At 45.0% G+C, this 487,587-nt stretch overlaps 2 protein-coding genes across 2 annotated transcripts; both read right to left on the bottom strand.

Annotated features, from left to right (window-relative positions):
• Positions 1-59,542: 59,542 nt before the first annotated feature.
• Positions 59,543-79,600, bottom strand: MED11 (mediator complex subunit 11). The gene is made up of 4 exons (XM_085638063.1): positions 79,427-79,600; positions 73,644-73,776; positions 66,753-66,883; positions 59,543-60,419 (listed from the first exon to the last, which is right to left on the bottom strand). The coding sequence occupies exons 2-4, from the start codon at positions 73,726-73,728 to the stop codon at positions 60,279-60,281; spliced, it is 357 nt and encodes a 118-aa protein (XP_085494189.1). The 5' UTR covers positions 73,729-73,776; positions 79,427-79,600; the 3' UTR covers positions 59,543-60,278.
• A 49,417-nt stretch (positions 79,601-129,017) lies between these two features.
• On the bottom strand, positions 129,018-476,565 carry ARRB2 (arrestin beta 2). Its single transcript, XM_085638335.1, has 15 exons — positions 476,109-476,565; positions 323,392-323,422; positions 321,897-321,957; positions 307,085-307,129; positions 304,586-304,782; positions 242,496-242,555; positions 242,067-242,134; positions 217,922-218,057; positions 196,142-196,226; positions 176,972-177,044; positions 153,092-153,229; positions 152,139-152,222; positions 151,773-151,849; positions 133,658-133,712; positions 129,018-133,243 (listed from the first exon to the last, which is right to left on the bottom strand). Exons 1-15 carry the CDS (start codon positions 476,129-476,131, stop codon positions 133,150-133,152), a joined length of 1,227 nt encoding a protein of 408 aa, XP_085494461.1. The 5' UTR covers positions 476,132-476,565; the 3' UTR covers positions 129,018-133,149.
• Between the last annotated feature and the right edge of the window lie 11,022 nt (positions 476,566-487,587).

The following is a 487,587-nucleotide window of genomic DNA, read 5'->3' on the forward strand; positions in this document are numbered from 1 at the left end:
GTGTGGTGGTGGATGTTGTGGTGGTGGACATGGTGGTGGATGTGGTGGTGGTGGATGTGGTGGTGGTGGATGTGGTGGTGGACATGGTGGTGGTGGACATGGTAGAGGACATGGTGCTGGTGGTGGATGTGGTGGTGGTAGACGTGGTGTTGGTGGACATGGTGGTGGTGGATGTGGTGGTGGACGTGGTGGTGGTGGTGGATGTGGTGGACGTGGTGGTGGTGGATGTTGTGGTGGTCATGGATGTGGATGTGGTGGTGGTGGTGGTGAATATGGTGGTGGACGTGGTGGTGGTGGTGGACATGGTGGTGGTGGACATGGTGGTGGTGAACATGGTGGTGGTGGACATGGTGATGGTGGTGGTGGTGGACGTGGTGGTGGATGTGGCGGTGGTGGTGGATGTGGCGGTGGTGGTGGATGTGGCGGTGGTGGTGGATGTGGCGGTGGTGGTGGACATGGTGGTGGTGGATGTGGAGGTGGATGTGGTGTTGGTGGATGTGGTGGTGGACGTGGTGGTGGTGGACATGGTGGTGGTGGACATGGTGGTGGTGGACATGATGGTGGACATGGTGGTGGATTTGGTGGTGGTGGACATGGTGGTGGACATGGTGGTGGTAGACATGGTGGTGGTGGTAGTGGATGTGGTGGTTGTGATGGACGTGGTGCTGTGGTGGTGGATGTGTTAGACATGGTGGATGTGGTGGTGGATGTGGTGGACATGGTGGTGGAGGATGTGGTGGTGGAGGCTGGGTGGTGGTGGAGGATGTGTTGGTGGTGCATGTGGTGGTGGATGTGGTGGTGGTGGTGGATGTGGTGGTGGTGGTGGACGTGGAGGTGTTGGACATGGTGGCGCTGGATGTGGTGGTGGACATGGTGGTGGACGTGGTGGATGTGGTGGTGGACTTGTTGGATGTGGTGGTGGACGTGGTGGTGGTGGTGGATGTGGTGGTGGTGGAAGTGGTGTTGGTGGACATGGTGGTGGTGGATGTGGTGGTGGACGTGGTGGATGTGGTGGACATGGTGGTGGACATGGTGGTGGTGGTGGACATGGTGGTGGTGGTCGTGGTGGACATGGTAGTGGTCGACGTGGGGATGGTGGTGGATGTGGTGGATGTGGTGGTGGTGGTGGGTGTGGTGGTGGATGTGGTGGTGGTGGACATGATGGTTGTGGATGTGCTCGTGGTGGTGGTGGACATGATGGTGGTGGACGTGGTGGTGGTGGATGTGGTGGTGGACGTGGTGGTGGTAGACATGGACATGGTGGTGGTGGACATGGTGGTGGTGGTAGATGTGGTGGTGGTGGTGGAGGACATGGTGGTGGACATGGTGGTGGTGGACATGGTGGACGTGGTGCTGGTGGTGGTGGATGTGGTGGACATGCTGGATGTGGTGGTGGATGTGGTGGTGGTGGACGTGGTGGTGGAGGACGTGGTGGTGGTGGAGGATGTGGTTGTGGTGGAGGATGCGGTGGTGGTGGACATGGTGGTGGTGGACATGGTGGTGGTGGTAGTGGATGTGGTGGACGTGGTGCTGATGGTGGTGGATGTGGTGGACATGGTGGATGTGGTGGTGGATGTGGTGGTGGAGGACGCGGTGGTGGTGGAGGATGTGGTGGTGGTGGAGGATGTGGTGGTGGTGGAGGATGTGGTGGTGGTGCATATAGTGGTGGTGGTGGACGTGGAGGTGGTGGACATGGTGGTGGTGGATGTGGTGGTGGACGTGGTGGTGGACATGGTGGTGGTAGATGTGGTGGTGGACTTGGTGGATGTTGTGGTGGACGTGGTGGTGGTGGATGTGGTGGTGGTGGATGTGGTGGTGGGGGACATGGTAGTGGTGGACGTGGTCGTGGTGGTGGATGTGGTGGTGGTGGATTTAGGGGTGGTGGTGGACATGGTGGTGGTGGTGGACGTGGTGGTGGTGGTGGATGTGGTGGTGGTGGTGGATGTGGTTGTGGTGGTGGACATGGTGTTGGTGGACGTGGTGGTGGTAGACATGGTGGTGGTGGATGTGCTAGTGGTGGTGGTGGTGGACGTGGTGGTGGTGGACATGGTGGTGGTGGATGTGGTGGTGGACGTGGTGGTGGTGGACATGGTGGTGGTGGACATGGTGGTGGTGGATGTTGTGGATGTGGTAGGGGATTTGGTGGTGGTGGAGGACACGGTGGTGGTGGAGGACGTCGTGGTGGTGGATGTGGTGGACATTGTGGTGGTGGACGTGGTGGTGGTGGAGGACGTGATGGTGGTGGTGGTGGACATGGTGGTGGACATGGTGGTGGTGGACTTGGTGGTGGATGTGGTTTTGGTGGTGGATGTGGTTTTGGATGTGGTGGTAGACCGTGTGGTGGTGGATGTTGTGGTGGTGGACATGGTGGTGGTGGTGGATGTGGTGGTGGTGGATGTGGTGGTGGTGGATGTGGTGGTGGACATGGTGGTGGTGGACGTGGTGGTGGTGGACGTGGTGGTGGTGGACGTGGTGGTGGTGGACATGGTAGAGGACATGGTGCTGGTGGTGGATGTGGTGGTGGTAGACGTGGTGTTGGTGGACATGGTGGTGGTGGACGTGGTGGTGGTGGTGGTGGTGGTGGACGTGGTGGTGGTGGATGTTGTGGTGGTCATGGATGTGGATGTGGTGGTGGTGGTGGTGGGGAATGTGGTGGTGGACGTGGTGGTGGTGGTGGACATGGTGGTGGTGGACATGGTGGTGGTGAACATGGTGGTGGTGGACATGGTGATGGTGGTGGTGGTGGACGTGGTGGTGGATGTGGTGGTGGTGGTGGATGTGGCGGTGGTGGTGGACATGGTGGTGGTGGATGTGGAGGTGGATGTGGTGTTGGTGGATGTGGTGGTGGATGTAGTGGTGGTGGACGTGGTGGTGGTGGACATGGTGGTGGTGGACATGATGGTGGACATGGTGGTGGTGGATTTGGTGGTGGTGGTGGTGGTGGATGTGGTGGTGGACATGGTGGTGGTGGACATGGTGGTGGTGGACATGGTGGTGATGGTGGTAGTGGATGTGGTGGTTGTGGTGGACGTGGTGCTGTGGTGGTGGATGTGTTAGACATGGTGGACGTGGTGGTGGATGTGGTGGTGGTGGACATGGTGGTGGAGGATGTGGTGGTGGAGGCTGGGTGGTGGTGGAGGATGTGTTGGTGGTGCATGTGGTGGTGGATGTGGTGGTGGTGGTGGACGTGGAGGTGGTGGACGTGGAGGTGGTGGATGTGGTGGTGGATGTGGTGGTGGACGTGGTGGATGTGGTGGTGGACTTGGATGTGGTGATGGACGTGGTGGTGGTGGATGTGGTGGTGGTGGAAGTGGTGTTGGTGGACGTGGTGGTGGTGGATGTGGTGGTGGACGTGGTGGATGTGGTGGACATGGTGGTGGACATGGTGGTGGTGGTGGACATGGTGGTGGTGGTCGTGGTGGACATGGTAGTGGTGGACGTGGGGATGGTGGTGGATGTGGTGGTGGATGTGGGTGTGGTGGTGGATGTGGTGGTGGTGGACATGATGGTTGTGGATGTGCTCGTGGTGGTGGTGGACATGGTGGTGGTAGACGTGGTGGTGGTGGATGTGGTGGTGGACATGGACATGGTGGTGGTGGACATGGTGGTGGTGGTAGATGTGGTGGTGGTGGTGGAGGACATGGTGGTGGACATGGTGGTGGTGGACATGGTGGATGTGGTGCTGGTGGTGGTGGATGTGGTGGACATGGTGGATGTGGTGGTGGATGTGGTGGTGGTGGACGTGGTGGTGGAGGACGTGGTGGTGGTGGAGGATGTGGTTGTGGTGGAGGATGTGGTGATGGTGGACATGGTGGTGGTGGACATGGTGGTGGTGGACATGGTGGTGGTGGTAGTGGATGTGGTGGGCGTGGTGCTGATGGTGGTGGATGTGGTGGACATGGTGGATGTGGTGGTGGATGTGGTGGTGGATGTGGTGGTGGAGGACGCGGTGGTGGTGGAGGATGTGGTGGTGGTGGAGGATTTGGTGGTGGTGGAGGATGTGTTGGTAGTGCATGTAGTGGTGGTGGTGGACGTGAAGGTGGTGGACATGGTGGTGGTGGATGTGGTGGTGGACGTGGTGGTGGACATGGTGGTGGTGGATGTGGTGGTGGACTTGGTGGATGTTGTGGTGGACGTGGTGGTGGATGCGGTGGTGGTGGATGTGGTGGTGGTAGATGTGGTGGTGGTGGACATGGTGGTGTACGTGGTGGACATGGTGGTGGATGTGGTGGTGGGGGACATGGTAGTGGTGGACATGGTGGTGGTGGATGTGGTGGTGGACGTAGGGGTGGTGGTGGACATGGTGGTGGTGGTGGACGTGGTGGTGGTGGTGGTGGTGGATGTGGTTGTGGTGGTGGACAGGGTGTTGGTGGATGTGGTGGTGGTGGACATGGTGGTGGTGGATGTGCTCGTGGTGGTGGTGGTGGACGTGGTGGTGGTGGACATGGTGGTGGTGGTGGACGTGGTGGTGGTGGACATGGTGGTGGTGGACATGGTGGTGGTGGATGTGGTGGTGGGCGTGGTGGTGGACATGGTGGTGGTGGACATGGTGGTGGTGGACATGGTGGTGGTGGTAGTGGATGTGGTGGTTGTGGTGGACGTGGTGCTGGTGGTGGTGGATGTGGTGGACATGGTGGATGTGGTGGTGGTGGATGTGGTGGTGGTGGATGTGGTGGTGGTGGATGTGGTGGTGGTTATGGATGTGGTGGTGGTAGAGGATGTGTTGGTGGTGCATGTGGTGGTGGTGGTGGACGTGGAGGTGGTGGACATGGTGGTGGTGGATGTGGTGGTGGATGTGGTGGTGGACATGGTGGTGGTGGATGTGGTGGTGGACTTGGTGGATGTTGTGGTGGATGTGGTTGTGGTGGATGTGGTGGTGGTGGATGTGGTGGTGGTGGATGTGGTAGTGGTGGACGTGGTGGTGTACGTGGTGGACATGGTGGTGGATATGGTGGTGGATGTGGTGGTGGGGGACAAGGTGGTGGTGGACGTGGTGCTGGTGGTGGTGGATGTGGTGGTGGTGGATGTAGGGGTGGTGGTGGATGTGGTGGTGGTGGTGGACATGGTTGCGGTGGTGGACGTGGTGTTGGTGGATGTGGTGGTGGTGGATGTGGTGGTGGATGTGGTGGATGTGGTGGACATGGTGGTGGTGGTGGACATGGTGGTGGTGGTGGACGTGGTGGTGGTGGTGGACGTGGTGGTGGTGGTGGATGTGGGGGTGGTGGTGGATGTGGTGGTGGTGGTGGACCTGGTGGTGGTGGAGGATGTGGTGGTGGATGTGGTGGTGGTGGACATGGTGGTGGTGGATGTTGTGGATGTGGTAGGGGATTTGGTGGTGGTGGAGGACATGGTGGTAGTGGAGGACGTCGTGGTGGTGGATGTGGTGGACATTGTGGTGGTGGACGTGGTGGTGGTGGATGTGGTGTTGGTGGATGTGGTGGACATTGTGGTGGTGGACGTGGTGGTGGTGGATGTGGTGGTAGAGGATGTGGTGGTGGTGGACGTGGTGGACATGGTGGTAGATGTGGTGGACGTGGTGGTGGGGGACATGGTGGTGGTGGTGGACATGGTGGTGGTGGTGTTGGACGTGGTGGTGGTGGACATGGGTGTGGTGGTGGACATGGTGGTGGGGGTGGACATGGTGGACATGGTGGTGGTGGTGGTGGACATGGTGGTGGTGGTGGAGGATGTGGTTGTGGTGGTGGACGTGGTGGTGGTGGACATGGTGGTGGTGGATGCGCTCATGGTGGTGGTGGTGGACATGGTGGTGGTGGTAGTGGTGGATGTGGTGGTGGGCGTGGTGGTGTTGGTGGACGTGGTGGTGGATGTGGTGGTGGTGGAAGTTGTGGTGGTGGTGGACGTGGTTGTGGTAGTGGTGGTGGACATGGTGGTGGTGAAAGTTGTGGTGGTGGTGGACGTGGTAGTGGTGATAAAAAAAAGAAAGCAAGATAGAGCACGAGGTAAGAATTGATGAGAAAACTGTCACACTAAAAGCAAAACACAAAGTAAATGATAGCCATGCACAAGTGAACAACTAAGGATGCTATTTTAAAGCACACGCATGCTTGTCACAGTAAAAGCAAAACACACTGCTGGCACTGCAATCCTTTGTTTTCTGGCCCGGAAGTGGTGCGTGCGTGCGCGCGCAGTCGGCTCTTTTTGGAAGCACATTCTCATGCTTGTGGGCGCGCCCCTGCTCACACCCGCAAGGTGGATGCCGCCACAAGCACGATTATGTGCTTCCAAAAAAGAGCAGAGCGACGGCTAAAGGTCCTCCAATGCAGCGCATGCATGCTGCTTAGGCTAGACCTAAAAATGGCAACTGACTTGAACCACGTTGCGACAGGCCCATCGCTTTATTGACTCATTGGTTACTGTGCTGGGGAGAGTTATCTTTAATAGAATTATGTTCTAGGCCAATAAGCTGAATATTTCCATACCTTGTCAGCATGGATTCAAAGAGTGTCTTGGTACAATGAAGCACTACTTGAATCTTCATTTTATTATATGCAAATAGACTTTAGCCGAGCACTGCCCATTGTACCTCGCCATCATGGATTTCTTGTGTGGTTAGTTGTATTAATCGTTCAAAATTATGGCTGGTACTTATGGAGATGGGTTTAGAAGAGACCTTGGTGAATTTTCTTTCTATTCTCCATAGTATCAAATACAAGAACAGACCTCTACCTCACTCCGCGGTATGGCTGACGGAGTCCATCGTCGTTTCGGGGAGGGCTTTGGACAGGACCTACGTATAATAACGTGTCCCAAGACATTAATTGTCAAGCGCACCTGACTAAAGGTTATACATGGGAATATAGGGTCTCTCTCCCTGATTCCTTATTCTCCGTTTTTTATATGGTCCTGATGAAGCGCTCTGGGATCCACTAGGGACCACTTCACAGCGCGTAAAATGTTGACCCTTTTCTAAACACTCTAGATACACACTACACGGGTTCAGAGAAGCGGGACTCTATTTGGTTTTTTTTCCCCTCTCTAAGTGGCACTACGGTGCATCTCCATCCACGTGAATTTTTTACTCTGAACCAGGGGACCTCTGATTAAACTAATTAGGCCCTCTTGGCTCATTTTAACTTGCACTCACTATCACTCCCCAACCCACATACCCTCAAACACAAATGCGGCAACTCCTGTAAAGATCTCTGCCAGAGAGCCCCTGAACAGGGCCCGTGAGGGACTGCAGCGCCACCCCCACGAGGAGAAATTTTGCCCAATGATGATGCTATACACTCGCAAGGGTGTGTGAGGGCACCACGTACCATACATAGGAGCACTTTCTCTCCTCTCTGCATACTCACTTATCCTATGGAGACAATCCTTATAATTTACAGCTTATCTGCTTGCTGTACTTCCCTTTTTTTTAAGGAACTGATACCATCCATTGTGATCATATTCTCCATAGTAGCCTGTCTGCCCGCATTAGATTAGGTTCATGTGCAGAGTGCTCTGACTCATTTGCTCTTAAGGGAGTAATACGACAAGGTTGCATCCTGACCTCTCATTTATTTATTCCCTATATTAATAAATCAGATCTATCATTAAGTGACTGTGCCAAGGATGTGCCGCTGGTCACCTCTACCCTTATCCCAGATCGGCTATACCCAGATGACACTTTGCTATTGGCGCATATCCTCAAGGCTTTAAAAACGTAGCCAAAGCTTTTTCAAAATTCATGACTGAGATTGATTTAGACAGTTGGTAGCAAATTTATGAAAAAATGGTGCAGTATTGCACACAGTGGGCTGCCTAAAGCCCATTCAGGCACCCTTCTGTGTTGCATGCAGATTTGTTTTTGTGCAGGAAGAGACAACTTCCTCCACAAAAACAATCCTGAGAGGCATAGAAAGAGAAAGTAATGAGGAGATATACTTTTTTACACATTTCCAAGCTTAGAAGGTCTTGTAAATCTAGGAATGCATCAAAAACCATGGGAGTGCGTGGGAACACTCATGCAAAGCCCATAGAACGCCTTACAAGGGCAGAGTGATGCAACGCAGCGATTTGTGCTGTGTTATTTACTCCAGATTTTTGTAGCCATTCATAGCCACGGAAACGTGGATTTGTGTGGCTTCAAAAATCTGGCTTTGAGGTTTTCGTCATGCATGTACCATGTTGCATGGTGCAAAAGTGACGCAACCTTCTCATAAATATGCCCCTAATTATTCAAAGCTCTCATCATGGCTTCTGGTCCCAAAAGTCTGAATATGCATACGCTCTCTATTAATGATAACAAGGTGATGAAGATGCCCTATTTCTTCTGTTTGGAGGAATTTTGGATTCCACTACTTCTTTGAATTCCAACTTGGCTATAAGATGTAAAAAAAGAATTACATCTGTGGGAGCACTTTTTAATTTAGCTCCTGCTTTAGGAGGCGAACACATTGTGGTGTTTTGGGATATAGGTATAAAAAAAGAGTGTGTCCAATCGCAACCTATCGGACTGGAATATGGGACTATGCCAATGTTTTGCCCCTCCAGCATGAGAAGAACCGTTTTCATTGTCTTCTCTTTTCACCCCCCCAGTAACATTTATTTTGCTTGCCATGAAGAACTTGTACTTCCTTTTATTGAGGACCAATTACATTTGCACCATTGTTCATTTGGTTGTCCATTTGGACCAATCCTCATCCTTCTTTTAATAGGCTTGTCATTAGGGACTGCCTAAATTGAGATAAGGGTCTGAATATTCTATGCTTGTCCTACATTAAACAGTCCTTGGGGGATTTGGGAAGGTCGGCTCTCTTAGAAAATCCATGTTCAATCTGTACACCAGACAAAATGTGGTTAAAGTATAGCTTTAATGATAATAGACGACTTGATAGGAAAGGTAAAAAAACTAAGCAAACCCATGATACATCCATATGTTGCCCTGCAGACCACCTTTGGCATAGAACTTTAATGTACACAACCAGCCATTGGGAGAGGACATTCTTATTTCGTTTTAGAACTGGCTCTCTGTGTTTTTTGCTTTGTTTTCCCTTGGGATATAAGGAAAGAGATAACATGGAGAATTCTGTTTGTGATAATCCTTCCAGACTTTGCTGCACTTTATTTTGTTTTGTAAGCATTACCAAAAATACACTGAGAATCATCTTAATTTCTCTGCTTAGCCGTGAGAACTTCACAAAAGACCCGCATTACATTTCTTGCTGTAGTTACAGGATGAAGATGTCTCTTTTATTGTTAGATCATATCTTAAATTTATTGTAAGTTGTTATTTTAGAGATTTTCTGCTAAGTTTTACTTTCATGATTATCTCGATATAATCAAATAAAGTTTTTATTCATTGATTGACAGTGTGAGGTATAGAGCTACCTATTTTAACTGCTTGGATTTGGTCTAACGAATAGTAAGTGAACCAGTTTTGCATTACTAGATGAGTGTATCAAAATCAGCTAGTAGGTCTAAGAGCACAATTAAACAAGAGATTACCTCAGTCAAAGAAGCCGAGTATACGGTCAAAAACTTGGGAAGGCCAGTCTCAATGCTGCAGGTCTTCCTGAACAAAGACTGAAAATTGTCTAGGAGATTGTTTGATTGGATGTAATGAGAATGTTGGGAAGAGTCACAAGTTTCAGGCACCTTCGCTAAGAAAGGTAGTCCTGAAACAAGATGAAAGGGAATTATCAGCTGTGAGGTTCTTCTAAAGGGATGTGGCTTGTCCAGTTTTCAGATAGTCAGGGAACACACCTTGCACAAGCAACAAATACATCATAGTAGGGTAGCAAATGTGTGGCCAGTTGCTTACAAATAAATCCAGGGACTGTGCATGTAAAATGGTTCTAGTTTTTCACTTTGGTTATTCTTTTGAGTAAGCCAAACTCCAAGATATCAGTATAATGAGACCTCATCACCTGAGCTTAAAGGTTTAACTTGCAATCAGCCAGAGGATCAGAGGTTTGAAGAAGTGAGAGCTCGACGGATTTTAGCTTCTCTGTGAATATTTCCCATCGTTTTCACATCTGAGTTTGGGAGCATGGACCATACCAATAGAAGATGGGCTAATAAACTGTTCACCTTCTTTAAACAGATATTGTGGGCGTTTCTTGGAGGTATCCAATATGATGTGTGAGACTTCACAACATAAATATGTTTTTTTGTACTGCTTATGGCTGCTATATACTTTTTACTTTATACAAATTGAAGAAAGATTGTCTCCAAGTATTCTCAAGTGTTCTATAGGATTTCTTTTCCTCTTAGACTCCTTTTTAGTACCTACTAGCAGAGGATTACGATCTATTTTTCTGGTTTTTCAGAGGAGCAGTCGTCAATCCGGTCATTCATGCAATGACTGTGATTTCCTCTAGTGACATTGTCTTGTTGCATTCCGACAGAGGGGAAGATGTACCTGACCCCTTCTTGCAAATGCCTCAATGTTGATAGTCTTGGTGTCCCCAAAACATACTACTCTTTTTGATGACAAGGGTTTTGCAGTGGGAAAAGTATAATGTGTACTGTTCTGGAGATGGCCGGTCCAATCAACTAGGATGGTTAGTGGTCAGTAGAGACCCTTAACAATGATCAGGTAAAGTATGGAGCCTACAGAATGTGTGGAGCATGAGTACTGCACCATGCAAAACAAAAGAAAGATGTGCGGTCGCCATGCTTAAGGATGAAGTTTGGCTTGCCACACTGATCAGTGCACAGGCGTGCAGGAGTGCTGCGACGTGCAAAAATAAAGGTGCACGGTCACGAATAGATAAAGCAACTAGTTTAAAAGTTTTACCAAGCATGAAGCGCGGCAGCCAGCCATGAAGCAGGGAGGGAGGGAGTGGCTTTAAAAGATAAAGTATGGTGTCCATTTTCAGGCACCGTACTGAGTCAGGAAAACAGGGCGGGTTGGGTAGTGGGAGAGTGTGTCATGCCTGCAAAAACAACTAGGAGAAAGTCATTTAAGAAAATAGTGCTCACAAACTGTAAATAAAACATACTGAGTAACAACATATGTAACAGGGGCAGTCCTCATGGAGGTTACAAAAAGGAAAAAATGAAGTACTAAGGAGGAAGTACTAAACAAATTAACCAATGAAAAGCAAACCATTTCCAAAAGACAGTCAAAGGAGCCAATAAAATACATGGGCGGAAATGGCCGGAGATTAAAGCTCATATTCTTAATACAGTGGGGCATATTTACAAAAAAATGTTGAAGCACCGTTCGGAGCTGCGCCAAAATCAGCAGCAAAATTCAGTTTGTGCTGTGTTCACGAGCGTATGGCACACCCCTGCGTTTCTCCTAGAGCTGATGTAAAAAAAAAAGCTGCCGCCATGTTGCAAGGGTGCCTGCGCTGCAGCTGCGATTGTTTATGTGCAGGAAGGGACAACTTCCTGCACATAAAGAATCATTCATGGAAATTTGCTCCTTCTTTGTGTGCTGCAGAAGTCAGCACACATGAAAAGAGCAAACAACAAGGAGAAATTAATGATTTCACCTCCTAACGCCATTCTAAGGCCTGGTAATATATGGCATTGGAATGGCGCTGTTTTTGGCGCTGCCTTGCAAATCTGGGGCAGTGTCAAAAAGCAATGGGCCTTGAAGTGGAATGCTCACAGCAACAACCATTGCATGCCCTTTACTGTTGAGGACTGCGGCAGAAAGAGGCACATTTACAAGGTGGCGTTAAGCCATGTTAAGTGGCTTAGCACCATTTTGTTAATATAGGAAATGGTGCTACACCACCGGAGCGTCAAAAGAAGTGATGGTCCATTGGCGATTGGGGCTTGTAAATTTGCCCCAGCATGTCTCAAAGAGACAGCGCAAGAGCTGCCTAGGGAAGACCTAAAAAGGGTTGAAACTCACTCAGGTGTGGGCTATGGGTATGGTGAATGGGCATGTCAGCTCCTACCAAGATCTATTTCCAGTTAATGAAACTTGACGGTCCCCTCTGCAAAGTACATGGAGGGGGCCCCCCACTCTCTGGACCCAGTCAGGAGCTCTCGGGCCAGGGGCCTGCCACCCATACAGTGCCGGAGGGAGTACCCTGGAGCACTGGGTGGCATGGGGTTAATCTTATGCCACTGTCTGTTATGCCTGTTGGGAAGGGCCTCGGAAAATAGTACTCTGTCCAGCAGCAGCGCCTGCTTTCGGAGCCCTGTGGTCTCCAGTCTGAGGGCCGTACTTTCAGATTCAGCCCTTGAAAGAACTGAGCTGCGCCATCCTACTGCCGATGGAGGTGCACTGGCTTTCCAAGGGTGAGTAATACAGAGCGTTTCCAGATGTAGAGCTAAGTCCAGAAGGCGGGTTAAGTCTTCACGTTTTGATGACCCCAGCACGCAAACCTCACAGCTGTGTAGGTTGTGCAGACCAGAGAAATGGCACAGTTGCACCATTATTGTCGCCCAGAAATGTACAAGTGCAAGGGATTCCCAGAACATTTATTGCAGATCTGCGCTTGTACACCGGCATCTCGAGCAGAAGGTGCCTGCTCCCGAGAAGAATAAATTAATATTTGCTGGGATTAGGTATGCTCTATGTAGGATGTAAAGAACCTTATGATCTTGAATTTATCATTCTTGGACACAGTAGTGAGGAGATCTACAGAGCACAGGTCTTAAAACAAGCACTGGCATAGCCAATAGGTCTCACGTTTGGGACCTAATAAGTGTTTAACCATGCAGCACATTATCCTGGGTGGTTCAATTCAATTCTAGTTTAATTCCTCAATATGTGTACAGTTATATCCAGCCTAAATTGGAATGTGTGGAAGCTCACGGCATTGAGAGCAATGTCCGGTAGCTTGCAGTGGTGTAGGGGCAGCCAAGGGAAGTTTGCAGAAGTGAGATATGTGTGGAAGGTCGTGGCATTCGGAGCAGTGTTGGGAAGCTTGAAGCAGTGTAGGGGGAGCCGAGGGAAGCTTGCAGAAGTGGGGAACGTGTGGAAGCTTGTGGCATTGGGAGCAGTGTCAGGTAGCTTGAAGTGGTGTAGGGACAGCTGAGGGAAGCTTGTAGCCTCAAAACTGAGCTCCTTTAACCAGTGCTATAAATGTTAATAAGATGTACTATTCTATTCACGTATGCTTTGATGTGCAAATATATATGGTCTTCCCAATGTTTTCTTAAGTAAAGCACTAATGCCCGAGGGGCTAATTTCTGTGCTACAAAAAAAGATAGATAAACTGTTATAGCATTTAATAAATATAGAAAATAAACCTTATCTCATAAGGCAAGGCAAGAAAGCGGACATGCAGTAGCTGGACTTGAGATGTCCGAAATGGTCAATGTGGGAAGGCACGAAAGAGGGCATAGCTAATATATATAATAATAATAAAAACACCACTCACCTCTGTCGTCCTTAAACCGCTTTCCCGTTCTGCCTGAGCTACACTGCCACTTCCCCAGCTGGAAGCAAGTGAAGTATAAAACCAAGGGCCTCATTTGCAAGACAATAGTTAAAAGAACAGAGCTTAACTCTGAAAAGTCTCAGGCCAGTAGTTAAAACTATCTCCCATGTGGATGACTGGAACCCAAGAGAAGCAGCCTGATGTAAATTGCTGCCACTTCCTTATATTCTAAAACACTGCATCTAAAAAAGGTACAGTCCTCGTTTCTGGAGTTGGGCATTCAGGAAAATAGACATAGTAGCCTCGGCGAGATTAACAAACTGGGTCGGAGAGACATGGATCCCGTGCTCTCCATGCCACTGGAGTCAAGCTATCCTGGCTGATGAGGGGTGAAACCCCGAAACCGGTCCTAGGATGCTTGTTTCCAGTCCAGGGAGGACCTGGCCTGGCAGTTCGGGCTGGACTGTTCCCATTGTGCCCAGGGTCAAGACTGATTTGCATATGGCTGGGTTCAAACTGAAATGGCATGGGATGCAAAAAAACGATGGATTTAGGCCCAGATCGCTGTATTGGGGTGAATGTATGACATTGTTCTGCATTCTGTCCATCAATTGTTCTTTTTGCATCTATGATCAGTTGGGCAGAGATATTCCTCCCTACCTCCCTTGTCCTGAGCCTCTGTTGATCCCAAGGCTTTTCCTGAAATACAAATCACAATTCTCTCTATGGTAAATAGTTCAACTTGCCTCTCCAGAGTAATTTCTAAGACCACTTCTCCTACAAAGGGCTGAGTGCATGTCCCTGCTGGTGGACCAAATTGATTTGATCAGGAAGGATTGTCAGTATCCTACATCCATCCTACAATTTCTCTTTGTAATTAGCAGAGTTATTATGGTCTGGTTTAGAGCTCCGTAGTAATTCAAAACCCCCTGGAGGAAGTGCTAAATCCAGAGGGGAATCTGCTTGTGGAATTCCATTACCATGCTGTCCCTTGGCACACTTTGGCATGAACATTTGAAACCCTCACTTGAGGGCCTGCAGCCTTTACAAAACCTTTAGAATTCAAAGTCCCCAGAGCGATCCCCTTTCAGAGGCAGGTGTTGCCGAGCCCCTTGACAAGGTAATACTCGTGATTTCTCTGTTGAAGAGGTCATGACTGCAACTAACATCTTAATGAGTGCAACTGGATACATGCACACATACTGAGCTGCAAATGGACCCTCTCGAAAAAGCAGGAGAGAACAGGCCTAGCAAGCCCTCCCCCTGGAGAATGGGTGATGGAATTGCAAATAAAAGAATTTAGGTGGGGATTTTTGCAGGTGAAGAATTTAATACTTGTTGCTTCCCAACTGAGCTTAATCTGTATTATTCTATTGGTTCTCTATGGGGTTTAGACATCACAAACAAGCCTTCAGACCTTGTGCACACTCTTCAAGAGACCAGAACTAGGCCTATCAGGGCCACGTGTAAGTGCATGTGGCTGAGGTTTACCTCTAGGTGTTGATCAAGAATATTCATCCTCTTTAGGACTTGGCTTGACAGTGCATGCACTGTCTCTCCGAGACATGTTGTTTACAATCAGTCCGCATATAGACTTACCATTTGTTCCCTTTAATGTCGCTCTCACATCCTTTGTTCCCGTTTATCCATAGCGTGCAGGAGTCATGCCTCTTCCTGTGTTTGGCCATCCCCTAGCGCATAGACCAAGTACTTTTGTCCACCCACTGATTCCGTTTTTGGAGCTACTATTGTATCTGTATTTAAGCACTCGATATGAAGGCTCGTGTTTTCACTCTCTCCGTCTCCTCCCACCCTCCTGTTGGTCATCACTATATTCACTGCCCTCCCCCAAAGCATGGATCTCATTACTATGAATGTCAATGATTTGTAAAACTATGTTAAAAAGAAGAAGATCTTGCAATATCTAATAATAAAAAAGGTAGATACACCTTTGAGGCATTGCAGGAGACATCGTCTGACCAAGGACAAACTGAAGCAAGATTGGTTAGATAGGGAGATTAGTGGGTGGCAAACAAGCACTAGTGCTATGGATCCAGTGATGGGATGCAGTTGTTCTCAAAAATGTTGAGTGGTGATACTTGTATGCGAAACTCTTCTACACATGATACTCAATATGTGTACTGACCCTTGAGGTAAGCACATCTTTGTGAAACTCAAGGGCTCTGTATATGCTCCCAATTCTAACACAGCCAGGTTTTTGCAGAGATGTCCAGACTTCTTATTGAACTCAACAAGCCTATGACCATAATTATGGAGTATTGGAACTTGGCCATTGACCCAATTCTGGATACGACTGAGGCATTGTACATATGAAACATGGCTGCCAAGGCCCTATTACAAGATATCGTGACTGATCACTATTTGCAATTAGAGTGTTACCAGTCTGTCAGATAAAAGTACACTTTCCTATCAATGGTCCATGGTACATCCTCTCGGATAGGCTAATTCTCACTCCAGAGCCATTTGCCAGTCAGTCCAATTGGACATTGTTCTGGGACATGTGACACCATCTCCATAATAGTGGAGGATGCAGGCGTCTAAAATATAGACTCCCTGAGGAGAGTCCACTTCTTAATGCTCATGTTCGCACTCACAGGCCATAGAATGAACAGTCAATCTCCACAACCCAGACAGACCGGGTAACGGGCAAGGCAACCCCATGTTGCTTTCTACTGCATGATTTGGCCCTGGTCAAGAGGAAATCCTTTGCAGAACTCAAACTGCAACATACTATATTGTATCTGTCATTTGACTATGACCCACCCATTTCCTCAGACGCCCCTTGGAGGTACAGACATTTGCCCTTAACACTCCCAATACCATGATAAGACAAACAGAGATACTATGGGTCCTACTCACAATCTGTATTTTGTAGTATATTTATTAGTACTACAGTAGTGCTGTTCACATACTACAAAATGGAAATCTCTAACTTACATGCAGATGTCTAGGACTTCCCCATCTCCTATCTTTTCTGTGCGGAGATTTCCACCCTGACTGCTGAGATGTCCATATACGTATGCCTACCGTTAGGTAGTAAATGTGGGAAGGATGTTAGGAGGGAGTGGCTGGAAAATTGCAAATACTTCTAAATATGAAGGATTAAGGGACTAGTGGGGTGGGGCTTGGTGGGACTACAGAGGGGTTTAGGGAGGGACATGCACCCACCCACAAAAGAGTAAGCACATTCCTTTTCAAAAACTGTACTTCTAAATTTACTACAGTCAAAGAGGACCCAAACAATTGTAAATATACTAAAGCTCAGACCTGGAGTAAACCCAGCACCACACATGGCCAGCCAATGGTACTGGAACACCCTCCCATAGAAAATATTCGAGATAAGGACCTAAAATAACAGTCAGGAGGAAATAATGTTAAAATTAATTAATTATTTTGACTTTAAAAATCTCTCAATGTAATGATTAAAAAATTATATATAAATAAAAAATGATTTGTGTATTTGTATAAAATATTGTAATAAAATTTTTTATTTCAAAAATATTTTTTATTTATTCATTTAAATTAATTCTATACATACCTTTTGGTAATTTATAATATACCTTTTGATAATTTGTCATGAATAAAAAATATACACATTACTTAAGGTGGGATTTTTTTTAAAAAACTGTTTTCCTTATGTTTTTTCAATCGGAAGACCTCAGCTTCAGGGGTAGAGATCCCCACCACCATTTGAAACATTACTAATAGTAACTTTAGACTCGTCCGTTTGGTCCCACCTCCTAAACTCAGGAGGTAGAGACATGTACATCTACGCTTTTTAGTAAATTTACAATTGTAAATGGCGAATAACCTAAAGTTGTACATTTACTGCAAAGGGTACATGTACATAGGTAGATTTGCTCATGTGTAAATGTACCTTTGTGAACAGGCCCCTATGAGTGTGTGAAGAGGTGGGTAAGATTTTAGCAGACCAGTTGCAGGAGAGAGAAGTTCAACTAGCCACCCCAGTGATCAGAAATCTGAATGGTCGATTACTAATCCAGCTAAAAGTCACCTCTCAGGTTTTTGCTTCATTTATCAGGTCTTATTTGATTCCACTCAAAGAGGAACATCTCCTGCAGAAGACTGATTCCTTGGCTCTCTCCATGTGCTCTCGATGAACATAGTGCCCTCTTGGGTAGTGTGATTACCCTGGTTGAAATTAACAAGGCCCTCTCCGTATTGTTGACTGCAGGTTCCTGTGTGAGGATGGATCCCCCGGTGAATTCTTAAAAATACACTAGATTGAAATGTCCTTTTGAACCACTAGGGCCTCTGTCACTAGTCACCACTTGTGATGGATTCAGAAAGGCTTTCAGTATATGGGAATCCTTTTGAATAGTCTATGATTGATAATGTTACCAATGAGTACCATTGAGTTGGGTAACAATGAACATCTGTTATTCAGCGCCAAGAGACCTCTGGGTGAACGTGCGCTTTACAAATACACATGTTATGTTATGTTATGTTATTTAATGTTCTTCTTTTTATGGACAGGACTGGTACAGGCTTTGAGGATGTCCCATTTGGGCTCTTAATTTCTATCCCCTCATCTTTCCCAGGTAGTCTAGGTAGTCTACCTGGATCTGCCAAGCCCTGAATCACCCCCAAGGTGGCCACAGAGGGGAATGCTGGGTTACGAGTGCAATCGGACTGCCCTGTATAAATGTAAATCTCTGCCATTATCCAATGAAAATGCAATTATAGCAACCAGGGTTCTGACCTGGAAATTGGCACAAAGACTCTTCAAGGCAGATTAGTAGTTCCACTCTGTGTCCCCACTGTGGCACAACACTGGCCAGGTTGTTAGATTCTTCCCTGTTCTGGGATACAGGGAACTCCATCAGCATAATGCATGTGGGGCACCTTCTTGAAGTTGATTCCCTTAAATTCTTTTTAAATCTTATATTCTAATATAGTCCGATTGTCTGCATCGCGGTCACAAGTTTAGTTGTTTGCATGGGGTGATATGGGTTGGACCTGCGGCTGCCTTGCCTCATATGCACTGTGGTGCTCTAGATGTGCTAGCAGGATATAGCTGAGGCAGTGCATGTGCAGCAGATGTTGTGTTTGAGTGTACTCTTCTCTGCTGTGGACTTGATGCTTTTGCCAGTCTAAGATACGGTACCTGGATGACATGATAGCGAATGGCACTTGGAAATGATTCACTGACCTGCAGCGGGAATTGACCCGACGCAGCAGTGGTGGTAACACCAAATAATACATGATCTTCAGAGACAGCTTGCTGGTGGTTCAATATCCATCCCCTGCTCTCTTGTGAGGAATTGTTTGGAATAATTGGGTATGAAGTTGTAGGGTTAAGCCATATGGGCTACTGATCAATTGTATGTACTCAGTTCCAGTGAAATCTGGCTCTAGAGCCTTCTGGCAGGACACCTTACACCACATATACAAGATTGATGGCTGGTCAGCTTTGATTGCCTCCCACGATGGCCCCTAAGGGGGTCCAGAATGAAATTCTCTTATTTTAAAGTTTTTCACAACTGTCACAGTATTACACAATACTGGGTGACTCTCTGGTCACATGCTCTTCTCCATATGGTATAACTCTGATCCTGTTGGACCTCCTTGCTATTCCATAAGACATGACTAATAGTTTTGTTTCTTCGTAAAACAGGTGCTGCTGAGTGGTGACCTTTCATGACCTGATTGGCAATCAATGGTTGTCTACATTTGCTAGGGCTGCCACCTGTAAACGTATTGATTGAAGATGAATCACCAGATGGCGGTCTTTGACATGATTTGGGAGTCCTTCCTGAGACCCTCACCTGAAACACAGTGGTCTGTCAAGGTACTCTTAACTACTGCCTACACACACATCTTCATGTAATCTTCTCTACCCTCCCCAAGACACCTCAGTTCTGTGAAATGCCCCTCACAACATATTCCTTCTCATGTAGGAGAGCGTTGTAAACCCCTCTGTTGCGTCCAACCTCTAACCTCAATTTGGACACGTTCTGACCACAGGGTAGTCCCTTACTGCTGTGCCAGGTATAAGAAGAGTGTGTTGTTTAGCTCTGCCAGATGTGTGTGGTTTTGTGCTGTCATGTCATGTTAATTTGTATAGTACACAACTCACCTGGGAGGATATTCTGGCCTTAGCCCCCTTTACATTTGGAATGTATTGGGAAACCCTGTAGAAATTCATGATTACATTCCTTCATGGTATATGCAATTGGTCTGAATTGGACTGCATTAAATTTGGTTTGCTTGACCCTGCGGTGATAATGGCTACCTCTTATTTCTATTAGCTTGATGCTCTGGCTCGCTTCCTGGACACTGTTGACTGGACATGTCTGCCCCTACATCAAGGTGAAGGTTCCATGGCTAATGCAGTCAACGGCGAAGCACAGCTACTGCCTACTTCCCTTTGTCAACCTTGACTGGATCACAGATGATCAGACCAGGAGGGACTCAACAAGGTGGCCAAGTCTCTCGAACAGGAGAAAACTGCTAAATAAAAATAGACGCCAAATGGTTTTATCCAAAGATTAGACCTGGCAATTATTATTGTGTATTTATATATTTCTTTGATCTTACATTGCGTGAACTTGTTTCTAATTTTACTGATACTCCATGACAAAGCTAATGGGGGTGTTATGTTCCCAGAGTTCTTGATTAAGGACATTTTCTACCACATCGAGAGTTGCCCTCTGGGGTATGTTGGTGTATAGGGCCTGTACATATAGGGTCACTAAGAGTGTAATCTCGTCTGTAGGGGGTAGCTCAATCAGGAGTCTTAACAGATCTGAGGAGTCTTGTATGTATGATGCAGTCTTTTTAACAGGTGGTTGGAGGAAATAGCCACAAAATTGAGACAAGGGTTCCAGAACAGAGTCAATGCCTGATACAATTGGCCCACCAGGAACGGGTGAAATACCCTTGTGGATTTTTGGTAGGGTATAAAAGTAGGGGGTACATGGGTTCTTTTTAACCAAAAAAGAGGCTTCTATCCAGCCTTGACTCTCAGCCGAGAAGACTAAGGCTGTGATGGTAGAAAGCAATCGTTGGGTCGGATTAGTAGAGACAGGAGTGTAGTAGGCTCTATCGCACAGTTGTCGTCTACATTCCAAGTCATAGTCTGCTGTGTCCATTATTACTGTAGCCCCACCTTTATCGGCTTGTTTTATCGTGATTGATGTATCATTGGACAAGTTCTTAATCGCCTCGGTTTCAACTTTAGACATATTATACTTGTGTCAAACATTCAGACACAATTCTGGAGTGCATGGTGATTAAACTGTCCCTTTTGATCTCCTTTGTGGCTGTATATTTTATGATACTCAGGCCCTGACTACAAGTTGGGTGGTTTATTGCGCCCCGTGCATACACTTCTATTTACGTATGGGCCGGAATTACGAGTTCAGTTTTATTTAACGCATCCGATAATGATCTGATCCATTAAATAACTCAACATTCATTACATTTTTGCAGGACAACCTGCCAAAATTTAACGGGGGAAATGTGTACAGTATTTACCATACCATGTGGATTTTAGTGTGTTAAACACCAAAATCCACATGTTATTCCCCAATAACTCTTAATAAGTGTCATTTATTGCAACCGATAAATAATGAACCCCAGGGTTTCGTTATTTAACAGGTGCGAAACATAGCACCTTTACTTCTAATCAGGCCCGAAGAGTGCTCTTCCAAAGTAAAGCTGATGCGATGTAAAGAAATATATTATGTATGTGGAAAGCACGTGATTAAGTATCAATGGTTCGGATTAATTTAATTGGTCACATCGAAAAATCGTTATGATGGTAATTGCTTTTAACTATTTTATGAGCTATTACCTGCTATAAAAGTTGGCTCGATAATGGAAACCACATCTTAAGCAAGCATTGGCAAAGCTCATAGACCTAGGTTTGGAAAACGTTAGCCAACCTTTTGCATTGCCAATGGGTGTTCCAGATGGTGAAAAGCATTAGCAGAAAGAAAAACAATGAAGTGGCCAACCCCCTGGCCAGATAAAGTACATGTGCACATGCATCAACATACATTCGCAGCTATAATTATGGACACTGCAGCAGCCCTCTTTTATCTTTTATTCATCATTCCAAGATCACAGGTGCAAATCTTGAAGCATTAAATTACAAAATAAAAAGTGTGTGCAAAAGAGCTTCATTGAGAAAGGAGTGGGCTGTTAATTGTTGTGCTGAGGTCCTCCTTAAATTGAAAAACTGAACAGGGCAGATAAGGGTGAACAAGCACTGGAGGAGAGGGGTGGGTTGGTTGGGAGCAACTGAATACTGCAGAACCTGGAGCATCAGTGAACAATAAGCAGGAAGTAGTGGGGGAGCAATGGAGGAGCTGGGGATGGAGCAACATGGTGAGTGTAGGGTGGGGATGTGAGGTGGGAAACAGTGCACAGGGAGAAAAATATATGCTCTCCCATGGAGTGCTCAAAGAAAAGAAAAAAGTAATTCCCTGAATGTTTGTAGTGGAAGGATACAAGACATACAATCAGAAGGATGGCAAAGACACTTTGCTCCAGGGGATAGATAAATACAACTCAAGCACTGGCAAACCAACAGGCCTCCCCAATTGGCTTCTAATGAATACCTATTGACTTTGCCAATACTTTTTGCCAATGCTGTTCATGGGTAAGTAGCATATGAGAGAGAGAGCAAGAAATCACATGCACTCACATTGAACAGTAAATATTAATCTAAAAAGTAGTTCCCTGAATGCAGGCAATGTAAAGACAAATCATCCAATCAGAACACAGTAAGGACAAAATGTTCCAGAGATGGGTGAAAAACTAAATATGGAGGAAAACCATTAAGCAAGAAACAGGGAATTGAGCAAGACTATGAGCGCATCCATTCAATAGAAAGGAGATGACCCAAAGTCCACTAGATGTACAGATTTTATTTGTGGCACTAGATCTTGAAAATAGACAGCAAAGAAGCCTGTAGGCAAGACCTAAATGAAGCTCTGCGATTGGAGTGAAAATGTTCAGTGTTTAGCAGGGAAGGTACATTTTTCTGTGTAGCAACAAGATTATCTCTAAATTAAATTTAAAAACAAGAGTAAGTGGCTGGGAGGAAAGTTTATTTGTTCTACTGAAATGTTATTGGGTATAGGGGCCTTACAGCAATTTTCAGTGCATGGAGGAGTAGGGTGCTAACTGCTAGATGACAATTATCCAAATCCCATGGAAGGCAGTGCTTCACTGACATTAGCAATGGGATGCTGGTACCCTTGCTCGTCATTCTATGCCAGTACAACTTCAAACCTCTGAGAAGCTGTCTGGATTTAGGTAGGAGCATCAACCAAAAATGCTCCGTTTGTAGCCAGGAACATGACTTTCTACCTAAGCATCCTTCATTTTGGTGCAGGGAGCCATGAATGGCTCAGTGATGTTTGCCAGATTGACCCCTGCAAGGAAGCTCTCACCTCAGCATTGATCTGTGAAATGGAGGAGGTTTTCAGGTTCTCTCTGTTCTATTTGTTGTGCCATGTTGATATATATTAGAATTTTGCAATACATATGTATTTGGCACTTCTGCTGTGTTGTTTTCCTAACTGAATAAATTCACATGACTAATTAATTTTGGTTTTTATGATGAATCTAGTTATAACCAATGAATTAATAAAATTGCACTACAAACGATTTTGTTTAAAGGTTTAGAAGTGTGTTTATCAATGAAATTCAGTTATGCCACATTTCTGCATCTATTAAAATAGATGCTGTTTCTGGTGTTTTGTTCATCTTGCTCCTGCCCACTACCCCTCCGAATCAATGTCCCCCTGCATGTCTTCTCACACCGTGTTTTTGCAGAGCAGAGGACACTGTGAACTAATTGGTTATTTTCCTTAGAGAGCATGTATTGTGAATGAAACATTTTCATTGTGTTCCTAATGTAACTTTCTGAAGTACACCTCCAGTGTAAGTTCTGATGTAGGCTCGCTAGCAAACACGAGTGTATAAGTCTTTGTTTGAAAATGTTTCATATTGTGCAGTAGATCTCTGTGTTGTTGCTGTGGAAGCTATTGGTAGATTTCTTCTGCCTTAGAAGAATTGTTAGTGCTATAATAATTTAAATGAAAATCAGGGTTCTGATTTGTCGAATATGTGTTATCACTAATAATGAAACGCTGACGTGGCAGTTTTAGTGTATTGCCTATGCATAAATCCTGTATAAAAAAGGTTTTGGGAGGGAGCCATGGGGCTTTTTGTTTTCCTGACACGACTCTGTTCAATTATTGATAGATTTCCTATTCTGCCACAGAACCTGACTTTATGACTTTTTGCTGCATATTGGGACTTGGGATAGTTAATGATTTTGACTATGTATTTTCTATCTGAGCCTTAATGGCATTGTATTCTTATTTTATGAATTGCCTATTTAGAGATGTTGTAATAACCTTTAACTTTCCCTCAAACTCAGTCTATTGAGTTGACCCAGTCATTCATTAAATTATTCTGCTATTTGTCGAGTTGGATGTTAAAAGCGGTGTGACTCTTATCGCTAGATCAAGGGTGCAGGAGCCAAGCTGCTGAAGTTAAATTTTGAGGTGATCTAATTATTGGGGTGCAGGTAAATATTGGGGTTCAGCTCCCACAGTTGCATTTGGTCAACACATAAAAAGCTGCAAAAACATTTGCACGCCTGATGAGAGTATAACAATTTACTAAGTTGTTTGGGTTATTTTTCAGTGAAATTATTTGTTTTTACGTGTAACAAGGCAACAGAACATAGAAAACAATTGATTTTATACAATGGTTAGACCTGATAATAATTACAGTGCGTTTATAGATTTCATAGATCCCAGTTCGTGTCAACATGTGGTTCTTATTTTACTGGTGTTGCTTTTAATGTTGAAAATATTTCCGAGGTGACAACAAGCAGTAAGATTTACCAAATAATCTAGCAAGCCTGAGCATGTTATGGTATTTGTACAGCGCACCACTCACCCTGAAAGGTATGCTGGCATTGAAGCAGGAGCTGTGTGTGCCAAGCCAGGTCAGGGCCTGGTAAAGTATTCTTGCATTTAAAAATAATGAGTTATATTGTATATCTGAGCATGCACCTCAGATTACAACTAGTAATAATGAACCTCTCTCTGGACATTCTTCCTATAAAACTGCCTGTTTTCTTTCCAACACTTGCACTGCAATAATGGGCCTGATTCCTAACAGCGTTGGCACGCTAGTGTCTTGCTGGCATTAACATAACAATTCAATTCTTTGTATATTGTATGCATTCTTGTGCCCCGCCCTTGTGTTGTTCATGAAATGACATTGGGTATTTTGGCCATTTTTGTAACAGTATCTCTATTGCTGTATGAGAAAGAGGAGGGCAACCTATCTTCATCAAACCATACACTCATTCATCCATTGATCTATTAATGCACTCATGTACTCAACTGTTTATCCCACCACTCACACATGCAATACATACACTCATACCGTGCCTCATCCATCCATCCAGCCATTGACTCATTCTCACATTCAGCCCTACAAGGTAAATGTCAATAATGCAAAATCAATTTCACATACAAAATCACTGCACCTGTTTGTGAAGACAATCTTTGGTTAAATAGAGGGACCACCCCAGCTGAAAGTATGTGTTCGGGACAATTTTAACCCCCTAGATTTAGCAGATTGCAGAGGACCAAAGATCGAGGAGATGCCTTAAAAGATATGTTGCTATGGCATGGTTACTCAACTACAATAAAGAATATGTTTTGTATATAAAATAAGGTACCCATAAACAGTAAATGCTACACAAGGACCTCAAAATCAACACTTCAGAAAATGAGTACATGTCAATGTACTAAAATATAAAATGCACAAGATTGGAGTGCTCTTAATTTTTAGGTCTCTGCTAGACAGCCCATGCGAAGAGACATGTTGTTTATACTTTGTGGGCTGCAGCTCACCCATAGGCTTCCAATTTGCTGGCTATATTGTTTCTCTCCTATTCTTTCACTCCATTTGCCCATGGCATGCATGTGTCATGCCTCATCCTGTGTTTAGCGTTACAACAAACAATTGATGGACGGAATGCTGACAATGCAGACATTCTCCCCCAGTCAAGAGATCTGGGTTAAATCCATCGTTCTTTTGCCCACTACACCACCCCAGTTTAGACATGGCCATATGCAAATCAGTCTTGACCCTGTGCCTCATGGGAACAGTCCAGCCCGAACTGCCAAGCCATGTCTTCCCTGGACCGGAATCAAGCATCCTAGGACCGGTTTCTGGCTATCAGCCGTCATCAGCCAGGATAGCTTGACTCCAGTGGCGTAGTGAGCACGGGTCCCACGTCTGGGAATACCCATCCCACTTAGGGCGAAAAGCGTTACAACAAACAATTGATGGACGGAATGCTGACAATGCAGACATTCTCCCCCAGTCAAGAGATCTGGGTTAAATCCATCGTTCTTTTGCCCACTACACCACCCCAGTTTAGACATGGCCATATGCAAATCAGTCTTGACCCTGTGCCTCATGGGAACAGTCCAGCCCGAACTGCCAAGCCATGTCTTCCCTGGACCGGAATCAAGCATCCTAGGACCGGTTTCTGGCTATCAGCCGTCATCAGCCAGGATAGCTTGACTCCAGTGGCGTAGTGAGCACGGGTCCCACGTCTGGGAATACCCATCCCGCTTAGGGCGAAAAGCGTTACAACAAACAATTGATGGACGGAATGCTGACAATGCAGACATTCTCCCCCAGTCAAGAGATCTGGGTTAAATCCATCGTTCTTTTGCCCACTACACCACCCCAGTTTAGACATGGCCATATGCAAATCAGTCTTGACCCTGTGCCTCATGGGAACAGTCCAGCCCGAACTGCCAAGCCATGTCTTCCCTGGACCGGAATCAAGCATCCTAGGACCGGTTTCTGGCTATCAGCCGTCATCAGCCAGGATAGGTTGACTCCAGTGGCGTAGTGAGCACGGGTCCCACGTCTGGGAATACCCATCCCACTTAGGGCGAAAAGCGTTACAACAAACAATTGATGGACGGAATGCTGACAATGCAGACATTCTCCCCCAGTCAAGAGATCTGGGTTAAATCCATCGTTCTTTTCGTCCATTAAGGAACCCACTGTCAGCACCTTTTTTGGCGAAATCTCCTGTTTTTGCCTCTTCTCACATTTGATGCCGCACCAGCAATGGCTTGCCTCTGCTTGCTCCAGAAGATTTCGATCTGTTTCTGCACATCACTGGTATCGTATTTCTGGGAAGATTTGAGCCAACCAAGCTATTTCCTTGGTATTTCCTCGCCAGCGCAACCCTCCTCGCACTCATTCTCACTCAAGATAGACTTACACCAGACCACATGTGTCAGTTACTGGATGAGCTGTGCGTGTGCATGAGCATTTGCTCGCTCCTGTACGGGTGCGAGGACATTGTTGTTCAACTGCGTATGCACTGTATCTCCAAAGGACACACCTTCAAATGGCCCCTCACGTGACACAAGCACACACTGACGTGGCGGCCATCTTACTTTGAGCACTTTTCTATGTTGGGCAACTAGAGGCATAATTTTCACATGCTCAGTGGTACTGTTTTACCTGTTTTTTTCTGGGCACTTTTTTTTATTTTACAGAGATTTAAATAGCGCAAACTTGACCCTAATCGGATATAAGAGAGCTTTACATAGCACCAATTGCATTACATGAGGACACATTCATTTTTTTTTTTCTTTTCGTTAGGCACGGGGAGATTAAGTGATTTGCCCATAATCACAGGATGTTCAGCGTCATTGCCGAGACTTGAACCCAGTTCCCCAGATTCGAGGTCAACCACCCTAGCCGTTAGGCCAACTCCTCTCTCCAGGATATACAGGTATACACATAATAGTTTCATGTCGCACTGAAAGTGAAGTATTTCTCCACCTCAACTTCCCCCAATTGGGTTTGTACTTTTTCCAGGGACCTGGTTTTGGCATTTTGGGCACATTTCTCCACGCATTTTATATCACCATGAGCAATCTTACACCACTGGTGCAAGTGCAACCCTTCTTACAGCTTCCAGATGAACCACAATTAACCTGGAAGAAATGGTTTCGATAATTTGAGAACTTCTTAATTACTATGGAGGCAGATAAATTCTCTCCCAGAAGGAAAGCGGTGCTTCTTTTTAGCAATTTGGGCAAAGTGGTAAAAAATGGTGTTTGATAGCTTGCCACAAATGTTGCCTCCTCAGCATTTTGATGACTGAAATGAGTACACTGAGGCCGTTAGGAGGCTGGAGCAGACGTTCACGGAACAACCCACTGTGCTTCTGGGACGCTTTCATTTCATCAAAAGAAAGCAGTCTCAGGAGGAAACAGTTGAAGATTACATATCCTCACTAAGAAATCTCGCTACAGATTCTATTTTGGAAACACTCTGGACACTTATATAAGCGATCAGTTTGTGTATAGTTGCAACTCCAAGAAGATTCAGGAGTGACTCCTTAGTGGTCGTGATCCCACCCTTACAGATGTGTTAGATCAGGCCATATGTACTCACCGTACCCCCACCCCCGTATGTACGCACCATACCCCCACCCCGTATTTATGCACCGTAACCCCAGCGCGTACGTGCTGGGGGTACGGTGCGTACATACGGGGGTGGGGGTACGGTGCGTACATACGGGGGTGGGGGTACGGTGCGTACATACGGGGGTGGTCGGGGTACGAAGTGTACATACGGGGGTGGGGGTACGGTGCGTACATATGGGGGGGTGGTGGGGGTACAGTGCATACATATGGGTGGTGGGGGTACGGTGCGTACATACGGGGGTGTGGGTACGGTGCGTACATACGGGGGTGGGGGACGGTGCGTACATACAGGGGTGGTGGGGGTATGGTGCATACATATGGGGGTGGGGGTATGGTGCGTACATACGGGGGGTGGGGGGGCCTGTACGATTCGTACCCCTGGGGAATCAGCCTTTACGGCTGTTTTTGGCTCCCGTAAAAAAAAGAGCCGTACTGAGTGCCGTAGGGACGGATCGTACTTGCTGGGCCGTAAAACGCTGCTTACATACGTACGGACGGCGCGTACAGGCTGTTCCGGATCTGATTTGTAGTTTTTTTTACCCGTACGGTCTTTTGTACGATTCGTACGGAAATAGGCTTTCTGTACGAATCGTACTTCCTAGGTTGTACGGACAGTTTACCGGGTACAAGTCGTACGGAGAAAACGCTCCGTACGACGATTTGTAGGGCCTTTTTACCGGATCGGAATCGGCACCCTAATGTGATTCAGGAGTCTGAGTCAGTGAATACTTTGTCGGTTCAGTGACTAAATATCGAGGGACATAATATAGAATGGCCAAAATATCGACGCCAAAATATAGAAGGACAGAATATCGACTCCCTATCTACAAAGAGGTAAGTACTAAAATATCGATTCCAAAATATAGAATGTTAAAATATAGTTAGCTAAAATATCGAATTTTTTAAATGTATTAAAAATAATATAAAAGTAATTGAATATTAAAAACAATTAAATAAAACATACATAATATAATATAAAAAAGCTTAAAATGTATACATAATAAAAGTAATGTAAAAAAAGTAGAGATTTTGTTGGATAGTGAGAGCGTAAAAATTACTATTCCCACTCCAGTGAGTGCAACAGTAGGGAAAGCGTTGGATAGCGTAGGGGTAAAAATTACTATTCCCACTCCAGTGAGTGCAACAGTAGGGAAAACGTTGGATAGCGTAGGGGTAAAAATTACTATTCCCACTCCAAAGAGTGCAACAGTAGGGAAAACATTGGATAGCGGGAGAGTAAAAATTACTATTCCCCACTCCAGAGAGTGCAACAGTAGGGAAATCGTTGGATAGCGGGAAGGGAAAAATTACTATTCCCACTCCAGTGACTCCAACAGTAGAGAAAGCATTGGATAGCGTAGGGGTAAAAATTACTATTCCCACTCCAGAGAGTGCAACAGTACAGAAAGCATTGGATAGCAGGAAGAGAAAAATTACTATTCCCACTCCAGTGAGTGCAACAGTAGGGAAAACTTTGGATAGCGTAGGGGTAAAAATTACTATTCCCACTCCAAAGAGTGCAACAGGAGGGAAAGCGTTGGATAGCAGGAGGATAAAATTTACTATTCCCACTCCGGAGAGTGCAACAGTAGGGAAAGCGTTGGATAGCGGGAAGGGAAAAATTACTATTCCCACTCCAGTGAGTGCAACAGTAGGGAAAGCGTTGGATAGCGTAGGGGTAACATTTATTATTCCCACTCCAGTGAATGCAACAGTAGGGAAAACGCTGGATAGTGTAGGGGTGAAAATTACTATTCCCACTCCAAAGAGTGTAACAGTAGGGAAAGCGTTGGATAGCAGGAGGGTAAAAATTACTATTCCCACTCCAGTGAGTGCAACAGTAGGGAAAGAGTTGGATAGCGGGAGGGTAAAAAATACTATTCCCACTCCTGAGGGTGCAAAAGTAGGGAAAGTAAAGATTTAATTTTAAAATAAGATTACATTAATTATCAATACCAATAAAAAGTTAATTAAAAATAATTACCAATTAATAAAAATTAATTACCATTGAAAAAACTTAATTACCAATTAATACAAATTAATTACCAATTAATAATTAATTATCAATTATTTATCAATACATATAAATAAAAATTAATATTTACTTTATTACAATTAATTTACTTCTCACCCAATTCCCCTATAAACCCACAACCCACTCCCAATAATAAAAAATACAATTAACATTATCAATTAATCAATTATTAAAAATTATTTAATTAATAAAAATTAATTACCAATTCACACAAATTCATTACCAATGAATACAAATTAATTACCAATTAATAATTAATTATCAATACACAAATAAAAAATTTAATATTTACTTTATTGCAATTGATTTACTTCCCACCCAATTCCCCTATAAACCCACAACCCACTCCAAATAATAACAAATACAATTAACATTATTATCAATTAATCAATTAATAAAAATTATTTAGCAATTAATAAAAATTAATTAGCAATTCATACAAATTAATTACCCATTAATACAAATTAATTACCAATTAATAATTATCAATTAATTACCAATACACAAATAAAAAAAATAATATTTACTTTATTACAATTAAATTACTTCCAACCCAATTCCCCTATAAATCCACAACCCGCTCCTAATAAAAAATACAATTAACATAATTATCAATTAATCAATTAATATAAATTAATTACCAATTAATAAAAATTAATTACCAATTAATAATTAATTATCAATCAATTAATTATCAAAATATATCAATATAATTAATATTTAATTAACCATAATTAAATTACTTCCCACCCTATTCCCCTATAAACCCACAACCCGCTACAGAATTAAATTACGCAAAAATTAAATTACATAACATTCATTAGTTCAAAAAAATGAAACATACATTACAAAAATAATACATAATTTTAACACATATACTACCATACATAACACTAAAAAAAAATCGATATTATAGATATCTATATTTTTTAAATCGATATTATGGTAATCTGTATTTTAAAATTCGTTATTATGGAATTCTATATTTTTAAATTCTATATTATGGAAATCGATATTTCATACCCCATTTTCGATATTCTGACCTATCTATATTTTGATAATTCGATATTCTGTCCTATCTATATTTTAGAATCGATATTCTGTCCTGTCTATATTTTGGATTCTATATTTTGGCCGTTCACCTACTTTGTCTTGTAAGGTGAAAAACACAAAGTTCGCTCAAAAGAGAGGAGCAGCTTATTGTTTCAGGTGTGGCTCTAAATCACACGTGAGTAGTTACCCTGCTTGCCCAGCTCAGGGTGAAAGGTGTAATATGTGTCACAAGGTTTGGACCTTTCAGGACGTTTGTAGAGGCAAAGGCAATGTTCAAATTCATACTATAGATGTTGATACACCACTAGCTTGTACTCATGATCTCTCTAAGTTAGTACTTACTTTGGATGTTCTAGGCAAGAATCCTAAACCAATTAAAGGTCAGTTATGTGAGGAACACTTTGGGGGCATCAAGTAGCAAATGATGGCTGGTTCACCATCGTGTCAGATACCTTGTTCACTCAATGTTGGGCAAACACGAAGAGATTAAGTCCTCCAGATGTGGCTCTCAAAGCGTACGGGGGCCGAGATATTAGCATGCTGGGATTCTTTTTGAAAATCTAAAGTGTCTTGGAAGAGAGATCATGACAAAAGTGTGTGTTGCTCTAAGAAGTAAACTTATTGTTGGGTGGCAGGACTTAGCCAAACTAGGCCTGATGTTGGTTGCAGGATCAGACAATCGTGTAGTGGTCAATCCTACATGTGCAGCTACTGTTATAGACACCACAGATAGCATTACTAAGGTCACTATGCAATATCAAGAGGTTTTTCAAGCAATAGATTGGTACCATTTGCAAGTTCAAGCATGGGATAAAATTAAAGAAGCACGCAGTACCTATTGCTCATAAGCACAAACCTGTACCATTGTCAGTGAGATCTGAACTTAGTATTATTGGATAAGTTAGTCAAGGAAGGAGTGATCACTCCCACAGACTCGTCTGACTGGGTAAGCCCCATTGCGATTGTCCGTAATAAGACAGGCAACATACGCTTGTGTGCTGACTTACGCACCCTGATCAGGAATATTCTGGTGGATTGCCATCCACTTCCAAAAATTCATTACTTACTAGCCAACTTAGGAAATGACAGGTTTTTCTCCCTGTTGAAATTACAATGGGCATATCATCAGGTCCCACTCGCTGCAGACTCCCAAGATTTGACCAAATTTGTTATCCCTTTTGGGGCTTTTAAAGTTTTCGAGACTCCCTTTTAGTCTGGCAAATGCAGAGAATTTGTTCCAAAAGTTGATGGACTCCATACTGTCAGACGTAAGTGGTACACAGGCTTACCAAGATGATGTCTTGATCGTTGCAGAGTCCATTCAGGAACACAATGTGAGATTGTCTAAAGTCCTAGACATGTTTAAAGAGGTTGGCAAACCCTCAATACTGGCAAGTAACGCTTCTTAGTGCAGGATCAAGACTATTTATGACATCACATTTCTCTGGCCGGTATCAAATCCAAATTTTCTTTGGTGCAGGTGATAAGTGAGGTGCCTCCACCCAAAGACAAAGATACATTTAAGTCATTCCATGGGATGAGTGAGTATTACTCAAGGTTTATACAAGGATATGCACTTGTGGTTCAACCCTTGCATAAACTGTTGCAAAAGGTTGCGAGGTTCGTTTGGGAAGATACAACTGCTCAAGCGTTTGAAACCTTCAAGAATTTGATTGTAAAGGCTCCAGTCCTATCTTCTTACAAGTCTGGTTGCAAATGTATACTCATGGTAAACAAAGCAAACACAAGGATATGATGGACAGAGAGCAGAAACTTTTCAGACACTCACCCCCAGTCACAGTTCTGGGTTGAATCCATCATCGTTCTTTAGCTCACTTCGCCACCTCAGTTCAGACCCAGCTATACGCAAATCAGTCTTGACCCTGTGCCTCATGGGAACAGTCCAGCCCAAACTGCCAAGCCAGGTCTTTCTTGAACCGGAAACAAGTATCCTGGGACCGGTTTTGGGGTAACACCCCTCATCAGCCAGGCTAGTTTGAATCCCGTGGCAAAGTGAGCAAGGGGCCCACTTCTGGGCATACCCTGCCAACTTAGGGCAAACAAAGCAAACACTAGGAGATGATGGACGGAGAGCTTAAACCTTTCCGACACTCACCTCAGTCACAGATCTGGGTTGAATGCATCATCGTTCTTTAGCTCACTTCGTCACCTCAGTCCTGACCCAGCTATATGCAAATCAGTCTTAACCCTGTGCCTCATGGGAACAGTCCTTTATAAAAACAGTGGCCCTTGGTGAGGAACTAATGTAAATAAAAAATCAATGTAGACTAGAATCAGTGCTATATTACTACTGTCCAGCCGGACAGTCAAATTCAATGTATAGTAAAATCGGAGAGCTATCAAGAACCAATAAAGTGGGACACAGTCCTGCGTCCTACACATTTACAAAAAATATACAGTAAACAAAACATTCAGGCAGGGCAAGAAAAGCTTGTTTGCAATGCGGACAGTAGAACAAGCAAAATGAAAACGACAACCGTTACACTGAAATATCAATTAAGGTTGTGTGCAGGGTGTTCCAACAAGTCAACGACGTTCCGATCCTTTACAGCAATATTAGGATCATCATCTGGACAATTTTATACAAGCCTGAAGAGCATGGCGCCAACAGGTTTTGCGGCAAGGTCTCGAGAATTCAGGGGAGGGAGGAGGCACGGATAAGGAGCCTTAATAAAACGCAATTGGCCAATGCATTGCAGGTGTTTACGTGTGGATGTCCTTGCTGCCGGGTGACAGCATGAAGTAAAGAGCTGGTCAGAAGGTGCAGGCTGCTATGGGCAGGTGAGACGTCCGCGAAGGGAGGTCTGCTGGAAACAAGATGTAGAGGGGAAAGGCGGTCCAAGGTGGTGTGGCTAGTTAGTAGTCCGCGGATGGTGAAAGGTCTCAATGAAGTGATAGGGGGATGGACCGTCTGCGGTGGCGTGGCCGGTCAGACTTATGAGGTGGTAATCGATTCAAGAGCTCAAAGGCTGCCATACTGGACCTAAAGCCCAGTCCAGCCCAAACTACCAAACCAGGTCTTCCCTGAACCGGAAACAAACATCCTGGAACCAGTTTCAGGGTAACACCCCTCATCAGCTAGGCTAGCTTGAATCTAGTGGCAAAGTGAGCAAGAGACCCACATCTGGACATACTCTGCCAACTTAGGGCAAACAAAGCAAACACAAAGAGATGATGGACAGAGAGCTGAAACTTTTCAAACACTCACCCTAAGTCACAGATCTGGGTTGAATACATCATCGTTCTTTAGCTCACTTCGCCACCTCATTTCATACCCAGCTATATGCTAATCAGTCTTGACCCTGTACCTCATGGGAATAGTCCAGCCCGAACTGCCAAGCCAGGTCTTCCCTGTACCGGAAAGCATCCTGGGACCTGTTTCGGGGTAACACCCCTCATCAGGCAGGGTTGCTTGAATCCAGTGGCAAAGTGAGCAAGGAACCCACTTCTGGGCATGCCCTGCCAACTTAGGGCAAACAAAGCAAACACATGGAGATGATTGATGGAGAACTGAAACTTTTCAGACAATCACCCCCAGTCACAGATCAGGGTTGAATCCATCATCGTTCTTTAGCTCACTTCGCCACCTCAGTTCAGAATCAGCTATATGCAAATCAGTCTTGACCCTGTGCCACATGGGAACAGTCCGGCCTGAACTGCCAAGCCAGGTCTTCCCTGAACCGCAAACAAGCATCCTGGGACTGGTTTCAGAGTAACACCCCATATCAGCCAGGCTAGCTTGAAACCAGTGGCAAAGTAAGCAAGTGACCCACGTCTGGGCATACCCTGCATACTTAGGGCGAACAAAGCCAACACAAGTAGATGATGGACGTAGAGCTGAAACTTTTCATGCAGTCAGCTTGGCTTGGGGGCTGTTTTATCCCAAATGGTTCAAGGTAATGAGTGTACGATTGCTTTCCCTTCCTGATCATTGCTTCTGGCGGAGACATGTCATAGCACAATCAAGATGGAGGCGTTAGCTTGCACAAGGGAAATTGAAAAATGTTAACCCTTTATCTGGAGCCCGCATTGTGAACTTTACTCAGACCATAAACCATTACTTCACATTCTTAATGGTAACGGCTCTGGCAAGGCATCTGCCAGACTAGTAAGGTTGTTGTCATGTTTACTGGAGTATAATTTTAGCATCACTCATATTCCTGGAGGCAAAAACATGAGAGCTGACTATCTCTCCAGGTTGCCATTAAATATTACTGATACAAGTGATGACAAATATGATCTGGAGTGTGTTTTGGCCACTTTGATGATGCTTTACAATCCTCCTCTGATGTGATTTCTTTGAGTGATTGAATGGTTGCATTGGGCAAAGATGAGGTCTTTTTGTTAGTGATAGTTTTTGTTTCTAAAGGTTGGCTCAGGTAAAGGTCTCTTGCTTCACCGCTTAAACCTTTTGCTGATGTTGAAGAGGCTCTATCCCTGGGCAATGGGGTTCTAATGAGGAATGATGTTTGTATTCCACCGTCCTCCTTATGAGAAAAACTAATCGAAAGCAACTCATCAATGTCACTTATGTGTGGGTGGCACTAGCAAGAATTTAAAACAGTTCTTTTGGTGGCCATCCTTAGACTCCCAGGTATCTCATTTGGTTTCCAAATGTGACACGTTTGTTATCTGACAAGCACTGGACAACATGTCAAACGCCACTCCACACAGTCCCGCTGCCAGATGATGTTTGGTCCGAAGTAGCTTTGGACTTCGCTGGTCCTTTTGAAATACTTCCCACTGATCAGAAATTTCTTGTAGTCCTTATTGACTATTTTTTTAATGGGCATATTTCTACTTTGTTTCCACCACATCCACTACCACTGTCATTAAATGTCTGCAAACTGTTTTTGCTATAGAGGGCCTGCCAAGGAAAATATTCATAGACAATGGTACCCACTTTACCTAATCCTCAGGAGGGATTTTATTAATCGTTCCCACATCAAGTATTTGAAGGTAGCACTCTAATCTTTCACAAATGGTCTTGTTGAGACAATGAACAGGTTCCTCAAGGAGGGTATTCAGACTGCAGTTTCTAAAAAATTACCGGTTAATGATTTCCTAAGAAAAAGGTTTTGGGCCTTCTCTATCACTCCCCACAGCACTAGTGGTGTGGCACCATTTTGCATTTTGAGGAAAAAGACACCCACGTGTAAAGTCTGTCCTGATTGGATGAAAGACTTCATACCCAAAGAAAAAGGTTGGTTACGTGATCTTACTCATGTTGTTAAAGAAAGAGTGTCTGCGACGCAGAAGCTTCATAAAGACTATTATGATAACGCACATACTACCATACATAACACTAAAAAAAAAAAATCGATATTGTAGATATCTATATTTTTAAATTCGAAATTATGGTAATCTGTATTTTAAAATTCAATATTATGGAATTCTATATTATGGAAATCGATATTTCATACCCCAATTTCGATATTCTGACCTATCTATATTTTGATAATTCGATATTCTGTCCTATCTATATTTTAGAATCGATATTCTGTCCTGTCTATATTTTGGATTCTATATTTTGGTTGTTCACCTACTTTGTCTTGTAAGGAGAAAAACACAAAGTTCGCTCAAAAGAGAGGAGCAGCTTATTGTTTCAGGTGTGGCTCTAAATCACACGTGAGTAGTTACCCTGCTTGCCCAGCTCAGGGTGAAAGGTGTAATATGTGTCACAAGGTTTGGACCTTTCAGGACATTTGTAGAGGCAAAGGCAATGTTCAAATTCATACTATAGATGTTGATACACCACTAGCTTGTACTCATGATCTCTCTAAGTTAGTACTTACTTTGGATGTTCTAGGCAAGAATCCTAAACCAATTACAGGTCAGTTATGTGAGGAACACTTTGGGGGCATCAAGTAGCAAATGATGGCTGGTTCACCATCGTGTCAGATACCTTGTTCACTCAATGTTGGGCAAACACGAAGACATTAAGTCCTCCAGATGTGGATCTCAAAGCGTACGGGGGCCGAGATATTAGCATGCTCGGATTCTTTTTGACAATCTAAAGTGTCTTGGAAGAGAGATCGTGACAAGTGTGTGTTGCTCTAAGAAGTAAACTTATTGTTGGGTGGCAGGACTTAGCCAAACTAGGCATGATGTTGATTGCAGGATCAGACAATCGTGTAGTGGTCAATCCTACATGTGCAGCTACTGTTATAGACACCACAGATAGCATTACTAAGGTCACTATGCAATATCAAGAGTTTTTTCAAGCAATAGATTGGTACCATTTGCAAGTTCAAGCATGGGATAAAATTAAAGAAGCACGCAGTACCTATTGCTCACAAGCACAAACCTGTACCATTGTCAGTGAGATCTGAACTTAGTGTTATTGGATAAATCAGTCAAGGAAGGAGTGATCACTCCCACAGACTCGTCTGACTGGGTAAGCCCCATTGCGATTGTCCGTAAGAAGACAGGCAACATACGCTTGTGTGCTGACTTACGCACCCTGATCAGGAATATTCTGGTGGATTGTCATCCACTTCCAAAAATTCATTACTTACTAGCCAACTTAGGAAATGACAGGTTTTTCTCCCTGTTGAAATTACAATGGGCATATCATCAGGTCCCACTCGCTGCAGACTCCCAAGATTTGACCAAATTTGTTATCCCTTTTGGGGCTTTTAAAGTTTTAGAGACTCCTTTTTAGTCTGGCAAATGCAGAGAATTTGTTCCAAAAGTTGATGGACTCCATACTGTCAGGCGTAAGTGGTGCACAGGCTTACCAAGATGATGTCTTGATCGTTGCAGAATCCATTCAGGAACACAATGTGAGATTGTCTAAAGTCCTAGACATGTTTAAAGAGGTTGGCAAACCCTCAATACTGGCAAGTAATGCTTCTTAGTGCAGGATCTAGACTATTTATGACATCACATTTCTCTGGCCGGTATCAAACCCACATTTTCTTTGGTACAGGTGATAAGTGAGGTGCCTTCACCCAAAGACAAAGATACATTTAAGTCATTCCATGGGATGAGTGAGTATTACTCAAGGTTTATACAAGGATATGCACTTGTGGTTCAAACCTTGCATAAGCTGTTGCAAAAGGTTGCGAGGTTCGTTTGGGAAGATACAGCTGCTCAAGCGTTTGAAACCTTCAAGAATTTGATTGTAAAGGCTCCAGTCCTATCTTCTTACAAGTCTGGTTGCAAATGTATACTCATGGTAAACAAAGCAAACACAAGAATATGATGGACGGAGAGCAGAAACTTTTCAGACACTCACCCCCAGTCACAGATCTGGGTTGAATCCATCATCGTTCTTTAGCTCACTTCGCCACCTCAGTTCAGACCCAGCTATATGCAAATCAGTCTTGACCCTGTGCCTCATGGGAACAGTCCAGCCCAAACTGCCAAGCCAGGTCTTTCATGAACCGGAAACAAGTATACTGGGACCGGTTTTGGGGTAACACCCCTCATCAGCCAGGCTAGTTTGAATCCAGTGGCAAAGTGAGCAAGGGGCCCACTTCTGGGCATACCCTGCCAACTTAGGGCAAACAAAGCAAACACTAGGAGATGATGGACGGAGAGCTTAAACCTTTCCGACACTCACCTCAGTCACAGATCTGGGTTGAATCCATCATCGTTCTTTAGCTCACTTCGTCACCTCAGTCCTGACCCAGCTATATGCAAATCAGTCTTAACCCTGTGCTTCATGGGAACAGTCCTTTATAAAAACAGTGGCCCTTGGTGAGGAACTAATGTAAATAAACAATCAATGTAGACTAGAATCAGTGCTATATTACTACTGTCCAGCCGGACAGTCAAATTCAATGTATAGTAAAATTGGAGAGCTATCAAGAACCAATAAAGTGGGACACAGTCCTGCGTCCTACACATTTACAAAACATATACAGTAAACAAAACATTCAGGCAGGGCAAGAAAAGCTTGTTTGCAATGCGGACAGTAGAACAAGCAAAATGAAAACGACAACCGTTACACCGAAATATCAATTAAGGTTGTGTGCACGGTGTTCCAACAAGTCAACGACGTTCCGATCCTTTACAGCAATATAAGAATCATCATCTGGACAATTTTATACAAGCCTGAAGAGCATGGCACCAACAGGTTTTGCGGCAAGATGGTCTCGAGAATTCAGGGGAGGGAGGAGGCACGGATAAGGAGCCTTAATAAAACGCAATTGGCCAATGCATTGCGGGTGTTTACGTGCGGATGTCCTTGCTGCCGGGTGGTAGCACGAAGTAAAGAGCTGGTCTGAAGGCGCAGGCTGCTATGGGCAGGTGAGACGTCCGCGAAGGGAGGTCTGCTGGAAACGGGATGTAGAGGGGAAAGGCGGTCCACGGTGGTGTGGCTAGTTAGTAGTTCGCGGAAGGTGAAAGATCTCAATGAAGTGATAGGGGGATGGACCGTCTGCGGTGGCGTGGCCGGTCAGACTTATGAGGTGGTGATCGATTCTAGAGCTCGAAGGCTGCCATACTGGACCTACAGCCCAGTCCAGCCCGAACTACCAAACCAGGTCTTCCCTGAACCGGAAACAAACATCCTGGATCCAGTTTCAGGGTAACACCCCTCATCAGCCAGGCTAGCTTGAATCCAGTGGCAAAGTGAGCAAGAGACCCACATCTGGACATACTCTTCCAACTTAGGGCAAACAAAGCAAACACAAAGAGATGATGGACAGAGAGCTGAAACTTTTCAAACACTCACCCTAAGTCCCAGATCTGGGTTGAATACATCATCGTTCTTTAGCTCACTTCGCCACCTCATTTCAGACCCAGCTATATGCTAATCAGTCTTGACTCTGTACCTCATGGGAATAGTCCAGCCCGAACTGCCAAGCCAGGTCTTCCCGGAACCGGAAAGCATCCTGGGACCTGTTTCGGGGTAACACCCCTCATCAGGCAGGGTTGCTTGAATCCAGTGGCAAAGTGAGCAAGGAACCCACTTCTGGGCATGCCCTGCCAACTTAGGGCAAACAAAGCAAACACATGGAGATGATTGATGGAGAACTGAAACTTTTCAGACAATCACCCCCAGTCACAGATCAGGGTTGAATCCATCATCGTTCTTTAGCTCACTTCGCCACCTCAGTTCAGACTCAGCTATATGCAAATCAGTCTTGACCCTGTGCAACATGGGAACGGTCCGGCCTGAACTGCCAAGCCAGGTCTTCCCTGAACCGCAAACAAGCATCCTGGGACTGGTTTCGGGGTAACACCCCATATCAGCTAGGCTAGCTTGAAACCAGTGGCAAAGTAAGCAAGTGACCCACGTCTGGGCATACCCTGCATACTTAGGGCGAACAAAGCCAACACAAGTAGATGATGGACGGAGAGCTGAAACTTTTCAGGCAGTCAGCTTGGCTTGGGGGCAGTTTTATCCCAAATGGTTCAAGGTAATGAGTGTACGATTGCTTTCCCTTCCCGATCATTGCTTCTGGCGGAGAGATGTTATAGCACAATCAAGATGGAGGCGTTAGCTTGCACAAGGGAAATTGAAAAATGTTAACCCTTTATCTGGAGCCCGCATTGTGAACTTTACTCAGACCATAAACCATTACTTCACATGCTTAATGGTAACGGCTCTGGCAAGGCATCTGCCAGACTAGTAAGGTTGTTGTCATGTTTACTGGAGTATAATTTTAGCATCACTCATATTCCTGGAGGCAAAAACATGAGAGCTGACTATCTCTCCAGGTTGCCATTAAATATTACTGATACAAGTGATGACAAATATGATCTGGAGTGTGTTTTGGCCACTTTGATGATGCTTTACAATCCTCCTCTGATGTGATTTCTTTCAGTGATTGAATGGTTGCATTGGGCAAAGATGAGGTCTTTTTGTTAGTGATAGTTTTTGTTTCTAAAGGTTGGCTCAGGTAAAGGTCTCTTGCTTCACCACTTAAACCTTTTGCTGATGTTGAAGAGGCTCTATCCCTGGGCAATGGGGTTCTAATGAGGAATGATGTTTGTATTCCACCGTCCTCCTTATGAGAAAAACTAATCGAAAGCAACTCATCAATGTCACTTATGTGTGGGTGGCACTAGCAAGAATTTAAAACAGTTCTTTTGGTGGCCATCCTTAGACTCCCAGGTATCTCATTTGGTTTCCAAATGTGACACGTTTGTTATCTGACAAGCACTGGACAACATGTCAAACGCCACTCCACACAGTCCCGCTGCCAGATGATGTTTGGTCCGAAGTAGCTTTGGACATCGCTGGTCCTTTTGAAATACTTCCCACTGATCAGAAATTTCTTGTAGTCCTTATTGACTATTTTTTTAATGGGTATATTTCTACTTTGTTTCCACCACATCCACTACCAATGTCATTAAATGTCTGCAAACTGTTTTTGCTATAGAGGGCCTGCCAAGGAAAATATTCATAGACAATGGTACCCACTTTACCTATTCCTCAAGAGGGATTTTATGAATCGTTACCACATCAAGTATTTGAAGGTAGCACTCTAATCTTTCACAAATGGTCTTGTTGAGACAATGAACAGGTTCCTCAAGGAGGGTATTCAGACTGCAGTTTCTAACAAATTACCTGTTAATGATTTCCTAAGAAAAAGGTTTTGGGCCTCCTCTATCACTCCCCACAGCACTAGTGGTGTGGCACCATTTTGCATTTTGAGGAAAAAGACACCCACGTGTAAAGTCTATCCTGATTGGATGAAAGACTTCATACCCAGAGAAAAAGGTTGGTTACATGATCTTACTAATGTTGTTAAAGAAAGAGTGTCTGCGACGCAAAAGCTTCATAAAGACTATTTTGATAACGCACATGGAGTTAAAGCTACTGACTTTCAAGTTGGTGACTGGGTAATGATTAAAAGTCCCATTACGGTTCTGAAAGGAGACACAAAATGTTCTGGTCCAGTAAGGCTAACCAGAGTAGTTAAAGGTTCTCTCCTTGTTTAAGGGAGAGGTTGGTGGAGCAAAAGAGCTTTGGTTCAACTCACTCCTGAACAGGGTACCAAAATAAGCAAACTTAAGGGCAGCCCTGACAGCGCTGTGGATACTAATGCGTGTTGGTTTGGTGTTTGGGGCGCGTCATGATGATTTCGAGGCTGTTCCGATCAGTGTGGGACTACTGAGCCTAATTTGTCTGAACCAATTTTTTCTGAGGATGCACTGGATTCGGACTCTCGCAGCACCAGCAATTCTATTGAGAGGAAGTCACATATTCGCTTTTGTCTGCAAGATTCCAAGAATTTTACATGGACCGATGTAACCACTTTATTGCTTTGTTTCAAATCTGTATCACATAGTTGAAATTATTTCATTTAATATCTTTTCTCTTTGTTTCTATAAAGGGGGAGATGACTTAGTGTGGTATTTGCTAGTCCTTTCTCTACCTTTGTCATGGGTTAATGACACCCTATAACATGTTTGTGTTTGTTTTGGGCCCATTTTTCTGAGTTTTCTCTCCATGGTTTCCAACTCCAGCTTCGCCAGTTGGAGTTGAGAACTCCTGCAGGAAGGATCTGCAGGACGAGGGCTTCTTTGCTGTAATAAAGACCCCTTACTTCGCTTCAGATACGCTGCTCCATTCTGATATCCAGAATCTTTTCCACAGTCGCGATGCTGTTTCATGTGGATGCACTCTCGTGGCCCCTTTGTCTTGAATGCATCTTGTGACTTCTCAGCAAATAATTCTTAAATGCTTTGACTTTTGAAAGGAATTCCAGTCCCACGTGCACGTTGCACACCTCTCGTATTTTGACTCCAATTTTCACCATATGTGGCCTGACGGCAATATTTACAGCATTGATAAATTATATTTAACGTGGGCTCGAGTTTCCACGTGGATCGGTTCCGTGGAGAACTGCTGTTGCGCAAGAGTTATGATTGTTCCCCTCAACTTACCATGCCCATGATTGTATGGGTTCTGGTTGATCCTTTCTCATGAAATGGCGTCATACTTTATTGCACATTGACATCGAAGTCTGGTCTGATGCCTGTTATTGTTACTACCGACGGTGCCTTGTACTTCTCTCTCCTCACATTGGTCTCCATCCCTCGCCTCTCCCTCTTGCGCATGCCTGTGTGCTTCTCCACATTTCTTCCCCGTACTCTGTGTTGCTACCACCCACCCTTCGTGTTGCTTCACCTCAATCGCACCCTGTTTTGGCCTCACCCCACCTTCTGCCGTACCTAAATAAAAAAAAATTAAAAAAGGTTTTATGGGAATTTTACTTACCTATCCATTTGGCTCAGTAACAACAAAGACAAAAAAAGCGTAATTTTGTAGGCGACATGACTCAGATGGCCCTGGCAAAGGCTTTTGTTTCCTTTTAACCTCATCGGGATACAGTGCAGCGTGGCTAAAAACCATTGGCAAAGCTAATAGGTCACAAAGGTGAGACCTATATGCATTGCCAAGGCTTGTTACCTCCTGTGATGGACACGTCTGGCAAAGCTAATTGGGGAGAACTGGTAGCATCGTCCCAAGAACAGGGCACAAGTCGGGGGTACACAGCGTCCACCCACTATTTTCACCGGGTGGACGCCGTCCCCCGCCAAGAAGTTGGGCCCCACAGAAACATGCTGAACTTGTCTCTGTGTAATTTTCAGACACCAGGACACACTCAGCAGCACCTGTAGGTGGTCTGCTATCAATTGCCAGCAGCAAAGTGCTGGCAGGGAGGGAGCTCTTTTTTCACCTCCAGCTGGGCCGAAGTTAAGGGGCCATCGGGCCTCCTTTTCTTTGAATATCCTGACTGTAGCCGGCCTGGAACCTAACACTTAAATGTAAATGCCACAGAGGGGAAACAAAGGCACACAGCTTGTTATCTCTTCACAGGTGCTTTGGAGAGGCATGCTTTTGCCTTTGTTCAGGTCCTCCTGTATATAAGAGATATGCATTTCTTGTAAGAATGTCAGATGTGTTGGTCTGCCCCAGTATTTACACAAATAATTTCAATAGCACTATTTTATTTCTTTTATAGCGCTTTGCAACCCAATGCACGGTGTCAGAGCTCTTTAAGTAACATATACATTGACAATAAATCATGTACATGTATAAATCAATGTACAAGATAAGTTACATGAGACAGGGTTACAAAGTGTAGGAATCACATATCCTTCATAGCTCACGGTGCTACATTAGAAGGATTACAATTTATGAACTGCAAGTAACAAAAGGACCTCTGTGTTAAAAGCAATAACCCACTTACCTAGCTACATAAAATAAATATCTGTCATCTGTATGTTACATGATGTGCTTTGCAGGAGACACATTAACATTTTACTACTTTGATTCACATACGGCACTTCCCAAAACGCAGATCTCTCCAACAAATGTGTTAAACTCCAGAGTTATCTCACCATTATTACTATTCCCTGAGATTTCCTGGGCACCTTTACAGCAGATGCCTTAACCCCACAAAATATTTAAAAATGCAGACTCTGCAACCAATTAAACAGAACAGATCTACTGCTATGCATCTCCGTGCTGACAATTTCCTTGTGGCAGTATTTAAAAAAATTAATGTATTAGTTGAGGCCCAGATTTTGTGACGGGGTTGTGCCACTTTTTTGGCACAACCCCGACACCAAATCTCATTTGTTAAATCTTATAATGCGCTCAAATGTACTCATGATATACCTGATAAACATATGCGTGAGGTCTTAATATCTGATGTCACTTCCTGTGATGTCACGTGCAATGTCACACGTCGTGACATCATGCGCTGTGATGGCACACCTCATGAGTTCACTTGCATACTGCCTAACCTGGTTAGTCCCCCACTTCTTTTTTTAGGTCTCGCCTGACCCAGCGCATGCGCTGGTCTGGCGAGACTTATTGAGAGGGCTCCAAAAAGTGCTACCAGGCCAGCCTAGAGCTACAGTGCATGTGCGCGGGCGCGCGCGCCACGATTACTTTCACTTTCGCGGCCGCACGGCCGCTTTGATGTTTGTTCGCGATTGCGATCACTTTCACTTTCGCGGGCCCCACGGCCGCTTGGCATAGTCAATAGGTCTCGCTTTTGGGACCTTATAAGTATTTAGTTATGCAACTGTTGCATGGCTAAACACTTATAAGGTCCCAAAGGCAAGACCTATTGGCTATGCCAATGCTTGTTTAGTACTTGTGCCTTGCCCAAGAATAGGAGATGCTAAATGCTAAACTTTGCTCTGGCTAGCGAATTGATTCATGAGGGGTTGAAACTTGGGTGTCTGTATCAGGTATTTTTTAGAAGATGATCGAATAGCTGCGAAGTTAATTCAATGCTTGAATTTAGGCGCTGACTGAGAGTAACTCTAATAAGTGAAATGTTGAATATGAGATCTGTAACATAAGAAAGCCACAAGATGGCGCTCAATGATTAAAAGGAGAGATTGAAAAATGCATATATATTCGTGAAGCTCAATGAGAAATTACATTAAAGATTTGAGCAATAAAGAAAACATGCTGATTATGAAACAACTTGTTGACAATATTGCAAACCATTTTGACCACTATCCATAAGTCCATCACAGAACTGACCCCGTGAAAAAAGTCAGCTTTGGCAATGTATCTCAGGTCATCAAGAAAACAAAGCTGCGACTAAAAATGTGATTGAGAATATGGAGTAGTGAGGAGGAACAAGACTCGGTTTTAAAAATAATTCAGATTGAAGTTCAGAGACGAAGAAACATGTACTTGAGTCAAACATTCGTAAACATTTCTAGAAAATCGGAGTGTGGTGTATAAACTGTCCCTCTTGATCTTTTTCCGGTGCTTACCCGAGGTGAAACGGATGTGATGTAAAACAAACACGCCCTTATGTAAGTGGACATCAAATAATTAAGTTCCAAAAGATTACTTTGACTGGTCGCAAAATAAATCGTTATGACGATGAATTGCTTTTAACTGTTTTAATACGTTATTAATTACTATAAATGGTGGCTCCATTATGGAAACCACATCTTAAGCACGCAAGCATTGGCAAAGCCCATATATCTCTCCTTGGAAAGGTGTCAGTCGACCTTTTGCATTTTGAGTGGTTGTTATGGATGCTGAAAAGCATCAGAAAAAAAGGGGAGGGGGGAATGAATTGGGCAGCCCCAAAGCCAGATAAAGTGTCTGCACGCATGTTTGCATGCGGATGTATAAGCATTAGTACTGCGACAGCCTTAATTGTTTCTTTTAAAAAAAAACTCTTAAAAGTGGCTTTTTTTTAACCCGCATATTACTTACCAATGGTTGACTTCGTTGTCACTCTTATTTTCTTCCTTTTCATTGGTGTTAAAGCCTATTGGATTCACTTCATTTCTGTGTGTTGTAATTCTTTCCTGGAGCATGGACCAAGTACAGATTGATTTTTCCATTAGTGGTCTGCCGCACTTCTTGCGCTAGCTCAGATTGTGGTACTTGTAATATTTTTATTTTTTTTGCTTTTGCCTGCAAGACAACTTGAACCCGTCAGCTGAAGGTCACTCCTCCCAGGATTTAACTCAAAATGTGCAGGTATGGCATGGTCTGCACTTTCAACTTTTGTGCTATCGTCTTTGCACTTTGTCTTGGATCGATAACACGTGCTGTTGTGGTTTAATTCCAAGAGAGCCAAAAGGACACAGCAAGAAAGCCTTCTAATGATCTTAGACCTTTTATTGGCTTTTTATATTAATTATCGTTTTTTATAAGCTTAACGGCTTATGTTGATACTACTTTTATTCTTTTTTAACAGCATTGAAATGTTATTATTGTGATGTCCTATATGTTTAAGATTTTAATCAATTGAAATAAGCATACTTACTTACTTACCTCTGAGAATTTCCAAGAGCTGAACACAAACAACTAACAATAACACAACTGTGCCATGTGACCAATGTCCGAAAATTAATTTTGGCTGCCTTTCGCTTTTAATGACAATGAAAATGTAAACATACTCCCTTTGTTTAAGATTGCTTCAATACAATATGTGTTCCTGTGAATTAACGTCTGCAGCTCTTTGATATTCACTTAATTGTTGGTTACTTCTTTTATGCTTTAGAGGATATTGTATTCATCATCAAACATGCAGGGTTTTCAAAAGGTTTATGTTTCACCTTTACCCAACCCTAACCCCTAAAATCACCCTTACCAACCTTTCCCTTTATACACTCCTGAACCCTAAATATATCTAATTCTCCCTTTACCTTTACCCACTCTGAAACCTTCCAGCGGCGGCCGCCATAAAGAAAGGGTGGTGCGGCGGGTGGAGTCACGCGGGAGGCGTCGTGGCAGGGGGGGTACCTTCAACTGCCAGCCGTCTCCAGCGTCACGCCGCCTTTCCTCCTCTTCCTGGGTGAGGTCCCAGCTGGCCCTGGGACGGACACCCATGCTGCACGGGGATTGGTCTGAGCAGGAAGGAAAGATGCCCTGCTCTGACCAGGGAGTCTGTGGGGGTTTCTCCAGCCTGGCTGCTCAATGTAGCCGGGCTGGAGAAAACCAGAGTGCGCCTGTGTGTTTTGTCGGCCTGAGACAGCTGGTCAAACACACATGAGCACTTAGGGAGTGGAGTGCAATTAGCTCTCCTCCTCCCTCGCCTCGGTTCACCCCTCCCTACAGCGCTGGCTAAGAGCTGGCAAATGTGAAATAAAATTATGCAAGACCATCGTTTTATTTTACATTTGCTGGCTCTGAGCCAGGCAGTCGGGCGACACTCCTCTGACATAGTAGAGGAGCTGTTACTGAAACCCTCCAGTCTCCCTTACCTCTCTTTGCTTCTATCCTTCCCTCAACCCTCGTCACCCTCACCTCCCTTTATTTCTACCCACCCCTGAACTCCGAAGTCACCCTCAGCTTCCTTTACCTCTATCAACCCCTGAAAAATTAAGTAACCCTAAAATCATTTAGCCCTAATATCAAGTAACCCTAACTAGTCACCTTCACCTCCCTTGACCTCTACCCACCCCATAACACCCAATTCATCCTCCCCTCACCTTTACCTACCCCTGAGCCCTCAAGTCACCCTCACCTTCCTTTACCTCCACTTACCTGGAACACTCAAATCACCCTTACCTCTACTCAGACCTGAACACTCAAGCCACACTCATCTCCCTTTACCTCTGCCCAATCACTGAACCCTCAAGCCACCCTCACCTCCGTTTATCTAAACCCACCCCTGAACCCTCAAGCCACCCTCACCTACTTTTAACACCCCCTACACCTCAAGTCATTCTCACTTCCATTTACAGCTACTAACCTGAGCTCTCAAGTCACCCTCACCTCCCTTTAACTCTACTCACCCCTTAACCCTAAAATGACCCTCCCCTACATTTACCTCAACCGACCCCTTAGCCCTAGTCACCCACATATCCATTTATCTCTACACGCCACTTACCCCTAGAGATCCTCACCTACTTTTACCTCTATCCACCCCGAACCCTCAAGTCACCCGTACCTCCCTTTATTTCTTATCGCCCCAAACCCTGAAATCACCCTCAACTCCCTGTAACTCTATCTACACCAAGACCTTCAAGTAAACCTCACCTCCCTTTATCTCTACACAACCGGATGAGTCGTCATTCTCACCTTCCTTATACAAATAAATACCAGGGTGGTAAATTACTGCATGATTAGGGTGTAAATACTTACTGGTGTGGTACAGTCATTCACGGCAATGGCTGTGAGGTAAATGCTGTTTTCCCTGAGGCAGGACACATCTCTGCTCCTTCCTTTGACACGCTTCTGCCTTCATTCTGGTGCCCCTAAATGCTTTGGAGGCACAGTTGGTGGTTGTATGCCCTTCAGTAAGTTTGGTGGGTACCTAACCCTCCGACAGATTGCCCTCTTCTCCCTCCGCCCAGGCCCCTGCCCATTCCTTACTATTGGTTGACTTTGTCGCTCTCATTTCCTTGCTTCTCTTTGGTCAGTGAGTTCCGGCTTCACTTCCTTTTCGTATGTTTGTCCCTGCCTGAAGCATAGTCCAAGTACGGATTTCCTAGCAAGGCTCTTCCACCGCTTGCCACTTTCAGGGGTACTTTGTTCCCTCTTGTACTTGCACTACATTCTATCCTCCACCCTTGCTTGCCCTGCCCCCCCAAACTCTTCTCTTGGGTTGTTGCTTGTCCAGTCAGCCCCCCCCTTCATTGTGGCTTTCCCCTTCCACCTCCTCCCTCTTCACTGCTTGCCCCCTCTTGTCGTGCCCGACAAATAAGCATCCAAAAGTCATGCCACAGGGTTTTAAGATGCTACAGAAATGCAAACAGAGCTGTGCTCCGTGCTATGCATGGGCTTTTTGTCGTGGTCGTCATGAGGGCCAACATGGCAAACTTCAGCTCAGATGGGAGCGAGAAGCATTGGACAAGCTGGTGGGGGCAACATAGTGTGCGACGGTGGGGGATGCGAGGTAGGAACCAGCACACAGGGAGAACAAATATGCTCTACCATGGAATGCTCAAAGAAAAGGGAAAAAACAGTAGTTCCGCGAATGGAAGCAGTGAAAAGATACATATCACACAACAAAAGAATGGTAAAGCAGTTCATTTACAGGGGATGGATAAACACAAAATAAGCACTGGCAAAACCAATTAGCCTCGCCTTTTGGCTCAAATGCAGAATCTATTGACTTTGCCATTACTTTTTCCTGATGCCGTTCATGAGGGTTCAAGCTGGAATGGCATAGGGAGCAAAAAAAACGATGGATTTAAGCCCAGCTCTCTGAACTGGGGTGAATGTATGACATTGTTCTGCATTCTGTCCATCAATTGCTTTTTTTGCATTTGTCACCGCGAGTGGAACGGGTATGCCCAGACGTTCGTCCTGTGCTCTCCATGCCGCTAGAGACAAGCTATCCTGGCTGATGAGGTGTGAAACCGCGAAACGGTCCTAGGATGCTAGGATGCTTGTTTCCAGTCTGGGGAGGACCTGGCCTGGCAGTTCAGGTTGGACTGTTCCCATTGGGTGCAGGGTCAAGACTGATTAGCATATGGCTGGGTTCAAACTGGAATGGCATGGGGAGCAAAGAAACGATGGATTTAGGCCCAGATCTCTGAACTGGGGTGAATGTATGTCATTGTTCTGAATTTTTTTTAATTGTTTTTTTTGTTGCATTTGTCACCCCGAGTGGGACGGGTATGCCCAGACATGGGTCCCGTGCTCTCCATGCCACTGGAGGCAAGCTATCCTGGCTGAAGAGGGGTGAAGCCCCAAAACTGGTCCTAGAATGCTTGTTTCCAGTCCAGGGAGGACCTGGCCTGGCAGTTTGGGCTGGGGACTGTTCCCAATGGGCACAGGGTCAAGACTCATTTGCATATGGCTAAGTTCAAACTGGAATGTCATGGGGAGCAAAAAAACTATGGATTTAGGCCCAGGTATTGGTGTGAATGTATGACATTGTTCTGCATTCTGTCCATCAATTGTTTTTTTTTTTTGCATTGTTCATGAGGAATCGGCATGAGAGAGCAAGAAAACACATGCACTAGCGGTGAATGAAAAGGAAAAAAGTAGTTCCCTAAACGCAAGCAAGTCATGACAAGTCATGCTCCAAAGTTGGGGGAGCGAAGAATAGTGAGAAAAACCATAAAATGAGAAGCAGAGAAATGAGCTAAACAATAGCAACCATTCAATCAAAAGCAAGGGGATGACTCAAAGCCCTCAAGATGTATACATTCTTATTTATTAGTGACAATAGGCTATAACAAGGGTTGCATGCAAGACCTAAAAAACTGATGGTGTGAAAATGTTCGGCATTCGTCAAGGACAATTTGTTTTGCTGTGAGCAAGTGAGTGGAGGTTTTTTGTTCTAATGAAATGTTATCGGGTGTCACCTTAGATTTACAGGACTCTAAATGCATGGAGGGGTGGGATGCTAACCATTAGATGATGATCATAAGCCTCCTTACGTTGTAGGCACAGCTTGACTGCCATAGGCAAGGGGATGATGGCACCATTGCTCGTCCTCCAGTGGCAGTCCTGCTTTCACCCTCTGAGATGCTTCTTGGATTAAAGTTGACCGTAGGAGCGTTAACCAAGAGTGCACTACCAAAGAGATGCCAAAACTGAGATTTTGCACCTGTAGAGTCCAAGCTGTGCAAAAAAAATTAATATTTGAAAACTGGTGATGATCCTGGACTCGAACTAGAGGCATTTCTCATTGGGCCTTGAAAGTGGATTACATTTTGAAAGCCGTAAGGCAATGGTTGGCTGATACATGTCCACAAAATTCCTGCCAGCCTCAGGGTGCTTGACCTTTGGGGAGACTATAATCTGCAAATGACAGACATTGGGCCACTGACCTTTTCAATATCTACCTGCTCCAACTTTCTTACTTACGTTGCTACTTGTCCGTGCACATTTGTGACCAAAGTTTCAGAGCAAGAGGTTGAACAGTGTAGCTGCACCTTCTAAAGTCAAAAAGGGCCAACAATAGACAACATGGATTCAACTTCCTCTGAAATCTACCCGAATGCAAATGAATCGAGCAGTAGACCCGTGATGGAGCTGGTGAACTGGATCCCGACGTACGTTTCAGTCACAAATAATTTTGCCTGCACCTCCCTCTCATGAAGATTAAAGTACATTCAGAATGGGGCCTTCAAAGAGGTCAAGCCGCTCTGTTGGCATTAATTAATATTGACATTGGGTTCAAGTTGTGTGTATTGGGTGGCTGTCAAATTGATAGATGTCCTTATGTCTATAAGCACCATGATTTGAAGCATCCGACCTTGGACTGAAGGAGGCTTCTATGTATCACAGCTATTTATCCACCAGTGGGAAAATTTAGTACCAGCTCATTGTTCACGCCTGCAATTCCAAAAAGCTGATATTGGGGGAGGATTCATGGGTTTCTAACACTTGCACATACTTATGCTTAGAATCCTTGTGAATTTTAGGCACTTCTATAAAGTGGTTCAGGTTAGCACCCTGAAAGCATAAACAGGCCATGGCTGGTGTTTTCCTTCAAGTGGCGATCACCACCATAGAAGAGTTATCGCTCCCCTTAAACGTCCGTCTACAGACTTTTCATTGTCTGGATCTTCTACTAGGCGTTTGATGAGATTAGGTGTTAGCACCTGAATTCTGGCCACTGGATTCACTCACCTGTTTAGTGGACATACCACTGAGGGCACCGTCCATACAGGTAGCTGTTAGCCAGTTGACAGGCCCTGCCCACGGCCAGAAAGAGCCTAGGCTGATTTGATATGTGTCTGTAAGGCTTGGCCAATCCATATCCTTGTATGACTTAACGCCAGGATTCAATAAGACCTGCGACTTTGTTACCCCTTGTTTGCTCAAATAAAGTGGGGTTGTCCTTTCCGTCCTTTTTCTTCTGTATGTGCACTTTGAAGGCAGCTGGTGCTTAAATTACAGAGTCCTTTGACCTCTCAAGATCTCACATGTTTTTTCCGCGACAGGTTAGGAAGGGAGCTTTGCAGACTGACCACTGTTGGTACCAGGTATGTAAAAGATCTGCCTTATTTGTACTAGGACTTTTGTTAGAAAATAACAAGCGAGCAGCATTAAATCCAACAGTCCACAAGGAAATGTGAGATCTTCCAAGTGAATGGACCTACATGTTTCATATCACTTAGTTCTCTCTGTGCCCTTTCTGAAGTGGGAAACCATTCAGTTTAACTTTGGGGACACCTGTAGAATGTCAGGAGGTGCACCGCCCCTCCCACCCCCAAGTCTTCATATTTCACAAATATTCACCCTGGATGGGTGGGGCTCCTTGGGCTGCAGGGGCCCGTGTTACACCTCTGGCATGTAGGAGTTGCACTGGAGCACAGCAGAATGAGGTGCTGAATTTTCAGTACAATCTTAAATGCTTTCACAAATGTAAGGGCTGCGGTACCACCTGCAGGCGTTAATACAACCAAGTAGTGCCGGTCAAGCCTACAGTCTCCACATCAAATGCAGGTCGATGCAACCAGGCGCAGCAGTCAATTCTCAGTGCAGGTGCCACCACAGGTCTTTATTTCAAAGGAAAAAGTTAGACTTCTTTCAACAGGAATTTCAATGGGAATTCACACTCCAGGTGTGGAGGCCTACCTTGTGACCACTGCCGTCTGGCATCTCAGGCTGTCCTCAGTGTGCAGACATGGGGGGCCATTTCGAGATGGTATCAGCTACTGGTGTTGATGCAAACGATGCAGGGACGAAGAACGCCTCAAGCAACTTGCAACAATGGAAGCAATTTACCCGAGACGCTTCTTAAGACCCTTCCTCTATGGCCATGTGAGGGGCTCTCTCAAAAGACAAATGTACACCAAGGCATAGAGCAACAATCTCTGAATTTGCAGCTCATCTTGGCCAGATGGGCAGTAGCAGACCTTCAAAGAATGCACACGGCAGCTGGGCCTCTCAGTCCTATATGGGCCGTGCGAGCCAGTTCTTGTCATTCTTAGTCACCAACTTCATTCTCCTTAGCTCACAGCAAGAACATGTTTTCTCATGATAGAACCAAGTCACGCTCTCAGGTGACGTGTAGCAAATGTCATGCTTTGTCCCTGGCTCAGTCTTTCCCTAGTGTACGAGAACCCACCTTTTAAGGAATTAGCTCAGTGCTGTAGTCATAAGGTCCACTCAAACATTTGGAGGCCTCAACCAAATGAAAATGTATCTCTCCCCACGTGCTGCTCAGTTAATGGAGTTAAAGCATCCCGTAACACTAGGAATGTATTTTGCGGTCTTGGAATGCCAGGCAGTGGGGGCATTCCATAACAGTAAATGTGGATTGTCTGCAGCCTAAGTGGTAGATGGTGTGGCAGCAGCCCCTTTACCTCAACTAAACACAGGGCCCAGGAGATGAGCACATGGAACACCTCAGTTTGAGGTGTGAGCAGTACGCCGTATCATCATCCATCAAGGTCTCACCTTCTCGCTGGCCACAGGCCGCCCAGCTAAAACTCACCTAGGCCAAAACAAGTGTCTTCTCATGCTTCATCATTGATGTTATGAATCTAACATTAAGCTACAATGGGCTGTGCAGGCAGAAGGGGAGCATAAGATGCCATCTGAGACATGCCTGGGAGAGGGAAGAAGAGAACCACTACCAACAAGTCGACAACTGTTCTCAACAGCAGCCCAAATCATAAAGATACAAACATGGAGGCCACAAAAAGGACGACCCTTTCCCTTGAAGTGCAAATAAGCATGCACACCCAGTTCCATTTTAAACAAGTAAGGGCAAAAGACTTCCTAAACACCATGGCTCGAAGCAAGGAGGCTGGTTCTCCTGAACTATTAGATGTCGTCACCAGTCCCTCTCCTTTCGGGTGATTTAGGACCCGGTCAGGCATAGGTCATGCTGCATAGTTTTGCAATGGTAAGTCCGTCAAGACTCTGTCAGAAAGAGGACATGTTAACTGCTCTCAGTTACAAGGCAATGAACATCAGGTCAAGTATTTCGAGCAAGGACACGTCTGTGTCCCTAGGAACTTGGAAGGAATAAACTAAGAGCAGTGGTTCTTTTGGGGTTATATTATGAATTGCTTTTCATTAGGGGACCACATGAATTAAGACTCAAATACACGAAATAAATCTATCTGATACATAACACACACACACAATGCTAATCCGATCATATATTAAATAAAAAATCATTTAGAAAGATCATCAAAGGTGCGACAAATACAAGAAGAGGTGGCAGTGCAGTGCTCAAGCGACAATCGTGCTAAAGTGGTGCTGCAATAAAGGCACCAGGTAACAGCCCAAGGCTGCGATATCTTCATATGCGAGAAGTAGGAGTTTGCCCTCTCAACTGACTCTTCACTGCTTAGTTTGCAGGCGATTTGTTTTTTACAGTGGTTTCAATACTGGTAGGGCACTTTAGGTGTCATCATCAGGATGAAAACCTCCCCTCCCCCGACTGCATTTCACATTTGGTTTTTGTGCCGTTTTATGTAGCGCCAACAGCACTGAAAGGAATTGGAGCGCTTTACATAAGCACTAATTACTTTTTTTTTTGCGCAGTTTTATACAGCGCCAAACACCACCTGGAGGTACTAGAGCGCTTTACATTGGCTCCAGTTACTTTACACAAGAACTCTTTCATTTTTCTAGGCTCAGGAAGATTAAGTGATTTGCCCAGACTCAACCCCGATTTCACAGCTCCATAGCCAGCAGCTCTGGCCTTTACGCCACATGCTCTCCCAAGATGACGCCACATCCTCTCCCAAGATGACGCCACATCCTCTCCCTAGCCTTGGCCTCAGCTCCACGTTTTGTGATTACAGGCAAATCACTTAATCTTACTCGTGGGTGCCCGCATTTGCGGCTGGTCACCCCCCAATGAAACTTCGTTGCACAGATCCCCTCCTCCACCAACTGTTTTTCGCATTATTTGTGTCGTTTTATGTAGCGCCAACACCACCTGACGGTATTGGAACGCTTCACATCAGCACCAGTTACTTTTGTGTGTGCAGTTTTATATAGCGCCAACACTACCCAAAGGTATTGGAGCACTTTGCATTAGCACCAGTTACTTTATTTGTGCATATGGTGTAACCACGCCCCCATACACACCTAGTACCCTCATGCCCGGAAAATAAACTGAGACTACATGTGTGCCAAGTAGTAGCAGCAATGGGGGAAACTAAAAGCTGAAACAAAGGGAAAAGCAGTGACGGGGGAGGGGGTGTGATCTGTGGACGGGGCTTAGGGCAGGTGGGAGGAGACAGAGCTGGTAAAAAGCACAAGAACTGAGTAGAGTGCTGAAAAAGAAAAAAGTAGATCCTAAAATGGTTGTAATAACAGGAGCAGTGGATGTTTAAAAGTACTTGGTCCATGCTTTGAGGGGAGAGCTGAGCACAAGAAGAGGCATGACCATGCTTTTCAGGGACAAATGCTGACAAAGAATATGAGACAGACGATGGAGCGAGTGAATGTGAAGCCAGTGGGCGGGCTGATGCCCACAGATTAAACACAACATGCAACAAGCCAAGACCTAAAAATTGTGGTAGCCAGTAAAATAGATTCAGTACATCCGAAATCGTGGGCCCTCTCGTTTTTGACTGCTGAATAATTTCTCGGTCAGGAAGGGGCTGGCAGCAAAGATGCTACAGTAGAGATTGTCATTGGCCTGTATTTTGTGTTTAATCAGGGTGTGCAAACTTTGCAGCCCATCATAAGCATGGAAGCAGGGCAAACGGTGTCAAACGCACATTGAAAGACAGAGGATTGGCTCATGCCCAGATCAGACCGCAGAAGACATCGCCAGTCACCTTGGTATGGAAGAGAATCCACACTAGCATTTGAATGCGTCAGGTGGTAGCACAGAGACAAATGGGAACAACCATATGGGGATGGCTGCATTTGACCCAGTTATATCACTATCCATTGCTGAACTTATTTGAGAATAAGGCAATTGACTTCACTAGAAGGGTTAAGTTAGAGAAAGCCGACAGGTTGATGCCAAAATTCATTAAAACACCATTTCCAGTGGACAAACATAAAATGTGTTTCAAATGGAATAACTAAAATAGAATGCAGAACAAGAGATGGGTCATTATTTATAATGAAATAACAAATGATACAGGACAAATTAAACAGCATATACCGTCCATCAATGCCATTCTGGTTATGGGTCAAAAGGTAAGGTCATCAGATTAATTTAGCCATCCGTTGTGCTCTCCACTAGCCTTAGTTAAGACTAAGGGAATTACCCATGATTCTCGTGAGGATGGCATAGTGATGTGCCATTGGATCTCCACTGCTTTGTGGTGCATAAAGATGAATGAGTCACCACTGGTGCATTGGCCACTTGTAATCTGATTCTGCTCATGTGTTGGAAAATGTATCCTCTAGCTCCGAGTGGTCTGGTCAGCATCTATCTTCGAAAGAAAGAGGGCAGCATTCAGCATATTACAAACTACTGAAAGTGCAGTTTGGGTGTTTTATTTGGCAAATCATAACTTATTTTAGATTCTCCCAAATCACACCAAAGAATGTCAGCCTACAGGGAAACTATATATCTTTCTTAAGAACATAAGAGTACAGTTTAGAGAGCCTCAGATAAACCTTCGTAATGCGCCATGAGAAAGAGGTGTCCCTTGAGGACCTTTCTCTGTTCTGGTTTGGCATCTTCCTTCTTAGCATCCAGAGTTCCTGGAAGGATCTGTGGAGTGTGAAAGTTTCGTCAGACAAATGAAAACATGACAGCAATATCATCTAAGTGTGTAATTGTGTAACCGTGCTACTGGGAGTGAGAGTACCGTGGTCTAAGCCAGCAACACCTGTTGCACTGCAGCCTTGAAAAGACCACTCAAAGGCTGACAAGCCATAACTTTACACACGATTCCCCATCGGTGGAGCCTTCAACCAATTGAATCTCTGAGGCGCCATACAAAGAGGTGAAGTGGGAAACCAAGGAGTCCACAAGCTATTGGGTTATCTGGAAGCTTGGAGACCAGAGGCGCTGGAACCAGGAGCCAAACGGAGTCCAGCTTCTAAAGAGCAGTAGTGGAATGAATTTCAGGAAAAGGAATGTCAGAGGGAACCACGGCCTCAGTCACTGTGCGTGAGGCACTCCCCAGCACCCTAAATGGGACAGCCCTTGGTAACGACCACCTCTTGGCAATCAATAGCTAGGTTCTGAATCAGACTCTACCGGCTCAAAGATCGCATGGATCACTCCTGTCAACCACAAACTGCTGGAAATGGCTCCTTTTGCAGGGTTACCCCAAACTTTTTGCCTTCCTCCTCCACATTTTCTGACCTTTTTGTTGACCTTACGACTGAGCTCTTTACCACTGCTAACCAGTTTTGCAAAAACTAACACACTGTGTTTCAACTACCGGAGACTCTGCCTGTGGGCTCTTCCTGTTTGGGACCACCTTTCGCCAGAAACAAGAAGACAAGGACCCCTAATCTGGTTGCTAGGACGATGCTGGGAGAAGTCAGTGCCGATCGCACACCGCCGAGTCCAGGAGTGAGTGCGCAGCTGTGTCCTGACTTCAGCACCCCCGCTAAAGCCAACTCAACGAAGTGGGCCACGCCAGTGCAGCCAAAAGACGCCATCGTGTCCTAGCATCATCGTGTGCTCGACGGCCGACATTTTCCATGTACGGCCCCAACACTGCCTCACTGCCGAGCAGCAGCGTGTCACCGCCTACGGCTCCAATCATTTCTACAGGTAATGTGAGCACAGGGACTGGGCTGTTCCTTTCGGCTGACCATGCGACGTCACAGACAGCTGCGTGCAAGTTATTGAGCTGCAGTTCAGCTCCTCCTCTGAGTCCCGGTTGAGACCTTGGTAGCGGACTCATGTCAGCATGAAGCAAACTACTATAATGGCTCTAATAGGGCCCCGTTAGTGTGAGCAATGATTTTGCCTGTGAACTTGTAAATGCTGGTACCTTTGGACTCTCTTAATCAATTTTAATTGTTTTAGGGTCGTATTGTGCAGGATAACGCGGGTTATTATCCTAGTATGTTCAAAGTTTATATGTGATTGATGTCATTCTGACAACTTGAACATTGCATATTTGGCAAAGTATACATTATGTTTACGTCATTTTGGTTCAAATGGATTAATAATATGAAGTTATTTTTATACACCTTGTGTGGTGTCTTGGTGTAATATGTGTATGTGTGTTTTGTACAAATGCTTTACACATTGCCTCTTTTCATAAGCCTGCCTGCTCTGCGCCAAGCTACCAAGAGGGCGAGCACAGATTATCCAAGGTGTGTACCTAGCTTACTCTGACTAGAGTGGTGGATTCTAACTAGCTTAGGTCCATACCCTAGTCAACCAGAAACCTAATTTCTAGCAAAAACTTTGATGGTGGACCCTCTCCAACCGGAGGAGATGCCAGTTCAGAGGCGAGCTTTTATTAATATATTTTAAAGAGGTCTTCTGCTAAAAACCTGAATTAAAACATACATTCATAGTATGAACCATGCAGTGGTCTACTACAACCTTTAATGGAACAGGTGGCAAACACTTGTGCCAATGCTGGCCTGTTGAAGTGATCATTCCAACCAAAGAGCTCCACAGCTCAGTTGGAGGAACAAACAGTACCTAAAAAGTTAACTGGAGAGGGATATTTACTTCTGATAGGTCTAACGTTTCTTAACTCTACCCTAAAGCTCAGGAGCACTACATTATCTTAGGTCTATTGGGCACCTAAGCGTTATCGCCTTGATAGTTTTAGTCTGTGAAGGTACGTCAGTGTGAGCATTGGACACCTTAGGTCCTTTGGGTATCTTCTGCGAGCCCACTGTTCAGTATACAGCACATAGTAGGGTTTCCCAAGAGGGTGCCTTTACTCCATACATGATGTGTTGGGTGCACCAGAGTTCTCTCTGATGGGATGTACAGTAGACCCCACTTTAGGTGTCTGACATTATTTGCTTCCACCCCCCTCTATTGCTGTCTCTCCAGTACATTGACCTGCGCGCCAAGCACTCTGAAGGGAGATTTCCCAAGTATTGGTCAAAAATTAGGTGAGGTCGCTTATCTCCGCACTCCATGATGCACAAAACTCTATCACCGCACTTCATGATGCACAAAACCTATCACCGCACTCCATGATGCACAAAACCTATCACCGCACTCCATGATGCACAAAACCCATCACACAGACCACTCAGCAAAGGGGATGCTCTATAGTTATCAATGCCCAATGATCTGGCTACATTATGACCAAAAAGAGGATTTCACAAAAATAGTCATTGAGAACAGCAGATGTCACCAGATTCACACGCTGTTTATTTGATCCTGGATAACAGATCTTTATCAAAGGCCTTCTAATTTCAAGAAACCTGCAGAGTGACTTTACTGTTCCAGAGGGAATCTCTGCATTAGTATTTCTCCAGTGTAAACAGTGCAGAAATAAAATGGTGAGAATCTGCAGACCATACCCCATGCTTTGCTACGCAAACACTTTTCTATAGTCAACTAAAAAGAGAATAAACTAGTGGAAAAAGATTAATGACATTATAAGAGGTCATGAAAGGTCTCAGAATGAATAACACGCAAAGTCCAAAAGGCCCTGCAAGGGTTGCTCCTTCCCTCTGTTCCTGTAGGCTGCAGGGCTTAGATATGTCCGCAGGTTAATACTGCCTGAAATGATCCTTTATGGTGAGCTCAAGCTGCGGTTCGCTTTCCATCGCAGATATTGCATTGCTGTAACAGTTTGGGTGTGCGGATATATGTATGCGATGTGCACATGGTGTGTGTGTTCACTTAAGTCTGCAGTGATGCACCATCTGTGCTAATAGTTCCATAATAATGCTCCCTCTGTTGCGCCTAGCAGGACACTGGCTTATGCCAGCTCCCACTGCTCCACAGCGGCATCTTCAAGGCGCTGCTTCATTTTCTGTTGCAACAAGAAAGTGCTTCTAGCCAACAGCTGCTTTAGGATGATACAGATCCCAGAGTTCCTGCAGTTGGGTCAGGGCATCTGAAACTAGGTTCTCTTCGGTTACGGCTGCTCCAGGATCTGCTCGCAGGTCCTGGACAGTTCTCCGAGCTTCACCCGTGCATAATCCACACGATTCAGGGCCATCTGGCAGTCTTTTCTGGCAGAGTAGCTAGAGCCCTCGTGAGGCTGTCCTGTGGCTACCTGCATGGTAAGAAAATAAGGACAGATAAGAGGAAGGTGTTGGGGAAAACCAGACCAGCTAACAATGCAAGAGAACATAACACACAGAGACTTGGAAAAAAATACCTACTTACCTTTATCAATATTTTGAAGTTTCATGTTATAAACGCCTGTGCTATGCTTATAGACGTCATTTAGTGGTTTATCAGAAAAGTGAAACATGACAACAGGGGCCGTATTACACATTATCATGGTGTGCACCTTTCAAAAGCTGCGCCAACACTGATAATGCACCCCATTATGGTGTGGGTGCTGTCTCCAGGTCAGTCACGACCTCGTGCTGCCCTGGGGGCAGCGCATTCATGTGAGAACACAGAGCAGCTGCTCTGTGTTTTCACAGTGCAGTTGCCGCCTGCACTTTCAAAGGGGATTAGAGATCCCCTTGCAGGCGGGTGCAGTCACAGCCCCTTTAACCCCTGGAGAGGGCTGCTCTCAGAGTGCGAGAATAGAGTCGATGCCCATGCGCACTATCACCGAAAGGAGGAGTCACCTACCTAGTGACTGGAAAGACTTCTTCTAAGAAAAACAAAGTGCAAACATCCAGACCGAACACTAGATGGCGATCTATGCACAGCATATGATCTACAGCTCACATGCCTCGAACATATAGATAGCTCCATCCTAATAGATGTAACAACCTATCATATTAAAATTGACTACAGACCTTTTCCTAAAAGGAATCTTGAAATATTAAAGACATGGTTGAATGATAAAAAGAGAGCCTCCATATATACGATGTATAGAACTATAGACTTTGGGTGATATGCACCAAGCATCGAACACAAATTATGAATGTTAGTGTATTTTGTGCAGTTGATTTTGTGGAGGCACATGTCTACACTGAACAACAAGCATTGGCATAGCCAATAGGTCTCGCCTTTGGGACCTTATAAGTGTTTAGCCATGCAACACTTGATATTGTTGCACCAAGGATATTGTGCTGGATAACTAATCACTTATAAGGCCCCAAAGGCGAGACCTATTGGCTATGCCAATGCTTGTTTTTAGCTAGTTTTAGTTCTTCATATGTAGTGCAGCATGGCGCTCCCTGCACCTAAGGCAAGCATTACACATACTGAGGGCGGTGAATGTGTAAGAACAGTAGTGCTGAGTGGGCCGGTTGGGGAGAGTCTCTGGACTAGCACTGTGTAAATTGTTAAGTCACATCCCCTAAAGTAACAAGCAGTCTGACATTTAAGATTTCTTAGTGGTGATCGCATCCTTAACTACGTTATTGAAAAAGTGATAACGTTTTAGAGGCTGAGTGGATAAACTGAAAAACTGGTCACTTGGATTGAAAATGGGAGTCAGATATTCTAAATAATGTACAAGCTTTGCAATACTCTCCAACTGTATCCATTCCTCATTTTTTCGAAGTACATTTTTCATTTCATTTTATTTTACTAGTCCAGTCCATTCAAATCTTCCTAATTTAAATATAATGCATTTGTATAAGTTGGCCGCATAATGTAAACATGCATTCTTGGTGCTTATGTTGTATTGTTCACCGGCTGCAACAGTCACACTCTTGTGTTGCCTTTAGACAAATGATTAGGCCCTTTTGACATTCCTACACGTGCCTCACAAGTTATGCACCGATGTCTACAGCAGCAGGCGCATTTACCCAGTAAGCTTTCTAGATTTTTGGCTTTGGATTTTCTCTAAAACAGATTATAAATGGAAGCATGTACTGGATATGAATTAGAGAAAGACGGGCAAACGTTGAGAAAGCAGGGATGCGCCACAGTGAGATGAAGGGGAAGGGTGTCTGCTAGTGTATTAAAGAGGCCTAAAGTTAATTCAGGACAATACAACCTTTGTGCGTCTCGCGGACATTTAATAGCACCTGCCCGGCTTCTGAGAAGCGCTTTGGGCGCCGGCACACACTTTCTTTTACAAAGTAGACTCTTACAGTTGCATCAGGATGCACTACTGGGCCAATATTCTCCTGATGGGAAGAGTTCCCAGTTCGCCACAGTGACTTTTAAATGTCCACGTGCCGTGCTAATAGTCAGGATTTCACAGTACCGACCGTGGCTTGTTAGCCACTGAACTAAACGCAGACCCACCGTCAGAAAACAAATTAAACGACAAGAAAGAGGGTCGGTGCTAGAAAGGTTGCTTCTCATCTCTGCAGAGCCCAGAGTTGGCATCACAGCTCCGTGTCGCCAATTAAGATACCACAGGTATGAAAGTGCTTTTAATTAGGGAATGGAAGGCTTTCCGCTGGGGAGATAAGCAGATGTGGCACTGTGCTGCGCGGCCTGCCCGCAGAGGCCTGTCATAGCACTTGGCCGAGGTACAGTAAAGCCTGCTGCCGCCTTACTGCGACTCCTTCAGCTAATGCATCCAAAGGGATGCGCGCGCCACCCAAATTCTGTCGCAGAGGATATTGATCGCTAATGGCCCTGGGCCCTGGCAGTGCCATCGCCAGCAGTTTTTTTTGTAATTGTGAGGAAGTGTCGAGGAATGTTGTACTTGGAGCTGGGGTGCATTCTCCAACAAGCAAAAGTGACGTGAAACTTCTCGATCATGAACAAAGGGGGGCGGGAAGAAGGGGAAAAGAAAAAGTAATTGTGAGGAAGTGTCGACGAATGTTGTACTAGGAGCTGAGGTGCATTCTCCAACAAGCAAAAGTGACGTGAAACTTATCGCGATCATGAACAAAGGGGGGCGGGAAGAAGGGGGAAAAGGAAAATGAAACCGACGAGCGGGAGAAGGGTAGGTAGGGGAGAGGATTCACGCGCTGGAAGGCTGTAAGGCTTAATGAGCCTTGCAGCGCATGTGCGCGAGTGGTGTGCGCGCAGCAGTAATCACGCCATATGGCGCCTCTGCTCAAGCGCATGCCCGCGCACATGCACTGCAAGCTGTGGCCGGGGGTAGCATTTTTTGAAGCCCTTACTTAAAGTCTCGCCAGACCAGCGCAAGCGCTGGGTCAGGTGAGACCTAAAAACAATATTCAACAAAACTGCCAAGTCTGTTCTATTGGGTATTTTTCCCCTAGGTTTTGCTTACTCGGGTAGTTACAGACTACTCCGCTCTCGCCTGTTTGCTTTCAGTGTGTGGACAACCCACTACTTCATGACATCTTTCACAGCGAGTCGTCATTTTTTGGTAACCCCTTCCTTCTTTCCAGTCTCTTATCTAAAGGAGGTGGCCGCAGGATGCCTGGTATGCATCCAGGGTGCTGCTGCTAGATTGGGCTCTAGTAGGTTTTGCTAGGCCGCAACTTGCTTGCTTTAATTATCCCTTCGATTCTCATTGTTCTCCACTAGGCGGGTGTCTCAGACATTTACCTTGGAGATCTTTGCATCTTCTTCATCTTTTCAGTAGTTTGACGGTACTCCTTTGTTGTTATGCTGTTGTCTCTTTCCACACTTGTCTTTGGTCAATGTTTCACGCTGCCTTTCTTATCTCGGACTCATTGGCATCATTTTGTAAGCTGCCTGCTCCCCCAGGTCGGAACTTGGTTGTAGACGTTAGCGTTGCTTCTTTTGCCTTTAGTGCCAAATATCTTCTTCTGTGTTGTTAGACCACTGATTCCTGTAATAAATTTCATGCTCAGGAGCTTTCACACTGTACTTTTTCTGACTCTGGAGTGGAGCATTCAGATGACATGTCAGCCACCATCAGACTCCAGGCCACAACCTGTCATCTTTTAAGCAACAACAATCGTATTTCTCACGCAGAGTCCATTCCTTTCTATCCAGAGATTTGTCACCACTTCATACAGCGATTTGACGGGCCAAAGAGGCTGCTTCCACTAATTCAATAGAACCTGCTCCAGCAAGCAGACTCTTTGATTCTTGCTTGAATTGTTAATATTCATATGGGATTGGGCTGTGGTAAGCCCAAACCATCTCAGTGTACTTTAATCCATTTATATTTCATGCAGTCTTACTTTTGTCGCGGTTACTCAGTTTTCAGAAAGGCCTTGTTCCTTCTTAAGGGACTGTAGCTCGCGGAGTCCCTTACTGGAGCCATTGCCTCCTTGTCAGCTTATGCATCTGATGAGCTAACAACAGTCATGTCAGACATCTGCCTGCATGGCGGAGTTTCCCACAAGCTAACAGTGGCCACTTTCCATGCAACTCCTGCTCAAGAATGGTGAAAGCACCAGAAGCATATTTGCATAAAAGCCTGTAAAAAAAAACCTGTTAAAAGTGAAGTTCCGTCTGGTCTGTTCAGATGAAAGTCCTGAACATGGTGGCTCCACCATGAACAAATAAGTTCAGTTTGTAGTGTTTTGCACTGGAAATTACCAATATGTCTGTGTGGTATATGTGAGGTGCACATGCTGGTGCAAATACAGTCTATGGGAATTCTGCATCTTGCACATCACACTTAATTACGCTCCCTAGAGTAGTTAAAGTAGAACTGGGCAGCCGGAGGCATGCAGCTCTTCTATAGATAGGGCACAGTGGCTATGACGGATGGCAAGTAAAGTAAGCAAGAAACACGGATGAGATGCATAGAGGGAGCCAGCGAGATGGCAGACCTGTGACAATACTACGAACAGACCAGCTAAGATTCTTGCAAGAATCAACAAGAGCAGAAATGGATAGAGCCTGGTGCATGCTTAATAACTATCTAGACAGCCCAGCGCTCTAGGGGATACCCCGGTTATAGAAAAAAAAACATGAGTTACTCAACTCTACATTTTCCTAATCAAACAGGCAACGACGAGGGAATGGGATCAAGTAGGGATCATAAAAGGGCTGGTGATATTTCCCTCCCCATTTACTCTGGTAAGGGCTACCCAGATGTTGTCCAAAGAATTGATAGGAAAAGCGATAGCTCCTGGGAGAAAAGCAGAGATGAATGGAACAAAAGGAAGTAGTAAATTCCATTACTCAAGTAAAGGTAGACTTTGAGCTTGAAGAAAAGGAATACTTTAGGTTTTAGGTACCAGCATTACAACAGCTAATTGTGCACCCTCACATTAAATATCGAGCAACTAGACATCCGACTCTTCGCAATACTAGAGGGTGACATGTCAAAACATTTCATCTTCTGACCAGGCCAGAGATGGGAGACCAGCAGAGCATTCAAGGGGCCTCACTGTAGGAAATAGGGATTCAACTAGATGAGGAGCAGTGAAAGGCTGTCATGATATAAGCAATCAATTGTGCTGCTCATGCAAGTGGTAAGGAAACAACCCTATACCCATGCGGTTATGAACAAGATAGACCTAAGGAGATGAGATAACTGCTGGAGGGAGTGTGGCATGGGAAGCACACACTCTATAGTCCTGAAGTAAGACTCAACATTACTGAGGAGAGGCCAAACGGTGATCGAGGACATCATGGGGTCTGCTATACGCCCACCCAGAGGTCACCCTTCTGGCCACACCAGCAGGGTTGATCTTCCTACTACATGTGAGGAATGGCACATTAATATCATGCTCTTACTCACAAAACACATGCTTTTTAGATACAGGGGTCCTGGAGTAAAACCACTGGTAGACATAGGACTTCAGATCAAATCTGCCATTGGACTTCGTAACTCGTTTCTTTAACGTAGGAGGTTGGTGTTTTTATTTGATATTATACATTGGACATTGTTATGATGTACTGATGTTAAATTATTAGTGTATTAATTATGGCTTTGGATGCCCGATAACGATTTTTTTATTTCATCTTTAACTTTGAGCTGTTATAACTATGAATTTTAATATCTGCCTTGTACATAGCAATAAAATGTTACTGTATATTTGTAATTAATTTTCACAGAGTTCAGATACAGTGGAGTATACTAGCAATGTAAAAACTATAGCAAGTGACATAAAGAAAGGAGGAAACACAGCTGTAACAATGGCAACCAGTAATCACCTACATGTTAAGGGAGTTTGGAGAGTTAAGTGTCCCCGCAGTATAAGGGAGCTGAACACCCTAGAGGATAATGCGAACCCACACTAAGCTATTATAACTGATGAGCATATGGGGAGACAGATGGAAATAATTAACTTCTGGAAAGGATACACAGACATCGCAAGCATACATAAGGAATCTGCGAGAGTAGAGGGGTAGCTTTTACGCCTGAGACACTGGAATTGAGAGGGCAAAGGAAAGGAGGGGGGAGTTCAACAGGGGGGTTACATCTTTAGGATGCATAGTCCACTAGTTTTTTAGCAACGTATAGAGGATGGGAAGGGGTTAAGGAGCAGCTGGGGTTTAAATGAGTTTATATAAGGTACTTTTTCCCTTTAAGATAGTAACGACCACCTTCAATGTTGCATGCAACTCAATAAAAATGATTAAAACAAAGACAACAAAGTCCGTCCTTGTCACTCACCTGTGTTAGATAGCGGATCTGGCCCGACAATTCTGATTCCACCTTCTGGACTGAGGAAGTAAACTGAGAGGCATGGCGGTCCATGAGGCGCTCATTGGGCTTCTCTTTGGACAGCTCCAGAGTCACATTGCCTATAAAACAGAGACTGCAAATCTGAATCATTTTTAAAATTGTTCTAAAGCTTTTAGTTGTACCCCACCCAAGACACCAATCCAGAGCAATTTGCACTCATGACTGCCTTGTGCAACCTTCAGCATCAACAGGTTCAGTCTTCGGGCTTCTTCCACAATCACAACACCCTCCCACTGGCGAATGTTTACTAAGCAATATCCATTCGGATTGCACCAACTCAGATTGCAAATTAGGAACACAGATACAACAGATGCTAACAGTAGTACACAACTTCTGGCCTAGAAAGCCTTCAATTAACTGAAGGACAGTCTAACACATAGTTGAATGCTACCCATGCTTCTCTGAATGCAGTGGTGCGAATTAGCCGTCTGTACAGAAAATGTTTTCCTTTTGTTAAGTCTAAATTGCAAAGTACAGAGATACTGTGTCGCGCGATACAAGTGCACTAAGGTGGAAAAGATAGCCTAGTGAAACATACCAGTAACCTTTTCGACGTAGGCAAGCGTTTATCCCACTTTAGAACTTGGGGTCTGCTTCAGCACTTTATTCCTCAGTCTTTGACATACACTCTTTCTCGGAGTGCTTTTCCCATTCTATGTGGTTTTTAGATTGATTAGGGTATCAGCCAAGGAGCCTAGTATTGTACTGTGAATGGGGTGAGGGGTTTTCCATCTGAACGCTGGGCCATACCTCTACATTTAGTAAGGAAGCACTGAGCAGGATGGGGGATTCTGTCTCAGGGTAAAGGAAATAAGCAGAGATGTATGTATAGTCACTGTACTTAGCAGCAAAACAGAGGTTTTATGCCTTGACGATGATGGAAACCAAAGTGGTAGTGCTGCCTAAATCTAATAGGGACCCCTTAAAAAGACATTGTGCATTTGTCCAGGTTAAATGTAGTTAGCAAGACAAAAGGTAAGATAGTTGCCACAGAAGATGGCATTCAATTGGCAGCTGCAACATTGCTCATGGAAAAGGCCTTTTTCGCGATCAGTTGGGTTTATGCATTTGCGGCACATGAGTAAATAGGATTTGGAAAAACTACCATGGCCTGCATGAGAACACAGGACACTGTCCCCACATCACTGGGCGAGTTATCTCGGAATGTTGGGTGTTATCTAGAGGAATGAGAGACATATGTATGCATCCATTCCCCCATGTCGGATCAGACAGTAACAGCCAAGAAGAAGATCAAGGAAACAGCAACACAGCTCTCTCCTCACGAGAAACAGCTCACACGAAGATGCTCACCTCACCAGCCTGCCTTAGCTAAACAGAAGATTCGAACACTAATAGTCATACCCTAAATGTTAAATAAAGTCCATCCCTAACTTGTATCAATGTCCAGGCAATTCACAGTTTTCATTGGTTCAGGAGCATAGGGTGTTCAGTCACACCACTTCCGTTGCATCTAACTCTGAAGAGGTCTTTGTTTAGAGCCATGCGGTAATCATCGTCCTAAAGCAGAGGAAATCACAATATTCTTATTCCTAGGCCTGCGAACATTTTCGAAACAATTGCAACATCTTACTAGGGCAGTTATCCACTAAACTAAACATTTGCTCAGACAGTAGGAAGTTCAGTTGATATCTCACCACGTAGCAGTCGTCAAATGAACAACTCAATCATAACGAAGGACAAAATAACAATTCTTTGCAGCCTACGTTTAAAAAACAAATTAATCCTAACAGTGGTTTGAGGCCTTTTCTGTAAAGCGTGCAGTTTTTCTCTTGGAGAAATTAACAAACTGAGTTATTTGTTCACTTAAAAAGCTCAATTTTATTATTAATTTTAGTCTTCTATTATTCTAATATAAAACACAAACATTTTCAACAAGTATTCTATGTAATTAATATCAATCGTGTAAAATTATTTTGTTAACGTGTTTCATTCATGATGCACATGAAAACTCAAACTTCTTAGCAATATTGCTCTGCTGTCTTTCGTGCAGAAATCGTTTGTGGCCTACAGAAACCATTTGTCATTTTCTACTGCACGTTTCTAATTTCTCTTTCCAAATACCCCATGTTAATATTTTCTAGGTTAATTTCACAACTCTTGTAAATAATTTTCACACAGTAGGAGGTTTAATCAGAGCGGGTTTAATTTGCGAAAATCCTGCTCCATCAGTAGTAATCCAGTAACTGCAATACTCTCCTTTTTAGGTCGAGCCTAGGGCAGCGCGCATGCGTAAGGGGCTTCAAAAAGCTCACCACACGCTTGTGCGTGTGCTCAGCTTTCGTTACAGGCTATTGGGCTTTGCGTGCGTCTTTCTAAGAAAGACAGCACACAATTGGGCAAAGGCGGGCGCATGTCCCGCCTTTGCTCCACCCACGGCCTATTGCGTGCGGTTACCTGCACAGGCACCATCTGGTTTGAATTATCGTGCCCAGACGCGGGCTCGATAATTGAAACCAGATGTCTCGCTGTGGCGCGAGCGCACCACTCGCGGACTTGTTGAATACTTGTCAAGAAAAGTTAGTGCGAGACTTTGCGCTGGTTGAAGGGACTCTTCATAGTATCCCCTGCATTTTGAAATGCTTCACGAGACATCACATGATGGACACACCCGGCGCTCTGAATGTAGCCGCAAGTGTCCGAAAGGACTAGCCAAGACAATCTTTCATTACCTCTGAAAACGCCACATGCCCCAGCCCCATCGAGGAAGCGTTCAAGTATAGTAGCCGAATTGTTCTGGCGAGCCTTTCACAAGTCTGTCACGCTTCAGCCAAAACCTCTTATTTCTCATTGTCCCAGAAGGACAGCTATTACATTTATTCAAAGCGTTTCCAAGTTCGTGGACGAGACGCACCGTCGCCTCTAAACAGTAGCGCAGTACACGCTCACGGACCACAAACGAATAATACGATATCTGCACCGAGCTGCGATTATTCAAAGAAACCTTGCCCTGTGTATATCCCCTTATTTCATGTTCTCACTTGACATCCAGTGGACACGGCGGTACACTACCGGCGTAAAATACAGGGACGTCGCGCTAATCCTCGTGCCATTAAGTTACTTCAAAACTCAGTACACCCGAGTATTCAAAGGAACGAGTCACTGCTCATAAACATTTTACCCGCTTTTACCACTGTCAGGCATGATATAAGCATTTTCTGCCATATGAGAACGCACTTTTCAGAGTCGGTCATTTACCATTTTCCGCATCAAAAGTATTCTGTGGATTTTTTTTATAACGATTTTGTTTAACTCCTATTTCCCTTTACTAATCCACCAGTAATCCTTTTGGGTTCCGGGGTAGTGTGCTACTGTCCGGAAACCGCTTCGACGCCTCGTCGGTGGTAGTAACCACTATATAAATACAATTGCAATTACATTGATGCAAACCCTGACCTAAAACTGAAGGGTAGACCAGTCATTTTTTTGTATTCACGACATTGCTGCAAATGCCGACCAAGCTCCATAGGAACTATATATTAGAGTGCATCACAAGGCCTGAGTTACAAATATGTGCGCAACTCTGACTTGAACACGCACTACATGAAGTCTGCGGGCAACATTGTGATTCTAAAGTCGGCATCTGCTGCTTTTTTTTTTTTATTAAAAAAATGTGTGTTGTGATGTATTACGGTTATAGTAAAGTTTTCAAAGGTGCATGTGGCAGATAATCTGTTTTTGATTTCCTTTGTCCTTATGTGCATTCCTCTGTTATACTGGTATAATTCTCGTAATGCTCAATACAAATAATTTCAATTCATAAAAGACTCGGAGTTACAAATTATGTCAGCGCTTTTCTGCAGACATTTAAACATGGAAGAAAAACGTTCCACAGTGAAACACCATCAATACAGTCTAGTGCCTGTCCCTCTGTCCTACATAATCCACACATTCTGTATCAGGCCAACCTACATAAGACCTTGTCTGACATTATTCCTCTTTTACTTTGTGAACTGTCCAGCTGTTAATGTCCTCTGGAATTGAAAGCAGAACCTTGATTGACAAACGTAAAACAGCTCACAGGACTTGAAACTCCAAAAACCCTATAACACCTGGGTCGATTTCATTTCAAACTGAAAGAGAAAAAAGACAACACGGAGGTTGGGAGGAATATTGATCGCCCCTGTGTCCTTAATAGAATTGAAACCTTCGGGCATGCTAGTGGGAGAGATTTTGCATCCGATGGCAGGACTGGAAGCTCAGTTGTGACAAGTTTAAAGCTAGATAGTCACATTCTGAGATAAATGAGCCACATGCTTGTAATAAAAAGGTCTAAAAGTCGACGCATAAGACTAGTCTGCTACTTTCATAATGGCCTCCAATCTAAAAGAAATAAAAAAATGTCTTGGACTCATTAGCTCTTCTGGCTGAATAAGAACCAAAGACAGATACAGCAATTCTGGACTAAGTCATTAACCATATAACCCATCTTACTAGAGATGGGGAAGAAATAAAAAGCTGTGAGCAGAAGAAGACACAAAAGCCATAGCATGTGTTTCAGAAAATCAGACATTTAACAGTACAATTTTCAACATCATGAATAAAAGTAGGATAAAGGATTGCAATAGAAACGTATTTAGTAGGTCTAGCAATATATAAAGATATCACTAGTGGAGGGAATACTCATTTTTCGAAGTGTAGCACTTTCACATCTGAAACCATTGAAAAGGAAATTAAACACAAAAACATAGTCCACTTGGTAGATACTTGCTTTTAATGATGAATATTCCTTAGCCCGCCACTACAATTCCAAAACTATCTTAACATCATGCAAAACTGAATACTTCAAAACCTCAATCTGAATGGAATGTACGGGACCTTTTTGACTAGAAAATATTAACCCACCAGCTCACACTTTAATTAAAGATGACCACCCAAACCAGCAGATCTTTATCCCCTACAGCAAAGTGGGCCCTAACCTAAAACAAGCATTTGCAATGCAATAGGTCTCGCAGTTACACGAGTTTAAGCTATTGGCATTGTAAATGACAATGCCTTTCATTTATGTTTTTAAAACGAAACCAAAAATAAATGGCATTGTTATTTGCAATGTCAATAGCTCAAACGTGCGCAAATGCGAAACCTATTGCATTGCAAATGCTTGTTTTTGTTAGCTATTAACCTTTTTGCAGTGTAACAAGAGGATTTTATGTTCTGCTGTTCCCATAACATAGTAAGATTCATAATGGTCTTGATTCTGATATATGGACAGCTGCTAGAAACTGTTCTCTCTGTAGTTAAGGTGTTATCACAGATAACTTTCAAAAGAGGCTTTCAAAGATGACCAACTTTAAGCATATTTGAGGTACAAAGTAGCCAAACTAGAACATTACTATCTCAGAGACTGAAAAATGTATATTTGTGCGCAAATTTAAGGTTCAGCCCGTACGACGAGACAGGAATAAAAGTGATGGAAACTATTGCTTACAAAGAAACATTTAAGATAATAGATTCTTAAAAATGAAATCCCACATTTCTGGTTCAAATTTTTAAATGAATGTGCAACGCAGTGAGCAGAATTCAAACACTGAAAAAATAAATCCAAACACAATTGACAACTGGATTGACAATACACTGTAGCTCAACAGTTTGATAAGGTCATAGCCATGTGGGCCATTTGGGAAATCAATAAAAGTGAAGAGGAAATCGGGAAAAAAAACATGCCTCAAAATCGAGGTTAAAAATCTCTTGCCTTCTTTTTACGGTTATTGATTATAATTTTAATATGATCATTTCAAAGTGCACAAATTCCTATTTTTGTTTGTTATTGGTGCTCTATATTCATATATTTTGTTCCTATATTGCTTAGAATAATTATTCTTGTGTAATATTGTTAAATTGTATGTTTTGTCCAGTCTTAGCATTGTTCCAAGAGTGCAGTTTTGTATATTTTATGACGCATGTTTTATTATGGAAAATGTATTAAAAGTATTTGAAATACAAAAAGATATGTTGGCAATTAAAAGCCCAAATAGGTCACAAACAAGAGGAAAAACTTAATTTATTCCTTGAAGTATATGATTCATCTAAGTAATGGCAACTGGCTGTAATGAATGCACAGCCTGAAATTAACTGGAAAGTACTATACAAGCTACGACAAAATAGGAAACATAGTAGACTGGGATTTTAAAACAGAAAGTACACTATAGAGAGTAGCAAACCAGTAATAACAGTGTAAGGTTTTCTTCTAGACAACGCCACTGACAGAATGAATAGCACGTAATCCATCTTAATATACAGCGCTACACATGCTAAACCACAATTTTGAAAGAAGGGATTGTGGCCAAGATATTGACTGGGTTGGACCTAAACCTACCAAGCTCCAGTTAAGGAGGGTTTCAAGAGCTGCGGAGATATAATCTGACGTACTAAGGTAAGACGGATCAGTGTGTTAAACATACTTAAAAGAAAGAAAAAAAATCTGAAGACACCTTACCGTATTCTAACATGATATTTGTTACATGAGTTACACGCAAAATATTTTCAAGGTTTGGTTCGTTCAACGGCTCTTAGAGCCAGTCACGAGCTAGGATCTGGTTTTGCTCTCCTTATTAATTGTTTGCACGCTCACCCACCTCCAATACTGGCAATATCTCTGTTTGCAAAACTCAAGAGATTATTCGCCCATTCGCAACTTTTTCTGATTAAAAATTTAAGACCAGACAACTTATTATTTTCTCATGAGGCGCCAAACCAGTGCCCCTTCCTAACCCCCACTTTCCAATAAAATCTCCCAGATGAACCCCAGCAAAATCCCACAGACTTGCCCGTCCGGCTTTTGATCAACTAATTATGACATACCTGCACTCTGCAGTATGGATGCGATCTCCTTCTCAATCTCCTCCAGCACTCGTAGCCTTTCGTTTGCCAGGTTATAAGTGGCCATGACACTCGCGCCACAGACAGGCAAGTACTAGCCAACAGTATTGTAATACTAACAAGAAAAAAATGAAATTAGGTTGGCAGGGAGGAAAAGTCAGTAATCCAGAAGTGATATCAATCTAACACACTAGTAATTGTGACAACAGAAGCACTTGCAGTTAATGTGGCAACACTCCCATAAATATGTTGGCATGGTCTATGCTGGTTCCACACTTCAGTTGCTAATTTAGTCCAGGATCTGTTTAGCATTTTGATATGTGTAGTCCTAGTTATACTATTATAAATTAAGGGCAACAAGTACCAGTATGCAAAGAAAACACTTGCAGTTGATGATCTGCCCACACACGGACTCAGTGAACAGAGCTCTGTAACTAAAGTGGAAGAGAAACAAGGCCCTCCAAGGGGAACTTCTCCAACTGCCTGATTCCAGCAACGGTCTAGTGCTGGACGACGAAACAGGAAAACCCATTGCAAAATTTGAACTCTGTTCCAATGGACAAAGACTAAAAAACTATTTGTCAAACAACAAGACTAACGTAATCCATTAAAGGCATATTTCTAAAAATACTCTAGTATAAAATGCTCTCCGTTCTATGGATCAGGAGATTGTAAAAAATTAGAAACTGTAAAGAACTAATGCACAGTCAATTTCCTACTCTTGCAACTCAACTTCTTCTATATCACTCTCTCCAATTCATTCCCCCTTTAATCAAACTCATGACCAATTAATGTGACCCTAGAAATCCTTAAATACAGGGATGGCGAAAGATTTCTGCTCAAAGCTTCTATTCACTGCAGGCTAGAGCATGTCCTATAGTACAGAGATCTCCCTCAGTATGTCACTGTACCACAGAGGTCCAGTCTCTGTGTTTCAAATGCAGTGCTAGTAGAGAATGAGCAATGTTTACTCAAGTCTGTCAGAGTCAGAAGTAGCTCTTCAACAGGGTACATGGTGACTCTGGGGGGGGGAAAGATTGCAGGTTTAGGGTAGGATTAGCTAAAATACAGGACCTACATGGCATCCAGAGTTGTATGGGCGTATGCCTGCCCCCGTTTGTTTTCCTACTCAACAAACTAACACAGAAGAAATTCTCGCTTGATCATATTGAGCTAAAATGCAGGCTCCCCCAGTACTCGGTGAAGTACGGATTCCACCAGCACAAACCAGCTTTCTTCAGGATGACACAGGAGGAAATCACAGGTGAATAAGGTAGTCTAACCCCCCACCCATACCCAACAGAGAAATGATTGGTCTGAAGGATGCTCATAACAGACAATAAAACCTCCTTTCCAAACTTACCCGGAGGCAGCACTCCTAGCACCCAGAGAGTTGTTTGTCTTTTACTTCAACATTTGAGAGACATCAGCTTCACATATCAGTGAAAGCAGCCAAGTAGCCGGAAGAGAGCATAAGAGGCCGTATTAACTACAATGTTATGGCCACTCTGACCATAAAGCAGTTTTGACAGCAGTGCAAGGAGTACCTAACCACAATCCCTGGCAAGGTTTACTTAAGTATGGTGGTTGCTTGGAAGCGTGTGTGACACCGGAACACCTTGCATCAGGAATGCCCGTAAGATTCCTAAACTGGACAGGTTATGTTCAACATTTAATTTAATGTGGGGTTTATTGGTTATTCTAATGTACTTTTGTTTTCACTGTATGAAAAAACAAAATGTAGCCAAATCATGAGACTCATAATAAAATGATGAGAGCGCAAATCTGTAGGTGGACAGACAATCTCGATGCTGAGGAAGAAGTGCAAGAAATGAGTGTAGGTACCCACATGAGGAGAAAAGGAGTGGAATATGACTTATGAATGGAGGGCATAAACATAGAGGGTGCAGTAGTGGGCAGAGGCCGCATCTGCATGCCAACATGTACCCCAGATGCCAAAATCACTCGAACTGAAATAAATGGTTTGAAAAATATTTTTGATCGTACAGTTAGAAGCTCCACTGAAGTTATTTAAGGCCACTCTGTTCACATTATGTAAGGGAGCATCCTATAGCTGGTGTTTAATTATCTCCCAAAATCTGGGTTAGCTACACTGCGTATTGGTGTCATGAGTCCTAAACATCACTACATACCCCTCTCACTTCTCTCTGCCCCATGTGTATTTAAAGCAGGTCCACAGAGTTTTTGAAAACTAGAGACTTCGAGGAATCCAGGGGGATGTGTGATTAGAGCATTAGAACCTGGGCGGGTCCCTTGGTTCCAGCAAAAACCTGAGCCCAAATGACAGTTTCTCTGGACCACAAAAATGTGCCACTTGAATATCTATTGTAACTATACTGTGCGTGCTGTTTAGGAAGCGGCAGATCTGGTGTCCAGTTCATGAATAGTACTGAATGAGCTAGAAGTCATGTTGTGGCATTAGTCAGCATCCCGACATCGGTCGCCACTCACATAATGACAGGCTCCTGGAGAGATTCCATAGGAAGCCTGGGAGGTAGAGGAAGATGCAATAGATTTAATTCCAGCCCTAGAAGGTTCAGGAGTCCACTGAGTTCAGGTTATTTGAGCTTCTCAGTGGGTTGACTGCTAAGGCCCCCTAAAAGAGATTAGAGGCAGTTACTTGAGAATCAGGCAATACATTGCCAAGCACACCAGACACATTCCAGTGCCTCGAGAATTAAGTGTTGACTGGTTTGGACGCTTCTCTTGATTGTATTGCCCTGTTCAATCCACACTGGATAGAAGGGCAGCAGAACATCCCAACTGTGGACGAGCAAGAAAGAGGGGAGACCAGTACTTTAAATGGGCCGGTACTCACCGGTACTGAGTACCGGCACTTCTGATTTTTCTGGCCCTCAGTACTGGCACTTCTCATTAGCTAGGGAGAGTACCGGTTCTCCTAATAGATGGCACTGCAGGCTCCGGTTGTTTATCTCCTCTAGCACAGGGTAGATGCCGCTCTGCTTCCCAGGACTTTGTAAGCGCGCCAAGCCTCTTGCAGAGTCCCTGCTGGAGATTCCAGCAGGGTCCATGTGAATGGCCTGAGACTGCAGGGGTCTAAGAGGGCTTGCCGTGCGTCACGCTGTGATTAACAGTGCAGGGTCTAGACAGACCCTTCACTGTCGGTCAGGTGTTTATCTTTCCGAGGTCGATAATTGGCTTAAGTGACTATAACCCACATTAATCACCACCTAAAGCGCGCAGACTTTATCAGTTCATTTCTAAGCACTATATGCTCAGCATACACAGAGGGGCGCATGTCTTACCGTCTGATCTATTAGCAACAAAACTCAGGCTGCAGAGCCAGTACTTTGCATTACTTTAACTGGAACTCAACATGCAACGAAAGCAGTTTCTTTTAAGATCCTGGCAATTGTTTAAAATGTATTTAAACAACTGTCTGGCGATACATCGGGTGTGAGGGCAGCTGAACGCAGTAATCGTTAAAAGGGCATCAACCAGGGAGGGAGGTGAAAGTGTGGGAGATCATCAGAAGATTGTTCGGAGCACATGATTTAAAGAAATATAAGGCGTGACAGGGAGGGGTGAGAGATGCAATGGTGTGATGTCATTTTTTAAACAAACAGAACACCCGGCACATAAGTCTCAGCCTGCTCCCCAATGCCTTTAGAGCCACTTTGCAGCAGGTTTGTGGAATCAAAGTGCGCAGGCTTTAATAACGAATTTAATAAGAAAAGCATGCCAGCTGCAGCCAAGGAACATTTCTGTAAAGTCATAAATCTGGTGCATTTCTTAACTTTAATTTTCCAGACGGCAAATTTAGGGGATGAGTACAACATGGAGGGGAGAAAGGGAGACAAGTACGGAAAAACTAGGGAGAAAATGTAAGACTTGTGGAGAGTAAGCAAAATGTGAGAGGAAGAGGAGCAGAACTAGTGAGAGAATTTTAGAGGCTGGGTAAAGATTAGAGGCAAGTGGAGAGGACATGTGAATGTAAAGGCACGGAGCCAGCAAGAGACAGGAAGAGCCTGGTCGTAGGGAAACGGGCAGTGGCATTGTTTTAAATGGGCCGGGACTCACAGATACTGAGTCTCGGCACTTATTATTTGTATCCCTGTTAGTACCGGCACTTCTAAATACTGCTGAGGAGAGTACCAATACTCATGATAATTTCCTCACTGGCTGCTAGTACTGGTGAGCACTTGGCTGTCATGGTTGGAACCTATCTGACAGCCAAGGCGCTTCTATAGTCTTGAGCAGAGCAGCTGTTGAACTATTCAGCGTGGGATCATTTGCATGATGATGTCCCTGTGTTCACCATTACACTGTGTGTGACAGTGGAGGCCCCATTTAGGCCTTGTGCTGTTAATCACATTCACACTATTGTGTGAATTTGTACAAACACAGGTATGGAGGTAGCACATGGACAGCAGCAATTTAGAGAAAATCATGCGAGGTACTGAGTTTAAAATTGTTTTATTCCCACCCTAAACTTTTTGCGAGTGTTTGCTTATGTCTGTGCGCTTGTGGACTACTGTGTGTGCCTTTTTTTCTGTGAGAGAAAAAGGAGAGAATCAGGACACTCAGTAGATTTTAGAGGGAATGTGTAGAATGCTTGTGTACGTCTGCTTGCTTGTTTGTGTGTGCGCGCACGTTTAAGTGTATATAGTATTGTGCCAAACACCAACAAATAACAGTAAGGCATTAAGAAGCAGCAAATATTACAAAACGAGGAACTGTTCACATATCATCCTATTTTGGTTTAATTTTTTGTAATGGGTTAACCTGTTTCGTTTACATAAACACATTTCTCATGTGTTTTTCATAGTTGCTGCAACTGATATAGAAGTCATTATGTATCATCATATGTCGCCATAAGCCCCGCCCACTCGCCGCGCCTCTAGCTCATATTAATGAGTATCTGCACTTATTTTTTCACATTTAAAGCACTGGGGGAGACTATGAGTTGGGAACAGCATACGTAGTGTGCCATCCGGTAAATGACATGCTGTGCCACATGCAGATACACCACCCGGTTTGGCATAATTAACAAGGGGGCAAAGTGCATGGAGCAGGTCCCGTGTATCTGTAAGCCTTGCCCCACACAGTCATTGCCAGTGCTTTAATGGAAAGAAGTAAGTTTAGGTGCTATTTCTAGGACCCATTTACCCCCGAGAAGAGCCGGTACTCTCCCATTAAATGTACTGCACTAGTGCCGAGAGGGCAGGTACTCGCTTTCAAATTTAAGAAACACAGGTACTCAGTATCTGTGCATTTAAAGCATACATGCAATAGACCCGATTGAAATGTTGCCTTGTATGTTAAAAAGCATCGCTACAGCCGGCGGCGCCCTTTACACTGGAGATGGGGAGCAGGACCCGAGCCATTGAGCAGGGGGCACGCTCCACAAGAATGGTGCGCCGTGTTCTACCTCCATAAACCGGAGGTAGGAGTAGAGCAAAACAACAGCCGCAGCGCACGCCCGGAGCAGCGCAAGCCGTGAAGGCAGACAGGACCAGGAAGCCTTTTCGTCCATCGCGCCCCTTTTGTTGCACTAAACTGTGAGCACACGAGGTATACTGTACTAGTCTATATGCATGATGTGGAATGTGGTGCTTTCACGTGCATGCCCCAGGGCGAGCGGAGGAGGCGGCTGCACGCTCATGCCGCAGGTAAACACGCATGGGGCGACCCTCGGAGGAAGATCGGGCCACACAGTCTGTTGTGGGCTGTAGGTGAATCCAATCCAAATACCCGCCCGTCACGAGAGCGAGTCTACTCACCAACATCGATCCCGTGTCACCAGAGTCTTCCGGTTTGCTCAAGCTTGGCAGAAGGTTCACTGCGGGATGACTATAGAAAGGCAGTCTGACGGTCCCCGGCGCCGGGCTGAAGCTCCGCACTGAATTCCAGTTGTGCATTGATCATACATTACACGTTTGTCTCCTCTGTGCTGTAGGAACTTTGGAGCCAATGAACAACTAGCAGGTTTTACGCTACCAATCCTAGATCATGGTACAGCCTCCGTGGTCTCATAGCCAATGAACATCTGATGAGCGCTCCACTGCCAATCTCACTACTCTAGAATGTTTCCTCCTATCCTATTGGTTACTTATTTATAAGCTGTAAACTATAACAAACAAGCGTTGAAAATGAAATAGGTCTCATTCTCGTGAAAGTTAAAGCAATATTGTTTGTAATTTAGTGGGTTTGTAGTTGTGCTTTTATTACTGTTTTTGCAAACTTTCCTGTATAATATGCATATGTATAAATATATATATGTATGCATGCATTTTTATTTATATACACATATTTGTGTATGTATATATTTATATGTATATATAGAAATCTATATGTATACATTAGCATATTTATATAAATGTGATAAATAAATGTATACATACCATGTATAAATCCATACATATGCCTATGTGCATATATGTTAAAACATAAATCTATACATATAGATACATATATATATTTGTGTATATGCACATATATGTGTTTATGTTTATATGCATATATTGTATATATATTTATATATATAACTATGGCTATATATATATATTTATTACCTACTGGCGGTCACCAGTAGGTAGTTATAGTTAGGACCTATTATCCATAGGAAATCCGCAACATTCTATTTGGAATAACTTTGGCGCTGGCTGACGAATCTTCGCAAACTTTTCAAAACTGGTGGGGCTCTCCGGTCCGCTCCTATCCTGAAAGTCTCGGGGTGATTCATCATGCGGGGGCCAAGTAAAGAGGGGGTCCCAAAACGTGTTTTCCCCATGCAATTTTCCATAGGAACCTTTAATCGCAGCTGCAGCCCGAACTGCTTAACGGAATTACACGAAATTTGGCAAAGAGGTATCCCTTGGTTCACACTCGTGCCTTTTGGTTAATTGGTGTAAATCCGTTCAGTAGTTGCTGAGAAAATCAAAAGTAAAATCATAGATATATCTATGGCCTCGGAGGATCCGCGCACCCTATGCGTGCCCAGCGCGCACCATCCCGATCACGAGCTGCATGCTAATTGGCTGTCAACTGGCTGTAAACACTCCAAACCAGGAAGTGTTGGCAGCCATTTTGTGCCTCGGTAGAAGCGAGGCTCAAGAAATCAGTGGATCAAGTGTGCAAAACGTATAAAGGGCGCAGGGTAGAAATACCCTGACCCTCTAGACCTGCTTACGGGGTCCCACAAGGATGGCAAAATGCGCGATGGGTGCGCGGCCCCTGCCGTAAAAAAAAAAAAAGAAAAATGAAGCGCGGACTCCCGCGCTTCTTTAATAATTAGCCCCCGGGGGGGCCAAATCCCGGGGGCAAAAATATAAAATTTAATGGGGGGCCTAGAGGGGCCCCCCCAGCCCCGGGGACCGCCACCCCGTGGCTACAAAATAAATGGGTGGGGGGGGCACAAAGGCCCCCCCCAGCCCGGGGACTGCTACCCCCCAGGGCTTTAAAAACAAATGGGTGGGGGAGGGCTCAAAGGCCCCCCCAAGCCCCGGGGACCACCACCCCCGGGGCTTTTTATATTGTGGGAGGGCGGCTGCTTTGGCCCCCTCCTGGAGCAGTTGATGGCACTGGGGACCGCCACCCCCCAGGGCCGGCTCCTGCAGTGTCTTGGGGTGCCCACCCCCAGGACACTGCTGTTTGCTATGACAGGGCGTGAGCCGAGGCTCCCGCCCTGTCATAGCAAACTTGGTTTGGATTTTGAAAGAGAGAGTAGGAAACCTGCTCTCTCTTTCAAAATGCAAACCATATTGCTTTTCCACACGGGGAGCTGCATGTTAGCAGCTCCCCGTGTGGAAAAGCAATGCCGGCTCCCGAAGGATGTGGGGAGCTGGCTGGGACCGTGGGGGCATTGGGGCTCCCCCCACGGTCCCCAACGTTGTATATAGGCCCTGGGCGATGGGGTCCCGGGGGAGAATAGAAATTAGTGACAGGTGCAAATTTTTTTTTTTACGGGCAAATTAGGAGTCGCGCACCCAGCGCGGCGCTCAGTGCGGCTCCCTGGTGTACACGCGCTGGGTGCGCGACTCCTAACGCGGCAAAAACGCGTATATGACATCACGCGCAAGCGCACGAGCTTCGCGGAAAGTAAGACGTATGTGCCGCGTATGCGCCTGGAATCGCATACCGGTCGCATAGCAATTGCGCAGAAAAATACGCACCCATCGCACACCCTACACGGATCCTTCACAACAATCTTAAAGTGGCGGCTAGGTTCCGTGCAGTGATCGAGAATGGTAGGCATTGGGTGCGCGACTTCCTAAAAAATAAAAAAATATTGTAAATATAATTAAAAAAATATGAAATAAAATATTAGAGTTTTAATATTTTTAAAAACGTAATATTTATTTTACATTAAAAATATGTAATGTAATTAAAAAAATAAAAATATGTAAAAAAAAGTTTAAAAAATGTATTAAAACAGTATCAAAAAACTAAATATAACAATTAATATATTTAAAAATAATGGTTTAAAAAAACCTTTTAAATTCAGCGAAAAAACCATAGGTTACAGATATGTTATAGATAGGAATTAGCATTTAAAAAACCTTAGAAATTCACTGAAAAAACCATAGGTTTCAGGGGCATTATAGTTAGGAATTAGCATTTAAAAAACCTTTGAAATTCACTGAAAAAAAACATAGGTTTCGGGTATGTTATAGTTAGGAATTAGCATTTAAAAAACCTTAGAAATTCACTGAAAAAAACATAGGTTTTAGGAGTGTTATAGTTAGCTGGACATTTCACTCGTACAAAACCATTGAAATTCCTCTGTTATAGTTAGTTCTGCTAACTATAACTCGCGCGCCCGCAATCCACTGCTGATGATGTCACATATTACATCATTCATGACATGGTCAGTGACATCACTGATGACATCACTGATGACATCTCAAATGACATCACTGATGACATCACTGATGACATCATCCACGTGACAATCAGATACACCTCATCATACACTAGTATAACCTTTCATCACTCACTTTAAAATACAGAGTACCATATTTGAATCCATTGACCCCACCAATACAAGTTTCTAAAAACCCACTCAGTGATTCCTAGATCTACACACACATCTAATCACTTACCTATAGATTCACTCATACATGATGTCAATGATCAATAGAACACTATCAAATATACTTATACACCTATATCGACATCACACACCAGCACACATCCTATTCACTTATGCAGTCATCCTACTCACTTATGCAAACAATGGATCATACTTACATTTAGTCAGCTATACACTTATACAAATACCACTTCATTTATTCATATAGATAGTAACTCATACTTAGTGTGTTATAAAATCACTATTACAAGTATACAGTTATCCATACAGTCACTCATACAATCTCTGAGTCTTATGTATGCTTATTTACATACAACTGTCACATACACTGCCTTTTATTTTTCTAGTTTGTTGGACATGTACCATTGAGACATATATTTGCTCATCGCCACACCCATAAAGATATTCACTCACCCAAACAACTGTTATACCATGCAGTCTTAACCTCATATACCTACTGAATCAACTATTCACACATCTTTGGGAAGTCACCACCCCCCACCGAACCACACACACATTCACTCTCCCATACAAATACTCAGTTAACTAATCAATAACTAATATAGACTTTCACGTAGGTAGTAACCAACTGGTGCAGCAGTTTACACAACAACTGACAAAGTGATACAGATATTCACACAGTTTAGTCACTATCCAATATATTTAGTGAGACACTATAAATTAGTCAAGTAAACAGTCAATCACACTGCTACTAAATACTCCATCCAGATATTTATATGTCCACTCATTCTTCAATGCAAATTGCTATATATAGAATACATATTTAAATAATGGGTCTGTAGGTCGGTGGTTCCTGAAGTGCGCGGTAAAGTAACTTGGAAAAAGTAAGGCACGATGCTTGGGGACAGAGCTGCCTCAGTGCTCCGGGGCTTGTTAAGTCCCTAACGTACAAAGTTGGTTATATTACAAACTGAAAACTAAATTAATCTCTTTCTTTAGAGAATAGTGCACCACTAAAATAACACTGTATTAAAAGAGTTTTCAATATATATTGCTGTTTTTAGCTGCTTTGCATGGATTAAAACCTTTGTACATTATGCTTCTGCCACTGCATGCTCCAATTTCATCTTGAAATGAGGGTATGAAAGGACTGGTCTTTTCAATATATCAATATTGTGAACTTTTCTGTTATACCCTCGCCTATATGGCCCACAGGCCTCCCAATATGAATATCTGAAGGATTCCCTGTCCACTTGCTTTTAAATTGCACCCTCAGAAGCGATGCACTTTCTTCCTAGTAAAGGCTGCCCCGCCGCAGACACTTTTGAAGAGGTTTTAAACATTATCCAGATCTACCAGTAATATTCAATGGATTTCTAGGTGTAGTAGCGGGACATGCCATATTTACTGGTCACCTACACCCAATCCTTGCGCTCCTTGAGGGAGGAGATACCAACATATTGGGTGCCACAGGGGAGAGGTAGCAATGGTTAGGTGATTCGGTGCCTGGTTAGCTATGTATTTGTTCAGTAAGTGTGAGACCAAAATTTGATCAGAAGTTGGAGGAATGATCTTATGCAGGCATCAAGCAGTCCTAGGATTGAAGGTTTGCTGCTGGGTTCTGCAATGGATGGCGGGCATGTGGGGAATGTGTGTCTAAGACTGGCACAGAAATAGAGTCGTTAGTTCTATGGTATAATAGATTTACATTTGCTCCATCCATCTCACTGAGATACCACATAGCAGACCTTGCATCAAAAACCTAGTGCCTTCTGGGATTGGTAGTCCTAATCCACTTCAATTAATCAAACTGCACCGAAGTTCGCCGTTACAGTTGTTTCAAGATGGAAACCCCAAGGGCGGTCCAGGTGGCATGGAGTTAGCTGGTATCCATCTGTATATATTAGGTGATCGCTTGAGGGCATGTGCTTAGAGTGTCCTGCTAAGTAAGTTTTTCTTCCAGTCACACACCGCGGGTGCTCGCCTTGGATTGTGGCAGGGCCTAGGTTAGTTAAGCATTGAATCCCATGGTTAAAGAGCTTGCTGCAGCCCTCAACCTGTCATGGTAACAACGCCTGTGGCCAATTATTTTCCCCTAGATGTGGGAGCGACTAGAAGCGGGTCCCGCCTCCCCCGGTGCTGTGTGCAAACGGGAGCCTCCGGGCTGGCAGGGATGGCGTTTAAAAGGCAGCGAGTGTTTACCAGGGAGGCAGAGTTCATTCAGGCAGTCCCTCCCCTAAAGACCGTTAAGAAAGGGTCAGTGAGAGAAGGCCGGAGGTAAACACCAGAGTACTAATGTGAAAGGAAAACCAGAGAAGAAAGTAGCCGACATTAAAAGAAAGACTTTCAGATCCCATACATAGTATTATTATGCAAATATTCGGTTTATGGTAGCTGCAGAACTCAGAGCCCCTGATTACGTAGATGGAAGAGCTGAGAGACAGGCAGATGAAGTAATCAACATCCCACAACAGAATAACACACACCAATTACACAAAAATACAATAAAGGTCAACAGCCATGCTACACCGCGGAGTTAGCCCGGTGAAGAGCAAGCGTACCGTACATCCTCAACAGGACACCATACTTCAACTAGCACCTGCACACATGCATGAAATGCTGCAGGAATTCCTCGGGAACTGAAGACGGCAAGGAGCCTGTGTTCCCCCACAGCTTCCTTCGCCGCTTTATCTGGGAGCGCTGGCCACCGGCAAAGCTAAGGGGAGGGGTTGGGGGGGGTCTGTAGGTCAGTGGTTCCTGAAGCGCTTGGTAAAGAAACTTGGAAAAAGTAAGGCACGATGCTTGGGGACAAAGCTGCTTCAGTGCTCCGGTGCTTGTTAGCGCAAAAAAGTGATGAAAAACGTGCACACCGCCTAATGAAGGACTGTGTGTACTGCCGCCGGTAAGAGATCCAATCCCGCAGGGCATGGATAAAAGGAGACAGGGTGGCAACAAGCAGCGAGTGGCATGCCTACAGTGCAATCATTGCACTGGCTTTGGCATAATTCGTGACGCACAACGACGCGCACAAATGAAAATGTAAGGCTGAGCTGGGACGAGGCTTTTGGAATCGTATCGATTCCAAAAAGCTTCGTATGACGAAGCAGCGCATGAGCCGTCTACGTCAGGCCGAGACCTAAAAAATTAGGTCTTGCCTAGGCGGCGCTTGCGCTGTTTCTTCGAGACACGCTGTATTCAGGTATGGACTTGAAGCCCCGCCTACTCTCCGCCTATCTTTTTAATTGGCTGCTGTTACTGTCCTTTGTGAACCTTGGCTTTAGATTTGTTAATAGGCTTATTAGTCCCTCCTTAGTACCTCACTCTTTTTTGCAGATTTAGATAGTGCTAACCCCACCGGAAGGTATTGGTGCGCTTTACCACCAGTTATCTTACACAAGGACGCATTCATTTTTGGTAGGCACAGGAACCTCCCAAAAGGACTAGATGTGTTGTTACTCAGTATGTTTAATATTAGTGGCACTATTTTGTGAGTTAATGTGTTTTACAAATATGCATTAGCAGATATGTCACGCTGTTTCTTTTCCGTCACCCGTTTATGTTTTTTTAAACTGCACTGCAATAGTGCAGAGAACATTTTGTTGTTGTTTGTGTTCAAATTGCATGAAGACATTGCATTGTAATGGTGCAGAGGAGAAATTTTTGTTGTTCAAATTGTATGAAGATATTGCAGAGGTAAATGTTTATTTTAATGTCTTAGCTTAATTTAAATGCAACTTTTTTGTTTTAAGTGTGTGTTGAATTCTTTGCCGCATAAGGTTTTTTTTTGTTCTTTAGCATTAGATACAATATTTCTTTGTTTTTATGTTAAACGATGCAGGCATTGCTAAAGTAAATGTATTACAAGGATATGTTTTTAAAGGCCCTGCCCTACCCTTGTACATTTTTTAGATTTAGACTTGCTTTGTGCTCTTACTCACACCTCTGTCACCCAAACCACTCCAGGGAGCCGTAGCAGGTGCAGCTCTGCTCTGTGAAGGCAGGGCTGCACAGAGGGAAATTGCCACAGAGAGCTCCCGATGGATTTATAGTACTTATGCCACTTCCATGGGTGAGATTTTCACACTTGAAACATTATTTAGCACTTTATATGTCCTTTTTTTTTTTACTTTTTACAATTTACCACTTTTTAATATTATGGAGAAGGCTGCACTCTACGCTAAAAGGGAGCTCTGTTGTACTCTTACACTGCATTGTATGAAATTATAACTTTAATTTTTGTTTCCCTTTTGTGTGCGCAGATACCACTTTCTTAATCGATTTATTTAAAAAAAACATTTTTTTTGCACATTTTTTAATATCATGAAGGATGCATTTTATGCTAATAGGGCACTTTATTATTGGCACAAAAGCTCCGGAGGAAGTCACAGGGGATCACGCCTACAGGTCCTGTTTTAACAATATACCACTTTTGTCTTCTTCTTAATCTTACAGGGAAGATACACCTTACGCGAATAGGGAACTCTGTTGGGCTCCCTTCCTCCCAGGGGTGTACTTAGATATGCTGTATATTTGGGTTCAACTCCTAAAGTGCACTATAGTAGAATTGTAATTTTAATTTTTGATTCACGTTTGTGAGCGCAGCTACCACTTCCCCAACCACATTGTTTTCTCATCTCCTTATTATATTATTTAATACAATTATTTTTGATGTTTTACTAAATGGTGCATGCATTGCTTTTATTTTACTTGAGATGCAGGGAGTGCTCCAAAACCAACATGATATTCTGCTTCCATTGCTGTAACTCCATGCAGCGTCCCTAACCCTGTGTCCCTGCTCTGTGAAAGCAGCTGAAACAGAACTTCACGCTGCAGAGCACTCAGGGCCAATGGGAATGACACAGAGGGCTCCAGAGAGAGTCACGGGGGCGTATGCCACTTCCAGCGGATGAGATTTTTGTGCTTAAAATATTACATTAAAAAAAATAATCTTTTTTGCCTATTTCCTAATATTACAGAGAAGGGTATACGCTATACTAATACAAAGCTTGGGTGGGATCCCTTCCTCCCAGGGGTGCCCCAGTCATGCTCTATATTTGCCTAAACTCCTACACTGCACTATAATTCAATTGTAATTTTAAATTTTGTTTCACTTTAATGTGCGAAGCTACCACGTCCCCGACCACATGTATTTATCATCTCCCCATTATAATACAATATTATTTGATACAATGTTATATTAAATGGTGCACATGTTCCTTTTATTTTTATGAACATGCGGGGAGTGTTCCAATACCAAAATGCAATTTTGCTTCCATAGCAGTAACTCTATGCAGCGCTGCTAACCTTTCCTTCCTGCTCTTTCAAAACAGCTGAAACCGAACTTAAAGCCGTACAGCACAGAAAGCTCAGAGAAATTGCTACAAAGAGCTCCGGAGTAAATCTCTGGGGCTTATAAAGATTTTTTGCCCATCTTTGAATAGCACAAAGAAGGCAGCACTTTACGCTAACACGGAGCTTTATTGGCACACAGAGCTCTGGAGGAAGTCACAAGGGTTCATGCCAGTGCCAGCGCACTTTACATGTCCTCGTTTTACAAAATACCACTTGCTGACCACTTCCTAATCTTTTGGAGAAGGCTACACTCTATGCTAATAGGGGAGGGGGGGCTCTGTTGGGCTCCCGTCCTCCTAGGGATGCACGCAGCTATGCTGTATATTTTGGTTAAACTCATAGTCTATCTACACTATACTTAAATTGTAATTTAATTTTTTTTTTCACTTTCGTGTGCGCAAATCCCATTCCCCAGACCACATTTTTTCCTGAATCCCCATTATAATAAAATATTATTTTATACAATATTTTTTAGATATTATACTAAATGGTGCACACATTGCTTTTATTTTAATTAAGATGCAGGGAGTCCTCCAACACCAAAATGCTATTTTACTTTCATAGCAGTAACTCCATACAGCGCCGCAAACCCTTCCTTCCTGCTCTGTGAAGGCAGCTGAAATTCAACTTAAAGCTGAGGAGTGTTAAGGGAAATTGCCACAAAGAGCTCCGTAGGGAGTCACAGGGGCTAATGCCCTCCCAGCAGGTGAGCATTTCGCGCTTAAAAATGTATATTTTTTAAAATTATAATGTTTGGCCTTTTTCTTAAAACTACGGACAAGAATGCACTGTACGTTACTAAGGGGCTCTGTTATTGGCACATAGAGCTCTGGAGGGAGTCACAGGGGCTCATGCCATATCCAGCGTACTTTACACGTCCTCGTTTTACAAAATACCTCTTTTTACCCAATTCTTAATCTTACAGAGAAGGCTACACTTTGTGATAATAGGGAGCCCTATTTGGCTTCCTTCCTGCTAGGGGTGCATGCAGACATGTTCTATATTTTGCTTAAACACCTACACTGCACTATAACAAAATTGTAATTTCATGTTTTTTTTTTTTTACATTTGTGTGCGTGACTACCACTTCCTCAACCACATTTATTTCTCATCTCCCCATTATAATGCAATATTATTTACTACAACATTTCTTTAATGTTATATTAAATGGTGCATGCATTCCTTTTATTTTAATAAACATGCGGGAGTGCTCCAAAACCAAAATGCAATTTTGCTTCGATAGCAGTAACTCTATGCAGCGCCGCTAACCTTTCCTTCCTGCTCTTTCAAAACAGCTGAAACCGAACTTAAAGCCGCACAGCACAGAGGGCTCGGAGAAACTGCCACAGACAGCTCCGGAGGGAGTCTGTGGGGCTTAAAATCATTTTTTGCAATTTTTTGAATATTACAAAGAAGGCTGCACTTTACGCTAATAGGGAGCTTTATCAAGTCAAGTCAAAACCACTTTATTCGATTAATTAAAATCATAAAAGTAAGCTATACAAGTACAAAGTATTAAAAATCTTAATAATAGCAAATATACAGATAAAAACTATTCCAGTAACATTAAAAAATTTATAGTCGACCATGGCCAATTTAAGCAGTTAATGTAAATTCATTTGTCAGTTACTAGGGGGGGTCAGTGTCTTAAACAGTTTTTAGTCTGACCCTCCTCTCTCTAACAGACGCTGCTAAAAAGCTGGCAACACAGAACATGGTTAATGGACACTCTAAGAGAGCTAAAAACATTAAGGCTGGCTTACACTGAACAAAATTCATATTTTTCATCAATGGAATGATAAACTTTTTCCTAGCATGTTTAAAGAATGAACAAAAGAATACAAAATGCGTGGTGTCTTGAAGGGAAAAGTCATCACACTTGCAAGGTGCAACATTTTCCAGTCTACTCCAGCCCTCCACATCCCAGAGGACCATATGTATTTGGTTAAACCGCAGTTTGGTCAATAACCATCTGTGGAAGGGTTTGGAGACTGTTGACAGGTATAGAGACATCCCTGGAGACGAAATTAACAAAGCGTGCCCCCTAACCGAGGATTTACATAGCTCAACTCCCTCCCGCTCGGCCTCCCTTAATTTAATAAAGTTAGATTTTACCCACTCTAAGTCAGCCTTACATAGGGATTCTGGGTTGGAAAAAATATCTGGTCTTCCCAAGTATGCAGCTAACGTCTCTATGTTAGCCAACCACTGAATTTTATTCCTGTTGTCTAATCTCATACAGTCCAACAAGATTTTGTGGTTAAGGGTGAGATTCGGGTTTAACCATGTTTTGATCCAAAGCAGTAAAGGTGCTAATTTAATTATATCTGCTATGTATCCAATCCCAAGTTCCATATGGACTGAATAGGAAGCGGTTGAGTGTGGAAGGCCAAGAAGAGAGCGCAAACATTTATTTTCCTCCGTCTTGATCACATCATGTTTGATATAGCCCCAAATAGATGCCCCATACCTTACAATAGAGATGGTTTTTGCTTTGTAAATGGTTAATATTGCCTCGACCGGCTTTCCACCCAGTCTTTTAGCAAAACCAAGAACTGCCGCAGAAGAATTTCTCGCGGAGTTAACCTTTAGTGAGAGCTGAGGGGACCACGAGCTTTTGTCGTCGAAGACTACTCCCAAATAGGTGAATGCCTTCACTCTCGAAATTTCTTCTCCCTCACAAAAAAAGGGCTTGACATTATTCTTTGGTGGGCCCAGCGACATCACATGGGATTTGCTGTTGTTGACTACCAGGTCCAGACTTTTCATGAAGTCTCCAAACGAGTCCAACAATCTTTGCAGGGCCAGAGGGGTCCTGGCCAGGAGAACGGCGTCATCCGCGTACAGGAGGACCTGGGTCGGGGTACCTCCCATGCGCGGAATGTCCGGCGTTGCTGCCAGCAAATTTTGTTCCAGGGCATTTATATATAATGTGAACAACATGGGGGCTAATATGCATCCCTGTCGTACCCCTCTGCTAGACTTAAAACTGGACGTGCATTTCCCCTCGGTCGTCATCCTAATACAAGCGTTCAGGTCTTTGTGGAGCTCGGCGAGGAAGTGCACGAGGGATCCATCAAGTCCCATTTCCAGGAGCATTGTCCACAACTTAGACCTATTGACAAGGTCAAAAGCTGTGTACAGATCCATAAAACCCAGATAAATGGAGCCCCTGGTCGCCTTGGTGTATATGGCTGTTATTAGGAGAAGATTCAAACATTGGTCCTCCGTACTCCGCCCAGCTCGAAAACCGTATTGGGCGTCTGACAGGATATTATTGTCAGAGGCCCACCGGGTTATCCTAGCTAGGATGACCTTCCCCAAGATTTTTATAGAGGAATCCAGCAGGGATATGGGCCTATAACATCTGGGGTCTGCCCTTTGACCCTTCTTAAAAATGGGTATTATGACCGACCGGGACCACGATTTAGGGAAACCGATGCAAGCTGAGTGGTTAAATACATTAGCCAGTATATTGGCCCAAAACAAAGGGTTGGCTTTATACATATCAGTAGGGACTCCATCTGGTCCAGGGGCCTTTCTTCCTGCAGAGTCTTCAATCGCTTTTGTGACCTCTCCTATGTGAAACCTAATTGGCGCAGGGATGGATTCAGGGGCTAGTCCCATGAAGGTTTCAAATTCAAGGTGACTACCATATATAATTTCAAAATGGCTCAGCCAATCCGCCTCTGCGATATTAGTTTCCAGCACACTATTTTTAACGTTAGTAAAAAGAGGTGTATTAATTATTGACCAGAATTTTGCACTATCTTTTAGGGTAGCTTTATCCATAAGTTCGACCCAGGCATTATGTTTAATTTCTTCTTTCCTGTCTTGTAACGTTTTTTTGTAATGTCTTCTGAGCTGTGACACCAGGCTTTTATTCCTCGGACATGCCTGAAGAGCTTTTTTGAGATCATTGTGGGATTTAGTACATTTATGATTAAACCAGCCCATAACTGAACTGTCAGTGGCTGGTCTACTTTTACAAGTTAGCTCTTTTGCCACTATAAGACAGATAGCTTCATACGAGGATATTACTTGTTTCCCCGTGGAGTGGCCATCTCCACAAATATCCAGATCCGAAGCCACAGCTAAGGTAATAGTATTAAAAAACTCCTCTGGAATTACCTTGCTCCAGTTTAACCTCCTCCCCTGATCCTTTGCCTTCAAATCAGCCACCGTCAGGTGAGGGGAGCAAGAATTTAAAAAAGAGAAACCATCAATCAGTTCAATTGTCACTGGATTATGGTCACTAAAAATTGACTGTATAGCATTATATGAAACAACATATTTTAAAAGACTAAGAGAAAGAAATATGTAGTCGATTATTGTATCACTATCCCTGCCTTTAAAAGTGGGAACCCGTGTCCTTTGATCGGGGAACCCTGGTTCGTACAACGCGTTTTCAGATAAGAGTTTTTCCAGTGCTTCCCCCTTGCTTGAGTGCTCAAAGTGTTGCGGGGATATAAAATCAGGCTCATCATTATCCGTTATCAGACAGTTGTGACTACATAGATGCACGTTAAAATCGCCTAACAAAATATAATGGCAAAAAGTGGTTTGCTTTAAAGTAGAAGTGTTTAAAAAATTCAATAACCAAGCCAGATGAACATTCGGCGAGTCCCCTTGCTGGGAATTATAACAATTCACTAGTAATAACTTCGTATTATCGGTGAATTTGAATTCCAGGATAAGAAAATTATTGGAAAGACAAATTATCCTGCTAACTGTCCCTCTTAGTTTCACCGATACCAAGACCACTAAGCCCCCTATAGCCCTTCCAGACACAGGTTTTAATGCTGGGACAAAAAAAGATGTGTAACCGTTCAACCAGAAGTCACAATCAATTTCCCAAGTCTCTTGGAGTGCCATAATGTCGTAGTCTTTCAAGAAACTTAACCAAGAGGAATTATCTCTCTTTGAACGTAAACCCGCCACGTTCCAGGTTAACAACTTAATAGTTGTCCCCTTGGAGTTTCCACGTGACATTTCACTGCAATTATTGCCAACAGGGATCGTAAGTACTTGGTCTAATTCCTGAGGAACCAAGAAGGGGCAAGACTCATCCCCTATACCCTCAGCAGCCTCTTGTCAATCACACATGTCCAAGGAAGAAAAAACCTCAAAACGATTTCGCGTGGGGATGTTAGACCCATACTTAAAGTAATTTTCTCCTCCAGGACCCTGGATGACAGACGGAGTCAAGGCAGTCGGTGGTATGTAATTGCTCGTTTTTAAACTATGCAGGGGATGTCTAGGTGGATGATTATAAAAAAAACCCTAGGGGATGCACCTGAATGCTGTTTTCGTCTTGTACCAAAGAAGCGGCCCTCAGTAAGACGGTAGCCACATGTTGTGGATGTCTAAAATTAACTATTACACATTCACCTATGCAAGATTTGTTTGTGGACCCGATCCAACTCACTCGTCTGGTAGTTATGATGTCGTTAGCAAAATTTAGTGGAAATTCACACTTCCTCTGCAGCCAAGAAACGGTTTTACGTTTAAGGGAGTCATGTGAATCTAAGTTACTATCCTGGGACGGGACATTGGTTAAGATCACAACATAAGGGGAACATGCCGGAGGTAAATTTATGACTCTACTTTTCGTTTCTTCCTGTCTTGTGGAAGCCGCAACCAACCCCCTAGATACTGGTATAGCAGTTCTATGTGCGGAGGTGGATGCCGGTAAAGTAGGTATGACTGGGAGTGTAGTGATGGGGGGCTGAGATGTCTGCTGTTGATTTCCTACTGTAAGCTCATGCCCAGCTTCACCCGTCACCTTTTTATTATTACTATCTAATAATTTTAGATGTTTAGTTAGCATCCCTCCTAGCCTATTGACCTCATCGGCCACCAAATCAAGTTTCCGGACTAGGGGTTGCACCAGCTGTTCTAATTTGGATTCTAATATAACCTCTAGGGAACTAAGTAGTTGGGCAAATTGATCAGGGCGTAGAGGACTGTTTGTACCATTACTATCAACTCGAGAATTTGAGGGCTCATCTGTATTAACCTGTTCTAGTTCGGTGATGTCAACCCTTTTAGTGGATTTCGCCCCCCCACTTGCTTTTCTGCTTCCTACAGTTCCTAACTGGTCTACCAACATGGGTGACTTCATCAGTAGTTTCACTCAATATATATGAATCTAGGGGTATAGAATCCAAGTGGACCTGGGCTGTAACCGTAGAAGCGGCTGTAGGGACCAGCTCGCAAATACCATGTACCAACGGGGTCTCTACTGTTGTCAAGGGAACTTGGATATTTCTTGGGGGACTAACCATTCCCAAAGAGGCCCTTCTTTCGTTGATTATTTTATTTACCTTTTTCACCAGGTAATTATCAAGAGGACCTATCCCTGGCGTCGATGTATCCCTTGGCCCTATAGGCATTGTGTACACGAACAAATATAGTAATTGTCCAGCGCGGCGAAATGAGCAAGGGCAGAGTAACACTACAGGAGTTCTTAACCAAATCAACACTTTACCGAAGAGTCTTCTCGATCCAGGACGTCACGCAACGATCAATGGGTATGGCTCAGCCCAGCCCGGTAACTGATAAGTTAAAAAAGTTTTCCCTTCGGATGAATCATGCACTGACCATTTCCCAATCATACATACATATCCAACTGCAGACCATATAGTATACACAGATCGTTGATAATTGAGGCACTTATCGACCAACCAAACTCTAATTAAAAATCAATTTTCTTTAATCGGAGATAGATCCACATATAATACTCATATGAGTTCATTCACATTTAAAATCATCAAAAATAAACAGGCCTTAGCTCAGTAAAGCATATATTGCAAAAAAGAATTTTTCACAATTATAAATAAAATACAAAAACAATGTAATACAATATAAAACAATATAAAATGAGGAAGAATACAAAAAGAGACAATATACTATGTCATTTACAGCGTTAATTTGGACATTTGTATAGACAGCAACAAGCATAGGTATAGATCCCTTGTCTTAAACTGTTTGCTGACTTCACCAAATTTAATCGCATATGTGGGCGTCGACGCGTTTCGATGGTGTAGTTTCAATAAAGACCACCTTCTTCAGGACAATATTTTTAGTCTTCCTCAATGGTTAAAATGACCATATCAAATATAGGCCTTATAAATTCATTCCTTATATAGGTATCAGAGTCAGTTTCACAATAGGCCACTTCTTATACAGGCCGATGTTCTGTGTTTTATTTCCAGAATGCGAACCGTAATACCGTTCGTTTTGTTTGGGTCACGTGCTCAGCACCTTTGACGGATATTTTGTTTCACGCGTGGATCTTTTTTGTTATTAGATCACTTGCTCTTGGTTTTTTATCCAGCGAGATCAGCTCGTCTACAATCTTCACCGCGTCTATCGTCCGCGTTCTATTAGCGTTCTATTAGCCGCGTCATCCGTCCGCGTCCTGAGCCAGGACGCGTACGGATGACGCGGCTAATAGAACGCGGACGATAGACGCGGTGAAGATTGTAGACGAGCTGATCTCGCTGGATAAAAAACCAAGAGCAAGTGATCTAATAACAAAAAAGATCCACGCGTGAAACAAAATATCCGTCAAAGGTGCTGAGCACGTGACCCAAACAAAACGAACGGTATTACGGTTCGCATTCTGGAAATAAAACACAGAACATCGGCCTGTATAAGAAGTGGCCTATTGTGAAACTGACTCTGATACCTATATAAGGAATGAATTTATAAGGCCTATATTTGATATGGTCATTTTAACCATTGAGGAAGACTAAAAATATTGTCCTGAAGAAGGTGGTCTTTATTGAAACTACACCATCGAAACGCGTCGACGCCCACATATGCGATTAAATTTGGTGAAGTCAGCAAACAGTTTAAGACAAGGGATCTATACCTATGCTTGTTGCTGTCTATACAAATGTCCAAATTAACGCTGTAAATGACATAGTATATTGTCTCTTTTTGTATTCTTCCTCATTTTATATTGTTTTATATTGTATTACATTGTTTTTGTATTTTATTTATAATTGTGAAAAATTCTTTTTTGCAATATATGCTTTACTGAGCTAAGGCTTGTTTATTTTTGATGATTTTAAATGTGAATGAACTCATATGAGTATTATATGTGGATATATCTCCGATTAAAGAAAATTGATTTTTAATTAGAGTTTGGTTGGTCGATAAGTGCCTCAATTATCAACGATCTGTGTATACTATATGGTCTGCAGTTGGATATGTATGTATGATTGGGAAATGGTCAGTGCATGATTCATCCGAAGGGAAAACTTTTTTAACTTATCAGTTACTGGGTTCTCCATCCCTTTGGTGTGAGAGCCCCCTCTCCTTTGTTTAAAGGTTTTCAGCCCAGCCCGGGCCAGTCCCGGACTGTCACAGACTGTCCCGCCCTTGTCCCGGGCTTCTCCCGGCGCCGACCAGCGCGCGGACGTCCGGCGGCTTCTGGGTCCGCCGCTAGGAAATGTAGTTCCGGGCTCGCCAAGACCGGCGCGGTGAAGGGAGGCAGGCTGTCAGGGACCACACCACACCGCACACCAGCGACACAGCCCCACCACAGGTCAGCAAAAGTTCTCCCACTCTGACAGGGGCGCTGTTGAAATTTAAGCGCCTCCAGGCGCGAAAGGACGTCCGGCGGCTTCCGGGTCCGCCGCTAGGGCTGTAGGGAAATGTAGTTCCGGGCTCGCCAAGACCGGCGCGGCGAAGGGAGGCAGGCTGTCAGGGACCACACCGCACACCAGCGACACAGCCCCACCACAGGTCAGCAAAAGTTCTCCCACTCTGACAGGGGCGCTGTTGAAATTTAAGCGCCTCCAGGCGCGAAAGGACGTCCGGCGGCTTCCGGGTCCGCCGCTAGTGCTGTAGGGAAATGTAGTTCCGGGCTCGCCAAGACCGGCGCGGCGAAGGGAGGCAGGCTGTCAGGGACCACACCACACCGCACACCAGCGACACAGCCCCACCACAGGTCAGCAAAAGTTCTCCCACTCTGACAGGGGCGCTGTTGAAATTTAAGCGCCTCCAGGCGCGAAAGGACGTCCGGCGGCTTCCGGGTCCGCCGCTAGGGCTGTATGGAAATTTAGTTCCGGGCTCGCCAAGACCGGCGCGGCGAAGGGAGGCAGGCTGTCAGGGACCACACCACACCGCACACCAGCGACACAGCCCCACCACAGGTCAGCAAAAGTTCTCCCACTCTGACAGGGGCGCTGTTGAAATTTAAGCGCCTCCAGGCGCGAAAGGACGTCCGGCGGCTTCCGGGTCCGCCGCTAGGGCTGTAGGGAAATGTAGTTCCGGGCTCGCCAAGACCGGCGCGGCGAAGGGAGGCAGGCTGTCAGGGACCACACCACACCGCACACCAGCGACACAGCCCCACCACAGGTCAGCAAAAGTTCTTTATCAATAGCACACAGAGGTCCGGATGGAGTCACAGTAGGTCGCGCCACATCCAACGCACTTTACATGTCCTCTTTTTACAAAATAACACTTTTGGCCCACTTCTTAAGCTTACGCAGAAGGCTACACTCTATGCTAATACGAAGCTCGGTTGGGCTCCCTTCCTCCCAGGGGTGCACGCAGCCATGCTCTATATTTGGCTTAAACTCCTACACTGCATTAATATGCAATTGTATTTTTAAATTTTGTTTCACCGTATCAGGCCCAGAGGCAAGAATAAAGCTTTCCCTTCTTTACAAATTCAGCAGCAAAGTTTAAATACTTGTATCACCGTCAGTGGGGGAGAGGATGTGGTGTGACGGCCAGAGCTGCTGACTTAGGAGCACAGGGCTTGGCACACACTGCCTCGGGGCACTGCGTGAGAGCATTTGAGCACATCTCCTGTAGGAGAGATAAGCGCCTTAGGCAGTGCTGCAGAGGAGCTACATATGCGTGACAACACATTTTAAGCAGTGATGCAGGGACACCCACTAAAATGCCTTATATTAACGCCTGATGTGTGGTACTTGGCAGGGCTGTTCCATTTCACTTTCCTCTTAATGCAGCTGATAAACAGCTAGATCCTTTGAAATATAAACTGACTAGGAGATATTTTGATTAACACATGAATAACCGTGTACTAATCACACGGTACAGCAACATGAGAATTAATATGTGAGATAACGGTTACTGCATCATAAAAGCATGCAGATAAAGTGTAAGATAGATAAAATCATATACATTAAATAATATAGGTTAATAGTTTGAACCAGTTTCAGTTGATAGCACAATGTGTATTAAAAGGTTGATGTGATGTACTTAGGAGTTATGAGATTGCTAACTATTCTTTTGAAAGAATGATGGGTGTGAACAATGAATGAAATCGAACATGATTTAGATAAATTTGTGTGTTGTTGAAAGGTTTCATTCTGAATATTATCATTGCATCGTGAAAATGTGCATCAAAAAGTTACAAGAGAAAGTCGTGCTGCATAGTCATATTTAGTGCAATCATTCTGAAACCTTCAGATTAAGATCTTTATGTATGTACTAATGTAAATCACATGAAACAATATTAATATTTTATGATTTGAAATTATTTCACACGTTAGTACTTTGAAAATGTAGTAATGTGCCATACTTGCGTGTGATCTCTGCAATCCAACAAATAATAGTAATCTGAGTGCCTATAAAGTGAAAGGATTCTAGAATATTAATTTTCTTTTCTGGAATGTATTCCTCTATTGTTTTATAGTCAACACATTTTAATTTGACTTTCTTGTAGGCCTGTTTTATTCCTTAATCTGTGCTGTTTTACGCCCGTGAAAAAGTTTCATAAACTTACAATGCGAGGTGAGATTTTGTTTTATTAGACGAGTTTCTACTCGCTTACAAGAAATATCGATAAAAATGTCGATTCTTTGAGTACATTTGCTATGGGAAACTGTCCTCTGGAACTCGTTCCTGTGCCAACTGCTAAAGGGTAATTGTTCGAAAGTACACTTGTACTGGCTGATCTGACAAAGTATACGTTTTGCACCACCCTTTTCCTATATGTGTCTTCTTTATGTCTCACGACAATCATCTTACATTAACTGACCAATGGACTGAGTGGTCTGACACGGTGAGGTGATCCAGGTGGTGTCACCACCGGAACTAGAGGATTATAATAATATACATTGATATAAAGGGAAGAGGGAGAGAACGATTTTGACTTTGAGCAGACACAGCAGATGATTCTTACGGATTCGGCAGAACTTGCTGACCATACACTGCCTTTGGGAACTTTGCGTACTCTACGTGCTTTCCTTTCAGACTGACGCATATGCTGTGTGCACCATTTGTGGAGTCTTTCTCGATGCTGCTATAGCTCATATCCAGGCTGAACTTTCTAGAGCTTTTTGTCACCTTATGGCAACCCTAAACAATTATATTGACTAGCACTGCTTAGACTGTAAATGTACATTAATGATGTAGGACTTAATTCCTTTGATAAATTTTGCTTTCAACTAAATCAGACTCTGAGTTTGTCATGACACGTGTCCCCAACGGGTAAGTCAGGACAATCGGTATCTTGTCTTAGGGAGGTGTGACTACCTCCGAGACAGGGTTTAGTGTATTGCGGCAGGGTGGGGGCACTTGCCAGAGCCACTAAGTCTCCTTGAGGGGCACATTTTGTGCCCTCCTTGCATACTCCAGTTCAAACCAGCACCCGCTCTGGCCCGAAACTGGACAAAGGAAATGGGAGTATCCTCCCCACTGTCCGACCCCTCCATTGGGTGGGAACCCTGAATCGTCCCAACTCTTTCCTTAGGGTACTTAACGGCTTACGTGGGGGTGGGTCCCTAGATTTGTTGCGTGACAAGATTAATTTCAAGACTCCACATCTTCGACCGTCGAGACACTCGTGACTTCCCCGTACTTCACCCTGGGCATCGAGACTGCAACTGGCAAGACTCTTGCTGCTCCTGGTCTCATCGCCCTGGTCGCCTGCTGCAGTGTCCATGCCTATGCTCCATACAGGAACCTTCCAAAGCCTGTGGACATCCAAGACACCTGAAGGAATCTTCCTTGAAGTGAAGGATTCACTTCCCTGCATCTGCAGGCACCGCAACGAAGCTGACCGGTCTGCTGATCTTGGGCTCCCCCAGACTCTGAAAGGCTCAGCAACACAGGTGGTGGTTCTTTACATCCCTCGAGGCCTGCCCTATCCTCTTACCAAGTTTGAGGCCAGTATCCCTCAGCAGAGCTGCATGAACCAAACCCCTGTGCACCGCGTAGACTTGCCGTTGCAAAGGTTTGTTGGCTTCCTTCTTCCAAGATCTTCGGGTTCCAAGTAGCCCCAACCTCAAGCCTCTCCTGTGACCAAGATCTTTGTCCTCACTGCATCACTTGCATCGTGGGCCTGCATCTTTGGTGAGCTGCTCGAGGTCCTCTTATGACTCCAGTGCCTCCGGCCTGAGGGTCCTCTTGAGGATCTTCCTTGATTTCAGCAGGCTCCCCTGATTGCTCGGATCTGCTCTGACCCCCTGCTTGTGGCGATTCACCTGGACCTTGCTGGTGCCGACACTGCACCTTTTTTTGCTTTTGGTGGTGCTCCCGACAGACACCTACCCCTCAACTCTCGACATCCGACGTGGTACAGCTCGTGAATGGCTCCTGGTCTTCCACAGGAAAGCCTGGTCTGCACAGCTGCAGCTCCAAGGTGACCGTCAGCTCTCCTGCAACACCTGACATTGGTGGGCATTCGTCCTCCGTAACTCCTGGTCACTCCTGAGTGGCATAGACTTGGTCCCCTTTGCTCACAGGTACTTCTCCTCCTGAATCTACCTTTGGGTTCCACCAGACACTTTCACCTTCTCCAGCAGTGGCATCTTCCTGAAGTCCACCAATGGGTACAACGGCGGTTTCTGATGCCACTTCACACCTATGCACCTTGCTTCCCTGGTGTAGGTATCCTGGTTCCTAGGGTATCCACCAGTGGGGTGGCTCTCCAACCTTCTGTCTTCCACGGCGTTTCCTCAGGGTCTACTGTGAAGGTTCCTTCTTTAAAATTGCAACCGCGACTTACCCATTGACTTGAATTGAGACCACGGTCGTGTTCCCACTCTGCATACAGCCTCCGTGGGGTTCCTGGTTACTTACCTCAGGTGGTTCCATGGGTCCGCAGCACCTCTACGTCTTCTGGGTATAGTCTTTACCAGAGTGGTGGTTCATATACAACTATATTAGTATATGGGAGCAAGACCTCGGACCTCCTGGTCAGGGAAACTGCTCTCCCCTCGTGCAGCACCGTCGTTGCATCTCTGCCCCTAGCAGCTCTCTGGTTCAGGTAGGTGTTTGAGGCCCTCCTCCACCCACAGGTTCCTGCCTGCGCCTCATCCCTGGTGGTCCAGTGGGAGAGCTGTGCTCTTCTTCTGGTCCACTCAGCCAACCTTTCTGTTTAATTTTTCTGTTCGTCTGTTTTTTGTCTTTTCTTACCTGTTCTTTATTTGTCAGTGTCTTTTGTCAGTCTGCTGTCTTTTTTGTCTATTTGTGCCTTTTTGATCTGTCTCTGCCGCTTCTCGGTTTCTGCTGCTGCTTTCACTGTTTGTCTGTTTCTTTATTTTTCCCTTTTTTCGACCTACTACTCCATTCTCCCGCCGCTGCTGCCCCCGCAGCCCCTCTGGGTGTTCCCGCTCCCGCCTCACAGCTGCTCTCCCTCCCCCAACCCCTACTTAATGGCGGCCTCTGTGCGGACGTGCCAAAGACAAGCCCGTCTGTGCCAGTCCATGACCCGAAAGCGACCAGCTCCAGAGACCCTGGTCCTCCGACCCCCCCACTGCTACAACTAAGCAACTCTCCACGCACTCAATCACGGAAGAAACAACAACTGCCAGCTGGCCAACACCACCAAAGGCCAGTACTCCTGCAGACACTGCAGCCGCACCTTCACCCACCTCTGAACCCCTACAGCTACCGTCAACCCACCGAACACCAGTGAGCCCAAACCCCTGAGCTGCAACCTCCTCACCGTATGCTGCCTACAGACACGCAGTAGAAATCTAGGACATCCTCAACACCCTCTCGCCTGACGTCGCCTGACATCACCTTCCTCAGAGAGACCTGGACTAACACCAGCTCCACAACCACCATCCCCAATGGGTACAAGATATTGAGGAAAGACCTCCCCTACCACACTGGGGGTGAACTCGCCATCATACACAAAAACTCCCTCCGACTCACAAACACCAGCTCGAACGACTCCTCGCCCCCCATGGAACACCTTCACTTCCAGATCAACCCCAGAATGCCTACATCGAACCCTCGCCTACAGATCTCCCAGACCTAGCACCCCATACACCATCGCAGATCTCATTGCACCCCATGCCCTCGCCTCCACGAACTACACACTGCTCGGAGACCTGAATTTTCACCTCGACAACCTCAGCAACCCCAACTCCACCGCCCTCCTGGACAACCTCGCCAACATCGGACTGAAGGAGCTCATCACCACCCCCACCCACAAGGCAGGACACACCCTTGACCCCATCTTCGCAGGGGGAATCAACATTCCCTTTAGCCACACCATGCAACTGCTCTGGACGGACCACCACTGCATCTACTTCTCCTTTTTGAAACCTACCGCACATGCCCACACCACACCCTATGCAGAAACTTAAGCAAGATCATCGAAGAGCACCTCAACTCCTCCCTCAGCAGCACTCCTCTACCCACCACGACTGACGCCAACTCTGCAGCCAACAAACTCCACAGATAGATCACCGACTGCGCTAACAAGCTCGCCCCCCTCCAGAAACCCGACAGACAACACACCACGAAAGTCATCTGGTTCACAATGGCCCCCGAGAATCCAAGCGCATGTGCCAATGACTGGAGAAAGCATGGAAGAACAGCAAAACTGCAGAAGCATGCACCGCCTACAAAACTGCCATTACAGAACACCACCAAATTATCAGGTTCAAGAAGAGGAACTTCATCCAAAGACAGAATCCTCTCCAACACCCACAACTCTAGAGAACTCGTCAGAATCATACAAGAATTCACCAAACCCTCCAGCGAAACCGGACGTCCCTCCCTCCCAGGGCCTCTGCAACAAACTCGGCTCCTTCTTCCATCACAAGATCAGGACTATACGACAACTTCAATGTACAGAACTCAGGTACCAACACAACACCAGCCCCCAACAACGCCACTCAGCCGACCATCACCACCTGGAACTTTGTCACCACAGAAGTCACCGCATTGACCATGAGGAGCATACACTCAGGAGCTCCCACTGACCCCTGCCCACTGCACATATTCCACAGAGCCGCCTCCGCCATAGCACCTGAACTACAACGTACAATCAACTGCACCCTCGAAACAGGCTTGTTCCCAGATGATTGGAAACGCGCAGAAGTCAAACCCCTCCCCTTCGCCGCCCTCCGCAGACCCGACGGTCCTCAAGAACTACAGACCCAACTCCCTCCTCCCCTTCGCCGCCAAAGTCGCAGAGCAGATAGTCAACAACCAACTCACGAACTTCATAGAATCCGACGCGATTCTCAACACTTCTCAATCCGGATTCTGCAGCAATCACAGCAACGAGACCGCCCTCCTAGCCGCCACGGACGACATCCGCACTCAACTCGACCAAGGAAACACAGCAGCCCTCATTCTACGAGACCTCTCAGCAGCCTTCGACACCATCTCCCCCGCACTCTAGCCACCAGACTCCACGACACCAGCATACAAGGAACTGCCCTAGACTGGATCCGCTCAGTGCTTAATTTGAGCCGGAGCTTTCCGGTGCTGAGCACCGACACTGAATTGGTTTCCGGTGCTCAGCACCGGCACCTAATTGTCAACACCACACTTGGGGCAGTCTACCACAAGGTGGCGTTGCTCATGTAATTTAGAGATGAGCAGTATACAGTTGTTTAGGAAAACAATTAAACATTAAAGAAATACTAATACCTGCCTCCCCAGCCATTCCTTTAGCTTTGGAGACCTGGAATAATCTGAACTGTCGCATTTACATGCGATAGAGATGGTTAGTAGTTGTTTGGCAGTGATGACAAGGGCGATGCATGGTGCAAGCTGCAGTAGCCTCCTGGTCAGAGCCCCGGCACTTAATATTTTACAAATTAAGCACTGGATCCGCTCCTTCCTTGCCGGCCGAACTCAAAGAATCAGACTCCCGCCCTTCCTCTCCGAACCCAGAGAGATCAGTTGCGGAGTACCCCAAGGATCCTAACTCAGCCCCTCCCTCTTCAACATTTACATGGCCTCTCTCGCAACCATCGTCAAAAAACACACTCAGCATAGTATCCTATGCCTATGCAGATGACACCCAGCTCATCCTCACCAAGGAACCCGGCATCACCAGACACAATTTCAAGGAAGGGATGGAGGACATCGCATCCTGGATGAGCAGCAGCTGTCTGAAGCTCAACTCGGAGAAAACTGAAATCCTCATCCTCGGATTCACCCCCTCTGCATGGGATGACACCTGGTTGACCCCGCCCTCAGCAACCCCCCCCCACACCCACAGATCCCGCCCGCAAACTCAGCATTTTACTAGACTCCTCCCTCACCATCAACCGACAGATCAACGACGTATCTTCCATGTGCTTCAACACCCTCCGCATACTCTGCAAAACCTTCAAATGGATTCCTCCTGAATTCAGAAAGACCGTCACCCATGCATTGATAACCATCAGACTAGACTAAGGGAACGCCCTCTATGCCGGAATCAATAAATCTCTGCTCCACAAACTCCAGACCATCCAGAATGCCGCAGCCAGACTCATCCTCAGCATCTCACGACAAGACCACATCACCCAGCACCTACGAGACCTCCACTGGCTCCCTGTCGAAAAGAGAGTGACTTTCAAGCTGCTCACTCACACCTGCAAATCCCTCCACAACACCGGACCCCAATACCTCAACAAAATAATCTCCTTCTATGCCTGCAAGAGAAACCTCTGCTCCACTGACCTTGCCCTGGCCGAAATCCCTCACATTTGCAGAGCAAGAACGGGAGGAAGAGCCTTCTCCTACATCACGGCCAAGACCTGGAACAAACTCCACCTCCGCATCAGACAAACCCCCACACTGCAAGCATTCAGGAGCCGCAAGGCCTGGCTCTTCGGATGAATCGTAGCTGCCTGTTATCTCCCCCTTCCCCCAGCGCCTTGAGACCCTGAGGTTGAGTAGTGAGCTTTACAAATCCCTGATTGATTGGTTTGGTCTCCCCCTGGCGACCACTGTGTATTTCGTTCTACTTACCTGTTTTGTGTACAAAGTATTATGTGCATTGTGTATATCTGCAGGTAGGAGATATTTGTGTGTGTTAGTGAGTGTCTCATAATAAATAAAATATTTTTATAACTACACTGTGTGGTTCTTTTTCACTTAATCTATACCTATAAGATTACGTTCTGGTAAAACAAGCTGCTTTACACGCCTTCTGTAATAGGCCTGAAGGCTGCTCTCCACAGCTACCACTTAGAGAGCTTTCTAAGGTTGTCTAAGACCACTAAAATCACCATAAGGGTTGTTTGGAATGGTGCAGGGTGCCCGCTTACATAAGTGTGCACCATATACCAAGCCAGCTTCTCACAGGGTGTACCAACCGCAAGGAAGGGACCCATTGGTCCCAACCTGTACCTTCCTGAAACACCCCTAAATCTAGTATTTAGAGGAAACCCCAAACCTTGCTTCCTCAAACAAGAAGGTGGACCGAAGAGCCATGCTGAAGGAAGAAGAGGAGGATACCAACTGTCTTGTCCCCAGCCCTACTGGCCTGTTCTTAACTCACCTGCTCCAGCGGTATCCCAACATGTCCTGCAGCCAGCAGCCCCCCAGAACCCAGAGGACCTGCCCTGCCTTCCCAAGCAAGACTTTGTCTCTCATGAGTACCGAATTTGCTCACCAACAGACTCTGGCTCCAGCCAAATCCGCGAGTCTTTACCACTCTGCACCAGACACCCACAGCCCGAGTTTGAGTGGCACAACACCCTGAGGAGGTCTCCCCAGCGATTCTGACCTAGGATCTGGTGATCCCTGACCTACCTCAAGTCTCCCGACACCACCTGCAGCCCCTTTCTGGAGGATCCCTGAGCCTGTAGTGTTTGTTGAAACCGGAGAATCCCCATTGAAAACAACTGGGCACCCGATGCCAAAACAGCACCCAGCACCCGCTGTGGGTGCACTTTGTGTGCTAACTTGAACCCCCCCCCCCCTTTGCCCTAAGCTTAATGGCAGGAGCTTTGCTCCCTCAACCTAGTGGCCTGCTCGTGAGCAGCCGCCAACCGGAGGCCTCCTTCCCCTATTGGATAACATTGGGCCTCAGCACTCCTCACCTGGCCACCCTAGTGCCACTGAGAATGCTCTTGGATTGCATCCTTGGCCCTGGGGGAACCCTGTTTCTAACCCCAGAAACCCAACTCCCAAAACTAAGTACTTACCTGTAAACCGAGAACTACTTTTCCTCCCATAGGATTGCATTGACTGCTTTTCTGTAAAAAACGTTCTACGGGTGGAGTTGAAAATTCAATGAAAAATCATACAAGTGTGTTCAGATAACAAATTGCATTACTAACCGTTATCCAGGAAATGTCCCAGTGTGATATATAGGTACACCACACTGAATAAGAAAAGTAATTTAACAAACTACTCACAAAGTAATTACAAAGTAACTGTACAGTAACTCCAACTGTTTATGAACATTTGACATACCTGTAACCAAACCAATTGCACTCAACTGCATTTCAACTGTATTCAACTGCATTATTCTTGCAAAGTACTATTACCCTTACCTGTGCCAGGCCTTGCTTGGTTCTAGAAATAAAATGCAACAAAATAATATTTTTATACAAAAAAAATTGGTTAGAGTTCAGTCTTTGAGTGTGTGACATCATTTTTTGCCTGAGTTAGCACTATGCATGCTTAACACTAGCCTCTGATAAAGCCTTACTGCTTGCCCACACTACCACAAATAGAAAGTAAGGAATTATCTAATTTTACCTCTGTAAGCCTTGGGGGAGTCACTGGACTCTGTGCACACTATACCTTACTTTGGTATATTATATACAGAGCCAGCTTCCTACGACATTCTACGCAACTTCCTCTATGCCACTCCACTCCATGCCACTCCACTCCATGCCACTCCACTCTATGCCATTCCACTCTATGCCATTCCACTCTATGCCATTCCACTCCACTCCATGCCACTCCACTCCACTCCATGCCATTCCACTCCACTCTATGGCAATCTACTACACTCTTCACCACTCCCACTCCATGGTACTTTACTTCACTCCAGCCGATGCCACTCTGTTTTACAACACTCTATTCCACTCCACAACACTAAATGACAATCAACTCTACGGCACTCTACTCCCTCAGAAAAGTACTTTTCCAAGCACAAATGCAGGCTTTGAGTAGTTTACAGACAAAAGCTGGTTTATTGCATCCTATTTAAAGCTGACATGAATGACAGAGGGAGATTTGTTTTTAACCAACTGGAAAACGAAAATGGAAAAAAAACCTGCCCAATCTGCGACGGTGAGGACGAAAAGCACCATCCAAGAAGAGCTGGAGAAGTAAAGCACCAAGTCCTGTCTGATAAGCTGGGGAAACAGGAACTGAGAGGGAAACTTTTTTGACACAGGTTTAAAAGTAGAGACACTATGAGAGCTCCAGAAAAGGAATATGCTACTTACCAGTATGCATCTGTTCTTGGCATGTAGAGCTGCAGATCTACACACTTTTGCATAGATCGCCATCTGGTGTTGGGCCCGGATGTTTGCAGTTTGTTTTTCCTCTTGGAAAGTCTTTGGAAGTCACAAGGTCGGTGACTCCTCCTTTGGTTCGTATTGCGCATGGGCTTCGGCTCCATACTCAGATTGTTTTTCGTCAGCAGGGAAAGATGGAGCGTAGTAATAACAGTAAAGAAACCCATGTGTGTTGTATCTAAATAAGATAGACTGGAACGGATACAGGTAGCCAGGGAGGCGGGTGGGCGTGTGTAGATCTGCAGCTCTACATGCCAAGAACAGATGCGTACTGGTAAGTAGCATATTCCGTTCGAGGCATATGAGCTGCAGATTACACACTTTTGTATAGACTATATAGCAGTACCCAACCCTAGCGGCGACCACCGGCATCCGTTGCAGTGGTTTGGAACAGTGTTTTTAGTACAGCCTGGCCCACACTAGCTTGTTGCTTGGTTTGCACATCTACACAGTAATGATTTGTGAAAGTGTGCGGTGTTGACCATATCGCTGCTTTGCAGATGTCATCCAATGGTATGTTCCCTAGAAAAGCCATAGAAGCCCCTATCTTCCTTGTAGAGTGGGCTTTAGGGGGAACAGATAGCGTTCGTTTTGCTTTGTGGTAGCAAATCTGTATGCATTTTACAATCCACCTAGCTATCCCTGATTTAGAAATAGGGTTGCCTTTATGTGGTGGAGAGAAAGAGAAAAATAGCTGTTTGGTTTTTCTAAAAGGTTGTGTTCTTTGGATATTGTAAAGTAAGGCCCTTTTAACATCCAGTGTGTGTAGAGCCCTTTCCGCAACAGTTTGAGGTTGTGAGAAAAAAAACGGTAATTCTACCGATTGGTTCAGATGGAAGGGAGAAATGACTTGGGTAGGAATTTTGGGTTGGTGCGGAGTACAACCTTGTTCTGATGCATTTGGAGAAAAGGTTCTTGTATAGTGAGTGCTTGTATTTCACTAACCCTTCTAAGGGAAGTGATGGCCACTAGAAAAGCTGTTTTCCATGTGAGAAATTGCAGCTCACATTTATGCAATGGTTCGAAAGGGGGTCCCATTAGCCTTGTGAGAACTATATTTAAGTTCCAGACAGGTGAGGGTGGTAATCTGGGTGGAATTACTCTTTTGAGGCCTTCCATAAAGGCTTTGATGGCAGGCACCCTGAAAAGTGATGGGTGCTGTCTGTTCTGTAAGTAAGCAGCAATTGCTGCAAGGTGTAACCGAATGGATGTATATGCTAGGTTACATCTTTGTACATGGAGCAAGTAACATATGATGTGCTGTATGGATACATTTAGAGGGTCGATTGTGTTGTTATGGCAGTAAACAACAAATCTTTTCCACTTTGCAGCGTAGCATGCCCTAGTAGTAGGGCGTCTAGCTTCTCTGATAATATTCATGCAATCAGGGGGAAGGTTAAGGTATCCGAATTCTAGGACCTCAGGAGCCAGATCGCAAGGTTGAGCTGAGCTGGGTCCGGGTGCCTGATCTCTCCATGGTTCTGGGTTAGGAGGCATGGTGAGAGGTGTAACTTTTGGTGTGGCACTACCGAGAGTTCCGGCAGTGTGGTGTACCACGGTTGTCTGGCCCATGTTGGAGCTACCAGGATGAGCGTGAGGGAATGCTGTTGTAGCTTTCGCACCACTAATGGAATTAGTGGGAGAGGTGGAAAAGCGTACGCAAATTTGTCTGACCAGTTCATCCATATCGCATTGCCTTTGGACAATGGGTGTGGATATCTGGCGGCGAAGTTTGGGCATTTTTTGTTTTTGTGGGTGGCGAAGAGGTCTATCTGAGGATGCCCCCACTTCTGAAAGAACGGGTGAAGAACCTGTGGGTGAAGTTCCCATTTGTGGATCTGTTACGTTTGTCTGCTGAGCAGATCTGCCATGGTGTTTTGGACTCCTGGGACGTGTTGGGCCAGGAGAAAGATTTTTTGCGGAATTGCCCATCTCCATATGCTCTGTGCTAGTTGAGAGAGCTGTGGAGAGTGTGTGCCCCCCTGTTTTTGAATGTAGTACATGGCAGTCATGTTGCCTGTGCGAATGAGGACTGCCTTGCCTGAAATCTGCATCTGGAAGGATTTTAGGGCTAGAAAGATTGCCAGTAACTCTAAATGGTTGATGTGGAGTAACTTCTGTTGCGGCGTCCATGTGCCCTGCACTGTGAGTTGTAACAGATGAGCTCCCCAGCTGGAGAGCGATGCGTCTGTTGTTAGGATTATTTGTGGAACCGGGTCCAGGAACGGTCGACCTTTGGAAAGGTTTGTGGTGTTCCACCACAGCAGAGAGCGATGGGTGCGACCGTCCACCAACACCAGATCTGTCAGTTGCCCCTGGGCCTGGTTCCACTGGCACGCTAAGCACTCTTGGAGTGGACGCATCTGGAGTCTTGCATGAGGCACCATGAAAATGCAAGAGGCCATCATCCCCATCAGTTGCATAAACACTCTTGCTGGGAGAGTGTTGAAGTATGAATTTTTGACACAGAGCCTGTATGTTTGCAATCCTGGCAGGATTGGGATAGGCTATGGCTTTTGAGGTGTCTATGGTGGCACCGAGGTATTGTTTTGTGTGTGATGGTATCAGGTGGGACACCGTGAAACCTAGCTGGTGAAGTAGTTGGATTGTAGCGGCGGTGTGGGGCACACATTGGTTGTAGGACGTGGCTTTTATTAGCCAGTCGTCCAAATATGGGAAGACGTGAATGTGCTGTCTTCTGAGGTGTGCCGCCACTACTGCTAGGCACTTGGGGAATACCCTTGGTGCTGTTGTGACCCCGAACGGGAGCACCATGAACTGGTAGTGTTGCCCGTCCACTACAAATCTGAGGTACTTTCTGTGAGCATGGTGTACTGGAATGTGAAAGTATGCGTCTTTCAAGTCCAGTGTGGTGAGAAAGTCGTTCTGGAAGAGGAGTGGAAGAACCTGTTGAAGGGTTACCATGTGAAAATGGTCTGAATGTATGTAAGTGTTTAGAGGCCCGAGATCTAGAATAGGTCGTAGAGTCTCGTTTCTTTTTGGAATCAGAAAGTACAGGGAGTAGACCCCTAAATTTTGCTGATTGATGGGGACTTGCTCTATGGCTTGTTTTTGCAGAAGGGAGATTACTTCCTGTTTTAATAATGTGGCATGTTCTTGTGACATTGGGCGTTGCCTGGGTGGAATGTTTGGGGGGGTAGATGTTAATTCTAGGCAGTACCCTGAATGAATAATTTGGGTCACCCATCTGTCTGAGGTGATGGTCTCCCAGACGTAAAGGAAATTTTGTAGTCTGCCCCCGACCGGAGTGGGATGGTCTGGAGGGAGCGGGGGAAGTCATTGGGTAGGCGGTGTGGCAGAGCGAGCGGTATTTGTTTTGCCTCTGCCTTTATTATTATTGCCTCTGTAGCCGCCTCTTTGATAACCCCTTGTGAAGGTGGACTGAGGAGGGGATTTGTAGGACGTGGATGCGCTATCTGAGGAGTAGCCTCTACCCGTGCCCCGAAAGGAAGAGTGGCGAAAGGAGCGCCTAGGAGTGTGTGACTGTATGGCTCCCATGGATTTCACCGTATCAGTGTCTATCTTCATCTTCTCGAGGGCCTCATCAACCTTTGGACCAAATAAATGTTGTTGATCAAATGGGTGGTTTAATATGGAGGCTTGTACCTCAGGTTTAAAACCTGAAACTCTCAGCCAGGCGTGGCGACGGAGGAGGACACTGGTGTCTATGGCCCTGGAGGCTGTGTCTGCCGCATCTAGGGCACAGCGAATAGAGGTATTAGTTATGGTTTTTCCCTCTTGAATCAATTAATTAGCCCTATTTTTGTATTTTTCAGGGAGATGGTGCATGATGGTTTCTAGCTCATCATAATGCGCTCTGTCGTATCTGGCCAATAGCGCTTGAGTGTTGGCGATACGCCATATATTGGCAGCTTGTGACGCAGTGCGCTTCCCCGACGCGTCTAGGAGCTTGGACTCTTTGTCAGGTGGTGGTGCTTCGCCTGACGCCTGAGAATTTGATCTCTTCCTAGCTGTAGATACCACTAAGGAATCCAGTGGTGCAGGGCCTTTAATGTAGGCAGGATCTGTGGGGGCGGCTTTATATTTTTTCTCTATACATGGGTTTAGGACCCTAGCCCTGACTGGGTCTTTAAAAACCTCTGGTGCATGTTTGATTACCCCTTTTAGCATAGGTAGTATAGCAGTAGACCTATGTGCAGTATCGAAGGTGTCTAGGAGGAACTCTTCCTCTACTGGGTCAGTATGTAGCTCTACCCCGTGATAATGTGCCGCCCTCTGTAGTAGGTGGTGAAAACCTAACAAGTCTTCTGGTGGGGATGGCCTGGATGGATAAAGGTCATCCTGTGGGACATCTGGGATATCTGGATTGTTATAATCATCCCATGGGTCTGGGGATCCAGTAGGGGTGGGGTCTTGTGGCACATCTGCTGGATCGTAGTAAGGGTCCCCTTGATCATCATGGTCTGGGGTCGTAGAGCGATGAGGCAGGGGTGGAGAAGGTGGTGGTGGAGAGGGTGGAGGAGGTGGGGAAGGCACTCTGAAAGGGGAGGTAGCACAGTCCTTCCTCTTTGGAGGTGGAGGTGGAGCTGGTTTGTCCAAATGTCTCTTTTTTGAAGACAGTGTCAAATGTCCAGTTTTTGGATCCTTGGTAAGTGTCTTTTGCAGAGGATCCGGTGTTAATAGTTCTTGCGACACTGGTTGTTTGGTCGGCGCCGAGGTTTTCGGGGCCGACGGCTTTTTGGGCTTGTCTGTGCCGTGCTTTTTTGGAACCTCCGATTTTTTTGTTCGGTGCCGAGAGAGGCTTCGGCACGGGAGTGTTGGCGCCGAGAGCCTTATGATGTTTGGTCGGCACCGAGAGGCCGGGTTTCGACACTGAGGGCTTTGGTGCTGAGCTCGGTGTGGAGGTGGAGGCCGATTTTTTTCTTCGGTGCCGAAGGGTGTTTTTCGGCACCGCTGGTAGGCTGGCTCGAGCCCGAGCTGCCGGAAGGCTTATTAGGCTTCTTTACCGGGCCCGAAGGTGGGGTTTTAGAGGCAGTGTCCTTGGTCTTGCCTAGGCTCGAAGGCGAAGGCGTGACCGAAGCCTTTTTGGGTGTAGGCGCGGGTGTGGGAGGGGGTATAGTACTCACGACCCTCTGCGCCGGGGTGATGTCCTCCACATCTGAGTCGTCGTCTTCGGAAGCACTGACTAGGTCGTCGTCATCTTCTTCGGTGTGCTGCTGTCCCGGAGCTTCGACGTCGTCCCCGAAGAGGTCGACTGGAGCGGAGGTCGAGGAGTGCGCCATGTTGCGTCTGGCCCTTCGATCTCGAATAGTCTTTTTCGATCTAAAAGACTTGCAGGCGGGACAGTCTCGAGCCTCGTGTTCAGGGGAGAGGCAGAGGTTGCACACCTCATGAAGATCGGTGTGGGGGAATTTGGACCCACATCGAGGGCACTTCTTGAAGGGAGTTCTTTCCATCAGCCGAGACCGGAGGCCCGAAGGCCGCCGTCGACGGCTGGAATCGAAGAAGTGTCGAAGAGAAGGTGATTAAGATGATTTGTTATCTGGAGAATCTCGATGAACGAGGATTTTGCGTCGATCGTTGAACTGGAAAAGTTCGGAACCGGACCGCGAAGTATTACATCCGAGCCTGATGGCGGAAAAAAACAATCTGAGGATGGAGCCGAAGCCCATGCGCAATAAGAACCAAAGGAGGAGTCACCGACCTCGTGACTTCCAAAGACTTTCCAAGAGGAAAAACAAACTGCAAACATCCGGGCCCAACACCAGATGGCAATCTATGCAAAAGTGTGTAATCTGCAGCTCATATGCCTCGAACATATTATTTGAACTTAAATGCTATATATATATATATAAGCCATAGCTGCAATGTCCCAGGAACCAAGGTCATATAAGTGTCCCCAGTGGTTCATAATTTATCAGTCACATAGCAGCTTTAAATATAACAGGACATGTGTATTGGTAAATTGCAAGTTCACTGTGAAGAGTATCTTGGCGGTGAAATAACATATGTTTATTTTTACACAACTTGGTGGTTGGATAGGTTGACTTGGAAATTCTACCATTGTTGTCCCAACAAAAGAGAAGTTCTGAAAATACACGCATTCATGTCTTCAATCCATGCTTTTCAGTTTGGTGTAAACATATTAATTCAACAAAGCAGCATAGTCTAATTTAGTAGACAAGCCTGGACACAGGGGAGCTAATTACAAGTAGATGGAGACCAGTAGCTCACAAGCTACTGGGAACAATCTTGAAATAGAGCTTTTGGGGGGCTTACGTACACAAAGGAAGACAGAGTAAAGGCGCCAGGCAGAATATGCACCATTCAAAGCAGAGTGCCAAAGGAACAAACAGTTTTCTAGTTACCTGCTAATTCTGCAATGTCTACAAAACTACATTTTGCAGTTTTACCATCGCCTTTAGACCCTAGCGAGTGAGTAGTCACGCTTAACAAATACTGATTGATTGATCACAATATATGGCAATCCAATCCGGCAAAGTCAAGGTTTTCACAACTAGACTTTTGTTTGTGTTTTTATGGTTATGGAAACACCTGGCTATAGTGCCTTATGTACTGTAAGAGGCAGTGTTGGAGAAGTGGCTAGCGATGCCAAGATGGCGGACGCACTCTAGATAGGCTCTGCTCACCTTCCCCCACAAGCCAAATCTCACCATCCGCTCCCCCAGACACATCCAGTCTGCCTCCTGAAGTGGTTCCCTGCTGTCGGCTCCCACTCTCTGGCAGATTGTCCCCCTGCAGCCCGGGCTATGGCAGAGGACGCGTCGAGGCCTAAGCCAGTGTGGAGGCTGACGGAGGGGGCAGCTGCAATTACCTTCATCACTAATACGGCAGCATGCTCTCAGACACACTTGGCTGCTCCCGCTCAGGTGTGACTGGTGCGCTGGGTGTTTACTTTGGCAGCTGCAGAGGCCTGGTGCTGTCGACAGTGCAAACCACTTGGGCGCATTGGGCTGCGCTGCGGGGCTGAGGCTGCCCCTCTGGTAAGACTGCTCCCTGCTCCAGAGGTCACCACTGGTGGACCTGCCTTGGATAGCAGCGATTGCCCCACACAGATGAACCATAGTCCTGCAGGGCTGTTGCTTTCCCATCCCCCTCCTGACTGTGTGAGGTGAGCTCGGAGGCCATATGGGGCCAAGGCCGATCTGCAGGGCGTGGGGTGTACAGATGCAGTATGTTGGGGTCCCAGCTCCCAGAGTTGGGGCGGCTGCCCCAGTCTCTGCAGCCAGCATATGTGTGGTCCGCTGTGGTGCCCAATCGGCAGGTGCTGTGACAGCAGGTTAGGGAATTGGGGTCAGGTTGAACCTAGACCCCCACTGCTGGCACCTGTGCTGCGTTGTTGACGGGGCAGTGACTAGGTGGGGCACAAAGTTTGGATTGGACCCACACTGCACCTGGGCTCATGAGTGATCGTGGGCCAGATCAGGCCTGATATCCACTGCTGCCCACACTTCAAATGGGGCCTTGTACAGCCGTCCTATGACTCAAGCCCACACCTGCTAACTGGGCCTTGTGTAGATGCCTCGCTGCAGGCCCACGCTTTTATAGAGTAGATTTGGCTGCACTAAGCCAGGGATCCTCTACAGCTCCAATCTGGGTTTGGCGGCTGGTCGGAGATCTGATCTGTTCTTAACTGTCTCCTGGAGGGGAGGAGAGGGGCTTCATCGTGCCACAGTGGGCTTGGTCTTGCTCCACTGCCTCATTGTGTTGCAATATTATCTTCCCATTGGTCTACACCTATGCAATTTCCTGGAACACCATGCTCACTTACACTCTTTTCTCTGCCTGTGCTGGCATTGTGAGCAGCATCCCCTGACCCCTACTACCTATTCACACTATTAGTGTTGGTCAGGTCGCCTCTGAATAGTGGAGGTCTACAAGGCGATCCTGAAGCGTTAAACCTGGCTCCGTGGTCTGTGATAAAGCTGGCCTGGTGGTGCACTATTCATTCCCCTGAGTTGAGCGCAATTGGACTACTGACCTCTGCCGACCGGACTTCCTACCCTTCTCTGCTCCTGTACTTGTTACCGCCCCACGACCAGTGTGTTGATGTCTCTGCTGCACAGCGTTCTGCTACTCTCACCCGCCCTCGCGCCCCCCCCCCTTACATCTACTGGCCAAGGCAGGGATGCACCACACTCCTAACTGCAGGAGACCCTCATGTCAGGCTAACCTTTTAGGTACACTCATTTGTAATGGGACACTTGCACTCAGCCACCCAGAGAACTCTTTCACGCTCATCATCGGCCTCTGCCATGCCTGTCAAAAGCATTCTCCTCCTGGAGCCCCAGGACCACTATGCATCATTGGAGGACAAGCTCTACAGTGTCCTGGCGGCAATAGAACACTCTAGAACATCACAGGAGGCTAAAATTGACAATGTAGCTACAGATTTCATGCTGTTGCATGCGGACCATCGAAACCTCACTGACATGGTCACCTGGGTGGAACAGATACTCACGGAACTGTAGCAGAAATATTAGCATTTGGACTCCTCATTGCAGACAATACTGGAGTGTGTTGATGTCCTGGAGTGGAGGGCTGAGGCTGCAGAGGGGAGATCCAGAAGGAATAATATCTGCATCGTTCACCTCCCGTAGGAGGCAGAGGGACAGGATGCAGTGCAATACATGGATTAGTGGCTGCGAGACCTACTTCCGCAAAACAAACTTTCGCAATACTTCTCTATCGAAAGACAGCACTGCACCCCACACAGAGATCTCCTCCTAGTTCGGGTCCCCATCCAATTGGGGCTCAAGTTACTGCACTTTCGCGATAGACTCCATACTGCATGAAACCAGAAAACTGGCTGAGATCCAAGTGGATGATGTACCAGTCATGTTTTTTCCCCAACTATACCATCACGGCTCAACTGTAGCACAGCTTCTTCCTGGCAGTGAAGCAGCATCTCAGCAAATTGGACTTAGGGTATGTGCTCCTCTTCCCCGGGCGCCTTCGGGTGGTTGCAGATGGATCTACACACTTCAATTCTCCAGACAATGCTTGGTGCTGGTTGGAGACCCATGCCCCACTAGTTACCCAGGGGACACAGGACACAGCTCGAGCAGGGCGTGGACGGGCAACAGGCGTCATTGCTCTGGTTTACGGCAGTCCCTGACTTCTGGGGCCGCCCCTGATCTGGAGCAGATCATTGCAGAACGCTGCTGGGCGCTTCCGCATGCTATGACTCAAAATTCGAGCCTTGACAAGGACTCGAACCACTCTTTAAGCGAGGAAAGTTCTGTTGTCACTTGGCCCTCCAGAGTGTACTTCGGGGGTCCCCCAGACATTACTCTGCAGATATCTGCTGACACCATTTGATCCACTCTCTACCCACTTGACCTAACCACACTTTAAATGTTGTAATGATCAGATTGTGCATGCCTAACCTTGCTTTTTCACCCTACAGGCATTTCTCGGACTGGATCGCGGTGTTTCTTTGAGTTGACTCGTTCTGCTGCATCAAATCTATGGCTGGGTTTGGTTCTGATGACGTTTAAGGTTACTGCTTACACTACTGTATTGGCAATCCCTTTGTTTGTAATCTGGGGATTGACAGCCTCTTAAGGGTTTACTCTTTGCTTCCCCCCCTCATTCAGGGATATTGTTTGTTCCCTAAATGTTACAAGCTGACTGGTTTGGGTGGGCACTTGGTTGGTGTACTGCTCTTATGGTATCCATAGTTCTCCATGTTCTTATTATGATTTCTCGTTTTGGTTGCAGTGAGATGCTTGGCTTGCCTGCTCCCGCTACCAACAAAACAATGCACTCTCGTACATGGGTAATGTTACTGATATTATTGTTGTCCCGTCACTACCTTGACCGTCCATGACAACATGACGCCCATTAAAATACTAATGTGGAATGTTCACCTGTATTCACAACCCTGCACGCCGCTATGCCATCTACTCTTACCTTAGATGCCACTCTGTCCAAATCACCCAGCTCCAAGAGTCCCATTGAACTCATCTAGAAGCAGTCAAATTATAGCGGCGCTTGCATGGGCAATTTTACACCACTGACATCTCTTCCTATGCTCGTGGCACACTACTCTGGGTCAAGCCGGGTGTCCCATTTGTGTCAAATGAGGTGGTCGCAGACCATGAGGGCAGATATGTCCTGGTCAAGGGTAGACAGGAAGGCCACTATATCTTACTGGGCAGTACATATGCGCCCAATACCGATCAGGGAGCATTCTTATATTCACTCTCCGGGGCTATATCACACTGGAATTGAGTCCTGTGGCTACTTGGGGGTGACTTCAATGGCGTACTTGAAACTCACTTAGACCAGTCGTCACTAAAGAGAGTCACAGTTCCTGAGATGGAAGTTAGAAGAGGGAAGAAGAGTCGTTCCTATGGAGAGGTCAGTGAGAACTTTTACTTGATGCCCTCACACACCCGAAGGATGTAATGCTTCATTATGGGGCGGTGCTCCTTGTCAGGCCAGTGCTGCAATGCCCTATGGGTCCACCGAAGGGTCACTTTATCAGAGATACTTTTAGAAATCTAGCAGTAAAGTGTGTGAGAGCAAAGGTATGTGGTGTAGATTTTAAAAGGTGACTAGACCCATCATTAAGCACCTCACTGCCCCATACAGCTGTCACCTCGAATGCCCAAGCACTATATAACTGGATTCAAAACTGGGGCCTCACTGCCATTTGGCAAGAGCTAAACATGACTGATGATGATGACTCCCACAGTATACTCTCTCTATTCCGCTCCTCATTCCTTGCATGTAAGGATAGCTAGGCTACTGGGCACACTAGGACTCAGCCCATGCGTTACTTCCATTGCTTATCGGGCCGCACCCACTCAGACCATAACCCCCAATACTTGCAGATTGTGTGGGAGTCAGGTACCCTTTCGAACCCCCGTGGCTCCTCCAACCAGCAGTACTGGAAGACCCACCTTTCCGTTCCTCTTTTGCCACAGTCTTTGAGGGATTCTTTGATCTCAACAACCATTCCACAGACGCACGTGTTTAAGGTGACACTGCATGGACACTGTATGGGACTGCACTAGAATATACGCAGACATGTAGACACGGACGTATCGCGCATTGAGCGCAATCTCTTCCTCCTGGAGGGTGCTGCTGTTGTTGACTCGACCGATACTTCCCAGCTGGCGGAGGTGCATGGCGACCATGCAGCGCTCTTGGAATGCTTAAGATGTCACAATTTATGCCGCCCACTCAGCCAAAATGCATGCTACGGCTGATAGAGCTGGCTCACTCCTAGCATGGCTGATACGACAATTGCAGCCCAGTTGCCCTATTGTGGCATTGTGCTCCACTGTTGGTGGACTGTTATACACCCACCGCGAATTCCATGCAGAACTGACAAGCCATTATACATCCCTTCATCAGTCAATGACCGTGGCTGCTTCGGAAGACATTCTCTCATTTCTGACTGCTGTGCCCCTCCCCATAATTACCCCCCAAGAACAGATGGTAGAATTAGAGGACCCCATTACGCCTTTAGAAATTCGAGAGGAGATACAAGTGTTGGAGGAAGGCAGGACCTCAGGTCCTGACAGTTTGCCTGCTGAAATGTATAAAAGCCTATACCATGCAGCTGGTGCCCCGATTACAATCACCATATGAGGAGGCTCTAGAAACCTCCAGCATACCAGTCTCTCTTCGGGAAGCATTCCACATTTCCTTGCCAAAGCTAGGTAAATACCCTGAGGCCCTGGACTTGTGCAGGTTGTTAGCATTCCTAAACACAGACTTATACAATATTGGCAAAAATCCTGGCAGACCGTCTAGGGGCGCTGGTTCAGAGGTTGGTACACCCAGACCAGAATAGGTTTAATCCAGGCCACGCACCCTCACTTAACTTGCGGCTTTTTTTCCGTATTATGCGCTATGCCCCACTTCCATGCCCTTCAGCAGGCTGCTTGGTTCTCGATTTGGAAAGGGCCTTTAATCCTTTCGAATGGCCCTTCTCGGTCGCAGTACTACCCCAGTATAGCTTTGGAGACAGATTCCTGAAGTAAGTCCGCTTACTGTATATGCAGCCATCGGCCAGAGTCGAAACAGGCTCCCTAATCTCAATATGCAGCTCTCTCTGGCCTGAGAGTCAGTTGGGCTAAATCCTGGCTCTTCTCATTATTCCTGACCACTCCTAACCCGGACATCAACTTGTTTGCAATCCCCCTTACTTGGCAGCCGCATACATTCAGATACTTGGGAGTCCAAGTCTATCATTCACCTACAGATTTGCTTGACAGGAACCAGACGTGCTGTTACTTCGCTGCACACTCAGATGACCTTCTGGAAGACATTATCTCTGTCGGTGGCAGGCAGAGTAGCTCTACTTAAGATGGTCGTGCTCCCTCGTCTCCTGTAATATTTCATTAACCTACCCCTGTATATCCGCGGTTCCTTTTTCTTCTCCTTTGAAGGTGTGATCAGGAGTTTCACGTGGAACACCTCCGGAAACCGGCTGGCGCTCATCAAGCTTAATCAGCCAACGGACAGCAGAGGAGCGGGAGGGGATGGGGGTTAGCAGTGCTTAACTTTGAGCAATACTATTTGGCGTCCCAGCTCCAATGGGTGCCGCGATGGTTTGCCAATTCACATTTAATTGACACCGCCACACTACAACCGGCCTGGAGCCTAAATAATATCTGCCAACTATTTCATCCCTGTGCCCATCCATTGCCGCCCAAACCTGCACTTCTGCTGGTTGTAGATCGCTGGTTTAGACGCAGCCTCTACCTCACAAAGCAGTCGGTCCCTTATGTGCCAGTTTAGGCGCTACTGGGAACATCGCATGGACTACACATTACCACCACATCGGAAATGCCAGCCTGGACTGCTGCGGGTATTCAATCAGTGGGAGATCTCTATAGAGACGGTACGATCCTGCCTTATGAGTCACTGGTGGAAGAAGTTGGACTTCCCTCTGGACATCTCCTCCTACACAAATTCCTTGGTAGGGGCACTGGGGCGCAGATGGGGTGACATGACTAACGAGCCTCCGACACACCTCACTACACAGTACCTTCACATTGTTGGTAAAGGCAGACACTTAGTTCGTTAGCTGGCTGGGTTGCTGCACTCCCACTCGGCGCCAGCGCTTGTGTCTCGTCTTGGATGGTGGGAAACAGATCTCACCACCCCGCACGGATAAGAAATGGTCCTCTTTGTTTTGAGAGTCCCACCTACATACCATGCAATACTCAATTTAGATTGATTCCGTTATACATTTTACACAGGGCTTACCTCACCCCAGCCTACATAAACTGGTACTTTCATTGCACTGAAGCTGCCTGCCACTGCTGCGCATTGGTAAATGCCAAAATAGTACATACGCTCTGGGCATAAGCTCTGGGCAGTGCGAAAAGCAGAAACTTAAAATGGTATTATAAATACCATTTTATGTTTCTGCTTCTCACAGTGTGAGAAAGCAGAAGGGTTTGGTTCGGGGCAGGCCGGTGGGCGGGCCTGCTCAAGTGCAGGGGTGGAGTGGCTAGCCCAATGCTGTGGGCCCTGTCTGTTTGGTCGGCCCGCTGGGGCCAACCAAACCAGTCATGCGCACTCTCCATTTTCTCCATGTAGGCTGCCTGCAGCCTACATGGAAAACATTGCTTCCCCATAGACGCCTTGTGTGGTCGGGGTCCCAGGAAATCCAACTCTGCCATTGCAGCGTTGTGATTGGCTTAGGGGAGGGAAGCTGTCTGCTTCCTGTTGCAGAGGACGATGCGGGACCGAAGACGCGGGACAGGGCCGGCGAAGGCAAGTTTTTTATTTTAAATTAAACATCCCCCCCCCCTCCCCGTGCGACCCCCCCTTCTCCCCACCTGCGAGTCATGCCGGCCACGACTGGCCTTGTTTCTCATCGATTGATTTTGACAGACACCATGGGAGATGCACTGTACTCGCGCAATCGGCGGCTCTTGCCACAGTCCGATCTGATGACCTTGCTCTTGCCATAACATTTAATCTTGCTGTAAGTTGATATTGTACGATGTAAAATGCCATTGATATTTTTTATGCCCCTAAGTGTGCGAAAGAAAATGAATCGAAATGCAATAAACAGATTTAAACAAAAAAGAAGCAGTGTTGGATTAGATATTCTCTAGTGAATGGTGACTAGAAGTGCAATTAAATGTTGCATACACACTCAAGAACATACCCAGACAGAACAAAAGGTGTTTTGAGATGCGTAAGATGCTATCTGTGTTTTCAGGAAAGGCAGGTTTGCCATGGAGAGCACAAGGAGCTGGTGGGGAATATTACTCACTTACAACTGCTGGTAACGGATCATTCTCACTTAGAAGTTGCATAAAACATCAGTTTCTAATGGACGGTTACAGGCTCTGTTCTCTCAATCGGTTCAAGTTAAAACCATGCCAATCTTGATTTCCCTTAAATTCCAACCATGAGTCTCAGTCAAATGATTCAACACAACACTAATAGCGGTTTGTTCATTTTTTATTGAGCCATTTGCTATTACTTGTAGCAAAATCATTTTGTAATGTACCCGTTAAGCTGCTTTCACCACACTTTAACTAATTTACAATCACAAAACAGACTTACAAAATTGTACACCTCTGGAACACAGATACCAAAGGAGTTGCTCTCATTGAGACTTCCTATCTACAGCTAATCACAGGGTAGAATGAATGACAGACAGTGAAGGAAATTTGGGGGAGAGGAAAGAGCAGACATGACGGTAGCTGGTACTTTGTGCTGGCAGTTTATGACTTCCCCCCTCTGGCCTGCAGCTCATCTTTCATCAATCAAATCAAAAGTTAAAACGCATGTATAATTGTTACATTTTCCAAGAAACCAGTTTCCATTGTGTATGCTGGAAAATGTGGCATCAGTAGCTCATCGCACATGGTAATAGCTTTCGGCTCTAACCCGGAACAGGCTGCTCTCCAACAACAGTCAAAGCTGCTAGAGCCTGGAGTCTGTGGATACCATTCGGTATACTAGACTCTTACCACATCTGTGCACAAAAGGCCTTAGCTCACCATCCTTTTGAAGCTTGTTGCATAACTAACATAAAAGTTCAAAATGTACAATCAAGAGATTGCGCAGCCTTGCTGACATCTAGACCATACAATTTTACAGAAATAAATTCTGGAAAAAAATCTGCAAATTGAACTTACAAATGATATATAAAAGAACAGCAAACATAAAACATGTCATGTGTTATGTAAGGATGGACCAAATTACAGGCACAAAAACTCCAAGGAACAATCAAGCAACTTATTAGGTCAAGCATAAGTTGAGGCATCTTCTTGTTTACCAGAGACCCGGGGAAAGTGGGTAAAGTAGGACACAGCCTTCCCATAGGATCCTACTCAGTACTTTAAATTAAGATTCTCTTCGAAAAGTATTTTCTCTAAACAAATCAACATCCGGGGTGAGAGTCTTCCTGAAGTGGCATGGGAGATGGTGCCAGCAGCCAGCCTTGAAGTTAAGAGTTTGAGCAGAGAGTCTTTCCACAGACCTAGGGAGGCAGCCGAGGAGGGAGATTTGAGAAGGTCTTAAGTTAACTAAGGATTTTCTACTGCCTCAACAACAGCCTGTTTATCTAGAGCCATCACTGGGGGGATAAAGGTGTTTATGGAGTTAGGTTGAGACTAGTCACAGCATAATTTACAAAAACAGCTAGTCAAAGCGGTAAGGACTTTGCTAAAACAGGCACAAAAACAGACAGGAGCACTCTAAAGAAAGGTGGAAGCTCCTTCAGAAAATAAAAAGAAACTGAAAATTATTGTAGAAAAGGCAGCTCACATGTTATCCAAGTTCACATAAATAATGCCCAGACTTGGGAATTCCAGTGTGTGACACTCAGTGCCAAACGTGAGAGACATTGGCAATTCAAGGATAAGGGACACTGCAAGTCGTGAAGGAGAACTAACTCGAGGGGTTGGCATTTGGTAGTTAAATTGGAGTCAAACCCTTTAAAATGACAGTATACATGCTGTGGCACTTGGACGCTGTAAACTCCGGTGACTGCTACACAACACACACACAGAACCAAGTCCAAAGGCACAATAAACAATATGCCAGCAGGATTGGAATATGATCTGTACAGCTGAAGACTGAAAATTGCAGGTGCACACTACTCTGAGTAAATATTTTCCTAACACGCTGACCCAGGAAGAAAGTTAATTGCATTCAACCCATTTATGCAATTCTATCAGAACCACAAAAAAATCAGCAATCTGGGGACGTAAAAGTATTTATCAAGGACATAGTCAGAGGACCAATTAAAAACCAGCTGAGCTAATGTTGGAAAATCAGAAAATCCGCTCAATACCAGATCTGTACAGCAGCAGTCAGTAATTGTGGGATACACCCAAATATCAGACCAGAGGTCTGTAATCCAGGGGTAAAGTACTCTGACCAAGCAATGATTTCTTTTTGAGTATAAAAGGAATCCTAATTCCCAACAGGAGTGCTTTTAAGAATATAAAACCAACAATGCAATTATCATTATAAACCACAGGTATTTTTTAGGTGATCGATACCTGGACATTCGTGTAAAAGGAAAGCTGCATTTTCAGATTAGAGATCCTCGTAAGATTGGGCAGCAATAGTAGAAGAGTGTCTTCTTGAGCCAGGTCACTGCGGATACCACTGACCCTAACGTATTACAAAGGCAGGATGACGTTTGAGCAGAGTTCTCTGTACCACTTACTATTCTTTTCTCTTCTAAATATTTACCAGGCTCCAGAGTGTGAAACAGCTCAGCATACAGTCTAACTCCTATGGTGCAAACTGCCTCCTATCACACTTGGAGCAGAGGTCAATTATTTAGGGGCAGGGCAGAATGACAGACCTGTGCAGAAGGCTAGTATTTCAGCATAGGTATTCTAGAGAAAAAGCCACAAATTCATGGAGATAGATATACACCAGTACTGTGTAGTATAGATCAGACATTTAGAGATAGGAGTTAATACCAGATACGTCAACCACAAATCAACCTGTGGAGCACAATGGTCTGCGCAGCAGAGACTGAAGGGTATAGCACAAAATTTGACAGTACAGAAAACACTATTCACTTAGGAACAGTGTGCAATTTAAAAACCTTTAAGCAGCTGTTAATTCATGTGTTGACACATCGCCTCAACTGAGGTGGAGAACTATAGATGAGGCAAAGCCATAACGTAATGCATTTAGTGCACTGACGGTCTCATTTGAGTACCTGCTATAAGCATAAGAACCCAAGTACTATACCTTGAAAAAAAATGAGTAGGACATTTCTATTTATGAGTTACTATAACTCAATAAACCTTAAGGGGTTGCTTATAAAACCTTGCACGTGGGGGAGGTGCCATCATTTGCGCCAGGTAACGACTGACCTCCACTGAGCGAAGACAAAAAGGGCAGAGGAAGGATGCAAACTTATGAAAAGGAATGTATTGTTCTTCCCAAAAATACATGTCTAAAATTTCTCTACGCTGTTAAGAAGGAGTATTGTTGAGGGATATCAAATAAAGGACCGCTTAAGATGACTTTTGTAAGTATTAAGAAGCTCATTCTTATTGTATTTCCGCTGTAGGTATTCCTGCATTGACTTCGTATTAAATGAAGAAAAAAAATGGAAGCAATAACCCAGTCCAAACAAGAGAACTATTTGCCTGAAAATCTTCTCCTACCTGGAGCCGGATAAAAGTTCAAACACAACAAAGGACAAAAATGCTCACCTGGGACAATTGCATGCCGGTTGTTATACAGAAATGTCCCCCAATATGGGAATATGATGTAGAGATGTGAAATATCCAATTTCACAGAATATCTGCTTCCACCGCCAAAGCAAATTCTAGCATGGCCATCTTTGAGACAAATAAATCTCTCCAAAAACATGCCCATCAGCAACACTTCATCCAAATAATAGAAATGATTAGCAAACTATCGACTATCATGGATGAAAATTTTCATCTCCACAATGGTACTACTTGAAAAAAAGCCATTATCTAAAGCACAGCCGTCAAATTTACTGTTTGCAAAATAACTGCAGCTGATTTAAAACCAAGATAAAGCTTCTTACTTTTAAACGCTGAAGGAGTTTCAGAAGTTGTGAGACTACTACGTACGGTCTTTGAATGCACCAACTATCAAGAGTTAAATGGAGGCTTGTTTTCTTTAAAAAACGTTAAACAATAATAACCATTCCCTCCCTGAAAGAGGCAAATTCGCTTGAGGTCATGAGATAAAGTTCCTAGACAGTCACCCCAACCCCAAAACCTTTTTCCATCAAATATATATTTTCCTTCATCAAATATATGATTTGGCTGATGTTAGAAAAAATGACAGAGCCCAAAGTTGAAGGTATAAGACATCCCGTTTAGAGGTCAACAGGTTTTTGTGTTATCAAACAGGGTCAACGTTTAAATCAAACTTTGTAGCCTATAATGGGAAAATAGGCCATCTGAATATGGTGGTTCTAAAATCAGTTGTTGCATCCACAAGCACCTCCCAGTCAGCCTGCCCAGAAGACTAGATCCTCATAAGAGACATGCTCTTCCTAGTCAAGTCTAACAATTCGGCAGAGTCTATGTTGCAATATATTAAAGTTTCTAAAAAAGGTTACTTTGTTGCTAAGCAATGCACCAAACTCCTCTGCACCTCTGAAACACTCAAACACGAACAACTCTGTTCCACCCAACTCGCTCTAACCTCTGTCCCCAGGATCCACAAGACCAGCACCGGTGGGAGTTAAATCTTCTAGCTCGCCGCCAGGACCTGGAACACTCTGCCCCTCCACCTCAGGCAATCCGCATCGCTGATCCAATTCAAGAAGGACCTCAAGACCTGCTCTACGAATGAGCCTATACCCAGAGGGACCAGCATTCGCCCCGCCCCCAGTCTCCAGCGCCTTGAGACCCTCACGGATGAGTAGCTGCGCTTTACAAGCCCCTGATTGATCATGCCAAGCCAAGAATAATTCCTTTCAGCACTTTAGTAGAGTATTCCTATGGAAACTAAAATTGGAAATGTTACTTCTAGATCATTTCGAACAACACTGTTCCCTCACAAACAATCTGTGTGATATTTGAAATGAAGTGAGATGAAGAGGCCAAGTGACGCCCAAATTTCGTTCCAATTCCTTATACAATGCTAAAGATATTAGCAACTTTAAAAAAGCAAAAAGCAATTTACGATTGAAGTCTCAAATCAACCACAACTACAGCGTTGTTATCGCCAGGAAAACAAGGAGGAAAAAATATGGTGAGGGGAGCAAGGGAGAACAAGACGAATGACAGTGGGAGAGAGAACAAGAGAAGGAAGCAGGAAACATTAGAAGAGGTGGAGAATAAAGTAAGGAGGGGAGGGCAAGAGGCAGAGACCAAGTGAAAGGGTATACAGAATCAAAAGGTGAATAAAGATAGAGAACTGGAGAATCAAAGGTGAATAAAGATGAAAAACTGGAAAGAAAGGGGGAGGAAAAGGGGCATTAAGAGAAGAGGCTATTTTCAGAAAAATGTTTTTTAAAAGCACAGAAAAGCAAAAGAAAGAAGCAGAATAATAGACAGAGAAAAGACAGAGAAATAAAGAAAAAGGAGAAGATAAAGAGATGAAATAAGGCAAATAAAAAACAACTGAACGGAAAGAAGGCAGATGGAGAAAAAACTGAGAGAAAGGGGCAAGACGGCAACAGAGAGCTACAGTAGCAAAAAGGGCACACAGGACAGAAACAGAAGTAGTAAAAGAAGGAGGATGAAAAGGCAACGATCAGTTGAGAGAAAGGGCACACATGGCCAAATGGATGACAGACAGAAAGGAGGTAAAAGGATGAGTTAAGTTTTCATAGTGGAAAGCAGCTCTGTTCTCATCGCCTGTCACCTTATCCGTCCTCTAATCGATAAGTAAGCCTTGGGTAGCTTTCTCCCCAAATAGTAATAAGTAATCAAAGGACAACTGTTCTTAATACAGCATGACCATCTGTATAGCAGGTTTAAAAACCACCGGTACGTAAGGCCCCTTTATACTCAACATGGTTGGAGCAGGTCAAGTATCCTCCAAATATTAAGGGCAGCAGATGTACCAACTTCATACACTCATCTCAATATCAACATAATTTAAGTACCCTCAAACTCACCACCTCATCCTTCCACCCACCAACCAACATCTACTGCATAGCAGCTTGTAAAGGCTCTTTCACACAACATGAACTGTTGTGGAGAAGGCTTACTCTATGTACAGGGGAAGCTCCCTTCAAGCATAACAGTTGTAGCATCAATGCCATCTATCATTCTATAAAGAGAATGCACAGCAAGGGTGCTAGTGTAATGCGTAAGCCGCCACACTTCCACACTGACATAGGTTCATTGTTTGTTACATACTAGACTGTACTTTCTGCTGCAAGGTTAAGTATTTAATGTTTACAAGACTGAGCAAGAACAGCAAACCTTCAATCACAGAGGCCTGAAGATAGTGTTTCAAAGCTATGGCCTGCTCAATCAACTTGGATAATTAGGCACAGCTAAGCCAATGATAAATTGGACAATTACAGACATCTTTCAGCCTCTGATACACAATAAATTAATTCTGGAAAAAAGATGGTCCCTTAATTGCATAAAACAAAATATGTGAACCCCAAGAAAAGCACTTGACACATTTATTCAGTGTCCCCCATTTTACATCTAATTCTGGAATAAATAGGGAGAAGATTCAAACGACATAAAAAGGTCAGATTTTGCCATCAACAGCATAGAACAGCAGCATAAATTCACTCTTAGTATAAAGGTAAGATGAACGGGCATGGGCGGAAGTGAGGTTGGGAGCTATGGAAGTAAGCTAATATGGGCAAGTGAGAAAAAAATGTTACCGGTTCCACCATGTAAAGATCCAAGAGGAGGACAACCTGATATGAGGTGTTTCCAAGTGATGGGGAGAGGAGGGGGTCCGGCATGAAAATGCTCTCTGAAGACAAACAAAAATGGACAGAGGATTAAACAAAGGCATGCAAGTAGTTAGAACGGACAGACCCAGAACCGAAACTACACAGCTCATTTCCAGAGTCCAGACAACCCTCAACAGAGAACCAAGCGCCCTGCAAGATGAAAAAGCATAAATTGGGCAGTAGCTACCCAAGTCCTTAAATACTTACACTACCCTGCAACCATTATAAGACAGCATAGAGGATCTTTTGAGGAATATGATCTGGCAGCCAAAGACACAGACTACATATGCTCCTCAAAAACTAAATGTACTATGGATTGGTAGGGTCCCCCCGCTAGGGGAGCACATGCTGCTGTTTCCGATTGTGGGTTGCCTTGTGGATTTGTTTTTTTTGTTGTTATTTATATTAAAATGAAACCGTTATGTGGGCCCGGATGGTGTGGCTACCACCGCTTCTAACTCCTGTGCATCTCCCTTTGCCGCGGCATGCGCGCTATTGTTTGTATCACATGCTCCTCTCGCTTGCTAGCGGCCGGCCTGAAGGTTGTAGGCCCATCTTTGTATATTTTTTGAATTTTGTAATAAACGGTTTAAAAAAAAAAAAAAAAAAAAAAAACTAAATGTATTCGGATCATCATAAATAGGTTCTCTGAAGATCTGGGAGGTACTAAAGGGAGTCCGCCAAGCAAAAGAGCATTTTATGACGAAGTAAGAACCATTTCAATTACTCAGTAAGAGACTGCCAACCAGAAAAGGCCTTCAAAGAGATAAAAGATACAGAAATAAAAAACTAGCAGAAGCACTTTAAAATCCTGATGTATTTTCTTTAAAGATTTGTGTCAGCGCTTATTCAGTTCTACAGATAAGCGGTCAAATCTAAAGAAAGAGGGTGCGGCCCAGTCACTTCAAATAACTAAAGCAAGAAATGTGAGAATCGGATTAATAAACTCTGAGTCGCTCCTTACCCACCTACCCCAAACACAGTTCATAATGTCAGTGCTAAGCAGCAAGGCTCTCCGTTCCAAAGAATATTGTTGAGGTGGTTTCCTTCCTGTGTAATAGGACCATATGACACTTTCTCCTCAAAGAAAGTTTTCATCGCCTGCCTCTGCCACTTTTTACTGGTATATTTGTTCATGCCAGTAAGACAGGTGAATAAGTTAAATGCACAGACGGGTCATTTGGTCAACCTATAGATAATACTCAGTTATCAGCATAAATATAAGACACCATAGTGCAAGTGGGAGTGAATGTAGAGTGTTCTGAGGGCAAGGCCAGTACATGGGAAGTATTTTCTGTGGGTAAGGATGCTTTCAAAAAATAAACCACACCGGGAACTCCACTAGCTTTGAACTGTGCTTTGTAGGCTCCCTCAACATGGAAGCTTGTTTCAAAATCGAGGTGTGTTCCTGCTTCAAGTTGTGGTACATCACTGACGATTAAGAGGTCAATGAATGGAAACACTGAGTTAATGATTTGAGCAACAGAACAATCTAAGAAGTTGGTATTGAACCAGAAGGAGTTAGTCTTGGTGCATAATATTTAGATTTGATTTGCAAAGCTTTTGAGGTCAAGAATGTCAAACAATTAGTGAGAGTAATTGGTTCAAACCCTAGTAACAGATTGCTCATACGGGCTTGACCGTTTTGGAAAAACAACTATGTGAATGGTTTTCAGCATCTACTATTGAAGCTGGAGACCAAGTCATGGAGTTGAACAGGACCCCCTTAACACAAGTTTTCTCCTTTTCAATTGAAGCTAGTGTTGGATAAGATTTGTGTGTGCTCTATCCCTTTCTCTCCAGCGTTGATGCAGATATTTGGACCTGTTCATGAGTATCAAGAGAAAGCAATGGAATGCCTGGAAGCCACCTTAGATATGATGTAATGGAGAAACGTGGAGTATTTTATCATTAAAATTACTGACTGGCAATTTCTTGCTACAGGTTTTGCAGTACTTGAACACAGTTCTGTTAAAGTAATCATATTGTCAAAGGAAAAAATAAAAAACAATATACTGTTTTCATGCCTTCAAAAGCTGATTCTGGGCCAAGAACAGGCATGCCTTTATCCTGCAGTGCAGATTCTTTAACTAAGATGTAGAGAAAATTGGCACTTCAAGAACAAATGCTTTTGTGGACAAAGAAATGCAAACCCTTTGCCAATACCCAGGTTTTGTTTTTGGAAACATTAACATTATTATGTACAGTCACAACAAGACAGGAGCTTGCAAAGTTTGTGAATTAGCTATTAATCCCTGCTTCGCAACCAATTAGGCAGACCAGCCACTGCTCGACCTCCACTTTCAACACAAATGCACAGTACCTCAAGTCTCAGCACAGCACTCTAGTCATTCATACTAGAAAATCCCAATCTTCCATCTTCCTGCATAATTGCGCAGTGTAACCCAAATCATGCATACCAGGGATACCTATGGTACTGGGAATTCGCTCGGTGTCTCCAATGTGGACTTTCTCTCTAAACACCTGATCTAAAAAAAATTGTTGAATGAAAAGTCAAATCTTAGAATATCCACATTCAAGAGAAACTATCACAAAAGCTATAGAGACAGCGCCACCTATGCGCAGATGCTGAAGCTATAATCTTTCTAAGGACATAGTATAAATATGAAGACGACGAATGGGACTTTCCATTAATGATAATAGATAGGTGGGAAGGACAGGACTGAGCATGCCTATACAGCGTTTATGCTTGAAAAATATCAAGATAAATTATATACTATTTCTACTGAGTTGGCAGTACAGGAATGACTAGGACAATCTAAACAAGCAAAAATGCTCTCAAGAAAGATCTCGGTCTTATGTATCAAGCTTGAAAAAGGTTCCTGCATCATGGTATTCAGTATCTGTCTAGAATATAATTTGAGCTGGTTTCCTAGGAATAGGTCTTCCTATTTAGGGTTCACTACTGTTGTGGTAGAGTAAGGTATTGTTGGGAGAATTATAGACATTGCATCTTCACATCTGCCCTTTGGTATCCGAAGCCTGCTACTGCTACCACTGGTTTCAAGGAAAATGAGAGTAGCAGAAGAACAGGAAGTAAACAGGGCTCTATTTTCTTGGTGGTTTTGTCTCCTTGTCCTTTCCCCAATCTGTAGACAGAAAGGCACACACGAGTAAAGGTTGGGAACAATACGCAATCTGACAAACATTGTCAGGGGACAAATGTTGTGTGATATCACTTCCTCTACCCCTGGCATATGGTGAAGCAAGGTTCACAATTATAAGTAAATGGAGCCAAAAAAAGTAAAGAACATTAAACGTAATAAAAGTGATCTGACAGCAAAATAGAAAAATATTTTTTTAAAAAGAATATCCCTGATTTTATCTTTTGTACACTAATTTCATATCTGTCTCTACAACAAATTAGGAACTTGCAAGGACACATTAGAGAGCTTGACTGTAATGCGACCTTCCACTATGAAAAATGTAAGGTGCCGAGAATATATCATCTGAACTAAACAAGTGTTATCATCTGTTTATGACCTAGAGATTGAGAATTTAATTCTCTGAATGATGCGGACACTGGAATTATATTGTGGGAGCAATGCATGCGTTGGGAATGTAACCTCTGAACTCACTGCCTGCATGTTATTTATCCTATAAATGACACAAGCCGTGAAAATGCATCCTCAGACGGTGGAATACAAAGAGAACATATCCTACTAAAGACGCATGTGATGCAAATTTGTCCTTTGAACAACGCAGTTTATGAACATATCCTCTGAAAGCTTCAGCACTGAGAATGTATCTTTTAAATGAGGCAAGTAGAAAATGTACAGCTTCAATGATTACTCTGTTGGAAGTAAATCCTTTGGACAATGCTGGCACGAGTAACATCACCTGATCAATATGGGCACAGAGATCTTCTGAGGGATGGAGGCACAGAAAGTATGCTCTGGGAAAACAATGTTGAGAATTCATCCTCTGTAGGAGGGAAATACTTTAACTTTTGAACAACGCACGTGCCGAGAATATAAATTTTGAAGCAGGGAGAGGTATGTAGGCACTGAGAAATTATCCTCTGTAAATCTGCACACAATTCATAATCACAAGGATTGAGATGCTGTGAAGGTAACTTCCAAACGATATAGGTGCTAAGAGACCATATCTGTTGAAGGAGAGATATGCTGCGCTTTCATATTTCCTCCATTACGATGAATAACGGACAGTACCAAGATGGATTTATTCCTCAGTACAGCAGAAACGCTAGTTCACCAGGCTCAAGTGGTAAAAACGATGCTCTCCCTCGCTTCACATACAAGATTTAAAAGGCCAACTTTAAAATCCTGATGTATTTTCTTTCAAAAATGTCTGATAGTCTATAAATGATTTAAAAAGATACACCGGACACAAATGTAAAAACTGTTGAAGCGCGATGTGACAGTTCGCGCACCACCACGCCCAGGGACAAGTAATGGCGCAATGCCGCCAGCCCCAACGTATTCTTATTCTTCAGCTCCGCATCGAGCAGTCGCAAAATAGCAGCCACGATTAGCAGAAAGCTTCGTCATCTTCTTTATCATCTTTCAATCCTTTCAGCCTCAGACGAGCAAAGTCTTCAAACACAATGTCATCGTCGCCAAAACTGTGTGAAGAACAAGGAGCACAATGAATAGTTGGCCAGAGAAGAAATAACACTAGAGAGTTATAGAGGAAGAGAGAGTTACAGAGGAAGAAAGAGTATAAAGAGAAAGTGTTCAGCACAGACCAGGAGAAAATGGGGCAGAAAAAGCGAGAGGGAGAAGTGACGAGTAGCAACAAACACTGTAGTGGCCAGACAGGCAGAGGCCCAGAAAGGCCAGTTTGATGGGGTAAGGGCAAGTTGGAGGGACACAGAGAAGGGAAAAGCCAAAGGGCGAGAGGCGAAAGAGAAACAAGAGGCCAAAGGGTGAAAGAAGCAAGAGCATGAAGAAGCGAGAGGCCAGAAAAAGAGAGAGGAGAGGGTCACAGAAGAGAGGGCCAAACAAAGAGAGAACAGAGGGACAAAAACACATCTTACTTTGTTTCAAACTCTATGAGATTGGTATCAATTGGGGTATCAGACTCTGGAACCACTGCAAGAGAAGAACATTATCTAATTACATTTAGTTTAGTCTAATTAGATATGTCAGCGCATTTCCAGATGCAATTGATTCTTCAGATATGCATTTGACAACAATCCTACACGCTTACCATGGCATAAGGGCATGGTGAGCTAGTTGCATATCTGCCAAGGATTGCATGGACTGAGAAGGCCTAAGCGGTGTTGAGAGTCTTGATATTGCCCTCATGGAATGCAATACTGGTGGCTTCCCTGTTCGGCGCCCCACCGGATTTGAGCTGCCATCACAGTCTCCTACCGCCCCTGTAGAGGTTAGGGCGCATGATGCCCCTGTTGAGTGACGGTTGGTTGCCTAGTACCCAAGTGTCTGTGGGATGAGTGGTATGAGTTTGACATAGTGCTGCTGTGGCTCCTTTTAGTGGCAAAGGGCCAACACCACACCAAGAGCTGCCATCTTAGTGCTCGACAGAATGCCCCGTTCATATGTTTCCTGTGTCGCCTGATTCAACATTTTACATTCACTGGCTATGATTGGGCTTCCATGTTGACTTATGTTATTATGCCTGCACACATCTGCCCTTTGTCTCTCTCTATGTTACTTCTATTCTCTTGTCTATTTCTACAAACAGTATTTTTTGAAAATGGCAATAAAAAGATATTTTTAAAAAAAGGATGGCGTGGGCTGATTTTGTTATAATGTAATGTTATGCACAGACAGCTTCTAGGAGCAGCAAATCTATTTCAAATGGACAACAACGTAACAGTAACAGTTGCCCAGAAAAATGTAATCATAAACCGAAGTAATACAGCAAGACTGAAATTCACGTTGACAGGATAGAAAAGAACAAGTCACTTGCCTTTGGTAGCGCTCTTTCTTGTAGAGACTTTACTTAGACGCAGATTCCTCATCTTTTATATATTCCCCAGGAGTCAGACTGGATCGGAAACTCTTCTGCCGTACCACTATGCACCTTCAGGTGGCACCATGCGTACCCAGACTGACGCAGTTTCTCTCTGGAAAGGACACGCAGGCACCACTGTCCATTGATGTCAGTTGCTTTCGAGGTTGTACGCGCCCCCAGAAGCAGAGCCCCAATAACAAAATGGTTGTGAAAAGTGTGTAGATTCCGGGACATGGGATCTTATTACTGGGCAGAGCCCAATCACAGAACGGGGAGGATGGGAGGGTCGGTGAGGAATCTGCAGATAGATGGAGTCTCTACCAGACTGAGCATTAACGAAGGCAGGTTGCTTGTTTTCCCGATAGAGACTTCTAGGGGCAGATTCTTCACCTTTTGACTAAATACCAAAGCAGTATCTAAATGCAGGTAGTTCAGTGAATGGACTCAAACCAGAAAGCCATGCGGGACTGAGAAGGCACAATGCCCCTCTTGGAGAACCTGACGTCCAGACAATAGTGCTTCGTAAACATATGGAGGGACACCCACGTAGCTGCCTGGCATATGTCTATGACAGGGACTCCTTGTGATAACACAGTCGTAATAGCTTTGGCCTTGGTAGAGTGAGCACGAAGTCCTTCCAGAGGCTGCTTTTTAGGCAATGCGTAACAGATCCTAATATAGAGCACAACCCACCCAGAGGTGGTTCTCTTCTGCACAGCACTCTTTTTCGCTCCAGGAATCCCACAAAGGGCTGATCAGCCACACGGTGTTCTTTGGGACGATCAATGTAGAAGCTCAGAGCTCTCGTAGGATCCAAGCGATGGAGTCTCCTTCTTATAGGGGTGAGGCGGATCATAGAACACCAGCAGGGTGATAGATTGACCAGTGTACACTGGCGTTTGCAGAACCAGTTTGTTTGGTGAATTACTGACACATCGTGCTGAGGTGATGGTGACGAGAAACACAGACTTGATGGTTAAGAGCCATAAGGAGCACCTGTGAAGCAGCTCAGTGGAGTGTACATCAAATACGTGAGGACAGTATTAAGGTTCCACGGAGGCATCACAAAAGGAGTAGGGAGAAATATATGTTGTTACCCTTTCAAAAATCACATCACAACTGGTGCCTTAAACAAGGAGGGCTGAATTAACAATATAAGAAGGCCAAAAGATAAAACCGTGGCCAGAGCAAAGGCTTGGCAGGCAAGGGACAAACATCAGATAACTTGAAATGGAGGGGGTCAAACTTGTGTGTGCTGCACCAAACCACAGGTTTGGCCCAACGACAGGCATATACAGTTTTCATCGAGGGACACCTGCCCGCCAAGGTGGCAACCACCTATCTCCGGAGGATGGTTGAAAGTGTTCAGCTGTCGCAGCTCAAACTCCAAACATGAAGGTAGAGATTGCGAAGGCCCGGATCCAGAACCCTGTCCTGCTGCTGCAACACCGGGTCCTCCCAAAGAGGGAGCCTGCTCGGAGGACATATGTTCAAGCCCAGTAGTTTTGAATACCATACTCTCCGTGCCAAATCCAGAGCCACTACAATGACTTTGGCACAGTCGGTCTTGATCGTCTTGAGAGCTTGGGGCAGGAGTTGTATCAGCAGAAAGCCATACAGGAATCCAGAGTTTCATTAAGGTGGAACGTGTCTCCGAGCGAGAGACAGCTTGGGAACTCCAACGCACAGAAGCACTGACAATGCACGCACTCCACTGTGGAGAACAGATAGAGCCAAGTTTCTCCCCATACGTCATCTCTGGGAGTAAATGCCACTCCGACAGGTGCAGATGCGGAGCTCAACCATCCTGGGGTTCAAAGAGGCCACCAGGAAAATGAACATGTGGCCCAGCTATTTCTAGAGGCACAGCACCCCCTGGCACAGGGTCCGAGACCACACCTGCCCTCTTTGTTGCAATACCATAACATGTGTATTTGTAAAGTGCACGTTCACCCGGATGCATCTTGGGGCTGAATAACAGATGTTTATTGTTACCCAACTCAATGGTACTAATTTTATCATCCTCAGATGGATGAAAGGCTGAGTGGACCTGCCAGGATGTGAACCTGTGACCATGAGGTCGAACACAGGCCCCCTGCAGTGGATGCATTAGTCCCCAGAGCCACCTGTCCATACTACATGGCAGTGGTACTATCCGCAGGCACCTGAAACAGCCTCATCTTGATAGATGGAAAGCAGGCTTTCAGCGCCAAGCGGACGGCACTCTGCCCCAGAAGGCTGATGTGGGGCCAGGACTCTGCCAGAGGCTGCAATCTCCATCTCTCGCAGATGGCATCCCCGAACCAGAAGCGAGGCATCGTTCACCATTGTCAGCTCTGGGCAGGGTAGTGTGGGGGCTTCTGCTGACCCAATCGCAGACCAGCAACCACCACTGCGGGTCTTTCGCAGTCTTCTCCGAAATCTGAACGTGGTTAGAGTGGTCTTCTTGATGTTGGGCCCACTGGGACTTCAGATGCCACTACAGAACCCGCAAATGTCACCTGGATGCTCAAGCAGCAAGATGCAGGAGGCAATCAGCCCCAGTAGCCTCAGAGTCGACCACACTGAAATCCAGGACTGAACTGTCCAAAGTGATTGCCTGCCAACCTAGGTGGAATCTGTGGATTCGGTCTCCCATTGGGAGGCAGTGCTCCGGTAAGGGCATGCTAAATAGGTTGGAGAGGTGGTGATGCAGGGAGAGCAGTAGACTGAGGTGATGTGGAAAGGTTTGAGAGCCAGCAGTAGCCCTGCTCTCTTTAAAAATTGTCTTGAGCAGAATAAGCCTTGTTTCCTAACAGAGCAGTCTAATCAAAGAGAATGTCCACCAGGGAGGATTGTATATCGCCTGAGACCGTCAATCGCATACTGCGCCTGACCGTGAATGGCAAAACTGGTGCCTATGGCCCACCCAATGGAATCGGTGATCTCCAAGCTACAATGAAGTGTGAGCTTGGCCGCATAATGATTGTCTTGATTCGTCTGAGCGAAAACAAGTCGAAGGTCTTCGGGCACACCAGAAAGGACTTGCCCCACCAAATCCCAAAGGGTGCGTGAGTAGCATCTCAACAAGCAGCTGACTTTAACACATTGGAGGGCCAGATTGGTGGAAGAAACTATATGTTTGCCAAAGGTTCCCCTTTAGATTACCGGTCAGGGGATTGGTAGGAAATGTGTTGGGGTTAGATCTGCTCATGGAGGCTTACAGCACCAGGCTTTTGGGGGAACAGTGCTACGAGAAAAAAGCAGGGTCAACTGGAGTAGGGCAACAATGCATGGTAATTTGTTGAGTGACTGGGAGGCCAGAATAAGGTTTGGCCTAAGCCACCAATAAGGTATCTGTCCATGCCTTGTTAAATGGAGGAAAGGGGTCAAAAGGTGCTTGCCCCAGTCAGAGGATTTCTGTCAGGACATTAGTCTTAACCTCCAAGGTGGGAGAGGTGGATATCAAGTACTTCGGCCACCCAATGCGTTACCATGGTGTACAAACCAGATTCTTATGTGGCTGGGTTAGGAGGCAAGAGGAGACTATTTTCCAGGGAGGTATCAAGATGACTAGCTTTCAGTAAGTTCTCATATCAATTATAATCCTGGTAGGATTGAACAAACTCATCACCGGGTTATAGTAATTGTCCAAGCCGTTCCTAAAAGGGAATGCAATGTGCGTGTTCTCCACTGTGGAGGCGGAAAATCAAGTTGGGGAAGTGGTGCCTTAGGTGGAATCCAGAATGAATTAGATCAAGATCTGACCTGAGTCGACTTGGCATCAGAAAGAACTATTGGGACCTTCTCCTCTGGCGATGATGGAGCCAGCATCGTTGTTGAAATGCCCGAGCCGGCAATGGTCATGGTGTCTGAAGTGGGGTCCGAACTGGAGCCGGAGGCAAGATGCGTTTGGAGGGACCAACTGGCACTGATGGCAAACCTGCTGTTGGTGCACTAGAAGGGAGGTCTCTCGGCTCCCCTGGAACCAAAGGTGCACCACAGGGAATTACTAAGGCTCTGAGGAGCCAGAGCATGGTTGCCTGGAAGTCTTCTATCTTATGTGGTGTGGATGTAGGCCCCAGAAACTCAGGTGTGCCAGAACCAGTTGCAGTATAGGCTCCGAAGTCAGCTGACTTCAGAAGCGAGTTCAAGTTGTGTGGTGCCGCCCCTTCCCTCCTCAGGGAACGAGAGTGGCGCAAGACAGCTTCATTCTGCATTGATTTCTTGTGTTTCTTTTTTGACTTACTTGACCACAATGAAGACCAAACTCTAGAGCAGCTTCATCAACGAGATTGAGACCAGGATTGAACTTTGAACGTGGACCGTGGCTGGGAGTGGTCCCAGTGAGTATTCTTTTTATGCTTGGCGTCTTAAAGAATCGCCTCGTGAGCCCTGGTGACCTTCAGGTTTATACACACGCAGTCGCTGCAGGCTTAGGAGTCATGGCCCAACTCCAGACAACACAGGCATACCTGGTGAGGACATGTCAGACATTTGTTTGCAACAGTCCCTGCAGGGCTTAATAACTTTCATTTTCAGGGGTGACATCCCTTGCACACTGAGAGCAAAATTTGAGTTAAATGACTCAGACACAAAGGGAGCTCTGAATGTGGGCCTGGTTACGCGGAGAGAAAGGAACTCACGTCAGAATGACGGGTGTGGCTATATGGGGTCTGCACGTCATTTCTAGAGTGGAACAGCATCAGTGCGGAGCCACATGGCACCCCCTGATGGTATACCAAGGTGCCGCTGAAAAGTTTCCAGATCCAGTCTGACATTGGGAATATTCAAAAGGTAAGAAATCTGCGGCTAGCAGCTTGTTTCAGAATAAAAAAATATGTACATTATCTCACATATGTCTGAACATCAAATGGGTGGTGACGAAGGGCTAAGTGATCCATTCACAAGTGATGTAAGGGTCTACCAACAACAGCGGACTAATGCGGTGTTACAAAAGGAAGATTATAGCTTATGTGAAAGGGCCTATTAACAATAACTATCAAGGTCTTTATAGTCCAGTCAGCCATGTTCATAGATGTGCTGAAACGGTTTAGATGTTCTGAGAATTCAGTTAGAAAACTGAATAGCAAAAATTCTGGATAAGGTCTAAGTCTTGGAGCATACCACGGATTATCCATGAATGCCAGAGCGAGACAACATTTTCTTGATCTCCAAATGGAGATAAATCTACAAACTATGAATCTAAATGGGAAATATTTATATAGATGCAGGTCACCCTGAAAATCAAGCACAGATTAGGACCTCTTAGATTAACACTGGACAACCATCTTCAGAGCAGTCTCATCACACTTCTTTCCTATTTGCAACACGATAGAAAAGGACTGAATGTCCCACACCATGTCTATTCCATAAGAAAAAGTTACTTACCATTGGCAATGCCTTATCTGGTAGAGACTATCCAGCCGCAGATTCCTTGCTTTAAATTATCCCCAGGCGACAGACTAGATCCCCAAAATTTTCTTGAGCAATACACCTGTGTGCCAGTAGGTGGCGTCATTCTGCTTCGCATGGCGCAGATATCCGCACCTGAAGTGATTTGCACAGTGCCTATATAGGTGCCACCCCAGTGCGCTGACGTCCACACCAGAAGCACAGAGCCATGAAGTAGATGGACCACTGGTATGGAAAACTAGGGCCCTGAAAGGGGGAAGTCCTGTAGCTATAAATCAGTTTGTGGGCAGGATAGGTGGGTCCGTAAGGAACCTGCGGCTAGCTAGAGTCTCTACCATATAAAGGGATACTGAAGGTAAGTAACTTCTAGCCACAGATTCCTTACCTTATAATAGATACCAAAGCAATACCTCCTCGGAGGTGGGTCTGTGGACCAATTTCATATGAGGAAGTCCTGCAGGACCGAATGGGCAAAATGTCCATGCCTACGGACCCGACTGACCAGGAAGTAGTGCTTGGTAAATGTGTACAGGGAAGCCCATGTTGCTGCCTGGCAGATGTCCAGGACCGTAACTATGCATGCTAACACAGTGGGTTCAGAATTTAACTCTAGTGGAATGAGCATGCAAACATTCAGGGGGCTACTTCTTAGCCAATGCATAGCAGATTTCGATATAGAGCACAATCCATTATGAGATGTTCCTCTTCTGTATCACCTGACCTTTCTTTGCTCTAACATACCCTCGAACAGTTGATCGTCCACCCGGAACAAGTGTGTGCAATCAAGGCAGAATGAGAACGCTCGTTTTGGATCCAGATTGTGAAGTCGCTCCTCTTTCTTAGAGGGATGAGTGGGAGCCTAAAACGTAGGCAGTGATGGAATGGCCTACGCGAAAAGGAATCACCACATTTGCGATTAAGTAAGCTCTCGTACAAAGCACCAGTATGTCTGGGTATATGTTCAGATAAGGAGGCTTGGATGACAAGGCCTGAAGCACACTGACCATCCGTATAGATGTTATAGCCACAAGAATGCCGTCTTGATGGTAAGGAGCCTCAGTGGACAATTAAGCAGGGGGTCAAAGGGAGCGCACATAAGAAAAGTGAGGACAAGATTAAGGTCTCACTGGGACATAATAAAGGGAGAAGGTGGAAACAAATGCTGTAAACCTTTCAGAAACCTATTTACAATTGGGGATTTGAAGAGGGATGGCTGATCAGGCAACCGCAGAAAAGCCGAAATAGTGGAGAGATAACCCTTCAGAGTGCCCAGTGTATAGTGTACAGCCCTGCCGGGTAAAGGATGAAAAGGAGATCGATTTTCTTTTTATACTCCGTCTCTCAGATTTCGCCCAACAGCATGCGTAAACCTTCTTGGTGGAGGAACGCCTGATTGCCAAGATAACGTTACAGACTTTAGGAGGAAGATTGAAAGCAGTCAACTAACACCGCTCAATCTCCATGAGAGTTGACAGGATTGGATGGAGAACCCTCCCCAGCTGCTGCGATAGAAGATCCACCCGAAGGGGCAGCCTGACCAATGGTCATGCTCAGCAACTCGAGATATCGGGCTCTCAGAGCAAAATTTGCAGCCACAAGGATGAATTGGGCCTGGTCGTTCCTGATCTTCTTGAGAACTCTGGGCAGGATTGGTATGGGTGGAAAGGCGTAAAGGAGGCCTGAGCTCCACTCGAGACAAAAAGCGTTTCCGAGCAAGAGCTGCCTTGGAAACTTCAGCGCACAGAACTCCTGAAATTACCTGCTCTTGCCGGTGGCGAACAAATCTAACCAAGGCTCTGCTCACTGCTGAAAGATACCTGGCGCCACCTCTGGATGGAGACACCATTTGTGATCCACAAGGCATCTATGGCAAAGTTTGTCCGCTCTGGTGTTCAGAGAGCCAGACAGGTGTTGCGCCACCAGGGATATTACCTGATGTTCCAGACATGTCCAGAGACAAAGGGCCTCTTGACAAAGGTTCCACGAATGGTGTAGGCAACAGGTTTCCCCCAACTGGCACAGCCCAACTGCGGGGATTGCAGACGGGCCCCTTGACACCAGAGGACCCCGGAGAAGAAATAGGAAACCCAGTACAGACCCCCTGAAGCAGTGGAGGAAAAGCTGAATAGCTACATGACCTGCAGTGGGGGAATGGGATGGCACCCACTGTGGAGACCAGATAATAGAAAGACCGTCTGGACAAGACACCTCTGCACATCCGTCCGGGACCCCTGGCATCTTACCCAGCGGCGTGAGCCCCACAATTGCTGAGGACTGAGCGAGATACTCTGCTGGGCCTAGGATCTGTTAAGCACTGGTCAAGAAGGACCTAGTCGCAGATTCCTTATGTTAGAGGCGTCGTGTCTGCCGTCGTCATGACGTTCGCGTCGTCAATATAACCGCCACTCCGGTGCACTGACGTCAGTACTTTTCATGACATTCCACGCCAGAAGCGACTGACCATGGTGTGTAAAACCAGATAGCTAGGGCCCTGAAGTGAAAGAGCCCGGACACTAAAAACAATTGCACAGTGCGAGGAGGATGGGTGGGTCAGTAAGGATTCTGCGGCTAGATCATGTCTCTACCAGATGAGGCGTTACCGAAGGTAAGTAACTTGTCCGCAGATTCCTTACTATGAACAGATACCCAACCAATACATTCCCCGGAGGAGGGACTACGGAAAAGTTGACACTAGGACATCTTGAAAGACCAAGCGGCCAAACAGGCCCTTCCTGCGAACCTGAAGTCCAGGCAATAGTGTATGGCAAAAGTGTGCAGAGATGCCCACATGGCTGCTTGACAGATATCTGATATGGGGACACCACGCTGGAGAGCCGTGATGGCTGCTTTTGCCCTGGTGGAATGATCTCCAAGACCTTCAGGAGGATCCTTCTTCGCTCAGGCGTAACAGATTTTGATACAGAGGATAACCCATCGGGATATAGTCTTCTTTTGGACAGCACGCCCCTTCTTTGCACCCACATACCCTTTAAAGAGTTGGTCATCCACCAGGAACTCTTTGGTTCGATTGAGATAGAATGATAAAGCTCTTTTTGGGATCCAGATGATGGAGCTGTTCCTCTTCCTTGGAAGGGTGCGGGAGTGCATAAAATGTGGACAGAGTAACCGATTATCCCATGTGAAAGGGTGTTACCACCTTAAGCAAAATAGATGCCCTTGTAAGGAGCACTACTTTATCCGGAAAGACCACAGGTAAGGAGGCTGAGGTGATTGTGCCTGCAGTTCGCTCACCCTCCTGGCAGAGGTTATGGCGACTAAAAAGCGGTTTTTATAGTGAGCAACCGTAAAAGGCAGTTGTGCAGCGGCTCAAACAGTGCGCACATCAGAATGGTGAGGACCAAATTAAGGTCCCACTGTGGCATGATAAAAGGGAAAGGGGAGGGGAACAAGTGGGTTAACCGCTTTAAAAATTTGTGCACTGGAGGGTATTCGAAAAGAGAAGGCCGATCAGGCAGCCGAAGAAAAGAAGAAAGGGTTGACAGGTAGCCTTTTAGGGTGCCCAGAGCAGAGCCCTGCAGGGCCAAAGAAAAAATAAACATGAGAACGTCTGACAGGGAGGCAGAAAGAGGGCCCTCAGACTGCTCTGTACAATATTTACTAAACTTGCGTCATCGGCAGGTGTATACCGACTTTGTGGAGGGACGCCTGGCTGCCAGAATAACCTCACAGAATTCAGGAGGAAGGTCGAAAGCTGTCAACTGTCGCCTCTCAATCTCCACGCAAGGAGGCGGAGGTGGAGGACCCACCCCTGCTGCTGTGACAGAAGATCCTCCCAAAGGGGCAGACTGATTGGAAGATAGATGTTCAATGCCAAAAGCTTGGGATACCAGACTCTCCATGCTCAGTCCGGAGCAACAAGAATGACTTGTGTCCGGTAGCTCCTGATCTTCTTGAACACTCTGGGCAAGAGTGGTATGGACGGAAAGGCGTACTGGAGGCCTGAACTCCAATAGTGACGAAAAGAGTCGCTGAGCGAGACCTGCTTTGCAAGCTCCAGTACGCAGAATTGCTAACATTGCCCATTCTCTTCGGAGGCGAAGAGATCTAACCAAGGCTCTCCCCACTGTTAAAAGAGTCCTTGTGCCACCTCCAGATGGAGACGCCACTCGTGATCCACTAGGCACCGTCGGCTGAGTTCGTCAGCTGTGGCATTCAAAGAACCAGCCAGATGTTGAAAAACCAGAGTAATGCCCTGTCGTTCCAGCCAAGTCCAGAGGCACAAGACCTCTTGACATAGGGTCCACGACCCCACCCCGCCCTGTTTGTTGCAGTACCACATGGCAGTCCTATTGTCCATGAACACCTGAACTAGCCTTCCCTTGATGGACAGCAAGAAGGCTTTTAGTGCCAACCGGATCACCCAAAGCTCCAACAGGTTTATATGGATCCAGGTCTGCTGGAGACCAGAGTCCTCTGATCTCCTCCTCTCCCAGAAGGCCGCCCCATTGCAGAAGGGACGCATCCGTCACTACTGTGAAGTCTGGATGGGGAAGGGAGAGGGGTCTGCCCTTGACCCATTATGGTTTGATAGCCACCACTGCAGGTCTTTTGCAGTGCCCTCCGAGATCTGGACTAGGTCGGTGAGAACATCAGGTCCCATTGTAGAGCCCGCATGTGGCATCTGGCATGGTCTACAAGTAAGCTGCAGGAGGCCATGAGGCTCAACAGCCTCAGTCATTTTCACCGAAACCCAAGATATAGGCCGAAACATCAGTATCATGGCCTGAATATCCTGGACTCACCGTTCGGGAGGATAGGCCCGAAACTGCACCGTGTCCAGAACCGCCCGATAAAAGGGAGCGTCTGGGAGCAAGTCAGGTGTGACTTTGGCACGATGGTAGTGAACCCCAGCGAATGCAGGAGGTTCGCCGTAGTCTGGAGGTGACAGACGACTGCTTGAGACGAGCCCACCTTCAACAACCAGTCGGCGAGATAGGGGAAGACTGGAACCCCTGATCTCCGTTGATGGGCTGCGACCATCGCCATCACCTTAGTGAACACCAGAGGGGCACTGGTGAGGCCGAAGGGGGGAGCACTGCAAGCTGAAAGTGCCCATGGCCCACCATAAACTGCAGGTAGCTATGATGGGCAGGCAGGACGGGGATATGAAAATAGCCATCCTTCAAGTTCAGCCCTACAATCCAGTCTCCAGGGTTCAGGGCAGAAAGGACCTGAGCTAGGGTGAGCATCTTTGACTTCTCCTTTTTGAGGAAGTAGTTGAGGGCTCTGCTGGAGAGGATAGGACGAAGACCTCTGTCCTGCTTTGGGACTAGAAAATAGCGGGAATAACAACCAGAGCTTATTTCTGATTAGGGAACCCTCTCTATAGCTCCCTTGTCCAAGAGAGCTTTGACTTCCACGCGAAGAGCAAGGTGATCCTCCATCAGCCATTGTACACTGGGAGGCATAGTTGGAGGGGTAGTCTCGAAGGGAGGGAGTAGCCCCTTTGGACTATTTGCAACACCCACCTGTCCGAGGTGATGTTTTGCTAGTGGTGGAGATGATGGCGTATTCTGCTACCGACTGGCCGTGAATGATCCTGGGGATCGGACTAGGAAGGTTTTGCGGTGGAGGAGGGGATGGTGGCTTGGCTCGACTTCTGGCCTTCTGACCCCTCGTGGGTGGGGTGAAACGCGGCTGCAGTTCCTCAGAGGCTGCTGAGTTTGTGGGGCCCGCTGGCTGGAATAGGGTTGGGGCGGTTGGAAGCCCCTTCCATAGCCACAATAGGGGCGGAAAGCAGACGCAGGACAGGTGTGGAAATGAGGCCCAAGGATCTGGCCATTGCCTGTGAATCTTTAAGCGCTCAAGAGCTGCGTCTGCCTGGTCTCCGAAGAGACGCAAGCCATCAAAGGGCATGTCCATGAGGTATGCCTGGACATCCCCTGAAAAACCAGAATTATTTCGCCAGGCATGGCGCCTGATGGCCACCGTCGAGTAAATCACTCTGCCTAATGAGTGTGTCAAGTCCAAGCCGCAATGAATTGCGAACTTTACTGCATCCCTCCCGTCCGATATTGCCTGAGAGAGCAGGATTTGGTCCTGCTCCGAGAACCTAGGCAGCACTTGCACAAACATGTCCCATATAGAATGGGAATAACAGCCCAAAAGGCATACAGTGTTCACTGACCGCAATGCGAGGCTGGTGGAAGAGAAAATGTTCTTCCCAAAGGTCTCCAGCTGTTTGGATTCCCTCTACGGTGGGGGGAAAGGGAACGCACCACGGTAAGTGGAAGACCGCTCCACCGGTCTGTTAACAAAATGGCGCTGTGACAGGCGCCGCACGCCTTGAACCCTGACATCTTTCTACTGGACATTCTAACACACTGAAAGAAGTCAACAAAAGTCGAAAAAAGTCTGTCAAAAGATGACAGGGGGTAGCTCTCTTCAACTGTTCAGCGCTGGCAGGCACGGAAAGAAAAGAACTGACGTCAGTGTGCCTGAGTCATGGTAATATTGATGACAGGGACATGACACCTACAATGTCAAGCGGAGTCGACCAATGCCATCTACCGGCGTGCAGGAGTACTGCTATTAAAAAATCTGCCAGATCCACCCTGATGCCTGGAAGTTCAAATTTAAGGAATCTGCAGCGAGATGTCTCTGTCAGATGCAACCCCCAGAGGGTTTGCGAGATCATTCCACCAGAGCAAAGGCTGCGCTAGCACGCAAAGTTACGGTCCTGGACATCTGCCAGGCAGCAACTTGGGCCTCACTGCATACATTCACCAAGCTCTACTGCCTGGACAGTCAGGATGGTCAGGATGGCATTTTGCCCATTCGGTCCTGCAGGACTTCCTCATCTAAATCAAATTTGATGACCCACCTCAGGAGAGGTTGTGCTTTGGTATCTATTCTAAGGGGAGGAACCTGTGGCTAGAAGTCTCTATCAGATGAACAAGTTACTTACCTTCAGTAAGGCCTTGTCTTGTAGGGACTCTATCTAGCCACGGATTCTTTACCAACCCACCCATCCACTTTGCTCTGCAAACGGATTTATAGGTACAGGGTTGCTCCCTTCTCAGGGCCCTGGTTCCATACACTATTGATCACAGTTATTCATGGTTCTGTGCTCCTGGCGTGGAAAGTCCCAAAATGAAACTGACGTCAGCATGCTGGGGTGGCACCTCTTTAGGCCCTGTGCAAGTCACTTCCTGCGAGGATCGCCCGACAACACCATGCAGAGTCGAATTACGGTACGTTCCGACATGCTGGGGTATTACTCACGAAAAAAATTCCAGATTCAGTCTGACAAGCTGGGGATAATTAGAAGGTGAAAAATCTGCTGCTAGTAGCAGATCGCTCCTGATGCGCAGACCTTGGGCTCTGACCAGGCGGAGGCTGATGCTCCGATCACTTACTCTTTCATTGAGGGCATCTTCGGGAAATGATAACGCAGCCCTCCGAGGCGAGGTCACCATGGATATCAAAGACGTTAAATGAGATGTGGCGGAGATTAGCCAACGGAAGGCTTCAATGGAGCAGAACAGCTACATAAAGGAAGAACTTGACAACTATAGAAGTGAGCTACTTGAACCGCAGGACCAAAACACTAAACTCCAAATCCATCTAGAAAATAGATCTCGCCATTTGATATCAGAATCATAGATGCCCCCAACACAAGTAGACTCCGGTGACCTGGAGAACTAGGTCATTCACCCTTTCCACCATATACTTCCAGACCTCACCAGGAAAGAGATAGTCCTTGATCGAATGCATACAGCATGCCGCCCGTCCAACGCAGTGGACAAATCATAAGATATCTTGACATGCGTCCACCTCTTTTGACAAAAAAGAAGCTATAATCTTCGCAGTAAGAGACCATGGCTCAACACTGTACCAGGGTGCAGAGGTGTAGCTTTATCAAGAACATTCTCCTATCACTCTCCAACAGCGTTGTTCACTTCAGGCAGCCACGACCTTCTTCCATGAGAAACGGGTTGAATACAAATGGGGCCAACCGTTTTGCTTGATTTTCGTGTGGAATAAGGAAACGCACATGAATCCGCGCTATGGAATTGTCATGGTCTATTCTGGGATTGGAAGAGCCTCACCATGAGAATGACCAACTTACTCTGCTCCACAAAGCACAGGCATGCCCAAGCATCAACAGAAGCGAATGCAACATCTCTAAGAAGGTGGCCCATAAGTCGACAGCAGACTTGACTAGCCGAGAACCATCAGTACTTCACCATCTGCAGAATCATAAGCCAGCCCAAGACCACTAGCCCAGCTAACCTCCCTGACTTTAGAAGCCTGACATATTTACAGCCGGTCCCCCTCTATGATGCTTACACATTCTGGTCCTGCCTGGGGGTAGTGGCCACGGTCAGTATTCGCAGGCAGATCCCACAGATATATTTCAATTCACCACAGAGACGGGACGACCGAGGCCAAATATCCCCTTCTGAGACCACTCGTTTACACTAATTGTTGACACAATCTTCCTACATATAGTTCTAAGGACTCCCATGGAGGGGACTCGTTAAGTTATCATTCCCTTCCTCAGTATGTTCTCAACCTCCACCCATGGCCAGGCTCCCCGACAAGGTCCACTCCCTAGAGATTGGAAACACTGAACACTCAATTCATTTTTCACCCTCTATGGTAGCCTTCTGCAATCAACCCTGCACACATAGTTAAGATACGGAACTTAAATGTCTGAGGTCTCAACTCTCCTATGAAACAACTAGCACTCCTCTCCTTGCTACAAGAATCACACTGCAACACTTGCCTCCTTCGAGAGACACCTAAAGAATGACTAGAAACAGATGAAGTCCCCACTGGTTTGATAGGCAGTACTTCTCCTTGGGGCCTGCCAAGAAGGCAGGGGTGGCGATCTTTTTAGCCATTAACTTTCAGGGCCAAGTTCTTCAGCTATAAAAGGTAGTAACTGGGAGACTTCTCTGCCTGCAAATCTCAAAGTTTAAACCTTCAAACTGGTTACACCCTATGCTGCCAATGACCACCAAGGCAGTTTATTCTTAACACAGTCACCTCATCTCCAGAGGCAGACATACTAGTGGGCAGAGACTTCAACCTAGTCTCAAATACACTGCTTGAGAGATCAGCTCCAAGAATAGGACAAACAGGGGCATTCACCGCAGAGGGCCAGTGCTGGCTCCGGGATATAGGCCTGATTGAACTTTGGCGGTATCGTCATCCCACCTTTAGAGACTATACATGCATCTTTGCCTCACACCAAACCTATGCCTGGATTGATTACTTTTATACTTTCCCCACAACTCGTGGCAGCCACCACCCAGGCAGATGTGGGTTTCTCTGCGCACTCTCCCATCTTGATCTCCTTCCACATATGAGGACTGACTGCCTCCCACAGGACGTGGCGACCGAACAAAAAACTGCTAGCATGTGACTCCACATTAAGGGAAGTCAGGAAGTTGACCCAACAAATTTTCCAAACAAACGACTCCGGATACCTTCACACCCCTCATTTGGGACACGTTGAAAGTGGTAGTCAGGAACCCCAATAGCTATATTTACGAGATTAGATAAGATCAGGCGAGACAAACATGCTGCTTCAGAATAGCAAGTGAAAGCTTTAGAAGGGGTATGGAGACAACGAACGCAAACCAGAACGGAGTTCAGACGACTAGTTATTGATAAGGTAGAGTACACTCGCTTGCGTACCAAGAAGAAATAGTACACAGGGGGCAACAAAGCCTTTTCGCTTATAGGCTGAGGGCCCAAATCCTTAAGTGTAGGATAACGGAGATCCAGTCACCAACGGCCCACAGAACGCATAAAGATATAGAACTTGCACAGGCATTTAAATGATTTTACGCAGAACCCTACACTGCGGAGGCGGCAGACCTCACTGAAGCAGTGGCTTACATATCTGTGGCTCCCACCGTGTGCCTGCCAAAGCTAGGGCCAATCACACTGGAGTAAGACATCCAAGTTGGAGAAGTCCTTTCTGCCTTAGCACAGCTTTAAAAAGGCAAAGCCACAGGACATGAATGGCTTGCAAAATATTGCTGTCAAACTAGCTCCCATTCTCACTCGCCTATACAACTCATTTGGAGACGGGGCACCCTTACCAAAACAATGCGGGAAGCAGTGATCACTGTGATCCCCAAACTGGGTAAAGCGTCTACACTGTGCTCATCCTACCAGACCATACCCCTGTTGAACGTTGATGCCAAGCTCATCACAGTCATACTGGCAGCTCATCTTAACCCTTACATGCAGGGCTTAATAGATTCAGATCAAGCAGGGTTCAAACCTGAAAGAAACTGTGGCGACAATACAAAGCAACTGCTGCACCATATAGACAAAGCTACTTGCCCTTGAACCCACGCAATACTCATGTCGATCGATGCAGAAAAATAGTTTGATTACATTAGTCACTTATTCGGCTGACTTTAGACAAGATGGGTTAAGGTACATGGTTCAAAAGGTGGGTTAGGTGCAGCTATGCCAGCCCAACCACCCCACCCAGGTGAAGGTTATCGGCTGGAACTCGCAGGACTTTGATATTGCCACTACCTTTTGCCCTATATATGGGGCCTCTGGCGAAGCGGATACAGGCGAATGCACAGATTAAGGGCAACGCTATAAGCCACCAGGAACACAAAATAGCAATTTATGCGGATAATATAATGGTGACCCTCACCCAGCCTTACTCCTCACTGCTGGTGTTCCTAAGGGGGCTTGAAGCGGTTGGCATATCTGGCTTCAAAGTTAATATTGAGAACTGGAAGGACCGCAACCTCATTGTCTGACAGAATGACATGCCCGTGATGGAGCATTTTTCCCTCCCTATGAGCAACCCATTGGGTGCCATATCTGGGTCTGAAAAACTATCCCACCGAGAAAACAGAGGAATGTAATTATGTGAACCTGATTGCCATGGCTTGTTCAGATCTGAAGGCCTGAAAAAATGTAACAATTATAAACATCATATATATTTTTTAAAAACTGATTCATCTTTTGTGGTGCGTTTTTGACTTTAATGCCCATCTTAAATAATTATGAGACCTTTCATTGACATTTTGTGCTATTTGGGATAGATACATTTTACTATTAATTAGGTTTTGCTCAGCAAGATTTAATATAGGCCCCATGTCTTTTCTAATGAGGTGATTGAGTTAATGAAGCTACACTGGTTTGAGGCCGTTTCAGTCTGTGAAAATCTATACTGCTATACTACTGTAAGGTAACCATGAGACTCCCACCTCGATAACTGGGATAATTCAAACATGTGAATCCATGAAAAATCAAATGTTGGAGAAAGCACCATAGTAAATTGGATTAGGTACTAGCAGCCTCTTGTTTCAGTGTTCTTACACATGAGTGAAGGTATACAGTTTTCATGAATATTATGCTTCCTTGATGTTTCTGGTTTTAATTAATTTGGTGCCTTTAATTTCAATACATAACAGCCAGCTATAGAATAAATGTTAAAAGTCTTAAGTCTTAGGGGCTTAACAAAACAAATACTGTACTCTGCTTGGAAATAATCATGCAGATGACCTATGCGGTCAGCTGAGAGATTGATAAACACACTGGAAATCCTGCACATTATCAACGCTCTCATTTAAATGATCATATGTTCTGCTACAGCAACGATGCATACAGCAAGCTGCTCGGATGGGTTTTGAGAGCCAAAGGAGGGAGTCCCTAGGATTATGAAACAAAGCTCGGTGCCAGATGTATATTTTGAGGGATATCAATGTCACAAAAAAACAGGCCCAACACCTAATGGAAATGGCAATAGTTCTCTAGTAATAACTTACCTGATTGAGGTCGTGACAATGTCTGCTCTGGAGGTTTAGGGTGCATCAAAACAAAGGGTAATTCTACTGACACATCCCTGTGGAAAGGAAGCAAAAAGGAAAGCAGTAATTTATTGGAAAGAAAAGTCTAAAGGAGGGTAGAGGGGGAAATGAGAAGAAAAGTGAGTGAAAGACTAACAGAGGGCAGAGGCAGGGTAAACCAACAGAAATGAGGCAGTGCTGTCAAAATTCAGCGGGTTTGTCAAAAATGTGTAGGAGAAAGAAATGGGAGAAGGGAGAAAAGGAGACAGCATGAGAAAGGACAAGAATGAAAGGGGAAGCCAGGAAGGCTAAGAGTGATGCTGAGGAGGTGTGTACTGTACTCACCCTCCACGAGATACCACCAGCTTCACTTTCACTCTGTAGGACACCAAGATACCCAACACCTCCTTATTTGCTCCTTCTTTAACTCTGCAATGAAATTGTCAATCAGTCAGCATAGATCTTTATCAGACACTGATTGGGACCTGCTGCATCCTCCTTGTCATCAGTCTGCTGCCCACTTACCTATGCAGTGGTAGATGGCACATTTAGTGACCCTCGAATACATTTTTGGGTGCTGTATTCAACCGTTATTAACTTCTTATTGTTACCCTGGTATCTTAGCAAAGTTAAAGTCTTTTGGTGCCTGCTTATTTGTCCTCAGCACCCAATGATCTACTCCTAAATGTCCCCTTCTCTGACCCATGCATTCCACTCATGTCCCATCTTCCCTTGGCCCTTGCTTCCATAGTACTCTCTCATAAATTACTGTGCTCCGCACACCACCACTTCCTCCTTAATACCATTCCTGGTAATGCTTCGTGCACCAGTAGATACTATTGCTGGTTCCACTAGTGTCCATCCCCAATATCTCATGCTGCCTCCCAAAACTGTTCACCCCAAATATGTTCACCCCAAATATGTTTTGTGTGTCCCTTAGCAGTGCTTCCTCCTTTGGTCCTCTGCTGAATCCTCCAGTACACCTTCTCCACTACCACTACAGGCAACACTTTTTGCTACCTCTCCTAGCTCACGGTTAAACATGGTCCCCTTCTTTCAAAACAAACTGCTGTCTCTCCAAAGAGACCGTTCCTCCAGGTGTCTAATTTATCCTCTCTTTATTCACATTAATGCACATCAATATTGCCTTGTTGGCGGCCCATTGTTGTCCTGCTCCACACACTTCCCCATCTGCCATAGACCAATGCAGGCTACACATAGTGCCCCTTCTTCCATAACCCTGCTCCTTAAACTGACCCCTCTCTACAACCTCCTAGATGGCTTCCTTCATTTCTTACATGGTGCTGGACGCCAGGTTTGTGTCCTCGTGCTTCAGTTTTCCATCCAGAGCTAGGCCCCGTTTCTCGCGATTGTTGGTTAGAAGGGGCGTCAGTGTGTAGACTTTACAAAAGGTGGAGCTGGCAGAGACCTGGTCACTAGTGGGAAGAGAGACCAGAGAATTACTATGACTGACTGACTGACAGACAGACAGACAGACAGACAGACAGACAGACAGACACACACACACACAAACTTCTCAAAATAGACCCACAGGGCCAACTTCTGCCAGAAAAAATAACACTGATATGAGGATGGAATGCAATCATGCCCTGCATCTAAGCATGGGTTTTCATCTAACATGCATCACAAAAACAAGGGTACATGAGAAAATGGACTTGAACTATGCCATTACAAGTCAAAATTCAAATTGTAAATCATCAGTGCGGACATCCAACAAAACTTGTGGACATGCTGTGTACAAGACAATTAACTTATCCCATCAATAATACTAGACTTTTTCAGAGATGCACAAGTGGAGCTTTAGATACTTGGGGCTCCTCCACTGCATTATTTTCTCATTCAGACACTTTTGTATGTATAATATGACAAGTAACTACCTAGGAGCTGAAAGCACTCCCCAATCAATCACAAACCGTGTGTAGCTATTTTTCAGCTATTTCACACAGAGTGCTGCTGGGATCCACAAAAGAATGAAGCAACTGGTAGAAGGTAGTCGAGAACATCCCAGCAGTATTTGGATTATTTAATATGACACCTGTTCATTGTGTTTTCTTATCTGGGTCTCCCCATCTTTCTGACTGGTTGCAAAACTCAATTCCCCTTTAGTTAACATCCACTCAATAGATCTGCTATCCTTAAAAAAGTTATCCAAAATGGGAACTCCCTTCACATTCAGGGGCAGGATGTGTGCGTTGGACACGATAATTATTTGTGAGTTTCAATTTCACAGACAATAGTTTTGTAAAAAGCTAAAAATAAAAAACAAAAGGTAAATTCGGCTATTGGCTCAAGTAGGGTAGTACTGAACAAAGGAATACAGAAGCACAGTACATTCCATAAGACAGTACAACAGATGGAAGTGACAAAGTAAAAATATAATGAACCAAGTTAAATTAGGAATACAAAATAATCACATCATGAAGACTTTTTATCACTAAAAATGTGTTACATGTCTAGTTCTAATTTCAACTCTTTCCCATTTCATCTAATGTAATTTGGTTACAATTGTGTCATTTTGAAACAAAAAGTTACCTCTGATATTAATGCTTCATCTGTATAGGCTTTAAGCTTGGGTGCCTGTCTGCGCATGTATGTGCTTGTGCGGCACAATATGTCATGTCAGCCATGAACTTCTCATTTAGTATATATTTTCCCCCACAAATGTGTCTATTTTTAGATCTTCGTTTACAATGGGAAAATAACGTATGCTCCAAAATGCAAAGGAAAGAGTGGAAAAGAAGGTTTTCACAATCTCATAGCTACAACTATTGTTTTAGCCAACACTCCTATAAATACGGCATTTACAGGAAAGGAACAAAGTCCAATAAGCCTTATTTGTTACTTACACACCCAGACCAAATGCCCAAGACCACCAAATGAAATTTAGGGCCTGATTTAGATCTTGGTGGACGGATTACTCTGTCACAACGGTGACAAACATCCTAGTCTGTTGAAATAAAAATCCCATAAGATATAATGGAATTTATATTGCGGGACATCAGTCACCATTGTAACGGAGTAACCCGTCCGCAAGATCTAAATCAGGCCCTTAGACTGGAAAGTCTCTTTCATGGCAGGGACTACCAAGACTGAGATTTTCAGATGAACAAATAGTACACTTTAAACAAAGCCTTGTTAACATCAAAATCAAGAACATACATTTCCACCTGAGTTCTTGGATTAGCACTAAATGACTATACAGAGGTTTCATCAGCTTTCACGAGGGAAGAGGTTTTCGATGAATCACCATTTATTTGTGAAACACTCTACAAGGTTAATTTGCTCATAAAGCAGGCACATTTTTCACTCTGTGAACAGATGCAACTGCAGCCAAAAAAGCTGTTTTCCATGTCATCAGTTTCATTTTACTGGATGTCAAGACTGTGAAAGGACTGAGTAGTAATGTAGATACACCATTTTGAAATTGCAACGCTTTCCAGTCTTCCCAACTCTGGGCATGTGAGCATAGTCAAATTAAATGCCTCAACAGTGTCTGTGAAAAAAGAAAATCAAATATTTTTTTAATTTCCCCTTGCATCTGTCACCTAAAGGACAATCCACAGACAACAGTTTAGTTGACAGAAATGGCCAGGTAAGACAAAAAAAAACAAAAAAAACAAGGTCATGGGAGCATTAAATTAATCTTTCTTCTAGAGCCAATCAGAAATATATTAACTTTTATTAGGTCTCGCTGGCGTTGCAGCGCGAAGCGCTGCTGCCAACGAGAAACTATTGTTGCCGTGATGCCTCTCAAGGGAGACAGACCTGGGCACGAGCCGATTCTGGTCCGGGCACGAGCCGATTCTGGTCTGTGAACACGCTTCACAGTGTGCCCGGACCAGAATCGGCTCGTGCCCAGGTCTGTCTCCCTTGGGAGTAAACAGCAACAATAGTCTCCTTGGCGGCAGGTCCCTTTCACCCTCCCAAAATATCATTTTCTGTTTCTTCCCCCTTGCACTCACTTGCTGTTGGTCTGCCCTTCTCCGGTGATGCTCTTCACCCCCTCCGCTGCTGCTTCCGCTGCCCCGGACCCTCCATGCTTCTTTCCTTGGGTTTGTTTTGTTTATGTCCTACCTGGCGGGTTCCCGGAAAGCGTGTGACTCCCCCTGGTCACGTGTGACTCTACAGTCCAATTGCAAGACCCCGGCAGCAGGCGTGGGCCAATCACTAGCCGCCTGCTACATGGGCAGCCAATCACAGACAGACTGGGTGAGTGTTGCGCGCACGCCGTGGCGAGTCTTTCGCTCATGGCATCTCTTGCACGCGCTGTTTTCTACAGGGCCGCGGAGTAGGGGTCCGGCTGCATGTCCTGTAACTGGCGCTTCAGCTTCATCCGGAGAACGAGAGGACCATCCCCCGCACGCCCAGCTAGATTCCTCACCGAGGCAGGTTATTTGTGCCTTTGTGCCCTCTGCTCCTCTCGTCTTTTGTGCCCTTCTGCGCCACTCGTTTTTGTGCATTTCTGTCCTCTGTTCCACTCGTTTCCCTCATGTTTTGTGCCTTTCTGCCCTCTGCTCCTCTCCTTTTTTCTGCCCTCTGTTCCACTCGTTTTTTTGTGCCCTTCTGCCCTCGGTGCCACTCGTTTTTCCCTCGTGTTTTGTGCCTTTCTGCCCTCTGTTCCTCTCGTTTTTTTTTGTGCCCCTCGTTTTTTTTCCTTTTGTGCCCATTTTGCCCTCTGTCCCACTGGTTTCCCCGCCGCTGTGGACCCCTTCCAACACTACATATTCACCAAAGGCTTGTGTGTGTGTGGGTCGGTGTGTGGCTCTTTTGTGCCCTTCTGCCCTCTGTGCCACTCGCTTTTGTGCCTTTGTGCCCTCTGTGCCACTCATTTTTCCCTCTTTTTTTGTGCATTTCTGTCCTCTGTTCCACTCGTTTTCCCTCTTTTTTTGTTCCTTTCTGCCCACTGCTCCTCTCGTTTTTGTGCCCTTCTGCCCTCTGTGCCACTCGTTTTTCCCTCTTTTTTTGTGCATTTCTGTCCTCTGTTCCACTCGTTTTCCCTCTTTTTTTTTGTTCATTTCTGCCCTCTGCTCCTCTCGTTTTTGTGCCCTTCTGCCCTCTGTGCCACTCGTTTTTGTGCCTTTCTGCCCTCTGTGCCACTCGTTTTTCCCTCTTTTTTTGTGCCTTTCTGTCCTCTGTTCCACTCGTTTTTTTGTGCCTTTCTGCCCTCTGCTCCTCTCGTCTTTTGTGCCCTTCTGCCCTCTGTGCCACTCGTTTTTGTGCCTTTCTGCCCTCTGTGCCACTCGTTTTGCCTCATTTTTTGTGCTTTTCTGCCTTCTGCTCCTCTCGTTATTTGTGCCCTCTGTTCCACTCGTTTTTTTGTGCCCTTCTGCCCTCTGTGCCACTCGTTTTGCCTCGTTTTTTGTGCCTTTCTGCCCTCTGTTCCTCTCGTTTTTCTGTGCCCTTCTGCGCCACTCGATTTTTCCCTTTTGTGCCCCTTTTGCCCTCTGTCCCACTCGTTTCCCCACCGCTGTGCCCCCTGTGGACCCCTTCCAACACTACATATTCACCAAAGGATTGTGTGTGTGGGGCTCGGTGTGTGTGTGTGTATAGATGCAATCAATCAATCAATCAATCAAAGCATTTATATAGCGCACTACTCACCCGGAGGGTCTCAAGGCGCTGGGGAGGGGAGGTCCGCTACTGCTCGAACAGCCAGGTCTTGAGCTGCTTCCTGAAGGCGAGGTGGTCTTGGGTCAGGCGGAGGTGGGTCGGGAGGGAGTTCCAAGTCTTGGCGGCCAGGTAGGAGAAGGACCTTCCTCCTGTTGTGGCTCATCGGATGCGGGGGACGGCGGCGAGGGCGTGGCTGGTCGATCGAAGCTGGCGGGTGGGAGTGTAGAAGTTGAGGCGGCTGTTGAGGTATCTTGGGCCTTGGTTGTGTAGGGCTTTGTGAGCGTGGGTGAGGAGACGGAAGGTGATTCTCTTGTTGACCGGGAGCCAGTGCAGGTCTCTCAGGTGTCCGGAGATGTGGCTGTGTCGGGGGATGTCGAGGATGAGTCTTGCTGAGGCGTTCTGGTTCCGCTGGAGTCTCTTCTGGAGCTTGGCGGTGGTTCCGGCGTAGAGGGCGTTGCCGTAGTCCAGTCGGCTGGTGACGAGGGCCTGGGTGACCGTCTTCCTGGTCTCGGTGGAGATCCACCGGAAGATCTTGCGTAGCATGCGCAGGATATTGAAGCAAGACGAGGAGACGGCGTTGACTTGTCTGGTCATGGAGAGGGAGGAATCCAAGATGAAGCCCAGGTTGCGTGCGTGGTCTGTCGGTTTGGGTGCGCTGCCCAGGGCGGGGGGCCACCAGGAGTCGTCCCAGGCGGAGGGAGAGGAGCCCAGGATGAGAACTTCCATCTTGTTTGTGTTCAGTTTCAGGCGGCTGGTCGATATCCACTCGGCTACGTCTTTCATTCCTTCGTGTAGGTTGGCTCTGGCGGTGGCGGGGTCGTTGGTGAGGGAGAGGATCAGCTGAGTGTCGTCGGCGTAGGAGAGGATGTTGAGGTTGTGTTGGCGTGCGATGGCCGCAAGGGGGCTCATGTAGACATTGAAGAGGGTGGGGCTGAGCGAGGAGCCCTGAGGGACGCCGCAGATGACTTCGGTGGCTTCTGATCTGAACGGTGGAAGGCGGACTCTCTGTGTCCTTCCGGCGAGGAAGGAGATGATCCACTCCAGTGCCTTCTTCTGGATTCCGACGTTGCTGAGGCGCTGCACTAGGGTGCGGTGGCAGACAGTGTCGAATGCCGCGGAGAGGTCCAGGAGGATGAGGGCCGCTGTTTCTCCGTTGTCGAGCAGGGCTCGGATGTCATCGGTGGCAGCGATGAGGGCGGTCTCGGTGCTGTGGTTGGCCCGGAAGCCAGACTGCGAGAGGTCGAGGGATCCATTCGTCTCGAGGAAGGCGGCCAGCTGCTTGTTGACGTTCTTCTCGATGACTTTGGCCGGAAACGGGAGGAGCGAGATGGGGCGGTAGTTTTTGAGTTCGGTGGGGTCCGCTGACTGTTTCTTGAGTAGAGCGCTGAGTTCAGCGTGCTTCCAGCTCTCAGGGAAGGTAGCGGTGTCGAAGGAGGTGTTGATGATGTCCCGCAGGTGGGGTGCGATGACAGCGTCGGCCTTGTTGAAGACGTGGTGGGGGCAGGGGTCGGTTGGAGATCCAGAGTGGATGGTGTTCATCGTGCGGATGGTGTCTTCGGTGCTGATCGGGGTCCAGGCGCGTAGGGTGGTGGTGGGGAGCGTAGGTGCGGTCGTGGGGATCGTTGGTTGTGTGCTGAAGCTGTTGTGAATGTCAGCGATCTTGTTGTGGAAGTAGGAGGCGAGGGAGTTGCAGAGGTCTTGAGATGGGGTGATGTCGTAGTTTCCGGCGTTGGGGTTGGAGAGCTCTTTAACAATGTTGAAGAGTTCCTTGCTGTTGTGTGCGTTGTTGTCCAGTCGTTCCTTGAATGCAGTTTTCTTGGTGGCGTGGATCAGTTGATGGTGTTTTCGGGTGGCGAGCTTGAGGGTGGTCATGTTGTCTGGTGTAGGATCTCTGCGCCAGGTTCTCTCGAAGGCTCGGACAGCACTATGCAATAGGTCTCGACTTTGCGAGAGCTAAAGCTATTGGCATTGTAAATGACTATGCATTTATCTGTTTTCAAAACCAACCCATAAATAAAAAGGTTTGTCATTTACAATACCAATAGCTCCAACTTATGCAAAAGGCGAGACCATTGCATTGTAAATGCTTGTGTCCCTTTGCAGGCAAGTATTCCTCCGAGACCTAAAAACAAAGGCGGTATAAACTACAAATAAATAAAAAAATTTAACATCTCTATGTATAATTTTGTATAAACATTACACATTTCCACAACATATGGGTCCACATTTTGTATACTTAGAAATACAATGTTGCACTTGTTCGTCCTCAGGAAGAGAAGTTTAAAGACCAACCCATTCCTCAAAAAAATTCTATTTATTTGGGTGAACACCGTACATTCTAGGACATTTAGCCTGAGTAGCCTTTTATACCATTCTAGTTAGACGTTTGTGTTCTGTTGAGTAATGAATGCTGTGTGGGTCTGGTCTATACCCTTTTCTGTTATGTCTCATCATCGCCGTTCTCGTGTAATCTGTTGGTGCTTTTTCTGCCACCTAAGATTCAGTACCATCTCCCCCAAGTATGCACTCTCTTCTCTCCTGGTGACCTTAAAATGAGATTCTTCTTCCAGGGTCCATTCCAATAGATATTTTCACAGGATGCACCCAGCACCATTCACAAGACAGTAACATTTTAACTCAGCTTCCACTTTTTGGGCTTCGAAATTACACTGAATAGGTTTGACTGAGACCCCAAGGATGTTGATTGCTAATGAATGCAATCTGTCCACCAACCTCCACCAATATTCACTAGTCACACCATAGGACCGCAGCATACATACACAAGCATTTGCAATGTCATTAACAATGCCAATAGCTCAAACTTGCGTAAATGCAAGACCTTTTGCATTGCAAATGCTTGTTTTAATTAGTGGGCAATTTGTTCTGTGCCTAGATCATTTAAAATTATTCCCTTGCACATCCATGTGAATATAGAACCAAAGAAGCCAAAATTAACGATAGATGGTAAAGAGAAAGAACCATATTCAGATAGTGAGAGTTAATACTTAGATGGTGAGTGGAAAAGGCTTTCTCAAAGATGAGTCCAGATTATCTGTTAAGCAATTCATTTTTGGGACACATAACCAATAATTACTTTTAATGGAGAGCTGAGCATATACTTTTCACTGATAAGAGTCAGGAATTATTTAAAGGACTCAGGGAAACCACTTGAATACAAACATATTCCCCAGAGAAGCCTCCTCATCGGCTATATATTAAGTGCAATGATCGAACTTCTTGTTCCCCTGACACACATGGAAATCATGAGAGATGACCTAAATGACATATCAAATTAAATAGCTCTACTTCGTCATCGAGTTGATGCTATTTATGAGGAGCATTGAAAAGCTTGCCCACTATGTGTGCTGGGTAGCTCTAAAGCCCTGACAGAAAAGTGCTAAATGGAGCAATCCTCAACCAAGGGACACATTACAGTAACCACCCTGCACGGCAGGACAGAGTAGGTTGCCTTCTTGCTTGTTCAGAACATACCAGTGGCATTGCTAGGAACAAGGTTTGTACTGCTTCCAGGAAAGAAATCCTTTGGTACAAAACAAGATAATCTTGAGACGTAGGTTGTGTACAAGATAATCTTGACACGTAGGTTGTGTTTAGAGAACATTATGCCCACTGGAAAAAGCTGCTCATACACTATACGTGGTCAAGAAGGTTCCCAGATCTACATGCAAATGAATAGATTGTCACAGACAAGTGTATCCTGCAGGTCCGCATACCCGGACGATATTTTACATCGACCATCACCAAAGGTTATTTGAGTCTAGAGGAAGATTAGGACCTGACTGGGTTGAAGGCTTTTTCGATATACATGGCGCAACAAAATTCTAAATTTGGATTCCTTGACCGGGAACTGCTTCCCCTCCTCCAACAATAACTCCTTAAGGACCTCCCAAGCAACTACTTAAACATGCCTCACATCACTTATAAGATCAATAAGTAACTACTCACATTAGACCAATGAAAAGTAGAAGTTTTTTGTTTTTTTAATGTAACATTTTTAAAGGATTAGATTCATTGGATGGATACATTTTGGTTGTCACAGAGAGAAGAGCCACAGCAATAGAAACTTAAAAGATGGTGGGAAAGGTTCACAAATAAAACCAATTTGAAGCAATCCAAACCACAAATGTGTCCCCATGCCACATTTGATTGAGGAAACATTACCTGGTCTCCATCAGCAAAATCTTGAACTAAAAAGGCATCAAGGGGTTATTAAAAATGATAATGAACCAACAACAGCATACATGGCTCAATCTATTTCTGGGACCATAACAACTGCAGAAGTAAAATGCTTATGTTTACCAAGTACTAAAATTACCCTAGCAATGCTTATTGTGTTTGAAATCCTCAACCGCAAAAAGAACAATTGATGGACAGAATGTTGAACAATGTCAAACATTCACCCCAGTACAGAGATCTGGGCCTAAATGCATCATTTTGTTTTCTACCCATGCCAATCCAGTTTAAGCCCAATCATATGCAAATCAGTCTTGAGACTGTTCCCAATGGGATCAGTCCTGCTCGAACTGCAAGGCCAGGTCCTCCCCAGACAGGAAACAAGCACCCTGGGACCAGTTTCGGTATTTTACCCCTCATCAGCCAGACTACCTTGACTCTGGTGGCATGGAGAGCACAGGACACATGTCTGGGCATACGCGTACCACTCGGGATGACAAATTCAAAAAGAACAATTGATGGACAGAATGTTGACCAATATCAAACATTCACCCTTGTACAGAGAACTGGGCCTAAATCCATAATTTTTTGGTCTGGCTGATGAGGTATTACCCCGAAACCGGTCCAAGGATGCTTGTTTGCATATGGCCGAGTCTGAACTGGGGTGGCCAAGTGAGCACAAGAACGTTGATGATTCAACCCAGATCTAACAGTGACTGTGGGTGAGTGTCTGAAAAGCTTCAGCGTTCCGTCCATCATCTTATTGTGTTTGATTGTTTGCCTTAAGTTGGCAGAGTATGCCCAGACGTGGGTTCCTTGCTCCCTATGCCACTGGATTCAAGCAAACCTGGCTGATGAGGGGTGTTACCCCGAAACAGGTCCGAGGATACTTGTCTCCTGTCCAGGGAAGGCCTGGCAGTGCAGGCTGGACTTTTCCCAAGAGGTACAGGGTCAAGACTGATTTGCATATGGCTGGTCTGAAATGGGATGGAGAAGTGAGCAAATAAAACGATGATCGATTCAACCCAGACCTAATAGTTACTGGGGGTGATTGTCTGAAAAGTTTCAGTGCTCTGTCCATCATCTTATTCTGTTTGCGATATCCTCAAACTTCTGCTGCAGCCTTGCAGTTGGTAATCAACTGGTGAAGCAAGCTAGAAAAGTGTAGTCAATCCAGACGAGGGGAGAGGAAGAGGACCACAAGGTTGACAATTTACATATATACACCTTCAAACCGATGGCTACAGAAAAATCCAAGTTATCCATTTCTTCACAGGAAGAGGACGTAGATATCAATGATCAGGAAGTGGTCTACATTATATCAATGTCCAAACCCTAAACTTGAAGAAAAGCAAGGCAGTCTTAAGGTTACAAAATTTGAGTAAAACTATAGTGTCTCTACATTGAAACATGCCAAAACAAATGTAAGAAAAAAAAACAATTGTCAAGGCTGCCTGCAAAGAAATGTACAGTGAGGACAAGGGAATTTGTCTCAAATTGATTGTTAACAAGACCCACCACCAAATACTATCGCACATGGAGATGAGTTCAGAGACTTTGGCGTAGTTTGAGACACATTTGGGGAGAAAGGCATTACAGAGGTCCATCCTGGATCCCTATAACGTCTTTACCCCAAATGAATCTCCGAGTACCAACATTACAAGAACCAGTTTTAAGCAATTCACTCTAGTGCACTAGTGCACTTGTGACCTTCGAAGAGATAGAAAACATATTTGGACATGTTCAGGGCTTTTCCTACCTTGTATCTGGGTGCAAATGTTTGAATATGTAAAATCTCATGTTCCAGAATCTGCAATTCTCTTACTTTCTCATGGGTGTAGAACAACAGTTAAAAACACCGAAAATAGTATATGTCAAATACTCTAAATATGAATCCGTTTAAGCTTTGAGTATTACATCAAGATCCTTGCTTAGCATTCTATTAACAAAGGCATGTAAAACACGAGTCTATTCAATTTAATGTACATTTTTTTAATTTACAATATCAGCAGACAGATGGATCGCCAAGGAAGCTATCAGTGGTGGGTGCAAGCTTCTTCTAATCTTATATTGAATGTGGTATTTTACAAACGGGTGGAAGACGCTTTGGAATGCAGGACTTCTAATGTCGGTATTTTAGAAAAGACAGTCCTTCTACTGCCGACACAAAGGGGTTCCGGATTAACTATCAAGTACAAGGTGCTCTTAGCCACTTACCGTTCAACATACGTACACACAAGCTTTCTGAAGGTCTTGACGACATACAGGACTACTTCTGTGACCTGGAGTGCTATTTAAATAAGAGAATACCCTGTCCAAAAAATTAATTAAGATTGGGAAGTTTTTAGGGACAGTTCCAATTGATGACATTCTTTACACAGAGGCTTTGGGAGGGGTGGAAATGAGAGTGACAGGCATATTCTAGCTTTCCTGCTTGAAGATTTTGTATAATCAGTTTTTGTCTGCAGAAGTGCTGACACCACACGATTATCCTCAAGCAACTTTCTTTGGCTTTTTAGTTCTCCATTTCACATGTCTCAACGCTAATCAAAATAAGACCGTGCCCGATTAGGTTTCATTTCTTATACAAAAAATGCTGCCAACACCTTATTTTTGGTGAAAGAAAATCAACAAGCTCTGTCCTTCAACACTGCTCAGTCAAGTAACTAAAGCTCTGTGCCACACACCTACAGTGGAAGGAGTGGGGTTGGAAGACAGGAGACCATGATGGGGAAGAAAGTGCCATATTTGCAAAAAAATAATTTTTACTGGTTTTCCCTAGCAGGTGTACCTACAAACACAGAAAAGACATAACACAACTTTAAGTGCTGCTAATGAGGGAGAAGAAATGAATGCAGAATAAGGTCAGTATTTGAACAAATGGTGCACTGAGCCCTTTAGCTCTCACCATCACTTATTTCTGTGAGCTGCAGTCTAGGTCTCATTGATGGCCACAAGCTATTGAGCTTTATTAATAAGGCAACACTTCTGTTCATACATAAAATACCGTAGAGATGCTACACAACCTTTCTTCTACAACTATTATGTTTCGACCATGCCCAAATCCATTCCCTACAGGGTACCCAAGGATTAATTAGCCATTTGAAGATCATTATATTTCTCTTTGAGAAAAATCTGTTGAATTTATTTATTCACAATTTTCTCCTTCAACATGACAACACTCTCCAATGTGGGAGGGAACTGAGGGGCCACTGGGGAATCTGTGGTTAGATAGTCTCTACCAGAAAGTGTGTTAACAGTGTTAAGTAACTTGCTCTTCTGATCTAGATTTCATATCACAGATGTGTCCCCCTTTGAATAGATACTCAAGCAATACCTCCTAGGCGGTGAGTTCATGAAACGACTAAACAAAGAAATCTTGAAGGACCGAGCAGGCAAAGTGCCCTTCTCAGCCGACCTATTTGTCTAGATAGCGCCTTGTGAACATATGTGGTGACGCCACATAGTAGCTTGACAGAAGTCGAGACCAGTCACACTGCAAGCAAAAGCAGGGGCAGCAATCTTGGCCCTGGTAGCATGAGCTTGCATGCCCCTCAGAAGGTTGCATTTTGGTCTGTGCGTAGCAGATTTTAATGCAGAGTATAATCCAGCACAAGATGGTCCTTTGCTACACAGCCTTGCTTTTCTTTGCTCCAGTGAACCCCAAAGTGCGAGTTCGTCCACCCGGTGCTCTTGGGTACGATCAATGTAGAAGCTGAGAGCCATTTTAGGATCCAACCAGAGAAGTTTCTCCTCCACCTTAGAGGGGTGAAGTGGAGCAAAGAATACCAGAAGAGTGATGTTCTGACCAACATGAAAGAAAGTCACTACCTTCGGAAGGAAGGAGGCTCAAGTATGCAGAACAAGCTTGTCCTGGTAGAAGGTGGTGTAGGTTAAGTAAATAGAAATGGCCTGAAACCCACTGACTATTATGTAGATGTAATAGAGACAAGAAAGTCTGTCTTTAGGGTAAGGAGCCTAACAATACAACAGTGGTGGGGCTCAAAGGATGTGCACATGAGGAATGTATGGACCAAATTTAAGTCCCATTAGGGAATAACAAATGGACAGGGGTGGTGGTTTTTGTAACATTTTGAGGAAACACGTCGCAATGGGTGATTTAAATAATGATGGCTTGTCTGGCAACCGTAAGAAGGCCGAAAGGGCCCACATGCACCCTTTAACAGTGCCCAAAGCAAAACCCTGCTGGGAGAGGGACAACACAAACAGAACTTCAGATACTTTCGCATGGAGCGGGTTGATCTGTTTAGCAGCGCACCAAGCCACAAATGTATCTCAACAAAAGGCATAATAAGATTCGGTCGAGGGATGCCTAGTTGCCAAGATGACATTCACAACTTCTGGAGGAAAGTTTAAGTACTCAACTGTCGCTGCTCGATCATCAAACGTGAAGGTGTAGGTTGCGCAGGTTTGAGTACAGAAGGCTGTCCTGCTGCTGCAAAAGGAAATTCTCCAGGAGAGGAAGCCTGATAAGAGAAATAATACTCATGGCCAGGAGTATGGGATACCATATTCTCTATGCTCAATCTGGCACCACTAGGATGACTTGGGCCTGGTCGATCCTAATCTTATACTGATCTCGGGACATAAGACGTATCAACGGGACGGCATACAAGAGTCCAGAGTTCCACTCTAATTAGAACGCGACTCAGGTCGAGAATCAACTTGGAAACTCCAATGCATAAAAGTGCAGACATTGGAAATATCCCCATGGTGCTCTGCCTTCAAGGACGAAAGAGCCCGCATTTGCCATCTGGCATGCTTGACCAGCAGGAGGCCATCCGTCCCAGCAGTCTCAGATTTACTCTCGCTGAGACAGGGCAGAGGTTGAAACATCAGGATCATAGCCTGAACATACTGGACTTTTCACTCCGGAGGATATGTGCAAAACTGCACCATGTACAGAATGGCTATAATGAAGGGGAGCGTCTGTGAAGGTGTGACATTGGCACGTTGATAATGAACCCCAAGGATGTTAAGGAGTTCGCCATAGTCTGGTCGTGGTTGAGGACTGCCTGGAGTGAGCCTTGTTCAACCATGAGTGGTCAAGGTAGAGGGAAGACTTAAAATTAAACCCCAGACCTCTGAGGATGTGCTGCTATCACTGATATCACTTTCTTGAACATGCAAGGGGCGCTGGTACTGCCGAAATGGAGCACAATGAACAGTGGCCTACTGTGAACTGCAGTTGACTCTGAGCCAGTAGTACCGGCATGTGGAAATTCACGTCTTGCCGGTCCAGTGCTACCATCCAGTCTCCAAGGTTGACAGTAGACCAGACATGGACCTGGGTTAGCATTTTGAACTTGACTTTCCGCAGAAAGGCTCCATCCTTTTTCGGCAGCAGGACGTGGCGGGATTAACAGCCATGGTCAACTTATGACAGAGGTAGCCTTTTATATAGCTCCTTTTGACACAAGAGCCTGCGCTTCTTGCTGCAAGAACGAAAGGTGGTCCTCTGTCAGCCGATTTGAGGGCAGTAGAAGGTGCAGCAGGTTTTTAAGAAATGGTAAGGTGTAAGCGCACTGAACAATTTGCTGGGTCCACCTGTTCGAAGTTGTCGCAGACACCTTGGCAGAAAGTATTGGATCCTGCCTCCAACAGGGTGGTTGTGTGCCATCAAGGGCACATTAAAGAGGCTTGGAGTGGACAGGAACTGGGGTAACAGAAGAACAGGTTGAATGCGGTCCCTATTGCCTCTTCTGTGGGTGTCACAGCCAGGAAAAGTCTGGTGTGATTGCCGCACCTGGGTAGGCATTGAAATCTCCTACCATAAGCACAGAGGGTGCAAAACTGCTGGTGCGGCAGGCATGGAGGAGGGGAAAGGCCAAGTAATTGTGCTGTGGCCCTGCTATCTTTATAGTGCTCCAGGGTTGAGCCTGCTTCATCTCCAGAATCCATCAAACGACATGTTCATAAGAGTGGCCTGAACATTTCCCAAAAAGCCATTGGACTGTATCCAGGCATGCCTGTGATTAACCACACTGGTACCAGTAGCTCTGCCATGGGAATCATTGGTACCCAGTGCACATCAGATGGTGAACTTGGCTGCATCGCAACCCTCTTGCACGGTCTGGGAAAGAATTGTCTGAGCTGCTTCTGGGTTCACGGGCAATACTCGGGGAATGGAGTTCCACAAGGCCGGAGAGAAGCAGCCTAGGAGACAGCTAGTATGTACTGAGTGAAGAGCGAAACTTGTAGAGGAGAAAACCACCTTACCAAAAGTCTCTATCCTCTTTGATTCCCTGTCAGGGGAAATAGCGGTAAATGAGTTTGGGTTATCTCTACCAGCCAAAGCCTGAACTCGCCGGATCAACAGGAACATGGAGATGATATCTGGCGATGCACAGATGGACCAGACCAGGTACGTAATCGTGTATTAGTTGAATAGAAGTAGGTGCTCAGAACACGACTGCCAGGCTGCAGCCTTCCCATAACCCTTCCAGCAGGTAGTGGCACTGTGCCGGATTCACATTGTGGTGAGGAGGTTACATCTTGGTCAGTGTAGCGCCGTTCTGTGTTGGACAGCACTATTAGTTGGCAGTCATTCTCTGGAGTTAATGGCCCCGGCAGATGTGGATCGCATCAGAGGGAGCCGATAACGTGCCAAAAAACCTCAGCATGGCTTTCCAGAATTCTTCGATTTGCTGCGGCGTTGTCAACAGCCCGAGCTGCTTGTTGTCGCAGAACAAGGGTCAGAATTGGCTCCGTAGTAGAGCAACTTCTGGGGTGTGACCTAGAGGCACGATGATGCTTTCTCTGCACCAGAGTGGTACGATGGGGCCAAGTCCCGCTTGGACTTCTTGCGCTTCTTCTTCGCTTTGCCCAAGGATTTAGATTGTGCAGATGACCTCTCAGAGGAGCAATCTCGGGACTGGGACCTACCTTTAAACAATTACTTCAGGCCTTGGAATCGTGGTTCAACCCAAGGCAAACTACATGCAGGTATGTCACAGACATTTGTTTGCGACACATCCCACAGGGGTTAAACCCTGCAGATATAGGAGGGGACCTATTCCCTTACACACAGTTTTTTGTAAGTAGAATCTTTTAATGCAGCTCCAGATAAGCGACCATTGGCGCGAAAAGAAGGAACTGATGTCAGAGCACATGGATACCGCCTATTTAGGCGCGCGTAAATTGCATCTGATGCAGAACGGCATCTGCTGGTACTCAAGGGTACCGTAAAGATTTTCCAGATCCAGTATGATGTCGGGGAGTGTTAAAATGGTGAGGAATATGCAGTTAGACATTTCGAACAGAATACAAATAAGTAAATTAATCCAAACAAGCCCCAATTATTGTCAGATCGACTGAAAGGTGGACAGAAGCTAGAAGGAATAAAATAATCTTTCTCAGAAGCTTCACATGACAAAATAAGCAGACACGAGCTTATTAATCTGTGGTTGGAATGAGAGAGAGGAATCCTCCAGCAGTACTCCACAGCACTTCTTACAACGCTAGGCCCCGGATGCCATTCCCCCAACTGCTGTTGTGCTGCGCCTCACACCTTGATTGGAGATTTCACCTGCACCCGTACACCCACACCCTCCATGCAAACCCTAACAACACCCTCAACACCCCCTTCAAATACACAAGCACCAACAACACTTACATCCCCACCCACCAACACACGCCACAGTAAACCAGCACATCAACATACTTGCATGCATGCTTCTCAAGACATGATTACTAAGCAAACACACAACCGAAATATGAGACGTGCTGACTAGCAGTGCACTGTACATCCTCTTCATCGCAGAGCCCTGGCTCAATCCCTCATTGGCTCCAGACATGGCCATGACAATACCAGCAAATTACAAGATCGCTCGAAAGTGCCACCTTCACAAGCCAGGAGGAGGACTCCCTATCATCTACTAGGAATCCCTCAAATGCACAACATCCACACAGAACACTACCCCATTCATGGAACACCTGAACTTCAAGATGCAAATCTATGAAAACATCACCCTAAACAGAACCTTTGCCTACAGACCACCTGGACCATGAGCCACCTTTACCAACCTCCTCACCATCTTTGGCGCTCCGCTCACCCTCGACTCCAGAGCCTACATCTTCCTCTTTGACCTCAACTTTCACCTGGAAAACCAAAATGACTCCTGCTCCACAGCACTCCTCAAAAGCCTGAGCAACATCGGACTCATCCAGCTCATCCCAGAACCAACACACTGGACCCCATCTTCTCCACAAGCGACAGCAGAAAATACAACTTCAACACACCGCTCACAAGAACTAACCACTCCATTATCCCCTTCCAAATCAATCCACCTCAAGTCAACACCCTGTCCAGGTTCAGCCTTCCAAGCTGCAGCTGGGGCAAAATCACAGAAGCAGACTGGGTCAGAGCCCTCAGCACAGATCAACCTAGCCCCACAGACAACCTTGATAAGGACATCAAGAACTGCGTGGACTCCCTCGCACCCAACAAGCATAGAAGATCAAACAAGAAGACCTCTGAGACACCAAATGACATCGTAAACAGCTAGAATGAAAATGGAGAGCCAGCCACAACACCACAGACAGAACTACTTACAAGGCTGTACTCAGACGCTATCACCCGCGAATAAGAGACACCAAGATAAAAAGCACTAATGGTCCACATCAAAGGAAGCTCTGACAGCTGCAAGTAGATTTTTTCGATCATTAAGGATTTCGCCTCACCCTTAAACGCTTTCAACAACATCACTGCCTCCCAACAACTCTGTGACAACCTATCAAACTTCTTCCACTGCAAAATCGCAAACATCTACAGCAACTTCGCGCTCAACCTAAAACCAGAAACCCCGTTGCTAACCTACACACCACCAATCAAGGCGGCCACCTGACTGAATGGAAAAACATCACCAGAAACAACATAGAAGCAATCATGTGTACAATCCACTCAGGGATCCCAAAGGAGCCGTGTCTCCATCTACATTTACAACCTAGCAAAATCACAAATCAGCACCACCCTGACCCACATCATCAACACCTCCATCACATTCGGCACTTTTGCAGATCAATGGAAATTTGCAGAAATCAACAGCATCCTCAAGAAGCCCACAGCCGCCCTACTCCCCTATCCAGACAAATAATTGAGAAAGGCCATTAACAAGCAACTCATTACCCACCACAAACTTCACCATCTTCTAGACAACACTCAATCAAGATTCAGAAAGAACCACAGCATCGAAACAGCACTCATTGCGGTCACTGACAACGTTCGAATCATCCTTGATTGAAAAGAAATAGCGGCCCTCATCCTGCTTGACCTCTCCGCGACCTTCGACACGGTCTCCCATAACAACCTCTCCAGAAGACTTCACCGGATTGGCATACAACGATCTACTCTCAAATGGATCCGTTCCTTTCTCACGGGAAGAACCCTCACCCTCCACATCAGAGAGCAATAGATTGATATGCGGAGTCCTACAGGGATAGTCCTTCAGCCCCACCCTTTTCAACATATACATAACACCGCTTGCCAACATCATCCAATCCCAAGACATCACTGTCCTCTCCTACACCGAAGACACCCAACTCATCCTCTCCCTGACGGACTAGACATCCACCACCAGGACCAGCTTCACCAACTGCATGACAATGGTAGCAGACCGGATGTAAACCAACTGCCTGCAACTCAACTCAGACAAAAAAGAATTACTGGTCTTTGGCAACATGACCTCCCCATAGGACATCACCTTGTGGCTGTCTGAGCAAGGACCAACATCCACACCCACACACAACACAAGAAATCTAGGGATCATCATACAAGACAATCTCAACATGATGGCTCAAGTCAATGAGGTGTGCACCTCCTGCTTCCTTATCCTACGCATGCTACGAAAGATCTTCAAACGGTTGCCTCTGAACACCAGGACAGTCACACACTAATCAACTGCAGGCTGGACTACTGCAGCACTCTATGCCGGAATCTCCAAACAAGTCCTACACAGACTCCAGACCATCCAGAATAAAGCTGCAAGACTTGTACTCGAACTCCCACACAGCACCCACATCACACACCACCTCAAGAAGTTTCACTGGCTCCCTATTCACAAGACCAGCCAATTCATTCATTCAAAATCTTTATTCGGTCTGGTTGAAAATAGACCATAAAAGCACATAAAATCGAATACAAATCCATGATATTTCAATAATACTAGTAAAAGTGTACAATAATTTAGAAATAGATAAAAATAAGTTCACATTAGTGTAAATTAAATCACCAATGTCATCATACGTCTAAATAAAAAGGAATCTAAGCACAATTTTCCATGTCACACTTGGTCGAGCTTAAACAGGACTAGTACAAGAGAGGAGAACAAAAGCCTCAAAAATAGGGTCCGCCATGTATTCCAATCCTGTCCAGTCCATAAAGTGTATTATTCAAATTCAATTATAAAAACGTAAGGAACGATAAATTATGTGATAGTTAAAAGTTTGTTTAAAGCATGAGTCACGGATCATAAATCCATAGATGGTTTGTACGATTTGTCCCAATACTAAGTAAGGGCAAAAGAAATATTCTTTCTAGCGTAAAAAATGGCCCAAAGAAAAGATGACATACCACAACAGATCTCTATATTAGGCAATGATAGCAGATACAAATATGCAGGGTGGCATTGTGTAAAATGAAGCAATCTTAGAATTAGTAAGATATAGCGCTTCATCAAGTGACTATAAAATGTACAAAAAACAACCACAGGCCTAGTATTCTGGGCAATTGCACAATCGCAGTGACAGTTAATTAGGTTTGCAGACCAATCGTTCATTTTTGGAAAACTGATTAAGCGATGGAAAATGTCCAATCTTAAGCGTGTTAGGACAAACTTATGAATGGGATTTAATACAAATTTAAGATAGGGTTGCATTTCGAACGTGGTTAAATTCATTTTTTTTTTTTTTTTTTTAACACCAGGCTTTGGAGCAGCCAATTCAAACCTCTAACGTATGCATACAAAGCCCTAAACAGCACAGGAACAGAATATCTGAACAGACGCATACACTTTCACCAACGCACCAGTCACCTACACTCTGCCTCACTCTCACACATTCCCACCATCTGCCAAAACAAAAATGGCCCTCACTCATTCTCCTACATAGCACTAAAGACCTGGAACAACCTCCCTCAATCACAGCCTCCTTCTCACTTATTGAGTTCCGCAAACTTGATCCATAATACCACAGTTCTTTAACATAGTCAGTAAAATGTCATGGCACACTGTCAAAAGTCCCGGTAAGCCGAATGATTTAGCTAGAGCAGAAGGGGAAAAGCTGGAAGATAAGTGGGGAGTACTCTACATTCTCAGGAAGGGGCCTGCAATTTTGCTTCCTTCTTCCTTTTAAGCTTGTTCTTTGTAAGGTGGGATGGCTTTGCTGTGCTGATCACCACATGCGGTCCACGGGGCATGATGGTTCCTTTTTGTTGCGTTTGTGTTATTTTTGTTGACGCAGCTAATGTCAACCTGCAGCTAAAATAATATGGCAATCGCACACACATTTGTTAGCATCACCAGTTAGAATAGTTTCCTAGGCCATAAGGTTTTTACATACACACACTGAAGAGATGGTGCCCCCACGTTGCATACAATCAGAACTGACTTAACTGTAGAATGCTTATATTATCAAGGAAGTCCTGCAACACATGACAAGTTCACTATTTATAAAGGTGAAAATGACAACAAAAAGAAATTGTTGGTGGCACCGAGATGAAGGAAATTGCCAACAGTCATCCCTGCATGGTGCGGACAAGAAAACACATTAGAAAATATAGCACTTAGCGGTACCATTACAAAAGAGATTACAAATAATTTCTAATTAATTGAACAGATGACAGAGTATGCCGTAATAGAGCGGGAAGCATGCCAAGTGGTCATTGGGGGCAACGCACCAAAAAAGAGAACTGATAGTACTGGTGGGAAGTACACCGACTATCACAGAAAGAAGGAAGAATAGGCTTAGATATTAAATAGGATGTGACTATTGACTATGAGGCGTGCAGTGGAAGAAATCATGACAAAGGTAATGAGAGCAGATTACCAGCAAAACTCACAAGACCTTTAATACAAAGCACTGCATTACCTTACCAAAATAGGATCGTTACATACTATTATACACCCAAAACGATAATAAAGTCTTTGATGGAAAGGCATGGCCTGATGCCCCACAAGATGGGCACGGCTATGTGAAGCTCCTAGGTCCAACTGTAATAATCACCTACATATCCACCTTGATCACCTGCTCTCACCTTCACCACGAAGCACAGAGAATATGCATGTGAAGTGCTGTACCCACTTTGTAGCTGAAAGGAGCCATAAAAGTGAATAAGGAGGGCACTGGAGCAGGCAGCCTGTGACCCACAGGAAAGCTGATAAAGTGGTCCACTGGAGATGCAGTTGGGGGGAGTAGGATAGTTGCGGAATATCATGTATGGAGGAGTCACTCCGAGTAGAAAATCATAAGCCCAAATGGAACCAGGTCCGGAAAACTGTAATGTGAAGCTTATTATTCAGGAGATCAGGGAAGCAGCATCACTGGAGAGGGAGAGCCGGCACCTTAGTCACCCTATGGCCAGTACGGAAAGAAAGTCTAGATGAGGAGCTATGGGGCCCTGAAATGGCGAGGAGGACCTAGTCCCTGGCTCATATGGGATATAATTCTACTGAGACAGAGTGGAGAAAGGAGACCTCATACGCAGACCCACTGAGGTCTGGGTCCGCTTCCCTCCTGCAATAAAGAAACACAGGCCCACATGGTAACGGAATCAACAAGCACACCCACAGACAGGGAGGCCCAGTAAACAATGGACCTGCCAGGGAAAAGCAACCCACACTCAATAAATAGCAAAGTGGTGAAGCGAGCAGGGAACAGTGCACAACTTAACAGACTGCCACAAATAAAGAAAGAAAGATAATTGGGACAAGTGAGTGCCACTGGCATTCCCCTCCCCCACAAATTCAATAGGTCTTAAAAAGACTGGTGAGGTGGGGGAGGTGCATATATAATTTTAAGAATGGGCAGAATATCAGAATTGGAGGGAAAAGATAACACAGAGAAAAGCCCTAAAGCCAAGAACAAAGGGCAGGGCTCAGAGATGAAAGAGAACAGGCCACACAGGAGGCCTTGGATTATGCCAGCTGGAGTGCTACCTACATCTGGACGGCAGTGAGTAACTTGACGCATTTCATTTTCAAATCCATAGGAGCATGGCGCCTAGCAAGCTCAGAGCTTGCCACCACTACCTGGGGAAACAGAAGTGAAAGAGTAAGCCAGAGGATACCCACACCTTTTCTTTGGTGCACCCGAAATATGGAACCCAACAGCATATGGAGGAAGAGATTGCGAATAGCCATGAGTATGGACCCAGATGGGGTGGGAAGCCCATTCAACAAAGAAAGATGGAAATATATGCATTTTTGCACAACAGGTCAGTGGTTACAATCCCCCCCCCACCCCAATGCAGAGCGAAAATGAGGTAATGGACCAAATGTCAGAGGCACATGACTCAGAATCAACATTAAAGCGTGTTCTACTGACAGAGAGAGATGCTAATATTAAACTGTAATCCAAAATCAGTTTGGTAACAATGGATGTCAACCTACTTACAACTGATTTCAAGATGAGTGAGAGTCTTGCAAACTGAACAGACCCTCACAATGATGAGAACAGAAATCAAAACCCTACGTACCACAGTATACTAGCACAAGCAGAAGGACAGAGTCAAGAACTATTTGTTGAGGACTGAATACTCAATACTCAATACTCTCGAACCTTAGGGCTTATGAATCCTCTTTTCAGTTGAAAGAGGGCATGAATCGCACCCCCAAAGGCTGGAACACCACCACTTGCAGTTATTACCTACATCGTAAACCATTGTGACAAAGGTGTGATCCTGCAGGCAGCTAGAAGTCAGAGGCATTTACAATATGAGAATGACACAATTCAAATCTTCTCTGACTTCACTTTTATGATACAAAAACACTACAATGTGGCAAAAAGAATCACAAGGGAAAATGACAAAATATAGTATGTTGTTTCCGGCAATATTATGTATTAGAGCTGCTGGGGATTCTGGATCTTTGTCACACCCAAAGAAGCATTGGGCTGGATGGAGGATTGGTACTCAGTTACCAGGAGCCAACATACTTGGAAAGGTAAAACAGAAAGTCACTAGAAAGAGGAAACAGTTGATCAGGAGAGTGAGACAGAAATAGGAGGTGCGGGTAGCGAGTCTGGCAAAGTTGAACAAAAATTTTCAGAAATGCTACAAATAGCCACCAGGAAGGGAACATACCAGTATTAACAACTGCACAATACACATGATGAAAAGTCGACATGATTAACAATAAGTATTTGTGATAGAACAAGAGAGGAAACTTTAAGACTCCAGAGAAGAAATACCAAGAATACCAAGTAAATGGGGAAGATCCTTTCTTAAAAAGCATTTGGTTTTGTAAACTGGCTATATCTTCACCAAGTGCTTCACAAAATGAACCTCGGTCATCACTTTTAAGCCAAATTAAAGCCATCACATGCCTCGAACTTGGCTTCTGTCCCTCCTCCTTTGCATTAGTCGTGGAGCCAATCGCACAAAGGGTGAAGCACGATATGTTAGTGTGGAGTATTGGGTGGAAAGGCTGGATTGGAGGACCCCCTTTCACTTTATGCGGATACCATGCTGCTTTCTGTTCAAAACCCGAGCAGTTCAACCCACCACTTAGGCTTTGCACATAACCTACCTAACCAATGCTCCACTGAAGACCTGTGTAAAATACAAAAAATGTCCACAACAGAGCTGTAAGAATGAGTTTTGGCTTTAAAAAAATACAAGCTCATCTCACCTTACTAACCAATTACACTGACTTCGCATTAGCGATCAAGTCAAAACATCACAAAGGGGTCAAATGGAGAAGAAAACACCTTAGAGGTAAACTACTCTCCACAGCAGGCATTCAATAATGGAACTTCCTCATCACAGACTGCACAAATGCCACATTCCTTAAGGCATTGAAGGCGAATTTGAAGTTGGCATTTCATGCTCAACTCGGATCAAGAAACATAACATTTTCGTTTAATCTGTCCCTCTGGTAATTACATATCATGTAATGCATTGATCATATTCTTATATTTTCTATCCTGTTTTCCTTCTGTAATACCAAGGTCCCTTCAACACAAACCCTCTTTTCTACCCACATTTTTTCTTCACTAACTGCATTTAGAAGTAGTCAAATGTGGAACAAATTGCTCACAACAAAATAAATACCAAAAAACAAATACAGCAGTAATAGGAACTGGATTTAAAACAGTCAACAGGAGAGAAAAGTACTTACTCTTGGTCTAACTGGGCGACAGGGCACTTATATTGGGCTGTGCTAAACAAGCAGATATCCGCATACTGCCGTACTGTAGAGAGGAGAGATCCACAAAAAATCATATAGGACAATGTACCAGAGGCTACACAAAGCAGTGTAAAATGCATGAGAACAGGAAGCAAAATTTACTTACCTGTCATCCTATTTCTTCATCATGGGTATTTTGTTTGGAATCATGAATATTAGTAAATCCTTGCCTAATTGCAAGATACCAATGCATGTGGATAAAATGATGTTAATTTAAAAGAAAAAAGTAGGATAAATTTGCTGGGTTTCGCAAATGAGGACCATTATAATTACACTTAAAGTCAATAAAACATGTGGTAAAAAAAAAAAAAAAAGTGTAAACAACAAATAGTAAAAAGGATGTGGCTTGAAAATCACACTTAATGGCCCTCAAATAATCAAAATAAGGCAGGCAATTTACACTATGGCCTTAACACCCCAAATGAGAAAATCTAACGCTGCTTCTTGCAGATGAACCACTAAACATAATCGATAGCAGTATCAATTAGCAAGTTTATGATTTTGATGGGATGTTCAATCAAGGATCTACCCAGCCAAATCCAATAACACTTCTGTTCCAGAAACACACTTTTTAAAAAAGTTTTTTTTTCTTTTTACAAGTTCAAATACTATGCCCATCTGGATCAATTTAAAAACGTATGTAAACCAAAGAAAGTAGCGATTTTAAAACACCACCACTGTGTGGCACCACATGGCAAGAGAAGACCTGAAAAATAGGATTATTTTTGGCGAGGTGGAGGGGGGTGGCACAGTGGGGAACTGCTCAAATTTATATGTTAATTGACATTGAGGACCACATTCCTTGCACCATTCCTAAACAGAATTAAAGGGTAATAACTTTTCCTCCTCCATAATGGGATTTTCTTTGATATTCATAAACACACCCAAAGATGCTAGAACATTTATGAACTCCAGAGGATAATAGCAAAATCCTAAATCTAATCTTGCAAACATTTTGTGAAGAGCGCCCTTCTCTACTGAGGTGTCTGTTATGGACCATGAGGCAATAAAGCAGTGCCTGGGTCAATCTCTTTGCATATTTGTAAGATTGGGGCGTCTTGCATAAACATAGCCATTGCATCTTTGCTTCTTGTGGCGTGGAACTTGAATTCACCCGAGAGGAGTATGTGGGCTTTTTGATAACATGCTGAGACACAGGATACTATCCATCTAGCTATGGTTTTACTTTGATGACTGCAGTAGGGATAGTGGCACAATTTAGCAAAAGTTCTTTTCATTTAAGTATAACTTTAGTTTTATGAAGATGCGATCAGTGTCCATTTTGTTTCAATTGTATGAAGAACCATCTCTGCTATAGAAGCCAGGTTTTGAAAGTAAGAATAAGGCAGCAGATTACCTTTCATGAAACATGCTGCAGGTCCCATTTAAGTATGGATCCCAGAGAGGACAAGACTGTATCCGGATCCCATTGCATGCTTCCCGACAGGAGAAATGGTTAAGAGGCCTGCCTGAGAAGTGTATTGAAATAAGCTGTAGCAGGCGCTAAGCGCACCATTATAGAGAGAGATTGGTACCAGATTTACTCAAATACAAAAGAAAAAATCAATACTACCTCCCTTACACATGTTCTTGGGTCAACATGCTCATCCGGACACTAGCAGCATCATTTCATTCACTTGAAGGCCACAGAAGGAAGTTTCACCTCCTTATGGCTGTTCATTCAGACAGACTCAGAGGTCTTAACTGCAGTTGCTCAGGAAGCAGGCAGTCAGATTTGGAAGGCGTGGTGCAGGATCTTATGAGTATTCCTACATAAAAGCTGTGTTAAACATTGTTTGGAAAGGAAAATATCTGGACACTACGTGTGCAGCCAGTCAGAGGAAATTAGGGTGATCATCATTCTGTAATGCTTCAATAGGACAATTACTTTGTTAATTAGAGGAAGCAGAGATAAAAGCTTAAAGGAATGTTTTTGATTAGTCTATATTAAAAAAAGGCATTTTGCTTACATTTGATTTCTAGAAACCTGAATGTGGAATCTCATCAGTTTGCAATCCTTCTGGTGAAAATCAAAGAGAGACTGAGATGCCCAAATGGAGAAGACCACTTCAAGCACTTTGTCAAGAAATAATTACTTAGTTTGGCTGCCTTAAAGGCCCAGTAGATAAATGAGTGCAATCTAGAGATTGAGCCACAAGCCAGTACGAAATCTTTGAACAAGCCATAAGAGCTCCTACCCTTTTGTTCATATAATACAACTTCTACATCAAGGAATCGTCTGTCTGGGTAAGTTACAGGTGTCAGGAGAGTTTACCACTTCTGATGTTTTCTTCTGCATTGGTGTGCAGGGCACCTCGATGTCCACACAACGATAAATCAAGTACTGGATGAGTTAGGTCAGCAGCGTTTGAAAGTTAGTTGACACTTCCAATGTTGGGAAAGTAAACTGTCTTTATAGTTGGCCATATTTTGTTGGCTTCTGTACCTAGAGTCTACATTCATATATGTTGTTATTTTTTCACATTTATATAGCGCGAACTCGACCCGAAGGTAGTGGAGCGCTTTACATGAGCACCAGTTCCGGTACACACAGACACTTTTTTGTTGTTGTTAGGCACAGGAGATTAAGTGATTTTGCCCAGAATCACAGGATGTGGAGTCGACCCAGTGGCTTGAACCTTGGGTTCCCAGCTCCAAAGTCGTCGGTCTAACTGTGAGACCACATCCTCTCCCCTTGTTTGGACCAGTCAAGTTGTGATTTGAACTCCATTTAGACTGGAGGCACCCATCTGCTCCCATTGGTGAGTGAGATGGTACAATATTTTCAAAAAGGTGATCGGCTAGCTGTGTTCAGGCAGTGGAACCTGCACGGGGACAAAATAAAATTACTCTATACTCCCAGGTCTACCATGTACACAGGTTGTAAGCAAAATTGTATGTGTAGGACTGGATGTCAGAGATAGGCTTCCCAAGTTAACACAAACATGACGCCAATTGTGTGCATCATACAACCAAAGACCACTATTCATTAGCCAAGTTATGCATTACATATGCCACATACACAAGTAAATCCTGCATCCCAAGTATGATAAAGGTAAACTATCCCTAGTAAGTGTTCTAGACAGACCCTTACTGGAGAGAGCAGTGTATTTAAAAACCCAGTGCCTCAGATCTACAATTCTTACTCTTAATCAACAAAAGGAAGAAGAAAGCACAGCCCAGTCTTTCGAAAAAGAAGACATTGCTGGATAAATATAGTAGGTGAATTTGGGAGCTGGCATCCCTGGTACATAAAGGCTGTATAGTTAATCTAGAAACAGGAGTTGGAGCAGAGGTATGGCGTTGGCAATCGGCAATTATAGTTAGTTAAGTTTGTAGATTTATATATAGTGTAAATATATATAAAAGACCCTTCAAACTATCACCCGATTTCATTATTAGATGGACCAAGAAAAATCTATGGTAAGATGCTATAAACAAGCTCCAAGACTGCATTGAGCAAGAAAAGATTTTGTCTGGAGCCCAGACAGGATACAGAGCAGGATTAAACACCATTGAGCAAGCCATGAGGCTATACCTCACTTACATGAGATATAGCCTAATAATGAAAAACAATGTACAGCAAACATTTATCTACTTAAAGACTGCCTTGGACTCGCAGCACAGAAGTATATTGTGGTCAACTTTGAAAGAGCTATGTGGTCCAAAACACAAGCTTGCAGCTCTGATAAAATTGCAATATATAATACAACGAAAGACAGGGGAAGAAAGGAAAGAATTCTCCGGATCCAGCCTCAGGATAATTCATAAGGAGAGGAATCTGCAGTCAGATGGAGTTTCCACCAGAAAGAGCGTTATCAAAGGTAAGTAACTTGCTCTTCTGATGTATTCTTCTAACCACGGATTCCTCACCTTGTTAATACACACCAAAGCAATACCACCCCAGATGGTGGATCAATAGAATGACTCAAATCAGGAAATCCTGTAGGACAGAAAGGTCAAAATGTGCTTCTTTCGCAGCAGTAGTGCTTCATGAACATGTGAATGGACGCCCATGTAGCAGCCTGGCAGATATCCAAGAATAGCTCTTTGGGAGCCAACATTGCTTTTCTTGTATTCTTTAGTATGTCAACTTACACGGGACAAGTAGGGCTACCACTTGAGTTTTACAAAACATGAGGTCACCCTAGTTCCTAAGCACCTGGAAGTGTTTGAAGCAGCACTAGCATCAGGCAACCCCTCCCCTCCACCCCCACTCCCCATCCATTCCCCACCACCACCACACCCACCCCCCTTTCGCAAACAGCTCCTAATCTTGCTAGCGAAACCGGCGCGTAATCCCATTGAGATATCTTCTACAGGCAGTTGTCGATGTTAGGCAGAGACTATAAGATATTGATTAAGATAATGGCTGCACGTCTCCTGGAACACCGGGATCAGACGGGATCCATCCCAAAGAGATACACTACTCTCATCATCCATAGACTACATCGGATGTTAGAAGAGGTCCCAAAACACTGTCCATTTGCAGGTAGTGTGGTCTTAGATCTAGAAAAGGCGCTCAACACCTTAGACTGGGGATTCATGCTGGTGACCCTGGAGGCAATTGGCATACTCACAGAATATTCCAAATTATTAAACTTCTCTATTTAGACCCAAATGCCAGAGAGAAGATAGGTCAGAGTAGATTGGGCGCCTTCACACTCAGCAGAGAGACATGTCTAGTCTGTCCTCTTTTGCTGCTATTATTCGCCCAAGGCCCTGGCTAAACCCCTGACACACAGACTGAGGCAGACGGTTCATGCCTGGGACATTGCACTAAGAGAAACGACTCACAAAGTCTTCCTTTAAGCCGATGATGTTCTCATTCATGTCAAGGGCATCAGGTAGGGTGTAGCGAGAATGCGGATATACTGGACTCCTTCAGGATTGCCTTGGGGCTGGGTATAAATTGGGCGAAAACCTGTCTGTTCCTGCTTTGCCCGGATTGCCCCCCTCAGCACGTGATGGGGGGTACGCACACGGTGCATTGGGAAGCCTGCACATTCCAATATTTAGGCATCAATGTTTTTCAAACACCCGATATCTCTCTGATGGAAACCTCACGAAAGCAATTGCATCTCTCCGCCCGTGAATCACCTTCTGGTGCTTCCTCTATCGGTGCAAGGCAGGGTGGCACTCTCTAAAATGGTAATGCTCCAGCGACTTTTATATCACTTAGTCAGCTTGCTAATAATTGTTCCCCGCATTACCTTCCCCACTTTGCACGCTATGTTGGGCGGTCTTGTTTGGAACAAAGGTAGAAGATGGGTGTCACTCTCAAAATGACCGCTCTTGACGGAGCACTAGACCCCAAATTTTGAACAGTATTATTTGGCAGCACAGCTGCAGTGGACCACCCACTGGCTGGCGGGCTGATACATTAGGTAGATAGTTTAAAAAAAAAGGACTGTGACTGGCGGCCCATTGTAAATTTGCCAGAGCCTTGCGCCTCATGCCAGACAAGCTCCAATATTCCCCAGAGATTAGACTGCAATCCCTTTGGAACTTCCGGGAGGAGATTGGCCAAGAGGGTGTTGAACAATGGGAAACAGCAGGAGTCTGCACCCTGGGAGATCTTTTTCTGGACGAGTCTCTTATCCTCTTTGACCAGCTGATAAACACGGTGGGCCATTTCTTTGCCTATCGCAGATTGACAGGCATGCTAGGCAGAATGCAGGCATAGTGGTCTTGGAACCATACCCCAACCCGTTGATATGTGCTATGCACAAGCTTGTTGAATTCTGCCGCTTGATCACCTGGCTGAGCAAAGCACAATTAAAAGTACTTGTGAGGTGGATATAGGTTGCACACTCACATCAAAGGAAGTTGCAAGAATATTAAAATACCCACGGAAAAATTGTCCCGGAACGCTCATTACCAATATATTAAACAAAGTATACTGCACAGGGCATACCACACTCCAGCTAGTCTCCACGAAATCTATCCCACGGCCTCGCCGGACTGCCCACAGTGCCAGACGCTGGAGACAGACATGCTTCAGATGTTTTAAAGTTGCCAGATATCCTGAAACCTCTGGACTGAAGCTATGAACCCATGATTCCTTACAAAGGGCCGCACTGACCTTGACTTGTTGCTCAGCTGCCTAGTAGGCATTTATAGGCGCAGGAAAGCTAGGGGGCACCACCCGATTTATTGATTTCATGCTCTTGCTAGTGCGTAGATCGGCAACAATGTCTTGGAAGGCTGTGACGCTGCCAGGGGTCACCTGCTGGCAGACACCGATGTTGAAATGGGTCATAGCTAAGGCTGTGGCACTCCATCAGGAGGAGGTCAAGGGACTTGGAAAGAGACCCATCACATCAGACCGGGAGGATTTCATGACAGGCTTTGAGGTCCTACAAGATAGGCCCATTCACTTGAGCTAATCAACGCACACCACACAAGCCTAACGTCCATGGTATAGGAGTGTCTCAATCTCTCTCCTTCCGCATCCTACACACCTCCCTTCCCCCTGCCTGACGCCTACCAACATGATTTGAATAAAGACTGATGATCAGGTACACATAAGAAAGCTGAAAGAGCTGATAAGTAACCTTTAACTGTTGCCACAGCATTGCCTTGCTGGGCTAAATATAAGCAAACAAAAAAATAGGAGACAACAGTGCCTGCATAGGATGGATACTTTGGGAAGAACACCAGTCACTTACCTTCAGTAACACCTTATCTGGTAGAGATGGGATCTAGTCACAGATTCCTTGGGTATCTTGGGTACAAAGGAACCAGTTTGCAGAACGGAGAGTATGGGACGGTCAATAAGAAATCTGCAGCTAGATCCTGCCTCTCAAGGCATTACTGAAGGTAAGTAACGTGTTCATCTGATAAAAACATCTTGCAGCAGATTCCTTACCTCTGAATAGATACCAAAGCAAAACCATCCCCGGAGGAGGGTCTGTGAACAGATCTCACAAAAAATCCCTGAATAGGACTAGTCGTTCTTTAATAAGACAGAAGAGACCAGACGACAGACAATCTTAGGAATTTAGGTGATCAAAAGCCTACGTTTCACCCTGAGAACTATGGTAAGGACCACAGCCAACTAAAATCATGAAAACATTGAAAAACATGGAAATAACGTTAGCCATGGCAGAGGAACAAAAATGTGTCTTAAGGCATAATTGAAAATAAACATAATGCTATTTCTTTCGCATGGTGGGATCTAACCCATGTGCGGCCGTGACTTGGGGAACTAAAGCCAACAGGCGATGCCACTGAGCTATAGCTCCTTGCCTTAGAAAAACATTATTTTAGCTAAACCTGCTCCATAGAGACACAGAGAAGGGAAAATCAAGAACACATCGATGATGGAGAGAGCATTATGCAATGCTGTAACAGAAATATGTGTAAAGATAACAAAACAACTACTGGTTGCCCGGAGAAAAAACTACCAGATACACCTCTGGAACTGAGAATAATGTATAACTCACAGAGGAGGAAAAGAAAAAGCCTTTGAGTATGTAACGTCAAAAGGACAGATATATAATAATAATATATTATATATATATGCGCCATAGTCCGAAGCAAACCCCATGATGAGGTCAGAAATTGCTATGAGAACTGAGCCGAGTAATTAGCAGATCATACTGAAAAGAAAATGAGGAATGTGGAAAACATCACACATTCCAGAACAATAGCTGCAAAGCATCCAAACAATGCTAACTGACTGAATCAGCTAGAATGAGGGTGCTAACATTGTGAAAGAAGACAGCAGGTATGAAAAAACCTTGCGAGAATAGAGAATCAAGACCACAACTCGGCTTAAGAACAGTAAGATGAACAAAGGCCAACACATGGTAGGCCTAGGACAAAAAACAGAAGACATAGATGGCTAGGGATAACCCCCCCCCCCCCCCCCCTCCCCACGAAAGTGGAAGGCAGAAAACGAAATAGCACCTACTAAAAGTTGAATCAACAGAATGAGTTACAGCATAAACAAAAGCAACAAACGTTGAGTCTAGGAAATAATGTCCCTGCATGAGACATTAAATATAAAGGAAGATATAAGATTAAACACCAAACTCGCAGAGAAGTCACACACAATGTTGAGGAAAGGGACAGGATGTACTTCTACTAATAAAATAAAAAATCCTTTTCCAAATTTACTTTTTATAGTGTCTGAGGGATCGGATGGAGTGGAGCTGAAAGTACAATCAAAACATACAAATCTCTATTACATCAAATCACGCGCCGTATAACCAACATAATGGAGAAAACTTTAATAAAACATTGTTAATAAAAAACAATTTTATAATAAAATTAGAAAAGTCTATGAGCCATGAAGAGTGACTGGACCGATTCGTATAAATCAAACCAAACTGTCAATTATAGCAAAATTATTATTTATTATACCATTTAACATTGAATAAAAACAATGGGTACACAGTTTCTAATTTTATTACAATCCCTGAGACGGTATAAAAAAAAAACTAATTTTGGAAAAGGGATTTTTATTTTATTAGTAAGGTTAAACACACCTATACCAAGGTATATGGTGGTGTGGGGGGGGGGGGGGGTAGACCCCACACCTTCTGAAGGGAGTGAAATACACGACAAGAGGGGAATATTCACTCATGAAGAAAGGAATCCTAACAAAGTAGAAATGGTATAACTAACCCTGGAAGACTAGAAATATTATTACTTCCTGCAGAAGAGGGAGAGGAACCAAAAGCGAGGACGATTGCAACAGAAGAGAGCAACCAAGCCTTCTTGGGAACTATTCCCAAGAAAGAAGGAACCATATTGGTCAAAGAGCTTGTATTAGAAGAAGATATCTACACAAGATGAAAGGTAGCAATTAACACAGAAAAAGGGTATATGGCGATGTCGATAGAAAGCATACTTGGGCATCTAGATGCTCTGGGTGAGTTTGAACCCTTGTATAAGAGGTGCCTGTGGAAACAAAGGTACCAGACATTGCCTATAATCTATAAGCAAATATCACATATTGCCTTGCCAGGAGGAATCAAATATCGGCGGCACAAGAAGATAGTTTCCTGAGCATGACCCACACACCCTAAAAATGTAGGCAAGGTGCCACAACAAAGAAGACGCACAGGGAGGAAAGATGAAGGATAAAACCTCTCCTATAGTGGCAGAAGATGACATACATTTGCAAACATACACACACATATATATATATTATCTACTGGCGGTCGCCAGTAGATAGTTATAGTTAGGACCGTGTTTCCATAGGAAATCCGCAACATTCTATTTGGAATAACTTTTGCGTCGATTGACAAATCCTCGTGAAATTTTCAAAATAGGTGGGGCGCTCCGCTCCGCTCCTTCCCTGAAAGTCTCGGGGGGATTCGTCAAGCGGGGGCTGAGAAAAAGGGGGGGTCCCAAAACGCGTTTTCCCCATGCATTTTCCCATACCTTTAGTCCGCGCTACAGCCCGAACGGCTGAACAGAAAACCTTGAAATTTGGCAGAGAGGTAGTCCTCAGGTCAGGGATGTGCCTTTTGCAGGTCTGGTGTAAATCTGTTCAGTATTTTCTGAGAAAATAGCATTTAAAAGCATATATATATCTATAGGCGCGCACCGTGCGCGTACGGTAAGCGCACCCTGCCGTGCACGAGCGCAATTCTGATTGGTTGTTAGATCTTAGTAAACATTCGAATCGGTCGAAACAAGGAAGTGTCGGCCGCCATTTTGTCTCTCGCAGTCCGAGGGAGGTGAAAAATAAAGGTGGAGAACATGAAAAGGGGGCAGGGTGGACAGTTCCTGACCCCCTAGCCATTGTCAGGGGGTCCCCAAAGGACCCCCAAGGGCCATAAATGTTTTTAATATTTTTACGAAAAATCACGGAGTGCGCTTACCGTGGGCGCACGGTTGAAACTTGAAAATAACGCGAACGGCGTAACGTGGGCAAGAGCGCGCACGGTGTGCAAAGCGCACCGTGCGCGCACGGTACGCGCACGGTGAAAAACCTTAAAAAAAAAAACATTTAAATAATAAATACATAACTTAGCATTTAAAAAAACGTACAAATTCACTGAAAAAACCATAGGTTTCACACACGTTATAGTTAGGAATTAGCATTTAAAAAACCTTGCAAATTCACTTAAAAAACCATAGGTTTCACACATGTTATACTTAGCTGGACATTTCCCTCGTAAAAAAACAATGAAATTCCCCCGTTATAGTTAGTAAAGGGAACTATAACTCACGCGACCGCAATCCAGTGCTGATGACGTCAGATATTACATCACTGATGACATATGTGTCTTTCTGTAAAATAAATATTTATTAAATATGTATAGCTAAAGGTTAAAGGAAAGAAAAATGGGTAAATAAGTGAATAAATACAGTGATGTAATATCTGACGTCATCAGCAGTGGATTGCGGTTGCGTGAGTTATAGTTCCCTTTACTAACTATAACTGGGGAATTTCATTGGTTTTTTACAAGGGAAATGTCCAGCTAACTATAACATGTGTGAAACCTATGGTTTTTTAACCCCTTCAGTGCCCATGACGAGATGGTCTCGTCATGGGCCGCGGTTGCGCTGTGCCCATGACGAGACCATCTCGTCATGAACTCCGCCCGCTAATAGAAAGCACGGCACAGGGCAGGGAAAGGGCGGGGCACGCAAGATGTTAAGTGAATATATATATATAAACATATACACACACACACACCTATACATAACACACATATATATATATATATAACATAACTATACGCACATACACATAAATATACATACATACACACAAATATACATGCATACACAAATACACATGCATACACAAATACACATGCATACACATAAATATACATACATATATATTTATTTGTCTTCAACATATATATATTCTTTTGTTAGAAAAAAAATGCGCACCACAGGTACAAGAGAAATCAGCAGCAGGAACCCACCCTGCTGAGGTATAGCAAGGCCAGCTGGCCAAAGAATAGCAAGGATGCAATGTCCTATCCGGGAACACTGTCTAGGCCAGAAACAGATGATACACTACAGGTATGAACTGTACCACCAGTCCCACTGCTCTGCTGGGAAAGAAGATACTGCAGGTTATGGAACCAGAACACAGCATAAGTAATGCTCCATTAATTGAAGCAAGTAGTAACAAGAGATGCACCATAAGTAGGTGCTTGTGTAAAGTCATGTGCACAATCTCTCCAGGGGGGTCATAATGTAAATTCCCTACAAGGGATACAAAACTACTATAAATATACCTAGTAATGCCTATAAGGCATATAGAAGATGGTTCACATAGAGCAGGGAACATAGGTAAGAGTGCCTCTGCACAATGCGAGCAAAAATACCATACATGTAACCATTTCTTGGGCAGGAGGCCTATTTGCAGGGAAAAGAAAAAAACCTTGCTCCATAAGGTGTTAAACCCACTTAGGGCCATACAGAAAATAACTTTCAGATAACTGTGCCAAAAACCATCATCGAAAGACCTTAAAAAATAATAATACCTGCACAAGACAAATACCACACTGGATGCCACCTGTTTATTGGAAGTGAAAAGCTATAGGACTCTACTCTGGTATGGCTTATAAGTAAATTAAATCAAAGATGAGCATCCCCCTTACTACTCGAGTAAGAGGGGAGCGAGGGTGGCAGTCGGAACCAAAATAGATTTAAGAGTCTGTTCCACCTTGGCTGTCTTTAAAGCACTGAAATGCAGAATCGGTATGTGTGCCAAACAGGCAGATTCCATCGAAGGGCATGTCTTCAAAAGTGGCTTGGACAGCCTCTGGAAATCCAGAGTTGTGTAGCCAGGCACAACGGCGAAGTGCCACCGAAAGAGCCAGGTCTTCACCTACTGGGTCCGTGGTATCCATACTACACCTTATAATCAACCTACCTGCTTGAGGCCCATTCTTGAGTATCTGAATGAGTTTGTTCCAGGTATACTCCAGGGGCAGCAGGCGCTCCACCGAATTTCACAACACATGGCAAAATCAGCCTAGAATGCAAGCAATATTTACAGACCACAATGCTGAACTAGTTGAAGAGAAGATATTTCTGCCACAAGTTTTCAGTCTTCTGGACTCCCTGTCCAGATGGGCTTTAGGAAGGGCTAGGAGGTCAGGGGAAGCCATAGCTGGCTGCAATACAAAACTCAAGACAGGCCGGGTCCCCGGTGGCAGGGCGGTGTCTATGGACTATGAACCAGTCCAAGGGGTGGACTTATCCCAGGCCCCTAATAAAAAGGTCATAAAACACTTCACTGTAGGGGAGTACAGGCTCTACCCCGGTTTGGCCCTGATGAAGCACATCTATCAATGGGTCAGTTGTCATTTCCACAGAAGGGAGTTGAAAATCTAGGACCCCAGCTGCCCTATTCATCACCTCAGCGAAGGAGGAACTCATCTCTGTAACGAGGCTGGGAGGGGAAAGGAGACCCGAAGCGGGTGAGGACTCAAGGCCACTAACCACAACCAGCTTCATCAGGCAACTGCTCTCTACAGGAGGCTGAGACAGGAACATCCCTGGGGTTCATAAACCCCTGCTCCTCACCTTCACCTGCAAAAGCCCATTCTCCAGTAGGAAAAACAGTAAGGGGGTCTTCAGCAGGAGGACGGAAGGTGTCTGAGCCGAATGTCACCACTAGCACCACACCCCAAGCAGTCCAGCATCGATGCGGCAACATTAGAGAAGGTGAATGGCGTAGCATTGATCCGCGCCCCCAAAGTTGCTGTTGGCATCGGCTGATCGAACTCCGGCATCGCTAGTGGGAACCCCAAAGGTCTGTGCCCTGAAGCTAACACAGATCTGACTATGGATCCAGAGGGCCTAACTGATGCCATGGGCGAACCCACCCTCATTGATTCAGTCATGGCTCCTCTTACCTCCTTGAGGCTCAAAAGGGCACCATAGGGATGTGGGGGCACAAAGATGGCATGCAGGGAAGCATAGTACTGGTGCATCTAATCTAGAGTCACCCTGGCTCCAGGGGGGCATGGGGTGGGTGCTTGCACCAACTCCTCAGTAGGAGGCTGAGAAGGGACATCGGATATGAGGGTATATGTGGCGAAGTCGGGGGAGGCCACGACTTTGACCATCTGCGTTTCGGCTTACCTTTTGATGTTGAGGACAAAGGACGTCCACGGGAATGGCTACTGGAGTGGTCCTACGTTCGTTTACTGGACCGAGACTGAGGACACGCAGGGCCTTTTATGACAGCTGGGCTGTACCGAAGTTCAAGAACCGTTCCCGCAATGCCTTCAGGTGACAGCGACAACAGAAGTTGCACTCCTCGGAGTCGTGGGACTCCCCAAGGCACCATATACAGTCAGTACGAGGGTCTGTGACTGACATCTACATGCCACATGACCCACAAGGTTTAAACCATGAGGACATGAGAGAAAAAAGGGGGCACACTGTTCCGTCGACAAAAATGTCGAGACAGGCCAAAAAATGACCTGAGGAACAACTGTCCGCATCCACGCTAAAAGCGCGGAAGAGAAGAAACTGACAGAGGTTTGGGAAGGGGCTTCCATGGACTCCGTTGACATCACATCCTGTGGAAGACGCCACAACGAAGTCGCACGACACCCTCTACTGGCACGCAGAGGTACTGCTGGAAAAAATGGCTGAATCTAGTCTGGCGCCTGAGGAGAATTCAAAGGTACGGAATCTCCAGCTAGATGTTTCTATTAGATAGATTGGTTTAGTCGAGGGACACCCGGCTGACCGTATGGCATTCAATACTTCGGAAGGGAGGGTAAAAGCTGACAACTGTCACTATTTAATCTCCAAGCAAGGAGGTGTAGGGGGTGCAGGTTCTGATGGAGGAACCTGTCCCACATAAAGTCCGCATGAAGAGGTGGCCGAATTAGAAGACAAATGCTCAGGGCCAGAATTTCTAGCTACCACACTCGCCTCGCCCAGACCATGGCCACTAGGATGACTTTTGCCCGGTCGCTCCTGATATTTTTCAGAACTATGGGCAGTAGAGGCGGAAGCAGGTAGGCATACAGGAGTCTCAAGCTCCAACCCATGCGAAAGGTGTTGCAAAGTGAGAATCTCCAACGTGCAAAAGCTGGAACACTGCAAGCTCTCTGTAGTGGTGAAAAGATAAAGCTGGAAGAAGCGCTGTTCCACTTCTGAGTGCATCCACAATTCAAGGTAGGCTAGGCAGCGCCAACTGAATTAATCTGGTGTTAAAAGATCCTGCCAGGTGCTGTACAACCAGGGAAATGCCCTGACGATTAATCTACAAAAGAAACAATTGATGGACGGAATGCTGGACAATGCAAACATTCACCCCAAGTCACAAGGATCTGGGCTTAATCCATCATTCTTTTGCTCACCACACCAACCCAGTTTGGACCCAGTCTTGACCCTGTTCCTTATGGGAACAGTCCAGCCCGAACTGCCAAACCAGGTCCTCCCTGGACCAGAAACAAGCATCCAAGGTCTGGATTCAGGGCATCACCCTTCATCAGCCAGGCTAGCTTGAATCCGGGAGCACGGGACCTACGTCTGGGCATACCCTTCCCACTTAAGGCGACATATGCAAAAGAAAATTGATGGACGGAATGCTGGACAATGCAAACATTCACCCCCAGTCACAAGGATAGAGGCCTGACGATTCATCTAGTTCCAAAGGCGCAGAGCTTCTTGGTACAAGATCGACTGCACCACCCCATATTGTTTGCTGCAGTACCACATAGCGTGGTGATGTCTGCGAGAACCTGTCCCTGCTCCTACCCTTGATGGGCAGGAGGAAGGTTTTCAATGCCAAATAAATAACCTGCAGTTTCAGCAAATTAATGTGGCGGCAGGTTTCGGCCTCTCCAAACCCAGCAATAATGCATCCGTTACAACAGTTTGTTCTGAAGGGGAGATTGAAGGGAAATGTGGGTGGTGGGGTGGAGGGTTAGTACACCACTAGTCCAACTGCAGTCCAGTAGCCACCCCTGCAGATCTTTTGCAGTCTCCTCTAACCCCGGGATGTAACCCAAAAGGCTTCCTTGGCGCTAATATCACGGAGACTTCAGATCTCAACAATTGTGGTCAACAAGCAAGATACAAGAGGCCACGAAGCCTCTGAGCTGCTTTCACTGAGACCAAGGCCAAAGGTTAAAACAATGGGATTATAGCCTGAATGTCCTTAACTCAGTGAGGCGGAGGGAAGACTAAGAAAAGCATCATGTCCAAAATGGCTCCAAATGAAAAGGAGACTCTGTAAAGGAGTTGTGTGAAGGAGTCGTGTGAAGGAGTCGTGTGAAGGAGTCGTGTGAAGGAGTCGTGTGAAGGAGTCGTGTGAAGGAGTCGTGTGAAGGAGTCGTGTGAAGGAGTCGTGTGAAGGCGTTGGCCCCAGATTTGGTGCTGACCCTGAAACAGGGCTTAGGGCAACAGTCTGCTTCTGGGACAAATTCACCAGCAGTAGCCCAACTGGAGGCCCCCCTCAGATCTTTAGGACCCAAAGGCGCTCCAGAGGGATACAGTAGGGTACAAAAAATCTGCAGCAGGGGATCTTTGAAATCCTGGAACTAGTGCTGTGTTGCATATAGACCCAAGAATTCAGGTCTGACCGGGACTAAAGCTGGAAGTGGCTCAGAGGACTGAGACAGAGCCCACAGCTGAGAGGTACATTGGGCGCCATGTGAATCCTCATGGTAGGAGTGGCAGGATGAGGAGGAGCCATGCTTCGTCGTCTTATGCTTTTTCTTCAACTTACCTAAGGTCTTTAAAATGTATGAAGCAGAAACTTGGAGGACAACAGTGACCACTACTAACAAAGCCAAGACCTTCATTAACACCTGCCTGAGGAAAATCTTACAAATCTGCTGGCTAAACACCATCAGCAACAATGACATATAGCAGCAGATTTCAAACTCCCTGCTCATGAAGAAATCATGAACAGACGCTGGGGCTGGATAGGTCACACCCTCCACAAGACTGCATCAAACACCACAAGCCAAGCCCTGACCTGGAACACTCAAGGCAAAAGGGAAAGAGGAAGGCTAAGAAACACCTGGTACTGATGCCTTGACGCTGACTGCAAGGAGATGGGTTACACCTGAAATCATATTAAAAGAAAAGCCCAGGACAGAGATGGCTTGAGAGTCCTGGTTGATGGCCTATTCCGCAGGAAAGGTAGAAGGCACAAGTAAGTCAACCAAGAAGGGTGCCTGTGGGATAGGCTTCGGGAATAAGATTGTGTCCAAGTTCTCAACAACAGGTGGGACCAGGTCTTACATGCCTTTCAGCAATGTTTCGAGATGTGGAGTTTGGCTTTGCAATCTCTAATGGCCTTTTGATTCATGAGAGGGCATTTGTTTCACAACAGAGTCCTGTGAGGAGCCCAAACACCAAAGACAGACCTCATGACGGTCAGTCACTAGCATACGTTCGTGGCAATCCCTACAAGGTTTGAACCCTGTTGATTTAAGCAGGAAACATTCCTTGCACACCAGTTAAAATTTCGAAAATAGTCTATGAGGCGTGATAGAACTTGAGGGAACAAACTCCAATCCATACAGAGAGGAACTGACAGCGCGCACAGGTGGCAGCTATGTAGGTGTCCGATGTTACATCCGGGGTGGGATGGATCAGACTTGGAACTGCAAGCGGCCACCTACGGGCAACTGAGGAATTACTGAAGACAATTCTCCAGATCCAGCCTAGATGTGCTGACAAGGTGAGGAATCTGCAATTAGAAAGTATCTATCAGAATGGCTAATGCATGAATGCGGTCAGAACTAGGTCCAAGTAGGACTGGGGGGGTAGGATTCCTTGAAGCAGTATGCAACGAAAATAACAATTAGCACCTCAGACTAAAACTCCATCTAAAGTATTTTTTAAGTCTGCCATAAAGGCAGACAAGTAATCGTACAGGACTCTACTTTGATAAATGAATAAGTTCAATGTGAAATACAAGTGAAATCCTCATCCTAGGATGCTTTCAATGGATTTAAATCCTTAAGGCAGAGTGACAATATATTGAATATTTGACCTGTACCCTAACTCCATTAATCCCCACTATGAACCGCTTTCCTTTGTTTTGTAGATAAGTTTGCGCTCGATAAACCTAATTCATAAATGTTTGCAATATATCCTGGTAGAGTCCTTCTCAGGTCCATGCATTAGGCCAACAAACACAAATTTATGAAGCCTAGCTTAACTCAACAGGTACTTCAAGTTCGGCAGTGGAAATGTGTGATAAAGATTCAACCCAGTCACATGAACGCGAAGATCTGTAACCGAGGAAAACAGCAAAATTGTACTTGGAGGAATAAAAAGGCGGTCTTTAACCACATTTGGCAGTTCGAAAACCAGGCGATCAGAAATAACCTGAAATTAAAGGATCTCTTGAACTTTAAAACAGATGAACTGCACAGAGTAATTCTCCTTGTCAATCAAAAAGATCAACCTTTAAATAGTCCCCGGTTCCACTTCATACCTCCACCTCAGATGGCATGCAAACACTGAACACAAAACTGTTTTCCATGTCTTGAAGAAGGTCAACTGTAGGTAAACTACAGATTTGTATTGTGCATGCTGCATTGTGCTAAGTAAGCCTGCCACCCCATTTCCCTTTCCTTAAAGATGAGACACCACCAAGGCCAACGCACTTGTTCTGACATTCGTCCCAAACCTGAACCACTGGGCAGGTTATAATTCTAGTCACTGAAACTGAATCACTTGTATCAGCAAGAGAAACTGTGAGCAAGATCGAGAAGTAGAGGCTATATTCATAGTGTGTACATGTATGTTAATTACCATCAGGCCAGATATCTGAATATTAGTCGGTTTTTCATTACATTGTGGAAAAGGATGAGCGACATGCTAAAAAAAAGTGAAAGGGTGAGTCATCAAATTGCTTGTTAAAGTTGGCCACCACGTCAGGAATGCATGTGCCTTGTGTTTCACCTTTCCTGAACAGTGCAGAAAGTCCGCAGGACAAGAGAGGTGACCTCTTACTGGTAAAAATAGGCTCTGGTGTCAATCTAACCACATGTTGTAGCGAATCCCCTTTAGCTACATGTGGAAGCTTATGCCAAAAGACAAAAAAAGTCTCCATCAGTACGGACCCTTTATTAGCGCAACAGCAGACGGTTTTTCAGCAACTTTGGATGGAATCCTAAGCAGAAAACACCACGAACTCACCTGATTTCGGTTCCCCAGTCACAAGAAGGAAGCCTTGAGAGAATCATCAGTGAAATCTGCTTGCCACAGGTGACGGACTGTTTGAAGACTGTTGTAAACAGCCTGCTCATTAGAGTACGTAATTTACCTCCAATGGAAGCAGAGACATTGGGGGAAAACATCTCCCAAAAAAGTGGAAGCACAAGACAAGCTGATCCATGCGTCCTGTCTGATGAATGAAAAAAAGATGAGAACTAGACAAGTGGGTGCGGTAGTGGGTAATGTATATTTAGGGTATTGGGTCTCATGCATGGAGATATGATTGAAAACAGAGGGCTCAAAATTCTTATAATGTTTTTAACCCCTTCAGTGCCCGCCCCTTTCCCCGCCCTGTGCCGGCCGTTGCATTAGCGGGCGGGGTCTATGACGAGCTGGACTCGTCATGGGCACAGCGCCACCGCGGCCCATGACGAGTCCAGCTCGTCATGGGCACTGAAGGGGTTAAAGAAACTTTCACCAGTACAGCCGCTGGCATGGGGAATTCCGTACCAGTTGAAGAGAGCAGGACTATAAAATATTCTGGGATCAGGACTAGTGGTAATACATAGTCCAAGACTGTGACTCTGGTGTGGTTCCCTCGATTGGGGGACAGGGACATGTGAGCAGACTATACAATGCACATAGCAACTAAACACATGCAGATGACCAGGATTATTGCATTTGGGCTAACAGGTCTCACCAAGGGAAACTTCGGAAGAAACAGTCTCATAAAGTGCCTGAGAAGGTCAAGTGCAATGGGTCAACAGAACTGCAGTGACTGGAACGCACCAAGGACTAGATTCACATTGAATTAGCAACATTCGAAGGAATAGGAAATTAAGGACAAAGTCTAAGACTTGTAGAGAAATAGGAACCACCTACCTAGATTAACAAAGAAAGGTGGATGAAACATTAGCTTTAGAGTTATAGGAGTTGGGAAGCAACTGCCAATCACATGAAGACACCAACCTGAGATTTTTATCTTCTTGACAGTTTTCGTGGAGTTGTTGGTAACATGGACGTTGACATTGAGTGCTTCACCGTGGTAATAAAGCTGCAAAATTTAAAAGAATATTAAAATCCCCTCACCACATGCATGCTGTCACTCCCTCTCACAGTCATTCTCCCCTACCAGAACTACACAACTGTCAGGTTATGCCCTTTAGTCATGCTCCTATACACCTAATTTCTAGTCACCCTCATAAAACCAATCCTGCATGAAGCTGTCCTCATCAACACTAGCCAACACATGAATGACTGGATCAGCCCCTCCATGAAAGATCTTTCCCAACTCATCAATACTCTACTCTAGTCTGTCCAACATATATCAAGATCAAATTACCTTGTATCATTTAGAAGTCATACAAACTAAACTATGTAGTTTAATATATCTCCCTCTTACCACAAACATACCACAAGCAGCACAAACGTAATGAAATTGGAAAAGATCAAGTCAAAAAAAAAATTTAAAAAAAAAAATGAGAAAGTCAACATTCTTTTGCTATGTCGCCACCACCTGGAATGGCCAGCATATTCATCTGAAATAACCACCTATATCTGTACATTAGGAAATAACTTGTAAGAACTCAAAAACCTTCATCTTTTCCACAATACCCATCCAGACACACACACACACTTCCACTTCTATCTATCTAGCCTCCCCTGATCTTCCCATCTTTCTTCGTTTTTTTGAGTAGATGTGTACACAACTCCTAACTGCCTTCATCTAATCTGTAACTCTTGTGCTATAACCCCCTCAGGATAAATACCCATACAAAATTAAATATACTTGTTCATTCAAGTCCTTGTGGATTACTCAAATATAATGATATACCAAAGCATTATAGGCTGCACCCACAACTCTAGGCCCAAGTCATAGGTGATGGCCCATAAAAGGGGTAGGGAGTGTAACTAATCTTGCTGCACAACAGGCAAGGGTAAATAAGGCTTTTGCAGCCCCCCGACCAGTCTGACAGAAAGTCTGACAATGGTGAAGGTTCTCTCTGTGATTCTCCGTACTTGTTACCATATTACAAACCATGCATGCAAATGCAGACTTCCCTCCAACACCCATGGCATTGGCAAGGAATCCTTATGTCTTTGGGGAACAGCAGGTTGAGAGCTGAAAATACTTCTGGCCTGGAGACTCAGTAGGGAGAAACAAACAAATAACTTAATACTAGCATGCTTGCAGATGCTATCTGTGCTGCCCTGCAGCTTTTCCTTCCTTTGTGTCCTCTCCCTACCAGAAAAGTGTTTCCAACCTGTATAGTAGAATAAACTAAATACAGTCCATTGCAATGTGGGTCCTCTCAGAGGGGAAAAATGTGTACTATGGTTAGTCATCACAAAAACAGAAGAAAAAGAGGACAAGGAGATGGAAACGCATCAAAACAAAGATTCCGATGTAGTGGCACACTGGAAAGCCACACAGACAAGAGACTAGCATCTTCAGGATACTATCCAAGTGAGCCCATAATGGAAACATCCAGACCTGATATCCATTCCCAAACATTCCAACCCAGGCCCCAATAAAAACATTTTTCACATTCCATTTTGTCCATCAGCTTTTTTAAATTTAAATTTCATATATATTACACAGTGGTGGTCGCCACTGTGTAGTTATAGTTCGGTCTACGTTTCAATAGGAAGAGCGTTTGATGTTTTACAAATAACTTTGGCGCCATTTGAGTAATTTTCCCAAACTTTTCCCAAAAACAATTTCATCCTCCTCTACTCCACGCAAATTAGACCACATTCTGCAGAAAGATAGATCTTTACCCATAAATTGTGCTTTTTAGGTATCGCCTACGCAGCGCGCATGCGCTGCTCTAGGAGGGCCTTTAGCAATCAGTCTTCACTTTTCAAGCACTGCACTCGTGCTTGTGGCGCGCCGCTGCTCGCTCCCGCAAGGTGGATGCCGCCACAAGCACGAGTGCAGTGCTTGAAAAGTGATGACCGATTGTTTTTTAATGTGGATTTCCCTTTGACTCACTGCCATCTAGTGGTCTCCGTTGAGCACTCTGGCCGACATGAGCAGGTCCCACGCGCCACATTGGCGCCTTTTGTCTCCAATCTCTACTAGATTTGCCACTCACATCTTGGTTTCTCGCTGTCTTCAGACACACTCATGGTTTACATTGTCTATCTGCGCCACTTCCCTCGTTCTTCGTTTGTTTCTTTTTCTTTCTGGTTCACATTTCCCTACTACTCTTCCTTATTTTCTTTCTTCCCTGCATCGCTCATCACCTTCATGACTTATTTTGTTCTTTGCTCCCATTTGTCCACGTCTATTGTCTTTCTCCTTCTATAGATTATTATTTTCCTTCCTTCCTTTCATTGTCAATCTCTCAAGTTCTGTGCTTCCTCCGTTTCTTCTTTTCTAACTTACACTTCCTTTCATCTCCTGCGTCTCTCTTGTGCGTTGTTACTTTATTCATTTTGTATTCTTCCCCCTCTTTGTTCTGTCTTTTTTATTGATTATTCGCGGTCCTCCTCACAGCATACGTCTTCCAGTGTCCTCGCTATTCCGTGTTACTTACGTCATTACTTCTATACCCTTTTTATCCCCTTAATCCCTTATCACCCCACCTTCCACCAGTGGGGCAGTACGGGTGACATAAAACCTGGTGCAACCAAGCCCCACCCACTCCGTTTGTGGTCAAATAAACTACAGCCATAGCTATGCAGATTTAAATAGAGCGGACATTACAAAAGGGTTAGTGCCGTTTCAGTGAGCCTGGTACCACTGCATCTGCTGAGGTACTTCTAGCCCCTGCCCCCATTTGATCTCCTCCTTTACGTATACCCTTCCGTTTCCCTTCCCTGTGATACACTGTTTTCCTAGCTGTGTCCGAAACGCACTCTTCCGCGGTTCCGGGGCTCACTGACCTTCTCTCACCACCCACTCGCTCGTCTGACCTTGTTAGGCCATCCCAGCAGCCCCCTCCTTGTCTCCTGCTATTTGAACATAAGAGAAGCAGGACTCATCATTGTGAGCGAACAGCACGCTGCTGCTCTTCGCACAGCGCATGAGATCATTTTCCAGAGAAGAAATAAAAAAGACACAGCCGCCTCCCTGCGCATTTCACTGGAACTGCTCCTCTTCCAAGAAACTCAGATAAGAAGTGGGAGGGCCAGCACTCTGTCACTCCGACGTCCAACCAATCAGCAGGAGAGCTAGTTAATCCGCAGTGGCAGCTGTAGATGGCTTGGCAGGGCACCAGAGGAAGTGGTTTTACAACCAGCTATTAGACGAAGGGGGAAGGGTGGGATGCCTGCCACTTCAGAGGCACCTATATAATGCTAATTCCTTGAGGCTTTCAACTACATAATTGGCAGCTGATAACACTGGCAATTTTGGGTGGAAATATGAGGTATTTAGCCTGCAGTGCAGCTGGATATATAACAAAAGACATACATGTTACTGAAAAGCAAATTTGACATGATGATTATTGGTGTCTTATCCATAAATAAATATTCTATACTTCAAAAAATCGTCTGGTCTGCATGAAATGAAACCTTGGGAAAAAAGCAAGTTTGACACTCTTCTGTCTTGTCGGTACCTTCCAATATCTCAGAGACTACTGAAAGATGAATATCATTTCAGCTTAAAGCAAGCATTGGCATAGCCAATAGGTCTCGCCTTTGGGATCTTATAAGTGTTTAGCCATGTAACAGTTGATGTTGTTGCACCAAGGATATTGTACTGCATAACTAAATACTTATAAGGTCCCAAAGGTGAGACCTATTGGCTATGCCAATGCTTGTTGTGATTTGGTGTAAATCTGTTTGAGAAATGAAAGGTCAAAATGTGAAGATATCTAGTGAAGAGGGACTCCCGCAGGACAAGCAGATCAATAGATAAGTCCCGGAGTACTGAAAAAAAACCTAACATATAGGGGGGCAGGGGAGGGAGAGGTCCCTGGGGGTAGGTGGGATCGGCGCATTCATGTTTTTAATTTCAAATGGAAGGAGGCATCTTTGAGCTGCCCTTCCCTAAGCTAGGATTAGCCAGAGGACCCCATCCCCTGGTGCCTGAATAATCTATATTGGGGAGGGGGCCTTTATGTGGGACACCCCTACCCAAGTCAGATATTAGCCCAAAGGACCACATCTCCCGGGGTCCCCAGAGGCATAACTACTCCCGCCTCAGGCGGGAGCAGACATGTACTTACCTGCCCACAACAGCGTAGATAGGGAACAGTAAATATGCTCCTGCGGTGGAGGCAGAAATTAAAACTTTTCCCACAGGGCCAAAGTGCATTCAGTGTTACTGGTTCCCGCCAGCACTCAGGATGGGTGGGGGTTGGAGTGCCAACAAGGCCCGGGGACCTTGGGGCTCCCACCATGTCCCCAAAAGAGAGGGGAAAGAAGCACAGCCAGGCTCCCCCAGCACCTAAATGGTTGGGGTGATTACAAGGCTGTGGGAGCCTTGGTGCCACACAGTCACCCCAACAATATTAACAGCTGTGGGAGTGCAACAGCTTCCACAGAAATCTTTTTTTAAAGCAACCCTATGTTTCCTGTTTGTATACAATGTTACCGCAGGAAAAGTTTATGGTGTTTTTAAGCATTTCCGGAGCTGGAGCTTTTGCTCCTAAGCAGAGGATTGCAGGGAGGTTAAAATAAAGACGAACATGTTTAATATTGTCGAGAAAGCCTGATAAGCTGGTCTTCAAATATTTATGTGATGACCCATTGACAAAACCAATAGGTTTACCTTCATAGAATGATATGGTGACCTCATGACAAGCCAATTTGCTTGCCTTGTAGATTGTTGTGGTCACCTTTTGACAAAGCCAATAGGTCTGCCTTTAATTTTACAAAGCCAGTATAGCTGGCTTATTTAAAATGACATTCTTTATATTGTGATGAACACACACATTGGCTGGTTGTGTTTATTATTATTATGTTTTTAAGTTAAAAACTGTATTTTTAACTGACATTTCCACATAACTATAACATCAATGTAACCTTTGTATTTATAGATCTGTGCATTCTCCTCTGAAACCTAGATGACATTAACCAGGTTTCCTTGATGCTGGGCCCACGGAGACTTCAGATCCCACTGTGGAGTTATTCCATCTGCCAACATGTACAAGCATGTACAAGCAGGATGCATAAGGTCAACAGGCCAAGACGTCACAGAGCATCTTTCACCAGAACGAGAACTGAAACATCAGGATAAAAGCCCAAGTGTCAGGTACTACTTCGGTACGTTGCTCAAGCACCCCAATGATATCAGGGCGTTCTACGTCATCTAGAGGCTTTTTGCAACAGACTATGGCAAGCCCACGTTTAACAGCCAGTCTCCAAGGCAGAACTCAATTGGTATCACCAACCACTGAAGATGCGAGGCAACCAGTGCCATCACTTTCGTGAACACCCAAGGGGAGATAGTAAGGCCAAAGAGGAGCATGACAATTGGAAAAGCTCCTGAATTACATTGAATCACAGGTTCAATTTATGGGACTGGAGGACAGGCACGTGAAAGTACACTTCCCGCAGGCCCAAGGCTACTATTCAGTTGCTTCGACCCAGGGCAAACAGAACGTGGGCCAGTTTATTTTTAATTTATCCTTACATAGGAAGGCACTCTCAGAGTTAAGATCGAAAATAGGGCAAAGCTCTTAGTCCTTCTTCAGCGCAAGGAAATAGGAGGAGTAACTGCCCTAACTGTCCCTTCTCCGAGGCGGGCACCCTCTCAATGGCTCGCATCTCTTGCAGCAAGATGGATAGGTGGTCTCTGAAAACTGAGATGATTTTGAAATGGAGTTATGGTGAGTCGGAAAGAAATGGGAGGACACAATTCTGCTGAAAGATCTGGAGGAAACAAATGAATTAGGCCATTAAGGAGGGCTGAAACATGCTGGTGCCTATTCTAGGGTCATAGGACCATCACATCCTGTTACCCAATTATGGTGTTTTTAATCTTCCCTCGCACTCCATCAATAAAGGATACTTTAGGAGTGGGTGAGGAATTTGATCTTTAACAGTACGCCCCCATACACCTTATCATAAGTGCTCCTCGCAAGATGGTTGAGCCCACCCGACCTTTAGGATTTGGGGTGAGCCCGATGATGAAGCATGTCACTACTAGAGTGAGTGAGGGCTAGATAAAGAAAAGTGTCTCTCTCCCTTCCCACCCATAACAACGGGTTGGTTACATATTAGATTCTCTCAGCAATCCCCACTTGAGATAGTTGCCATCAAACACTTAGAAACCCCTTTGCCTCTTCTATCTCTGGAGAACGAGGAGCGTCTTTCAAAAGGAACACACATTAGATTCAGAGTATATATACACACACACGCACACATATATACTATTACTTACCTTAACTACTTTTACCAAGTCTATGCATTTACCCCGCATGCCTTTGCGTTGTAATGGCATGCGTGGTAAAAGTTACGTGTTGTAATGGTAACGCGTTATAACAGCACTTGCGTTATTACAAGCGTGTTGTAATGGCATGCGTTATGTTGGCATGCGATGTACCATCACATATTCGGGGGGTGGGAGGGCTTCATAACTATAGACAAAACTGCTCACCCACCATCCTAGGACATGATGGTCCAGCGGGTTTTATCCTCAAAGCAATCGGCCGATTCTCCTACAAGGAGTGGAAGAGGTTGGTGACCAGACGATCGGAGGCCCAGTGGCCACTGCAACACCTTACTCCAGCTCTAGACCTCTGCAACCTATTACAGGGAGACCTGACCCAGAACGGTAGGCCTTAGCATCATGGGGCAGGAGAAGAACTCGTGCACACAATTCAACCGACAGATAAATACAAACCTGGCGACGAGAAAGACCGAAGCGAAGAGGGTGAAGTGGCGACCCTATCCAACAGTATCCACACTCCTAACAAGTACCACCGCCCTCAAGGCTCAGGCGCACGATGCAGAAAATAGATTACGCCAAAATAAACTGAGCTTCGTGGGCTTTCCAGAAGACAGAATTCAAAGACCCAGCACCACCCTGTAGCCCTGGATCTACTCCTGGATGGAGACAGACTGACTTTCCAAGGGGTTAACAACCGAGCGAGCACATCACTCCCTGGCACAGCGCCTCCTCATCTGGGACCACACTGAGACCTTTGATCACCTGAATACTCAGATTAAAAAAGCAAAGTTGTGATTCTCAGGGCAGAACAGGAAATTGGGAATCTATACTATCAATTCTCCCAAATCATGATATTACCGGACTACACTGAGCAGTCCAATGTCAACAGAGGTCGTTTGAAGAAGTCAAACAAAAACTCCGGGTTATAGACCTCCACTACAATCTAATATTCCTGGCAAGCCTTAATGTCCTCTTACAGGACTGAGCCAAGCGGTGTGTCAAAGGGTAGCGGAGAAACTGGAGTTGCAAGGACCCCAAACCTGTTGTGGGTGTCCACCGGTCAACCTCTGCGTCCATCTACAGATCCCCAGAGATTCACCTCCAGGCCTCGGGCTGGGACACGCAGGGAGAGGAGGCTACGCTCGCCATCCCGTGGGTCCCCGGGCCCTGTGCTCCCAACTGGGGAGGGGACACCTTGCAATGATGATCCTCATTGGCGGAGACACACCTCCCCAGAAGCCCTGACCAATGGGGGTAGCACAGACTTGGACCCCCTTGGTGATGACCTGCTCGGGAGCTATACAAATATTTGAATTTGCATAGCGTGGATGATAGACTGACTAATCAACCCTTCAGCAGAAGGAGGTTCATTTCTAATGCCTCTTCTAGGTACAGTTATGGTGTTTTTGAAGGAACTGTTTGGGGGAGACAGATGCTTCTGGTGCAGCAGTGTGGGGTTGCAGGGTGTGAAAACACCACATTCAGATCAAAAACACAGTTGCAGCGCCCTCAGAACTGCTCATCCATCAGGACAGGGAATTCCTTACATGGCCCTACCCCCAGCAGCATGACCTTTTCCCCAATATCATGGAAGGTAAACTACATACTGGACCACATAAAAATAACACTAGTGCTGAAACACACCATAGTCACCCAACCCTTGATTCGGATTCGCATGCCCTTTTCTCCGTAGATTTGACTATGTTATGAGTCTACCACAACGGTCATGAGAGGATCTAGGGGGGTGGCACTACTGTTGCACAGGTCCTTCCCACTGGAGGTGATCAAATGAACCACCGACACACTGGGGAGATTTATGGGTATAGAAGGCCTCCAGGAAGGAATGCACTATAATATCCTCAATGTCTATGTCCTGCCACACCTGGCTAACAAAAGCCATAGAACTTTATTCTTTGCATTTCCCCAGGACACAACCTTTGTTGGAGGGGACTTAAAATTTACCCCCCCTACCTCCCCCCCCCCCTCGAATCCAAAAGAGTTATCTTGGGACTTCCCACAAGGTCCCATCGGTAACAAGCGACATCTCAGGACTTGGATGGACTGGCTGGAGTTATACGATATATGAAGGCTCTGGCATCCCAGAGCCAAAAAATGCACGCACATGTCAACAGCACACGAAAACGGTCCTATATTGATCTTCTCCTGTTCCCCTTGACGGACTACCTCAAGGACATGGCCGCTAACATACTTCCCCTCAGCTTCTCATACCACTCCCATCTCACCCGCCATTATGGTCCACCACGCACTGCTTCCACGACCCATATGGAGTCTTAACATGTGGCACTTCGTGGACCCGTACTGACCGGACTTTAAGTCTCCATGAGACAGCTAGCAAAATCGTATATTAGACTGCACGAGAAGACCAAACAACAGGACATAATGACAGAGGACTAAACAGTCAGACTAGAGAGGCAGGGCTTGACTGGACACTCGGTCTACTCAATGCAGACTAGCATGGGTGGCCCTAGAGGAGGCACGCCAATGCTGGAGGGTCATGACCTGACTGGTCTACGAAAATGGTGATAAGAATGGGATGCTACTCAACTGGCTGGCCATCAGGGACCTAGCCTCCAGGATGGTCCGGGCAATCCAAGATCCATCAGGCCGGATGATCCACACATCGCTGGATATAACAGTGCCTTATACAACATATTACCGGGAACAATATGCCTGCCACCCCATACACCGGACGAACAACACTCCACTGCTGTCAGAGATCCCTCTACCTTCGTTGTCTATGTAGTGGAGGATGTCCCTGAAGGGCGTCCTTATCACTGAGGAGATAGATTTAACCTATCCTGGTGCTGAATATTGGGAAGACGCCAGCCCTGATGGGTTCCTCTCTAAGAATAAGAAAAAGGAGATATTTCCCTTGCTTGCACTTATTTATCTGAAAAAAACGGGTTTTCTAGACTTGTCTCAATTTATTAAAAAGGATTTTATTATGACGAAAATCTTTCTATAATCTTTAAAAGTCTAATCATGATACAGTTTCATAAAAACACATGTTAAAAACACAATCAATATAAAAAAAATATAAAAAACATACACAGAGTTACAAAGTTTTACACAATTACAGACATTCAAGAGTGATGACCAGCATCATGGAGACAGACATGAAAGTAAGACCCCTATTTATGTTCTTTACTACTACACATCCATTGGACTCAGCAATACAGAAAATAATATTTCCAATTCTATGCTCGTTATTCTGTGCTGGTTATGGGATTGTGTTTCCACAGATGTTAGCGTCGACGCGTTTCGATGGCTTCTATACTGATGCTGCCATCTTTATCAAGACGGAAAATATAGTTGTCTCCTATTCTCTTACGTTGCTGTCCCTAAGGAAGGAGTATACGAGAAAATTATTTGTCTGAACGTATTATAATGTATAAGATTATATAGTTGTACCCAAAGGGGATTATTAATTGAAAATGGTACTGAAATAACCCCCTATTTATTATATACTGCAAATTTCGTCTATTTAACATTTGTTAGTCAAGAAAAGCTATACAGTAATTTTTGCCGAGCACTCTCTATTGTCCGGCAAGCCGATTTTCATGAAGTACAGGATTCCAGCTTTAAGAAAAGCGTCTATTACCCATAAAGTTACTACTAACTCACCTTATTTTAAATGGGGAGTCGAGTATTATTTATATAGACGGGCCGGTGATATTCTTCAATTGAACTGCGATCTCCCGACAGTTCTAACGGTCTAGAAAGACGTAGCTGTCTGTAATGTTACGTTCTGTCTGACCAAATAGAAAAAAAAAGGGGGGAAAATATGACATAACCTCAAAGTCCTGTTTTTAAAGAATTAACTATTAATTTCCTAACACGTGGGATAAATGATCTTCTGATGTGAGCTCAAAATAACAATTTACCTCGCTTTAGACGTAGCTCTAAACCTTCGTTTCTTTTCTTTATCTGTGATACGTTCACGATAACGAGTGGAAATACCAACTCGACGCCCAATCACTCGAGGCTAATTGTCCTCCTTAAGACTCCGATGGGTCTAGAAAAATAATAAACGTACAATGTCACCTGTGTATAACACCCATAGTGATACGAAGATTCCTAGTGCTCACAGTCAAGCGTACCTTGATGTTACATCCGACGAGGTCCGATTGCGGTCTTCGTGTCTGATTCGAAAGGTTACCCGCAAAAGGAGACTCGTTGCGTGTATTTAAACTAAAAGTCACGGCTTCTAATTGGTAGCCAGAAAGAACTTCACGTGTTGCGTGTTGTGGCTGTAGTTTGGTTACCAACGTCACGTAGCAACTGGTGCATACCGAAGTGTTTCTTCATCTAAAGTCAATGGTGATTGGTTAGACTCTCTCATCCAACCAATCCGAACAGAGTATTACCAGTGAGCTCCCACTTACCCAATCCTACTATTTGCACTGAGTCCTGTCCGTCAATGCGGTGCAACTGTTCGATTGGGCCGAGGCTGCCATGTTTATTTGTTTTTTTTATCGTAGTCAAAACATTCTGGATACAAGAAAAAAATTTTTTTGTATCCCTGTTACTGAAAATCGCAACTTTATTGATCGCGTGTTGCGTTGCATTAAGATGTTCTAAATAACCCTAACCTACAGAAATCGTCAACGATTATTACTTCCTATTATTTACTGTATGACTATGTCCTAGCTGGACCATAGTATATAATTTGATGCGATCTAAGTATCCTGATTGAATTAACAGGTGTAGTTGTATCTTCTGTCCGATAATTCACTATTATAATGACGGGGATGCTAGTATATATGCAGGACCTCATGCTAGAGCATGGTACAGTTTTCTATATTGGCCCCTATAAATTTCTTATATTGAAGATACTTCTGTACATGTAAACAACCTTTTTTGGTCTCGAGCTAGGAACAATTATTATGCTGATCTTTTATGCAACAAAAAAACAAAAAATTTTTTTGATATAACTTCAAAATATCAATACCGTATGTTTTTACATCAAAATACAGAACTGGTGATCCCATATGTTTGAAACACAATTCTAATGTTAGTGCTTGTGCACCTACACGTAATACATTATTCCTACATACACTGCATTGTGCATAACACATCTATTCCTATCGACATGTTATACATAGTCATCGCAGTAATGTTAACATGTGTACTATTGTCTTACATTATAATAGTATATTCCAGACCGGAATCTAGTTTCACTCCCAATTTGACACATGTCGATAAAAATGTAGAAACTTTTGAAAAGGTAGTTGAAATGGAGATAAAAAGTTTGAAAAAAACGAAGAATAACAACTTCCATAACAATATGAGCAAAGACCAGAGGATAGCCTTGAAAACCCTACAGGACTGTGACGACATAATAGTGAAACCAGCTGATAAGGGTGGAGGAGTTGTAATCTTAGACTCCATAGACTATGACATAAGAATGAAAAAACTATTAGATGTAAAAGACCACTATCAGCGCATTAGGAACACTAGTATTGAAGTTCTAAAAAGAGATGTAGACATCCTTCTTACCAAGGGAAAAGAGGAAGGTTGGATTTGCGAGAATGAATATAAATTTCTTAAAAATTCGCATCCAGTAATTCCGGCAATCTACGGATTGCCTAAAATTCATAAAAATACACACGATCCACCCATGAGGCCCATTGTAAGTAGCATAGGATCCGTTCTGGAACCACTTAGTAAATATGTCGATTTTTTCCTAAGACCGATCGTGCAGAAACAGAGGTCATACCTAAAAGATACTGCGCATGCCATTTCTATTTTTGAGGGGCAGGGCTTCAACAGGGTGACCCAACTCCTGGTCACCCTAGATATTGAAGCCCTTTATACTAATATCCCCCAAGATAGTACAATAGAAGTCATCTCGACCATATTAGAAGAGGAAGATCTCAAAGGAGGAAATAGAGAATTCATCACATCATGTATAAAAATGGTATTGAAGAATAATATTTTTCTTTTTAAAGATGAACTCTATTTACAAACAAAAGGCACCAGTATGGGAGCAACTTGTGCTCCCAGCTTGGCTTGCCTTTATGTGGGAGAGTTCGAACAACAGAATATATTTAATGAGATGGCTCCATTTTTTGAAAACGTAGGGCACTGGCATCGTTATATCGATGATATTATTTTCATATGGAATGGCCCCAGCACACTACTGATAGAATTTTTAGAATGGCTTAATCTAGCGGATCCAAATCTCAAGTTCACAGCTCACTACAGTGATCAGAGTGTAGAATTTTTAGACATAAAGATCAAGGAGTTTAATGGCGAATTACAGGTAGAACTCTTTACTAAACCCACTGATAAAAACACTCTCCTACAGTATAATAGCTATCACCCCCATTCACAGAAAGATAATATTCCTTTTGGGGAATTTCTCAGATTACGTAGAAATTGTACCAATGTCTCAGACTTCTACAAACATGCAGAGATCATGAAAGCTAAATTTAAAGCACGAGGGTACCCCAATAAATTAATAAAAAACTCATTAAAGAGAGCTAGATTCTATAACAGAGAGAGTCTTTTTGAACCCAAAGCGAGTAAAAACAATCCAGCAACGGGAAAGCTGATTTTTGTAACTCAATTTTCCAACATCAGTAACCAAATTAAAAACATTGTCAACAGAAATTGGAAAATTCTTAATTATGGTACACAAATTCAGTTGCCGAAACCCCTTTTCTCGTTCAGAAGAAATAAAACCATTAGGAACTCTTTAGTGAGAACATACCCAAAAATAGGGGAGAAGCAAACCACCTTAGAGGGCAACAAAGCAAAGGGCAACAATAAATGTGGCACGTGCTCAATATGTGCCCAATGCCTGGAAGGTAAAAATATAACATTTGCAGGCCAAAACTTGAATACTACAACATTAAATAACTGTAGGAGTAAAAACATTGTGTACCTCCCGATATGCCCCTGTAATCAGGGATATGTAGGGGAAACCGGTAGAGAACTACGTGTACGTATTTTGGAGCATAAGTCTGCCATAAGAACAAAGAAAGAGAATGCCCCTCTAGTTGAACATTTTTGCAAGATGAACCATGGCTGTGATGAGTTTAAATGGTTCATATTGGAGAAAATCACTATGAATAGACGAGGTGGTGATATGGATTCAGTAAGGAAGAAAAGAGAACAGTGGTACATATGCCACTTAAACACAGTAGATAAGGGATTGAATTCTAGAGAGGACTGGATGAAGTTAATCACGAAGTATTGAGGAAGTATATCTATAGTCCTTCTGACCTAATAGAATAATCAAATGTCGACGGGTGTATATGTACCACGAATAGAATAATATGTGATATACTGTAATACCATGTCATGTATGGAAATGGATGCATAAGTAATGTAATAATATGCTTGATACATATTGGAGCTCTCAATGTTTGATAACAAAACAATGAATATTTTTGAAAAAGCACCACTATATTATACTGAAATACTGAGAACTTAAAGAGTAACAAAAATTTCCTTTAGAAATTGTCTGGAATATACTATTATAATGTAAGACAATAGTACACATGTTAACATTACTGCGATGACTATGTATAACATGTCGATAGGAATAGATGTGTTATGCACAATGCAGTGTATGTAGGAATAATGTATTACGTGTAGGTGCACAAGCACTAACATTAGAATTGTGTTTCAAACATATGGGATCACCAGTTCTGTATTTTGATGTAAAAACATACGGTATTGATATTTTGAAGTTATATCAAAAAAAAATTTTGTTTTTTTGTTGCATAAAAGATCAGCATAATAATTGTTCCTAGCTCGAGACCAAAAAAGGTTGTTTACATGTACAGAAGTATCTTCAATATAAGAAATTTATAGGGGCCAATATAGAAAACTGTACCATGCTCTAGCATGAGGTCCTGCATATATACTAGCATCCCCGTCATTATAATAGTGAATTATCGGACAGAAGATACAACTACACCTGTTAATTCAATCAGGATACTTAGATCGCATCAAATTATATACTATGGTCCAGCTAGGACATAGTCATACAGTAAATAATAGGAAGTAATAATCGTTGACGATTTCTGTAGGTTAGGGTTATTTAGAACATCTTAATGCAACGCAACACGCGATCAATAAAGTTGCGATTTTCAGTAACGGGGATACAAAAAAATTTTTTTCTTGTATCCAGAATGTTTTGACTACGATAAAAAAAACAAATAAACATGGCAGCCTCGGCCCAATCGAACAGTTGCACCGCATTGACGGACAGGACTCAGTGCAAATAGTAGGATTGGGTAAGTGGGAGCTCACTGGTAATACTCTCTTCGGATTGGTTGGATGAGAGAGTCTAACCAATCACCATTGACTTTAGATGAAGAAACACTTCGGTATGCACCAGTTGCTACGTGACGTTGGTAACCAAACTACAGCCACAACACGCAACACGTGAAGTTCTTTCTGGCTACCAATTAGAAGCCGTGACTTTTAGTTTAAATACACGCAACGAGTCTCCTTTTGCGGGTAACCTTTCGAATCAGACACGAAGACCGCAATCGGACCTCGTCGGATGTAACATCAAGGTACGCTGGACTGTGAGCACTAGGAATCTTCGTATCACTATGGGTGTTATACACAGTTGACATTGTACGTTTATTATTTTTCTAGACCCATCGGAGTCTTAAGGAGGACAATTAGCCTCGAGTGATTGGGCGTCGAGTTGGTATTTCCACTCGTTATCGTGAACGTATCACAGATAAAGAAAAGAAACGAAGGTTTAGAGCTACGTCTAAAGTGAGGTAAATTGTTATTTTGAGCTCACATCAGAAGATCATTTATCCCACGTGTTAGGAAATTAATAGTTAATTCTTTAAAAACAGGACTTTGAGGTTATGTCATATTTTCCCCCCTTTTTTTTTCTATTTGGTCAGACAGAACGTAACATTACAGACAGCTACGTCTTTCTAGACCGTTAGAACTGTCGGGAGATCGCAGTTCAATTGAAGAATATCACCGGCCCGTCTATATAAATAATACTCGACTCCCCATTTAAAATAAGGTGAGTTAGTAGTAACTTTATGGGTAATAGACGCTTTTCTTAAAGCTGGAATCCTGTACTTCATGAAAATCGGCTTGCCGGACAATAGAGAGTGCTCGGCAAAAATTACTGTATAGCTTTTCTTGACTAACAAATGTTAAATAGACGAAATTTGCAGTATATAATAAATAGGGGGTTATTTCAGTACCATTTTCAATTAATAATCCCCTTTGGGTACAACTATATAATCTTATACATTATAATACGTTCAGACAAATAATTTTCTCGTATACTCCTTCCTTAGGGACAGCAACGTAAGAGAATAGGAGACAACTATATTTTCCGTCTTGATAAAGATGGCAGCATCAGTATAGAAGCCATCGAAACGCGTCGACGCTAACATCTGTGGAAACACAATCCCATAACCAGCACAGAATAACGAGCATAGAATTGGAAATATTATTTTCTGTATTGCTGAGTCCAATGGATGTGTAGTAGTAAAGAACATAAATAGGGGTCTTACTTTCATGTCTGTCTCCATGATGCTGGTCATCACTCTTGAATGTCTGTAATTGTGTAAAACTTTGTAACTCTGTGTATGTTTTTTATATTTTTTTTATATTGATTGTGTTTTTAACATGTGTTTTTATGAAACTGTATCATGATTAGACTTTTAAAGATTATAGAAAGATTTTCGTCATAATAAAATCCTTTTTAATAAATTGAGACAAGTCTAGAAAACCCGTTTTTTTCAGATAAATAAGTGCAAGCAAGGGAAATATCTCCTTTTTCTTATGGTTGAATGACCTCATTCTCCTTGCAAACTGCCAAGGGGTCCCTCTCTTTTTCTCTAATATTCCTCTCTAAGAATTACAGTAAATCCTGTGCCATGCCTGTTCCACATCTTTTAGCTGTATACCATGCAAAACCAGGGTCATTCCCCCGAAAATGGACATGGGAACCATTGTGGTCATCCCCATGTCAAATAGCCCTTATCCTCAACATGAGGCATTTAACCCAATCTCTCTGATAAATACACAACTTAACCCGTTGAGTGCTCCCGTCGGCCAACGGCCGTCACGAGCACTTCCTCGGCAGTGCTGCGCACGTCCGTTGGCCGACGCAGCCCCGCCCACTCTTTCAAAGGGGTTAAAATCTTTGCAAAACTCCTAAGAAAACTCCTCAGATTCACCCAAGTCACAGACACACTGGTACACCCAGACCAATGCAGCTTTATTGCTGGGCCGTGGCTCTGTATTTGACAGGCTCACATGGTGCCCGCTTATGCCAGGGAGCTCTGGGACACTTGCACCTTGCTACGTTTTGATTTTGAGAAGGCGTTCAACTCCATAAACTGGTCCTTTTTTGAGATGGAGTCCTGAACTATGTGGGGTTCAGATTGAGGTTCCGCTCTTATGTGAAGCTCCTCTGCGTTTGCCTGACGGTATGGGTAAAAGGGGTCCTGTCCGAACCCTTTCCTATCAGGAACAGAACTCACCAGAGGTGTCCACTCTGCTCACTCTTTTTCGTCTTCACCATTGAACCGCTTGCTAGGCTGGTACGCTACGACACCAAAATTTCAGGTTGGGACTGGGAAGACAGCTTTGAGGACAAACTAGCACTCTATGCAGCCGAAGTCCTGCTGTTCCTGACAAATCCCCACCTTTCGGGACCTTGATGCCCAAGGCTACTAGACCGCTATGAAGAGGAGTCAGGTCTCTGAGTAAATAAAGCCAAATCCCTCCTGGTTCCAGTCTGCGGTCACAAGCAATTGGTCTAATGGCAGGGCGCCACACCAATCCAACACCTTAGTTTTAAATATCTAGGTGTCATGATAGCCCTCGAAACTGAGCTCACATGAAGCCTTAATCTCGGCCCACTCCTTTCCAGGGTGAAAAATGACTCCACGTGGTGGGCTTCTCTGCCTACCACAATTCAGCGGAGAGCTTCTCTTTTTAAAATCATGGTCCTACTCAGATTCTTGGACACCCTTCAGAACTTGCCAATGATGATCCGTAACTCCTGGTTCATAGCCCCAACTGCAGACATCCGCTCTTTCCTGTGGGCTAATAAACCCCCACAAAGCCATGACCAAATGCAGACTCTCGATTTATGACAGAAGGATGGGAATGGCTGATATGCAATTATACTTTCGAGCAGCCATGTACTGGTGGTGAACAACTGGATGTGCAGAGGCTTGAAAGATCTGGCATAACATGTGGAAATCTCCCTACTGGGACTGGACATGGTGATAGTACTGCTTCGAGGATTCCAGACTCCCAAAGACCTCCCTGAAATTACAAGAATGGTGTTCTTAACTTGGCGTGCAAAATTGAGCTCCACAGGTTGGGCAAGTACATTGACCCACTAGATTCCTCCACCACACAACGCAAATTGAGGGGTTTGCCAAATGGTACAAGATCAGGATTTCAACTCTGGGGGATGTCAGGCATGGGAACCACCTGTGCACCTTTCAAGGCCTCAGGCGCAGTTCCACCTATCCAAGACCCAGTTGCACAAATAACTTCAACTCTGACACACCCTGACAGAATACAAAAAGGAACTAGAGGACCTCCAGAGTATAAGCCTCTAGGAGCCAAACTCCTTATGGGGAACATTGGAATGGGAGAGGTCTCTCAAATCTATCGGACATTAGCGCTTAATGCCCTCCACCCGAGGCCCCTCCTGACCGAAATGGATGGTGGGTCCCATCTGAAGACATCATTTGGCATGGCCCATTGAGAACTGGCAATTTTTTCCCGCCTCTGGCTGATACGGGTCCACTACATTCACACCTCCTGCATTACGCCTTAACACCTCTTGTCATTCGGGCCGGGCGGCAACCCCTGCTTGTCAATGTTGACTACTCTGAAGATTAATTTTATCATGTGACCTGGCAGTGCCCCTGCATTAAAGACTTTTGGACCCAGATTGGCAAAACCCTCTCCTGAGTACTAAGATAACAAATCGCTCAGGCACCTAAGATTGAACTACTGGAGAACCTGGAAAACACCGGAATTGGGTGGGAATCAAACCAGCAGCCAGCTACCTTGGCCGCATGGCGCAGAGGAGGGGACTAGATTAAACAGTAAGAGCAACCCCTAAATGCAGCATAGGGATGTCCACAGAAAAAATCCAAAATATGGGGCAAATAGTGGGAATACAATAGGCTACGCCTTACTACAGTCAATGTTTAATAATGCTTAGGTCTAAACGGTCTATAGGTAAACACTGTAAACTGCCTGAAGCTGCTGGCAATCTAAGTTGCTTACCTTGTTTGTTACGAATGTCTAAAAACTCCAATGAAAGTTGGTTATCAAACAAAAAAAAAATCCTCAAGAGCTGTGTTGCTATGGAATAACCCATAGGCAAACTTCAGATAACTTCCCGCTGATGCATCAAAGTTCACATTTTCCACATCTGGAAAGTAAACTGCTGACTCCAAGTCAGAACCACATATTGTTTGAGCCTACTTTGAGAGGGGCCCGAGATTAGTTTTTACTTGCTTGTTAAGGAAAAGCATCTGTTTTATCCTTGTTAAATAGCACACAGCGTGAATACGATCTGGATACTTTCAGGCGGACTTTTTCCATCCGACATGAAATTGCCCAAAAATATGGAGGGCTGAGAGGGAGACGACACGAGACGTATTTTAGAGACTTTTCACTTACAATAGATTTACAGGTAAATTTGGACCTCATGATGGCCCTCATAGGATATGTCGAAGACCTTCCAAAAACTATTCAAAAGCACTCATCCCAGGAGCTACTGGCCAAGAGAGTTTAGTTGGGGAGAGTTTAGTTGGGGTCGGGATGCCTTTCGACTGTTGATATCTGGCACAATGATTTTTTCTACTGTATTGATAACTACGAGTTATACTCTCAATTGCAGCCCCATTGCGCGCGACCCTGGGACGTTTAGCAACACCTGCATAACTTTATAGCCAACGCATCAGAATATTGCTTGTGTGTAAGCCTTCTGCAATGTTTTAATTGCACGTGTGTGTAACACAACTATATATGCACAATTTAATTAATTAAGATATTGAGACGTGGTTGGGTACTAACCGAATGGCCTTTCTGTACAGCAAGCTTAGTTACATGTAAGGTAATTCATATTAAATTCTTTCTTTTTTCATTTGTTCAATAGATGTACAACTATAGTCTTAATCGAAATGAAATAGCACACTGATTGTTCCTTCCCTCTAAGATGACAAACTAAGGGCCAGGACTACCCTCAGTAGCTGCACATTGATGGGGTTAGGTGTTTTCCATAGACCAAGAACCTTTGACTAATACATGGTCCATGCATTCTAGAGTCTAGCCAAAGCGACATTGCCTGAACTGGTAATTATTTCCTTAATAGCTTTACTTGAGCAAAGCATTCTTCGGTCTTCTTTTAAATCAGATTAGACCTGATATTAAAGATACCTCTTTGATAGCTATGGTACTGATTTGTTATGCATTACTGAAAGTGTCTCAGATGATGCACTGAACTGTACATGCTTTAAGATGCAGTCTCAGAGAACTGGAAATGGTTTTGGGATCAAAGAACACTCATCCTTAACTACTATTATCAAACAATCATCATCAGTCACTCAAAGTCACCAAACAGTCCATGTTTTCTCCTCCTTTATCATAACTGTAATGTGGTCTTATCCAGTCTATAGTTTCTCGCTGAAGTGAGGTTATATTAATTTGTAAAAGATATAGCTACACTTTTAGTGCATCTGAATTTCCAATTATAATTTACTGTTGGGGGGTGCACGGAACTCTGTAGACGGCTTGGCGACATACAATGAAAAACTGCTTTGTATTAAACTCACAAGTGGCTGAACAAGTTTTTGAAATAGTTTTCTCCACAATTACCCAATTAATATCCAAAAGCCTATACTTTTTGTCTAGACCGATCACTTCGGGGATGCCTTTTACTATCTAGGCCCTGAAGGGTAGTCAGTTGTGAGGCCACATGATTTTCAGTACAGGGCAAAAATTGAGGCAGTTTAATCAGAAACAGTCATTGCCTTTACAAGAGGAGTCATTTAGTTTGGTCACTGCCATGTTGTGAAGCTCTGATAGCATTTTGCCTATTTTTAATATAGCTCCGACCAAGGTCTATAAGTACCATGGCCTCGAGGAATCCATGCTTTCTGAATGAACTTGCCAAACTCAAGAAATAGGTCGTCAGGCAGAAAGAAAATGAAGGCTCAATGCCATAAAAGGGAAACAACTTTAACATCTTACATGCAGTGGTTCCCAAACTGTGTGCCGTGGCTCCCTGGGGAGCTGTCAAACCTAGCCAGGGTAGCAAGCACTTTAATGAATTCAATGTTCAAGGTTCTGCTGGCTTCAGTTAAAGTAATTAGACTTAAATGCATGTTGTTGATGATTCGTAAGTGACAAGCCAAAAGCTGTAAACGTAGTGCTTAATTGATGGCATGTCGAGGGAAATGACCTCCATATTTCACTGGATCCCCACGTTCCAACACTCCTAAAGTAAGCAGAAGATGCCGGATTTATTTTGTTAGACTTGTTAATAGTTTCGTTTTTTTTTCAAAATGCATTTTACACCAGTGCAAGTTTTCAGAAAAGTACAGTTGTCCTGTTTATTAAACACATTAAGAAATATTAAGTATTGACACTTGTACTTCAACCATAGGTACTTCTAGTGCACACTTTTTTCAGTACACACACATTTCCAGACAGGCCTGCTCCCTCCCTGAGCTCAGGGAAGTAAAACACCATATACGACATAATACCAATATTTGGAAGCAAGATAGAGGGACATTAAAACAAAAAAAAAATCAAGGGAATTTATTTGGCTTGCATTGATTTGGACGCAATTTTAGGGAGGAGATAGCAAAAATAAAGCTGTATGTGGTTTAAAAAAACTTGTGAGTCATCCTGCTGAGAGAGGTGTGCTGGCACGTATGACATGGTTAGAACTGGAAGGGCATGCAAATATTCGTCAAGAGAAGAAACACTTTAGCAATGGGGCCTACATGCATAAGGGTGCTATCTAGCACATTAAGTGGGATAAAAAATGTTTGCGATGGTACAGTAAAAAAGGCATGGGCAAAGAAGTGTAACTAGGAATATTACCTATTATAGGCGCCGCCTTAGTAGTACGAAACACCCTGCATATATGATTATAATACTTCATCAGCTTCATCCAAAATATTTTCAGGGAGAAAAATGCAAGTACTCCTGAGGCCTGGCTTACATCCCCCCCACCCAAGAGTGGGGAGCCACGGGCAAGGGGTCATGGAGCCGCGGGTCGAAAAAGTTTGTGAACCACTGTCTTACATGCCTCCTTCCTCTTAATAATACTCTAACACCAAAACCAGAGTGTCCTTTCGAAGGTCCACACACCCACCATTTGATCACCTTTTTACCTCTTTATCCAGGGAGGCCTCAAGGTGCAACGATCGGTCAGACATCAGGAAATGCCTCGTGGTCTCTGCCATTGGCTGGGGGCCAGGCTTCTCTGGAGCATACTGTACCTTCCTTATTACAAGTCGCACAGAGTTCCTAAACAGGGAAAAAGCACAGTAGCTTTTCAATCACTGACTCAAATCACCTCAAAGGAAAAACATTACAGCTATGATCCATCAACTCACAGTACAAACCTTACAAAAAGCTTCTCTTTCAGTTGAACAGCCATTTCATTTAGCTCCACAAGAGAGAAAATTGTCACCTACTTGTAACAGTGAATGTGTTGCAACTGTTAAAGTTGATAATGAGTGAAAATAATGAGCCCTTTACAATGTGTTACCTTCGGAGTAATATATATATATATATATATATATATACACACACACACACACACACACACAAACACACTGCATCAAACACAATACTTACCTCAAGTTGACTCAGGTTGTTTATGGTATGTGGCACAGTGTACAAGACCGAGAGGTCCACATCCTAGGCTGCAGTCTGGGTCAGGCAGAGAGCCTGGAACCAGAAGGAAAGCAGGGGGCAGGACTGAACACAAGGGATGCAGAGTAATATAACAGAGCAGGTGCGGGGTAGAAGTGGAGCACTCTGATACAAGAATCAGTGAGGGGAAAGAGTAGCACCAGCACAGTAAAGAAGAGGAAGAGGAGGAGGAAAGAAGAGGAGCAGGCTACCAAGAGAGGCATGTCCAGGAGAAAAGAACGGGTGGCTTTCAAAGGGGAGCAAATTGGAAAGTGAATAATGCCAGCAAAGGGAAAACGGAAAAAGTAAACTGATGCGAGAAAAAGAAAGCTAAAAAGGTGTTAAGATGGGAAGTGTGCCAACACCATACAACTTTACGTTGTAGATGGCAAAAAAATGTATACTTAGAACAGGATATTTACTTCAATTAGCTCATTTTAATTCATCCTGTAATGTTAGGAAGCAAACATGTCATCAATGTACCTGTTAATCACAAATTATCACACATTATTTAATATATTATACACTTAAACAAAAAGAGTTCTCTAGGGCATATACCTTCTATGTATATATGAACCAATACATTTATTGGCTGGTAATGGCTCCCAGGCTTAGGAGATGCATGCTAGACCACCAACATTTTTAGTAATATTAGAGATAACCTTTTTGCTAGACTTCTATATAACATGATAGGCCGATTCAATCCCCAACACTGATTGTGGTACGTACGGAGAATTGCACAAGACTCAATAAAAGATGGATTTACTTCTGTCACTGGGATCTCAGCTAGATTCACTGAGTAGCTAGCACTAAACTAGGCCTGGGCAAAAATTTCGTTCCGTTCGCGGAAATTGCGATAATTTGACATTTTTGCGTTCCGCGGAGAGCGCGAAAATGTCAAAAATTCCGGTTTCCGCAGCTTGGCGATAATTTGTTTCTTGCTCGCGCTGTAAAATAATACATTCTCGCGCGCGCGCGATCGCCTTACCTGAATCCCTGCGTTCGCCGACAAGTTTTCTTGATCCGGTCGCGTTCTCCATGAGATGTTGTATTGTTTTTAGCCATTTGCGCGGTCTCGCGACAGTTCGCGCCCGCAGTGACGTCATGCGTCGCGCGATCACGTCTTTCTTCTCGCGATCATGCACCGCGAGAACAACTCAAAACAAGATGGCCGCGCCCGCAAGCAACCACATGGGTAAGTTGGCGACCCGCAACCATGCAGAAAATCTCGCGAACATGCCGGAAAAAAACTTCCGCATCTTCGCGATATTTCTGCTTGTTTGCGATAATTTTAAATATTCTCGCGATAATTTGCGAAGGTTAATTCCGCAAATTCCGCCCACCCCTACACTAAACATCTAGCAGGAGAAAGAAAAATGAATATTCTTCTGAAGGTTTTTAAAGACCTACTGACAAATGTAATCCACAAAGGAGTCCGTATTCATGCACAGATACAGACTAGTGTGAAAGGCCTGGCACGTGGCAGATTTATTTTTAAAGCTCTGCAACAGGGATATTAATAAGGTGTGCATATATTTAGCCTTGCATCTTTAATGGGGAGCCAAAGACCCGAAGGGGAGCGGGGAGGGGATGTCCAGTAAAGAGCCAAAGAACTTGATAAAAAAAACAAAAGGCACATTGAGGAGACTTCTATTGGAATATGTTCAGATTCAAAGTGCAGAAAACTGAATGGATTTGTCTCCCCCACTGAACATTCTAGCCTAATTAGCATCAACTGTTCAGAAGGGGCAAGAGAAACATTTTTGACAGCAAATAAGAAATGAGGGACCCCTCATTTTAGTTTAGATATTTCTAATCCCACTGTTACAAAACAGATCAGATTGAAACTGGAAACAATACAGCTGAGATTGTGAAATGAAAAAAAGTTAAGAAAAAAATGTCTCTTTTCAAGAGCATTAGCTCTTGATCGGCGGTATCCTTGAAAGATTACTTCCTTGGAATAATAGCTAGGAGCCAGGATGAATTTCAAAACTTATGATTTTTACTTTGAACTTTATATAATCATGCTCGTTCGTGTAGACCTCAGGGAAATGTTTTGCCTGGGGACTGTGAGGGTATGGGCAAGTCACTGCTATGCAGGAGATGTTTAGACCCGGACACCAACAAATTCAGAGATAAAACTTAGGACAAATTGTACTGTAACATTAATTTAGGCGACCATAGTGCCCACAAAAGGCCCTACACAGTCAGTTCTGAAAAGTTGTGAAGCTCTTTTTTGGATTCCTTCGGCAAAGAAAGGTAAGTCACTTGTAATCCTTCTTTGACATCCTAGGATTCTTCTTGAGTAAGAAGTCGTAAACAGTCCCAACTGATAGCAGGATCTGGAATAAATACAAACACACACAAAGTTGTCTTCCCGGTCTTAGGAGTACCATGAGGAGAAACAGGGGGGGGGGGGGGGGTTGAGGTGGGGGCCATTGTAGAAGACTCTTATTTTTACCATTTGGATAGTTGGAATCTTATCAGACCTCAGCAGAATTAGGGGAAGGAATACAGAAAAACGTCCAGACCAGTTCATCAAAAGAGTACTCTTCAATGATCCAGGCACATGGATGCGAGGCCATAGTGTTTTATGAACATAGCTGTGACAAACATGTCTATTTGTGGGAAACTCAGTTTCATAAAACTGACCCATTGGTCTTTCTTCATAGAGACTGCTTAGAGTGCCATCTTGATTTTCTGCATGCGATAGTGCCTCATCTCCAATCGTACTTGTTAAAGCCTTTGCTTTCCTAGACGTGCTCCCAATTCCAGTAGAGACATGTGTGACAGTGATTTGAGTCAGATTTTGATGAAAAGGAATCCCATGCAAAAAGGGCACTATTACACCACCATTGATGAGGGTGTATCACATTGTGAGGAAGTTGACATTTGTTCACCTAGTGGTTGCGATCTTGTTCCGCTGATGCATGAGGCATTGTTGCAGATGTCAAATTCGAAGCCTTGCATTTGAGGTGAAAATGCACAAAGCTACTGGACCCAAAAGAGTGAAGACTTGTCTATCAGTTGAATTCTGAATCATAATGAGGACACAATTTCCTCTGATGGAAACAATTTTCCAAACGTCATGTCCAGTGTGACTCCCAGACACTTTAATCCTTAAACTGGCAAGCATGTTGACTTGTGAAATTGACAAGGCAAAGCCATTTACAAATCTTGTGTCACTTTCTGAGGACTGTCATTTTTGATCAACCAACCATCTTAGTATGGACTTCTTCCTCGAATGAGTCACCACCAATACCATGCATTTGGAAGGTGTTCTAGGGGTGGATGTTATCTCTGCTGATAATTTAATTGCCCTATCAAAACCACCAAGAACGTCCTCTCTCACTATTGGAATGTGGAACTATACATGCTGCAAGCCCACTGCACACTTAGTCCCCTACTGTAGGCAGAAAAATCAGATATACAGTCAACGTCCAATAGCTATCGCTCTCCATCTGACTGTTGGCTATTGGGATATTTCAAACACAAGCCAGGAAAAAATAAGTTAAACTCCAGAGCATTTCCCAGTTTAAGGCTGCTGCTAGCTCTTTACAAAGCAGTGCTCAATTTTTGGCTTTGCACAGCTGTTGTCTATGTGGCTAGATGTCCCTTCATTTCTCACATGTTTTCACATGGAGATTACAGAACCAAGTTTAGGTTAATGATGCAAGGGTGTTTTCCGTATAAATCTTTATTTTTTTTTTCTTCATTGGGAAAACATAAAAACTGCAGCCTATTTAAGGCCAAGTTGTCTGAATTTTATATTTGCTCAATCAAAAATGCAGGATATATACCATATACATTTATGATTATAATTATAGTGTTTTGAGATTTCGTGATCCTACATATGGGTAGGGCTATTTTAATATTTAGGACTAGTAATGAAGATATTCCCATGCAGAATTAGTAGTTACTGCCACAAGGTGGAAGCTGAATGGCAGACCGCAGCAGTACAGCATCTGACAATAAAAGGTGAAACAAACAATTTGTTGCCCTCTTACATGCACAAGAACACTGGTGAATAAGAAAGTAAAGAAATGGTGAAGGGGGAAATTGATGGCAGTGTTGGTTTATAATGATAAATCTGGAAAAAGAGACACAAATCAAGCTGATGGAAAACAGTGCCAGGAGTGGATTCCAGAATAACAAAAGCATAGTCTAAGGTGCACAGATCAGAGAGCTCTAAAGAATACCTGGAGATCGCAGTAATTAACTTGTAATAGTTTCCAACCAGGAAAGCTACTGCCATGCTACTGGTGCTGGAGAGCTAAAGTGAGGTGTGGAACAGACAGAGCAGCAAATCTCATGGTCCTAGGGTTCTCCTCTATTGCAGCAGGAAAAGATCTACCCAAGACGATAAAGGACATTTTGCACATAACACCCAACCCTTTCTAGTCACTCAAAACTCATACTTGTGAAAGAACATACTCTAGATCACACCCAGAGTTCCCGATTATCTAGACGGTAGTACTTTTCTGGTTGTACTCAAAACTACAGGGGGAAGCTACAAAAAAAGTGATTTTGAAACAAGGTCTAAAATAACAGTATTCTGTTCTTTCATTGAATAAGCGCTGAAACCCAATCTAGGATGAAGGGGTTTGGAATCCATATGGAGCACTACAGCTTATTAGTGCAATAGAGGTAAACTAAAGAGTGGCCAATGCTGATAAAGCCTACGTTTTCCTATTCCTCTAAAGGGCCAAGCCATTTCCTGAAAGCATATCAAGTAACTCCTAAACAGGTCCAGCGTGCATTCTTTAACGGTTGTAGTAAATTGCTGCTTCTCTAGTGCACAATAGCTTGAATCTGTTTCAAATGCACTAACAACTGACAAGGAATTTGGAGTTAGAAGCGATTGATATGGATCACAGGTCTCCAAAGAGCAGCTCAGAAAACACTGGTAGCTCGCCAATATCCTTGAGGTAGCTCTACAAAGTGAAGCTCAGCCCAGTACATCATTCAGAGGGCTTATGCACATTAATGAAGAAAGCACTACTCCTCTCAAAACTCTTAAAGAGTGGATGTCAGACAAGCCGTATAGAAAGAGCATCATGCTAAGACACAAAGACAAACTGTGTTGGCCAGCGGGACGAGCAATGTGACCACATGTATCTACAAGAGAATTAAACATGTTGTAGGCTCCCCTCTATCAGTCACACTACGTGTGTAGTCAATTGTCCAGGAAAAAAAGAGTGCGAGCAGTAGTAAAAGCTGGAGCCATTGCAGAGTCACTTTAGAGTTAGTTGGAAGAGGCAGAGAGAAAGCATATGGGGTGGGTGCATGATTAGGCAGGAGCTTAGAAGAGCAGGGACTGGATCCAGAGTTAAGATCCTCTTCCGAGCCTCACTGACATGCAAGTGTGCACATATACGTGTTTTTGGCATTATGTTTCTCCCTGATAAAGTGTTGTTCACTGAAAGCTATGCCTGATATCAAGGACTTACAAAAGTATATGTTGGTTCTCACTATACCAAGGTCAACTCTGGCATAATTGTGTCCATTCCTGGCACATTAGTCGCTCGGTCATAATTATTGTCATCATTGACATATTTCAGTCTCCAGTGCTACAGCTGTGTGTACTGGCAGAAATCACTAACATTTTCTGAGCATGATTTACAGAAATGTGGCCACCCCTGACATAATGTTGGCTGCTTCTGGCATAATAATGGCCATGGCTGACGTTTTGTGAGCATCCTGCAGCTTTAGTGTCCAATTTTGGCACAGTAGAGTGACTGATATAATTGTGAGCATATTATAGTTATCTGTGGTATTATTGTTAGCACCTATGGCATGTGAATGTAAAAACTGGACATTTGAAGCAGATTCTGTACATGTAAAGCATGTGTGTATTAATGACAATTTCAAGCTGATATTTGCTAACAAGATAGGCTGTCCACCAGAAAGAGCATTACGAAAGTAACTTGTTCTTCTGATTGATATTTCTAACTGCAGATTCCTCAACTGTAGAGCAAATAGAAAGGATGTGCCTCTCCCAGTGGTGGGTCTCTGGAATGATTCAGGCCAAAATGTCTTGTGAGACCGAAAAGCCAAAATACCCTACCCTTTTGATCTGGCTGTCAGGGCACTAACACTTTATGAACATGTGCACTGGTGACCACGTAGCAGCCTAACAAATATCTTGGACAATCACTCTGCATGCTAGCATGGTGGGAGCAGCCTTGGCCCTGGTTGAAGTGATCCCTCAATCCTTCAGGAGGCTGTTTCTTGGCCAATGCATAACAGATCTTATTGCAGAGGTCTAGCCACCTGGATAAGGACATGTACTGCTCTGTCTTGACTTTGCTTGCCCCAGAGAATTCCCACAAAGAGCTGAACATCCACCTGATTTTTTTTTGTACAATTGATGTAAAGGAGAGTGCTCTCCTCATCCTTTGAGATTTAATGTAGGGCAAAGAACATTAGAAGAGTGACGGACTGTCTAACATGACATTCACAATTTTCAATAGGATGGTCGCTCCAGCTCTAAGCACAAATTGGTCCAGAAAGGTGGTGTTGTAGAGTGACTGGACTGACAAAGCTTGAAGCTCACTCATGCAACAAACTAAGTTGATTGTGATGAGAAAGACCATCCTCAGTGTCAGGAGACAGTGGACAGCTGTGCAATGATTTAAAAGGAGAACACATAAGTAAACGAAGGACTAAATTATGGTCCCACTGTAGCATCATGAAGGACTTATGAGGAAACATGTCCAAATCTTTGCGAAAACGTATCACAACAGGTGATTTAAACAAGGAAGGTTGGTCCAGTAAACACAAAAATGCAGACAGATAACCACTAATAATGCACAAGTCCTTGCAAGGCCAAAGACGCAAACAGTAGCACATCTGACAGTTTTGCCTGCAGCTGTGTTCTGGGTACAACACCAAGCTACAAACTTGTCCCAGCATCTGCTGTAAAAAGAAGTTGTAGAGGGACGTCTGGCTGCTAGGATGACATCCACTACTTCAGGAGGTAGATCAAGTGCAGTCAACTGCCCTGGTAAATCTCCACACATGGAGGTTCAAATTGTGCTAGCCTGGGTGCAGCATCCTGTTCTGCAGTTGAAACAAAGGCCTTCTGACGTGCCAGCCTGACTGGAGGACAGGTGCTCAGGCCCAGACGTTTCATTGCCACACTCTTCTGGTCAAATCCAGAGCACTTAGGGTGACTGGCCTGGTCGTCCTGATCTTCTTCAGGACTCAGGCGGGAGAGGTAGCGGCAGCTAGTTATACAGGAATCCATGCTTCACTCGAGGCGGAATGTATCTCAGAGAGAGGGCATGCTTGGGAGTTCCAATAGTACTGACACTGTGTACAAAGCAGTGGTGAAGAGAACATGCCAATACTCCCATTAATGATCTGCTAAGCATCGCTGGCTTAGTTTGTCTCCCCTGGTGTTTAAAGATCCTGCCAAGTGATTCACGACTAGAGAAATGCCCCAATGAATCAATTAATGAAGGCCTCCTAGCACAGGGTGGTAGTGTTTTTAGTGAGGACATGAACCAGCCTCCCCTTGATGTCAGGACGACTTTTAATGGCAAACAAATGGCCTATATCCGCAAATTTGATGTTGAGATGGATCTCGCCAGACTTCCATGATCTCCACCTCTCCCATATGACCTCCCCATCCCATTAGTGGTGATTCAGTCTCCACCATCAGCTATGGATGGGGTAGGGTGAGGGGTCTGGTGGTGGTCCAACTGCGGTCGAGAAGACACCACTGCAGATCTTTTGAAGTCTCCTCTCCAACCTAGATGACATCTGACAGCTTCCAATGGTTTAGGATCCACTGAGACTTCAGATCCCATTGCAGAGCCCGCATAGGCCACCTGGCATGTTTAACCAGCAGGATGCAGGATGCTAATAATCCAAGAAGCCTCAAACCCACCCTCACAGAAACCCAGGAAGGTCCGAAACTGCACCGTATCCAGAATGACTAACAATAGTCTCTGCAAAGTAGTCTGGTGTGACATTGGCACATTTATCATGACCCCCTCTAGCAGTGTCAGAAGGTTTGCCGGTGTCTGAAGGTGGTCCACGACTAACTAAGCAGGGGAAGACTGGTACTCCCAACCATCAAAGATACCTGCAACCACTGCCACCAACCTTGCAAACACCAGAGGGGCAATTGTGAAGTCAAACAAGAGCACAGCAAACTGAAAAAGCTTCTGGCCCATCTTGGAACGCAGATATCGCCTGTGGACTTGCAGGACGGGAATATGGAAAAGGGCGCCCTTCAAGGCCAACGCCAAAACCCAATCTTCTGGATCCAGCGTAGAAAACTGGTCCACTGTTAAATTTGTTTCCCTGAGGAAGAAATTGTCATTAAAGGCATCCATTCTTTTTTGGCATAAGTAAATAATAGGAGTAACTCTGGGATCTAATCTCTGAGGACGGGACACTCTCTTTGGCTCCTTTCCCCAAAAGAACCTGAACTTCCTACAGCAAAATGGACAATTGTCCTCCAAAAGCCACTCTGATGCGGGTGGAAAATACGACCGGAGGAAAAAAATGAAAGCCTTGTTGGACTATCTGCATCACCCACCTGCCGGGTGTTATGGATTGTTATCTGTAAAGAATATCACTAATCCGGCCTCCCACAGGATAGTCATGTGCGCTAAGGGCAAACTAAAGCAGCTAGGAGGCTGCTGCCTGAGGGGCTGGAGGCTGACAGGTCTGCTGTCCCTGCAGTCCTGGATACGGTCTGCTGGAACTCCTACACTAACCCCAAAAGTCCTGGGGTTCCTGTTGTTGGGGTGATGAGCCTTAACGGTCTGAAGACAAAACCTCTAGTGAGGCCTCAAATGGGGCAACGTTGTATGTATGTGTGTGGGGGTGGGGGGGGGGGAATACTGCCTTGCAGATGTGGGAATACAAAGACAGGGTGCAGTAGCTGTACTTTTTTGAAGAGCTCATGGGAGCAGTCAGCCTGCTCATCAAAGTGGTCAGACCAGTAAAAAGGTTTATCCATGAATGATGCCTGGATGTCACCCAAGAAGCCTGTGGACAATATCCACGTGTGGCACCCGAGAACCATGCCAACCATGCTAGACTCTGCCTTAACAGTCAGCCATGTCCAGGTCTGACAGGATAATATGCTTGGCATATGCTGTCCATCATTAATGGTCTGTGCCAACTGATGCGAAAAGTGTGTCAAGGAAAGTGTCCAGCCCACTGCTCTCTTGTAAGTCCATACAGAAATTATCATTACATTGTGGGGAGAATTCACACCCACTATCACGAAAAGTTGGTTGGCTCTAGTCAGAGTTCTATCCAAACAGATGGGGGCAGCTCCTAGGCAAAGGCATTGTCATATCAGAGTATGTTGGCTGGGCACATTGGAACTGTGCCAGATGTGGCTTCGGCTGAGGTAGAGATTGACTCAGTTTGCAGAAGGATGGAACAATGAGATCAATGTCCTCCTCTAGTGTTGACGTCTTCAGTGCCAGCTCTGAAGCTGCAGAAATCAGAATGGATCTGTGTGTGTGTGTGTGTGTGTGTGTGTGTGTGTGTGCGTGTGCGTGTGTGTGTGTGTGTGTGGAAGGGGGGTGGATGCTTAAGTAACTTCCTACTGTGCTCAGCAACATACAGCTGGTCATCGTGTACCTGGATCACCTTTGGGTGTACTAGGCACACTTGCCTCCTCGCACAACCTGGAATCGTGACCCGACCCCAAACACCTGAGAGACACCTCATGGTGATCAGTCGCAGACATCTGTTTGCAACAGCCCTATAAGGCTTATACCCTGTGGTTTTAGGTGGGGACATGTTCCCTTGCACACGGAACAGAAATCTTGGAGAGAAAAAAGGTTTGTCAACTGTGAAAATAGGATTTAACTCTGGACCTGCATTCAAAGGTGTAGAAAGAAAGGAACTGACATCAGCTAGATTGGGTGGCGCTTATTTGCGGCTTCAGCTTTCACTTTGGGTGCGTAGCGTAGTCAACGCAGAGCCACACAATGTCACCTACTGGTGTGCAGGGGCTATCCTGAAATGTCTTCCAGATCCCGGCTGGTGCCTGGGGATATTCTAAAGGTGAGAAATCCACAGTTAGAAGTATGCATCTAAAAGTTCTTATAACAATTAGCTTTACCCAATCCTGCCTGTCAGTATACACAACTATTTAATGATCTGGAGGGATTGAAAGGGAGAGGGGGAAATCAGGAGGACATAGTAAGGGAACTGGCAAGCACGTACACCTACACAGCGCCGAGATGTCCACTCTTGAACAGAGCATTCAATATATAGACACTTTTCCATTCCAATGGAAATGGAAGTATGAGCACTAGATCACAAATTAATTTTCTGTCTTAATCTTCAGGCATCATTGATGCATATTTCACAAACTCATCTAAAGAGTAAATCTTAATGTGCTGCTACAATGTGAGAAAGGGAAACGTTATACTTAGCTGAAGACATTTTTCCCCACCCAACTGGGCTTCTGTCCTGAAGGATGACAGGACCGTTGGAAAATATATGGACTGATAAAGGGCTTACTTTGTTAATTTTGCTGACAAGAACGTTTAATGAGAAAGGTAAATAAGACTCCTACCCAGAAGTGCCCTTTTCGCTATCCATTAATAGGCTGTATTGCACAATGCAATCATCACTAACAGTCATGGATCTTGCCCAAAAGACTATGCCCACAGATACCCAGTTCTTTTGATTTAATAATTGACTTCATTTTAGCAAGACTGTGAAAGGAGTTCACCACTGCGGAAGATGGATTTGTGAAGACAGTATGGGCATAGGACTAATTTAATTTGCATTAAAAATCTGACACAATTTTAAGCAAGAAGAAAGCAAGTGTCCATCTTCGAGACAACCGCATTACTGCGAAAAATATTGTATGGCTGAGCAACACAACACTTGCAGCTAACAGATCCTACCAGTTGAAAAGCCCCTAGCAGGGGGCAACTATACCAGAAAACGTGCTTAGTTTCATTTCCCGATAGATTCGAAAGAAGAATTCATTTTATAGACAACAAATGTTAGCTTACATGATCGACAAAAAGCAGCCCAAGGTAGAAACAACAGTACTATAACAAATAATAATCTCAAGCCGAAGTAGGCCAAATGCAGAAGCAATGCATAATACCTTCTCTTCTGAATACATCCTAGGAAGAATAGATCTTAAGGCATTAAATGTATAATCAGATTTGCTTAAAGGTGTAGTACGACATGGTAGACTGATTGCGCTTATTTCAGAATCCTTCAGTCTGGTGTGACAACTATGTGTGGGTAATCAAGAGTTCAGCATTCAAATTATATGCTTGCAGACTGTGGTGAAGGATTTTGCCTTTGACTCTGTTAAGTGCATGTGGTCTTGGAAAGACAGAAAAGATGCAGAATCCAACATTGGGAAGGCCATTATGAAGATATCTGAATCAACTTTGTCTTCAACTACTTTGTTATAACGCCTACTAGAATAAGCAATTAAGCAGAGATTGCTTAAAAACATTTCTGACCACTGCTTAAATGGTTATTTACCAATTATCCCTTCATCATGGAACCTGGAAGTAAAGTCTTGATATATTTTACTGTCTGCATTTTTTAACTAGTTTATTTGAGTACCAGGTATATTTGCAAAACGACATCTAACACTGTTGATTACCCATTTGGAAGTTTCCTGCAACTCTGCTCTAGGTATCTGTATTCTGACCCCTGGTAAATGTAAACTTTGTATCAAGAGCCTACGAATAATCAACCAATATCACATGGTTTGAACTTCCTACAATTGGGTTCTCAATATTGTAACCCATAGCTTATTCACATAATGAACTGTATCTGTGTTGTCTGACTCAAAAACAATCGACTTGGATTCAAATGACAGAAAAAAATGAAAGCTTGATGCCCCAAAAGCAATGACAATTGTGTGGTAGGTAGATTCATTATGGGATCGTATCTCTTGTATCTGAAGATGAGCCATTTTAAATGTCAAATCCTACCAAGGAGGCATGTGACTACTGTATGGGGGAGGGGCAATTGGTGAAAAGGAAACCCTTTATCCACATACTCTTTGAAGCACCATCATGAAAGACAATGAAGGGGAAAGAGAGGTAGCCACATCTTGTCTTTACTGTTTCCTGAAGTATTTTCTCCACTCTTGAAGGATAAGAGACATTTCACAAAAACTGGTTTCAAAAGAGAAAAATATACATTTTTTGAGACAGGAACAAATAGTTATGAGAAGGATCAACGCTTCAGTATCACACATCTGCTGTGCCTCCCAAGTAATGGATTTTCTTGCTGAAACTGAGGTGGTCTTGCAGACTTGATGGTCAATACGATTGGGTAAAATGTCGTTAAAAACACACAGAGCTTTATGGTTATGAGGCAGTCATCCATATATGGACATTTTTTTTCCCCTAGAGCTGCAGCCTTTGATGCTCAACAATTGACATAGGTGGCATAGGCAGTATTTCAGATCAAAAATGGTTCTTTCACAGCAAAATAAATGCTATTTAGAATCATTTATTGAGCTTGGAATGGGAAAAATGTGCTCTCTGATCATCTGTTAGTATTTGTATTGCCTTGATGTAGTGGAGAAGAACCAGTGAAGGGCTTGCATCCAGAACTTTTATTTCCTAGTCCACATTCATTAAGCTGAGGATGGGCTGAAAGTCCACTTAGGGTCTTCCTTTCACACAAGAAATTAGTTTCCTTGAAATTTTAACTTGGTGAACAGGCTCCACAGCTTTTTTTTTTCCTCATCCCAGACTGCCTAGATGGGATTGCCAGGATATTTCCCGTTTGTGCGGGCCCACATGGCAAAACTACACCCAACTCGGGCATGGCCAGGCAAGATGGCCGTGTGGAAGTGATCCACTTCGGCTCTGCTGCCAAAGTGCCGTGCCAGTAAGATCTAGAGATCTAATAAGCAACACGAGCAGTGATTCGGAGAGCCCACATCGCCAGGAAAATAGCGGTGTCGCGAACAAACCCCGCATCAGCCGGAAAACTGCCGGTTCAGGGCCTGAGTGAGTGACCGCTGCCGAGACAACATGGCAACCGCGACTCAATCACCCGCAAAAATCTAATCGAGAAAGGCAAGAAGAGTGCCCTTTAGTCAAGATCCAAGGGTACATCCTCTCGGCCGCAACAGACGACTAACCATCAGCAGAGCGTCGAAACAGGTACCAAGCAGAAGTGTGATGAGTGAGGCGCTGGCTGACGGAGGGAGGCAGAGAGGCACGGAGGCTCAACAGTGGAGGGGGAGTGGCAGAGAAAGGGGCCCTGTGCTGTTCTTGCGCTGTGGAGTCCAGAGAGGTGGGATTGCAGCGAGGCCGATAGGCGTCGATGCCTGACCCTAATATGGCGGCCACAGCATCACGGAACTAGGCGGCATTGCATACAGCGCGAGGCCCAGCGACAAGGGGGATACTGCAACTTAAGTCGCAAAGCGGGGACAGAAGCCAGGACATAAGCGACTTACAAGGAACCAGATGTTTAAGCTCATCAGCAGACCCGCCTGACCTTAAAATGGCGGCCGCAAGAAAAAGATTATATTAAAGTCCTTACTACAGAGAGACCTGGTATCATGCAGTGCGGAAGACACCCACTGGAGCGGTAAGAAGCCTGCAACCCTGAGAGTGGATGCTCAGACACCGGAAGAGCCGGGGGAAGCAGAAGCGCAACCCTGTACGCAGTTAAACAACAAAATATAGTCCCCAAAGAGAGTAGCAACACAGGCCCTGGCGTAATAGCCAGATGATAGCAGGCGTCCACTGCTATAATACAACAGGTCACACAAGGGTTGTTCAAAGGAGAGGAACAGACAGCCAATAAGCAGGAAAATCGTGCACAGTGATGTCAGTAATCCTACCAGAAACATAATCCACAGTGAAGAGGAAACCGCCTCTATGCCCCAGAAAAAATCTAGCAGTAGAGTGCCCAGCTACTTCGCGCCAACGGAGAAAAAATACACAACTGCATGACCAGACAGACAGAGAAATGGCGCTCACAAAGGCGACTTGCTCACATCCCTCAGAGACTTTAAAAAAAGAATTATGCACTGAATTGAAATGGGACATGGCGACCTCGATGGATCAACTAAAAGCAGATCTCCTGGACCGTATGGCATCCTTGCAACGAGAATTGGACTCTGTGGGCACCAGGGTCCTCAATGTGGAATCCAAGATGCAAGAACTTGACAAAAGCACCTCAGAAACCAGGGAAACGCTTCAAGAGCTTCGTTCACAACTACAGGCAGCATTTTTGAAAGGGGAAGACCTAGAAAACAAATCCCGACGGGATAACATAAGAATTCAGGACTTGGAGAAGGGAGCGGAGGGCCCAGACCTGGAGGCCTTTGTTAGTGGCCTGTTCGCAGAAGTACTGGGGCCGAGACATACAAAAATAAAAATCAAGAGAGCCCACAGAGTAGGCCAGCCGACACTAGGGGAAAACAGGTGCACGAGGGATGTCCTGGTCAAACTTCATTCCTTCAAAGTTAAAGAAGCAATTATGCAGGCGGCACAGAAAAAAAAACCAGTAACCTTCCAGACTTCACTTGCTTCCTATACCACGACCTAGCACAGGCTACTCTCCAGCAGCGCCAGCAATTCAGGCCAGTAACCGAGAAACTAAAAACAGACAACATTCGGTACAGATGGACTTACCCTTTCGGTCTTGCGTTTGAGCTCAACAACAAAACACGACACGTCACAGACTTGAAGGAAGCGATGGAACTCCTGGGAATGCTGCTGCTGGACCCAGAGATCAATAGCTATCAAGCGACGAGATCTGGTGCAGACACAAGAAAGAAGGATCCATGGCAAACACAACGGAGGGAGTGCAATCTGAAGAACTAGCAGACACAAGGACGATGGGAACTACTGAAAGAGACACCGTAAACACTGGTGAGATCGTGCCGAGTTTGAGTCTACGAGGGGGCTAGATGTGGGTAAGGAGCTATCACGAAACCCCCTCTCTACTTGGACGAGGTCAGGAGTGAGGTCCACACTTCCTAGAAAGAGCGTTTTAGTGGAGGCTCTCTGAGCTTGAACAGCAGTGATGTATAGAGACAGAAATGGTGGCGGGCACTGGACGAAGCGCCCGTCGAATGAATGCTAAGTACCTAACTCATAATGAGGGGGGAGGTCGCAGGATCCCTCACCATTTGTGGGTAATTTTTTCACAATTCATGTTTTTTTTTTTTTTTTTTTTTTCTTTTCTTGTCTGGGGAAGGAGGGACAGGCTCATTGTTCGTACACTAGAGAGGAGGTCCGGGTCTGGAGGGGACGTTCCGAGAGGCCAGAGGAGGGGGGCCAGGGAGGCCTGATCCTGGAACTCAACAGCAGGCACACAATAAGGGGACGAGGAGCAGGGAGAGGAGGGGCCCTTGGGGCTCCATAGCGTTAGCAGCCATGGTCTCTTTAGTATCATGGAATGTGCGAGGATTAAACTCGCTACTTAAGCGGCAGAAAGTATGGAAACACATCACTGACCAACAATTTGACGTAGTGGCGCTGCAAGAGACGCACCTGCAAAAGAAGGACATCCACAGACTAAAGCACAAGAGTTACCCCTTGATTTACCAATCTGCAGCACACACAAAACAAAACTGTGTGGCACTACTGTTCCGCGCAGCTATTAAATTCCAGCCCGAAGGGGTCAAATCCTATAAGGAGGGGAGAGTGGTCATAGTGAACGGCAGACTAAAAGGGAAACCCTGCTCATTCGTAGCGGCATGTGCACCAAACACTGGTCAACCCGCATTTTTAGACACCCTCTTGAACATAGTTGGGGGTTTTGCCGAAGGCCCAATAATCCTGATGGGAGACTTTACCCTCATATGGCACTCAGAACTAGATAGCTCACACTCACAGCACGCCCATACAGGTAGCTTTCCTAGGAATATTATAAAGATGATACATGATTTAAGATTGAGAGACGCCTGGAGGATGACACACCCTACTACAAAAGACTATTCATTTTACTCCCATGTGCACCGCACCTATTCACGTTTAGATTACATCAGGAATAGCTGGGTACTCTGCAAGATGCTAAGATCCACTCCATAACGATTTCCGATCATACGCCCACCTTGATATGCCTTCAATAGGAGCCCACCCCCGATTTTCCCCCACATCTATTACACGCGACAGGCTCCTCAGGGACGAGCTTAGAGAGGCAATTAATGAATTCTTTCAATTGAACCGCCCAGAAGACACCTCACCCCTAAATAACTGCAATTCCTTTAAAGCAGGACTTCGGGGCAAATGCTTCGAACTCAACTCTAGGTTAAACAAACAAAGAGTAAAACAGCGAATAGATCTAGAGACAGACTTAAGGGCAGTGGAACAGCTACATAAACAAGTGCCAACACGAGACACACACCGCAAATGAATGGCTCTAAAAGGGAAACTCACTGCTATATACACTAATAGAACGGAACTCGCACTCCTCCGTCTGCGTCATCTCTCATATGAACACAGTACCAAAATAGTGTCCCACCTAGTGAGACAGCTTAGGGTGAAACGAGAAAGGATGTATATAGGGGAGGATGAGCAATGGGGGGGGGGGCACCCTGCATGACAAATCCAAGGCGCGTCTTTTCGCGCAATTCTATGAGGGGTTTATCGCGCATCATCCACAGACACGGCGACCCAGAAGGCTTACCTTGACTCAGTGGCTCTCCCACAGGTGACTCAGGCCCAAAACGAGACGCTGAGTGCTCTTATAACTGACGAGGAGGTCCTGATAGCAATATCTGCACTGAAGCCTCACAAGTCCCTGGGGCCAGATGGCCTAACGGCCCAATTCTATAAGACAGCATAAATCAAGTCTCAACTGACCAGTCTGTTCAACCATATAGCCACCGAAGCAGAGGTGACGCCCTCGATGAAAAGCTCTAATCACTGTCATACCAAAAGCTGGGAAGGACCCACAACTTTGTTCATCCTACAGACCAATCATGCTTCTAAATGTAGATGCTATAGATGCAAAACTGTATTCAAAGATACTAGCAACAAGGTTAGAGGAAATAATGCCAGACTGATCCATCCGGATCAATCTGGATTCATCAAAGGCAGGCATACACACAACGTTTGTAGGGTTCTCCATTTGATAGAAAAAAAAAAACACTAGGTCCGGCGTGCTGGCGGTTCTGTTGGGCCTGGATGCAGAAAAGGCATTCAATAGGGTGGATTGGTCCTTCTTTTTTCGGGCCCTGGGGAAATTTAGATTAGGCAAAGCATTTATTAAAATGGCGATTTCAAACTATGCTCGCCCCACATCCAGATTAGTGCTGAACGGGGTGCGATCAAACATGTTATCCCTTAGCAGAGGGACAAGGCAGAGATGCCCCCTATCCCCGCTACTGTTTGCTCTTAACAAAGAGCCACTAGCTGCGCGGATCAGACCGACGAGGGAGATAAGCGGGATCCAATTTGGGTCGACAGAACACAAGATCTCATTGTTCGCGGACGATGTCCTGCTCACACTGTCTTCACCTCGTGCCTCATTGATGGCTCTCCAGAAAGAGCTACAGGTCTTCGAGGAGGTGGCAGGTTTCCACATCAACGTGCCCAAATCCTCCCTACTGAATTTTACACTGTCTGATAAGGAACTGGAATCCCTTCTTGCTGACTTCCCATACCACTGTGCCAAACATAATATCACCTATCAAGGAATCAAAATAATACCAAGGCTGAAAGGACTCTTTAAGGCCAACTTCACCCGCACTGCTCCATCAGGTACAGCAAGAACTGAAACGATGAAAACCTCTATACATATCCTGATTAGGCCGAATTCGCGTGATTAAGATGATCGTGCTCTAAAAATTCTTATATCTTTTTCAGGCCCTCCATATAACGGAGATTTTCTCCACAAGTTACGCATGCTCATCACACGATACAATACATTTAGCAGAATGGAAGGGCAAGACTTTCGCTCTACTCAGACGTCCCAGGAACACAGGAGGGGTTGCATTACCAGACTTGGAGCTATACTATAAAGCAGCACATCTATGGGTGATAGCTGAGTGGGCCCTGCAGGAGTCAGAGAAACGCTGGCTGCATATGGCTAGAGCAATAGTGGGGTATACTATTTGGGACTTGCTGTGAAAGCCCAGGAAGGACCGCTCTCGTAATGCTCATCTCAGCACGCCCACCCAGAAGACCCTGAATGTGTGAGATGCAGTAGTGGGTAGGGCGGATGGACATCTTTTCCCTCACCGCACACACTGATTCACTTTAACCCAGAGTTTCCACCAGCGCTCAACCTAGGCCCCTTTGAAGAATGGCGAAGGGGCAGATGCCTGCGGGTGTGTGACCTATTTCATGACTACGACTTTTTAACTTTGAGAGCTGTTGACGCGACTTTAATTTCCCTGCTTCCGAACACTTTCACTACCTCCAACTCAAGCATTGGGTCTTACAAACAGGTGTGCGAGAGGTGGCCACCAGGGAACTTACCCCGATAGAAAATTTTGTAAAGAGGGCGGGATCCTCAAAGGGAGTTATTTCATTTATATATGCACTCTTGCTCTCTACCACTACACTCCCCACAGCCTAGACATTATGGAGGGATATAGCAAAAAATAACCATTCTATAGAAATGAGGGAAGCACAATATTAAAGATACTTTACGACTGGTACCTACACCTAAGACTGACAAACATATACTCCCTGAGGTCTTGGATCTGTGTTGGAGAGGCTGCGGCCTACTAGGAGACTTCAAGCACATTTGGCTGGAATGCCCCGCTATCAAACCCTTCTGGACAGAAATCTTAGCCCAAATTAAAGAAATCCTAGATTACCCAATCCCTACCACATTGCGGTTTGCTTTATTGGGAGTAATAGATGAGACCCAAGAACACCAGACAAAAGGGGACCAAGCGATTCTGTGGGTGTGTCTCGGAGCAGCCAAACTAGCAATAGCGGCAGCCTGAAAGAAAAAAAAAAAAAACAGCCCTGACTCAATGGCAAGCGCGACTATGGAAAGCACTCATAATATAACGAATGGCAGACATTTTAGAGAAATTAAAAAATGTTGAGGCCAGCTGGGGCCCGTTAGTCTCATCTAGGTGTATACCAATGACTACATGCCCCCCCCCCCCACAATTAGAGCACTTCATCTCTTCCAGTTTTAAGGATGGATGAGCGCTCAGGGCAGCTCCCTGTAGACAGATGGACAGGTCTTCTCATACATATACCATTCATTCACACACACACTTCACAGGCGGGAGCGGCCAATGGGAGGCCTTCCCCTCTCTGGGCACCGAAGAAAGCCCCCGACATCTGACACCCCATCCATTGCCTTGCCTCCTCCTTTAATTTCTTTTTCTTGACACCAAGTCACGGTTGACGGGAGGCAGTTGGGTTAGGGTGGGTGTGGGATGGGGGTAGTGGTGGAATTCTTAGCGTTTATGTTACTTGTATTGGAAAATTGTGCACTAAAAAATGCGGATATATGTAGGATTGCTTCCCAGACTGAAATTCAACTGTAATCGTACAATGACTTCAACTTGACTAATGGGACAGATGTAATGCACTATACTGTAAGTTTTCTTGTTCTTTGATTTCGAAAATGCTCAATAAAAAGAACTTCAACAAAAGAAAAACTACACCCAAAAGAATATAAATTTCCTCTTGCTAGCAGGGTCTTAGAGGGTCCAGACAGACTGTTGGGGATTTAGGGGACAGAGTGTATCTTGATACCAGGACAGGCCAGCACCCAGGAGGCTTTCAGTCCCCCTACCATTTCCATACGGTAGATTGAGCTAAATCTAATCCATCCACAGGGGAGCAAAAGACTGTTGGGGCTTTATTGGGTGGGGGGGATGGTTAAATACTGGGACGGGCCCGCCATTAACCCTTTTAAAACATATCTATCTCCGGTATTCAGTAGGTGTTTTAGACACCCTCCTGGGGGTGGGGTGATCAGACTCGATTTGCCATTTCCAGGGGGCAAAAAGAATGTTGGGCCATAAGGAGTGGGTGCACGACCTAATGCCGGAATGGGCCACCTCTATCCCATCCTTTTATTTTTCAAAATAATCCCTGGCGTCTAGTGGGATTGATGTGGAGAGACATCTCATTCTGAGACCACGTGACTTGTCTGGAGATGATCCATATGGGCTTTCCTCTCAAAAGGCAGTTTTCATGGAAAGGCATACCCCTTAATAGATTGTTTTACTCACACCACCAGGGGAAGGCATGGGTTGCTGCTAAAATAAGCATATGGACATCCTCCTATTTGCCCAAGCATGGGCACCAGTGATTCTCTAGGCATTACTGAATAGGTCACATGTGAAGAGGGGCATATTAATACATTATGCCATGGAGCCCATTCTCCAAGGAAACACTTGTGCTTTTAGTGTCCAATACAGCCCACAGATAATGAATGGACTAGGATGGAGTTGATATGGACTCTAAATGAGGGACCTGTAGCACAAGGAAGTAAAGAATATTCACTGTTAGCTGGAACAGCTGCTGTACATTAATCTGCTCCTGCTTACATGTGCTACCACAACTGTCATTCTTTGAAGAGAAAAACAAACAAACTTTGAAGCAGTTTTCAGACCAAATGGCAGTTTTTGTGGTGGAAGTGGTTGTTTCCTACCTGGAATTTCAAAAGCCTGTAATGTTTCAGTGCTACTGGAATTAAAAATATTCACCCTGAAGATCAATGGCACATAACCAATCCCCTAGATGGAATTATGGATACATTTGATGGAGAATTAACATCTTGAATTGCTCTTTCTTCATTACCCTTTACTTATGGTAAGGTCAAGACTGAGTCTCAGATTGCTCTTGGGTCCTTCTTTTGAATCAGAAAATAATGGAAATCCTTTCACTTTCCTTTTAAGTCTAGCTACAGAGAAGCGTTAGCGGTCTGAAACACCTCATGTCATTAATTCTTCAACTTATGCAAAGACAAAACAAAAAGGCAAGATAGAAAGAGCATCCTCTCCATGCTATCTGGATCTGCTGAAGACCGAATCCTGGCACCTCAGATCTTCCTATCTGCCTGAAGACAGATCTTCTGTCCTCAAGAGTTGATCTTCACATCCTGACACATAACTCAGATTCATAAAGAAGAGAAACATTTTCCTTCCACAGGTTGGACATTTAACAATAAGATGTAGCTTTCTGTTGATAATGGAAAATGTATTCAATTGGAAAATGACTGAAAAAAACACGCAATCACTCCATCCTAAAAGACAAAGTTGAATGAAACTGTAAAGGCTTTGACAGATTTAGTTGTAGGCAAAGGCAGGAAATGCTGGGCTGAATGCTATAGGATTCGGACTTTAGAAGCCAGAAAAAAGAAATGAGCAACTGCCACTAACAGGACATGGTGGTATGCTGGTGGAATGTGCCTCTTTATAGGAATAGTGCAGTGGCTGTTTTAAAAAATGGATTGTCAAAGGGTTTTGTCACTCTTTAAAAAATTGCAAGTGTTTTCAAGAATATTTTGCAAGCTTTTTATAAAGAAAAATAATTACATTAGATGAACATTGCATTATACTAGGCAGACAACAGGCAAACCGGTTTATTAAAAAATGGTGTTCGAAAAAAGTATTTATTTGAGGTATTGCATTAAAGTGATGTGGTATCCAGGGTGTGGACTGCAGTAATCAAGAGAGATGTCATCAAAGAGGGAATGGAGGAGTCATTTCATAGTGTTGCAAACCTGCATCACTTGTGTGCACCGTGAGTACTCTGCTTTTGAAATCTAGTTAACACGCCACTAGAGGGAATTACCAGGTTTTAACTTCCTGGTTGTAATAGTGAAGGTTCTCGGTGCACTTCTTCGGGCGCAGTATCTCACACATAAAACAATGTCATCACTTTCTCACTGGGAGTCAAGTCGGCATCGCCACTATTATTCTGTCTTCTTAGTGTCAACACCACGCCATTCCCAGCATGTTTCATCAACATACCATAACAGAACCAGTATTAATTATTGTAACACAAAAGCTAATACCAGAGTAATTTTGTCATACAGATAGACAATTCTGATACGTCAGAGCAGGTTTTGTTGTTTTCATTTAAGATTTTCCCTTGAAGAAGGTACATCAGTCCCGAAATGCATTGGGCCTTTTTTATTTGAAGATGCATTTGGAAATTCTATGGAATGTTATACCCTTGTTCTGTTGAAATGTTTTTACAAACATAATTCGTTGTCAATATTTCACATTGCATATAGAATGTTTGTGAAGATAAACAATTCTACTATGATTATATATAAGTGTTGTTGATTGCTTTAAATGTTGGTTTGATATGTAGCCACATCGCCCATATAGTACCCAAGTAGTGCACTCCTTGTCCAAGTTGCGTTGTACAACTTGGCCTCTATTACTTGCAAACTGCCATCCTACCATAGGCTGCCTTTTTTAAGTGTAAGGCTATTTCATCTTCTACTGGTAATGTTGCTGCCAAAAAGGAGTGTGAACTCTTTGAAGACATAATTATTAGCTTGTTGCTCTAGTGTGCGGCTTGTGAAACTGCTTATCAAGACAAGCCCTCTTCAGAATACCAGTGCATTTCACAGCACGTCAGCCAACTAACACATTTATTGCAAAAAGGATGATCGTAAGTCTGCATGGCTTAACTAGGAACAAGCACATGGACATCCCATGAAACTGTCCATAAGCTCCCAAATCATGAATATTGCCAGCAGACTAACATAGGTAGTACGGACAGTCATCTGCAAACATCTATGTAGACCCCCACAGACAACTGGTATGCTTGCCAAGGAAAACGAATGCACCAGCAGTCTCCATGGATGTGGTCAACATGTCATTAACATTCTAGTCTACAATGTGGGCTCTCCTTTTTTCCGAAAAATCTAACGGAAGCGTGCAGACGAATACTGCTTCCATTCTGGTGTGACAATCAAGAGTATAGCTTTGCTTCATACATCATGAAAAGTAGTCCCTCTTCAGGTGAACTATACTTCTTCAGTAGGCATGGTGTCACTGCCTTGATCACAGCTAGTATTAGGAGGATGTCTTAGACTGATTCCGGTGATTTGGATGGGACACAGTGAAAGACTTTTTAGAAATGACAGCTGACTTCTCTGGGCATAGGCACTTGGATGCTAAGTTTAACTCCACCCCTGGTGAACAGATAGAATCCTCAAAAGGAAAGGTTTCTTATGGAGTGACAGACAGCAGGATGGAAATATGTGAAACATAAGTCTTTCAGAGATGAAAAATTATTTTAAAAAAAAAAAAGAATCTAAGATGTGAAGTGAAGGCAAAACAGCATACCGAATAATCCCGGCAGAAAAAGCAGAACATAAAAGTCCACTGCACTGGCAAGTTTATTCGGTTGGCATTGTTGAGCTCACTCAATGTAGGCAACTTCTCTTATGTTGCATATTACCATTAGAGAACAAAGTTTAGCTTGTACAGCGCTCATCTACGCTTTTGAGTGACATGATATAGAAAGCTTAAGAATAAAATAATACATTTTATATACTACATCAGGATGCTGTATACAGATGCACTTCACCTCATTTGTCTTGTCAACCTAGGTGCTAAATCAAACGGTGGGATAGGCTTCACAAGGTTGCAACAATAGACAAACAGGTTCTCCATGAATTTTCCCCAAAGGAAGAGCTGCTGGGTAGTCTCAGAAACAAATTGTATTGGATTACCTTTTGTGTATTTTCTCCTCAAGGGTTTTAGCACAAAAGGCTCTGATCTCGAAGTCCACACCACATGCCTGGAGGAGAAGACAGCAGTTAATAAGGTAGGAACATTTTATTTCTGTTCTTGTAGAGTTTACTTTCTTGCAGAAAAAAGAGTAAGCATTGGCTCCAGTCTCCCATGAGAACTGTAAAAACAGCACAGTCTAGTAAGTGTTTAGAAAAAGTATTTATTTCAGTACCCGCAGTTACCCGTTTCAAATTAGGATAAACAACAGAGCTCACATTGTGGCCAGACTACCTACATTTAATGGTTTACGGTTTCCCTTTTTGACACCCTTGTCTACCCACAAAGATTTTTCAATTGCTTGTCCTATCTTCGATATGGTGTTCTCTTTTCATTGTGCTCTAAGAATTTTACACAGTTAATGTTCCTACCTTGCCTGTGTCCTCCGGTCCAGGCTGCAAAGTAACTGAACATGGCAAGTTCTGGGGAATCTAGAAAGAAACAATACAAGTCATCATGTTTTGGTGAACTGAAAAGTCCAGCATATGCAAACTACTCAATTGTAACAGTTTTGCTGCCTGATAACTGACAAAAACTCAGATGATGCGCAATGTGCTGACATTGTGGTTGTGTCTCAACTGCGTGCACAATTTTGTGATTTAAAAATAAATTACTCAATAAATAATGTGCACCTTACCCTGGCAGTGGGTAGAATGAACTTCCCTATGAAATCAACACATAATCTAAGCCTTAGCACCATATTCAGACTGATTATGAAGAGACTCACATAGTAACATGTTGTGATCAAGGCCCTTTTGAGGCACAACACATAGGTTCTGTAGTTCCACTAACAAAAGGGCCAACCATAGCCCACAAAGTGTACATTTCTTTTGAAAAACTGGCGTGTGTTGTGTGTGTTTGTAAGTTGTAAAGCTGCAAAACCTGTACTACTGATAAGTCACTTGTGTCTTCTGTACCATAGATTAATTGGATTAGCAGTCTGGTCATAGAGTCTGATGACATGAAGTAGAAATTAAAATAAATTCATAAATAAGGCTATGGTCACTCTAGCATACTGTCAACAAACAGCATCTAGACAATGTTTTTGAATTGTGTGTAATGTACTCTTTCCATAATCCCTTGAGTAGCTTAATTAAGCTGTGCCACCCATGTAAGGTTTCTGGCCATGCCTGTTAGTTTACCCAGACAAGCATGCAAACTGCACAGAAGGAGCTCCTATTTAAACCTTTCTGAGGCATCAGAGCTTCGCTTCGATGTCAGGGTGACACCCAAAGTATACTCCTTTTTTAAGGAGTGGCTACTGGCATTTATATCCTTCCATGGGAAACAATTCTAATCGGAATTTGGGGAGGCCGATGGTGCTGGCGATGAGCTTTTGTGTTAGAGGCCAGGATATTTTTTACCTGTATCCCTGGGGGGAGGAGGAGGGGTGAAGAGGAGGGGAACGGGACCATGTAAAAGGTCTGATATGTGCCAAGAGTGGGAAGCTGGGTTTCTGTTGCTGCAACCCCCCCCCCCCCCCCCCATTTTTTGCAAGATTTCTGGTGCACTTTGACTTGATGTGCCCTGGGTCACTTACAATCAGGTTCCCAGGGACTGTGATATTTCCCAAAACTGTAACTTGTACCCCCAATTGGCATCTCTCTGGCCACATTACAGTCCCTTGTAAACAGTACCATGGGTACAAAGGGCACTGTGACTAGGGAAGGCCTCTAAGGGCTGCAGCACATATTGGGCCACCCTTAGAGGTCCTGTACCTTAGCACACACCCACTGCCATTGCAGGCTGGGTGTTTTGGTGCAGAGAAAAGTGAAGAGTCAACATGGCAACTGTGGGCCATGCCTGGACACACTGCCTAAGACACCCCTCTAGCTGGGTGCACTATACCACTGGTGAGGGCACAGTTGCGTGAGCACTGTACCGCTACAGTGTCTAAGTCCATTTTTAGGCATTGTAGGTGCAGTAAAGCCAAAAAGAGTTTATGGTTTGGGCGTTTGTCATTACGAACTCCACAGAACCATAATGGCTTTACTGAACTCTGGGAAGTTAGGTATCAAATTGCTCAGCATAATAAACCCACACTGATGCCAGTGTAGGATTTATTATACCATGCACTCAGAGGGCATCTTAGAGATGCCCCCTTAAAAACGACCAGCCTCTGGTGGGTTCCCTGACTTGTAAACACCAGCCTGCCACCATGAGACATTTTTCTGGACCCCTGAGATGGGAGCCCTCGCTCCCTGAGCCCAGAAACAAAGCCTTTCGTGGGCAGAGGTGATCACACCTCCCCCAGGTCAGGAAGTGCCATCTGTGGCAGGAAGCTTCAAAGGCCTTGATGCATTTGTAATGCGACACATAGCCTGTCCTGCTATCAGGAGCGGGCCCCCTTCCGGTCTCCCCTCCTTTTCAGCAGGAAGACAGGCAGGACATTAGCACAGCTCTGAAGGTGTGCAAAACTCTGCCAACCCCACCCCTCAGTGCACACCATCTTGCAGATGGCAGGCACTCTCCAATCAGGATTAGGGATTGTGCCCACTCCCCCCACATGGGGTGAGCACACCAAGGGTGTAGTCACCCTAAGGTCAGAAGCCCATTGTGAGAAAGTGCCATATTTCTTGCATGGTATGTCCCCACTATTTGCTGAATTGCTGATGTACTTTGACTGAGTGTGCCCTTGGCTCCTGCCAATCAGGTACCTAGGGCCTATGTCCCTTCCCTAAAACTGTGTTGAAGCCTAAACCTAATTGGCATCTCAGGCCAAATGTCAGCCCCTGGTATATGGTACACTAGGTACCCAGGGCCTTGTGACCAGAAAAGGCCCCTAAGGGCTGCAGCACTTATTGTGCCACCCTTAGAGGCCCTGTACCCTGACACATACACACTGCCCATGTAGGCTGAGTGTCTGGGTGCAGAACAAAACAGAGTCGACATGGCACACATCCCTGTGTGCCATGCCCACAAAACACCATGCCCAGGCATACTTCAGCCACCCCTCTAGCTGGGTGCCCTATGCCAGTGGTGTGGGTACAGGTGCATGAGCCCTGTGCCCCTACAGGACCCGGGTCAATTCCTGGGCACTGTAAGTGCAGTGGTGCCATTTAAGAGTATATGGTGCTGGGAGATCGTCAACATGAACTCCACAGCACCATTTTTTTAAAAAAAACCTTTATTATTCACAGTTTCATCATCCTATAGCATACATTCACCATCTAAGGCGTTGAATCAGTTATACAATAAGCACATGGTTCCAGACAGTATGACACAGCCATTCAGCCGGCAACCCAGGGGTCCGGCGGCGTTGTACGTGTTGGCATTATCACAGGAATCAGGTGTGCGCTTTGTTAAACAGCAGGTCTATGTTGTTTTTTGGTGGTTTATCGTGGTGTTCCTTATTCGTGATATCAGCGACAAAGGATGGCGCTATAGTCCAGCCCGCATCGCGGTTAACTCCGTTGCCACTCAGGTCTCTATCTGGAGTCGTGTAGGACACCGTGGTTAACCTCAAGCGTAAAGGCCTTCGGTCAGTACAGCGTCAGTGTCGTGCTCGCAGTGCGGGCCGGAGCGCGGCAAGAACGTTTCGGTATAGCTCACTGAGACATAGATGCTAACGTTTAGATCCGGCGAATCCTGTCTACAGCTTCGCCGTTCGAGTCCATGTGCAGGCTACGTGGCGCGCCTCCGTCCCCCCGGCGCTACACCCCTCAAGCCGCTGATTATCGGGGTACGCCTGATATTCAATACAGTGTGCTCTTGTCAAGATCTTGCTGCTCGCTCTGGGCGTACCCGTACCTGTTAGGGTGTGTGCATCATCGCTGCTCTGCTGTCAGTAAGCGGGGCGCACTAAGTAGAGTAGCGCTTCGGGGACGCCTGACAACGCATCCACCGTCTGTTATCTGTGATTAGGTAGGAGTCCGGTCAGGGAACTCGACCAGTAAACAAACTGTCCCCTGCGCTTATGCGGCGATAGGGGGAGTAGGGGTTAGGTTTATAAATTCAAACAGAATCAAGGGGGAGGGGGGGGAGGAGATCATCCTGTGTTAGAGCGGGGGGGGGGCGAGCAGCCGCCGAGCGGGGCGCAGCGGAACCGCGCGGTACACGCGGGCAGCAGCGGGCCGGGGGAGGGAGGGGAGGGGGCTTCCTGGCAGGTTGGGGTCTCAATGCGCCAACGCCCACAACCTTTTTCCTGGTGCATAGGGTGCTCCGCTGTGTTGGGGAGGTAGCAGCAGGGCAGGGTGAAGCAGTCGTGCCTTCCCGTCTGGGCCCTCAGCTAGGCATTGTGCGTGGTGCTTCGGATCATGGGAGCAGTGTTCGCTGGGTAACTCCACAGCACCATGATGGCTACACTGAAGACTGAAGTTTGGTATCAAACTTCTCAGCACATTAAACCCGCACTGATGCCAGTGTGGGATTTAATGAACAATGCACGACAGAGGGCATCTTAGAGATGCTCCCTGAACCTAAACCTACAATCCATGTCTTGTCTGAGGGGCTGCCTAGGCTGGCACACAGCAGACATGTTGCTGGACCCCTGGGTAGAGAGCCATCCGCTCTCCTGGGCCTGCAACAATGCACATCCTGGGCGAGGTGCTAGGTCTCCTCCTTCAGGATGGGCAGGGGAAGCTTCAAAGGCATGCTGCCTTTGTGAGCTTCTCCAGGCCACTTGCTGTACTCAGCAACTGGCCCCTACTGGTTCTGGCCCCCACACTGGTGGGAAGACTGGCCGGAAACCCCAAAGAAGGAAAGGGGGTGTGCCAGCCTCTGCCAACCCCACCCCTCAGGTGGGGGAGGCGAGGTGAAGCACATCTCCAGGCCCTCGCCATCTTGAAGATGGGAAGCCCTGCCCAATCAGGACTAGGCTACTGCTCCCCTCCCACAGGAGAGTGGCAGGATAGAGGGTGTGCCCACCCCCGGGCAGGGACCCAGTGGTCCCTGCCCTTTACCTACCTGTAACACCCCTAAATTTAGTATTTAGGGGCACCTAAACCTTCCTTCCTCAGATCCAGATTCCGAAACAACAAAGAAGATCAAGAATCAAGAAGACCTGCAGTGCACTTGCTAACAAGAGGAAGACACCAACTGCTTTGGCCCCAGCCCTACCGGCCTGTCGACCCTCGAACCTGCTCCTGCTAAATCCCGGTATCTCCCGTGGCCAGCAAGCTCACACACCCGGAGGACCTGGCTACCTTGTGACTCTAAGCATCTGGGACTCCCACGAGCAGTGGTACTGCTCAAAGCAAGTAACTGACCCATGGCATCAGCCAGGAACCGCGAACACTGCACACTGCACCCGCCAAGCCTGGCCTGTGCTGGAGTGGACAAAGACCACGAGGACGTCCCCCCGGCAACTGTGCCCCCGAATCCAGCACCCAAGGACCCAACTCGACGCTCCTGACGACACCTGCAGCCTCAGAACCAGGGACCCCTCCAACCGCGACCAGCAGAGGGTAAGTTTTCCCGACAGCAAAAGGTACCCCTGCAACCGGCGCCCTGCGCCCCATGTGCCCAACTCCTGGGTACCTACTTATTCTCCAACTACCCAACTTACCTCTCGAAGTGGTGGTCGCACCTGAAGAATCTTCGTCCCTGAGCTTGCAGCCTTTGTTCGTTCTTGAGCTTCTCCATTGCAATCCATTGAGCGCCAGACGGCTCAAAAGCACCCTGCACCCAGCCGCCCGAGTGGCCCTGGCAGTGTAACCACTACTCCTACCTGCTTCCCCATTTGCCCTGAGCAAGTGACCAGGAGCCCAGCCCCACAGCCGCGTGGCCTGCTAGCCAGCAGCCACCAACCAAGGGCTCCCTGCCTCCCATAGGATAACATTGGGCCTAACTCACTCTGCACCCGGCTGCCCCTGTGCCGCTGAGGGTGTAACAACTGTACTTACCTGACCCTGGGAGATCCCCGAGTCTATGCCCAGAACCTTAACTCTGCCAGTCGAGTACTTACCCAAAAGCCGATAACTCTCTTTTCTTCCATAGGGTAACATTGACTGGTTTCACTTGGAAATTCTTCTAAGTGTGGAGTTTCTAAACTTTAAAATATTCACCTAAAATCAACTGAGTAACGAAAACGAAAATACTCACCTGCTATCAGGAGAGATCCTAGTGCTGGATCTTGGTGCCCAGCACTGACCCTGAAAAGTAATTACAACCATACTTACAGCTAACCCAACTTTCTTCCATAGGGAACCAGTGACTGTTTTTCTGTGAAATTTCTTCTAAGTGTCGATTTTTGCAAACTACAAATATTCTTTAAAAATCGCACCAAATTTGAAAACGTAATTACTTACCTGTTTTAGATAGATGTCCCAGCGCTAAACCTAGGAGTCCAGCACTGTTTTACAAAAGTAACGAGAACATACTTTACCTGCAACTTGAATTTCCTTCCATAGGATAACATTGCCTGGTTTTTGCTGAAAAAGTTTCTAAGTGTCGATTTTGCAAACTTACAAATATTCGTTAAAAATCGCCTGTATAACCAAACCACATTCTTTCAAATGTTTACAGGTGTTGCACCAGTGCTGGATCCAGGATCCAACACTAAGTTAGAAAAAGTAACAATAACCCCACTTACCTGCCAAGTGAATTTCCTCCCATAGGATAACATTGGTGATTCTATGTGAAAAAGTTTCCAAGTGTAAACTTTAAAAATACAAAAATATTGCTTAAAAATCACAACTGTAACCAAGACGCTTTTACTCAATTGTTTACAGGAACTGTCCCAGGACTGAATACAGGATCCAGTCCTGTGGTTAAAAAAGTAATCCTTAAAGTAACTAATTGCATTTAACTAGAAATTCCTATTGAGCTCAATGTATTATTGTGTTTGAAATTGTGTTGCCTATTGCAACCACTGTAACTGTTATATTAAAAAGTCTATTGCCTATTGAAAAGTATTTATCTAAAGCATCTCATTCTGAGAAAGTATATTTTGAAACCTATTGTTGGTTCTAAAATAAAACAACTATATATTTTTATACAAAAACCATTGGCCTAGAGTTCAATTCTTGAGTGTGTGAGACCATTTGCTGACTGAGTGTGTAGAACAAATGCTTTACACTGTCCTCCAATACTGCCTTACTGCTCGACCAAGCTACCACTTTGTGCACACTGTACCTATTTGGGAACAGTATATAGAGAGCCACTTTCCTACACCCATTGGCTACTGACCTCAGGACCCCTAAACCCCCCGCGCCCCCCAAATACTATATATAGCAGGCAGCCATGAACCAAGAAGACAGATTCCCACAACCTATGAATAAGGACGAAACAAGACACCGAGCAGAAGAGGCTACAAAGATCATCTGACTTGGCCCCAGACCTACCGGCCCGTCTTCAGTTTCCAGAGATCCTGCGCCAAATGTCGCCTTATCCTGCAGCCAGCGACCTCCAGAAACTCGGGCAGGACTAACTGCCATCCACAAAGACAGGATCTCCTGTGAACAGTAGCTCTGTTCAAAAGAAACAGCCAAGAAAGACTCCAAGCCTGCTGGAGACAAAGAAACCCAACGCCTGGAACCGGCACTGCACCCGAAGCCTACGGCTCGCATCCGGGTGGCCCACCGGACCCAGCAAGGTCCCCCAGCACTCCAGAGTCCATGTCCACCATGGGTTGACCCCTCCAGTACTCCCCAACGTCACCTGCAGCCTCTGCACTGAGAAGCCCCCCCAACCGCAAGTGGCCTGGTAAGGTGAACTCCAACCTAAAAAGACACCCCTGCATCCAGCCACCCTACGCCCCAGAGAAGAGACCCCGAGGTGTACCTATGTCCCCAAGCCCTCCAACTTACCTTCCCAGCAGTTGGTTCCTTCCGGGTGTCTTCCTGGACCGAGCCTGCAGTCAAAATCCAATACCGTCAACTCCCATTAAAAACAATGGGGCACCTGTAGCCAAAACCCTGCACCCGCCGCCCCTGTGGATGCACCTTGTGTGCTAAACTGGATCCCCCTTTGCCCAGAGCTTAAGTCCTGGAGCTTTGCTCCCACAACCTTGTGGTCTGCTCGTGAGCAGCCGCCAACTGGAGGCCTCCTATCCCCTGTTGTTTAACATTGGGATGCAGCACTCTGCACTGGGCCGCCCTAGTGCTGCTGAGGGTGTTCTGAGAGAGCATCCTCGAACCTGGGGGAAACCTGCTTCTAACCCCAGAATACCAACTCCCATAAATAAGTACTTACCTGTAAACCGTTAACTTCATTTCCTTCCATAGGACTGCATGTGGAGTTGGTTTGCATGAAACACTACAACTGCAAATGTACTAAAAGTGAATTACTTATCTTTTATCTAGGAAATGTCTCAGTGTGATATCTTGGCATAGCACACTGATTAGCAAAAGTCACTTAAAAAGTAATCCAAAAAGTAACATGCACAGTAATCTGTAAAGTAACTAAAAACTAATTTCAAACTGTTGACTTACCTGTAATTCAACCAACTATATTTGAGCCTGCATTCAACTGTAAATGACTGCATAAGATTTTGCAAAGTATTATTTCACTTACCTGCACCAGACTTGGCTAAAATTGTTTAGGTCTGACAAGTGTTCTCCCACAGCTACTGGTGTGTTTCTGACCGCCAACAGGACAATCAGAACCACTGGTGGAACAGGATCCACCACTCAAAGCATTGGCATCAGCTTGAGCGGTGTCAGAGGAAACTTGTGCTCCATCAGAAGTACTAACACTTACCTCCGGTGCACCCACCATACCGCTGTTATGAACAGATGCATCATCAAAATCTAACCACAAGTCTGAGTTGGTACTGGTCACTCTGACTCGAGCGTTGTCAAGTATTTTACCATTATGGCTACATAACGCCAGTCTACTCATGTGCCAAATCTTCCCATCATGTAGTCTTACGGAATTACAATGAATTTAACAAATGTGTAAAGGGCAAGGGTATCTGCTCTCTCCCTTCCTGGTTTTTGTTTTCCAACAGAACTTTTACCCAGACACTACACTCGAACTGTCTTCTTCTTGTGCCATATTTTGTATCGTACCAATCCCTGTAAGTATTCTGTGCCAAACTTATTTTCTTACGCACACACTCAGGTGACCACTTCACCTGTTGTAGAACCTGGCATACAGCCTAAGTCTTTGCTGAGTGCTAACCTCCCTCTCATCATTGTGGACGGGCTGTTCCTAGTAATCATGCTTGCGGTAATCCTGTATGACCAAATAAGCTTGCAAAGCTCACTTTCCCACCTCATATTACCACACCTTGAAAGATGAATGCTACCTTTGAGTACTCTATTAAAGCATTCAATTAAACCAGTCCTTTCGAGATGATAAACAGATGTGGTGAAATATTTGATGCAATCCCATCCTCATCGCCACTTTAGAAATGTAGAATACAATTCAATGTGGTTCGAAAAGAAGTTTATTGCAATCAAGCCCCAGACACGTCTGGTACAGGTCAAGGTCAACGGAATAATCATCAGCAACCGTTTTATAACTGTCAGCTGGGGAATGTGGTGTGATACGAATTGCCAACGAGGTGGGGAATGAGTGATACGTCACAAAGGAACATTTGCATGTAAACACATCATCACAACAGAAGTATGCCTCTTACATGTTTAGTAAAGGTTTACACACGTGTAAGAGTTGGAACCCATTGTATTCCCCATAGGTGTGCTTTTCAAGATGTTGGTATCCTTTGTGCAAGGCTAAAGTTTGTTTTTCTGGACATGCTAGGCAGCAGGTACACATCTTCTGTCCCCTTACGTCTTCATCAGGTGCATCTAGTTTTGAGTAAGGCAGCTATCCCAGATCCTATGTGAAGTTCAGCTTCGCCCTAGTACAGTGAAACCCAACCCCTCCCTTATTTCTTGTGTCACAATACACATCCCAAGCTGGGCCAGCCCGAATTGGTCCCGGGGGTCACCAGGGAAGTCAGCCTCTACTACTGTGGAAATATACTTCTTGACAACTGGAGGAGCCGTGGGACATTTTAAAAATACAGGTGAAATGACTGGCTGCAGGCATGTCACCTTCACCACCAGAGATGTGGGTTTTTTGGCCTCTCAATCAGTAATGTTAAACTTATTCAACGCTTCACTTGACACCTGTGCCCTAACATCAGAAGGGAAGAACAGTCAGGATTGAAACGTGTTCCCACCTTTTCCCAGACTGTGCTCAGTAAAGGGATGTCTATTGTGCTTGACCTATGCAGAGAAGCTGGATCTCACCTGCCAGGAGGAGTGACTGCTTCGCAGAAAGTGAGTCAGCCAAACTGACTGCAAGATCTTTAGTAAGGACATCTTGATGAACTGAGGCTGCCAAAGAGCCAGAAGATTGCCCCAGCATAACGGAGGCATCACAAATGTTGCAATGGCAGTCTGCTCTATGCAAGCTAAACCCAAGCCAAGAGGAGAACACGAAGGTTTGCTAAAGGAAGGTGGTGCAAGGATGGAAGTATGAGCAGTTCCTTACCATCACCCTATTTGGTGTGCCGACTTTGTCAGGGTCCACTAAAGCTCCATTAAACAGAGCCTAGCAATGGTTTTACAAATTTTAACTCCTGAGGACTCCCAAAGAAGAAAATGCTTTAGAAATCAAAATTACTGTATGGAAAATGCCATAAGGGGAAAGAGAAAAAAATCTCCAAAGCAAAGACAGGCATTAAAAACCTTTAGGAGAACGCTTCATAGGAGTACCCTTTTCTACAAAAATTAAGATGAAATATGACAGAAGCTAGTGATACGGAACTTTCTCACAATGGAGTATTATGGACCAATGGAGTACTCAGATTTCTTAATGGAGCAGTGCCAAAGGAATATGCTACTTACCCTGTAAGCATCTATTCATAGCGTGTAGTGCCATGGAGTCATATGCTTAGCATACTCTGCCATCTAGTGTTGGGCATGGACAATTACAAGTAGTTTTTCTTCTAACATTTCTTTGAGTCACGAGGTATAGCAACGACTCCTATTGTCTGCATTGCGCAGGTTCCTCGGCTCCTTTGTTATATTGTTTTTTAGCTCATCGAGTGAGAATTAGAAAAGGGAGAAGTATAACGACAGAGAAGATAAGCATGGAAGTGAATGTTAGAATAATGTAGAAAATGTTACTAAATAAGTATATACTTTTACCAAAAGCGGACAGGTAGGAGGGTGGGTGCATATGAATCTAAGGCACTACACGCCTCAAATAGATACTTATGCTTACAGGGTAACATATTCCATTCATAGCATGTGTTGGCCGTAGATACATATGCTTACTTCGAATGTGAAGCAGTGCTCCTCATAAGCAGTGGTTAGCTATTGGTTGAGGTAAATGTTTGAAAGTGTTTGTAATACAGCTTGACCCACTCCCACTTGTTGATTAGCTAGGACATCGGCACAATAGTGTTTTGTGAACGGATGTGGGTTATTCCATGTAACTGTCTTACAAATATCCTCCATTGGGATGTTCCCTAAAAAAAAATACATCGAGGCACCTGTTTTTCCATGTGGAGTGAGCTCCAGGAGTTACACTTAGAACTATTTTTGCTTTGAGGTAGCAAGTTTGAATATACCTCACTATACATCTGCTATTAAATCCGGTTTGGGGAAGAAAACCGGTAACTCAACTATTTGGCTTGTATGAAAAGCTGATACTACCTTTGGCAAAAACGTAGGGCTAGAACGAGGTACTAATTTAGTTGGAAGCATCTGAAAGAAAGGCTTCTCTAACGTAATGCTTGCAACTCACTTATTCTTCTAAGAGAAGTAATGCCTACTAAAAAGGCCTCTTTCCATGTGAGCAACAGTGGTTCTCATGAATGAAGTGGTTCAAAAAGGTGGACCAATTAGGCTTGTGAGCACAATATTGAGATTCCAGACCGGCGCTGTTGGGGTAGAAGGTGGGATGGCTCTTTTTTTTATCCTACCATAAATGCCTTAATTACTGGAATTTTACATTGTGACGTACGTAGCATGTTTTGCATGTAAGCAGCTAGAGATATTAAATATAACCTGACTGAAGTAGAAGCAAGTCCTTCTTGCTATAAATGAAAAAGATAACCAATAAGGTCTGGTACTGTTGGTGATAGTGGTTATATTTGTTTGTCTAAAACAGTAGAGCACACATCTTTTCCATTTTGCCGCATGGAAAGCTTGTGTTGTTGGTCTACGTGCTTGTTTGAGAGTGTTCAAACGTTCTTGTGTCAGAATAAGGTGTTCAAAGATCTCAGGAATCAAATTGACAGATTGAGTTGTGCAGGATTGGGTGCATTATTTTGCCCTGATTCTGAGATAGTTGATGCGGTCAGAGATGCAATTTCTTGTGTGGCACTACTGATAGTTGCAGTAGGGTTGAGTCCCATGCCTGTCGCACCCATGTTGGGGACAGTAGGATGAGTGTGAGGGATGTTTGAGTTAGCTTTTGCACCATGTGTGGGAGAGGGGGAAAAGAGTAAGCAAATATCCCAAAACAATTGATCTATACAGCATTGACTTTGGCTTGGTGGTAAGGAAACCTGGAGAAGAATTTTTCACATTTTGCATTGTTTTTTGTGAAAAATAGGTTTATTTCTTGGGTTTCTGGGTCAGAGCACATCTGGTATTGGGGTGGACAATGACTTCATAGAATATGCTCAGCAGAACACATCAGCAGGTGCACGAGTGGGAAATCCACACGATTTTCCTACACTCACACTTCCAACTGCATTGTGAGGTCTGGGCTGATCCGTTCCCATGATCTCTTCTTCAAAGGATTTCTTCTTCTTTCAAAGTGTCTGTAAACTTTTGCCCCTACTTTTCCAGTTTTGGGGTGAATAAATATCGTTTTTGTCCCTAACTTAATTTGTCTTGAAGCTTTTCAAGAATTGGTTGTGATGAGTGCTGTTTAGGCTCTGACACTGTCTTTGTGGATTAGGACGTTGATGTTATTTTTGGTCACTAAATTATATTAGTCCCAGGTAAAGCTTTTGATGAGTCTTGTTTCAGCGCCAGAGGAGTCTTGGGAAGTTTTGATACCGGAGGTGTCTTGGAATACTTTGGCATCGAAGGCGTTTAGGATACCACTGGTGCCTATTTTGGCTACACCGCCTTGCGGTGTGTGGATTCTGCTTTTTTTCAGTGCCAGCACAGCCGAAAAACATTTCTATTTGTAAAATGTAATCCGTTATATTTTTCTTTAATAGATCTAGATTATATTTTTGCAACTCTTACTATAAGATGCAGTTTCTCGCTTCGCTGTATGTTTTATGTATGGCGGTATATAATTACCTTGTAGGTATTTATATATGTGTGTGTGTAGATATATATATATATATATATATATACACACATGTATGTGTGTGTGTGTAGATATATATATATATATATATATATATATATGTGTGTGTGTGTTTATGTAGATATATATGTGTGTGTGTGTGTGCGCGCGCGCGCGCGTGTGCGCGCGCTATATAGATTTTGACATTTTATCAATACTTGTAGCACATTAGATTCATATCTGTATAAGTGCCATCTTTCCATCTCTATGAGATATTATGATGTTATTATTATTTTAAAGCTTATAAAGCGCATGGTTACTCCAACGGAGTGTCCCCATGCTAAGACATCACAATCCATGACACCAAAGCCCAATCCCCCCCCCCCCCTCCCCAGAGGCCACTGGCCCCAGCAATGTGATAACTTCGCGACCGCAGCGCTTAACACCAATCCCACGGAGATGACTGAAAGAACCAATTTTTAAGATTTTTACGAAACATTGCTTCAGATGAATACATCCTCAGTTCCATAGGTAGGTTATTCCAGGCCTAAGCCACGAGAAAACCTAAGCATCTACCTCCCGAACGTGCCTTTTGAACTTTTGGCACTACCAACTTAGCTGTGCCCATAGACCTAAGATTCCAGGTGGGTCTGTAAACAGTGAGTAACGGGTGCAGGTACCTTGGCCCTTTCTCACTGAAAATCCTGTAGCCGAAACAGAGCCTTGAAGGTAATTCTGGCCTGTACTGGAAGCCAGTGTAATTCTCTCAAGGCTGCTCCTAATAATTTTTTTTCTTTTTCTCCGAGGCTTTGCTTTGGATCAGTCCTTGTACTTTGTTTAGTCTTTCTGACTTTGCGAGGAATGGCATCGTGGCTCTAATGTGGTTCTGTTCTGAAAGCCTTTTTCTTAACTTCTCAGGACAGGTGTACCTCAAATATTTTTTTGCTGGCGTAGGGAATTGTAGGTTGCATATAATTTGGCTTATCTTGAAGGAGTGTTAAGCAGATTGTTTTACCAGATCTAATCATGCAGTGTAGGTTAAACGAAAAAGAATCACACAGTGTACATATATAAAAATAGTTCTATTTATTACACAACACTCAATAACACATTGGTATATCTCCTAACCGGAGACAAACAGAAATACTCAATAATACTTAAATTGCAATAGGTAAGTATGCACAAAATACAGTGGTCTCCAGGGGGAGACCAAACCATATACTAAAAAACGTGGGATGTGAGCTGAGACCGAAGTCGGGACTTGGACCAGGAGACTCAGAGGAGCTGTGGACACCAGGAACCACTCAAGGTAAGTACACCTGAACTTCACAGAGGCTGTGTGCAGAGTGGAAACACAGCTGTGTTTCCAATAGAAGTCAACTGGGAAGATGTGGTTCAGTTTTCAAGAAGAAGGACCCTTCCCAGTGGACCCTGAAGAAACCCTGTGGAAGACTGAAGGTTGGAGAGTCACCCCACCCGGGAATACCCCAGGAACCAGTACACCAACATCAGGGAAGCTGGGTGCAAGGTGATTTTGGAAACCACTGTAGACCACAATGGAGGACTTCAGAAAATGTGCAGTTGGAGAAGACTGTGCAAGAGTCTGGTGGAATCCAAGGGTGGATTCTTGAAGTGAAGAACCTGTAATCAGAGGGGACATTGTCTATGCTACTTGGAGATCACCAGGAGACACTGAAGAGCAATGGCCACCGATGCCGGACGGTTTAAGTGAGTTGATGGTGACCTTGTCGCTACAGCTGTGAGGACCAGGTGAAGTCGAGGAAGACGAGGAGCCATGCACGAGCTGTCCCACTTCGGAAGTCAGGAACCAGGCGGTTGGTGTCTGGGGAGCACCAACAAGCCTTGGCAGCTGCTCCAGGCATGGAAAGCGAAGAAGGAGCAACGTTCGGATCAGCAAGGTCCCAGGGACTCACCGCAAGCAGGAGAGTCAGAGCAGGCCACAAGCAAGCAGGGGAGCCCACTGTAGCAGGAGAAGACCCTCAAGAGAACCCACAGGTCGAAGGCACAGGAGTCCAAGAGGACCTCGAGCAGCTCGCCAAGAAGGAAGGCCCACGGTGCAAAGAATGCAGTGAATACGCTGTGCTTGGCAGGGAGAGATGCTGAAGGCTAGAGCTTTTTGTTGCCGAGGATCTCTGGATTGCAGAGCTAACAAGCCTTGTCAATGGCAAGTTGAGGCAGTGCACAGGGGTTTGGTCCCAGTGGTTCCGACCAGGGATACTAGCCTCAAAATTGCAGATAGAATAGGTCAGGAATTGTGGGAGTTGCAGAACCACCACCTGTGTTGCTGAGCATTTCAAAGCCCGTGGGACACCAGGAGCAGAAGACCTGTCAGCTTTGTTGCTGTGCCAGCAGATGCAGGGGAGTGACTTCTCCACTCCAAGGAAGATTACTTCAGGTGTCCTTGATGCCCATAGGTCTATTGAATATCCTTGAAGATGCACATAAACAGACAATGAAGACTTGCAGAACAACAAGACCAGGAGCAGCAGGAGTCTTCCTTGATGCAGTCTTGGTTCCAGGCAAAGTCCGGTGAAGTCCAAGTGTCCAGACGGTCGAAGAGTGACATGGTTTCAGGCTTGAGTCTTGTCCCATGATGAATCTGAGAACCCACCCACAGGTAAGCCCTTAAATACCATAGGAAAGGGGTTAGGACGACTCAGGGGTCCCTCCCATGTGCTTTGTCTAGTTTCATGCCTGGGCGGGAGCCAAGGGCTCCCTGAACTGGTTCAAACTGGACTATGCAAGGAAGGCACCATATGCCCTGGGGACCTTAGTACCACATACTAGGGACTTACAAGGGTACACCAGTAGTCAATTGTGGAGGCACAAAAGTATTTACCATGGCCAATTAAGGAAGGACGCACAGTGACTGGTGTCCTGATTAGCATAATCCCAGTCAGACTAGTCAAAAAACATACTGACACCAGCAAAAAATAGGGGTAACCATGAAAGCAGATCCTGCTTTCCTACAAAAAATCATAATGTTCTTAAGGAAGAGAAAGAATCATAGAAGTGAACCTGAAATCCCCCCCAACAAATACAGAACATGGGTGAATTAGATAACCCCTGTAGGTTAAAATATGACACTGCATCCCAGATAGCCATGCAAACAGGGTTCACAGAACAACCACGGCCCAAAAATGGATGTGACCATTAGCAATGTAAGTATTCGGAAGAATACAAAATAGAGAACTTGAACCTGCCATATGTAACGACTCCAAAAAAGAGGTGTACATATCAAGGGAACAATATCCGATGCGCAGGCAAGGAATGCATATCCATCATAGGATAGCAGAAAATTTGCAAAAATCAAAACGCAAAACCAACCTGTGTACCATCAGAATCCAATTGAAAGTGCCCCCTACCACAAATTAGCGAAAAGGTCTGCAACCCAAAGAAGGACTGATCAAAAAAGAATGTATCAGAGGGAACTTCAGTCAGGCCAGAAACAGACCGCTGAAAAAAGCCCAAAACTCCACCAAAGTGGAAACTCAGAGTAGCTGAAAAGAATGAGCACATTATTTGTATAAAAACCCCACAAAGGGCCTAAACAAGATGTCTCTATGAGAGATACTGAAAGTCAAAAGTAATGCATACTAGCATATCGAAATGCTTGCAAAAGAGCGGGTGACATATGTAATATTTTCTTCCGGTTAGGAAGTTTACCATCAAAAGACCTCTTGAGCATGAAGAGGAGGGGAAAAGGAAAATGTATGCAATAGGTATACTTGTACAACACAACTGGTCAAAGAAAGTATTGAAAGAATAATATCTGCTACCGCAGGAACACCATATTGGGTGACACAAACAGGCGGAATTTAGACACCTATGGTACTGCCACAACATGGTCAGCCATGTAAGAAACAAATCAACATCGCCCATGCAAGCCTAGTATGGGGAAAAAAATTATAGAGACATATAATTCGAAAAAGAGAAATTAGGACTCTGTTTCACCTCGTCTATCATGGAAATGCAGTAAATACAAGTCGGCCTGGGCATCGAAAAAGATGGATGCCATCAAACGGCATGTTGACCAAGAAAGTTAGGACAGCCTCTCAAAAGTCTGAGGTACGTAACCAGGCACGACAACGTAGTGCCACAGAGGATGCCGTGGCCCGACCCACTGAATCAGTAGTATCCATGCCACATCTAATGATCAGTTTAACTGCCAGTTGGCCATCCCGAATCAACCGATCAAGATTGGATCGGAAGTCCTCTGGAACTGACGGCAACACAGTTGGTAATGAATCCCACAATGCATGAGAAAAACACCCAACAACACAAGATGCTTTCGTGGACCTTAAAGCAGAGCTAGTTGAGGAAAAAATATGTTTGCCACATGCATCTTGTCTCCTAGAATCTCTGTCCGATGGGACATTAGGTAGAGAATCCATATTCTGTGAGGCTGAAGCAGCCTGTACCACCAAACTACGAGAAGTAGGATGCCTGAGGAGACAAGCCAGATCTCACGATCCAGAAACCTCACTATACCAGAGAACAAGCTCCAGCCCTGTCTGCCCTTGACATAGGATATGAATCTGGGGATCATTCGATTTTTCCGCAGAAGGAAGAGATTACTTAAAGACCCTAGCTACTTTCCTTAACATGTCCGCAAAAGAGGGATTCTCCTCCGTAGCAAGGCTAAGAGAGGATAGAAGTTTCGAAGCTGGGACAGACTCCAATCCACTAGCCTCCCCTAGTGAAGACAGCCAATTGGAATAGCCTAAGCTGTAGGCTGCAATAGCCCAGATCTCTCAGAAGTTGATGTTCAGAAGCACCATCATGAGAAGGAAGCGGAAGGACAGCATTTCCCACAGATGGCTCCATCGACTCCTCACCCAACGTCGACCAACGCCGAGAAGGAAACACTCCGATGTCGAGAGGAGGATAAATGGCCTCGATCGGTGCGGCTATTGCCGGAGCCGGTTGATCAAGAATAGATGCCAAAGGAAAAAATCCCAAAGGGCTGTGCACTGGTGCGAAGCGGAGTCGGCCAACGCCGACCGTCGCAGACGAAATGATTTAGAGGTCCCAACTGACACAGGGGGCAAACCCGCTAGCGTGGCTCCTCTCACCTCTGTGGGGCCCGACTGCACTCCACAGGAAGGTGGAGACCCAAAGATAAGATGTAGAGAGTTATAGCAATCCCTCATTTGAGTCACTGACGCCCCAGTTACCGGAAAGACGGGGAGGCGCAGGGTGGAGTAATGTACGGTCTCCTGAACCAACAAACGGGAGGAGTCGTGAGAGATGGAATCTCCATGCAGTGAAGCCGGGGGTTGCCGCGACTTTGACTGCCTGCGCTTACCTTGGGACTTCGATGGTAAAGGACGTCCAGAGGAACAGCTCTGGCTCCTGGACAGGAACCGTTCACAGCCCGCTGAACGAGGAGAAGACCGAAGCCATCGCAAAGTCTTCAAGGACAGCTTCAACCACGCCGCCAGGAGTTTCATTCTGCCGTTCCTTGAGTGTCTTCAGCTTCCGACAGGAGTCACAATCTTCAGAGTCATGGTGTTCTCTCAAACACCACATGAATACTGAATGAGGGACGGTAGCCGACATCTGTCATGTACAAGACCCATGAGGCTTAAAGCCTGAAGACATGAGGAATACTGCACACTGTTACAACCGGCAAAACAATGTCGAGGTAGTCCAGAAAACGGCCTGAGGAACATGCTTACCTGGATTCGCGTTACAGTGCAGTAAAGAAGAAACCGACATCAGTGCGCCGGAGGGGACTTATATGACTCCGCTGACATACATGACAACCGGAGTTGACGTCATCACGGAGTTACTGCTGAAAAATCTTTGGTTCCAGATTGGCGCCTGAAGATAATTCAAAAGATAAGGAATCTGCAGCTAGATGTCTCCATCTAGATATGGTAACTTGTCCAGAAAAAAAATTATATGAAGATGGTGACCACACACAGGCACGTCCAGAGCACAGTTTGATGGTATGCAGGGAATGGACTTACCACCAAATGGTAGTCGATAACGACCACACTTTAAAAAAAAAAAAAAAAAAGAGAGAGAAAATAGAAGAAGGACAAGGCACGATTCTGGGCCCATCCATTCGATAGTGGAATAGATGCACATCATGTGAATCTAGAAAACTCTTCAGGCTGCTGTAGACTACTATATATGTATGATTAATTGGTCTGAGTATGTGTTGTTTAATTAAAGTTCACCTTTAGGTATTATTACTGGAGTAAATCCATTCACTATCTGTAAAGAAAGTGATGTATGGGCTTGAACTTTTTTATATTTCTGCAGTTTAAAATCGTTATTTTGTAACATTGTAAATTCTGTCAATACATTAGAATTTTTTAATAAATGTTATTGCCTTCTAAAAGGGAAGATTTGTTTTCTGCCATCGTGAAAAATCATGATTTTTGCACAGCGGAACAAATTGCCACAGGAAGAGGTGAGCATTATGAGAGGTGCCTAACCCATGGGGAGGAACTCACTGTGTGGTTATCATGGTTTTAGTGAAAATCATAATCATGTTACTACCATTTTGTAATGAAAAAAGGCGCCATTTCATAAAGATCTATAATTTAAAAAAAAGTAAAATAAAAAAATCTACTAAAGACCCCTCAGCAGCGCACCGCCAAAAGCGCTCGACTTGGCATAATGCCAGGCCCTGTGGCCAACTCACGCAGCACTGAATGATTACATTGTAAGCGAATGCAATACTCATGGAAAAAAACATTCAAATTCACCCAGGTCACCCACATTACGAGCTTGGTTCTCATCTAGTACTCATCCCTTACTTCCTGTTCCATTGTCAAAATTCTAAATTAAGCATGGCAAGATGGGAGAGTTATGGCATGGTTTACGAGTGTTGAGTGCAATAACTGGCAATTTTCAGTGGTTTTGCACGTTTAAGGTTTCTTATGGGGAAAGACAGCAGGTTTTGTCTTGGAGCTAGAGGTGAAGGATAAGTTACTTACCTGTAATCCTAGTTCTCTTCCAGGGGTATACTCATCAAGGTCAAAAGCACTGAATAGTCCCGCCCACGTGCAGGGACCCCAGAGCATTAGCAAATATATATATATATATATATTACCTACTGGCGGTCGCCAGTAGGTAGTTATAGTTAGGACCACGTTTCCATAGGAAAACCTCAACATTCTATTTTGAATAACTTTGGCGCCGGTCGACGAATCCTCGCGAATTTCTCAAAATAGGTGGGGCGCTACGCTCCGCTCCTACCCTGAAAGTCTCGGGGGGATTCGTCAAGCGGGGGCTGAGATAAAAGGGGGGTCCCAAAACGCGTTTTTCCCATGCATTTTTCCATAGGACCTTTAGAACGAGCTACAGCCCGAACGGCTGAACAGAATTACTAGAAATTTGGCAGAGAGGTAGTCCCTAGGTCAAGGAAGTGCCTTTTGTAGGTTTGGTGTAAATCTGTTCAGTAGATTCTGAGAAAATAGCCTTTAAATCAATATATATATCTGAGCCCGCTTACGGTACGCTTACCGTACGCTTACCGTACGCTTACCGTAAGCTTACGGTGGCGTGCGCGAGCGCGATTCTGATTGGCTCTTAGATCTTAGTAAACATTCGAATCGGCCGAAACCAGGAAGCGGCGGCCGCCATTTTGTCTCTCGCACTGAGTGTTGTTTATCAAACATGATGGCCAAAAACATGTTACGGGGCTGTTTTGACAACTCCCTCCCACATAGTCATGTTGAGGGAGTCCCCAAACATCCCCCAAGAGCAAAAACGGTTTTATTTTTTTTTCGGCAATTTCGCGGGGTACGCTTACCGTACGCTTACCGTACGCTTACCGTACGCTTACCGTAAGCTTACCGTACGCTTACGGTAAAAAAATAAAAATAAAAAAAACACTATCCACACTTACCCCACCCCCTGTGCTTTTGGTGGCCGCAGGCCACCAAATGTGCAGGGCTTATTAATAGAGAAAAAAACCGTAATTTTGGCAACATGAAATTATAAAATCGAAATAAAAAAAACACTATCCACATTGACCTCACCCCCTGTGCTTTTGGTGGCCGAAGGCCACCAAATGTACAGGGTTTATTAAAGTTGATAAAAACCGTGCACGGAACGAACTGCGTTAAGTGGGCGCGCACGCCACAAATGGCGTAAAGTAACTTAGCATTTAAAAAACCGTACAAATTCACTGAAAAAACCATAGGTTTCACACATGTTATAGTTAGGAAATAGCATTTAAAAAACCTTGCTAATTCACTGAAAAAACCATAGGTTTCACACATGTTATAGTTAGCTGGACATTTTACTGATAAAAAACCAATGAAATTCCCCCGTTATAGTTACTGTAGGCAACTATAACTCACGCGACCGTAATCCTCTGCTGATGACATATGTGTCTTTATGAAAAAAAAATATTTGTAATATATGTATAGCTAAAATTTAATGGAAGAAGATATGGGCAAATAAGTGTCTAAATACAGTATTAGCATCAGCAGAGGATTGCGGTCGCGTGAGTTATAGTTGCCTACAGTAACTATAACGGGGGAATTTCATTGGTTTTTTATCAGTAAAATGTCCAGCTAACTATAACATGTGTGAAACCTATGGTTTTTTCAGTGAATTAGCAAGGTTTTTTAAATGCTATTTCCTAACTATAACGTGTGTGAAACCTATGGTTTTTTCAGTGAATATATATATATATATACACATGTTTAACCAAATCTAAGGACTAGTCCTGTGTGCCCATATATTATATATATATATATATATATATATATATATATATTCACTGAAAAAACCATAGGTTTCAGGGGTGTTATAGTTAGCTGGACTTTTCACTTGTACAAAACCATTGAAATTCCCCCGTTATAGTTAGTTCAGCTAACTATAACTCGCGCGCCCGCAATGCACTGCTGATGACGTCACATATTACATCACTCATGACATGGTCAGTGACATCACTCATGACATCACTGATGACATCTCAAATGACATCACTGATGACATCACTGATGACATCATCCAGTGAATGTGTGTTATTCTGAAAATTAAATATGTTTTATATATGTATATCTCAAGGTCGATGGAAGAATAAATGGGTATATAAGTGTCTAAATGGATGATTTGTTTTTGAAAAATTGATTGTGTAACTGACTGATTAAGTGTATCCTAGTGAATACATGGCTTAGTTCGTAATGTTTAAATATGTAAATATCTGTATCAGTCTCTCACTTTGTGTATAAGTGGCTGCATGGGTTGGTGAGTAGCTACATGGGTGTCTATATAGGTTATTAGTTAGTTTTTTTGAGTATCAGTCTGAGTGTCTGCATGGTTCGGTAGGGGTATTATGTAGTGCATAGGTGCATGAATGAGTGACTCACTTTTTGTATGTGTTGAACACAGTATGTGTGCAGGACTGTATGGGTGGATGAGTGTGTGTATGGGTGTGTTAGTGAGTGAATGACTGTCTCAATAGTGTCTTTATGAGTAACTACATATGTTTTAAACTAGTATATGTGACTATTGGTGTATATATGTGAGTATATGTGAGAGTGAGAGATTGAAAGAGTTCCTGTATGAATAAGTATGTGTTTCTATAAGTGATTGTTTAAAAGACTAAGTATGTGTAAGTTTCCGTAGAAGTAAGTGTGGTGGTGTGTGTATAACTGTATATGCAAGTAAATGTATGTTTGATTCTTTATTAGCATGAGTGACTATGTGTGTGAGTAACTCTATGGATGAGTGGCATTGTGTAACAGGATGTATAGGTGTATGAGTACATATGATGAGTGAGTACATGTATGAGTGACTGTATTGGACTGTTGGTGAATGAGTGGATGTGTATGTGGATCTTAGAATTACTGAAGAGGTTGTTGTAACTGGTATTGGTATGTCCATTGTTTTGAAAATTTTAGTCTCTATTTTTGAATGTGTGTATCAAAGGTTATATTAGGGTGAGAGGAGGTCTGCCACTCTATCACAAGGATGATGTCATCAGTGATGTCATCAGTGATGTCATTTGAGATGTCATCAGTGATGTCATGAGTGATGTCACTGACCATGTCATGAGTGATGTAATATGTGACGTCATCAGCAGTGCATTGCGGGCGCGCGAGTTATAGTTAGCTGAACTAACTATAACGGGGGAATTTCAATGGTTTTGTACAAGTGAAAAGTCCAGCTAACTATAACACCCCTGAAACCTATGGTTTTTTCAGTGAATTTCTGAGGTTTTTTAAATGCTAATTCCTAACTATAACATGCCTGAAACCTATGGTTTTTTCTGTTAATTTCAAAGGTTTTTTAAATGCTAATTTCTAACTATGCCTACAGAGATAGGACATGTGAAGAAAGAAGAAAAAATGCACAGAAAGAAACAAAAGAAGTGCAGAAAGAAGCAACAGAAGTCCTCAAATACGAAGATAAGTGCAGGAAGAAGGATAACGTGCAGAAAGAACAAAAAGAAGAGCAGAAAGAAGCCTTGTAGCAAAATCATCCTGTACCCTCAACTTTGTCAGACGGATACTGGTGGTAACTGAGTCTGACTAACCAGTCCTAGAGCCAGTGCTATGTTAAAAGACACTTAGAATACAGTGAAAACACCTACATACACTAGGGAACATTATGCGTTGGGGTCCCCCTGTGATTAGCCTTACCTCCTCTATAAGCCCCTAGTATATAATAGGGCATGGGGATTAAAACTACCTCTTAAAACAGGCCACAGGGCGTTTTTGCACACGTTAACTCAGGCCCCGTCCCCTCCTTTCACCATTGTGTAAACACGCCCTGTGTCAGTTTTTAGTTGGGAGATTAAGTTCATTTGAGTCCTGAGGGTCCCTAGGGTCCAACTAGCCCACTAGGTACCTCCAGTAAGTGCCACAGAGCTGCGTTGCAGAGAGGTGTAAAAAGTGGCACGGCCTGGACCACCTCTCTGCAATGCAGCTCAGTGGCGCTTACTGGAAGCACTTGGTGGGCTAGTTAGCCCCCAGGGGCCCTCAGTATTGAAGGGAAATTATATCCCCAATTTAAAACGTGCCATGGTGCGTGTTTGCACACGTCACCTCAGGCCCCGTCCCCTCCCTTCACCACTGTGTAAACGCGCCCTGTGGCTGTTCTAAGTTGAGAGATTAAGTCCCCTTGAATCCTAAGGGTCCCTAGGGTCACACTAGACCACTAGGTACCTCCAGTAAGCGCCACAGAGCTGCGTTGCAGAGAGGTGTAAAAAGGGGCTTGGCCTCAGAACACCTGTCTGCAGCGCAGCTCCCTGGCGCATACTGGAGATGCCTGTTGGGGGCGCGTTTGCAGAGTGCTGCATAGAGGGGGCATGGCCTCCGGCACGATGCCAGTCTTTTATTTATTTTATTTTTTTAAGAAGGGGGGCTGTGTGGTTCCCCTTCTTATTCTAATTTATTGGCCCTGATGACCCCATCCCCCAGGGCCTGTCTCCTAATTATATTTTTTTGACCCCAATCCCCAGGGCCGGCCACTGTTTTTTATTATTTTAAAAAAATATATATTTATAGACACACCTAGGACATGCTGGACAAACCGTACGTACCTATCACCATGACGATTTGCGTGATATTCATTAAAAGGCGACTATGCATGCAATTAATCCACGTGGAATGTATTTACACCACTAGTGAAGCTCTGACATGTCTGATGCTCTACCGTGCCTAATCCCGGTAGACACCCTTGTCGTTTATTTATACAAACATGGGTAGCTATTGACGGGCACATTTAATACACATGCACACCAAGCCATTCAAAGGGGATTCGACAAAAATTCAACCAAAACTATGCAAGAAACCCCCCTCACAGTTAATAAAACACACATCCACTGCCGGATGTGTAATACTTTTTATTTTACTCTCTGGAAAGGGGACGAACATCACTTGCGAGTCACAGCGCGCTCCTGACAGAGCCCAATGCTGTGTTACACCCACCATTGCCTGCCGAGTGCCACACACCTCTGTATTGTATTCCACTAGCTAGTGCATATGCTATGACACTCTCTAGCCCATGTGCACTGTAACACCACCCCGTGAAAATGTCATGCCACACTTGTCTTCGCACGGGTTATATTGCCCCATCTAACGTGCCTTCCTCGATGCCTATGTTATAACGCACAGTGCTATGCCATACATATTACAATTTGGGATCCATATCTTTGTCACAGTGCATATGCAACGTTACACTCCCCAGCACATATTTTATATTACAACTTTAGAGACTAGTTAGGTTACACAACACTGCCCTGTGCATATTACACTCTAAGGCGCATATCGCATAGCACGCGCTAGTGCCTGTGCTATCTCGCGCTCTCCAATGAATCTGTCATTGCGCACAATGTATTGCATATTATATTTCACGCCTGGTTCATCTTATATCACACTTTTTGGTGCATAGTTTATACCATACACTATATCTAGTTTTCATTTTCAATCGTGCTCTCAGGACTATGTTCTATATAACACTGTGTTCACCTACCCTTTTCACGGGCATTACATTTTGCGATAGGGGGTGGAGGGTCAGGGGGTGTTTTTGCCAAGTGAGCCCGGAGTCACAGTCACTAACGTCTTCTTCTTCCTGAATAAAAGTGAGATTATGCTGCATACTTGTTCATATTTTAAGTAGTTTGCACAGACAAAATGTTTTAAAAACAATAAAGTTTCTAATACCCGCCTTCTCTGAACAGTTAGCTTGCTGCCCCATCCCCCTCCTCCCTATCCTCTGTTGTGTGAATCCATGGACTAGCCTCCTCCCTCCTGCCATGCATGGTCTGATGTGCTGCCACTGCCCTCAATTTAGTATGATGTACCAGTCCACTCCTCCTGCCCTCCATTGCCCAATTCTATGCCCCATCATTGACCTCCTGCTTAAACTCTGTGCTTAGCTTGCTGCCCCTATTCTCCTTCCCCCTGCCCTCCGATGTCTTTGTGCATGCCCCTGCTCCATCCTTTTTGCCCACCATGTCCCATGGACCTGCCACTCCTATCTACTCTGAGTGTTCTGTTGAGCTGCCACTCCCCTCCCACCTGCCTAGCATTGTCAGATGACTGTAACCTGTCCCTGCCACCTCCACCCTGCCTGTCCACATGCCATGCCTCTATCCTCTTCCTCCTGTCCTACATGGTCCATTGTACTGCCACACCCTTCTGCCCTCCCTGGTCTGTTGTGCTGCAACTGCTCCTCCTGCCTGCCCCATGTGGTCTGTTGTGAGGCCCCTTCCCCTGAACTTTGTCTGTGCACAGGTCCTGACCCTCCCTTCTATCCTCCATCGTCCTTTGTGCATGCCCCTGCACCCTCCTTCTTGCCCATCATAGCCATTGTGCTGCCACTAACCCTCCCACTTGCCATGCATGGTCTTCTGTGCTGCCATGGCCCCTCCCACCTTCCCTGTGTGGTCAGTTAGCTGCCCCTGAACCCCTCCCACCTTCCCTCCATGGTCTGTGTGTATGCCATCACAGTCTCACTGTTGCTCTTCATGTTGTGTCTTGCTTCTAGTGCCCATCCTGCCTGACCTCCATGGCCATCTTGCTGCTCCTGCCCTGCCCCCTTGCCCCCAGCCCTCTGTTTACATGTGCAGACCCCTACTCCCTCCCTCCTGGCTTGTCTGTTCCATTGTAATGCCCCTGATCCGTCCCTCCTGCCCTTTATGGTCTGTTATGCTGCAGCCTTCTCTCCTGTCTGTCCATTATGGTCAGCTAGCTACCATTGCCTCTTGCCCCTCTGTTCTCTGTTGTCCATGTGCATGGTCCTGTCCCCTCCCTCTTGCTTTCTATGGATTGTTGTGCTGCACTCCCGTCCTGCATGCACTGTGTGGTGTATTGTGCTGCTGCAAACCCTGATGCCTGCCCTGCAGGGTCAGTTTGGTGCACCTCTCCCTCCAGGTCTCTCCTGTCCTCTGTTATCCAAGTCCATGTCCCTATCCCATTTCCTTCCATGATCCAATGTACCATACTTGCGAACATTTTGAACTTGGTAAGAGGGAGATTTTGAAAAAAAACTGGGGTATTGATTTTCCCCTTTGAGTTACATTGAAAAAGAGGATATTGTAGACAGGAGACAGATCAAATAAAGCCCATTTGAGCTTAAAACATTGGACGTTTCCTGGCTGAATCGGGTCTGTTGGCATGTATGGTTGTACTACCATTGCCTCTTCCTTCTGCCCACAATGGTCTATTACATTGCCACAGCCTTGAAGGAGGGTAGATTTTGTATCACAGGGGGCCCCTGGCCCGTTCTGTCCACACCTGAAGTATGAGACCCTTGCCCTGCCAGCCGCATTTGTAGGCCGTATTAAATTGACCAGCGGGTCCTGTGTTGCTATATAATTATCCTGAGACATCCTTACCACTCAGCCAGCATAAAACCCCTGTGTAGGCCCTTCTGTTCAATATGTAGGCCTCTTTGTTAAATTGACCATAGCTCTGCAATTTTAGTGTATAGCAGTCTGAAGGCAGGTCTGCGAGGCCTTCTGCTCCAAACTAGTAGCCCCCACCCTACCCGAGTGCTCCGTGCTCGGTATCAAAGTTCAACATCCCCCTGAAGCTGTCGACATACAGTAGGCTGCATCCTGGACTGGTACTTGCTTCCTGGGCAGGTTTCCCGCTTTTAAGGAAGTGGCAACCGCAGAGCGTCAAGTTAGGAGAACTGAGGAGATTTTATACATGAATATATTGAATTCCTGTACAATACCCATTATTTTCTGCTTGCTCTATGGAACTTACGATAAGCGATTGGCCTGAGAGACTGACCTTTTCACCCAGTCCATTGTCAGCATTAAGTGGGTAAATGACGAAATGTCTGGTAAAATCTGCAGACGAAGCTTTTGGGTAGCATACGTAGGTAGATGTAGCGTGCAAAGGAGCCCACAAAATGATATAAAAAGGGAGCACCCACAGATATCGACGGACAACCTCGCCGTCTGTATGTAGGTTAACAGGCTGTGCAGGTTTTCCCCAAGAACTGGGAGCTCTTGTCTTCCTTTGCTTAAAATGTCTTGCTCTGCTTTGCTTGAAGTATCTTATTCTATTTTACCTATATGAAATGTCATGTTATGTTTAACCATTGTTCTCTTTACTTTTGCATTTAAAAGATGTTGTATTGTAATTGCAGGAATGCTTGCTCTAAGAGTAAATGTGAGTGTCCCTAGGTAACATTTTCCTTGGTGTAACTTGTTTCTCATGATGCATTTATAGATGTGTTTTCTCTCTCTCTCTGTCAGTCCATTAATTGAGATACAGAGAATATCATGACAGCTGTATGATTATCTGGATTCTGTATTTTGTACTTTATGTCTCTATTCTGCGGTTTCTTTGAAGTTGCATCTTCTCATTAAACTGCCATTGTATTCTGCCTCCAATTCCATGTCTCATATGCACCCCGGCTCAAATTAAGGTGACCCTTTTGTCCCTGACTCACTCTCCTGCTCAGTTCTGTGGTGGCTCCCGGGGCTCTGGGGACCGCCCCTAGCTTCCTTGACCCGTAATAGATCTTCCCTCCAACAGCCTCTCTTGCAAGTCCTGTATTGTTGGTTTGTTGCCCCTGCCCCCCTTTCCACTGCCCTCCGTAGTCTGTTGTGCTTCCACGGCCCTTCCTGCCTGCTCAGTGTGGTTAAATTGTTGCCTTTGCACCCTCCTACCTGCCTTCAATTTTCAGAGTCCGTGCCCCTGGCCTCTGCCTCTCAACAGTATCCTAATGAACAACTAGATTGCTAACATTCTATATTTATTACAAAAGTGTGGAACGCCTGACATCATCTTGATGTAATCAAAACTGTAATACCTAGAGCATTCCTTTAGAAATTACATATATGAGAGGGTCTTATTGGCATCAAAATTATGGTTAGTGCTCTAAAAGACTAAAATAAGGACATATTTTCTGAGTTTTCAAATAGCGACAAAGCACTTTTAAATTATTTGTTATCTTTATGTTTTTTTTATCTAGTTGACAACTTGATTAAATGTTGCACTTAGGGGAGAGGATGTGGTGTTACTTCCAGAACTGCAGACTTTGCAACTGGGGAACCAGGTTGAAGTTTCTGCTTCAGCTCGACATTCTGTGATTCTGGTCAAATCGCTTAGTCTCCCCATGTCTACAACCAAAATGAATTTGTTCTTGTGTGATGTAACCAATGCTCATGTAAAGCACTCCAATACCTGACAAGTCTGCACTATATAACACTGCAAAAACACAAAATAATAAGTGTTTTGCACACTTCTGTCATTGGGCTATATTTGGGCTATATCTGGGTGATTTTGGGCTACATTTGGGCTCTTTTGTCTCCGGTGGCCATCTTGGGAGATTTATTTGTTATGAAGTTTCCTAATTTCCTCATGTACTGCAGTCTCCTCAGTCGGAAATGCTTTCAATCAATCAATCAATCAATCAATGACACTTATAAAGCGCGCTACATACCCGTAGGGTCTCAAGGCGCTGGGGGGGGGGGGGGGGGGGGCCGCTACTGCTCGAATAGCCAGGTCTTCAGCTTCTTCCTGAAGGAGAGGTGGTCTTGGGTCAGGCGCAGGTCGGTCGGGAGGGAGTTCCAGTTCTTGGCGGCCAGGTAGGAGAAGGACCTTCCTCCTGTAGTCGCTCTTCGGATGCGGGGGACGGCGGCGAGGGCGTGGTTGGCTGATCGGAGGTGGCGCGTGGGAGCGTAGAAGTTGACTCGGCTGTTGAGGTAGCTCGGGCCTTGGTCGTGTAGGGCTTTGTGTGCGTGGGTGAGGAGGCGGAAGTTGATTCTCTTGTTGACGGGGAGCCAGTGAAGGTCTCTCAGATGTCCGGAGATGTGGCTGGATCGTGGGATGTCGAGGATGAGTCTGGCTTTCAGTTTTTTACTTTGATTCCATCATGAAGGTATTCAGATATGTCACACATCTGCCATGAATTCTGAATGTTAGCACTCTAGTTGCTCATTAGATCACTGTAGTACAACTACTGTTCACCATGGAAGTCTGCTCCTGGTATTAAAAGTGCATGTTTCAGTCTGCATGTCAGAATTTTTTAATGAAATAGAAGAGGATTTGAGAAGTCACTCAAAATGTGCCCTCATTTTCTTTCTTCAGCATTAATCATAATTTCTATGGCAAAATGAACCCCCTCATTGTGTTCCTTTTTAAATTAAATGTTTTAAGTGTTACCAGTTTATTCCAATCAAGATGGCTTCAGGTGTGCCATACTTTTGTCATAAGTAAGACAGTAAGCGTTCTAGTTGTTTTTAAGAACACTCTGGGACATTCTGTCATTGGGCTATACTTGGGCTACATCTGGGTGATATTTGGCCTACATTTGGGCTCTTTTGTCTCTGGTGGCCACCTTGGGAGACTTATTTGTTATGAAGTTTCCTAATTTCCTCATTTACTGCAGTCTCCTCAGTAGGAAATCCTTTCAGTTTTTTACTTTGATTCCTTCAAGAAGGCATTTAGATGTGTCACACATTTGCCATAAATTCAGAATGTTAGCACTCTTTTTGCTCATTAGATCACTGTAGTAAAGCTACTGCTCACCAGGGAAAACTGCTGCTGGTATTGAAAGTGCATGTTTCAGTCTGCATGTCAGAATTTTTTAATGAAATAAAAGAGGATTTCAGAAGTCAAAATGTGCCCTAGTTTTTCTTTCTGCAGCACTAATCATACTTGTTATGGAAAAATGAACCCCCTCATTTTGTTCCTTTTTAAATTAAATGTTTTAAGAGTTACCACTTTAATCCAAGCAAGATGGCTTCAGGTGTGCCATACGTTTATCATAAGTAGGACTGTTAGCGCTCTAGTTGTTCTTTGTAACACTCTGGGAAGCTGCAGTAGAACACAAAGGAATCAACTGACAGTCTCTGCCCTTGTTGGATGTACATATTTTACTGAGAATGTCAGACTTCATTCTCACATGACTGAGAAAGATAATGTGAATTTACAGAAAATAAGCTCTCAGTTTAGCTTATAGATCACCTTCCGAACCTCTGTGGGAAAAGCATGAGAAAATATTTTTCTCTCAATCATGATATCCCAGCAGAAGGCTTTTTCACATGGTGAAATCACCTTAGAACATACCACAATTCCTAAAATGAGTATGGTACCATCAGCAAATGATTTATAATGTAACTAAAGTCTTAAAACCTTCTATTAACTGCAATGCTTTTTAATGAGGTGCTATCATGTATATTGGTCCCAAGATGGCTGCCAACACTTCTTGGATGAAGTGCTGACAGCCAATCAGATCTCAGGATGAGATGTGTGGTTAGGCTCCGCCCACATATATATATGATTTTACTTTTGATTTTCTCAGGAACTACTGAACAGATTGACACCAGACCTGCAAAAGGCACTTCCCTGAGCTGAGGACTAACTCTCTGCCAAATTTCAAGTAATTCTGTTCAGCCGTTCGGGCTGTACCTTGGACTAAAGGTCCCTATGGAAAATTGCATGGGGAAAACGCGTTTTGGGACCCCCCTTTTTTCTCAGCCCCCGCTTGACGAATCCCCCCCGAGACTTTCAGGGTAGGAGCGGAGCGGAGCGCCCCACCTATTTTGAAAATTTCGCGAGGATTCGTCAACCGGCGCCAAAGTTATTCCAAATAGAATGTTGCGGATTTCCTATGGAAACACGGTCCTAACTATAACTATCTACTGGCGACCGCCAGTAGATTTTATATATATATATATATTACCTACTGGCGGTCGCCAGTAGGTAGTTATAGTTAGGACCCCTTTTCCATAGGAAATCCGCAACATTCTATTTTGAATAACTTTGGCGCCGGTCGATGAATCCTCGCGAATTTCTCAAAATAGGTGGGGCGCTACGCTCCGCTCCTACCCTGAAAGTCTCGGGGGGATTCGTCAAGCGGGGGCTGAGATAAAAGGGGGGTCCCAAAACGCGTTTTTCCCATGCATTTTTCCATAGGACCTTTAGACAGAGCTACAGCCCGAACGGCTGAACAGAATTACTAGAAATTTGGCAGAGAGGTAGTCCCTAGGTCAAGGAAGTGCCTTTTGTAGGTTTGGTGTAAATCTGTTCAGTAGATTCTGAGAAAATAGCCTTTAAATCAATATATATATCTGAGCCCGCTTACGGTACGCTTACCGTACGCTTACCGTACGCGTACGGTGGCGTGCGCGAGCGCGATTCTGATTGGCTCTTAGATCTTAGTAAACATTCGAATCGGCCGAAACCAGGAAGCGGCGTCCGCCATTTTGTCTCTCGCACTGAGTGTTATTTATCAAACATGATGCCAAAAAACATGTTACGGGGCTGTTTTGACAACTCCCTCCCACATAGTCATGTTGAGGGAGTCCCCAAACATCCCCCAAGAGCAAAAACGGTTTTATTTTTTTTTCGGCAATTTCGCCGAGTACGCTTACCGTACGCTTACCGTACGCGTACGGTTAAAAAATAGAAATAAAAAAAACACTATCCACACTTACCCCACTGTTGGAAACGCCCACTCCCACTCCGCAGGGTGGTGGTGGACTCCCCGAACACACTGTGGTAGCTTGGCTCGAGTGGTCAGGAAACAGGCGCAGTGCTAAGCATACAATATACCCATACAATAACCATGCGTGCATCCGTTCCAAAAACGACTCTACACCGTAAAAATTATGAAAATATTCTTTCTTTATCTTTTTCTCTTAGTTGCTGATTGGAAAAATAAATAGGTCAATCACAATATACAAGTTTCAATTAGTGCAGGTCAAATAAATATTGGCTGTTTGATGAAATAAATAGGGGTGATCATAAATAACAGGGCATAAATACAAGTGCAATATATACAGACAATTAAATACTTTGAGGCAATAAATACTGTACCAATAAATATTGTACACCAACAAGTCCTGTGGACCTATAAATATAGTGCAGCAATAAATAGGTAAAAAAACTCAATAAATACAGTATCCCCAATAAATAATTACAAGTATACAGCACCCCTCATATAATCAGATGACACTTCACTTCTTAAGGGCTGATTTGGCCCAGGCACAGCTTGTAGGGTTGTGGAAGGCTTGAGGGGGGAGGCTACTCCCTGGCTGGGACAAGGCTGAGGCCTAAACTGAGGTAGATCAAAAGGGGGAATACCAATGCCCTGGCTTTCCTTCTCCACACAACCTCTCTAGGTTAGTCCCAGTTCACCCCAGGCACAGTCAGGTGGGTTACAGCACCTCCCTAGCCCCTTAGAGCAGTCTCTCAGGTCTCCACAGGGCCTTAGGCGCCCTCTACTCCACTTACTGCCCTTTTTCTGATGTTCCGACGCCGCTGGAGTCGGGTCGACGCCGTGAGGCGGTTCCGGTTCGGTCTCGGCGGCCTCGGCACCATGTCAGTTCTTTGACGACGCCGGTAGGCGGTTCCGGTCCGATGTCGGCGGCCTCGGTTCGATCTCTACCTCCGATTCGACGGCGTCGGGCAGTCTCTTCACGATGTCGACTTCGGGCGGCTCCGGTCCGATGGCGCTCTCGGCTCCGATGACGTCGGCCGGCCTGGCCTCGATGTCGACTTCCGGCGACTCCGGGGTGCGATCCTCACCCCCGATGCTCCTCCTCACAGGCTCCGGGCGACTCCGGAGTGCGATCCTCACTCCCGACCTCCGGTGCTCCTCTACCTCGGTCTCCGACGACTCCGGAGGGCGGACTTCACTCCTCCGATGACGCCGCTCGCTCGACCTCGGTTCACTTCCTCCTCGACCTCTGGTATTCCTCACGACCTCCGTCGGCGCCCTCTCACGACCTCAGGCGGCTCCGGGTACGACGTCTGCTACTTCAGTCAGCGTCGCTTCTCCACCTCGGGCTCCAGGTCTTCAGGCTACTCGACGCCGGACTCCAGGGAAACCAGTTCTCAGGTCAGAATCTTGCTGTTTTCTTGGTTCTAAGGCCTGTTCCTGCTGTCCAGGTCCTTAGGATAAGTTTCTTCTGTCTTCTTCCCACACAGGGCTATAGGCTGGGATCCATCAGTAGGGACAAGTATCAAGGGTGGGTTTATGGACCCCACTCCAGGCACAAGTTTCCACCCCTGCTGCTTCACTCCTTCCTCCTTCACTGTTGTGCTCCTCTCTCTTCACCAGTCAGGTGCCAACTGCCAGCTCCAACTGCCAACTGCCTCTCTTATCCTCCCAACATTCTAAACGGTCTCCAACTGTCACAGAGTTCTGGAATCTCCTGGAATGTTCTGGAAGGTGCTGGTAGGTTCCAGTGGATGCTGGTGATGTCACAGGTGGCCACCATTTTGTGCTTCAGGCCCTCAGACAGAAGTTTCAGGGGTAGCTAAAATGGCTCCCTGAATCTGTAGCAACACGAAAAAGTCTGGTGGTTCCCAAAAAGGAAAAATTCAAACAGGGTTTGAGGCAAAAGTGGGACAAAATAAATAATGATGAGGAGGGACCACCCAAAGGGCTGACAGGTCTAACACGCGTCCCCCCCAGCTGAAAGTGGGGAGAGCTACCCAACCCCTTGGGAGTTCTCATCACTAAGGCGGAAATACCTTGAGAGACCGTCTGCATTGGCGTGGTCCACTCCAGGCCGATGTTCCACCTGAAAGTCCATCCCCTGTAGGGAAATAGACCACCTCAACAACTTGGGATTCTCCCCCTTCATTTGCATCAGCCAACGAAGGGGTCTGTGGTCGGTCTGAACTAGGAAGTGCGAGCCAAACAGGTATGGCCGCAACTTCTTCAGAGCCCATACCACTGCAAAGGCTTCACGCTCTATTGCACTCCACTTCTGTTCCCTGGGAAGTAGTCTCCGGGATAGGAAGACCACGGGTTGATCCAGACCCTCTTCGTTGAGTTGCGATAACACTGCCCCAATGCCATGTTCTGATGCATCTGTCTGGACAATGAACTCCTTGGAAAAGTCTGGGGCCCTTAAGACCGGGGCCTCGCACATGGCTTTCTTCAATTTCTCAAAGGCTTGCTGACAAGCCTCCGTCCAGACTACCCGTCGAGGTTGTTTCTTGGACGTGAGCTCCGTGAGAGGGGCTACGATGGTACCGTACCCCTTCACGAAGCGGCGATAGTATCCCGTGAGGCCCAAAAATGCTCGGACCTCAGTCTGTGTCTTGGGGGGTTCCCAGGCCATGATGGCCTCGATCTTCGCCTGGAGGGGTTGCACCGCTCCCCTACCCACCAAGTGTCCAAGGTACACTACCGACCCCTGCCCGATCTGGCACTTGCTGGCCTTGATCGTCAATCCAGCTTGTCTCAGGGCCTGGAGAACAGCTTGCAGGTGACGCAAGTGATCCTCCCAGCTGTTACTGAAGACGGCTATGTCATCCAGATAAGCAGCAGAGAAACTCTCCATTCCGGTGAGGATCTGGTTTACCAGGCGCTGAAACGTGGCAGGTGCGTTCTTGAGCCCAAAGGGCATCACACAGAACTGGTAGTGGCCATTGGGCGTGGAGAAGGCTGACCTTTCCCTTGCTCCATCAGTCAAAGAGATCTGCCAGTACCCCGAAGTAAGGTCAAAGGTACTTAGATATTGGGCAGCTCCCAGCCGGTCAATTAATTCATCCGCCCTAGGGATCGGATGTGCATCAGTCTTTGTCACTGAATTCAGTCCCCGGTAGTCCACACAGAACCTCAGTTCTGGTTGGGCACCCGGTGGTGCAGCTTTTGGTACTAACACCACCGGACTGGACCAGGGGCTGCTAGAAGGTTCAACCACTCCTAGCTCCAGCATCTTAGTGACTTCACTATGAATGCTGGCCTTCACCTTGTCGGACATCCGGTAGATCTTGGACTTCACAGGTGGGCTGTCTCCTGTGTCCACGTCATGGACGCACAGGTGAGTCCTACCCGGGACAAGGGAGAACAATGAAGAGTACTGCCCCAGGACCTGGCGACAGTCCTCCTGCTGTTCAGGAGTTAGAGATGGGGAGAGAATCACTCCCTCCACCGACCCATCCTTCTCTTGAGACGCAAACAGATCAGGGAGAGGCTCGCTTTCCACGTCCTCTCCTCCGTCAGTCACCATCATCAAGATGACTTCGGGCCTCTCGTGGTGGGGTTTGAGGCGGTTGGCATGCGGCACCCGCAGGGGCTGACGAGGGGTCTTCAGGTCCACCAAGTAGGTAGCCTTACCCTTCTTCTCCAACACCTCAAAGGGTCCTGACCAGCGATCCTGGAGGGCACTAAGCTCTCCTGGTTCGATCACCCACACCTTCTGGCCAGGCTCCAACTCCACCGGGTGAGCGTTGTGGTCATACCACGCCTTCATTACTGCTTGGCTGGCTTCCAAGTTGTCAGAAGCTTGCTTCCACAACTTAGCCATTTGGCTCCGGAAGGCCAGCATGTAGCTCACCACATCCTGGGGGAGCTTTCTGGGAGTTCTTTCCCATCCGTCTCTCACCAGGTTGAGAGGTCCACGTACAGGGTGCCCATACAGAAGCTCGAAGGGGCTAAAGCCCACTCCCTTCTGTGGCACTTCCCTGTAGGAAAAAAGTAAACAGGGTAGGAGGACGTCCCATTTCCTCCGCAGGCTTTCAGGCAGACTTCTGATCATGCCCTTCAAGGTTTTGTTAAACCTCTCCACCAGACCATTGGTCTGGGGGTGGTAAGGAGTGGTGAACCGGTATGTCACTCCACACTCCTTCCACATGGCCCGCATGTACGCTGACATGAAGTTGGTCCCCCTGTCGGACACAACTTCCTTGGGAAAACCCACTCGGGTAAAGATTCCCATCAGGGCCCTAGCCACAACAGGTGCTGTTATGGTCCTCAGAGGTATTGCCTCTGGGTACTGTGTGGCATGATCCACCAGAACCAGGATAAACCTGTGACCAGCTGTAGTCGGTGGATCTAACGGACCCACAATGTCGATGCCCACCCTTTCAAAGGGGGTGCTAACGACAGGAAGTGGTTCCAGGGGAGCTTTCAGCTTCACCCCTGTTTTCCCACTGGCTTGGCAAGACACACATGTCCGGCAGTAGGTATCGGACGACACTTTCATCTGAGGCCAATAAAAGTGTGGGACAAGACGGGCGAAGGTCTTGTCTTGCCCCAGGTGTCCTGCCAATGGTATCTCGTGAGCCAACTCCAGAAGGAAGGCTCGATAACGTTGAGGAACTACCAAGGCTCGTGACGATCCATGTAGGGGTGCCTTGGGTTCACTGTAGAGGAGGCCATCCTCCCAGTAAACACTGTAGTTCCCTTCAACGTTCCCTGCTGCCTGGGCTTCGGCCTGTCGCCTAAGCCCCTCAAGGGTAGGGCACTCCCTCTGGCCCTGGCAGAATTCCTCCCTGGACGGGCCTCCCTCCACGTGCCACTCGGCCGGGATGGGCAGGTTCTCCAGGTTGGTAACGTCCCCCTCCGCAGACTCCTGGTCCACCACCTCCGGTGGCCTATCCGTCCTACGGGGTGGAGACGCCGAGGCAGGCTCCTCCTGTCCTCGGTTCTTCCCTTGACTGGCAGCTGGCTGGGCCTTTGTTCCAGGCTCCAGCCGGAATGAACTCCCTCTTCGGGTAGTCACGGACCTTGTGCTAACACAGGCCCAGTCAGGTGTACCCAGCATCTCGGTATGAGTCCGGTATTCCACCTCCTTCCAAGCGTTGTGCTCCATGTCATTGCCCAGCAGACAATCGACTGGCACGGCAGGGCTTACGGCAACTCGAAGTGAACCTGCAACCCCCCCCCATTCAAAGGGAACCTCAGCCACGGGATAGTGGCCGGTTCTGCCGTCAGCCATCGCGGCTGGGTGGAGTACATCGGGAATGACTTGCTCTGGAGACACCAGTTGGCTACGTACCATAGTCATACTGGCTCCTGTGTCTCTCAGAGCCTCCCCTCTTTGGCCGTTGATGGTGATCCACTGCCCATACTTTGCAGTATTTGCGGGCACCTGGATCTTAGGAACCATCTCCCGTTCTCCCAGGGACACTAAAGTGACACCCGCCCACTCCCTTCCCTTAGTTAAGGGCATCTCCTCCCCGAGCACTACACTAGCTACTCCGGGGGGCTTTCCTCCAGTGGGAGGGGGTGATCGTTTCTGACACTTCGGATCTCCTTTATAGTGTCCAACGCCACCGCACTCATAGCAATGGACAACCCTTGGCTGCTGACTCTGGCCAGGATTAGGGTTTCTGGGTGGGTTAGCCTTAGAGGTGAATCCTGTTCCCTTCCCTTGGAAGTTATTTTGGGGGCCTTTGGAGAACTCCTTTTTCTTTTCCCCTCCCTCTTTCTTCTGGGGGGCGCCCTGTCCGGCCTTTTGAGTATCCCCTCCAGTCCCCCTTGTGGACACCCGGGTACTAGCCCAAATGTCCGCCTCCTCAGCAAGCTTCCGGGGACTGGTCAGCTTGCTATCCACCAGGTGTTGCCGCAGTTCAGGGAAACATTTCTCGAGTAGGTGTTCCTTCAATACTAGGTCAAACAGCTCCTCGTAGTTCCTTACTTCACTGCCTTGAATCCAACCTTCCAGTGCCTTCTTTGCATAGTCCAGGAAGTCCACCCAATTCTGTGTGCCCAGTTTGTGACTACCCCTGAACTTCTGTCTGTACTTTTCCGGAGTTAGTCCAAACTTTCTGATGAGCGCCAGTTTCATGGTGGGGTAGTGGGTTTGCTCATCCTCTTCGAGGGCCAATAAAGCATCCCTACCAGCTGGAGGCATGTACTTATACAGTCCCCCTCCCCAATACTTCACTGGAACCCCATGGGCCCTCAATGAGACCTCATAGGCTGCTAGCCACTTGGCGATGTCGTCACCTGCCCCATAGCTCGCTACAATGTCCTTTGGCAGGTAAGGTTTGGATTCCCTGGTGGACTCTTGGTTTTGGCTGCCACCATTAGGAACAGGTTGTGCCCCGATTCTCAAAATCTGAAGATCTATTTCTTTCAGTCGCAATTCATGGGCCATCCTCTGCTCCTCTTTCTCCTTTTCCAGCCTTGCTAAGTCCCATGTGAGCTGTCTCTTCTCTCTCCGGTCTGCTAACTCCACTTCGGATAAGCCCCCACTAGAGACAGTGCTGCCCTTCCTAGAAAGTGTCCTGGGCCCTGCGGACAGGTTCCCCACCTCAGGTTGGTACATCTCAGCCCCCTCGGGGTCAGGCTCTCCATCCCTGTCTTCTTCCTCAGCCTTGCTTTCCCTGCGTGCCTCCCCCCCAAGCCCTTAAGCTGGTTTGAAGTGCACCCTTCTTTGCTCCTGGGGGACAGTACACCCCCTCTCGCTGGCAAAACTCCCTGAGTTGGGCCACAGTGTACGTGTCTAGATTTTCAAGAACAAACTCCATCTTGCCCACTCAGGTTAGAGGACAGGTTTTGTGCAGTAACAATGCAGGGGGGTACCTTTAATAATACCTCCTCCCACCACCAGAGTAAATTTGGAAAAAACAAAAACCCACAATTAGGAAGGCCGCTTTGAGAAAACTCCCGGTGTAGGCCTATGGACTACCCACAGTTATTGTTGAGTATATGTAGGCACAGCTCTATCCCACCACTGAACACCAATTTATGTTGGAAACGCCCACTCCCACTCCGCAGGGTGGTGGTGGACTCCCCGAACACACTGTGGTAGCTTGGCTCGAGTGGTCAGGAAACAGGCGCAGTGCTAAGCATACAATATACCCATACAATAACCATGCGTGCATCCGTTCCAAAAACGACTCTACACCGTAAAAATTATGAAAATATTCTTTCTTTATCTTTTTCTCTTAGTTGCTGATTGGAAAAATAAATAGGTCAATCACAATATACAAGTTTCAATTAGTGCAGGTCAAATAAATATTGGCTGTTTGATGAAATAAATAGGGGTGATCATAAATAACAGGGCATAAATACAAGTGCAATATATACAGACAATTAAATACTTTGAGGCAATAAATACTGTACCAATAAATATTGTACACCAACAAGTCCTGTGGACCTATAAATATAGTGCAGCAATAAATAGGTAAAAAAACTCAATAAATACAGTATCCCCAATAAATAATTACAAGTATACAGCACCCCTCATATAATCAGATGACACTTCACTTCTTAAGGGCTGATTTGGCCCAGGCACAGCTTGTAGGGTTGTGGAAGGCTTGAGGGGGGAGGCTACTCCCTGGCTGGGACAAGGCTGAGGCCTAAACTGAGGTAGATCAAAAGGGGGAATACCAATGCCCTGGCTTTCCTTCTCCACACAACCTCTCTAGGTTAGTCCCAGTTCACCCCAGGCACAGTCAGGTGGGTTACAGCACCTCCCTAGCCCCTTAGAGCAGTCTCTCAGGTCTCCACAGGGCCTTAGGCGCCCTCTACTCCACTTACTGCCCTTTTTCTGATGTTCCGACGCCGCTGGAGTCGGGTCGACGCCGTGAGGCGGTTCCGGTTCGGTCTCGGCGGCCTCGGCACCATGTCAGTTCTTTGACGACGCCGGTAGGCGGTTCCGGTCCGATGTCGGCGGCCTCGGTTCGATCTCTACCTCCGATTCGACGGCGTCGGGCAGTCTCTTCACGATGTCGACTTCGGGCGGCTCCGGTCCGATGGCGCTCTCGGCTCCGATGACGTCGGCCGGCCTGGCCTCGATGTCGACTTCCGGCGACTCCGGGGTGCGATCCTCACCCCCGACCTCCGGTGCTCCTCCTCACAGGCTCCGGGCGACTCCGGAGTGCGATCCTCACTCCCGACCTCCGGTGCTCCTCTACCTCGGTCTCCGACGACTCCGGAGGGCGGACTTCACTCCTCCGATGACGCCGCTCGCTCGACCTCGGTTCACTTCCTCCTCGACCTCTGGTATTCCTCACGACCTCCGTCGGCGCCCTCTCACGACCTCAGGCGGCTCCGGGTACGACGTCTGCTACTTCAGTCAGCGCCGCTTCTCCACCTCGGGCTCCAGGTCTTCAGGCTACTCGACGCCGGACTCCAGGGAAACCAGTTCTCAGGTCAGAATCTTGCTGTTTTCTTGGTTCTAAGGCCTGTTCCTGCTGTCCAGGTCCTTAGGATAAGTTTCTTCTGTCTTCTTCCCACACAGGGCTATAGGCTGGGATCCATCAGTAGGGACAAGTATCAAGGGTGGGTTTATGGACCCCACTCCAGGCACAAGTTTCCACCCCTGCTGCTTCACTCCTTCCTCCTTCACTGTTGTGCTCCTCTCTCTTCACCAGTCAGGTGCCAACTGCCAGCTCCAACTGCCAACTGCCTCTCTTATCCTCCCAACATTCTAAACGGTCTCCAACTGTCACAGAGTTCTGGAATCTCCTGGAATGTTCTGGAAGGTGCTGGTAGGTTCCAGTGGATGCTGGTGATGTCACAGGTGGCCACCATTTTGTGCTTCAGGCCCTCAGACAGAAGTTTCAGGGGTAGCTAAAATGGCTCCCTGAATCTGTAGCAACACGAAAAAGTCTGGTGGTTCCCAAAAAGGAAAAATTCAAACAGGGTTTGAGGCAAAAGTGGGACAAAATAAATAATGATGAGGAGGGACCACCCAAAGGGCTGACAGGTCTAACACCCACCCCCTGTGCTTTTGGTCGCCGCAGGCCACCAAATGTACAGGGCTTATCACATCAGAAAAAAACTAAATTTTGGCAACATGAAATTATAAAATCGAAATAAAAAAAAAAATATCCACATTGACCCCACCCCCTGTGCTTTTGGTGGCCGAAGGCCACCAAATGTACAGGGCTTATTAAAGTTGATAAAAACCGTGCACGGAACGAACTGCGTTAAGTGGGCGCGCACGCCTCGAATGGCGTAAAGTAACTTAGCATTTAAAAAACCGTACAAATTCACTGAAAAAACCATAGGTTTCACACACGTTATAGTTAGGAATTAGCATTTAAAAAAACCTTGCAAATTCACTGAAAAAACCATAGGTTTCACACATGTTATAGTTAGCGGAAATTTTACTGATAAAAAACCAATGAAATTGCCCCGTTATAGTTAGTGCTGGCAACTATAACTCACGCGACCGCAATCTTCTGCTGATGACATATGTGTCTTTATAAAAAAAAATATTTGTAATATATGTATAGCTAAAAATGTATGGAAGAAGACATGGGCAAATAAGTGTCTAAATACAGTATTAGCATCAGCAGAGGATTGCGGTCGCGTGAGTTATAGTTGCCAGCACTAACTATAACGGGGCAATTTCATTGGTTTTTTATCAGTAAAATTTCCGCTAACTATAACATGTGTGAAACCTATGGTTTTTTCAGTGAATATATATATATATATATATATATATATATATATATATATATATATATAAATAAATGCATATATAATACACACTTTTATATTAATATGCAGCCTAAAGCCCCAAATTAGGCTCAAATATGCCAATATTTCATTTTTCATTTAAAATAAATCCAAAATTACAACATTTCCATGACCTAGAGAAATGCATTCAACATATTTGAACACAGCCTTTATTTTCAAGGAAAAAGGCAAGGAAATAGCAGGCAGATTAGCTCAGAAGGCTGCATATAGGACATTAACCAAAAAACTGGTGCCGTGCCTTTAAGACATCCAGGCTCCAATCAGGTCCTAACATGGGACATGCCTAACAAAAATGAATGTCCTCATGTAACGCAACTGGTGCTATGTAAGGCGCTCTGATACACGATACCTTCGGGTCAAGTTTGCGCTATATAAAACTCTAAAATAAAAAAATGTCCCACAGGTGACAGTTAGGTCAAGTCTTTTTAACGGTGTTTTGCATTGTATAGTGAGCACGAGGAAATAGAGTGTTGCTATCACCATGGTATTTGTCCGGGAGGAGGGAGGGTTGCTTATGACTGATAAGTATACCCCTGGAAGAGAACTATGATTACAGGTAAGAAACTTATCCTTCTCTTCCAGGGGATACTCATCAATAGTCATAAGCACTGAATAGAGTAGCAAGCCCATCCCCGGAACCCTGCGGACGAATATCTGCATAGCGAACGCACTCTGAACAGCATGTTAACCAAACAATTTCCTCAAGGAGGCTTGACCAAACTGGGCATCCGCCTGAGTATCAGAATCTAGGCAGTAATGGCGGGCAAAGGTGTGGACTGAGCGCCATGTGGCCGCTTTGCATATCTCTTGAATGGGTACATTCCTGAGAAGAGCCATAGTAGCGGCTTTACCTCTCGTAGAGTGAGCCTTTGGCTTGTCAGGGAGCTGCTTATCAGCTAACTGATAAGATAATGTGATACAAGATACAATCCATCTAGCGATGGACTGCTTAGAAGAAAGGAAACCAGTATGCACTGGATCAAGTTTACAAATAGGTGGTCCGACTTTCTTATGTCCTTAGTCTTATCAAGATAGAATTTGAGCACCCTTTTCAGATCAAGTGAGTGTAATGCCCTCTCCGGAGGAGTGGTAGGATTAGGAAAAAATGTGGGTAAAATGATTGATTGGTTTATTTGAAAATCCAAGATCACCTTAGATAGGAAACTCGGGTGTGTTCTCAGAACCACTCTGTTGGAATCGAAAACAAGATAAGGCTCTGTAGAGCATAATGCCTGAATCTCACTCACTCTGCAAGGTAATTGCCACCAGAAAAGCGGCCTTCCAAGATAGGTGCTGAAGAGAAGCTTTGTGAATGGGTTCAAGGGGGGGGGGAATTAATTTGGAGAGAATGATATTAAGCTCCCAGGGAGGAGAAGTTGACGGAATTGGTGAATAGACCTTTCTTAGCCCTTCTAGGAAGTCTTTACCAACTGTAATTTGAAGAAAAAAAAGGCCTGAGAAGGAGACATTTTACTACAAGCTGTAATTGCTGCCAGATGTACTCTAATAGGAGAGAACTGTAAACGTGCTTTAGCCAAGTACAAAAGATATGATAGAATAACCTGTTCTTGACCCAGGATAGGATTATGTCCGTTAGCTGTACACCACAGATGGAAACGCTTCCACTTGAGAGCGTATGATTTCCTCGTAGAAGGCCTTCTCGCTTCCTTTAAAATCGGCATACAGTCCTGCGAGAGGCCTAGGTGACCATATTGGAGGAACTCAGGAACCATGCTTTGACAGCATGGTTCCTGAGATTGATCTCAGTGATGGAAGGTTGGGATGAAAAACCTTCCCTCCACACTTGGCCAACAGATTCTGCTGACATGGCAAACTTCTGTGTGGCATCTTGGAAAGATGTAGAAGGTCCGGGTACCACCACTGGGGAGGCCACTCTGGCGCAATCAGGATTATCTCTGTCCTGGATCTGTAGAATTTTTGATCACCAGTGGTACGAGAGGGACTGGTGGAAAAGAGTTGAGTAATTCCTCTGACCAGTCGATCAAAAGTGCATTTCCTCTGGAGCCTGGTTGAGAGTACCTGGATGCGAAGGCGCTGCATTTTGAGTTTGCCACGTCTGCAGAAAGATCGATGTCTAGATAACCCCATCTCCGAATAATGTTTTGTGCTACTTAGTATTAGCATGCAGTCGTGTGCTTCGACGAAGTTGTGGCTTAGGTCGTCCACTTGCACATTGAGGGTGCCTGGGAGGTGAACTGCAGATATGGACAGGGTACTCACCAGTATCCATTTCCAAATCGCTTGAGCCTCCAGAGACAGGGGTCTGGATCTGGTCCCTCCCTGTGTTTTTCAGGTAGTACACCGTTGTGGTATTGTCCTTCTGAACCAACAGGCAACGTGAATTTATGGAGGCAAAGAAATGCTTGAGAGCCAGATGTGCAGCTTAGTTCCAACATGTGGAAGGTTTTCTCTTTTTCAGACCACATCCCCTGAACCTGAAGAGGTCCCCATGTGAGCACCCCAGCCCTGAAGTGACGCATCTGTGATGAGTGTTTGTTTGGAGAGTTCGAGGTGGAATGGAACTCCTTTCATCAAATGAGGCTGTTGCATTCACCTTCTTATTGAGACTTGGACTGCGTGAGGAAGAGTTATGGTGTCCTCCCAGCGATTGGAGACTTGAGACCATTGGTCCTCTAGTGCTTGATGCAGTGGTCTCATCTGTAGTCTAGCATTTGGAACAATGGATATGCAGGATGCCATTGAGCCCAGAAAAGAGGATACCTGTCTGGCCGTGGGATGAGGTGTTCATAGGAGGGTACGACATTTGTGGGGTATCGATGATAGTATCTCCTTCGAAAGACACACTCTTGCTTTTGCAGCATCTAGAGTAGCGCCCAAATAGTGTATCCTTTGAGTTAGTTCAAGGATAGACTTCTTAAAGTTGACGCACAGACCCAACTGATTTAAGAGTTGAATGCTGAATCGCAGATGTTCCTGCAGGAGACTGGGAGCGGCACTCTTGAGCAGCCAGTTGTCTAGATGAGGATAGACAAAGATCTTTCGTTTTGATGGCGATACGTTTTTCGACGCGGACTGTCTTCCTGTCAACGACTTCGAAGCTGAAGGAGAGCAAAGGGGTATTTTCAACGTTGATCTTTCTCTCAAAGGCAAATCCGACCAAAGTCTTCTTTTTTCCCCCTTTTTCTTGTGCGCGGACCTTGCTTGAGATGAGGGCTCTTTAGAGGGATGTATTTGACAGAAAAAAATTGCTGGAAAACCAGAAATAATGATGGAACAGTTCTACTAGTACTGGAAAACGTCAAGTGAAGTAAAAAAATTGACTTCAGAAAACCAATTATTGAGAGAAATCCACTAACTGATGAGCTCAATACTACAGGATCCTCACAGAAGAGAAAAGAACTGACCTAACTGTCACCTGTGGGGCATGACAGCGCCTGTTTTTTGGTGAATGTTCTATATGCAGCCTTCAGGGCTAATCTGCCAGCTATTACCTTGCCTTTTTCCTTGAAAATAAAGGCTGTGTTCAAATATGTTAAGAGCACATTAGCACATTTCTCTATGTCATGGAAATGTTGTTATATTTGATTTATTGTTAATGAAAAATGCAATGCAATAGTGGCATTTTTTTGCCTAATTTTGGGCTTTATGCTGCATATTTATACATGTGTGTATATTATATATGCATAATATATATGCAATATATATATATATATATATATATATATATATTGATGTATGTTTACACAGGACTAGTCCTTATATTTGGTTAATCTCTCTCTCTCTCTCTCTCTCTCTCTCCCATGCTCCAGGGTCCCCGCATGTGGGCGGGACTATTCAGTGCTTCTGACTATTGATGAGTATCCCCTACTTACAGGGTAGTTCTTCTGCACTTAAGGTAACTATGGGCTAAGGTCCTTAAAACCACTAGCAGTTTTGGGTTACCTCCCCTAGTGTGTCTGGGTGCAGAGGTGCTGGTCGCAAGGGTAGCCTAAAAGGCTTTGCTTAAGTCTATGGAGAAACCTGAACAAAGGTGTGGTGGGTATGCCAAAGTAACCCCGCACATCAAATAGCTGGCCAGATAAATTAGGGAAGCTCATTCCAAGTAGCAAGGTCAAAATGAAATAGGGCTTACATGGTATAAAAAACCTTGCCGCCTAGTGTATAATAGCCAATAGCCACGAGCCCCTGGTTGGCACTAGACAACAGACTAAATACGAAAGCATACAAAAAAAGCAGTCCAATGTAACAGTATATACTCCAAATTAATAATCAATCTATAACTTGAAGTTTATATGGTAGATGTTTTATTCTTAGGAGAGACAGTTACACTCTTGTCGATGTGGTCTTCAAAACAAGCAAGCAGCCGACATGTGTTTCGTCCCAAGACTGTCTCAAGGCTGGAAGAGAGTTTTGTCTGGTAAAGTTGGTGTCTGGCTCTACAGCAGAGTAAGGCTCGACTTAAAAGAAGCCCATGTATTCAAATATGGCGTTCCTTAACAGAAGCCCATGTACTCAAATATAGCCTTATAAGCTGGTAACTAGTTGCACAACCGTAAAAGTTATGTCCAGCAGGAGTATGTAGCAAAAGATAGTGGTGAAAGGCATAAACATCAACAAAGGGCCATGATAAGCCTTATAACACAACGGGGTCTCCCAGGTGACTGTCCCGAATGGAAGAAACGCGTGTCGGCTGCTTGCAGACAACAGAGAGTATAATTGTCTGTGCTAATAATAAAACATCGACCATATAAACTTGGAGTCTGAAACCAGAAGATTATTACTTTGGAGTACATACTGTTACTTTGTACTGCTTTTTTTAAGTGCTTTGGTATTTTGTCTGTTGTCGAAACCTGTGAGCAGAAAAGGGCTTTAAATGGGAACTTGGGGACAAGTCCATCGGAACCCAAGGGGGGGGGGGGCTCAGTTATTGAGGTTTTCAGGACCAAGGGTGCACCGTCAGTAGGCTTAAACCTGGGATGTGGGGCTCGGGTGCAGAGCAGTTTTCTCCGGCAGGTCGCTTGCGTAGGAGGCTCTCACTTTTTGGAGTCGACTTAGAAATGGGGACAAAACAGGACAGAGGGCCACTGTCTGTGCTCGCCTCAGAGAAGCAGACATCCCTCGCCGGTATTGGTGTCAGGGCTGGACACTAAACAAGCCTTAGTTGCTGCAAGGGGTCCAGTACCCTGGGTATTGGGGCATGGCGGCTCCTGGGGGTCCTAACATCTTCATACTTGGTGGGGAGACGGACCTGACGTCCTGCAGCACAGTGCCCTCCTCCTGTGCGGCTGCCTCGGTGCTCAGCAGTTTGGTGAACCAGATGCTGCAATCGATGCCTGAAGGCAAGTGGCGCCTCCACTGCAAGGGAGATGCGGACAGGTTGGTAAAGAGCTGGCAGCCCTCTGAGGCTTTTGGAGGATGCACAGCTGCAGGACGAGTCAGGTCTTTGCAATTGTCCAGACAGAAGCAGGCAGGGTTTTACGCCAAGTCCACAGCTAGTCTTCAGTTTGTGCGGTTTTGGTCTTTGTCCTTCTTTTTTGGTAAGGTGAATCTGAGTTCCATGTGTCAGAGGGCCAACTAAATACTGAATGTAGGGGCGTTAAGGGGAGTGAAGGGTAGTAGCCAATGGGCTACGTACCCTTGGGGTCACTGTACCCCCTATATTACCACTTCCTGTGGGGAGTGGGCATAAACCTGTCTCTGAGTTTCCAATTCTGCCTTGCCCTTTTCCTTTGCCCCCTCCTTTGCACCTGCTGGAGTTGAGGGTTGGTTTGAAGGTTTGCCCCCATCAGTGTCCTCTGGTTGGGACCCATGTGGCTTTTCTATGATGGTGGTTTCGGCCGTCAAGCATTCTCCGGGCTTTAGTTACTTTCTGTCGCTTGGTATTTTGGGTGTCGTGCATCGTCTTCGTGGCTTCTGCTCTCTCGACGTTCTTAATGCCACATTGAGCATCCGACTCACCTCCTTGTGCTGGTTCAGGTTCTTCGAAGCTTTCATTGTCATAACTGGAGAGTCCGAGGTCTTTCGGGGATTCCTCTGGTCAGTGGCTTGGTGCGCCAGTTGCTGTTTCAACCTTGTTTTGAGAGTCTTGGGTATGAATTCAGCACAGGCTTCACAGTCTACAGATTTGTGATCCTTCGAGAGGCGCAGGTTACAGACCACATGTCTCTGAGTGAACTTGTGGTGGCAGTTGGGGGCAGATTTTAACAAAGGTGTTCTTCATATACCTTAGCTGCCCCTCTCCTCTGCATTCTCTGGCCACATGGTCCCCACAGACAGGGTCCCCCATCAGAGTTGAGAAGGCTCCCCATCAGATTTCTCGAGACCACCAGTGATTTTTAGGGCTTTCAGTCAACTTCTTCTCTCTCTTTTCTGCACATCATCCAAGATTCGTCGGAGCTCCTTTGGTGTGCTTCCAGACCCAACAGCGGAAAATAAAGTATCTTAAGATGGCGACCACACACAGGAAGTTCCTGGGAACACTAGGGTGTCACATAGGGGATAGACTTATCACCAAGTGGTGGTTGATAATGCCAATACCCAAAACAAATAAAAATACAAAACAAAAAAGAAATGAGAAGAGACGTAGGACAAGACACAATTGCGGACCCCAATGACTAGATGGCGGAATAGATACACAGCATGTGAATTCAGAAAATAATTCATGCTATAAAAAGAAATACACGAAAAAAAAAAAGAAGAAAAAAAAAAAAGAGTCCTGAATCTGGCTCAAATGTACAAAATCACTGAAATACACCAATTATGGTGACCAACACACACGACAACCGTCACTAACTGCCATGTTGTTCCCTAAAAACCTCTTTTCGTTGTTTCTGTACCACTAGTAAATTGTTTCTTTGGTCACATTGGACAGCGTGAGTCATGACATGGTGTGTGAGCTGGCAAAGGTAACTAGTGGATTTAAGTGGTTTTGCACATTTGAGCCAACAGTTTGGAATTTTGTCAGGGGAATTAATGAACAGGTTACTTACCTTTGAATTTCCCAGGTGTCAGACTGGCGCTGGAAGATTTTTAGTGAGCTGTACCCCTGCGCGCCAGTAGATGGCATCGCGCGGCTCTGCGTGCATCATGTGCGCCACAAGTTAAGTCTGTGGCACCTATATAGGAGCCACGGAGGCACGTGGAGGTGAATTTATTTTCACGACTTTCCATGCCAGAAGCAGAGAGCCATGAAGAACACTGACCACTGGTGTGGAAATCTGGGGCCCTGAAAGGGATTAGCCCTGTCCCTAGAAAAACGGTTGCATAACGGGGAGAATGTGTTGTTATGTACCACATACTAGGCTTAAGTCGGAAAATGACCTTTCACCTACACTTGTCCTACCTTGCTCTACATAACAGTTCTAGCACTGAACTTTTACCAAGTTACGTGCTAAATAAATGTTAATTGGTTTCCTTGAAACTAGCCTCATTTATTATGCATGAGGATGCTTATAAAAGTCCCCTGTACATGACGTACATAACAGGATTTACATACTCTGTATAAAAGTCATTGTCATCTTCTTCCTAAGGCGACAGAACTGCTTAGCATAAATGCAAGTATTGATTTAGGCTCATTTACATAACTTCACTCACAACATATTGATTGTGGTAGGAGCTCCGAGGCTATCTTTATGGAATAAAAGAACCAAACCTTCACTAGATAAGCAGAGGGGGCGCTTCCATGCTGACTCTGAGGTCCTGAATGCTGAAGCTTCAACACACATCGCTCTGACATCCCTTGCGGGGTGTCCAACCGGTGACTAAGACGGGGTCCTTTATTCTCTCCCATCAGGTAATGGGTTGGCTCTTTCCTAGGGGATTCTTGGCTTTACACCCACATACATGCTAGGCACACTTAGGCTGGGTCTCCATCGTAGAAGTAGGTTTGATTACTGTCATGTTTATATGCCTACATATATTCACTGTTTAAGCACCAGGTTAGAATTCTACCTTCGATTTACTCTGTAGGTGCTTGTAATCTTTTACATTTGCTTCTGTCTAATGACTGTCGCAGCACACATGTTTTATACTAGAATGACGCTAGTTGAATAAATGATTGTTGAAAACGTCCCCAACATTTATTCTGAGTAGCTCTCTGAGACTAAGTTAGCACGATTAACTAAGCGAAAAAGTACTGTACTGTATCCACAATCCCTGAAGGGTGAAGGGTTGTCATGTTAGATGGTTGCCAGAAACTATTTGCTCCTTGGTAAGGTTAGGAGGCTGATGGTGGCACTGTGAGCTAGCTGGTTTATGGCCGACATATCCTTCGGGGGTGTCCATTATCATTCTAGACACCAATCCCTTAGTTTTTGCTACCTACAAACGTGCAGATCATATGTATTTTTGGTATCTACACAACAGGGTGGGTCTGTAAGGAATCTGCAGCTACATATATATAGACGTTACCGAAGGTACGTAACTTGTTCATCTGATAGAGAATTCTAGCCACAGATTCCTTACCTTTGAATAGATAACCAAGCAAAAGCTCCCAGAGGTGGGTCTGCGGACATTTTCATAAAAGGAAGTCAAGCAGGACCGAACGGGCAAAGTATCCATCCCTACAGACCTGACTGTCCAAACAGTAATATTTAGTGAATGTATGCAAGGAAGCCCACATTGCTGCCTGGCAGATGTCCAGTACCGGAACTTCGCATGCTAACACAGTCGTCACAGCTTTAGCTCTAGTGGAATGAGCTCTCAAACCTTCAGGAGGTTGCTTCTTGGCCAGTGTGTAGAAGATTCTGATGCAACGTACGACCCATCTAGCGATGGTCCACTTCTGCAATGCTCAAGTCTTCTTCGCACCAAGATACCCCATGAAGAGTTGGTCATCCACCCAGAACTGTTGTGTGTGGTCAAGGTAGAACGACTAGACTCTTTTTAGGTCCAGACAGTGGAGTTACTCCTCTTCTTTAGAGAGATGTGGAGGAGCGTAAAAGGTAGGTACATGAAATGGAATTACCACTTTCAGTAGAAAGGAGGTCTTCGTGTGAAGCACCAGTTTGTCAGGATAGACCAAGGTAAGACGGCTTTGATAAGGCCTGCAGCTCACTCACTCCACAGGCAGATGTAATTGCCACAAGAAAGGCTATTTTGATTGTCAGATGCCTGAAAGGACAATTATGAAGAGGAACGTTAAAAAGTCAAAACCAGATTAAGGTCCCACTGAGGCGTAATAAATGGTGAATGAGGGAAGAGATGAACAATACCTCTTGCGAAACTATGTTAACCTGTTAAACAGAGGGCTAACACAATGAGGGTTGGTCAGGCAATTGCATAAAGAGCAGACAGATAGCCTTTAAGAGTGCCCAGAGAAGAGCCCTGCTGGGCAAGAATGAAGAGTAAGACTTCAGAAAGGGAGGCAGAAAAATCAATATATTGTTCTGCACACCCTGGCACAAATGTATTCCAACAGCAGGCATATACCATCTTGGTGAAGGGACACCTAGCTGCCAAGATGACATTACAGACTTTCGGAGGAAGGTTGAAGGCTGTCAACTGTTGCTGCTTAATCTCCACGCAAGAAGGTTGTGAGTGGACAGGTTCGGGTGGAGAACTCTTACCCAATGCTGCGACAGAAGATCCACATGAAGGGGCAGCCTGATTGGAAGATCGATGGCCAAGCTCAGGATACCAAACTCTCCCTAACCAGAGCCACAAGGATGACTTGGGCCTGGTAGTTCGTAATCTTCTTTAGAACTCTGGGAAGTAATGGTATGGGCATGAAGTCGTACAGGAGGCCTGAGCTCCACTCAAGATGAAAAGCGTCTCTGAGCAAGAGCAGCCTTGGAAACTCCGGCGCGCAAAACTGCTGACACTGCGCCTTCTTGGCAGAGGCAAACAGACCTAACCGAGGCTCCTCCCACTGTTGAAAGAGACCTTGCGCCACCTCAGAGTGGGGATGCTATTTGTGATCTGCTAGGTATCGACATCTGAGGTAGTCTGCGCTGGCGTTCAGAGAGCCTGCCAGGTGTTGAATCACCAGGGATTTGACCTTCAGTTCCAGCCATGTCCAGAGGCACCGGGCCGTTTGACAAAGGGTCCATGACCCCACCCCACCCGGTTTGTTTCAATAATAAATGGCGGTTGTGTTGTCCGTGAACAATTGTATCAGCCTTCCCTTGATGGAGGGTAGAAAGGCTTTCAATGCCACTCAGATCGCACAGAGCTCCAGCAGGTTAGTGTGGAGTCCGTATTCGGCTGGAGAGCAGAGTCCTTTGATCTCCACCTCTCCCAGGTGGCTACCCCATCCCAGGAGTGATGTATCTGTCATTACTGTGGGTTCTGGTTGGGGAAGTGAGAGGTGTCTGCCTCTGACCAAACTGTGGTTTGTTAGTCACTACTGCAGATCTTTTGCAGTTACATCCGAGAGCTGGACCATGTCGGAGAGGTTCCCCTCTTGCTGTGCCCATTAAAACTTCAAGTCCCACTGCAGAGCTGAATATGCCACAGGGTATGAGCTACCAACAGGATGCAGGAGGCCATGAGTCCCAAAGCCTCAGGGTCTGCCTCACTGAAATCAAAGATAATGGCTGAAATAATGTATCATGGCCTGAGTATCCAGGACTCGACAGTCTGGAGGATATCCCGAAACTGCACTGTGTCCAGAAAAGGCTCCCATGAAAGGGGGCGTCTGAAAGCAAGTCAGGTGTGACTTCGACATGTTGATAGTGAACTCCAAGAGGGCAAAAGGTTTGCCGTAGTCTGGAGGTGAGAGATGAAAGCCTGGGGCAAGCCTGCTTTCAACAACCAGTGTCGAGCTTGGGGGAAGACTGGCACCCCTGATCTCCGCAGATGAGCTGCAACCACCGTCATGAACGTGGTGAATACCAGAGGGGCGCTGGAAAGGCCAAAAGGGAGCACGGTGAACTGAAAATGCTCATGGTCGACCGTAAACCGCAGATAGCACCGGCAGGCAGGCAGAACGGGAATGTGGAAAAAGGCATCCTGCAAGTCCAACCCAACCATCCAGGCTCATGGGTCCAGAGCAGACAAGCCCTGAGCTAATGTGAGCATTCAGATTTCTACTTCTGAGGAGGAATTTGATGGACATCAGATCTAGAAAATGATGAAGACCTTTGTCCTATTTGGGATGCAAAAAGTAGCAGGAATGGCAACCACAGCCTACTTCTGGCACCGGAACCCTGGCTACGGCTCCCTTGGCCATTAAAGCTGTGACTTCCTCGCTGAGAAGGGACAGATGATCCTCTGTCGGCAGGTCGTGAGATGGTGGCATAGAGGGAGGGGTTGTTGCCAAGGGGAGGGAATAACCTCGGACGATTTGCAAAACCCATCTGTCCGATGTAATGGACTGCCAGTGGGGAAGGTGATGGTAAATCCTGCCACCAACTGGATGCCCATGGTAGTAAAGGGGCAGATTAGTTGGGTTTGAAGGCTGCAGCTGCCAGGGGAGTGGTGGACTGATCAGACCACTGGCTACCCGACCAACTATGTCTGAGGGTACTGTGCCCTCGGCCGCGCAGAGGCTGGTTAGCATGAGCAGCTCAGTGGCTGGCATGGAATTGGTGCGATTGAAAGCCCCTTCCATAGACACAAAAGGAGGGAAAAGCCGATTGGGGGTAAAGTGGGGCCACAGAAAGGCCAAAGGACTTGGCTGGAGCCCAAATGTACTTGAAGTAATACAATGCTGAAACCACCTCGTCTCTGATGAGACGGGTGTCATCTAAGGGCATGTGCATAGGGGGATGCCTGAACATCCCCCAAAAAGCCAGACGTGGCGCCTCAGGGCCACCTTCAATGAAACTGCTCTGTCCAGTGAGTGGATTGTGTCAAGTCCACAACAGATTGTGAACTTTACTGTCTCTCTCCCATCGGCAGCAGACCGAGAGAGTACAGCACAGGTCACAACACATCAGGCTCCAATCTAGGAGTTAAGACTCGTGTCTGCGCCACAGCCGGGCGCCGCCCATCCAGCTCCATAACAGACTCAGGAATCAGAATGGGGATGGTGCTGGTGTCTGGGAACGTCGAATTGCTACAACAGCTGGTGGTCTGGATCCAGGAATGAATCCATGGGGGTCCACTGGAGCCGGGCCGGAGTTGCTGGAACGGAGTCAGATGGGGTCCCATCCAACCCTGCATGTCTCAAAGAACGCCTGAGATGTCGGGTGGCCCAAATATCCAACCCACTCTGTGCACATCCATGCCCTCTTCAAATAGCCAACACCTGATGAGCACAGTCTTTGACCGTGTGCTCCTGGATTTGGCTGGAGGGCCTGGTGCTTGGCCCAAACCAGTGCGGCAACCAATGTCCCCAATGCAGTCGTTACTGGATACAGGATCTGGCCTTTGGTCAGCCCTGTGTCCAACAAATGCACAGAACAACCTCTCACTCATCCTCTCCTTCAATTCTGCCAGAAGCAGAAGACCTGGCTTTTTAATAAACTAACCTACCATGGGCAAAGCTAGGCACACCCACCTGCCCAGTGCCAGGATACCCTCACAAGCGATTGTGCTACGTTATGTATATTTATAAAGAGCACCGACTGGCCCACAGAGGTTTGCCTTGGATTTAATATTTTATTATTTGTTTTTTTGAGGATTCACAGAAACTAGTTTGGCACCACAAACACAGTGCAAGCATTATGGCTAGTTACAGCGAACCCAGGGCAAGCTAAGGAAATAATGTCTCTGAATCCACAATAGGTAATGAACATGTTGGAGAAGCGTGCCCTGCGTTTTTGATACAGAGGCATGAAGCTTTTCCCCGGACTTGCAGGACCTGTCTCAGTAGTGCTGACCCCCAGCTGCCATTTTAATTCTTAGGGTTCAGCGAATCTCAAGGATCCCACATATATTTACATTTTTTTTGCAAGTTTACTCCAAGAGGATGCCCTATGAGGGCCCGTTTCCCCACTAAGGCCTGGAAGGTCAGTGTGTGCTTTTGTACTTTCCCTACCACCTTATATGGCCTTTTAATCACTCCAATTTGTGGTCCCGAAAGGGATGATGGGAGAAAAGGCACCCTCCTGCAAACAGATATATATATATTTTTTATTTACTGGATTTGCGAAAGAAATATGCAGCCCAAATGGCACAGATCTACAAAAGTATTAACCCTTTATAGCAAAACCAGCAACTAATTTTTGTAAACACATAGGTCAAAAACTACAAAAGGGATTACACCAAACCAATAAAAGCACACCTTTTAAATAAAGTTCTACTTTCATTCGCAATTTGGTGTAAATCTGTTCAGCACTTTGGGATGTAGATGGCAACAACACTTCCTATGGGAGATAAAGTGGAAAACACATCCGTGTTCGCCTCTCCCCCGTAAATCTTTCTCCAAACATGAATCTGCATGAAAATGAGCATGCCAGACCGTAGTGGAGTTTGTCAAGCAATTGCCATCCCTCGGGGCATGGCCTCCATTTTTCAATGTATTCATTTATTGGGAAGGGGGAACACGTGGCCCCCCTTCCCTAGGCCTCTAAGGCTCTATTGGCCACGTGGCCCCCCTTCCCTATAATAACTTTTTTTTTTTTAAAGCAGAAGACCGGCCTGGGGGATGGGGTCCCCGGGGCCAATTGTGGCCTAGGGAAGGGGGGGCCACGCGGCCCCCCTTCCCAATAAATATATTGAAAAATGGAGGCCATGCACCACTCTGCGTTGTAAGCTGGAGAATTAATTCCCCTTGAATACTGAGGGTCCCTGGGGGCCAACTAGCCCACAAGGTACCTCCAGTAAGTGCCACAGAGCTGGATTGCAGAGAGGTGGTCCAATGCCACACCCCTTTTTACACCACTCTGCAAACGTGCCTCTTGGCACGCATTGCTTAACTGTAATGACCGTTATCACTGTGTATGACGTAGCCTCACTGCTGATCCTCCCTCCATCCGAGCACATTCACATGTGTGCGCTTCGCGATAGCAACACTTTCAATAATACCGCACACCATTGACATGCGTGTCTGCGCTTATCCACAAGCTTGACAACGACATGTGATGTTGTCCATTCAATGTTTTCGGGCAGCATCTCATTAGCGATAGTTGCCGCCCTCCCACTACATGCTACATTAATGTAAATTGCGGATTGTGCGACGTCAACACTGCAACAGGGACACACATACAAGTACACTTCCTGCCCAGGCAGGAACTGAACAACGCTCAGGTCCCCGGAATAATTATTCACACCCCTACACTGGCCTGGCATACGCAAGCCCAGCCCACTTTGCGTACGTATAAATAGGATAACGACAACGCCACATGTCCCAGTTCTTCCACACTGCTTCAGGTGATATGGCCGCATCCACCTCGCATATCACAATGCGCTATAAAAAAAAGGGATCCATGAGGTGAACATCAGCCTGGCAATCAAAACTCCATCTGAATTGTGAACCCTGCTGGACGTCGTGTTTGGACACAAACTAATGACAGCAGGTGAGCAGGGGCTGCAATTGAGCGCGGTGCAGCGGATGGGGTGCATCAGCCTGGGTTCACAGGTGCAAACAAGCGATGTTGCCGTGCGTAATGATGTGATCTTTGACCTCATTCAGTCACATCTCTCTCTCATTTTAAGGACCTGCTGGACCGTACTGTAGGCCTGAGCCAGCGGGCAGCGCTGCCCTACAGACACGTGGCGCTGTCTTCTGGGGCACTGTAGTGAGCTGATTACTAAGTGTACATGCACAGAGACTTGCCCAACTGCACTGCACGCACACATTATCCTTCTAGCATGCGCTCTTTTCCTTTGTATGCGAACGTTGGCATAATATATTATTATTTACCCTTGAATATTCTCGTGCACTCCAACTCATCTTTGAACCACGATTACCACTAACAGATGGTGGATCGTACTTCAAGAAGGAAGGATGCACTCAACTGGTGTTCTCTCTTAAGCTTGAAATAAACTTTCATTTACCTTAAGACGTTTCCACCATTATATTATTTCTCCCTTTTCAGACACTGAGTTAGTGGCACCGTAATCGGCGGAGCGGATGCTCAGCCGGTGATGAGGCCCTGGGCATTTTGACGCCTTCCATCGTGGTATCAAGACACCGTCCCCGACCGGAGACCTGCTGTGCCACCCTAAGAGCGGCACCCCGGAGTTGGAGCTCGCACCGGCACGTCGTTGGACACACCAATTGTGGCAGGTGAGCAGTGAAGCCTCGGTGCGCAGGAGCTGCAATTGAGCACAGTGCGGGGGAAGGGGCTGAGGTGCAGCAGCCTGGGTGCACAAGTGCAGACAAGCGATGTTGCCTTAGATAATATAATCTCTGGCCTCATTCATATCTGTTTCATTTGAAAGACTTGCTGGACCGCACTCTTTCTCGCGGACCCCAGCGTCCCAGACACACGGGTCACGGGAGTTGAAAAGTGAGGGCTGGGTGCAGTAGGCCGACGCTCTGTCTCCTCCTCCCTCTGTTCTTTTGACTCTCCCTCCCCTTCTCCCTTCCACCCACTCGCTCTCTGTCCCATTCTCACATTCTTCCTTTCATTCTGACTACCTTTCTTTTTAGGTCTCGCCTACGCAGTGCGCATGCACTGCGTACGGGACCTTTAGTCGTTGTGCAGCTCTTTTTACAAAGCACATACTCGTGCTTGTGGCAGCATACGGCTTGCGGGAGTGCGCAGCCACGCGCCACAAGCACGAGTATGTGCTTTGAAAAAGAGCAGGATGCGCGATCACGCACCCGCTCATCGCCAGCGCACTCACTCAAGCGCCTCTGAGCACCACCGTGATTTTTTTAATTTTCTTTTAGCGCGCGCACGCACATAACTTCCGGGCTTGCTATTTCATTGTATTTATTTTTACGTTTTTAGAGCGCCTAAGAGGCGCCTTATGAGAACTTCAGGGCGCGTGCTGGTATTGCCTCTTTTCTGATGCCAGCTCATGAGCGCGGCTTAAGGCTGCCGCTGGACTCATGCGGTGAATCAATGGTGGTGAGCTTTAGGGATAGGAACCTCATACTGTAAGCAGGAGCCAGTGTCACTGGACAGGGTGCCTTGGGTCAAAGGGCAAGGAGCCTTTAGACTCGTGCAGAGGGCGCTTGCTTGAAACGTACAGTGCGCAGGGCTTTAAGTGGGCCGGATTCCTCCTGGTCGTAGACCTGCCAGCAATTAACAATTCAATAGGTCTCGCATTTACGCGAGTTTGAGCTATTGACAATGCAAATAACAATGCCTTTCAATAAAAGGCATTGTCATTTACAATGCCAATAGCTTAAGCTTGCGTTTATACGAGACCTATTGCATTGCAAATGCTTGTTCTCTTGGACATGGCACACATACTTATGTTTCTTTTTCCTCTTGCAGGTTTTGTACGCAGCTTCCGGAGGAGTCCCACCCACTTCTTTCATGTTTTACCATTGTTCGAATAAAGTTACGTTTCCATTTAGTTGTGTTGTTTTAATAAAAGCTATTTTTTTGCCAATAAATAAGTGAGTGTATGGGTCTTCTTTTTCTGACAACACTTGTCTGTAGATTATTGTGAAAATCGGCGGTTGATAGTAGGTTATGAGGGAAAACATTTTTTATTTTGCGGTGCACCTACCAAATATAAACCAACAGACTATTACATAACTGAAGCCTGGGTAATTCTACAAAGGCAAGGGTTCTTTGAGTGTATCACTTTATCAACACCATGAGTACTGCCCGTGTGATTTCAGAACTAATAAGGCACTGCCTAGGGCCACCGAGGCTTCAAGGACTGGCGAGGCCCACCCTGCATATTTAAGTAAAGCCCCCGTAGGTTACCAATCCCCAGTCTTGAGTTGGCCTCGAAGCCCCCCGAACAATTCGTAAACAATACCCAGGGAGGTGTCGATCCCCTAGTCTGCGAAACGTCTCTGTGCCCTCCCGCGCCTAATTTACATGTGAGATTAAGGTCCCCAGTACTGCACAGACCCCGCAATATCATAATAACATTGGCCCCGGAACATTACCCACCAGTGGGCTCATTTAAATGAACGGGTGAGACCCCGCTTCATTTTTTTTCTCCATTTTTACCATCCGGATCCGCTTTATTGAAGCGTTAAGAGGTTTTCCTCCTTTCGCTTTAACGAGGCAAACAAGAATTTACTATCACAGGGTGGAAGCAATGCTCCCACCCTGTAATAGCAAACATAAATGTCCCGCAGATGCACACCCAGGGACATTGTATGACCTGAGCCTGGGAGGTGGCGCTCCATAGGGCCATGATGCATTGGTTAATGCATAACTACAGAATTAGTATAAACGCATACTAACACTACTTGCACACGTGTATTACAGCAACCAGAGTGTGATGAAGAGGCAGAGGAAGCCCAAAATTAAAAAATATCAATCCTACCAGCGGTAGGATCACATAGTTCGACCAGTCGACGACCCTGGGATGAGTAGAAACAGCTTCAACAAGAAAACGGGTCTTCAGCAGAACTCAAGCAAGCTCAAAATATTGGTGAGTGCTGCCTTCTTTTTACCTTCTCCGGCTCGTCGCCAAATTTATGTAGTGAAGAGGAAGACAACAGTGGATCCGATAAGTAGATGAATTGCAGGAAAAGAAGACAGCTTAAACAGCCACCAACAGGACCAGACAGCAAGGCAACCGTCTTCTCCAGCACCGTGTACAAACTCCCCAAGATTCCCCTCATGATAGCCCTACATTCTAGCATTACATACTTGCATTATAGTAGCATTACATGCTAACATTCTACTATGACTTACATTGGAATAATACACAGAGCACATAACTTTACAGCAATGAGCTCATGGTTTCATCCACGAGTCTTGAGACCGGTAGGGATGAGTAGTTCGCTTCCCACTCCCTGTATTGTATAAACGCAAACTAACACTACTTTCACAGGTATGCTTCAGCGCCCATAGCACATCACTTTACAACCATGCGCTCACGGTTTAATCCCCGAGTCTTCAGACCAGTAGGGGCGAGTAGTTCGCTTCCCACTCCCTGTATAGTGTAAAAGCATCCTAACACTACTTACACAGTTATACTACAGCGGCCAGTATGCTACAGCGCCCACAGCCCATCACTTTACAACAATCAGCTCGGTTTGATCTTCACGCCGGTGGGCGTGAGTACTTTGCTTCCCACTTCCGGTATAGTATAAACGCACGGTAGAGGTCAGTAGTTCGCTTCCCACTCCCTGTATGGTATAAACGCCTACTAACACTACTTCCACAGGTATGCTACAAACACCAGAGCACATCACTTTACAGCAATGACCTCACAGTTTAGGCTCTCGGTTTCATACCAGAGTGTAGCAGCATTTCATCTCAGCACCATGTCACTCTGAGCAACACCGCACTTTCAGTCCGGTAGAAGTAACTACTTCGCTTCGCACTACCCCACAGAGGTTACAGTGCTCCTATCCTCCTGTTGCCTACTCTTTTCGCCCTTTTTCCCCCCTTACTCGACGGAATCACAAAATGGCTGCCAACACTTCTTAGTTGCAACCGCTCGCACCACTCGAAGCCAATATGCAGCAAGCTCGTGCTAGTAACGCCTCAGCCAATCTGATGGCAGAATTCCCAAATATCGATATCTGTAAATTTCGATATTTTTCCAAAACTACTGAACGGATTTACACCAAATAAACAAAAGCATGCTTTCTAGACCAAGACTCTTCTCCCTGCCAAATTTGGGGTAATTCCGTTCGACCTGTAGCCTTGTCTAAAGTTTCCTATGGAGAAAACACGTTTTGGGACCCCCCTTTTTTCTCGGCCCCCTCCTTGACCAATCAGCCCCAAACTTTCGACATAGGAGCGGATATGAACAAATAATGAGTTTGGAAAGTTTCATGAAGATTCATCAAACGACGCCAAAGTTATAAGCAAAACAAAAAATGCTCTTCCTAAGGAAACTTGGTCCTAACTATTACTACCTACTGGCGACCGCCAGTACTTCCTAAGGAAACTTGGTCCTAACTATTACTACCTACTGGCGACCGCCAGTAGGTAATATATATATATATTTATGTGTATGGCACACAAAATTGTTGCACACCCATTTATTGTGCAAAAGGGACGCGTTTCGGCTTACTCAGCCTTTGACATGTTTCCATAACGTGCTCTACTTGCGACAGAAATAAGCTTTTGAATTCATGATCACAGTGAACAAACTACGATCGTGACTTGCCTTTGTACAAACAAAATACTCAAATATTGAATTACAACTTTCAACAGGGTATCACTTTTCAAATTAATTATATATACATTCATCTCATATTTTGTATTTAATAAAGTGCAATACTGACTTCTAAGAGGTGCAAGTGTATATTACCTACAGAGTGATTGCTTGTATGTTGATGCGTTGTTTGCAATTTATGGATACAAAATTTAAAACATAGTATCACTGCGGAGTTGTATTTGTAATTAAAGGAAAAACAATACAATGTCTACTATGCATCATACGCAATCATACCTCTATAGCTGCAACCGATATTCAAAGACATGAAAGAAACACATTGTGTGAATTGAAATTTACCTAGCGATAGGTTTATTTTAAATTATATATATATATAAATAACTTTGCTGTACATACACGAGGCAAGTGCTTTTCACACCAAGATTGTCAGGGTGAGTTTACAAAGGACGGTGGGTAAGCAGTTATCATGATCAGATGGACCAAAGTCCTTGGTCCATCACCATGACATTCTGTGAGCTTATGAAAAAGCGCCTGCACTCTGTACTTACTCAAGCTAAATTGCCCATTTGTTAGTCTGGGTTAAAATTGTCAAAACCAATGGGTCAGCCTTTAACATGATACAGTATGCAAGCATCATTTTTGCATATCTGTGTTTCCATGCATTACATTAAAGCCAGACATACAAACTCTGCCAGCAATTCAAAATGTATACAGATTTAGACAAAATTCTATACCCAGCTAGGTGGCAGGACAACATATCACAGAAATGTTTCATTAGATTTATGTTGGAATACAAAAATATAAATTTCAGAAACGTTTGAGATGTAACAGGACAACTGGAAAAAACAAATCTCAGAAAAGACAAGAAGATACCAAAGAGCAAAAAACGAGTCAGAGGAAGCAAACAAGGATGAAAGCGGAGAAAGGAGGGGAAAGGGGGAGAAAGATAAAAGAAGGAAAGTGAAGAGGAGAAAGAGGTAAAACGGAGCACAAGGATGTCTAGAAAGGATAGACAAAGACAACATCCTACTCCAACCTGCCACTCGCCCTTGTATTCGCCATGTTGTGTGATCCTCACCGTGAAGAAGAATGGATAGGCATTTTCACCCAATTTCTTGATGAGCCTCTCCTGCAGCCGAGTCAGAGGCTTCTTCTCTTCAGGAAGAGGGGGAAAGGCTTGAAATGTTGCAATGAAAAGGTCTTTTCGGAATGAAAGTCCCAAGACATCCAGATCTTCCCGTCCGTATCGGAAAGCACAGGTCAAGGTCACGTAAACTGTAAGGGGAAAACGGTCAAGAAACACTGCAAGTTACTACCAAGGCCAAGTATGGCCAGATAAAATCCCAAACAGCTGACCTAGATAAGAGAGACAAACCAATTAAGTCGCTGATGGACAAAGTACCCACATAGCAAGAGCGGCCACAGAAGTCTTCCCCAGCCACAACCAAAGAGGTCACTTCTCAAGAGTAGAGAACGAGAGAAACATCCTGAAATAGTCCCAGAAGTGAACACCACAGAGTCATTTGTCTGAATGCACATCCAATGAGGATATCAGGCACCTGACGGAGCTTCAACCTTCGGAACTGCTACACATTTTTCCCTTACATGACAGTATCTCAAAACTATGGAGATTTCCAAAACATAGAAATTGTTAAGCGCATTATAGTGAGGTTTTCTTTTATACAGACATTTACTGCAAGACTACTACTACTACAATCTTCAATAACATTTATTGTACAGGATTAAGACATCTACAAAGAGGCTTCTACCTTGCATTTTTTGGTCACCTTACAGAGGATCTCAACTTGTAAACCTAAAAAAAATAAGCCTAAAAATAAATGCGCTCAGTAAACTTTCAAAGGCAAACAAGTTCCTGAATGAATTTCAACTCAAATAGAATTCTGAATTTCAACTTAAACACAGTTCTATCCCTTTCAATTTTAGTATCTTAAAAGTCCTGAAACCGGTCTTCTGCCTATGTGTAAAATTCCATCTTCATTCAGACTAAGTTTTCGGGTGTCTGTCACTGGACAGAATTTCCACGTATCCTTATATCAAACCATTAGGTGTGAATTGGCTTAATAATTTTAATCAGATAACTGCAATTGGAATTTTAAACTTCTATTCTGGTATCCACTGCTAATTATTATTGTGGAGGAATGATGAGCATATGCACAGAAGTTAAGAACCATACAGTGATCTGCTTCCATTGGGAATGTAGCCCAAAGATGCACACTGATTTATCTACTAACATAGTGTAAATGCTTTTCACGATATCATATGGAAGAATTATGCATGTTCAATGACACTATGACCAATGAAGTCGCTTCCAGAACAGAGACAGAAAAATTCACTCCAAAGAATTTACATAGAGAAAAACATAGCACTTATAGGCAGTGCTTAATTTGTTTGGAAATATGTCCAGTGCCAAGGGGGTCATAGAGGAGGTCACTGCAGATTGTACCACTGGCGTAATGAAACTCGAGGTGGCCTCCCTGCAAGACACGTGGAAGGGCCCCCTCCGGGCTCAAACAGGAGCTCTGCAGCCCGAGTGCTGTGCTGAAGGGGCCCCCTGGAGCTTGGGGGCCCCCCTCACCGCGGGGGCCTGTGTTACGCCCCTGGATTGCACCACGCCCTGCAGCGTTGCTAAATGTCATCACATCCTACAAATGTGACCTTTTGGATTATTCCAGGTCACCTAAAGTTGTAATAATATTTAATGTATACTGAACTGATTCTTATGTCTTTTGTTCAAAAATAGTTAGACAGCGCTACCCTATGGTGGCTAGTCAAACAAGTGCCAGTGTTAATGATAACTGTTGCTGTCAAGCAGCAGCAAATACCGGCACAAATTAAGTACTGCTTATGATATGGGAACCTCAATTACCAACATTAAGAGAGAGGACTCCCAAAGAATACTTTATCTAACTCACACTCACTTTGATGTCACCACACAAATTAATGCAGCAGATAACGTACCCTCAACCATGAGAAAGCTTATAAAGTTAGCACGGTCCCAAGGTCTTAAAGCAAATCTCCAAGAGAAAAATCGGACACAGAGTCTAGCCATGATCAAATAAGTCACTTCAAGAGCAAACAGACGTCACCAGATGTCAAACCAAAAAAAGCTCACAATCAGACCAAACACTCACAAATGGTCACAATCAAGAGCCATCAGAGCCGTGAGAAGATTTCCCAATAATTCACTTGGTTGTGTTTTGTCAACCTTAGAAGCTGATGGGTTTCATCATAATTTTATCATCTAGGATAAAAAGTACTAGTGGGGGTTCACATTAAGAAAATAAAAAAACTCCCACCTGCCCATGTTAATCATATTTCACAGGTTTAACCACCCTCGAAAAACTATCTTCCTTCCTTCAAGCTCATTCGTTATTTCTCAAACAGTGATATTCAACATAGATTTTTATAGTTATTTGAATCTTTGAATTTGCTATGTCATCTATAATGTTCCAAACATCACATTTCACTCATGATACCTGTATCAACATGTGCAGTGTGCTAGAGCTCAGTGCAGAACGAATACCCACAAGGTTAATTCAAAGAATAAAGAGCTTACCTTTCCTGTCCTTTAAGTAGTCAGGGTCCACCAAGACAATGCCATCTGAAAGAATTGTAAAAAATGGGTATTTACTCAACACTACACTGACAAACACTGCAAGAGCTCAAACAAGACTTGATACAAGAAGATTGAACTTAGTCATCGCAAACAGGATTATACATTTTTCTACATGTAACCTAGCAAGGGAGACCCAACGCTGCAAGCTAACACAAATATCAATCCGGCAAAGGATCTTGCCACTCCCAAAGGTTCCTGAATAAAAATCCACCAACAAGGCCCAAATATAAGCAAGTGCAAATCATTCATATAAAAAGGTCAAACAGGGCATAGCAACAGCAAGACGACAAACTTGTGCAAGCAAGATCTAAACCAGCCCAGCATATAGTGGGAAATGTACCCTATACAAGAACCAGTGTTGCTCAAATACGGAACCATCTACCAAGATTCCAACAAAGGCAGGTTTCAAAAGGAGCCAAAAAAGCCCAAAGAAACTGGAAATCATGAGCACCCAACCCAGCGTGTCCTAAGTGGCAGGAACAAAAAAATGAACTGCCATCCAAACAATGTTCCATAAAGCTAGGATCAGTCAGCTTAGCATTAAAATAATCATGATGAATATAGGAATGGAAAAAGACAGAGAAATTCTCAAACAGGAAGCATGTAGCACAATTAAAACTAGCCTGCAGACAAAAAGAGCATATCTAGCATTAGGCTAAGTGAACCTAAATGTGATTCAGAACAACTCTCAGTCTGGAGAGTTCCAAGTCTCTGTTTTTTATTAACAGAGCACCTTGTTTGCAAAAGCCTGCAATAACCCAATGTACACAGATGCAACATCCTGACCAATAAAATCTTCCAATTTATTTTCTTTTTAAAAGAATGCCAAACGTTCCCAATGCACTGAATGGGACGAATTGAAACAAATGGGACATCCCTTCATCAGAGTTGAATTTATTGCCATTTGAAAAACAATAATATGATTTTTTGTTACATTTAGCATAAAATCATTAGAATACTCGACTGAAAATAAAGAATTAGCATAATTTGTTAAATGCAATGTAAAAAACTAACATCTTGAAAATATGAACTATAAGCAAAGAAACTCTGTATTTTTACTTTTTCCATACAGACAATTTTTTTATTCAAAAATGGCACACTGCTCGATACGCCTGTTTGGAGCTGTAAACATTAAAGAAACATCGAGAAATGGGAAGACATTGGTGAGAAACCAGTCTCATGAAGGGAACAGGTTCTTTGTACCTCTTTCAGGCGGTTTTTTTGTCCCGCTGGTACTATTGCTATATCTTGTACCCAAGAGCCAATAAATCCATTACTAAAAGACTCCAGCTGGCCAAACATGCATCTGACGGGCTGTTTTTCTCCCTCCCTAAGTTCTGTTCTGCCTTGGATCTTCTTTGCAGGTTACACTATCTCCCTGTGGATAAGCACATTCATTTTAAGACTCTCTGTAACGTGCAAGATTTTTTAGCCCCAGGGGGCCCGATCCTGAGACATCTTATCAGCTCACACGTTGGCTGCGCTCCGCCAACCTCAACCAGGCCATTGTTCCCGAAGTCGGGAGAGTCAGAGCGGGGGACCGATCTTTCAGAGCCCAAGCCCATTCTCACTGGAACACACGTTCTCTCTCCATCAGAAACATCCACAACCATCTAGTTTTCTGAAAATCGCTAAATACACAGCTTTTTTCTATCCAGCTTCTCTCCCCCATCCTTTGGGGTGTAGGCAGTTGCAGTTGTGTGTTGTACAGGACTAGCACTAGGAAGCCTCTTTGTTGGGACAGCTATACGCTGTACAAATCCTGTAACATAACTAACGGCTGGAAGGTCCACAACTGAGTATCGAGTGCAGTAGGAGTCAGAAAAGGCTATCTAGAATTAATGTTTTTCTTTGATTTATCATGTACCCATGAACCAGGGGAGGCTCCTCTGCTGAGGTGGAGGAGCGTCGCCACACAGGAAAAATGAAATGTTAATAACAACGTTATTATCATTTTATTTTTCATTATTGCCTATGTAAAATTGTGGGTGGGGCAGGGCTGCGCTTCCCACAGAGCAGGGGGAGGAATGGTGGCACTCTAAGTGCACATGAAGGTTTGGCCGGCCCTCTTGGGCCGGCCAAACAATCATGCGCACTTGGCATGTTCTCCACCGGGCTGTGTTGTATGGCCTGGAGGAGAACATGCCCTGTCTCTATATGAGCACTGAATAACAGTGCTCAGACCAATCATAGCGCTGCTGTAAGGCAGCTTTGTAATTGGACAGGGGAGTCAGGAGCCTGGGTCCTTCCTGTTTAGTTGAAGAGGACGAGGATAGAAGAAAGGTGGCCGCTGCAAAGGGAAGAGATTTTTTTTCTTCCTTTTTAGGTCGAGGACTATCCGGTCTGCCGAAGGCAGAACCGGAAGTCGGAGATTTAATGTTTCCTAGAGTGGCTATTTAGCCCGCCTCTCTTTTTGCTTCTCTTTCATTGGCTGGCTTCCTAAACGGAGGCCAGCCATTGGAGGAGAGAGCCGTCCCTCCAAATAGGCTCCGTCTTTTTCAGATTCGGGGGCGTGTTCCTTGCTGTTCTGTCCACTTTTTAGCCACGCCCTTTTAGAACAGCAGGAACACGCCCCCGAATCTGAAAATCGCGTTGCCTTTCTCCGATGCTTGTTTGGATTTTACAGGCAGTACTAACAAGACGAGATGCAAGTAGAAGTTAGAAATGTTTTGGCTTCTCATACCCAACATGGGGAAAAACTCGTGATGTTTCCACACGAACAGCTTTGGATCATTTGATGTCGATATCAATATCACGTTGAATCATTTATATAAGAGCCCAGATCAAAATACAGCAATTACAAATAAATACACACATCACAAAACTTTGCTGTTCTGCGTTTAACTTACTATTATTTCTTCCACGTAATAGTGAAAAAGACGAGCCTTTGCGTCTCAAGGTGCCCACAACCAATCAAGTAAGCTAAACCATATTTTACTTGTGATGGAAAAGAGTGATTGTCCTGGATTGGCTGGCGGACCTCTAGTCAGTGGATTGGCTAGAGAAGTTCCAGTCAACCATTCATTTGCTATAGGGACTTGGAGACAGCACAGCGGTTTCCAATTGGTCGGGAATTAGTTTATTGTCTCGGCGATGTTTCAAACTTTGCACGTGCTACAACCTAAAAAAAAAAAATCCCATTGCATGGTGATTATTCCCCGCCTTCATTCAGTGACAGTTCCTGGTCTCTTCACTGGGTGATTTGGCCTATCCTCTTCAGTCAGTCGTACGTAGCCGCGTACCAGAGGCACCTAAAAACACGCCGGTGGCTCTTGTGAGATGGGTGCCGATTAGTAGACTTTTCCCCTCAGGTGAAAGCAGCTAAACCACCCAGTCAGTATTTGCGTCACTTACGAAGCTCCGCCTGTAGGCCGGCCTCCCAGGGTGTGCTGCGCTATCGGTCCCTCCCTTTACTGCTGGTGAGCGCTGTGTCACTTGTTTGTGCAGGAGTTCGGCACATCTTGACTGCTTTTGTCCGGCTGGCCCTATCGCCCATTCCTACACCTCACCTCTGGCTGGTGTGTCTGCGTGGTGCAGCGAGGGAGCGGTGAGTGACCCTGGCTTTGAACGCTTGTGATTGTAACCCGTACAAAGTGCAAGGCAGAAGCGCTTGCGTAGATATTAACTGCCGTCGTTCTGGAATCGCCTATTCCCTACCCCGGCTCCACAGATTCCCCTTTCCCTACCCTGTCTTAACATATACCATTTTTTCCCTGTCCTGGCTCCACAGATGCTTCTTCGTTCCTGCATGGACCGCTTTGCCCGTCCCTCGCTCTCTATCTACCTCACTCTCTATCTCACTATCTCACTCTCTATCTACCTCACTCTCTATTTCAATACCTCACTCTCTCTCTCTCACTACCTCACTCTCTCTCTGCTAATGCAATAGGTATCACATATGCAAAAAAAAAAAAAAAGCTAATGCCAATAGAAATGACAATGCCATTTATTTAGGGATACAAAAATGATAAAAAAAATAATGAGCAATACCAATAGCTCTACCTATAATATTGCCGAGACCATTGCATTGTAAATGCTGGTTTCCTTTTCTTTCCAAACCCCAAATAAATTACAGAGGCACAAATGACATCCCAAATGCTCTCTTTTGTGTTAGTGTGGGCAAGCAGTTAGGCATATCAGAGGGCAGAGTTAAGCATTTATTGCACACACAAAGGCAATAAGTGAGACACACTCAACAAAAAATAACACATACGTTTATATGAATTTAGATAGCAAGACAATTGGAATCAGGTAAGTACTTTTCAAGTTTTAGTTTTCAAAAATGCACACAGTGCAATATTTGGGTGCAGTAAAGTTATCCTATGGGGAGAAACATGTACTGCATTTGGGCACTCAACAGTGACTTACAAGACTGTTCTCCGGGACTTAAGGTGTGTATTGGGCTAGGTCCAAGCCCACACCAAAAGGTTACTTCAGGAGGCTATGGGCAGTCCTGGTGCAGAGGTGTGTTACTGCATTGGGTGTCCTAATCACTTCAATAGGGAACGGAACAGTTGCACACAGGCTGGGACAAGGGGACCAGTACAGGAGAGCCCACAGGGTGCTCAAGATCATCGGGCATGTGGGGACACCGCTGATCCACTTCTCCTCGGGCAATCAGGCTTGGGTGTATTTTGGCATCAGATTCGGTGCTGGAGTCACTCAGGGTTGAAGGGGACCTGCAGGTGGCGACGGAAAGCCAAGTCTGGGAAAACCCAAGGATGGGCTTAGCGCCTGTGTGTCTGGGGACCTTGTTGGCACTATCACCTCCCTTGGACTGGAGCCCGGGTGCATTAGTACTTCGAGGTGTCAGGTGGTGGCGGTTGCATACGCACTTTTAGTCTTGTTGCTGCAGACAAAGGGCAAGCAGGAAAGCTGACCCACTCTCGTTGTGGCTCAAACTGTCCCTGAAGTCCCTTGACGAGCAAGTCAGTTTTTCTTGGCATGTGTCCGGTCTGGGCACAACAAGTCTTGGTTGTTGAAAGGGGTCCAGTACCCCAGATATTGGTGTTCTGCAGCTCCAATCGGTCCTTGCGTCCCCCCTCTTGGAGGGAGGACGGATTGAACCTGTGGGAGCATGGCTACTTCTTCCTGGGCGGCTGCTTCATCAGTAGTTCCCGTAAACAGCAGGTCAGTGAATCCGGCATTGCGTCTTTGGTGTCTGCACCTGCAAGGGAGTAGCTCCTCTACTCCCAGGGAGTTTATCTGGAAATTGTCGAAGCACTGGCAGCCCTTCAGATTTCTTGGAGTCTGCACAGCAGCACAACAAGTTGGCTGCTCCACAAGGGTGGCGTGCAGCAGGCAGGCTGGCAGAGTTGGCAACAGGTCAGTCATGATTCTCGGTTCCCAGGTCAGCAGTCTTCTTTGTCCACTCCTTTTGCATCCATCGAAACTTGAAGATTTAGAAGCGGGGGGGGGGTCCCCTAAATACTCAATTTGGAGGCATTAAGGGGAGTGAGGGGTAGTTGTCAATGGGATACTTACCCCTGGAGTAACTACCACCCTAGATGACCACTTCCTTTAGGGAGTGAGCATCACCCTGTGCTGGAATTCCTAATACCACAACACACGAGATGGTGGAATTTCAAAATTTGTGTTTACTTCAGGTTGTTCACCCCCAAAGGTGTGTCCAGCCTGGCAGTGAAACACACCTTCTGCATAGCTCATTTTCACACCTGTCGTGGTATCAAATGGCCCAAAGTAGGGGATGACATCTCCCCTGTCTGGGGAAGCCTTGGGTTGCATGTCAAAGGCGACGGCGGCCTTTGAAGCCTTCTACCTTGATATGCTGATTTACCAGCCTTCCTGGGGAGGAGGTGATTGTTTCTGTCCTCTGAGAGCAGAGCTCTCACTACCTAGAGGTCAGAAATTCGTCTGTGGTGGCAGGCTGGACCGGACCAGTCAGCCAGCATGCTAGTAGGGTTCAGGGTGTACATCTATGTTATCCTCTGGGAGCACGCCTTAATAAATCAATCAATGGAATCAGTGTGAGTTTATAAATATGAGGAGTTTGATACCAAACACCATAGGTTTCAGTGAAGCCATTATGTAGCTGGGTAACTCCTTTTGACCAATGCCCAGTAGATACCTTAATATGGCTTCCCTGCTCACTTGCAATACCTAGTAATAGAACCAGACATCAGAGGGACATATCTGTCGTCACGTAACATATAATACACCCTACCTCACGACTCAAAGGCCTGCTGTAGGGATGACTTACATATATTAGATGCAGTGACTTTGGCATGGCATGTGCCATGTTTTCACTCATGCTTTGCACCATGTCACGCAACCGGCAATGGCAGTCTAAATATAATTTGTGCGCGGGTCCCTTAGGGTGGCATAAGATATGCTGCATCCCTTTGGGGCCGTCTCTTGCACTCATGCCCTAGTAACCTGGGGTACCATTTACTAGGGGCTTATAAGGGTGCTAAAGTCTTTTGTCAATTATAGCACCAATTGACAATTTGTTTTGGGGAAGGAGCACTGGCATTGAGGTCTATTTAGCAGGCCTCAAGTGCACTATCCGAGTCGAAAATCATCATCCAGCAGCTAAAAGGGGGCAAAAAGGGAGGCAAAAGTGGGGGGGATAACTGCAACAAAAGCTCAGATTCCTACAACTGGCTGAAGTCATTACTCCTCCTGCACTTCAGCGAAGATAAGGAAGGGTTCTAAAACTTATTTGGCAGCCCAAAACTCCTCACATTATACAAAATATCATAAAATGTTTTCTTCTGAAAAGCATGTGCAAAACATTTGCAAGTCAGTATCTTCAAAGAAAAGTAGAATTTCACCAAGCTTTCCTTTCTGTTGCTTCTTTGGTGTTAAAGTCTATAGTTCATGATGCCTTAATAACAGGCATGTTTTTGCAACAAATGTCGGGGGGGGAGGCGGGACTCGTAACTTTTTTGTGGTAAGTTTTGGGGACGATAGTAATAGGTCCATCTGTTCCTGAGATTATTCCAGAGATTATGCACAACTGCGTGAGTGACAGTGTTTTGCAAATGGATTAAAAGAATCATTTGAAGTCGGGGACGTGGCCAGCCGGGCAACATGGCGGACGCGAGCGACTGAGGCTCTGACCGTTACCTCCTGGCTATCCTGTCATTAATCCTGTGAGGCTCGGGATGAGAGGGAGCGCGCGGCGGCCTGTGAGGCGAGGCCGGCCGCAGGACCCTGCGATAGTGCCGGGAGGCGGTGCGGGGACGGCGCTGCACGGGAGGTCCCTTCCCCCCGTGGACGGAGTGTCCTGAAGGCTGCGGGCTGACGTCGCCAGCGGACGCGGACTGGCGGGAGCCCCTACCAGGTGCTGAGGTGTTGCGGGAGGCCCCTGCGAAGTGGCGCGCAGCGGAGTGCAACGCCCTGGACTACATGCTGGGGGCCTGCTGCGCACTGTGGAACGATCGGCGGCGGAGCACTGAGGAGCTGCGGCCCCAGGGGATGGCGTGATCCGGAGTGAAGGGGGGGGCCTGCGGCCTCGAGTGGTGGGGGCCGTCGTCGAGGTCAAGACAGCAAGGTGAGCTGAGGCCTGGGGCCCGCGCAGGCCCCCCTGCTGCAGTGAGCCCGAAGTGACTGGGTGCGAGACGTGCGGAGAGGAGGGCCCTGAGCTTGAGCGGCGGTCACACCTGCGGCAAGGCACGGGTAGTGGAACCTGGACTGGGGCGACTAGGAGAGGCCAACTGTTGCGTAGGAGGGGTGCAGAGGCGCGCCTGGAGTACCCGGAGAGCCTGGAGGCCGCGGCGTGGACTGCCTGTTGTGGATTCTGAGGCCCGGTACTGGCAGAGGCAGGCGCCATTTCATGGGAAGCGCCATTTTGTGCGAGCCCGCGGCGGAGTGTGGTGTGCCGGACACTGTAGGGACCGCCAGGAGCCACGCACCGGAGAGGTGGGGGGCCTCCACAAGTGACTGTGACCCGGGGTGCTGGGCGTAGAGACCCTGGGAGCGGGGCCCCTGTTGTGAAGCTGGCTGACGGGGCTGCCGCGCCTGGATTGCCTAGCGCTCCAGTGGCTGTACAGCTGAAACGACACAGAGCGAGCGAGCCTTGGCGCACAGCGGTCTGCTGGCGGGCACCGGTCGGGTGTACCTGGCAGGGCCAGAGCGGGACTGGGCCGGACATCGGCCGATCGACGCATCAGTGAGCAAGTACGGTGGTGTGATGCCCTAAGGGGAACGAGGCGCACGATTCTGGGCGCCCCTTGCGGACTGGGGAATACTGCTGGTGTGCTTCCCTTCTGGAGCCTGTTGCTGCTGCGGGCTGTGGGGTATCCTCGGTCCTCTTCCTGCTGTTTGCGGCCCAGCGGCTGGGCCCTGGGGACCGAGTTGAGCTCCGGCGGCCGCGCAGAGCTGAGTGCCGGCGGGGATTGGAGGGCCCACGCCCGGTTGTGTACACGACGCCTGGGGACAAGCTGTGAATGCCGACTGCTCAGCAGTACGTAATGGGCCGACTTCGCGACAAATCGCAGCAGGGACAGCTGCGTGCTGGGAGCCTGGACCCCGCGCAGGGCCGGTCGGGGGGAGACACGGAGTCGCAAACGGCGGCCCTCTCAACTAAAATGGACACCATGCTCGCGGCGGTGGAGAGACTTGGCACTACCCTGGACCAAACAAGGGAGTCCCTCGAAACAAGGATTGACAAGGTCACATCCGACTTCACCCTCCTTCACGCTGACCATCGCAAACTGGCCGAGAGGGTAGAGTCACACGGTCAGACGCTTCAGGAGCTCCAACCTGTTGTCCGGAGTCATAGCGCAGCGCTGCAGGATGTGCTGGACCGGGTCCATGCGCTCGAAGATAGGGTTGATGATGCGGAAGGACGCTCCCGGCGCAATAATATCCGCGCAGTGGGTCTCCCGGAAGGAGTGGAGGGCAGGCACCCGGAGCAATACGTGGAGACCTGGTTGCGGGATCTCCTGCCTCAGGGGGTGTTATCTCAGCACTTCGTTGTGCAAAGGGCGCACAGGGTGCCAGCGCAGAGGCCCAAGCCGGGGGCCCGGCCCGACCATTTCTGTTCAAGCTCCTCAACTACCGGGACAGGGATGCGGTTCTGAGTGAAACTAGAAAGTCTGGTGACCTGACCGCGGGCAGTAGCCGAGTCATGCTATTTCCGGACTACACCGCAGCCGTGCAGAAGTAACTACATGGTGGTGAAGCGCCAGCTTCGGAAGTTGGCGCTACCTTACTCCCTGCTGTTCCCGGCCCGCCTGCGAGTGGTAGCAAAAGAGGGAACCCGCTTCTTTGACTCCCTGGCGGACGTGTAGGACTGGCTGGAGGAGTCGGGGCAGTGGGCGGGGGCGAGGCCTGCTGGCTCGGATGTTGACGGCCGCCCAGGGAGGCGATCCAGAAGACGTGGGCGCCGGGGAAAACGACAGCTGGCGCGGCCGGGACCGGTGGCACCTAGCCCAGAGAAAATCCGGATGGAGCTGCAGGAGGTGCTTGAGGCGGTGGTGACGCTTGGGACATCACCTGCCAGTGATCGAATGGAGACATGCACGCACAGTGCTCAGGGAACGAGTGGGGCGTCGTCCCCGTCCACAGTGGTCTAGGAAGACTTGCTTCTGCCAGTGGTGACCCCGCAGACTGCAGACCTGATTGTGTGATAGGATGTCAATGTCGAAGTTTGGGCAGGGACTATGTATGTTATGACAGGGCCACGTGTATGCCGTGGCATTGTGTTGGGTGGTTCTGGGGCCCTGGGACCTCCTGGGGGGATGTAGGACTAGAACTGGGAGCGCCTGGCCTCGTGGGGGCGGGTTGCACATGGCGCGCGCCACTAGACGTTACACCTGCGGGCCCCTCCCGCCGGGGTTTGCATTGGGCCTGCACGGCAGTTCAGTTCCCGACACGATGCTGCTCCTCCTTCTTCCAGTGGAGATAGGGGAGGAGAACTAGTACCAACAGGTCGTTACGATTGCACGAACCCCATCAGTCACCACACTGCAATAGCCTAATATTACTTAGCATTCCTGAGGTTTGGACGGATGCCCCGTTGGGAATACGCCCTACTTGTTAAACTGTTCATAATGGTTACACTGTTTACATGGCAGCGCATTAACATGCTCCCCCCGGACTGTGGCCCACCCCCCTCCCCTAGCGCGGACGCTCTGCCCCCAGCCCGGCTTGCTCAACTAGCTTTGCGATGACGCACACTAACATTGTGACCTGGAACATATGGGGCATGCACACGCCGTCCAAGCGCTACTCCATCTTTTCCTATCTGCAGCGACACTCCATTGGGATTGCCCTCCTACAGGAGACACACATGACCCAGACGGAACTGGGCAGGCTCTCTAGGCGCTGGAGAGGGCAAACGTACGGCACCGTTTACTCTGCGCACGCGCGGGGCACGCTGATCTGGGTGCGAGCAGGCGTCCCTTTCGATTGCAAAGAGGTGGTGGTGGATCGGGAGGGCAGGTATACGTTAGTGCGGGGGAAGCTGAATGGCCAAGAGATGTTGCTGGGCTCGTTATACGCGCCTAATGTGGATCAGGCCTCCTTTTTAGCGAGATTGACGCAGCTTCTACACCCTTATGCTGGGCTCCCCTGGATGCTGGGAGGGGACTTTAATATGGTGTTGGATGTCCAGTTGGACAGATCCTTCCCTCCCCTCTGTGCCACGGTAGTGGAGTCCAGCGCCCGGGCGCTTGGAGACTGGCTCACGCACTGGTCGCTGCAGGACTTGTGGCGCATACTCCACCCGAAGGATAGGATATACTCTTACTATTCAGCAGTTCACGATCTGCACGTACGGTTGGACAGGATAGTGGGCTCCCGGGCATTGCTCCCGCTTATCGAGCAGTCGGAATACCTGGGGCGGACGCACTCCGACCATAACCCCTTATGGCTTCGGATTGGCTGGGTGGCGGACCGCCCGCCGGTGCCCACCTGGCGACTTCAGCCGAGCGCGCTGGAGGACTCGGAGTTCCGCTCCTCCCTTGGTACGGCCATTCTAGCGTACTTTGACGCCAATGAGGGGACGGCGGGCAGTGCCTTGGTGGAATGGGACGCCCATAAGGTGGCCATTCGGGGGCACTGCCTGGGGGCCCAGTGGAACATACGTAAGGCCCTTTCAGACTCCCTGACGCGCCTCGAGGACGACCTCCTGCAGTATGAGAGGGAGGGAGAAGGAGGGGGCAGACATTCACGTAGTCTGGAGGATCTCCGCGGGCAACACGCGGAGCTCCTGGAGCGGCTCCGCTGTCACAATTATGCGGCGCACACAGCCAGAACACATGCTAGAGCAGATAGGGCGGGCCGTCTGCTGGCCTGGTTAATCCGACAGGAGGATCGCCGGGACCCGATCGGAGCAATCCGCAGGGAAGACGGAGTGGTGGTATACACACAGCGCGAAATACATCGGGCCTTCGTGGACCATTACAAGCAATTGTATGCGGCTCAGGGGACGGGTCCCCGGCACCTTCTTGGGGAGTTCATAGCTTCCATTCACTTGCCTGTGGCCTCCAGGGAACAAAACGCAGCGCTCAGTGGGCCCCTTTCCCTAGAGGAAATTGGGGAGGCGATGCAATCAATGGCAACGGGCAAAACGCCGGGGCCGGACGGATTGCCTGCGGAGTACTATAAGGCGTACCGTGAGTCCCTGGTGCCGCTGCTGCGTGCGCTATATAACAAAGCGCTAGAGGAGGGGTCGCTCCCCCCCCTCCATGCGGGAGGCGTTCCTGGTTTCCCTGCCTAAACCGGATCGCGACCGCACGGCCTTGGGCTCCTACCGTCCCCTGGCGATGCTCAACGTCGATTACAAAATCCTAGCGAAAACACTAGCAGATCGATTGGCACCAGTGGTCCCGCATTTGGTGCATTCCGACCAAAACGGGTTTGTCCCTGCGAGGTCCACGTCGTTAAACCTTAGGAGATACTTCAGGGTGGCCGGTGAGGCCGTGCACAGATGGCCCAGAGCGGGGTGCCTCCTCCTAGATTTGGAGAAGGCGTTTGATTGCTTGAGCGGGGTGCCTCCTCCTAGATTTGGAGAAGGCGTTTGATTGCTTGGAATGGGGCTACCTGTCCACGGTGTTGTTGCAATATGGGTTGGATGGGGATTTTCTCAGGATGGTCGACCTGCTCTACAGGAACCCCACGGTCCGTGTTCGGCTGGGCCCCTATGTCTCGGAGGCGGTACCGGTGGGCCGGGGCACCCGGCAGGGATGCCCCTTGTCCCCGTTGCTGTTCGCCCTGGCGATGGAGCCCCTGGCGGCGGCTGTGCGGACGACCCTGGGAGATGGTATACCGTTGGTAGACGCTGTTCACCAGGTGTCGCTCTATGCGGACGACCTGTTAGTGTACGTTAAGGATGTGGGATGCATGCCGGAGCAGCTGGCCTCGTTGTTGCGGTCCTTCGCCACTATTTCGGGACTCCGCGTGAACACGGGTAAATCTTGCCTGTACGCCTTTAGCGCAGGGACTGCGGACCCGGGTTATCACCTGAATGGCACGCCGGTTTAATGGAGGGACGGCACCTTTCAATATCTGGGGATACAAATATACCGCTGCCCGATCGACTTATTCGATGGCAACCTGGGAAGGGCGGTCACGGCGCTCAGGTGGCAGGTGGCCTTTTGGAGCACGCTCCCGCTGACGACCACGGGCAGGGTGGCACTCGCCAAAATGATCATGCTTCCCCGCCTCCTGTACTACTTTGTCAATTTACCGATGTATGTCCCCCCCGCCTTTTTTGGTAGGCTTAATAGGATGCTGCGGGATTTTGTTTGGGGCACTGCCAGGCACAGGTTGGCGCTCGCAAAGCTCTTCCTCCCGACGGACAGGGGTGGTCTGGCCGCTCCATGTTTTGAGCACTACTACCTGGCCGCTCAGCTACAATGGGTTGCCTGCTGGTTGGCTGATAGAGGTAGGGACGATACAGCCACGGCAGCAGCGCCTTACTCGCTGGAACGTGTGACCGGTCTTTTTCACCCCCTAGCTACGGTTACGAGACCGCTGCCGCTCCTCCTGGCTGTGGCGCATAGGTGCTTTCGGAGGGCCTTGTACCTCACACGCGCTGTTGTTCCATACGCGCCGGCAATACCTCTGGAGGGTTCCCCCGGAGGTGGAGGGGTGCTTGCGGCCCCAGCACTGACGGGCTGGTGGGAAGCAGATGTGCACACACTGGGAGACCTATACAGGGACGGTGAGTTGATACCGTATGAGACCTTAGTGTCGGAGGACGGGCCCTTACGCACCGCTCACTACTGGCGAGCTTGACCGCCAAATGGGGAAGCATGGCTACGGAGCCTGGTCAGCACCTAACCATGCAATACCTGCACGTCATGGGGAGGGGCGGGCATCTGGTCCGCTGGTTCGCCGCTTCGTTACGGGAGCACACGGAGGTTAGTCTGGGCCCGCTCCGCGGCAAATGGGAGCTAGACCTGGGGAGGCCACTGGCAGACAAGGAGTGGGAGAGGGTCCTTAAAAGCCCAGTGCGTATCCCCAGAAATATGCGGTTCCGCCAAATCCAGCTGTTCATAGTTCACAGGGCCTATCTCACACCTGAGTTGATTAACAGGTACTTTCACCGCAACGACGCGCTCTGCCCTCGGTGCGGAGAGCTGGGGGCGGGGTTTTTGCACATGCTGTGGAGCTGCCCTGGGTTGAGCACCTATTGGAGGGCGGTCAGTGGGCTGTTACAGGGGAGTGTGGGTCGCAACATCCCCTTAGACTGGCCTGAACACATCTTACACCAATTTACAAGATCGCCCAAAGACAAGGTAGCGTCCCGATTCCTGGACCTGGGGCTCGTAGTAGCAAAACGCCTCATCACTAGGAGATGGAAGGCGCATGACCCACCACACACACGAGCCTGGAGCTCCTGATTCCAGGCATGGGCCAGGGCGGAGGGGACTGCCATCCGTAGGGAGGACACTTTGAGGCTGCGGAGGGAGCCCATGGCGGGCCGTTGGGAGCAGTTACTTGCTGAGCTCCGGCGTTTAGACGGGGAGGGTCACACGGGCCGCATAGGGGTGGTCGGACACGACTGCGCGAGTGACGGCGCAGTGCAGGCTGCCTTGCTGACGGGATAGCATAGCCCCCACTACCTCTGGCCTAAAGACGGGGCGTCTGCGAACACATGGGGATAGTTGCAACCGTGGGGGTTGGGGGGGGCGATCCCGGGGGTGGGGGGGGGTGGAGTCAGGGGTAGGAAGGGGGAAGGAGCAATCTATGTGTATCACTGTTATGAGTTCTTCTTTTGAATTGTAGGTAACTCATCTGTTTTTGACGCCTAAGTTGTGTGGGCGATATAAGTTTGCATGTACGGCTAAGTGGCTGGTATACGGTGGCAACTGCCCTTCTCAAGTGACGACACCAGAACTGATAAGGACAATGTAGCCGGCTCCTAAGCGGGTGGTGGTTGGCACATAACCCGAATGCAGGTTATATTACCTTGACTGCAGGCGCGGCTTAACAATCTGTACATGCTTATGAATCTCTGTGTGTAATGTATGCTGCCGTAACATGTATTCTTCTACCAAAACAACAAAACAATAAAAACAGATTTGCAAAAAAAAAAGAATCATTTGAAGTCCACAAAAAAACAACGTGATATGAATCAGTGATGTTTCCTAACAGAGGCCAACACAGACAGCCACAAGCTACCCCATCCCGGTCCACAAAAAACACTGTACTCCTCGGTCCTAATAATAAGCCCTAACCATAGTCCTACCTAACCTGCTCAAATGCGACTTACTATCTTATGAAAAGCAAGAACCATCACCAACATCATCGGCATTATCATCATCCTCCTACTCACCAACGGGGTCCACTCGGTCCAGGTGATCCACAAAGTCACGTTTTCCCAAATACACGGTCAGCTGGAAAAAAAAAAAAAAAGAGTGTAAAAGAGATCATAGGCCAAGTTCAGGGAATGACAGAGATCACTGGAGGGAGAGTCCAAAAAAACACAGAAAAATGGGAAAATCGAGGTGGGTGTTAAGGAACCAGAACAAGGTTTTAGCAAAATGAACAAGATATGAAATGACAGAGGTGGACAAGTCAGTGTGACAATGGGCCTCTCAAACGACGAAGCTTTACACATCCACCACAGAATAAAAGGAACGGTGCAGATAGGTTATACACAAAAGCATACATCCATCTCTAACATTCAGCATTTCAGAGAGTTTCATGTCAAAATAGCCCCCCAGCCCAAAATTACCACATGTTCAAGCTGCTTTCGGAAGACAGCTATTCCCCGCGGAACCACACAGCTGATCCGGTCTAGGTCCAGAAGGTCCATCTCGAGCTAGCTGAATTAAGGAGTTTGTCGCCACCTCCCACCGTCTCACCTGTACCGGGCCTTCAGCTCTCTGCAACGTATGCCTTAGGACAGCAAGCCTGACAACTATCTGTCCTCTTTTCGAAACGTGCTGCTCCTAGCCTGCAGAGGTGATGTTCGGAGTCTTCCTGCAACAAGCTGAAAGTGCAGGCTCCCTTATGCTGTTAGCATTTAGTCGAACCACCTACTCCTGCGGTACTACAGGGCTCCCTCTCTTCAATGCATGCAGCTGGGAGGCCATTTTGTTTTGTGTTCTGGAGTCCCTCGTTCTACTTGCGGGCAGCGCTTTTATTCTGTTTGCAAGATCTCGGTCCTATCCTACTCAGGGCTGGGAGAGCTGTTCCCTCGGTGCTCTCTGCTTCAGCAAGCTGCAAGACCAAGCCCCGATGTACTTCCCCGGCTCTCCCTTGCTGACTCTGGCTGTAAAACCTGCTTCCTTTAAGTTCCAGGGTCTTTGCCCCTCTGCCAGCGGGTGGAGGATGTGCTCCATCCGTGTTGTAGTCTCCTCGGTGACATGAAAGCAGCAATCGGTAACCAGATGCTCCCACGGTGCACAATGTGTATATACTTTCGAGAGCTTGTTTGTCATTTCTCCCCACCCTCCTCCTGTCTCAGCTGGAGCCTATTCCTGCCTCCGCCCTGCGATGCACAAGGGATCCATCACCTGCCTGGGCCCCAAAGGGTTAGGGACCCAATGACAGCGAGGCAGAGATCAAAGAACAGCCCCAACATGGCAACAAGGAGGAAAAAAACATGTCGACGCAAAAAAACAAGGTGTTACCTGCAAAGAAGCAAACTCATTCCAGAGCGGCATTCAGACCCGAGCGAACAGTGGTACCAAGAAGCACAGAGCCACCAAGAGAGACAAACAACAGGGCAGAAAGTCTGGGGAAGATTTGGGGGAGCAGAAGGAGGGCACTCAAGCCCTATATAGGGCTGTTGGGAAACAATGAATAGTAATGAAAGGACTCACCTTGCAATTTGGACTCGACTTCTTGAAGACTCTGAAAAACACACAAGTTAAATACAATAAGAAGCAAATCTACATATAGGAAATCTCCATAAACCAACGTCAATGATGTCCCAAAAGCTGAACAGTCCTGCAATATGTCCGCTTCCCCTTAGCCACCTCCTGGAGCCTTCACAAATCCCCAAACACACACACGCTGACATCTCACCCAAAGAGCCCCTGTCCTCCGATAGGAAAATGCGTGACCTGGGAATCCCCAAAGAACACGTTCCAAGTTTGGTCGGGGAGGGGCACAGTCTGATTTAGAGAAGCCCTGTACCGGGTCAACATTTTTCTGGAACCAAAGGAGTGCCTGTCGAGTGTGCATATTATGGATGCCTTGGAATACAACACTAAGCCACCGCTCCTTCTCTGCCTTTTCTGGTCACCTCTAAGCAGATCCTTTGCCACTTCATATTATTAATGCTAACCAACTATCGCTCTGCTCTCTGGCCCTGGGCTGCACTGCACTGCCTTAAGTTACCACACAGGTGACCGTGCGCGCACTAGTTTATCATGTACTGTTCCCCGGCTCAGTACATACAGCGGTAATCCTCATGAGGATGATGAAATGGACAAAAGCGTTGGGTACCTTTCAGCACCACGCACGAGACCGCAGCACCAGATCCATGCTATGAGCAGCACACAGGCCCGGAGGAGCCACTATATATACCACGGTTTCGGTTTAGCCAAATTCTGAACGCTGCAACAAGCACTGAACACAGATTATTATAGAGCTGTTGTGCCGGCGGGGGGGCAGGTCCGCAGGTCTTCGGTGCGTCACGCAATATCTCCCGCCGGCTGCCGTACACATGAAATCTGTAACCACGGCCCTTTCAGCAGGGGAAAGTCCCCTATAAAGGTGGGGGTGTGGGGGGATAACTAAACCAATACAAAGGGTTTGGACAATCGCTTTTCAAACAACTTTCTTTTGTAACACGTTCGAGATGTCTTGCTGGAGAAGCCAGACATCCACGAGAATCGTACACTTCTACAGATCGACATACTGGGGAATCCAATGAGAGGGCGCGCAATAAATGCACACAATGTCATACCCACAATGCCCTAGGAGGTACAGCTTACTGCATAAAACACTTCTTCCATCTGAAAAGGCACCTATAAAGCGGTGAGGCAGAAATGGCAAGCCATCCTGCAGTCACACACTCCTGTGCAAAGTACTCCACGGTGCTTATGAGGCTCACAAGGCAACGAAAATCAAAGGGGCCCGTTTTTAAATACTACAAGAGACTAGTTTGTAGCTTATAGCATAAGGGTGCCCTACAGATAACATGCCAACACCATACATTTTTCAGGCAGACATATCTGGTCAGCAGACTGTGACAGGAAACTGCTAATAAACTATCTTGAGGCAGACATGGCAACATATGGACAAATATAAGAGATTGAGTGTCCCCATTAACTTGCTTCGACGTAGTGAAGGTTTTAAGGATGAGAAGGCTAAAATAGGCCACAAAAAGCTCAAATAAAGCCAATCTTGAGGCTCCCACCTAAAACAGGAGAATGCACATTTATTAAGAGTTCTTCATGCAAGACTCCCCTAATTCACAGGACACCATGTCAGCCCCCACACCAATTTGTGTGAAAAGCAGCATATGCAGCAGAAACAGCTTAATTTTCTGATGCCAGAAGACTCCCTAGATCTGTTGACTATTCCCAAGCACATGGAAATTCTCACCCTGCTTCGTGACAACATGCTCTAGTGCATCCAGCTGGGCCATCTCAACACAGGACCAAAGCACTTAATGAAACTCCTGTAGGGACGCCCCAGTTTGGTATGGTTACAGCTAGGGAAGGGAAGCAAGTCAACACCAATGCACCTGCACACAAAGGATACCCATCATAGGTCCTGCTTCTCAACCAGGCCCCAAGCCCTACAGTTGCACAACCACACATACCACCTGGCAAGAGTATTCCATCCATTCTCCTCGGTATCATTAACCTAACTTGGTATTTCACTTATATATAAGCCCACAAGCGATTGCTTTGTATCCCTGATAGGGCAAAAGTCCTCTGCATGGCTTTAGTATGCTTGCCACACTTGCCTCTGCACATTTTCCTGGGCAGGCCTGTGTGTTTCCTCCAGTGACTTTGAGAACCATTTAAGTACTCTAAAAGTGATGCACGTTGTTCATTTGGAAACACAAAGTATACGCCTTTCGCAACTAAGCTATCCAGTAAGGGACAAACTGACGTGACAGTGTGACGAGGTCCAAAGACCTTTTTTTCTTTTTTCCCTGGTGGAGAAAAGGGTCAAATGGCTCTCCCATCAAAGATCTTTCTAGTTCCGGTTAACTAGGTGCAGTTATGTAAGACGAGTAGCTTACATGCAGACTGGTGAATGGTGAGGTGCCCTGCTCATGATACCCACCTCACACATGCAGACTTCACATACACCCTTTTCCACGTTCTTACTCAATGCTTTTCATTTAGTTGGTTGGAAGGTATAACACCCATTCCCTTTGTACAGTATGGATTACCCCTGCCATTGACTAAACTCCCCCATTCCTCAATTACTGCCTTGCGCTCACCTTCCTTGGCAATGGAAGCAGATGCCAGACTCAATTTGAGACCAATCCATAGAACACTTTAATTAATCAAAACTGAGGCAACAGTAGACTCTACTCAAAAACGTTTTTAAATGGCGGAATGTACATTTTTTGGGCTATACCTTTATTTTATTCAGTCCTTTATTCAATTCTTTGTTACCAGAGTGGTACCTAACCCCTTAGTGCAATCGTCAGAGACTGGCTGATGCCTGCCCTACCTCCACAGTCCGACCGAAGCTGGGGTGGGTTTAGAAGGAACCTCCAGTGCTTACACCGGAGGTTTAGTTTTTTAAAACCAAATGTGGGGGCAAAGTGGAATCCCTTCCACTTCAGCCCCCACCAATCAGGGTGCCTATTTGTGACGTCAGGCTGCCACAAAGCTCGCTTATGTCATAAACTCCCCACCGGAGCGAAGGAACAGCAAGTGAGTCCGCTGCCTCCGCACCCGGTGGGGTTCTAAGATTCAGGTCATATGATACCTCCTCACCTTTGAGGGAGGTATTGGTGGTCTCCCCTTTCCAGCAATGCCTTTCTCAACCACATTTCTGCTTGTGGATGGCAAACTGTTGGAACGAGCACTTTCTGGTCGGCTGAAGGAATGCTCCCAGCCGGTCAGAACCTACCTCTTCTGTCAAGGGGGGTGAATACACTCTGTATAACCTGTGCTCACCGTCGGGTAGCCTGGCACTGAGCAGTCCGGCTTATGTCACAGGTAATGTGTAAAGCAAAGGCACAGCAGTCAATCACGATCAATACAGCGAGAGTCACAAAGGTGACTTCACACAGGATGTATGTAATTAACATCTGTATTCAACACACAATCAATCATAGCGTAAACATTAGGTGCTTTGAGGCATAAAACACATTTGGAAATATTACTAGCAATACTAGGCCCACTCGTCTTGTTATGAGAACACTAGTCTGCACACTGGTCTATACTTAATCTACCTCCTCCCCCCCCACACAGAGACACAGATGACCCTTATGTGGTGCGACACACTGTTCACCCCAGGCCTACCCTAGCAATCCTGACAACACTGTTCCACACAGTTATAGGGTACATCCTGGGTCACAACGAAATCAGACAAACGTACATACAAGAAAACTTTTTAGCAGCAACGCGGGTCGGAGCCACACGGGTAAATCCAATGTTTAGTGCTTCTGGCATGAAATCAACATATAAAGTGGAACCGCCAGCCAGTGTTGTGAATCACAGGCGTTCTGCCATGTATCACTCCCACTCATACACTCACTCACTCTGCATCGCTATACGGTGCAACAGGTCCGTAAAGAATACTCTTACACACATACACACTCAGCGCCCTAATGTGGTGCTATTGGTACCCAGTAGGTCAAACGAAAACCCCATGCAGACTCCGTGGCCTCAGCCTCCCTCCATCCTCTAGTTCACCCAGATTGTCCTATACCCCCAGATGGAAGATAACGAGCCCCTCCTCTCGGATAACAATCGGGAAGGTCACCCGCAGGTCTCAAAACACATGGAGTCATGCAGTCTCATTATCTACTTCCGAACTGTCTCGGAAGTGTTCCTTCAACCCAGTAAATCTCTCTCGTTCCTATCTGGCGCCACAATGTCTTTGGGAGGGGCCAGGTGTGGAGAGGGCAGTTGGTCCACCGCAATGAGGATCAAAGGGGAACAACCGATGAATAGAAAGTAACAGGAGAGCCTCTCACTAGGAGTAAGCACCCCAACCAGTATATGTTGATCAGGGTCATGCAGAGTCAATCTGGGTACATCATCTGGTGCGCGTTGGTAGGAGTCACGCCAGACACTTCAGGTCTCAAAAACGAGGAGTTGCAAATTCCATAACTCCTTGGAAATGAGGCACAATGACCGGTGCACACGGAGATGGGTTGCACCAGACAATTCCGGTCAAACACAGAAGAGTTGCATATTCCGTACTTCCCTGAAAAGGAGGCACAACGGCCAGTGTATGACGATACATGTTGCACCAGAACAGTCCAGTCACACACAGGCGCAAGTTCAGCAGAGCCACATGAGGCAGGATGAGGCACTACTATGGGTACACCCAACCTCTGAGGGTTGCACCCTGTGAATAGAACACCACACACAATGACCATGTAGTCGGCATGACACACGAGAGAGATGTGGTACGACTGACAAAACGGGTCACGCAGGGTCCTGCAACTGGTGAATCCGCTCACCACCAACTGAGTGTCAAGGTCCCTGCGATACAGGAGCCATACACTTTAGATAAAGGCAAGATTTCAGGGGCTCCGCTCTAGACTATTCGGTCTCCAGGCACAAGTCTTTGTTCCACGCTCACACTGAGGTACCCATTGGGATTCAGTAGCTGATGTTGGCACTGTAGAGGGCACAGTTCTCCAGATGTCACAGGTAGATGGTGTAGGTCCTTCAAGGGACATCGTTGCTGTCCCTGAGATATTCGGGAGAACAGGAGGCACGCTGACGGGCCCTTAGAGAACACTCTTCAAGACGCCACACTTCAGCAGGTCTTCGGCCCAGGCCAGTCACTATTCAGAAAGGGCTTGCGGTCTTCTTCATGGGGAGTAATCCTCCATGTGCAAAATAGAGCCCTCTGGCAGTGGGCACCACGCAGTCCGGGTTCTCCGGTCCCCACAAGCATATTTCACTCCTTGCTGAAGGATGGCACCAGTAGTTATACGTCCTGTGTCTTTGAACTTGGGGATAGTGTAAGGGGTTTCCCTTTGAACCACAGATATCTCCCTTAAATTGTAAACCTGTCTGCCAGGGGTCCATAGAATAAAGATCTTAATCTTTAGTGGGGCCATGATCTGGCCCCAGGAAGCCAAGTGTCAAAACCTCTCTCTCTCCAACCAATCCTATCTGGCCCTCAAATGGGAGAGATCTTGTCGTTCTAGAGTTATGCCCATGTTTTATGACTGTCACTGGGGAATGCACAGGCGTGTAACCCCAACCACTTGTGCCCACCGGAGACGGGCATCGCGGCGCACGTCTTTCAGAGCATACAAATGTCCATATTCTATGAGTTAGCTCCCGATGAGACCCCTCATCTGCCCTTGGGGTCGAGACATTGTCGACATGCAAACCAAATGAACCACTTCCCAGTCTTTATTAATGTGTTAAAAGGCTGATGATACTTTGCATTGGTGTATTTGTTGTCGTATAAACTGAAAATCTATTGTATTTCACATATTCTCACTTTGCCCCTTCCTTCCTTGTTTAGGTTTCAGCTACTTGGGACATCAAGCACACTGCTTTTGTAACTATTTTCTAATATGTCAATTGAACAAATAAGTAAAAATCTCAGAAACTTCATCCGTGAATGGTCTTGCTTCTTGCTCTGACATTCCGTTCCCCCAAGGTATCTGCCATTGAGCTTTTCTAGTAGAATTCTTTCAACATAGTCCACGGGAACTATCGGTCCTTGTTGCATTCCTAGTACCCTGGTTCCTAGTGAGTAGGGTGATCCTTGAACTTCCTTGCACATATTCTATGAGTGGTATTTCTAAGCGAGTTATGTCAAAACTCTGTTTATCAATGGAAAGGGTTTGGCATGACGAATCCATGGATAGGAAATATCATGAGGCTGCTCCAGGTCAACCCACTATTGCAGTCCTAAGTAATGTCAACCAGTTCCCCATGTTAACCTATGGGAAGAGCAAGCATCATAGGTAGTGAAAACACATGCAGGTATTCCTCACTACCTGGGCGAATGTGCGCTAGTGTGCAGCGGCAAACTGGTCACGGGTTACTAATACAGATGTCAGTGCGCATGCACAGGCCTGCACACGCAATCACGGGCACCACTGGATGCAGGTGCCCACATACAGCAGCCTGCAATGGCAGGCTGCTCATGAGTTTAATCACGTTGGACGTCAGTGCGCACACGTCGGTCTGCAATGGCAGACCGGACCATTTTTGAGAACATCGAGTCAGCATCATGCCTCAATATGGGTAGGACAGGCACACACACTTTCAAACTGTATTTCCCGTAGGCCACACAAGAGAATCAGCAAAATCTAGGTGGAAAAAGCAAAATGTTTAGGGAAGCACTACCTGATGAGTATTTGGTCCAACAAGAACGCACCACGGGCAGGAATTTCATTGGCCACCAGGGTTTTTAGTGTTTTTGGAGTTGGAACTCCAGAACTCAAGTACATTTCCCTAGGGGTATATTTTAGTTTTAAATTTGCTTTCACAACCTGACATCCTCCTTCCCCAATATTGTGTCGAGGTCGGCCCTTTCCAAATGCAAGCCAGCCCCCTGGGGGCAATTTTTTGACCATGGAGATGCTTTTTACCCTCGGGGATCGCCCCCAGGAGAAAACAAACATCTCCATTACCAAAACATTAAAGTGGCCTTATGCAATGCAATTGGCACTCATGAAAAAAACCTTTTGCACTATATAAAACCGCAAAAAAATAAATGTGCAAAAGAGTATGAGAGTCAGCTCCTCTGACACCCCTGGGCACATTTGTTTTAGCCACAGAGTTTTTTGTGTTGCTTAGTTAAAAAAAAAAAAAAAAAAGTAACAAAGCGCATTGCGCTGTCTTTTGTTGGCATTTCATGGGTTGTGAATTGACATTCCTGTGTATTCACCCTTGATTTTGGATGCAAGTCTATATCAATAAAGATTAGCAGACATGGATTTGCCCCAATAGCTTTTCATTATTTCCTCTTTGCATAAGTGCTGCAACCTGCAGTGGAAGGGGCCCCTTCCTGCACTAAAACTATCCTGAGCACAAAGCAGACACCCTCGCACTACTGCACTATTCTGCTTGTGTGTCTGCTATGGCGCAAGGCAGCATACAGTGAGACTGTGCATGGAGAGAGCACATCTGCACCATTTTTGGGAAGATATGCTGCAGTTCTGCTCTCTCCCGGAGACGCAGTGCAGAACCCTTGCTCGCTGCATTGTGTGACCATGCCCATGAAGTATGCTCTAGTACTGCGTATGGGGCAAGTTGTAGTAATACTTTGGGTTTTTTCAAGGCTTAATTTGAGCAGGGGGTTTCTGGTGCTCAGCAGTGGCATTTAATCATGAACACCGCGCTTTTCATGAGCACCAGTTAAGGACACATTAATTTACGGGGAGATTAAGTGATTTGCTCAGATCACAGGATGTTCAGCCGATTCAGAGACTCAAACCTGGTTCCCCAGCTACGAAGTCTGCAGCTCTGGCCATTACGCCACATCCTCTCCCCACTTTCATGGTTAGCAGTTGGTTCTGTTTTAGGCGGCGCTAACAGGGGAAATGGGCTGGTGCAAACTGTCTTCTGACGAGAGCCCCGGCACTTATTTATTTTTAAAAATTAACCACTGTTTTTCTTGTTTTTGAAGAAGTTCATTAGAGTAATTTTTAAGATCGCAGCATCGTACGCTGGAAGCTTTTTTGATTTTCTACTGTTTCTCACACACCCACCCATTGTTTTATAACTTTAATTCTGCATTTTGCACAGATCAAAAGCATTGCAGAAGGGAGGTTTTCTAACAGGTTTTAGACAGTCGGAGATGGCACCTCGGTGGATGACTGCTGTCTCAAGTTATTTGGGACAGCTCAGAGACATCTGACAGAGAGGAAAATGGAGCAGAATCTGAAAGTGATTCTTCTGTCAGTGGAGTTTCACATGATGACTCGTCTTCTAGGGATTCTGAGGAACATGGTCATGGCAGTCGGGATGTCCCTTTGCATGCACATTCTGTGCAGCAAAGAGGGACTAGCAGAGTAGATCAAAAGACAAAGCATAGACAGAGTGCTCTCTTGGCAGCTCCCCAATTTAATGCTGCCCCAAATTCCCCTGTTCACTGCAAACGCTGGATGTAAAGTCAATACAGTAATTTTTGCCTATTAACTATGCTCATCTCTTTCTGGATGTTGACTTTCTTGAGGAAAATCTGCACCAAAGAAATTAGCGCACCAAACAGTTTGATGGAGCATGGAGGCACTCTTGGGCCTCATTCTAGGACATGCCGGGGGGCTCCCACTTCACTTGGGGAGTTTAAGAAATTACTGGGCCTTATGCTCAAAATCGGGATAATGTACTAACTGCACGTACAGTCCTACTGGTCTAGTTGCATGGCTTGGGTAACTCCCAGCTTCGCACTGATCAGAGCTCGGTTTTTGCTATTGTAGCATATGCAGCACTTCAATGATAATTCTGCTGAATAGCCCTGGGACCAGCTAGACCATGACAGGTTCAAGAGTTGGCCTGCTGTGGTACATTTGTCTTTCAAAGAATATAGCCATTGATGAGACCTTGAACCTGTACAAAGGGCTGTTCAGACAGTATATACCGAGCAAAAAAGCTTGTTATGGCATCAAGATTCATAAGCTGTACGAGAGCACTACAGGTTATTTATACAGACAGTGAATACAGGGAAGGACTCCACTCTAAATCTTGCGTCCTTCTATGCTGGGAATCATGAAAAAGATTGCTTGGGAGCTTGTCCAACTATTTTGTAATAAAGGTTAGAACCTTTACAAGGACAACTTCTACAAAGAAGTAGCTGTTCAGAGAGCTGCACCAAAGCGGACACTGTGGCATGACGCACAGTTCGATTTCGCAGCAAAGGATTCCTGCAGGAGTTGCTTGTAAGAAGATCAAAAATCCCTGAGCACTGCGTGGCATTTCAACAAACTGCTCACAGTCAATTTCACCGATAGGCAGGATATGTACATGCTCACTACAATCCATGATGAGAGCACGCTCGTGGGCAGTTGGCCGAAGTTCACAAGTCCACCTATATACTTGATTAAAACAAGTACATGGGCAGAGTGGATTAGAATGGCCTGGTACTTCAGGCAAATAATACGAGTCATAAAATTTGCACATGGCTTAAGAAGCAGTTTACCCACACGATCTAGCTGGAAACATACAATGTGTATGTTGTTTAGCATCAGACCACCACAGAAAGACTGAGGTCTTTCCTTGGCTTTCAGTTGACGGTCATTGAAAGCATTACTGCTGCAGAAGCAGTGGCCTCCATTTCAACTGGTGTGGAGGACATGGCAAAGCTTCAGAATGGGCACTTTTCAGACCGCGTTACAGCACAAGCTGTTAAGACACAACCATATTGTCTCTGCTGAAAAGAGGCAGGAGACTGTTACCGTCCTCAGGGTCCATCTCAGCCAGATTTATGTCTTTCAACTTGTTTCACGTTGCACTATACAAAAGTGTATTGACTGAGGGGGTGCTGCCTCAATGGCTTTGCATGAATACATACCTTCCATGGGCCACTACCTTACTAAGCAAGCAGCCTTTGAAATTGTTTCCTCTAGTTGAGAGAATTTGGCACTTGATTATGGCTATGGGCTTGCCTGACACTTTAACCCACTGTCAAAATGTGGCAGATGTTCTGCTCACCTTATGCTTAGAGCATTACAGTTAGTTACAGCACTGCTCATAACGGAGAACATAACAGAGGCTACGTTGTCTCAGAGTACCCAGAGTGGCAAAACCTAAAGTCTTTAGTAGTTTTTGAAGTGCTCTTTAGGGAACTTAGGACAGCCTTCACCAGCATGTTTACCTTATTTTTAAAGGTAGATATGCTCACTCAGTTTGAGGAATCTAGGCCCCAATGAACCCTTGGTGACCCCCAAACGTGCATCCAAAACCTGGAAGGAGTTGGATTTAGCACAGCGAGAGAGCTAAAACTACATGAAAGGCACATCTTCCTGAGCCTCATGTGACTCTCATGGAAACAGTTGGCAAAGGTTGACTTAGCACATGTTCAGTTTCGCTCAGAATGTCGAGGGAGGCAGATTCTTGACAGGTATTTAGAACTTAGTAAAAAAAAAAAATCTTACCATTTTTGATGTTCAGAATCTTGTTGGGGCACTAACTGAAACCATGCCTGGCCATGTGTGTGTAAAGGTTTGCTTGTGTTTGTATGCAAGTTGGCTGATCACTGGGTGAGAGGTAGTATAACTGGTTATACGGTCCTGTCGTGCATGAATGTAATGCACCCTTGAACAGCGGAAGTATGTTGATGTGAGTGTACAGCTGTGTTGAATTGGGCCAGTGGCTGCAAACTTGAACTTAAGTAAATTGCAAAGATCACGCATTTATTTACATTTCGTTATGGTAATTTCTGGAATCTTTGGTTATCAACCTCCCAGAGTCCCCAATTAAAAATGGAACCCAATTTTGGTAGGTGGGCCTAACGGCCACGATGGATTCCAGCTCAAAGTGAACATGGACACCCTTTTTTTATCTAGTTCAAAACCAAGGGATTTTTATATACTGTGGATAACTATGACTTTTGAACCTGTGATCGGCCCCCGCCAGGGAAACCTACCAAACTGACACATTCCTGAAAACTAGACAACTCTCACAAGGTTTTCTTATCCAGTAGCCCTGTGTAAACGTCAAATTTTGGGTCAAAACATACATTTTCTCACATTTCTCTGCAGAAGTTTACAGAATATGGGAAAACTTCCTAACACAAACCGTTCCCCCATGTCTCCCAACAACTACAGTACCTCACTTGTGTGGGTGGGCCAAGATACCCCAACACAAAAGGCTCAAAAACACTACATGGACAGAGCAGCAGTAAGGGTACTGTGGTACTGGGGCTGGGTACAGCCGCCACCCATAGAAACCTACAGGCACTTTTGAAAATTAGAAACCTTGGGCGTTCCAGGGAAGGTGCCTTGTGTGGATCCAGTGTCTTTCTTACTCAAAATGCCTAGAAAACCTCAAACTTTGACGAAAACCGTGTATTTCCTTACATTTTAGTGATGAAAGCTTCCAGAATCAGCAGAAATCCACAAAATTCCTTCCACCCAGAATAAGCCCCCATTTGTCCCAATAAAAACACTGTGTAGAAGAGTAGGAACTGCTTCACATGGTTACCCCCACTTTTTGATGATATATCACTGTTTTCGACTTAGTCTGACTGGGATCCTGCTATTCAGGACCCCAGTCTAGCTGCTTTCTCCTCTAAATTGATTGCATGTACTTTAGGTACACTCCAGATTGGATTCTGGGGTACCCTTATCAGTCCCTAGTATATGGTATACTATGTACCTAGGGCATAGGTACCCCAGACGCCTCCGAGGGGCTGCAGCATGTTTTATGCCACCCCTGAGAGACCATTCAAACTGACACCACAAGTCTGCTACTGCAGCCTGTGTAAGGTGGTGCATGCACCCCTTACTTAGATATAGGTTCACTATATCTATTCTAAATCACTGCACATATAAAACTATCAGTCACCCCTATGGCAAGCCTTATCAATCCTGAAGGCAGGGTGCTGGGTTTTATGTGAGAGGGTGCCCATGCATAAGCAGAGCCCTTCTGCAGCCTTCGGAACCTATTTCCGGGGTTGTTTGTGATGCAGCCAACCATATATATTTAAGTGCATTATAACCTTGCGGTAAATGGCAACTTTAAAACAGCTGCTTAGAAACATGTTGTGTTTGGTGTCAAACACCTTGGAATCATACCTCCCCGCCAGTAACTGGCGGGGGAGGTATGATTCCACCCTTCTAGAGGGACTTATGTGAAACACAGGTACCAGCTTTCTCGACCTGGGCATCACAAAATGGATGCTGCCAGCCACAGACACGAGTCTGCCCTCCTGCTGCTGAGCCAAGCTCGAGCAGAGGAAGGCCTGACAATAGGTTTGCTGTCACAGGGAGGTGTGACCACCTCCCAAGACAGGCTGTAGTGTATTGGGGCTGGGTGGATGCACTCCGAAAGTGCCAGAAAGTCAGTACTGGAGGCGCATTTGGTGTCCCTGTGCATAGTCCAGCTCAAACCGGTTGCAGGAGCCATTTGCTTCTGCTCTGGCACGAAACTGGACAAAGGACATGGGTGTAGCCATCCCTCTGTCCTGACCCTCCATTAGGTGGGTCCCCAGAGTTTGTCCCACCCCTTCCTTGGGTATAAATTAGGAACCCTCACTACAGGATTTTGGATTTTAGCTGGACTAAACTCTGCTACAGAAACCAAGTACTTCAACGATCTACACTACGCTGGATGACTGAAGAATCTCCCTTGGAGTAAAGGAGTTACTCCCCTGCAGCAGCAGGCATCTAAACGCATCCGACCAGTTTGCATCTCCCAAGCACTCCGAAGATTTCTGCAACACAGGAGGTGTGTTTCCGAGGTTTCTGAGGTCGATCTGCTCTCCCAGTAATTCAGAGACCAGTATCCCTCGTGGGGACCGTGCAACCCGAACCCCTGTGCACCGTGTACTTTTGCAGCAGCATATGCTTTTCAGCAATCACCGAGGCTGTGCTTTAGGCTACTTGTAGCCCTGACCCCGAGCAGTATTTCCACCGAAGATTTATGGCCTAAACCCCACGAGTGTTCCGTGGGCTGGTATTTCGTCATTCAGCTCGAGGTCCCTTTGCGATATCTGATCCGTTGACCTGTGAGCTCACCTCCGGACTTTGGTCATCGTCGACGTCTCGTCTCCTGGTCCCCGTGGCTGCCGAGTCAAGCATCGCATCATCTCACCTGAAGCACCCAACATCAGTGGGCATTCGTCTATCGTGCCCCTGGTCACCCTGAAGTGACCCAGACTCTGTCCCCTCTGCTTTCAGGTTCTTCTCACCTGGGATCCAGGCTTGGATCCCACCGGACACTTTTCATCTTCCCGGCAGCAGCACTTCTCCGCATCACGCCACCGAAAACGACAAAGGTTTCCGACATCACTTGACCCCTATGCACCCGGCTCCTCTGGGATAGGTAACACGGGTACCTCGGTACTCTCAAAGGTGCTGGCCTTAGAACCTTCTGTGTTTGAAAGGGTTTGCTCAAAGTCCTCTCCGAAGTGTCCTTAATCTTTAAAATTCCAACCGTGACTTTCCCATAGAGTTGTACGGAGCTCGCGCCTGTGTTCACACACTGCACCCGTCCACCGTGGGTCCCCCGTGTCACTACTTTGGGTGGTTTCTTGGGGTCCCAGCGATTCTACGTGCTCTAGGCACTGTGTCTAGTTAAGCCATGGTTGTTATACCACTTTCTTAGTATATGGTTCGGTCTCCCCCTGGAGCCCGCTGTATATTGTGCTATTTACTTTCGTTCTAGTGATTTAATATTGTGTGCTTTGTGCTCTACTCTCACACAGAGGTAAGTAGAGAGTGTTTAGTAATAAATACATATATTTTATATATCTCTTGTGTGGTTCTCCTTTCATTTGGTCATTTAGGAGGTTCTGATCTGGTAAAACAAGCTGATTTACATTCCTTCGAGACTCAGCCTGAAGGCTGCTCTCCATAGCTACTACTAGGATAGCTTTTAATAAAGGTTGTCTTTGACCTAATCATCAATAAGGGTGGTTTGGCCTGGTGCAAGGTGCCCACTTTAATTAGTGGACAGCATATACCAGGCCACCTTCTCACATTGGTGTGCAACAGTTGGGATCCAAGCTTGCTATTGTATTACCAGATAAATCTCATGGACTGATTAACTGAAAACCACTAAAGGTATTCGGTACATATAAATCAAGACTAGAATAATTAAGTTCTACTGACCTTGGAGTTGAGTAGCCAAGGGTCTAGCACACCCTTTCTCCAACTCAAGAGAGTTTAGCTCCCACTAGGTTAGGTAGGTGCCTACACCACATAACTCAAGTATGTCTTCTAGGCCGCCAACTAAGTATGACCAACTCTCATTTCAAGAATTGAGAAATATGTGTACATCTAGTAAACTGAAGACAGGGAGACATGCAAGCACCCAATGTCTCATAGAGACTTTGCTTTTAGAGGACCTCAGAAAGACCCCAGGGTCTGATGAGACAGGCAAGTTGGGTGGGACAGCAGATGAGGACATGCCAGGAAGTGAAAACTTATATGACCTGGACTCAGATGCTGGTCAGGAGGATCAAGATGATTCTAATCTGGAAAATCCAACTCTTCCCTCAGGTGGGGGAGAAGGCCCCAGTGGCCCTCTCTTTACTCCACCTGGAAGAGTAAACAGTTTTCCAAGAAGATCAAGATCGCCTTCTCAGGAATCTAATCATTCTGGTACTTCTGTAGGGACCTCTGCTTCTCATAAAAGTAACTCCTCTTATGAGAAGAAGTGTCAATTACTTGAGTATGAGAGGACCAAACCCAGAATCAAGAGGGAACAATTGGCCTTAGACAGGGAATCCCAAGAGCTCCAGAGAGCTTCCAGAAGGTTGGGACTAGCGCCCCATGTTGGCAGCAACAATGTCCCTAGAGGTAGAGAACATACTCATGACCATAGGAACTTGAACAAGGTAGTCCCTCCCTACCAGAGTGGGGATGACATCCACAAATGCATAACAGCACTAGAGAGAGTCTGTAAGGTACAGAGGGTCCCTCACGAGCAGTGGGCAGCTATCTTGTGGCTATCTTTTGCGGACAAAGGTAGGGAGAAGCTCCTCACTGTTAGAGAAGAGGATTCTGATCATCACACAGTCCGAAAAAGTGCTCTCATTGATGGGTTTGGCTTAACCACTGAGCAATACAGAATTAAGTTCAGAGACACCCAGAAGGCCCAGACCCAGGACTGGGTTGACTTTGTAGATTGTGTTACCAAGGCTCTGGAAGGCTGGATACTTGGCAGTAAAGTATGCAATTTTAAAGGATTGTACAATTAAATTATGAGGTAGCCGATCCTTAATAATTGTCAAAATCTGCTGTTGCATCAGTACCTGGTGGACTCTGATCTGACCTCTCCCCAAGAATTGAGTCAGAAGGCAGACAAATGGGTCAGAACCAGGGTGAGACAAATGGGTCAGAACCAGGGTGAGGCAGAAGGTTCAGAACCAAGGTGGTGACTCTTAAAAGCAAGATTCTAAAACCTCAGATAAGGGTTGGGAGAAGGGTAAAGACCAGAAGTCTTCTCAAAGGCCCCAAAAATCTTCATCTGGTGAGGAGTCACAATCTAACAAGAATAAAGGCAAGAAGAAATCATGGTATCATCTGTAAAAAGAAGACCCATTGCACAAATGACTGTACAAAGTCCAAGGACTCAACTCCAGCCACCACTGCCCCTAAGGCAACTGTTCCCCCTAGTTCAGCTCCAAATGGTGGTACACAGAATAAGGGTGTAGTAGGGTTAACCCTGGGATCTGAGATGGACTCTGGCCTAGTCAGAGTTCTAACTCAGGCTGTGTTGGTCCTTGATGGAGGCATGGATACGGCCTCCTTATTTTTCAGTCCCAGTAATCTGGGCAAATACAGAAAGCAGCCTTTGAGCAATGGAAAAGAGGCCTTGGCATTCAGGGACACAGGTGAAAGTGTCACCATGGTGACAAAAGATCTTGTGGCCCCTGAGCAAATCATACTTGGTGAGATGTACCAAGTGACCAATGCAAGCAATGTCAGGACAGACCATTCCCTGGCAGTTGTTAATTTCATCTGGGGAGGGGTAACTGACCCTAAGAAGGTTGTGGTAAGTGCTGACCTCCCTGTTAAATGCTTGTTGGGCAATGATTTGGAAACTTCAGCTTGGGCTGAGGTGGAACTCAGGACACATGCAGAAATGTTGGGCATCCCTGCAGATGTGTTTGCTATGACTAGCTCACAGGCAAAAATGTCTTCGGGGACTTCTATGGGCGCGACTTTCGCGCCCAGTCTGGCCTGCATCTATGTGGGCCAGTTTGAAGAACACTGCATTTTTCATCCATCGAACCCCTTCCAGAAGAATGTCCACCTCTGGAAGAGGTATATAGACGATGTTCTATGTATCTGGTCAGGCACGGAGCCATTGTTGCTCGAATTTTTGAATTGGATGAATACCTTAGATAGCAGTCTCAGGTTCACTTGGTCTTTCAGTAACCAGAAAGCAGTATATCTGGACTTGGATATAGTAGTGAGTAATGAAAAACTGTGTACGACTGTACATCAAAAAGAAACTGACAGGAATTCACTGCTGCACTATAATTCATTCCATCCGCGGGCACTTTGAGATAATCTGCCTGTAGGACAGTTTCTGCATTATTGCAGAAACTGTTTATCTACGAGTGACTATGTACAGCAGTCAGAGGTGTTTTGCGACAAGCTGGTAGAGAGACAGTACCCCAGGAAGATAGTTAAGAATGCCAGAAAGAGGGCCCTGAATACTCCACGAAGTGTGTTGTTGGAGAAAAACGCAAGATCTAGATTGCCTTCCTGTGGTTATGACTTTTGACCCTCTGGCTAGTAAGATCCGCGAGGCCATTCGGAAACATTGGGCAACCACTGATTTCAAAATGCCACAACCTAGATTTGCTTTTAGGAGGGCCGGTAACTTGAAAGATAAGTTGGTACATTCCCACCCAAAAACATGCCCCAAAGAATCTACACTCCCTGCTGGACATCACCTGTGTGGGTCGTGTTCTGTCTGCGATCTGACGGTGAAGACTAATAAGGTCATTTTGCGTGATGGGAAAGATATGGCACTTGACTAAATTCACAAAGTGTAACACAGTGAATGTGATTTATCGGTTGATGTGTGTGTGTGGCCTACATTATATAGGACTTACATCTAGAAAAATCAAGATTCACATCCAGGAGCACCTAAGCACAATTAGAGCAGGAAAACACACGACAAGACTTGTGCAACACTTTAAAAATTAAAATCATTATACAAGGTCCCTGACTTGGATTGTGCTGGAGAAAGTGGTGGGGGATACCTACAATATTGAAAAAACACTTTCTAAAAAAGAGGCCCGTTGGATTTTTCTGGAGAAAGTAGACCAATTGGGGCTGAATGACTCTATATAGTGGAATAGGGTCAGTTTATGATCCCCAATATCAGGGCTCTGATATTGTCCACAACCAACTGCTTTGCTGTATTCAGTGTTTAGGTGTTCCTTTAAGAAATTTCACCATGAGCTCTTTGTAGTTGTGTAGCTTGGTCTTTCCCCTGTTTTTTATGCTCCTAATGGAATTGGGGAACACACATTTCAAAAGAGCAGTTCATAATGTCACTTTTAAAACTTTGTGACAAAGAATGATGCAGCCTAACTGTGGTATTGTAAATATGATGTCATTCAGTCTGGGTATATGTCGATTGAATGACGAGCACAGTTGGTGGCATCAATAAATGAATGGCTCTAAATTTGTGATTGGTTGGGTGTTAATAAATATTGGTTATAAAACTAAACACCGGAATTTAAATATGTGATTTGTTGGGAGTTAATAAATATCTTTTATAAAATTCAACACCGGAATTTTTAAATTGCACGGGTGTGGTGTGTCAGTGGGTTCGCAAGTCGTGTTTAAAAACGAACCATTCCAATGTGGCGCCTTTGCTGCTAGCAGTGATCATGTGACTTGTACGTTAGGTAGCTCTATGGAGATTTCGCGCCGCATTTAAATGAGGCGTGCGTTTCCGTGTAGAGCATAGCAACGAGGCAAGGTTTGCTGCCGGTCAAAATGCGGTAAAATGATCGGCATTTGAATGTGAGGCACCGTGACACCTTTATTATGAACTTTTAGCATGCTAAAGCGCAGATGCGTCCTCAATGTTAATGGGGACGAAGACGAACAAGCTTTTAGGTATCCTGAGCGGTTGCAGCTCGATTCGAGCTATGTAGATAACAGAAGGGGGTTCACAGCGTCAGTTATGGACTCGTTTTAAAACAAGTTGAAATGTTTCCTTGCCGCTTTCAGTAGTACAGTGGGATGGTAATTAAAGTAACCGGAAGTGTTTTCTGACAGCACAATAGCCGTTTGCAAATTCAAGGGTGATATAGCTTGCTGTTTGGTTAGCGTTTTTGTAATACCGTCTTAAATCCGGATTGCAGACTGATGAGAATGGTTGACAGCTGGATATCTGCAGCTCTGATTTCTTCCCCTTTACTTAAAAATTGGTTCATGACCAAACTGCTTCAATTCAAGCTGCTAATGTTTGTTTGTTTTTACAGCATATGGGCAACGTACGTGTCCTTTTATGAACCAGGGTTCTGAAGGTTATAGAGTCCCTGGGTGACGTGGTGGCTAGCTGGTAAGAGGGGCGTCGGCTACTACCGGGTAAATATGTGTCCTGTGGGTGTGAAGAAGTCTAGGATGAATGTAGTGATAAGAATGCTATACTGTCTGGATGTGCTTTTAATGAACCTTCTTTGTTTAAACAGTCACAGCGTGTTCACAATACGGGTCCAGAAAGGGTGGACATAATCCCAGTGCCCTGAAGAAATTGCCACTACAATTTACAGGCAATGAAAAATGTTGGGCCATCATTACTTGGTCTGCAAACATGCAATATGTTTTTATTTTGAATAAGCCCACAAGTGTATAATAAAAGTGGCTCTTTGTTGACTGTGTGGCTTAATTCAATTTTAATTACACTGGGGTGATTTGGGTCATCATTATACACATGTTTACAGTCCTTCACTGTTTTTCTGGACACTAATTTTTTGTTTTTACAAGGTAGCAACCTATGATGAGAAACGTGGGCATGATTGGTGATGTTTAACCAGTAGGCCCCCCTTGGTGGTGCGCACGTGAGGTGCTACCTTGTTTGTTCACATTTTTTCTACACATTGGTGCACATTTGTGTGGTATACATACCTGTTATTTGGTAGGGTAGTGTGCTGGAACACAGTGACTGTTTACTTGGAAGTTGGTTTTTTTAAATCATAAGATATAGGGCGATTTTGAGTTGGGACAACACCTAAAAAATGAAGGGTTGTTGTGTAGGCTGAAAATATACTCTTTCTATCTATGCTCAATATTTATTGGAGTTTCGCCTCAGCAGATAAGGTTCTACTGTTGTTGTTTATTTCCACTGAACAGGCCCTGGATCCTGGAATAATGGACCAGGTGCCTTCCAAGAGAAGGAGCAGAAAGGGTAATGCAGTGTCTTCCCCCCTGCTTGAGAATACAGATCAGTCGCTTTAGGGAGATGATCTTAGTCCTGAAGAAGGAACTGTCCCAGAGGAGCTTGAAAGTTATCAGGCTGAGTTCTTTGGGACAGGGGGCCTTCCAGGGCAGATCTGAGCCAGGAGCAGCTGAGCTGCCCCTGTCGAACCCCTCAGATAGCAAGCTGCTGCTGGGAGTGTCAGTGGGTCCCATAGGATCTACTGGGATGATGGGCTCCTTTACTCAGAGAGTAGAGACCCCAAACCTGGTGCCACCAGGAAGTTGGTTATACCTCTGACGTTTAGGAGCTTCCTATTGACACTGGCACATGAGATCCCATTAGCAGGTCACCTAGGCCAAAACAAAAGTTGGGATAGGCTTGTCCCTCACTGTCATTGGCCACACATGTCAGAAGACACAAAGGAGTTTTGTCGCTCCTGTATCACCTGTCAAGCCAGTGGTAAGGCAGGTGGTACTACAAAGGCCCCCATGATACCACTATCTGTGGTGGGGGTTCCTTTTGAGAGGGTAGGGATTGACATTGTTGGTCTCATGGATCCTCAAACTGCATCTGGGCACAGATTCATACTAGTGGAGGTGGACCATGCCACTAGGTATCCAGAGGCAATTCCCCTTAGAAATCCACAGCTCCAGTTATGGCTAGAGCCCTCCTGGGAATCTTCTCCAGGGTGTGTTTTCCTAAGGAGATAGTATCAAACAGAGAGAGATGCCAACTTCATGTCTAGTTAATTGACTGCTATGTGGAAGGAGTGTGGTGTAAATTACAAATTTACCACCCCTTATCACCCACAATGCAATGGGTTAGTTGAAAGGGCATGATTAAAGGTTTCCCAGAAAAGCTTAGGCGCAGACGGGACATACTTTTGCCCTGTCTTCTCTTTACCTACAGAGATGTTTTTCAGAAGGGGTTGGTTACAGCCCTTTTGAACTTCTGTTTGAACATCCAGTTAGGGGTGCATTAGGTCTAGTGAAGGAGGAGTGGGAGTTACCTCTCAAACCCCTAACCAGGATATTGTGGACTATGTACTTGGTCTCCGCTCCCGGATGGCTGAGTACATAAAGAAAGCAACCAAAAACCTTGAGGCTAGCCAGGAATTGCAAAAGACCTGGCATGACTGAAAGGCTGTGCTGACTGTTTACCAGCCAGGACGGAAAGTATGGGTGTTGGAGCCTGTGGGCCCCAGCAGCCCTCCAAGACAAGTGGAGTGGTCCTCATACAATCATTGAGCAAAAGGGAGAGGTTACCTACCTGGTGGACCTTGGAACTCCCAGGAGCCCCCACAGGGTGCTCCACGTGAACAGGCTCAAACCATATGTTGACAGGGCAGACATGGGCTTGCTCATGGCTTCTGATGAGGGACAGAAGGAAGAGAGTGATCCACTCCCTGACCTGCTCTCACAGAACCCTGATGATGGTTCAGTTGGTGTAGCCTTGGCAGGCAGCTTCACTGACCAGAAGCAAACGGATTGCAGAAAAGTTCTAAATCAGTTTAGACATGTTCTCACTGACTCCAAGTCAGACTACCTGGTGCACTCATGAAGTGGACACAGGTGACAGGGTGCCTGTTAAAAATAAGATTTACATGCAGCCTAACCAGGTCAGGGACTGCATCAGGACTGAAGTCCAGAAGATATTGGATTCGGGAGTGATTGAACCCTCAGAAAGCCCTTGGGCTAGTCCAGTAGTCTTGGTACCAAAACCTCACACCCAGAATGGCAAGAGAGAGAGGAGGTTCTGTGTTGACTACCAGGGTCTCACTGCAGTTACTAGGACTGATGCTCATCCAATACCCAGGGCAGATGAGCTTATAGATACTTTGGCCTCAGCCAAGTTTGAGAACATTTGACCTGACATATGGCTACTAGCAAATCCGATTAGCTGAGGATGCAAAGCCCAAGACAGCCTTCTCACCCCCTAGAGGGCACTACCATTTTGTGGTGATGCCCTTTGGTTTGAAGAATGCACCTGCCACTTCAAAGGTTGGTGAATAAAGTCCTTACAGGCCTGGAAGCCTACAGTGCAGCTTATCTGGATGATATTGCTGTCTTTAGCTTTACATGGGAGGATCATCTGGTCCACCTGATAAATGTTTTGGAGGCCCTGCAGAAAGCAGGTCTCACTATCAAGGCCACCAAGTGCCAGATAGGGCAGAATCAGGTTGTATACCTGGGCCACCTTGTGGGTGGAGGTCAGGTTCAACCATTGCAGAGAAAAATCCAGACCATCATGGACTGGGTTGCTCCAACCACCCAGACTCAGGTCAGAGCTTTCTTGGGCCTGACTGGGTACTATAGAAGGTTTGTCAAAGTATATGGATCCATAGTGACCCCTTTGCATGACTTAACTTCCAAGAAAATGCCAAACAAAGTTCAGTGGACAGTTAGCTGTCAAAAGGCATTTCATGACCTGAAGCAGGCCATGTGCACTGCTCCCATTCTGCAAAGTCCTGACTATTCCAAACAATTCATTGTTCAAACTGATGCATCTGAGTTGGGGATAGGGGCTGTGTTATCACAACTGAATGATGAGGGTCAGGATCAGCCAGTAGCTTTTATTAGCAGAAGCAGAAGGCTGACCCCCAGAGAGAAACGTTGGTCAGCCATTGAGAGGGAAGTCTTTGCTGTGGTTTGGGCTCTGAAGAGGCGGAGGCCATACTTGTTTGGCACTCACTTCATTGTTCAGACAGACCACAAGCCCCTCTTATGGCTAAAACAGATGATGGGTGAAAACCCCAAACTTTTGAGGTGGTCAATTTCCCTACAGGGGATGGACTATACAGTGGAACATAGACCTGGGAGTAACCATGCTAATGCAGATGGACTCTTCAGATATTTCCACTTAGAACATGAAGACTTCACTGGTCAATATTTGCTTAAGGTCCCTGCTTGGGGGGGGGGGGGGGGTGGTGGGGAGTAGGATTTGCTTCTTATGGTTACCCCCACTTTTTGCTGATGTATCACTGTTTTCGACTTAGCCAGACTGGGATCCTGCTATTCAGTACCCCAGTCTAGCTGCTTTCTCCTCTAAATTGATTGCATGTACTTTAGGCACACTCCAGATTGGGTTCTGGGGTACCCTTATCAGTCCCTAGTATATGGTATACTATGTACCCAGGGCATAGGTACCCCAGAGGCCTCCCAGGGGCTGCAGCATGTATTATGCCACCCCTGAGAGACCATTGAAACTGACACCACAGGTCTGCTACTGCAGCCTGTGTAAGGTGGTGCATGCACCCCTTACTTAGATGTAAACCTATCAGTCATCCCTACGGAAGGCCTTATCAATCCTAAAGGCAAGGTGCTGAGAGGGTGCCCATGCATAAGTGGAACCCCTCTGCAGCCTTCGGAACCTATTTTCGGCGTTGTTTGTGATGCAGCCAACCATATATATTTAAGTGCATTATAACCTCGCGGTAAATGCGAACTTTAAAACAGCTGCTTCGAAACATGTCGTGTTTGGTGTCAAACCCCTTGGAATCATACCTCCCCGCCAGTAACTGGCGGGGGAGGTATGATTCCACCCTTCTAGAGGGACTTATGTGAAACACCGGTACACCCGGTACCAGCTTTCTCGACCTGGGCATCACAAAATGGATGCTGCCAGCCACAGACACGAGTCTGCCCTGCTGCTCCTGAGCCAAGCTCGAGCAGGGCAAGGCCTGACAATAGGTTTCCTGTCACAGGGAGGTGTGACCACCTCCCAGACAGGCTTTAGTGTATTGGGGCTGGGTGGATGCACTCCGAAAGTGCCAGAAAGTCAGTACTGGGGGCACATTTTGTGTCCCTGTGCATAGTCAAGCTCAAACCGGTTGCAGGAGCCATTTGCCTCTGCTCTGGCGTGAAACTGGACAAAGGACTTGGGTGTAGCCATCCCTCTGTCCTGACCCTCCATTAGGTGGGTCCCCAGCGTTTGTCCCACCCCTTCCTTGGGTATAAATTAGGAACCCCGACTACAGGATTTTGGATGATTTTAGCTGGACTAAACTCTGCTACAGAAACCAAGTACTTCAACGATCTACACTATGCTGGATGACTGAAGAATCTCCCTTGGAGTAAAGGAGTTACTCCCCTGCAGCAGCAGGCACCTACATGCATCTGACCAGTTTGCATCTCCCAAGCTCCTGAGGACTCCGAAGATTTCTGCAACACAGGAGGTGGGTGCCTGACGTCTCGGAGGTCTATTTGCTCTCTCAGCAATTCTGAGACCAGTATACATCGTGGGGACCGAGCAACCCGAACCCCTGTGCACCGTGTACTTTTGCAGTAGCATATGCTTTTCGGCGATCCCTGAGGCTGGGCTTTGGGCACTTGTAGCCCGGACCCGAGTAGTATTTCCACCGAAGATTTCCGGCCTACGCTACACGAGTGTTCCGTGGGCTGGTATTTCGTGATTCAGCTCGAGGTCCCTTCGCGATCCCTGGTCCGTTGGCCTCTTGGTCCCTGTGAAGGTAACTTTGACTTTCCGTGGACTTTCCTGGTTGCTCCAGTGCCCTGACTCTCCATAGCTTTGAGAGTCCCCAGGACCTTGCTGGACCGAAGCCGATTTTCTCTGCCCACGTGGGTTGCAGTTGCCAAGACTTGTTGGTGTTCAATCCGGACACTGACCACCCCTCTCCCCCAGCACTCGACATCCTACGTGGGACAGCTCACCTCCGGACTTTGGTCGTCTTCGATGTCTCCTGGTCCCCGTGGCTGCAGAGTCAAGCATCGCATCATCTCACCTGAAGCACCCAATATCGGTGGGCATTCATCTATTGTGCCCCTGGTCACCCTGAAGTGACCCAGACTCCGTCCCCTCTGCTTTCAGGTTCTTCTCACCTTTGATCCAGGCTTGGATCCCACTGGACACTTTTCATCTTCCCGGCAGCAGCACTTTTCCGCATCACGCCATTGAAAACGACAAATGTTTCTGACATCACTTGACCCCTCTGCACCCGGCTCCTCTGGGATGGGTAACACGGGTACCTCGGTACTCTCAAGGGTGCTGGCCTTAGAACCTTCTATGTTTGAAAGGGTTTGCTTAAAGTCCTCTCTGAAGTGTCCTTCATCTTTAAAATTCCAACCGCAACTTTCCTATAGAGTTGTACAGAGCTCCCGCCGGTGTTTACACACTGCACCCGTCCTCCGTGGGTCCCCTGTGTCACTACTTTTGGTGGTTCCTTGGGGTCCCAGCGATTCTACGTGCTCTATGCACTGTGTCTAGTTAAGTCGTGGTTGTTATACCACTTTCTTAGTATATGGTTCGGTCTCCCCCTAGAGCCCGCTGTGTATTGAGCTATTTACTGTCGTTCTAGTGATTTAATATTGTGTGCTTTGTGCTCTAATCTCAAAAAGAGGTTAGTAGAGAGTGTTTAGTAATAAATAAATATATTTCATATATCTCGTGTGGTTCTCCTTTCATTTGGTCATTCAGGAGGTTCTGATCTGGTAAAACAAGCTGCTTTACATTCCTTCAAGGCTTAGCCTGAAGGCTGCTCTCCATAGCTACCACTAGGATGGCTTTCAATAAAGGTGGTCTTTGACCTAATCATCAGTAAGGGTCGTTTGGACTGGTGGAAGGTGCCCACTTTAATTAGTGGACAGCATATACCAGGTCAACTTCTCACACACTGCTCCACTTGTGCCCTCCAGTATCTACTATACAATACATCCCCACTACATAGCACACCTACCAACCTCTCTCCATGTATGAACTACTCAGCTTCAAGACATTGCTAAAAGCAAACTGATTGTTAAGAGCGTCATCACTGGCACCATAAAAACCCTCCAACTGTCAGCTTCGAAACAAGCCCAAAGACGACTACAATCAAAAACAGAGAGAATCCTGGAAGAAATGGAAACAAGCATTGGCATAGCCAATAGGTCTCGCCTTTGGGACCTTATAAGTGTTTAGCCATGCATCACTTGATGTTGTTGCCCCAAGGATAACTAAACACTTATAAGGTCCCAAAGGCCAGACCTATTGGCTATGCCAATGCTTGTTTTTTAAATTACCCACTTGCCTGCTCTAAAATGTTGCCATGCATGTAGCAGGTCTACTCGCAATATTTCCATGACTTCTCGCTTCAGGGATTTTTATGTACATTTTTTGCAATACTAAATGTAGCTTTGTTTTGTTTCTGAAGGGGAAGATGATTTGTCGGTTGTATTTAAATTTGATATTGGTGTTTGTGCGAGCCACGTGGCTGCTACCAACAATGCAGAGTTCGCGCAATGTTTACAGATGTTAATGTGTTTTCCACTTCCAGCACCCGTCTCTAGATAAGGTTTATCTCAGGAGAGTTGGTGTGATGTTTACGAAGAGAGTAGGATGGCTGGTCGTGGGCTCCTTGGTTGTAGATTTAAACTACCCGTTTAGAACTTACGCTGCTTGGCCTCGTTAACACAGTCTAAAATAGCAGACAACCTGATTGATGAGCTGTCTGGTGCCAGCGCGATGGAAGCGGCAGCGCACACAAAAGGCCACACACATAATGCATGTCATTGCCCAATACTGCTGCACTCAACATAAGCTTACGCTTATCTAATTTAAAAAGACTGTCAAGTGAGGACGCACTGTTGCCACTAAAAGCCCTAAGAAGGCTTCCTGAATAACAGAAGCCATAGCAAGCAGGTGAAAGTCCGAGAGTCCTATTATTCTACGTGAAAGTCTTCATAAGCATGCGCAGTAACACATCGAGCTCGTCACTGGAAAGGAGCTGACAGGAAGAAAGTAAATAGGAGGGATGGCCTTGTGAACCGGAAGCGAGTCGGGCAATATGAGAGAGGCGTTCTGGGGCGTTGCGCGAGTCTGGAGCATCCGAGGGTCTGAGAGGGTGATTGCCGCCCGGTACCATGGCAACCAGCGTCAGCACCCAACGAGGCCCGGTGAGAGGAAGTTATTATTGTGGACCCCCAAACCTTAGGCAGCAAGAATTATCCTTTAACCAATTTCTCACTCTGAGGAAATCTCCGTTGGTAGAGCCAGAGGATTCTCCCCTACGTCCCCTACGCTGAGCGATCCTTTCGAGATACCTTCTGTCTAGCGTAGCACACCTCTGTCAATAGGTCTATCACAATGAACGTTCGAGAGTCTTCATTGTTGGTTTATGATGTGTGTCTTCTTTCGTTCTTTGCCCCATCCACTTCGCATGCTGTTAGGGTGTTACTCGTGTAAGTCTGTAGCTACTTGTGCCTCTTACCGTAACATATTTTGCTTGTTTAAACCAGTCGGGATTTTTTGAGCATTTAGTCATTCTTTGCAGACCTGCACCCTGTCCGTTATTACCCCCAGTATTTATTTATAAGCAGAGCATGCTCCACTGAACAGAGAACACCCTCTTACGCAAGTCTTAAAATAAAATGCATGCTTCAGCTATTCGGTGCTTCCAGTTATGTTCTAAAATGTATTTAGTATTTCAGACTTAGGTCCCAATATTAACAAGCATTGGCCGCGATTTCGCAAGACGCGCGGCCGCGAGACGCGCTCTGTGGAGGGGCGAGCAAGACTGAGGGGCGAGCAAGACTGAGAGGCAGAGCAAGGCGCGCGCGTGGGAGAGCGAGAGGAAAGCCATATGGCGCCTCTGCTCGTAAGCGCGCGCACATGCACGCAAGCTGTAGACCAGGCATGGTAGCGTTTTTTTAAGCCCTTACTAAAAGTCTCGCCAGACCAGCGCATGCGCTGTGTCAGGCGAGACCTAAAAAGAGCTTCAAATGGCTGCCAACTTGGAGATCGAAGCTGCCTGGAAAAAAAGATCCCACTGGACTTCTGTTACTGAGGAGATATTTGAAGGATGTGTGAGAATCAAGTCCCACTTTAACTGAATTTCTCAAGTGAGCAGTGTTCCACAAACGTGTTTGAGCTTCTCAAGAAACAAATCCAGTTATTCTGCAATAGCTGTAAAACTCAAGGTCTCCACTGATCTAGACCAAGTACTGTTGCCAAAAGTTTTTTCACAATGGTGCAATACTATGTGTTCTCTAAAGGAATGTTGAGTTCAAACCAATATCAAAGAACTGGTGACACCACTTAACGCATAAAATAATAATGTATCATACAATCTAAATTTATGCATAGCATTGTAAAAATGTTGTTTGATACTATATCATGATACAAAATGTCCTCCACTGTCAAAGAAATGGCAAAAGTAATAGATCCTTTTTTGGAAATAATGTAATATAACGTTTAATGAAGGCACTACATGTCCCAGAATGCCACATTAAGGCTAATTGGGTATAAAAAGTGCAATAAAGAAAGAACTCACTAACTGTGAGCAAAGCTGAGAGAGGGCTGAAACGCGTTGGTTGAGTTGTGCAAAATAAACTCATCTTGAAACTTTACTCCGGAGTGCCGCGTCAATTGTGTGGTTGGTACATATATCAATCCTGATACGACAGCGCCCTTTCTCCTCCTCAAAGAAGCACAACCAGGAACGGACCACCACAACAGCAGGTATTTTCAAATTTCTAGCGCTTTATTCCAAGAAATCAGCTGGCATGATGCGTTTCGACCGGGAAACCCGGTCTTGATCACATGGCATGCTCTGACCACCCAAGTGAATAAATACTGTCATACTAGAGGATAGCTCCTCCCAGTGATCATAGACATGAACAACAGACTTTCGATGTTTTATACATATTTTAGACCCTCAACATGTCCTCTATTTGAAAATTGTTTTTTCTTTTTTTCACTAAATATTATTAGTTGAATCAAGATAGGTCTAAAATAAAATACATAATAGGATCCATAAATGCGGATTAATGTATACATATACATAAACAATGCTGGGCAAGTGCCCGAAAAAGTATCTCCCAATAATAAATCCGCTAAAAAGATCAAGTTAATTTCATCCTATGTTGTTCAAATCACTGTACCAAAAAGTATGCTAAAAATTCATGGCAGTATTTCTATTAGTGATATTCAAAAAAAAAAAAAATATATATATATATATATATATATATATATATATATATATATATATATTTTCACTGAAAAAACCATAGGTTTCACACGTTATAGTTAGTGGAAATTTTACTGATAAAAAACCAATGAAATTCCCCCGTTATAGTTAGTGCAGGCAACTATAACTCACGCGACCGCAATCCTCTGCTGATGCTAATACTGTATTTAGACACTTATTTGCCCATGTCTTCTTCCATACATTTTTAGCTATACATATATTACAAATTTTTTTTTTCATAAAGACACATAAGTCATCAGCAGAAGATTGCGGTCGCGTGAGTTATAGTTGCCTGCACTAACTATAACGGGGGAATTTCATTGGTTTTTTATCAGTAAAATTTCCGCTAACTATAACATGTGTGAAACCTATGGTTTTTTCAGTGAATTTCATTGGTTTTTTAAATGCTAATTCCTAACTATAAAGTGTGAAACCTATGGTTTTTTCAGTGAATTTGTACGTTTTTTTAAATGCTAAGTTACTTTACGCCATTCGTGGCGTGCGCGCCCACTTAACGCAGTTCGTTCCGTGCGTGCACAGTAAGCACGCGGTGCGCTTCGCGCACCGCGCGCCCACTTTACGCAGTTAGTGCCGTGCACGCACGGTGGGCACGCGGTGCGCTACGTGCACCGCGTGCCCACGTTACGCTAGATGGGCCATGTACGCACGATGCGCTTCGCGCACCGTGCGCACATGGAGGACATATGATGCACTTCGTTTTGAAAGGTAATATTTTAATTTTTCGTAATTTTTATAAGCCATGCTCAAATGGTGCCCTTCGGGCACCATTTGCACACGGGGTGGACAGAGTGTGGATAATTTTTTTTTTTTTTGTTTTTTTTTTAAATATTATAGTTTATCTCATCTGTTATAAGCCATGCGGCCACCAATTGCACACGGGGTGGGGAGAGTGAACAAGGTCTCTGGTGGGACTGAAACGCGTAGAGCTTTTCTAACTGGCATGCTGTAAATAAAGAAAGAAACTTGGCGATATGAATTGGTGACGATCTGTTTCTTCCGGGAGTGCGCGAGAACCCAGCCCTACGGGGAAACGAATGAAATATATATATATATATATATATATATACATATATATATATATATATACATATATATATATATATATATATATATATACATATATATATATATACATATATATATATACATATATATATATATACATATATATATACATACATACATACATACATACATACATATATATATACATACATACATACATACATACATACACATACATACATACATATATATATATATATATATATATATATATATATATATATATATATTACCTACTGGCGACTTACAGTTAGGACCGAGTTTCCATAGGAAATCTCAAAATTCTATTTTGAATAACTTTTGCGTCGGTTGACGAATCCTCGCGAAATTTTCAAAACTAATGGGGCGCTCCGCTCAGCTCCTACCCTGAAAGTCTCGGGGTGATTCGGCAAGCGGGGGCCGAGAAAAAAGGGGGGTCCCAAAACGCGTCTTCCCCATGCATTTTTCCATAGGGACTTTAGTCGCAGCTACAGCCCGAACGGCTGAACAGAATTATGTGAAATTTAGCAGAGAGGAAGTCCGCAGGTCAAGGAAGTGCCTTTTGCAGGTCTGGTGTAAATCTGTTCAGTATTTCCTGAGAAAATAGTATTTAAATCAATATATATATCTGTAAGCGCGCAGCGTGCGCGCTGGGTGCGCGCACCTTGCCGTGCGCGAGCGCAATTCTGATTGGTTGTTAGATCTTAGTAAACATTCGAATCGGTGGAAATCAGGAAGCGGCGGCCGCCATTTTGTCTATCGCATAAAGAGGGGGTGATAAACAAAGGGGGAGAACTTGAAAAGGGGGCAGAGTGGGGAGAAATTGACCCAGAAGGCATTGTAAGGGGGTCACAGTAGGACCTTGTAGGGCAAAAAAAAAAGATTTATATTTTGTTAAAAAATATCGCCGAGTGCGCGCACCCAGCGCGCACCCAAAAAAAAACTTTATTAAAAAAATCAAAAAAAAAATCGCATTTAAGTGTTTAGATAAAAGGTGGCTCTAAAAAGAGCCCTTGTGTTTATTGTTTGTTTTTTGGTACCTACAAGTAAGTACCGATGCAGAGTCTAAAGTTCAAGAGGAAGACTCTGTTGCCTTCATCAGTGAAGTGTACACCATCTCCTCTATAAATGTCTTGCATGTTGTAACGCAAGTTGTTGTGGTATATAGAACCCATACCATAGTCTCTGAGGAAAGCAGAAATAGATTTGTTGACGTGCCTCCTTGCTTTGTCAATCTGCGGACAAAATTGGTTGGACCAGTTCCACTTTTGCCTTTGGCATATGTTAGAATATACGAAGGCAGTTTGTGGAAAAAGCGACATCAATTGCACAAAGGTGTCCTTAATAAGCATTTCCAGACCTACCCCAGTTAAAGTGCCTAGGTCATTTCCACCACAGTGCACAATAATAAGGTTAGGCTGTGGGAGATGTAGAAAGGTTTTCACCAAAGGCATTAATTGGTGCCACTTTAACCCTCTCTGACCAATCCATTTGATGTCTACATTTGGCAAAGCAAGGTCTCTCACCATACCTCTTTTTACTACAAATTTTTCACTCCAGAAGACATAGCTGTGACCTACAATCCACACTGTGAACATCTTCAAAGGAGATCTGGATGCACTCAGGAGGTGTCCTTTCTTTTTGCCTTTCTACTGAAAGAAAGACAGTTGAAAAAAGGGGGCACACATACTTTTTTTTATAAAAAGAACTCATTGGCTATTTCAAAGCATTCTACACTAAAAACTAGGCTGTATGTTTAAATTTTAAAAAGCATGTATTGCATTGGTTCAGAAAAAAGTGTGAAAAAAGAACATTAGTTTGGATTTGCTGTTAGGTTTGAAAAGTCAAGCACTCTTGCTCTTTGGAAATGAAACATTGTCTGTTGAACTTCTGACCTCTCTGCTCACACCTGTGTTCCATGACCTGTTGCTATGGTAGCAGGCAGAAGTCAAGTTGGGGGAAGGGTACATTTGGAAAGGGGTTGAAGTTTTCAACCAATAGAAATGTGTGATTTCATTTGAAAAAATGTGGGAAGTACTGAGATTGAAAATTAACATGTATATGTGTGAAAAAAGAGAGGGAAACTGTGCCATTAACTGGTTCTGCTGAGAGGAGAGAGGTGTGGAGCTCAGTGATTCTGCTCTGATAAACTGCTGTGTGACTGCCACATTTCTTTCACAACTAACTAATTTTAAAGGTGAGTTATGAGTTTGAGAGGGGGTGTTTGTGGTTAATTTTGATATATAAAAAAAATTATTATTATTTGTTTAAAGTTGTGATTTACATTTTCTGTTTTACGAGATATTTAACTGTTTTGAATATGTAAAATATTATGGAGTATGTTTTCAACATAAGATAATGTGTATTGGTAACAATGAGGAATACTGTTTTGTGCCTACCATCAAACCATGAGTCTGTGTGCAGAGAAGAATTGTGGGCAGAGATTTAATTTGTGTTGCTGTTGAAAAGTAAGACTTGCAGTTGAAAGAAAAGGACAGCTTCTTTTTAATTGTGATGGTTAGCAGTTAGCAGAAATCACTTTGAAAAAAAAGAGAGGAAAATGGCAGCACATTTGAAAAAAGCATTAGTTCTGTTAGAATTGATAACCCAGGAAAGGGGCAGCCTGTGTTTTGTGCCTACCAACACAGCATGAGTCTGTGTGTATATAGGAATTGTTGTCTGAGATTTAATTTGTGAAGTTGTTGTTCAGTAAGAAATGTAGTGCTAGGAAAGTGGCAGCCTGTTTTATGTGCTTAAAATGATGACATGAGTCTGTGTGCACACAGGAATTGTGGGCAGAGATTATTTGTGAAGATGTTGTTCAGTAAGAAATGCAGTCCCATGGAAGGGGCAGCCTGTTGTGTTTACACAAATTATCCCTTAGCACACATGCACTGTTACATACATCCCTGCAGTCTTCATGCAGTTCTGGAAGTCTCTTTGCTCATCTGTCAAGCACCAGACAATCCACAGTGTTCAGAAACACACTCTTGGCACACACGCAGCAGCTTCTCTAACACTCATGTGTAGTACTCAGCTCTGTGTGCTGTTTCAGATAGTACTGTGTAATGCAAACACATTCAACGTCACCATGGCCTCATTTAAATTGATCTTGTTTATTCGCTCACTCTGTAACATATGGACATGGTCTTAAGGAGCTGTTAGGAAATGTGCTGTTTTCTGCTTCTGTAAATAATAAGGGAAATGTATCAGGCTGTAACAGTAATTTGGTACTATTCAGGGACACTGTTTTGTTCCAAAAAACATAGCATGAGTCCGTGTGCGCACAGGAATTGTGGGCAGAGATTTAATTTGTGAAGTTGTTGTTCTGAAAGAAATGCAGTCCCATGAAAGGGGCAGCCTGTGTTATGTGCTTAAAATGATGGCATGACTCTGTGTGCACACAGGAATTGTGGGCAGAGATTTAATTTGTGAAGATGTTGTTCAGTAAGAAATGCTGTTCGTGGAAAGGGGCAGCCTGTTGTGTTTACACAAATTATCCCTTAGCACACATGCACTGTTACATACATCCCTGCAGTCTTCATGCAGTTCTGGAAGTCTCTTTGCTCATCTGTCAAGCAACAGACAATCCACAGTGTTCAGAAACACACTCTTGGCACACACGCAGCAGCTTCTCCAACACCCTCATGTGTAGTACTCAGCTCTGTGTGCTGTTTCAGATAGCACTGTGTAATGCAAACACATTCAACGTCACCAAGGCCTCATTTAAATTGATCTAGTGTAATCACTCACTCTGTAACATATGGACATGGTCTTAAGGAGCTGTTAGGAAATGTGCTGTTTTCTGCTTCTGTAAATAATAAGGGAAATGTATCAGGCTGTAACAGTAATTTGGTACTATTCAGGGACACTGTTTTGTTCCAAAAAACATAGCATGACTCAGTGTGCACACAGGAATTGTGGGCAGAGATTTAATTTGTGAAGATGTTGTTCAGTAAGAAATGCAGTCCCATGAAAGGGGCAGCCTGTTGTGTTTACAAAAATTATCCCTTAGCACACATGCATTGTTACGTACATCCCTGTAGTCTTCATGCAGTTCTGGAAATCTCCTTGCTCATCTCTCTTGCACCAGAGAATACACAGTCTCCAGAAACACACTCTTGGCACACACGCAGCAGCTTCTCCAACACTCTCATGTGTAGTACTCAGGTCTGTGTGTAATGCAAACACATTCAACGTCATCAAGGCCTCTTTTTCTTTGCTGTACTCTAAACACTCAGCCAGGTTGCAGATACTTATGGTATGAAGTAGCGGTTTGGAAATGTGCTCTTTTCTGCCTCTGTGATTTTCCAGGTAAAATGTGTAAGGCTGTAACAGCAATTATCACTTGATCTAACAGAGTAGTAAATGTGCTTTGAATTTGCAAATCAAATTCTGTTTTCTGCTTAGAAGCACACCATGAGGCTGTGTGTGCACAGAAATTGTGGCCACAGATATAATTTGTGTTGCAGTTGTTCTGTTAAAAAATGCACTTGCGGGAAAGGGCAGCTTGTTTTTTTTCAACTGTGGTGGTTAGTACTGTGCACAAATTTGTAAATGACAAATGGAAAAACATTTGAAAAAAATGAAAAGTAAAAAAAAATATTTAAATGAATTATAATTACAAAAAGGATTTTTTTTTAGTTCCTTGCAGGTATTGCTGAGCAACAGTGAAAAAAAAATGCCTTTAAGGACAAGAAAAAGGAAAGAAAAGCAACAACAAGTATATCTGGACAAAACTGGGAAAAAAAATAGCAGGAGAAGCTGGTGATGGCAAAAAGAAAAAATCTACTGGTAAGCAGAGCAGAGATTTCATAAAACAGATTTTCAAAAAACAAAAAAATGGCAAAAATAACTGCAAAACAAAGAGAGTTTTATGTACAAAGCCACAACACAGTCAACAACAGAAAAAAAAGCTAATGTACAATTAGAAGTATGTCAAACAGATTTAACACGAAAATTAGATTTTAAAAACATTTGTCGAAAAATGTTTCAGAGAAGAGTGATGTTAAATTTGCTAAAGGATGTAAAAAAATATAAGAAAAAAACTAAATTTATTAAGAAAAAAAAATTTATAGAAAAAATTGTAAGTAAGGCTTTGGAAATAAAAAGAAAACTTTTTATTCTAATTTTGATTAGGATGCGTAGATTAGAAAAATTAGTGAATGCAATGAAGTCACAAAGCAAAAGGAAAAGAGAAGTGAAAAAAAGTAACTTTTGTAAAGTGTTTTTGGGAGAATGGAAACACAGTTCAAGTACTGAACCATTTTTTAATGAAGAGAGTTATCTTCAAAGTAATAGTTTGTTGCATGCAGTTGACACTAATGGTAGAGCATATTAAGTGAAGGATGGTTGTGTGATGGAAAAAGAGAAAATGGTCCCTAGAAATGAGGAAGAAGTAATGGCTGCTGAGGCTATGGGGAGACGTCCAAAAGCCCCAGTGTATACTTGGAAATGTAGTAGTATTTGTACTGTGCGTCAGGAATCTATTGATAAATTACGTGACTTTCTAAGAGAATATAGTAAAAAGAGTGTAAAACAGAAGATGAAGGTGCTTCAAACACTAGATCCATGCAGAGTGAGAGAAAATACTGGTTTGCAGGGACATTCTCTGGCTTGTCTATCTAGAAAAGTGTGTAAAAGTGTTTTTCATCATTTTAGGATGCTGGCTGTTCATCATACTGAAATGAGAAAGTTTGTGAGAACATTGTATTTTGCTAAAAGTCCAGCAGTAAAGTTGAATGAGTTGAATAATGCTCTGTTCCGTGGATCTGTATCAGATGTAGTGAAGGTTACTGATGAGATTCAGTTTTGTTACTTTGGTCCAGAAGAAGAAAGTGCAGAAAATGACACAGTAAATGAGGAAAATGAGGAACAGAATGTAGAACTCATTATTACTAAAAATTTTGAGGATGAAATGACAAAATTTACTATCACCTCTAATGAAACACCAAATATTACTTGTATTTGTTGCCGCAGAAGTCATTATAAAAATCAAACAAGGAATGTTGATCTGTATAAAAAAAGTGAAAATGAAGATAATTATAAGTGGAAGGATTTTGCAACATATATATTTCTTGAAAATTGTTTTGAATTGGGTGAAGATCAGCGTATTTGTAAATACTGTTATAATAAATTAGAACAAAATAGAATGCCGACCAGAGCTGTACATAATAATTTAGAATTGGATGCTATTCCTGCCGAACTTTCTGAATTAAATACATATGAGTCTATACTTATTCAATGTGTTCATCCGTTTCAAGACCATAGTACGTATGGAGCCCAAAACTGGAAAATTACCTCCTTCTGATTTACTGAGAGGTTTAAAAGGAAGAGTGGTGTATTTGCCCTTGGATTTGAAAAAAAATATGGAAACTATTGATGCAGATACTTTGGAAACTGAACCATTAGTAATTCTGGTTAATGGTGTACCTACAAAGAATAAGAAGATTTGGCAAGAGCTGGTGGATGTGCGAAAAGTACAAAGAGCAAATTTGTATTTGAAAAAAAATAATAAATGGTATGAATCAATTTATATAGAAGAAGAAGAAGAAGATTTACAAGAAGACACAGAAACACCAACTGGTCAAATTGAAAAAGTGGACAAGTCAAAGGAAGAAGAAATTTATGAACATTTTAGCATACATCCTCTTCATTCGAAAGAAGTTATGGGAGACACTATTGATCTGTTTCAGATGAAGAAAGCAAAAGGAACTCCCGTGAGTGTATGGGAGGAGAGCTTGGAAGCTCGATGTTTTCCTCAGCTGTTTCCTACAGGAAAAGGTGGTCGATACGATGAACGCCCAGAACAGATTCCAGCTTCTGAGTATCGGACTACAAGACTATATGCAGAAGATCCTAGATTTCGTCAAAGTATTCCATATTTGTTCCATCTTTTATTTGAAAGCGACTTGTCTGCATTATCTTATGCAGTAAATCACATTTTGAAAAGTGGAGTACATCTACATAATGTGTCTGCTAAGGATTTTATGGAGAAAGTGCAGCACCGAGATGATCATTTGGAAACACAACTGATCAATCTGATGGCTTGTCAGCGTGGGACAAATGAATATTGGTACCGACGCCATGGTGAGTTAAAATGCATGTTACGGAATTTAGGAACTCCTACATGGTTTGTAACCCTAAGCTGTGCCGAGTACGCTTGGGATGATTTATTGGATTTTCTACGAGAGGCAAATTCAAACATTAAAAACATTGAATACAAGACAGCTGGAGAACTGTGCTCTTTGGATCCGGTTAATGTTTGCAGATATTTCAATCATAGATTTGAGGCTATGATGTCCTTCATCTGCAATAAAAAAAATCCACCTCTTGGAGAAGTAGTGGATTTCTTTTGGAGAAAAGAGTACCAGGCAAGAGGTGCTCCTCATATTCATATGCTGTTGTGGATCAAGGATGCCCCAAAGTTTGGAACAGATACTGATGAAGCAGTGTTATCTTTCATTGAAGAATATGCAACATGTGCTATACCTAAAAGCACAGAAGAGAAAAAGTTAAAAGAACAAGTTTTACATTTCCAAAGTCATCGGTGTGGAAAATACTGTCGACGGAAGTACAAGACCAAAGATAAATTCTACACAAAGTGTCGATTTGGATTTCCTAGACCTGTTCTTTCAAAAGGAAGACTCAACAGTTTTATGTCAGCTGTGCGACATACTATAACCAGAAAGTCTCCAAAAAATACCTATAACCTAAAAAGAAATGAAGAGTCGAAATTTATAAATGACTTTAACCCAGTGATTTTAACAATGTGGAATGCTAACATGGATATTCAGTATGTGGCAGACAATTCTATTGCTGTTGCTCGGTATGTGACATCTTACATCACTAAATCTGAGAAAACAGAATTGAAGGAAATGTGGGAAGAGATTTCTCACGAGAAGACTGTCAGTAAGAAGCTGTACAGTTTCAGTTTAAAGATGTTATCGCATCGAGAAATTGGATCCTACGAATGTTCAGATAGGTTATCATCTGCAAGTCTTTACTCGAAATCCAGAAGAATAATTTGGGTAAGCTTAGGCCTTGCAGGAATGAGAAATCGGGTACTGAAATCTGTTGGAGAGATTGAATATTTGGCCGAGAATGACCCAGAAAGTACAGATATTTTGAAATCAAACATGTTGGACACATATTACCCAAAGAGAAGTCATCATCTTGAGAACATGTGTCTCTATGAAGTGCTGCAGAACTACATTTATTCACGGAAAGCCACAGAAGACATCAACCATGGAAAATATAAAGTCATTGGTGAGGAAGGATGTTTGGTGAAGCAAACAAAAGGAAGTTTGATAAATCACAGGAAGCTGAGTTGCGACACTACTGACAAAAAGGAATTTTACTACTTGGCTCTTTTACAGCTCTTTAAACCATGGCGTTCAGAGGACGAACTACTGGGAGAATTTCAAAGCTATGAAGATTCTTTTAATGCTAGCAAAGACAGCATAGAATGCAGTACTTTCACAACTTATGTCCAAATGTTAAATGAAGAAAATGAACAGGAAGCAAAAATTGCAGCTGAAGTAGCTAGAGACAGTTCTCAAGACAGCCAAAGTTCAGGAACACTTAGTCAAGATCCCCTCGGACAACCGATCATAGAAAATGAAGCTGCAGTAGCCATGACTGAAGTAGAAACGGCTATGAATCAAGCACAGGAAGATTCAATTGACTTACTAAATCTGGAAAAACAACTGAATGAAGAACAAAAAGAAATTTATGAAGAAATCATCAAAAAAATTGATCATGGATTTCTACATGAAAAGAAAGAGTGCTCATGCACATCATTTGAAACAATAAGGATGTATGTGAGTGGACAAACTGGAACTGGTAAAAGTTTCTTAATAAAAGTCATCAGAAGCTACCTACAGCAAAAAACAGCTTCAAATTTGTCTTGTGTGGTAACTGCTCCAACTGGGTTAGCAGCCTATAACATAAAAGGAATTACCTTACATCGCTTGCTAATGTTACCAGTGGAGCATAACAAAATAGAATACCACAAACTAACTGGAGAAGCATGCCTCGAAGTTTCAAGAGTGTTGAAGAAGATGCAAGTTCTCATTATTTTTTTTTTTTTTTTTTTAAAACCTTTATTCGTGCTTCTTAAAAGAACAAATACGGGCCTACAACCGTCAGGCCGGCCACGAAACAGTTAAGCACTGATACAGACATTACATCCCCTGTGCTTCAACGGTCAAGATTAGTAACGAGTTATGAGTAATACACTGGAGAGATCCCTGACCCCCGGGGAAGGAGAAGTGAAGGTTAATTTTAAATTTTCAAGATAATTTTATCAGAAAAAATTAGTGAAGAATAAGAACAAAGGAGATTCGAGTCCGCAAGATAGCTTCACCACACGGGAGCAGCAGCATCATTAAAACGACAATGGAAGTAAAATCTCAGGCAGTGAGGCGGTGCAGGTATATAACAGGATAGTCCCATGAACAATTACGCACCCCTCCAGAGCCGCCCCCACTCAATCCACCCCACACCCGGACCCCGAATCGAAGCAAGTATAGCGCAGAGACATAAAGAAAAGGCCCATAGAACTAATTAAGAACAGAGAATTATCCCCCCACCCTACACCAATGCGGAGGCTACGGCCTGCCCCCCCCCCCCAGCATAGTGCCTGTCGCCCCATGAACCCGAAATATAGACAAGAGAGAGAGTAGGAATAGAGTGAAGAAAAATAAGAAAACAGAGAAGAAGGTGGGGAGGAGCCCACGGAACTTCAGAGCGCCCCAAACCATCAGCCAGCTATGGCCTCCACACACTGAGAACCCACTATGCCAGAAACTGCGTGCGAAAACAACGTGTCACAACGATGTAAGCGAAGGAAGTCAAATCGCGACGAGTGCGCACAACATATACATACAGTTCCAATCCCAGTCCAGCCCATCCGTGAAACCATGGCGATATAGATCAGTCTAGCCCTGGCCCGATCGCGGGCTTGGGATTAAACCAGCCCCTACATGAAGGCCCCGCATCTCGTGCAGACAAAAACAATATGGCCGCTTGGGAGAAGATGGTGAAGTAGAATCACGAAATGGCCGCCGACCATCTATCGAGGTCCCTCTTTGCACCACATAAAATCCAGACCTGGCAAGTAAAGTACAGGAGTTCCACAGAAAAGAAGCAGTAGGCCACCGTGGACGAGTCCTCGAGGATGTTAGGTATCGCTCAGCAGGATACTCTTGCGGACGCAGTGAGGCAGGCAACAATAAAGCAGGCAGCAATGAACAGGGAAACAAAGTATCCGCAGTGGAGCTGGAGGGCGGTTGATCCTGTGTGCCGGAAACGCCAGATGCAGGCACCAGTGTAGCACGATCATACTCATCCGTTGCGTCCCCGCAAGAGGACAAAAGCACTGGCGGACCCACGCCTTGTTGATGACAAACAGAGCACTCACGACCCGCAGCCGACAGTATGGAGTCAACCCGCTCACTCAGCGCTTGCAGGCCAGCACACATTTGTAGTCGAAAGTCCCGCAGGACAGCCAGAACGGAGCCGCATGTCAGCGGAAGCTGCGCCCCCACATCGGCAGCAATCCGGGACGGCACTGTGGAGCTGGTGTCCGGAGGAGGGAGGGCGAAGTGGGCAGCGGGCGAGACCGGAGTATCACCCCCCGGCCGCGAACAGGCAATCAACACCATGTTTTACCGCTGTACGGTGCAATGGCCAGGGGGGGGGGTCGTGGCAAGGAGTCAATTCCCCTCAGGTCTGCGCCGCAACAGGGAAAGCCAACAGTCACTTCTCTTCCCGCGGGTTCTCTTTGCCGCCGGCTAAGCAATAGAAGAAGGGGGCAGCAGCCTCCCACAGCGCGATCCACAGAGCGGGGCAGGAGACCCGCCGCACACCCCACTGCTCCAGCCCGTCAGGCGCAGGGTGCAGAAGGTGTCCGGCCGTCCCTCCCCCGGCTCATCTGGCGACAGTCCGTGGTGCGAGGTGAGATCGGGACCGCGGGGCTCGGGTTTGCGCTAGCGGGTCCGGTGACTGCGGAGCTTCCAGGGGGCCGGCAAAGGCCACCATGGAGCAGGGGTCCAGTGCAGAGAACAAAAGCACCCAGAACTCCGGCATCCGGGCGGGCTGAGACTCCGGGAAAGCGGCGGCGCGATCAGCGCGTCATCGCACACGTTGCACCTCGAGAATCGGCGAGGATAAGAATCAGGATAATAGTCCGAGGCCAGGGGCCGACGGAGCCGGGCGCTCAAGCGTCTGCTCCGGTCGCCATCTTGGCTCCTCTCCCAAGTTCTCATTATTGATGAGGTGAGCATGGTTTCAAATTTAATGCTTGCCTTTGTGCATTTAAGAATGCAGCAAATTCTAAAGAGAGACTATGATGTGTTATTTGGAGGTAAACATGTCATAGTTTTGGGGGATCTTCTGCAGCTCACTCCAGTTAAAGGACAACCAGTGTTTAATACTGTGACACATGAAGACACGAAGAAGTCATTAGGAAGCATTGGTAATGCGAATATTTGGACATTCTTTGAGTACAAAGAACTCACTACCAATATGAGACAAGCAAACGACGAAGATTATGCAAATATTCTGAAAGATATCAGAATTGGACTACTCACAGAAGTTGGCAAAAAAGCATTACAGAGTCGGTTGCTACATAACTTATTTCCAAATGAAGAAATAGTTGCAGAGAAAATATACCAGAACATTGCAGAAAAAAATACTGTAATCTGCTTAATGCCAACACTACGTGAGTGCTCGATATTCAATGAGGATCTTTTGAAATTGGAAAACGAAGAGATTAAGAAAATGGAAGCAGTGGACAAAATTGAGGATGGAAGAATTACTATCACATTAACAGGCAAACTGAAAAATAAATTGGATTCACTAGAGAAGAATATTTCCAAAACAGCTGGATTAGAAAAAAATCTATATGTTTGCATGAATTGTCGAGTGATTTTAAGGAGAAATTTGGATGTAGAAAAAGGTTTAGTGAATGGAGCTATGGGAAGAGTTGTGGGTTTTATTAATTATCAGAAAAAAGAAGGAATTGAATGTTTAAAAATAAAATTTGATCAGATAGAAGAAGTTAAAGACATTTGTCGTTGTACAGTTCGTTTCATGCTTGTAAAAGACTTATATGTACGTAGGAAGCAGTTTCCATTTTCTCTAGCATATGCTGTAACTATTCACAAGTCTCAAGGATTGACTGTAGATAGTGCTTTTGTAAACATTGGTTCTACTGTGTTCAAAGAAGGTATGGCATACGTTGCTTTGTCACGAGTGAAAACCTTATCTGGTTTATTTATGATAGACTTTGATGACTCAAAAGTTAGTGCTGATACAAACTGTGTAAAGGAGTACAATAGATTAAGAAGAACCTATGCTCCTCATTTAGGTCAGTATCCTGTGATTGAAAAACATGTTGTTTCTCGGAAAAGGAGATTTGAAAATATCTGTAATGTGGATGAACAGAACAAAAAAAAAAATGGACAGTGATGTGATAGCAAGGAAAAAGAAAAAGGACAGTGTTGAAGAGGTTGTTGGTTGCCATTTTGAAAATAGCTCTGGTGTCAACTGCTATGCAAATGTAGTGCTGAATGTTGTATTTTATCTTGAAAAGTTGCTAGAGCAGATAAAAGTAAATCATGGAAAAAGATTGTGTTCACTGCTGAGTCTCCTTTATGAGAAGCTGAGTACTGATAAAACTGAAATAGAAAGTGCTACTGATGTTAGAAATCTTTTAGATGTATGTTCTGGTTCTACACAGTTTAAAGACAATATCCAGCAAGATGCTCAGGAATTCTTAATATTTATTTTGAGTGTACTAGAAGATGAAGGAGTAGAAGTAGAAAACTTATTTGGTGTCTCTTACAAGTGGGAACATTACTGTGAAAACTGTATGAACACATGTAGTAGTAATGTTGATTCCGAAAGGTTCATATTTTTACCATTACCACAAATTAAATCAGTGACTTTTAGTAAATTAGTTAAAGATGCCAATCACAACATGGAATGTTCTGAATGTAAATCTGACATGTTTTCTACATTATTTTTACAGAAATATGGTCAGTATGTAATTTTAATGATGCAACGTTGTAGAAGTGATGGTTCAAAATTGGACACTTTAATAAAGAAGTTTACAGGACAGCAATTATCAATTTCTGGAAAAACTTTTGTTACAGTTGCAATAATTTTTCATGAAGGACCTACTGTAACTTCTGGACATTACACAGTTTATCTTAAATGTGAAAAAGGCTGGACACTGTGTAATGATTCCCAATTGATTTTCAAGCAACGTTTGCCTTATGATTTACCCAATTCTTACTTAATTTTTCTGAAACCTAAATTTTGAAAACTAAAATCTGCATCTGAAGAAAGCATTTTTTGTAATTTTAAAGGTTTATAATTGAAGATATCACTTAAAAAGGATTTTGAAATTACTATTTGGCCTAAAGGAAAAGTAATAAAAACAATTGTGGACTCCTTTGACAGAAATTTTTCTGGCATGTGTGCTTTTGCGAGAAGGTTTAAAGCCGGTTTGTCTAGAAAATTTTTATTCTTCTAGAAAAGTACTTGTATTATATATTTAATTTTTCTAACAAGGTATATTTTAGTGAGGATAGTTTTGGGGCTTTTTTTAAGCAATCTTTTAGATTGTTTTTTTTTTGCCCGCTGTTAAATGATGAATACAATTGTTTTCACTATTTTAAGTGAAAAATAAAAAAATTCTGAAAACAGCAAAAAAAGGGCAAAAAATTGCTTTGTAAAATATGTAAAAACATGTAATGCTTTTTGTAATGTAGGATTGAATATTAATACTTTTTTTCTTTTTTTGCAGAACTGGAAACAAATAATAAAAAAAAAAATCTGTTCCCTTGCAAAATACTTTTTTTTTTTTTTTTAATTTATTTTTTTTAAAAGATAAGTGAAAAATATTAGTATTATTCAATCCTCCCTTTCATGCTTCCATTTCTTCACCTCTTTTTGTATATTAATTTAAAAAAAAAAAAAAAAAAAAAATTTAAAAATACCTTGGGTGCACGCAGGGTGCGCGCACTTCAAAAAAAAAATCTCAAAAAAAAATTTTGGGGGTTTAGTTTATAAGTGGCTCTTAAAATAGCCCTTGAGTTAATGGAGGGAAACAGGAAGAGAAAAACGAAAAAAAAGAAAAAACATCTATGGCCTAGTGCACGGATGCGCATCAAATTTTCTCTGAAGGAGATCAAGACTGGTCTCCCCCACAGAAATAAGAGAACCGCAATCAGTGCACTGTGTAGACAACCTCGCCAAACAAGGTGGACCAACAAGAGGTGTAGAAACAGGTGAAGGCACCATCGCAGCTGAAGTGCTCGCCTGAGCTGCCGAAGATGTGCTCGGCTGAGCTGCTGCAGATGTCGTCGGCTGAGCAGGTGGAGGGTTTGCTCCAGAAGCTCGACGAAAAGTTACTGGATGCATTTTGTTAACATGTCTCAACATAGTGTGAATGCTAAAAGAATATTTCTTGTTAGGATTCCCACGAGATAAGACTTTATCACAAAGTACACATGTAACTTTCGGTGCATTTACCTTTTTCAGACCTTCTGGAAAAGTGAAACACTGCCATATAAAGCTGTCTTTCTGCTTCCTGTTCCTCTGCCTCTCAAGAGTGTCCTGGTCACTGTCTGAAGTTGGTTGCTGTTCAGCCATTGTCTCTCAACAACAGAATAGCTCCTTCCCCAAAGGAATCAGAACTAATAATGAGGGGAGTAGGTGTGGTTTGGGAAGAATCTGGAACTGAAAGTACTTCAAACCAATCAGAAGTGATGATTCTTGATCACATGACTTGCCATGAGGGGATTGGGTGTGGTATTGAAACAATTAGAAACTGAAAGTAATGATGACCAATAAGAAATATTGTTTTATTATGCATAAACCCGAGGTGCGCGCACTGCGCAAGCTCCGAGCGCGCACCTCGTGATTACGTATGCGCGAACGCGTAAGAGCGCATGTGCATACGTCATATGCGCGTACCTAGCGCGCATACGTTGAACACGCGTATACGCGACCGTTATTGCGCGTAATTTTAGCGTATGCGGAAGTAAACCGCGTAGAGCGCGTAGGACGCATGCACGCATGCGTACAAGTGGACAAAAAATTATTAAAAAAATTAATTAAAAAAAAACTCCTAATTGAAATTTTTTTATAAATAAAAAAAAAAAAAGATACAGATAATATATAAATGAATATATAGGAATTTTATTTTTAATAAAAAAAAATATCTTTAATTAAATAATACAAAAATTAGCATTTAAAAAACCGTACAAATTCACTGAAAAAAACAAAGGTTTCAAAAACGTTATAGTTAGGAATTAGCATTTAAAAAACCTTGCAAATTCACTTAAAAAACCATAGGTTTCACACATGTTATAGTTAGCTGGACATTTCACTCGTGAAAAACCAATGAAATTCCCCCGTTATAGTTAGTTCAGCTAACTATAACTCGCGCACCCGCAATCCACTGCTGATGACGTCACATATTACATCACTCATGACATGGTCAGTGACATCACTCATGACATCACTGATGACATCTCAAATGACATCACTGATGACATCACTGATGACATCATCCTTGTGATTGAGTAGCAGACCTCCTCTCACCCTAATATAACCTTTGTAGTTTCTATTTTTGAATGTGTGTATCAATGTTCAAAATAATGGACATACCAATACCAGTTACAACAACCAATTCAATAATTCAAAGATCCACATACAAATCCACTCATTCACCAACAGTCCTATACAGTCACTCATACATGTACTCACTCATCATATGTACTCATACACCTATACATCCTGTTACATAATGTCACTCATCCATAGAGTTACTCACACACATAGTCACTCATGCTAATAAAGATTAAAACATACAATTATATGCATATACAGTTATAAACACACCACCACACTTACTTATACGGAAACTTACACATACTTAGTCTTTTAAACAGTCACTTATAGAAAAACATACTTATTCATACAGGAACTCTTTCAATCTCTTACTCTCACATATACTCAATTAAAAACACCAATAGTCACATATACTAGTATAAAACATATGAAGTTACTCATAGAGACACTATTGACACAGTCATTCACTCACTAACACACCCATACACACACTCATCCACCCATACAGTCCTGCACACATGCTGTCTTCAACACATACAAACAGTGAGTCACTAATTCATGCACCTATGCACTACGTAATACCCCCACCGAACCATGCAGACACTCAGACTGATACTCAAAAAACCAACTAATAACCTATATAGACACCCATGTAGCTACTCACCAACTCATGCAGCCACCTATACACAAAGTGAGAGACTGATATAGATATTTACATACTTAAACATTACTCACAAAGCCATGTATTCACTATGATACACTTACTCAGTCACATAATCAATTTTTCATAAAAAAATCATCCATTTAGACATTTATATACCCATTTATTCTTCCATCGACCTTGAGATATACATATATAAAACATATTTAATTTGAAGAAAAACACACATTCACTGGATGATGTCATCAGTGATGTCATCAGTGATGTCATTTGAGATGTCATGAGTGATGTCACTGACCATGTCATGAGTGATGTAATATGTGACGTCATCAGCAGTGGATTGCGGGTGCGCGAGTTATAGTTAGCTGAACTAACTATAACGGGGGAATTTCATTGGTTTTTCACGAGTGAAATGTCCAGCTAACTATAACATGTGTGAAACCTATGGTTTTTTCAGTGAATATATATATATATATATATATATATATATATATATATATATATATATATATATATATATATATATATACACATTCACATAAAAAACCATAGGTTTCACACATGTTATAGTTAGCTGTACATTTCACTCGTAAAAAACCAATGAAATTCCACGTTATAGTTAGATCAGGTAACTATAACTTGCACGCCCACAATAAACTGCTGATGACGTCACATATTACATCACTCATGACCTGGTCAGTGACATCACTCATGACATCAATGATGACATCTGAAATTACACATTGTGGATTGCGGTCGCGCAAGTTATAGTTACCTGATCTAACTATAACGTGGAATTTCATTGAAATGTACAGCTAACTATAACATGTGTGAAACCTATGGTTTTTTATGTGAATTTGCAAGGTTTTGTAAATGATAATTCCTAACTATAACGTGTGTGAAACCTATGGTTCTTTCAGTGAATTTGTACGGTTTTTTAAATGCTAAGTTATGTATTTATTTTTTATTTTTTTTTCTGGTTTTTCACTGTGCGCACACCCTGCGCGCACGGTGCGCAGTCCATGCCGTGCGCGCCTCGCCTTTTTTTTACACAGTAACATTTGTTTTTTTCTCCCTTGTGGGTCCTTTAATTTACTTGATAAATGTGATTGTTACTTCTTTATTTATTTATTTTTTCCCCGTACGCGTACGGTAAGCTTACCGTACGCGTACTGCGCTTTTTTTTTTAAAAATTATTAAATGTATTTTTCGTACTTTTGGGTCCTTCTTGGACCCCCTGACAAACACTAGGGGGTCTGCAACTTTCTTCGTTGCCCCCTTTTCACGTTCCCCACCTTTGTTTCTCAGTGCGAGAGACAGAAAATGGTGGCCGACACTTCCTGATTTCGACCGATTCGAATGTTTACAGTCATGTAACCACCAATCAGAATTGAGCTCGCGCACGGCACCGTACGAGTACGGTAAGCTTACGGTAAGCGCACGGAGGGCGCTTACAGATATATATATTGATTTAAATGCTATTTTCTCAGGACCTACTGAACAGATTTACACCAGACCTACAAAAGGCACATCCTTGACCTGAGGACTACCTCTCTGCCAAATTTCAAGTAATTCTGTTCAGCCGTTCAGGCTGTAGCTCGGACTAAAGGTCCTATGGGAAAATGCATGGGGAAAACGCGTTTTGGGACCCCCCTTTATTCTCAGCCCCCGCTTGACGAATCCCCCCCGAGACTTTCAGGGTAGGAGCGGAGCGTAGCGCCCCATTAGTTTTGAAAATTTCGCGAGGATTCGTCGACCGGCACCAAAGTTATTCCAAATAGAATGTTGCGGATTTCCTATGGAAACACGGTCCTAACTATAACTATCTACTGGCGACCGCCAGTAGATAATATATATATATATATATATATATGAAGTGCAATGTTTAAATCAATCAGAAAAGCAGTTCTATCATTAATTCCATGATTAGCTTGCCATATTTTTTAAACATGTTAAAATCAAGAGGCAAGTTGCATAGGTTCGCAATTGTTCATTATTTCAATGTTCATTGTTATAAAGGGCGAAGTGTAAATTTTGATGTTGAAGTCTATATCAAAGATGGGTTACTGGTAACCAAATTACACAGGAAACCAACAGCGGGAAATTCCTTACTACACGCGTCCAGTGCCCACCCCCAACACCTAATCCAAAGTATCCCTTACGGTGAGATGATTAGGTTGCGTAGAATCTGCAGCAATCCAACTGACTTATCAGCAGCACAACAAGCAAGTAAAGACAGGTTCATAGAGAGGGGGTACTCCCAAAAATGTATTAAAACAGCAATTCAGAAAAGCATGAAACAAACTAGGGCCCAATTGCTCCAACCTAAACAACAGCTTACTGAAACAGGTCCCCTATCTCTTAAAACTACTCCCCTAAGAGGGAATTTCAGAATTATCTTGGGCTTTAGTAATCAGGAAAAAGAAATCTACCAGATTATTAAAAAGAACTGGCCTATTTTACTAAATGACCCAATAATAGGCCATTTGTTGCCCATGAAACCTTCTATTACTTACAGCAAAGCACCCTCAATGAAGGATTTCTTGGTTCAAAATAACCCAGTTGACAAACCAGCATCCAATTGGCTCTCCAGCAGACTGGGCTTCACCAAATGCAAAACCTGCAAGGCATGCCAAAACGGTGTTAACACTACATCTTACACCACACCCTTTAAGATGCAGGCAATCAAGATTGATAAAGCCCTCACATGCAAAACTGATCATGTGGTATATGTTCTTCTGTGTCCCTGCGGTTTAAGATATGTGGGCAGCACAAAACTTCAGGGACACAAGAGAATCTTGCAACATATTCGGGCAATCAAACATGCTGATCAATCTTACCCAGTGGCTCGCCATTTTAAGGAGAAGCATCAATCAGATCCAAAGTTTTTAACTTTTTTTATTATTGATGCGATCCCTATCTCTAAAAGAGGTGGCGACAGGGAAAAATCTCTACGCAGACTCGAAACCAGATATATTTTGGAACTAGATTGTAAACATCCAGGAGGTCTAAACATGACTGAAGACCTCCATACATTTTTATAGTTCCAACAATGGCCTGTTTTTAATCTGAATATCAAAGTCATTGCTCACCCAAATATATAACTGAGCATACTAACAGGCCCTCTTGACAGCTGCTCTCCTTGATCCTAGATTAACAAAACCATTAAGGTTATTATTTTATCATGACATGTTTTTAAACAAACTATTCTTTTAGCACTCTATTTATTTATTTTTAATAAATAGCTGCTTTGCACTCAACACATTTTATTTGAACACTCCTATTTGGGTGATCAGCAATGCTTTGACAAGTCCACATCCATCTAAGAACAACTACTAGATGGATGATTAATTTAGACTAAATCCCATAAAATAACCTCACGGAGTAAAAATTGTTTATGCATTATAATACAGTTCTTTTAATTAGTACTTTTAAAAATCTGTATGTATAATTTCCATCTTTTTACAATTTTTACTTTCCATCTTTGATTCCCAATACCACATTAATTTGGGTTTTTAACTAGTTACTTTACATGGCATTCAAGCTATGATTTTAAGTAAAGTAACTATTTGTGGGCAATTTGTTTTTAATTTGCAATGTTTGCACAGTTTGACTCTATGTAATTTGCACTAGGATTTTATCCTGTTTGTACTGTATTGCGAATTTTGCACAGAATTATTATTTTTTTTTTTTTTTGAAAAACCTTTATTGACATTTCAATCAATAACAAGTATGGGCCTACAACCCCCCGGGGCCGGCCGCTAAGCAATCAGAGCAGCAAAGATCAAGTGTGAACACAGGCAGCACCTCGGGGAGCAGAATCTTCATGCTAATATAGTCTGGCCAGTGAACAGCGCAGGTAGGACACCAGGATAAAAAGGGTTTTCATTTTATAATGAAAAAGACAGAAGGATCAGGTGCCGAACAATTTCCCAACAGCGATAAGAGGCAGGCAGAATAATGACATAAGCAATAATCAGCAATCTATTGGATCAATGGCGCAGACACAGGAAATTCAGGATGGGGAAGAATATCATGAGCAGTTGCGCCTGCAGTCCCCTGCCCGAAAGCCCAGGGAACACCCCGGAAATTGTGGCACACATGAAAAGGCGACGATTCACAACAAAGGAGGTGTACCACGCTGATCCCAGAAAAGAAAAAACAAGAAGAATCAGAGAAGAAAAAGGAGGCCATGGAAAAAGGAGATGAAGACTAAAGAACCCCTTCCCCCAACCCCCCACCCTGCACCTCTGCAGATGAGTACGGCCCCTCCCCCCAGCAGTGTGCCTGTCGCCCCGGAACCAGACCCGAAATATAGAAGAAACAGGGAAAAAAAGAGTAAGAAAAGAACCCCACCAGACGGGGGGGTAGAGAAAGTATTAATAAACTGGAGGAGGGCCTTCAAAACATACCCCCGGCTTCCCCCTCCCGCACGGTAAGTTTACCCAAAGCAAACAGTGAACAGCACAAAATCGACCATATCAAAGAAAGATGGGGAGCATTATGCACCGATTATGCTAATAGCTATACCATGAGAGCACGCAACCCCTGAGCCCGCCCGTCTACTAGATGACCACCCCTGAAGGATCAGCCTTATCCTTGACCACTCTTTGCAATTCTGCCCATGCCTACCCCTCGACCCAGCGCCATGTCCGATGTTCCAAGGTAAAGGAGTGTCCAAAAACGACCGGGAAGCGACACACACAGGTGGGGTGGAAGTCTCTGAGTACCAACACAGTCCACATCATGGAAGGACGGCCTTCCCAGTGCTGCCCCAGAGTCTGCACTGCACACAGGGTCCAGGAAGGCGGAAGCAGCCAAAGTAGACAACTGTTGCTTGAATTGTCCCTGGGTCACCGGAGGCCGTGCACGGAACGAGGCCACCACCTCCCGCTCAGGTCCAATACCTCCGGAACAGATCAGACCCACAGCCAGCCGATCACACTGTAGCATACTGTCCGGAGTGTCCAGCTGTGCACCAATCTCAGGGGTGGCCGCGACTTTGTCCTCCGGTGTGCAGTGTGGGAAGTCCCTGTGTACCTGAGGACAGGAAGGCCGCCACTGTCCCAACGCTGATGCCACACCATCGAGCTTACTCCCCAAGACCCCGACGCCATGAACCAGGGAGGAATGAAGGGCACCGAGGGCCTCGAGGAGGTCGCCGTACCCCAGCATAGCTCTCTGCGATCGCTCCGCCACACTCCCAAAAGTCACACACTCCCAATCCTGCTGTGACCCAGTGGACAGGATGGTAGGCTTCATCGCAACAAAATGGCCGTCGGGTAGGCCCGACCCGTATGGGGGCCGGGACCCAGGAACAAGCGCCTCGAGGCCCACGGCGCTGGAAACAGGGTCCGGGGGCAGGCAAAAATGTATCCGTTGCGTGGGCACGGGCAACAGTCGTCCCCACCACGGATCAGTTCCCGCGAAAATCCGGGAGCCGCCTGCAAGAATCAGGGCGAGTTACGGGCGGCGTCCGGACAGCTCGCCGCCAAGGGCAGGGGCTATCACCGGGGAATCTGAGAGTTGCACCCCCGGGCAGGCACTCGGTCCGCTTCGCTTAGCGGCAGGAACGGCCACGGCGAAATGTAGGCCGAGGTTGGCACCGCTCCGGTGGACCGACTCCACCCAGTCACCACAGGCCGCTGTTGTTGAACTGCCACTCGGCCAAGGCGTCCACTCGAGGTCCAGGCTCCAGGGCTGCACGGGCCGCAAATTTAAAATGCACTTTTCTCAGGCGGTACCGCAGCCAGAAACCTCGGAGTCACACGATCGGTTGCCACTCTCATTCACAAACACGATCGCATCGGGCAGGCTGAGGATCTCATGCAGGATATCCGTGCGGGATGCGGAGGTTCACGGAGCCGGGAGTCTACGCTGCCGTCTCGGTCGCCATCTTGGCTCCTCCCCCCAATTTTGCACAGAATTAACATTACTTGCCCCTGAAAAGGTATTTATACTATGGATATCATTTTGTGAGTGCTTTTAATATTTGGGAAAATGTCAGTAAGCTAATGCTTTGTTACTTTATTAACGTGGTATAAAGCACTGTCACTTTTAAGCACACTTGCACTTTAAATTACAAAAAAAAAAAAAAGCAATGAGAAAAAAATGGTTTAAAAATCATGTGACTAATGACCAGCGTGTCATGTGATCAAGGCCCTCCGGGGCTGAAACGCGTAATGGCTGCTACATTGCTGTAAGGAGGAAAATAAACGCATTCTACCGCCAATTTGATGTGGTCTACGCTCCTTTGTGTTCAAAGAATCGAGGAAACTTACGAGGAGTTCGTTGATATATGGAGCCGGTTTTTGTCGTCCCCGGCTCAACGTAGACCCCTTCTCATCGAGGGCGAACACACAGACAAGGAAGACAACGTCCGTTTTCGGACACTGAAGATATAATCCGGGAGGATTTTCTGCAGCTTTGCCCCCTAGCCGTCATTCGAAGGATCCGAAGCCGAGCTCGGAGTGCGGCGTTACCGGGTCGGAGGACGCGGAGCTACGCATGCGCGTGAGTGAAGGTAGGATCAGTTCAAACAGAACGTGCTGGGTGAGAAGTTTAGCGGGGACAAGTGATAAGGGAGATACTTTGTGTTAAACTAACCGGGTATAAACTCTCTGCCACTTCTAAGTCCCAACCAATTTTCACTATTGAATCCTCGAACAGCAAGATGTCAGCCGACATGCTCCGTGATCGGGAGACAGCTGCCCTTGAAATGTTTAACGATGCACATAATCCTGTAACGCACGCTACCAATCAAAATACTAATACAAACATTTCAGGAACTGGTTTAAAGGAGAAAATGCGTTGTTTGGAAAAATTGATGAAAGGCGAACAAAGTAAATGGTGGGAAGCCAAGTCCCTCCAGAGCTATTTGGATGTAGGAAGAGTCCCACGGGGACTGAGAATATTAATAGCCCCCAGCTACGAGACCCCTGACCCCAGGATGATGAAGGAGTGGGCAGAGACCAACCTTGAATCCTCAAGGAAGCTAGTTACAATTCTTGTCAAGTACGCTGAAAGTGACCGTCTTAAGGCGCAGGAACAGATTGATCAACTGAACACAGAAATCAAATCAATGAACCTAAAAGATGAAGAAACCAAACTACGAGCTGAAATGATGAAACGCCTACGCAAGGAAGAAGAAAAAATAAGGGAACGCAAAACTTTTAAATTCCATCGCGACAAAGTAGACTATGAATGCGGACGCATTTTTACCTTTGCGCGAAAGTATGATTCCCTTAGAAATCCCAAGGACACGGGTGCACAAACAGTGAAACCAAAAGTAATTGCAAGCACCAGTCGATCAACACTTGAATACTCTTCCACTTCAGATCTCAGCTCAGCTATTGAAAGCGAAACTGAACAGGAATCAAGAGCTATCAGCCTGGCACAGACTGCAGTTAAACATACTCTTGAGCAAGAGGTTGGTTTTTTATGCGTAGAACGACATCAAACGCTTCGCCCACGGAACCATCAACAGACACAACAAGAAAGACAAATACCATCAAAAGAAGGGAGAGGCGAAAAGCAAGACAATTTAAATCAGAAAAGACAAAATCAAAGGAAATGGAAGCGCAAACCGCAAAAGAACTGAGTGCGAACAACAACACGGTTGTTAACCTTTCTAATATCCATCTCAATGAATCAGAGAAAAGGATTCTGTCTCTGGGGCTTTCATACTGTCCAAAAAATAATTTCAACTATGCCTCTACTAGAATAGACTTCTTTAAAGGAATACGGAAATTAAAACTTAAAAAATTTCATCTGATCAACAAGAAATCTGAGACACCACCACACGGAGAAAGTATGACAAAGGATCAACAAATCTCGCCTCCCTTTAATCTCACAGGATCTGACATGCCCATCCTGAGAGTTATGGAAGATTTGGCGCAAACGATCTCTCAACCAAATATGACCCCTTTCTCTAGTGACACTGCCAACACGGCTGGGAATCAGATAAAGGCTATAACTCCATTTAAACCAAGATCTACCTTTACTCCAATAGCTTTGCGAGATGCAATTGACATCTTTAATGAACAGATTACGGTGGGCATTAAAACGTTGAATTTCAAATTACAGAAATCATCCAAGTACAAAATGAACAAATCTGATATCCAATACCATCAACTAATGAAAAAACTCAAATCTAATTCAGATCTGATCATTCGGAATGCTGACAAAGGAGGAAACTTGGTCATTTGGGAGAAAACACAGTACATCGAGGAAGCCATGAGACAACTTTCGGACCGCAAATGCTATGGTCGTAGTGACAATCTAAGTCTGAAAACAACATACAATTTGTACTACACAAAGCTCCTTTCATGGAAAAGTGCAGGACTCGTTTCAGCAGATGAATACAAATTCCTCAAAAATGATACACCCATGACACCAGTCATTTATTTTCTGCCTAAACTACACAAAGACCCAATTCGACCTCCAGGAAGACCCATAATTTCTGCGCGAAACAGCCTGATGGAAAAGACATCCCAGTACATCGACTACTTTTTACAAGAATTCGTGCAAGGTCTACCCTCCTACCTCAGAGACACCAGTGACTTCCTTCTAAAAATCAATGACTTTGTCTGGCAAAAACAGTTTTTACTTATAACAATGGACATTACATTATATACCAGTATTAATCATCAAGATGGGTTAAGAGCTGTGCAATTCTATCTCAACAGAAGACCCCCGGAACAAGAACAACACAACAAAATGCTGGTTCAAATGATTGAATATTGCTTGCACAACAATATCTTTCTCTTTCAGAGTGCTTTGTTTCAACAAATTCGCGGAGTGGCTATGGGGGCCAGCTTTTCCCCCAGCTATGCCTGTTTACAAATGGGCTGGTGGGAGGAGCTGGTCCTCAAGAGCCAACATGAGTCCACTCTCCGTAACAATGTAAAACTCTGGCTGAGATATATAGATGATCTCTTTGTTGTGTGGGATGGTACAAAAACTGAAGCTGGGGAATTCATCAAGTCTTTGAATAAGAATGATCTTAATCTTGAATTCACGGCTGAGATAAGCTCTGACAAAGTCATTTTTCTTGATGTTGAAGTCTATATCAAAGATGGGTTACTGGTAACCAAATTACACAGGAAACCAACAGCGGGAAATTCCTTACTACACGCGTCCAGTGCCCACCCCCAACACCTAATCCAAAGTATCCCTTACGGTGAGATGATTAGGTTGCGTAGAATCTGCAGCAATCCAACTGACTTATCAGCAGCACAACAAGCAAGTAAAGACAGGTTCATAGAGAGGGGGTACTCCCAAAAATGTATTAAAACAGCAATTCAGAAAAGCATGAAACAAACTAGGGCCCAATTGCTCCAACCTAAACAACAGCTTACTGAAACAGGTCCCCTATCTCTTAAAACTACTCCCCTAAGAGGGAATTTCAGAATTATCTTGGGCTTTAGTAATCAGGAAAAAGAAATCTACCAGATTATTAAAAAGAACTGGCCTATTTTACTAAATGACCCAATAATAGGCCATTTGTTGCCCATGAAACCTTCTATTACTTACAGCAAAGCACCCTCAATGAAGGATTTTTTGGTTCAAAATAACCCAGTTGACAAACCAGCATCCAATTGGCTCTCCAGCAGACTGGGCTTCACCAAATGCAAAACCTGCAAGGCATGCCAAAACGGTGTTAACACTACATCTTACACCACACCCTTTAAGATGCAGGCAATCAAGATTGATAAAGCCCTCACATGCAAAACTGATCATGTGGTATATGTTCTTCTGTGTCCCTGCGGTTTAAGATATGTGGGCAGCACAAAACTTCAGGGACACAAGAGAATCTTGCAACATATTCGGGCAATCAAACATGCTGATCAATCTTACCCAGTGGCTCGCCATTTTAAGGAGAAGCATCAATCAGATCCAAAGTTTTTAACTTTTTTTATTATTGATGCGATCCCTATCTCTAAAAGAGGTGGCGACAGGGAAAAATCTCTACGCAGACTCGAAACCAGATATATTTTGGAACTAGATTGTAAACATCCAGGAGGTCTAAACATGACTGAAGACCTCCATACATTTTTATAGTTCCAACAATGGCCTGTTTTTAATCTGAATATCAAAGTCATTGCTCACCCAAATATATAACTGAGCATACTAACAGGCCCTCTTGACAGCTGCTCTCCTTGATCCTAGATTAACAAAACCATTAAGGTTATTATTTTATCATGACATGTTTTTAAACAAACTATTCTTTTAGCACTCTATTTATTTATTTTTAATAAATAGCTGCTTTGCACTCAACACATTTTATTTGAACACTCCTATTTGGGTGATCAGCAATGCTTTGACAAGTCCACATCCATCTAAGAACAACTACTAGATGGATGATTAATTTAGACTAAATCCCATAAAATAACCTCACGGAGTAAAAATTGTTTATGCATTATAATACAGTTCTTTTAATTAGTACTTTTAAAAATCTGTATGTATAATTTCCATCTTTTTACAATTTTTACTTTCCATCTTTGATTCCCAATACCACATTAATTTGGGTTTTTAACTAGTTACTTTACATGGCATTCAAGCTATGATTTTAAGTAAAGTAACTATTTGTGGGCAATTTGTTTTTAATTTGCAATGTTTGCACAGTTTGACTCTATGTAATTTGCACTAGGATTTTATCCTGTTTGTACTGTATTGCGAATTTTGCACAGAATTAACATTTCTTGCCCCTGAAAAGGTATTTATACTATGGATATCATTTTGTGAGTGCTTTTAATATTTGGGAAAATGTCAGTAAGCTAATGCTTTGTTGTTACTTTATTAACGTGGTATAAAGCACTGTCACTTTTAAGCACACTTGCACTTTAAATTACAAACAAAAAAAAAAAAGCAATGAGAAAAAAATGGTTTAAAAATCATGTGACTAATGACCAGCGTGTCATGTGATCAAGGCCCTCCGGGGCTGAAACGCGTAATGGCTGCTACATCGCTGTAAGGAGGAAAATAAACGCATTCTACCGCCAATTTGATGTGGTCTACGCTCCTTTGTGTTCAAAGAATCGAGGAAACTTACGAGGAGTTCGTTGATATATATATATATATATATATATATATATATATATATATATATATATATATATATTTCACTGAAAAAACCATAGGTTTCAGGGGTGTTATAGTTAGCTGGACTTTTCACTTGTACAAAATCATTGAAATTCCCCCGTTATAGTTAGTTCAGCTAACTATAACTCGCGCGCCCGCAATGCACTGCTGATGACGACACATATTACATCACTCATGACATGGTCAGTGACATCACTCATGACATCACTGATGACATCTCAAATGACATCACTGATGACATCACTGATTACATCATCCAGTGAATATGTGTTTTTCTGAAAATTAAATATGTTTTATATATGTATATCTCAAGGTCGATGGAAGAATAAATGGGTATATAAGTGTCTAAATGGATGATTTGTTTTTGAAAAATTGATTGTGTAACTGACTGATTAAGTGTATCATAGTGAATACATGGCTTAGTGAGTAATGTTTAAATATGTAAATATCTGTATCAGTCTCTCACTTTGTGTATAAGTGGCTGCATGGGTTGGTGAGTAGCTACATGGGTGTCTATATAGGTTATTAGTTGGTTTTTTGAGTATCAGTCTGAGTGTCTGCATGGTTCGGTGGGGGGTATTACGTAGTGCATAGGTGCATGAATGAGTGACTCACTGTTTGTATGTGTTAAAGACAGCATGTGTGCAGGACTGTATGGGTGGAGGAGTGTGTGTATGGGTGTGTTAGTGAGTGAATGACTGTCTCAATAGTGTCTTTATGAGTAACTACATATGTTTTAAACTAGTATATGTGACTATTGGTGTATATATGTGAGTATATGTGAGAGTGAGAGATTGAAAGAGTTCCTGTATGAATAAGTATGTGTTTCTATAAGTGATTGTTTAAAAGACTAAGTATGTGTAAGTTTCCGTAGAAGTAAGTGTGGTGGTGTGTGTATAACTGTATATGCAAGTAAATGTATGTTTGATTCTTTATTAGCATGAGTGACTATGTGTGTGAGTAACTCTATGGATGAGTGGCATTGTGTAACAGGATGTATAGGTGTATGAGTACATATGATGAGTGAGTACATGTATGAGTGACTGTATAGGACTGTTGGTGAATGAGTGGATGTGTATGTGGATCTTAGAATTACTGAAGAGGTTGTTGTAACTGGTATTGGTATGTCCATTGTTTTGAAAATTTTAGTCTCTATTTTTGAATGTGTGTATCAAAGGTTATATTAGGGTGAGAGGAGGTCTGCCACTCTATCACAAGGATGATGTAATCAGTGATGTCATCAGTGATGTCATCAGTGATGTCATGAGTGATGTCACTGACCATGTCATGAGTGATGTAATATGTGACGTCATCAGCAGTGCATTGCGGGCGCGCGAGTTATAGTTAGCTGAACTAACTATAACGGGGGAATTTCAATGATTTTGTACAAGTGAAAAGTCCAGCTAACTATAACACCCCTGAAACCTATGGTTTTTTCAGTGAATTTCTGAGGTTTTTTAAATGCTAATTCCTAACTATAACGTGCCTGAAACCTATGGTTTTTTCTGTGAATTTCAAAGGTTTTTTAAATGCTAATTTCTAACTATGCCTACAGAGATAGGACATGTGATGAAAGAAGAAAAAATGCACAGAAAGAAACAAAAGAAGTGCAGAAAGAAGCAACAGAAGTCCTCAAATACAAAGATATGTGCAGGAAGAAGGATAGCGTGCAGAAAGAACAAAAACAAGAGCAGAAAGAAGCCTTGTTGCAAAATCATCCTGTACCCTCAACTTTTTCAGACGGATACTGGTGGTAACTGAGTCTGACTAACCGGTCCTAGAGCCAGTGCTATGTTAAAAGACACTTAGAATACAGTGAAAACACCTACATACACTAGGGAACATTATGCGTTGGGGTCCCCCTGTGATTAGCATGACCTCCTCTGTAAGCCCCTAGTATATAATAGGGCATGGGGATTAAAACTACCTCTTAAAACAGGCCACAGGGCGTTTTTGCACACGTTAACTCAGGCACCGTCCCCTCCCTTCACCACTGTGTAAACACGCCCTGTGTCCATTTTTAGTTGGGAGATTAAGTTTATTTGAATCCTGAGGGTCCCTAGGGTCCAACTAGCCCACTAGGTACCTCCAGTAAGTGCCACAGAGCTGCGTTGCAGAGAGGTGTAAAAAGTGGCACGGCCTGGACCACCTCTCTGCAATGCAGCTCAGTGGCGCTTACTGGAAGCACTTGGTGGGCTAGTTAGCCCCCAGGGGCCCTCAGTATTGAAGGGAAATTATATCCCCAATTTAAAACGTGCCATAGTGCGTGTTTGCACACGTCACCTCAGGCCCCGTCCCCTCCCTTCACCACTATGTAAACGCGCCCTGTGGCTGTTCTAAGTTGAGAGATTAAGTCCCCTGATTCCTAAGGGTCCCTAGGGTCAAACTAGACCACTAGGTACCTCCAGTAAGCGCCACAGAGCTGCGTTGCAGAGAGGTGTAAAAAGGGGCTTCGCCTCAGAACACCTGTCTGCAGCGCAGCTCCCTGGCGCATACTGGAGATGCCTGTTGGGGGCGCGTTTGCAGAGTGCTGCACGGAGGGGTCATGGCCTCCGGCACGATGCCAGTCTTTTATTTATTTTAATTTTTTAAGAAGGGTGGCTGTGTGGTTCCCCTTCTTATTCTAATTTAGTGGCCCTGATGACCCCATCCCCCAGGGCCTGTCTCCTAATTATATTTTTTTGACCCCAATCCCCAGGGCCGGCCACTGTTTTTTATTATTTTTAAAAAATATATATTTATAGACACACCTAGGACATGCTGGACAAACCGTACGTACCTATCACCATGACGATTTGCGTGATATTCATTAAAAGGCGACTATGCATGCAATGAATCAACGTGGAATGTATTTACACCACTAGTGAAGCTCTGACATGTCTGATGCCCTACCGTGCCTAATCCCGGCAGACACCCTTGTAGTTTATTTATACAAACATGGGTAGCTATTGACGGGCACATTTAATACACATGCACACCAAGCCATTCAAAGGGGATTCAAACAAAATTCGACCAAAACTATGCAAGAAACCCCCCTCACGGTTAATAAAACACACATCCACTGCCGGATGTGTAATACTTTTTATTTTACTCTCTGGAAAGGGGACGAACATCACTTGAGAGTCACAGCGCGCTCCTGACAGAGCCCAATGCTGTGTTACACCCACCATTGCCCGCTGAGTGCCACACACCTCTGTGTTGTATTCCACTAGCTAGTGCATATGCTATGACACTCTCTAGCCCATGTGCACTGTAACACCACCCCGTGAATATGTCATGCCAAACTTGTCTTCGCACGGGTTATATTGCCCCATCTAACGTGCCTTCCTCGATGCCTATGTTATAACGCACAGTGCTATGCCATACATATTACAATCTGGGATCCATATCTTTGTCACAGTGCATATGCAACGTTACACTCCCCAGCACATATTTTATATTACAACTTTAGAGACTAGTTAGGTTACACAACACTGCCTTGTGCATATTACACTCCAAGGCGCATATCGCATAGCATGCGCTAGTGCCTGTGCTATCTCGCGCTCTCCAATGAATCTGTCATTGCGCACAATGTATTGCATATTATATTTCACGCCCGGTTCATCTTATATCACACTTTTTGGTGCATAGTTTATACCATACACTATATCTAGTTTTCATTTTCAATCGTGCTCTCAGGACTATGTTCTATATAACACTGTGTTCACCTACCCTTTTCACGGGCATTACATTTTGCGATAGGGGGTGGAGGGTCAGGGGGTGTTTCTGCCAAGTGAGCCCGGAGTCACAGTCACAAACGTCCTCTTCTTCCTGAATAAAAGTGAGATTATGCTGCATACTTGTTCATATTTTAAGTAGTTTGCACAGACACAATGTTTTAAAAACAATAAAGTTCCTAATACCCGCCTTCTCTGAACAGTTAGCTTGCTGCCCCATCCCCCTCCTCCCTATCCTCTGTTGTGTGAATCCATGGACTAGCCTCCTCCCTCCTGCCATGCATGGTCTGATGTGCTGCCACTGCCCTCAATTTAGTATGATGTACCAGTCCACTCCTCCTGCCCTCCATTGCCCAATTCTATGCCCCATCATTGACCTCCTGCTTAAACTCTGTGCTTAGCTTGCTGCCCCTATTCTCCTTCCCCCTGCCCTCCGATGTCTTTGTGCATGCCCCTGCTCCATCCTTTTTGCCCACCATGTCCCATGGACCTGCCACTCCTATCTACTCTGAGTGTTCTGTTGAGCTGCCACTCCCCTCCCACCTGCCTAGCATTGTCAGATGACTGTAACCTGTCCCTGCCACCTCCACCCTGCCTGTCCACATGCCATGCCCCTATCCTCTTCCTCCTGTCCTACATGGTCCATTGTACTGTCCTTCTGCCCTCCCTGGTCTGTTGTGCTGCAACTGCTCCTCCTGCCTGCCCCGTGTGGTCTGTTGTAAGGTCCCTTCCCCTGAACTTTGTCTGTGCACAGGTCCTGACCCTCCCTTCTATCCTCCATCGTCCTTTGTGCATGCCCCTGCACCCTCCTTCTTGCCCATCATAGCCATTGTGCTGCCACTAACCCTCCCACTTGCCATGCATGGTCTTCTGTGCTGCCATGGCCCCTCCCACCTTCCCTGTGTGGTCAGTTAGCTGCCCCTGACCCCCTCCCACCTTCCCTCCATAGTCTGTGTGTATGCCATCACAGTCTCACTGTTGCTCTTCATGGTGTGTCTTGCTTCTAGTGCCCATCCTGCCTGACCTTCATGGCTATCTTGCTGCTCCTGCCCTGCCCCCTTGCCCCCAGCCCTCTGTTTACATGTGCAGACCCCTACTCCCTCCCTCCTGGCTTGTCTGTTCCATTGTAATGCCCCTGATCCGTCCCTCCTGCCCTTTATGGTCTGTTATGCTGCAGCTTTCTCTCCTGTCTGTCCATTATGGTCAGCTAGCTACCATTGCCTCTTGCCCCTCTGTTCTCTGTTGTCCATGTGCATGGTCCTGTCCCCTCCCTCTTGCTTTCTATGGATTGTTGTGCTGCACTCCCGTCCTGCATGCCCTGTGTGGTGTATTGTGCTGCTGCAAACCCTGATGCCTGCCCTGCAGGGTCAGTTTGGTGCACCTCTCCATGTCCCTCCTGTCCTCTGTTATCCAAGTCCATGTCCCTATCCCATTTCCTTCCATGATCCAATGTACCATACTTGCGAACATTTTGAACTTGGTAAGAGGGAGATTTTGAAAAAAAACTGGGGTATTGATTTTCCCCTTTGAGTTACATTGAAAAAGAGGATATTGTAGACAGGAGACAGATCAAATAAAGCCCATTTGAGCTTAAAAACATTGGACGTTTCCTAGCTGAATCGGGTCTGTTGGCATGTATGGTTGTATTACCATTGCCTCTTCCTTCTGCCCACAATGGTCTATTACATTGCCACAGCCTTGAAGGAGGGTAGATTTTGTATCACAGGGGGCCCCTGGCCCGTTCTGTCCACACCTGAAGTATGAGACCCTTGTCCTTGCCCTGCCAGCCGCATTTGTAGGCCGTATTAAATTGACCAGCGGGTCCTGTGTTGCTATATAATTATCCTGAGACATCCTTACCACTTAGCCAGCATAAAACCCCTGTGTAGGCCCTTCTGTTCAATATGTAGGCCTCTTTGTTAAATTGACCATAGCTCTGCAATTTTAGTGTATAGCAGTCTGAAGGCAGGTCTGCGAGGCCTTCTGCTCCAAACTAGTAGCCCCCACCCTACCCGAGTGCTCCGTGCTCGGTATCAAAGTTCGACATCCCCCTGAAGCTGTCGACATACAGTAGGCTGCATCCTGGACTGGTACTTGCTTCCTGGGCAGGTTTCCCGCTTTTAAGGAAGTGGCAACCGCAGAGCGTCAAGTTAGGAGAACTGAGGAGATTTTATACATGAATATATTGAATTCCCGTACAATACCCATTATTTTCTGCTTGCTCTATGGAACTTACGATAAGCGATTGGCCTGAGAGACTGACCTTTTCACCCAGTCCATTGTCAGCATTAAGTGGGTAAATGACGAAATGTCTGGTAAAATCTGCAGACGAAGCTTTTGGGTAGCATACGTAGGTAGATGTAGCGTGCAAAGGAGCCCACAAAATGATATAAAAAGGAAGCACCCACAGATATCGACGGACTACCTCGCCGTCTGTATGTAGGTTAACAGGCTGTGCAGGTTTTCCCCAAGAGCTGGGAGCTCTTGTCTTCCTTTGCTTAAAATGTCTTGCTCTGCTTTGCTTGAAGTATCTTATTCTATTTTACCTATATGAAATGTCATGTTATGTTTAACCATTGTTCTCTTTACTTTTGCATTTAAAAGATTTTGTATTGTAATTGCAGGAATGCTTGCTCTAAGAGTAAACGTGAGTGTTCCTAGGTAACATTTTCCTTGGTGTAACTTGTTTCTCATGATGCATTTATAGATGTGTTTTCTCGGTCTCTCTGTCAGTACATTAATTGAGATACAGAGAATATCATGACAGCTGTATGATTATCTGGATTCTGTATTTTGTACTTTATGTCTCTACTCTGCGGTTTCTTTAAAGTTGCATCTTCTCATTAAACTGCCATTGTATTCTGCCTCCAATTCCATGTCTCATATGTCTGTTTTCTTCATTTTTGGAGCAAGCGTTCCTAGGCACCCCGGCTCAAATTAAGGTGCCCCTTTTGTCCCTGACTCACTCTCCTGCTCAGTTCTGTGGTGGCTCCCGGGGCTCAGGGGACCACCCCTAGCTTCCTTGACCCGTAATAGATCTTCCCTCCAACAGCCTCTCTTGCAAGTCCTGTATTGTTGGTGTGTTGCCCCTGCCCCCCTTTCCACTGCCCTCCATAGTCTGTTGTGCTTCCATGGCCCTTACTGCCTGCTCAGTGTGGTTAAATTGTTGCCTTTGCACCCTCCTACCTGCCTTCAATTTTAAGAGTCCGTGTCCCTGGCCTCTGCCTCTCAACAGTATCCTAATGAACAACTAGATTGCTAACATTCTATATTTATTACAAAAGTGTGGAACGCCTGACATCATCTTGATGTAATCAAAACTGTAATACCTAGAGCATTTCCTTTAGAAATTACATATATGAGAGGGTCTTATTGGCATCAAAATTATGGTTAGTGCTCTAAAAGACTAAAATAAGGACATATTTTCTGAGTTTTCAAATAGCGACAAAGCACTTTTAAATTATTTGTTATCTTTATGTTTTTTTATCCAGTTGACCACTTGATTAAATGTTGCACTTAGGGGAGAGGATGTGGTGTTACTTCCAGAACTGCAGACTTTGCAACTGGGGAACCAGGTTGAAGTTTCTGCTTCAGCTCGACATTCTGTGATTCTGGTCAAATCACTTAGTCTCCCCATGTCTACAACCAAAATGAATTTGTTCTTGTGTGATGTAACCAATGCTCATGTAAAGCACTCCAATACCTGACAAGTCTGCACTATATAACACTGCAAAAACACAAAATAATAAGTGTTTTGCACACTTCTGTCATTGGGCTATATTTGGGCGACATCTGGGTGATTTTGGGCTACATTTGGGCTCTTTTGTCTCCGGTGGCCATCTTGGGAGATTTATTTGTTATGAAGTTTCCTAATTTCCTCATGTACTGCAGTCTCCTCAGTAGGAAATGCTTTCAGTTTTTTACTTTTATTCCCTCATGAAGGTATTCAGATATGTCACACATTTGCCATAAATTCTTAATGTTAGCACTCTAGTTGCTCATTAGATCACTGTAGTAAAACTACTGTTCACCATGGAAGTCTGCTCCTGGTATTAAAAGTGCATGTTTCAGTCTGCATGTCAGAATTTTTTAATGAAATAGAAGAGGATTTGAGAAGTCACTCAAAATGTGCTCTCATTTTCTTTCTTCAGCATTAATCATAATTTCTATGGCAAAATGAACCCCCTAATTGTGTTCCTTTTTAAATTAAATGTTTTAAGTGTTACCAGTTTATTCCAATCAAGATGGCTTCAGGTATGCCATACTTTTGTCATAATGAAGACAGTAAGCGCTCTAGTTGTTTTTAAGAACATTCTGGGACATTCTGTCATTGGGCTATACTTGGGCTACATCTGGGTGATATTTGGGCTACATTTGGGCTCTTTTGTCTCTGGTGGCCATCTTGGGAGATTTATTTGTTATGAAGTTTCCTAATTTCCTCATTTACTGCAGTCTCCTCAGTAGGAAATACTTTCAGTTTTTTACTTTGATTCCATCAAGAAGGCATTCAGATGTGTCACACATTTGCCATCAATTCAGAATGTTAGCACCTTTTTTGCTCATTAGATCACTGTAGTAAAGCTACTGCTCACCAGGGAAAACTGCTGCTGGTATTGAAAGTGCATGTTTCAGTCTGCATGTCAGAATTGTTTAATGAAATAGAAGAGGATTTGAGAAGTCACTCAAAATGTGCCCTAATTTTTTTTCTGCAGCACTAATCATACTTTTTATGGAAAAATGAACCCCCTCATTTTGTTCCTTTTTAAATTAAATGTTTTAAGAGTTACCACTTTAATCCAAGCAAGATGGCTTCAGGTGTGCCATACGTTTATCATAAGTAGGACTGTTAGCGCTCTAGTAGTTCTTTGGAACACTCTGGGAAGCTGCAGTAGAACACAAAGGAATCAACTGACAGTCTCTGCCCTTGTTGGATGTACATGTTTTACTGAGAATGTCAGACTTCATTCTCACATGACTGAGAAAGATAATGTGAATTTACAGAAAATAAGCTCTCAGTTTAGCTTATAGATCACCTTCCAAACCTCTGTGGTAAAAGCATGAGAAAATATTTTTCTCTCAATCATGATATCCCAGCAGAAGGCTTTTTCACATGGTGAAATCACTTTAGAACATACCACAATTCCTAAAATGAGTATGGTACCATCAACAAATGATTTATAATGTAACTAAAGTCTTAAAACCTTCTATTAACTGCAATGCTTTTTAATGAGGTGCTATCATGTATATTGGTCCCAAGATGGCTGCCAACACTTCTTGGATGAAGTGCTGACAGCCAATCAGATCTCATGATGAGATGTGTGGTTAGGCTCCGCCCACATATATATATGTTTTTAAATACTATTTTCTCAGGACATACTGAACAGATTTACACCAGACCTGCAAAAGGCACTTCCTTGACCTTATGGCTACCTCTCTGCCAAATTTCAAGTAATTCTGTTCAGCCGTTCGGGCTGTAGCTGTGTCTAAAGGTCCTATGGAAAAATGTATGGGGAAAACGCGTTTTGGGACCCCCCTTTTTTCTCGGCCCCTGCTTGACGAATCACCCCGAGACTTTCAGGGTAGGAGCTGAATGGAGCGCCCCATTAGTTTTGAAAATTTCGCAAGGATTCGTCAACCGGCGCCAAAGTTATTCAAAATAGAATTTTTAGATTTCCTATGGAAACTAGGTTGTAACTATAACTATCTACTGGCGACCGCCAGTAGATAATATATATATATATATATATATATATATATATATATATATATATATTCACATAAAAACCATAGGTTTCACACATGTTATAGTTAGCTGTACATTTCACTCGTAAAAAACCAATGAAATTCCACGTTATAGTTAGATCAGGTAACTATAACTTGCACGCCCACAATAAACTGCTGATGACGTCACATATTACATCACTCATGACCTGGTCAGTGACATCACTCATGACATCAATGATGACATCTGAAATTACACATTGTGGATTGGGGTCGCGCAAGTTATAGTTACCTAATCTAACTATAACGTGGAATTTCATTGGTTTTTTACGAGTGAAATGTACAGCTAACTATAACATGTGTGAAACCTATGGTTTTTTATGTGAATTTGCAAGGTTTTGTAAATGATAATTCCTAACTATAACGTGTGTGAAACCTATGGTTTTTTCAGTGAATTTGTACGGTTTTTTAAATGCTAAGTTATGTATTTATTTTTTTTTTTTTTTTCTGGTTTTTCACTGTGCGCACACCCTGCGCGCACGGTGCGCAGTCCATGCCGTGCGCGCCTCGCCTTTTTTTTACAAAGTAACATTTGTTTTTTTCTCCCTTGTGGGTCCTTTAATTTACTTGATAAATGTGATTGTTACTTCTTTATTTATTTATTTATTTATTTTTTCCCCCGTACGGTAAGCTTACCGTACGCGTACTCCGATTTTTTAAAAAAATTATTAAATGTATTTTTCGTACTTTTGGGTCCTTCTTGGACCCCCTGACAAACACTAGGGGGTCTGCAACTCTCTTCGTTGCCCCCTTTTCACGTTCCCCACCTTTGTTTCTCAGTGCGAGAGACAGAAAATGGCGGCCGACACTTCCTGATTTCGACCGATTCGAATGTTTACAGTCATGTAACCACCAATCAGAATTGAGCTCGCGCACGGCACCGTACGAGTACGGTAAGCTTACGGTAAGCGCACGGAGCGCGCTTACAGATATATATATTGATTTAAATGCTATTTTCTCAGGACCTACTGAACAGATTTACACCAGACCTACAAAAGGCACATCCTTGACCTGAGGACTACCTCTCTGCCAAATTTCAAGTAATTCTGTTCAGCCGTTCAGGCTGTAGCTCGGACTAAAGGTCCTATGGGAAAATGCATGGGGAAAACGCGTTTTGGGACCCCCCTTTATTCTCAGCCCCCGCTTGACGAATCCCCCCGAGACTTTTAGGGTAGGAGCGGAGCGTAGCGCCCCATTAGTTTTGAAAATTTCGCGAGGATTCGTCGACCGGCGCCAAAGTTATTCCAAATAGAATGTTGCGGATTTCCTATGGAAACACGGTCCTAACTATAACTATCTACTGGCGACCGCCAGTAGATAATATATATATATATATGAAGTGCAATGTTTAAATCAATCAGAAAAGCAGTTCTATCATTAATTCCATGATTAGCTTGCCATATTTTTGAAACATGTTAAAATCAAGAGGCAAGTTGCATAGGTTCGCAATTGTTTATTATTTCAATGTTCATTGTTATAAAGGGCGAAGTGTAAATTTAGTGCAAAAATAGAGAGCATTACAACTTAAATTTCATAGTGATATTTGAACTCAACTCATCTAATTCATTTGAGTACAAGTAAATTGTTTTGTTTCACGAATTTTATGTTATTCAGTTCATCAAAAGATACTTGATATCAATAAAGTGCATGATAATGATTCATAAATATAGGCAAAAAAATAGCAATCAGTAAAGCTTCCCACCTCACAAACATCAGATAAAAACCAGTAAAACTAGCTAGCCAGTAAAACTAGTTAAAATCCAACATAAAATGAAGCTAAAACCCACATAAAAACCATCTACGCATAATTAAAACATCAGTGCTAAAATCATTATCATAAATAATTATTAATATTTTTCAATTGATCAATCAAGAGTGTAGCAGCATTTTAGAGGTACAATGTTTATAAGAAATTATGTAGGTCTTCCCCTGTGTTTAAACCGTTCAGCATTTTTGTATCGAGTTGTACAATATATTGGCTTTCCAGTTTTCGTAGTTTCTTTTCCCTGTTGCCGCCTCTAATGGATTTTGGCACGGCATCAATTACAAAATACTTAAGGTCATTTAAATTATTTTGATGTACTAATTTAAAATGTCGTGCCACAGGTTAACAGGAATCAGAATGAACAATCGCACGTAAATGTTGAAGAATGCGATTGAATACTTGGAGTTTTGTACTGCCAATATATTTTAACTGACAAGTACATTCTAAAACAGACTGCTTAGTCAGTTTTACATGTGAACGGACCTTTGATTTTACATGGACTTGTGGAGAAAGCATCTAAAAATTCTGTTTTATTAATACCAAATTTACACTCCAGGGGCTGCATTTGTAGAAACCTGCCCTGTTTGATAACCAGTTTCCTTTTTATTGTACTTCTGGGCTAACTTTTACCAAGGCATCCCTCATAGAGGGGGCCCGTCTGAATGTAATAGATGGTGAATCTTCTATTTCTGATGATAGAGAGATGTCAGATTTCAGTTCTTAGTGATAATACGTCTGACCTGTTTATGATGACAACTATACATGGTTATTAATCTGACCGATGGTTTCTCACTTTGGGATTCACTACATATATTCAGAGGAATAGTATTATCCCCCATGTGATTTGCTGCTACATTCGGAGGGCTGTGTACTTTGGTTAAGGCTGTTCTTAAATCAGCCATATTGTAACCTCTTGTTAAGAATCTCTGTACCGATTCATTCAGACAAATGGTTAGATCTTTCTCATTGCTGCAGATCCTTTTAATTCTAAGGAATTCCACATAGGGGATACTCTTGATCAGATGCCTGGGGTGGGTGCTGCTAGCGTGGAGAATCGAATTTCCAGCAGTTGCTTTTCTGTGTAACTTAGTGTGTATGGTGTTATTACTGATATATATTTCAACGTCAAGGAACTCAACCCCCTCTTTGCTGATGTTGGCTGTGAATTCCAGGTTCAAATTGTTAACATTGATGGTATCGACGAATTTCTGTGCGTATTCGACAGTACCATGCCACACTATACAGACATCGTCAATAAAACGCCACCATCGAACTACATTCGACATATATAATTCTCCTAGGGTGTGGCCCAGAACATGCTCCTCCCACCAACCTACATGAAGACATGCATAGCTGGGGGAGAAGCATGCCCCCATCGCCACACCCCGGAGTTGTTTGTAGACTTCCTTATTGAACAGAAAGTAATTGTTGGTCAAACATATGTGTATAATGGTCAACAACATTTTATTGTGTTCATTAAATCTCACATCCCTACTGCTGAGATATTGTTTTATGGCTTCAAGGACATCATCATGTTTGATGCTTGTGTATAGGGAAAATATATCCATTACAATAAAACAGTATTCACTGTCCCACGTGATCTCCCTAAGTCTGTTTAAAAAGTGGCCAGTATCCTTTATGTATGAGGGAAGGTTTTCTACAAAATCCCTGAGAAAAAAGTCCACATATTTGGACATGGATTCCAATAATCCACGTTGTGAAGATATTATAGGACGCCCTGGCACAGGATTCATTTGTTTATGCACTTTAGGTATAAAGTACAAAGTTGGTGTATATGGGTGGTCAGATTTTAGAAAATTGTATTCTTCTTTGCTAATGAGACCTACCCTCTTCCACTGCGCTAGCTCCTTAAATACTAAATCTTTTACAGCTCTTAAATCAGTAAATGTAGCCTTCCTATAACATAAAGGATCCCCGAGATGTCTATTGGCCTCTTTCACATAAGCATCACGCGGCCAAAGCACAATATTGCCCCCTTTATCCGCATTTTTCACAATTATGTTGTTGTGCTCATTAATCTTCATCAATTTGGAGTACCGTTGTTCACTGTAACTTCTATGCTTGTTTTTACACATTATACTTCTATTCAATGTTTTTAGTTCATCAATAACAGTCACTAAAAATGTCTATAGCATCTCGTGGCATAACTGGAATAAAGGTAGATGGGGGATGGAAAGGGCTGATAGCAGAACTAGTACTTATAATCCCCATCTCTCGAAGCTCCTCCTGTGTATTTCCCATTACTTCTCCAGTATGTCCTGCTAATGAGTAGACATTTCTCAATGTTGGTACATCTGATACCTAGAATTGGACACTGGGTCGATTTTCAGTGCCTATCGCTGTAGCCGTATTACTAGCTTTGTTAAGTTTAGGACATTTTTATAAGTTTCAATTTTGGTATAAGCTTAAAAACATCAATCCACGACTGTACATATTTGAATCCTGATTTGGGGCAAAATGAGAGTCCTAAGGCCAAAAGTTGAATTTCTGCAAAATCAAGATTTAAATCTGTCAGGTTGATTACTGTGTTAGTTGTCTGATCACCCATTTCTATTGATCCTGGAGAGGTTTCCCCCTTCCTCTTTTCCCTCTCCAATTGCCTTTTCCGCCTGCGCCTTTCCTTGCGGCGCTTATTTTGTTTGATCCTTTTGGTTTCTGCTGTGTTCTGGGTCTTAGGGTGTGTTTCCGGTCCTCTATATTAAACCCCAATTCCTCTTATGGAGTAAAGCTAGTGGGTTTTATTGTTCCTTCATTGAGTAGACCACCATCGTCTGATGGGGCTTTTGGACCCAGGGCTTGTCTTTTTGCAGATTCAAACTTTTTTGAGATTGTGAACATTTTACTCATCTCCTAGTCCTTTTTGTCCCTGGCAAATGTGAAAAATTTGCGCTCTATGATAATGTTTTCATGTTTGTCCAAACGCTTTTTGATATCTTCCTCGCCTCTTTTAATTATATCTGGTTGATCCATGGTGTCTAGTTCTTGATTTATTTTGTCTATTTGTTTTACTATTTCTGCCCTGTCAATTTCAGCATATTTTATCAAGATACACACCATGTTCATTGAGACGTCCAGATTGTTGGTGGCCCATTCCTGTAGCATCAGGGGGTTGGGGTTCTCAAATGATGGTGCGATTAGAACCCACAACCCCCTTGGAACTCTCCCTGCTTCCTTACATTTCTGTAGGGATTTTCCTTCCCACCATTTTGTACGTTCTGTGCGCTGTAGTCTTTCCAATTTCTTTAAAAGCGTTTTAACATCGTTTTGTTTATCCCCAATGTTAGTACCACTATCTGTCAGTATTAATGCTCTCCGGTAAATTCAAATATAAAGCGTCCGCCGCTGCCTCGCGGTCACGGAGCACGTCTGCCGCTGTCGCTATTACAGCGTTTATTCGTAGGAAAACTGCTGACAACAACCCTGAAAAGTACGTGTACTCGGCTCGTATTGAATATGTTCTGTTGCTGTGAATATATATATATATATATATATATATATTCACTGAAAAAAACATGGGTTTCACACACGTTATAGTTAGGAATTAGCATTTAAAAAACCTTAGAAATTCACTGAAAAAACCATAGGTTTCACACACGTTATAGTTAGGAATTAGCATTTAAAAAACCTTAGAAATTCAGTGAAAAAACCATAGGTTTCACACACGTTATAGTTAGGAATTAGCATTTAAAAAACCTTAGAAATTCAGTGAAAAAACCATAGGTTTCACACATGTTATAGTTAGCTGGACATTTTACTCGTAAAAAACCAATGAAATTGCCCCGTTATAGTTAGTTCAGCTAACTATAACTCGCGCGCCCGCAATGCACTGCTGATGACGTCACATATTACATCACTCATGACATGGTCAGTGACATCACTCATGACATCACTGATGACATCTCAAATGACATCACTGATGACCTCACTGATGACATCATCCAGTGAATGTGTGTTATTCTGAAAATTACATATGTTTTATATATGTATATCTCAAGGTCGATGGAAGAATAAATGGGTATATAAGTGTCTAAATGGATGATTTGTTTTTGAAAAATTGATTGTGTAACTGACTGATTAAGTGTATCTCTCACTTTGTGTATAAGTGGCTGCATGGGTTGGTGAGTAGCTACATGGGTGTCTATATAGGTTATTAGTTGTTTTTTTGAGTATCAGTCTGAGTGTCTGTATGGTACGGTGGGGGGTATTACGTAGTGCATAGATGCATGAATGAGTGACTCACTGTTTGTATGTGTTGAAGACAGCATGTGTGCAGGACTGTATGGGTGGATGAGTGTGTGTATGGGTGTGTTAGTGAGTGAATGACTGTCTCAATAGTGTCTTCAGGAGTAACTACATATGTTTTAAACTAGTATATGTGAGTATTGGTGTATATATGTGAGTATATATGAGAGGGAGAGATTGAAAGAGTTCCTGTATGAATTAGTATGTGTATCTATAAGTGATTGTTTAAAAGACTAAGTATGTGTTAGTTTCCGTAGAAGTAAGTATGGTGGTGTGTGTATTACTGTATATGCAAGTAAATGTATGTTTTATTCTTTATTAGCATGAGTGACTATGTGTGTGAGTAACTCTATGGATGAGTGGCATTGTGTAACAGGATGTATAGATGTATGAGTACATATGATGAGTGAGTACATGTATGAGTGACTGTATAGGACTGTTGGTGAATGAGTGGATGAGTATGTGGATCTTAGAATTACTGAAGAGGTTGTTGTAACTGGTATTGGTATGTCCATTGTTTTGAAATTTTTAGTCTCTATTTTTGAATGTGTGTATCAAAGCTTATATTAAGGTGAGAGGAGGTCTGCCACTCTATCACAAGGATGATGTCATCAGTGATGTCATCAGTGATGTCATTTGAGATGTCATCAGTGATGTCATGAGTGATGTCACTGACCATGTCATGAGTGATGTAATATGTGACGTCATCAGCAGTGCATTGCGGGCGCGCGAGTTATAGTTAGCTGAACTAACTATAACGGGGCAATTTCATTGGTTTTTTACGAGTAAAATGTCCAGCTAACTATAACATGTGTGAAACCTATGGTTTTTTCACTGAATTTCTAAGGTTTTTTAAATGCTAATTCCTAACTATAACGTGTGTGAAACCTATGGTTTTTTCACTGAATTTCTAAGGTTTTTTAAATGCTAATTCCTAACTATAACGTGTGTGAAACCTATGGTTTTTTCAGTGAATTTCTAAGGTTTTTTAAATGCTAATTCCTAACTATAACGTGTGTGAAACCCATGTTTTTTTCAGTGAATTTGCAAGGTTTTTTAAATGCTATTTTTTGTTTTTTTTCTTCATTTTTTTCAAACATATTTTTAATTTAATTTTTTACCTTTTTTAAAGACTATGTTTTTTTTTTTATATTTATTAAATATTTATTTTATATAAATTTTTTAAAATAAACAAGTGACATTTATTTCCAGATTTTTTTTTTTTTTTTTTTTTTTTTTTATAGTACGCGTACCGTAAGCTCACGGTAAGCGTACGGTTTACGCACCGTCCGTAATCTATCTACGCTGCTTGCGTATAGTTACGTACTTTGCATAGCGCGCGTACTGCGCGTGGGACGCGTGCGCGCTTACGCAACACGCGCACGTTACGCGGAAGTGCCGGAAATGACTGTTATGCGCATGCGCGCAAGCGCGTGTCTTTTTTACGCGCACGCGTACTTTTTGCCGTAAGCGTACCGTAAGCGTACCGTAAGCGTACGGTAGGTCATGTGATCTTGAAACACAACTTTTGATTGGTTGAAACTACTTTCAGTTCTAGAACTCTCCTACACCACACCCATTCCCCTCATTTCTGCTTGTGATCCCTTGGGAGAAGGAGCTGGTTTGTCTTTGGGATACGATGGCAGAACAGCAGAGCTCTTCTGAGAGTGAGGCTAGCACCAGCAGCACTGTCTTGAGGCAGAGAGCGAGGAAAGTAAAACCTTCTTATGTTTGGGATTATTTTACTTTTCCAGAAGGCCAGCAAAAGGTGAATGCACCCTTAGTTACTTGCAAGCTGTGTCAGCGTGTACTTTCTAGAGGTAATCCTGACAGGAAGTATTCCTTTGGGAATCACACCATGATGAGGCACCTCAAGGATGTACACAAAAGGACACATGCTCAACTTTTTGGAGGTAACTCTTCAGAAAGACGAGCCAGTACATCCACAGCAGCTCAGCCTGGACCATCACCTGCAGAGCTTACTCCTTCTTCTGCAGCTCAGGTGAGCCCTTCATCTGTGGGGGGAGAATCTCCTTTTGCTGGCCCTCTGGAAATGAACCCTCGATTTCGGAAGGTTGATATTCATTGCACATTTTGTAAAGCTCTAATTTGTTATAGGGAGACCAGTGTTTCCCTAGTGAATAACAAAATAGATCAGCACATTTGTAGCTTTGAATGATTTTCCCATGGTTCCTTTCCTCTGTCCCTGCATGAACACAACGGTTCTTTTAAGAGCCAACCTTATCTTTCATCTTTTTTTTACATTTTTTTTAAAAAACTTTTTTTTTTTTTTTACCGTACGCGTACGGTAAGCGTACCTTTTTTTTTATTTTTTAAAAAAAACACTAAAAATCATTTTTCACATTACAAGGTCCTTGAAAGACTACAATTATTACTATTGACTTACCATACTCACTGAAAAAAATATTTATTCATTTGTTTTTTTAAAAAATAGTTTTTAAAATGGTTGTAGTTTACGAAAATTTTCTATATCGATCTGAAAAAAAAGAAAAAAGTATTAATATCTTTAAACCATTTTCACCAGAGCAAGACGCAATACATTTCTGCCTATAATTCTTCTATGCACACAGAGTCATGTTTTCACATAAGTGCCAAAACGAAATTTCTTTGCCAATTTGAAAGCACACTTACTGCTCTTTTTTTTTTGGGCCAAGTGAAAATCTCTTTTACAGACTGACACATTATGAATCCACCATGTGTAACTACAACAAAAACAATTCCCATTTCTATTATTCATTTCTTAAGTTACCACATACATCCCCTCTCAAACTGTAAACTCACCTTTAAATTTAGTTAGTTGTGAAAGAAATGTGTCACTCAAACAGCAGATTATCAGAGCCAGGATCTCTGTTCTGTACACCTCTCTTCTCTCAGCAGAACCAGATAATGGCAAACTTTCCCTCTATTTTTCCACACATATACATGTAAGTTTCAAATCTCAGTGCTTCCCCCTTTTTTTCAAATGTAATGACACATTTCTATTGGTTGAAAACCAACCCTTTTCCAAAAGTACCCTGCCCCCAACTTGACTTCTGCCTAGTACCCTTCCCCCAACTTGACTTCTGCCTGCTACCATAGCAACAGCTCATGGAACACTGCTGTGTGCAGTTAGGTCAGAAGTTCGACACACAATGTTTCAATTCCACAGAGCAAGAGTGCTTGACTTTTCAATCCTAACTGCAAATCCATAGTACTGTTCTTTGGTTACACATTTTTTTGTACCAATACAAAACATGCTTCTATTAATTTACACATACAGCCTAGTTTTTATTCTAGAATGGTATGAAACAGCCAATCAGTTCTTTTTTTTTTGTAAAAAATATGTATGCCTCCATTTCCAAACTGTCTTTATTTTCATATTGCCATTCTACTGAAAGACACCTCCTGAGTGCATCCAGTTCTCCTTTGAAGATGTTCACAGTGTGGATTGTAGGGCACAGCTATGTCTTCTGGAGTGAAAAGTTTGCAGAGAAAACAGATATGGTGAGAGACCTTGCTTTGCCAAATGTAGACATTAAATGGATTGGTCAGAGAGGGTTAAAGTGGCACCAATTGATGCCATTGGTGAAATCCTTCATGCAAATCCAACACCCTGACCTCATAATAGTGCACTGTGGTGGCAATGACCTAGGCACTTTGACTGGGGTAGGTCTGGAAATGCTTATGAAGGACACCTTTGCACAACTGTTTACACTTTTCCCTAAAACTGCCTTTGTGTTTTCCAACATATGCCAAAGGCAAAAATGGAACTGGTCCAATCATTTCTGTCCACAGATTGACAAAGCAAGAATGCACGTCAACAAATCTGTTTCTGCTTTCCTCCGTGACTATGGTATGGGTGCCATTTACCACAACAACTTGCGTTACGACATGCAAGACATTTATAGAGGAGATGGTGTGCACTTCAATGATGAAGGGAACAGAGTCTTCCTCTTGAACCTTAGACTCTGCATCGGTACTTACTTGTAAGTACCACTAAAAAAATGACTCCATAAACACAACAGCTCTTTTTAGAGCTCCCTAATTTCTAAACTCTTAAATCTGCTTTTCATTTATTTATTTTTATTTTTTTTACCGTACGCTTACCGTGAGCTTACCGTACGCGTACCCCGTGATTTTTTTTAAAATCAATAAATGTTTTTTTTGTACTTTTCTGTCCTTCTTTGACCCCCTTACAATTGTTAGGGGGTCTGTAACTCTCCTCATTGCCCCCTTTCTTTGTTTTCACTCTTTTTTTTCAGAGTGAAATACACAAAATGGCGGCCGCCGCTTCCTGGTTTCGGCCGATTCGAATGTTTACTAAGATCTAAGAGCCAATCAGAATCGCGCTCGCGCACGCCACCGTACGCTTACCGTAAGCGTACGGTAAGCGTACCGTAAGCTGGCTCAGATATATATATTGATTTAAAGGCTATTTTCTCAGAATCTACTGAACAGATTTACACCAAACCTACAAAAGGCACTTCCTTGACCTAGGGACTACCTCTCTGCCAAATTTCTAGTAATTCTGTTCAGCCGTTCGGGCTGTAGGTCGTTCTAAAGGTCCTATGGAAAAATGCATGGGAAAAACGCGTTTTGGGACCCCCCTTTTATCTCAGCCCCCGCTTGACGGATCCCCCCGAGACTTTCAGGGTAGGAGCGGAGCGTAGCGCCCCACCTATTTTGAGAAATTCGCGAGGATTCGTCGACCGGCGCCAAAGTTATTCAAAATAGAATGTTGAGGTTTTCCTATGGAAACGTGGTCCTAACTATAACTACCTACTGGCGACCGCCAGTAGGTAATATATATATATATATATATATATATATATATATATATTTTTTTATTAACTACTGGCGGTCGCCAGTAGGTAGTTATAGTTAGGGCCTAGTTTCCATAGGAAAAGTGTGGTTTGATTTGCCATTAACTTAGGCCCAGTTTGATGAATCATCACAAAATGTTCAAAACGAATGGGGCGATCACATCAGCTGCTTTCTTGAAAATTTTAAAGTGATACGTCAAGCAGGGCCGAGAAAAAGGGGGGGTCCCAAAATGCTTTTTCTCCATGCTAATTTCCATAGGAAATGTTTGACGCGGCTACAGCTCGAAATGGTGAACGTAATTAACCAAATTAGGCAGAAAGGTAGCTCTGGGTCAGAAAGCACTCTTTTTGTTAAATGGTGTAAATCCGTTCAGTAGTTCCTAAGAAATGTAAAGATTTCTCAGATATACAACTGTGCGCGGTGGATCCGCAAACTTTCCCAATTTCGTGATCGGATTGTCTGCAGACACTTCAAACCAGGAAGTGTTGGCTGCCCTCTTGTGACAAACATAAAACATAAAAAACAAAATAAAACAATTAACTGGGCAGGGTAGAAACCTCCTCACCCCCTAGGCCTGTCAAGGCGGTCCCACAGGGCAAAAACATTTTTTTTTTTTTCAAAACAAATTTCGGGGGGATTTGCGGTGGAGCTGCGAATCCAGCCCAACGAATTCAAAAAAATGAAGCACAGGACATTGCAGTTTGTTATGAGATGGTGGAAGCATGCACCACTCCTGCCATCCCATGTGGCAAACAAGTGCTCCGGTTTGAACATGCAAGAGCATTTTGCTCACACTTGTTCAAAGTGGAGCACTTCACTTCTAACACCCAGAGAGTTGCACCTTAGCAGCTCCCTGGGGAAACTAGCAGTGCTGGCTCCCGCAGGAGGAAGAAGTCGGCCGGGACCGCAGGGTCCTTCAGGCACCCCCTGCGGTCCCAAGGAGATGGTCAATGCCCTAGGGGATGGGGTCGCCAAGGAGATGGACATGCCGGGGTGATGGTGTCCCCGGGGCCGAAAATGTCCTGGGAAGGTCCCTGAAAAGAAATGGGTTTAAAAAAAAACAAAATGGCCAGGCCACAGAGAACTGGGTTCCTGGGGCCGAAATCGGCCGTGTTATATGGGCCCCACAGCCACGAGGGGGAGGGTCAACCCCCCCTCCCCACAGCCCCAGGGACCTCCACCTCCCCAGGGCTATAATGAAAAAATATGCATGGGGCTCCGGCCCTCCCATGCAGCCCCGAGGACCGCCACCTCCCCGGGGCTTTTATAGAAAAATGTGGGGGGCCTTGCATCCCCCTCTGCTGCCTTGGGGACCACCAGCTCCCCAAGGCTATTTTAAAAATGGAGGGCACCTCCCCCCCGTGGAGCCAAAACTGGCCCTGGGGGCTGGCGGCCCTGGGGGCTGGCTCTAGCACTGACTCAGGGTGCCTACCCAGGGACATTGCAGTATGCTATGGCATGGCAGGAGCACCACTCCCGCCATCCCACAGCAAACAAGTGCTCCGGCTTGAGCATGCTGCATTGCTGTATTTCAACTTACATACACTGCAGGATCCTATTTACTGCTAAACATCAGTCATCTATTGCAAACTTAATCTGGCAAAGACAGAGTTCATTGTTAAACAGTGGCAAGCTCTAAACAGGAATCAAAAGACTCTTAATAACATTTAATTGGCTTGATTCACCCCTTCCATTTCCACCAATATCAAAAGACCTAGGGATCTACATCAATCCCAGAATTCTATTCAAAGAGAATTTGAAGAGGAACCCCCAAATTGATTGGTACCAGCTAACCCTTCTACAATAGCACAAATCCTTCTGCCCAACAAACACCTTTCTACTCACAGTCAAAGCTCTCAGATTCTTAAACCGATAACCAAGGGCGGGCATTGACCTATGGTTTTCACTCCACCACACCTTCACGAATGCTGTCCACCAAACAGCCATTCACCTCTATGCACCCATAAAAATCTCTTTACTGGGTCCACCTTACAGCAATCATCAAATACTAATATAGTTTGCATCATTTACAAATCCAGCCAGCAAGCAGGACACTAAGACTGCAGCCAACCCAGAAAAAGAAAAAAATAGAACACTATGGCCCATACTCGGTGAACAACTTCTCAGTCTTTTTGTTTTGAACACATTTTCTAACTGCCCTATATCTTTACCAGAATTCTCTACACTGCTTAATAACTACTGTACTAGGTATAGAGCACTGCTACTCTTGGCACTAGGTTGACACCATATTAATGCCCCCAAGAAATAAGTAATAAACTGTGAAAAAATTCTAAATGTAATTCTGGAAAACCCGAAAAGCATTGGCATGACATTGGGAAAGTAATGTGATTTGGGGTATTTTACTTTACTCAAGTTACATCCTTAAAGTAGAATTCCTTTAATGCTGCTGCTGACGTCTAGAGCTCCCATGTGATTCAATATGGAATTGTGTCATGTGGGATAGTTAAGTTATTGTCTTTACACTCTGAGCCTCACCCCCTTAGAGGTTCATTGGAAAGCTTAAGTTAGTGCCAAGACAGTCACTGGAATATTTGTTCAATTCAGAATTGCACTAGCGACATACAAAAGGCTTTTAAAAAATACAGGCCTGAAGAAAAGCTATGATGCAACACTGTTTACTAAAACAAATGCCAAGACATTCACGGGAATGTTCGAAAATTCGGAATTGGCCCTTCGACAAACAAAAGGCTTTGAAAAACAAACAGGCCAGAAGAACAGCTAAAATGCAATACGGTTTACTAAAACAAATGAGACACAGGGTTTACTTCGGCAACACAAAATATTAGCACGGTCTTATGTTCAACAAGCGTTGGCAAGGCCAATGTGTCTTACACATACTGTACACCAATGTGGCTCTGTTCAGTATGACTAAAGGTTAGTGGCGTGGAGTGTCAGAGTGGAATGGTGAGGAGTATAGTGGTGTGGAATGGCATAGAGTGTCGTGTATTGGAGTGGCACAAGGTGGAGATGTGTAGAGTGTCGTAAAGTATAGAAGAAGATTGGTGTAGAGTGCAGCGGCGTAGAGTGCAGCGGCGTAGATTAGAATGTTGCCCAGTAGTGTGCACTATTGTGGAGTGTAGTGGTGCACAGAGTAGAGTAGAGAGGTGTAGAGTGCTGTGACAGAGTGTTGCAGGGTAGAATATAGTGCCATAGAGTGCAGTGGCATAGAGTTGACCTATGCAGAGTAAAGTGGTTTAGAGAGCAGTGTGTAGAGTGCAGCAGCATAGAATTCAGTGGCGTACAACGCAGCATAGTAGAATGCAGAGGCATATATTAGAGTGTTGCATAGTGTGACACAGAGTGTAGAGGTGTTGAGTACAGTTGCCCAGAGGAGAGTGCAGTGGCGTAGAGTGCTGAAGAGTACAGTGACAGAGTGCAGCAGCATAGAACTCAGCAGCGCACAGTGCAGCGTCGTAGAATGCAGTGGCGTAGGTTAGTTTGGTGCACAGTAGAGTGGAGTGGTGCAGAGTTGAGTGGCATTGACTGCAGTGGCACAGAGTAGAGGGGCAGAGAGTGCAGTGGCATAGAGTGGTGTGGAGTGGTGTAGAGTGCAGTGACGTGGAGTGATGCAGAGTTCAGTGGCATAGAGTGCAGTAGTGTAGAGTAGAGTGCAGTGGTTTAGGTTAGAGTGGCGTAGTGTGCAGTGGCATTGAGCTGAGTGGCGCAGAGTAGATTATTTCAGAGTAGAGTTAAGTGGCATAGTGTGAAGTGGCATAGTGTGAAGTGGTGCATGGTTAAAGTGCAGTGGCATAGAGTCTAACGGAGTAGAGTAATATGGCATAGACTGCAGTGGCACAGAGAGAAGTGGTGCAGAGTAGATTAGAGTGACGTACAGTGCATTGACAGAGTGCAGTGATATAGCATAGTGTTCCAGAGTGGAGTGGAGTAGAATGGAATTATGCAGAGTAGATTACAGTGACCAAGACTGGGATGGTGTAGAGTGCAGTGGCCAAGAGTGCAGTGGTGTAGTGTACGTTGACGCAGTGCCTTAGCGTAGAGTATACTAGAGAGGCATAGAGTGGAGAGGCGTAGACTAGAGTGGTATAAAGTGCAGTGATTATTGAGTAATATGCTTTTTATAACATGATGCTGCTTCATAAAACAAAAGCACTGTTTTTTGCCTTTTCATTTGAATATGAAATAGTCAATATGTATTATCACCTGATGCAGTTGATTGCGAAGCTTAAAAAAGACATAATCCTCACACGTAGCACTAAATCCTGGGCCAAAATCTTCCCCAACAAACTCAACGTTACATCAACTACTACCATTCCTCGTGGCTGCAAGCTCCAAATCTCTCCCTCACCACTATTCAATCGAACCACCACTGGCCAAATCTACAATAATGGTAAGATCCTGATTTAGGCCACAGATTTGCACCTTTCACTATTTGACTAAATCTACCCAATCCTCATCACTGCCCTACTGCAAGCCTCCTCCAACAAACAATTCAACATGTTATCTTACCCCATACAACTGCCCTAACTCCCCACAAATCCGCAAACAGTGGTCTTGACACCTGTCCCTAACAGGGTACTTTAACCCCTCCAAAGTTTGCTTTACCACCCCCCAACGTTTGCTTTACCACCCCCCCAAATTTTCTCTCCATCCCCAACTTCTATATCTTTCACCAATCATTTACTTTCCCTTAACTTGTCTCAACTAGCAACCCCCAACCAGACCCCAATGGCATAATCACATCCCACCAGATAACACAGACCAGCCCATTCTACCATACCTCACCCTCATGCCAATCGACACTCCTACTCGCCTTGCATTCACACACAGTACAGCCCCCCTCCACAATGACAACCCTCAAGCTACACCCCACTCACCTCCCACATTTATCACTGACCCACCGCTGGTTAGACCTCCCTTCCCCATCAACATTATCACACCCCTCATGCTTCACAACAGTAGATCTGCTATGAAGCACAAACCATGAAATCTTCCAAATCATCTCTTCATACAATCTTTACCTCTTAATCCTGATTCAGACTTGCTTCAACGGCACATCCCACAACACCTTTGATCTTCTACTTCCTCCAAACTACTCCACCATCAGAAAGGACCAAGTAGGCAGTCATGGGTGGTATCGCAGTCATCTACCATTATTCATTCCAATGCAGGGAAATAACAAATGGTTCCTTCTCCACATTTCAATGATTTATCTAGGCCTACGCGCTCAACACAACTCTCACTTCAGAATAAATGCAATCTACCACCCACCAGGTAATAACATTGCCTTTTTGGAGGAATGCACTGACTTCATAACGGACCAAACCACCTGAAACAACAAAAAGATATTCTGGGAGACTTCAACCTTCACTGGGGCACCACAGAAGACTCTACAGTAAACCACTTCACCTCCACTCTCACCAACAATGATTTAATCCCAAAAAAACACAAGACAACAGACACTTAAGGGCTCATCTCTAGACCCAATAACCTCCAAAGAAGTCATGCTCTCAGTGAATGATCCAATCCCAGTAGACTGGTTCGATCATTTCCCCATTCCTTTCACCCTATGACTCTCACACCATGTTAATGGGTCAACCTAAACGAGTAACTACCTAGTTTCTAGTCACCTGAAACATTATTCAGAAGACACTCCCCCCCCCCCCTCCATATAAGTGAATGATGCTACCTCCCACATCACATCTCTGATGCGCTTAATGTTGCAGGTTAATTCCAAAGCAAAAGAAAAGATCCTCAACCATCAGCGCCTTGACTTTATAAGACCCTTTAAGAGAATGGGAAAACCTTAAGAATCATAGAAAAGAAATGGAGATGGTTGCCCTCCACCACCAACCTCACTTGCGTCAGAAATGCGAGGTACCAATACAAAAAACAAATCATCTGGGAGAAATCAACCACTTTTGGCACTTGCTGGACTCAGCCAACAACCGATCAAAGCAACTCTTCCATCTGGTCACAAACCTCAACAAGTTCTCCTAGCACACATTCAGCAAATTTGAAGACCTACCATCAAAGCAAAGGAGTTTCTACAGTTCTTCGACTCCAAAGTTCAACAGCTACTACATCATGATGTCCACCCTACATCTCCGCTGACGTTCAAATACAAAAAGACTTGGCAACTATTGAATTCCCTTACAGAAGATGACTTAATCAAGATTATCATAAAAACAAAACCCTCAAACCGCTTTGTACACCTAATTCCTGATGACACTGCAAAAGACCTATATACCCACATGCCTCCCTGCAGGACAAAAAAGGTGAATCTCTCGCTCAACCAAGGAACATTTCCTGATTGCCTCAAAAGTGGACAAGTTACTCAACAACTAATCGCCCAATCTCCACTTTCCCTTTCCTCTCAAAAATCATTGAAAGATGTGTAGCAAAGCAACACACCCAACACATCAAAAAAGACCTTAATTCCAATCTGGTTTCAATCTGGGATTTGGCACAGAAACCACTCTATTACAGATGGTCAACAATGCTCTTCAAAATCTAGACAAAGGCAACCCTTGCCTCCTACTTTTTCGAGACCCATCATCAACCATCAACACGGTGAAACACCACATGCTCCTAGACACACTCAAAAATGGAATAGGCATTGTTGGAATGGTCCTGAAATGGTTCACTTCATTCCTCATAGGAAGGTCGAGGCAAGTAAACATTATTGGCCTTCTCTCCTCACCGACTGCCCTGGGCCAAGGGGTCTCCCATGGGTCCATCCTTGACCCAACCCTATTCAACTTGTACATCGAGCCACTCAAATCCTTCTTAAGAAGTCAAGGATCTTCGTTCACCAATATGCAGATGACACACATCAGTATCTAAAGGTCTCCTCGCAAAACAATATGTTGCTGTTCGCCACCACCCTAAACTCCATTCACAACTGGATGACTTTTTAAGATCTACAGCTAAATCCTTCTAAAATAAATTTCTCCACTCCAAAATCAACACCTCCGCTGCAATTCAGGATGGACATGAACAACATCCTCACCAGTAACCCCACCATTGTTGACAGTGCCCAGTCCCTGGGAGTCATCCTTGACAAAAGACTCTACCTACATTCTCATATCAGCACCATGGCCAAAAGCACTCGCTATCAACTACGCATTCTGTGGGGAACTCGCATTACATCACAGAACAAGATCTTAAATCTCTTGCTCATACACTGGTTATCTCCTGAATAGACTATTGTAACTCTCCTGACTGGCCTCCCCAAAACCCATCTTCCCCCCCATAAAATGATTCTGCACATACAGCAGCATGGTTAGTCTACAAGGCCAATAGAAATGACCCCACTAACCCCATGCCGGTCACTCTCTCACGGTTACCAACTGAAGCAAGGGCTCTCTACAAGACTGTCTGCATCACCCATAAAGCACTGCACACATCCACTCCCCATTTCATGGCGGGCAAGCGCAAGCTATCAGGCGGATCCAGACCATCGCAAAACACGAAGCAATACTCCTTGGGAGCGACTGATGGCACAATCCTTCTTGGGAAGCGCAACCAGAATCTAGATTTCAATACCTCCAAATATGCGCACAACTACTTCGCTGATGACTTTAAAAATGGACCAGAAAACCCCTTTCTTGCAACTGTATTTTAGCTAAAACACTAATCAACTCTTGGACCAGACCTCTATACTAACTACCTTTTTACGGCTGTTTACGACCTCAATCTTGTTACAGCCATATATACCTTTTGTACACTCTGTATGGTACCACAACCTTTTCTACATACTGTTCTACGTAATCATCTACCTTGCTGTACCTTCAACCTTTGTAATTACTTCTAGCTGTTTTGTCTATCTTAAACCATCTGAAACTTCCATGTAACAAAATACTTCTCCAATAAAGCGCTGTTGCACCTTTAGGTAATGTCCGCACTATATAAATATGAATAAATAAATTAAACTACACCACTATCCCCACTCTATAAATGCCACAAGCCAACTTGCAACGTCCACTGTTCAGCCTGTCTATGCAAACAGCCTCCTCAGCATCCCATCACAACTCCCGCAACCACATGCTATGCACATCAGCATTGCAAACCTTTGCATAACGCTGCACATTCTTAGCCTCTCTAGAAAGTAGCTTTAGCCAATTATCAGAGAGCAGAATGGATGACTTTTTTTGCCCTGGGTGTGTAAAGGGCGGTGGTGCAAGGCCCTTGCCCGAGCAGTGGTGATTCTGCTTATCTGTACATAAAGACTTGTGGGAGGAGGGAAAAGACCACCAGAGGGAGTAACAAGGGTCAGAGGAAGTTTGCAGGAAGAGCACACAGAGACAAAAAAAACTATGTTGTTTGCTGCTCCTTGCCAATCTGCGTGTGCAGCTGATAGTACAGGGGGTCATTTAATCTCTCCATCCACACTGAAACTATTAAGAGAAAGCTTGGTGGATTGTTGAGCAGTGTCAATGACAGAAACACACAAAAGTATGGTCTTCAACTCCTGTTCAGATTAACAAATTGGAAATGCAGGTTTCTGCTGTGCTACTTATAGAAACCAGAAGCCCATATTAAAACGAAGAATCCTTTGGCTTATAAAAGGTACTGCCAAATCCCAGCATTATGCAAATTAGTACAACTGATGAATCATATACTAACAGTTATATGTTTCAGCTTTACATAGGTGTAATAATGGAAAGCACTAATATATTTTAAACATATGCAGTTAGTGCTATAAAGTGGCAGAATGTAGTATCATGAGTGTACAATATTAAAGTAATGTAAAATGGCAGAGAAAAGAAGGTTCATCTACAGGATTGTCTTCTTCCCTGCAGATGAAAGTCCACCAACCCCGAAACGAAAATCATGCACTTTGTGGATACGTATGCATCCTCACATAAATGTAGGCAATGTCCCACACAAGGATGGAGGAAGAGGTATTTAGCTACGCAAGAAGTAGAAAACTTTTTTTAAAACAAGAACAGGTTTGGCATTGGCTGCCAGCATTCTGGCCGTCAATATCTATTTTGTTGGGTTTTTATTTTTTCTATAACACTTTATTGTTGGGGGAGCTGTTGGTCCTTCACAAATCATAAAAATCCGCACAAAAAAAAAAAAAAATAACAGTTGAAAGCAAAAGATTGTTTGGTCTCAAAGGGAATTCCCTGTGGAGGTGGGGCTTAGCCACGATCATGATGGCCACTTTACTCAGAGGCTTGTGTGGACCGTGACCCTCACAGAAACTACCACCACAGTAAATAGAACTGAGAAGTGAGGCTGGCCCCTATTTCTCAAAACCTTTTTGCAGGGCAGAAAAGGTGGTGAGGTGAGCGGCAATCTGTACATTAATATATTAGAATACACATCAAACACTGTGCCAAAGAGCACACCACTAAGCTAGCCAGTGTATACTGAAAGGTGAAACCACACAATATCTTATTATCATAGTGACACAATTTGACCAAAATGGTTTCCTTCACCAGTAAACATCATCCATACAACTATGCCAAAACCACATAAAGATGTTTGACCCCAAAAAGATTATGATAGACAAGACAGACCATCTATTTAGGCCTGCCGAAACCACTCAGGCAGTTGGACTTTAATGTTTCTATAACTAGAGACTCAACTCAGATGACTGATGCGAAGACGTGTGTGAAACCAAACCAGAAGTCTGCATTTTCTAAAAAATTCTCCAACATGACCAAAGCTAACCTTAGGTTTAGATCATCACCTGTCAAATTATGAATAATGATATGAACAACCAGAGGAGAAAAAGGACTGCAAAACCACCTTTCAGAATATCCACCCCACAATGTTGTCTCAGTCCAAGCAGACCAAATATTATGGGTGGCATGAAAGGAACAATGCCATGGGGTTCATTTACTAGGGAAAAGAAAGAAAACGCTAAGCAACAAAAATTTAACTTAATAAATACTTAACCACTCATGCAAAATATATACTATCCAGATTAAAAAAGCAAAGTTTGGAACAAGTAGAATAGACCAGAATGCTACTAGCTGTGTTGTTAAGTCAAAGGAAGGGCATAAATAAACAAGCAAAGTGATGGAGTGTCTGAAAATAATCTCAGCCACTGGTAATCGCTCGGGCCGCATCCCAATACATCATTTTTGACACACCATGCCACTTCAGTTGAGAACCAGTCATATACAAATCAATCTTGACCCTGCTTCAATGGGAACAGTCTAACTCCAAACTGCAAGGCCAGGTCCTCCTTGAACCGAAACAACAGCAACCTAGGACTAGTTTTGCCCTTATTAGGACTCTTCAGTCGGGTATAGGTTGGTTCCAGCTGCACAGTGAGCAAGCAAACCCACTTCTGGGCATTCAATGGCATCAAAAAACAAAGTGATGCATGGAATGCTTGAATTAATCTCAGCCACTTGCAATCGCTCGGGACACATCCCAATCCAAACTGAGGTGGCATGGTAGGAGACTGAATGATGGATTGGGATGTGGCCTGTGAGATTTAAAAGAGGGCTGTAGATTTAAGTAAATGGTCACTTTTACAACTGTAAATGCACACAACTCCTACGTTTACCTGTGTTAAATAGGCTACTGTTGACAGTATCACATTCAACTCTAAAATCCATATACACAGACATGTATGGGACTCTGCCAAACCAAGATTAAGTGCCATCAAATTATACCCAGAAACAAAAACTGGAGGACTTATAATGCTACACGTTTTCCTACTAAACACCTCATCGAATGTGAAAATGTTACCCAATCATCACCAGAAACCTGTATGGATGACCCTGCAGCAGACTCTTTAGAAGCAAACAAATTGTCTTTATGTATATAATACAGTGAACCAGGAGAAGTCTCAGAATCTGGGAATCATCTCATATGCTACACATATTTTCTTTGGCACGAGCAACACCAAAGAAATGCATATCAAAGCCCACTTGAATGCTGAAGGATCTATATACAGATACTCAAAGCCTCAATATTGTATAAACTACTTTAAACTGGTACACTTGGGCAATGACAGGGATCAACAAGTTGGATGATGTGATCTCTCAGGGCAATATCTAGACATTTCATCAAGTACAGTAAGAAAATGGCCCTAATGTCTTCCAAATACGGAAATAAAGACAACCAGCACACTGTCTGAAAACAGACCTGGGGCTACACCCATTGAAAATATTAATGTTCCCTATATAGACTTACCAGAAAACATGGGGCTGTTCTAGATGTAATATTTCTGGATTATATGCAACGAATGCAACATGTTCTCAAATAAGAACAATAAAAACTTGAGATACAAAAGTCAAACGTTACTGGAGATGGAAACAGAGAAAAAAACTAATTTTTGGGCCCTAGTTTAAGGACTTGACAAAGGCCTGAAAGAATACCGATTGAAATTAAGTTATTATAAGATTCTTTACAAATGTCACTGGCTGCCTCAAAAACTTAAAATGTTGTGTTTCTCCCTCGGTGCAAACATGGGAACAAAAAAAGTGTCATATCAAGCACTGCTGCAGCCCGCCCAAAGCTACTGCAATACTGGTCTCAAATCTAGGAAATAATGAGAGAAGCTTGAAGCTATGACTTTGTTCAAATTCACTGTATCTCCTTGGGCCGTCTCTAGCATCCCCGGCAAAAGGAATCGTTAAGAAGATGGTTCCCAGCCGCTCTGGCAGTCGACAAAGTATGCATCAGGAGACTTTAGAATACATTGGCAACCCCCTACACATGAGGACTGTTTTTAGGATTTTGGGAATCATGGCAGGTTATGATTGTCTGATATATTGTCTTAATGATAAGGCACACAACTTTGACTGCATCTGTAGCCTCACTCTACTTCAAGAGAAAAGAGACCATAGGGTAAAAGCATGCCTATGAGCAAAGACCCAATCCTGCATATGAGCGGTTCTCAGTTGATTGTTAAAATAATTATTCTGGTTCAGAAAGACCATATCAAAAGCTGAACAAAATGTCAAACAACATGATAATTTTGGTCCTTGGGTGCAATAAGTATACCAATACCCTTACAATGGCAAGCGGGTCTAATACACAATTTAAATGAACACTAGTATAGAATTGCCTACCTGAAATTAAAATAAACATTACAGGAAAATCCAGATAATGGCACTCTTTCATGCTTCATCTTCTGATGACGCGCAACCTAGAGGACCACAGCCCAGAGGACAAGACACTCAAAGAACAGACAAGGAAGGTCCATCCACATCAGGAAACATTACTGAGGGTAGGCCTTTTTTAGAGAAAGGCCAAAGACCACCAGACGAAGCAGGAGGAGGAACACAAAGAGCAAAGCAACAAACAGTAGCGAAAGGCACAAGAAAACAGAGACTTTAGTCATCAACATCTCCCAACATCGATTTACCGAGTTTTAACTCAACACGCTGCATAAAGGCTCTTCCTATGTACCTACGTATCATTCAAACGCATTGGAAGAAGAAATCAGTCTATATAAATTCATGCGTTTACGGAGATTGAATTTTTTTTCACAAATGTTGTAGAAGAGAATCCTCGTGCACACACTAACAACTTACTTGGCTTACGGAACAAAAGCACATTTACTACTCCCATGAGTCACAAAGTTTTAGATGCATTTGAGACAGTCGTACAAGAAGAACTACGCACCATTTTTAGACAAACCAAATCTAAAACTTCCAACATCATGCAAAAAGAAAGACAAACTCTAGAACAAATTGCATCCAATCCTGAGGTAACCATTTGTCAAGCGGACAAAGGAGGGGCCATGGTTATCATGGATACCATTTACTATTTGGAGAACGTTCAGAATCATGTTCAGGATGATAACATTTATTTGAAACTGTCATTTGACCCAACTAATGAGTTTCTCAAAATTCTCTCCAAGATCGTAGATGACGCCTTAGAAAAAGGCAAAAACAGCAGTTGATGGACAGAATGCAGAACAATGTCATATATTCACCCCAGTACAGATATCTGGGCCTAAATCCATCGTTTGTTTGCTCACCATCGCATTCCAGTTTGAACCTAGCCATGTGCAAATCAGTCTTGACCCTGTGGCTCATGGGAACAGTCCTCCCTGGACTGGAACCAAGCATTCTAGGACCAGTTTCGGGGTTTCACCCCTCTTCTGCCAGGATAGCTTGATTCCAGTGGCATGGAGAGCACGGGACTCACGTCTGAGCATACCAGTCTCACTCGGGGTGACAAATGCAAAAACAACAGCTGATGGACAGAAAGCAGAACAATGTCATACATTCACCCCAGTACAGAGATCTGGGCCTAAATCCATCATTTTTTTGCTCACCATGCCATTCCAGTTTGAACCCAGCCATATGCAAATTAGTCCTGACCCTGTGCCTCATGGGAACAGTCCAGCCTGAACTGCCAAGCCAGGTCCTCCCTGGACTGGAACCAAGCATCCTAGGACCGGTTTCGGGGTTGCACCCCTCTTCAGCCAGGATAGATTGATTCCAGTGGCAAACGATGGATTTAACCCAGATCTTTTGACTGGGGGAGAATGTTTGCATTGGCAGCATTCCGTCCAACATTTGTTTGCTGTAACACTTTTCACCCTAAGTGGGATGGGTATGCCCAGACGTGGGTCCCTTGCTCACTGCGCCACTGGATTCAAGCTAGCCTGGCTGAAGAAGGGTGACATACCCTGAAACCGAACCCAGGATGCTTGTTTCCGGCCCAGGGAGGACCTGGCCTGGCAGTTCGGTCTGGACTTTTCCCATGGGGCACAGGGGCAAGACTGATTTGCATATGGCTGGGTCCAAACTGGGGTGGCATAGTGGGCAAAAGAACGATGGATTTAACCCAGATCTTTTGACTGGGGGAGAATGTTTGCATTGTCAGCATTCCGTCCATCATTTGTTTGCTCTAACGTCTTAGAAAAAGGCACCATAACGAGAGAAGACAAGACCTACCTCATCAAAAACAATCCATCAGTACCGTATATATACACGATTCCAAAAATACATAAACACCCCAGTAAACCTCCATTTCGACTTATCTAGTATGTCCACCTACATTAAAGATACCACAGACTTCTTAAACATTCTTGAATCTATACAATCCAATATACCCTCGGATACCATACTTTGCACCACTGATATTAAGTCATTATATACCTCGATCTCACATAATCTGGGCATCTCCGCGGTGGCATCTTTTCTAATTAATTGTGACAAAGACGAACAACTTAAAGTATTTCTAATGGAATTACTACACTTTACCTTATTCCACAGCTATTTTAAATGGCAAGAGCATTTCTACATCCAATCTTCGGGGATATCGAAGGGCAATTGCGCAGCGCCTGCAAATCTCTTTACGTACAGGTTTGAATTTGATCATATTCTTAACCAAGAAAAATGGATGGATCACCTTATTTTATACAAAAAATACATTGATGACATATTTGTGCTATGGAAAGGGACACACTCGGAGCTATCTGAAGCTATTGAGACCCTCAATTTGGCTGATGAAAGAATTGAATTTACTTCATCAATAAGTCAAGAACAAATCACCTTTCTAGACACACATGCATTTCCAATAAAAATGGCCATATAATCACCAATGTGTATACTAAACCGACAGACCGAAATAATTTATTGTATTTTCACAGTTTCCATAAACACTCTCTTAAAAAACATCCTCCGTATTCCCAACTGCTCAGGTTAAAAAGAATTTCATCCAATGATGACCTATTCAAAGAAAGCATGAGTACATGTATTAAAAAATTCAGAGAGAGGGGTTACCCTGAACCCATATTGCAAGAGGCCATTACAAAAGCTGAAAAAAGTCACGTGAAAGTTTACTAAAACGAATGGAGCCTAAAGTAAATGAAGAAAGATTTGTATTTGTGTCTAAATACTCTACTCACAGTCATAACATCAAAAACATCATATTAAAATACTGGCCCATGTTAAGTACGGAACCAGACTTCAAAGGCATTTTTGACCCACAACCTAGATTCGCATACTTGCGAACAAGAAACTTGAAACAGATTGTAACCAAACCCAAGGATAAAAAAAAAAAAGAGAGAGCTATTGTGGAACTGTACCCTGTATGAACTATAGCAATTGTAATTCTATCATCAAAGGGAACACTACATGGCATCCTAACCGAGGAACCATAATCAAATTAAGAGTCACAGCCACATGTAACAGCCATAATGTTATATATGTTGAAGTGCCCATGCGGGCTAGTTTATGTTGGAAAGACTGAGCGGAAAATCAAGAGTACGCCTAAACGAACATAAGAGTAAAATACGCATGAAAAATCTCAAGATGCTGCACATTTTAACTCTTGCACCAGAATATCGGGCAATTGAGATTGTTAGTCCTTGAACAGGTACCAATCAGATATGGTCGAGACAATACGCAATTTCTTTTACAAAGAGAAACATACTGGATCAACTTTTTAGACTCTTAACCCGAAAGGATGGACCTTAGTTGCTTTCTGTAAATCGAACTTTATTTTTAAGGGGTGTTGAAAGTTATTTTTTAAATATCATATGTCTCATTGGGAAAAGTTACATCCTATTTTTGTTCATTACATTCTTTATGTACTTTGTTGATATTCTTATATGGGTCAAAATGATCTCTGCTCCATCAGTTACAAAAGGGTGGTTAAATGCTTGAATAATGTACCTGACATACAGATACTTGTCATATATTTTTTCCTTGTACAAAATTATTTTTTATTGTTCTTTATAATTAGCGTAGCTAGATATTTTCTTATAAACTCAGGGGACCTCTACTGTTTTGGGTCTACATCATCATGAATATATATTCTCTAACCTTCTGGAAAGTCAGGTTTATGTGTTCTCCTGTTTTAATTTACAATTTATTGACACTTGTCAGGCAAAACTCACCAAGTATTATTTTTTGGCGTCAGTTCTTTATGTTTTTTTCCACCACGGCAGTTCGCCGCTACCTATTGGATGAAATGAAATTAGATTTCTATAGCGCTTAGCTACCCTGAGACCTCCTAGCACTTATGGACCGGACAAACAAGAAAGACACGTCATGTTAATGCGTAGTACAGCAAAGATGGGTTTTGAGAACTGTACGGAAGGCCGGTATGTTTGGTTCACCTCGAAGAGTAGGGGGAAGAGAATTCCAGAGATTTGAAGCATTCACGGAGAACGAGCGTCCACCCCATCTTGATCTGCGTACTTTCCTTGGGTGGCAAGAAAACCGGAACTAGAACGAAGACTCCTGGGAGGTTGGTATGGGGTGACCAGGGACTGGATGATGGCTGCGCCTGATTTCCGGATGGCTTTATGAGCTAGGCACATGGCCTTGAATTGTATCCTAGCCCACATTGGGAGCCAGTGAAGATTCCTCAATGCCGGTTTTGCTGATTGTCTCCGAGGAATTTGGAGAAGTTGGCGGGCCGCACACTTCTGGATCACTTGTAATTTCTGGAGTGTGGACTGAGGGGCGCCCAGATACAGTGCATTCCCATAATCCAGGCGGGACAGTAGGAGGACTTGTACCATAATCCTTCTCGCCTGGAAAGGGAGCAGGGGAAGGATCTTTCTTAGCATTCTCATTAGGCCAAAACAAGTAGCAGACAGCTTAGTGGCTTGATGATTGAAACAGAGGGAGCTGTCAAGCCACATGCCCAGGCTCTTAATCTGCCGCTTTGGAGCTGGGGTAGGGCCGAGACAGGTCGGCCACATGAGTGCTGAAGAAGGTGATGGGAGTTTGCCCAGAATCATGAGTTCGGTCTTGTCCCCATTTAGCTGGAGGTGAGAGAGTTCCATTCATTCGGTTACCGCCTCTAGGCAAGTATCTGGAGAGCAGGATGATCCCTCAGGGTGGTTTAATGCCACAACCAATTGGGTATCAGCTGCGTAGGTGATGATCTTTATGCCGAATGGAAGGACTATCTCTGCCAGTGGAGCCATATAGGTGTTACAAAGCGTGGGGAACCCCACAGCTAAGAGGCCACCGGTTTGATGTGGCAGTTCCCTCAAAGACTTGAAAGAACCGGTCCTTTAGAAAGGACTGGAACCAGGTGAGTGCCAAGTTTGTCACTCCAAGATTATTTAGTCGCTCAAGCAGGATGTTATGATCAACAGTGTCAAAGGCGGCACTGAGATCTAAAAGAATGATTGCTGCTGAGCCGCCCTGGTCCAGAAGTCTCCTTGCCTCCTCTGTTACTGCCAGAAGGGCCGTCTCAGTCCCGAGCGGAGGACGGAATCCTGTTTGAGAGACATGGAGGAAGTTGATGTCAAAAATTCACCCCTTCTTGTCACACACGGCACCTGTCTTATTTATGCTGCGCTTTACATTTTGGCATGTTTGCCGTTTTCGGGACTGAACTTGAGTTTCTTCTACATTGCAGAGTGAAACCCTGATGAAGGGCCATAGCCCGAAATGCATGGGGCATACGAATATTTGTTAAACGAAATTTGTGATACTAAGTGAAGATCACTGTCATGTTTGTATCACGTTTGATATTAACCAAATGAACATTTATGAACTCAATAAAGTGAATTGAGAAGGAATTCATTGAGAAGTGGAAACTACTTTTTTGTTCGAGTGCAAGTTGGTGACGCCCCATAGTCCGTGAGGATAGCGCTCTCAGACTCTCATGTACACCATTCTCACAGAAACGCTCCCCCTCGTTGGCACCTTCCCGAATACATGTTATATCCTTTGTTACCCAAGACTCAAACTACTGAGTCAGTCATAATTAGAACAGTTAAACTTAAAACGAATTACGTGTTAAAGTTCCATATGCCCAATGCACAAACTGCAGACCTGGTCCTGAGACTATTCACTATAGGTTATACTATATTTAGGAAATTGTGCCTTTACATTTTATAGATTAATAGAACTATATGAACTGTTATAAACGGTTTATTATTTCCCAGGTTACAAAAAAATTATTAAGCTCAATTCTTATACAGAATACTTATTTTTTATGTATGTAAATACTGGTAGCGATTTACACATTTGTTACCCTCCTATTGCATCTAAACAAATGTGAAATATCTTTTGAAAAATAATTTAATATAAGACCTAAAAGAAAGCTGCAGTGCCACGGTAGTCCACGACCCTGAGGGTAACTACTTTGTGTGTAGACGGGCACCTTTGGAAAGAGCAGAATGCCGACACTCACAGTGAAGGTAGTCAATGGATGAAATTGGCTAATCAACTTCCCCATGCTCTATGCAACAGTAGGCAAAGAACATTTTTAATTACATATGAAATACAGAGGGCTGGTTGAAAGCTCCTATAATGAAATATATTATATCATTGTACTAAACTCTTTATTTCTTGGCTAATGCTGCACCTAAAAACACTGAAACTCCCATGCCAAGAAAGTAACTCGGGTGGATGAATACATAAATCTCCACAGTGTCCCGTACCACAATCAAAACTAGAGGGGTATTGTTTGATCAAGCTCTGCCGTTTTGAACAGCACAAAAGGTCAAATATGAGTTTTCCCAAGAATGGAAGCACAGAATCAAAAATGTAATTACACAGCTAATTACAATCAACTTTTAAAAATACAAAATATTACAGCACCAAAGGCAGCAAGCACCATGTCATGTTTGTCATGTTTGTAAGGTCTCAATTTGCAAAAGAAAGAAGCCCAAAAGGGAGGGACATGAATGTTTAAGAGGAAAAAGAATAATCTATACAGAATGTCAGAGTGGGTCCCCTCAGACGAAGGGGTGCAGCCTTCAACAAAGTAGTGCACTACAAGGGTGCATGGATCTGCAAGTCCTTAGTTAAAGTGAAAGGCAGAGTGACCCACGTCCTCTGTAAAAGAAAGTTGCGTAAACCACCAACAGATCGAAAAATGTCTGCCTCTATAAATAATTATGTTTATAAGTCATCCCAAGAAAATGAAGAAGTGGGTCCTATGTTCCTAACATAAATAAATTCCTAGATACATCACTGTAACTTACCGAGATACTCGACTTTGCTGAGGAGGTGAATGTATTGGGCACAACCACAGGGCCAGAAGTGCTGCCAGGATTAACTCAGCGGGCCATCTGTTTTTCAGGCCACACTAATTGCACAATCTCATCCAAGCTGTGACACTATGGTCTCTCCCATTCTAAGGGACAGGGCAACTGCTTAAGTGGACTCGGGGGCCAGAGTTGTTTAACTGGTGACCCTTTATTTAAGAGTTAAAGAAAGGAGTTTATAGTTTTAACGCCCTGGATAATTCCCTGGTTTCCCTTTCATAAAGTGTTCAACCCCAAGATTTTTGGGGCAGTATTGTGCCAGAGAGCACTCAAACCTCTGTTGTTTCTGCCTCGCTTCCACCATGTGCAGTGTTTCAAATAGAGAACCTTTAGCAGGATCAGTAGCACTGGGTGCCTTCTAACCTTCCACAGTAAAGCTGGCCATGGTCTAGGCAGCACAGGTGGATTCTGGAGGCTCTGAGGACTAGCTCATAACGGCTTGCAGTTAAGCAGTCTCCCTTCTTTCATGCACAAAGCTTGGAGGAAAGTTGGAAAAGTTCACTTATCACTGCACAGGTTTGGGAGGTTACACTTTGGTACTGCAATCTCTGGTGGGCTTTGGCTCAGAATTTTATAGTTCCCCAGTTCATGAAAATAGACCCAGATAAATCACAACATCGAAATGGGTTCAGAGCTAAGTAGACACAGGGACAGCAGAAAGAGTCGCCAAATGGTTCTTTTTTCATAGTCATCAACATCCAAATGGGTCTTTACAGCAATATCTTTCTGAAGAAAGGATGACACCTTCAGAAAAAAATTATAAAGCATGTGGTGGAGATCTTGAGGGCAGACTGACATTCTATCTGGACAATAGACCAGAGTCGAAGGGGTGGGGGGCGTATGTGGTACCGTGCAGCTGGTGGCCAGGATCAGTTACAACTGTATGTAAACTTATGAACTCCTAGAGGGCTCCTTTGCAGTGAAGAGTTTAATCAAGGACTGAGCGACTCTTTTGTTCTTATGAGGATGCATGGTCCAAAGTATGGTACAAATATAACCACGACTTTGGTCTTATATTGATCGAAATGGGAGAGATGGGATGGATGGTGTCTGGAGAGGGATATCTATCCAATAGATGCCCTCAAATTTCTGTCTGAACCATCTAAGCTAGTTATCACCACCAGTAACATCCATTCTTTTGAGGTTATTGATTTTGGGAGGCCATATGGAGATTGACCCCAAGTTAAGGAACACACATTAGTTTGCACACTAGTTAAGGAAAAATAGTTGTCTAGGCACCCCCCCCCCCCCCCCCCCTGTCTAGGTACACACATAAGCGGTATGTGAAAGTGGTTCTGAGAAGATTGAGTTGGCCAGCTAATGAAGATCTTTCAAGGAGGGTGTTCTTGGCTAAGCTTCCTCTCTGCTGTTGTACTTGGTGTTATTTATGATAATGCCAGATGTATGTATGTATCCTTCTTAAATAACTCTAGATTATGTGTTGAGAGGCTTACTTGAGAAGGAGTGCCTGACTTGGGCGGTTTAAAATAAGTTAAAAAATCAGCAATTGAGCTCTGCAGAGGCATTTGCTCTGGTGTTTTCACATCACATACTATAGTGAGATGGGTAAGATTAATCATGGTGGAGGCCAGCACTCCCACAACCAAGGTTGTCGACTAAAGGGGAAGTGGCAAAGGCTTCTGTGAGTATGCCTATAAAAGAAGACCACATGAAGTGTTCCCACTGGGCAACAGAATACACTTTTCAAAAGTTATTTTAAACCAGTCAGTCATTGAAGTGGCATCAATGTCTGTTAGTATGCTTTGAACAAGCATTATCCTCACTTCATGGTCCTGAAAGAACGAAAAGTTCCCCGGCTATCAGAAGGGAAAATTTAGATTAGATTTAGGACAAGGAGAACAACATAGTCCCACCCAGGACTTGTACTGAAAATACTCAGTGTTATGAAGGCAACCCAATTGCGCTATACATATGGATATGAAATAATTGATTTCTATTCCTATGCAAGTCCCAAAACATTGTGACTTTTACCTCAATAATGTGTTTTTTGGGTGAAACCAAAAAAGGCGTAGCGGAAGAAGTAGAGAATGCAGTGCAAAACTATATTAACGATGGCCACGTGGACACAAATTACATTTCTGAGGGTTATATGATGGAACCTCATAGGCATTTACCTTGCACGTCTTAACAACACAGTTAGCACCTTGCATGCAACGTTACCACACGTTACTTTAGCACACAAGTCATTTCAACTTGCATTAGGGGGCTCTGGATTTTGGATTAGTATAAATTACTATTCCAACTCCAGTATACACAACGGTAGGGAAGGTGTTGGACTTAAGAATCCAACACCAGTCCAACAACGCGCTCCCTACAGCAAGTCGACATACTTGGTAAAGTAACGTGTGGTAATATTGCATACGGGTACTGACTTCGTTGTAAAGACTAGTCGTCGTGAAGGCTGGTCGTTGTAAAGACTGCGGGGTGCCGCTCGTGGCAGCTCTGTGGACTTGCGGACTTGCCTTGCCTGGACATTGAGTGCGGGACTGCGAGGACCAGCGGCCTCAGTTCCAGACACAGCTGGTGCCCCTTCCCGTCGACCTCCCTCCCACCTGCCTGCCGCCTTTAAACTGCTCGAGACCCCCGCTTCGCGGGAGCCGCTCGTGGCAGCTCTGTGGACTTGCGGACTTGCCTTGCCTGGACAGTGAGTGCGGGACTGCGAGGACCAGCAGCCTCAGTTCCAGACACAGCTGGTGCCTCTTTCCGTCGACCTCCCTCCCACCTGCCTGCCGCCTTTAAACTGCTCGCGGCCCCCGCTTCGCGGGTGCTGCTTGTGGCAGCTCTGTGGACTTGCGGACTTGCCTTGCCATTGAGTGCGGGACTGCGAGGACCAGCGGCCTCAGTTCCAGACACAGATGGTGCCTCTTCCCGTCGACCTCCCTCCCACCTACCTGTCTGTCTGTTGTAAACACGCCCCTCTTACGCACCGCGGGACGCGTGCGGGCGAAGCCCGGGCCAAGGGCGGGCCCGTTTGAGCCCGTTCGAGAACGGGACGGGCCACCCCCTTAACATCGGCGACTAAGGTTAGTGTACAGGTTGTAAAACCATGCCTAACCTTCCAAGGAAAACTATGCCAGGTGGATTAACAGTAGGCACTTTGGACCAGTTTCTTGTCAGAGCTTCGTCCGTCTTGGCGCATGAAATCGAACTAACAGACAAAAGATTATCGCTGGACATTGCGCTCAGTAAACAATCTTCCCTGGGTACATTAGCCTCGGCTAGTTTCCCCTTGCCCTTCTTCGGTACCTGCCACGGGTGCAGTGATAGACCCCGATGAAAGAGAGGAGAACTCCCCTTTACTTGAACTCCCCTTTACTTACGGATGGATGTCGGGCTGTTTTGCAGTCATTTAACACCCAGACTACTGCCACTGTAACCTCCAATTTGAGCACTAAAGACTCTGGGTCACTGTTACCGTGTGTTAAGACTAGAGCTGCCCATAGTAACAAAGCTGGGGAGTGTCACCAATCAGTAAGTAGGACACACAAAAGGAAGTGGAGTGGAGCACAAACACAAATAAAGGGAAGGAAAGCTAAAGTTATGATAATTAATGGCCCTTCAGCTCCAATACCTCCAACCAGCCCCATTATGTGCCATCCAATCGTTGAAACAGACGTGGACCCCCCCGAGCCCTTCAGTGGATGTATTGACAGATGAATTAGGACCCACTTTTTGGAGCAAGTTGGAGGACATTTAAAAAAAGGTTTGCCTCCCAATCGATGACAGACTAGACATTATTGAAAGTAGATTAGTTTGTCTAGAACTTGCTGTTGCATCTGGCCAATTGCGGGGTGGTGTGTGGGTAAACGGAGTAAATAACATCGAAAAGGTTTCAATGGAGAAAACAGGAATCGTAGTGGCTCCAGTTTCCTTTCAGGGGGGGGCAGGAAAAAAGATGATAAAACTACGGGTTCTGGCCTTATACCTTTACCCATCGATAAGCTTCCAGTAGAACCTACTAATTCACCCCCTCTTAGCGATAGGGTAGTGGTAACAGAAGTTCAGAGACTAGCAACTCAGTCTCAACTGGCGAGGGATGCTACTTCCTTTGCAATGCACCCTTCAAAAAATGTACCATGCATTGATCTTCCACCGGATTCTACTCCGTACGTGGTGGTTCTTGCGGGTGTCCCCCAATTGTGTCAGGAAAAGAGGGAGAAGTATATGGAGCTTAAGAACAAATGTATCTTTTGGCTTAATTCAAATCGCCCTTTCCCCCCTCACGTATCTGCGGAAATATTGTTTGTGAGAAGAGTGGATTGGGTTGGGGTGCGGAGTAAGTCGATAGATGGTGATTGTATAATTATTAATTTTAGAGATCGGAGGGCTGTTGATTATATTTGCAAATGGGCCTATGAGGACACAAATACTGTGATCCAGACACTACCATTGACCTTTTTTTACCCAGTAATAGTTCCAGCACCCAGGAAATTGTTATCAAATAGAGGGGTTTGGAACAGGAATAACGTAATGGGTCTTACAGATTTTAATAGATTTGAGGTATTGTCGTGATTGGAGGATTGTGACTGACGTCGATCACCACCACCAGAAAGCTGTTTATGGGTTATGCAGGTGAATGAAGAGAATCTATATGAAGACATATCCCGAATTCCAGGTGTGAACCAATCAAGTTTAGAGAAAATAGTTCAACCAGTACAGGAATGTAATGTAATGGCGACTCCACCATCCCTAACTGAATTGGATGTAGGTACAGGGGGGGTTGAAAATGTTTATAGCAAATCCAATAGAACTCCCTCCTTGTCATTGGTATCTTGGAATGTGGTGGGTCTCAGTTCCAAATTGAATTTAGTCGATTGGACTACTTTTGTTGATACATATGATATCTGCCTCTTCCAAGAGACCTGGTTGGTGGAACCTGCCTTTCGTGAGGGGTATGTGAATTTCTTTGTGCCTGCAGATAGAAAGGAAAGAGGACGGCCAATGGGAGGATTAGTAATTTGGGTCAAACAGGTACTAAGTTGTAATATGCGACAACTCCCTGTCTTAAATAAAGACATTTTGGCGGTGAGACTTAGCTTCTCGTCCGGTGGTAGTCTAGATATTTTTAATGTTTATGCAAGAGGGCTCCCAGGAGGTAAAAAAATCTATGGTAATTTCTGCCCTGGACAATTTAATTGAGACCTTACCAACTAACTCATTCCCGCTTATTGCGGGGGATTTTAATGTTACGTTCGAACCGCTAGGTTACGAGGACCAAAAGATAACAGAGGAGGAAGACTCCAGATGGGGTTTTACCCAACTTGAGTTGGTACCCATAAAAAAGTGGACTGAAGCGGCTATACAACTTAAGGGCTTATGTATGGGGAACAATTTAAGGGCAGCCAATGGGCGGGCGCGCTCTGATAGGCAGGGTAGTATTATGTATGACAACGGCCACAGGTCTAGCCGAATAGATTACTTGCTTGTCCATTTGAAATTATGGCATTGCCTTATGGACATGGCTGTCATTATACGCCTAGAGAGCGATCAAAACCCACTTACCTCTTCTTTCAAACTGGAAATAGGTAGAGCGGGAGTAGGCAATTATGATAGTATAGTCCCCGAAGTAGCCCTAGCAAATGATGAGACACCTTAAGTGGAGCAAGGTCGCTGAGTACCCCGAGACCTTGACGCTAATTAGGGAAGATGTAAATAAAGCATTGATAGATTTGGGATCCCTCGTGAAGACTGCTGACCCCCAGTCCTGTATTGTCCAAGTGCCTGAAAAACTCTTTGATCAGCTGAAGACTTATTTTTGTAAACCGGGCCTTGGAAATAGGAAAAATAGAAGGAATGTAGAAAGTTGGTACAATGCGGCTTGTAAACAAGCCAGAATGAATCTGGGTGTAGCAATAAATAAGCGGGATCCCGTTTTGGTAAGAGTGGCGAGGGGGCTGTATAAGAAGGTCCAGAATGAGGCGAAGAAGTTATGGGATAGATGTAAGTGGCAGGAGTTGAAAGACGCATGTAAAGCCAAGAATCCAAAATTGTTTTGGGATATATTTAAATGGGATGGGGGGGGGGGGGTGTCCTGAACGCCCACAGAATAATGTTGCGCAACATTTGTGGGTAGAGTATTTTAAACCACAATATGCACGCAGTGGAAGTTATGAGTGTGGTAACACCACCCAATATGCAACTTATAAAGATGTTACCTTTAGTTTGAAAGATGTGGGCAGGGCTCTAGAGACTGTAACACATGGCAGGGCCCCAGGTATGGATTGCATCCCGCAGATGTTTTCTTAAATGATAAGCAAACATGGCGGGTATATATAGCTCAATTGGCAAATGCTATAGCCCTGGGCGGGGCGGTTCGTCCCTTATGGAAGGGGGCAGAAATAGTGCCGGTTTATAAAAAGGGGGATAAGGCTGTTGTAGGTAATTACAGGCCTATCAGCCTGTTTGACTCCATTCAAAAAAATACGGGAAGGCTAGTCCTATTTAAAATGCAGGATTGGATAGATGACAACAATATCTTGAGTTCATTACAGGCGGGATTTCGTAGGAAAACTAGCACAATTGCTCAAGTTTTTCAGTTTGTAACCTTGTACTGGCGCACTGGGGTTCTAGGGAAAGGGTCTTTGTATGCAGTGTTCGTGGATTTGAGGGCAGCCTTTGACCTAGTCCCAAGTGGCAAATTATGGCAGGTTTTGAAAGATTTGGGGAGGGCCTCGGAACTTCTAACATTGATCGTCCGCATGCATGAGGACACTTTTGCACGGGTGCGGTGGGGATTACAGGGGGAGGTTACTGAAGCCTTCCCCGTTGAGCGGGGGGTGCGGCAGGGGTGCGTAATGGCGCCTACCCTGTTCTCGCTCTTTGTCAATGGGGTGGTGGATTACCTTTCTCAGACCCCCCACTGACGCCCCGGTGCTGGATGGTATTCGCATCCCTGTCCTCATGTTTGCGGACGACACTTTGATCATCTCTAAAACTCCCAGCGGCCTTCAGAAAGCCCTGTTGCGCTTTGAAGATTTCTGTCGCCTGCATGGGTTGGAAATAAACACTGCCAAAACTAAGTTCATGGCGTTTAATGAACACAGATCCTTTAGAGGCAATGTAGTCATGGATAAATGCCCATTAGAACAGGTGGACACTTTTACTTACCTAGGGGTGACTTTGCAGAGGGACATGCGTTGGAATAACCATATTGATTTGGCTGTCCTTAAGCATCAGCAACAAGCAGGTTGTCTCTTGCAAAAATTCAAAACTTCACAGACAAAACCTATTCGCCCAGCTCTCGAGATTTATGGGATGAAGGTATGGAGTTCAGCCCTATATGGAGCCGAACTATGGGGCTTTGAAAATCTAACTCGTTTGACCAAGGTGGAAAATGAGTTTTTTCGCAAGATGACCGGTGTCCCACAAAGTACCCCTTTAATTCCCCTACAATGGGATCTAGGTAGAAAAGGGATTAAATATTTAGTAATTTTGCGCCCATTGTTATACTGGTGTAGAATATGGAGCACAGAGGAATTAACGCAATATGCTCGAGGCCTCATGGATATCATTATTAATGATCCTTTCCATAAAATAAAATGGCTGAGGGAGATTAGATCCCTATTAGAGAAGATGGGAATGGCAGAACTGTGGGATAATCCTCAAAATGCAACCTTCCCAAGTAAAAAAATTCTGAAAGCAAGATATTGGGAAATGGTGCACCATTCAACAATGTTGGAAAAGCTATCAACAAATCTCACGGGTCGTTTTCTTGAATTTAAGACCAGGCCTGTGTTTGAAGACTATTGGGATGTTATTGAAAGACCTTATGATCGCAAATTGTATTTTCAATTTAGGGTTGGTACCCTCCCAATTAGGCAGTTTATGGTGAAATGGGAGGGGTCTCCAAGTGACAGATGCCCCTGGTGTCCGGCCCAATAAGAATCTGTCAGTCATATCTTGTTTGGCTGTCCTCAATATCTTGCACCTCGCCGAATGTGGATAAAACCCATTTGTCAGCTCATGGGCACTCGGAGGTATGTTGATGCTCTGAGAATTTTAAGTACAGATTCTAACCCTACAATTGCGATAGCTGTGGTGAAATTTCTCAAATGGGCCTAGTCAATTTGTTCTAAACTACTGTCCTTACTTAGAGTAGAATTGTATAAAAAAGGAGTATGTGAGGTAACCATACAGCTAAATAGCCATATGTGATACATTAGATTAGTTGCTTCATAAGGTTCTGTGTATATGTGCGGCGATGGAGATTGGTATCCATTACTGATTGAAATGTGTTAGCTATGATGGATTAGTTTTAGATTATAGTAAATTGGGAATATTTTAAAGATATCGTAGTTTGAAATTAATTGTCGAGAGTTGTCTCATGGAATTTAATGTTATTTTTAACTATTTATGTATTTTTGGAAATTTTTCGTATTTTGAATAAATTATGTATTTTTTTTTTTGTGTGTTTATGATGTACTTTGATGACTCAACCGTCGAATAAAGTTATGATGATGATAAAGACTGCGGGGTAAAGGATGTTTCACATTTCTGAGCATGGGCTGTTAGGATGATATATGTGGAGGTCACATTATGTGCTGCTATTTTTTTAACAAAATCACAGAAACACTAATTGTCCTCGGGTCCAGAGAAAAATATATTGAGAGGAAAAGATTCAAATATCTCAGAGAGATGGCTGGTGAAAAAAACTGTCCACCTAAAGTAGTCCCTTTAAAGGACGGTTTCCCTCACACACCAGAGGTGTCCTGCTTCATCATGGTGATACCTCTTCGTGTCACAACCTAGTTGTGACGAGGGCTACAACCCCCTCACTGCGAGGGAGGAGCTCAGGGATGTTTTTCAAAGTGAAGAAAGGGGTATCTAAAACCCAGTATGAGCAATGATGTGTGTATGAGGTAGTGCAGTGCTAACTAAATTGTGGTGCAAGAAAAGGTGATTAAAACTAGCTACGTGGTAAGCCTATCGAATTATATTGTCGCTTCCAAGTGCCAGGATTAAAAACACAATGAAAATGGTGTAGCAGCCATCGTTAGACGTAGTTGCACTCTTGAAGGATCGACATGTTTCAGCCGTATTAGAACTATTATAGTTTCATGGCTTTCATCAGGATCTTAAGAAGCTACTGCATGTGACTTTATAAAAAGTGAACAAAAAGAAAGAAAATTAGTAAGGCAAATTGCGAAAGTGTCACCAATGATCAGGCTGATCCGTAGATTCACCGGTGTCCCTGCACAAGTCAGGTGTATTAGTTGAATCTGTTCATGGCAATTGGCCTTAAATACAGACACCCGTCCCACTGCAGACTCGTTTCGCGTGATGCATCGGGCGTCAGGAACAGGAATACCACTGCTATTTTTTTTGTCACTCCTTTGGAGCTACAGGGAGTGCAGTTTGCTAACAATGCTAGTTTGGTTGCTGTTCAAAAAAGTTAAGGAAGGCATTATCCTCTCCACTGTATTCTTAATAGAATCCAACATGTTCTAAACAATAGCAAGGATTTTTTTTTTTGGGGTCGTGGAAACAAGATCTACGTAGAATAGAGAAATATATTCAATTCATGTAATAGAAGATACTGCTAAGCATTAAGATCATTCCCAAACATTTCATTTTATGTTTATATCACATAGTGCTAATTCTTTTATAAGATTTTAGGTGTTAACCTCCTTGGGAACATCACTGTTTTCTACCCTCATCAGGGGACTGAAATAATCTTTTTTTCCTTGTTTGGAACAAACGTTTCTCCAAGCCAGTCACTCACTTTCTCAATGCATGACTTAGTGCTGCCAGACCAAACAAAACCTTTGTCATTTTTTAAGATATGACTGCTAACAAAGAACTTTGAAACAACTTTTGAAAGAGAAAATAAATTCTAGTTTTTTCCCAGCTTAGACAGGAAGTGGAAAAAAATGACCCCTAAAAAAGAGCTGTCTACAAAATAAACGAGAGAGGAATTCACCATTAGTAAACTTGCAGTCAGCTTTCTACCCTCCCTATATGACTTACAAACACAAGTGGGGAAGACAGGCCAAACCTACGTAGTGTTGAATACATCCAGGACACCTACTTGAACTTACAGCTTTTTATTGAAACATATGTGTTTTAAAGTACACTAGGCCATCGACCACACTTGAAGTGGGCATTCATGAATGCCCAGAGTGTGAGCTAGAGTCCAGCATCCATTAAAATACACATTTAAGAGGCTCAATGCAAATGTAGGGCCTCACCCAAGAGGACTGGTAAAGAAGATGGCTGTATTTCACACTTACTAGGCTCAGCCAGTATGCCACCTTTTGTGTTTCAAAGTCACCAAATGAAAAGAACACCATGGGAGCAGATGCTGGGAAGACCACCTCTTTGTGCAGGTATATTGGCTAAGGCCAACAAGCCTTATGCTGGGGTCAGCTACCCTTTGTGAGAATAGAGACCATGAACAAGTGGACCTTCAAGTTCCACTGGGTTCTTTGAAGCCAAAATGTTGTCTAACAGTGCCTTATTCAGATTCTACTTGAAATAGAGGTGGTTCCGTTGTGATCTCAAAAAGAGATTTAAGGACGTTCTTGTGGTAGTGATTATATTCCAGGTGTTATCAATAGATCGGCAGACTGTCTTTCTAGGTTGGTTGATCTCAATGGAACAATGAGGATGATGTTGTTTCTGACAGTGAGGTTGTTAATGTATGTGAGATCACTGATGGTACTGTCACTCAGGATGATTGGAAAGTGGAAATCAACAAGGACGAAGAGATTAGAAGAGTAATTGAGATGTTGGGAGAGAGTAAACGTTTGGAGAAACCATGGAGCTTGGTTTCTGATGAACTATCAGTGGTTGATGGCACAAAATTGGTTCCCCCGTTGGGTATAAGAAAGAGGTTACTCAACTTTGCCCATGTTGGCCATCTTGGAATTGTCAGGACCAAAGAATTGTTGAGATTGCAGTTTTGGTGGCCTGGCATGGATATGGAGATTGAGAGGTTGGTTCGGGAATGTGCTGAATGCTGTGCTAGCGACAGGATTTTGAAGACAAAACGAACCCCTATGGTGTGCAGGAAGTTACCTGATCATCCTTGGGACGAGATTTCAATTGACATTATTGGTCCATTACATGGTGTGTGTGATACTCCATACTTGATAGTGGTTTTGGACCTTTACTCCAGGTGGATAGAAGTATGTGCTGTTAGAGATGTGTCCACTGTATGTGTTATTAGATTCTTACAAGACATCTTTAAGAGAGAGAGTTTTCCTAACAGCATTCTTTCTGACAATGGACCACAGTTTACTTCGGATGAGTTTAAAAATGTCCTTGACAAATGTGGTATACGTCATAAAAAGTGTGCGATTTATCATCCTGAAACGAATGGGGCAATTGAAAGGGCCAACAAGACTCTTAAAGAAAGTATTCAACTGGCGAGAGCTAGTGGTTTGAATTGGAAGGAATCACTTCAAGACAGAATCTTGGCTTACCGGGTGTCTCCCCATTCAACCACTGGAAGATCTCCCTTTGAACTCTTTAAAGGGAGAATCCCCAATACTTTATTATGTCCCGGTTGGATGCAATTGAACAAGGGTTTTGTTAATAATCAAATAGGAAATTGAAGGGACAGAGAGATAGAGAAACAGTCTTTGAGGAAATCTTATGTTGATGAAAAGAAGTGCACTCAGTTCCAAGTGGTAAATGTTGGAGATTTGGTTAAAATAAAAGCTCCTGTAGGGTGCCAACCTTGGTCAAAATATACCAATGTAAGACCTGTGATTAAGGTATTCAATAATGCTGTTAAGAAAGGTGATGGGAGCCCTTGAGCATACAAAAAAAGTGTCCCGCAATTACTGCTTTAAGAATATACAACTGCACATCCTGCACAGGGCGTACCTCACTCCCGAAAAACTACAGAAATACTTCCCTGACAGTTAGTTTACTTGCCCCAGGTGCCTGGAGCCCGCTGCCTCGTTCATACACATGTTATGGGAATGTCCGACACTTCACAGCTACTGGCACACGATCCACACCGCCCTTCGCACGGTCACGGGGTTACAGGACTTATACACATGGGAGGCGAGCGCCCTGGGTATACATAGGTGGCGCAAGCATAAGAAGGTGGAAAGGCGCTATGCCTCCCTGGTGCTTCTCCTAGCCAAACGGTGCATCACCATGCACTGGAAGACACCGGAGGGGCCCCCCTAGCGGCATGGGTAGGCGCTGTCAAAAAGTGGGGTAAGGCGGAGGAAACACTACTCAGAACGGAGGAGGCCCAAGGGACACGCATACGCCCGATTTCCCTGCCCTGGGCCATGTTAATGCATTCCTTCGTGCAGGAAACAACGGCAGTGGCGGGCCCACGAATGATTGATCCCCCAGGGACCTCCACGGTCCAGGAGCCCACCCAGGGAGACACACGAGAAGTCCAGGCACCCGGCAGGTCATAGCTGTAGACATCGCCTGATCCATCATCATGCCTCCATATGGGCAGAGATCAGCGCCCCCATTTCCCTTCCGCCCCCGACTACCCCCCCCTGCACCTGCGAAGATCCCGATATCATAGCATACGATGGCCCAGCTCTCAGGCGCAAGATTACTATTGCCCATTATCCGCGACATAGTGCATCCTCCCCCAGTTTATATATCCCCAGTTCGTTGATGGTTAGTTCATGGCTGCAATCTCATAGCCTCTATGATACAACTCGCAGGGGATTAGGCACACTGCATGGCCCCCATAAGGCGCGGCGACCACCGCGTGTACTAGTAGGGTATACCCAGACACAGGCCCCGGAAACCTGTCTGCAGCTTACAAACAGAGCAGAGACGCACACCCCATAGGCCCACGAGATCAGGAGTCCACATAGGGTGCGAATGGGAGTCCCTGCTTTGTAAGCCTACACATCAACTGCATTACCAAACATGCCAATGTATGTAATGTTTATAAATGCCAATACAAGGACTTTAAAAAAAAATAAATAAAAAAGACAGGTGATGGGAGAATTTGGAACAAGAGTCGTATTGTGGTTGTAAATCCCATTGCTTCATCCGATCAGGCGGGTAGCAACAGATCTAACTCAGGTTCCAAGTTCTCTAATTGCTCATCTTCTTTCTCTGACCTGCCTAGTGTCTCGGGTGGTGTTAGAGAAAGAAGTCAAAGGGTACGCAGACTTCCTGTGTACATGAAGGATTATGTTAGGTCATAAGTCAGTTAAGGTAGGATGTTATGTTCATCCTGGTCATATGTTGCATGGCGTGTTCATGCTACGATGTTTTGGTGTTTCTGATTTTGCATGTTTTTTTAATCTCTCGCTATGTAATGGTTTGTAATTTCTATTGTTGAGGGGGAAGATGTGTGGTAGTGCGCATCTTCCTTCCTTCCATATATGTTTTATCTAGAATTGGAAGTTAGAATGATGTGTTGGTTCTATTAGAGAATTAGAAGGGCGCAGAGGAGGAGATTCTAAAAGAGGGAGTTGGGAGACGACTGTTGGTGGATGAGGTGTAAATAAATCTACCTTCTCAACGTGCTTTGTTGTTCCTGGTTATTCAACTCCCGGAGAACACTACAGTTCTGAAGTCTGGTCTTGCATGTGGATGGGTTTGCATTTGAGATTTTTCCCAATGATACAGGCAGGAGGCTGATATGAAATAAAGTTCAACTTTGAAGATTTCAATAGTTAGTGACTTTGAGGAATACCAGCCCTGATGGGGCAAAAAAGAGCAAGGGCTTGAGTAAGTCACTTAAATAGTCATTCAATATGGGAGGCTTATCGACTGGAGATTAAATTATGGATCACTAGCAGGGTAATTTTTTTCAATGAAGTTGCCAAAAAGATTGCTACATATTTAAATAAAAATAAATAGGCACCATAACATCTAAACTGCATGGTTAGCATGCCTTCTTTTCTCTCTCTACAACTTTTAAGAATTGAAGAAGAAATATTAAAAGTGTACATGCAATGATGCAGTTAGCCTGCCGTGATGGCTCAGTGGCATAAGGCATCCACTGCAGAAATCTGTTCACCTTTATAGTTACAGGTCCAATTCCAAGAATGTCCCTCATTCTTTCATCTGGAGAATCATTGAATTATTGATGAGCAACTGTTATTTCAGGGCCAAGAAACTACCTGCCAAATACACCATTTACAAATACATGTTACATTAAACTTATTAAGGGTGGTAGAGACTATTGATCCCACTAATATGCACCAAATGTTTTTACATTTTTCAGCATAGCAAACAGTGATCTGTGAGGCTAAGGTCTCTCTGCCACAATCCAGATTAGCTAGTTAGGTTTGCAGGGGATTCTGGGTAGGGAAATGCTGGGAGATCCAGACACTCTCCTGGGTGCTTAGTTTTCAGAAATGTCTAGGTTTGGTAGGTTTCTCTAGATGGCCACTGAACCAGGAACCAAAAACGCTGGCGACTCCCTCGCAAAACCAGGTCGTTTTGCGGTGGATAATTTTAGAGGTCTCCACAGTATGTTTTGGGCGATTTCCTATCTCAGGCACTAGGACTACCCACACAAGTGAGGTACCATTTTTATCGGGAGACCTGGAGAAACGCTGGGTGGTAGGAAGTTTGTAGCGGACCAGTGATCCAACATCTTTCACACACAGAAAAGTAAGCAAAACTTGACTTTAGCTAAATTTGAGGTTTGCATGCGATTCTGGATAGGAAAACGTTGGGGATCCACACAAGTCACACCTCCCTGGACTCCCCTGGGATTCTAATTTTCCAAACAATCTGGGTTTCTGATGTTTCCCTAGATGGCCGCCGAGCCCGGAACCAAAAAACTAGGTGACCCCTTTGCAAAACCAGGTTGTTTTATACTAGATAGAGGGGCACCTGTGTTTTTGGTCCTGGGCTTGGCAGCCATGTAGGGAAACCTACCAAACCCAGACATTTCTGAAAACTAGAGGTCTGGCTTGCATGGATCCCCCTACATTTTCTTACCCAGAATCCCCTGCAAACCTCACATTTAGCTAAAAAGTCACATTTACTCCCATTTTTCTGTGAGAAAGTTATGGGATTACAGCAAAGGCACAAATTCCCTACCAATAAAAATGATACCTCACCTGTGTGGGTGGGTGAATTGCCCGCGACAGGAAAGCCAAAAACCTGTAGAGATTGAGGGGGAACCAAAGTGAGTCCAAAAGGGCAGTTTATATTTTTTTAGACTGACTCCGCTTTGGGCACCCGAGGGAAATGCTGGGTGTTAAACATTTTTTACTGGTGCAGTGATCCTACAACTTTCCCTCACTGAAATGTCAGGAAAATATGACTTTTTAGCTAGGTTTGAGGTTTGTAGGGGATGCTGGGTAAAAAAATAAAAACAAGAATGGGGGATCCACACCAGCCACACCAACAGTCCACGCACACCCAGGCGCAGTCGGTGTGCTGGACGAGCAGCAGGGCGGGCGGGGGAGGTAGGGCAGGCATAGGTGTCACGGGTGAGAAAAAGCAAATACAAAACAAACAAAAAAACCTTTCCTGCAGCTGGCCGCGTCGCACTCTTCTCTTCTTCTCCAGGCGACAAAGGCTCCCAGAATGCCCTGCGGTTAATCCTGAAGCTGCTCTCACGCATGACAGCAGCTTCAGGATTGGTCTGAGCGCCCTCGATTGGCTCTCCAGGACAGACTGAGTCTGTGCCTGCTCTCTCCAACCCAGCTGCATTTCTGGGTTGGAGAGCGCTTTCACTTCGCATAACGGTTTGGCCTGCCTGAGACGGCCGGCCAAACCGCCATGCGCAGTTAAGGTAGTGCATCTACCACTCCCCTCAGTCATCCCCTCCGGGCCCCGCCCCCAATACTGGGGAGGAAAGTAAACATAAAACGAGTGTTTACCATCATTTTATTTTTCCTTTCCTGACGTTTTTGGGGGGCATCGCTCCTTTGGCATAGCAGAGGAGCCGCACCGGCGCACACCGCCAGGCAAGCACCATCCACAAACACTGCCTACCAACCACCATCCATGCACACCGTCAGCAAAACACCAGTCCATGTACACCACCAGCCAAGCGCCAGTCCATGCACACCGCCAAGCAAGCACCAGTCCCCTCACACTTCCACCAAGCGCTAGTCCACACACACACCACCAGCCACACACCACATACACCGCCAGCAAAATACAAGTACACACAGCCAGCCAAACGGCAGTACACGCAGACAGTCAGCAGAACTCCAGTTCGTACACACACAGAAACTTTTCCTGGTATCTAGTGGTTTTCAGCCCACCTAGGGTGCCAGTTGAGCCGAAAATTATTGCTGATCTGCCCCTAAAGAGGGGCAGAAACAGCCAAAACCTGTCCCTAGAAAAAAAGGGAGCGACCTTTGTCTATGGAGCAGCTCTCTGACATGCACATAAACATATCCCTGGTGTCTAGTGGGCTTTCTGCCCCCCTCTGTGGGGCAGATCGGGGTAACAATCTGTGTTTGGAGGCAATGACATGTCCATTTTGGGCAGCCCCCACACTGACTTATAAAGAAAACAATATCTGGTGCCTAGTGGGCTTTCTGCCCCCGGGGGGTTGGGGGGGGAGGGGCAGATCAGGTGCTATTGCCGTCATCTGCCTCCCGGGGGGGCGGGTGCAGAAAGTCTGTCCAATTAGGATTTAGGGGGTTGGGGGGCACTGGCATGCCTATTTTGGGCAGACCACACCCCTACATATAAAGAAAATCTAGTTGCCTTGTAGGCTTTCTGCCCCACCCCCACCCCTATTGAAGAGGCCATAGACAGAGATTTCAACACCTTTTTTGCAGTTGTAAAGGCAGCTTGGCTCAGAAGAAATCATTATTTCACTACACATAGGGCCTATCTATCCCCGGTGAGACTCTCTAAAATGACCAAGGGCCTCCCAGTTAGTTGTAAAAAAAAGTGACATGGAAAATGCCCCAGACAAACATATGTTTTGGGCCTGCCTGGCTACTTCTGAATTTTGGGAGAAAGTTGGGGGTACTCTAACGAATATTCTGGGACGCCCAATACATATTTCTCTTAGACTCATCATTTTTGGTATATCTAGCGAAATCACAGGCCCTAGCAGAGGTCTTCTATTCTATGCCATTCTGCTAGCTAGATGAGAAATATGCAAGAGATGGGCTGAGACTTTACCCCCCACACACTTGGACTGGTTATGCTCCTTGTATAAAATCTCTAAGAATGATTTAGCCAGATTGAAAGATAGTAGGAAGAGGGACATTTGGGACTGCCTGATAAATTGGACTCCAGGCTAAACGGCTATAATCCATTGTGTTTTAAAAGAAAAACTAACTACATAATATACAATCTATGATCCTATGATTAAGCCTCATGGGAAGCCCTCAGACTGTGCTGGGTCTCGCTGTTCCTTCTTGGTCCCCAGTTTCGATTTTGGGCAGGCCCTCAACAACAGTCACTGGTTTTAAGTAATCAGAAGAGAGCACGACCACCCTCTCCTTGACAACGAGAGGTCAGCAACAGGAAGGAGGTTTGTCTGCTACTGGTAGGCGGGTGACTGAAGGTGGGACCTCTACCTCGAAGGCCTACGTCTCAAAATTGAGTAACAGTGGCGACTTCCTAAACTTCGTAGTTGTCTGGGGGTGGAGGCGAATGAGGTTAAAAATAAAATAAAATAAAACATTGAGGTAGGAGCATAAACTCTTGCCCAAGGTGTCGCTCCCCCTTCCCTGGTGCTAGTGGGTGGATCACTGTTTGGGGATCATCCTCGTGCAGTGATCCCCATGCAAGTATCCACTAGAGATGGGTACCATTGGAAAGAGAAGATTCTCCCCTTTCCAATGATACCTTTCCTGTGTGTTTTGGTGCTCGGGATGAGATTGCTCTACTAGCAACAAAACAGTGAAACTGAAACGAACCGATTGGCTCAATTCAGTTTCAATGTAATGATGTCAGCGCCCCAAGTGCATGATTGTCATTAGATTGAAGAAAAAAAAAAGATGCCTCAGGAGGTTGGGAAAGCTCTTCCCCACCTCTGAGGCAGAAAAAAAGGAAATCTGCCAGTCCAGAGACAAGTCGAATTTAAGATCCTCTCACTTGTGTAGTGGTGTTGCTCAGATGTAGAGAAAGGTTGGGTCCAGATCATACTTTGATGATATCAACAAACGGTACATTCAGCTAAAATGAACTGAAACAGAAATCATTAGCATAGTGATTATCCTGAAGATGTGGCAAGAATCAATCCGGATACACTTTGGGCACTTCATGCTTAATCAAATAAAAAAGTTAAGTAAAACCAGACATCCTACCACTTAAACGCACTGATGGTGCGTCACCATAGGCAACACACTGGCTGGTCAGATGCTTCAGATCTTAAGTTTAAAGCAGACTTGCCATCCACCCAGCAAGACAAACTCACTTCCCATGGCGCTTGAAGCAGACATAAAATTCTGAAATTTTGAAAGGTCAAAAAAAAAATCCAAATCTCATATGCTTACAGTCTGTACGTACCCCAGACAAAACGAAAAAAGACTCAGAAGAATCAACTTACAAGTGCCCAGAAAGCATCCTGAAAATACCATGCATCAGTGTGATCACTACAGAAAAACAAGCAAAAATCACAAAATGTGTACTCAAAATGATAAATAACCAGAGAGTTAAAAAAATAAGCATGGAACACTTAATTCAATCATTAAAATGCCTTTTAAGTAGTCGTCCTAATGCGGATGTCGGCCACAACCTGGATTATGAAAAAAGACATCCAGGGACTCCAACAAGGGACAAGAAAGGGGACACAAGTGTCCTCAGATTCTGCACAAGTGTCTTGTGTACTTATGAAAATGTATTTTAAAGAGATAATCGAACAGTTTGCCAACGTGTTAAACGTCTAATATGTTCAAGAGCCAAACTAAAAAGGTAACAAAGAACATTACATTTTTTAAACCAAATTCTTGGCGAATAAATAACCCCACTAACACTTATGAAGTCTCAGAACTTCAGGCCCCTTCACACTTTATTTAACATACCTGGTTTATAAAGAATAAAAGCAAGAAAGAGGATATGCACTTCTTCTGATCTCACTCGAGATATTCACTGCACATATTTATTGTGACAATCAGCTTTTTTCACAATTTTGAGGACGAAATTAATTCAAGCCAGCACCGTAATAGCTTTTTTCACAACATTTCAATTTTGCTACACTAACCGAGGAAAAAAAGGTATTTGGGGTGGAAGGCAAAACAATATTTCAAATAGGAGGTCTTGCCATGAAAATGTTTGAAGAATACAAATGCTAGAGTCATAAACTGCCAAGTAATTTTCTCGGGTTTAGTAGTAGTTGGAGCTATCCTACCACAGAAGATAGCTTTAAGCCAGGCAGTTCGGTCTGGACTGTTCCCATGAGGCACAGGGTCAAGACTGATTTGCATATGGCTGGGTCTAAACTGGGGTGGCATGGGGAGCAAAAGAATGATGGATTTAACCCAGATCTCTTGACTGGGGATGAATGTATGATTTAGTCAACATTTCGTCCATCATTTGTTTGCGTAGCAGGATTTTCAGGGCCAACAGCAGCAGAGTAAGTATGGTTGCAAACTTTTTTTTTTTTACCCGGAGTTTTATATAGAACGAATTTGACCCAAAAGGTATCATTCAGAGTGCTTTACATGAGCACCAGTTGCGTTACAGACGGACACAATCATTTTTGTTAGGCATGGGGAGATTAAGTGATTTGCCCATACTCACAGGATGTTGAGCATCTCTGCCGAAACTCGGACCCGGTTCCCCAGAGGACGACCGCTCTAGTCGTTAGGCCACATCTTCTCCCCAAAGTTAATCATAAGGGTTTCACAGTTCATCGGAACCCACCGAAATGTGCTCACTCCAACTATTTTGGAAAGCCCTATACAGGTGCTCCAAAGTGGGGGCAAATAAATGCCTTACATCAGAGTGAGTGTGGCCAGTTATTGCAGTAATATATTATTTGATTCAGTTTGCTTTCATGTACTAAGATCAAGAAAGGGGATATTTCTACTTTGCTCACACCCCTATCCTGATCAATCACTTCTGTGAGAACATGGCATAAAAGATGAACGTGTCACAATGTGAGCAAGAATGCGCAATTGAGACAATGTGAAATCTATGTGACAGCTGAAGAGTCCTCTTGATTGCATCAGGCTACATGTGACTAACGTCTCCGGAAATTCTCGCTGTCCAATACAACCACTTCCTTCCGCTTTCTGTGCAAGAGGCACCGGCATGTGTATCGGCAGTAGTGCTTAGAATAATGGAGGAACCTGGACGCGACGTAATAAAATTGCCACCCTAACAGAACAAGGAGGCAAAAGACGCGCCCACGAGAAAAACTGCTAAACTAGCGACTCGTTCTTACTGAGACCAACAGACATCCAAGATGCTTCAAACTCCTAGCACACCGTCATTTGCTCTCTAAATTACAGGAACTGTACTATAACCACTGTGGAAACCAGCCACCAAAACAGGGCATTGTCGAAATATCACTATCAAGTTTAACACGGTTTTAAATTCACAGAATAAGACCTTCTAGCACATGCAAAATGTGAATCCCCCCCAAAAGGATTGGACATAGCTCTTTACCATTCTAATATGGCCTAAAACCCCACAAATCCTATGCCTGCATGTGCCACAAATGTTACTAACAGTCTAACGTAAATGCATTCAGGCATTTCAGAGACAGTCTAACTATAAATCAATTCAAATTTAAAATCGGGCAATCAATTGACTTTAAGCTGCAGCGGGATTTGAAGTTTGGTTAGAACATACAATGCTACAATCTAGGCAACATGCGAGCAAGCGGATGCTCCTAACTGACACGTTTTGGAGATGGACACTAATGCTTTGGCTGGACTGTCAGAATGCAGTGTGTTTGAAGCAAGGTAATATGGAGGGACAAACTGCATGTGCTGAAGCTTAGAATGGTGGTTTAGCAAGCTGAGTGACAGTGCAAAGTTATTTACACTTACTGTAATATGCTGCAACTGTGGACACTCCATTTAAATAAAGGAGTAAATCCCTGCGTTACAGAGAGTAAGAGTTAATTCTTAGGAACAACTACACGACTAGCTTCAAAAGATATAACTCAGTACTCAGAGTTAAGGCCGTCAAACAGTTTTCTATGTGTTTGTACAGCTTTACGAAGAATGAATATGGCGGGGTACACAAATACTCTGAGATGGACACATTAGCTTTTAGAAAAACTAGGTAGAGTAATGTTAATCACAGCAAAGGACCTCATGCGATACAGGACCTCGTGCTACAGGCACCTACAGTAAAAGTAAATTTTTGTTACACTCGCGCACTCTATGGTATTTCATGTTATGCTTATTACGCAAAATGCCCGAAATTATGTTATACTGCTCAATTTTTCATCCTTTTGGGGACAATTTTATTGCAGAAACAACCCAAACAAACAGAACATAAGCAGCTGCTGTTTGCAACATGTGCAACTTGGCAATTTTTTTTGCACAGAATATGTCCTTGCCTCAAAAATTGACACGAGGACTAATTTTGCGCAAAAAATTGTTCTTAATGCCAGATTTATGGTTCACATAATTTTCCCAAATTGGAATGTAATTATTTAGAGCCGTTATGCAACTTTCGCACACTCCTATGTTTTTTCATCCTTGTCTTCACCAAGTAGAGGATGCTTATTTGAAGGTCTCACAGGGGCTCTGATGCAGGACGTACTTTAAATGATATGGTCATATACAACAGATATCAAGGTTGAGTAATGCTAGTGCCCTTAAAGAGATCGCTGGAAGCCTTAGCATATTTCCAACTCTTAAAAACCATTCACTAGATAAGGATTTACTTGGATTCAGAGAAAGAAGGGGAAATCAAGATTCACCTACTAGTAGCGGCTGGTGTTGGGAACGCGTGGCAGGTCGAGTGGGGTGGAGGAGGGGTCGCAGGTGAGCAAAAATAAATAAATAAACATCCCTGCAGCTGGTAGCGCTTTTCTCCTCTTTTCGCAGGCACAGGTTCGCAGTCTGGCCTGTGGCCAATTCTGAAGCTGCTCTCATGCGACTGGCAAGAGTGCCCTCCATTTGCGCTCAGTGACAGACTGGGAGTCTGTGCCTGCTCTGTCCAACCTAGCAACGCTGCTGGGTTGGAGAGAGCTTCGATGCACATGACCGTTTGGCCGGCCAGAGGCGGCCGGGCAAACCGTCATGGGCACTGAAAGCAGTGCACTACCACTTCTGTCATACCCCTGGCCCCACCCCCAAAACTCAGGCAGGAAAGGAAAAATAAAACAGTGCTTACTATTGTTTTAATTTTCCTTTCCTGACTTTGGTGGGGGGGGGGGGGGGCGGTGCTCCTCTGCCATAGCGGGGTGCCGCAGCTGCACCTACAACTTTAGCGCTGGCACAGCACCTCTCTCATTGCTTAGGTTCGCCAACTAACACTCAAAGGAGACAATATGAACTAGTAATGCCTAATCCTGAGCAGTTAAAAGTAATGTATTCTGCTGCTTTAGATGAAGGGGAGAGGTAACGTTAAGTCAAATACACTTTAATCATAGGGTTAGCTCGGACAACAAATGTCCACAGGCAGAATCCATTTATACAGGCTTCGTGTTTGACCATCATGTGGGTTCTTAAAATAGTTTATCCATAACTCAAAGCAAATGGTTTGCAGAGCATGCAGACTACCTACCCAAATTCTAATGGTTCCTGGCTTTTTTAGAAGCACAATATTGGGACAGTTCAACGTCTCAGTACCCAAAGTCAATGGTTTTTTTTTTTTACCATGACTTGAGCACACCTATATGCCCTTTTTGAAGTAAACTGATATACTGCAAGTGGGATAATGAGTGCTAAATTTCTTCTTTAGCCTCCATTTGTGAGAGTTTCCACTTTTAGGAGCAGGTTTATAAAAGCTACTTAGGATAAATGAGTCAACAGAACTCTCACTCCCCTCTTCTTGGCAGAGGCCTGGATCCAGGGGTGCACGAAGTACTGTGTAAATGATGAACATCAGCACAAGTGCCTACGGATACTGTGCACATATGCCTGCACGCAGGGACCAAACTTTTACTTTCAAATCAGGCTCTTGTTTCTCCAAGCAACCTTCAACTGTGCACACTGATCCTTTAAGCCATTATATAAACCAATCAAAAGGAGCTTTGAAAGTGGCACCTTGGGGGAACAATTTAAGGAGACTTTTGAAATGATAAAGTCCGTTGAGCAGGAGAAAAGGACAGATATGGTTGAGCAGCATGGGACACAGTAGCCAGCATCTTACAAAACTGTGCAACCAGTCTATATGAAAAAGGGATGTGAACTAATGAAGCCTGTAGAACCACTTCTTCCATTAGGATAATGTTGTTCAAGAAACTTCTCAAAGCCAAGAATTTTTTAAAATGTATTTAATAAAGTGTCATAAATACGCCCACTGGTGGAGAGCAGAGAAAAACCAACGCTCACCAATCGCTCCTCTTCCTGCTGCCCGTAGATATATATATATATATATATATATATATATATATATATATAATCTACTGGCGGTCGCCAGTAGATAGTTATAGTTAGGACCGTGTTTCCATAGGAAATCTCAAAATTCTATTTTGAATAACTTTGGCGCCGGTTGACGAATCTTCACGAAATTTTCAAAACTAATGGGGCGCTCCGCTCAGCTCCTACCCTGAAAGTCTCGGGGTGATTAGTCAAGCGGGGGCCAAGAAAATAGGGGGGACCCAACACGCGTTTTCCCCATGCATTTTTCAATAGGACCTTTAGTCGAAGGTACAGCCCGAACGGCTGAAAAGAATTACTTGAAATTTGGCAGAGAGGTAGTACTCAGGTCAGGGAAGTGCCTTTTGCAGGTCTGGTGTCAATCTGTTCAGTATTTCCTGAGAAAATAGCATTTAAAAGCATATAAATATCTATACAATATATATAATTCTGATTGGTTGTTAGATGTCAGTCAACATTCGAATCGGTTGAAATCAGGAAGTGTCGGCCGCCATTTTGTCTCTCGCACTGAAAAGGAAATGGGGAAAAAAGGTGGAAAACGTGAAAAGGGGGCAGGGAAGAGAGTTCCTGACCCCCTAGCCTTTGTCAGGGGGTCACAGAAGGACCCCCATGGGTGAAATAAACATTTTTTTTTTTTAATGAAAATTGCGGGGTGCGTGCACGGTGCGCGCACGGTGAAAAACCTTAAAAAAATAAAATATAATAAATAAATACATAACTTAGCATTTAAAAAACCGTACAAATTCACTTAAAAAACCATAGGTTTCACACACGTTATAGTTAGGAATTAGCATTTAAAAAACCTTGCACATTCACTTAAAAAAACCATAGGTTTCACACAGGTTATAGTTAGGTGGACATTTCACTCGTAAAAAACCAATAAAATTCCCCCGTTATAGTTAGTTCAGATAACTATAACTCGCGCGACCGCCACTCTATCACAAGGATGATGTCATGAGTGATGCCACTGACCATGTCATGAGTGATGTATGATGTGACGTCATGAGCAGTGGATTGCGGGCGCGCGAGTTATAGTTATCTGAACTAACTATAACCTGTGTGAAACCTATGGTTTTTTAAGTATATATATATATATATGTCACTGAAAAAGCCATAGTTTCGGGGATGTTATAGTTAGTTGGACATTTCACTCATAGAAAACCATAGAAATTCCCCTGTTATAGTTAGTTGAGCTAACTATAATTCGCGCCCCCGCAATGCACTGCTGAGGATGTCACATATTACATCATTCATGACATGGTCAGTGACAACACTGATGACATCACTGATGACATCTCAAATGACATCACTGATGACATCCAGTGAATGTGTGTTTCTATAAAATGTAAATATGTTTTCTATATATATATGCCACGGTGTATTGAAGAATGAATGGGTGTATAAGAGTCAGGATGGATGATTAAGTAGGTGTGTGACTGACTGTATAAGTGAGGGATTAATTGTGTCTTGTTTAATGCATATGTTAGCGACTGATACAGACATTTACACAGTTTAGGTTGTCAGTTGGTGTGTAAGCAGTTCCTTGGTTTGGTTAGCAACTAAATGAGGATCTATATGGGTTATTGATTGCTTGTCTGAGTACCTGTATGGGTGCCTGAGTGTCTGTGTGGGTGGGTGGGGGGTGTGACTCTGTGCATAGATATGTGAGTGGATAATTCACTGGGTATATGTGTTCAAGTTTGTATCTGTGAAGGTCTGTATGGCTGGGTGAGTGTGCGTATGAGTGTCTTGGTGAGTAAATGGATACCTCAGTTGTACATGTGTGAGTAACTTCATATGTGAAAGGCAGTACATATGAGTGTTGGACTGTATAAATGACTATATGTGAGAGTGAGTGATTGTGAGAGTACCTGTATGGATCAGTGTGTGATTGTATTAGTTATTGTATTAGAATGTAAGCATATGTTAGTATATGTTTAAATAAGTGATGTGGTATGTGTATAAATGTACAGGTGAGTAAATGAAAGTGTGACTGATTATTTCCATTACTGACTAGGTGTGTGAATAACTCTATGAATGAGAGGCGGTGTGTGAGTGTCTGTATAGATATGTGACTGGATATGATAATGCTGTATTGATGGCTGACTGTAAGTATGAGTGAGTGTATGGGTGAATGAATGGATGTGTGTGTGTAGACCTACAAATTAGTGAGTGGATATGTACTAACTGGTATTGGTGTGTTCATGGATACGAAAATTATAGTCTGTATTTTAGAGTGGGTGTATCAAGTGTTATATTAGGGCCTGATGAGGTGCATCCGATTAGGACGTGTATGATGTAATCAATGATGTCATTTGAGATGTCATCAGTGATGTCATCAGTGATGTCATCAGTGATGTCACTGACCATGTCATGAATTATGTAATATGTGACGTCATCAGCAGTGCATTGCGGGGGCGTGAGTTATAGTTAGCTCAACTAACTAGAACAGGGAAATGGTTTTCTATGAGTTAAATGTCCAACTAACTATGAAATTCACTGAAAAAACATAGGTTTCAGGGATGTTAAAGGGTTTTTAAATGTTAATCTCTACCTATAACGTGCCTGAAACCTATGGTTTTTTTCAGTGAATATATATATATATATATATATATATATATATATACACACACACACACACACACACACACACACACACGTTCTGTTAAAACTAAACAAATAGAGGTTGTGCAATAAAAGTAAAAATAAACATCAAGCAGTACATGTACACTACCACAACTTGTTACTTTAAAATGTAATCTTCAAATTTCTTAGGCAACTTTCCAACCCTTTTTGTTTGATGCCCCACATGATCTTTCCTTCCAACCGCCACACAAGGTGACACCAAGGGAGCTTCCGGAATATCAACCGCCAAGGTAGCGGATTTGTGAATGGAACTATTGTTTGCTCCACACATTTACTCAACTCTACCTTTCTGAAGACACCAACACAATTGATAACGCAAGACACTTTTTTTTGCTCAGAAACATCACTATTATGTGTACTCTCTGTGCTGTCTATTTTTTTTGTAAAGAAAAACTCTTGTCCAGGTTTAAGAACCACCACAGAACTTTTATTCCACCACCCTTTGTTATGTCAACATACTGTGCAAACAGATACCTTTTCCACTCTCACAGAAGGAGAAAACTTCGAAGTGCCCTTGTGACCCACATTCAGTTTGGAAAATGGCACTCAATTAAATTCTTTATTTGATCTTAAAAAAGCATAAGATCATAAAAGTACATCAAATTTCATTGGTTAAAAATGGTTCAATAAAAGAAATAATCCCAAACAATATATCATACCGGCTATTACATCCATATATATATCATCTTTGGCACCAAGTTAAAACAAATGATAAAGATAAAATTAAGTAGGCAATCCCGTCAGCTAGTTACAGGTCCACTTGCTTCATTAGGTCTCACCTGACCCAGCGCATGCGCTGGTCTGGCGAGACATTTTGTGAGGGCTCCAAAAAGTGCTTCATATACGCATAGCGGTTTAGCATAGTACATGACTTGGCTTATGCCAGATCCTCCTTTGTTTCCGGCGTAACACTGTGCCCCCTTTTTAGGTCTCGCCTGACCCAGCGCATGCGCTGGTCTGGCGAGACATTTTGTGAGGGCTCCAAAAAGGGCTACCAGGCCAGCCTAGACCTACAGTGAATGTGCGCTGGAGCGCGTGCCGCACTTTACCGCGATTACTTTCACACATTGATTATTTGCTTGTATTAGAACCGGACTATTTATAAAACAAGTTGACGTATAATGTACATTTTTAAGGGAGGGCGGGGTATATGTGTTAAAGCTCAAACTGATTCAAAATGATTGAAACACTGGATAATCGCGGACGTATACTTGGCATTATGGGAGTTGCAGTTTAGGCGAATAATTATGTATAACTGTTGGATAATGTCATTGGCTAATTGAAGGGGAGGGGTTAGTAGAACGCTGTTTAAATATGAGGACGTTAGAAGTTAAACATAACGCTGCACAGCGCAAAGGGAAGCCTGCAATGACAAATATCAAGAGGTAGGAAGGATGAGAGGTGGGTACATTTTGTGATACAGGGGTGAATAATGAAGAAATTGGTTATCGAAATGTGATAGAATGTGTTTGTACGACATAGTGGTATAACAACGGTTGGGAACTTTTTTTTTTTTTTTTCTTTTTTTTTGAAACCGTTTATTGCACGATGAAAAAGTTACAGGCATGGGCCTACAACCATCCGGCCGGCCGCTAGAGTAGCAAAAGGCATATAACATACATATAGTGAGAGTCTCTTGGCGGAGCAGATTGGCAAATCAGGTGATATCAATAGCGTAGGCCGCATAACTCCTAGCCCACAATACGGTTTCCTTTTGTCAAACAGAACAACATAAAAAAAAAAACCACACCCGCAAGGCAACCCGCGATCCAAGTGACAGTACATGCTCCGTAAATGGGGGATCCTAACCAGCAGCAAAACTCTGAAGAGGGGAATGGGAGTATAGCAGGGACTGGGGAGCCACGTGCCCACGGCTGAGGGAGGGGGTCGGCTAAGGAGATGGGGCTGGCGAGGCTGCCGGTAGGAGTGGCGGCTCACAAATACCCCCACGGTAGGCGTTCCAGGGGCTCCAGATTTTCACCCACGCCCCAGGCTTACCCCTCGCCACATACACTACTTTTTCACGAAACATACACCAATCCATATGTTCTTTCCAGGCCAACACCGCCGGGGGCCTCTGGGATCCCCACAATTGGGCAATGTCACGCTTCGCTATCATGTATCCCAGAGTCACCCACCGCGTCTGCGGGACCGAATAATCATTTGGTTCCCACACATTCAGCAAGCATCTCCTCGCTTCAGGCAGCAGTGCAACACGCGTAACCACACGCAAAACCTCATGCACACCACGCCAGAATCGCTCCACTTTCGGGCACTCCCACAGTATATGCATGAAAGTTGCCAAAGCACCACAGCCGCGCTTACACAATCCGTCACCAGCAAAGCCCATACGTAGAAGCCTCGGCCCCGTGACGTAAACCCGGTGAAGGATCTTAAGCTGGACGAAACGAAGGCGAGCCGGGATGGCCACCTCCTTCGGAGAGGCCACCGCGGAGATCCAATCCTCGTCGTCCAGCTCCAGCCCATCGGCAACCCAGGCCTCGCGGAGACCAGTCAGCAGGCACGATCTGTCATTGATCAGTTTTTTATATATAAGGGAGATCGTGCTGTCTGGTACATGGCCATCCAGCACCCTGTCCTCTAGGGGGGAAGACTCCGGAATGGACGCAACATCCGGGAAGACGGAGGCCAGCGCTTGGCGGACTTGTAAGTATCGAAAGTACTCACTGCCTTGCAGCTGAAACTCCGTCTGCAGCATCTCAAAAGTCTTGAAACCCCCCCTCGTCCAGAGATCTCCCACCGTGCTGATTCCGATCGTGTCCCACTTCTCGAAGCCCTTCGATGTCCACAGGGAGCCCAACCTCTCAGACGCATATAGCGGTGACGCCCGGGTCAAACGGTCCTTCCACCCCATAGCTGCATTGGCCGCGTGCCATACACGCACCATGACACGCGTCGGTCCCGTCAGACGGGAGTCGGGCGTGCCAGAATAGAGCGCTCGATTATAATCGCCACCGGGCAGGAGCATCCTGTCCATTTCAAATGCCGGGTTCAAGGCGGGCCCGTAAAGGCCATGATTGATTGCAGCTAGCTGGGAGGCCCAGTAATACCGTTTAATGTCCGGGAGGGCGACCCCCCCATCGTACCACGGGAGCGTCAATTTGGCCAGAGCAATACGCGGCCTCCCGTCCCAGAACAGGCGCCGCTGCAGGCCCTCCACCTCGCGGAAGTAGCGCGCTGGTACCAAGTCCATAGTGTTCTGGAGGGCGTACAGAAAGCGCGGCAAGGACATCATCTTAAACAAGGCCGCTCGGCCAAGTGGCGAGAGCGGAAGACGCCGCCAACGCGCGACATCCTCTCGCAAGCGCTGGAGGGGGGGCAACAAGTTCCGCTCATAGCGGGCCTCCGGGTCTAGAGTGATATATATACCCAGGTACCGGAACCCCTGGGAGGCAATCTGGATCGGGCAGTCACGCGGTAGGGCCGGAGCCTCCCCGGAAAGCACATATACGCAGGATTTCGCCCAGTTGATGACAAGGCCTGAGTTACGCCCGAAGGAGCGCAAAACATCAACCAGGACAACCAGCGACTTGCGCGGGGAGGCGAGATACAAAAGGATATCATCGGCGTAGAGGGACACGCGGTCCTCATACTCAGGGGTCCAGCGGAGACCACGGATAGAAGGGTGCCACCGTAGCCACTCCGCCAAGGGCTCCAAGGCCAGTGCAAACAGGAGCGGCGACAAGGGGCAACCCTGGCGCGTGCCCCGCCCCAGCTCGAATGGGGCCGAGACTCGCCCATTCACCACCACCTGCGCCAATGGGCCCGAATACAGCAATTTGACCCAGCTAATGAACCCCGGGCCAAATCCGAATTTCGCCAGCATCGCCCAGATGTATGGCCATTCAAGCGTGTCAAACGCCATGGTGGCGTCTAAGGATGCCAAGATGGCCGGCTCCCGCACAAACGGGACACGCGCGAGCACCCCGTGCAAGCGTCGCAGATTAAGAGCCGTGTTGCGATGGGGTATAAATCCAGATTGGTCTTGGTGGACCAAGTCGCCCACCACACCGACCAACCGGTTGGCCAACACCTTGGCGAGGATTTTGGGTTCCGCGTTCAAGAGCGAAATTGGCCTGTAGGATGTGACCCGCTCACGGGGTCTCCCCTCCTTGTGTATCACCACAATCGTGGCCAGACGCTGGTCCGGCGGGAGGGAACCCCGCGAGTGGGCCGCTAGGAACATCGCGCGCAGGTGGGGCGCTAGTACATCCGGGCGCAGCTTGTAAAGCTCGATGGGGAGACCATTAGGGCCCATGGCCTTGCCGGACGCGACCGAGCGAATAGCCAGGGCAATTTCGTCCGAGGTGGGAGGAGCGTCCAGCGAATCCCTGTCCTCCACCGAAAGGGAGGGCAGCGCTATGTCCCTAAGCAGGGAATGGGAATCTTCCTCCGAGCAGGGGAAAACCGGGGAGTACACCTCGCGGAAGTAATCCGCGAAGCAGGAGACGATGGCTTCCGGCTCGGTGACACGCGTACCATCCATCCTCTCAATCAAAGGAACCACACGACTCGCTCTCTCCCTCTTATCCAACCACGCAATCAATTTACCCGCCTTATCGCCCATATCATACAATCGTCCCTGTTGCTCTCTACTGAGGCCCCTGGCCGCCTCCGTGACGAGGGCCCTATAGGCCGCCTGCTTGAGGTGCAAAACATGCAACTTGGCATCCGTTACCCCGCTCCCCAGGTCACCCTCCAGTTCCACAATCTCGGCCTCCACCCGGGTCACCTCCTCCCGCTCACGCCTCCGGGCATGGGAGATAAAGGAGAGGGCCTCCCCTCTGAGGACTACCTTAAAGGCTTCCCACAGGGAGATGGCCGAAGGGACAGACCCCACATTCTCGTCAAAATAGCGCTGTAAGGATTTAATCAAGTCGGCACGAATAGTGGGATCTCGTAAGTACCATGCATTGATTGGGGCCACCCTGCCCTCCCCCCTCGGGAAGACATCAAAATGTAACAGTAGTGGGGAGTGATCCGAAATACCCCGCGCCAGATGGCACACCTCTCCTACCCTCCCAGCGTGGGCCGCCGGGACCAGGATGTAGTCAAGTCGCGAGAGGCTACCATGGGCGCCCGAGTGGAAAGTGTATTGCAGCTGCGTAGGGTGCTTTAGTCGCCAGCAATCCACCAGGCCCAGTGTGTCTAAAAGGCCGGACAGCCACGCCTGTGCCCGGGGGAGGTCCCTAGGGGGGTGACGATCCATAGACCCAGAAACTACCGCATTGAAGTCCCCCCCAACCACCAGCAGGCCACCCGGGAGGTCCAGGAGGAGGCGCCCCAGGTCCGCAAATGTAGTAGCTTGTAACCCAGGCGGGACGTACACTGACATGAAAACAATCACTCTACCCTCCATTCTACCCACCAGGACAGTGTAACGTCCCCTCTCGTCATGGCGCACCTCATCAATCTCCAGCGGAAGCGAGTTCTTGATCATGATACCCACCCCCCGCGACCCCGAAGTGAAGCCCGAGTGGGCCACCAAACGATAGCCCCGCCGATTCATGGCATGGAAGGAGTTACCTATAAGGTGTGTCTCCTGCAAGAAGACAACATCTGGCGATATACGTTTCAGGAACTGCAGGACCACACCACGCTTAATCCGATCCCCCAGGCCGTTAACATTCCAGGACAACACAGCCAAGTCCCTACCCCCCATCATACGTAGAAGCAATCAGTCGTCCCCCACAGAGCATTTCGAGAACAGTAATACAGTAAAGGGTTTGCCTTGCGGTGCAAACAAACAACACACCCCCCCGCCCCCCCATCCCAACAGAACTCCCCCCTCCCTGCACCCCTGCATGAGCCCAGTCAGCCCCCCCAAAGTGCAGTGTGCCTGTCGCCCCATAGAGAAAGACTAACTAGTACCCCAGAGGAGGAAGGAAGCCCCCAACAGACCCCATACGACCTCCATAGGAGGGGAACATACACGATCGAGAAATGGTAAAGAAGTATTGTCCCGAGCAGGGCCTATTATTCACCCCTTAATTCTGATCCGGCAGGCCCTCTCCACCGCCCGCCCCCCCCCCACCCCCCCGGCCCCGATCATCAGGCAGAGTGTCCAACCAGTCCCCAGCCGCCTCGGGGCGATCAAAGAAGTGCGTGCGACCTTCAACCTCCACCCTTAGCTTAGCTGGAAAGAGCATTGAGTACTTTAGGTTCAGGTCCCGCAGGCGACGTTTAACACCGAGAAAACTGAGTCTCTGCTTTTGGACCGCCGGAGTAAAGTCTGGGTAGAAACGCACATCCATGTTGTCAAGCTTGACCGGTCCCTGTTGCCTGGAGGTCTGCAGGATAGCGTCCCTGTCCCGAAAATTAAAAATCCGGGCAATGAGAGGCCGCGGCGGGGCACCGGCCTTCGGCCTGCCCCCAGGGACCCGGTGAGCACGCTCAACCGCAAAAAGCTTACTCAGGCCCCGGGGCTGCAGATGGGTAAGGATTAGATCTTCCACAAAAAGGTCGGCGGCCTCTGCCTCTCGTCCCTCCGGCACCCCCACAATACGAACATTATTCCTCCTGGCCCGACCCTCGGAATCCTCCAGTCGCCGGTCTATCAGGGCGCTCGCCTGGCCAAGCCGGCGCACCTCCTTTTGGAGGGCCGCCACATCTGTCTCGAGGCCCGTTGTGGTGTGGGTCAGGGAATCGACCCGGTCATTCGTCTTAGACAGGTCGGCCCTCACCAGGCTCACATCCACAAGGACCGAATCTATTTTTTGCGCTAGGGTGTCGAAGCGCTGGTCCACCGAGGCCTTCATCTCCGCGATGGCGCCCATGACGTCCCGGAGGGTCAGGTCCACCGGCTGGGCAGGCGTCTCCGTCAGGCCCGCCGGGGACGTGCGCGATGTCTCCGGAGATCCCTTCTGGAGAGTGTAGCGGTCCATACTGTTGGATTGGTGCGCCGGGCCACGGCGGGTCGTCTTCACCTTCGCCATCTTGTTTGGTGGACATGCTTGCTTTCCCACCGTCGTGCCAATGTCCTCAAAAGGGCCGATAGACCCGTTCACGGGGTCCGGGGGGGGGAGGGCAGCCACCGCACCGCAGGACGATCCACAGCAGGCGGGTCAGCCGGGCACCTGGACAAAACCACACCACCGCACCCCGCTTCGCGACCCTACCTCGCTGGAGGCGAGGAGGGCGCAAAAGTGAAAGTGAAAGCGCAGGGTACGCGAGTCGCCCAGCCGTGCCCGCCGCTGTTGTTCACTTTGTCCCCGGATCGCCCCACTACTCCAATCCGGGGGGCCGGCACGGGGAAGGCCGCAACCTTCGATCGGCGCTCCCGCCGGTGTTCGGGGTCCGATTCGAACACGGAAAACGGGTGGCGCCTCAGTTCGGGTTCACCGACACAGTCCCCTCAAAAAGGACAGGATCGGGGGGCGACAAGGTGGGCGCTGTTCTGGCGCGACGTTTGCGGACGCGGGCGGCTACGGCGCATATCGCGAAACTACAGAGGGCGGACGGGTCCTGGGCCGTTGCGGAATCGGCGAAGCTCCAAACGTTTCACGACTACTATTCAGCCCTTTATACTGGCGACCCCCCTGCGGCGGAGCTGGTTGCGGAAGCCTTAGACGCTTGTCACTGGGACCCGTTGAGTGGGCATCACTCCGGGCTTCTGGAGGACTCTATCACCCCGGCAGAGCTGGTCGGCGCTTTACGCGACCTCCCGCTTGGCAAGGCGCCCGGCCCGGACGGGCTCCCGGTGTCGTTCTTCCGCGCCTTCTTACCGCAATTGCAGCCGTACCTTTTGCGCCTCTTTAATTCCTTTGGGGAGTCGGTAGGGCCTTCAGCAGATATGACAATGGCCGACATAACGCTTATCCCGAAACCCGGGAAGGACCATACGCTGTGCTCCTCCTACCGGCCCATTGCCCTGCTGAACACTGATTTAAAACTCTACACTAAAATTCTAGCCAAGCGGCTTAGCCCTCACCTCCCTAATCTCATTGAGCCCGACCAGGTGGGGTTTATCCATCAACGCCAGGGCGCGGATAATGTACGGCGTATTGCGCATATCGTCGGGAAGGCCCAGCACTGGAAGATCCCGGCCTGCCTGTTGTCGCTCGACGCGGAAAAAGCGTTCGACAGGGTAGACTGGACCTTTCTCCGAGCAGTGCTGCGGAAAATAGGCCTGGGTCCTAAGATGGTGGCGCGCATTATGGCCCCGTATATCTCGCCGATTGCCAGGGTGCGGGTTAACGGACAGCTCACGCAACCCTTTCCCATCTGCAGAGGCACTCGGCAGGGCTGTCCCCTATCGCCCCTATTGTTCGCCCTGGTGGTGGAGCCTCTGGCCATTATGATTCGGCGGTCCCCTGATATCTGTGGTATAACCCTTCGCGGAGTGCAGCACAAAATCGCTCTCTTCGCGGACGACCTCCTTCTCACCCTCTCAGAGCCCCTGCGCTCATTGCCGGCGGTACACTCGCTACTCCGCATCTACGAACGTGCCTCTGGGCTCAAAATTAACCATACCAAGTCCTGGGCCCTTAATATCTCGATCCCGGCCGAGGAGCTCCCAGCGATTCAAGTTTCGGCCCCGTATCAGTGGGCGGACGCGTCAGTGCGATACTTGGGTCTTAACTTGACTCCTGACCTGGCCACTTGGACGCAAGCCAACTGGCAAGACTACAAAACCTCTGTCCTGGCTGACCTGCGGGCGTGGAGGGCCTTGCCGCTCTCCTGGTTGGGCCGCCTTAACACAGTGAAGATGTCGATACTGCCAAAGGTCCTCTATCTATTTCAAACACTGCCAACTCCGATTCCGGAACATCAAATACAGGGGCTCCAACGCGAGCTCAACGCGTTTGTGTGTGGGGGGGAAAAAGCCACGGTTCTCGAATAAAATCTTGAGTCTCCCCCGGGACAGGGGTGGCCTGGCCTGCCCTAACCTCCTCGAATATTACTGGGCGTCGCACCTTCGCTGTGTCCTGGAGTGGGGGGCGTGGGAGAGTGAAAAGGTGTGGTTCCACATGGACAGGGCAGTCACCTGCCGCCCACTGTGGGACCATGCCTGGCTTCCCCGGGCGGCCCGACATCGCAGCGCCTACATGGCCGTCCCTACCAAAACGGTCCTGGAGATCTGGGATAAAGTGGCGGTGAGTAGGGGCTTGACCACCTTTCCATCCCCGCACACCCCGATTGCGCGAAATCCGCAGTTCCCGCCGGCATGTCGGACACCTTACTTCGCGAACTGGACGGAGTCGGGCTGCAGGACGATACGAGACCTGTTTTGCGGTGACACTCTCAAAACTTTTGCACAGTGCAAGCAGGAATTTGGGCTCCTGGACGGTGACAAATACCAATATCTACAACTGCGGCACTGGATACAGGGCTCGTCCCTGACGCCTGCGGCCACGCGACCCTACACGCAGTTCGAACAGCTAGCACGGGATTTCGGCAACTATAAGGGGCTCATTTCCCGCATCTACAAGGTGCTGCAGCGCTCGCACCGGCTCGACCCCCACCCCTATCAGACGAGATGGCATTCCTCTACTAGCTCGGGCGTCACCCCTGCCCAATGGGCCCGGCTTTGGGGCGACATCCCTAAAATACTACGTAGCATCCCTCAACAAGAATCGGCGTACAAGGTAATGACCCAATGGTACTACACCCCCGCCAGACTCCACAAAATGTTCCCCAATTCCTCTCCCCTGTGCTGGCGATGTACTCAGGCGCAGGGAGACTTCATACATATTTGGTGGACATGTCCGCTTCTGAAAGTCTTCTGGAAAGAGGTCCTCAGCCATGTAAAAAGGGTACTCGGGTTCCCCCTTCCGGAGGATCCGCTGGTGGTCCTTCTGGGAGTTAGACCAACAACCCTGAGAGCCATGACGGGTCGTGATCGGCACCTTAGCCTCCATATGCTGGGCGCTGCAAAACAAACAGTAGCCCTTTACTGGAAGAAGCCGGAGTCGCCCTCCGTAAACGTGTGGTTTACCCGTCTGTGGCAAGTGGTGGCGATGGAGTCTCTCACGGCGCGTCTACAGCTTCGAGACACCAAATATAAGAAACTCTGGAAGCCCTTGGTGGACTACCTGGGGCGGCTAGAGCATGCTCGCTTGCAGCCGCCACGACTTCGAGCCCTGAAGCTCTTCGATGACGTGCTGGTTCCCACGGACCCGGGGGGGTTCTGGAACACCGCAGGGGGTATATAACATAACTCACTAGCGAGAGCCGACCCGGAGGGAGGGGGGGAGACCCTGCTGTTAGCGGACTATACCCTGGAAGGCCCCCCATCTGCTGGTGATAACTGAGCGCGCATCTTTCCCCCTCGCCATGACTGTCGCCCTTTGCGATGGTCCACACTCCCTCCCTCCTCCCTTGTTCTATCCCCCTGGTTGTTTGGTCGTCACATTGGCACTCTTTGATGTGGGGGGTGGGGCGATACTTACTGCTCTGTGCATCATTGATGAAAGTTACTTGACTTGTACAGCGCCTTCTCTAGGTGATATTTGCTAGCATATGATGTGACTCTAACATTGCACAACTGGGGCACCCCTACTGTCTTATCCTAACGCTCCCTGCCCGGCTGGCCTGGGATGAGTGTGACATTTCGTTAGCCATGGTTTCTAGCCTTTAAGGACTGTCTCTACAGGGTTGCGGGGTGGGAGGTTTACTGAGGGCTCAACGCCACTAAGGCGAACAACCTCTGAGAGTAAATGTACCTGTGGGGGCCGGTTTCTGGGCGATAGATAATGTTACTGGTGCTAAAGCATATGCCTTTATTCATGCCAATGACTAGTCACCTGCTGCCGGCCAATGTGGTTGTAGGCGAACAAGCTGTGTATGGACTTTTTGCACGACCGTTAAAATCAATAAAAGTTGGTTCAAAAAAAAAAAAAAAAAGGACAGGATATAGCCAGGATTAATTCAGGAGGTCGCGGAGGTCCTCGGGAGCCTCGCACCTACGCGGCCATCTTGGTTGCGCGCTAGGCTCCTCCCCCCAACGGTTGGGAACTTTGAGGGGAGCTTAGTTTAAGCACGTATAGCGGGAAAACGTCAATTAAAAGGTCCGAGTCACGAAACATGAGTAATTTGTTGAAATATGTAATACAGTTGGGATGTATAATCTAATAGTCATGTCTTTTTAAACTTTTAGTGAATCCCTGAAGAAGAGCTATAAGTTAAGCTCGAAATGCATTGGAGAACAATCACTAAGGATATGAATATCGTATAAAGCATGCAACAGAAAGAGGCTTGTGGCACATCTGCCGTTTTAGAAGCTAACTATACGATTGATTACCGTGTAACTTGATGAATGAAGATTAACAGTTTGGAATACTTGGAATAAATGGATTTAACATTTGAGCAATTTGGTGTATCTATGATATATTTGTCGGCCTTTAGCAGTGCGTTCGAAGTTGGAGTGCGCAATCGCTTCACTTTTCTTTTCACTTACAGCAGCCGCCAGATTGGCAGAGTGCAGTCTGAGCATGGCATCTGTTCTAACTGGGCACTGTGCTGCCACTGGGGCACCTGTGCATCTCACTCCCTTGGGGAGGGGGTGGGCGTAAATCTCAGAGCTATGTGTCACCTCTGTGTCCGCAGTGTGCACCCTCAGCGTGTGCTTAGTTTGTGGTGATGAATCCGTACCTTGCATATGGACAGGGCGCCACCGAGTAACAGATTGTGCCGAGAGTTGTCCTCCCGAGTGTGCCTGATCAGATGCCCTTAGCTGTCGATACAGCTCCGCTCCTCATTGAACCAACTCTAGGCACATATGTGATTTACTATATACATTACATATTTCGCCTTACTGTGTCAGAGAGAAAAGGTTCGGTTTTAGAAGAACCACCCATCTTATTGAGGGCTACTAATTTGGAGAGGATGAGGAAAGGTAGACATTAATACTCCAACTTGAGTGAGCAAAAGTAATTTCGTAAGGAACTGGAAAGGTCCATATAGGACTTTATAAACCTCAAGAGAAATGCAAAGAGAGACAGCACAAAGCAATCTCCATGCAGAACTCGGTTCAAACCTTTTATAATTAAGGCTTCTTGCAATATTTTCTTAACATTTCAGATTTATCAATATGTGTTTTGCCCATTTTATTTGAACTGCGCTATATTTTTTGTGGGTTCTTTGAAAAAACGAAGTTTTCGAAAGTATTTTTCCTGTAAATTCCCACCCACATTTGGCGGCCTGTAGGGAGTGTGGGCAGAGAGCAGTCACTGGAGCTCAGCCGACATGACATCTTACTTATACTTATGGCTATACATGTACTATCTCCCAGTCGAATTGCCAAGTTGGAACTAAGCTGTGCCTGGTGACATGTCAAAAATATTAAAATGTGAAAGCAAACTCACGTTTTAAATCCACGTAATTAATTCATCAAGTTGGGCTGAGACCCCAAGTCGGTTTTTACATTTGATTGATTAATGTTGGGCCACAGAAAGGGGCGCTGCAAAAAAATAAAAGGAAAAGAGCGTGTGCTGAGAGGAGAGTTAGCAGCCTGATGAGATTAACCACACCACCAAGCAGGCACAGATGTGTTTCTCCATTTCATCCTTTCTATCATGCATCAGGAGAGAGGATGTAGCCGTATGGCTATAGCGGGCGACCTCGAAGCTGGGGAACCGGGTTCGAGTCTCGCCCATGACGCTCAGCATTCTGGGATTCTTGGCAAGTCATTTAATCTCCCCGTGCCTAACAAAACAAGCATTGAAAATGCAATAAGTCTCGCCTTCGATTAAGTTAAAGCCATTTACTTTGCTAATGGTATTGTATAGCAAGGCAAATGGCTTTAACTTAATGAAAGCCGAGACCTATAGCATTAAAAATGCTTGTTTATACATGCCCATAAGAAAGATGCCAAAGAGAAGCATACCTAAGAGTTTGGAAGCGATTATAAAAAGTACAATGCTACGCGACAAGACCTAAAATGGTGAGCTTTACAAATCAGAACAATAAAATTCTGCCTTTCCTGACGATAGAACCCACAGAAAAATAAAACACGAAGATCACTTTGGGGTGAATGGCTATCACACGGACACGCAGAAAGTTCTGAGTGTTTAAATTTCTTGCCAGGGTAACCCAACAGCAAAGTGAAGACGAAATCTCAATAAAATACATTTATGGTGAGGGATAGTAACCTCTGCCAGATAGAGATAACCTCCCTCGTGCACAGATGGAATTAATTTGTACACGAGGGCTGACCTTGTTTGGTAATTCCTTTCCCTCCTCTGATAACGAGCCCGTGACATATAGGTGTCGATCAGTCTACGTCTCGATATGGGCATACAGGTAGGTGGGTCCTTAAAAAGTTGGTTCAAGCCAATATCCGTCAATTCCTTCTCTACATATTGCACCCATCTAATCCTGGTATAGTTCCTGAATTTAAGATGTTACTTATAATAGTCTGGATAAGTGGGACAGTGTCCCTCCGCCAGATAGTGGGCCAGAGGAGGAGTGGCACTAGTTTGATAGCATCCAATATGTAGGGTAAGGCCAGCTCTAAGTGTAAGACGTAGTTGAAATAGGACTGAGGGAGAGAGGTGAAAGCTTTAAGAAATTAATTTTCTATGGCCTGGAGGGAGTCACTAAGTGCCAGCCCCCATACCCCCGCCCCATATAAGGCTGCAGCCTTAGTTTTGGCATGGTAAATCTTTTTCATAGGAATTAGGGGTTTTGCTCCCAATCTTTTTGAGAAAGATTTTAACGCACTCAATCCTCCTCTTCAATAAATTTGGGTTTTACACGTTGAACCTTGTCATGATACACCTTGCTTTTAATTTGCACATCACTCAATCTTTCTTTGACTTTTTCCAATAATCCACCAAAATTATTCCTCTCACTATTACCACTGGGAGCCAGAAAGGAACATCCTTCCCTACCCCTCATAAGACGATAAGGAATAACATCTGTGGTCGAGTGAGGGGTATTAAGGTAGCTCAATAGATTTCCTTGTACGAATGCAGCAACATCCTCATTATTTGCCAAAGCCGCTTGTATGCATTCACTTAGAAATCTGTTGACCCTTTCCTCTTGACCAGTGGCTATAGGGCACAACAGAGGGGCACGTTCTGCCCCAAGGCCACATTTTCCCTGGAACTGCACCATTTTTATATCAAACAAACTGTACTCCATTATCTGACATTAACAGTTTGGGTGATCCTTCAATTTGAAAACACCCCCTCCAAGAATTTGATCATCACATCAGTAGTGGGATTTTTAACAAAGGAATGGTAAAACGTATCAATGATTACAATTAAAAACCTCTTTACTTGATCTAACAGATTATATAGACCTGAGAAATCAATAGAAAACTATTCCAAGGATTCCATGGAATGCTCTGAAGTTTTACTGGCTCACATGACACTTTACAATGTTTGTCAGAATTCACACAAACCTGACCAGTATCAATGAAGTTCTCTATTGCTACATCCATGCCTGGCCACCAATAATGTTTCAGCACTTTCTTGGTTCCAGAAACACCAGGATGTCCATAGTAAGACAGCTTTATAAGCTTGTGTCTAATCCCCACGGGTGGGGAAAATAAATCATGTCTTAACAATACGTTATCATCCAGACTGAATTAATTTGAAACAGGTGCAAAACTTTGTAATCTTGGACCCAAATTCCTTTCACGTGGCAAACTTGTCTTCACATACTGCTTTACTCTCTGCAACTGCTCACCTAACTCGGACATTCTTTCCCACTCAAATTCTGAAATAATGCCCTCACATTTGTCCAACACATCCACCGCAGCAACTACACATTTGTGTTGATCCAAGATAAATTCATCCACTTTCGCTTGTTGGGACAATCTAGATAAACAGTACACAGGGATTTTTTTCCACCTGGAATATGCCGTATTTCAAAGTTGAAGTCCTGCAACCTTGCAATTAATCTCGCCAATCTTGATGATGCTTTTCTAGATCTCACCCCTTCCATCATAAACACCAAAGGTTTATGGTCCGTGAGCAACACAAATGGCTTACCCCATAAAAAGTTCTTAAACAGCCCACACACAGGCCAACGTTTCTTTCTCAATAGTATTATACTGTAGCTCTGAACCTCTCAATGCTCAAGAGATAAAAGAAACTACTCTCTCCTTGCCATTAACCACCTGACTAAACACAGCTCACACACCAGTGGAACTGGCACCAACCGAGACATAAAACTCCCCGTTGGAATCGAAAGTACAAAGTGCTGGAGCAATCAACATTTTAACCTTTCCAAAAGCTTCATTGTGTTTGGTTGTCCAAACAAACGGTACGCCTTTTTAAAAAAAAGTTCTCTTAACAGTGCCACAAAAAAGAAATACCCCTGTACCAATCTGGCACAGTATCTACATTCGGTCCAAACTCACAATATGCCACAAGCACCCTTAATGCAGCTTCATACTCCTCAAGCCGACTCCCCCAAAAGGTGTTTCCTTTTAAAGAAACCATGTCTCTTCAACATGACATTAGGCTCTTCAACAAAGTTTTTCTCAAGTCTTGCAACTGCCTCTAAAAACACATTCCACGACACTCTTCACTCCCAGGAGCCAGAATAGGTTGTAGATTTCCAAAGATTTCTATTGCTGCACTACCCAAAAAAACTGAACAATAAGGCTAGTTTTAGTTCTGGTGCAAATGCTTTGCCATCAATAGCAACAACATCGTATTCAAAAGTTTTAAACCACTTTTTCCACAGAGAGTGGTTTACTAGGCGCTTGTAAATATATGGATGGCTGCTTAAACATTCGCGCATTAGCCATGACACCCTGTAACCAACAATTATATGTCAAAAATGTTTATTGTTAAAATATACTGAAAAACAATTGACACAAATAAACCAATATCACTTACAGTTTGCGCATCACTGACCCCATAGGATGTGCGCACATCATACAACAAATGTTGAAACTGATGCTGAAGAGAAAGCAGATGTGTGCCAATGAGAATCAGAAATTTAAACAGGGTGTGCGTGTCACCGTGAGTAACACCCAGCAACCTTCAAATAATTACATGTGTGCACCAATTACGTTGCACACACCGCATTATGATAATTTAACTGAGTGGGCATCGCAGATCAGAGTTGCGCTTCAAGACTGAAAGAAGTGTGCGCATCACTGACACGCAGTGCTCCGTAAAACACGTCGCTTAGGTTGAAGCCTGTTTGGTTCCTGATCCAAGATGGCCATTAAGCTACTTCCTGTAGCGCAATGACGTTGTTCCTAGAATACAAGCATAGAAAAACAGTCTTCATGCAGCAGTCTTCAGTGCCTCACAGCTGAATACGCATGCGATACCCAGCCACATAATTAAAAAATTAACGGATAACCCACAGGTAACAAACTGTACAGCACCTGTATGGTGAAGTTTAAGATATGAGCGGAAAGCTCTAGTTGGGAACCTGTGACAACTCCAATTTCCAAGTCGTTCAAATTCTTCACCGTCTATATTCAAAATTCCTCACAAGATAATACTCATGGTTTTCCTGATATGATCACAGTGGGTAGACACTTGTACCATCACTAATCAATTATGCTTTGCATGCGTGGGTTCAGATCCCATCCTCATCGCCACTGTAGTAATGTGGCTCAAGAAACTTCACAAAGCCATGAAGTTGTTTAAAATTAGTTTCATCAAGTTTCAGAAATACACCCAGTGGTGGAGAGCAGAGAAACATTGCCAATCACCAACCGATCCTCTTCCTGCCTGCTGCATGTACATTCCATCCTTCACCCCACGTCATTCAGAATGCCACGATCTAAGACATTCTGAATGCACAATGCTAGTTACACAACAGATAACACAACCTTAAAATATGCCAGAAACCTTCATTGACCGAGATGCTGGACTGGCGAGGTGGCCACTTCTGATCAAGGACCAATAATAAACACCTATATTATGGTGCCACATTCAGAAAACCACCACTTCCTGAAAAGAAAGCGCCAAGTTTTCTGAATGTGGCACCATAATATAGGTAACCCGGATTTCCAGCCAGGCAACAGCCCTGGAGCATTCCCCAAGTCACCCTGCCGCTCAGCGGGGCATCTGTTGAGGAGAGGGGGGATGATCCCTTTCACTCAACTATGTGAGGACTATGCTATTCCGGAAACAGAGCGATTGCATATTGGCAACTGTGCCACTGGCTTGTACAGCCAGACAATAAGACCCAAATGCAGAGACATCTTTCTTCATATGTAAAATAGCTAGTATCTACGACCACTGATGGGAGATTGATCTCGGTCCTCTACACCTTTCTTCTGCAACCCACTAGACACACTCACAAGCCAGGCGAGGTTCGTAGGGAGAGGGAGCTTGGACGATCCCTAGATGCTTGTCATACACGCTTCTGGGCCTGCCCGATCCCCTCACCTACCCCCTTAGATCTAGACAGGGAAAAGCAGATCGGTATAGCCGTGGGTGCAGAAATTGAAAACATTCTCTCGCACTCCGGGACAACAGAATCCCCCACTCACCTGAGCTGGCTCCATCACCTCTGGCTCACCTTGGGGATGGAGAGGATCACCTTTTCCCTGACTAATCTAGGGGTATCCTTTGGGGAGCTATGGTGCCCATATATATCACTCCTCAATCAAGAATTTCGAGAATTAACCTGCCCCAAATACCCAAGTCCTACAATTAGCAGAACTAACCCCAACAATGCCTCATGAACACACTGAAGACTTACTCATCATCTCACAAGCCACAAACCAGATTGAGTTTTTGGGGGAAGGGACCAGGGGGACGTTTTATTTGTTACTAATTATCTTTGTAAACCAAACGTACAATACCATACTGATGTTTTATCTGCATTATCCAATTGAGATCAACGCTCTATTTTTTTGGTGTTGAAGAATAAAAAGATTCAAGTCATAAAGAATAATTGTGCCTCTTACTGAGAAAGACCATGGAGCCCATTAGAAGACATCTAGGGCAAATCAAATCTCATGTACAAAACTTCATTCTCCCTGACTAATTAATTCACTGCAGTTCTAAGTGCAAACGGTCACCCAAGAACAGGCTGACCAACCACATCCAGGAGATGGGGGGGGGGGGGGGAGACCGGTGGAAAATTGTTTTCTTTCTAAGTAACCTGAGAAAGGAACAAACCTAGACATCTGTTTAACTACAATGCACTTAAGTCACTCAGGTAAACCTCCAGCATTCTTTGGAAAGGCGGATTCATTCCTTAGTAGAAACACGCAAGAGGAAATTGTGAACCTCTTCCTCGGAAAGTAGCAGAAACAGCAGTGGGCGACACTGCATATGAAGACTTGTGACAGCAATACATTAATTCTGGAAACAGTATGTTCATCATTCAAATTTCTGAAGATCCAGAAAGGCAGAGGATCGTTGATTGTACACGGAAGTTAGTTGGCCACGATCCTTGGAGGTGGAACCCAGAACGTGGCGAGCGTCAGACGTCAGGCCCTGACGAGCGTTGACGAGCCCCGTGGGCGGAGCCAAGCGAAGCGAGCAGTTGCGGCTGTCGGCGTGCAGAGACCGTGAGTGGTGACCATAGAGACCCAGTACCTGTGGGCGAAACCGGCTGCGGCTGTGGCGGTGGTAGGTGGTGAGGGCGGATAGGCAGAGACTGCAACTGCTGTGAAGGCAGGTGCCCTCGGTAGAGCAATATTCAAGTAAGTCGACCCGGGGAGCACTGGGGAGCGTTAGTCTTAAGCCATTGAGAGCTGAGGCCCAAGGTATCGGGTTACGGTCTCTTGGCATTGACGCGTGCTTGTGTTTGTGCTAGTGGCAAGAGGCACAGATCTGGCAGTGATCTGGCACGGAATTCTGTGTAATAGCCATGGAAAGCTCACTTACCCCCTCGTCGCATTGTGCAATTGCCCGTTCTTGCCCTTTCCCACCGCCCCCACGCCCGGTGTATTCCCACTTCTGGTTCTCGCCCGCTGGCTCTCGCTGGCTCTGGTCTCTTATCCCACTTTTGGTCTCGGCCTTCTCGATCTCGCCCCCACTGCACTAGGTCTTTGCTCAGGTCTCCTCCCTCCTTGGCCAGTCAACTAGCCAGTCCCTTGCCTAGGCTGCCTAGCCGCTCGCCAGTCAGTTAGCTCTGCCAACCCTGGTTCTGCTTCCCCCGCCCCCTCCAACACCCCCTGCCGGTCGCCACCATTGCTGACCCTACTGCCCAGAAGGAATCTGGCCCGTGACTGCTGGCCCAGTTCCCCCTCCCCACGCCGCAGCGCTGCGACCTTACCGGCGATTATATCTAGTCTTGACTGCCGGACAGTTGTGGACGCGGCGTTCTGGTGGGAGTTGGGAGCTGGGAGTCCAGCAGGGGTCTCAGGGTTTTCCCCTTGGTGCAGTTTAGGATCAGTTGAAGGGAGGCCGCGGGTTGGGAACTGCAAGCGGTTGTGTAGGGATTAAGAGAGTGGGGGGGTGCCCTTGCGTATGCCTCCGCATACTGCTATAGTCAGCTGCGTTTGTTCTTTTCACCTAGGTCAAGGTCGGGCAAGTCCAGCAATTTTGTCCTGGAGGCAACTGGCCTTTCACGCCTCCACTCGCTTCTGCAAAACACACCCTAGCCCGGTTGGCACAGTTGGCAGTTAAGGGTGCGCCTGACAAAGGGCTCAAGCGAGCTAGCCCAATAATTTATAGATTCTAACAGTCTCGCACAACAACAGAAGCGATGAGATCAGGAAATATGAGAAAAGCACCTCCCACTTCAAAACAAAAGAAATCAAAACGGTTGGCTGCAGTCGTGGAGTGTGCTTCAGCCAACCCGGCGACACCACAGGATCACATGGCCTCATTGAAGGCCCCTAACCAGCTATCAAACGGACGGCAACACACTAACAACAGCAGCTTGCTACCTTCTTATACATCATCTGTGACCACCTCAAAATCCTTTTCGCTTCTGGACTACTTTAAAAAAGCCCCTGAGGCAATTAAGTCTTGCGATCTTAATCAACCCACTGAGACAAATATACAATTGCCTCACTTGTTTCCAATATCATCCAACACCCCGGTTCACACTCCGGACGTTTTCATTTTTGGGCTAGCTCCTGACATTCGGGAAACTGTTTCAGAGAGCATAGTGATCACACCCCAAAAACCAGCTCTAAGTCCTCACCAACTCCCACCATGTCAGCTTTCCCCTCTTCTCGACATGGTTAATCAAGAGTTCTGTCTGAATCAGCAACCCTCCAGGAGCTTGACCTATAATCTAAGCCTCCATGCACCGCAAGTATCTCAATCAGAGAATCTTATGGCTATGTCATCACATAACCCCCAGGAGTTTGAGGTGGCCCCCATCGCGCCCCACTCTTATCTGATCTTTCCACAAATTCACGGTCAAAAAGACTTGGATTCCAACTTTGACACACCCAGCCTCTGCCCACTACAGGTTTCAAGTTTCTTAGAGGGGTCCTCAGAGCTAATTAAGCCTCAACAGTGCCCACCCCCATCTCCAGCAGTAACAACAGCTTATCCAAAGGTCGTAGAAAGTACAGAATCAAATGTCCAATGGTTAGTGGATCTGTCTCTTTCCTTTAAGAACTCTCACAACTCACTCAAAGATTCACCCAACTCTAGATCCAAAACTGACCCAGACCATGACGCCTTCATAACCACGAGTATTTGGCCTCAATTACTTCAGACTTTTCAATCCACAGTCACGGCCCTAAACCATCACTCCGACAAATTAGACATCCAGGTGGACTTATTGAACACTCTAGCATTGTTCACAGCAGGGATTGATAGCAAGCTGGATAAACTGAACAAGCTAATAATGAGTGCGCAAGCGTCCACAAAACTGGTCCAGTCAGTTTGTTGCTGCTCGCCCATTATGGATTCCCTTTCTTCGCTCCCGGTTTTTTTAACTAGTGTATTACACAAAGTAAAGTCGTTGAAGGGTGGTGGCACATCGCCACATCCGGATTAATCTACCCGAACGATCCCAATTCATAATCCAGAATTGGTGAATATTCAGCTACCAACGACTACTGGGTCCCAAACAAGAGGGGAATGTTAACCCTCTATGACACAGACCGTCCATCAAGTTGTCTCTCACCAAGTCCAAGCCACCCCATGTCCGGAGACTCCGTTTGTACAAGTGGTCACAAGCCCACAGACAGCAAACGGGCTTCCCACTTTCATTGACAACAACGTGGCAGGGACTAGTAGTAACCCTGATGCCGTAGCTCCAACTACCTCAGAAATACACCAACCCCCCTCGTTGCCCTGCAGTAAGAGAGAGCGCAATCGTCAGCGATATCAGCTTAAACATCATGAAAGCATGTTCGGTATTCATAGCAGAAAGCACGGATGCAGTGGTTTCCCCCACCGGCGCGAGGTCGTCCTTCTGTTCCCAATTGATAAGTCTTTTTCCATCTAAACAACAAGCTCACAAGGCTCTCTCTAGCCGCCAGTTTTCAATCTCTAGTCGAACCAGGGTATTGAAGAAATCTAAAGACAAAGCTCTGCGGATCCTCAAGACATCCCCAGGTAACAATGAGCACTTGAAAGGGTATAAAACCAACCAAAAATTATTTAGGGTGGCTATACAAATTGATAAACGGCGCCATCTAGGCAAATTTTGGTGTAAACTTCTATGGGAGAGCAAAAACTCCAACTCCAGAAGATTCTGGGCATTAATTAACCGCCAAAACTCCAGGTTTTCTAGATTTGGGTGAGCAAACATTGCAGAAGCTGATTGGTTCGCCTATTTGACAGACCATTTTAGGGCCTCTGAGGTCTTAGAGACTACAGTTTCATGTGCTTCTAACCCAACATTAACAATCTCACATTTGATCTGGAGCAAGCCCACAGACTGTTTGGACCCACGCAGTGAACATCTTCAGGTCAGCCAAGAAACTGTTACCAAAGTTCTATCAAAAGCAAGAACAGACGGCGCTCCGGGTCCAAACGGCCTCCCACAGCCCTTGTTTAAATCAAATATTGACCAATGGTCAAGATACTTAACTAATCTTTTCAACTTCGTGTGGACAAGTTCAACTATACCGGATTCATGGCGAGGGGCAATAATCCACCCGATCTACAAGTCAGGCTCTCATGCCTCGCCAAACAACTATAGATTAATTGCCCTATTAGACATCGAGGTCAAGTTTTATGCTGGAATCCTATTGGAAGAGCTGAGATCTTGGGCCGAGCAGAACACCTACTGACACTGTCCATAATCGTTGACAAAGCATTAGTTACTTCTAGGGTGGTCTTTTGCTGCTTTGTAGATTTTAAAGCCGCATTCGATAGGGTACCAAGGGCTGCCCTTTGGGTAAAGTTGAAAAAATGGGGGATCCCAGCCAAACTTTTGGATGCTATCATCCAATTGCACTCGGGTGCACGTGAAGTTGGGGACCGGGACACATCTCTCTCGGAAAATTATAACATCCAGAGGAGTTAAACAGGGATGTGTGCTGGCCCCCCTCCTTTTTAACTTGTTCATAGCGGACCTGCCTTCTTCCCTTGAAGAAACAAACAGCCATCCTCCCAAGATGGGAGGTGTATCAATAAGTAATCTTTTATATGCCGATGACCTGGTCCTTTTCAGTCTGACACTGGTAGGGCTTCAAAGGCTACTAAATAAACTAGATATATATACCACCACGAATAGTCTAGAGGTTAATCTAAAGAAAACCCAAGTGGTTATCTTTGGTAGAAAACGTTACCGTGGAGGTGGATGTCTGTATAACAACATGAGTCTCACAATAGGCAATGCATATAAATATCTAGGGGTCAACTTTGACTCCAAGGGCAACTTCAATAAACAGCGTAAGGCCATTTCAGTAAAAGCCATAAATCTACAGGTGAATTTCTGCAAGCTTTCAAGATCTTTGTCCGGCCCAAGTCTATCTCCACTACTGGAAGTTATGAGAGCAAAAATTGGGCCGGTATTGACATACGGTGTTCAGATTTTTAGGGGGAAACTAAACTCCACTTTTAACCAACATGTGACCAAAATCTATAAAAAAAACTCATCTGCCCAAAACTGCCTCTGCTGCTCAGATTAGACTTTAATTGGGCTTATTAAATTATGAAATCTCTGGCACGGGATTGTATTTAAATCTGTGCCATAAACTGAGACAAGCAAACACAGGCTCATTGGAGTCTTTAATTTGGCTGGACATCCCCCAGAAAAACCCATGCGGCTCTTATAGCCGTTTTTTTAAGGACTCGATCCAAGAACTGTCTTGCGTGCGCCCTATGGGACCTTAACCCTAGTAGGTTAGTATTTAAAACTAGCATTAAGAAATGTATTCGGATAAGGTCCCCGATTATTGATAAAGCCCACTTTGCCAAACGCAGACATGCATGGGCTACAATCAGCTCGTATGGTCGGTTATCCCCTGCCTCCTACCTATCCTGCAATTACTCCTGGCACCTAAAACTTAGTTTTATGGCCGTCAGACTGGGCGAGTGGCAATTTTTAAAGGACATGCCCGCCTGGCGCCATTTGTCAGAGGACGTAATGTGCAGAGGGTGCGGCATGACCCCTGAAACCCTGGTTCACATAGTATGCCTTTGTCCCACTTTTATGTCACTACGTAGACGTAAATTGAAAACTGAGTGGAACAGGCTGGGAATCCGGTCGTGCAGACAAGCAATTATTGCAGCATTAATGCCAGAAAATACAGCTCTAAATATTGCTTTTACAATCTTTATACGACATGCATACCGCACCCTCAGGCTATAACGGGAAGGGTTTGTCATCATGCCCTCTTTTAGGAGCTATCCCTTACCACATTGCAATCTTTTTAATGCTGCTAAAACTGATCTTATTTGACTGCTCTCCTGTATATTCTGCTGCTACTCTACGAAACATTGGATTGCAGTTATGGCTGATTGTTAATACCTGAAATCGAATGTATTTTAATTGTCATTGTCATTGTTATTTGCATATTCTGCTCTTTTATCATTAAATCACCAGTGTAGTTTTTTAATGTAATTTGAAGTTTTTAAGAATTAGTGCTCTTATGTTATGGTTCTTTTTATAATGTGTATCGCTGCTGTAATTACGAGGTGTTCTTTGAAGGATATTTTTTATATCCAAATAAAGTAGAATAACGAGCGCCTAGTGGACCATCAAGTAATGTGCACGATATCAACTAGTACACATCATGTGCCACGGTAAGTGGTGTCACCCACCACAAATGTGGGAATTAAAGGTCTTGCCTAGGGAGTGATAAATGGTGCGTGAACCGCACTACTCGACAGGTGCGCCAGTTATGTAAAAGGTTTGAGTAAGTCCCCTTAAGACTTTATGCACACCACATGCACCTGAGCCAACAATGCTTTCAGCAGTCCAGATTCTGCTCATTTCCCTGCACACACAAGCTGCCCACAGCTCTCGCAAAATTTGAGTAGGTCATGTGACAGCCTTCGCCAGTCTCCTCCCTGTGTACAAAGCTCCCATTTCCATCGCCGCACCTGCATGATTTGGATACATTTGTGTGGTGGCATCAACGACCAGACCTGTATGGCACCTACTAGATTTGGGTAACTGCGTGCGTGCAGAGCTACTTTGTTTCCAGTGCCTGCTCTAGATAGACTCCATTTTAATCGCTTCAGCCGGCTCCAGAGAGTTTGCATAGCTTTCAGTACATTAATAAATGCCACAAGCACAAAGAGTATGTAGACTTACAAATTATCTACCCGTCCATCTGAGGCGCTGCACGCCACCCATGGGGTCCAAACTACTACAGCTCTGTCGAGGAATAGACATTGTTTGACATTCTAGGGCTGTCTCTCCCTACCTGCACCAACAGTATCTTATATAGCTCGTTTTCACTGCCTGCATGTCCTTTGGGACCAAAGAGGTGGAAAGAAAACAGGCATCCTCGGGGCTGGAAAAAGCTTCAAATTGACATGACGTGAAAAAAGCAAATAGCACAACACAGCAGGAAAACATCAAGTGGGTAGCGAAGCACACAATGCCAAGTGGGCAGGTGTACCCAGACTGACAAGGGCCGGTGGGAATAGAGCACCAGTTGGCAAGAGAGGTGGGGCCAATGGCACAAAAATGACAGATGGTGACAGGAATCAATCCAATGGGGAATAGGGGATACGAGACGCAGGCTGATGAATGCCCCTACAAGAGAACAGTACAATATTGTTTAGCACTAAGTGCACCCTGCTTAAAACAGGCCAGTTCTCACTGCCAGACACCCCATTAGGTTAAAGGAATGGAAAAGGACAGCAGTCACAGTGCTGTAAAAAGGGTAAACACAACACAGTGTGAATAAAGTTAAGCAGATGGCACAACATACTGAAGGTACAGCAGTACAATATACAGAGGGGCAGGAGGCCACAGAACATTCAAAGAAAGAGGAGGGAAGACCAACCAAAGCCCTTCAATGGGGATGGGGGGCAGGCCCAACTAGATGCGAGGGTCATGGCCAAGTACCTACGTGGGTGGGGTACGGCTGACATGGTGGTAGTCCATAGTGTGACTACAGCCGGGTGCATAGATATCAAAATGGACACAGGATGCACAGGCACAATCCAACAAATAAAGGGATATTTTAACGAGTGACACGCATCGCATTCCGTACAGCAGAAAAGGGAAGAGGCAGATTGGTTAGGGTAAAGTCTTTTCTATGGATTGATGGGATCGGACACTGGCAGGAGGGGCCAAATGGAACATTTTGAGAGATTGACTGGATTTTGGGATAATTATGGTTCTTGTTCTCCTCCTATGCAGCCGTATTCAAGGTTTAACTTTTCCCACTGGGATAAACCTCTGTTGCTAGACACAGATGGATTCCAACTTCACTTTAGGGTCAGAAACCAAAAAATGCTCAGCCTGCACATTACGGAAATGCAACATTTCATACTTGGGACGGATCCGCTTGATTAATCAAGGACCTCATTAAGCAAAAGACTGATGAAAACTGAGGGAGAAAACCAAATCTAAACATATTTTGCAAAACGTTCTATCCCTAAACATCTTTTTGAATAACTTTGTTTTACTATGTATTCAATTATTTTGGCCAAACCATCTTTTTATCAACCTGAACATCCACTTAATATCAATTTTAGTGCATCTACAAGTTCAAAAATTATATAAAAATAAAACTATCTATGTTCTACATATTATTCCTCTTACATACGAGTACTTGGAGGACAACCATGCCAACACTCACAGCCACATACCATTTCACCTTCAAGAATAATTTTGCCCGTAAGTCTATCAACCATGACAAACGCAAAGCATACATACAACTGCTTAACGGAAGAAACTTTTTTTTTTATTTTAGAAAACTTTAAAAAAGCACAAATAAGGCCCTGTAGCGGCATCAAAACATGTCACATTTACACAGATTAAAATACAATACATGCTGAGAAGCAGTGGCATGTCTTTATCAGGAGTCATGCGCGAGGTCGAGAGTGAGCAGCACAGTGAGTACATTAAAAGATTAGTGAGCTAAAAGGACAGACATGTTTTCATCTTTCTACAGTCAGTCCCTTGCTTCAGATGTATTTGCTTAGGTAAGCAAAGTTCAAACTACAGTTATTAAAATTGCATTTTTCAAAGCAGTCCCTTTATTTAGATGTGCTTGCTACAGTCAATAAAGATTAAACAGGTACGCTAGTAAGGGAATATCAAGTACTACAGAATTTGTTCAGTAAGCGAGGTTTCAGAGCACATTTCAATAAGTTAAAGGATTTGAGCAGCATGACAGACACATGTAGGAGGTTTCACACCTTAAGTGCACGCCCTATAAAAGGTCAGTAGGTGAGCTTTTCTTAAAATGCCGGCTCTGGAGGCAAAGATTAGCTCTGCCTCTGGCGATAACGTAGCCCACAGAGAAGGACAGTTTCAACGAAAGATGTTTGGTTGTATTCATTTGCAGTGTCTTATATCTTGAACAGGCAGTTTTATAAATATAGAGTGCATTAATTTGGAATTATGTTAACAAAAGAAGGACCGGTGATTTATAGTTGCATTTAAGCAAGTTTGTCACCAGGCTGGTCGTAGCATTCAAGGTCGCCTTTAGCAGTATATGGCTTTTCTTTCATAGACTAGCCAGAAGAGAATTTAAACAGCCATGGGAGGAAATAATGAAGTATTCCACTGTAGTTTGTTTAGCCATTTGGACGTCTGAAAGGCCTGCAGTTACGGAAAAATCAGAGTTGACAAAATGCTTCTTTAGCCATATTCTTGATATAGACTCCAAGGTTGAGTTTCCATTTAAAATATTAGTCCAACGGACTTGGTGGATTCAGCAATTTGAGGATCAAACTCCGCAGACTACTGGTGAAGTAGGGAGTAAGGTTTTGAAGACTAAGAGAAAATCCATTTTTAATTAATTTAGTTTTAGGTGTCAATCTCTTACCCATTTTTTACTGTTGGATAGGCAGGAAGATAAGATCATATGATCAGCATTGGTAGAGGTTCTAAGGTATAGTCTATACAAGTAGAGAAGATACTGAAGCCCTAAATTAGTTACAAGTTCTGGAAGTTGTTAAATATACATACTGTGTCTTAAAGGTGCCATTACTGAGCCCTAGGTATGCCACAGGTCAGAGGGGTATTGTTTAGGAAGAGACTGACCAGTTTTAACCCACTGACATCTGTTTGTTTTCAAGATATGATTGGAATCGTTTTAGAGCCTTTCCTCAAGAGTATGGAGGAGCATTTTATGGTCCACTGAACCAGAGGGCGAGGCCAGGTCTTTGAAAAAAGGTTCAGAACTAAAGTATCATCAAAAATGTTTAATTGTCATCAATTAAGATCCACCAATGATAATTATGTGCGGTGCCATGCACGGAGACCCGTTTGAAAATAACCGTACGGTTGTTTTTTTCAGACCGTTCTTCTTCTGGGACACTCAAAGAACATTAGTAAAGGTAAGCTGGTGGTGGGGAAAACATTATCATTTGGGATAGCCGTAGATTTTTTAAGCAAGGGTATGACATGTTCTCTTTTGAGTAGGTAAACACATACCCATGTTCTAAAAACAAATTGATAATTTCAATCGAGTCTGGAATTGGAGCTGGGCTGATTTTCTTTCGAAAGTGAGGTAGTATATGGACAGCTGAATAGTAGAAAGGTTTCATTTGCTTAATGGTGTTTTTAAGGAACTCTTCTGTAACTAGCTAAAAGCTAAACTATGGAGGTATTTGTTTTCTTGGTGATAACCATTTACGGAGAATCAAAGGTGGAGGAGCAGCAGAAATCTTGTGTGATCATCTTGATTTTATTGTGTAAGATTTGGTGAACTCACCACGTTATTTGCCCAAATTTCAAAATTGGATGTTGAAGTGAAAGATTCTTTAAGCACATGAAAGTGTTTCCTTTGTCTGTTTTAGCCCCATTTATTTGGCTGCTTAAATAGTGTTGCCCAGAATTACATTTTGTCTTGTAAACAGCTCGTTCGGATTGTTTTGAATAACTTTGTTTAAAATGTACTACTTGTTTTTTAAAATATAATGAAATATTATAGTTAACCGTATTTATAAAATGTTATTTGCTAGTAGTGAACACATCTTGAGCGATAAAACCGTTGTGTCAAATTATAAATAAATGTTTTAGCCAAAATGATGTTCCTGAGTAAATAACTGCAGTAGTGCAATTGGTCTAAGGTGTTGGAGCAAAACCTAGGTCAATGTAAACATGTTTTAGAAAAGAAAAGCTAGCAAAATATGTTTAGGGAAACAATTTTAAAACAAAACATTTTCACCTTGTATCACATGCTACCTGATGAAAAACACCACATACCATCTAGCAAGAATGTCATTCTAGGAAGCGGCAAACAAAAAACTGCATGCAAGATAGCCTTGTAGGGGACATTGGCTGTTTAAGAGGAGAGAAGTCAAAGGTAGATCACAGTGTGGAGTCAGAGGAGAGCAGGTGCAGAAGGAGTTCAAAAAGGAAAGGTGAAAGTGGACACAGCCATGAGGGTGATTACAAAATTGGAAAGGGCACAGAGCGGGGGGGGGCAATGGAGAAGAGCATAAAACCATGGAATGGGCCTGTTGGAGAGAACACTAAGGCGATAGTGTATAAGAAGATGACCGGTGAGAGAATCAGGGGAGAGAGAGTGTGCAGAGAAGGGGGTCAGAGACTAGACTTGCAGTCAGGGTTGAAGGCAGAGAGAAAGAGCACAGAAAGGATGGTCAAAGAGGAAAAGGCACAGATGCACTGTTCTCCCACTATCGAGTATATACTGTTTGTGATATAACATACTGACTGGTAAAGCACGCTGATGTCAAAAGACTTGAGCTACGCTATAGAAAATCACAAATAAATTTCAATGTGTCTGGCCTGCATTTTGAGCGCTGACCAAAACTTTTTCAAAAGGACTGCTGCAGTAAGAAAAAAAGGACTCTGTAAACAATGTACCTAGGAGATAACATATTTACTAAGGTGTACTTTTGAGATGGAAAATAACCCATCATGTAATTGCTAATGTATTTATGTAGGGCTTATGACCCCTGATGAGGCATCAAATGGATTGTTTGGCAAATAGCAAGCTGCTCCGAAACCAAAGATTAGTAGTTAGAAAAATGTTTTTTTTTTTTTTGTGCATTTGTTGTGTTAGGTTTGTGCTCTTTATTTCATGCATGTTCAGTAGAGTGTGGAGTAGGGGTAGAATAATAGGGACAGATGGAATGGAACAGGGCAATGCAAGCACTCTCTACAACGAGGAAAAATACATCAAAGAGCCAACAGGATGAAGTGAGAGTGTAATGATCCACTAAGCGGAGCCAATATATATTATGAAAAATATACATTGCTGAAGTGACGTCAGTGGAATTGGTGAGTGTGGAGGGGATCAGAGGAGAGAGGGGGATCGGGTGGTGCAGGAGGGGCACAGAGAATGCAATGGGATAAAGATATGAGGAACTGGTTAGAAGAAACAAGAACCACAAGTCACAGGGGTCAGGATGGAAAGTATGTGCGAGTTCAAAGATGAGTCATGCAAGGGGATAAGGATATGAGGAACTGGTTAGAAGAAACAACAAGAACCACAAGTCACAGGTGTCAGGACGGACAGTATATGGGAGTTCAAAGAGGAAAGTCATGCAAAGTTAAATGAGTACGAGGAGGAGGTCAAACTTAAGAGGACAATAAAAACAATACAACGAGAAGTGGTCCTACTTGGAGGCAGAATAGGAAAGGACATACAGAAGGGTAAAATAATGGGCATACGGTGGGATTAAAGTAGAGAAGATAAAGGGAGGGTGATAAACGGGCACGGAGTGTGGTGCCAGGTTCTCGAGTCCAGGCCTCTGTGTTTATCCTCAATGTCATAGGTTCGAATCCTCGCACATCCCTTTGCCTTTCACTTTGTGTCAATGAGATAAATATTACTCAGTAGGGTAACAATAACAATAAACAATTGTTATTCTGCCTAAATGGATGCTTGTGCGTTTTAGAAATACATGTTATGTTATATATAAATACCACTCAAAGGGGAACAATAAGGTAAGAAATGTTCGGGGGGGTGTAGAGGACCCAGATGGTGGTCAAAGGCCAAGAAAGCACGAGTGAGGTCAATATGTAAGACAGCATGGGTCAGGTCAAAAGGAAAAAGAGCAAGGGTGAAGTCAGAGTGGCGAGCTAAAGTCAGGAGAGGTTTAATATTGTCAATAGACATGCATTATACAGCTTCCCCAAAGCTACCGTCTACGTTAATTCCGTTCTCACCGGGTCCCGGCCTTGTCACCCATGTCGCTCACGCACGGGGGCGCGCCTCCGCTTCGTCTGCCGCGCGTTCCCGTCCGTCCGTTCCTTGAGTTCACGCGGGGATCCGGTCGCTGTTTACCAGCAGAAGCCCAGGATGCCCCTGGCTGGTCTCACGCCACGGCCCTTCTGCCAGCTGATTAGGGCGCTGAGTGTTTCACACAGATGCGCCCCTCGGCTGCTGATAGCAGCTGGATTTGGATACTTGCGCCTGGGCCTGCCTCCCTTCCAACTGATTGGTGAGCTTGGAGGTCACGCGCGAGGGTTCTCTTCGGCCGCTGATAGGTGCACTCGGGGGGTCGCGCGTTACGACCGATGGCCTCTAGAGCCTCTGTCAAGACTCTGCAGAGACCCCAGCAAGGCTCGAGCTTAGTCCGTGCATTCCGCCCTTCCGCTGATGGGCGGCTCCCGCTACCAATCTAATCCCGCCCTCGGCGAACTCTCCAATCAAAAGGGGGGCGGGCACCGACGTCAGCGCAAGATTTGGCAGGCTGGGGGCGCGAACCAGAGATGAGACTAGGGAGGAGGGGGCACCGATGAACGAGGAAAGGAGAGCTTGTCAATGGATTATTACCTTAGTGACCATCCCTAATTGACCATCAATATAACCTTATAGACTCCCCCACTACCAAAAGACAGCAACCAAGCCAAAAGGAGCAACTCAGTTGATCACCTGTTTCACCAACCCGTTGATCACTAGTGAGTCAGTGACACCTTCCAGTGACCACACATCAAGATTATGCTGCTGGTGATTAACACACACTGTGATCACGACTAGAGGCCCACATTTGTGAACGTACGGACCGATTCACTTATATAATTTTACAGTGAGACCTTTAGGTGTCTTCTTCTTTGCAAGCAATCATTGCAGTGAAAAAATATAAACAAACGCAAACTGCTTTTATTAATTGGAAAGGGCTTCATTATATTTTTACGTGACTTTTGTTCACGATTCAAATGCCTAATCTTTCAATAGCCTGCATTGTGATTTGGATGTTGGAATTACGCTAGGTCCCTACTTCGGTTCTAATTTACTCTGCTCACTGTATTAATTTGCTGGTTTATCTGCCTCAGCCTCTAAGGAGGATGTCGATGAATTAATACTCCTATGATGCAGTATTTTAATGTCCCAGCATGTACAAATATTAAGAAAATCACCTAAAGCCGGTATTTTCCACCTTATATGTACATATTTAGAATAGTGATACAGCGTTTTCTGTGCCCATTTGCTTATCATAGGTCTTCCGACTGAGAGGTGATTGGAGTTAATCTTTGCATCCAATCGAATATCAATTAACAATGTAACCCATATAGGTACACAATAAGGACCAGGAACCGATAGCCAAGTTAATGAAAGTTTATTACAAAGTAACAATCAAGTGCAAATACACTATTCGTAATACCATGCTGTAAAGATACAGAATAACAATTTGAAGTCCCAGATGCCTGAAGAAATTTAGGCAAACTAGTATCAAACAAACAAGCAATTTGGTGACTGCGATACAGAATAGTAGCAACAAAATCTGGTGCTCAGAAAATAGTCTAAGACTCTCTCGCCTATACATCAGTAATCTAGAATTTCAAAGTCCTGAGGATGGTTAGGTACTAAGAGAACTCTTAAGCAAGAAAGTGGTAGCATCTCAGAAGCTCAGTCAATAGTCTTCTATGGGTCAGGGATACTGATAGCCTAAACCATACTTAAGCAAAAATCAAAAGAAAACATTGAGGTCTAAACCTCTCAACATCCGATCAGGTAGTAGGAATCAAGGAAGGTGTCTGCAAGGAATTCGCAAGATAGGTAGGAAGGGATCGCTCTCTCTCTCTGAAGGAAACGGAAAGAAGTCTGGCGTCTCTGGGGGGATGAACACTATATTATAACAAACAAATTCAATCAATCAATCAATCAAAGCTTTATTTCGACATAAAATATCATAAAAGCACAAATGTACATAAAACACAGTTCATAGAAATACATTTTAAAAACATGTTGTAAAAGAATCTTTTTTCTTTGTATACAATAAATATTTAAAAATGTATTAAACTTTGACAGCTTTAAGAATAAACGAATAATCAACTGGAACTAATTAACCTCTGCCTGATCAGCCATGCCCAGCCTAAAAGTTTAGCCACCCCGCAAACTATAGTAGTGTTTGCATCCGTTTTAAGGATTCTCAGAGCAACAAGGTGGTCCCTTGTTCCTAACTGCAGACAAACGGGCCTGAGCCATTTCGTTCTGGGTTTCGCATATGCTGGACAAGCAAAGAAGAAGTGGGAGATATTCTCAGTAGCGCCCGGGCAAGTTGGGCAATCCAAGGGAGTCTTATGTGGGGGATTCCACTTGCTTGTACGGTCGCGAAGGGGAAGAGTCCCAAACCTAAACTGGATAAAGAGTGATCTATCCTTGGGCTTCGTAATGAAGTCTAAATAGGGTTCTAAATAGGGCATAAGCTTGTGCTGGCGGAATGCCTCTGTCAGACTACCAAGATTGGGGTCTCTTGACTCCAGAGCATCAACCCATGGCCAAAAAGCTCTTTTGGTTTCTTCCTTGGATAATGATGCCCCATAATCCCGATCGGTTGTGAGGCCTGTTGCGACCAAGAGCTTCTTAATATTCGTAAGCCACCCGATTTTGAGGGCTCCTCGTAGATTCATGACCTCTCTTAGGCCATCAGCATAGTTAGAGAGCTCGAGGGTGCGCCACAACCGCGCCCAATATAGCAGAGGACGTAGAGTGGCTAAATCTCTAATAGAGCGCCTACCAAGATCGCTCAATAACGGTTTCGTCGGGGTTCCCCTTGGGAGCGATACGAGGTCCCTAAAGAACCTGTTTTCATTGGTCACAAGGGCATCTACACAACAAAAGCCCCATAATTCTGCGCCATAGAGAGCACTACCTACCGCCTTTGCAGCGTATATATCCAGGACTGGGGCAATGGGTTTGGTAGTGGAGGCACGTAATTCCTTTCCCAGAACTCCAACTACCCGCCTATGGGTTAACACCATTTTATCAATGTGAGGCTGCCACTTGAGTTTGTCAGAGATTCTGATCCCCAGGTAATCGAACTCTTTGACACGCTCAAGTGGTTTCCCATCCAAAGTCAAGGTGGATCTGAAGGATCTGGTTGGGTTAAAATAGAGGAGTTTGGTTTTGGAGGTATTGATGACAAGGCCTCTCAACTCGCAAAACAAAGAGAAGCGATCTAAAAGCTTCTGCAGTCCTGCTGGTGTTTTTGATATTAGAAGCGTATCATCCGCGAAGAGAAGGGCGGGATCTTTGTCACCCACCAGAGCGGGGACATCAGCTTCAGCTTCAAGCAGGAAAGAGTCTACGCCGTTCACAAACAGTGTGAAGAGCGTGGGTGCCAACACACAACCTTGGCGAACCCCTCTATTCACCGGGATTTTATCAGTTTTTTGTTCCTGAGACCCCCATCTGATGCGAGCAAAGTTATCTTCATGCATCCGAATAAGAAGGTTCAGGATATATGATGGAATCCCCATCTTCTCCAAGATCAGCCACAGGCGATCACGGGGAACCAGATCAAAGGCGGTCTTAAGATCGATAAACGCCAGGTAAAGGGCGCCCTTACCAATAGTGACCACCTTCCAGTATAGGAGCACTAGCCTAAAAGCCTGATCAATTGTACTTGTGCAGGCCCTAAAGCCTGCCTGGAACTTTGTCATAATGCCATTTTCGTCCACCCAAGAGTGGATCCTCTCCAGGAGGACCCTACCAACCAATTTCTGTCCGGTATCTATGAGACTAATTGGGCGGTAGTTCGCTGGGTCCCCCCTAGAGCCCTTCTTGAAGATGGGAATTACTTCAGCTCCCTTCCATGATTCGGGCACCGGTGAGCCTTCCAACAAAGCATTAATAAAAATCGCAAAATACGCAGACCATCCATCAATATTGGCTTTGTATAGGTCACCCGGGATACCATCTGGTCCCGGGGCCTTTGCAGGTACAATTTTATTAATAGCTATCTCAACCTCTTTCTTCTCAATCCTGGAAAATAAAAGCTGATCTGGATGAGCGGCTATGATCCCCGTTCGAGTGCAAGGGTCCCCCACATGCTCCACCCCTACATATAGATTCCTAAAATGGTCAAACCATTCCCCATCCGTGATATGGTTGGGGATTTGGTCCTGATCATAGTTAGTGGATCTTCTCACTATGGACCAAAAAAGCTCGCCCTTTTTTGAATGACTCGCAGATTTTAAACTGTCCCAACGCAGCTCTTCCCAGTCCCTCTTGGCAGATGCGAGGGCCTGTCTATATTGCAGCCTCGCTTGCCTGACCTCGCCCGGATTGTTAGATTTAATAGCGAGGACCAGGCTATTTTTTTTCAGTCTGCAGCCCTTATTGAACCACTTGTTTTCTGACTTGACACTTGGTTTACATTTTTTCCTATGGTCAAGAAGCAGAATACCAATCGAATCCATAGTTTCCTCAAAGACTTTGACTACAGCAGTATGGCCAGCCGTGTCCCTAGAGGCTATGGAAAGCCTGGGGGTCTGGTCAGCAAGGATTTTCTCGAGAGTGGCTAATTTTAAGTTACACAGAATGAATTTAGGGCACTTGAGGAACCTATTACAATTGGAGGGCAGAAGTGCCTTGGTTGTCATTTGTATTCCAGATGAAGGGGTTTGCTCTTGCCTGTGCCACATCTCCCGCATACTGAGGGACAAAGGGTTATGGTCACTATTGATTGATGGTATCACAGTCATATCAACAACAAGTTTCCATCCCCTCCTGTCGACCAGTATGTAAACAATTCTACTTTGGCAAGAGACCCTATTAAAGGTGTTTGCACCCGCTGGGTCAGAGATTGTACGCCCATTAGCAGCTCTTAGCCCGAATTCTATCGCAAGAGCGTTTATTTGGATTACAACCGGGGACCATCTTTTTACAGGCTTAAGAGATAGTGAGGGGATACCCCATCTAGTGTCCTCATCATGTGTTCCCAAGATATCATCTGTAGCAAGCGGTTCAAATGAACAGTTAAGATCGCCGGCAACGAAAAGAAGGGAATCAGAGGGACAAGTAGAAAGCATATCTGAAAGAGCTGTGATAGTAGAAGATTTAGCGCCCCCTTGGGTTCCTCGGGCATAAACATTAAAGAATTCCCATATATAGTTGCTCTTGGTACATTTGATGGTAAGTCTCATTATATCTGGTGTAGAGCAGCTATTAAGGGTAATCCTAAGGTTAAGTTCTGCCCTAACCCATACCATGAGTCCGCCAGAGGGGCGACCACGGACAATTGAGGTAGCTGGTACAAAAAAAAAAAAAAACCCCAGCTTGTACAATGGCTCGAGGCTCCTGGTTTCCTGGAACATGCATAGATCATATCCCTCGATGAAATCATTCCAGTCTGGAAGAGAAAGCTTGCTGCGTAGACCTGCCATGTTCCAAGAAACAAGCTTAAAGTGACTAGAGAAATTTTCCCGGGGAATTAAGGCACTTGGGGGATGGTCTTGGTGATAATCAGTGCTAATAATGGGCCTCTGGGGTGAAATTGCCAAAGTGGATGATTCCAAACCCGGGTGTTCTGATGGTATAATGGCTTCTGGTGTACAGCAACCTGAGAGGGGCGGGGAGCTGCTTAGAACACCTCCACTGCCCTGCAGTCAGTCAACAGCCTCTAGGCTGCTGAATCGATTTTCCATAAAGATAGAATCTAAGGGTGGTGGGGGTATAGGCCAGCCCCCTTGCGGGAATCCCCTCCTATTCCGGTGAACAAGCGTCCACGCGTCCGTGAAATGGCCAGGGGGATAAAAGTAGGTATGGGGAAGGGCTCTGATGGATACTCCTGGGCTAGGATATCTCCAGTTAAAGATGTACTCGACAATTTTGGGGTCATCGAAGTTAATTAAAATACAGTCCCCTCTTATATTCTTTGCCAAGTGGCCTACCCTTGGGACCCTCCTAATCATGAGTATTTTACAGGCTTTGTGCTTTGGCAATGGTCTATTTTTGTTGAGCCAATGCACAACCCTGTTCCTCAAGGTTGTGGGGGACTCAACTTCGTTTTTGCCCAGTTCGGGGACCCCTGTTAGAATTACAACAAAAGGGGAAGTTTCAGGTGGCAAATTAGGGATATTTGCCCCACTTGGGGTCCGGGGTATAGATATCCTGGCATCCTCCTTTGGCTGGATTATGCTATGCTGGGTGGGTTTCCTGTGATCGGAAACTAGTATAGGCTCATTAATAACAGTTAATGCCTGATGTTCAGAGGATACTGCTGACTGAACTTGGGGGGCCACCGGGACTTTTTCTGCTCTAATATAATCCGATGTTTTCGGAGCCCCAGATTGATGAATACTATTTGAAGAATCAGTCAATTCCCCAAGACCATGTTCAATCCTAAGTAGATGTTGTTCAATCTTGTATATTCTATCCTCCACAGGACGAAAGAGAAGCCTAATTGCATCATATATATCATATATATCCAATAGCTCAGGAGCCCTTCCCTCAACCACTTCACTTGTCCCCCCAATAACATCCTGGCGCACCATTCTAGTGGGTAACAGATGGACTGGGGAAGCAACTTTATTTGCCAATACCGCCAATGTAGGCTGCTCGAGGGGAGCAGGAGGTATTTTAGGGTTTCCGGTATGGCTTACTGGTTTTTGCTTTCTTCTGCTAATCTTGCCCTTCCCACCGTTAATGGAGGTACACCCTTGTTTATTTTTAGGAATTGCCCCGGGGTTTCTCTCTCGCAGCTGCCTAGTGCTAGACTCTGGTGCTATGCTAGAGGCAGACGGCAACAGGCGAGGAGAAATTACCAAAGAGTCAAAGGCCATGGACTGATCTTCCAAGGAAACAGCAGCAACTGTTCCATTGGGTAGCAGATCCAGGGCCGTAGAATCCATATCAGAACAAGTAATGGCAACGCGATTAGAAGCTTGCTGTGCAGGAGAGCGCGCATTGGCGAAATGACCCATAGAGGACCTTCTGGCCGCCGTAAGGTCCTGCGAGACTCGGCGTACCAGGAGCGTAATTTCTTGGTCAATAACACAATTAACCTTTGTTATAAATTGGTCCATCGTTCCAGTGAGATGTACGTTAGCCACTCTACCTTTAATATCTTTCAATGGCATATTAGAGGCCAGGAGGTTACGGTAGAAGTCTTCTCAGAAGTAAACTTAGTTAGAGAGGAGCCGGACACAGCAAAAGGAGTAAGAAATAACCATCCAACTATAAAGCCTCACAAGTGTATCCCTCGCATTAATTCTCATATAGATAGGAGAACAACAGTACCTTAACGCGTATGCTGGAGATGCGTTGTTAGGGGGGTTGCCCAGTCCAGTCCGCTCCGGGCAGTGACGGGCAAGGACGGGCCCGCCCTTGGCCCGCGCGCATCCCGCGCTGCGGTGGCACCCGGCGGCTTAAATGGTGTGCCGGCGCGCCCAGGTGACGTCACCCGCAGCGCCGGTTGCAAGGGATGCTGGGTGGAGTAGTTCTTTGAGGCCGTTCCCCTCACGGCGTTGAAACACGAGGAAAGAAACAAGATTCCCCTGCTGGCGAAGCCGTTACCCTCACGGCAGGCAAGAGGTGGCAAGGGAAAGTATCACAAGCTCTCCTGGCGCGTCCTGCGCTGCGGTGACACCCGGCGGCTTAAATGGTGTGCCGGCGCGCCCAGGTGACGTCACCCGCAGCGCCGGTTGCAAGGGATGCTGGGTGGAGTAGTTCTTTGAGGCCGTTCCCCTCACGGCGTTGAAACACGAGGAAAGAAACAAGATTCCCCCGCTGGTGAAGCCGTTCCCCTCACGGCAGGTAAGAGGTGGCAAGGGAAAGTATCACAAACTCTCCTGGCGCGTCCCGCGCTGCGGTGGCACCCGGCGGCTTAAATGGTGTGCCGGCGCGCCCAGGTGACGTCACCCGCAACGCCGGTTGCAAGGGATGCTGGGTGGAGTAGTTCTTTGAGGCCGTTCCCCTCACGGCGTTGAAACACGAGGACAGAAACAAGATTCCCCCGCTGGCGAAGCCGTTCCCCTCACGGCAGGTAAGAGGTGGCAAGGGAAAGTATCACAAGCTCTCCTGGCGCGTCCCGCGCTGCGGTGGCACCCGGCGGCTTAAATGGTGTGCCGGCGCACCCAGGTGACGTCACCCGCAGCGCCGGTTGCAAGGGATGCTGGGTGGAGTAGTTCTTTGAGGCCGTTCCCCTTACGGCGTTGAAACACGAGGAAAGAAACAAGATTCCCCCGCTGGCGAAGCCGTTCCCCTCACGGCAGGTAAGAGGTGGCAAGGGAAAGTATCACAAGCTCTCCTGGTGCGTCCCGCGCTGCGGTGGCACCCGGCGGCTTAAATGGTGTGCCGGCGCGCCCAGGTGACATCACCCGCAGCGCCGGTTGCAAGGGATGCTGGGTGGAGTAGTTCTTTGAGGCCGTTCCCCTCACGGCGTTGAAACACGAGGAAAGAAACAAGATTCCCCCGCTGGCGAAGCCGTTCCCCTCACGGCAGGTAAGAGGTGGCAAGGGAAAGTATCACAAGTTCTCCTGGCGCGTCCCGCGCTGCGGTGGCACCCAGCGGCTTAAATGGTGTGCCGGTGCGCCCAGGTGACGTCACCCGCAGCGCCGGTTGCAAGGGATGCTGGGTGGAGTAGTTCTTTGAGGCCGTTCCCCTCACGGCGTTGAAACACGAGGAAAGAAACAAGATTCCCCCGCTGGCGAAGCCGTTCCCCTCACGGCAGGTAAGAGGTGGCAAGGGAAAGTATCACAAGCTCTCCTGGCGCGTCCCGCGCTGCGGTGGCACCCGGCGGCTTAAATGGTGTGCCGGCGCGCCCAGGTGACGTCACCCGCAGCGCTGGTTGCAAGGGATGCTGGGTGGAGTAGTTCTTTGAGGCCGTTCCCCTCACGGCGTTGAAACACGAGGAAAGAAACAAGATTCCCCCGTTGGCGAAGCCGTTCCCCTCATGGCAGGTAAGAGGTGGCAAGGGAAAGTATCACAAGCTCTCCTGGCGCGTCCCCAAACAAACAAATTGCATAGGGAATGCCCCCTTGATCACATCATTATGGGTCCATTGTCCTCATCAATTTCCCAGGTTGCAGACTGCAACATTGTTGGTTTATTCCAAGCTGGGCATGGGAATTACATCCCTTTCTCAGACACACGTAGAATTAAAACAGTCCATTCAGTTAGCGCTCTGGCTCTCCATGTACCTTCATCAAGGTCTTCTTCTCAGTCTCTTTCCCATATCTCTAGTACAGTAATATATCTGTTCTAAACTAACAATGCATGTGAATACCTGCAAGAAATGTTGTGTTAGCAGAAAATGGAAAACAGTATTTTATTAAGTGGAGAGTGGTGAAATACAGGCCTAAGCTGTTAGGACATGTTAAACATTATTTCAGTGGTGCACAACTGATAAGCATGTGCATATTTAAAAAAAATGAATATGTTTCTAGTGCATTGCATTTAATTCATACAAAGTGTGGTATACAATAACACTTTAGAATAAATTACGTGGAACATGAATGCACACACTACATAAATCATATAGTTTCAGGTATTTTATTTATTTATTTATTTTAAAGGTGTTATATAGCGCTAGCTTTACCAGAGGGTATCAGAGCGCTTTACATATTGCATGGTAAACAACAAGGAAAGAGTTACTATTGTTCTGAGAGAAAACAAATTATACAAGGTGGTTTAAAAGAGTAAAATGAGAAATTTAGAGTACGTAGTGAGTGAGGGAAAGAGAGCAAACTTAGATCCAATATTAAAAGAACTAATGTGTTGTTACATAATAATTTTTTTTTACAGTATACAAGGCAAACATAATAGAGTGGGGGGATATTGGGTAGGATGCAGAGGGGTGGGATGAGAAGAATGGGCTAGGTAAGGGTGGTGGGAGGGGTGTGGAGGGGTCAGGAAGAGGGTGTGTAGGTGTGAGAGGGAGGAGGAGGAGTACAGGGCAGGAGGAGGAAAGTAGTCAGTACGGAGAGCGAGCGATTAAATGTTACGTACCTGAAGCGTCCAACCGCTCTACCCGTCCCTCCGCCTACTAGCGCAGCGTGGGTGAGCCAGGCCGCGGTCTTCCAGAGGGTCTGCGAGCGCTGGACACGCGCAAGAACTACCACTCCCAGCAGGCCATGCGAGGAGTAGAGCGCGCGCCCCGGAAGTGACAACATGGCGTCCCGAAGGGCTACGTAAACTGAGTACCAGGAAGAAGACGCCGCAGATTATTTTGTGCAGGTCGGCGATCCCGGAGGTTCCCGGAGTCGGACTCGCGGTCCTTGGTAATGCGGTAAGGGTGTCTTTGGACACCGCCAGATTCAGAGTTACTTGAGGATACTAACGGTACGTGTGTAACGTGCCGTAATCTTGGGGCATTATTTCCGCTACAGGATTCTTGAGAAAGCTATGTGACATTCTATATTTACCACGACTCCAGGTCGATAAGTTACAAAGGGGCTCCTTGATATTATTGTTACTATGTTAAAGTATGGTGGTTACTCAAACTAGAATCTATGGGAACCGAGTCAGGTCCGTATTCTGAGTGTGTGCCACGAACTGTCCAATAACACTGCTACACGAATGCGAGGATTTATGTGTGACGTAACACGCCCAAGTCTTGAAACAATGCGACCAGAGTGAGGAGTGTGTGTGTCGTAACACAACACGGTTGTGACCAGGCTACTCACGAGAGGAATGTGTGTGATGTAACACGCTGAATATTATCGACAAGAAACCAAAGAAACTTGTATGAGTGTCACGGAGCGCTTTATTGCCTACAAGCTTGCTGTTTGTTTCATTTTGGATATATAAAAGAGGCGTGCGTTTTGTTGTCAATTTCTAGCAGGGGGGAACAGGGAGTGGTGGAATTTGCACCTTCCGCCCTTGTGAAGCCCCAACCAGCACTCACATGGTGGGTATCCTGTCCGGCTGTTCTATAGAGAAGGGGGGTATCGCCTAGGGGTATGGGATACAGATTCTAAGGCTTGTTTTCTGTTTTAGTACGCCCTTTCGAACCTTCTCAAAGTTGGCAAGCAAAACCAAGCCCTACTAAGGCATTGGACAAAGAAGGTGTACAGTCTCACAAACACCTTGAGAAGCTTGACAAAAAAAGCTATTTATTTTCTTTACAGGTATGTTAACAATAGGGCTCCAATTACAGAGAGGTGGAAAGGAATAGAGATAGGAGTACAGTTTGGGTGTGCTTATCTTTTTTTTGTTGTCTTAACAGGTCTCCCTCCCCCGCAGTCCCCATCCTTTCCTTCCCCCGATTGACCACCTTAAGCTTCCGTGCCATTACGGCATTCCGGAATTAAGGCTGTCAATAGGTGGACCCATTTGAGCAGCGAACCGATCCTGAGAGGCACAGAAGGACCGACGACATCAAATCCCCCTTTATTTAATGATAAGGTGTATTTTAAGGTCTCTTTTGAAGCTGACGTGCGAGGGGTTACATCGAAGGTCTTTGGGGAAGGCGTTCCA

Source organism: Triturus cristatus, chromosome 12, assembly GCF_964204655.1.
Source record: "Triturus cristatus chromosome 12, aTriCri1.1, whole genome shotgun sequence".
Classification (NCBI taxonomy): Eukaryota; Metazoa; Chordata; class Amphibia; order Caudata; family Salamandridae; genus Triturus; species Triturus cristatus.

Coding starts and splice junctions, on each gene's coding strand:
- MED11 (XM_085638063.1), bottom strand. CDS start 73,728: ATGGCCACTTATAACCTGGCAAACGAAAGGCTACGAGTGCTGGAGGAG. Junction 66,884..73,643: donor ATCCATACTGCAGAGTGCAG/GTATGTCATAAT, acceptor TCTGTTTTATAG/GCAATGTGACTCTGGAGCTG. Junction 60,420..66,752: donor AGATCCGCTATCTAACACAG/GTGAGTGACAAG, acceptor CTTACCATGCAG/GTAGCCACAGGACAGCCTCA.
- ARRB2 (XM_085638335.1), bottom strand. CDS start 476,131: ATGGGTGACAAGGCCGGGACCCG. Junction 323,423..476,108: donor GGTGACAAGGCCGGGACCCG/GTGAGAACGGAA, acceptor TGTGTTTTTCAG/AGTCTTCAAGAAGTCGAGTC. Junction 151,850..152,138: donor CTGGTGGTATCTCGTGGAGG/GTGAGTACAGTA, acceptor TCCTTTCCACAG/GGATGTGTCAGTAGAATTAC.